Genomic DNA, 576,716 nt, shown 5'->3' on the forward strand with positions numbered 1-576,716 from the left:
TAAACTAGATGCTACATCAGTTTCTCTTAAAAGTGAATTCAGCTTCCTTCAAGCTGCACTGACGACGCTACAAAGTGCTGTTCTCTGAAGTTCAGTATCCGCTAATTCACTGCACTCCGCGCTGTGAATATTCCCACCATAAGATTATTGCTCTGTGATATGCTTCCAAAGCATCCGTGGTTTCCTCTGCTGCAGCTGTTTCCTCTATAGAGAGGAGACTACACTCCAACCGAGAGGATTGGACAAAATTTTATCAGCACATGCAATGTAGCCTCTGTTTCCTGCAATTCTTACTCTATCACTCTGAAACATCTCGGGGCAATAATACAGCTACTGTAGCTTGAAACACACTGAAGAAGGTCACTGTAAAATAGCAGTTGTTTCCAGGCTGAGTGGGCGGAGGGAGGGCAGACAGGAAAGTTTACTGAAGGTAATATATGCAACATTAATACCAGCCAATTAATATTACTGTAAAACTGGTCATAGTTTATGATTATTCTGAAGCTGTTATAAATGCTTTAAAAGGTATATGCATAACATTGATGTTTAATAGACATCTCGTGTCTTGAAATAACCATGCTTCAGAGGCGAAGTGTTCTTGTAGACGTCTTTTACGAACAACAGCACATATTTGGCAGAAGTTTTTGTCTAAAGTGACTTTTCCATCCGCACACACTGGGAGCAATTTGGGTGTCTTATTCAAATTCAGTTTGACTCAACTCTGCATTGCCAAATAAGAGTATTAATATTGGATAATTCTGTAAAAACCCTAGTACTTTTTTTCCACATCCAATTTTAAAATTGTTATTATAAAATATTCTCATATACTACATATAGGCCACACTTCTACCTATATTGGTACTCAGCAACAGTGTTGGGAGGGTTATTTTTAAAACATATTCCACTGCAGATTTCTGATTACATGCCCTAAAATGTAATATATTGTATTTAATTACTCAAACAAAGTTTCTAAATAGTTTGGATTACATTTTCAATACTGAGAAATCATCTTGCTGAGTGAATGGGGTAGATGGATGATACAGCTGTGGGGAAGAAGCTATTCCTCTGTCTGGTTGTCCATGTTTTTATGGTCCTGTATCTCTTTTTTGATGGTAAAGGGACAAACAGACTGTGGTCCGTGTGGGTTTGATTTTGTGCTGCTAACTTTCTTTTGAAGGCAGCTAGCATAAACAGTGTCCAGGTCCAGGAGCAGAGCTCCCACTCTGCTTTGAGCTGTTTTGACCACGCTGGCCAAATCCCTCGGTTCTATGCAGTGCAACTGGCATACCATGCACAGTGACAGAGGGTGCTTTCTCTGTGAAAGTTTCCCAGCAGCTGAGAGTAAAGTCTAGCCTGTTTGAGTTTCCTTAGGAAGAAGAGCCTCTGTTGGGCTCTCTTCACCTGATGGGAGTTAGTTTCTGTGGTATTCAGGACCAGATTATTATCTGAACACCACTTGGCCAGATGTTGCGCCTTCTGTCTGCATCATGTCTCCTTGTTGTTAGATATGAGTCCAGCTATTGTGAACAGGGCTGTAATTATATGTTTATTTCTTTAATATTACTGTCAACATGCAGCCATGCATACTCTGATTTATGTACCTGGGCCATTTTGCTTCTTGGCGTCAAAATGTTTTTTTTTGTCAAAGTTTTGTGACTATAGAAGAATTGTTCAACCATGCAAACATGGCCTCTGTCTGTCAACCACCTTCTTGAGAAGGTCAGTGTTGCTATATTTGCACATATCCAAAAAACTGTTAATATTCAAGTTTTAAAACATTTCAAAGCAGATGTGTTTCTCCTTCTAAGCAGTCATATAGGTTTTCTTTTTGGCATGCATCTCTACCACAGCCTTGCCAACTATTGAATAGTCACTTTATGTCCAACAAACAGATATGACCATAAACAGACCGTGAGCCGCAAACTGTGTTCAAACCCAATTTGAGACTCATATTCCAAATGCACTACATTCATGTCCAATCAGATTTAACCAGAGTAATATTTGCCTATCCTTCATGTGTTAATCAGAACTGCTACATCTGGAAAAAGGCCTAATTTGGAATATCCAAACAGAATATACTTTTTACATGACATGTCAAATTTGGAATATTGTCAAATTCTGGATAATTGTTAAATATGTCGTCATTGGCCTTGGACATATATCGTGAGGTGCATAATTATCCACTGTGTACATAGTACCTTTGGATACCAGACAATCCAAACCACCATCTCAACAATTAATGGCCAAACTGCTCAACCACCTGAGCTTCCCCCAAACTTCTGCATAAAAACCTTCAACAAAAAGATTAATTAGAGTTACAAGGTTGACCTTTCTTTTACCTCACAGCAAATGGCCTGTGCATTGTTGCCAGATCATTTCTTTATTTTGTGCTCCTTTTTTTAACATTAACACAATGCTGTCCGCTCCACTACACTTCCTCCACTTTAGTCCCAGTGCATTTTTTTGTGATTAGAATACAGCTGAGGTTGTCCACTTAAAGCCAACTGCTGTAAAGTTAATCTAAAGCTCATAAGATTTTATCGGGTGCAGCATTGTTCACTGCTGAACAAATTGTCCAAACTTATTAAGCTGTCTGAACACTAACTTTGCTCACAGCACTGTATTGGCTAGCGTTGGTCCTGAAAGACATGGTTGTGCAAAAATAAAGACTATAATAAAGAATCTCTGCATTTGTCTTGGTGATTTTATTTGCATGGATTCATAACTGTACATGCCCTGCTAATCTGTTATCAATAATATTGCTGTGTACACACTGTAACATGCCAAGTCAATTAATGGCTCATATGCCCTCACAGACACAGAGAAACAACTCCACTGCTGTAAAATATAATATTTCTCAGCTTTGGTGTGCACTGAAACATGAGCAGAGTATAGACCAAAGCCATGATTATTTGATAAATTATGCTCCTTGGAGGTTTTGAAGGCTCTCATGTCTTGAGTGCTCTTTGCTGGTAATTTAGGAAAGAGGTGGTTAGATGTGTAATGTATGGCAGCGGGAGGGGGCATTGCTTGACCATTGCATACACCTCAGGGAGCTGAGTCCACTCACCCTCGCCTCCATGTAAGTCACACTTTATTTTCTTTGGGTTGTTGGCTCCGTAATGGTGTTAAGCTGAGGGGGTTATGGAACAGGAACAGTGGCACAAAAGCCCCAAAGAATATGATATGCACTTGGTACACCAAAGCTGCATATATATGAGGATAGAAAGTAGAAGCTTAGGTAAAAACCAGTGCATCCTGTGAAAATCAAACTAAGCGTTCAAAGTGTATTTCTTAGTGTAAATTTGTCGAAATGTAACTATTGCTTCGTCTTTCAGCCGTTCTGTTCTTTGGAGTTTCACTTACATTATTGTCACCGTTTAAAGGAGCTCCATACAATATTCACAGCAAATCTGTAGGTGAGTTTCCATTACAGATTTGTGCAAAACTTAAGCAATATTTTTGAAATGTAAATAAAACACATTGCGAGATGACTGTGTTTTCATTGAGTGATGTTATGCGACTTCCCTTGTGATGTTATTTGATTGCTCCTCTTTGTGATAACATTCTAGCAAACTTGGCGATGGATGTTCAAAACATTAGCCAGTTTATTTCAACTGCAGCCACCGCACTAGCCATCAGTATTCCCAATCGAAGGAGACGTAGGCGAGAAATAATGGAAAGGCAACAGCTCTACCTCATACTCTGCTAAGGATACAATTACACCGCTGCGTTTTTACATGGTAAATAGTTGGTTGCTGCTATATTATTATTCCTATAGCTCCTATAATTACTTTTTTTAACTTAATTTCAACCTGTACCCTTTTCACTGGTCTCCGAACTTACTTTAATGTAGAGTTTTATTTGACTTACACCCAGGGTACTGCTCCCTAGTATGCATGTGGGGCCAATTCTGAGAAGTAATTAAGCAAGCCTTTTCAACACAATAACACTACCACTGCAATTAGACGCTGTAATTTCTAGTCTGTTCTTTAACAATAAATGTAAGACAATGTCTGATGCAGCATATCAGCAGAGCAGCAGCAGTTCATCAGAAGGCTCGTGTGAGATGAACTGGAAAGTGCACAAGGTCAGCGGCAGCAACGGGAGGCGGTGACAAAAAGTTGCGGTCAAGTTGGACAGTTTGCAGCAGCTTCAGTCTGTACAGGAAGTCACGGAAACTCACAACCTGTTGGATTAGATTCCAGTTTAATAAAATATATTCAGAGCGATTTAGTGTGTAATACAGTGCATTCACACTTTCCAGTTGTTTTAATAATGACAGAGAAGCCTGTAATCACTGGTATGGTTCAACCTCCATTTTACATCAATTCACATGTATATGAGCAGTATGTCATTTTGTTGCTGAATATAGATCAGCTGAAAAGACATGTCCACCTCAGATTATATAAATGAATAATAATTAAAAATATTAATAGTCAAGTGCAGAGGAAATAAATAGAAGACAACAGCTTTCATTAAACATTAGTCAGATACAGTCAGGACTTCACACCTGCACTGATGTTATTTTTAGAATCCAAATGTCCAACTTACCTTACTTTGTGTTGTTGAATATTTCAATAATTAAAACAGTCAAATGATAATATGCAACAGACTATGTATAGTTTATGATCTGTTTAAATGTATTTAGTTTCTTTGACTATTAAGTGTCAGTGTCAGCCACATACTATGATTTCTGTTAAGAAAATAAACCTTCAAATCAGACAAAAACAATCAAAATCTCTTGAATTCAACAAAAAAAAAGAAAAATCTACATCATAATTTTGCTGAGTCACCATCTAAACCTATCAGCTGGTGAGAGCCTTTTTTTCTGTTATGTCCCAGGTCTCGAACGAGCCTCGATGCATTCAAGCACAGTACTGGATGTAGGTTACTTGTGTTTTGGCAGCATTCCGAATCCAACATAGAATCACTATAGTCGGGTGCATAAAACATAAGAAAATAGACTTAAACATAAAAAGAGATGCTTCAGGTGGCAGCTACAAGTGTAACAAACAAGCAGTGTGTCATTAGCTGATTAAAGAAATTATTTAATTATTTTATCTGCTCCGTCAGACACGTGTGAGACAACAGAAAAAAAGATAGAACCTTGAGCATTTTTGATCAGCAGATCAGTGTTTCAAAACTGTTAGATGGTTTGGATGTTTGGTCAAATTTAGGAACCAAAACTACGATTGTCTGTACAAATATGGAAAATGAACTGGGGTCTTCCGTGTCTGTCACAAGCAGCGTTGACCCATCCATCAGGTCTGACCTCTGCTCTGCCATGTTTATCTGCTCTGTAGCAGCATCACACTATTTTGCCTTTGCTTCAACAGATGCCTTATGTTGCTAGTATTTTTATTACTGGAGAAGGTGTCTTTGATTCAGGGTTGCTTTTGCATTCATGAATATACAACTGTAGATGTGGGAGTTCAATGTGCAAACATGCAAAGAGTCAGTTTCTCTGTTTCCTCTGATATGACATGAAGGCCGAGGAAGATGGTAGCAAAGAAAGTAAACAAGCAAATGTTTGAGCAATTCAAATAAACAAATCCTATGTCTACTGGAGGATATGATTGCATTCTGCATTTCTATTTAAATTTATGTGACATGATTGTATGGTCACATTACATGCTAATCTGGCACAAATCCCTTTTTTTTTTGCTTTCATGTCACATGGATATGTTTAGAGTAGTTTGGACTCAGGAAGCTGATGATTTTTTTTTCCAATCAGATCTGGGCCTCTGTCATATGTGGTCCTAAATCAATACAGATCCGATCACTCGTTATGAGCCCACTGTAAAACGGTTATAAGGGAATCATTGTGTTTTTTTCCCATATATCTATGTGTCATAAATTACTGTGCAGGAGCAGATCACTCACCGCACAGTGTGAGAGCGATCCGCTGAAACTACAGCAGGCTGCAGTATCCATATAGCTGCTGCGGAGGGCTTGCACAGTCGAAAGCCGATAGAACCGGCCTGCTAGATGCTGTCTAATAGGAAAAGCTTTCCCACAATTTGAATTCTCATCCCAAGTCATTACATATTGCTGCTTTGCAGTGGACCTCCTCCGCGTCTGCATATTACGCTCTGGGTCTGGGTCTGCTGTCGACATTCTAGGATGCATTCTAGATGGTTAGGATAAGACAAAAGTGGCACAAGGTAAGGTGTAGAAAAAAACACCCCAAAACTTCACATTCACATAAGAAGTGAACACCTGAAAGTCCAGGATTTGTTAGATCCATCCACCACTCCTCCTACCCGCCCTATAAGGACCTTCGTGCTCCTTATATTACATCATTATTGACAGCGTTTCATGTCATCCAGCGGTGTATCATGCAGACGTGAAAGGTGGCTTCTGGGATTGGGATTTTATGCTGATATCAGTGCAATAGTGGTGGTTTTTGACGACTTTGGAATAAAAACAGGCTGGAATTGAGCATTAAGCCCTGCAATGTGAATGTGACCTAATTGTGGTGAAAGGACTTTTTCTGATTAGCTTTCCCTAGATGTGATGGATAAGGTTGAATTAAGCGAAAGAAACATTTAGCAAAATTAGCAGTCCTGATGTCAAAAACAAGGAAATTACAGCCCACATTGAAATTAGCTGGACTATCCTTTAAATATTCAGCCTCAAACATTTACTTTGGGCCAGCCTCCTCCTAATGAGTGTGGTTTTGGCTCATCGGGAGCCCTTCTAATGAATACTAAATGAGCCATGTCTCCACAGATCGGCTTCACAACAAGTTTTCTGGAATAATGGGATATTTGACTTAACTGGCTGCTTAGAGTTTGAAAAGATCATAGAGGATGAGCATTGATGGTATCTCTTAAAATGAAACACCATGCACTGATAGCAGTTAGCCTTTGACTGTTAATTCGGCATCATTGAGAGGCTCACAATGGAGACGCTAATGATAGAAACCAGATTGAAGCAGATGGTTTTTTTGTTCACTTTGGCCGGAATCTGTGATATTTTATTTACAGGATAGCCTCTGTAACTTCAAGACCTTCCCTCTGACTTCTGTTTACCAAGAAAACTCTTGCAAGCAGTCTGCTCTTAATATAGCTTCAAACCGACATCATAAAAATAAGAAAAATTACTCATATCCACCGCTGGCAGATCCCTAACATTGTCTGCAGCCTGGGAAGAATAAAGTGTGTGAAATGAATCAAAGTTTTTTTCCATGGATAAAAATACGCCGTTATCTGACTTCTCAGTTGCAGTCTTTGACCTGCGGGATATTTACACTTCAAACGTGTCTACTTTCCAACAGCTGTTATTCCTGGTGGGAGTGGGTCCGCTGAGCACAGGTTAGACCCTTGAAGAAAATAAGGTAGAACTGTTTGGATCATCCGTCCTCCCTGCGGATGATAGTACTGCCAAATAGCCTTTCAAAGGTACTAGGAAAGAGAAAGGGAGAACACAAGGTACTAGGAAAGGGTAATTAGAGCGGTGGTTCTCTCTCAGCTGGTGGGTTGCAGTCTAAAAGTGGGTCGCAGGTCCATTCTGAATAGACCGAAAGTGACTCGCAACCATGTCAAGTTTGTGAAAAACACTTTAGCAGCACAGAGCTTTTATTGTGAGTTTTGGTTGAGCCTCAGGGACTGTTCTGTATCTATCAGAGGAGGCGGGGGCTGTTTTTTTTGTTTGTTTGTTTGGGTTTTTTTTTTGTTGTTTTACTCTCAAAATATGAGGTGTACGGTGGCTCACTGGATAGAGCAGGCATCCCATGTATGAAGGTAATGTCCTTGCCGCAGTGGCCGTAGGTTCGACTCTGGCTCATGGCCAGAAACAAAAAAGCCCGATTTTTTAAAAGAAAACACGCCCACCAGACCTGCAGGCATGTTTTCTTGAAAAAAAAAAAAAACAGTTTTTTTTTCCTACAAAGATTCAGTGTCTTCAAATCCAAGAAATATCCCTGATTTTTTACCTAATCGCACTTGATTCTCGCATTATGTTTTAAGCCCACATGTTATTTACATTTTGTCAAATCAAATTGAACATGTGGTTATTTCTCTTATATGCAGACCTTGAACTAATGACTAAGGAGAAATTTGGACCCAGTGGCTGGACCAGTTGGGAACCACTAAATTAGAGAACTCAACAGGCCTGTTACTTAATCAAACCCAACACTTTTAACTACTTATTGGAGGAAAATGTAGGATTATTTCTATTATCTAACCAGTGCCACAGGTACTATTTCCTGCAGAGATATTTCTCAGATAGCAGATCTCTACACAGAGCCTTAAATGTCACTCCAGTTTCCACATGTGACAAAGACATGAGAGTATTTGCAGTCGACTGCCCGTCTCAGATGCCATTATGGCTCTCAGAGGAGCCATTACGGGATGGAGAGATAAACAGCAACGGGGAGTAAGATTGCCATTATTCACCTTGAACTGCAGTAAGTGAGGAACATCAATTACACTGACAGAGGTTCAGTCGTTTCAATGTAATTCAAATAGGCGGGTAACAGGGGCGAATTGTTAGCCCATTTGAGGCTATTAATGGTAATGAGCTTCACCTCACAAGTGGCTAAATATAAAGAAGCACATTTCAATCTATTCTCCCAAGCGTCTTGTTTTCCCCGCGTTCCAGCTCCATGAGGAAAACCATTTGCTCTTAATTCTTTTGTGTGTGTGTGTGTGTGTGTGTGTACATTATTCATTCATAAAGCAGTTTCACTGGGGACAGTAGCCTAGAAATGTGAAGTATTAGAGTGCTTGTGACGAGAAGTTTGTCACTTTGAATCCCAAATTGGCTGTTTAATTTGAATTCGAAGCACTCAGGCTGCCCTTAAAATCCACAGCAAAGCTCATTTTTAATCATTAATTCAGTGGATATGGATGTGTGTTCCTTTAGCAATAAAAAGTTGTAAAGTTGTCACAGTTTTGATAGAGTTTTCAGCTTCATATGGAGTCAATTGTTGGTTGTCGGTGTCAAAAAGTGTCTTGGGATCATGAATGTTTGTACAAAATTTCATGGCAAATATGTGCCAAAGTATATCACAGCCTTACTTTCCCTATGGAATGACCTTCGTTGCTGTAAAAAGAAAATAGTTCCTACATGAAACTGCTCACAACAAGGGTTGTGGATTACTTTGAGGAACCATGTCATAAATCCTGGAAAGGAACGTTGCTGTTGAGTTTTTGATTTATTTTTGCGGCGCTTTGAGCATCACAAGCCAAATGCCATTTATTTCTGTTATATTGGAGAGAAGGCAGACATCTCTTCAGCTAAAAACACACACTATGCGAAAAATGTCTTAAAGGACAAGAAACCACGAGCCTTAACCATAGACTGTATAAATAATGGCTGTAGCCACTGTGACACAGGCAGTGTCGCCAGGGCGTCACAGTGTGGTGACGCCTGTCACTCAGAGGGATCGTGGCCTGATTTAGGCGTCCAACCAGTTTTACAACTTTTGGAAACTCCCGATTTGACATTTACACCCACTTCAAGCTGTGACTGGACAGCTGTGCAGAGGTGAAAGATCAGCCAGCTTTGATTCTCTCTCTAGCTTTATATTTTCATTATTGACACAAATATGTCTTACATTTTCCATGTGAAGGAAGGAGAGCAACTTTGTGAATCGGTTGGACAACACGTCACATGAGCAAATTCTGATCAAGTCACTCCGGCTCAGAGTTTTTGCTGTCTCAGAAGTTTGCAACTGTGTGTGCAAGCTCTGCATAAACATTAAAAACTGTGCAGAGGTTAATGAAGCTGTATAAAAACAGGCTTCAAGGGTGAAGCATTGTAATCTCTCAGGAGTTTTCGCATCTCAGCAAGAATTTGAATCATACACTGATTTGCTCTCCTCCTCAAGCTGCTTTTAGTTGAATGCGGCTTCTTGCTGCTTAATTTTGGAGATCCTTAAGCCTGCATGTTCTTTCTCTGTGTAACACCCGAGGGACTAATTCCAACTCTAATGGATGTAGCCGCAAAACAAGACTGCGGCAGATGCATAGCTGTTGCAGTCAATGAGTATATCCCTGTCTGCAGCTTATTCGTTAACAGTTACAGGCAATCACACATCAATAACACACCTGAGGACAGAAAGGGCATGTAGAGGCCGTGTTTTTGTTTTAAAATCTGCACTCTCATTGCACTGGCGGGGAGAACAAAAGGTTGGCTTTGGAGAGATTTTCGTCAGGGCCTCTCCTTCGGGACTATAGGCAAAAATGTTTCATCTGTACACCAGGGAGACACCCAGCGAGTATCAAGAGAGGTGAAGGCTCTCGGGGGAAATAAGAAACAGCACTGTGCATTAATCTGCAGTCCAAATTCAGTGGGTTAGAAAGAGTGAACAGCCACCTCGCAAGGTTTTCAAATCAAAGGATGATGCATCTTTGCCAGCCTTTGCATCGGTTCATATCTGTGTTTCTGTGCCTCTTGTTTGTACTGTTCACACGTGGGAGGTGAATCCTCTTTGATACTGAGCATATCTGAAAGCGAGAACCTTGGATGTCGCTCCTCTGTCGTTGGCGGCTACACAAGATCCTTGACATTATCACATCACTCACATTAAAGTCATCATCATCAGGACGAAATGTCAAATTGGTGGAAGGCAACAATCCCTGTAAAACGTGTAACCTTTTTGCCGTGCGTGCTCTGTTCTCTCTCCGTGTCCCCGCTGAGCCCTTTTCCCTCTGCAGCAGCTACGGTCACAGAGGCCCCTGTCTTACAAATTTTCCTGACATTTATGAAACACGATTAGGTGGGATTTTTGCCATCCGTGCCAAACATACCTCTAAATCACATTATGCACGACGCAGTAAACAAGCTTCCATGTTGGACTGGAAGATCAGAGTTGGAAAAGATTCATTTTGATGTCCATATCTTGCCTTTTTTTTTCTTTGCAGGTAAATTTACAAGAGAGCAGGAATACTCAACTTGCTTTGCTCGGGGGCCACTTTTGCAAAATGACACAAGGACAGAGGCCAGTTGCAGCAGCCCCACACATGTTTCTAGGATTTGAGGACATTGCTAGGTTTTAAGGACATGTCTATTATTTTAAAGACATTTATAGGATTTTAGGACATTTGAGTCCTTAGAGTTTAGGAGATTTTGAGTGTTTAAGGTATTTCTAGGATTCTGGGACGTTCCTTGGAAGTTTCTTGGATTTTAGAACATTTGTAAGATTTGGGCCATTTCTTTGATTTTAGGAAATTTAATAGATTTCAGGACGTTTCTAGGGATTTGGGACATTCCGAGGATTTTGGTTCATTTTTAGAATTTTAGGACGTTCCGGGGATTTTAGGGCATTTTGGGGATTTTAGGACGTTTCTTGAATTTTTGGACATTTGTAGGACTTTAGGATGTTTGTAGGATTAGGGGCTTTTGTTGGGTGGTTCAGGGTTCCTCCATTGGAGCCTTTTTTGATTAACAAGCTCTATTTTGATACTTTTTTATGCACTCTGGCACCTTATGTAAACTTTTTAATCAGAAAACGGTTCGGGGACCACCCATTACCCCACTGGTGGCCAGATTTGGCCCACATCTATAAGTCGAGTATCACTGACGTAGAGCTTCAGTCTGCTGTTTCTCTTTTTGGTAAATAAATGTGATCCCTCTGACGTTCACACCTTACACTCCTGCTGATCTGAAAGTCAAAGAGACACATTATCAAAGGCCCACAAGAACTGGGGTGCACCACGGCTTTAGACTTAAAAAGAATTCAGAGGCATAAAGTTCAAAGGCACTGTTGGAAATGTTTTTTTCTGCTTTTCTGTGGGAACCCAACTTTACCTACCCCCACCATAGTTGGGATTCCTATATTTAGACTACTCCTGCCATTACTAATCAAGGCATGTTGGAGTGTGGCTTTTTCAATTTAAACCGAAATCAGGTCGAGGCATCACACAAGCTCAATCCATTTAGAGCGTTTGATGCCACCTTGATCCCTCTACAAACAGGATCACTAAAGACACTTGAATGAATAAATAAATGAATGAATAAACAAAGTAACGGATGCAGGTGATGACAGGTTTCCCTTCTCGTTTCACATGCGAAACTAGCAGAGCATCGCGGCGTGGAGACAAAAGCTTAATTGGCATCCAGATGTGTATTAATATTGTTCCCCCTGCGATCCATACTATTGATAGAGACTGCACGTTAAGTCTCTGATGCTCAGATCAATGGGCTCCCAGATGGGCCAATTAGGAGTGGCTTTATATCCACAGATTAAACCAGAATGGGACTAAAGATAAATATAGAAATGTGTAATGTGACCTTTTCTTGTGTAGCACGACAGTCACAGGATTCATCCCCACAGCCTCCATGACACGACATGCATCTTATGTTTCTGAGAGATATATGGATAAAATTCCTTACATTATGTGTTCTCTGAGATACTAACAGAGTGATGCTTTTTGTTAAATGCGGTGCAGTCTTCCCTCATATTAACAAGTAATGAGGCCATGAAAAAAATCTAACAGGGATGGATTATCTCCCATGTTTTCATCAGAAATAAACCTTTGGGAGTACTTTTTCTTGACACATTTTGATAAAACAAGAGTGATGCCATAGATACAATCATAAAAAACTTCTCTTTATTTAAAGAAAAGACTCATTGCCCAAATAAGGAACAGCAATGATAGTTGAAAGCTGCACTTAAAACACATTTTTATCTAAACAATGTCACAAATAGCTGTGTGTAATGTAAAGAGAGTTGCCAGTGGTGACAAAACCAGAGAAAATTATTGCCCAACTCTGCACTTGCTCTTAAGCTATACAGAACATTTTAGATTATTTCAGGTCATAGTTTTGATTTTATGCAAACTTTACCTTTTTTAGCTTCACATTTTTGGATGGCCATCAAAAGAGTATTATCCAGAACTAGCTAAATTAAATTAAACTAGGTAAGTTAAATTTTTACTAAGGCTTAAAATTACGCATAATTAAGGGCCAAGGTGCTTTGAGTGACAGGCTGTTTGCCAATAGTGTCCTTGTCTTCTCAGTCAGATCGCCCCCTCGTTCCTCCACAGCTCCATGCTCTCATCCAAATATGGTCACTTCTGGCTCCCGCAAAACAAGACGGCAATGGCCCGAATGCAAAAGAGAAGATGTTTTATAGCAAGGAAACACAGATGTAAAATACTTACAAATTTGCTTTGTGAATGATTTATGTAAATGCATTCATACGTGCTACAGCTCAAGGATTCAAACAATGTGTTTTGATGGGTAACATTAAATATTACATAACTTCTGTCTGTTAACATGAAAACGCCACAGGGCACCTTGAAGGCAACCTTGTTTAATACTTTCCTGACATGCCTTCTGTTGTGGCTGTGCAAGTAATCATTGTTGATCTACCTCAGAAGCTAATGCACATTTCACAACCTCTTAAAGTGAGGCTTGATAAAGACCTTGTTCAGATTGCCACCCAATCGATTTTTTTTGTCATAACCAGATTGTATCAGATTGATTTTATGAATTCTAGACAGAAAACAAACATAAAATGCAGTTTTTGCAAATCTGATACAAACTACCTTTGGATTTAGTTTCCAGTGGAATTCCAAGTGGATTTCTACAGATGCGTTTCAGTCTGAATGCTCTGGTTGCTATAATTGGATTTCAGTTTTCTTTGAACACAACCCACAATGACTATGTCAAATCCAGAGTGACGGGAGTGCTGAGCACATTCATGCTGCTACTGGCAGAGAAAGTTTATGGACAGATGCCAAAATAAACTGTATAAAGAATGAAATAATGGACCTACATTCCTCATGCTTTTCCATCGGGGAGCTTCATCAGCAGCGGTGCAGTGCTAGTCACTGACGCTAACACCACAGCCACCCGTGCAGATTGGTGATGTCTGGACACACAAATGTGATCTGATTACTTTCAGATAACAGTGTGGACAGTTTTTTAAGATCTGGTTTGAGAAAAAAATCTCCCTGCAGCATGAACTTAGCCAAAATGTCTTACTTTTCCTACCAAAGAATTCTCAACGTGTTGACATTCCAGCACGCCATTTTAATCGATGCCTGTTAAATGCATTGTGTCTGTGCATATTACCAAGAAATGGTCAAAAAATTAGCAAGAAATTATTAAAAAAGAAATTAAAAAGTAAAGGAAAAAATGGCCTTAAGACAGTGCTAAAAAAAGCTTTTCTTTTTCTGTAACATCATTTTAAATATGTAATTAAGACAATGATAAATATAGTTTTCTGGACATTTTCTCTCATTTCTTTATAAAATCTGATAATCCCCCACCAGGTAATTTTCAGATAATTTGCTAGTAAACTCTTACAATTTTTTTGCAGGACATTTGTTTTTTTTCTCGTGTGATTTTGATTCGTCTGAATGCAGCACAAGAAAACTGATGTCGATCCAGGTGTTAAAGGGTTAAAGTTCTTTTAGATGCCTAAACTTGAACAAACCTTAGCCTGAGGTGGCACATCAGAAAACATATTAACTGTCCTTAATATAATGTAACACGGGGGCACAGACAAACTTTTTTGTCATGTAGGTATTTAAGATAAGATAAGACAGTATTTCTCACTTCTCACTTCTGTTTGTGTTAGTGTGTGGTTGAAAATACTTCTTCTATTTTGCAACACCTAAACTGTGAGCCACTGTCATTACCGCTTATTTACACTATAGAATAAATGCAAATCTTATAATTTATTCATGCATTTTATATGGAATAATGCTATATAATAAAGACCATTTTGACGTTGACAGTAGACTGCACAGAAAATTACTAAAATGTTTTAATGCTTCCAAATCCTCATGTCTAAAGTGATTACAGAACAACAAGTAATGATCTTTTATTTTGACACTTGAATATAAAATCATACTCGGAGGCACACAGTCTCCTCAACAATATCTGTCTCAATGAACGCAGCAGGTGATGACATGGTGAGGTTGGGTTTTGTTTGTTTTTGGAACATAGCAGTGTTAGTGTGTATCCTATATAAAAAAAAAATATATGCCTGATTTTTTATTTTTTTTTTGTCCGTCACAGAGAGAACCCACACAGCCCCATGAATATATTCCATTTGATATTCTCTGGGCTGCTTGATCTTGATCCTCTGCCTGTTTTCCTGTGCTATGAATATATTACGAGGACACAAAAGAAAATAATTTTTTGGGGGGGGAAATACCATGGCTGCATGGTAAGGGAGGGGAGGATAAGAATGGCTGAGGAAGGCCACCGTATTATCAAGCAGTACTTTTCATAAGTAGTTTGTGGGGGAAAAAAGTGAAAGTAGGACACAGTTTTATCATTTTGTCCCAAAGCTGGCAGCTGTGACAGTAGTTACCAGTAGTTATCAAGCCACTGGCAACTTACTATACAGTACATAACACTCTGGCACATTCCCACTGCTGTTCGCACACCGCCAACTCCCACAGGAAGGAGGTATCGTCTTTGATCGCATGTGCATGAGGAGGTGTATGAGGTATTTGTGTAAACATTTCATTTAAGCTCCCACATGTCGATTCAGAAACAACTCACACACAGAAACATATTATGTAAAATAGACTTTTCCACATTCTTGCCCACAGCTTTACGCTAATCCTATCAAAGTGAGTGTGACGGAGGATGTTTTCACAGTGATTGAGACCATATACACACACAGGCTGTGTACAGTAGCTCACAGGGACAGTAAGGAGTCACTGATGTATATTGTTATAGTAATAACTCACAAGTCTGCAAAACAAGGATGTGTAGCATTTCATACATATGATATTGAAGTTTCTAATAGGAACGTGATCCTGATGACACATGAGCTGACTTTGTTAAAACTTTTTTAGTGAGACATCTGCAGGATTTCCAGCTATGATTTTGCCTCAACAACTAAGGTATTTTTTAGTGAGACATCAGTGGCATTTCCAGCGGTGATTGTGCCAGCCAATTTTTTTTTTCTTTCCTTTTTTATAGAAAGGCATTGGCTATATTTCCAGCTGTTATTGTACCGTAAACAGTGTTTTTGGGTTTTTTTTTTGTTTTTTTTTTGTTTTTTTTTTGGCTAGACATCAGAGGCATTCCCAGCAGCATTTGAGCCACTAAAAGCAGGTGTTCTTTAGCAAGATATTGATGGCATTTCCAGCAGCTATAATGCAGGGATGTAAACAATAAGTGCAACTTGACTGATGCGTGGAGGCATACAACCACGTGGCGGTATATCTAGTATGTTACTGGAAGTGATCAACTTGTCAAGTAAAGGACGGACATAGTTTGAAGTTGTGGGACTTTACTTAAACCTAGTTTATCACATTCACATTCAAATGTGTTTTTTGGAAGTTACAAAAGGAAACTAAATCTAACTAAACTCTAATGAATCACTTATTGAGCAGAAACCAGTGCCAAAAGTAACCAATTTATTACAAAATTTCCAGTTTTTGTTGAAAATATTTCAGTCTACAGTGGTTGACCCATCTTTATGGTCATTTCCAAGGCTGTAGCTTGTGGTGCTGTTGCATTTGCATATGTTATCTTAAGAGGTGTTTGCAATATTTTGTCCTCTAAATGACTTTCCATAGCTTGAGGTCACAGATTAGTAGTCTGGTGATTTGCCTAAAGATCTAATTATCTTTGCTTTGTGCACATGTAAAGTCATGAAGAGATAATGAGATGTTGATGAGATAATGATTCTGCAGACTCATTCACATGTTTAAAGTCACTGGCTATGTTTACATACATGCAGCATGACGTTCTGAACCTGGTTACCCAAATAACCTACTTAGCGTTGGTGAATGTAAATTAGCATGACCAAGTTATGCCGATCCTCTGATTTAAGAAACCTGGTTATAGAATAGCTCCCTTCCCTCAATAAACACGTCTTTGTGACACTGAAACATCTTATTCCTTCCAGATGCCATCTGTGTGCACTCAAAGTCACACAGTGTTATGAGAAGTCTTCAATTTAACAGAAAGTATTTCACAAACTATTCATGGCATTGTCACATATTTTCCCTCAATTAGAAGTAACCTTGCAGAGGGAACATCCTGAAATTACATGACAACCATGATTTCTTTTTTTTTTTAATGCAACAGAGAAATTTAGTCAGAAGCAAACCAGAGCTCCCGTGAACACAATAATAAGACCCTAATAACCACTTCCTTCTTCCAGGACCTCCATAATATTTTCTTCTGCAACTGCCAGACGATAGAAAAAGATTTGCTCTGCATTCAGGAAGCAAAGAATATTCGTCAAATCATGTACATGTGGTAGCGAATGTCTCGATGAAAGCAATGTACATGTCAAGGTAAACAGTGAGTCACACGCAAAGTCTTCCAAGTTTGTTCTTTTCTATATTTATGTCTCTTATGGTGTCTCATAATGTTTATGGCTGCTTATTAAGTGAAAAAAAAGCTGTGCTCAAACCGTCAAACATTTAAAGACACAGCCATATCTCAAATTATATTTAATTTAATTAATGTATGAATATGCCCTTGAGTCCAAGATGAGTCATCAAAAGGATTTAAATGCGTCACTTAGAAAGAAAAATCATTAAATCCTGTTTAAGACGAAGACAGAAATGAAGGTAAAGAAATGATAAAGCAAATTTCAGGCATTTCGAAAAGAAAAATTCCTGTGTCTAATATAGAGTTTTAAGGAAAGAGGCATGGATTTTCTAAAAACTGCCGTATCAATTTTTCTGTTAGCAATGTGCATTGAAATGAATTAATCAAAGAAAACTGCTGATTATTCAATTAAATCTCATCCCAACTTGTTAAATACAAATGCTTGGTCAGTGTCCCTCGGCATTAAATACTGACACATTGATGTACCCTTTAGCAGAAGTGTGATAAGCAAAGGTCAGCAGCAGTTTTTTTAATGCTCCAAGTGACAGCTGTAGCATAAAGAGCAGGGAAGTTTGTAGAGGCTGGGCGGTAGTGGAAGTGCAGGGGTCAAACAAACTCTTGACTATCCCTCTGGAGACTGCTGTTTGTGTCCAGAGTAAAATCAAAAGTCAAAAAAGAAAAACCTAAATTTGTGACAGCTTCGGTGAGAACATGTTAGTATTTGACAAGTTGGGAGTGAGAATATGATGGAACACTATTCACACAAGCTTACGCTAGAGGTTTATTCTGTATTCTTTTCTGAGAATTATGAATAAATTTAGAAGTATTTAATATCAAAATGTTGTTGCAGTGTACTTAATATTTCTTTATTTTCATTCTCTGAAAGTAACCACAATGTAGGGAATGTCTCCAAAATGTTTCTGGCAAGTATGACTGGGAACTAAAGAGATGAACTTGAATCTGTCTGAGCACTTAAAGGATTTCTAGCCTTTGTTTGCAAAAAAATTGAGATTAAAAAAGTCTTGATGACCTTGGAAACATCAGCTAACAAAACCAAAAGACTAGAAGGTCCATCAGTGGCTGTTGTGCTTTCAAACAGACAACACAATCTTCTTTAGCAGACTGAGTTCGCCCAGGTGTCATGGAACTGTTTTGTTGGTATTTCTGAGGAAGATCAGCAGAGAAAACAACAAATTGATAATTAAAAAAAAAAAAAAAACAGAGTTCAAATTGTAATTATTATGTTTAAATACACCTGATTACAACAGAATGACACTTTTTAGAGTCAATAAAAGGAAATTAAGGTTGACTTCTTTGGGTGGAATCATTCTTTGTAGCAGTGGCAGGAAATGGTGTTCATTATTTTACAGAAGTATTCAGATGCAGAAACTAAACGAGCCAAATGAGATAAATTGCCAAGTGGGTCATGAGAAGTTCCCATGTGGGCGGATGGAAAAGCAATAAAGCTACTTCCACACTCTCAGACGTAATCTGCTGAGAGAATAAAGTCTGGGATTGATGGTATCACTTGGCATAAATTCACTTCACCGCACAGACAGACGGCAGATGAAGAAAACTGTTCTCGTGCTCTTGAAATCTGTTACATTTCTCGCATTAGTGAAAACTAGACGTATGTCTACTTCTCTAACAGGAAACAGGAAAGTCTTTGGGGAAACATTGTCAAAGAATTATAGAGACAAATGTGTTTGATTGCCACTCTTTGACGTCAGATTCTTTGTTTTTCTGCGTCTTTATGAATGTTTTTTTTTTGTCTCTCCTGCGCTGTCTTCATGTGAGCCCAGAGATGCATATTCAGGTTCATCATTATGATTTGCCAATAAAGTGGTCACCATGGTAACCTCTCTGCGGCAAGCCAGTGGCTATTCATCTTGCTGGCAACGCCGTTTAATTTAACCCCTCGTTTAGTAGAGAGCTTTCCGAGCGCCATCCATCACCGTTACAGTACAGATGACACCGTGACGTGATTTCTCATCAATATCATACATGAGAACTGCTGAGCCATTAAAACACCATGATAGGGGAAACCGCAGCTGAAGGGGTGGTGGGGATGGCAGAGGAAGGGTCTTTATCTTTAAAAAAAGACTCAATTTCAGGCACTGATAAAAGGCAGTTTGGATTTCAGAACTGAGTGCCATCAAATCTTCCAAAGCTCCTCCAGCTAAAGAAAGTCACAATACTGTAATTTACTTTTTTCCAACTCTGTCAGTTTAATATAGAACAAATCCCGTCAGTCTGTGTAGTCAGAAATGTATCATATCTTTTGTCTTGTTTAAAATTTTTGCCCACAAGAAAGTCATTTGGGCTTACTTTCCGAGATATGAAGCGCTGTCTTTATCCTTCGAGCAATGTGGAATAAGTCAGACACACTTTTATCTCCCCTCTCGCTCCCGACTGGCTCATCAAAAGTCCTTCTGTCACATCTCAGCTAATGCAAACTGCAGGAAAAAGCCTTTTACCACTGTCAAAGACAAAAAGTACATACTCCTAATTTTAGCGTGGGTACACATGTTGTCACTTAGGTTAAAAATGCATTTTTTGGAGCTACTGTAAAAGGTCACATCCATTTAACCTGCAGAGTTTTTTAGCAAAAGTGCGGCTGCTCAATCAAGCTTTATTCTCACCCAAACCTTTCAAAGCATTCCTTAAATAATATACATTTAGACAGACACTTTAGTTCTCCCCGTGTCTATTTGGGTTCTCTCTGGGGTCTCCGACTTCCTCCCACAGTCCAAAGACATGCTGGTCAGGTTTATGACTCTAAATTGCCCTTAGGTGTGACTGTGAGCGTGAAAGGTTGTCTGTCTATACCGTGTCAGCCCTGCGATAGTCTGGCGATCTGTCCCGGGTGTACCCCACCTTCCGCCCGATGACAGCTGGGATTGGCTCTAGCCCCCCCGCGACCCTTATGAGGACAAGCGGTTACGGAAAATGAATGAATGACACTTGACCTTTTTCTGATCTAAGAGTGAGTAGTCTGTATTGGTTGCTGTAGAGGACACTGAATGACGTTCACTTTTATTGTGGCATTGTTCAGTTCAGCAGCCTGCTGCATGTTGGAAATGAAACTGGGGAAAAGAGTTGTTAAAGGGGAGTTGTTTTTTAATCTAACTGCCCTATCATGCTAGTATTTAAAACAAAGTTTTTTTTCAGTGAGACAAAGTCATTTCAACGAAAATATGACAAAAAAAATTTGCACCATTAAACATTAGCGAGCCTATTAATGGAAAGCTAGTGAGTCCAAAGTGGAAAAAGCTATTGTAGTTGTTCTAAATTATTTATAATAATTTAAGTGTATAATCGACTTCACAACAATAGAAAATAGGACAATAGTAAATAGTAAATACATATTTTGAAGAAAAAAAAACCTTACATTTATCAGCTAATTAGCTACCTGATGCTAAATCGCAGTGAGCTCATTAACTTTAGAAGCCCTTTTCCTTTCTTACTTAGCTCAGTTTCCTCTTAAAATGACACATTAAGGAGACCTTGTAAATGATTATATGTTAACAGCAATGTGTTTTTTTCCTCTAGGCTAAATGTTTAATGTATGTTTCCCTTGGTCAACATATTGAAATGACCGAACTACGGCTTATAGCCTGATGATGTTACACACTTTGAAACTGGTAGACAGTTTTCTTGACTTTAGACATTGGTATCTCCAAAGACACTAAATGGATGTTTACTATTCATATTGCATTTAAAATGTTTATCTGCATTAATTTGTTTGCAATTTGAACTGTGAAAACAGCTTTTACCAATCTCTTACAATGTTGGTTAATATCAAGAGACACACATGCTCAAAACTCAACAAAAGCAAGGCCCTCGGGAGCACATTCCTTTTTTTTTTTTTTTGGTAAATGTTGGCTGAGCATATTGAGTTTAGAAATAAGCGAATATTATCTTGGTTTGGATGTCTTATATAAAAATATGACAATATAAACTGTATTCTGTGTTCTGTGCTGTTAAAGGAATTTGTTGAACTATGTAGTGTTTTGCACTTTTGACAGCAAACTGGTTGCCATATGGCACAATAACTGACTCAACAGTGCATTGACTTTGCAGAGCCATTAATGATCTGTGTCGTGGCTCTGTGAGAATCTCATTTGTCTTTTCTTTCGGTCTGCCAGCTGGCAAACTTACTGATGAAGCAGAGAAGGGGGAGGCCTGACAGCTCAGCTGGTATCAGTGTTTTGTTAAAGTGCAATGTGAGTGCAAGTGCAGAAAGACAAATCATCACAGTGCTGCTGCTACTGCCTCAGCTGGGGCACCAAGTCATCATGGTGACAACTCCCGTTCTCTTTGTTTTGACACATTCTTGTGAATAAGTTGAAAACACATGATAGAGACATCATAGTTGCATTGCAGGTTCCCCCCCTAAAGAGCGAATGCGTCACTTAAATTTTAAACGACTTCTGAAAGCGATACGGGCAAATATTCACACCACATATTCATGAAATAAATTAATACACATAACAAATTATCACACACTGGCTAATTACACATCACACTGTTCTAATCCATTGACGTCAAACACATTCTGCTGTTAATATAATGACTGTTTTCCTCCCCACACTTTTACATTTCGACAAAGTGACCTGAATACTCGAGCCTTATCTGTGTGAAACAAACTGAGGCTTTCATTAATGCAGCCTTGTGTCACACACACACACACACAACTGAGCAAATAAATGTGACCTCAAAACTAAACGTATACAATCTTAATGCAAATTATGCACAAGGAAATTGGATTAGCTCTCAGAGAAATCTATGCATGTCTGCATACAAGTTTGTAAACACATATAATACACCCACATAATCACGCAATGACATCAACCAAGGGCAGTCTCAACACAGATTTATCATATCACAGCAGAATTACCATAAATTACATTTAAAAACATAAATCATTAAAGATTGATTTGAAAATGCATTTTTTTTCTCTGTTCAGTAATTATTTTATCTCATAGGATAGGAGAAAGCTTTACAGTAAAGTGTGAGCTAACAGGCTGCAAAGTGAAATCTTCAGCGCCTCTTCCAACTGAGTTAAAAATAATTTTATCTCCTTGTCTGAGGCTGTTATTCATTTTCCTCTCTCAAGTCAATCAATATGCTGTATTTCAAAGCTTCCACCCCTGTCTTGATTTAATCTTACATTGCAGCACCACATCTTCCCTGTGAGCAGAATCAATCCTGGGAATTTCTAACAAATGTTGCCACTGAGCACTGATGTGATAATGAATTTAGACTCGGTTATCCTTTTTAGATTTCAGAAGTCATCAAGCTTTCATAGCGAGAATTTGTTACTGTACTGTCTCCACATTAGAGCTCTGTGCATTTAAAGGATTCTCAAGAAGACTGAGAGGTAATATAGACTGCTTTAAATGTTTAATGCACCAAACCACAATCAACTTTTTACCAAAATAAAAACCTGCCTATGAATTTCAAGGTGAACGCCATCAAATTTCCACCATCCCTAGTGGTTATTTTGTTAGAAAAGGGGGGAAAGGTTTTGAAAAATCATAGACAGGATGAAAAGCTTATCTCCATATTTGACACTGTCATTATATATTGATGACATTATTGCAATCTGATGCAATTGATTGCAATTTTTGTTGACTCTTTTAAAACCGGACCATGGGAAAAAGTCATATAATAATGTACATTTCCACCATGATATCATCCATCGGTTTAATGATTCCCATCTTGAAGCCTTAAGTTTGTCATTTTGGCCGTCAGCATCTTGGATTTTTGTAGCCAGAAGTGACCATATTTGGTTTACAGGTGCATTTACAGTCTATGGTTAACTGCTATCATTCTAATGCAAATTTTCATTAGCTAAAAAGCAGGCTTAAAACTATTCAAAATGTACTAAAAAAATATAAAATATATGACTCCTTGCTGGGTCTTTTAAGACAACAAAACACATGACGAGACTTTTTAAGGTGGAGAAAATATTACCAATAACTTTCATGAGATAAAATATACTGAAATAGCAACAGCTATATCTACCCTATATCTATTTTTTTGTGATTCTGCAGTTATGGTTAGGTTAACTGACCAATATTGTCACTGTGGTAGTGATTTGTCAATAAAAAAGCAATTATACATAACTTTAAGCCTGAATAAAATGTAAATTGGTATGTTATGGAAAAATTCACTCCCTCCGTATGGTTTACATGTTTCATTTCTGCTGTAAAGTTGAGCATTTTAACACTGGGGTCTATGAGGATTGACCCATATTAGAGACAAAAAGGTAATCTCTGCTTCAATTTCAACAAATTTATATCTGTCACTCAAGAACCCCTTTAAGAACATTTTGCTCAGTTTTTAGCTGTTGTAGCTGTAGATTTATCCCACCTCCAGCAGAGTGTTAGCAGTATTTCACACTGAGCATGTTGGGCTGAATAATAGTGGAAACTCACACACACTGGCTAATGCTAATTGCCCAGATTCTGTTCAGATTTCGTGCTGCAGATACAGCCGTTGTTGAGAACAGTTGCATTTTGATAAAGATTCAGGAAAAGTTCTGTCCATTTTGATTGTCCACTTTTTGTCATTGGCAGGTCAGTCAAAGAAAGTAATGGTGCTGGAGACAAAACAAGGAAAATGGGAAAGAAATAAAGGGGTAACCAAACCAAAAATAACACATAAACCACCTGTGATATTGATATACCATGAAATAATAGCTAATCAACATATGAACTATACCAGCCAGAAGAACACAGACAAAACCAAAACCCCCAAAACATTTCTTGTAAAAAAACTAAGTTAAACTAACTATGTTAAAGACAATTGATAGTGTGTTGTAGAAACACGTCACCCAAATGACTATTAGTTTATCAGTTACGTATGCCGTGTTACGCTGCATTTGTGAGAAAATACGGTCAAACGCGACCACGTTTCACAAAACTATATCAAAACGTGTGTTTAGAACGTCTCACACAGCTTGTGCTGTATAACTAAAGTATTTTTTACCCAGTCAGTACTTTGCAAACAGACAGTCCCTTCTGACAGGGAACTGAACAAAAAGTCAAGCATATCCACACTCTCCTCAAAGTCAGACTCCATTTACCGAGCTGCTGATTAACCACTGACTATCAGGTGGTTGTTTGTCTTATTGTGTAACTTGTGTGTTATGAAGGGTTAATTCAAATTTAATCAATTAATTAATTAAATTTAATGTTTATTTAAAAGGGACAAAGCATATTTATGAACATCAGTACAAAATACAAATGTATATCTTGTGGTGTTAGCAGGACTGCTAATTTTCATCCGTAGTCCCTTGGCAAGTAACAAACATTATAAACATCAAGGAAAAAAAGGGGGGGGGGGTTCCTCATTGAAAAGGACTGTCTGTTTTATTACTGAGCAACTGGGTACATTATGTATGGATTATACTGCATAAGTTTTGTGAGTTTTTAACAGATTTTTGATATATTTGCTGTTGTTAAACATCGACCCCCTGACCCTCCAATTTTCTTTGATCTTTCATTCAAAGGCATTCGAGAGGAACAAAGTTTTCTTCACAAATTCAACATTATACGGGGCGAGGAATTGATATACAAATGGTCATTTTGGGGACAAAGTATTCCTTTAATATAGGACTCAATAGCTTATACAGTATTAAGAACATGATTAAGAAAATAGTTTGTCAGGGGGTTCAAATACGAAAATGAAACATACTCTATAATATAAAATGCAGATCCAGAGTTAGAGATTACAGCCTATCCATCCTGATGTCATACCACTCCGTCAAACACTCAAGTGTGAAGGTGGTTATCACCAATAATGCGCCGATGTGTGTTGATAATTCACAAGATGTTCCGTCAATGGAATTGAAAAGGCTGACTGATCTGAAGTAATAACTATCCTTCTGCAGGAACACCGCAGATTGATGGTGCTGATATCAGTGTGTCATGGAGTGTGAAAGCAAATTATGACTCTCAGCACATTTGGGTGAAATTGGGGAATCTGCACCTGAACGTGACTGTGGTGTGATAATGACAAGACTGCAGTCAAAAATGAGATACAGTTGTTAGCATTACCGTTAACGACTTTCACATTTTCACATGTAACACCCTTACTCTCATGTGCTTTTAAAACATGTCTGTTATCTGTGACATATATCTAATAACGTGGTTTTTTCCTCATTTTCAATTCTGTTAACGCGTCTTGGATTTATGATGGAAGAACATAAGATGTGATTGTGTCTGCACTTATCTGCTGGAAGTGGTACTTTAAAAACATAAAGAAACAGCTCAGACAGAAAAATGGAATCTGCTGTTTATCTGAACTACAGGGCCCTTGAATTATTTCCATCGCAGCCAGGGAACAATTTTACACATTGATCTAGTCTGCTGAGGACCAAAACAGCAGGATACACTGCTAGATGTCTAACAAAAAAATCTATTTTTATTAAAATTTCCTCAGCTGCCAGAAAAAAATACCCCAAAGAGGGCTTTTTTAAAACATGAAGATAGTGACAAACAAGCATGCATAGTTGGGGTTTTTCTTTTGTTTATGACATTTGCAGTTAGTTGGTGACTGAGATATCTCAAAAACTGTTTAATGTTTTGCCATTAAATTACATATATTCACGGTGCCCAGATGATGAATTTTGATGGACTAAGTGGTCCCTGAGGCTTCATCTAGTGCCAATATGTTGTCAAAATTAAAATCACTCTAACATTTTGGTTTTTGACAAAAAAATTGTATAATACTAGTGACTCTTTTTTACCATGAAAGCTGTGATTGGTGGCTTTTTTTTCATATTTGGTGGCTTGAAAATGAGAACCAGCTGTCTTAGTGGTTAATTTGATAGAAAAGTCCATATGTTAGACTTTCTTTGTTCACACTGGAACCCCAAATGTGAAGTGATAAGGACTTTAGTTGTACTGTGCAGAGCTGTTTCTACAAAAAAAGGCAACATTGAAATGATGCCCTTGTATTTGATCATCAGTCATTGGACTCCTGAATTGCTAAGGGAACTAAAGTGAATCAGCTTCGTGTGCAGCGACAAACAACCGTCAGCGGGTATTTTCTCTGCACACATAATGACAAGCAATAACCTGCAAATTATTTTGGAGTTTTGCTGCGAACCAACTGCTCGCTCACTGGAAATAGCAGTCAAATAGCTGTTCCACCTGAGAGAATGGGGTCGTCTCAAATCGCATGCTGGGGCCAAGATCAAAATAAGATCACACAGCTCATTTCCATATGTTATGGTACAGGGACTTTGAGCTTCAAACCCTCCCATCTCAGCCAGTCTCCCACAGACGCAGCTTCACACACTCATTTATGACAGTTTCATACTGACACAGATTACATTTCCTGCGACTATGATATTTCCAACAAAGATGCAGAATTTTTTGGTCAGACATTATTATAATTCTCAGGAGCCATCTATTACACAAATAGTACTCTGCAGGGTCATATTTCACATCCAAAATGAGACTGAATTTTCTCTATCGGTGTATAATTCTCCTTAAGAATGTGGGCAAGCCGAAACTGCAAACACCCATTAAAATTTTAATTAGTGTTAGTCTTGTTTACAAGATGTATGCATATCAATTACACACTGTAGGTGTTCTGAAGCTCTGTTCATAACACTGCTTTCCATTGTTATTTTGTTACACACTTACGTAGACTCAGTGCAACATCTACTCTCACAAGAAGCCTGATTATACAAAATCGAAACACGACAAAAAAACAAACAGTTTTCTCCTCACAGGAGGGAACTTAATGAGGGTTTTGCTAAAACTTCATTTGTCTGAGAGCTTCAATTTGCAGGTATTGAATTCTCCAGAATCTACTCATTTTAACATACAATTTTGAAACAAGTGCTTTAATTTCTTCCCTAATCAGTTGCTAAAAATGCAGTATTTAACCATTTGAATCCTGGAGTGACAGCACTTTTATTATGCTGCTTTCAGCTGCCTTTCACAAGTATTTGAATCTTTGAAGCCTAGGTAAATTGGTGCAATTTTTTTTTTTCAAAAATATTGGGAAAAAGGCAATGAGAAATTTGGTAATAGATGTTCCACAAATTACAAGAAATTATTAGATTTAGAAAATATTTTTTTAAAAAACCATAGGGGAAAAAAATCTCAGGAACAAAAAGACAAAATCCAGAGAAAAATTATGTCTGTAACTGTCAGAATTACATATTTATATTATGTTACAGAATTATTACATTTTATTAAGGATTTCTCCCAGGTTATTTCCTTCCTTTTTTATTTTCTTTTTTGTCTTTTTTTATTTTGAGGATTTTTTTTTTTTAATTAATTTCTTGCTAATTTTCGGGTCATTTCCTCTTTTGTTTATTGCTTTTTCTAAAGAAATCAAGCCAATTTGCTCAGGTTCCAAAGGGTTAACTTTGCCATCCGTAGGCTTGTTCAGGATTAATTGGCATCTGACATGCTGCTTAGCAGCCAGAGGTATGTTATGGCAGGCAGGACAGCAGGACGGCAGGACGGCAGGCAGCAGATGTGGACTGGGATTCGCCCAGCAGCTGCTCTAATCCCTGAATCTGTGGGACGACCTTTTCCTCCTCTGCACTCATTTCAAAGTCAAAATCAGAGACTTCAAACACAACTTTATTTTTCTGAATTTCAGCTAATCATTCAGTAATTGTAACCTTTTTCAGCCATGATGCTTTTTTCTCTCACCTATATTTAGTATTTAACTTCCTGCTTTAAACAGCTAATTAATGCAGCAGTAATCAGCTGTAGTATTGCGGTTTTATTGAAGATATAAAAGAATTACCTAACACTGGGTCAAAGGAAATGCTTTTATGAGCTCGGCAGTCCGTGTTGCGTTGTATCCTTCATTCATGCCAAGAAATAAAACAAGCATTTATTTCATGTGCTTGAAATTATTCTGATGATTGCTTTAAAACCAAAATGTTCTGCACAATATGCAGAGAATTACCTCGTCATTGCGTGTAAACAGAATAAAAATCCTTGATCAAGCGGGAAATATTTTAGATTATTTGTTATTTGCTCAAGTGTTGAAATTACACACTTAAAGTCACCTTCATTTTTCTGTATTTAGATCATTTTACACTTCTTAAAGGTAGCAACAACAGGTGATAAACAGCTGCTGAATAGCAAATGTGTTTTAACATCACCCTGCGGCATATAAATGTGATACTTCAACAGCAAGAAGTCATAGATTTCAGCTTTAAAGGTGGAATGTGTACTACCTGGCCACAAGCTGTAAAGAAATAGGAGGCAGCATTTTACCGGTCTATGGCTGGATCCAAATTTACAGTGATTAGTTATAAACAAAGAAAGAAATAATGCCAATATGTAACTTATTGGAGGGCTGGAAATTTTCTCTCTTTGGTTATCTTATGATGTAATTGAATTTCATATAACTGGTGTGTTTCCGGGTGGAAGGGATCACCTACCTTCCATCTGCTCACACCCACGAGTCACTGCAGAGAACACAGACTGCTGTTTTGGGAAACATCGATGCACATAACTTAGCCAACAATTTCAAATTGGGCCAAAAGGGGTGTTTTGAATTTCTAAGTCACTGTCTGGGTTCTGATTTAGCACGTTGTGAAACAAACACATTGCTATTTTAGATATATTTAATTATATCCCGTGCTCTTTTGTTTGTGTGTGTGTGTGTGTGTGTGTGTGTGTGTGTGTGTGTGTGTGTGTGTGTTTGTGTTTGTGTTTGTGTTTGTGCAGGCACCTACTGTGGAGTTCCCACTAAATCTGTGCAGTAATTCTGTCATCTCTCATGGCTGAAAATTGAGCAAACCTTCATTTTATGGATCTGTTCATTTTTAAGCATGTCAAATGAAAAATAACTTTAGGTACAGAAAGACAAAGTTTTGCTATTGAGGGTGCAGGAATATTCAGCAAAATAAAAGCAAAAATAGCACATTGGATATTGAAGTCTTAATTTACGGAGGAATATGTCACAACATCTGGGGAATAGCACAACCAAAGATGGATATATTTACAACTTTTTTATCTGTTTTTTACATGTTAGAATTCTGTATTTTGGTGAAGCAACCTGAGAATATTAGAATAATACAACCCAGTTGCCAAAATATATAGGCTTTATATGTTTTAGCAAACCCCGGATATGTTTAATTTGGTCGTTTCATATTATAATAAGATGAAACTGAAAATTTCTTCACATCTCTGTTTTCAATATTATGTTGCAACAATGCTGTTGTTACCACGTGGTTCTGTTTAGGTACAAAAACAACTTGGGTAACGTTGAAAAAGATAATCTTTTGGCTTAAAATACTCTGTTTCGTTGCCTTCAGCATGATTGGATATATCCCGACGTCTCATGAAAAATGCTCATATTTTTGTCCATAAACATAGCTAGAAACATCCCCAGATATTAGATGTTTTTGTCACCATAATCACAGCGGGAAATGTCCCGCCGTATCGCTTAAAAAAAATATGCGCATTGTTGCCGAAAAACATGACTGCAAATCTCAAGACAAATCGTCCAAAAATACCCAGTTTTGTCGCCACAAGCAGAGCTGGACGTATCTGACATGTTATCAAAAATATCCACTTTTGTTGTTTGTCGGTCTCACATAAGGGTCTAACGCCGTCTGCTGCTTGGCAGTTTTGTTGCCTCGGTGTCACGCCATCCGTCATCCCCTCCTCCTGCTGATGAGAAAGTAATCTGATTTTCCTCACCTAAGAAATGTTGAGATTATATTTGAAACCTACAAATGTAACGTAATTGTTTTTTGTGAAAACTTAAAGCATTTTATTCTGGTGACTGGACTGAAAAATAAAAACAGATTTTAACTTTGGAAGGCAAGAAGTGCCTTTATTTAGAGTCTAAGGAACAAAATAAACCATTAATTATATGAAAACCAACTGAAAACCTGCCCCACATAATCAGAAAATACCAGCACTTCTGTTTCAAATGCCAGCTCATCACATCTAAACTAATTCAAATCAAAGTTATTTGATGTTCCTCTCTGAAGCTACTGCAAAGCTGTTCTTACATAAAGTTTGGAGAACCAAAAAAGCATCTTTAATAACATTAGGATGCTATTGGGGGAGAAAAAAAAAGAGCAGCCTCCAAAATAAGATTATCACCACCGAACATTATCATGTTTAAGTCCATTATCTGATTACAGCGACACAGAAAGCAGCACCCCACATTTACATTCACAATATATACAGTAGGAGTGTGGAGCACTGTCATAGATATTTGAGAACATGCATACCAAAAGGTTATCAAATCGAGATAATCTCTACCATGTTGATGGGGAGGGGTAAGAGGATTCCTGTATGAAAGCCACCCACCCATTTTATTAAAGCCACACGCTGAATTTTACCTCTTGGCATTTAAAACTTTTCTGAAAGCTGATATTAACTGCTCAAGAGCTTTTTCAGAGTTACAACAGAATTCATCTGGGTGGATGCAGCATGAACCAAAGCGGCTGTAGAGGTAGCTCTCGACTGATGTGAAATGTGTTGTTTGTTCCTAAAGAGGGGCTCGTTCTCCCTCGTTGATTCATCCTCTGCCAGGCTGAAAACAACAGTAGCTTCTCCAGAAGTACTGATGACGAGGGGTTTATGTTCTTCTTGACAGGAAGTTGAATTTAAAGCCACATTTTTTATGAAAAACATTCAAAGGGAGAAGTTCACCCCCAAATTGTTCCGAGCAGTTTCATGTAGGAACTATTAGGGCTGGACCCAAATATTTGACTATTAGAATATTTGTTAATTGTATATGTATTCGGTTTTCAATTAAGGCATTTTTCTTTTTGCTTTTGCAGAGGACAAATGCCATTTTAGTGTTTGTATACTGCTGCTGCGCCTGTCTCACACACAGTGACAGAAATGATCAGTTTACCCAACAATTATTAACAGGTTTATTGACTGAGCCGAGCCATAAAAATAAAAAATTCATGTCCACAACCAAAGATTTAAATATAAGTTGTTAATTATTACCACAGCAGTTCTGGAGCCCAAAAACAAAGAGGACAGTCCCAATTCATGGAACCCTAAATTAGCGTCACATAAACTTTGGAATGTATTTATGCTCAGAATGGTGACTGTGAATTTTAGGAAGCACATTAGAAAGGGATCTGTCTGTAGTCAGTTTGAACAAGAGAATGATTACAGCAAGAGCAAACTGTCTCCATGTTTATATGGACACTTGATTATCGTTTTAAGAAAGACTTGAAAAAAGTAGGCAGGTTTCCATTAACCCTCAAATTGCATGAATTGAAATTGGGGGTACATAATACGTCTAATGGAAACACGTCAGTTTTGCAAAAAAAATTCCTGGATGTTGCAAAATTTTTACGCTTGCATGAGCTTCATAGAAATTCAATTCATAGAAAGCCATAAACTGTAATGGAAACACTTTCAGCTTTCATATGCTCGCCTAATGATGCTATCTTTCGAGACCGTTCAGTTAACATACATGTAAAAGTCTCTACTGAGAATCGCCAACTAATCTCTCTAATCTCAACAACACGTCTTGTGGACCAGCCTGTCAAGCAAGTTGATTGGTTGATCCGACTCCTGGTGTCAGTTAAGTAAAAAGTAGTAAAAATAAGGCTAACCTGATAAAGCTTGTGCAATTACAAAAAAAGAAACAATTCGCCTACATGCTGCTCAGGGCATGTTTCCATAAAACATCACTTTTCCCTATATTATCTTGTGTCTGCACATTCATGAAGTACAATCCTGTAATTAGGCAATAATTGTAATTTCCCCCTCAAATTGAACATTTTCAACTCACAAAAGCGCCCCCGTGTCTTTCCACTGACTTTGGATGCAGCTGTGCCCCGTTTAACATTCACATCAGGTTCAGTCTGCAAACACTTTAAAAGCTTTACTTTTACATGAAATGTCCAACAATACAAAATGATACAAGGTATGTTTAAACCCTGCAGGACTCCACTGGTTCAATTAAGTCATTAAATCTGTCGTCTGGACAAGCCAATAAATGCTTTTTTAAAATTCTAATTCAGACATTGTTCCTGCTCCTCTGAGTGCCTGAAGATTACAGTTTAACTCTGCAAAGGCACCAGTGTTTTCATAAGTGTGACCATTTACCTTTTGAGCACACGTTGTTCTCTTGACTCTCTACATTTTACTTTTGCACAATCGATCCCATAGAGTTATTTTAATTTGAAGTTGCTCCAAAGCCTCTATGATAGGAATACACTGCAATGCACGCAAAGTTCTCTCTGAACAGATTGGCCCCTAATTAAATGCAATGGCTTCAAGGGGCACCTGCTGATTTCACACTAAAATCTGCACAGAGAAAAACATCATAAGCTCCGCAATCAATAAGGCTGTAATGGAGGCTCCCATTCGCTGTAGTGAACGGGAATACCAAGCAGGCAAACCACTGTACGTCAGCAGTTGTGCCAAATGGAGCATAAACACAACAAAAGTGCAGTTCTTCATTGTGGCTTTAAGTTGAGCTTCGACACGATTCTTTTAGTTCACACATCATTTAGTTGAGTTTGTGTCTCTCTGCCTGAGCCCCTGTGGTACATGCTGGTGGTGGAGGAATTATTGTGAAGCCGAGGCCTCCCTCGGAGACGATCTATAGGTCAGAGTTAACCCTGAAAGTGACAGCGAGGCTCAGATGTAGAGGCGAATCACGAGTCTCAGATGTCCTTACCTTTCATTGTGGATCAGCGCTGTCCACACACTGACAGCCGGACTTCCACGCTGACTGATGGTCTGCTGATAGATTCTGTCAACAGGCACATTTAAAAGGGAGAGCGATGTCCTGTAACCAGCGGACTAGAGGTCCTAGATCCCTGAAACAGTCGTGCTCTGTCTATCAGCAGTCTGGAATCCTATTCAAGTGTCCTTGAGAAAGATGGTGAAAGATGACCTGTTCGTCTTCTGTCATTAAAAATATATATTCTGTCCGATGAAATATAACTCTCGTATATAATCTCAGACACCAAACATCAGTGATGCTCAATTTACTTTTAGTATATATAAGGTGACAGAGTACATGAAACATCAAAATAGATTTTGTTTATCAAAAAAAAAGTGCCAGAGGAGGATCCCCTGTGACAAAGGTCACAGCCCCTATTGTCCTAAAATCCTAGAAATGTCCTACAATATTAAAAATGTCCTAAAATCCTAGAAAAGTAAAAAATCCTTCAAACGTCCTAAAATCCTAGCAATATCATAAAATCCTAGAAACATTTTAAATGCTTGAAATGTCTTAAAATCCTCAAAACATCCAGAGATCTTTGAGATGTCTGAAAATTCTAGAAATGTCCTAAAAATACGAGAACCGACGAAAACCGTCACCATACTGTTAATAGGAAACGTCAAATTTCCCCGTGCATTTTGTCTGCCAATTTGGTTTAGTCCGAATTTCCTCAAAAACATTGTCATTATTCGTGCAAATAAAATGTATGGTTTGCAGAAACCTACAAATACCAACATTTTCTTTTGGCATCTGAGTTGAATATTGTTCTTGTGGTGTATGTTTTCCATACAAATTACCAAGGCACTAATACGATGCAAACACGGCGGGTATTTTTAAGGTTCAAGCATCTACAGTTTCTTGGTAAACCACACTGAAAAACATCCATCCATCCACCTCGTCCCTGAGACCATCTGAAGTGGTACTACAGCATCAAGCTCCTTCAAACGACCAGTCTTGTGTCTGTTGTGCTGATGTATGTTGGTGTTGTTCCTTTGAAGGGTTTCCTACATGATTTATGTTTCATTTCTTCTGGGTTGCATGAAAGAATATATAACAGTCTTTTGATCATTTATGAATGTGACAGATATTGTCTTGGTGTAATTGACAGGCTGGTGATGAATTGGAGGAAAAACATAACAAATGATGATCCCATACAGGGGCCACTGCATGATTCAATGAATATGAAAACAATGTAAATCTTATGCTGCAGCCTTCACGGTCACTGGGTACCAACCCAACCAGAGATGTTGGAGACATGTTTTGCAAGGTGCTCATTTACAGTCATTAAAACACCAAATCTTTTGAGGAAATGGTCACAGTGACTTGGAGAATTTATGCCATTGATACTCAACATAAAGCCCATTAGCTTAATCAGGCCCCCGATAGGGTGTTGAGTGGCCCCCCAACCATTATCTAATTCACAATAAATATAAAATGAGTCATACTGGGAATTATTGTTGCACTTTTAGTATACACAAGGTGCCAGAGAGCATTAAAAAAGCATCAAAATAGAGCTTGTTTATCAAAAAAGTGGCTGTGGAGGATCCCCTGCACCCCCTGACAGCTGAGCCCTAAAGTCCTAAAATCATAGAAACATCCTAAAATCAAGTGTCCGAAAATTCTAGAATTATACCCAACTATGAGAAATGCCCTTCAATGCTACAAATGCACTAAAATTGGAGAAATATCCTAAAATCCTAGAATGTCCTAAAATATGAGAAAAAAAATTGAGAAACCTCCCAAAATCCTTTAAACATCTTAAAATCCTAGAAATGTCCTAAAATCCTAGAAATGTCCTTAAATACAAGAATCATTATGAAATCAAAGAAACGTCCCAAAATCCTACAAACATCCTTAAATCCTACAAACAAAAGTAGTTTCCCAAAAACAAGATGAGTATCCCTAATCTATGTCAAGGAATAGTTCTGGAGACTTAACGTCTTACTAAGACATTTTCTGCTAATTTTTCCTTTAATTTGACACACTTCTATAAGCATTAAATTCATTTCAATAAGCCGAGTAATCTGCAAACCTTTCTGCAAGTGAGTGACAGCGACCCCGTCCACCTAATTGTCACACTTCAGTGGATGCCTGCCCTTGTAACATTCATTTATTATGCTATAACTGACACTAAACAAATTCACTTCCTCGTTTTGAGATAATGATTATAATTGTCACAAATAATTTGTCACTTGTAATTGTTGGTGTCAGTCATCTCCTTTGAATTTGATAGAGGTCACTAAGTGTTTGTATTAGGCTACTCTAAAAAGAAAGACACAAGTCAACCTTTTATCTGATTCACGGCCGTCACCATGGACTCAACATTGGGAGGCGGACCACATCTTTTAATTAGCAAGTACAGCAAAACAGTATATGAATATGCAATAAATTAAAGCTACAGTCTTATAATTTAAACATGCACGTCAACATCAAATGATTGACCCTGACATTGACATCTCATGTGCTGTTTGGTAAATCTAACATAATAAACACATTAACATCAGATGAATACACCGGTGAGCACTGTTGTTGTTTTACTGGATGAATGTGTGGCTAAATAACTGCAGCTAATTTATCTTTGACAGCTGACATTAGATATGATTGATTGATTGATTAGCACTTGCAAATTAGCCTGTTTTCACCAAAAACATTTGTTTGCACTCAAGGTCTAATGTTGACTTTTTTTCTCTACCTGCCAATAAGTGAGTATTTTTTATGTTTTTTTTGGTCTGCCACCCAGAAATGTTATCTGCCATTTTTGAAATATATATTCTAAATGAAGGAATAACAGTCATATCATTGTGACATGATTTAATGTTTAATACAGCCTTTATACAGCGTGCCTAGTAGCTCACCATTATTTTGTTATCAAATTTTTTAAATAGTTTTGTATAGAGTAATAATATAACATATACATGTCATCCATACGTGCCCATGTTTTTTAAAAAATGTCTTTTTTCCCCCCAAAATGTTGTCAAAGTTTTTTAATTAAAAATAAATAAATAAATGAATACACAAATAAATAAATAAAATGATGCATGATTAAGATTTATTTAAATATTTTTTTTATTTTTTATTGTTTTGCATTTTTTTTGCAATAATTTTCAGTTTACTTATTTGTGTATGGTTTTTCTTTTTCCTTTTTTTTTTTTTTTGGTGTGGGGGGCTTTGCATATTTAAATATTGGGGAGGATGTCTCTCCCACTATATACTTTAATTACCGCCTCGATTTGATTAGAAAATTTCAGAGTCGAGACAAATAGTCTAAAGAAACAGTATAATACTTTGTTGTTTTGTTTTTTGATCAGATCTGCACAGTCTAGCATTAAATTTTCCCTCTTGATGCCTGATTATAGTGTACCTTGCAGTCCCTACTGCTGTTTTCTGCTCTGGAGTGGGCGAGCAGTGTTGACAGGCTCCTTCCTCAGCCCCGTGCTGTCAGATGCGATGCGCTTGCGCAATGGCTGTGCACTCACACACACAAACACACAAGGCTCTGCCTCTGTGTGCAGGTTAGTGCTCAAAAATCCTCCTTGAAGTGCGTTAATACGATCAAGTTACTGTCTTAAAAAACACTAAGTGGAGCTAAAACCGTCAGTTTTTGACAGTTGATTTTTGGAGAAAGTTGTCATCGAATTTACTTCGTGACTGATCAGCAGCACTTTGCAGCAACAACAAACAGGAGATCTCGTGCAATTTCTCTGGACTACATCTGAGGAAACAAACAATTTTACGCGTCTCTGAGAATCAAAGTAGCGCTTTGCAAGCAGATAAGGAGGACCGACGGCGAGATTTCAGCGCACCAGGTAAACCAAACATTTCACAGCTCAACGTGCTCGTGAATGTAACTCCAACTTTCTCAGAAAAGCTGCATTTCTTTATTTATTTGCTTTTTGCAGAAGTTTTCGCCATGAACCAAACAGCAGGAGCTACAAACGCGTATCGCAGGTGCTCCAAGGCTGGAAAGGTAGGAGACTTATTCAGGGAAGTTGTGATTTGTGCCACTCGTGCTTTCTTTGGTGCGCACAGACATGGTGTAGCTCTCGAGGCAGCATGGCCGTGATGCTGCTGGGTGTTTGAAAGCTTAGGGAGAGCTTGTTGGGTTATTGCGCGTCTGTGCGCTTTGGAGATGTTGTAAATTTCGACTCGGGTACAATTTGTTGGCTGCAGCAATCGGATTAATTAAAGTGAAAGATGTTAGTTGGCAGATTACAGGCACGTTGGAAGCTTTTGAGCAAGACAGGCCAATTTGTGTTGTCCACGCAGCAAGATAGATACTCATTTTTGCAAGTTATTTGTCCTCAAAGTAACAAAAAGATGCAGAAAACAGGTGCATTTTCAGTTTTCCGCATTTTGATGTAGTTTTCTTAGTCATCTGCTGTGTGCTGAGATCAAAAATGATGACACCATGCCACACTGCTACTGTTTTACCAAGCCTGTGACCCACATATAAGATATGCTGCTGCTGCTGTGTGGAGAGTCAACAGGGAGGAGAGGGGGGATGAGAGTGTGAGTGTGAAGGTGGGATGAAAGCAAGGTTGGGGGAGAAAAGCTGGAGAATGTGGGAGGAAAGAGAGTGAGAGGGGGACTGTGTGATAGAGTCTTTCCAGTGAAACCATTAGAGAAGCATTCTCCTGTGTGAGTGTGTGTGTGTGTGTGTGTGTGTGTGTGTGTGTGTGTGTGTGTTTGTGTGTGTGGATGCGTGCGGGGGCTGCTCACATTCCCACCACATCTGGCTCTGTCAACATGCACGATCAGCAGAGATGATGAAGTATGAAAGCTTATTTATCACCAGCAGCTATGACACATGGTATATCCACAGCAGATTTCCCAGTGTTTACAAATATTGATTTTGGGGCTACAAATATTTGGAGTTGATGTGTGTATTGATTGGAGAGGGTGCTTTTTCGCTCATAGAGGTGTTTACAAAGATCTGGTAAATGAGTCCTGATGGGTGCAGACGGGCATTAGCACAGACTGTTGCATTGTGTTGATTAACACTCTCGGTTTAATTGGCACTGACAGTTTTTTCTTCCCCTCTCTCAGTGTGATGATGGAGGCCGTAATAGTTGACACGGAGAATCCAGGGACTTCACAATAAAAGCATGCAGAGTCTGCAGAATGCATGATGGTTTAATCATGCATTGCTCTCTGTGTTTGTTTTTTTGGTAAAGTCCAGTTTTTTAAATACTAAAAAAATGCAGCAAAAGATGACAAATATTGTGTCTTACATAGGGAAAAAGGTAAAAATGTTTTGTTAATATATTCAGATCTGTGAAAGTATTTTATCCCCATAATACTGATTTCCAATAAGTGGCAGCAGGCTACTTGTACCCCAAGGGCTACAAAGAACAATTGTAGCACAATGTTTTATTTTTTGAAAAATAAATAACTAAGTAGTAAAATATTTTAAAAATACAAATCTGGACTCAATTAGAAAAACACTAAACAGCAAATCACTAAATTAGCTGTAAAATATGTTACAATTTAAGGTGCATTAAAACCAGCTAACAAGCCAGCAGAAAAATGCAACTCCAAATATTAGCTAAATTAAAAAGTTAAAAAGAAAATGTAGACTAGGTAAAGTGATGGATAAATGGCTAAAGAAGTGAGCTAAAAGCAAGTGAGCAGAATATTGTGTCACAATTAGCTTCAAGTCATGACGAAAAAAATCCAAAAACTTTTTTGAATTAAGCAGGTAACTTAAAGCGATGTTTAATGCACTCAGTCAGAAAAAGTTTGTAAACACTGGGAAATAGGTGCAGATCACAAATATTACCAGAATAGATCTAGAATGATAAATATAGTCAACAGGTTGCTTATGTGCTTGAGGTAGGTGGTATTGTATTTTGCAGCAGTGTATCTTAAAACTGTATACCTTTGTTTGAAAATTGAAGGTTATCATACCCTGTAGCCTACACTTGATTGTTATTGTAAAAATATGCACATGGAAAGAAAATCTTTCCTGTTCACCTCCTTTCTTCTTCACTGCCTTTCAGAACTTTTATGCATAATTTTATTTTTAAAAAATGGTTTCAGAAATCATTTTTAATAAAAATGTGTTGAGTGTTTCTGTTCTCATCCGTTTTAGCATCATTACAACTGATAATAACAATAATAACGCTGTAAAATTGTATACTGCGGTTGACGAAAAAATCTCATTACTGTGTTCATTCAAACTATGAAAGAAGAAATCATTTGTAGAGTGCGTGCTTGGTGTTATAGGATTATTGCGCAGGGATTGTTCCTGGCATTAAGGACTGGTGTTAAGCGTTCATCATAGTGACGGTCTTATGTCTTGTAGTTTTGGCACACAGTGTTGTGCAGCGCATACCAGAGGGAAGAAGCTGACACAGGTTGTGAACACAGTGTAAAGGTTTGACTCTGCAGTGATTTTTACCGGCCCATTTCCTGACTCTGGTGGTGCACCAATGATTTTTACTGCAACCCTGTTTGTCCATCGTGGTCTGCTCCTGTCCTGTTTGGTGGCTGATAAAAAAAAAAAGAAAAAAAACACAGTGTCTGTGCAGAGAATAGATTGGATTATTGTAGTGTAGAACTAGATCAGCAGCTCCAGAGGCAGGTTGAACTTCCATGGAAAAGTGGTTGAATTAAAGTAAAGAGATAGAAGTAATAGATAAATACCAGAAATGTCCATCTTCTTCAGCTCTAAATGTTAGTAGCCCACTAGCTTGAAAACCTCATCAATCTGGCTTAAACATGGCAATCAACAGCTGAAAACAACACTGCAATATTTATTTTTTACAGTGATTTTATCAGATATCATCCAGTTTAAAGTTGAGGGCTGTTGGAGTTTACTTGAAAATGTTGGGGGGGTACGTGAGACAAAAAAGTCATCCATAATAGAATCCGTAGCTCTCTAAAATGCATATTCTTTATTCACCGTTGCTGTTAAAATTAATCTTTGGCGACCTGTCCAGGGTGTACCCCGCCTTTCGCCCGATGACAGCTGGGATTGGCTCCAGCCCCCCCGCGACCCTTACGAGGACAAGCGGTTACAGAAAATGACTGACTGACTGACTGCCCTTTGCTACATATTTGTAATGAAGCAAATTTTCGGCAGGGCTATTTAAGTTTGCTTGACAGTGGCGTGGGGGTACATGAGACCGAACTGTAACAAAACTCTGCCACAATAGAGTTGGTAGCTTTCTGAAAATCATATTTTATATTCACTGTTGCTTCTAAATTTCACCCTTGCATACTGGTCTTTACTACATATCTGTATTATAATGCATGTTCAGTAGGGCCATTTCATTTTTACTTGACAGTGGCTTGGGGGCACTCAAAACAAAACTATGCGATAATAGAATCTGTGGCTTTCTGAAAATGATTTTCTTTATCAGCATTGCTGTTAAAATGTATCTTTCCATATTGCTCTTTGATGCATATCTGTGGTGTGTGCATTTTCAGTATTTAAGATTACTCGACTGTGGTGTGACAAGTAACAAACTTGTGCCATAATAGAATCTGTAAAAAATGCATATTCTATATTCACCGCTGCTGTTAAATTTCATCTTCACGAACTGCCCTTTGCTACATATCTGAAGTGAAGTTCTTGTTCAGCAGGGTAATATTGGTCTCCATACTTTAATATTTCCAAGTGCTTTCACTCACTACTTGTTCTAATTCTGGGTTGTTTCATCTCTTCTTACACATCAACTTTGAGGGAGAAAATAGATTCAGACTAAACACCTCTCCAGACACTTTTGTCTCCAGACAGCAGTGTCCGTTTCATTATCTGTCCCGCGGCCACTTTTAGCCCTCCGGCAGGATTGTCTGCGATTTCAAACTGTTTGGGGTTTTGTCATTTGTGCCTGTTTAAAGCTGCGGTGCTGCCGAGAGTTTCTCTTTGATGAGTTGCCTCTCTCCCTCTGTGGAGTTTCTATTTCCAGTCATGTTGACAGTCGGCCACAGAGACGTTTCATCGTGGATTAATGACACTCTGATTAGGTCTGCATGTGTTCTGCGGGCCTCCCAACAGGATAAGCCTCACATGGTCATGGTCATCAGCTTGTGACAGGCTTTGACAGGTTTGTAAACACCTGAAATGAGCAGAGAGCAAGTGTGCTGTGTCTTGAGTTTATTCAAGGATTCTTGAGAATCCCATGTAATGCTTTTTCTGCAGGTTGCATGTCTTGTTTCTTTATGACTGACCCTGAAACATTTAAAAGGAGACTTTAAAAGGAGCTGTTGGCCATGTAACCAGCATTCCTGCACCCGTGTTGTTGTTTGGTGTATTTTTGTCATTCCCATAGCTAACTGGCTAAATGGAGAGCAGCTTTGAAGGTGTTTCAATGCAAAAAAAGATGATCTGGTTATCTGCAACACCAACAGTATTTTTTGTCCCTCTTATCAGCAGCTTTTTTTCTGAGGCTCAGGGAGAATTGAAAAGACAGTTTCTCTGCTGACAGTAGCCTCTAAAGACCATCATGCAGTGCAGCAACATCTTAGAGCTTTGTCACGGCAGTATAGCCTCTCCTTCTGGTAGCTTTTTAGTAATTTTAACTCTCATTCTGTCCCTGTTGTGCTCTCTTTTCACACGATTTCTTTATCTGCCTGCATAAATACAGCTCTGAGAGGGAGTCTCATTTCTGGATGTTATCCAAAAGCCTTCTGGGAAATGTAGGAAGCCATTAACAATAGCAGAAATGAGGTAGATTGAAGGAGCCAAGGTACACATAAAAATGAAACTTTATCTTCTAAAAAGTTAACGAATTCATGAAAATGAAGTGGACTGCAATGATAAGTTTATGAAATAAATACTGAACATGTTCTGGTTTCAACTTCTTATACATGAATACTTTCGTATTTTCTTTATTTTATAACGTAAACTGAATATCTTTGAATTTGGGACTGTTGTTTTGATTAAAGGAGGTACTTTGAAACATAACCTTGAACTTATTTTCCCTGCTATTTTCTGAGATTTTTAGACCAAACTATTAATCAAGAAAATAGTCAGCAGATTATTCAATAATGGAAAAAATCACGAGATGCAACACTAATATCTAGTGTGGAATTATTTTCCTTTAAGTCTCTGCAGTGAGATTAGATGATAATTTTTTAGAAGAGCCGCTGTCAGTCATATCAGTCACTGCTCGTAAACTTCAGCCAAACTGTCAAACCACGTACAATGTAAAAAGATACTATTTGTTTTAACTTCAAACTTTTGAGGCGAGAAATAGGCAATGCAGTGACAGAATCTTAATTCATTTTTTTGACTGCAGTTCAAGTGCAACGATTGACATGATTGACAGCTGCGTTAGGGACTTCTTGGCTCTGATTGGTTGTTTTCATGATTTGTTCATATGTCGTTAGGTGCACTATGAGGAGGATAATAAATTTTCTTCACATTTTATCTGCCTTATATACCACTGTCAGTATATAGTGACAGCTATTGAAAAATATATCTTTTTTGTCATGTTTGCTTAAAAGTTAACTTCTGTAGCTTTAATCATGGTCTTATTAAGAGCAGAAGAAGACAAAAAGTAGTGACACACAAAAGCACTTACACAGATTACTGTAGCTTAAGTGAGGTCATCTTGCAGGATAACAAACCAAAAATGACATCATGCAACATCAAGCAGTATTTCAAATTTTTAACCTTATGAGTAATTTGACAACATGTATTTCATAACAAAGTAAAAGGTATAAAAATATGATATGTCTTAAAAAAGTAAATGGTGATAAGGAAACTATCTTAACATTAGCATATTAGTAGATATTAAAAAAACAAGGTAATTGTCTTCTTTTTCTTTTTTGTATGTTTTTTCTTTCTAATTTTTAAGCATTTGTCTTTTAATTTATGACTAGATTCTTGCCATTTTTTGCTCCATTTCTTGTTAAATGTTATGTTTTTGAAAGAAATGATCTCTATTTGCTCAGGTTTTAAAGGGTTAAGATCAGAATGAAGAGGTTTGCTTTGCAGTTTTGCTGTGATGAAAATAGTGTCTGAACATGATATAACCACTAGAGGGCAGTGTGGTACTGCAGTACATGTACCTGTAAGGAAGTCTTGCTGTGTCTTCCAATGTTTTCATAATCCACTGCTTTAATCCTTTCCTCTCTTTTTTGGTTGAGCTTGATCAATCATTTATAGCAATCTTTCCATGATCATATGCACTAGTTCCACCATTTGTTCTGCACAGATTTGATGTGTATCTTGGCTACATTGAATAAATGTAGGGTTTTTTAGTCCCTTTGCTTTGAGATCACGTCAGAGTTTAACTTACTTTTGCCTCAGTAGTTTGTGCTGCATCTTTTCTTTTGTCTTGTCTCAGTCACAGCAGGCTAGTCTGATTATCTCGGCCCTCGACAGCCCCGCAGCGCAGTGTGCGCACACTAAATCCCAATTAGCCCCCCCCCCAGTTTCAGAACCATTTGCAACTTTGCTAATCTCCGCATCTGCAAAGCCCAGAAAATCCCCCAATTCTTCTGATTATAGTTTCATAATGAGTATATGAAAGTTTAATTTGTGTGACTCAGTTGAGAGAGAGAGAAAAGGAAAACAACTAAACTGATGAAATGAATATGTATTAACTGCTGCTGCCCAAATATGAATTGATCACTTGACTAAATCTGTCAGTTGGCAGTATTGGACTTTTGTCCTGTCAAGTAATAATAATTCCCTGAGGTTCATTTGTCCATCCCATCACTACAGGAATTTTTTTGGTGTGTTTTTAAACTAATTTGTTATTGCATTTATTAAGCTTACAACGGAAAACAAATAACCACCAGTTATTCAGAGTGCAGAAGTGCTAAACGGATAATTCAGAGAGCACATGAGCTAAACTGAGAGGAGTGTGGATTGAGGGTAGACTTCTTAATTACCGCGGCTTTGTTGGCCAACAGCAGGGCAAACACCGGCACGAATGTGCCAAGTATCGATCCCTGGTCTCATTACACAGCGAGCCCATTGTAATGCACGGTTATCACTCCAACTCCCTCACTCGGGTCTATGGAAATCATCATTGATTTTTTTTTTTTTTTTTTTTGCGCTTCTGGTAAAATGGCAGCCTATCTCAATCATCTTTGCACTCTGAATTTGTGTACTCGAGGATCCTCTGCTGCTCATTAGCACCGGTAATCTTTTTCTCATCCTGATTGAAGACCAGGCTCTGCCATTTGTCACACTGAACCTGCTATACCAGTGATGCTCAAACTACGGCCCATGTGCCAAAATTGTCCCCAACCATTTTTCTAATTTACAGTAAAAATAAAGTGATTCTCTCTGGCAATTGGTGTTGTACTTTAAGTATACATAAAGTACCAGAGTGCATTAAAATCAGTAAAATAGACAGGGGGCTATGACAGCGATCCTGGCTAAACTCCTAATGTCCTAAAATAAAAAAAAAAATCTCTCAAAAGCTAAGAAGTGTCCATAAATAAAACATACTCAAATCAGACAAAAATCTCATAAAATCCAAGAAATGTTCATAAATGTTGGACATGTCCTAAAATCCTAGAAACATGTATGGGGTTGTTGTGACTGGCCCCTGGCCTCCTATCATTTTTCAAAAGTGACCCCCACAAACAAAGCAAGTTGAGTATCCCTGTGCTTTACGGTCTGCTCTTTGCTTTTGAAGTTGCTCTTTCATGTTGGTCTCCAACACATAAAAGCTGCTGTCTGGTTGAAATGTGATCAAGCCCGTCTTGACTCTGGGGGAAAAAAAATACAAAAAAAACCAAATACACCTCCTGATACTCTCTGTATTTGTATGAAAACTTGTTTAGAGTGTACACAATGAAATTACACTGGGAGCCACACCTCAGAGCTCAACTCCCCTAGAAATGAATAATGCAACACAGAGAGAATAGATTTTCTCACTTTTAACACCAGTCGGAGAAGTGGTTTTTCTTAAATGTCTTGCAGATTGCTAATTCTGCTGTGGTGGCGTTTTCTCTTTGTAATAACCACTGGTCTGTGCACTTAATCATCAGGAGCTGCAGCCGCGCTCCCCCTGCCTGAGCTCACACAGAAGAAATCCTTGAGGAAACAGGAGCTTTATTACAGTATGTTAGAAACAAACATGCAAACACAACATGCACATTTCAGAGTCGTGTTTGTGTTGCTGCAACAGCTCGGCCATGGCTCTGTTTTTCCTGGGGATGATTGACACCGTGGGGAGTGTAATTGCATGAGTCACCGAGACCTCCCTGGCCCTTTGAGTGAGCGGTTGGCTCTGCAAAATGCTCGGGTCATGACAGCCCATCTGGTGGCGTATCACAAGCAGTCTACAAGTCCCTAAGAGACAAATGGCGCCCACAACAGTAAACAGCCGCCGCTGGTTGGGAGACAGACACTTGAGCCATATCTAAAATCACAAGCATATCTACTGTGTGCCCCCGGAGGCCTCAGTGCCCATCAAACCGGACTGCTGCATCCCAAAGCATCTGCTGTCACAGCCTGTCACAGTGGATTTTTATCTTGTACCACTTTTATGGACATATGATGCAAATGAGGCTTTTTTTTTACAAAGAGGAGTTTAACGTTGCAATGTGCTGACACACAAGAGCTGCAGGTCAGGGTTTAAGTTTGCCCTCTGCTGGATGAAAGAGTTCATGATATTCAGTCCAAGAGTCACAAGTAGCACTCAGCAAAGTGAGCTGGTGCATAATGAGGCATCTGAGATGGTGGAACCATTAAAGAAATGGTTTCCTAATGGTGAGGCTAAAATGAAGTGGTTTGCATCATAAAGAGTTTTAAGGCTGTTTTTTTGAAAAATTGCGCAGATTGTCCCAGAAAAACATGATTATGCTTCTTTATAAAGCGACAGTTTGCTTCATGAAATGACAGTCTAGCACAGTGATACTCAACTTATGGCTAGTGGGCCTCTAATAGGATGCTGGATGGCCTTCCAACCATTTTCTAATTCAGAATGGAAATTAAGTGATTTACACTGGGGATTTTTTTTATTCTTTTAGTACACATAATGTGCCAGAGTGAATAAAACATCAAAATAGAGCTTTTTTAAGAAAAAAAATTGCCAGTGGAGGATCACCCCATGACAGAGGTCCTAGCTCCAAGAAAATCCAAGAAATGTGCTACAGTACTAGAAACGTCCCAAAATACAAGATATGTCCTAAAATCCTGGAAACATCCTAAAATCTGAGAAATGTCCCAAAATTCTAACAAATGTCCTAAAAACCTTGACTCGTCCTAAAATCTTAGAAATATCCTAAAAGCCTTGAATCATCGTAAAATCCTAGAATGTCCTTAATTGAGAGACATGTTGAAAAATTTGGGAAATGTCCTAAATCTTAGACGTGTCCTAAAATCTTGGAAATGTCTTAAAATCCTAGAAATGTTCTAAAATCCTAGAAACATCCTATAATCTAGGAAATGTTCAAAAATCCGAGAAATGCCCTAAAATCCTAGCATTTCCTTAAAATCTTTAGAATGACTTAAAATCCTAGAAACCTGCAGGGGGCAGCTGCGACTTGCCCCTGGCCTCCTTTCAATTTGCGGAAGTGCACCCCAAACAGAGCAAGTTGAGTATCCCTCTGGCATCACTCCACTCCCTAACAGAGACACTAATAAACTACAATTTTACCTATTCCATCCTCATGCTTTAACTTTTTCCTGAAAACAAATACAAAAATGCAGAACAAGGATCATTTGTGATGTACTGTTGGTGTTTTATCTTGCAGTTGTAGAGTACTATACATGCACTCGCAGTGGAAGTCAGGATGAAAAAGAAAGGCCACTTCTGCCTCTTTAGTCACACTGTTTATCCTTATATATCCTAAACCCACGCACCAGTGCTCAGGGCAAACTTATGTGTTGAATGGCCTTGGTCAGATATCCAGAGAGATGTATACAAATAGCCATATCTCTTCACGGGTTTATTGTGCTCATGTTCTCAGTGCTGCAGACATTTTTCAACAGTATTGTTTTTGGAAATATAGAAAAATGAAATATAAAGTCTTCTACAACACCAATATCCACAGAGGCACAAAATAGCATAGACTTGTAAAGGTTGAACAGTGCTACCAGTAATGTTATTCAGGATAAGTTATTTAAATAACGTGCAGTCTTAAACACATTTGTTTCTCGGGAAAAGTGGGGATAAATCACTCTGGGTATGAGCGTTTTCTAAAATCAGAAAGCTGAAACTGGATATTTCATTTGTATGAATGCAGAGAAAGAAGGCTTGAAGAATGTGATCCATAATGACATTTCAGAATTGACAATTATACATTGTGACAGACGTTTAAGACAATTACTCAGCCGTCCAGAATGTGTCAGCATGTCCATCCATATGCTCAATATGGTGAACGAGAGCTGAATGCGTTATTCCAGAATACTGATTTGAATTTTCTTTGTGCATCAGAGACAAATATCTTTAGACAGATCATCTCAAACTCAGACTGTAAATGGAGCAAGAGGTTGAAATAATCTTTTCAGCTGTTTGTCGTCCAAGTAGTATTGACCAATCATGTTTAAAGGCAGGTAATCAGCTGATAAACAGCCAAAACCCATCGACAATCTTCTGACTACACTTTGTATTAGCTTTTTAAAATATTCATCTGCATTCATATGCAGATTAGGGATGAACAATATTGTTTTTCTTGGACATGATATTTATATGGTTAAATATCCACTTTTTTCCCAACCAAATATTAGTGATCATCATGTTTCCTCTGCAGTGGAATTAACATCATATTATGCTTATTCTTATCATGATGGGCCACTGGAAAATGGAGATATAAAATACAACGCCTTTCAGTGTATGTTATATTCATTTTTTATCCTTTTTTTCAGTTAAAGTAGTAGTCAAGAGGTCAGTGCAGTTCTTGTCAAAGTTGAAGTTTAGATTCAATCCAAATCATTTGTTGTTTGGATCATGGTGAAGAGCACTATTTTTTTACACACAACTGTTCAATCACAGTGCTCCCAAATCTCCCATAGCTATTATGTTGAGATCTGGTGACCTTAAGGGTCCACAGCATATTCACATGCTTTTTTATTTTCATTAAACCATTCAATGATATCCATGTCCTGCACAAAAGCATTGCATTTGCTCTGTTTCTCACTCAAAAGTTCAATTCTATCTCCCACGTTGTTTTGCGGCACTCATTCTTGTCCTTGTGCCGAATTATGGCTAGGGCCTTGGACTGCAGCGCTCTCTGATTCAAAGCTGGAACTCTCAAATACAAATCCAGTGTCAGAGGACCAACTGCGGAAAGTTTGCCCCGGATAACATCAGTAACTTGAAGTGTATATGTGATGTTTTCAACCCTGCAGGGGCAATCATCTGGGTTGTGGGTATTAACTTCACCATCTAAAATAATTGGAACAGAACAATGTAAATGTGTGGGTGGATTTTTCCTTTAACCTTAAAGGCTTGGCAGTCGAATCTTCCCTGTGGGATCCATAACTGCATTTGTAGCTTATTTAAAAGATGCAAATTGAGTCTTTCCGGACTACAGTGAGTGAAGTGAAATGTGTGGGCTGCTTTGTGAGGCTGCTGACAAATACTTCAGTACATAGTGTGTCCACTTAGCTGATCAGGGGCATTGTCTCTAAAACTCTATTGTTTTTCAGGTGCTTTTGGTTTAGAGTACAAGAAGAGATATTTTCTTCATAATGTACATACTGTCTCTCTTACCTGCTGTTTATGAATCTAGATGGCACTTAGCTTGTGGTACTCAAAGCACCAAAAATACATTTGAAAAATTCAACAGCAATGTCTCCTTCCAAAAAATTATGATAGTTAGTCAAGATAATCCACAGACCTTGTTGTGAGCAGTTTCATGGAGGAACTATTTTCTTTGTGCGGAACTACACTCATCAACCGTATCACCTATGGCAGAGGCAAGCTCACACCAGGTTCACAGCAGATCTCATAAAGACCTCTGTCTCTGCTTGCTTGTGTGTCTTTGTGTATATCAGTGTTTGCATGTCTGTCTGTGTGTGTCCGCTCATCTCTGTTGTTGCCTGCTTAGACAAAAGTGATGAATATGAGGAAGCACTGGATGCATACTTTATCATTTGTCATGATCATATCATTTATATATCATATCCAATAGATATAGAAAGCAAGCGGCCGGCGCTCCATGGTTAATCAGCACACTTTGAGGCAGTTCCGCTTCCAGTGTGAACTCGGTGTTACATCTACCCACAGAGGACAGGCTTGTGCTTGTGACAGCGTGAGATGTAAACAATATTGATGTCCTCCCATTCATGTGCAGCAGGCGCTAACTTCCCTCTGCAAAGTGATTCTGTTGGTGGGTTTAGTTTAGGAGAAAGTAGAGGTCAACTAAATTAATATTTTAAGGCCAACGTAAAAACGATAGTTTGGAACAGGAAATAGCCGATAACAGATTAACCATATTTAACAATATTATGAGTATTTTCTAATTGTTAAAAATATCAAATAGATGTACATCCTTGCTCGAATGGTGAAGGCTGTGCAGCCACTGGCCATCATTAGGACCATATTCCGCCCAGTTTGTAAAACATTGTATCTGCCTGATTAATTGGCAAACAGATATCAGTCAACCCCTAGAAGAAATAAAATAGTTCTTACATCAAACTGCTCAAAACAAAGTCTTTGGGTTATCATGATTTCTAGAAACAGACACTGCTGTTGAGTTTTTTAAATGTATTTTTGGTGCTTTAAACACCACAAACTGACGCTTTTAAGTTAACATTTGGCTGCCGGAAAAAAGAAATCCATAAAGGCAGCCTATCAGCCCTGACATTTAAAGATGAATCCTGTGTTATTTGATATTGTTATCAGCTGATTTATTGTCATTGATCAGATGAAATTTGGCCTTTAAATCATAAGAGCATGCAAACACTGACTTTTACTTCTCATATTGTCTTAGTTGGGGTTGAGGATTTATTTCCAGCGCAGCTATTTCTGCACTTTGATTTGAAGTTTCCTGAGAAAACCCTGCATGTCCTCTTAAAGAACCACGAGGGCTCTTTACAAAGACTGTTATGTGGAACCATTTTTGGTGATTCCATAATTCCTCCACTTCTTCATTATAGTCCTAAGTGTGTTCCAGGGAATATCTGGGTCTTTGAAATCCTTTTTATATCCCTCTCCTAAGCTGAGCCTTTCGGCAGTAAGCTCTTCAAGACCTTGTGTTAGCTCTTGCTTGCTCATGCGTGTCTCTGCACACTGACATACACCGAGCAACAAAGAAACCTACGGGTCAAATCCTTTAATTAGAATCACTTCACTTGATTTCAGGTGGAAGCATATTAGCTTTGTACATGCTTTGAATGTGATCAGTTAAACCTCAGCACGCTTCCATCCTCCAATTTTAAGGTATGTTGCACAATCAAGGAGGTTTAGTTTTCGGGGTTTAATACAAAGCAGAAGTTGCTCTTTTTTGTCTTGAGTGTGGGTCCTTCCTGTGCTTTGAAGGTCCTATATTGTAAAAAGTCAGATTCCTTTTTAATATTATAAAGCAAGTATAGGTGTTATATAAATACTCTGAAAATATTAAAACAGTCAATCCACAGAGAAATGAACACAGTGAACTCTGCAGTAGAACTGGTCCATCAATACCTACATTAGTATTTTTTGCTAATTGTGATGCCAATTATTGGAGAATCTTCAGATACTTTATATCTCTAAAACCTGTACAACCTAAGCTAAAAGGCAATGTAAGTCAATAAATGCTTATGACTGATAAAGTATTGAAAGTGTGACTTACAGAAAAAAAATGCAAAGATCAGATTTTTTTATGCAAAATAGTGATACTAAAGATTTTAAATGTAGAAAGATAAACAAATTATTTCTAAACACTCCATGAGTTACTTGAACCAAATACATCATTTAGGTTTTAAAACGTACTCATTTTTGTGAGCAGAATGCAAAGATGTTATAACGGATTAATCATTCGTTTGTCTGGTGCAAAGGTAATGTAGTGCATTGGCATTATTATGCACAGACGACATGATGAAACAGATGACAAAAGCAATAATATAGCAAAAAGAATGCATTGTCTAGCTATTACAGTTCTTATTTTAGATCTATTTGAATATTTGAATAGAGTCATGCAAAAAATGCCCTCCTTTTTCAAAGCTCAAGGTCAATGTGATCTTTTGTCTCTTTCATTGTTGTGAACATAATTTCTGAAGAAAACGTTGAGTGAGTTTCCTGAAATTTTGCCCAAACATCCACTTGGACTCAATAACAAAATAATTAGAATTTGGTGGTCGAAGGTCAAAGGTCAAGGCCCTCACTAAAAAAAAATGTTTTGGCCATAACTCGAGAATTCATACACTAATTTGACAAAATTTCACACAAATGCCTGATAGGATATAATAAAAAAAGCAATGACATTTTGTATACAAAAGGTCAAAGTTGAACTTCACTGTAATATCATAATGTTCTGCAAAAGCAGTTTTCTGGCCATTATTCAACATCATACGTTGAAACAGAGAAGGAGATATTTGGTCAGATACTAAATTGATGATACTAACTTTGGGTCTCCGCCTACTGTGCTGATGTATAAATGTTCTGCGCTGCCACACGGCAGTGAAAATAGTTTTAACATTTAAGTATTTAAACATGTTCTTCATCAAACCCAAGTTTAAACCTGAAAATAAGCTTAATATGGGATCTTTAAATAGGAAAGTGCTTCCTTTTTTTTGGGGTCTGAAGGGGTTTTGATGTATGTTTTTGTCACAAGACAAATTGTCAATGCATGTTGTGTTAAAAACAGATTTTGTGTCACTAAATTGCCACTTTATTAACGCAGGGGTTTTCATTACCACCTATAAAAGTGGATTTAAAGCCATCTATATGTGCTGCACATAATCATTTGAACTAAAGCAGTCATTTAGCCCTATTTGCCCTGATTGCTTGGCACACTGCTGGCTTGGCGGCGACTTTTACATATTGTTTTCTGAGCTCCGTCCTTGTCTCGCTGCACTTCCAATCTGTAGTCTTTATTGAAATGTATAGCATGGCCCTGCCACGGCCCATTTTCATATAACTGGTGGAGGCAATTTTATTGACTTATTGCAAAAAGCTGGTGTATAACAGATCGCACAAGCTTCATCTGTACCGCGTCCCTGGCAGTTAAAAAGAGATGATTTGTTGTGTTAACTCCCGTGGTGCTCTACATCGCCCTAAAACAAGATGCCGTTCCCCTTGACAATGAACACCCGCCCACCGGAACATAAACAACAGTTTTTATTGTGCTCCAGTCTGCGAGGCTCCAAATCAATGCTTTGTAAATCATCCTCGGGAGGCGCACAAACACAAAACCACTCCGTGTAGCCAAAACATGTATGGCACATTAATACAGATGGATAAAGAGCAGAGGCACAACGCTGTGTACTGCCAGCCAATAATAATGAGTGGTTTAGTGACAAAATGGCACCGTATCAGAGAGATGGGGGGATCAGTAAAGCCATCAGCCATCTTTTCAACTCCATCCAAAACTTGAGCCGTCATTAAAGTTGAACAAAAGCATGATACTTTTTTCAAAATTTCACTACCAGTGCTGAACCTCACCTCACTGCCTGTTTGTATTAGTTTCACTTAATGGGTTTTGTGCCTCCAGAGACAGAGCAATCTAAAATGAGCAGCAAGCTGTAGACAACAGCATGAAAGTGGGACAGATATGCAGGTGCAATGTCGGAAAAACAGCCTACTCAGCCCCGTCCTTTAGGCTAACCTGGTTTAGTGCAAAGACCTGCAGTGCATACAAGTGTGCAGTCTGTTGCATGATATTCCTCGGGAAGCTGCTGCCTCGGGATTCATCTTTTAGCATCATTAACTCTGCTCTTAATGATAAAGTTAATATATAACGTAATGAGTGTTCTGTGGCACCAGAAGTCTGGAGTTTAAAGTTACAGGCTACTCTTTAAGATGTTCAGACATCATCTTTGATGCTATTTATGGACCATAGTATTTCCAGCATTAGTCAGTCACTGTTTAGGATCTGTAAGTGCCGAGTAGTTTTCATCATTAGTGGTGGAGTTTTGGAGGCATGCACACACCGGATGTGATGCAGAGGACAAAAGTTGGAGCATGCAGCATTTAATGCCATGCAGAAGACAACATTGGAAATATAACCATGTCAAAGGACATTAACTGCCATGTTTAGTCTTCTGTATTACAACAAGTCATTGCAATGAATCTTGTCAGCTCAAGGTTTGTTTGGTGCACTGTAAAAGGTAGCCACTCAAGGCTTGTTTGCTGCTCCAGTGATTGATACACCTGCCATTCTGAATGCTGATTTGAGACCTGTATCATTAAAGGAATAGTTCAACATTATTGGAAACAGGGGGAAACTGCTAGCTTGGTTCTGTCCAAAGGTCCAGTTTCCACAAACATTTTTTTTTCTCAGCACCAGTGCATTTTTCAATTGTTCCCAGTGAGGAGAGAGCTTATATGACTGTCAACATTTACTGTCTACAAAATTTGGGTAACATTGGGAAACAATCACAATTGATCCCAAACTATGTGATTAGGTTGAGGAAAGGATTGCTGTTAATTTGCTTAAAATAAGTATGTTTGTTACGTAGATAAAGTAACGTCACTTATTTCAAGTGAAATATGTCGCATATAACATTCTACAGTGTGTTGGGTTGTAAAATAATGCATCGGCCACAAACATTGGATTTCAGGATGAAAGTCCTGTGTCTACTTGACCAATCCAACCTCCCTTTCATCCTTCTTCGCTCTTTATCCTGTGTCTTCTGACACCCTCCTTTCCTCCCAAAATAATTTCTACGGCCGCTAGAGGGCACTGCACCTGAAACTAAGAATTGCTGTGTTTTCAGTACCTTAGAATGAGTTGCTCATAGGTACATATGAAGGAGGTCCTCTTCCACAGAGTCCGCCATGTTGTTTCTACAGTAGTCCAGAGAAGACAAGCCAAACACTGGCTCTAGATAGGTTCAGCACAGATTCACAGTTTAAGTTGGTGGCAAGCTGCAATCTCACTGCTAGATGCCACTAAATCTTACACGATATTCCTTTAAGAAGTTTTATGTGCCTTGCTATTTCTTTTCCAGGTGTTGTAATTTCCGGGAGTTTGTAGACTGGATTCATCTTTGGAGGCTGAAAGATGAAAGGCCTTGAACATTTTGGTCATCCATCACTCAAATTTTGCCCCTACATACAGATGTTTGCAGCTAAAATGCACTACAACCTGCAAGTCAATGAGGCATTTTTGATGAGAATGTCTGTACAAAGGATGTCACACTTTAGCACTGTTGCATGATGACTTACCAACATGATGCCAGGTTTCCATTACTTTTTCCTTTTAAAGTTCAGTACCAGTTTAATGTCACACCTTTGAGGAAAGCACTCACACATCTGCCACACATGCAGTACACAAACACTTTCTTTTCGTGTACTTGTTGGTGTAGTTTTACAGTGTTATTTACCAGAAATTTTTCTAATTTTTCTGTCATGTACACACAGGCAGCGTGTGAAATTGTGACACTAATTTGCATGCTGACAACGATTTCTCATGAGATTACACCCAGCTGATTGATGGCCATGCTGTTGCCCCAGAAACCACCTTGGGCGATGTGATATGACTCTCCCGTTATCAGACACTAAAGCATATTCCTGTAGTTAATCTTCCCAAATGGGCGTTCACAGAAGATATCAGGCATCCACGGGCCTTGACTGGTAATGAAAGACAGCCCTTTTCCAGTGGCACGTCTGAATGCAGCTCATTTCAAAGCAGCGAGAATTACAGAGAGGATGACAGGGAGGGAGCTTTTCTGGCATGTTTCATTATTCATTGATGTAGTGTAGAAACTTCCATGTAAGATCTGAGCACTGTATGGCTATATGGTAGGGTGTTAGCGTTGTTTTGTTTAAGTGAATAATTCTATTGATGAATCATATCGTCAGGCAGTAGAGCTGCAGATATAATCTTGTGCTATGCAAGGGAGGCATTGTAAAAGGACAGAATACATCATTGCTACAGACAGAGATGTTTTTTAGAAATAACAGTGATTTTATTTCATAGCCACCCTTATACAAGAAGTAGAAATGCATAAACAGAAAAACACGACAGTGAAAAACACTGTGTACCTAAATGTATACGGACACTCCTTTCCACTTTGTGGCAATAATTTGGGGATAAAGAGATTTCATCTCCATCTTCTAGAGTGTGGCATTTCAATTTAAGAGCAGGGTTTAGTGATCTCACATTCTGATTTTGAATTTTTTCACCCTCAAAACCTTGCTCTCCATATGACAAGGGCGCTTATGTGATTTAACATGACCAAGTCAGGACAATATAGAGATGATTTTTTCCAGTTTGGTTTGGAAAAACCTGACTGATCTGTGTGAAGCCCTGACCTCAACCCCATTCAGCACCTTTGGGATGAACCCCAACTGCAAGCCAAACCTTATCAGCCAACATCACTAATGCTCCCGTGGCTCAGTAAGATCCCTGCAGGCAGACTCCTCAAACTTGGAAGAGGCTATTTTTGCATCAGCTTAAAGGGACAGTTCAACCTCAAATAAAAAATCAAAACATATTTTAACTGTTACTTGTAGTGCTATTTATCGGTGAGCATTGGAGATATTAGCTGTAGAGATGCATGCCTTCTCTCCAATATAATGGAACTAGATTGCACTCGGCTTGTGGTGCCAAAAAATAATAATAATTGAAAAAAACTGAGAAAACGATTGCTTTGAGCACTACAAGTAGAACACAATCTAGTTCCAATGCTCCGCAGTTAACACAAAAACAATCTTGACTGATAAATGGCATTTTTTGTAGGAAGAAAAATGTTTATTTTTTTATTTTAGGGTGAACCGTCCCTTTAATGTCCATGCTTGTGGCATTAGATGTACAACAACCACATTGTTGGTGTAATGTTTTGGTGTCTTCAAAATGTTGGTCTTAAGGTGTAAAAACAAAGAGTTATAGTGTCCAGACCAGTCAGTCACATCAGTATATCTGATAAGCTGCAGTATGAAATTCCTCAGAGGTGCAGTGAAACTCTGTGGGCTGCATCTCCCTGGTGGATGAACATGAGCCGCCCAGGCACGTGCAGGGTACAGCCACCTCCACAGTGCCATCAGTCAACATTAATGGTTGTTAGCATTACTGAGTAACCAGGTCTAATCGTTTTACAGTCTGTTGACAGTACAGCGGGACATGTATGTAAACGCTGATGAAGCTGAGATCCTAACAGGCCAGAGAAAGTGTTTATTATCTGTGAAAGGTGACAAGTGTGTCCTTCCCATGTTCCCACTCACTGCGTGTAATGTATCCAACCAACAGAGAGATGGCAAATACATATAAACAATTTACTGATATCTGGTCAATTTTGTAATGGACTGTTTCCTAAAGATTAAATTAAACAATGTTTTTAATCGGCTTAAACGTGAGCTGCGATCGTTAGCATGTCTGGCAAACCAGCTTCCTTTCAAGACTAAGGAGTTTTCATTTACTAAGTACATTTGTAGTGGGGTTAGAGGTCATAATTATTATGATATATTTCACCACTGAGTGGAAGCCAGTCTTGAATGCTATAATAGTTTTTAGGCTAACATTAGCAGCTCTGTCTGGGTCTTTATTGTATTTGACGTCCCTCTCCTCAGCAGCCAAACGGTTATGTTAAAAAAGAAATCAAAGTTGGTCTTGTATTTTTCCTTAGCATTTTTTATTGTAGGACTAACTAGCTCTACAGGGCAGTACAACACGTCAGGGACGTGTAGCTCTAGCCTCGATCTTTAAGCACAATGTCATGTATGTGACCAAAATGTGCCTATTAATGATTCCATTAACAGGGTTTTTATCATAAAACCATTCAAGAGGACCTCAGATTCCATATAACATCTAACACGTTTGACGTTTAAATCCTTGGTCCACCCACTTCAGCTGACAAAATACAAAATAAAAATTAAATAAATAAAATTATTCAAATTATTATTCTTTTAATTTCCATGCCAGTGGTTTATTTACCAAAATCTAGCCCTACTTCGAAGGAAGGTTAATTTAGTCCCCTTTCCAAAAAGCTATGTTGTTATGATTGTACCCAATGGATGCCATAGGTTGTCCAAAATATATAATGTGTATATATATATATATATATGAGTGTGTGTGTGTGTGTATGTATGCTCAATGCCCTTTTTTTAAACATTTTTTAAAAATAAGAAATCAAGCCAATTTGCTCGGTTTCCAAAGGGTTAAATTTATCCTGACTTTTATACTGGTTATGCTTGCAGATATGCAAGTTATAGAGGACTGGACTACGTGTTGGCCTTGGTGGAGGTCTGCGCTCTCCAGGTGCCCCTCTAGTTGTAAACTGGATTTGTAAACTGGAAAGCTTGATCGGCGTAGCAGGCAGACAGGACTTACAGCAAACAACCAATTTATCATATTCATGTGTGTCAAACCACAACGGCTTCCTATAGCATTGTAAAATGCCTCATAGTCAAAAGGAGTTTTCATTTACAGTCTTAATTGACCTTTAGTGCATCACACGCATTACTTGTTCTGTCATGGACCTGATTGAGTCACTGTTGTGTTGTATCAATCAGAGACAGAGTAGAAAAAATGTGCATTATTACGAAAAAAAGTATTAAAAAATGGCCATTAAAAGTTAAAAGATAAAGTTTTTAATAACTTGGGTATGCATTTATTTTCCATTCCTGTACTTTACACTTGTGTTCACATCCTTTTGGAGCCACTCAAGTGTGAGTTGTGAAGCCGGAGCCAGCTGCTGTGCTGTGGGAACTCATCATCCGTCCCTGAGCAGAGCAGAGCAGGTTAAAGTGATGAATCTGATCCAAGTTGCTGACAAACGCCTGCTGTTCAAGGCAACTGTTCCATTAATATTCAGATGTGCTTACCGGCTCAGTCATGGGGTGGAGGGAAGCAAAAGTCCCCTTAAGTTGGAAAATAATTACAGTAACTTTTTTCTCAGACTGCTCTTGAAAAGGGACCAAGAATGAGGTAGAATTTACTGTATGTCATATTTTATTAGGGTGCGTAAAGTCAGTGCAAAGCAACAGTTTAAAAGATCAGAGTGCTTTTCAGGGTTCAACATTTGCATTAAAAAAGACTAAAACTGCTGTTGTATAGGTGAAATAAAATGCAATATACCTGTAACATCCCGACTCCACATCAGTTCATGATCTTCCTGGCTCTGCATGTGGCATTGATGCCGCTAATAGACCTCCTGCATCGAGGCTGCAAGATTAATGTGCGCTTTACATGCCTGTGCGCCATTTTTTCCTGCTCCTGAATTCATTAGTAACAGTAACGATCTATCGCCCTGACAGTCCGGGGCGGGGAAGGTCAGCAGAAACCTCTTATCTAGATTACGGAGCTCCCCACCAGAGGAGAAGTGCGTTCAGTACTTTGGGAGAGAAATCCACAGAAAGGTAGGTGAGATGCAAATGAGTTGATGGTTGTACTGAAATAATTGCTTCCTGCTGCTCAGTAATGGTTACATTTTCAGCTGTTTCTGATTTCCATTCACATTGACCACTCTTAGCCAAAACCTTGAGCCACATTTGAACTTGAAAGCACCTTGATCCCACATGTTTACGACTAATCTACTGTAAGAAAGCGTCTCCTCTTAGTTTCTTGAGACAATAGAATCCAGTTAAAGCAGTTGTATCAGGATTTAGTGGCAGTCACAGTTTCCAAGATGGACTTTAGTTTGACGTTGATACTGTGTACAGTAATTCCATTCCTCCTTGAAACAAGTCCGGTGTCTCAGGCTGTCATTAAAACGGCAGAAGACGACAGTGACAGCGGCATAGAGGATATCATGGTATCAAGTAATTAAGTTGATAATGAAACCATCGATTTGTCCCGCGAAGGTCTCGCTTGAGTTTATTGTGCTGGATGACTGCCGTTACCAGAATGAGGCTTGTTCTCTGGACTCACTCCACCGGGGATCCAGGCCAATCAATCCTAGATTTGGGCAAGTTTTAATCACTTTTGTCTCAAAGGGCTCCATGCTCGTCAGAGAGACTCGGTTTGGAACACACCCAGTCTAAAACACACTACAGTAAATAACACAGTTATACTGTAGCCACGCTACACACACAGTGACAGACCACGAGGTTATAAATAGTCTTGCTTCTTGCGGATGTGGTTCAAACAAGACTTTTTTTTTAGCATAATGCAAACTATTTGTTGTTGTGCAGAACTGTTCTGTGCAAAAACATTGAACCAATATCTGTTTTGTAATGCAGTAGAGTGCCAGTACTGTTTATATGCATTACCTCCTAACAGGCACCAGGGAGCAAAGAGTTTAAATTGATTTTTATAATGTATCAGATATAGCGAAACTTAAAATTTCTTTACAATTTAACAACTGTGGTTAATGTGTGGTTAGTAGGTTTAGGTACAAAACCAACTGCTCATGGTTAGGAAAACATCATGTTTTAGCTTTGATGGCATGATCTTGGCTGGAAATGCAGGGATGTCTCAGCAAAACGTAGACACTCTTCCTGCACTATTATGGCTGGAAATGCAGTGATTTCATGGCAAAAAATAACTGCCTTTTCAATGCACTTTTCTGTCTGGAATCTCATTGATGTCTAAAAAAACAACTGCATTTTGTGACACTATCCTGGCTTAAAAATCAGCAATGTCTTGAGGAAAAAGCATCCACCTTTTTATTGCACTATTCTGGCAGGAAGCGTATCTATGCCTTGGCAAAAAAACAACTGCTCTTCGTGACACTATCCTGGTAGGAAAGACAGCGATGTCTGGGTAAAACACAGCCCCGTTTTTGTGGCACTATCCCGGCAGGGAAGGCAACAGTGTCCCTGCAAAAACAGTCAGATAACAAAGTCAGCTCATAAACTTTAGAAATGCTGATATGATAGGTATGAAACACAGCAAACATGTCAAATGTAACATTTCTGCAGTTTGCAGAACATTTTTTAATGCGCTGAGTTTGCCATGACCATGACCTTTCCCTCACTTTGGCCATACTGTAGTTGCCACGTGTGGATATTGTAGAAAGTAGGAATTTTAATAGATGGAAACAGTTTTGCAGAACTGGTCGATATCTATGTTGTTGTGTGGTAATACAATTGCAGGAAAAAAAGTGGATTTTGATATAAGTGCTTACAGAGTACATCACTTTTGTATTCATTTATGTGTGATTCGCTTCTTTAGCAGTTTTTGTCAGGTGGTTGTTTGTTTTGGCAATGTAATGATAGAAAATTACTTTATTTTTTATGCCCCATCTATGTAACAGCAGATCACTTCTGCAAGCCGTTTATTGTGTTCTCCATATTTGAGTCGGGCAGCAGCTGTCCACACTCCAGCACATTTCCTCTATCCAGCAGAGCTCCCATGCAGCTCGCTAGCTTTGGCTGCTGTCTGCTCTGTGACAGTCAACTGCCTATTTTTGTGGCGCTTTACGGCGTGGTAGCACTTACCCATCCCTGGCCAGCCATTTTCTCCGAGAGTCTTAACACCCGGCAGCTGCTGTCTGCTTCTGCGTGGCCAACATTGTCGTTACAGATGTCCTTGGCCCGCCACACCTGTACGTGATGAATTCCAACTTGGCCCAGTGCGCCTAGTAGGGGAATAAACAACACGGTGGATTCAATATTGCATGTGTAGTACGGGCCAGCTTGTGGGGTCGAGGGGAGTTTATGTGTCATGTTTGATACATAAACCCTGATTCAATGTGGCACTATCAGCAAAGATGTTATTCACAGGAGTTAATATGCCTGTGAGTTGAAAATGATGTGTTATGAAGGTTATTCTTTAAGTATGCCGCTGACAGAAGAACTCCACGGAGCAGTTATGAAGGAAATCAGTAAAAAATGCCGGCACAGTAATGAAGCAGCGCAGCCAGCTACCTATCTTTGCAACTGCCATGTTCTCCCTCTGTCAGCAGTCCAGCTGGAGTCGAGGGAGCCTGATGCCCCCATTAGGCTGTTTTGACAGCCTTTTCCACAGTAATTAATACCAGGCACTTTTAAATGAGATTTATGTGAGACATGCTGTTTGCACTTCCCAGCTGGGGGAATCTTCGCTCAGTGAACTGCTGCTGTGAGTTTAGGACACTCAGCTGCCTGGCTGCATCATCAGTGCACACGTTTTTTTTTTGTTTTTTTTATGCAGTACAGTAAACACAAAGTCTGAAGATACACTTTCAGACTCATATTGATTTATAAAGCTTGAGAGAGAACGAAAGCAGCCTTCATCTTGAAAGCTGGTGATACAGAGGGCTTGGTATTAAGTGGGTGTTCTTTTTTTCTAAAAAAAAAAAAATAAATTAAAAGAATATTTAAGATTAAAAAGTATAAAATGTTGCACATCCACATCTAAACTGTCTTAATGCATGAGCATCTACAGTATTTAATTAGTTTGATTTATTTATGTCTCTTTTATGATTTAATATTAAGGTCAATAATGGAAATCAATAAGCTTTTACCGAGTGACCTTATGATACCCGTGCATTGTTAATTTAAATTTCTTTAGCTGTATTCTAGATGGATTAGAGGACATTTGCACCCATGTTGCTAATTCTTTTTTTTTTTTCTTTTTATGTGTCACTTTGTATCATTCTGGTATCATTCTGTGTCGCCTCTCTGAATTTGGAGCTTTTTGGGGGTCCTTGAATGCAGCATCTGCAGATCTCGACGTGATTTTATTTCTCCTCAGCAGCAGTTTATGGAGTTTGATTAGCGTGGTTGATAATTGATCAGTCACTTCGATAACAGCTGATCAGACTGAGGGGAGAGAGGAGCTGCTACAGAGGCAAAGCAAAATTTTAGAACCTCCAAGTTTCACTTTCACTGCGCCCGACATTCTGCCGTTCCGTCTGTGCCCAAAGTATGTGCACACCATGTCCACACGATGTTGTGTAATGCGATGAATAACCAAACAGTTTATGTTACAACAGCTCACCTAATGAGCAATTCAGCTCATAAAGTAGAAAATCAATATGTGACACTGACGCCAGACATTGGTATTGTGGTGGACCACCACAAATAAACGAAGTTGTGAAATAATTGTCTGATGTGACACCTCGTGAGCAGTTTTATCTTGTCCATATATTGTAATAGGTTAAATTGAGAGCTACATGTTTATTTTCTTTTTAAATTTTATTTTGAACATTCAGAACAAGTGCACACTCCACTGCAATACACCCACAGACATACAAAATAAGAAATAAGTTGCCAGAGTAGCAAATACTTATCCATGCATGCCCAGATATGCTGTATCTCCAGTGTCCATAGCTGCCATGATGGAGATGTCCATACAGGCTGGAATTAGCTGTGCTTCGTCATATTCCAGAGATGTATAACTCAAACGATTTAGAAAAATCTTCAAATAAGCTGTGCACAGTCACATTCAAGAGAAGCACAAAATCAACCTTAGTTTCAGTTGAACCATTTGCTTTCTGATATAATCAATACAGGAAGCTCAAATCTTAACAATTTTCCAGTTGAAGTCAGATAATCTCCAATTAAGGACAGAAAACCAGATCATCGAGACCCTTCATATGCGGGGAGGAGAGGTAGATTTCCATCCTCTCAAAATGTTCAGATAATACAAAAGAAAAAAATCCTGCTGAGTCTCATACAGCAGTTTTAGGGAGCTTTCAAACAGTTAGAGCACAGCATGGGTCCATTTGTTTCCCAAAAGTTAAACCACATAAATAAAATATTTTTCCCAAACTTTTTTGACTCTAGCTGCAAGCACAATCTTTTTTCTCATTTAATTTAAATAATTTGCAGCCTGAAGTTTTTCAGTTATTCTGGTTTTCATAAATGAAAAACAATGAAAAAAAAAACTAATCCTTAAAAAAAAAGATAGAGGATAGAGGTATTCCCTGTCAGCCATCACTTGTGACCCACTAGAAGTGTGTGATGGTGTATTTTTCTGCAAAGAGTCTGCCTGTATTTTCTTCTTATTTTCTGTGTTTGGGATGTTTATAAGCGTGTACTCCCAGAACATTCATTTGAGGTCGGAGCTTTATAAAAAGGTAGAAACCAGGTGCCAGACTGTAAGCAGCAGGTGTCCAAGAGACACAGCGCAGAAAAAATGCAAATAAAGTGAGGTCAACCACCAAATCAAAGTGAATTTTTGGTTGACTTTTACTTTTGTTAGTGAATGTATTTAGTAACAAAAACCAACAATCCTTTTTTCCTCTCCTCTCGATCACCTGTTGACCCGACAGATTTATGTTGAGACTCCCTAGGGAGTCCCGACACCCATGTTGGGATCTACTGATGAAGACAGTACAGACACAGCAGGTTGGAAATTGGAAACGTTTGCCAGCGTTTTAGACTTCCTGTCTACAGTAGACGATGTTTCAGTGCTATAAAAAAAATCTGTGTTGCAGACAATGAGTAGAGCAAACAGTGGAGAGTTCTGGGGAAAGCTGGCTTCAAATAAAGGAAATTTCTAAGGAATCTGGAAATAAATGTAGTCACTGAGGAACAAGCAATTAGAAAGATCATCAAAGATCCTCAGAGCCTCATAAGATAAATTTACATTTAATCATGGCCTTTTAAAGGAATACTTTACCCATAAAATGACCATTTCTACATCACACACATGAAATATGAGTGTCTGCACACTGCAGCGCCCTGAAGTGTCATGTAATTGTGTCTAAAGAAGAGCTTGATGAGCTTGAAACATCACATGTGGATATGCTGATAAAGGCAGTGTACAGACCATTTTTCATGTCATTTATTGCCATCCTTTTTGTCTTAACCCTTTGAAACCTGAGAAAATTGGCTTGATTTCTTTCAAAAACATGAGAAGAGGTGACAAAAGAATGACCTGAAATTCAGCACAAAAAGACAAGAAAACTGTAAAAAAAATAAATAAATACATAAACAAACAAACAAAAAGTGTGTTAAACGGTAAAGTTTTTACAATTTTTTTTTACAAAAATGCACGGTTTGGGAAGTGCTAAGCATACGACTGGATAAATGAGGCTTGGAATAAACTGCAACAGTTGTGTGAGAGTTTGTAAATTTATGTTTTTATGTAGTTTTGCTGTTGTGTGACATGGACCCCATTTACTCCAATTCATCAGCAGTTGTCTTCATTTTTTGTCTCCATTCACAGTGGAGGCATGCGAGAAAAACAACTTTTCCTTAGGAACTCAATGTAACACTGAGTGAGTAATTGATATACAGTTTTTTATTTTGTGGGTGAAATCTTCCTTTAAGGTTTAATATCCGCCAAGAACAAAAGTTAATTATTCATAAGTAGCTTCATAAGTGAGTGAAAATATAATATATAGGTGAAGATGTCCACAGTGATGTTCATGTTAAAGCACTGGCGTCAGTTTTCATGCAGGTTAAATCTTATCGCAGTTTCTGTCCATCATTTGAAATGATGGGCCAGCATACACAGACTGCCAGCTCCTCAGAGGCGAATGTAAGGAAGAGGGATCTTCTGTTTCTCTGAATTAACAGAAAAGAGCATCCTCTGCGCATCATCCTTAGCGCTGATGTGAGTGCTCAATCAGCCTCTCCAACTTATCTCTCTCTTTGTTAAAATTATTCCTCCTCTCTGTGATTTACTGTTTTGCATGCAAGGGAGGAGAACTCTTCATTTTTAACAGCACACCGAGGAGAGCCCACGTTGTTTTCCTTTTTTCCCTTCCTTAATCAATTCGATCGGTTGTAAGCCCACCCATTTATGAACTGGCTCACAACCTAAGGGGTCTGGCTGCGAACTGCAGGGGACGGAGAGCTGACAGAAGCTGTCCAAAAAAGAAAAAAAAGTCTACAAATCTGAATCTTTCGGGAGCACATCGGAGCCGCGGAGGGGGGAAAAATGAAGGAAAAGAGTCTGATCGAGACTGCAAAAATGCAGGGCAACGTCATGGTAAGGCGGCTTTTTTGGCACGTTTTGCATGACGCCGATGTAATGATATCGCTCTTTATGAAAATATGTTGTCCGGTTTCTTAAACACATGCGCTTTGACGCACGAGCGAAGCGTTTGGAAATTATTTCAGGGCTACATCTGAGGTGATTTCTGATAGTTCACGCCCTTTTCTTGTGATTTCACGTGCCCCCCTATTGCCTGCGCGAGCTAACGGACCCGCGGAGGATATGATTCATAGTTAAAGGAGTTGGAAAGTTTTGTCCCGTTTTTTATGGTGCCGATCATAATGACTGCTGAGTTTTGGCTTTGCCGCGTGAAGCCTTTGAGGGGAGAGGTAACCTTTTGCCCAAGGAGGTTCCCATTAATATTTTACTGCATCTAAAGCTGCGAGGTGCAGGATATATTATCCTGGCTGTCCTTCTGCTGGGAGCTGCAGGCATCTATATGGATGTATGAGTGGAGTGAATATCAAATGTCCATTGGGACTCTTTCAGATATTAAGGTCCAGTGTCATGACTTTTTGAGGTTTTTGATTCTTTAATTTTTTTCTGATTTTCAGAGCTCATTGTGCATGAACACATCATTTCTCGCCTTCGGACTCTGCTGACATGACCAACAATGATTTTCATATGAACTTTTGTTGCTGTGCACTTTAGTTTAATGCTAATTCTAGATTTGCCCAATGATTGCTTTATTTATAGCTGAATAAGCCATGCTCTGCAAACACTCAAGGCCATTTTGGAAGATGTGGGCCACAGCTGTGTGGAGTCAGGCTTTTCTAAATGGTTCCTCCACTGAAGACGGTCTTTTCCTCCCGTGGCCTTATTTTGTGCGGAGATGTGCGGAGTGTGTTTATCTCTTTTATCCTGGCATAATGAAAAGTAAACACGGGTGTTGATCATGAGGATTTTGGTCAATATCCAAATCATAAAGTCACTTGTGCTGAGTGAGATATAAAGTGAATATTTTCAGTTGGCAGTCTGTGCAGTGGTCCTATTTACATTCTGTAAAGTTTTGGATGAAGGGAGAATTTGGGGCCTGAAGCAGGTGGTGTAAACAGATCTGAGGATGTGATATCCACCAGAAAGAAAGGAGATTGAAGTTTTGATAGACTCACTTTTGAAAGTTAAAGTCACCAGTCTTCCATTTTAATCCTAATGATGCATCAGCAGCTCAGTTTATCTTTTCCCTTCCAGCTCAGCTTAAGGTGCGATAACAGGTTGCAATAGGCTTATGCAGCCAACTCACTTCATTGTTCCTCAAATAATTAGTTGGACATTTCAGAAAACAGCCTGTGCATACTCACTCTCTTGATGATGTTTTCACGAGAAGATCAATACCACTCTCATATTTGTCGGTTGAAATTGAAGCTACAGCCAGGACATGGATATCATAGATTAGCAGGAACACTGGAAACAGGCGGAAACATTTAGCCTTGCTCCGTCAAAAGGCAAACAAAACCTCTACCAATATCTAAAGCTCATTTTTGTACAAAACCAAAGCTTAAAATGACAGATTTAGTCGTTTGGTAAAAGCCAGGAGAGCTGTCAATGATTCCCTTGCAGTAAATTGGGGATGAGGCCTATAGTTAATCCAGATATTGAATTTGGTACCACTTTTATTGCACCCATGGCTTTCTGTGTAGGTGAAATACACTCTGAAGACTTACAAAGGTTTATTATTAACTCCCAGTGATTTTCTTTTCCCCTGAATGTCCACTTCTTGCAGTACAATTTCAGGGCTATCGAATTTTTGAATGCACGTTGAGTTCATATAGTGGTTCTGAACAGGTGATGTTTTTTTGTGGAACAGTGTCCCATTTAACCATACCATTTATGTAAGTAGTAAGGCTGAATAACAGCGCTGTTGAAAGGTGCATGTCTAAACAGCTGCCCCTGTTATTTTCCATGTACAAAGGCCAGCGGCAGCCAAGCATATGCCGGTGCTCATGGTTGACAAAATGTATTTTTTCCCATATGCTCTCTGCATATACCCTCCGGCATCCATAGCACCTCCTCTTCTCTGCTTCCTGGAGGTCTAGCTCCTCCCCTCACCTCTTGCTGTTGCTGTCTCTTAACGTGTCGAAGATCGGATGTAGAGTGCGAGAAACATCTTGAGCTGTAGGTCACGATCCACCATCTGTTCATCATAAAGATACTGTAAAAAAATATTGCCGAACGAGTAGGGTTGGATACTGATATCACTACTTTTAAGAGTGCCGACCCAGTTACATTGGTACAACAGAGTGCCCATTCATCAATAAGTCAATTGATGCTAAATTTTGGTGCCTGAGAGCACATTTGGGTGAGAAAACTGTGGTTCAGGCAGGCGGCAGAAGCACAGTGAAACAACCTGAAGCCAGAAAGCAGGCCTCAAACTATCGCTACACGCTGATGGTTTCAGCGTCTGTTCTATTTTCTTTTAGAAATGATCTAGCTTCACTCTTGTTTGTGATTTTTTTAATTTTTTTAAAGTACTTATTTTGCATGTTTGTAAGTTATGCCTAAACAGAGAGCGAGAGAGACAAGCAGACACACATAAACACACAAACAAGCAGACAAACAAGCACATGGACAGAGAGAGACTTGGCTGTAATTGTGATTAGAACAGCGGAGAAGCAGAATCGCCTGACTGCAGCTTGTTTAAAAGTGACATTTTTGTTATTACAGAGAGTAAAGTATCAAAAGGTACCATTGGGTACTGGCACTAGTACTGTTATCAGTACAAATGTGAATGTAACCCAACCCTACTGATCTGGAGATCAGCTCTGCAGGTGAGAAATCCAAATTTGATTTTAACTTAATGCAGAGGTGGATGGTCCGACCTGTTTGTAAAAGTAGTGAAAACTATTTGTCTTCTCTTGATGTGCTGCAGTGCGATGCTTCTTATTGGTGCTGCAGGATGTTTTCAGCTTTATTGTTGCAGAATTCTTTGTGCCATATTTTTGTTTCCTTAAAACTTGGATATCAGAGTTTGATAAGTGTCCACCTTAGTTTTAATAGACATTCCTCTTGGACAACAGCCACATAAAGTAAAAATAAACATGACATAAATTCACTTAGATCATTTGTCATCATTTATCATTCAGGTGAAGACTTAAATACAATAAACACATGGTTTTGTACAAATAAAACATAGAATTCTCAAAATGAAAGCACTTATTTCTCCTAACTGCCACAATATTGCTTTAAATGATGTGTGCAAAGCTCAAAAAAGCCCAAAACATTCACACTATACCTTTACGGCCCATACATTCCTCGAACATGGAAACATTATCTGGATTTTCTCATCCGTTTTACCTCAGTCGGAGCAGTGGTCCAGCAGGAGAGCCGTGGGACTGCACCTGCTGTAAGAGACATCCGTATTGGCGTAATCTCTGAGTCGAGTCTGCTGCCAGACTCTTGACATTTGTTGATCCACTTTGGCCTCAGTGAGATCTACACATTCATAATCCAGAACTGAGCCAGGCCTCATTGTACTGCAGCTCTTCATCATCGTATGTTGCCTCTAGACAGAAAGAAAAACCCATTGCTACCTTTCATTTTCTGCATTTGGATGGTGGTCGACTATTTCCATCGCCTTATTGATGTACTCATGCGCCTGTATCCCTAAAGTTATGGTTTGATTTATTGACTCAATCAGCTGTAAAATTATTCAACCTTAAGGGTTTAATTAACATGTGGCAACATGGAAAGGACCTGACAGCGAAGCAGCATGACAGGTTTATTGCACCGAGTGATTGCTTCCTGCACAATAAGCTCATACTCATGGGGGACGGAGACTGTGGTGTCTCAGTAGGAAGTCCTCTCAGTAACAAGGAGGAATCTGCACAGCGGGATTTCTGACCACCAAATATGTCGGTTGGACGTTGTTGTCAGCCGTTGGGGATTCAGTGAAACAGGTAGCACTTGAAAACAGATGCCAAAACAGCCCCAAGGTGTTTTGCCTGCACAAGAAATTGCAGCTAGTCTGCATTCAGGTGCCTAAGGGGTAATGACAGCAAAGATGTTACGAGGGGATACATGGGCTATTATCTCACCCCTTCACTCGCAGTACAGTGTGTGTAGCTCTGTGTGCTTGATGTCTGCAAATGTATGGGCTTCTGGCACAAGTGTGAGACCGTCCTGAATCCTCTCAGACGCTTGTTCTCCAGCTCTTTCACTCTGTTTGTGTCTAATTGTTCCCTGACATGGAAAACATCCCCCTTCAAGGGCGCAGACGGCGCTGTTGTTGAACAACTAATGATTTGTTTCTCCGGGCTGAAATGAAAAAAGAAAAAAAGAAAATATTATGGAGCGAGAGATTTATCTCTGCAAAAGAGAAGAGGCTTTCAAAAGACAAACCAGGACGGGTGCTGTTGTCATGGTTATTATATTTGAGATGGTTTTGAGTTCTCGGTTTGGGTAAACAGTGGCGCTCCTCCTGTGAGGGCTTCCGTTGTCTCATTAACTTCAAAGTGTGTGTGGCTGCATGATACAAAGATTCAATTTAAGCCGCCGTGACTTTAGAAGTATTATAAGGTCACTATTGGTATCTTTGGGTTTGAGTTATTGTTTGTTACTGTACGTTTTGAATATTTAAGGGAATTCTTTGGTGTATTTGTTCATCTGTTTCCTGTTATACAGCTACAGCTATAAGCAAATTCATTGCAAGAGTTTTGTCACAGACATGAACACACTATTAATTTTTCATGACCCCAGTGCTATGGCTCCCAACCTGGGGGTCAGGGAGATTAATTGCTTAGTATCAGTCAGAATTGTCAGCTTGTTACGGTCCGCTTCCATCTTCAGTAGACATTGCCTTTACTGTGACTGATCTCTGTTGGGGAAGGGGATTCGATTTTCTCTAACCAGTCACCAGAGACCAACAAATCCATCTGAATCTAGTGCTGTTTTATGTCCATACTGATGCATAATCATGCTAACATACTGGTTTTCCCAAAATTTTGAAGGGAACGAGAAAAATAAAACACAAGTATGATGTCAGGTCAAGATATATCGATTTAGAACAGCTCTTATAGCAGCATCTTTCTTGTCCATGTCTTATTGGTTCTGGTGCACAGCTTGAACATGGTGTCATTTCCCCAGTGGTGGCGAACCTTTTTTTATAATTTAACTGAGATGCTGCTATTACATGTCACGGCCCAGGAAGGAGTGGTTGGGTTCAAAGGTCAGAACCCAGGCATCTGATGAGATGTGAAATAATACCAGGGTCAAAAAAGCCAAACAAAATAGTGCTGATCTCTCAAATTTTCTGTTGAATATACTGGATAATTTACTTCTTGAAGCCTTTTAAAATTAAGCAAAATATCACTTTTGGTCATAAACGGTAAATATAAACTGTTTTTATTTGCTTTCAACCACAGTTTGCTTTCACCATTGATTTGAATAACAATATTTTCCAACATGAAAACATTTTATAACCACATTGCCACTATATGATTCCGCATTTAAAGTCAAGCACAGCAAACAGCAAATTGTGCACCCCGAAATAAATACATACAAAAAAAAGAAAATGACCTAGAAAAAGTCCTGAAAAAAATGTTTTTATTTTATTATGTTTTTTCTTTAACATGATTCAAAAATCAAAATTATTTTAATTTTGACATTTTCCCCTGTTTTTTTTTGACAATTTTCTACAATCCTCCTTTCTTTTTTTCTTCTTTTTTTTTCGGTAAAAAATCTGGCAACTTGTGCGACTTTTTTTTGTCAAGTTGGTCTTTGCCTTTTTTGCTTATGTTTTGTTGCTCTGTTTTCAAACGGTCATATAGCTTGTGAAAGGTTTCTGAAGGAAAACTGATGTCAGTCCAGGTTTCAAAGGGTTAAGATGATTAAGTTGATTCACAGCTGCATAGTAACTTAGTTACTTAAAATACCGCAACCGTATATTAAGTTTCCGCAACCAAAACTGAAGCCTTGTTGCCAGCCTGACATCCATTTTTTAAAGATAGTGTTGAGCCCTGACAGGTGATATTTTATAGATTATTCCACCAGGCAACAGCGATAATCTGCATGTACAAACTGCCACCTTTATTGGACGTCAGCCTAATTTGCTGCCCGTTATGTTTTCCCCAGAGCCTAGACTGGAAGCAGATGTGGTCCTGTTTACATACTGGAAAATGCTTCTGTTTTGTACCTCAAACAGCTGTTTGGTGTATTACAACTGCGTGTGTGCCTTCAGGCTGATGAGTGCATTTTGATGGAGGACCACCCTGCATGATTCAGTGCTCCACTACACAGTTAATGCCTTTTCAATACCAACTCCATGGCTGCGGGCCAACTTGTAGGTGTTATGTCAATAGCTCCCTTCACTTGTTTTCATGCCCGGCCATTTCAAACCATGTGAAGAAGAAGTGAAATCACGGCGCTGTTTGTCCACCTCCGCATGCATGCTGCTTTATTGATTGCCATGCAATGCCTGCTGCACCCTGCACCATGATTTTCCAGACATCTGGTATCTGTGCACCTGTTACCGCTGTCTTGTAGTGAGTGAGTCAGCATTGCCATCACAGCTCCTTTGATATTGTTGGTGCGGCGTTGTGAGGCTTTCAGAAATATCAAACAGGGATCTGAAATGAAGTGTTAGTAAACAGTAAAGCACAGTGATGGGGAAAAAAAGCTATATAGGGTTGAAACTGTTTATTACTTTTGTCAACAAAAATGCTATAGACATATTTTTGATAAGTGGATGAATTAAAAAGTCTTTTAAATGACAGCAAATAGTGAACTATGTTCATTACCTATTCCACCACTTTCATTGGTGCTTATTTTGTTGGTCCAGCTTGTCAAAAATCCAAAAATATTTAATAAACAGTCATTTAAAACAGATAAAAACAAAATAGTCTCCAAGGGACAGTTAACTCCCAAATCAAGAATACATTTGTGCTCTTACTGATATTGCCATTTATCAGTCTAGATTGTTTTGTTGTTAGCTGCTGAGTGTTAAGATGTCTGCCTTCTCTCCAATGTAATGGAACTAAGTTCCAAAAATACATTAATCTTACAGCAATGTCTCTTTCCAGAAATCATGACCTGGGTACTCAAGATAATCTACAGACCTTGTTCTGAGCAGTTTTATGTAGGAACTTTTTTTTTCTACCAAACTACAACTATCAGCTGCATCAGTGCACAAAAGGAAGTGTGCATCTACTCATGGACGAGAGGCTTGTACTCGTGACAGCTTCATTAGTGCTCAGTGAACTAGCAGTAGGTTGAGTTTTAGCCCAATGATACACTGTGTAGTTCAGGAGAAAGAAAATAGTCTAGTATTTCCCACAGAATGAGAATCTAAATGTGGTAGTGCTTTTTTTTTAATCATTCTGTGTCACCTCTCTAAATTTTTGTCGAGTTCATGAATGCAGTGCTGGTTGAAGTTCTGTTTTTCCTCAGCAGCCATTTGAGGAGTTTAAGTTGCGCTGTGGAAAAATGATGTGTGGACTTTTCACATAAATAGATGAGAGGAGCAGCTGCTGCAGAGGCAAGTGAAAGCAAACTTTTAGACCCAGTGGAATGAATGGTTAAGTTTCACATTGTGCCGCTCCGTCTGTGCCCAGAGTACGCTCTGAACTCCAAGAGTTTGGTGCAATGAATAACTGCACAGTTTATATGTTCCAATAGTGCTCCTAATAAACAGTCAAGCTCCAGAAATATAAAATCAATACGTGGCAGCAGATGTTGTAATCGTGGCAGGCCGCCACAAATAAATGAATATGAGGGAAGACCTGGTTCCTACATGAAACTGCTCACAACAGGGTCTGTGGATTATCTTGAGTAATGTGGTTACGATTTCTGTGAAGACACATAATTGATGAGTTTTTCAAATGTACTCTTTTGGTGCTTTGAGCACCACAAGCCAAGTGGCATCTAGTTCCATTACGTTGGCAGACATTTTTACAGACAATATCTCCAACACTTGACAACTCACATCAAAACAATCTAGAGTGATAAATAACACCGCCACTAAGAGTAAATATATACTTCTATATTTGAAATGAATTGTCTTTAGATTAAAATAGCTCAAAGTAGCAAATGTTTTGTGAATTTGCATTGATAAATTAGCTTAATGATTATCCATCAATCAATTATCCCAATATTTATCAGTTAATTTTCTGCAAATTTTTCAGCACCATCTGTGTATTGAAATGAGGCTCTTCATTTAAAGTGAGTAGCTTGTCAGACTTATTTTGAAATGTGTCCCCATGGGTGCTTGTGGGATATTTATGCAGTTGATTGGGGTTAGCTTTTTGCAAAATCAGAAATGTGTGGCTGGGGTGGAGGGACTTGATTTATAGTGACCTTTATGCGGGCCACAGTTTTTCAGCGGTGCCAGCTCACAACAGCAGCATTTCATTAGACACACTGGAATCCATCATACTGAGTGTTTCCCCTTTGGCTACATTTGTTTGTCGAGCAATCAAGCAAGGCTGGCAGATGGCTGGAGTTATCAGCTTTTTAGGAGCTGAAATCATATGACAAGGGTAGTTAGTTGGATTTTATTTTTGTGTCATGTGAAGTCATCTTATCTCCTAGAAACACATTATTCACCTGTTTGTCCATCTGTTTTTAAGGACGAGTTAAAAAGAGCACAAAATGACTATAATTGGGCGTTGATGGAGCGACTGATCAATACCAGTAATTTAGGCATCACTTGGTCTGACGTTGAAATTTCCAACTTTCAAAACTCACTCTGGAGTCTGTTCATGCTGCTTTCAGTGTGACCTGAGCAGCTGTCAGGGGCTTCGCTAAAAGCAAACATTTCAACACATCTAGCTCTTAAACCAAGAGAGGCAGTGAAAAAACAGCTTGTCGATTCTGCTCAAGTCATCTGTCTTAAACATTTTTGATATTTATAGTGGGACCTTATTATTTGATGCAAGTAAAGGCCATCTGAAAGGAATTATTTGACATTTTGGGTAATGCTACTTAATTGCCTTTAGTTAGATCAAAAGTAGTTATTATTGTTATTATTAAAGTAGTCAATAATAACAATAATAATAATAAAAATAATAAGAGAAGGGTTAGAAGGAGCCTGTTGCCTATTATTATCTAGTTTTCCTTCATATAAAAACCTGCCCACTTATAACGAAAAAAAAACAGTTTAAAAAAACGGAATATGTAACTGAAGTAGCCTTTCTTCTAGCGGGCCACTATCACTCTGTGATATTTGTACAATTATTTGGTCCTCTTAGTACATTTTCCAAATATTCAGTGTCTTAACATGCCTTGTGTTGTTACAGTCATTTTGAACAGGTGGTGTTAATTTTATGTGAATCAGCACCTCTCTTGACCACAGCATTCATGTGTTGAAGTATTTATTTAACATTTTTATTGAGAACAGTTATTATTAAATTAAAAGCTAATGATTTTTACTCTTCAAGGCAGGATGAAACATTATCACCATGCAGAAATTATTGCTGAAATCATTTGGTTAGTTGGTTGGTTTCAAGTCTGAGTCTTAGCCTGACATGATGGTCTGTTTCAGTTGCTTTTACACTCTGCCAGTTATAAGATGCCAGAGAAAACAATGAGTAATTGTATTATTTTGGCATGAAGCTGCAGCCGCTCACACACACCGAAAATCTGTTCAAAATAACTGTTATTGGCAATCAAACCTGCACTGGTAGCCTCCCAGTGTACTGCACTTATTTTTATCGCAGCTCCATTCATTTTATTTACACCACAGAGATAATTTAATTTTTAAACCTGTTACAGTTGCATCACACCGCATGCTGTGTCTTGTTTTTAGCGACTCATGCATGGAAATGTCCCACATAAAAATCCTTGAGATACTCAGAATCCTTTTTTCCCTCCTTGTGCATACAGTATCTGCCGTCTCTGTCTGTTGCACGCTCTCCTCGGCCCCAAGCAATCAATCACCACTTAGCCAGGCTACACCATGCTGAGTGCTCCAGCGAAATAATGAGTATACAGTGGCTGAATATTTCATACACCCCGCCCCATCCATCCCTACATTGTTTGCATGCTTGAGATTGAAGACCCATGCTAGTTAAGGTCTGATTGCTACGATGTGTGTCTTTTTATGAGGAGATGCAGTAATTGGGCTTGTTCAAGTAGTCGTGGTGATTCCTTTCTTCTCTGTTTTTATGTGTAGTAATTCATCATAGTGAAACTGAGATAGTCCCGGTGCGCTCAGAGAACACTCAATATGCAATGTATGAGTTACAGGTACTTTTTCATGAAGTGCATTGATGAGGTGAATCAAGGTAAAAGCCATTATCCCATTGATTTCTGTAATACACTGTTATAAAGGGGGAGAGAAAGGAACTAGAGTAGTTTGCATGATTCCACATACACTTTAACTTACATTACTGTTTTTTGTACCATTTTCCTAAAAATATCATAGGATTGATCATAGTGTTATCTCCAGCGTTCTAAATAATTAAATGCAATATGAAAAGCAATTATCTTTCTAATGCCAGCCCGCAATTTCTCCTCTATTTCTGTGATCTGGCATGCTAATAATGGATGACTTTGCTAAAATTAAAGGTAATTTTACGTAGTCTGCCTTATTACATGATTGACATGCCACATACACAGTTAGCTGGGTGGCTATTGGTCTTTCAAACTGGAAAAACATGACAAACTGAGATGTAACTTGGCTTTGTAGAGTTGGGAATTTTTCAGGGCCGATACCAATACCACACAGACAGATAACTGATATTTAGAGGCAATATGCATTTACAATAAAACTGAAAATCTGTCTTTCAGTATTTAGAATTTGGAATATAACAAACTCCAAAATAAACCTTGTTTATATACCTTTAGCAAATGTGTAATCAAAACTGAAACTTCCAACATCATGTACACCAAGTTCCCTGCATTTTTCTTTTAATAAATTCATGTGAAGATTGATATAAAAAATGAATAAATAAAAAAAGCCTCCGAAGTTTTAACAAAGTAAAAGCTCCTCCCATGCTGACACTGTCTATCGGCAATCATTTAAAATAAATTGTCAATACAGATAATCAGCATAATGCCAAATATCGTCACAGGTAATTGCCCACAGGCTGGAAGAGGCTGTCAGACAGCAAGGTAAAGCAGTAAAAATAACCAAATAGGGAATCATTAGCATTTTTGATCAAATTACTGTATTTATCTGTCGTGTCTTATTTTTTGTCCAAAAATGTGTGGAACTTTGCAGGCCATTTTCTCAAAATGTGTTTATTTTCTCATACTCTATGCCAAAAATCTCCACTTCAGCAGCACTTACATACAGCAAACTTTTCAGTTTTATTCCTATCAATACCTTCAAGGTTTTTACAGAGGGGTTTGTTCATACATCATTCATAGCCTGACTTATATAATATTTTATTCCTAAAAACATGGTGCAAGTGAATTTTTTTCATGGCTGTCGACTGCATTTTCTGATATATGGAGTGATAAAAAGAAGTATCAAAAATTCAGCCTGTAAAACCTTTGACTCTTAATATGCCAAGTAAACAACAATTTTGAATCTGGCTTTATCCAGTGTTAAGATTTATGTCGTTGAAATGTACACAAATTAGTGCATATTAACTACATAGTGTTTAATTTTCATGTTTAAACCTAAAATATTAGAAACCTTTTCATACAAACATTGATTGTCATAATGTAAGTTATCTACTGGGGACATTTCATTGGGATATCTCTTATTTAGAAGAGCAGTGTGTCAGATTTTGTGGCATCTAGTGGGAGGATTGCAGATTGCAACCAGCTGAAACTTGAAAGACCAAGGACTACCTGTTTTCAATGGGAGCCAAATTATCTGCAGAGGTCTCTTCCTCTCAAAAACAAAGGACCAGGTGATCAGTAAAAACATTGAATAAAGCAGTTTTCACATTAAAAAATGTGTGTTTTTCCAGTGCGGTATGCCATGTTGCGGAGGGATTGCAAACAGTGGTAGCGGACACCAAAATGTGAAAAAACTTGAATGACCCTTTCTAGGGCCAGTGTTTGGTTTGTCCATTCTGGGCTACTGTAGAAACATGGCACTGCAACATGGCGATCTTTGTGGCTGAGGACCGGCTCCCTCTATAGATAAAAAACAGTCTTCTAAGGGTGAATATACACTAAAGAAAACATACTTTTTTATATTACATTCCATTTCTGCTGATATATTTCCCAAAATACTTCACACTGGACCTTCAATCAGTAAAACAATCAATGTAACAATACTTTCTTCCAAATGGTGTTTTAGGCTCTGGTTAAATACAATATGCGGTTTTGTAATAGACTGCGATATTCTGCAAGAAGAGTCTAATTTTCACTCTCACAGCTACATTGCTACATAACCTTGACAAAAAAATGAAGGTGAAGAAACATTTATGGTGATGAATGACCCGTTTCGAATCTACAAGTTGATTTTCTTATGCTGCACTGAAAATAATGACTACCTGCAAGAGAGAAAATTATTCTAAAAGCATATGTTATACTTTGCAAAGTGGACAGCAATCACTGCATGTGCAATTTGTAGTTAATGGGCTACAACACCCAAAACCACCAGTGTGGTCCCTTAAGCTTGAGCACAGTTGAGATATAGATTGTGTAAAGGGTGCTGCAACTCAAGGGCATTTGAGGTGATATTTAGTACTTTCAGGCTGGTGGAGTGAGGTTTGGCTCTGTTTGGGAACAGGAAATGTTGTGACAGGGGTCAGGACGAGGAGACGTCACATTATAGACGGACTGCAGTGCAATTTTAGTGGTCTGTTGTTTTATGTGGATCTGCATGTACAGGGATACTTAACTTACTTTGTTTAGGGGGCCACTTCTGCAAAATGACAGATGGCCAGGGGCCAGTTGCAGCAACCTTATACCAGTTTCTAGGACTTGGATATTTCTGGGATTTTGGGATATTTCTAGGATTTACAGATGTTTCTAGGATGTAGGAGGTTTCTAGGATTTCAGGAGATTTCTAGGGTTTTAGGATATTTCTTGGAATTTAAGACATTTCTTGGATTTTAGGATGTTTATTGGACATTTCTATGATTGTAGGACATTTCTCCAATTTTGAGAATATTCTAGGATTTTAGGGTGTTGAGGATTTTAGGACATTTCTTGGATTTCAGGACATTAGGGGCTAGGATCTCTGTCGGGGGCTATGTGGGAGATCCTCCACTTGTACTTTTTCAATAAACAAGCTCTATTTTGATGCTGTTTTATGCACTGTGGCACCTTATGTATCCTAAAAGTGTATAAACAATTCCCATTGTGAATCACTTTATTCTTTATTGTGTATTAGATAAAAGGTAGGGGGGCCACCTGGCACCCTATTGCGGCCAGATTTTGCCCAAAGGCCGGAAGTTGAGTATCACTGGTGTACAGTATGTTACAAAGCACAGTCTTTGTTTCTCTTACTGTAATTATCTCGACCTACAGTGATGACAAAGGTTGTGACATAATGAAAACAAAAGATGAAGGCTGTTCTTCTCGTGGAGGCCTGTTTCCTTAGTGTGTTTGTGCTCAGCATTAATGATGATTCCCCCTCAGTTACTCTCGTTAGGACTCTGACATGATAAGTTGGTCTCCACCACTTACTCATGGCATTGAGTGTAATTGCATTTCACAGGCAGACTGTGTGCGCAGAATGAGCAAGCGTACGACTCAACGGCTCGATTTGTCTGAAATCCCTGCAACACTACAGTGTTTACCATCTTGTGCACGTGCGTATAGATGCTTTAGACGTTTATTCACAGATATATACTGTAGATGAGTGTGTTAAGTGTGATCCATTGCAATCTTTGTCTGTAAAATAAGGTAAACATGAGAAAACGAGCAAGACTGACTGACAGAAAGAGGGGCAGATGGAGAGTGGGGAAAAAAAAAAGGTTCAATGCCAATTTTTTGACTTTCAAATTGGACTGCACGTCCAACATGATGAGGGAGTTTGGAGACCTATTAAAAACTAAGCTGAGGAAAACAATTCGGCCATAATTCTGCCAAGATTAGCCGCATTCTGTCAAACTGGGCAAGTAAACATCTTTTCTCGCTCGGACTCTGACTAGAATCTATAACTGCAGAAAGGTAGCAGAATCAGCCAAGCTTATGACAGTGGAGTTACAGACCGAACTGAGTGGAGATGAAAAATCATCCTGTCATGAATTTGCACATGGAAATCTTTTGGCTGGAGTGTGTTCGGGGTGACATTGGAGTGCTAATGACATTCGCAATTGTAACACTTTCCTGATTCAGGCTGTGCCATTTCATCTGGGGCTCCTGATATCTATTATTTAAATAATGCTTAAAATCAGTCACAACTCAAGCTGAGGTAGGCAGTTTGATGTTAGCATCATGGATGGATGGATGGATGGCCACTGAAGGGAGACTTTGGCCAATCAGAGGTCATTTCAGAGAGAACTTAAAAGTTTTGCTAAATGTGGCTTTTTAAAATCACCTTAATCCCAAATTTCTGCGTACAATAGTGAACATGAAAAGTGAAATGTCTTCTTTTGACCATCCAACAGCCTGAAGCTGGAAGATATTTGGTTCTTGATAATACAAAATGGAGAAAAAGCAGCAAATCCTCACATTTTAGGAAGTGGAAACCAGTAGATGTTCGGCATTTTTATTTGAAAATAACTGAAATTATGCATTGATCATTGATTTAATTAATTCCTGCTCATCAGATAGCTTGTTTCGATTAATGCATTATTGGAGCATTTATTTTCATGTTATTTTTCCTGATTTTAAATCGAGCCACAACAAAATGCACTCAAAAAGAATGAAACAGAGAAATAAGCAAAGACGGCATGAGATCTGTTAGTTGAGTTTAACTCATTGAACCTTTTTAAACATTAAAGTGGCAGTAACCAGTTTAAGAAGCTCCAGAGCTTTGCTCTGAAGTACAGGTTGTGTTCTGTGCTTTTCCTGCTATAGGAGTGTCTGTTGTGAGCTTTACAATCAGCCTATAGGACCATTTTCTCTCTGCCTTTGCCATCAGGCGATCTATGATTAATCTGTGCCATTTGGGTCTTGGCAGAGGAAGTTGGGGAAACTGCCGGCTAGAATTCTGGGTAATGATGTACAGCTCAGTCTAACAGGGTTCTTAGCTTGTCTCTCTGGTCTCCGTGCAGCGAGGAGGGCTTTGTGCATGGCCGTACGCAGGGAATTCAATTAGCCTTTTTTTTTCTAGTGCGCTCTCAGTCTTGTCCATCTTGTAAGTAAGTAGCTTCTGTTACAGCTGTGACATCAGACAGATGCCCGGCCTCGCTGTTCTGAGCTGCTGTTGAACTCCCCGTTGTGTGGCAGAGGTGCCATAGGCACTTCGCCCGTTAGAGTGGCTGTCTAATGAGATCATTAAAGCTAGCCAGACAGAAAATGAAAAAGCACCTGTTGTAGAGGGGAATGTTGTGTATTCCCTAAACATTAGACGAATATTACCTCACAGTGCACTGGGACGCTCTGCACTGCTAAATTAACTTTTGCGCATCTACGGCTTGTGTGCAGCTGATATATTGTTAATTATGATATGGATGTTAGGGATTCATTTGAATTAATTGGAGGCCTTTTAAATGCCTCACGGATTGCTGTTTTCTCTCCACAATAGATGTAACACTCAGGGCACAATCATGCCCTGCATATTTGATTGTTTTCAAACTCGGGAGGTTTTAGGTTTGGTTTCTGCAGACAACGGAAACACAAAGACATTCAGCCGTCCTCCAAGTGAGCTGTGATGTGGTTCATTAAGAGAGAAAGAGCACAATCCCCAAACAGCAAAAAGACCCCAGAATGCAGCGTTTGATGGGGAGAGGCGGACAAACATTTTGCATCTGATAGCCAGAGGATTCTTGCGCTCACACAGGCTCAAGCAAGGAAATGAAATGAGGGGGAGCATGGAGTCAAGATGAGGTGAAATGCCTCCTCATTGTAGACAAGTACTTTTCTCAAGATTTATTCTGACTCCCCCCTGCTGCCGGAGTCTGTAACTTTGCAGGGTTAAGGTTGAGGTTATCAAAACTCTGGCACATAAAGCAGATACAGTGAGGCTGTGTAACTTTGGTTTACAAGGTCTTCTTGTTTTACTGTATTTCTGAGAGCTCTGTGGTGAATGAAAATGACACGTGGTTTTGTAAGCTGGTTTAACGTCAAACATTTTAGGTTGGAATCAGTTCTGTATTTCCATTTCAGCTACAGCTGCAACAATTAATCGATAAGTTGTCAACTATCAAATTAATTGCCACCTAATTTGATAATCCATTGCTTGGTTTAAGTATTTTTTAAGAAGAAATAGTCAGAATCCTCTGATTCCAGCTTATGAAAGTTAAACATTTTGGTTTATTTGCTTCTCTATGACAGTAAAGTGAATATCTTTGGTTCTGGAACAAAACAAAACATATGAGGATGTCATTTTAGGCTTTGGAAAATTTCAATTTCAATTTCTTTCAAAAACGTGAAGAAGGCAAGGAGTAACTAAACAAGAAAATACAGAAAATAAGCAAGAAATTATTAAGATGTTCTTAGAAGAATACCCAAAAAATAGCAGGAAAGAAAAATGTTTAAAAAAATAAATGAATAAATAAATAAACAAACAAACAAGGAAATAACTTGGAAAATGTGCTAAAATGTAAATGTTATTAACTTTAATTATTTAATTATTATAGGTATCCTATTCTATGTATTAATTTTTTTCTGTCCTCTTTTTTTTGCCAGTGCATTTTCTCATCAGCTTGTCCATATTTTTGTAATTTAGGGGACATTTTTTGCCACATTACATTCTATACAGCACATTACATATATACCCTTCAGGTTTTTCACAGACTGGAATAGTAGCAGCACGTTAATGATTAAGAGTTAAGGGCACAGACGGTCTCTGGGTGAGCGCTGTTGCAAAAACTGTCTGCCCATATTCTGATACTATTCAGTTTTCAGCTGATGACATTTGGTTATTCTGGACTACAATCAATACTTGAGCTGCACTGCTCTGAGTATATGAGCAAGTGCTATACAGTAGTTAAACATGTGCTATACATCCACCTACAGCAGTTGAACTATGACGTTTCTGCTCAGCTCCACAAGTCCAATGTCTAAACTGTACATTACACACAGATCCAGTGACCCTCTACCAAACACTCTGTGCTGGTGAGTCTCACACAAGCAGCTCAGTGAAGCTGAAGTAATGGATTACAGTAGCATCCCAGGCTCATTTCCCAGTCCCCACTGATTGGGCAGATGCTCACTGGCAGGTATCCACCCTGACAGTACAGCACGGGCCTGATGGCACCTTTACACACACTCATTCGTACACAGACACATTAATACAGGTCGTATAGAACAAGAAGGGAGATTTACAGTGGCTGCATTATGGCTGGGTGGAATACCAATATTTTTAAACGGATGTCAAGAGTCAACTTTGGCTTGTGGCCGTGTGTTTAGTAAAAGCTTCTCTTAAATCAAGCTTTATGGGAGGCCAGCAAGTAATGATGCAGGCTGTCTCTTCTCTTGACTGACTCGCCTGGAAGCTTTGGAAAATATACGCCCCTTGACCTTAACCAACCTCCCTCAGGCTGCTTAGCACGTGTGAGTTATTTGCCTAAATTGATGGTATTAAAGGGTAAAAAAGTGTAAGGAGAAGTCTTTGTTTAATATTTCATTCAGAATGATTTTGCAGTGGATAATGTCATGAATGCAGAATCTGTTGGCATCGGGACAAGATTTTGGAATCGGAAATGTTCTGGTTTGTTTAACTGGGCTGTGGTTGCATACAGGTCAACAGTCTGTTAAGATCAAAAGATGTGGAACGTGTTGGCAGAAATATGATCTTAAACCCATCGGCTAGCCTCTGATGACTGTTGAACTGTTAAAAGAAATCATTATTTTGACTTGTTGCTGCATTATTTGTTTTTTTTGTCCACTTGGGGGCAGCACAACAAGCTGTAAACACAACACCAACATATTATTATCTTATATGAGACTGATATGGCTAACAGGATAGCGAAAAGTCTAATCTTCACTCCCTTTTTCTAAAAAAAAGTGTTTCCTGTGCATTTTTACAAAATCTGGCTTTTTCAAATTGCCTGAAATACCACCTCTTGTGAGTGTAAAAACTTTCTTCTGATAAATGGGAGTGTTTTTGAGGGGTTTTTTTGTGTTGGCATTAGGCACATTTTGTATTTGCAATTTCAATTTGTACAATTTGAGGGTTAATGGAAACCTGCCTACTGTTCGGTTTCCGCCTGGTGTTTATTCTTCAGTCATGGCAGTACATTTCTAAAATAATGTTGCTATTAACTGAAGATGACATTGTGCAGTTCTAATCTTCATTTAGTGTGTGAACAAAGGCTTTTTATAGTTTTTGTCCCTGTCCATCTTGTGTCTGTAATCAAAAAGTAAAGCTGGCCTCAGCACTGTTTTTGTCAGTAGTATTGATTCTAAGGGAAATACCTAGAGTCTGACATGGCCAATTTGTCATGAACAGTAGAGGCGCACACCCAATGCTGCTGTACAGGTCCTATTCATCACGCCGTATTGACTCGCCTCGGCTTCTTCCTGGCCATCAATTATAATCTTAGGTAAAGGCATCAGCGCCATGTTCAGAAGATCCCTTTGTGTTTATCATAGATGGTATGAGAGTAGTTTGAGCTTCTGGTTATTGACTGATGTGTGTTGTGGAGCTCGAGTTTGTAATGTAGTTCACAGGAAGTGCATTTACCGAGCCTCCTCACGCTGCATCATCTCCTTTTTCTTCCTCTCTTAACCCCAAAACACATCCAAACATATTCTACATTTACCCTTCAACAGCTCTCTTTCAGCTGCATCTTCCTCCACATGGACTCCTCTTCCACAAACCCATGGCATTTAATTTTTCCAGGCGAATAAGGGAGAAAAAGCTCGGGGCTAGATTGATAGATTTGGGCCATAATGAGAAGGCTGTGACTCGCAGGCTGTCAGGTGAGAGCGTGTCTCAGCGCCCCCTGGAGCCTCGGAAAGGTCAGCGTGCCTCTTAATCAAACATCAGGCAGGCCATCCCCACTGTCAGCTGGACGTTGCTGCTCGCTCCCCGCTGAGTTTAAAGTTCACTCCCATCTGCTCCCGGAAAGTTACCCCGAGCCACAAAATGGCGGCCGTTATGCTGTCATAAAGCTGTCGGGAGGTAGATTTGATAGCCGTTTATGCTGGGGCCTGCTGATGGAGAGGCTTTATGCTCTTAAAGTGAGCCCATCACAACTGCACTGTACAGTGCATGTCAGCCACGCTCAAGGAGGTTTGCTTTTTATTGACTTTCAGAAGGTATACTTTATTCGTAGTGTGTCATCGGACAATAAAGATGATAATAACACTATAAAGGTATGGGCAATTTATTGATTGTACTTTAGTGTATTGCAGCTTGTTCCGTGTGGGACATACAAAATGACTATATCATGAATATTGAGTAAAAATTGTCTTTTTTGAGCTGACAGCATGAGACTTTTCTGGTTCCAAATCATGTCCAAATCATGTCCGTTAAAATTATAGTTAATAGTTACATCTTTCCATATGTTTCTAAGCGCCAAAGTCTATAAATGTTCAAAGTTTTACTTGCGACAGTGTGATGTAGTTTCCCAAACCAAATAGCCGCAGCCTCAAAAGTGTCTCTATGAAAATCAAACCTGAAATAGGAAGTATCTCAGTAGTCTGGACTGAACACGTGGAGCTCATTACTCATTTATCTTTTGTCACATTCTTCTCTGCCAGAGCAAACCCTCCTCAAAGAGATTTTTGAAAATGAGTCCACTCCAGTTTCTTGCTGCGTTTAATATGAAGACGAGTTGTTCATCTACAAAGCCTTGGCCAGGAGGAATGATACATTACTGTGAGGCCTAATCAGGTTTGGTGTGGCTCATTGGTCCTCTGTGGGCTGCAGCACACTCAAGCACTACTATTTTCCGAAGGCAAATTGGTCGTGGGGATGATGTCCCCCTAATGATTGTTTCTAATGTAAAGCTAATGTAGTGGTGATCAAAGCTTGCTTCCAGAATTTAAAATGTGCGTGTGTGTGTGTGAGTGAGAGAGAGAGGTGGAGAGAAAAAAAAGAGGATAATTGCCTCTCAAAAAGTTTACAGGAAAGTAATTAGGAGGAAAAGTTAAAAAAAAAAATGTGTAGATGTGTAGAATATTAGCTGTGGTGATGACAGTGGATTCATTGTGGAACAAAAGCATCTTTTTATTGCTTCAGTCGCTCTCAATACTAGTTTGTGGTAATAAGGTGGCTGACCAAAAACGGATGAATAAAATGTGAAGTTCGTCATATCTGCTGAGCAAAGAAAATTTCTTCTTTTTCTGTGGACTTGATCAGCAGCCCAAAACCCACAATGGTTTGAATTAAAATGATATGTCACAGAAAATAGTGGCACATTTCCACAATGACTTTATTTCTTGCGTAAAGTTTTAATCAATTCATGTTATCTATCTGTATCTGTTCAACATATTTACATACTTTAATTACCTCTACTAGTGCAAATTGTATAACTGTGGTGATAAAGTATAGCAATTATTTAATTAGCCGAGATATTGCTGGCTGTAATGCCATTATTGTTTAATGTTTTTATGGTAAACACACTCAGTTTGCAGCTTCTCGTGGTCAGAAGCACAGATGAAACACACTTTGCGAGACATGCTAGAATCTGAAGCCCCGCCCCCGCTGCTGCACAGACACACAGAGCGCTGTTTGCTTTTTTTATTAAAATATTATTATTAGTATTGAATATATTGCATGTCCAAAGTGCACCAATGTTGACACTACACAACCTTGGATCCCCAACAAAACACCCGCCAAGTGCGAAGTCGATTGGATGAATAGTTCTCAAGATAGATATTGATTTTGATGTTATTGTGTTTTTTTATTGGCAGTGGCAGGGTCCGCCACTTTCCCGCTGGATTGTAAGTTTTTGTTTTTTGTATCAGTCTCACTGTTTACTGTTCACTCTTGTACAAGTGTATCAGACCTGCATTAAGTTACTGCTAATGATAATCCCACATTTCCTACTTCCATTAAAAGCGTTCAGTAGGGGAAACATGAGTAGGCTGTTATTGTGAAGCAGTCACAGTGAAGTAGTGTATTTGTCACTTGGGTTAGGTTTTAATTGGATCCTTCAGCAAAAATGCTTTTAAAACAGGACACGGCTATTTTTGGTACTTTCACCACAGCTACTGATAATGATCAATATTATTCATAAAATTATTTAAAAAATCAACTTATACTGGCAACTGATATTTTATTTTGCAGGGATTTGCTCTAAACTTGCATTTTTTTTTTTTAAAGAAAAACAACTATAATTTTGTCTGTGTCTTTCTGAGTCAAAGTCGAAGTGATCGGTGCCAGGGACAGCTGCCATATTTCTCAGCTGGCACTCTGGCTGCAGCAAGATGACTCAATGCCAAGGCTTTCCCTCTCTTTTTCTCGCTGTCTGTTCTCCCTCTTGTCCTCGTCTTGACCACATCCTCTTTCTGTCTCTCTCTCTCTCTCTCCTCCTGCCATCCGCCAAGTTGGTCTTTGTAAATGCTGCTTTTACCCCTGTGTGCTTTCTCACTCTGAGCTGTTGTTATGGCCACTTTGCAAATGCTGCTTATAGCTGTAGACCAATTAATCATCCATACTAATACAGTGCAATTATTTTGTAGTGTACACAATTAAATAGAAACTCATTACACTATAGCCGTTTTTCCACTGCACAAAAAAACTAACACCTGCCAACATCTGTCTCTTTAATATAATGGGAACATAAACAATCAGCATTCACACCCGCAGTCGTGAGTATTTTATTGGCTCCAGCTCTGATCTGCACTGATACAAACACAACACCCAGGTAAATAGATTTTAGGTTGTTTCTTGGATTTAAGGAGTATGAAAGCTTAAAACACGCCCTGTCCTTATACTTTTGGCCATATACTGCCTGGTAATGTTTTCATTTTTTTTTGCCATTTGTGATTTTAAAACTTAATTAGAGTAAGAAACTATAAGAAAAGCAGTTTTTCTACTTAAGCAAAACACTTATTCCTGCCCTATGAAACGGGGCACTGCTGTAGAAAAAGTCTGCATGCACTGCTGGCTCTTCATAGATAAGCAGAGGTTATGAAAAAGTCATGACGCCGTGGTTTATTAGTCTCATAATCACGATGACAACATCTTGCAAAAATATTCAGGGTTAATGTGTTACAGTAGCTAATTGTGCCGCCAGTTTGTTCAGCCGTGGCAACAGTTAGAGATAATATTCGTCAGGAAACATCTCGCAGCCAAGTAAATAAAAGGCAAAACACAGGCTGTAACTTTTAAACAATAACTCCCAATTAATCATGATAATTAACATTTGTTGGATATTAGTGCTCATATAAATCAGTTTTATGACTTTTGTTGGTGGAACATGCACCTGTCAGGTCCCAGAAGACACTGTGTAGAGTGAGTTTGCCTCTAATGTGGGCGTCTGCGTCCCCGGCCAATCAGCTGCACTGTAATTATCGGAAGCGCCACTTTCTGCAGCACAACAGCTTTCCCTGAAAATTGCTGACAGTCCAGGGGACGTACCAGAGCAAAAAAAAAAAAATAAATAAAAGGACCAAAGAGAAAAAGTTTACCTCGCTGAACACAAATAAAAAAAGAAAGTTGTTTGAGCATAATGAACTTACTGTAGTTGTATTTTCTAATTAGGATATGCAAATGGAGTGTTTCTGTCAATGTTTGCTGGGTGTTGATGTGCTAAATATCCAAGTTTTCACAGGTGTACTTGTCAAAATGTTTTTCCTAAACATGATTAAATTTGAATATTGCATTTCTCTTGTTTTAACCCACTCATACTGTGCTGTAAAATGAAAAAAAGTGCTCCAGCCGCAATTGTCCATCTAGGAAGAAGAAAACCTAACACTGCTTGTTACATGGAACTTATTTAATGCATTTCATAACATGCACAAGCAAAAAAAATCTGTCAATATAAGAAGTGATGCTCTTATGGCTCTACTTTGGTGTATAGCGCACTAATTGGCCTCCAATTTAGCCTGCAACATAATTGCAAAATTAGCACTTATTTCCATGTAGATTTCACTGTAACTAAGGCACTCATTGAAATTCACAGTCTGGGAAATGAATTCGGGAGTCTGCGCTGCTTCATCGCTAAATTGAGCAAAATGTGTTCTCTGAAAAAGGGTTCCTTTGCAGTAGAGACGTCGTCCCCAGAGAAATACATCAACATTTCAGTAGTACTCCAGCTGAAATGACTATGTAACCACGGGCGTCCATGCTCAGCCTTGCTGTGTTTTGGAATCCGGAGCGAGATAATGGCGTCTAGACAAATTTGTCATTGACATTTTGCATGTCTCTCTTACACAGAAAAGAAAACAAATGAATATGGCCACCCCGTGAAGGCGGTGTTTGCGGCGGTGGCTGCTGTCTGAGGAGTTTATGTAAGTGCGCGGGCTCTCAGTTATCATTAGACGAAGGTGCTGTATGCCTCCAGTTTATTGTATTTATTACTGAGATATCGTGACACCTGGAGTGAGGAATGCTGTCGAAACTATTTCTGCAAGCGTGTTAAAAGAGAGAAAAATCCGCTGGTTGACAGAGTAAATCAGTCGAATCAAAGCATTGCAGATTGTTTAACCCTACGAAACCTGGAGAAACATCACTTTTTTTATTGTGCTGCATTCAGACACATTTCACATGTATTTAACCCTTTGAATGCTGAGCAAATCAACCTAATTCCTTTCAAGGACCTAAGAAAGCAGTGAGTAACTTTACAAAAAATGACCCCAAATATTGTCAAGTAATTAATGAACGTTTCAGGAAAATTTAAATTAAAAAAAAGTGCAAAGAAATTTGATTTTTTTCTATAAGATCATTTTTATGCATCATTAGATTCACAAATTGCAAGATGTTATTAGATTTTGAAAAAGATTTTTGAAGAAAGCTAGGTGTTTCTTCTTTTATAGCTGATTTTCTTTTGCCCATGTTTTTGAAAGAAATCAAGCCAATTTGCTCAGGCTTCAAAGGGTTAAATCAATGCACCGTGAGGAGTCTTTTATAAAGGATCTGCCTTGTTTATTTGCAGCTTACAGCGTGCATGACTTTTGCTTTAACACAGTATTGAAGATCTAAGTGCTGTCGTGGCAAACCCGCAGGGATGGAAGAGAGAGATTTCCAACTGTCAGGTTTATCTCATGCATAATCGCTTGCACAAATAATGAATGATAAGGCGAGAGTGCCGTCAGGGCTTCATATCTGCAAATGAAATGCTTGCTGCTGCGGTGCTGTGAAGGAAAATAGATGGGGAGAGGGAAACCGCAGTCACCTCTACAGGGACAAACTTTGTTAGGGCTGCACAAACAATAGCAAATAAGCATATGTCTTTATGGCCTGGTAGAGCCACAAATAGCTTGTCAGAAGTGTGAGTGGAGCAGTTGCCCTTTATTGCTTTCAGTGGTGTTATGGTGCCTTTGAGTCTCTCTCCCCCGCTCCACAATAAACGAGGAGCTGCTTGCTAACTCAGACCACGTTTACCTTTGGGGCCTGTGTGACTGAAATGCTCCTTTCATCTAGGAGGGATATGTCTGTCTCAATATCCCCCTGTCGCTTATGGCGCTGTGCACACAGAGGAGGAGGAGAGATAGAGGGATGTGCGATTTCTTTGTCCACCACAGCGTATCCCCGTTTGTGTACCCTCTCCCACCCCTCTCCTAATCTCTGGGGTAAAGTCTGGAGAATGCAATCAGGACAGGAGAGGGGGGACATCTGGACCTGTCTACAAGGAAACAAGGGGATGGTTGACTGGCAGCGCCTCCAACCCTCCTCTGTTACCTTCTGTTGAGCGGCATCCCCCCCCCCCATCCCCCCTCCCACTTGTACCTGTCAGGACAGTGGTTGAGATCTCGGTGCTATCCGCCCGCTGCTCACACGATATCTCTTTATCCTTCGCCCCAGTGGCCCTCAAGATCGAACCCACGGAGTGGAACCACATTTGCTATGCTATGCCAACGTTTTCTGTATTCTCAGTGGCTCAGCTCTGAAGTTTTGACATTGTTTAACTTGCAGCCAATTTTCTAAAACACATTGAATCTGTTTAGAAATGTAACTGATAAGATTTTAAAAGGAAAATTCCACCTAAAAACAAAAAAAAAAACCTTCAAAATCAGGGGACTTTTTGATGCTTTGTGTAGCTTCTGACAGAAACATTTTCCCATGAGGAGGTCAAATCTAAATGATTGTTCATCACATTGGCATATTTCCAAGAGAGCTTGTTATAATTTGGTGTCAACCTTCAAGATTTGACCCTGTGAAAGAGATTTGATTTCTTTCAAAACCATTGGAAGAAGGAAATCAGCAATGCAAGAACTGACCCAAAAATTAGCAAGACATTATTAAAGTACAAGGAAATTACCTAAAAATTTGTATAAAAAAAGTTTAAAAAATTACAATAAAGCAAACGAGTTGGAAAAAAGTGCCTTGAAAGTTAAATAATTAGCACAATTTAAAATTTATAAAATTAATATATATATATATATATATATATATATATATATATATATATATATATATATTTTTTTTTTTAAGACTTAAAAATATATACTATATTATAAAAAATATTTTTCAGAGCATTTTCTTGTCGCATTTTTTTTTACAATTTGTGTGTGTTTTTTGCTGATTTGCTCATTGCCTTTGCCCCTGTATCTCTGAAAGAAATCAGTTTCGTTCAGGTTTCAAAGGGTTAAAGAGCTTGTGAAAGTCACCTGAACACTGCACAAGAAAACTGATGTCGAGCCCGGCTTCAAAGGGTTACAGAGGGTTACCAGTTTGCATTAATACGAGCTTAGAAGTTACTTCTTTGGTATGAGCACAGAGCAGCACTGCTTTAGTAAATCACTATTCATTAAGTTGCAGGATGCTATTGAAGTAAGCTGATTTATCTTTTCCTTAAGTGGAAAAACTCCAGTTCTCTTATGGCTCACTTCACCGTCACGTTCTGAGCGCAAAGAATTTCCACCTGTTATATACGGAGGGGAAACACCAGCAGGAGTAGAAACAGTAGTGGAATCATTCACCTGGTGAAAGAGGAATACGAGGATGGAATTCTTCGTTTCTTTTTTTTCATTTGCAGGATTTCTAGCTCTCCATCCAGGATGGATTGATACTGTGCTGCTGTTAGCCAGAAGATAGCCCCGGAAGCTTCTGAGGGTTTATGATATAAGGTCACGGTCACAGGGCGACAGAAACCAAATCAAATTATAGCTGCAAGCAGCAATATGATAACTGGGCTCCAGTCTAGATACTGTGTGTAGAGGAAAGGGGAAACAGGGTTTTTGCATTTGTATAGAAATCATTGCTTGAATATTTCAGATTTTACTCACTTTTAGCAATCATGTCTAAATAAAACCCCCAAAAAACAGAATCATTCTGTGTCAGATCTAACCCTTCAGAGAAAGTTTTCATTTAATCATAGGGAGGAACATCTTTTTTCTTTTTTTGTGTGATTTACTTCAATACAAAAGGAAAAGGAAAGTCCAATAAATGTGAAAAATCACCACTAAAATTAGGACACAGGCAGAGCGACTCTTGGTTGGTTCTTGCCAGAGTTTCCAGCTAAAAATAACCACTTGAACTTTTGCTGAAGTCTTGAAACTCTGAGCGCTAAACTGCAGCACAAACGTAACTTTTTTCCTCCATTGCTCGTGTATTTAATCCTCTTTAAAGTTGGATGAAATCCACTTATCTGTCCAGTATGCAGCTGATCTGATCCCGAAGCCGAGCAGATGCAGAAAAGCACATCGGCAGGCGGCGTGTGACATTGCTGTGGGAAATTACATTCCCCCTCCTGGCTCCCGCTGTCATTTACCTTGAGACGCTGTATGACGAGCCTTTACATTATTAAATGCGGTGCACATGCTCCTACATCTGTCACCATGTTGGCCTCTCCTGCCTGTGAGACCTGATTGGCTGAGGCTGTCATCAGTCATGTGCGGCTGAATTGGCCCGGCGTGCGGATCAATGGTCAGACGGAGGAGTGGCTCTGACCTTGGACTCATCTCCTCCCTTTCACACCAAACTCCACAGAGGGTGGGAGGCGGAATTAAATTCCAAAACTAATAGATGAGTATTTATGAGTGCTGTAAAGTCCTCGACCTAAAGCATTTCCTCTCTGCCCATCCCTGTCTCTCTTCAGCATGGCATGAAATTAACTATATGCCAGTGAAGTGGGCTTTTCTCGCTCCAGTTTCACTTGTGACGAGCTGAGGCTAATGGAGGAGGTGCCTTGGATTAATGTCTCAGCTTTTTGGTTAAAACACCCTCTCGGCTGAGTGAGTGGTCGAGTTGTTTGTTGGTGTCAGTGAATTACTTTGCCCTTTTGCGTCAAGCAGGAGTCAGCTTAAAAGGCAATTAGTCAAAAGCAGCATTGCCCCTCATCTGTTCCGTCCAAGACAGATTGTTTGAGTTGAATGCAGTATTGAGTCACGTTAATCTCTCTCTGCAGGCTTCTCATTAAATGAATATTTTGTCACTGTCGTTGTTTAACAGGAGCTTAGTCTTTCGCTGAAGGTTTACTTTAACAAATTGAGCTTGATTGGTGAGCATGCTTTCTTAGAAATAAGAAAAAAAATGAAGATTTTCTCAGTTAAATATTAACTACGTCCTGTCATATCTTCAACTGCTAATATTGCAAAGATTCGTATATGAGCTAATTATAAATATTTATACTGACATTTTACATTATAACTACACTTATTTGTAATTCTTTTTTACATGTGTTCCTTATTTAGAGCCACGGTGAGACTATTTTTTCCTTTGCTATACTTATATTGGTATCGATTGGCATTTAAAGTTCATGTTATTCAAACCCTTTAAAGTATGGAAGCCCATTTCCTCCACTGCAATGAAAGAAAGCTCCCTTAAGTCATTAAAATGAGAACTTTTCTTGAAATAATGATTTAGTATGTCAGATAATGAGAACTTTTCTTAAATAATGACTGAGAATCTCAAAATAATAACTTTGTACTGTTATTTCATTATTTTGAGATCCATCCATCCATTTCACCCACGGGCCAGGTAGCTGGGGCAAAGACATAAAGTCAATATTTTTGGACACATAAATTGGAGAAAAATTCCTCTTAGTCATTATTTTGAGACACTAATTTTGATGAGGTTTCACATTATTCTGAATACTTTTCTCATTATTTCAAGTACGTTCCACGTTATTTTGAGAAAGTTTCAGATCATTTTGAGAAGGTCTCATTATTTTGAGAAAGTTACTCATTTTGAAGTACTTTTAATTTTGAGAAAGTTTCTTTTTTTGAGATACTAAGTCATAATAAAAGTTTATTATTTCATTGACTTTCAGGATTTTTATTATTTTTATTTTTATTAGAGTGGCAGAAATAGGCCTACGCACTATGGCAGGAGAACATTCATGGTAATCCTGTTGAAAACATCAAACATCATCTTACATTTTAATCTCAGGGTTACAGCTTTTTGTGGGAATTTATAACTGTAAAGTTCCTTTTTTGATAAATGGGTAAAACTAAAGGAACAACACAATATGTTTTAAAAGTTCTGGTGAAAAATAGACTTTGACTGTATAGCTTGCAACATTTGAGTGTTGACTTCAGTCATTTATCTTCTAGCATCATCTATTATGTTGCACTTTAAGTAATTTGTGATGCATTTTTGTACAACCAACAGCACATTCTGAGCTGTGGTCCTTGTGTCAAGGTGTCATTTACAGAAAATTGTTGTGTATTCTTACAGCAGAAAACCCAACAAATTTTGTGTTAACTCCTAGAACGAATGTAGAAATAAGTTTAATCAGTTCTGCTCCTTTCTAAAGCTTTGGGCACCTTTTAATGAAGAACAAAATCAAATTGAAGAGCCTTAAGATTTCAAAAGAATGAAGGACAGAGGTGTCCTCTCTAAAACATGAGAGCAGGAGTGTACAGAGCTTTATCTGCTTCGAGGCTATTGCTCTCCAGCCATGATTGATTAAAGTGCTTGGAGCCCTTCTTTGTAGGTTGGGCTTTGCCATATTGTGGCGTTCCTGTGTTTCACGACTTTTGTCTGAAGTGTCAGTCATCGTCCTCCATGTATTAAAAATGAGAAATTTCCTTGAGCGCTCTGACATCGTCTCCTCCTTACAGTGTACTTACTGACTCTGTTCTCCTCCAAAGCGCCTCTGTAGTAATTGAGATGAGCCACGAGAGAGGAGAAACTTGGAGCCAAGTCAAAACTTTCATCTTTTATTCACAAGCAGTTACACGAACGCCATTGCAGACTTCCTTCATCTCCTCAAATCCTCCCCAAAGATTCTTCTTTTTTTTTCTGCTCAATGGTATCTCTACATATGGACCTGGCATTATATTCTGATAGTCCTATTAATAATAATTCCACTAAAATATAACAGTAGAGACTTTCTCAGACATGGGTTTTTATTATGAGCAATGGGGCAATTTGGCATAGAAGCATGTGGGTGTTCAAAGAAGGCCCATCACTTATCTAAATAGCACAGAGTCATACGCTGAATGTCAAGTTATTAACTATGGCGGTAATACAAATTCAATTCAGAGGCCATATTAAATTAGCGAAATGCTGAACTGCTTGCTAATCAAAAAAATGGAATGCTATTTTGAAATGGATTTGTACTCCATCATGGTCATTTTTCACTGTGATGACTTGGGGCAATATGTTTTGCTTCCTGTTTTTCACCAAATGATGCTTGAATTCAATTCAGACATTTAAAACGCATTCAAAAGCAGCCCAGTGCATGTTTTTTTTTTTTTTTTTACCCCTAAGATTTTTCCCTTCAATTCACCGTTTGAAAATCTGATTAGAGTTTTCATTTTAGTGTCTTTCCTTAAGCAGAGTAGTCTTGCCTGGCCGGCCCTGGGCTCCATCCAGCTTCATCTTCGTAGACAATATGTTGGAATTGCCTTCAGTGCTTCTTTAGACCTCAGGGACTTTTTTCATTTTGTCTCTTCGCTCCTTTCTTGTGATCTGGGGGAATTGAAAAGTCAGTGCTCAATAATGAAATAAATGGGTTTAAAGGGTTGAGGCGGAGAATCGTGTTCTTATCCAGGTATTAGTTAACAGCCAGGACACAATATCAGACTCGTGGTTGATGCTTTGTCAACCATGGGCGTTTCAATGACTGCAGATTTGCTACTCCATTGCCTCATACTTCCAATCATTCATGATTTTCAGTTGCCTTTGTTTAATGATTTTGTCACAGGTTTTCACAGAATAAAATTTGTCTTGTAACACTGAGATAATAATATAAATTATGACTGATTATGTTTTTTTTTTTAAAAAAAAAGCCAACGTATTTAATCTATGCTACAAATACTAAGAGGGAAAATGCGTATTTGTGCCATATAGTTCAATAGTATTGTTGAGAAGGCGGACATCTCTACGGCCGATATCTCCAACATTCAACGTTCACACCAAAGCAATCTAGATTGATAAATAGCACTACAGGTAAGAGGAAAAAATATGTACTTTTTAATTTTTAGGGTAAACTGTTCCTTTAAGTTTAAATTTGTACACTGATGAAATGTTGTTTGCCTGTCTGTCTAAAAGAAAACGAGGCAGAATTTGATATGCAGCTGATAATATTCATAACATGATACATAATTTGATACACAAACACATAATCCAACTAGGAAATCAATCGAGCGATCAAGCTAATTCAGTTACCTCAGTTTTCATGATTGGAATGCAACTAATCACACGGTCTGTTGAGTCTGTAAACCATAAAATACAAGCAATTTAAATCCTCGTAGCACTGTATGTCGGGTGAATGCGTTTTCCTCTGGCAGCAGCAGTAACTGCCTGTGTGGAGTGACACATCAGACGTCAAGGTGAAAAATGTTCAGCCAGCACCTGAGCCAGGTCTCTAGATGGACCAGATGGACCTGCTGAGTTTTTACAACACAGTTTCCTGAAATGTCTCTCAGATAGTGGTGATTTTACAGTAGGCTTTTATACCTGGATAATATAATGTTTTTACTATTTTTGCCTCAGCTGAATATAAAACCAAGCTTTTATTGGAGGCGTTTCTATCCAATTCCCTCTGTTTTATGTCGACTGGGTCATATTTTAGTAAGATGCCTCCCTGTTTTCCAATCTGCTCCTGCAGTTAGGTTGCTGTTGCTGCTTTTGATGTTGCTGCAGACTATTCCAGTTCCTTAATTGGTTTCAAATTAAAAGCCCTCCAGCAAGTCAGGCTGCATCATTTCTTCCATTACCTGTTCCATTCACAGACTTTTATTGTGAAACATGTATGACATGTTAGGCATCATTAACAGGAGTTTAAATCAAGAAATAAAAAAGGTGAATGGTCTGCATTAATCAGTACATAATAACAATATTTTTGCAAAGTACATTGGGTTACATTGTGGTGCTAATTTTCTTTTTTTAATGTATACGTGTGCTTTGAATATGACCCTTTCTCCTAGAAATTATGTGTATGTATTTCTAAATTGTTTTCCCAATTATGTTGTGATCTCAAATGCTGTCTGGATTATGTTCAGATGCAGCTTTTATAGTGTGAATTATATTTATGTACCCTAGAGTCTTAAAGCACTTGAGTTAACCAAGTATTGCCAGAGCTCAAAATGGGGCATAAACTCTGCTATTATAGCCTCTTTGTGGTTAGACAACACTGTTTCTCTGTCCAAGAATGCTGTGTCTTCTGCATGTCTTTGTACTCTTGATGCATGAATTGTCCAGACAGACAGTCCTCTAGAGTATTCATAGTGTTACACACAGTTGTACACACGAGGTGAAAGAAGTAGTTGTGTAAAGAATGAAAAAAAGGGATCTAAGGGAAGGAGTTCAAACTCTGCCTGTTATGCACGTCCACATTCCCGGCCAAGTGTTGCTTAAAGTCGGAGTGATTGTTTTATTGTCTGTTTAGGAAAGTCGTCCAACACTCAGTCTGATTTCAGTGGCTGAAAGGGGGTTTTAGATTTAGGCTGCAGTGGTACAGATACTGATCTCTTTTGTATCATGGACAGGGAATCAGCCATGGTGTGATGGATTCTCATTGAATACATTTCTTTGTTATTTCGGTCATGACAGGATGCACACTTTTCTGTGCCACAGATATCTTTGATTTTATATACCATAGACTGCATAAAAATAATAGTAACCCCTCTGACATTACCCATCGTTTTGAGGACTCCAAGCCTTGAGTATGGCATTTTGGCTGGGTTGTGTTAGGCACTGAACTCTGTACTTGTAAGGGCACTGGCTGAATTGGTACTACCAAGTACGAATTCATGTTAAATCAATCAGTGCCAAATTTCAGTACTGATGAGTTCACCTGGTTGACAACTTGCGCTTCAAACAGGTGGCAGAGGGACTAAGCACCTCAAAGCCGGAGGCTCCACAGAGGTGCTGGGTTCAGAAAGGAGGCAGAAGAGCTGCGAAAGTTACTTGAAGTTGAGAAGCTACCTGTGAAACTCTGTGGCCAACTTCTGAATTCAGGGTGTTTGGTGACAGAGACTCTGGAGCTGCTGGGCTCAGAAAGTAGGTGGAAAGGTGGCAAAGTGCTCCAAAGTTAAGCCGGGTACTGGGCTCCATCAGCTTCCCAGCAAACCAAAACTATTGCTGCAGTGCCAATAAAAAATAGTAGATTAGCAGAATTGCTTGTTGACTGCATCTTGTACAAAAAGTTTTTATTAGTAGCCTACAGAAAGTACCAGAAAAAAGTAACGTTTGGTACTGGCACTGGACTGAAGGTACTGGCACCAGTACTGACTCAAATGTGAACTGTAGCCAACCATGTGTACAGTTGTCATGAACAGAGAAATTAGCTTTGGAGATCAAAACACTTTTTTATGTACCAGGCTGTAAACATGTTTATTCCTGCTGTTAAGATGGCCAGTTTAATATGAGGGTCTGTTGGGATTGACTCATTTTTGGAGCCAGCCTCAGGTGGCCATCAGAGGAAGTCAGCACTATTTGCTGGCTTCCTTTTCCAGCCCTGGAGGTCGCTGTTTGCATATTACCTCACAAAAAATGACTCTGATGACTTCCTTGTGGTATACAGATAAATTTGGGGAAAAATAGCACTAGTACTAGACTGGGAGCTATAAGCTTTGGTAAAGAAAAAGTTGTTGTTAGATGATGCAACATGCACTTCATTTTAAGCAAACTGAGGCCTTAAGTTTGTTCCAAGAAACAATGCATTTGGCTTCTGGCTAGTGTTTGAACAACAGATTTTTTAAGGAATATATTTATTCAATAGAGTGATCTTAGTTCTTGAAGTATTTTCTCCAACTACATAACTATACTTGAACTGCTTGTTTCTGTTGCAACAAAAAGCCAAGAGAGGTTACATAACTTACATTTCTGTAAACCTCGCATGGTTGTTCATCAGTGGCAGCCTGTTTGTTGTCCCCTCTTCTTTTCTCGACCAAATACAGCCCCTAAAAGTTTGCAGAGCTGGACCAATATTGACCAAGCAAATTAAACTTCATGGAAAACCTCCAAAACTTTCTCATCACAAAAGTTTGTGCTGCCCTGAGTTAAACCATTCAGTCTTTTTCAATCCCAGCCCAGTGCCACTCTTGTAGTCTTTTCACTGCTTCTCATTTACTATCGGCTGGCCCCAGCTAGTGTTGGGCTAGCGTACAAATGGTTGTTCCATTTTGGCACTTTGGCTTGCCGCGCTGTACCTATAAATGCTACATAAATTGAGATTGGTCTTGAGACGTGCCCCGTACCAATCTTCGAGAGAGGTGGGGGTAATTTACGAGGTGTGATTTGTGGCACGAATTTATCACCGGCACTTTATTATGGCCGGGACTGATTAAATTGATCTGCAGATTGGTGGACAGCACTTCATTCAGCTTAAGCTGTGCAAAAACACAAAGTCTTGTACAAGTTGCATGTTCAGGATCCAATAACATGAGTCATGCAGACATCCTGTAACAACTTCCATACATGTAATTGCTTCTCTGCATTACATTTCTGCTTTTTTATCAGCACAGACATTTTTGTTTCCCGTCTGTTCCTTTATTTTCCTTCCTCTCTCCCTCTGTCTCTTTGCCCACCTGCCAACTCTAAGCAGACACACACACACACACACACACACACACACACACACACACACACACACCTTTGCCTCACTAAAGCTGTGATGGAGATGTAAGGAACGCTGTTTGGCTGTGTTTGCTGGCAGATGCCTCTCCCATGGCCAGCCTGACAGATTACGTTTATACGTCCAATTCAGTTCAGGTGCTGAACCCGCCCAAGAAAACCCCTCCCAACCTCTTGTGGGGAAGAGCTTAGCAGGGAGGGAGAAAGGTAGGGATAAGACTGAGAAAGACTCAGGGGAGGGAGAGCCAAACACACAGTCTGTCTGCGGCGACTAAAAGTGAGAGTTCGAGAAGACGACTTGTCTTGGAGAGACTGATAAATCCTGCAAGAGAGAAGAGTCAATGAGAAAGATCGAGAGGCTGCGAAAAGTCAAAGAGGGGTAGGCAGAGCGCCGTGAAGGAATGAGAGGAGTAGAGGGGGGGTGGAGGAGAGACAGTCGGAGCGAGAGAAGCCGGGGAAACACACATTCCCAAAGAACCCATCCTGGTGAATGGATCTCTGCGCAGCAGACCAAATCCTTGTCGCTATGTGATTGATTGGCTAACGTGGAAGTGGAGTCTGCTAGTCAGCTGACGGGGGGTCTCGGGTGCTCGAGGAAGAGGACTCCACTAATCCTTTCACTTTAGAAGAAGCCTCCCACTCATTCGGCACTTGTCCAGAGGACTTTTCTGCCTTGAGGACAAGGAGAGTAGAAGAAGAGGAGTGTTCAGGGAGCTTTTGTTGCCACTTCAGCCATGTCAATGCTAATTGCCACGCAGCAGATCGATACCACCACCTCCAAAATGGTAAGCATGGAGCGACACTTGTTCTGTGGTGTGCATACTGTTGAGCCACTGCAGCTTAGTGTTTCTGAAGCATGTCTCCTCTTTATTAGTACGATAAGGCCCATGGGATTTGCATGAAGCCAAGTCACCCTCTTTTGTCATATTTTAGCTGAATTGTTGCCACTTTTGCAACACTCTCATTCTAACTGAGATATTAATTACGATCCAGAGACAAGTGTACATCTGGCTCGGGCCAGCCAGGTCAGGCCACTGGACTATGACTGTCCGCATACAGTGACAGGAGCCTTTTTTTGATGGGCCAGCACCGTCCCTGGGGCTCTCTTTCATAAGTCACTCACCATCTCTCAAGGCTAGCGGGGGAAGGTGGATGTTAAATCAGACTCTCCACCTGTCTCGTTAAATCCCCCCTTTTTCTGCTCATCTTTTTATCACTTGTATTTCCTTATTTTAACCCTCAGAAGCCCATTAAAGATGTGACTCTTTTAGTGCTTGTGAATGCTTGTTCTGGGATGACATATGCTGCTGCAACACACATGTCAAGTGGCCTTGGCTTGTTTGGGGAATTACACGAGTTCACTTGGAGGATAAATACAAATTTTTGCAATAAATTGCTCAAGTTTCAGTGTTGTGAAGTGGTTCAGTAGACTCTGTAATAGAAATCTAACAGTTTAATCCCTGTAACAACAAAATGCCTACTGCCTGTGTATATTAAAATGGAACTCCAGTGCAATTAAGGCAGCGATGCAATAAGTCTGAGAAAGTGTGAATAACATAGGAGATTAAAGTGAAGTGGCTACAGTAACATTTGCAGCACTCAACATATATTTACATTTTTAGACAACACCAAAGTCACCTCCTAGTGGCGTTTCTTGAATTGTAGTCAAACTGCACATGCTCAGATGATGTTGTGGAAAGGAAAGTGCCATCTTTAGTTAGCTAGAACAATATGTCAGATGGAGGAAACAGTTCATTATAAAGTCACACGTGATCACTCACATTTAAAATGTTAACAAGAATGAAAAGAAAATGCAGAAAAATGTATTAGAAGTATTGTATTGTAAGAACAATTGAACAAATTGGGGTCATTTGGGATAAGTGAAGTCACACATACATTTCAATCCCTTTTCCCACTGGGCAAAAAAAACAGCTAACATCTGGATTTTGTCTTTGATGGGAAAGGTGGCAATTGGCATTCATTCCCACGACTAATGACTCTACACTAATCAGTAATTACTGGCTCCAGCTCTGATCGGTTTCGATCAGCATTAATGAAAATACGACACCCAATTGGACGCATTCATTATCACCTTTTGCTGGAGTGATACATTTATGCATTGTAAAAAAAATGAGAAACGTTTAAACATCATCCAAAATCAATCAATACTCTGCTATGATCTACCAGCAATGGAAAAGCAATCTGTCACCTATATTGAATGGATTTCCTGCTTTTAAAAATACTACATATATGTGCTCTTTTTGGTGGGAAAAAGGTATAATCAGGCTGCAACCAACATTTGTTTTCAGTGTCAATTAATCAGGCAGTTATTGTCTTGATTAATAGAATAGTTGTTTGGTCTATAAAATGTTGGAAAATGGTGAAAAATGTTGATCAGTGTTTTCCAAAGCCCAATATGACAATTCAAACACTCTGCTTTCTGTCAAGTGGCACCCTTTGGGGCTGAAAAATGAAGCCAATGTGCAAAAATACTGCCAAATACTGCAGTTCCTCTAGTGGCCACTTGAGGCTGGTGCAAAATATGGTTTTGATCTTTATAGTTAATTTCAACATTAATGACAACTGTATGAGAGGTAAATTTTATATGATTCACCTGTTCACATTTTTATTAAGGCCCAAAGTTACACATATTTCAGCACAGGGCTGCTTGAGTGACAGGCTGCCTGCGGATGGTGTCCTCAGTTTTTCAGTCAGATCCACCCCTCGCTCCTCCACAGCTCCACTCTCTCTTATGGTTACTATCGAGCTCCAAAAAAACTAACATGGCAACAGCTTGAAATGCCAAACTAGAGGCTTCAAAAGGGGAGTCCATGTACCAGTGGATTACATCTACATGGCTACATCCATGATTTATACAGGCTATGTCGCAGAGAAGAAAAGACACCAGAACATATTCACATTTAAGAAACTGAAATCAGAGAATTTTGGCTGTATTTGGCTGAATGGCGGTTCAACTGTGGAGGAGTCTCCTAAAAGACAAAGAGACGGGGAGGTTGGCATGCTCCAGCCCAGAATGGAGGATAATTTGAGTGTGATGTTTGTCCAGAATATTTGTATCGGAGGGCAGAGCCAAGTGGCATGTTAACAGTCATCTGTGGTGCTTAGTGTACATTATGTGTGAATTTTTACCTTTTTTTTCTTAGAAAATTATTCAAACCAATTGATTATCATATTATTTGACAGTCAATTTAATAGTTAACTAATTGATTAATCATTGCAGCTCATTCCACTGATGGCATGGCAAAGGAAAATGTAAGGTGTAAGCTGTTACTATTCTTCATCGATAAATCATGATTATGTAGTTGCGTATGATAATACACTCTGGATCATTTACCAAACCACATTTTCTGCTATTGAGAAATGTTCTGATTGTCCTGTCTTGGCTGGTAAAACTATTAAAGTCTATTCATGACAAATGCCTGCGCGCTGGAAACAACACGTTTCCTGTCATATTTGTATTTCAGAGAAATCAAACATGAGCTTCTTTATACAGCTGGTGCTTCTGGCCTCAAATCGAATATCAAATAAACAGAAGGCACGGACACAACCTCCCAACCTTTGGTCAAGGCCAGACTCTGCTGCAGAGTTCCTGCAAAGCAACTTTTAGAAAAGCATCTTCAGCATCAATGCTGTTTGCACATAGCTCAAATAAACCAGATTATCAACATCTCAGGTGAGAAATCACAAAAATATTATTATTGCTATGCATCACTGACATCGTTGGTCATTATTCTGGTCAGGTAGATGTGGTCAGTCGGTTCCGGGTACAAGAACACAACATGTGGACATCTGCCTTTAAAAGAGAACTTAAATGCTACTCATCGAGGTGTTTTTACTAGAGATGCAAATTAACATTGCCAAAGTGGAGGTGTAATTTACAGATGCAGTTATTGTTTCAATGTTACCTCCTGGTTTTCGTTTTTTCTCAAATAGAGAATGGCAGTGTGATTAACAGTCAGATGTAATCCATTACCATGGCAATCAGTTTGCTGTTTTAGTTTTGCGTCAAAGCGATAGCATGGATGTTAGCATGATATCGATAGCAGTCACTCTAACCAAAATGGAGCATTTTACTCCACCTCCTTCACCTGAAGGTAATATGAATGAATCTAACGTTAGCTGGAATTACTGAATTAATTGCTGGGTTACTTGTGAAAGATGATGCTTTGCTTAACTATTTAACAGACAGTTGGTATAGCAACTAGTTTGTTTGCTAGTGTAATATCGTCATTTAAGTCTGTAGTTAAGTTCGCTCGACTGTACATTGGCTTTTTGTACCAAACAGGGCTTCTACCATAATGTCCTTGACATCGTGTTTGCATTTATTTTGCTGGTACTAGCTGGCAGTTGCTTAGAAACTTTTTATCTAACATAGCCTAGTGTAGTCTGAAGATGTTAATGGGAGAGTTCAACCCAAAAATGAAAAGAAAATCCTCTTACCTGTCGTGCTGTTTGTCAATTTATATTCTTTTGGTGTTGGACATATCGGCCATAGAGATGTCTGCTTTCTTTCCAATATGATGGGGATAAATGGCACTTTGCTTGTGGTTGCTCAAAGCACCAAGAAAATACATTTGTAAAACTCAACAGCAATGTGTCTTTCCAGAACTCATGAACTCGTTACTTGAGAAAATCCACAGACCTTGTTGTGAGCAGCTTCATGGAGTATTTTCTTTCAGTCTGACTGTTATCACCATGAATCTCTTATGTCTTCGATGTAGCCAAAAAACAGGTGGGTGTAATATTTTGCAGTTTGCATTTGTTAATCATGCTACTCACTTTCTGCATCATTGACACTTTATGTCAGGAACCATATATATTTTTCTTAGCTGAAAAAATGTCACTCTTCGCCCTCAAGCTTCACGCTGCGTCATATCTTGACAGATCTCACCCTCTCATACTCTCTTTGTGCCCTCTTTCAATTTGAATCCCCCGGTCTCGGCGCACCCTTTCATCAACTGGTCCCCACCAGTGCAATTTTACAGTGATGTACTGGATCCAGTGCTCTCCTCCCCGGTGTCCCGGCGCCTAGGGTCAGCCCTTTGATACCCACTGATCAGATGATTTGCAGCCCAGTAGCAGCAGTCAGGCCTGTCTGAGGGGTTTGATGTCCCAGATTTAATACAAAGCTCCCCCACTTTCCCCTCATACCTCCCCAGGCAGACTGCACACATCACCACTCTATGTTAAGATGTCTCATTTCCCAGCTAATGTGTCTAATTCCAACCACTCTGTTACATTAAAATGGTTTCCAGCTCATGAACTATTATCCCTGATGAAAATTCCTCACTTAAAACACTAGAGATGCTGTTGGTGCCAGCCAAGAGACGGGGGATTGAGTGTGTAGCAGAGTGTAGGAATGTATTTTAATGACATTTTGATATAAATGTTATTGGAAAAACACTTGGTTTAAGTTACAAATTCCACTCAGGTTTCATCCAGCGTGGATAAATATTTTTGTGCTATGTGGCAGATTAGTTCTGTAAAAAATCGGGGATATATTACAAAAAAAGCGGCAAGATTTAGTATTGATTCTTTCTGAAATGACAGATGATTGACTGCAGCACACAGCAAAGGCTGAAATATGAATAAGTGATTTTCTCTGTGGACATTTGTCTCTGGCGCAGCTCCTCTGTGGCATTTAAGTCCTAGTTCTCTTCAAATAAATCAATAATTACTTTAAATCCACGGTTTTCTCATTCACGCAACCTTTTTACTTTCCAAGCCAAACACAAAAAAGCAGAGTGGCAAAATGACTAATGTGGAATTGAATGTATGGATTTTTTTGTGCTAATTGAAGCCCTGGCTAACGCGTTCTGGACGGTTTACTTGGACTTGAGTCAAAATTGTGACTGGAATCCTTGAGTAAAACAAATTAAAAAGCCATCAGGTAATGACAGCTGGTTGTTGTAGTAATAACAAAGCTTTTTTCACAATCATAAATTCAAGGTGCATGTGTGTGTGTGTGTGTGTGTGTGTGTGTGTGTGTGTGTACTCTGTGTGTAGCAAGTTTAAATGCCAGTAGTCCAGGTGAAGAAATATATCTGAACTTTTCATCCTTCCCGCCCCCTGTTCTGACACTTTCTTTTTGTTCTTTGCATCTGCTTTCATTTCTCGTTCCCTACAGTTTTTTTTTCCTCCACCACCCTGGCCTTTCCTTCTGTTAACCTTTTAACCTCACAGTTATCATTTGAGGACATCTGGAGGTACAGACAAACAGACGGCTCGGGGTATTTGTCATGCTGCTGTCTGCACTGCTTGCAGCAAAACAACAAGAAAAACGAGCGAGGGAGCTGAAGCCAGACACCTGAATTCTGTTTTGTGCTGAAATTCACCTGCTAACTCTTCTTGTGAAGTGACTGGTTCAGCAGAAAGACCTCTTAATAAGCAGCAACCCACTGGTGGGCTCATGAGCAGCCAAACATTGTACAGACCCCAAAAAAGTTGTATTGAAACAGTGGCAACTGCAAATATTTAAAGATATGTCAAAACGTGTCGACATGAATTTGACATAAATGCATAAAAATGTGCCTTGGACTTGAAACTGCAATCTCAGCGTAACCATCATAGAGCTTCAATTATAGCAAGCTAATAGAGAGGACATAGATGATTTTAACCAGGTTAAAGCTACTTGCTTATTGCCCTTTTTTCATGTTTTTGAAAGAAATTGAGCCAGTGTGCTCTGCGTATAAAGGTTTAAATGCTTGTGAAAGGCGTCTAAAAGCAGCAGAAGAATAGTGATGTTGCTCCAGGTTTTGAAATTATTAAAACATGATATAGCTTCATTGAGAAGATGCAACAAGTCAATACAAACTATTTATGATACCATGTGGAATGAGATCACGTCAGCATCCTTTAAACTACTTAAGGAGAAACAAAAAGAGGAGAGGTTTGTTGAAAAAGAGCTTTACTAAATTAGAGTTTTTGTTTAAAATAATGTCACTGTGAAAAAGCAGGCATAGGTTAAACATCCAGGACATTTATCAACATCCAACAGTAGCTAGTCCTTTTCAGCTCAGGATTTCACTTGCTTTTTTCACTCCCTGCCACTGGATTTGTTGGGTTATTGCTGAGCTGCCAGAATGACAAATCAACCCTCAGCAAACAGACTTTTCTTACTTGGACCACCATCTTCACCATATGTGAAATTATTCTGCTGGCCCCGTCTGGGGAAATGGGATCCAAGTCAACAGAGAAGCATGAGATAACTGCAATGCATTTTTTTCTCTCTCTTCCATCACAGCCTTGCATCTGCAAATTACCTTTGTGCCTCTTACACTTTATATATGTGCTCCATGTTTCACCCACCGTTACAGCTCAACCCGCTCTCGACTCTGGGCTCTTTTCTGTTTCTCCCCTTCAGCCCTCCTCTCTGCTCGCTCTGTCCCTCTAAATTTCCTGGGGACTTTATCTCACCCATTTCAAATAGGATTGGGACTCGGTTTGCCATGCTTCATGTCACTTTGCTGGAGAATTCCACACTTGATATAGACACATCATAAAACTGCAGAATGAGCAAAATATGATTTGTCAAAACTTTTTTTTTTCCCCTTCCCTCTTGCTGTCATTTTCCAAGATTTGTTTCTCCTTCGTAATGCTTTGAGTCATGGTGAGAGATCGCCGGGCTGCGTGGCATTGGGCAGATGGAGGTGCCCGTCAAAAAAAAGAGTATTTGTCGACGGATTGGTTTTGAGGCGGGTAGGTGGTTTCACAGCTCGACAAGTGACAGCACCTATTAATTTGGCCATTTAATTTTAAGTCCAACAGCGTCAGGCTCCAGCACCTTCAATCTCCCCCTGTCATTCAAAACAAGCCTCTAGCCAGCGGCCGAAAACACACACACACACACACACACACACACACACACACATTGAAGCAAAAAGGCTTTTTAACTTTGCCTCGCTCTTTTCTAAAGATGCAAGAAGGCAGGAAGAAGCCTTTAAATCTCTCAGACTTATACCCTAACACATTTTAAATTGCCGCTGCGCCATCTTGGCGATACTTAAGGACAGATGTAAGGGTGTGTAAAACGACTGCAGCTGCAAATTGGGTTCTCTCGTCATAAAGTACAAGTCCAACAGACCCAAATATCCCGGGTAATGGCCAGATTGATCCTCCCTCTGTGAAGCTTCGGATTGAAGGTGGAGGTTTATGACAGTATTCTCAGTGAGAAATGGACCGCAGCGGAGCAATGTGACACTACAGTATAAATTCATGAGTTCTCGCGCTCTCTCGCTCTTTTTTCCTCCCTCACCTGAACCTTTGCTCCCGCTGCGAACGCCTGCTCCCATCGCAGCTTCAATAGAGGATTTTTCTTGTTCTTCATCTTCAAGGTCAAACTTGTCTTTTACCTCACATATAGTTGGCAGACTTCCCCTCTCTCTCCTATCTTTCAACGCTACCAGGTGGTTCAATTACTCAAGTAGCATATGTGTGCATTTAATTAGAGAGGCAGCACCATATGACTTTCCTTTTGACTTAAAAAAAAAAAAAAAACAGTTTAAGGGATCTGCTTAGCAATGCAGATACGCAGATAGATTTGGTTTAATTTGTCCAGATTCTAAGCTTTTCTTTTCTTTTCTGTTTTTTTTTCAACTTGAAATACTTTCTGCTGAAAAAATAATCCCCATGAAAGCCTTTCACAGTTTTGCCCGTTGATTACTTGAGTGATGTGTTTTTAAAATGTGATTTTCATTGTTAAGCTCTGCACTTCCATTTATCTCCATTGTATTGGTGTTGAGGCAGAAATCTTAGAGACCTGAAAATCTTGACAAATTAAACCAAATTGGTCTGCATGGAAACAGCCAAAACCTTACAAAACGGCAGTCTCCATGATGTTTTAATTCTTTGCAGCCAAACATCAGTTTACCAAACCCTTATAACTTTACTTAAGCATAATCTTATATATTTTCATCTAAATGCATCAGTGGTATGGACTCGAGTCACATGACTTGGACAAAAAAAAAAGTCTCCAGAGATATAGCTGTTGGTTATCAACAAAGAAATATTGCAAACAAACTGCTCGAAAATTGCACTCATGATTTTTGTCCTACATTTTTTACTCTGATGTTTGCAGAAGAGATAATTTATTACGTTGCTGCTAATGCAAACTGAGGGTTAGGGTCCTTTGCATCCTTCTGTGATCCTTTCTCTCTTCTGAGGTTTTTGTGGGTCTGAATGCAGTGTAGATGGAGCTCTTCATGAGTTCTTTTTTTCCTCAGCAGCAGTTTGTGACTTGCGAGTTGTATAATTGATCTGTCGTTTCATTCAGAGCTCATCAGATCAGATGGATGGATGAGAGAAACAGCTACTGTGAGTGAATGCATTTTGACACAGCACAATGACCAGTTAAGTTCCACTCTCAATGCACCTAATGTTCTACTGCTCCATCTGTGCCCAGAGTACCTTCTGCATTCCAAGAGTCTGATGCAGTTCATAAACTAATGGTATAGATATTGAAATTTTAGATAACCATCTCCTTTACTGTCCCTTGCTGTCCCCTCTTTTCAGACACATGCCATGTGCAGCATAGTTAGAGGTTCTATTTTGCTGATCCCAGAATTTTGCTACCTGTAGTATTAAACCACATTTGCTATAATGACCCTGAACTACAGATTTTGCCAAATGAAACACAATATTTGAGACTGACACTTTAAATTCTAATGTAGTTCCCCAAACTAAGATGTTAACAATTTTCCAACTTGGTGAAATAGTGCGACCATAAGAAACAAAGCATGTTGGGTTTGAACATTTCACTCAGTGTATACATACAGCTTCAAACAGTTGGCAAGAACAAATACAAGGTGTATGTGATAATATCTGACATTGTGGAATGAGATTACTTAAAGCTGCATGGTGTTATACAAGCAAGAAACTGAGAAAATGTATATTAATGGTAGAAAATGCTTTGTTTTCTATCACTTTGAGTGAAACGACCCTTTAAATCTCATTAAATCTTGTGCATTTTTCTTCCACCATCTAACATCAAAGATATTGATCCTCTTGTTTAATCCCTATTACTTAAAGCTTGTCAGGGTGATTGACCGCCTCTCTCCGGCCGCATTAATTACCATCTGGCAGTCCCGCGGCTGAAAATGTGGTTGGCAGAGACACAGCTTTTGGGAAAACTGTGGACAGTGACCCGGCAACTCCCTCTGCCTCCTCACTGAGGCAGCTTCTCCCACACTGTCTTCACTTTATGATGGAGGGAAGGATTTAGAGACTCCACAGTAGATCCTGTCTGACCAGGGAGGGACATGCGTCTTGATAAGTACAGCTCCTCGCTCGGTGGCATGAGATGAGAAACTACATCATAAATCATGTTGGTTGGGTGACAGAAGGAGATATGCTGGAAGATGTGAGCTCCTGGGTGTGCCCACAATTTTTGCATGAATTTTGCAGCACATTGAGCCATTTACTCAGAAGTAAATACACACAAATGAATCTGCATTAATCCACTAGATGGCAGCATTTGTCCACTGCTCCCAATTTAAGTGTGTTGAATATCTGAGTGTGCTACAACTGTAGTTTTTGGCCTGTTAGCTGTTTTGCTTTTACCTTTAGGGGGGCTTAACCATTTGAAACATGGGCAGAATTGTTTGATTTTATTAAAAAAAAAAAAAAAACATGAGGAGAAAGCAATGAGAAACTTAACAAGACATGGCCCCAAAAGTAGCAAGAAATTAGTAGAAAAATAATAATAATAAAAAAAATAAGAGTGTAACAGACAAATCAAAACAAGAAAATGACCCCGCCAAAATTACTGAGATTTAAAAAAAAAAAATGTATTATTGATCCTTTTTTCTCTGTAACATAATTTAAGTAGAAAATTATAGTAATTGTAAATATAGTTTTCAGTACATTTCATTATCTCAAACTAATGGCTTAGTATCTCAAAATAATGACTTAATGATAATAATGATTCTTAAAATAGCCCTAGTTTTTAAAATACTTTTCTAACTCCCTAACTTATTTTTAGGTAATTCTAGTGTCACTTTTTTCTAATAAGTAATGTCAGTCCAGGTGTAAAAGGGTTTGAATGCATTATTACGCTAAAGGGGAAGTTAAACAGGCTTTCTGGGAAAATTTCCTGTCAAGGACTTCCAGGAATCCCCCACAGTGGCTCGCCAGGGAAAGATGCGTTCACGCTCGATTACATAAAAACTCAATGAGAATTTGGGCGGAATAAAATGCAGCTGAAGCTATTTTAAATCCTCCATTTGTTCTGCTTTGTGATAAGGTAATACAAGGTTTCCACGTTTTTCTTATAGAAAACTCAAAAAATCTGCAAGACTTTTTTTCTTCCTTTTAAGAAACAGGTTTGGAAAGCATGCTTTCTTTAAATAAAATGTGTCTTTTTTTTCCCTTCTTCTTTTAATTTTTGGTAATATTTTTCTTTTTTTCCCCAGTTTTCAAGGAAAACTTAAAATTTGAGGCTTTTTTTTATTTTTCAAAGGCAAATTACTTTAAAAATCATCACTTTTGTAATAGACAAACTGTAAAAACTGAAATTATTAATGGACTTTCAAATATCCATTTTCAGGTGGAATGCTGAAATGATGTTGGAAAAGAGTTTAAATCTTATATGTCTGAACCTGGGCAAGTGGGGCAGGGAAAAGCTTTGACATTTTGTCCATGACATTGTGTGGGAACTCTGGTAAGACCATATGTAAAAGAGTGATCTTAGTATACTGTCCTCTTTCGTCCCCTGGGAATTTGTGATGTCTCACTTGGCTGACATGAGCCAGTCCTTCCCCACAAAGAGAATACTCTGGCAAGGATTAAACTACACAGCTCTTCCTTCTGCTGGCCAGCTGCAGGGCTCAGAGCCTGCTGCAGTTAACTCTTCATGGGGAAACCTTAAGTACATTTCTATGATCTCAGTCAATATGATGATAATCTAATAATTTCATGTTGCAGGAAAGCCAGGACAGATCACACAGGAAGATGTTGCACATTTTCAGTCCACCTTAAATCCAGTGCATTTTGAACCGATTTCCTGCAGTTTGACAAATCTAGTGACCCAGCCTTTTTTTCTGTTTTTCCCCTTCTTAATCACATCACTACAGTGCCTGGAAATTGAATTGCATTTGCCAGAGTCTGAGATAGATTTGATGTGCAGAAACACATGGCTGCTTTTTTTCTTTTATGAAACCTTTCTTGGAAATCAATGGTAAAATATTTTGCAGACGCATGGCAGAGCTGGAGTCTGTAGTGGCTGAGTAATGCAGCGTGTTTAAATCTTTAGTAAGTCATCTTAATTGGAAAGTAAATTCAGAACAGATGTGATTGTTTTGCTGTAAGTCAGCTGTGAATGTGTAAGAGGTGGACGTTTGCATTTCATGAGGCTTTAAGATTCCCCCAATGTAGTTGTGGCTGTTTTCTGTGGTCTGTGATGAGTGGATTCTTTTTTATTTTAACTCCTGTTATGCTCAGTTTGTTAGGCACACAGAGGGAGGTGTTCTGCATCCCGTGAGGTCGCACAGAATCAAACCAGATTACAGATTCTGTTGTTTGTCAAAATTAATCTGACTGTCATGGGATTACAAATAAAGCTGCAGGATGTGATATCAGGTCAGCCGGCAACACACAGTAGCAGTGTTTATTGTTTTCTCTCTGTATTTAAAAAAAAACCCTCAAGGACTCACTTCCTTGCTTTTTCCTTGCTTTTGCAACCAAACTACAAATCTCACTTTCTTTTCTATTCATTTTTGAAAATGGAAACTTTCACACATACTTCCCCAAAAACCTTTTGTGGGGGCAAATGCACATATTTTATATTGATATTGTTAACACTGTCCCAACCCCAAAATCTGCACTTTTGGCTGTGTCCACATATTGTGTATTATATAGTGCCAGGTTTAAAATGCAAGTTCGGGGTCCTATTAATGCAAAAATATTTAATCTGCATTTAAATTTGCATGCACATCCCCTTATTTGAACCTATATAACTGCTACTTTTATCGCCACCGTAGCCCCCATATCCACATGCTGTGCACCCCATAGCTCCAGGTTATTGCAAGTGCAAGTTTATTCTGTTTTAAGGCTTAATTGCATCTTCATTTCAATACACATTAGTTCTTACCTATCTAACCTATCTAACTGTATGTATTGTCTGTTGTCACAATATTAAAGTCCCATCAGTGTAAGTTGCTGTACTAATGGAAGAAAACATCAATTACATAGCACTTGTAACTTAAAATATTAAACCTGGAGAAAAAAAACTAAAATTGAAGGTTGAAAATGTGGAAAAAGTCACTGAGTGATGTCAGACGCATTCATCTTCTTATTCTTTGGTCTATCAAATTTTGTCCCCTAAAAACGTGCCATGCTTGTCAACTTCGTCTGCAGTTTCCTCCACATGGGGGCACTCTCGCTCTCTGCATGACTCATCTGTAGATCCAAATGGAGGCAAAGATAAACTAATAAAGACTCGAGCCCACTCTATCTGCAAAGTCATGATAAGTTTGGATCGCTAACCTCTGATATCTGATGTGTTAATGTTGCGTTGTGTCGCTGTTTGGTACATCAGCAGATCTCTGAGTCTCACTTCTGAGGCAAAGACCTATTAGTCCCCGAATCAGCGGTCACTTTGTTTCCTACCACAAGGGAGGGAAAGAGGGGAGTCGGGATATCGCTGAGGCTGGTGTCTCCGTCTTTTCGGGTCCGGATCATGAGATTCAGTCTCCTGTAACCTTTTATTGCATCAATTTCGGATCAAGTTGAGAAAGTGTCGAAACCGCGTCGCAGCAGCATCGTTGAGACCCGACCGGTGAGGCTGAAAGTACGTGTTGTGAATCCTGAACACTGCTTGGAGTGCTTCTTTCTTCTTTTTTTTAAACTCGAGCATCGTCTAATCGAATTACCTCAGCCATTCCTCATTGACCTCTACTAACTTTTTTTCCTGCATGTATTGATCGAGAACAGACTCGCCAAGTTATCCTTTTTTTCGGTCGAAATGGCGTCACTGTATCAGAGATTCACCGGCAAGATCAACACAAACAAATCCTTCCCCAACCCTCCAGAGGCGAGTCATCTCCTCGGGCAAGGTGTCGAGGGGGAGAGGGCGGCTGAGAGCCAGCGACCCCGGCTTCAGTACCGGCAGCGCTGCGAGGACGAGGATGTAAGACACTTCATCACCTTTGCTTGTCCGATTAAACATGTTATGACCATTTTCAAATAGTTTTACAGAATAATCCACTCTGAAATAGCATGATATGGATTTGGTTAACTTAATTTCCTCCCACTGTTAATTACAACTCCTTCTTTCAAAGGCAAACTTGTCAAACTTGTGCGTCATTGCATCAATTGGTTGGCTTGTCTGTCAGTAAATGACGCGTCAGTTACGTCTCTTGCAAAGCTCATTGGCGCTGTCTGGTCACTTCAGAAATCCTACAAATGGCACAGCTGTATTTTAACATCGCATGCTGTTGTTATACGATGATCATGTGTTACTTTTACATGTGTCACCATGCTGTTTCCAAGTCTACCATATAAAGAGTAAAACTTAATCATGACCAATGATTCCCAGCATCTCTCATATCAATATCTGTCTTTTTGGTGTTTTCATTCTCTCCAACATGCTCTGTGTGTGCTCACACCGTGCCAGAAAAACGAATTTTTGTTCTGCAAACTGCACACTATGCCTCTGAATCTGTGTTTGTTTACCCCAGATGATGTGTTTGTGGGAAGGATTTCCATAAATTCCACCAGGGTCACCTTCGCTCTTTATAATGGCGGTATTATAATCCATGTTTGGCCGTCCAAAGCACCTGCCTGAGTCTGTAACGTTGCCAGATATTCAGGTAGGACGTGCAGGCACGCGGCGCTGTCCGCGGTGCTGAAACAGTGACTCACTCTGGGTTTACCCGCTGCTGTCGCTCTCCATGGTGCTGAAACATTCTTTCAGCAGACAGCTTGTATGGGACTGTTTTTATTGCTCTGTTTACTCTAGAAATACTAAATGCACGTTATTGTGAATACATTTGTTTCCCGAATACTCTTTCCTTGCAATCACTTGTTGTATTTCCTGTTTGACTCTGGAATTATAAGGTTCTGTTTGAAAACTGGACATGATAAGGTTTGCATCCTAGATAGCAAAACTTCTACACTTCATTAGGGGGCAGCTCACCCCCAGATCAAAAATACATATTTGCCCTCTTACTTGTAGTGCCATTCAATCAAACTACACTGTCTTGCTCTGAGTTGCTGAATATTGGAGATATCGGCTTTCGAGATGTCTGCCTTGTTTTTAATCGTTAATTGCTTTTGTATATGTTTACATAGTCAAATCAGTTGGCACAGCAACTAAAATTTGCCTTGGTATACTGAACATATCATTTTAATCATTTCTAATGATGATGAATCAAGTATATTATGTGTGTTAGCTAGAAATACAAAAGGGTTAAAGGGACACTTCACCTCAAAATAAAAAATACATGTTTACTCTTACCTGTAGTGCTATTTATCAGTCTAGATAGTTTTGGTTTGAGTTACCAAATGTTGGACATATCAGCCATAGATATGTCTGCCTTCTCTCAGATATAATGGAAATAAATGGCACTTGGCATGTGGTGCTCAAAAAGTCAAAAACATACATTAAAGAAACTCAACAACAATGTCCCTTCTAAAAAATCATGACCGGTCACTAAAGATAATCCCCAGATCTTTGTGGGCATTTTCATGTAGGAACTATTATTTTTCTACTGGACTACACCTCAGATCCTGACTGAGTGTGACTGCATGCATTTTAATACACTCTGGCACCAATTTGCATACAAAATACAAAGTGTGTGGATCAATATATTTCCATTTTGACTTAGAAGATAGTAAGTGTCCCAACCAGACTCTATCCAGCAGGCCGTAAGTTAAGTATCACTACAATAAATACATAAAAGTCAAAAAGGCACATAGCGTTAAGACAAGTGTTATTACTTGTCAAAGATTACTACTTGAGTAACTAATGGAATAATAATGCTAAAGTGTTTAGTATTTTTTCCATCAGTAATCTCCAGCCAAACATATTTTTTTATATGTTTGTGTGCATTTATGTTTAAAGTGCTCTCTACCCAAACACCCGTGTCTCACCTATTGCATGCTAGCATGTGATGCAAACTGTGTGTCGCACAGTGCGTTGGAGGAGGTAAAACTCCAATTGAGGTGTGCATGAATATAACATGAGGTTGATTTATTGACTGGCGGTCCTGTCCTTGCGTTCGTCGGTGCAGAGAACTCCGACATGATTTGAAATCAATACAAACACTGATGTATAGTTCATCAACCTGCGAGCCTGGCGGGGGTTAGAAGAAGAGCTTTGTCAGATATAAAGAGTTTTGAATACAGGGCTGTGCAGTGATTATTGCAGGGTGGGGATGTAATAATAAAACCACTGCTCCATTGTTCCATTGGTTTAGTTTTTAGCTGTTTTTACCATCTATTTAATATGCACAAAATAGACACACTGTATCTATATAGCTCTCCTCTATTGCTTAGTCCTCCATCTTTTTTAATGTCAATCCAAGCTTTGGCATCTATCCAGCTGTGTGGCCTTAATGAGAGTCTGGTGGAGGTGACATTTACATCATGCTGTGTGGATGAGAACTAGAGCCCACTGGGATAAAGAGCTCATCCACTGACTCAGCCTCCCTACAGGGCCGCCACACAGCCCCGCTCTGCTGCCACTTCAAAACTTTATCCACCCTTTTCTCCTCAGCTGCTCCTCGCTCCTTACGCAGCACTTCTCTTTCACACATGACTCTTAGTAACGGGCAACGTTAGCGTGCCAAATTATTTTCTAAGAGTGTTCTTTATATCTCATTTTTGCAGCAAAAGCATTTATGGCAGCACATTTTTCTTTTATCATGCCATTGTATCACTGATAAATGCTTGCCTGTATTGCTTGAGGTGTCGGGTTTGTTACACTTATTGTAAGTGTGTCTGGATAAAAATGTCATTTAAATACCATAATTGTTAGCCCCACAGTCTTAACACCTTCTTTTCTATTTCTACCTCTTCCCTCCTTTTTTTCTGTCATCACATCAGCACCTTTTGCCTGTTTGTTCTGCTGTCGTTTCTTTCCAAGATTACAGTCACGTTTGCAGTTAATACACTTACACAGATAGATTTAGCTTCATTGTCTTGCTAAAGGATATTACATTTTTTTCTGTGTCATGTTTCAAATGTGTGACCTTTTAGTTAATAGGTCAGTAAAAGTTGTATGTTACACCTTTTAAAACTCATGTTACAGAGTGATTTACAAAAGGAAAAAAAATAACACAATGAAAGATATGTATAACACGACATTACAACAGGAGATAATAGCACAGGCATAACTCAAAATATGAGTCAAGCATAAAAGTAATTAAAACAACAGAGGGTCAGTTTTGATTTAAGTCACAGACCTGCTGTGCTAAAATACAACTGTAATCCTCATGCTCAAATTGGGTATTCCCATAATAAGTCAAATAGTTGTTTAAAGGAATGCTTCACTCACCAAATGATCATTTATATATGAATTGCTCACTCTGTGTTATTTTCAGTTTACAAAGAAAACTCTGTTTCTCGCATGCCACCAGGTGCCTTCCAAAAATGAAGGAGATTTTTGATTAATTAAAGTCATAGGGGTCCAAGTGTCATCTATCAACTCGTATGCTCAGTGCCTCCCAAGCACATATGGTTTTGCAGTAAATTAACTATTTAAAGTGCTTAAGTTTAAACAGCACAGCTGCACCACTGAACCATGCATGAGTTTGTAAACTCAACTTGTTTGCTGCGGACGCATACAAGCAAAACAAAACATCTTTCTGTATGCAACATAACTTGGGTTTGTAACTGATATACAAATGGTATTTAGGGTGTATTCCTTTAAGCAACTTTTTGTCAAATTCTGGGAATACCTTCTCGAGGCATTAGAAACTTTGGATTGTATACGAGCAGGTCCGTAACTAAAGGGTCACTTATTTGATACATGACACAGAAAAAGGTGTCCTGTAGATAAATAAGTAACTTTAAGCAGGATAGCGAATCCCAACCTGCACCCGCATTCTGTCAGATCCTGAATAAGCTTAATATAAAAACTGCAAATATGACTGTAGTCCTGCAAGGAAATGACACAGCAGAACAGAAGGCAGCTGGTGCTGACTGGATGACAACCATAAAAAAGCACAGTGTTGGAAGTAGGATAGGAAGGTTTTGCCGCTGCAAGGCTAACAATTAAGAAATTTAACTGGCACTTTTATTCCCCTTTTTTTTACAATTTTATCCAGTCACCAGACGGGAAATGTTTACACTGTATATTTCTACAAACAGCCATTATGTTGTATTTGTACATTTCATACAAATCATAGCAACATTTCCAAAGTGATGTAGAATATAGACTGACTTTGTCATCTGGAGGGGACCACTGTTTTTGACCAAAAAAGCAACTACACTGGTTGTCTTTTGGCAATTCTTCATGCGATTTACACCCGCGTTTGTGGCAACCAAAGTGTTTTTAGCTGCACATCAGTGCAATTCCCAGCTAACCGGGGTGTATTTCACCGATCAGTCTGCTTTTTCAGCAGCTTTTCTGCCACCAAATGTGGGTGTTTTAAGCCAATAAATTATCTTTTTCTAACCATTACAAAGTGGGTTTTTTTTGGTGCCTTAACCTAACCACATGCTAACCATACTCCTCTTGAGAAGCAATATGTTTCAGTGCTTGTGCTATAAAATGACGTACAACTGTGATATATATGTAGTTTGCAGATAAGTTTAATGCAAAATGTTTTTTGTCACAATGAGTGCGATAAACTCAACATCTCAAGCCTTATGAGCATTAATCAGTGATATAATGACATGATAAATGAAAATGTACTGCAGTAAACTAAGACTGATAATTAAGGTGCCAAACAAGTAGTGGTGTCTTCCTGATCTCAGAACCATGACAAATAAATTGAGATATATGTATTAATTGCAAATATTACAGTTAATGTCATTATTTTTAAAGGTTAAAGTGATGCTATAGCAACAAATTAGCACTGAGTGGAAGCACAAAATTACAATATTATCAGATTGTTTAACTTCCAATCATATAACAAGTGACTGATCAGTGTTTGTTCTCCATGCGGGCACTCCTGACAGAGGAATTAGTGTCCCTCAAACAGACAATGCATTTAAAACAGCTCATTATCGCCTTGGTTTGGAGTGAGCTTGACTTATTCTCAATTGTGGGCTAAATCCTTCTCTGTCAATACATTTGATAGTGATCTTAGTCTGAAATCCTCTCTGATGGTGATTCCCAGCTGGTGAAACAACTCATTACAGTCTAATCAAATAGTTTTTTTTCCTCTCTTTCCACCCCAAAAGCTTCCAGTGCAAATGCATGCTGGGGTTGATTTGTGACTGTTTCACTGACATTTTATCTGCTGACTTTCACACTCCAGCAGGAATTTGAGAAGTTTAATTTCCAACATTGCTCAGCCTTTCACTCTCGCTTGGTCCAGTCCGACTCTATCTAGAAAGCAATATTATGTAAAGCCTTTAGGTCTCCACTTGAGCCTCTGCTTCCCCCCAGCTGCTTCATTTCAAAGCGAAAAGTACACGCAGTCCCACTTTTCAGCTTCATTAATTAGATATCCTCTACAATGGCATTTAAACCGGAAAAGACAGACAAAAAGCAGAAATGGATCCTTTCTTTCACTGTGAAAGCTTCGTCCCTGCGGTGTGATTTTGTTTCTCTCCACAGGCCCCATTACAAGAGTAAACATCTCTGTTTCGTCTGTCTCCGTCTCATACGATCAGCGCGATCGTAATGAGACTCTGGAGATATCTGGAGCTCTTTTTGTGTGATGTGTGTGTGGTTTAAGTCACGTATTCCTAAACTACCTTTTTTGTCTTATTCTGCGGTCTAATGGCTTTTTGTCTGCATTTTACATTAAGACGGGAAATGGTGAAAAAAACCAACAAACATAAGTATAAATCCAACACTGCACATTAGTGCACACACCACTACTCTTTTTTTGCTTTATCTCTCTGTCAAATACAAACACACACACACACACACACACACACACACATACGCACAGACGAAAGAGGATATTTTTCTCACTGTGGATTATGAGACAGCCGAGCCCTGAAATGCCCTTTTAATAAGCAGGACGATATCAGATTTGGTTTCTATGATAACACAAATAATAATGACCAAGAACAGAGAGGTAGTAAATATGCAGCACATAGTACAATACGATTTTATATCCTTATTCACTGTCAGCAGATATAGAGGTTATTTTGGGGTATAATAGGGCTCTGAATAAGTCATGGGGATCATTTTCTTTCCTCATTGGAAAGATAAATTCACTCTTTCCTCTAGTATATTTTCCTATGCTTCTAACTTTAATGTTTTTCTACAGTATGTTGGTCTCCAAAGATAGCAAAGAGATGGCTCTGTTTTTACAGCGCTATCATTAAAACGGAAACTGCTGCCTTGTTATGTGCAATGAGAGATGGTATCTCTGCAGTATTTTGTATATATTTATGTAAATGTATATTGTTCAATTGTTAGGTCCAGTGTGTAGGATTAAGTAATGGGATTCAATATAACAAGTATGTTTTCTTTGTGTATAATCACCTGTAAACAACAGAGCTACAGACATCGCCATGTTGCAGTGCCACCGTTTTTTTGTGTCGGCCACCGTAGTTAGCAGCAGCTCTGTGAAAAGAGCGTCAGGAAAAACAATTCAAATTTCTTTATATAGCTCCTTTCATACAAACAAAACAGCAAAATGTAAAGGAAATGCATTTAAAGAATAAAATATTACAACAAAAAAAATTTTAAAAAATAAAAATTGATAAAAGTCTGAAATAAAATAAATAGCACGGAGGAAATAAAGTAAAAACCCAATGATTAAAACTTAAAATTCATAACTTACTGTTACTCTAAATTTAATTATTTTTAACAATATGAAGGATTTATCTTCTAATATCCAGTAGGCAGTGAGCTCCACGGTTTGGGGCATAAAAACAGAAGGCAACCTCTCCGGTGTTTTAAGGGAACAACTTCATGAATGTCTGAAGTTTTTAGAGAAAAAAGATATTGTCAGCGTTTGCGAAATTCATTTTCTATCTGCGACATGCAAAACAGTATCTGAGAAACACTGATTTATGATATGAAATTGCTTTACTCATTGTTTTAAATCACCTGGTTTTCGAGAGAAAGAGACCTCCTCAGATAATTCGGCTTTCAGTAAAAACCTTGTGAACAATTAACACTGAAGGAATTCTAACTGGGAGAAGATTCAGTTGGTTGCAGTCTGCAATCCTCAATACTAGATGCCACTAAATCCTTAAATCTTGCACACAGCCTCTTTAAATTGTCTGTTTTAGCTGCCCCCACCAGCACAGTTCACATTCACGTTAATGTGTATTATTCTCAGCAGTTTACCAGGCGTACTATAGAGTCAACTGTGTGAACTTGTACAGATAATAAGTGATTTTTTTGAGCTGATTCAGTGAAATAAGATGCCGTATTTACTTTTTCTTGCTTCCCCAACGACCCTGTTTGTTTTTCATTAACTCTGAGCACTTTGCCGCACAGGCTGATTTATTCTTTTCTGTCTGATCTAATCACTTCAGTTTGGTTCTTGTGCAGTGTTTGCTATCAGTGCAGTGTAACAAAGCAGTATGATGGGATATCCTGCTGTGTGAGTAAACATATCATAAGCGATGCATGCATTTGCGTAATTGCTTTCTGCAGTGACTGACCACAACGTGAATGACTAGTTTATTACTACTCAGATCCACCATTGTTCTTAACGCCAGGGTCTGAGAAGAAGTAGTGTAGTGTGAAAAAAAGTGTTGTTCTTAACTTCAGTTCGCAGTTAACAGGAGCACAAGTTAACTTGGTAACTAGGTTAGAACCTGATTGACATCTTACTGAACAGATTTAAAGGGTTAGTTTGATTTTTCTTTCTTTTAATGGACCCTATTTTCCCATGTTTCTGTGTCTAAGGTATGTAAGCAACAATTTTTGGAACTGGTCTAATACTGAGCAAGACTGATGCAGTTGGCAGCTGCAAGACAGGTTGCAGTTTAACTATTTTGGACTTGGCTGCTTTCATGTTTCCGTTATGCGTATTTTATACTTGCAGTTTCAATTTGCACAATTTGAGGGTTAATAGAAATCCACCTAGAGAGCATACAGAGTATTTTCAGATGGATTAAAAGACAAGTTTATGTAAGATGCCTAATCCAAAAATGTTTTAAACCAGAATATGGCAAACAAGCAGGTGCATATAATGAAAGCTGCTGTCTGTCTTGTCCTCCCAGGATACAGGTCTTAATTAGTTTAGAATAATGAACTGCTACTTGTCTAACACTATCTGATTACGGAAACACTGTTTGCCAGGTTTTTCAGTGTTTCGTGCTGATTAGTAAATAGTAAGTGAGTGATCAATAATGGCACTTGAGGGATAGAGTCATCAGTCTGTGCACTTAATTCAGGGTGGCATGCAGAGATATATGTGTGTGTGTGTGTGTGTGTGTGTGTGTGTGTGTGTGCGCGCATGCACAGGGTTAGTGTTTTTCAGATTCTTTCACTATCTCCTCACAAAGGAAAAAAAAAGGACTGAATGAAGCCCGAGGGAATAATTGGTATAGAGACTCGTCCAATCAGCAAACAGCAAATTAAATTGTTTCCTCTTGTCTCCAGTCAACAATAACAGCGTCAAGCCTTCACTTGATTACTGTCATCGTCTAAATCTTCAGTGACAAGCCTCTTTGACCTCCAGCTCTGTTTCCTCATCGAGGTAATTTCCCTTTCATCAACAATTCCTCCAACACTTCACGTTGATCAAACATGATGCGCTTGCATGTGCACCATTTTCCCCAGTGATGAATTATGCAGCCAGTGGGGTGTAAAACAGCATTATGGTTTATTTATCCTCAGGAAGCTCTTGCCAACCAAATCAGGTACGCATTAAAGGCGGGCGAGCTGCACGTGGCGACGTTGGCATCCTCATGAGAAGCAGATTCCCAGCGGGCAAGAAAGAGGTCACATGATTAGATGGAAGCAGGTTAATGTTAATGTGTTCGTGTCAAAGTTGTTCTATATATAAAGGTTCGTGCATGAATATATCCATAATGTATAACATACAAATATAGTTTGGTAATGATTGCAGCTTTTCAAAACTGACATTTAAAGGAATACTTCACTCCTAAAATGATCATTCGTGTGTCAGTTTCTAACGCTGTGTTACTGAATATGTGAGGAATAATTGTTTTTTCTTGCATGTCTCTGCACTAAACAGAGAATCCAAAAACAAAGGGAATTCTTGTTGAAGTTAAGCAAATGGGGGCCACGTTTAAGTACAGCAAAACTATGTCAAAACTTTCATTTGCAAACTCGTACAAAGCTTTTGAAGTATAATCCAAGTCTCATTTAACTACAGGGCAGACTTTAAAGATCTGAAACTTGGATCATTGCCTTAGTAATCCTCAAATTTAGTATTAGAATGCTCCAATTAAAAATATATATATTCATATATACATGATTCCCAAAATCACAGAGAGCCAATTAATTAATAAATAACTTTAAAAAATCCAGCTTTTTTAAAATTATGTATCAACATTAATTATTTTTAATTATCCTCAGAAAATGTCATTTAAACTTGGTGATAATTTTGTGACTCTGACTGTGACACCATTCCCTTTTATGTGTCAGCCACCGTAGTTTTCCTGCATGTCTGGCACAAGCAGAAAGTGTTTTTTGGAACACTAGATGGCCTTAAATTAAGCATGAAAATCATGAAGAAAAATTAATTGCAGTTAGTAATTAGTATTGAGCTGAGTGGAAAGAAATAGTTGAAAAAATAATCAAATGTTTAAAAAAGTTGCTAAATTGGTAAAAAAAAAATAAATTAAAAAATCAATGTATGAATGTTAACGGAGATGAAACGTAATTGAGTACATTGATTCAATTTAAAAAAAAAAAAAAGGTGTGAACAGACAGATTATTGGATCCTGGGCTTTTTTAAATAATTATGCTTAATCTTAATCTGTGTGTGTGTGTGTGTGCATCAGGGGCTATAAAACATTTAGGGCTGAATCCTTGGACGCCCAGGCCTAACGATGCCACTGGACAAGGGTGTGCATTTGAATTCTGCTTTTGCACTCCATCCCAGCTTGTTCATTGGCCAGGACTGCTGTCAGTTAACCAAGCCTGTCGTTTCCAGGCTAATGAATGAGCTGGGAGGTAAGATGTCAATTAAATGCACAAGCAGGGTTTTCTTTATAGTAAGAGTTTTCTTTATAGATTCAGAATAAAAAGGTGAGTAACTGATAAACAACGATCATTTTGAGGGCAAAGTATTCCTTTAAACTAATATAATGACAAGAGGTGCAGAAAATGGATGCTACTTTTAAAAAAATATGTCAAAAAAATTTCCTCTGCTTCCTCTTTAAATCTGTCTAGCAATGATTAAGTATGCACAGAGGGAGGGTTAGCAACATGAGATAATCCTGTACCACTCACTGAAGGGATTTGCAAAATAATGGCAGTTTAAATCATATTTGTCCCCTCCTAAGGCTCCAAAACAAAAACTACAACAACACTTCTGCACTCTTCCCTATCACAATTCTGTCATGTCGCTTGGAACCTGTGTTTTGCAGAATCGTAGAAACAAATGCTCAGTAAAGTGAAGGAGAGGCTATAGATAACTCTGAAAAAAAGGCCATCCATCAATACCAAGGTGGCATCATGTGTCTCACTGTTGGCGTCTGCAACTCTCTAACTGGTGCTGCATTCCTCTTTGTGTTGCCGCTGCTGTTCTGGCAGCTAGCTGACGATAACAGATGGTGGGCATTATTAACTTCATCTCAGCGTAAAATGAATTCATATCCGGCCTCTTCACGAGGCATTTCCACTGTGGGGAGAGGCAGACAGCAGAGGAGGAGCTGGAGGACGGGAGGCAGTCGCCAAAATGCTCCTCTTCTGGGTTTTAAGCAGAGCTCTTTTCCTGTTATCCATCTCTCTGACACATGCACATGGCTGTACACGAATGCGCACACACAAGCACAGGCGCCTTAAGAGCCAGTGCTGCGTTTCACTTTTATGGGTCAGAAAACCAGAGCGCTGACTTAGTCATTATTTATGACCGGACGCAGGATTTCTAAGATTAGGGAGGAAATGGTAGAGAGGCAAATAACTCAGTAAACAAAAAACATGTGATCTACATAAAAGTGTGACTGGTAGGACATCAAACTCATCTTTACATGTGTTATGTGATGCAAGTTAAAAAAAAACTCCCAAGAGACTTGAGTTGGCTTCTTTCAGAGTTTGCAAAGTTGCTGTTTGCGCCAAGAGGTCTAAATTTAGCTTGGAGTGTTTACTTCTACAGGTTTGGTTCTGCAGCTTTAGATGCTGTCTTGATGTGTATCGATGTGTTTTTCTTAAACTTTAAAAATTGATATAAAAGTCTGTTTCATGTCATTTGACACAGAGAACTCTAACTTGAAGCATATTGCAGTGAATCAAAGCTAATCTGTTAAGCATATTGAGCTCTGGGGACCCAAAAATAGTCTTCCTTTTGTCCTTAACTGTTAAAAAATAGGCATTGTGCTGTCGTAATGGGTATTTCTCAGCTGCATTTGAGGTTATAGAAGGAAAAAAGCATCACTTGAAGTGCCGCAGCTGCACCACTAGAGGCTGTCCTGTTCCTGTCTCTGAGTGAGGTACATTATTTCCAAGGTGCCAGCGAGAAGGTTGAAACATATCGTTCTGGAAGCAGGGTCTGCGGGGACTGGAGGCCAGTCATACAAAGTGAGGCTAAATCAATGATACAGGGAATGAGGGATGATGAAAGGGAAGTGCAGAGACAGAGGGATGAAGGCAGGAAAGGACAGCGACGGGCAAGATAAAGCGTTTGCCTTAAAGGCAAAAGGGGTCAACAGAGAGACACTTGATCAAAACCAGAAGCAGATAATTGAAAAATGTATTATCTAATATGAGATGAGTAGTGTGTCTAAAAGACAATAAAGGGAGGGTGTGACCCAGTGTGCTCAGGCTGGAGAGTCACAGCAGGGGGCCTAATCTGTACGACCGAAGGGCAGGAAGAGCATCACGTGACTCCCTGCTTCAGGGTCACTGAGTCAAATGGAGGAAGTAGTCGGAACACTGCAGGATTTAAGGTTTTGGAATAATTTATGCACTCACATTGTTGTGTGAAGGCCTTGGATTAAAGAAAAGATCCACTGAAACAGACTGTAGCTACATCGATCCAATAAATGAATGCTCACGCTTCATACTGATGATTTTGAAGATATATTTTACTCCACATCTCTGTTTCTTCAGACATGAAAAGTACAACAAAATGAAAGACACAAAAGTTTTAAAAACATGTATTTCCATTCACTTTTAAAGTCTCTCAAGCTAGTGTCGATGACAGAAATGTGCGCAAAGAAAATAAAACGACTTAAAATACATCACCAATGTCCATGTAAGGGCACATTACTTAAACTTAAATATTAATTAAATAATAAATACGAAAATATAAAAAATTATGAACTTGAATATGAATATCATGAAAAGAGACATTGCTGTGGAGTTTATCAAATGTTTGTTTTGTTTTTTTGGCACTTTGTGCACTACATGCTGAGTACCATCTAGTTTCATTATATTGGAAAGAGAGCAGACATCTCAGGGCCGACATCTCAGCCCACACAAAAACATTCAGACTGATAAATACTGCCAAGAGAAACAATACATACCTTTGACTTTGGGGTGAACTGACGTGTGTTGAATCTTGTGTCGTTTTGTACCGCAAGATCACCAAAGCCATTTTTCGAAAGCTTTTTGCTGTTCAGGAAATTAATGAAAAAGTTGAAGAGTTTTAATGATTTTTGAAAGTCATAGTTGGCAATAAGCATCAGCAAACCACCAGCAATTGTTGTCAGTGGGTTAAAGAGATTTACCATCTCCCCAATTTTCAGCAGATACAGATATATAATTTTCCACTGGCAGATTTTTGACTTGCATTTTAGACTTTTGAGGATACTAAGTGTGTCTACGTGGATTAGACTCTATTTAACACTCTAAGGTAGATTTCACCACCTGTTCCAGTGCTATATCAGCTCTGTGTGAACAAACAACACATCTGTCCAAAATGTCTGCCACTGTGAAATAAGAACATTCTAGCAGACGCAAATTTGCATTTTGCATATGCAGCCAAAAGACATTTGGACTAAGCCTTTGTGGTAAAATTACATTACCAGCACAACAATTCCACCTGACTCAGTACAGTATAATTCACCTGCAGATGTGTGTTAATGCACATGTGATTAAGTTACATTCTGGCAGAAAGTGAAGCCAATACTCCTCTAAAGATCCCTGGATAGTTGTAGCTCAGCAGTTATAAAAGTTAATCTATTAATTGCAGTGTTGTGTCATTTAGAATGATGTCATTCTGACTTTTTAACATTGCTTTTTTTTGCAGTGCTGCACTGTTATTGTTCTCTTTACGTACACACACTATAAAACTCGGTGCTGATTACAAGTTAACTCCTCTGCTGGGGCTACTGAGAGGTCCTCTTGGAAATGTGGGAAATGCCATTAACCATTAGTCAATTGTCCATAGTTAATTGATTAGTCAATGAGAGAAAATTAATCTGTAGTTGTTTTGCTAAAGAACTATTTGTTTAATATTTATACCGTTTCTTCTTTCAATTTATAAAATGTAAGGATTTGTGACTTCTTTCATGGTCTTTGGACTGTTGATTGGAAAAACAAGAAATTTAAGTTGTTAGCATTTTCTCTGGGAAATTACATCAGCCGATATTTTATAGACAGAATAATAAATCTGGAACATAATTGACAGAATAATCTAATAGTCAATAAATGTTGGTTGCAGCCCCATTAAGAGGTAAATGAGGCGGGATACAGTCAGCACTGCAAAGAAATACTCCTAGGATGCACTTTAAATTATGACTGTAGGCCCATAATGCAGCAGAGGGGCTCAGGTGGTTTCATCTTACAAAGTTTTCAGACTAGACTAAACCATTTTTAGACATCAGACTACTCATCTGTCTGGATTTCTTCCTGCAACTCGACTCCTTAACAGCTGCTGATTCTGGCGTACTCTTCTGCTTTGAGTCAAGATGGTGGCTTGAAATACACACTCACCAATCACTTTATTAAGTGCACCTTGCTAATACCAGGGTGGATGCCGTTTTGCCGTCAGAACTGTCTTAATTATTTTTTGCATTAGATTCAACCAGTTGCTGCTGGGAACATAACTTAGAGATTTTAATCCATACTAGTGCAAAGCATGATGCAGTCACTTCAGATCTGTCACATCCATAATGCAAATCTCCCATTCTGGCACATCCCAGATGTGCTCTTTTTTTAGACTAGACTTCGAAACTTTGGCAATATCTCATTTTTCATATCAATATACTCTTCTGAAATTTCACCAGAGTATACAGTACATGACGTTGTAAGTGTGCGCCGCTAAACAATTCCTTCAAAGAGTGAGTGCAGTACTTCCTTTAAGCTTTTCAAACTAATAAATACACTATAGAAAGCCACAAAATGTCAGGACAAGTAATATTCTCACTCTCCTGATTTTCCTTATTTAACAGATAATTTTACACCTTTTGAATTCAGCTTTTTCTGAATAGCCTCATTAACTTATCATAAAATGAACTTCAGGCTCAACTGAAACAAAATAAAAGTCACCCAATGTTGGTTACTCTTGTTAGTGATCTACTTAGTTAGTAAGTTCACTTTTCCAACAATCACCAGCCCCAGTTTGGCCAAAATAAAACCTTATTTCACCAAGTTAGATGTGAAAAACTGCTGTTATTCCGTACGGTCTATACTGTTGCTGGCCGCCGGCTGTTTACAGTTCAGTTACAGTTTACAGTTAACTTAACACTCCACTACTAGCTTACACTTTATCTTTCAGCTCAGCTGCCTTTTCCACCAGTAGGGACCGGAGACTGAGCTCTGGTGGTGCATGCTGTGCACTACATACAGTTTAATAGTTACAGGAGTGCCTGTATTTATGATGGTAGTGAAAAACATACACTCAGGGTTTCTAAATTTCCTCGTATACAGTTATACCCTGATACCACCCAAGCTTACTGCCCTCTTGGCTAAACCACTTTGGAAAAATGTTTTAAATGTCATGAGATGTTTACCTGTTTAAATAAAGGTTATGTACGTCATTGTTGCAAAGCAGCCTGAAAGTGTGCCAGGAAAATATCCTTCACACCATTATGGGCAAGCAGTCTGAAGTGTTTATACAAGGCAGGGTAGATGCTTTCATGTTGTTTACAACAAATTCTGGTGTGTGTGTGTGTGTGTGTGTGTGTGTGTGTGTGTGTGTGTGTGAGATAGTAATAGGATAAATGCCTAGTTATTACTTTGTCACATAATGATGTCGATAAAAGTCAGCGCATTCATTTCAGCACCTAAACAAACTGATCATTATTCCACCAGACACACTACAGAGGGCAGAGTTTTCTCGCAGTTCTTTGTAATATCTTGTGACAGATACACACGTTTCCATATCAACACACAGTTGAACAAAGCATGTCTCGCTGCTGTTATTTCTGCACTTTTCTCAGACACAGAAACCACTTTCCTGTTGTCTCTTCCAAACTTTGCTTTTTCAGGGTGGATCCATTCTGCCAGGTGTCTCTGGCGGAATCGCTTTTAGCCGCCCCAGCCCTAAACGCTGAAATCTCCGAGGGCGCTCTGACATGTTGTTTTTCTGATGTTTAAAACGGAGAAGGGCTGCAGTTTACCTCTGCAGTCAGGGTTAAAAATAGGAAATGGCGTGTCTCTGATTGTCAGGTTGCTCACAGTTGAACATGGCAGCTGTGTATTCTAACTGTGATAGAGAGGAATGTGATTGTGCATTATTAATGCTGGGGCGTCTGAAGAAACAAAATGTTGAAATCGTATACAGACAGGAAAAGAGTTTGAGTGCCGCTGCTTGTGGAGCATGTGAGAGGAAAATACTGGATGTCTACAATCTGCAGAGTTGTATCCTGCAGAATTTTTTCCCCATGATCCAATATACCCAATTTCTGCTTCAAAGATAAATGCTATTTTATCCTTCACTGTAAACCCCAATCCACCCATGATACATTTAAAAAATACACATTTTAATTTTTCAAATTTATTTATCTTTTTTATTGTATTTTGTATTTTTGTAGTTCCAAAAAAATGTGCACAGTGTTTTTAACTTCAAATAACAAGAAGTTTCTTTCTTGTACAATAAAATGGAAAATTTCAGCTTGACAAAACATGTTATTACAGTAGTTGCAGTTATGCTTGACACGTTGTGTTTTTGCTGTCTAAACATAAAACTTTCCACATTTCTTGCTTTAAATATAAATGTTTCTCCTTCTATTTGTATTTGATCAGTGTTAATTAGAACTATAACTTTCAGCCTAAATGTGTACCCCAGGTCTAATGGTGCTATTTTTAAAGCATAATTTCTCCTCTGCACCTTTCATTCCTCTCTTGTTACCTAACAGAGACATATTTTAGCAATTCCACACCATAAACATCTAAATTAGACTCATGTGTCTCTTCTAATTTTAGTACCCTTGAAGATTTGGAGCAGAGCTTCACATGATTTTGATTAAACTTTTGGCTTTGCTAGTATGGCTGCAAGTGAGTAAATGAGATTTCACCCAACACCCTGAAGGTTCATGAGTTTGGGAATAATCTAGAAATCATTTAATCAGATTTTTCACGAGCACGTCTCATTCTGTTCCTGTGAAATGATACTCAAGTAGGCTCAGATTGTATTATAGCACTTTTAGACACATATAGTGTTGGTTAACAAATTGAGTTTTGCTGCTTTAGAGCTTCTGATCTATATTTATCCCTTCATCCATTACTGAGTCAGTGTTGTTGCCAGAACTCTTCACAAACTGGAATTGCCTTCCTTTCCTTTCCACTGACCTGTTGAGAGCTCCTCAATAGCACCGAGCCCCCGATCGTCTCCACTAGCCCTTCCTTTCCTCCTCTTCCAATCTATTTACTTTCTTTCTTTTTCCACATTGCTTGCCTTTTTGACCCTGTGTCCTGTTGAATGGCAACGGTCCATTGAAGCGTAACATTATCAGCAACCTTATCTCCTGTCCCTGACGCAGGCTCAGGTCGTGGCAGTGTGGACCGAGTTCACACGTCTTTGTATCTCAGGTGAAATAAATTGCCGTGACTAGAACGTCTATGGTTAAATCTTGTGCTGGCTGAAGTTACCGGCAGGTGCTTTGGCAGACATGCAGCCATCACCTGGAGGGCTTATTCTGCCAATTTTCAACCAGCTTTGTATCAAAACAATGTGGTTAGAATGTGTGGATGCGTAGATATTCCCCCCTCTCACTCCTGCGCTGACTCTCGGGCTGTTGCTCCAACTTTTTTTGCATTGCTGGTAGATGTAGTTGTTCTACATTTTGAAAGAATTCCAATGCCACATACCTTTTTTGCTGTTTTCTCTTGTCATGCAACATTAATTTCAAAAGGATTTGAGTTTCTCGACTACATAGATGACATTATTTTATGAAACAACTCTCTTTGTATCTGTGAAATACTTCTTTAAGGTTTGAAATTTAACCGAAAAGTTGCCTCCTCAAAAGAGCATACTGTGGATACCTCAGATGCCAAGGAATATGAATGCAAAGTATCTTAAAAAACCCTGAGATTACTTAGATCAATTGCATTATGGTGCAGCATGTGATTTCAAGTTTCATTGCCAGTGCTGGAAATTTTATAATCTTTTTGGTTTTCTAAAACCCAACTTTAATTTATCTTTTTTTAGTTAAACCAAGTAGAGTGGAGAGTATTTCAAGTTTTTACGGTCTAGTGAGACATATGGGCTTGAACCAGTTGGAAGTTTTGCAAACCAGCCGAACCAGCATTTCTTTTGGCAAATTAAAAGACTGGCATACACCAGCAACCTGTGTCGACAGCATCGAGGCAATAAATTCAATATTGCATTATTAATAAGCAGTATGTCAACACAACTATTAGGATATTATGTTTGTTTATAACTGGGCTAACACAGCCAATAGTGTCTGACATTCTGTGTGCAATTTACTGCCAGGCCCAGACTGGCAACATAAAGGTGATCAAATTTCAGTAGAGCAGGGAAGGTGGAAGAGTGGTGCATGTTGTATTTGTTTACTTCAAAGTCCATGTGTTTTTTGGGGTGATAAGTGGAGAAATGTCTAAGTAACCCCATGTTTGGACTGCAAGGGTATCGACACATTTTTTTGCTTGCACATCTCATGCAACAGATACACTTCAAACCCTGTAAAGGTTTGTTAGGAGAGATCAGGCCAAAATAGCAACAAATACCCATTTTTACAAAAATTAATCAAATACAAACTACATAAAAGACAACTGTTTCATGCTATACAAGAGTAGAACCAGCATGTATATACATGAATTAGTTTCCTAAAGTAGTAAAAATAATACAGTCAGAAGCAGGAGTGCTTCTGTGTTGGTCCTTTAAAACGGACTTAAATTCAGCACAGGTGATCAGCTTAGGTCTTTTGGTACATTGCTTCAAGAGGAAGGGCATTATACAGTATTTAAAAGTTTCTTTTGCCCAACTCCATCCTCACTCAGGGAACATAGTGAGAATACAGGTGATATTGGTGTTGAATTCTAATTTTCTTCCCTTTTTTTACCATCAGTACTTTCCTTTGGATTTTTCTCTTGCCTAATGTTAACCAAACCTGTATCTTAACTGCTCTTAGAACATAATCTTTTGTACCTTAATCATTGTTTTTTGGAGAGTCATAACCATGATGTCTCCATAATCTTACCCAAATACAATTCTCAACCAGACTGTGGTTGCCATGTGCAGATATTGTAATACTAATTCATTAAAAGACAGTAACATATTACAATGAAAAACATTGTCATCAGCATGGAATTTGTCCAGCATTAATGTTCTGTCTGGCAAGTGGGTTGGACTGCATCGTCCATCCAATATTTTTTTGCAAGATATCACATTTAACAGATGATAGAACCAAATGCTAATCCCCCAGCCCTGGCACAGCACAGCGGCAGGGAAGCACATTCAGTTCTCAGCTGTTTTGGATAATGTTTGAATGTTCTCGCTTTGTTTGTATGCTGTTGCCTCACACAGTCCAACATTTAAAAAGTCCACTGGAATGGAGACACCAGATACACATAGCTGCCTCGTGTGTCTTGGTACGAATATGAACAAAGGGGAAATAGCTACATTCAGTTGGAAAACATTTATAAAGAAATTATATGCAAATGGTAAGCATGTATGGAGGCCCTTTGTCTGATTTACTTGTGTCAGTCATATTGGGTAGATTTTGCCTTGATAGTTGGGGTAGTTAATAAATTTAATAAATTTTAATTTATATTGTAATTTAAGTGCACTGTAAGGAAACTAGACATCTGCACCTCCTCTTGGCTCTGTTTACACACATCACAGGAGACTTTGGCCGATCACAGGTCATTTCAGAGAGAGGGTATTCCTATTGGTTGTCCTACGAATTCGGACGCGCATGCACATCACTATGAAAGCATGATTCAATGGCGGAGAGTCCTTCAGAGAAAGTTGCAGTTCCAGCATTGGCAACAACTACCTACACTGCAAAGCAAAGCAAGACGGGCCCATTTAAAAGAGACTAAAAGAGTGTGACAATAAAATAAAGAGAGAAAATGTTGCAAGTATTTTAGCCTTCTACTAACCTGAGCCAAAGTCTTACGGCTGAAGTTCATAGTTAACTCTAGTGTGTCTTGTGTATGAGTCACAGTATGTCCTTCGCCTCACTTACCGCTGATAGAGACCACCCAGACCCCCAGTCATTGGCTGCGGTGACCCAAACTGAGCCAGTGTGAACTTGAGCTCTGGGGAACTGGACAACCTAGACCTCCTGCCAGATCAGCAAACTTTCCTTTGCTGCCTTTACAAAGGTTACAGGTTAGAAGCTGTGACACCCAGCGCTTGGGAGTTTGCATGAAATTTGAGCTGCTACAAGGCAAAATTAGGCCTAAATATAGGCTTAACACATTTCAAGGCAACCCAAAGTTCTTTACAGATTAAACACAAAAGTCAAAGTTCATTGTTGGCCAATCACAAAGCATTCCCCAAAGGCGCTGAACAAATAGTAATTTCAGTTCAATTTCAACTTCAACTATAAAGTCCAGGATCACAAATCATAATTAGCCTCGGAGGGATTTACAACATACGACTTCCCTCTGTCCTTGGACCCTCACAGTGCATGAGGAACAGCCACCGACCGAGCAGCCGCATGCTCTCCTTCCAGGGAAGCACTCCACATTGGCGGGAATGCAGAGGGACCATGAGGTGGCTGGCTAGCTCATTCTTGTCTCATTTGTTGTCTGAGAAAGAGAGAGAGTGGGACAAGAAGGGGCTGAGCACATGTGATGCGGGCAACTCAACAATGAAATAAGATTAAATAAATCAATGTATGGAAAACACTGGGCAACAGTTTGAAGCACGTGCATATGCCTGTGGTCGTCTAGTGGGAGGGGCGTAGGACAGAGAGGGGAGAGGAGGGCGCGTTTTCAAATTCTGCTATTTTCTTTTACCTTTTATAGATTTCTGCCCACCCCAGCCTTCCCCGTGATGAAGCTGGTATATAAAGCCTACAATTTCAGTTTATCAAATGCGGTCTGAGCATTTTCCTCACAAACACATACAGCCGGCTCTGTGGTAAATACAATGATGTATTATTTTTACATTTGCCGCTTTCATAAATCAAGATCTTATACAGTGTCTTATCAAAAATTGATTTTTTTCCCTCTGTGTTTCATCCCTCTGGATGTTCACCACCTTTGAACCAGCTGTCAGTGTAACAACCCCCCTGCTTCTCTCAGACAGTCTTCACGTATAGAGAGCATCTGTTCCTCACTCCAACCCACTGCAGATATCACACACAACTCATGTCTGCACATTCACATTGCATGTAGAGAGCAGGGACAGGCAGTCTCTAACAAATGACCTCAGCCCTTTTTATTTGTTTGGAATCCATACAGCCATTACAGGACACCGAGAGGCCGTGACTGGGCTCCCGATGAATGCCCGTCCCTGTATGTGTGTGAAGAATTGCACTCAGATACGAACCGAAGGGAATGGAAAAAATGTTTTTATTTTCAACCAAGAATATTGCTTTTCCATGACTGCGGAGATGTATGTGCTTAGAGCGGAGCTGCCTGGAAAAAAATAACTTTATTTGAACTATAAGAATAGAAATAATTTGGTAGAACAGTAGACGGTATTTGTGAAATGAGTTCATTTTCTGTGTATGGACACTTGGATGCTGCTTGTGGAAAGACTAAAAGGCAGATGATAAGTTGTGACGTGGGTTCATTGACTTTCTTGTGTTTGTGCAATGCAACACAGGGACTGCAATATACTGAATGTGTCTCATAGTGAAACGTATGAAGCATACACAATGTACTAGTCCAACTTACTCTCTATAAAAGATGTGTTCTGGTACATTACGAAAAATATTTCAGAAACACTTTCTGTGGTGCCCATGTTCATAATGTGTTATAGACATTCTTGTAACTTGTTAAAAGTTGCTTATAGCACTTGACACTTATAGTTAAAAGCACTTATAAATAGGATATTCAGAACCTTTTAATTAATAACACAATCAGTTGACTAGGGACTGGAATCGGCAGATTTCCAGCTTGATCGGTTTGAAGGTGACCTCAGATATAGCCGATCAAATTTGCATGCGTGCTCCACATGATAGCTTACATGCAAACAGCGATATTGCTGTTTATTGCACTTTTTGCCATGCATGCTGCACATGCTTTAAAAACTATTGAGTTAAGCAAAAAGTGTCAAAATCTTTATTAGTTAATAAGTAGCTCAAAAATGTAGCAAAGACATTTATTTCTGAGTGCGTATTACCATAATTATAAAGCCCTACAAGCAGATTAGGATGCATTATATGTATGTTTACAATGCATTATAGACATGAGTGTCATAGAAAGTTTTGCCAATCTTTCATTTAATTTTTTTAACCTATTATTGGGTCCTAAATAGCTTGTTTTCTTAAAATAAGTGAAAAATCTGCTTGCGCAAATAAAGGTTATTTAAACCAAATTCCAGTATTATTTTCAATATTTGACAATTTTTCTACAGAATAATGTTTCTATTTTAATAGAAAACTGTATAAGGAAAACCACTGCAGTAGTTATTTTGTTTGTTTGTTTTGCTTTGTTTTTCAAGACACTTAACTTTAGAACATCATTGAAAGAAGTTGAATTTTTCTTAAAGGAATAATTCTTTCAGAACACAGTAGTGGACAAAAAAATTGATTGTAGCGCATTTTGCCTTGAAACTGTTACTGTTTAATCTAGTTACTAAAAAAAGCTGTTTCACATGATTGCAGACCATTTTCCAAACAATAACAAATAACAATTTTGGCCTCCAATTTTTTGCTTGCTTCCTGGAAGATTTTGAGTTTGCTGTCAAACTGTAGCTGTTTAAAAGCCAAAAATTGCTAAAAAAAAAATGTAGTTTTATTTTCACACTGCTTTTTTTTGTCCTCAGGGTTTTAGTTTTGGACAAATACAATGCCAGACAGCATTGATGGTTGCTTCTGGCAACTGCATTACCACACGGCAATAACGCAATCATGACAATAAAGAATTAAATTTTCATAGCATACTAAATTGAACGGAAACCACTGGCTGTCTGCAATGTTAGAAATGAATATAAAAACCTGTGCTCCGCTTTTTGGTAATGGTCAGCATTAATGCAAAGCATATCCAGAAATTGATCTGGGCAAATGGGTAACATTAGGGGGCGGAGGGACTCCGTTTTCTCATGCTCCTCAGTGTCGTGCTCTGAAAAGGTCAAATTAGTTGCAAGATATTGCATTGAAAACCTTCGCCGTAGAGGATTTGGGGCTCACAAATGAGACAGTTAATAATAATGGTTATAGCATCCTGTGTGTGTGGTGCCAGGGACACCAAGGGATGAGGATTTGTAAATGAGCTTTGTGCAACTTGGGTCTGCAGGAGTGAGATCATTACACTGCTGATGCTCCCATGTGATGGCCGTTTGGCTTGCGTCAGCGCAATCTACAAAGCAGCACAGCGTGAAGCGTACAGGGACGCAGAGGCACACGTGTGTACACAAACGTTCACACGCTCTCTGTCTTTGAATCCGTGTTTGGCCTTGATGATGCGGTTCCCTCGTCACCTTTGATCTGACGGGAAATGGAGCGCAGAGGCATGGCATTAATGACACCTTCCTCGCAATGCGGTGTGTGTGCTTGCTGTTGCGGTAATACCTCAGAGGCATCAGTGTGTTTTGTTGTCTGTCTTGTCAAGGGGGTTGGAGGAAAAAACACACCCAACAGCTTTCCTCCATCCCAGCGGATATTTCATCCCAAGGGCCACCAAGCTGAGCGTTCAATGCACCGTCCCCCCAGAGTGCCTCTGAGTCTTTCAAAAGTGTCACTTTCTCGTGCTTTCCTATTCATTTTCCTTCCTCTTCCCCTCTCTGCTGCACTCGTCTCTCATTCCTGCTCCTCCCTATCACTCACCCTATCCTCTTTCCTCTCTCTCACTCAGCCCCAATCTTTATTTCTCCTCTCTCTCTCATCAAACAGACAGGTAGCGGCCTCCCCAGCAACCCCCTCACCCCCCTCGCGGTAGTTTGTCTTTTTTGCTCCATCTGATCCATTAGTAATCCATTTCAGGGGCTGTCAGCCACATAGCAGCTGCAGAATGCACCCTGCATGCTGGATCTGTCACTGTTTGTCAGCCTTGCACTGACCGGTGGGGCTGCAACAGTGGACACAACCTGAATTAAACACACTGCTGATAAATACTGTACTGTCCTGTATGTCAAAGCAAGGCAGATAGAGAGGACTTATATTGGGGTTTGGGGTGTGGAAAAATTGCTGAAGGTGCTTAGAGGAGTTGTAGCGGACATCATGGGCAAATCTGGGATTCAGGTTGTCTGCACGAACAGCCCAAACAATGGCAAACGTGTTGAGAGAGATAGCCTAACTGTTCTGAATGCATACAGAACCTTTGACCTGTCATCACTTTTCTTGTGCTGTTTTTGGATGCCTTCCACAAGTGTTTAAACATTTGAACCCTCAGTAAGTTGATGAAATTGTTTTCTAAAAAGTGAGAAAAGAGGGAATAAGCAAGTTCCACAAATTGTAAGAAATTAGTAGATTTAGGAAAGGTAAGGGAAAAATGTCTAATTAAAAAAGAAAAAATCTAGGGAATCCTTGAAAAATCCTTCAATTTGATATTTTAGAAAGTGTGAGAGCCCTGTTTATATACATGCTGAGCTAGTTTTGATTTTCTCTTCATGTGCTTCTGTTACACTACATTTTTGCACATCATAAGTAAAATCAATCTTGTTGATTTAAAGCACATTCAGTGTTCCATTATCCTGTAATTACCACTTCTGGCCACATATTGTTCGAAAAAGTTATGTACTCTTGTCTTAAAGTAGTCTTGAAGATGAAACTGCTCTTTATGATCTCTGTCCTCATGTAAGGTCAAAAATAGACAGCTTTCTTTAAGCATATGCACCAGGTAAAGCTTATAATAAGTATATTTTCCCTCCAAAACAACCTTAAAGCTCATGTGTTATTGTGGGATTTAGCTGATGTACAGTATAAAGACTAATCCTATAGCTGCAACAGCTTGGATGGTAAACGGAGGTTTATGAAGCTTTAGATTCCAGGTTGTAATCCTGACTGAGTCAATTTAGCACACAGCTTTTCGTGAATTACAGGCTGTGCTTTTTAAGTGGGTCAACATTCTGTCAAATATTTCGAAATGCTATGTTTTGCATTTATTGTACTTCCCAAAAGGAGTGCCGTTAGTCTATAAAGGCCACATTTTACGTACGGCAATTTGTTTAGTGTCAGTGTTTCATGAGAATTTGTTACAGATGTAAGCTTTTACAGTTAACTTCTTTGCTGTAGCTGCCTCTTCTTAAGACACGGCAGTGGTGTGAGCTTACTGTTGTTAGAGAGGTTTATATAATTATTGCAGACCTAGGTGTGTTTTATTGCTGTCACAAGTTGCCTCTGGGCCAGAAGTCTCTGATAAAATATTCAAAATTCAAATCAGCAGCGTGTTTGCACATCAGCATTATATTAATGATATCCACACGCTCCAGAATTGGCAGCTTTAACCAAATATTGTTTTAAAAGCCCGTGCATGTGTGGGCGGCCGATGCAAATCACTGCTTGCAGTGAATGCGCGGGGTTTCATTATTAACTACAATCAAGCAGTCCTCGAGTGGGCAAAATTGCAATTGTGTACACACCCACGAATTTACACAGAAACTCTCACTTGACACAGGTGTGCAGCACATGCAGGGATGAAAAAAATGTGCCTTCCAAGCTCTTAGAAAATGTGAAGTCTCATCTCCTTCACGTAAGCAATTTAATGATGATTGCAGTGGACATTAAAAGCAGATTTGTCATATTTTATTGGTTCTGCCACCGTGAGAGAGCTCCCGACGAGGCTGAAATTATTATTAGGCCTCAACTGAGATTAATTGTGTCTGGACAGAAGAAAAACAGGATTTGATAATGAAGTTATTGCTTTTCATCCATTATTTGAGCTGATTTGAAATGTGTTATTTTGGTGATTTGAAGTTAGTTTTGGGGATGATGTATTGTTTTTCATGTGGCAGTTTACAAAAACTTTTTGTTTAAATAGATTTGGTGCAAGTGTATTAAACTTTTTTTGTCCTAAATTGCTCATGTATCTTTAATATGTCTTTGAATTGAGCCTGATTTGGTGAATTGGTCCATGACTGTCCTGTATACTTTAAAGATCTGTGTAGATGATAGGATGATAAGATACAGTGACTGAAGCTGATGGGATTCCTGAAAACAAAAGGGAGTTGCTCTTTTAAACATGTAGGTAGACAAAGGTTGTCGCCTGCAATTTAGTAGGTGATGGCATTGTACAGTCTGCATACATCTAACTTGATGTCATACCCAAGTTTTTTAAGATCCATGTGTAGCTTGCACTAAACTTATAAGATTGCAAAAAATCATTACTTTTTGTAATGCAGAAACAGTGCATAAGACCAGCCTAAGAAAGGTCATCACTTTCAAATCTCTGGACAATGACTTGTTCTATCACACATTGGCTCAATCGGATATTACATGTACTTTGTACTAGGGAGCTAGCAGTGTAAATCTGTTCAATGTCCGGTCCAACTGATTTGAACATTTGCGTCCTCACAAACAGCTCCTCTGGGTAATAGATAATAATAGGTAATAGATAGAGAAGTTCATGGTTGAAGTGAATGTGTGAAAGAGGCTCAGATTTGTTTCTCACTCCACATTGCTGTATATTTTCAGTACTGCCACTCTGCACACGCCAACACTCCCAGCTGCAGGCTCTTGATCTCAAATCAGCCATTTACCTGTCGGCACACTCCACCATGCTGTGGCTGTAATGGCTGAATAAACAGTTTAGCACTGATTGTTCCCTCAGTGGCATCTCATATAGAGGTGTTGAATTACATCTGTTCACCCTCCATCACCCCTTCCACACTCCCGCTGCATCTGTATCGGCGAACTCCTCTCCCTCATTAGCTTAAGCCCTCTAATCATATTGTTACGCTGATAAGGGGGGAGGCATCATGCAATTTGAATAAGTTAAGTTGCTGTTTATGAGGACTCTCCTGGCGGAGGTTTCCTCCGAGCAGAAAGTGAAAGCTAATCTTGGCCGTGACTGTTTCCTGGCCTCCATTAGGGCCCGTTAATGTGCGGGCCGTGCCGCAGCGTTTGGAGACAGAGCGACTGGTGGTTGTTTTTGTTTGCATGCAGTTGCTGGGAAGTACACAGTGTAATGGCTCTGGGTGTGGCAGCTGCTTCTTAAATGGGAAAGGCTGGTGGGCTGTCAAAGCAGACAGTGGCTCGTTGGCAGAGCAGCTCTGTAGTGTCCTCAAGGCAGTAGGTGAGGGAACTAGTTGCCACGGGCTGCTTCAAGATGATGTTCGATCACCCTATGGGGACATCGCTGGGCCTTCACAGGAAACCCTCCAGGGTGGAGTCGGCCAAGAGATTCTGGAGGGTGAGTCTGATTTTAAGAGATGGAAATGAGCCAGTGTGTATGCGTGTGAAGCAGCAAGTGAGACAGACGTTTTGTATGCAGAGTAAAGAACGCGTAGCCTGTTAGAGAATATAAAGTGCATTGCTGCTAAAGAGCTTTGTGAGTCACAGCTTAAAAATTTGGCAGCAATTGGAGAAGTATATGTAGCATACTATCAATGCATAATGAAGCTTTGAATAAGATCAAAGAGACACATGTTTTCACTTGGTTTTATGTCGTCATCCTTTACATCAGTTTGTGGAGGAAGGGTAGCTATTACTTGTTACTGGTGTTTAAAAGACAGCACATGTTCCTTTAATATCTCTAAAATGCTGTTTAAAGCTTTACTGTTGTCTAGAGAGCTGTCTCATCTCGCTGATAAAGACTTGTCCTTATCGCTTACAGCAAGTTAGTCTAATGAGCCTGTAAAAGACCAACTTCTGGGTCCTTTGAAAACTATCCTTCAGATCAGGCTTGCCTCGGAGAGAAGCTAGCCTCAAAGTTTGTCCATTTCTTTAAAGGTTATCCCAGGAGAGGTAAGAACCTAATGAAACTCTGGTCGGTAGGACCAAAACGCCGCAGCGGTGTTTGGAGAACCCGCTGGAGCCAGTCAATATTGCATTCCCCCAGGACGGTGGCTTTAAAAGGGTAAAGACGGACTCTCTCTGCTCAAAGTCGAGCGCTGAATACAGATGCATGCGGTTTAGGCAAGTCGACTGGGTGGCTTTTCCGAATGAAACCCGGAGTTAAATCAGGAGTGTGTCTTGATCCCTGCCATCCCTGTAGCTTTTGTTTTCTTTTCTCCCAGCCCACATCAATCTTGCCACCTTCCAAAGCCCACAAGCCTTCCCTTCACTTTAATCTCCATCACTCATCATGTGTGCGCAGACTAAACTCTCCCCATCTCATACTGTCGACCTTTACTCTCCACTATTTGATCTGCACTATGTAGCACTCCACCCCACTTGACTCCACTCTGTTGAGTGTCAATCAGGACAGGTTTGCACAGAAAACTGACTCTCCTCTCCAGTTGAGACCTCCTTAGTTTACTTTGGATGTTCACAGTTAACATTTCTGCAAACCTGAGGTGGGTGTTTTTAATTTTATAACAGGATGCACGTACGCTTGTGAAGAATATTTACTGATGTTGAAAATCTCTGGCCTTCAACAATTTTTGTGCTTAGGAAGTTTCCTCATTCAACCTAATAAAATAAATTTTTTCAGAAAAAATAAAAAACCTTTACCCACAGACGGTGAACTCAGTTTTCAGACAAGAATCATTATTATGGAGACTTGGTCTTCTTGTGTCTTTTTCTCAAGTCAGAGTACACTTATTATTTCCTGCTTTGAGCTTCAACAGGAGGGTAGTTGGTTACGTCAGGAAACCCAAGACTGGTGAAGTGCAGATTTTATGTTTTAGACTGATGTATAATGAAGAAGTTTTTCTGTATTTCAGTATGAAATCAACTTATCCTCAATGGTTCAAATGATAATAAACTGCCACCCAATGAATAAGAGCCCTACTGGTTAGGTTTGGTTCAGGAATTATGGTATGACATCATCAAATTACAGACTTAAGTAAAGTTATGTTGGTTGGGTTTAGGAAGAAAAACATTTTTTGGTGCTGTTGGATGACGTGATTAATATAAAGTTGAGAACTTAATGTGAGATGACGATGTGGCCTACTTTAAAATAACTCAGAGTCTTGGTTTCTTATGGGACACAAACCCCTGGAAGCTCCAGCCTAGCTCCTTACACTGCCTTTTTGTTTCAATACTACTTTCTTCTTTCTTAAACACATTCATCACGTGATTGCAGCTTTCACAATTATGTGGGTTATGAATGAATTCTTGTGTATTACTTTTTGTAGGTATACATGCAAATAGCGCATGCAAACAACCTGATGCTTTAGACTTTAATGTGGTTCAATACTGTTGCCTTTTATCATTGCCTTGGCGAACATAAAAAATATTGAAATATTTAGCTTTATTTTTTTATATACAATGTTTGGAGAGTAATCACCCAGAAAAGAAAAGGTGGATAGAAAAAAACTATATGGAAAAACATCTTTATGAGTAGAAAATAAACTTGATGACCTCAGTTGTTACTTTTTGAATATATACGTTTATTTGGAACACAAAATGTATATTAGAGAATCCTTTGTCCATGCCAGACAAGAGTCAAACAAAGCAACATCAACATTTTATATTCCAGCCAGACAGAAGCCTCTCAACATAAAACATGCTAAGTGTGAAGGACACTGATGCCTCTAAGGCCAGCTAGTTGTCATTGTAGTTGTAGTATTAAACATTCTTATGAGATACAAAATCAAACTTCTTTGTCATCGAAAATTCCCTCACCAAAAGAAAAAAAAGTAATTTCAAGGTTTACAACTTTAGTTTCCATGTCTTACAATTTCTGGCTATTTCAATAAACCTGTTACCTCTGTATAAGTACAGGACATTCCTCATTTCCATTTGACTGTACATGTTAAAATGCATTTTTGACAACACAAGCCAAGTCCAACACATCGCTTACCCACTTACAGAGTGGAAAGTTAATTATACGTGGCCTAAGCTCATGACTCAGAGAAAAACACTTAAGGCTTCAAACTGCCTGTGATTCTCGCATTCACTCCATTGTCTTCTATCTTTTAATGGAAGCTACAACTTCCCCTCCCATCTCAGTCATTCCACCACAGCATCCTTTTCTGCATGACACATTAACCTCCCGCTGTCATCCTCTTCAGTACCAGAGGCTCTATTAGCCCGCTATTAACAGAGTCCTTTCTTCTGTTGTCAGATCAAGTACCTCCTCACAAGGTTAGTTTGTTATTGTGAGGTTTCTGATATGCCTGTTTGACTTCAAACTCTCGCATCTTGCTGATCCAGTAAGTCTCTTTGTCTACTTTGGCAGTTCATAAAGTCAGTGAGGTAGAATACAAGCCATTTCAGGGTCAGTCGAGTGTTCTGCACTTCATCCCTTAGAGCGATTGTTGTTCTCCCCCCCCGCTGCTTCTGCAGTTACCAGTCAAAGGCCGTGTTGCTTATATCCCACAGACAAGCTGCTGTTACCTTTGGCTGTATTCAAAGTTGCAAAGGCAGCATGCAAGTCATTCCAGGGTCACCTACGCCTGTTTTTTTTATCATTATTAAAGTTTGTGTTCGGGCAGCACAATATGAGGAAAAACTGTTGTTATGCATGTTGGATATCAGGATAGTGTTATTACCTAAATTAACATATTTTAAAGTGTACAAATTTTCCAACAATTACAAATACAATATTCATATAAATACAGAAATAAAAGAGATTATAAAAGGACAGCACTGAATTAGTTTTTGCAAGGTCCCTATTATAAGAGACCTTTTGCAAACCTTTTCTTCAAAGCTTGCTTAAAATTTCTCTCTGCTTCAATCAGGATGTTTATTCCATTCAATTGCATCCGTGTATAAAAAGGTGTTTATGCCCGATGAACTTTTGAATCTTAAAAGAATACAATTTTGGGCTGCGTCTTGTGAATAGTTGTGATTGTCTCTGAAGTGATTTAAGTAGTTGGACAGATATTTGGGGATATAGTTATGTACATTTTTAAATGTCAGTTCCTTTATTGAACAGATTGAGCATTGAACTGAGCACGAAAGACACTAATAAAAGCAGATGATAGTTTTAGTACCTCAGGTTACTTGTTTATAGGTAAGGGTAAAATGGAGTGGGAGATGTACAGGCAGATTGTTACAGCATCAGCAGGGATGCAGGCGTTTCCCGTTGTGGTGAAAAAGGACCTGCACCTGTAGGCAAAGTTCTTAATTTACAAGTTCATCCACACTCCGACCCTCACCTGTGGTCATTAGCTTAGGTAGAGAATAAAACAATGACTTTTTATGATGGGGACAAAATGAGTTTCAAGATGTGCATTGGCATTTATAAAGGAAGAATGTGCGGTGAGAATGTTTGCAGTGACTTTTTAACCGAAATAACTGTGGCTGAGATGATAAGGTGGCACAAGTATTGATATGCAAACTGGTGTTTATACATCATTTTTTTTAACTGTGAGTGTATAAATGAGGCTCTTGCATGTGTCTAGAGCCACATTGATCAAGGTTTTATAAAACAGAATCAAACATATGCACAGCTTCATAAATCTAACAAAAATATTGTTTATGCATACTTCTATTTGTAAATCTGCCTTTTACTTGCGACTCTACACAAAGTTTGGTGCATCTGGTTGCTGGAGGGAGCTCGGAGTAGAGCTGCTGCTTCTTTGTGTCAAAAGGGGTCAGTTGAGGTGTTTCGGACATCTGATCAGGATGTCTCCTGGGCACCAAGAGGTTTTCCACACACGACCAACTGTTAGGTGGCCTCCAGGGTAGACCCAGAACATGCTGGAAGGATTATATATATATAACATCTGGCCTGGGAGCACCTAGGGATCCCCCAGGAGGAGCTGGAAAATGCTGCTGGGGTGAGGGACTTTTGGGATAATTTTCATAGCCTGCTGCCCTAGCGACCTGGCCTCGGATAAGCGGAAGATAATGAATAAAATTGATATTTAGTTACATTTTCAATACAATTTTCTACTGATACTCTCTTGTGATTAACAAAGAAAATCCATATGTGCATTTTTTGTTGACATTGCAATGATAATGAAGCAAAAAACAGAAATGATATATAGTGGTGATATATATTAGTTGTTACGAGGCTCGGATGAATTTCGCATATCTTTTTGTTGTCCCTGCTCAACTCCTTTTTTTTTTAGCCAGTTTCCGACTCTATATTTGATTTTTGATTATGCTTTCAGCCCAAGGAAACTGCAGCTACCTTGGAAGAGAAACAAGAGCTGAACTTGGTGCAGTTATTGTGTTCAAAGGAGAGTTCAGCTGGTATTGTTCCTCCCACCTACCCTGATGAACTGAAGTACAGCAATAAAAACACCCTAGGGTTCAAAAAGTCTAGTCCGAACTTGCTGAATGATGTGCAGTGTTTCAAAAGTTCAGTGTAGGTGGAGAATGTCAGCGATATGGCTACAGTGTTTTGGCAGGGGAACGTAAAAGAAAAACCAGAATAAATGTAGTCAGCCGACATATAACTAACTCAGTTAAATGGAGCATCAATGTTTGGACTCACCCTACCACTCTTCCAGGAGACTGGCCAGCTCACCTTCAATGGCTGTTTTTCATAGTACAGTGAGTGTAAGACACATTTGAAATCATAGCATGTCTTGGGGTCAGAATATTTGGGCTGTTTCTTAGAAAATGTTACCAGTTTGCTAAACCACCTTTTTCCTCTGAGCTAAAACTGAAATAAAAAAACTTTGAGATACACTGTAGCTCTAGAAATACTGTACTTTCGCAGCTAGTTTTAATCAGCGATGAGACATATATTCCCTTGGATAAACATTGTAGTCGCTAGATGATCCAAGATATACTGATTTGCAACTCCAGTTTGTTTTTTACCATCTTTCTCCCCAGATATATGCATTTTATGCATGGCTGCTCTCTGTAATTTGATGGTATCAAAGTGCCGAGGAGTCTGCCTTGTACCTTGTCTTGTCTTTTTTCATCAGCTCATGAAACAGGAACAATACATTTTTCCTCATTTATCAATGCCTCCCCATGCCCTTCACTCTCTCCTCGCTCCTCTTTCTCTCTTTACCCATAACTCTCTTTTGTTGGAGCCGTGAAGCTGACGGGAAGGTATTGTGTGTCTGATTGCAGGGAATCTGTAGCGAATGCCATTTCAGTGTGAATTTTGGTTTCTTCCTATTTTCTCTGAGCAGGGGGACAAGCTAATGATTGGACGAACATGTTATTGGTTCCTCATAAAACATGTTTGAATAAATAATGCTGCTGCTATGTGTTGTCAATCAATGACTAGTCAATCAGGAGAAAATGAACAACAGCTTAATTGGAATATTGATTATTTAATGGAGTCATTGACAGATTTTACACATGAAAATCAGTTCTGGGGTGCACTAAAACATTTATGTCTTATATTGTATTTTAATCTGAGTTTGATCCCTAAAAGTCAGAATATTTTGGTCTGTGCTGCTTTAATTATGGCCATTATTAATGTTTACCATGTTTATCATATTAATATAGCATCTAATATACAAAGGACAGCATGGGCATATAAGAATGAGTAATGGACTAACAAAAATTTTGACATGATATTAGAAGAAGTGCGTATTGGTACTCAATACCTTTGACGTCATTCCAGAAATAACCCAGTAAAAAGTAGTATAAAAACTTCCCAAGTAAAAAAAAACCTGCATTTGATCCCAGATTTAGAAAAAAATTACAGTTGTATAGTTTTGCTGGCAGTCGATTGCAAGCTTTCTTTCATTTTATGTAACACACACTACTGCAGTAGCTATAACACTTACAGTCTGCAGTAAGTTCTGTTGGTACTGGTATCACTTCAAGAGTACAAGTATTGATACTGGTATTGTCATTTTTTAAACACTACCTAGCGCTAGCTAGACATGTAGTCACAAGATCAGCAAAAGGATAATTTGCTTAATTTAACAAGGCTTTAACATGACAACAATAACTTTCATTTTCTTTGTTAGTAGCAGAAAACAGCATGATTACTGAGCAGGAGGGTGCAGATTCAATATGTATCGGTAAATCAATATTTTTGATAACATAATAGGGCCTGACATTATAATAGAAATCAATATCACAGTGTAGATGTTAATAATTTTCATTTTATTATTTATTTTCAATAATTACTACTTTCAGTTTTAACCATGTTTGTGTTCAAACTTGAGTGGTAACATGATGTGTTCTTATTTCCACAATTCAGTATGTATGAAAGTAGATAATTATGACATTAAATTACTACGCAACCCTAACCGATGAGACAAGAATTAACAGAAGCATGAGCTCTTATGATTGGAAACTCTGACATTTCTAATGTATTACATTACATATCTACATATCTGTTTCAGCTATACCTCGTTGTGACAATATGATCTTCACCAAGTTGGTGTTTTGCAACACAACATTACTCTATGAAAGTCCTTTACCTTCTGTACTGCTGAGGCATCCATCATGTTTTAACTGAGAGGGTTATAGGGTGTTGTCCTTTCTCCTGTTTTGAGCTGGAGGCCATAACTCAGCTGATATGGCTCTGAGAATTAATGTGTACGGGTAATTTATGACCCACTTAGACAAGATGCTTTATGGCCTCATACAGTATTTATATACACTGTATATTCAACCTCACTGTGAGGATATGGTCAGATAAGGAAACCCAGCTCATATGACGGTGTCTGTGGGTATTGATGGAGCTGTAATGAGGAGGCAGGCCTTTTAAGATTTCACCTTTGGCTGCATTGTTGGAAGCTGGCCACGCAAATGCCTCCACTCAAAGTCTGCTCTTAAAATGCACTTGTACGACATCAGATTTTTTTTCTCCATGAATTGAAGTCATACATGGTGCTTTTTTCAAAAACCATAAAACAGTAATAAAACAGAACAGAAACACAAAGATCAGTATGCTATCTGCGGGAAGCTCTTGTAGTGGAGCATAATGGAACAAAATGTGAAATACATTAAATTGGGTCAGCATCTTGATGGCTAATTTTGACATTTTGACCATACCATCTTCGGAGTTATCTTTCAGGGGAAACCAGGATCATCACTGTAAGCAAAAGGGTTCATGAGCAGTAACCTTTAACTTTTCTATTCATCCTTTGCACAAAGCAAAAGAGTGATTAGTTTCATATGATTATAGACCTGAACTGATGAGAGGAAAGCTGCAGAAATTGTACTTAATTGTGGAATTATCAAGGCAACAGTAATAGATGGAAGTGACATTGAGTTTTCTCAAATAGCATAAACATCTAATTAAAAATGTGAGCACATCAGAAAACTAGACCAAGTCCCATTCAGTTATAATTAAATATATAATGTAAATCTTTATTAACCTTGGTCTCTCTTCAGCAGACCTCACCTGCTGCTTGCGAAATGTTGTTGCTTGGATTGATTAAGTTTTCTTCCTTTGTTCGTGTATACGTTCTTACATTCATGACTTTGCAAAGCTGCCAGACAGGCAGACTCACTCCTTAAAAGTAAATGAATTTACAATCACTTAGCCTGCAAGTGACACCGTAATGAAAACGAACTTGGATGTGACTCCGCCGTGCAGAGTGCGGGTGTGAGGCTGCTGCTGTGCTCTATTGAGAGCGATATTGCAGTGTGAAATGTCAGATGAGGTGGATGTCTGAGTGAAGAACAGGATCAACCCTTTTTATTATTCATGAACAGGAGACTCTGGTCACTGCAGAGAAATTTATTAGAGGGCAACTCCTTCAACCTTTAAGCAGAGCAGGAAAAGAGTCATTCAGGCTGTGAATCTTGTCTAGACTGTGTGTGCGTGTGTGTGTGTATGTGTGTATTTTTACAAAATGAAGGTAATAGGAGCATTTATTCCAAACCAGAGTGAGTTTGAGTACATGCATGTTATATTTTTGGCTATGGGCTATACTACCCTTCACAACCTAGCTTTTCCTTTTTGCAATATTCGTCATCATCCCTATCTGATATGAAAACAAATTTTGTTGCTGAAATCTGAAGAAACATAGCTCTGCATATGGCTGTAACCCTTATCATTTGCAAGTGTTTAAACTGTGACAGGCAGAATCAAGAACAAAAGTTAACACTGCACGTGTTGGGCTCCTCAAATTTGTTATTGATTGTCTATAAAATTTGGAGAATTTGGACCATTCAAGTATGTTGAATTAGTTGTTAGAACTTCCTGCCTGAAGTGCACCCATAGATGTACAGAGAACTATCAGTGGATTCATTTGATGCTCAAGAAAACTTTAAAAAAAAAAAAAAAAGAAGATTATTCTCAAGTTCTGCCATTAAAGGGAGCAAGTTTTTTGATTTTTTTTGTTTTTCTATGAAAGTCTTAACTGGATTTATGAACATTTATTTGCAAAAACGTCTGTAATAATGGTATCAACACAAAGTGTGAGTCACACTGTATCTAAAAATCTGTGACCTTGTAGCATGTATATCATTGTTTAGCCTATAATGCTTTGTTTCTGATATGAAATATCACATCATATTATTTTATGTCTTTAAATAAAAATGAGAATGATGATGTAAAAATGGATCATTTCCACTAATGTCACAGATCATATCACAATAGCAATATCAAATATACCATAAAGTATCTTCCAAGATGTGTTTATGATAACTGGCTTGAGATAGAGCTTTAATTTTTACCTTATTTTTTACATCCAAAAATAGGTGCTCAGGTAGTTTCAAAGTTTGAAAGAGTTGTCATTTCTGCATATTTGAGCAATAACGTTGATGAGTTGAGTGGAATGATGGACAAAGCTGCGAAATGAGATGTTGAGCAAATGAAATTTCCTTTGAGGATTTATTCACTCAAAGGGTTTATTCTCCTTCTTGTTAAAGCACTAATGAGATTCTTTGTGAACACGTTGTGATAATGATGAGTGTGAGTTTCATTCTCCCTTCATCTACTAATAAGCGCCTTTGATCACTGCCTGTTCATCTTTGCGTGGGTTATTTAAAAAAATGAAATTTGCTTCACTGAGTGGACTTCTGAGATGCCAGGTGTTCTCCTGCAGGCGTGTAGTGGACGCGGGGTAGATATGGGACATGTCCCCCGCACTTCCCCTATCTGTAGAGATGGCAAATTCGGAACTTTGAATGTTTCAAAAACCTGTTTGCTCAACATTTGCATTGAAGGGCAGGAGCTGGTGTTGCAGTTGTCACTCATTGTTTGTACTGAAAGCTCCCTTTTCCCCATCCCAAAAGGCTGTAGATCATGCAAATACAATCAAACTGTCAATCATGTCTTTAGTTCTTGTAGGATATAGTGATTGTTTCTAAGCATTATTATGGGACCTAATGATGGTGGTCTGATGCTATAGTTAGTTGATAGTGCAGACTCTCAGAAATAATATGTTTTTATGCATTGATGGCTATGGGATCAAATATTACACTTTGAATGTGTTTCAATGGCACATCTTTTCTAATAACAGTCTGAATGTAACAATTTTGTCTACACAGTGTAAGTTAGACTTATTGTAAGAGCTGAGCTGAAAGTCACAGATTAAATAGAAATTTGTGCCATATGCATTAACACAACCAAAATTATCAAAAAATGAGGAATGAAACTTAAGGGTCTATCTATCTATCTATATATCTATCTATCTACCCATCTATCAATCTACACATCTATCAATCTACACATCTATCTATCTATCTATCTATCTATCTATCTATCTATCTATCAATCTATCTATCTATCTATCTATCTATCTATCCTTACAAAACTCTCGGTTTAATCATCACAACACCTCTAACGTGTCTCGACCTTCGAGCCAAAGACGGAAATGACGAAACATTTCCAAACAGCTTGATCTTCGGTGCCTAAATTGTCATCTCTACCTATCTGTGCCCTCTGTCCCCCGCACTTTTTTTTACAGCCGTTCAATACATCTGTAACATGTCGTTCACGTGAATGTCATGGATCTATGATAAAGGTGGATGTATGTAAATCGGTCGTACCTCGTTTTTCCGAGCCGTCTTGAAACGCACGCGCTGTCTTGTTGTGGTCACATGACACAGTTGAGACGCGCGCGGGCAGCACTGCTCTGAACTGTCGGTTTTAACTAAAGTGCCACAAATAATGTGCAGCAAATAAACCAACCAACCAACAAGAGGCTAAAATCCCGCACTTCTTCAAAATAAACCGTGTAAGTTGCGTAATGCTGTTGATAATGTTTGCTAAATGATGTCATGTTAATTAAATGCTAATATAGCTCAGTGTACAAGAGTACTAACGTCATTGTTACCTGTGGCTGGATAGCTAGCTTCATGCTAGGAGTAGACCCACTCACTATTACTTTGAACTTTTTCACTCTTTAATGCTACAGTGGACAGAGCAAGGAGGAGAAGGAGGACCACCGGGGATAGTCATTCAGGGGCGTCACAGGTGGGGAGAGATTATAACTGGCTGAGAAAATATCTATAGCATAAAAGTGACTGTGAGATTAATTTCCACAGCTATTTCACAACCACTATTCTTAAATTGAAGATAAAAAAATGTGTATTATTGCAATAGACAGCAGGGAGAAAGCAGCACGCAGAGAGCAGGCTGCAGCACGGACCATCAGCCTGAGGCTCCACAGGTGAGGACAGATTATAGCTGTCTTTAGGATAAGAGTGACTCTGAGATTCATTTCCGCAGCTGTTACTGACCTTTTTATGTCCAGTGTTGTCACTTGGCACTTCATTATCAGGCTACTTACTCTGTAGATGCTCGAGGGTCATTCTGTGTCATCTCAACCAGTTTGGCAGCTCAAACTTTTGATTTTGATTGTATATGACTTTTTTCTGATTTTAAAGAACTTGAATCGTCCCCGGGTGCCATACTGTAGCTGTTTGTGGTTATTTGGTTCTTAAGACACTAAGGAGAGGCACAATTGAATGTGAGAGGATGATAAATCACTCAATAGAAGTCAGCTTATACCTGAACAATCTGTTCCCCCTCACTTCTGAAATGATGGCTACGCCCCTGTACTCGTGTATTGTGCTTCACTGTGTATTCACAACACGCACGCAGCAAGATGTTAACAGCCAAATTGACAAATACTTTCCCAATTCTGCTGTTATGCATTCATTAGGCATTGTGCGCAGATTTGAAGGTTCTACAGCACAGTAATCAGTGTAGATTATGAGATTTAGCCACAGCACTGTTAATATTTAATAAGCACCAAAGAACACATTGGTTTTGTGCTGATCTAAAATTGTTTGACCCACTGTGGTGTACTGCCACACTAAGACTTAAATCTCCGCTCTGTATGCATGGTCAGGCTAACTTACAAGAGCAACCTTTTATGTTGTAATCAAATATTTATGTTATAATGGTTTAGATGACAAAGCCTTTTTCTTCCTGCAATGCTAATGGCACATTCTGCTCCACGGCCTCTGTTGTATGAAAATTAGGCGAGCTGTAAAAAAAGTTAGAGAACATATTGTTGGACAGGCCGACGACACTCCAAAATGTCTAGTTTACAACGCGGTGCTTTAATGGGAACAATGTTATGAGAGGGACTTCAGCAGAGCTTTGTAAACAACACTGGCCGTCCTGATCTCCAAAAAACCACAAAGTGTTTGGTGTGGACGGCTGTGGTTTTGAACCCTCCGGCTCCCCGTGTCCATGTCAAAGCTCTGTCATCAAATGTCAGCGTCCTCCTGAGAGGAGTGGGTGTTTGGCACAGATCGAAGCTCTGTGGGGGTTTGTTTGGACTAATTTGAGCTCACTCTGAGAGGTGCTTCTGAGTGCATCAGCCTTTGAATGAAAATTGTGTGCATGTTTTTTAATGTCGCCACATAGATCGGAATCAAAATTCTTTTCTGTTTATTCCCAGTTGGCTTGAAAAGCTTGTACCTTGATCCTTCTTGTAGGACAGCAACTGCAGGCGTTGTGGTTTCAAGCAGTGTTTGCTGTGGAGAAACAAACATAGTGGAACATACTGAACATACAGATCAACAGATGATTAGTGCATACTGTTGCAGACGTTGTTTAACCCTTTGAAACCTGGGCAAAGAGGCCTGATTTCTTTCAAAAACATGGGAAGAAGGAAATGAGCAACTTAAGAAGAAATGAGGAAGAAATTAGTAAAAAATAAAAGAAAATTACCTGTTAATTAATACAAACCCCACTAAACAAACAAACAAAAAAGAAAAAAAAGAGGAGGGATAAGGCAAATGACAAGAAAAAAATGTAAAAGATTTTAAAGACTCAGTTGATGATTGATTTCTGGAATTTTAAAGGGTAACTTTATTTTTTATTTTATAACCTGGACCTTATTTTCTCATGTTTTTCTGTCTAAGTGTTTAATGTGAACAACTATTTTTGAAATTGGTCCAGTACTGAGCGAGAGCGCTGCAGCTCCATCAAACTGAGCCTGTCAGTCGCAAAAACAGGCTCAAGCTGCAGAGCTCTCGCTCAATACCAGTTTCAAAAAATGTTGGGTTCAGGTTGAAAACTGCAAAACTTTTCCTTTTAGTGATGTGAACCAAAGCTGCTTTTGGCTGATGGAGAATGAATTTAGTATGGATTTTAGATACAGATACTTTTTTTAACACATTGGAGTTTCTAATTGAAAAACACTTTATGCTGATATTCATGATTCAATGAGTAAAATGGAGGGATGCTTTTGCAGCATCCCTAGATATTATATAACCCCTAACAACTGTCATCAGATTTTAATTCATTATTTATTGTCCCGTTCACTTCCAAAAAAAAGCACAAGTGCAAAAACCCAGAAATTTATCACATAATATGACCGAAACTGTTGAAAGTTTGGCAGAAAATGTTGTGTTCATGTTTTCATCTTTAAGCAGCTTTTCATGCTCATATTAGGAGGATGACTTCCCCTAGTCTTTACAATACCCTACAGTAAATATAATTTTTTTTTGCATATAATCTGTTTTAACTTTGCTGAGGTTTGAGAACAACATCCATCATCTCCCGTTTATCCATATTTAATATAGAAAAAACCCATATGATGGCAAACTGCTATAGCTATCTAACTCCCACAGTGGTAGCATGTGTGTGCATGCGTGTACTAAAGGTGTTAGGTCGCGGCCGCGCACTGTGCTGCAGCAGATAACAGCAGAATTAGTGAAGGCCGACAGCTGTAAAGGCCTGCTGATGAAACTGGTGAGAGGTGATAAGACGGTGACCTCAGATGAGCCGAATCAAACAGAAAGAATTCAGAGAGAGGGCTGCCGATCCCGGACGCTCCCCCGATGATAACAGGATGCAGCGATTCATTGTCGAATGCTTCTGCGGTAAATGGAAAGATTAGACAAATCAGACGGATTTGACGCTCTCTTTCAAGTCGATCATGCTGTCTCAGCTGAAATGATGAAAAGATTTCCAGTAGGATTTCTTTTAGCTTTATCTTTTGCTTTACTCCTAAATCCATATGTTGTTGCATTATTGCTCAGACAGTAAAGAGGGTATTTTTACCTCCTCTCTATACCCAGAACTGTGAACACAAAGCATCAGTTGTCATCTGGGAGCTAATCCACTACCTCTGTTTACTCTAGAAATCTATTTCCCCTCTGATCCTCTAGCGCAGCTGCAGCCTGAGCATCGAGGGTATAATATGTACAATTGGCCCAAAGCCTCCCAACAACGCCGTAATGCACTCTCTCTTTGGCACCGGTGGCTACTAATTATTGCTCTCCCGCTGTAGCCTTGCATCCATTTGATGGAAAGGGTTAGAGAGGGAGTGGGAGGTGGACTTCCTGTCTCGGTGTTGTCACTGAATCAACCGGCAAAACCGGGCAGATAATTCATCCCCAAACCTACACTTCGGTTGCAAAGAAGATTTTCTTGTTTTGATTACAGTATCACAGCTGCCTAATGGCGTTTTCATAATTACATGAATGATAAGTTGCCGTTGTCAGAGCAATCAAGGAAGAAGAAGTCTTTCCACGCTCAGAGGGTAGTTTTTCTGCCTTGTGTGTCAGATCACCAAGGTATTATTTTCTCCGTGATATAAATGGATGCCATATTTCTCTTTGCAGATTATGGGACAATAGTCCCCTGGGAACAGACATGTAAAAGGCCCCCACGCCTCCCACATACGAGTGTAGACTGAAAATTGAAAGAGAGAAACAAAATGTTGTTGTTTTTTTTCTGAATAAGAATTCAGAAACATTTTTCAGATAAACTAGAACTCTCAGAAGACTTAAAGACACAAGAACAACTGAGATTTTGTCTCTAGTTATTTTTTGTCTCTTGATTATTGTTTTGCATCTTGCCCGAAGTCTTTTTGTGTGTCTTGTAGCTATTATTCATCTCTTTACCATCTCTCATCTCTGTTTAGTTGTTTTAAATCTGTTTTAGGTCTTTTTGTGTCTCTTTGTGGTTGTGCTTTTGGTCATTTTGTGTTGTTTTTTTCCCTGTAGTTGTTTGTGTCTCTTAACAATCAGTCTCTTGAGTTGGTGAGTAGTTTTTGGGGTCGGGCTGGGTCACAGAATCTGAAGTGCTGTGGAATTAGGTGTAACAGTTTTGAGTCTATTTGTGGTCCTTTTGGGTGTCTTTGTAGTGATATTGCAACTCTTTCTTGTCATTGGATTGACTCTTCAAGAAATATTAATTGTCCTCTTACACAGAAACTCTAGCTCAGGGGCCTCCTTTCCTCTTGTGCCCCTGGATCTGTGCCCCTGGTAGGCCTATTTAATAATCCCTTTGTGCATATTTCACTACGTCAGACAAGGTGCTCCTCTGAGATCGCACCTCTCTGTGGCACAAAATCAGCTTATCTCCCGCTCTAGTTGGTCTCTCTTTGGATTTGTGAGATGGGGCATCAGGTGAGGCATTAAATCAGGATTTATTTGAATGTTAATTCCATGAGAAACTGATGCTACAACCAGAAACAGCAGCAGTTTGTATTTCACTCATTGTTTGCAGACAAATCATTTTGCTAAGGAGAGAAAGCAACAGTTAAACAGTGTATGAGTACGATTTAATGAAAGCACAGCAGCAGCAAATCTGAACCTTTCATGTGATAAATAATACACAAGAACAGCCTAATCTTTTTCCATCTCCTCCCCGGCCATTATTCTGTATTGTAGGTGGAAAGCATTTATCTGAAGGCTTTCCTGTCCTCCCCAGATGCTTGTGTCTACACTCCTGCAGCTTGTATTTTTGCTCAGCAGGAAGCAGTGGAGTCTCACAGGTCCTCATTGACACTCTGATCAACAGACCATGCGTTGTTTTGATTTCCCTTTGATTTGACAGTCGGCGTGCACTGTTTCCCCCACAGACACACACCTTGCTCACTGACACGAGCCATGCATTGGTATTTCCACACTGTCATTCTCAGCAGATGGCTGGCAGAGCTGTCCAAATGTAGCTGTAGTTGTCATTTCACTTTCAAATACTCGTTTCTGATTTATGACCATCATATTTTTTCCTGCTCTGAAAGCTCAGACCTGCCAGGGTGTGATGTGTGAAATGTACTGTGTCATTCTGTCAACAACCTGGACACACATTGCGAAAATTGACAGAGAAAATGCTTAAACTAATTGGCGGTCTCTGGTTTAATTTAACCAGGGGCAGATATTTACTCTTTACTACAAATAAGACAACTAAAAATACCAGAAATATTTTTTTGCTTGGCCTTGCTCTATTGAACAGAGGGTGCAACAAGGGCATCCAGGTTATTTATATTCTACTGCATTAGCAGGAGCAAGAATGTGCACTCAGTATTTAAAAAATAAGCTTTTAACATTTAATCCGTAAAGATTCAATGATTAAGAGTAAGATCTGTCATTGATTTGCCATGGATACAGCATTTTCTTTAGTTTTCGCTCTGGTTCTCATTAGACATGGTTCCAGTTGCACAAAGTGGTTCGTTTTTGAGTGGCGTCTTGTATTTCGGATGTGAGAGGAGAATATTTAACCTTCACTTTTACCTTGGGGAGGCTCATCTTTGCTCACAATGCTTGTGTTTTGTGAGTTTTCATTTGAGTTTTTATTCTTTCTTTCTGCCTTTTTGGAATACTTTTGTTTCTTTCTGTTTTATTCTTTATAGTATGTTGTATATTTCATACATTGTCAACCACTATATCCACAGTAAACATGTATGGTCCACATATTTTGGGTTTTGGGTTGCTTTTCATAGTCTGATCTGGGTTTCTTATTTCCAATTTAGGGACATCTTTAAGCTGCCAATGTACAATGATATTTAAGACAAAATACTTTGCTTTAGTGCTGCACACTTATACTGTCATACTGTGAAGCCTGGTGATATTTCAGGAAATATAAAATATGACATATTTTCTAAACCTAGTCGACATCACTAAATGCTATTTTGGCAAATTCCTGCAGCCAGGTACCCAATCTTGTGGAGAGCCTGCCCTGCTTTAACAGATCATAAAAGCCAGTAGCATTGATTAAGATCCACAACAAATACATATGGATGTAGAGATGGGGTGTCCACTTACTTTTGGCCATGTTGTGTTTTTTTTACCCTTGTGTTGTTTATAGTCGTTCGTCTTACTTAAATGCTGCACTCATAAATTCCCAGAAAGATGGAGAAGTCAACTGTAGTCTGGAAACAAAAGCATTTCTTCATCCGTCTCATTTATATCTTTATGAGCTTTATGCGGCACCATAAACTGCCTTTATCCTAAAAGAAAAGTCTGCCTGTGATTTCACTGCATTTGTCATTACGGTATAATACCCAGATAACACAGCATTTGCTACAGTAAGCTTTCTTTCTACCTTCCCTCTTGTTATCCGTCTTTCATTCTTCCCTCTGCCTCCTGTTGTCACACTTGGTTTCTGTCCTTAACAGACTCACCCTTCGCTCTGCAGAGCCCTGCCTGCCAGGCCTGATATTTGTCGCAGAATACATTTGCTCACGAATCCATTTCAAGTAAATTAGTTAGGCAGGTTTTGCCCCGGCCAATCGGAAATCCCCCTGCAGCTTGTGTCCCTTGCCGGGGAACAGTGGAAGGTCAAGTCATCTACCCCAGGCAGTCGAGCAGCTGGCCTGTTGCTTGATAAGAGGACGAGTGCTGCCAGAGAGAGAGAGACAGAGAGAGAGAGAGAGACAGAGAAGTGGCTCCTGGCAGTCAGAGTTCCTCTCTTCTTTACCACCTCCCCTGTGTTCTCTCCTGCTGCAAACAAAGCAGGTCATTGTGTTCAATTATATTGGGCAACTATACGGCAATTAATCATCAGAGCAAACGTGACTTCAGAAAGATCTTATCCGGCCGGCTGTAGCAGCAGCTAAACTTGTGTTAAGTCCTACGCTTGGGTGTAACGCTCCATTGAATGTTATGCTGAAATAGTTTGAAGTTTTGTTTGATAGTGCAGATAAGATCAGAGCTCATTTTCATCCCTTTAGAGAAGCCATTCACTTTTGTTCAGAGTAACACAATGTCCATGAGCTACCCTAGACATGTTGTCATCCAAAAAAAATATTGTCACATTAATGGCAAGTTGATTTTGGCAGCATAAGCTTACAAACATGCTACATGTAGTCATTAAAATGTTCTCACAGTCAGTGACTCTACACTCAAAACTCTGATGCTCTAGATACCCCTCTAGAGTCAATTTTGGATGGTTAGGGAGGGCATGCCAATTTTATACATGTCTCATGATACAGTGTCTTTTTAAAATAAATTTCCCCGTTCAGAGGAAATATAGGTTTCCTTATCAAACAGACGGCAGCAAACTCTCATTTTTTGTGTACCTTTTAAATGTTACTTTTTTGTATTCTCTGTCCTTTTGGAGGCTTTTGGATGTCCATGAATGCAGCTAAAGCAGAGCTCTTCATGAGTTCCCTTTTTTCCCCCCTCAGCAGCAGTTTGTGACTCGCTGGGTGAATCTGCCAATCCTTTCAGAGCTGACCAGATCAGATCGATCTATTAGAGGAGCTACTGTTAAAGAGGAAGTTAATGCACACTTTCATACTGTGTAGAATGAACAGTTAAGTTTCACTTTCAATAGCCCTGACTTTCTGCTGCTCCATCTGTGCCCAGAGTGCACTCTGAGCTCGAGGAGGTGCAGTGTGTAACATCAATTTTGAATGTTCAGCGATGATGTGTCAATTTACACTTGGTACATGCATCATCTCTTTGTGAAATAAACATTTCACAGGATATATAGTTTCTGTTTGTTAAATTTACAAAAACACTTGGTTTTTAGGATTACTTTCTTCGGCGAGGCAACATAACTATATGGTACCCTCCAGGTCGTTATCGCTGTTAAAGAGTTCCTCTGTGTGTCAGTATCTGACACTTGCGGGCTGCTGACCAAGTGTCCATACTTGAAGAGTTGGGAGTGAGACTGGTTTGCCTGAAACGGCATGTCTGGTGTTGCTTATATGCAACAAATTCTCCATATACACTCCCTACTTCTTTTTAGCCAAACTTTTTTGTGTAAATTTTGTGCGACCTCTATAAACTTAACAAAAATGAAAATCAAGGCTTTAGAGAATTAGTCTGACATCAAACACACATTCAGATATATCACCCTTATGAATGTTAAGTCATCACAGTTACTTTTTTTGATTTGTATAATCAAATTTCTTTCTAAAATGAATCTGAAATTAGTTCTTATTAATTCTGTTTTGGTGCATAGATCTTTTATTTCAGGGTCAATATGTTACACAGCTTTTCAGTTTTCATTGTACAACATCTACAGTGCAGAGTGCTCCAAAGAAAATGTCATTTAGATATGTCTGTGCACACGCATTCTTTCCCATATACACTTTATAATGAACTCCATCCAGGAAAAAATCCTTGTTATTGAAATCCATGTCATTGCTGATATGCAGGAGGCTTTGACATTGAATCAGAAAAGCTTGATAAAAAGGGATGAATTTGATAATGAATCACCGCCGTTGAGGTTATGTGGTTTGTCTTTGTCAGAATCCGCCCTCCTTACCCAGTTGCTTATCTTCTGTCTTAGGAGACGAGAAGTTTTAATGAGTTATTTTATTGTGTGCTTCCAGGAAGTATCCCCCTGCTCGCAATCTCACCTTTAATATTTCAAATCATCCTAATACAAAAGGATACTCCGCGGGTGTACGCCGCATATCTGGAATACTTTTGCCGCCATAATTACCCCTTAAATCAGCTCGCGATCAAGGCTGATTTGTTCCATCTTCAAAGCTCCCGATAAAGTCATTGACTTTTAAATTTAAAGGTACAGCTCTTTTTTGACTCTTGCCTTTGGGATGCAGGCAGAAACCGTGATGCCATTTTTACTTTTACTTCCCTCCTGATGCTTTGTGGCTCTGCAGCTTTATTTTGAAGTAAAATAACAAGACACATGCAGTGCATCATGGCGAGGGTGGCTTTTGTTAGTTGCTCCACTAGGAGAAATGTGTCAAGTAGAATATGGGCACCAGCGCCTATAAAGAAGATCCAATTACAGTTTTTCCCTCCCTGAGCATCACCAAGTCCCCCTCATCCTCAAGATCCATTGTGGTGCACTTTTTATTCGTCTCTCAACAGTGCTGCCGCTCACTATACATATGTGAAAGACCACTTCAGTGTGGCGTATGTCCGTAAAGTCTCTGTATTCAAATTTCCCCTGTGGCGCCGGTGTCACCAACCTGGCCGTGTGACCGTCTTCTCTTCTCCTGGCTGCTTTAGAGAACGCCCCTGCCGAGCTGCACGTCTATCTCGGTGCCACCATGCACTGCTGGCCCTATTACAAACCCAAGGGCATGGCTAACACAGCATAGAAGCTCAGGCAGTGACAAATTCACAACAAAGCTTTTCTGTGAGGAATGAAACTACCATGGAGGTTGAAGGAATGAGGGGCGAGCGGTGGGACCGAGCAAAAGGGGGGGGACCTGGTGCGATGAAAGGACATGTGGCCCACTGTGACAAATGTTCTCCCGTCTTGTGATTTATCACGGCGGAGAGACTGAACGCGCAGCAGCTCCGGCTCAACCACCGCAGTTGTGGATAATACAGATGGTGAATGAAAGGGAATGCTGTTTTTTTGCTTTTACGTTTGCTGTTTTTGTGTATTCAATTATTTATTTGAGCTACAACTCCACTGACTGTACTTTTGACGAAAGAATCTTACTTAAAAAAATCTTGGCAACTGATTGTCTTGAAAAAGGAAAGAAAATATAACTTCAAATCTTTATTTATGTTAACTCTATATCTAAGTGTTAAGTGAACTTGAAATTTAGCTTAATTTACCTGATTTTGCAAAGTTGTTCTAACTTAAAAATGTCAAGTGTTAGCAGCTTCAGTAAACCAAGTTAGTCTGACTGAACTTTATCATGACAAAGATGATTTTGCCAATGAGGAAGTGAGGAGATCTGTAAGTGTTGTTTATTGTTGTGTTTAAGAAAATACGAATATAACTGACTAGTTTGAACCTGACAGGATGCAGATATATATCACAGAAAGTTACATGAAGTTGCTAAAACTTTGAAAGACTGATTTAATTCAACTTGTCATTTGTAATTTGCAACATATTTATTTATTTATTTAGACTCAAGATATTTGCACTGTAACTCCAACTTCTGCACAACTGTACAATCCCTCAATTGCGCCTTTTCGCATACTTTTGTAAATACTTACATATTTTTTATCTTATATCCTATTCTATTTAAATTTACTATTTTTATTCTTCCTTTACATTAATTATTTTGCACCAAAACACCAAGTCACATTCCTTGTATATGTAAATGTACTTGACAATAAAACCGGATTCTGATTCTGATTAGATTTTTTAAAAGTACAATCAACTTGTCAGATTTGACAGCATACAGACCTAATGCAGTTTTATGTAGGAACTCTCATCACATTTTCATCCCAACTCATCAAATATTACCATTTGGACTTTGGACTTTCCTGTCTACATATGATTAGGATATATGACCACATTACTATAGTTTTAAAATCTTTACCAGCTACCTGTCACTAAGAGAATTGATTTCAAAATCTTGCTGCTTGTCTATAAATCACTGTGTGGCTCAGCGCCCAGATATATATCTCTGACATGCTTTTGATGTATGAACCTTGATAGGCCCTCAGGACATCTGGGGCTGGCCTATTGACCGTCCCAAGAGTTAGGACAAAATATGGTGGGGAAGCATTTTGTTATCATGCAGTAGAAACCTAGAATAATCTCCCAGATGATGTTAGACAAGCCCTGACTGTAAAAAGCTAAAAATGTCTTTTTCGCTTTTTTAATGTCACTCTGCAACTCACACCAAAGAAATCTAGACTGATAAATAGCACTACAGGTAAGAAGTATTTTAATTTGGAACTGTCCCTTTAAGGCCATAAGGAGGCAGAACGTGATTGCAGTTTAACATTGGTCACTCTTAAGCACTGAGCCCATGAGTCATTTTGGAGAAACTGAGTATTATCTTAATGCCCCTGTGGAATAAAAAGAGATGCTTACACCATTTGGAGTCACAGTTCCATTTCTCATTCAGGCGGAGAAAACAAAACTGCTGAAGCGCACAGTTTGGTGGCTTACTGTTTATTGAATAAGCTTTAATGGAGCACGCTGCCATAACGCCGGACCAGTTGCATATAATTACGAGGCAGGTTGTGTTATTTTCTTTGTTTATGCTTTCTCTGAACCCCATTATGTTACGTTAGAATGCTGAACAAGTTTTTATTCTTCATAGATACTGAGCAACAGGGGCACTGTGGTGTGAGCCTTATGTACCGGTTGGACCAGTGGCTTGTGACCCCTCAAAATGAAGCAATGTTTATTTGCAACCTTTCTTCACTGGTTGCTGTATGTGTGGTATAACCATAAACAAAAAAGTTGTATTTGATCCAGATATTCAAAATAGACAAAGGTTAAAATAAGGACGCCCTGAGAAGAAAGGTGATTTTTTTTTTTTTTTTTCCCGAGCAATGTTGGCCAAAACCGACAGTATAGTTCCCACATATGAGCTATTAGCTGCAACATATAGCTCCATTTGGAGATAATACATCCTATGCCTGACAAATATATAAATAAATAAGTAAATTAATAAATTGTTTCACATTGCCTCTTTGGCATTTGTATCAAGATCAGAGTAAAATATTTTAAAAAATAATGATTTGGTGCAGCAGAGACAGAGAAATATTTTGTTTTTTTTTAGCTCCCCTATCCAGTTAATCATTTCATGACCCTTAAGTTTAGTCTTGCGACCTCTTGTGAGGGTCCTGAACACTCAGGCTGAACCCCCTGCCTTAAGCAGTGAACATGATAAGGTAGCTTCCTCACGGTTAGCTGTTACTGAATTGCAGGTGCATATTTCCCACAAAATTGTCTGAAATACCTCCAGTGATAATTCTACTAATAAAGTTTGAAGCATACATGAATTGAAATGTAATTTACCATTTCATGGTAAAACAATTTTAACATAAAATGATGTACCTTGACAATATGTTAGACTTAGACATAGACTTAAATGTGCCTTTTGTCTCCTCCTTTCCTCACTGGTGTCCGTGCTTGTTTTAAAAGGGGTCGTGGCTCTACTGCAGTCCACTTTAGATGATGTGGTTGGCTTATAGACCTCCCATCAAAAATCTCTGAGGAATTTTATGGCATTAGATCACAGCAATGATAGCTCCAGATACCCTAGAAAAGTTATGTCCATTGGAATGGATTGGGGATCTTAATGGGTTAAGTTTTTATAGAAATTTAGATTTGTCAGTCCATTTCAATCATAAAAGCTTATCTTTTTTTAATCAAAATTGGTCCAAATGTAATCATGTTAAATGCATATTTTAAAAAAAGCCACATCTATATACCTCAACGAAACATCAGCATGAATATATGACAAATCATTTTTTTTAATTTAAGTGAGGATTTTTTGGTGGCCTGTGATTTCCAGTGTAGATAACAACATATATAATTATATATACATACATATATATACATATATATATATATATATATATGTGTGTGTGTGTGTGTGTGTGTGTGTGTGTGTATATGTATATATATATGTATGTATGTATACACACACACACACACACACACACACACTTATAATATATATATACATATATACTCTGCTCTTGACATTATAGGCAAACATGTTTTTGTGTATTTGCTGCTTGCCTCTGGGATGTGTCATCAGCAAAAAGTCAGTTTGAGGTTTGTCACCTACAATAAAAGCCGATGCTAACTAGCATTAGTGAAGACATATTCAGTTGAGGACAAAGGCATATATTACTACAACAGCCACCTTCTTTACCTTTGGTAAAAGTGTCAGCCCATAGAATACAAAATTGTTCCCCAACTCTCCAATTACGAATAATGACGTGTTATTATTAACAGCTGTCACGCAAGAATGAATCCCTTCCAGCTATATCAATTTATAATAATGATAGGACCCTAATGACATGTGATGCCTATTCAAGATAATTTGCTTGCTGCTTCTACACTCTCCATCTTTTGCAAAGGGTAAAAAAAAAAAATAAAAAAAAAAAGCCCATTGTGCCGGTATTTTTCTCTCCATGTCTCCTCTTCTCTGTGAAAGGAGTTCTGGATGTAGCGGTGAAATGCACCGTTGGAGCTGTCCATTAAGTGGTGCTGAAATCTATTTCAGCACTGTGAAGCTTTTGATGGTGTCTGGATCAGTATTGGGAGCTGTCCTTTTACCTCGGTGCTGAAATGTGTTATAGTAGCCTATGCTGGCCTTTTAGTGGTGCCTTAAATGTGTTAGCAGGTGCTGTTTGGAGGCGTGCTATTATCCTGGGTGTTGCTGCTGCTCAAAGGGGTGATACAGTGCCAAATCAGCCACTTGTCATCTTCTCAGAGAGCATGTTAGATAGTGTTATTTGTCATGGTTACTTTGATTGCTTCACTTTTTTCCCCCAAAAAATATCTTTTTGGGTTTGTGCTGCATACTAAGTCTTCTATCTGTCCCATCAGTGAAACTTTCCGTTTTTTTTTCCTTTAAAATGCTCCAAGATGATTTCAAAAAGCTATTCACAGTCAGCTCAGTTTTCATATTATGCAGTGCAAAACACAAAGCACTGACTTAAAGCCATCCTGAACAAACCCCTTTTAATGCATAAAGCAATCACTGTTGTCATGACAACGGAGTCCTTCGAAAACAAAATGATGTCTATGTGACAACTGTTGTGAATATGTCATTAGCATGAATTAGCTGTTGGGAGAAAAAATAAGATTGTAAAACGTAAATAACAAGTATAATTCTTGCATATATTTTTCTCAGTGCTAGTACACTTTAGATCACTGGGATTACTGGGAGTACCAAGAGCCTCCGAGGTGTTGCCAAAGCTTTGCTGGGGGTCACAAGGCCGTCTTGATTTTTAAGGGATATGAGATTTTTTAAAAAAAAATTTAAATATGAAGTAACCCTTTATCTCGGCATTCTATTCATTTCTCATCTTAACTTCAACTTTATTATCCCAAAGGAAATTTGATGTTCAGCAGGCATTAAGACAAAAAAATACATATATTTGGGTCAACATCAGAAATAAATACAGAAATACAGAAATTCCCCAACTCAAGTGAAAACAAAGATACCCCGACCACATTGAACCAGAAACTGAAAGTTTGCAGAAACTGAAATGAAAGGAAACTAACTGAACTAAAATTAGCTACTGGAACTAATTTTTCTCTCTCAAGAAAACTAATTGATCTTGTTAGAAGAGCTTTTACTCTCTGTTTAACAGCCTCGTCCTGTATTTGAAAAAAGCACAGATATATATATATATATATATATATATATATATATATATATATATATATATATGCTCAAAATTTGTCCAAATGCACACATACTTCAAGTTCAGTTTTATCAGTTTTTCTGTACTGTTATTGTTATGCATTGAACATGATATGAAACATCCATAAAATTTGTCACTTAATTAGTGGTCGTCACATAAAATTATGATAAAAAGGGGTCCCTTAAGGAAAAAAAAAACACTGCTTTAGAGGGTACCATACACTGTCAAAATAATGGACGTAGCTACTGTGATGTCACCCATTGGTTTGTGTACTGCCGTTTGAAGCCTCAAGTTTGGCACTCTTTTTTTTTTTTGGAGCCATAAGTGAGTGCCATAAGTGGGTGGAGATGTGGAGGATGGAGGGGTGGATGTCACTGGAGGAATGTGTTTTTTGTACCAGGCTGTAAACATCTACATTTCTTCTGTAAGGATGGACATTTTAACCCCATGAGACCTGAGCAAATTGACGTGATTTTTTCAAGCACTGGAAGAAGGTGATAAGTAACTGAAGAAAAAAAGAGAGAAAAAGGAAAATTACCTGAAAATTACCAAAAAACACAAAACAAAGCAGCACAAGGGATGTCCATACAGGCTACAAAGGGTTAATAGGGGGGGCTCTATGTGAGGAACTGCAGTTTTTACTGCATTGGCTGCAGTCTTGGAGGCTGCTGCTTAGATTGTACAAACCAAAAAGTACTGTAAAAAATGATTGTTTTTAACATACTCAAGATGTCATTATTGGAAGACTATTTTTTGAGCTTCAGTTTTCAGGGGGCGTACTGTAAACAGAGGGTATGCTATTATGTATGAAAACTCATTCACCACCACAGACGTCATGGGCACGGTTTTAGAATCTGGCTCTGTTGACATTTCACAGCTGAGTGGTGTGAAGGCTGGTGAGTCACACCTGGCATAAAGTGCTGTATGCCTGCAAGAGGAGAAACTGCATCCTGATGCATCTCCTCTCTGTCAGGATGATTGGTCCGAGCTGTGTTTATGTAAGGACCTCACATAGAGTATTTGCAGAGAGAGGGAGCAGGAGGAGAGATGGAAAAGCAATTACTTTTTTTCCAATATCCCGATGCTTGCCATCGTGTGTCAGACAAGCGAGAGCGGAAAAATTGAGGCACACAGTCCTACGACGCACCACCTGCTAGGAAGCAGAGTCTCAGAGTGTGAATCCCAGACCTTTTGGTCTTGCTCTGTGTCAACGCCAGAGTAATCACTTATCAGCCCTCGCCCTCTCACTGGGGGCGATATTGGTCTTATACTGTGAGCAAGCTTCTTCCATCATAAAATGTACAAGATTTATCCACATGAAAATGTATGTTCCCAGAAAAAATACCACAGCCCACAAGGAAACTGATACCTCCTTTCTGTATTTAATCAAAACAAGTCATGGGGTGTTCTAGCACTGAACAACTTTTGTTTTTGAAACATCCCATTACACTTGTTCCCCTGGCTATATATGCACTGGGGGCTCGCTGCATTGAAGGGTTTGATATAGGAATTAATGTAACGCTGATGGATGGCTTTGGCCATGCACAATGACAGAATATGTTCTGGGAGAGTGGCGCTGGCTATAAATCGTAAAATACATTTTTTTTAGATTCCATTTTCTTCACAAATGGGTGTGTAGGGACACATTTTATGAATGTGGATGTGTGCATGCATAAGCTTAAGACCAAACAGGGACTGCATTTTTTTCTTGTGGGGGCAGACATGAAAAAAAAAAAAAACACAATATACTTTTAATATTTATTTAAAGGGATAGTTTAGGTTTTTTGAAGTGGGGTTGTATGAGGTACTTAACCATAGTAGAGGTGCATGATGATTTTGACATGTCATTAGTATTTGCCAATATTGGCTTTAAATGAAATGATCGAGCAACATGCTGATTTCTGCGGACATAAACAGTTTTTTCTTGTTGTTGTTTGTTTTCTTGGCAAAGTGAACAAGCTCAAAACCTTGTATAAATGATACAATGCAGTTAACACAACAACATATTTGAAAGATATACAAGTATGATGAAAGTTTGCATGAAGAATAGAAATGACAACATTTTTTTTTTGTGTGCATTTTATTGGCAGCTAAAATGTTTTCTTGCTGGTCCCCATCAACAGCATCGGCATTGCTAAGCGTCAATGTCAGATTCCTGCCTGCCTCTCCAACCTGGGGGTGTGCCGATGGACATCTACTCTGTGTGATATACTGTCTATGAATAAGTAACTCAAACAACCCCAAATCAAAAAATCTGAACTATTGCTTTGATATGCAAAGTTCTATAAGTCCTCTCTCAGAGCGCACTGCACTGTTCCGCTCTACCTGCCTGCAATTCTTTACTTCCCAGAGTTTCAACAAGAGACTTCATCAAAAACACACCAGATTTCCATGTAATGTGCATGATCCCTCTCGTACCCAGTGGTGTTAACAGGGATTTAACGCTTTAGTCCTCCAAATATCTCAATTAAAAAGCTGTACAGCCGGAGCACTCGAGGAAACAACTGTTTGCTTTATGCAAACTAAAAGCCTTGGACAGACTTTGCTTTGGTTTGTGCTCCTCAAATTAAATTGGGGAAGGAAAACAGAAATTGAATTCAATCTGTGCAACATTTATTTTGGGGCTTTCAGACCAGCAGCCGTTCCCTTTTCACCTCATCCTCTCAATTTTGAATGATCAGAGTGCTTCATTTTTCAGAGTTTACACACGATTGACTTTTTTGATTCCTATTCCTTTTCTTTGTCTTCTCAGCCTATGGAGGCTATTTCGCATGAGACCTTTTTCAGTCAGTTCACCCTGTTGACTGCATTGAAGCAATCTAAATGCCAGGTGCTAAAATTTGCAGGGTTAATTGGAGATGCCTCTTTAACAATAGCAATTATTTTTTATCTATATAATCACCCAGCAGCCATGGTGATTTTGTTCCCAGTAATTACAGAGCTATAATCAGTGCCAAAATAATGCATCAGCGTACAGTGTTTTCAGCTTATGGCATGTATTGATTATGTTGAAGTTTTAATTGGACAAAAGCGCTTCCAGGGAGTTCATTATGTCGGCAGCTAGCTTGGCATTAGCAGGGGAATGATGAGGCAGAAGCCAGTGGACGGCTCCATTTGTTTGGGCTGGTTGGCACAATCAGTCAGTTAATTCCTGACTTTCCAGGAACGTGTATTTAAACAGAGCCAGCCCTGGGAGCATTCATCACTGCCGTCTCTTGTCCATTTGTCAACATCAGAGACATGAGGTTTGTTCACTCACTCTGAAACACAACCACAATAAGGTGGTTATTGTGTTCTCGGCTGCCGCGGTCCCACCGCATAGCATCCGTCATCAGCCAATAGGGCTTTGGCCCAGAGTGGCCGTCATTACTTTGGAGCTGATTGATTGGCTGTTGAGAAGTCGTCTCGCTTTCATACATCATCATCTTGATGGTAAACACAGGCTGAGTTGTTGGAGAAGGCTGCTAATGTAGTTTTGAGCCACAAGTGGACGGTGCTGTGAGCTCAGGGTGGGCTGTCATTCTTTTTCATACGTCAAAAATGACAACAGAGCCAACAGGCTTGGTGGCTTTATTTTGCAAGAGATGAAATGCAAAGATGTCTTTGATTACAAAATCTGCATTTTTAACATTGAGAAGAGTCAGTTTCTTTAGGAACATTACCCACAATGCAGCCCAAATTCTTCTTGGGCCCCATGGTATCACGTGACAGATCTGGACATTGTTTTCCAAGTTTGGCCTTTCTGGTCTGGTGCTTTTCCTTTGGACTTGGTTTGTTGGCTAAAAATCCACTGGAAATGCAGCAATGACTCCCTTAAATACAAGGAGTTTTTTTGTTCGTTGCACTTGAACAGTGGTCTGCAGCTTGGCAGGCTTCTCACCTAGCTGTCAAACCATCCACCATCCCCCTCCACCTCCAGATGACAAACTCAGCTCATATACTACGTCATTTCAACCCTTTGAAACTGAGCAAATTGGTTCGATTTCTTCTTCAAAATAAAATGGGAGAAGGCAACAAGCAATTTCACAAAACATGACTAGCAATAACTTTGTAAGAACTTTGTAAAAAAATAACTTTGTAAAAAAAACCACAAACATTACCTGAAAATGAGTGTGAAGAAAAGACAACAAGAAACAAGAAAATGCCCTTAATAAGTGCTGAAAATTACAGCTTTTTATTGTATATATTTTATTATTTGTGTTTTATAACATAATTTAAAAAATGAAATTATTATAAATTAAAAATATAGTTTTCTGGACAGCTACTTATAAGACTGAGACTAATGGGTGAAAGTACATTACAAAACAAAATGTCATAAGGATATCAGACAGTGAATTTTTAATCTTTTGAGGATGTTTTTTTTTGAAGGACAAGGCCTTTTCTGCCAGTTTGTGATTTGCCGGTCACATGAAGCAACACGGCAGACATTCATTCGGGATTCTAGGGTAATTGGCTTCAGTGCTGCCACCTGATTTTAATTAACAGTGCAGCACATTGGGTTGCACACCTGCAACAGAGTCAAACAGGAGACTAAGGTATTAATTAACATTAAGTACATCTCAGATCAAATCAAAGTAAGTCATTTCCTCGCAGTGTTTAATAAGGATTGTAAAATACTTTTTGTAGATGTAATTAATTGAACACGCCCGTCCAAACACACACTTGGTTCTTATCATGAAATGTAGACAACATGAGAGGCTTCTTTCAGCGCAGCTGCAGTTAACTAAATATGCTAATTATATTTCAGTCCCAAAGATTTAGTTAAAATCTCTGAACTTTATTAAAAGCAGTTTCTGCCTCAGTCCTAACAAATTCCACTTTACTGCAACCGCTTCATCGCCTGGATCATAACTTTTTACAGCTGCTCATGTCTTCAACATCATTTCAAACATCCTCACTATTGACTCAGTGTTATTACTTCTGCTGCTGCTTCTGTATAATATTTAATCCTGTTACAGTACATCCAAGCCACTTAGTGTTTCAGTGCCATTACTAACGCATCAGTGCAGAAGCACATTAGTGTTCTGTTTCTAATTACAGCAAGAAAGTTATATAACGCAGAAATTGTTTTATCCAAATGCTGCAGGAATACTGGCGGGAAAGAAAAAATATCAAAGACTTGCTGCTTTAATTTGCCCAGCAGCTTTACAACAACATCGTCTCTGATGAATGAAGATATGGGAGCTGATTTAATGAGATGGACCTTTGTTTTGTGGTACAGGGGTGTCATAGTAGGGGGAAAAGAGAGACTGATTACCCACAACCCCAATTGGAGGGGGGCCCTTGAATAGCCTTGAAAGCAAAGTTTGGTTTTGTTTGCACTTTTTAAGGCTGTGCACTGGCGATAGCTGTGGCCAAAGCATTATGTTTTCATGTTGTCCATACGTGTCTGTGCCATTCTTGGGAACACAACAGGAAATTCCTTCAAATTTGGCACAAACATTCACTTGGACTCAACAATAAACTGATTAGAATTGGTGGTCATAGATCAAAGGTTGTCACTGTTACCTTGTCTTTGTCATTGTTGTAAGTGCGATATCTCAAGCGCACCTTAAGGTTTTTCTCTTTCTTTTTTTTCAAATTTGGCGAAAATGTTCACTATAGAATTTGTTGGCCAAAAGTCAAGGTCATTGACCTTTTGCCACATGGACCTTCCATCCATCTCATTCTCATGAACTCTTAATCTCAAAGACGCCTTTAGGAAATCTCATCAAAATTGGCACAAACTCCACTCGCACTCAGTGATGAACTGATTTGGTTTTGGTGGTCAAGGTCACTGTGACCACGTGAAGAGCACCTTGAAAATTTTGTTTTATTTTTCCAAATTTGGCACAAACATCCACTTGGAATTAACAATGATGTGATTAGATATTTGTGGTCAAAGCTCAACCCTAGTGTGACCTTTCATCTATCTCATTAACCGAATGCAATATTTCAGGAATACGTTGAGGGACTTTCTTCAAATTTGAAGAAAAAAAGGAAGGAAAGGGAAAGAAAACAAACTGGCTGTTAAAATAAATAAATAGATAAATAATAGGTGCAGGAGAGGGATGTAGATAAAGACTGAGGTGGCGGGGGGGCCAACAGAAACTGCTTATGGGGCCCATAATTTGGTGCTATACGCCCCTGTTGTTGTAAACATGAATAAACTATGAGGACCACAGATATGTGACAGTGTATGTGACTGAAAGAGTGTTGAAATGTCCTGGATGCAAATGAATATTTGATGAGTTTATATTCCACATGAATTCAGCATTAAAGTTTCAGCATTTAATTTCAATGCGCATTTTTAATTGATAGCCACTCTGCAACTCGCGCCTTGGCAGACTTGGCAAGCCAAGCGTGTGTGTGTGTGTGTGTGTGTGTGTGTGTGTGTGTGTGTGTGTGTGTGTGTGCGTGTGTGTGTGTGCGTGTGTGGGCGCACGCGCCGGTGGAATATTGAATGGCTCACGCAGAGTCCCGCAGCAAGCGTTTAAAGAAGAGATGCGCGGCATCTCTCTCTGTCTCTCTCTCTCTCTCTCTCTCTCTCTCTGCTGTCTCCTCCTCTTCTCTTTCGCTTCTACTGAGAATCTTTTGCCTTTTCTCATCTCGATCGGCGCGTCCTTCCCTCCGCCACTTGTTATTTCACACCTTGGCCGCTTCAAACGCAGCCTGTAGGCGCCGTGAATAGACCGTGTTCTTCTTCTCTGCTGCACCGGTGTGTCTTTCTCTATTTGCATTTTTTCCTCCTCTCGCCGGGGAAACAACAGTTTCCTACAGCTGTGGGGAATCATGACAACGGCGAAGGAAGGCAATGCACCGTCGAAAGCGGCTCAACAGCAAGACCAGGTACCGATGCGCTTTTTTCTCGCTCCTCTTGCCCTCGCGTATTAATATTAACCTGTGTCGCCCTGTTTGCTTTGCCAGCACTGTGTGGTGTTTGCATGCAGCGCTGCGATGACTTTTTCATCACCGCTTGTGATGGTGTGTAGAAGGAAAAAAAGAAAAAACAGCAATTTACGCTCGTTGTAGACGTTTGCACCTGGAGTCAATTGGAAGTGATAGCCGGTGCCGTGCTGTCACTTCCTCACGACTGTGGCTTTTTTTTTGCAGCCTCGTGCACGCTTGTGCTCACCACAATCATTATTATGCAGTATTTGCTGACTTTGGAGACAACGAGCAGTTTGTGTTTTGCGTTAAACCCAGTGCGCTTCACCTTGCAGTAGGGCACGGAAATCAGCTCAATTAACTTGGATCAGATCGTGCATAATGTAAAAGGCCCGCTACCGGTGCTCATATCAACAGTTTAAAAATCATCGTCTCGTTGCTCAAGCTTTCTACTTATCTATTGAAACGCCTTTTAAAGCGTCTGACCTCTCCAGAAAAGAGCTCAGCTGTGTCTCCAATCTGACGGCTGAAAACACTGTTGCATTTCAGTGTGGTGCAGGGTGGCTCTGCTCTGTTTTCTTTGCCACCTCCATCAGTCAGTGATGATGGAGCATCTGTTTGACCCACCTCCACAGAGGAGCCCAAATAATGGGGAGGGATACAATGGTGTTTATTTTTCAGTATCAATATTTCATGAGCTGGAATAAAAAGAGCGCTCATTTTCTATTGTGCTCGGTTAATGTCAGGGTTGACAAATAATGCAGACCCTTTCTGCAGTATGAGAACCAGTGAATTTGAATAACATTTCAGAGATTGAAACCTTTTGCAAGAGTTCCCACAGGCATATCTTTGAAAGTTTTGTTGATTAGACGGAAAAAAAATAACTTTTCCAACTTTTGGAAATGACACATTTTTTTCTACAATAATATGCCCAAGCTCTCTTTTTAATGGCATCACCACCGGAAAAATGCTCTGGCAGATGTTTTTTTTATTGTATAAAATGTCATTATTGCTTAAAAATACAAAAATACAAAAAATGACTAACTTTGGTTACTGTCATGTTTTAACTCAACCAGACAAAACCTTAAAAGTCATTATTAGTGACTCCTTTAACCCTTTAAAACCTAAGAAATTTGGTTTGATTTCTTTTGAACACGTGAGAAGATGCCAATGATCAACAAAAGAGGAAATGACCTAAAAGTTTGCAAGAATTTAGTAAAAAGTACAGGAAAATTGCCTGAAAATTTGTAAAAAATAAAATAAAAATAATACAGTTAAAAAAAGGCAGACAAGGTTTGGTGAAGAGTGCTTAAAATTATACATAAATCTATAAGCAAATTTTAAATATGTAATCTTGATAAATATAATTTAAATAAATAAATAAATATAAATATAAACATAATCTTGATAAAAAGTAATTTTCTAAATGTACTTATTCCTTTCAGTTTGTGGAACATTTCTTGCAATATTGCTCATTGCTGTTTTTCATGTTTTTGAAAGAAATCACACCAATTAACTATGGCTCAGAGGTTTAAACACTTGTGAAAGGTGTCTAATGGCAGCATAATAAAAGAGATGTTACTCCAGGTTTCAAAGAGTTAACCGCCTTCGTCCTGTTGATACACGTTCAGTCTGCTGCTCACGTGCAAAAATATGCTTTCATTTCATCAAGTTTCCTTGTTTTTTGAGCCAGTCTATCAACAAAAACCATAACTTTAGACGGCATCTGTCACTGCTAGCCTCCACCTGTGCGCTGCACCTGTCTAAAGATGACAGAAAAGGTGAGAGGGACACTTGGCTTCATCCTGCCAAGCAGACAATCTTCCCCTGCTGTGATTTAGATGCAGGCTGTCAGTCACTCCCTCGGAGGCAGCCAAAGGTTCTGCTGCTCCCACCCTGCATATTCTGCACGCGGGCTGTGTAGGCATGAACATCAGCATAAGCAAGTCATGATTGATTCTTTTTTTTTATTTTCGGTCTGGTTTCAGCTTCACAAACGTGAGAATTTGCAGTTTTGCCTTCTGTGAATCATTGCAAATTGAATATCTTTGAGTTCAGGCTGGTGGTTGGACAAAACAGGCAATTTAAAGACATCACGTTGATCTCTGAGGTTCTTTTGCTATTTTCTGACAATTTGTAGCCTGAAATGCGGCTAGAACAAATTATTATTTTTCATTATCAGTTAATCAGTTTTGATTATTTTACCAACTAACAATCGTCGGGTCACAATCAACTGTCACAAAATGTCACACGCTACAATGTCACCATTTCCAAGATCCCAAGGTGAAATCCACAAAGTACTTGCTTAGTCCAACCAATTGTTTTGTCATACAATAAAACAAATCCTTATATTCCAACAAGCTGGAATGAGCCATTCCCAGGACGTCAAATACAGACGCTTTGGGTTGGTTGTAGCATCGGTATTTGATGATCTGGGAATGCCTCAACAACTAACTAACCCTAACACTTTCTCTGGAGTTACGTACAGCACTTTAAAGGAATTACTCGATTAAGCCTTTGAAACCTGAGCCAATTGACCTTAATTCTTCCAAAAGCACATGAAAAAGGCAATGAGCTACTTAAAAAAGATAAATTAAAAATTAACAGGAAATTGGTAAAAAAAAATAAAAAAAAGTATGGAAAAATACCTGAAAATAAAAAACAGAAAAAAGAAAATAAAAAACAAACAAACAAGGAAATTACCTTAAAAAATATTTTTTTAATAATTCTTAAAAAATATTTCTTAATTTTAAGTATGTAATTATGATAATTTTATATTTTTCCCCTAGATTTTTTGATTTTCCATAGACATTTTTCCCTAGATTTTTTTTCTTTTTAAATAATTGTTATAGTCTACAAATTTGTGAAACATTTCTTTAGAAGTTTCTAATTGCCATGTTTTTTTGAAGAAATCAGACTTACTTGTTCAAGGTTTAAAGGTTTGAATATTTGTGAAACAAATTTAAAAGTAGCTCAAGAAAAGTTAAGTCAATCCAGGTTTCAGACGGTCAATTGACAAATTGTTTCAGCACTAGACTGAAAAAGAAAACAGGTTAACCAGGTATTAAAATAACCTTTTGGTTGCCGCCCAATATTTTGTCCTCTGACACAAATTTGGCATCGACTTATTTATGCACATACACATTTAAAGTGTGAGTGCAGAATTTAAAACACAAATCCTTGTTAACACCTGCCGAAAATGACCTTTTCTTGTAATTACCGTCAAGATTGCTTGGACACCAGTAAATAGTAAATGGTGGCTGTCAGTGGATTTTCTTGAGGCGTGAAGCTCCAGCAAAGTGAAAAATTGCTTCATGCATATCAGGTTGTAAAATCGGCATTGCATCATAGACATGCATGCATGAACACGGGCACACAAGCACACACACGCACACACATACACAGCCGCTGTGATTACGTGAGGTCCTGTTGTGGCCTCCTGATTGATGGTCTGCTGGCCGCGCTTATGGTCCAGGGACAGAGGACGGAGATAGAGGGCAGCTCACCAGAGATAGCAACAGCTCTCCGGTAATCAGCTAACCGCAGCACACAGAGAGAGTCACAGCACTAACACTCATTACTGCAACAGGGTGGAGGTTCTCACAGTGTGAAAGGTTTAGTTGGGGGTAGGGTGGGGTAATGCACTTACAAAAAAGGAAGACACTTTGGATTAAATTAATGCCAAAGTAGCACTTTTTTGTTGTGAAAGTACTCTTATCTTTGCAATTATAAAGAGTGCTGCAACAGAGCTGTGTGAGAAATAGTGAGAAATTTGGCTCAAAATACCTGCTCAAAAATGTTTGATATGGGTGCCAAAAAATGACCCAGATAGTTGTAAGAAAGCCTGTGTCCAGCAGCCAGTGTGCTCAAAAGCTTAAAAAGCAGTCTGCTTGGTAAACATATATGTGCTGCGAGTGGTTTAATGATTTCACATTGCTGAAGTAATGGGATCTTCCTATTTCAGACTTCTCGGTTTCTTCTCACAGCCAGTTTGAGCTTTAAAGCAGAATCACAGCACCCAGCATTTAATGGGGAAGACGTCTGCGGAGACGCCTCTGCCATCCAGCCCAATAATCGGCCTTTTTATTGCTTTTTCACATTCTGTACGACTCACGATCTTGGGAAGCTGTAGCGAGTAATGCATGCTAAAGGGAGAGACTTAGATACTGTGAGAGCCGAGCTGAAAAGCAAGGTCTGCCCTGTTAAAGTTGATTTAGTGGCATCTCATAGTAGCAGAGCAGTAAAGGACTTTTTTTGGGGGGGGGGGGGTTCAAAGCCAAAAGCTCAGATCAGGACAGCAGCTTGAGAAACAGCTGAGCGGAGCAGCCTGCGGGGGTTCCTGAAGAGATGAGGCACCCAAGGGCCAAGAGAGGAAATTAATCATAGTCAGACCATAGCATCGGTAGCATGGTAGGTCTTATTCACATTGTAGCTTTTTATTGATTTCAAATCATATTTCAAATCTATTTTGCCTCTTTTTCCTGATACATTTATATTCCTGAGACTCTTGCTGGCAGGTGATAAGAGGTAGCCTGCGTCATTATACAGTATTTATCAGAAGGAGCACAAGGCTTTCTGCAGCCCCACCAGGCCAACAGTGGACTAAAAGGTGACATACAGCATAGGGGGATTTGCTATTTTGAATTCAGAAGAAAAAGGGTATAAAATCCCCTCTAATGCAAAAAAGTGCAGGACTTTCTATGATTCAGAGAGTAGGGCGGATTTGTTAAAATTATTCAGATAAATAGACAGAGGCGCCTCTAATAGTTAGTACGTGTTTGACGTCTATATAGCTCGAGTCCTTCTGTGATACTTACTATTGAGGATACTTAAATTATGTGTATGCTAAATACTGGTATTATTATTTTCTTTCAGAGATGGTTATCATACTCTAAAATTTAGTGCTGCTGACCTTTTATACATGCTGGTGTTTTCCCTTTTGTACCAATTTTTCTTTAAACACCTTTTTGCACTTTATGTTTACATGTGGCCTTTGTATAATGTTGCTGTTGATGTGGTCATATGTCACATGACTTGTATAGGCATCATTGGTATCTACGATGGCGATTCCCTGTTGGTGATCAGACTCAGGCCCCCGCAAACAGCGGCAGGCTTTGAAGCTAAGTTTACATAGTGGCTAAAAGTGGAATTACACTGTCTGGTTCCAAAAATACTTTTTTTTTTCATAGATTTAGGATTGTCTGCGCACGGTTTTCAACATGGAGGTGACTGAGCCAGCAGCTAGCAGCTAACAATGCTGTCATGACAAAAGTGATAAATAAACATGAGCGCAGGGACTCTCATGAACTAACATGCACATGTTGCAGTCTACAACTGCAACAGAGAGAGGAGCTAAAATGACAACAGACAGAGAGAGTAACTTTCTGTTCAGGATGCCATTACTCCACTTTATCTTCACATAGAAAATATTGGTTTGCTGCTATAGTAATGCTCTGATTGTTGTATTAGCGCCTTTCATTTCATCTAAGATACAATGATACTCACTTATTCTCAATGTCATAAATCCAGTAAGTAAGATTCCTGAACTTGTGCTCATGTCAAATATTGATAAAATGTTGTTTATTTTTTTTACAGCTGCCTGTCTGCTATGAGCTGATAAATTCAAGCATAAAATGTGAAGCTGCTCACTTGAAAGTCAAAATATCGACAGAAGGAAAAAGCCAGACAGGAACATGCTCTTTTAAGATAGTGAAAGATTTAAATATTGTAGAATTGATGATATTTGACTTGAACATTTTGGTGTTATCTTGCACTGAGAAAACAAGTAGAGGTTTTTTAATCAGCCGTGTTTTGTTTCATTCACCTCGCTGTGGTAGAGCTGTTGCCTCAGTGGCGTGCTGATGAATAGCTCAAGTGATAAGTGCTTAAACAGATGTTAATTAAAGTAGCAACTTGCACAGAAAACACAGTGGGACGACGAGGAATCGTCTGCACGGCCCCTGCTATGGCTTCTCTGTTGTAGCATGAACTTTCCTGCAGTGTATGCGGCAGTGATGGCGTCTCAGTATCCTGAAGTTTTCTTTTTCTTTATCTTTATGTCTGTTGATCCAAAGGTGCCACTGCTCATCAGCTTGTTTAATTCCATTAATGTATACCCATCCCATTTTTACAAGCTAATTCACTGGTAATGTGATAAGTGGCCCATTTGGAAAGCGACCAAAACATGTTGCCAAATCAGGTGTCAAGGTCACCTGTCGGTCAGCCAGGAAGGTCCATTATGGGATGGTAGCAGATTAGATCACAGTGAATTTAGAGTTGCTCTGCCTGTGTAGCATGTGCTAAAGGCACATTTAAAATGGTTTGTGGCAAAATCAATTAGTTTTAGTAGCTTAGACTCACTCATGGTGACAAAGTATAGCATAGTAAGTAAATATGTTGCTTAGAGTTCAATTTTGTTAAACTTTGATGGCAAATTTCGTTGTTGACCAATAGCAAAAGGCACTGCTGAGACGGTGGAAGCTATAGCTCTGTTGAACTTTTAATTTTTATGTAACCTCCAATGTAAAAGAAAAAATGTTTGTAGGCAATGATGAAATAGAAGTTAATGACATAAGAACATATTTTGAATCAACTATGAGAATATTGTCCCAAAAACAACCCAGTTAACTATTTTGCTAGCTCGGAGAGGACGTACCCGCTCCTTTAATCCCCATAGACCCCCATGTTAAAATGCCCAATTTTCCAGCAACAAAAAAAGTTTACAGGCTTGTACATAAAAAAAAAAAAAATTGGTGACTGTAGGTTATTTCTCCACTCATGAGAGCTGCACAGGGTTGAATTTTTACGTTTTGGTAAAGCTAAAATGTACACATAATTAAGGGCGTGGCTGCTTTGAGTGACTGGCTGTCTGCGAGGCGTCACCGCAGTTACCCCCACTGGCAAGGCTTCAGAACAATCCACCAGCCAATGGCTGACGTCACGATAGCTATGTGCATTATTTTATTCTTATACAGTCTGTGTTTACCATCTGCGCCCTGTGAGTTATCCCTGAGTCACCGAGCCATAAGGAACAGACTGGACCAGCACCTGCTGCCTCAGTGTGAGACATTCTGTATGAGAGAGTAAGCAAAATCCTGAAAATATAAAGTGCAAAAATAGAAACTTCACCCACCTCCCAAAGAGGCAGTTTTTCATATGCATGAGGTTATATAGAACTTCTCTGCATAATTTGAATTTCTGGTTCTCTTGCCAGGTCCAGGCTACTGAGCCTCCTACTCAGATTGACTCATGAAAGTGTCTCTCCTTCAGGTGATCCGCAGATTTGATTTGAAGCCTTATCCGTTGGACTTATTGTGATGCTCTCCTCTCTTGCACATAGATGTCTCTGGCGGTGAATCAGTAGCTGACATGGTGTTAGGTCAGCCCCCATTATCACGTACACTTAGCTCTTTTGTTTTCCCTCCCTCCATCACCGTGTTGCCCCATTTCAGCACAGCAACTTCTTAATGAGAGAGATAAGCAGCGTGGCTGAAATAGGTTTGGAAAAGCAAAGAGTGACGAGATGATTCACTTTTGGAATGCAAATAGATAATAGACCAATTCCTCCTGTTTGCCGAGTGCCCTTGACTGATAAGAGGGAATGGAAGATGGATTTAGAGGAGAATTGGATGACCCTAATGTTTGTGCCATAGTTCATCTTAACGGCAATTATGAACAATTGAGCCGTGATGTTTGGGTCTGAAGTGGAGATTAGAGGCGAGATTGCCAGGCAGCAACCACGGCGATTCATCATGATTGTTGTCATGATTTAAATGTTCTTTGCCGAAATGGCTTATAGCACGAGGGAGGGGAGAAGGGACGCTTTAATACAGCAATAAATATTCAGTGTTTGGAGCAACGGTCACACTAAATGTCATGACAATCCTCCATCTCACTAATAGTCTGTGTAGACATCAGATGTGTGTGTGTGTCTGGGTGAAAACACCTCAGGTGGAGTTTCCAAACATTGTCTAAAACTGCCTCATTTAGGAAAAGGTCAGCATTTTTTTCAATCAGGTGTCTCCCTTTGTTGTGTTGTAATTGCGTCTCTGAGCTATGGAACAGAATATGCATATAGATCCCATTAAGCTTTTTCTATATCAGCCTCAGTGGTCACATTACCATAAATGAAGCAACTTGCAAAGAATTTTAAAGCTAATCTTTCTTTCCTCTCTCCCTTTTATTCACGTTGAAAGTCTGGTTTCATAAGGAGATAAACAAGCTAACTGCATTTAGAATACTCTATGTCAGAATGTATTTTTCATAAGTAACCCACAAAAGGTTTTAGTACCAGAAGTTTTCAGTCTCTACGGTTGCAAATGCATCTTGTATGCCGAGCAGAAATAGTCAGCAAGTGAGATTAATCATGCTTCAGACTGTCAGGGGAGTGTCAGCCCGCATCTGTGTCTGTGCACCATATAAAGCTTGCCCATATCAGCGTGTAAGTTAATGTGTCTTTGTATTCTTGTCTTCACTTGCGTGTGTTTATCTGCACCTCGCCTCAGTCCGTTTCGAGCTGTGTTTTCTGGCCTTATCGACCTGCTGTAATTAGGAGCCCAGAGCTGTGGAGCAGGAAGGCGATCAGGAGCCGCCATGTTCCGCAGAGCCTCTAATTGAAACGTTGAGCGTTGCCAGGTTCACCGCCGTCCCCCCTCGGGTCCCGCTGTCGTCTCGGCACCACCTCCACGTCGGTGACAAACATTCAGAAGAGCGAGTGCTCGTCACGAACGATAAGCAGGTAATTGCCTGTAGGCTCAGATGCGAATTAAGGAGAAGTTGGTGCTCCAGCTTCATTGGACATGCTGCTAGGGGTTGTTTGTGCCAGTGTTGGGGAAGTGTGACAGCTCAAAGTGATACACATAGCTGAGGTGAGCTTGGAATGTCATTAACTTTGTCTTATTTAAGCTCTGGGTTCAGACTTTGCTCTCAATGTCTTGTAGGGGTTGATAAAGTCCTCATTTTGAAGATCTTTACTTTAAAAATGGAAACAGTTTCTTCCACACTGCCTTTAGTGATGCAAATTGCTCAGTGAGTCAGCACAAAGAGGCCCTCATCATACCCTTTTATTCACTAACATAGAACTGGTTTTGTTCCACTTTACCACACTTAATTTTGAGGTGTACAGTACCATTTTGACCAAGAATAAATTCATCATTTGAGACATTGATGAGACAGATAATTTACAATGGATGCATGGATACTAGTTGATATATTTGGTATTCATTCTATTTGCTCCATATATTCAGGTGCTTATGTCTTGTGACCATCTGAGGAACTTTCAGGTATCTTTTGCCGGATGATGTTTATTATGATAAATGATGATGCTTATTATGTTTTGACTTGCAAGGTACGTAAGGTTACATGTAGCTAAAATTAATGTTTACTGTGATTATTGTGAATTTCAGGTGGCAGCAGTCCTGTGATTGGATGATTAAAAAATTGAGGCAGTCTCAGTGTTTGTATCTATAAATATGTCAGCAGTAAGCGGGAAAGTGTGCCTGAGTTTCTCTCTTTCTTTCTGATAACCTGTGAAAAAAATCACAAAAATGTGCCTTCACTAAGTGCCCCTAATGGTATTTGCAAGACTACACTGTGCCTGAACCAATCAGAGCTAAGGAGTCTCTAAGGGAGATGTCAGTCATGTCAGTCAGACCTGGGAGATATTGAGAAAATCAATGTTGTGACATCATTTTTACTTAACGGCACCTGCCGCAGCAGCATGATAGATGGATGGTTGAGGTCAGTTGAGAATGCGGTCCGATGAAACCTGTTGCGTCTGCATGATACTCCACTGATTGGTGTCAGGTTTAAACGCTGCCAGTTACTAGAAGGAGCTACTACACCTTACCATGTGCCTCTTTTGCCTAACCATCTGTGCCAGCATGTGCGTGTGTTGACACCCCTGCCTTAGTTGCCATGTGCTGTTGTTGCCTAAAGATAACCACGTACAGCATGACTCCACCATGTGCTTGTGTTTAAATCATAGCAGCAGCATCCTAAAGTGTCAACAGCAGATGCAAAAGGATGCCTAGAGCGTAAAATGCAGACGAGGAAGTCCACTGAAAAGTGGCAATATACAACAACTTAGGATAAGAACATGTTTTGCCTGTGCTGTGTTCATGGAGTTGCCAAATTCTGAATTTAGAGAAGGGCTAAAGGATGATAAAAAAGGGAGACACATACACACAAGACAAAAAAGGGGAAGTTTACAATTACCTAATTGTTAGCTACCACCGACACAAATTGTAATTCTCTGGGAAACAGTATGGCAAAAAGTTAAAAATGTTACCAAATGTAGCTTTAATAGTTGATCCATGCTTGGTCTTTGGATAAAAACAAAAATCTGTTTTAACAGAAGAGAAGCTTGCAGGTAATCAACATGATCCACCATCCTGCTACTACTGTTTACTTTAGTTGTGCATTGTGCAATGCCCTCCATTGATGACTCATCCGTCATTACAATGATTCCTCTCCAAACTGGTGTAAGCGCAGGCTGGTTTGCCCGATAGCACCGAGGTTCCAAGAATCCTGAACATGACCGTTTCAAGTACCAGAGCTAATTTGGTAGTAAAGTGGTATCAGTCGCCTGCAGGAGGCTAAAGGCTGTGCCCATGTCCTGGCATCTGGCTGCTCAGCCTGGCACAAGCCTAGAGGAATGAGTTTGCTTTTCAAAGCCTGGCCCACTCTCACAACCAGTGTTCCTGCTGACATTTATCGCCTCGAACCTTTAGTGTTATTGTTATGGCTGCAATAATTCTTGCAGCCGTGCAATGCTGATGGCGCTCCAAATTGACCAACTCAAGGATTTTAATGTGACAGCTCATCACATTATGGTGATGGGAGCGTGAAAGTAGGCGGCCCGCTGCAGTATCACATTTCTCTACTTGAGAAGCGTGCGTCCCCGTCATCTGCCTGACAGTCATTTTGTCAGCTCTATCCTGGACTGCCTGTCTGCTGGCATGCATCCCACTCCTGCTTCCTCCAGCTACAAAAAATAAGTCTGGGCGGAAGGGAATTGGTCAGAGGCGACAATGTCAACCCCCTGCTGATTTTCCACGCTCAAAATATTGCCAACCATTACATGCCTCCTCAGTGGTGTTTAGTGCCCATGCCTGAAATACTGACTTTGATCATGACATTTGCTGGGCACACTCCAAACGCCCAGCGGCTGCCTGGTTTTCATGGCGGTGTCGTAGCTGGTGTTTAAAGAAAACACACAGATTAAAACAGACAAAGTGAGTGGGGGAAAACATTATTAATTCATTAATTTTGTCACCATCTTGTTTATGCTTTTCCTTTGTTGACTAGCGACTGAAATTGAATCAAATGCACAGCTAATGTGAGTCTCATTCCGGCAAATGAGCATGCAGCCCTAATTTCAGAGCGTTCCAGCAAACGAGCGTCCGACTTTGTTCGAACATCAAACGCTGCAGGAAGCCTGATTGGGGCTTTTGATTTGGTTATTGTTGTGCTGATATGAAAATGTGGTACATCGACACTTTGCTGGAATTGGCATTCCACGCAGGATGCTAATTACTACAGAAAGTCAGTCCCACACACATTTTTTAAAACAGTTTTCATTATCTTTTCATCCTCTGGATATGCTGCCTTTTTTAGCCTGATGGAATATGAGTGTTGACAAGTTGACTACAAAATAGACTTATTCCATAGAGTTTGCTTGTTTGATAATGAAAAATGTTTTTCAAAAAAGCTGCCCACTTAAGTTATCACCCTTACAAAATGTATCATTTATTTGCAAATTATGAACAAGCGGAGATACTGAAAGATTCTAAGAGGTGGTTGCACAGCGTGATTGAGTCTTCCTTCTTTACTATTTTGGATATTAGGAGTCCACACAGTCCCTGGGTTTGCACTCTGGAGTTTATTATCTCATTTCAGTGATCCTCAGGGTGCTGTCAGTTACCACTGAATTATATGCTCTACCTCTGCTTATACCGGTGAAATACAGGTTCTCCCCCACTCAGGCATTTGCTATCTTTGCAGAGGAGAAGAACAAAAAAACTGTACTCCTGGGGGTAACCTTAGAGAGCTATTTGGTGACTTTTATCACACATTTGTTATCAGTTGTCACTGACCCTTGAGTTGCTTCAGGCTAAAAAGATATCAAAAATTAATAGTAATAGTTGTACCTTGGTGATAAGTATAAGTATATAAGTACAGAGCAGTTTGGCCTTTCAGACCTCAGGGCAGGTAGAGATTTTAGAGACATTATTTCATGTATAATGTTGAAACTTGGGCTGAATTTTAAAATTAATCTAAAGTCTTAAAGTAGCAAATAAACTGCTGATACAAGAGAGCCTATACTAAACAGGTAGAAAAAGGGATGACAAAAACAAAAAGTGGGAAAAGAAAAGTTCCTGCTCTGCCACAACAATACTTTCTCACTACCAACACAGTGGCCGCAGGTTTCAAACTATGATGCTTTAGGTATCCCTCTAGTCTCAATTTCAGATGCTCATTAAATGCATAATGTCCTTTTAAAAGATACTCCAGTGTTAAGGGTTATATGTTTTGGCACCAAAACTACTATAGGTTTTAGAAAAAAAGATCAAGATTTAGATTCAAGTAAATTCACTTTTCATGTAACTTAACTTATTTACCGATGTATGTTGACTATGAATGTCACGTGAGAAAACTACAATACATAGTTTAAAGAACTAAAAGTTGAATTTTGGTTTCACATTGGACACAAACACTGGGTGAAAGTACTGTACTTGTTTGACCCCATATGCCTCCCTGACCTCTTTATGCAGACTTTCTTGCCCTTTATACTACCTCTGAGCATCAAACATTGCTGCGGATAGGTTTAAGTTAGTTAAAAGCACAGTGCGTCTCATACAAATGCTAATGGGTGCATTGTGTGTCTGTAGCAGATGCTTAAAGCTATTGACCAGGCTGCTGTACTTGACACCATAAGGATGAAAACGGTTTTACACAAATGGGTATAAACATGGACAGTTTGTGTGATGAGCAGTGCTTTTTACAGGAGGTAAAAGCAGAGTAAGATCACTTTGAACATAAATGGTTGAAGATTTTGAGGTGCCTACCCAATAAAAGCTCACAAATAATGATAATAAAAAAACCATATCGTGCTCTCTATCCCAGTATCTAATGCCTGCTGTGAAAGGATCTTTGGTCTCATGACACAGCTTCAGACCAACAAATGGAGCTGAATGAAAGAAGATCTTGTCAAAGCCAAAATTGCAAGTGATTCTGAACTATGAAATGACTTGTTGAGAGTTTTATGACTTTCCGAGAAAATAAAAATAAAATATATATATGGACCTTCTTCTTTTAGCCTTAATTCAGCCAGGTTTGTCCCATTGAGATCAAAGATCTGTTTAACAAGGCCCACCTGGCCAAAATTAGCAGCAACGGAGTTTCAACAATTAACATAAAAGCACACTGGTTTTAGCATCAAAAAATCAAATAAAACTTTTGCCAACAGATAGCTTGGACTCTATATATTTCATCATAGTTTTATAATCATTCAGGGTAAATATGTTTTGAAGTGTAAGGTAAGTCTGTAAATGTTCCATGCAGTATACAGAGAAGCTTTCTTTCCAGTCCTGTCCTGGGAACAACAAAAAGCAAAACGTCCTGCAAACAAGAGTTTATAATTTCCATATTTCAAATTTAAAAGAGAAGATACTAGCAGCACACTTCTAAATGCCAGAAAAAAATTCAAGCAAAAGGAAAATGTGGGACGATCATAAAGAAAAATTAAGTATATACTTATATTTTAGGCACCTGGGATGAAAAATGCTTTTATAGGCTGAATTATGTCATTGGTCTTTTGCGCTGTGTTGTGGTTTTGTGGTACTGAATGGACAGCTCCTAAAATTTTGCTCTCTCTAGCTGTTTGTCTCTGTCTTTCTGTGGCCCTCCTGTCTGTCTCTGTCACCGTCTGTGGGAGCATGGCATCTGTCTCTGCTGCGTCTGATCTGTCCATTACTTGGACTGAATGGCGCACTTCTTGTCCATGCTAGTTTAAATGTCATAGATCACAGTTTGCCTTAATCACTTCAATATACGTGAAGTTATGTAATTATGCAGTTTTCTTTGTGAGGCAGTGTTTTTGGTACCTCTTGCTTCTTGGTTATGATCTACAGGCTTGAAACTACATTAAAAGTTTATTGTAAGTTCTTATTTGTGTGAACTTCAAGTTAAGACTTACAGTTTCCCATGGGATATCTGTCCAGTGTATGAATGTATTTGAAGTAATCGAGACAACCTGGAACTTTATACAGAAAGCCTGCAGACGGGCATCTTTCTTTTTTATATTCTGGTAGGATTTGGATTTGTTGCCACAGTTTTGCAAGCGATAACAGTTGGTTGTGAACAGCATCTTAAACCTTCTCTGATGTGTTTTTACCAATAACGACATGCTGGAAAGGACATGCTGGAAATCAATTTCATCACACTTAGAACATGTATGCTGATATCTGCTTTGTGGTGATACAATGTGTTAGCGAGCATTAGTGCATTAAGACCCATTGTACAGGAGCTTTTCCCATGTTTTCACACTAAACGGCCATGTCAAAGATTTTAACATTTTCTGTGCTGCTGTCTTTTGAATGAGTGTATATACGTTTTAAGAGCTAGCCAGTGACAAGTGTCAGTTTGTGAAAATGCCTCTGTAGCTGTGCTCTAAAGGAAGGAGAAAGCAAGAGTGATGGCATGACAACAAACAGCCAAGTGTGAGTCATAACTGTTTACGTCAAAACTTAATGAATGCATTCCCTTGGCCCCGCAAGCATGGCTTCAAAGCTATCTGTGACAACCAGGTCCTGAGTTTGATTTGAACATGATAAAATCCCAACATTTTTATCTCGTCTTCTGTCTTCATGTTTTGAGGCACAAAGATTAATGATGTGATATGCGAATTACGAAAATTTGAAAAGATAGAAGGCATGCTATCAGATGTGTGAGAACTGAAATGCCCCTCCACCCACATTTGAAAGAGTAAGTTCATTCCTTTTTCAGATGTAGATAAATTCTGTCATTATGTGCACTATGTGCATTGTCTTGTTTTTCTTACCTGTTTGTTGTTGTTGAGCGGAGCACTGTTACGAACAGAATTTCCCTTGGGATGAATAAAGTATTCTGATTCTGATTCTGATTCTGAACAATAATATTTCAAACTGATGCAAATTCTGTGTAAATTTTGATATACATCCATGACATAAGACACTATTTTTTTGTCTAGAGATTCAGCGGTTGCAATTTTATCGTCAGATTGCAATTTCAGATTTATTTATGGCCCCAAACCCGTGTTAGCCATGGCCAGAGGCAGTATGTTTTTCAGGATGTCTGTCCATCCATCTGTCCATCCCATTCTTGTGAATGCAAAATCCTGAGAACACCTTGGGAATTTGGCACAAATGTCCACTCAGACTCATTAATATACCAGTTAGATTTTGATGGTTAAGGTCTCAGGACAAGGTCAGTGTGACCTCTCCTGTCTCATTCTTCTGAATGCAATATCCAAAGATCACCTTGAGGGATGTCTTTTTTTTTCCTTTCAAATTTGGCACAAACGTTCACTTAGATTCAGTGATAAAAAGATTTTGGTGGTCAAAGGTGGTGCAGGCATGTAGATTTGATCGGCACATAATCAGCTAAATTTGAGACTGCCAATTCTGGTCAATCAATCGGTTTATCCCTAAGTTATCTTTTGCTTTCCTTTTTTACATTTAATGGGCATTTTTGACTTCTGACCTTTTGGCACATTTCAGCATTATAAATGAAGAATTGCAATGGTAAAAGAAACAGTATTCTTTGGCTCGTTTTTTAATTATTGACTTCCTGCTGGCTTACAGCTCTTCCAGACATCTCTCGAGTTCAAGGGGCCAGTGTGCAGCAGCCAAAAACCACCCAAGAGCTCAACCACAGCCTGAGAGAGTCCCTTGGTAAACCTTTCTGACTCTCAGTTGACTCTCTGCGGATCACATTTGGGATGAACCCACCAGAGAACCTGTGCTACATCTTAATGTGGCTCCACTGATTTCAGTGGTGGTAGAGAAAAAAATCTTTTTTTTTTTTTTTGAGAACAAAGCATTCTGTTGTAGAAAACGCTGCTTTTATGCAACTGTACTCAATATTTCCTAAAAGGCATTACATGTATCATTACATGGAACAACAAATCAGTTATTTCTCCTGTATTCCTATGTGTATAAACATCTAATTCTAAAGCAGTTTGTGCTGAACGGGGCTGCGAACGAATTTTACGGCTTCTCTGAAATGAAGCAATGACGTCAATATATTTTATAACCTTAACAAGCTTTCCAGCAGTAACAGAGCTCACGTTCCTTTACGAATGTACTGAGCAATTCCTGTGTTCTAATTTGACGATAAGCTCCTGCAGTGCAGAAAGTCAGAGTCTCTGTGTCCACCCCACATATCAGAACAGGGTCACTGCTTTAATGCCTGGGGATTCTTATTGGACAATAATAGTGTCTGAGATACCCAGCAGGTGCCTGAATAAACCCTCTAATAGAGCAATTATTCTCAAACAAAAGGTCACCTCAGGCGTGACGACAGGCCCGGAAATCAATAAAGCTCCCAATTACGAGCGAAGCACCGGGCCTATATTTGGTCTCCGGCCGCCAGCCCTCCAGGAGAAGATCAGATTTCAAGGCAACCTCATTCCCTCAGTACGTCTTTGAGATTAAGTTACTAAATTTTATTTCAGGAGTCTTTGCTTCACCCCTTTTAAAAATGCATAAATGACTCGAGCCCTTCTGATGCGGTTCCCTTGATAGCAGGTGCCCAGGGAGTCATGTGGCCTTCCTTTTCTTAGCTCACACAAAAGATTACAGTTCCCTCTTTCCAGTTGGAATATTTGAGATTTATTTAACCAGGAAATGTCACTGAGATCAAGATCAACTTTTGGCAGAGAGTCATGAGAGTCATGAGAACAAATGACATATTTACAAGATCCCAGCAGGAAAATTCATTCACTCATAGCAACCATCACACAAAGGAAAACAGTCACAACTGTTGTTACAAACATAAGCTAGTGAAGCTGTGAAGTCTCTCAGAGGAATGAGTGTCTCTCTGTGTTGCAGGTCATTCCAGTACTAAGGTGCGTAGTATGGGAAACCAGTCTTCCCTATTGTTGAGTTTGTTTGAACTTTTACTTAACCTGTGATCTGGAGTCATATTCTGTATTCGATTTTGAATGTTAAATACGAACCATGGGCATAAAGGATGTGTCCATAACCCCAAAAAAAAAAAAAAAACAGCAATAGGACTTGTTTCAGCAGGAATATGATCAGAAATTTGCAAGAAATTAACAAACAGCAGTGTACTTGCAGCTTGGAAATGACTGGTATAGTAGTATTTTTTTACTGTTGAAAATCACAAATAAAAGCTTCTTAACAGAACTGGACATGTTACAGCAGGACTATGATCCAAAAATCGGGGAGAAGTTGATAACATCAGCAACCAAGAACCCGACCTTAGCTGGAGCTACAGGTAGCAGTGTACCTGAAGCTGGGGAATGACTGCACTTTTATGTCAAAAAGTCCCCAATAAAAGCTTCAAAAAATAACTGGACATGGAAATTAACAAAATCCTCAACCAAGATTACATGTTTCTTTGATGTTAGCATGTAGCTACATGTAGCAGTGTAGTTTACATAATGTAAACAATGGGAGTAGCATGCCAAAAGCAGACGGAAGTAGTATGAAGTATAATCTGACGGGTTTTTTTTTTCCCACAGGGATTACTTTTAGATACATTCCATTATTTGAAACCTTGTATAGCCACGTATATGGTCATATTTGACAGAAAATAAGGAAAAGCATAATGCGTCCCCTTTTTTTTGTTATTAGTAGTTTTTGTTATTCTGTGCTGTTAAACAAGGTGTGTTGTCGACACGGACCTCAGAGGTTGGACGGGAAAGACGCATCTCCTCGGCTGCCTGAACACATCACAGTGTGTGTGAATGTGAGCAGCTGGATGTAATGTTCTTTCCCCACCATTGCAGGTGCAACATTGATTTTGAGAGAATGGTTTGTGGGCTGGCTGGTTGAACAAGCTATTAGATTTTAGGGCAAGGCTTTTTATTCAAGGTCATGGCCAAACTAAATTTGTACTGGACTAAATCAGAAGAAGTGCTGCACTTAGACCAAGGAAATGACCAGATGGTGACAAACATTGGCCACCAGTGTTCCCTCTTGGCTCTTTGGTGCCATTTTTTCTTCTGCATGCTCGGATATTCATGCTGCGTAACCCTCAGACCTTACAGCTAGTATTCATTAAACAGCCTTTCTCTTATCAAAAGTAATGCATTATTTACTTGAAGGCACATTTCAGTATTAATACCAACCTTGAAATGTTCCGTACCTCATCATTTTCACTTTTAAAATCCAGCCTACAGCTATCTTGCAGAGGCATGATCTGTCTTCGTGAGATCGATGGTTTCCTTTGTTAGGAGAGAAATAGTTACCTTGTTCCTCTCAGACAGCAAGTTTGACAGCTGGTTTACAACTTTTCGATAAGTAGGTAGATAGTCTGCGTCCAGAACAGTTGAATAGATTTAAAAGTTCATGTTCAGTAATTTAACTGATAATGTTGTATGTTATTATCTGACAGCGCTGCCACAGCGGGAGCTTAAAGATGTCAAGTTCTGCATTTCTTTTTAACTGCCTGCTAACCAACTTCATCATGTTTGACGATGGGTAACTCATGTCTTTAGTTATAAAAAAAAGATATGAAAAGTATAATATTGTAAAAATCTAAGCATCACTATGGATTTAACCTTATTTATGTTACATCTTTGCAATTACCACATCAAATTTATGAGATAGTAGCTGTAATTACATGGATAATATTTCTTCAGCTCAACTAAAATCATTCTGATTACAGGTTCCAACTGAACTGCATACATCATAATTCTATATTATGTGTGTTTACATGAAGAAGAGCATATCTGAGTATAACCTTTTCAAGTTCTGCAAAGTGGCTCTGCCCTCAATGAAGCACTTAAATTGCCGGAAATTAAACAGAAGTTTCTTTTCAGACCCTTATTGACAAAATTCAGTTCATTCAATACATAAAGTACAAAAGGACAATGATGTAATATAACCTTAATATGGACTGAAACTTGGCAGAAAGAATGTATTTATTCCAACCAGAGAGAAATGATCTGATCAAGTGTTTAAGTGGTTATTAGGTGCTTTTTTTCAACACCACTCTCATCCGAATTTGAAATTCTTTATGATCGGGCCAGTCTCTTCAGAGTGAGGTTGTTGCATGTGGCAGTTTTATTCCAATCGGGTTGTTATTCTGATTAATAGTGGGAAATTATGGTTCATGTAAATACACCAAGTGTGAACTATGGCAGTTTATTTTGAATTAAAATCTGAGGCTTATACATTCAGGGATGGCCAGAGGAAAAAAATAATAGTTAAGCCACAACATAAAACTGTTATTTTAAATGTCTTTAGTCAAATCAACATACCTTTATTTAATTACAACTTATCTGCTAAACAATGGAGTCTGGCATAATTGGATGACAAATTGACAAAGCAGCATCGATAGCTTTACCCTCTAGTAATTGACATCCGCTATTGACTCTAGTGCAAGAGGCATTCCGCATGAACAAAAACCTTGTTAGCCTTTTTTTTCCTGTGCATATTGACATCACAGTCCGCATGGGTGAATACAATTCCCACTGGCTTCAGTGTAATTGAACAGCATGCCCAAAACTTCATCTCAGATTCTCTGGCCGTAGTGTTTCTTCTTTAACCTCCTAACACTTTCAGTTCTTGACCTACCATATAATTCTTTTCTCACCTGCTGCTACTTCCTCTTTGTGGTAAAGGACAGAAGTCACACACACCGAAACCTAATGACAAGCAAGTCTGAGATGTCTGAAAATGCATTATTGAGGCTACAGTGGACTTTTCAGTCTGAGAGAGCAAGAAATGGTTCTTTGTCAGCTAAGCTTCTTCTTCATCCCTCCAATAGCCGATGGTTGAGACAGTAATACACATTATACAAAGGTGATTCAATTTTGTATAGTACTGCATATGAAGCAGAAAGTCAAACATAAGGGTTTTTTTTGTATTAGTGCATCATTAATCAGTTTATCCAGTCAACTTAGTCTTATTCACAATTTTCTATTTGCTATTTATGGCTAAGTGGCTAAGTTTAGGCATTTAAAACTACTTGGTTAAGGTCGCCAGAGGACTGTTGTCATGTTTGGGTTAGAGAATGTCGGATGTTATTCTTAAAAGAAACACCCAGTATAACCTCTTCCCGATGATTTTTTTAATTATTATATAACAATATATATATATATATATATAACAATATCAAGTCTGCCTTTGCTACAGAGAAGGGATACTATAATTTACATCTGCAAGAGGTCACTTTGATTGAACTTATTCAAAATTATGCTTATTTGCTAGGTGTGCAAGGACTTTGGTTTTAAATTTAAATTTGATTTCAATGTGCAGTTGAATTTATTAATTAAAATCAAAAGCTGGATCGGCTGCATCACTGTGTGGGTCCAAAAAAAAGATAGAAAGAAAACGCATCAAAAATGACACAGCGTAGCTTTCCAGTAGCCTACAGCTGCACTTTTTTCGATATCATGGCCACTGCCTGAGTCAGAAATGACAGAGAAATAACCCTTAACCTCACGAATGTGCATTGAAAATGGTGTTGGAGACGGTAGGGAATTATCTCAGCATAAAAACATTAAAGTGGGCAAACTGTTTGCCTGGCTCTGTATAAAAATTCAAAAATAGGCCTACACCTGCAAACATCTCTCTTTTTAACACACTGTACCTTTTGCTGTTTAATTTGTACACAAACAGAAATCTGAAGAATTATTATTTAAAGGCGCAGTTCACCCCCCAAATCAGAAAATACACATTTTTCCTCTTACCTGTGGTCGTTATTATAGATTTAGATTGTTTTGGTGGCTGTGTGTTGGAGATATCGGCCATAGAGATGTCTGCCTTTCACTCCAATGTGATAGAACTAGATGGCACTTAGCTTATGGTGCTCAAAGCGCCAAAAATATACTTATGAAAAGTTTGACGGCAATGTTTCTTTGCAGAAGTCATGACCCAGTTACCTAAGATTATCCACACACCTTCTTCAGAGCTGTTTAATGTGGGGACTATTTTCTGTCTGCCACATAACACCTGCCAACCGTATCACTGCACAGAAGTAATATAATTATGATATAATTGCCTCCCAGCTCAAGCACTGTATGTCACACACACTAATGTAAGTGATCAACTTCAAGTAACTCTTGAAAAGAGCGTTTCCTTAAATAGTTCTTGAGCTATTTATGTAGGCATTTATCAGTTTTATCTGGTGAGAGGAGCCTCAGAACCTCTTCCACTGTGAGCTTACTTTTAATAATTCACTGACGCATCATCTTCATTATAAAGAGACTGACCACCGGTTCTGTCTCTGCACCCGCAGAAGCATAGCACACATTTCCTGTCTCCCCGACACACTCACAGGAGACACACCATCGACCTTTCTTCCCGCTGTAGCTTGACAGCAGAGCAAACTGCTCACTGCTTGTCAGAGAAGAGAGCACTTTCTCCAGGCTTCTTTCAGGTGGAGGGAGGAGGGGACAGGAAGGGTGAGGAAGAAAGGAGGGCAGGAGAAGGCATGTTTTTCTTTATGAAAAATCAATTCTCCTTTGGTACTTTTTCCACATGAATCCTCATGATAATACATTTAAAAATGCCACATCACACCTATAAAACGTGTTGTTCTGGGGGGTTTATTAGCAGCTAATTCATGTTTTTGTGTGCGTTTGTGTTAGACTCTGTGACCTCAGTTTTGCTGCATGTTGTTGCGTGGCTAATTACGCTTTGTTTCTAATAAAATGGCCATAAGAATTTGTGGTGCATGTGGTGCATTACCACATTGTGTAACTCACGCTGTCATCCATTTGCACCTGGTCATCAACTTCACTGGCTCACTGACAGTCCTCAAGCCTCGGCATCAGGTCAAACTAGCCGTGGCCAGCTAAGCATGTCCGTCAGAGCCGAACACCTCCTCCATCGATAACCGAGATTGTTTTGGTGCACCTGAGAATTTGTTCAGGATCACTGACTGGTTCATTGGTGGCTGTTGTTTGGGAATTATCCATATTTCAGTGTGTTCTCCTTGCCAGTAATTGTGTGCACAGCAACTGGAGTGCCCGCCTCGAATTGAAATGTCAAGCTTTGTATTCGGAAAGAGAATTCGCAGAGACTATGGAGGAGCATTAAGCTGTATTGATGGGAGTGGTTGAGCTATTGAAAGCGTATGATTATTATGACTGCTCGTAATTATCATCAGTACTATGATGGAGTGGAGCAGGGTGAGCGTGCAACAGGAAGAGCAAACTTTTCTGCACATTGTATGCACTTTTCTAAATAAGGCCACTTTTCTCCTTTTCTTTGAGGCTGTAATATTTTTAACAAGGACCCACTGTACTGTATCTTGCAGTCAAGGTAACAATTTCTTCTGTGCTACAAACACACATCTTGAGATCCCACCTTAACCTCTTCCACAGAAATTATCACCCACCTTGTATTTTAAAAAGTTGACTCATAGTTTGACATATTACTCATATAAAGTTATTTCCATTGATGAGTTGAATTCCAATGAACTGTTACATAAGTTATATATAGCAAACTTTTATAAGAACTGTTTTTGTTTCTTCTCTGTTTTTTAACCTTTATTTAACCACAGAGGATACACACGGACAGTAGTACTGTAGCTGAGATTCATATTCACACAGCTGCACACATTTCACATCTGGGAGCTGCCCACCACAGTTGTGCAGACTGAGGCTGTGCTGCACTGAGCAGTCAGCAGGAGCTTCCAGGGTTAAGTGGTCTGCCTCTCACTTTCTTTGCTGTAAAGGTGAGAAGGTAATTTTTAATTCCCAGTATTCGCCTGGATTTTTGAAGCCAGTCTGGGGATTTAATGGAACTATATAAGATATTTAAAGTGCATCTATGATTCACAGGTTCTCTCCACACAGCTCTCAACATGGAGGCTGCTCGCATCCTTCTCATTCTTGTAAATGCATTATCTCAAGAAGAACTTGATGGGATTTCTTTAAATGTGTCCACTTGGACTGAAGGATGATCTGATTTTAGTGGTCATAGGTCTACAGTCAAAGTCAGCATGGCCTCGTCTGTCTCATTTTTGTGAACATAATATCTCAAAAACACAAGGAATTTCAATTATCACTTTCAAAGTGATTATTTTTTGATGGTCTTCAGTCTAAGTTCAAGGTCACTGTGACCTTGCATTTGTCTCATTTTTGTAAATGCATTACCTCCTGAACACTTTGAGGGAATTTCTTCAAATTTGACACAAATGTTAAAGTCCACTCAGAGATAAACTGATCTTTTGCTACTGGTAAAGACTACTGGCCAGTTTGTTATGTTAAACATTGGTATCAGCACAGAATTTCACAGTCTGTGTTTCCCTGCATTTCTATCTATTCATCTTTATACGGTGGTCATTCAGTATGTTTCATCTCATGAGAACTAAAGGATGGTGCATTAGGATTAAGAAAGCAGCAGTGTTTTTAAGATTTATTTTTGCAAAAATGCAATGTTTGGAACGTACTGTGCATACAGATGGATAGAGGATTGGATTTCGCTGCAGGAGTGGTTTGAGAAGTTTTTCTAGACTTTTTTGTTTCTCATGTGTAAAAAACTTGCTTTGAATTAAAACGGACTACAGCCTGTGTTCTCCACGGAGGAGCAAACTGCATTCATATAGCGACCTTTTAAATCTGCAGGGGGCGAGTGTTTCATACTCACAATGGTGATATCTTTCAAGTTAAACACAGCCTTTTCATTATTTGTGTAATGTTCGACAAAGATCAAAGAAGGCTTATGATAAAAACGGCTTCAGAAGAATTTTGTGTGTTGAAGAAAAAAAAGATGCGTTTGTAGATTTGAAGTTACAACTGCACAACTTTTTGCCTTGTGGCAGCAGTAAGTGTATCTGTAGTCCTGCTCTTCTCTGCCTCAGTTGGTCAAGTTCATGCCCCGAAAACTCGATGAGCTCTCTACCTTCAAACAGCATGTATCCTGAGACTGAAAGAACCAGCATCTGTAAAACCTCCACAGGCAGTCAGGCAGCAAACAGATCCTGCTTTCGTTACTGCCTTCCTCTGCTGTCCGTGATTCTCATCTTGTTTTTGATTGATGCAAACAAAGTCAGGCATTCAGGGACCGTGCTGGGGAAAATGGTACATGCCTAGAAAACATTAGTGGATAATGTCTATTGTACCAAAACATACATGTTTTGGTTTTGAAACTTGACAGAAGATAGAACACAAACTCTTTTCAGAGATCTAACATTTTAAAGTTGAAAAACATAATTCTTTATTAAGTTGAGCCTCATTTTTATATCATTAATTGTCTGGAATAGTTTAGCAATAGCTGTTGAATGTATTTATGTTTTGTAGTTAACTCTGCAGGTGTTTGCACCGTTAGTGGCGTGGAGTCTGCCATTCCTGTGCTGAATTCAAACTGCTACCTTTGTACTAGAGATTTGTAGGACATGATGCAGCACGAAATCTGTTTGTAAGCCTCCCTATTCACTAGCCCACAGCCATATCAGAGCTGTTTTAAGATGCAGCTAATTCAAAACTAACATTTCCTGTTACTATACTGCTACATATTAAAACCTGGAAAAAGATGGGGTGGCTTTAATTGTGAAGCAGCCGCAGGAAATGCAATGTATATGTCACCAAATTTAGTACTGATTGTAGTTGTTTATCACTAGCAAGCATTCAGACAAGAGTTTATATATATTTATTTATTTTACAACAGATCAGCAGTGTACAGGAATGTTATTCTGCTGTCTTTTTCAAAATGTAAATGCCTTTTAGTTATCTGTCAATGCAGGACTTAGACTCTTTGTGGCAAAGTCCTGCATTCCTGTGCAAAATTTCTCCAAATTGCCTACCTTTACATAAATTGTTCACAGGAGATGATGCGGCACAAAATTCAGCGCTGCTGTTTGTAAACCTCCGTGTTTACTGTTCACTTGCCTACAGCTGTATCAGAGCATTATTAAGCTCCTAAACAGACTGAACATTTCATCTTGTAACTGTAATGATATTACACATTGACTCCCACAAGAAAGTTTGGGGTTTGTTTGATCCATCCACTGCCCCTCCTGCCTGCCCTGTAGGGACCTTTGTACTCCTTATATTACATTGTTACTGGCAGCATTTCAACCTTACACCGTCCAGAGGCGTATTATGTGGATGCGACAAATTCCGTCCAGCCACATTCTCATCCTACGCCAAATGCCGCGTGTCATGCTGCCAAAGCAGGTGCTGCCTGGCCGTCTGGCAGAATATAATAACACTGCGAATGTTTCTATCTGGCCGCACTCTCAGTGGACAACATCCAGGAGCATATTATGCGGAACTGGGATCTTACACTGATCTTACATCGAAAGCACTGCAAAAATGGTAGTATTTGACGACTTAAGAACGAGAATGGCCTAAAACCTCACACTCATGCTGCCCATAATACTGTCCTGTCGGCAGTCCCCTTTATACAGACATTGTTTCAGCGCTGTTACTACTTCCAATGGTGGCTTAAAAATGATCCCCCACCTCGCAGTTGTACCTTTCTACACAGCAGCGGGAGGTGGAAAAACGGTGTAAAAGTCCTTGAAAAGCCAGTGTAAAATGGGCTATAGACACCACAATGAGCCTGAAATCGCCTGAAATGGACACAAAAATGACACCTTTGATTTATAATGTGCTTTCAGACAACATTAGACACTGTCTCTGCAGCTGCTGTTTTGGAGTTTGCCATGTCTCACCTAAACAATGGCTTTGAAAAGTTTATATAGTTTGTTAAAGCACAATGTCTCTGTTAATAAAGAACTGACCTTGTATTGCAATTATTTGCACGCTGCTAATTATTCACCGAACCATTATGGCTGTAGATGCAGTTGCTAGGCAATCAGCGTAGCAAGTTCAAAGCCTGTATAGTTTTAAACAACCAGCGCCATTTGTGATTTGTCGTCTGAACGTATGAACAATTCAAACAGGGAGGAACAAAATGAGCTCAGTGCAAATCCCATCTTTGACATACTGTATATACAAAAAGCACTTTGTATTATATTTGTATTAATGCTGCATTGAGTGCACAAGGCTGTAATCACCAGTAAGAGTCCAGTAATGGCTTTTAATGGAAAAAACACATTTTCTTCACATAGAGTTCATTTCAGTCACACATGCGTCAAACAGCACTCAGAACTGTATTGAATAAGGCCTCATGTAATATGCAGCTATATGGTGAAGTGAATGCAGAGCACAAAAGCCGTAACCACCAATTATTAGATAAATATAGGGCTTAAAAAGCTGTTAAATTATTAATCGGCCATTCTTAGATGCAAAGCACGCTCTCCCATTTTCAGCTGAATAGCATGAACAATTGGGTTGCGGCAGTAATAACAGGTGGCCAGATAGAGGGTAAGCAGTGAATTATTTTTTTTTTCGGCTCTGAGGGGGGTTGCCGTGGTAACACAACAAGAGGCCACACAAACAAATGCACTGTGTACACACTGCTGTACCCTGGGAATTTATCACAGATTTTGATGAATTATTCCAAATTTTTCTTTTTTGCAGTCCATTGGGCCTTTATGGAGAACTTGCTGAATGTGTTTGAACAGCCACTGGGCAGTCACTGGGATGGTGAAGTGTTCATAATACATGAAAGTACCCATCAGTGGTGTCCTGCTTCTTCTATCTCCCACAGAGCAACAGCGACTGTTTTTGCAAGTGAAGTAGCCGCCCCGAGCACTTGATGTTTTTCTTTTGCAGTGGAGAGGTGAAAGCAGGTGTTTCTTGATATTTTTTTTAGAAAAGGAAAAGATATTTTTCATCGTGAGGGCACTTCAGCCAAACATTATGCCAGTGATAAGAGGGTGGAAGTCTATTCTTTCTACATGAGTGTTCATATTTTGTCGGAGAAAGCGATAAAAAACAGCAGGCCAGAATACATTAGCCTGGGTAAACATCAACAGGAGCAGCAGCCTCTTTTTATTAGACCCCTGCGCCTGGAAGCAGTGGGTTGTGGGGCATTTCATTTCCAGGAAGCGAGCGCGTCTGCCTGTGCATATTGTTTCCATGACGGCAATTTATTTCGCCAGGAGTGGCACGACCAAGTGTTGCGTTATGGAATGAAGGCTGATAGATAAGAACAGAAAGAAAGATACTTTTCAATTCTTAATGTTCCTGAGAGATGCAGCACACACTCGCACTGCCGCCTGGCCGCTGTGAATACCAATCGCTCTGGGTGTGGGCCGAGGGACATGCAGCGCTCTGCAGTGAAATCCTCAGGCCGGCTTTCCCTGCTTCCCTCTCTCTGGTTTTCTGTATTCTACCCCAAATCTCATCCTCCACAGCGACTCAGATGACTTTCTAGTTAGTCCGCAGCTGGAAGGGTTCCATGTAAAATGCTTCACAGGCTGTGTGAGGATGTCAAGTAAGCTGAGCAGCAAACATGTATCTCATAAAACTCAAGTAACCTGAGCAGGTACAGAACTGGGAGCCTCTGACTGGATTGCATTTTTATGGAGAAAGAAACAAGAGCCAGATAGAAGCATACAATGTAACAGTTTACTACAAAACTCGGACTTTGCTGGTTGCTTGGGTTGTATATATTGAGACAGTCATGGACATGGACAGGAATCACATGTACACATGGGCAGATTATCAGACAATGCTCCATCACCACAGATATGCAAAGGGCACCACCATCTCAAATAAATAGGACTAAGACCCAGACTTTGTGGTGGTTTTGTGGCTCTTTGTAGTCGTCATGTATATTTTGTGGTTTTGTGTCTCCTTTTGGTTGTTTTGTGCATTTTTGTAGTCAACTGTGTCTCTTTGAAGTAGATTTGGGTCTCCTCGTGGTTGTTTCCCTCGTTTTTGTAGTTACTTTGAGTCTCTTTGTAGTTCCTTTGCATATATCTGTGGTCTTTTGATGTCTCTGAGGTCATTTGAGTCTCTACCTGGTCAGTATGTGTTAATGTGAGTCACATTTTGCACGTGAAGGCCAGGGAGCCTCTTGGACTTTGGGCCCCTGGGCGGTCATCAAAGTTTCTCAGCTAGAACTGAACCAGGAAAGTTGCAATTAGTTGGTATTGTATGAACCTTTGACCACGAGGACACAGGAGAGCCTCCGTATTTTGATTTTTAAATTTTCTGTGCGGGAGACTGGTCATTTAGGTCTCTAGTTTTAATGAGATAATTGTTTTAAGAAATGCCCATTTTGTGTTGCATATGTAGTATGAATACTGACTGTGCTTTTATCCTTTCTGTAAACCCCATGATAAAATCCCTGTGCTGAAACGCGTCAATTGAATAAAGCGCAGACATTTTCAGCGAGTCAATTAGTGTTGCCAAGTTATTTTTCACACTTGGTTCTTTGTTACTTGAGCACCTATTCAACTGATGAGGCAGTGTCAGGCAGCACCGTCTTTGTATGCCTCAGCTGAAGTTGACAGAAGAATTACCCACTAATTACATACAGAACATTAAATTGTGTGTACATTTTGTGTCAATATGAATTAATGAGTACGTGACTTGTAGAAGGTAACCCAACCAAAGGAGAAAGAAAGAATAATGAGCTGATTTAACTGAGATGCAGATTGTGAAAGGACTTTAATTTAACATGTACAAACACTGGCGTATAGTTGATACTTTCACAGACATTTGCTGTAATTTAACTCCTACGATTTTCTTTCTAAAGTGAAGTGAGACTGTGAAGGCAATGCTATTGACTCCAGCTACACATCTTATTTTAGAGTTTGTCACTGACGATCCAATTTGAGTCAGAGGTCTGGGACTTGCTTCACAGAGTCAGCACATTGCACATTTGCAACACAAGGCTAATGATATGCTGGAACGTTTCCCGGCGCTACCTTTGAATAGACATTTGTCATTAACGGTGGCATGCAGCAGTCAGGAGGATGACCACACAAGTCATCAATTTCAACCTGCACCACTGTCTAAGCAGTCATATATCTTTGGTGTGTAGTGTTGCTGAAGTACAGAGATAGAGGTAAATCTTTGATTCGGCGGAGCCACGGTAACATTTGCGGATACATTTCGCTTCCAATGACAGATGTACAGACACACACACCGCCACGGGAGAAAGTGATGAAATGAGGAGAAACTCTGGCTGTATTGTTCTTGTTTCCTAAAGAAGACTTATGTGTTCAGGCTGATAAAATAGAAAGGGGAAAAAAAAAGATTTTGCCCTCATGCATTATACATGAGAGCCAGGCAGGAAGCACTTTTCCCTCATGCGTGTGCCTCATCACTTGTTTAGCCATGTCATAATGCGTGTTCAGCGAGCAGAGCTGTAGCTATAGGGGACGCTCACCGATAAAAACCCTAATCATTCTTACTCTGTTTCCATAGAGACGGGGTACAATACAGGATAGATGTGATTAATTGCCTCTATAGAATGTGCACTTGCATGTAAATGAGCATTTTGCCTTTCGCCGTGGCAGAAATAATATGTAAGGTACACGAATTGTCAGTGATTGGTTTTGATGAGGCAGATTCAAGTTCAGAAAGACTTTTAATCACATGTGCAGATCATGTCATGAGAAGCATTCCTTCAGGTTTATTCCCAAAACGTGCCACACACACTGACTCATCCTCTTGGCAGTGGTTCTTACATGGTATTTTACAGAGATGTGATTTAGTGCAAACTCTGCAGAGAGAGGTCAGCTGGCGGTGGCGCCCTCCCAGCATCTCTCTAATGGACTGGAAGAGATTCACTCGCAAATCAAACAAACCAGGCGGAAGAAGCTCAAGAACAACGCACACACGCACACACACACACACACATACACAGTGGCCAGTTTGAAATTAGTTCTCCTGCAGTGAGTAACAAACAAGACGGCTTGTTTATGCACAGCACTACAGCGGCGCAATGTTGTATGACAACAATGAAATTGTCGAGTTGCGTTTCGATTCAATCATGTCCCCTTCATGTTCTTTGACCTGTGAAGCATAGAGTTGGGAGAGGCGCGTGATTTTGGAATCAGAGATTAAAACTTTGATTGAGAAGGGCGTTAAAAGAAAATCAGTCTGTGCTGAAAACCACTTAAACAATCGTTGAGGATTTGGATTTGGGATTAATCTGCTCATATTTTTGCAAAAATGAAGTCAGTTTGAGGGGGATGAGAGAAGCAAAGATCCCAAATCCCTCTATTTGGGGATTAGAATCACATCTCTGCACTGTAAAAATAGGCTGAAATGACACCTAAACTGCCTCTTCTTATGGAGTCATTTAGTATAGTGTAGAAGGGAGGCCAATGTGGTATTTAAAACTACTGCCAACCAAGAGATTTATGTCATTATTTAACCCAAACATTAAACTGAAGTATTTACAATAGATCCTTATTAAAAAAATACATGTTTGAAATTTTATACACGTTACAACTTTTTTTAAACTCAGAAAGGAAGGTAAATTTAATTTTAATCTCATTTATCCAAATATTTTACATAAGTTACTTGTTAAATTGAAGCTTTGCATATGTTTTTACTTATGTCTTCAGGTGTTCTTTTTTGTCAGCAGTGGTTTACATTGTACATTAGATTTTGGTCATGTTCATCCAACTTCTCAAAAAATTAGGAATGTGTACTCTTAACTTGTCGGTCTTGTCGGAATGGTTATCAGACAGACAACATCAACAACATCACGCAGAGTTCTGGTTTAGCCAGTGGATATCCAAGTTAATCAGCGTTAATCAATATGAGGAGAAAATTGCATATGAATTCAGATTAAGAAAAAAAAAGGTAATAAAAACGAAAAATCGTCATGAGATGACAGCTAGTGGGTTTGGACTCTGCATTTTGGCCAGTGCATTTCACCTCTTTTACCCTCCTCTCGGACTGTTAACCTGCTGCTCAAACATAATTGGTTAATACTACTCAGACTATTAATCAAAACTGAAATGCTTCTAATACCAACATGTTGTCCTGCCACCTACAGATGCTCATATCTGTTTATTTAGATTGATTACTGGTTCCCGAACCAGAATAATCAAATTACATAGCCCAGGGTTTCCCGCACATTAATTTATTTCAGGCGACCCATCACAAGATCAGTATCTGTCGCAAGATATCAATTTATGGTTTTGGAGCTTGACCTTCCATGAGGTTAACTGTAGTGATATATATACTGTTTGGTTATCCTTTGTGCCACACTCGTAGCACAGGGGGTACTCTAGACACAGATGGAGCAGTAGACCTCCAGGCGCAGTGAAACTTTAGCGTTCATTACGCTGGTTCTAAAAATTTGTTTTCACTTGCCTCTGCAGCAGCTACTCCTCCTGTCCATCAATCTGTTCTGATCACTTCTGATTTTAATTAGACTGATCAATTATCAGCCTGAGAGTCAAACCCCACAAGGAGCTGCTGAGGAAAATCAAACTTAAGGTAATACAAAGTGACACACACAAACAATGCAAAGTTTGTTGATCCCTTCCCCCAATCATACCTTATGTGTCTATGTAATCTAATCTAGACCTTATTTATCATTCAGTTTTGAAAGTTTGTATTCTTTATTTATGTAGATTACACACCAGTGTTTTTACACCACCTTTTACAAGACCTTAATTTGGAGTTTATTGACCTTTTGTAGTCAGTGTTTGGAGGGAGCATTGTCTGTAAAAAGAAAACAAGAACAATGTAGGCAGGGTTTTAGACGAGGTTGGAAGATAATAGAGATTGTAGCAGACCCACTGCACCCTATGTGGTGTAAATATGCATTCTTACCTTTAGGGCAAAGGTATAGTATGCCCAGAATGTGGACTAAAAGAGGCATTACATCATTTGTCTCCGGTTTGATTTACAAGTATTGAGGCTTTGTATGTTTTTATGATGCTTGTTTTTACTGTATATAACGTGTTGCTGATGTGTTTATCAAACTCTTTTATGCTCAGTTGTGCAGCGTGAATTCCCCATAGGGCGATAAAAGATTCATTCATTCATTCAGTTCTGCCAGATAATTGTTGCTTGCAGTTTTCCTCATTGACTGAAGCCACAAACAGTCTTGAATAACTAAATGCGTCTTTAATTTCTGATGTTTTGTTGACTCTAGTGTCAGCAGCTGCTCTCATCAGCTTCTGTTGCTACTCGTTGTGTCAGCCAACCTCAGACCTGTCATGCTGAGAGACGTCGCTCTAATTATTTTATGATTTGCATCGGTTGCTGTTGGTGAGTCTGTACCCAACACGAGGTTACAGATTTGATCCACTTAGATGCCAACTTGTTTCTGTTAACAGCATGTGCCATCTTGTGTCTGTCAAAGTGTCAGTGAGCGAAACACTGAACCCCTGGCTGCCTGTTGAGGTCTCTCTGGATAAATGCATGAATTAAAAACTGACTGGCTCATTACATCCAATTCCCATTGTCTGATTCTAGCAGAAAAATACTTTGTTCTTTGCTGTCTGTTGTCATTCAGGCTTTCTATAAGCCCCCCATAGCTGCGTTCCCCTACATCTCCAAAAGCATTGTATGATCAGTGCAGTGTAACAATGTTATATTTTTGGCAACACTATTAACTCTCTTTGTTGTATAATTAAACCAATGGAAATATGCATGAAAGTACTTAAAATATGCAGAAATGTACACGTGCTGTTCCCCATGGGCCTTTAGATAGCAGATACCTTGCATGCTATTGCTTTAGTGTCTTCATTGAGAATCAGAATTAATGACCTATACAGTCACTTATGCTAGAAATCAAAGGCATTATTATTTCATCCTCAGGGAGAGCGCATGTAACCGCGCTCGCACAAGAGGTTTCAGTTTGAGCTATTAAAGCGGCAGTGGGAGATGGGCCAAGGCTTCATTTCTAGTTTAGCATCCCATAAAGGGAGCACAAATGGAGCAGTTACTCACGCTATACAGCCTCTCTGATGACTTGTTCCTTGTCAAAGTGGCTACTTTTTTCCCCTTCAAACTTGACTTTATTTTCCATTAGTTTTACCATCATTACCATTTACCACCATCATGTTGAGAGATTTACTCCTAGTTAGCAGGTTAGCTATCCCCTTCTTACGGTACAGAATAATTTTTGCAATATTTAGAATGTGAATCTGAAGAAGATGGACTATTTTGACCCAAGAAATTATTCAAGTTTGATAAACTGGAAACTTGCCAAATATTGTATCTGGGTCCAGCGTTTTATAGATCACCATCTCAAATTCAGTTTTATAATGAACAGCTTTCAAAACCAGTGAAATTATTGAATATTTTGGTGGTGGTCAGTTTCCTCTGACTGCAGCTCCAAAGTGAAGATAACAATAATAAAAAAAAAGTTGATATGGTCAGCTGAGTTGCTTTCAGTTATTAAAGTGCCCTCATAGCAATAAACCTAATGAACAGTTGTGAGTGTTGCAGCAAGTGCTGTTCAGGCTTTTGCCCCGAGCTTCGCCTCTCAGGATACAGGCTGCACTAGCATATTGGTTGAGGTTGCTGGGGCTGTATGTAGCACATGCCTCAAGGATGGAAAAAAGGTATGTATTTCCGCCATATTGTATCTGCATGTTTTGCTGGTTAAAAATACATATTTAGTCTGTAGTTTTACTTTATATTATATACTAAATATTTTCTTTAAACAGCACAAGAGTTGAACATCCATCAAAGAAATTCAAGTAAGGTAAATGGGAGCATTTCTTTTGTGTTACTTTCCATATTATGAAAAGCACCTTTGCCTTTGCTTGTCAAAACATGGGCTGCTGTATTCTGAATGAGCTGAAGCCCCTGGACAGCTTTTATGTAACAGTAATAGACTGCCAGACAAGTGTTTCCAACTCTGGCAGGAAAAGAAATCGTCATAATTTTTTTTAATGTTCTAGAGAAGGCTACTTCGGTGATGGTGCTGATTTAGGGAAATAAACTGATTAGCATTATCAGTTAAGTGGTCCTGCGAATGATATGAGTGATATGAGTTCCAAGTAGAGCTGCTGCAACTTTGCGTTGAAATGGACCAGTTAAGGTGGTTTGGATATCTGATGGGGATGGTCCCTGTTTGAGGTATTCTGGGCACATCCAACTAGTCAGAGGTCCTGGGCTAGGCCTAGAGCATGCTGGGGGGACCTGCGAATGCCTTACGGTCTCTCAGGAGGAGCTGGAAAATGTTGCTGGGTAGAGGGACATCTGGAGTACTTTGCCAAAATGGGCCAGTTGAGGTGATTGAGGCATTCGATCAGGATGCCTCCTGATTGCTTCCACTTAGAGGGGATACACCAAAAGGCCCTGGGGAAGACCCAGAACATGCTGGGGGGATTTTATTTCTCATCTGTCCTGGGAATGCCATAGGGTCCCCCAGTGGAGCTGGAAAGTGTTGCTGGGTAGAGGGACATCTGGATTACTTTGCTCAACCTGCTGCCTCTGTGACCCAGTCTCGGATAAGCAGATGAAAGTGGATGGATGATTGTACCAGATCACTCCGAATATGCACACACTTTCAGCATTTTTTATGGTCCAACAAATAAAAATGCTGAAATGGCTGTGTTCTCAAAACTCTTAGAATAACTTTTGCAGCTGTTGACTGTGAGAGACATCAGCACAGTGTTGCATTTCACACCCTTGGGGCGGTATCAGCACTCATGATTCCTGTGCATGCTCTGTGATTTAAACATGACAGCTGCTGAGGACAAGAAAACACCAGGATCTTGTTTTTTATTTGAGTTTTGGTCCTGAATTCATCTGCAGTGTCCCACTCTTTTTTTTCTCATCCTGTCATGTTCTGGTCACGCCTCAAGCTTTCCTGTCAGTGAGTCTTCCTGCGGCCTCCCAATGTGTCATTTATTTACTGTTCCTGTAAGCTCTGATGTCTGTCTCCTCACTGCTCATTTTATACCTCATCTCTCTTCTGCCATATAATCACACCGTCATTACTCCGGCACATAAGGTCTGGCTAATTAGTCCAATCATTATTATAATTACAGATCAGAGGGGCATGATCAGGAAGGTTAGGCAAGGTTTCCAGCCTGTGTCTGCACTCTTACCCAGGCTGAATACGTGATTACCATTATTCCCTCCAAGCCCAGGAACAGAAAAGAAGTCTGAAGTTCTTGGTGAGGTTTCTGTCTTTGGTCTTTTAGGCTGAATTGTTTGGGGTCCAATTATTGCTGTGCTTCAACCCCAGCAAAGTATGGATCCTCAAAAGAATGCTGCTCATTCGCTGTCTGAGAGGGAGCTTGTGAGGTTTTGTATTTTTTTGGATGGTTTCCAGTGTCAGTGTTTTCCCACAGAGATGTTGATCTATATGGAAATGCTGTTTGACACTGACTCTTTAGTCATCATAAGAGTGCAATAGATCTTTCAGCATGGCGGATGTTAGTGTCGCAGAGTGTGGAGAGAAAATAACAGAAGCAATTTTCAGACTTGCAGCATCTGTATATGTGTTTGCTTGTGCTACAGTGGTACAGCTGCCATTGGACAGTCCACTTAGCTTTTTTTCTCACTTTTATTTGACAGTGGTAAATCCATAGACTGTGTAAAAGAAGTGGCCTCTTGGTCTTAAAGGGATACTTTGCCAATTTTCAACCATTGTATCGTAACAATGTGGGTACTAGGTGTAAATAGACTCTTTGTCTTTGAACTTTGTTTCCCAGCAATAAATGCATATTTTGGCAGAAGATGCCCCTTTCTCTCGCTTAAACTGAGATTATTCAGTAAAACTAGGCAGTGCTAATCAAACATGAACCAATATTCGGTTACTGAGTTAAAAGTTTTATAGAGACATATTTTAGTGCACTGTTTAACTGTAAAACAAGATCATTTGATACCAGCCAGCCGCCGTACTGTTTTAGGATGAGCTTGCCAATACCGACTCATATTAGGGCTCATTTATTCTCTATGTTTAATATGTATATAGACATGGTCACCTTCCTTATGTACTCTGCATTTGTTTTTACGCATTTGTGCACATTCTCTGACAACTTAAGGATATGCATAATATGAAGCCGGAGAACCGGAGAGTGAGGGGGCAGTGTAGCGTATCTCCATTGAGATACGACAATAGGAGACAATGAAGGTCCTGGGTTTTTTGGCTGTTAAGTAAAAGCAAAAGCCACAGCCCTTTTTTGTTTTCTCTGGTACGGTAACACCAACGTTAAAAGTATTTATGTCTTTCTACTGCATATAGCCCAGTTTTATGAAAAGACCATCCTGCCAAATACTTCTTTAAAAGTGAAGTGCCTTCAATCTGCAGTCTTTCCAGTTGTCAGCAGGGGGTGACTCCACTGGCTTCAAAGAAATTGGATTGTATAAAAGTCTATCTACTATCAAGTCTATCTACTCACTTAATGTATTACTTCAGTAAGCATTCTCCTCAATTGCCAGTTTCAGGTCTTCTTTAATACAGAATTTTTTTTTCATTATGGTCCCATTTTAAGTAAAAAGACAATAAAGCAGGGCACCTTGTGATTGACACGTTACTACCAATGCAGTGTCCTCAGGCTCAAATTCACCCTCACTGACAAATATGGTCACTTCTAGCGTCCAAAAAACTTTCTTCCCATCAGAGTAAGAAACATTGAGTGACTTTATCAATAAAATCTTTACCTGAAAACGTTGGTCTAAGACACACTGTGAGATTTGATGCTACACTGAGCAGCTGAGTTGATTCCTGTATGATGCGTAATGGAACAAAATCACATGGACATTTAAATGGTCACTTTACCTTTAACAAATAGCTTTGCTACACAGCATGTCTCAAGCTGAAGCCCATCCAGATTTAGTTGAGGTTGCCCTACAGTCTGCATTTCCACATATGCACACAGCCACACAGACGCAGAGATAAGATTGCTAAATTTAAGACGCTGTGATGGAATCATGCCCAGCTTTCAATTGCGTTATCTACAGCACATAGAAGAGATAATAAACAGTCATTGCTCAGCACAGCATGAGTTATTTCTGCATCTCTTTTATTGTGCATTAGACACATTGAGCACTCTTTCATGCTTGCTTTCCATCCCATTATTGCATGTAAGTAGTTGCTCTCTATAGAGCATTTTTTTTCTCCAATTTTTTCACTATTTCCATATTGTAAATCCCACATATACTATCGACTACAACAATCAGCAGAGGGCTCAATGCCTCTCTCATAAAATCTCCAGCAGGATTTTCAGTTCTGCAGAAACACATAAAGATTGTTTCAGAGAGATGGCTGAGCACAGAATTATAGAAAATAAATCACATCGCAGACTGTCAGCTCATCACCCACAACAATGCATTTTATCAGCTGAAATGATCCCCTCTCAAGAAGAACCGACTGAACTCATGAGTGGGCATGTTTGTTGTTTGTTTATAGATCTATTCATTTTGCAATAATTTGTTCTGCTCACCATTGTTTTATTGGAGACTTTGTGGTGCATTTGTTTGAGTTTGGACCCATGAGGAAGATGATTTATTGTTGAATATTAATGAGCCAGAGTTTAAAGCAACTTCTGTTGTCACTCAGGCTTGGTCTATTGTTTGATTTTGCATAAGCTGCTGGATCTCCTGGATGGTCATGACCCACTCATTGAATCTAGAGTACAAAAGAAAAGTAACTGTGATATAAAATTTCTGGGTCTTTATTGTTAAAAAGTTATATTGTTAATCATAGGTGTTTTGCGGCCACCTGTTTCTGTTTTTCTATCAGCTTCTTAAGCATTAATCGTTGGAGTTTTGTAGAAGCCAGTCTATTTTCTTCAGGCTTCAAATAAAGATCCATGTGTGTTTGTGTGTGTGTGTGTGTGTGTGTGTGTGTGTGTGTGTGAGTCTGTATATCCATCGGCTTTTTACACTCCAAAACGGGTGTTTTGTAGCAGCCTGTCTTTGTGTGTTTATCAGCTTTATATGCTCAAATCATAGGTGTTTTGTACCACTGATGGTCGCATCAGTGGGGATAGTGCCATGAAAAGCGTTTTTTTTTTAACAGAGAAGAGGCTGCTTTTCCTCCTTGGATTGCACCCAGACATTGGGATTTTTAAGCCAAAACATGATATTTTCTCTTTTTTTGTGCCTAGAAAATGTATTGTTGCAGAAATGTACATTTTTACTTCTAACTGGCTGTTTTGGTTTTTTTTTTGTTTTGTTTTATTTTTTGCAGTGGCTCATGGGTATCCTAATATTTCTAGCCATTAGCCAGACCAGGCTGTTTCAGAAAAGTTTAAATAGTTCAAATAAAAAAACTGATGTCTACAACATAAATTTTACTTGTATCATCCAAAATAACTATTGTTTTACTGTGTTGAAAATACTGAGGATATAATTAAAAGAAAACTTTTAGATGGGAACTTGCAGCTGAAAAAGATTTATGAAACAGCTCAATCACATTTATCCTTTATAATCTGTCAAAAGCTTATCGAACCCCTCTTACTGAGAGCAAATCACTCACCATCTGCACTCCCTAGTTCACAAACTGAATAGATACATTACATGTAAAACAACATGTTTAATTTTTACTTGTTCTTTTGTCGTGCCCTTGTGGCTGTCGCTGCTCTGCATCTACAGCTAACTAACTTGTAATGAATGTGTGTAATGGGCAGTCTGGTAAATACCCTCGATTGCTCTTATCTCCAGGCTAATGATGTCTTGGGCCCCTTTCAATTAAGGTGGGAACGAGGTCACTAAAAGGTTTGCTTCATAGCTCAGCCATTCAGCTTCATTAAAGCCTTAGCGTGTATTCATTAAGGCTCCAGCCACAGGTCCCCGAAGCACATGCTCTGCTTCGTTCTTTTTATCCTCTATAAACTAATTAAGAACTTATTAATCCTCCACTAATAGTTTGGGCGCTGGACTCTTTCTGCAGGGTCCCTCTTGGTTGTGGTTTTGGCGTTGGTGGATCTGTGTGTGAGCCAGACCAAGCAGCTTGAGGTGGAAACTTTCAGGGATGATTTGTCTTAAAATTCACAAATTGAGCCAATTATCTCTGGGTGTTTAATTTGCTCAAGGGGTTCAGTAGCATCACCATCATGCTTCAGCTGGCACAGAATTTAAAACTATATTGAATTTATACTATATTGAGTTTGTGAGGAAAACTTTGACTCTGGTGAATGAAGAATCCAAAATTGGAGACAATTCTTGCAGTCTGCTTAAAAAATTGTTTGCTAACACCTAATAACAACTGTAGCAGGTGAGGGGTTAAAAAAAAGTAGCCTGCGCAAGCTAGCCAGCCAGATTAACTTCTTCTCTGATAGTTTTATGTTTTGAGTCTACCTGAGATTTTGTTGCATTAAGTTATTTAACTAATACTTTGTTTTTATTGAAATAAAATTTCACCATCTTTGTACATTTCTATTAGGCTATTATCATGAAAACAAAACAGGCTACACTTATTTAATCTTAGGTATAGCAAGATACAGATTTTACCAGCAAATTTAGCTGTTGAATAACTGTAGAATAAGGAGAGTTTAGTACATGTAGCTCTGAGCGTTAAGTTTGGAGGACATCCAGATTCACCTATAGCTGCTGACTGGACTGTCTTGAATTATTACTGTAATATATTGTGAAAACTATGTGCTCATGTAATTTTTCACCGAACCTAGCCACCTGCTGCACATTACCGTGTGTCAAATGCATTTCCCTTCTGCACATTATTTGATTTGAGCAAGGACATGAAGCCTAAAACCACTTTGCCCCTATTGTTTTTATTTCATATCCTGCGGTGATACTTTGTCTCGTGCCATATTCATCCCTCAGAATTCACTTATAACAATATTAAATGGCAATAAGTTCATTTCTGAATTTGTCGCTCAGACCAGAAAAAAGAAAAATTCCCCTCAAGGTTCCTCATAACTCAGACTCATTTTCCCAACCCCAGAGATTCTCTCTGCTGTTGTCGAGCTTTTGTCAAGCATGCAATTCACCAACGTGTCTTGGGCTCCATTTTTATCTGTCACATTCGTTTGGGGGTGATGGCTGCTGATGCTCGGCTCATTAAGAATTCTCCCCCCTCCTCCTCCCGCTGCTGCTGCTGCTGGCATGTCTCCTTGAGAACCGAGATGCTGCGACTGACTCACGTTCGTCCTTGACTGACACCCCCAGCGGTCCCTTTCATGAGTTTGCTATTTACCTCTGATTATTTTCCTTTTCTTCAGTCTCTTTAGATGTTTCTCTCTTTTCTTTCTCACATCCCACATGTTGTTTCAATTTTCTTCCATTTTGTTCTCCTTCTTGCTTCGTAACTCTGATTCGCTCCCACAATAGTCTTTTTACAGTTCTGACCATGTCTTTTCTCTTCCTCTCTGTGTCTCTGCAGGAGCTGGTGGGCAGTAACCCTCCGCAGAGGAACTGGAAGGGAATAGCGATCGCCCTTCTTGTCATTCTGGTCATCTGCTCGCTGATCGTCACCTCCGTCATCCTGTTGACACCAGGTACACAGCACAGAACGGAGAGGAGTGTGTGTTGGGGAGGGGGTCACGGCACCATACACCACACGTCGCTTTGTTTACACAGCCATTATTATGCAAAGACATGCCCATTACGTTTCACAATCAATCCCAACACGAACAATGGAAACAGTAACGTGTGTATGTCAGTATCTCTGTCCTTGTGTGCGGTCCACGCTCTTGTGCAATATTTGCTGTGTCACCCACTGAAATGTCACTGTTATCTTCCACATGGGTACTCTTTCTTGTTATAACGGACTTGTTTAGTGAAGGTCAGTAGACCTCATTGAAGTCAGCTTGTGCAACATTGCTTTCTTCAGAAACGCCGTCCCCATATATCTCCTTTGTTTAGTTCTGCAGTGATAGTCAACTTACTGCCTGCAGGCCATATCTGGCCCCCAATAAGGTGCCAGGTGGCCCCCCAACCACTTTCTAATTCACAAAAAATAAAGTGATTCATACTGGGAATAGTTTTTGCAAAGTATGTGTAGAGTGCCAGAATGCATAAAACAGCATCAAAAAGTGCCAGTGGAGGATTCATACCCCAACAGAGCTCCGTACTAAGTCAAATGTCCTAAAATCCTATAAATGTCAAAATCATAGAAAACTGTAAAAGTCCTCGAAATCTCCTAATATACTAGACACTTTCTAAAATTCTAGGAACATCATAAAATCCTCCTTATACAGTCATAGAAAACTCATGAAATCATAAAAACACTCAAATGTACTAAGATCCCAGAAACCCAGAATCCCTCAAATTCAATAAATTTCCTAAAATCCTTAAAATGTCCTAAAATTCTCAAAACATACCAAAATCTCAGAAATGTCCTAAAATCCTAGAAATGTCCTCAAATCTGACAAACATGTATGGGGCTGCTGCGACTGGCCTGCAGCCCAAGCAAAGCAAGTTCAGTATCCCTGGTTTACACACATATCCCTGCACACACACATATTGGACAGTTTCTTTAGTTATTTTAAGTTTAATTTCAGAATGACCTTCAAGTATTGTGTTTGCAGAGTTACATGAAAGTTTGATCAATAGGCCATCTGTTTATATTCAAGCTCATAAAGCTCCATGACATGGTTTTATGTGCTGCCAGAGCCAAATCAGTCAATACAACTGCCGATGTGTGCGCACTATAATTCAGTCGCAAAGACAGTAATCACTGTGCCCTTGTTTATGATTTTCTGTCGCAGACAATTGCAGTTAATGTTTCTGAGGATGTTGAGGGCGTGGTGGGAAAGCAGGCTCTACTATTGTAAAATAAATTCAGTTTTTCCACATAATCCTCAGAGATCTAGACGGGTGTCAGAGCAAAACATCGCCGGCGTAGAGTGGCAGGTGTCAAAGCAGCGAGGCCTAAAATGCTTCGTCACCTCCTGGCAGCGACCTGTTCCTGTCCCGGGGCGTTTGTTATGGACTCGGATGAACCTGAGCTGTTTAATGTGGCACTTCCAAACATGGTGGGCCAGCGGGAGTCAGGCAGAAAGTAGAGGTCGAGGCAGGTGGTGTCTCCAGCTTGTACCTCGTCCTAATCCGTCCCTCCCCGCGTTGACTATGTGTGCTCAAGCAGAACCACTGTTCCGCTCCAAGTCTCGACACAAGCTGGGTTGTAGCGGCCACTGTGGGGCCGCCAGCAGACTGCCCATTAAAGGAGCTGTTTGCGGAGGATATGAGGTATTTTAGGAGCTTTGGGGATATTAGAATATGTTCTGGCCTCATCAGATGCAGTTTTGAAAGTTGGTGTGGATTAATTGGGTATTCTGACCAGCTGAGATGAGCTTCAGGATAATCTCGCTCCATAAATCATTCCTCAAGGACAGTGGCTTGTTTGACCAAAGACAGTTTATTTTTCTCCTTTCTGGGGATATCAGATTTGAGATGGAACAGCTAATTGAATCCCTGGGTTTGAAGATCTTTTTTGTGCTCATCAGGTTAACGGAAAAGCTTACTCTTAGAGGAACAGCTCACCCCCAAATCAAAAAACACATATTTTTTCTCTTACCTGCAGTGCTATTTATCAAGTGAGATGGTTTTGGACTGAGTTTCAGAGTTACTTCTGCATGGTGACATGGCTTGCAAGTGTAGTTCATAGTTTCTACACGAAACTACTCAAAACAAGGTCTATAGATCTGACTGCACCATATTTACGTCTGAGCCCGAGAGAGTTGTAACAGAGCCAAACCCAAACTCGGTGCATGCTCTCTTTGTTATGCCTCTGTGATAATAGTTGGGTTTAATTACAGATTTTTGCAAAACTTAAGCCATATTTTTGAAATGTGGATAAACACAATTGCGAGATGACTTTCCAGTGAGTGATATTATGCTCCCGCGATAAGAAACATTGCGATGGATGTTCAAAACATTAGCAGGTTTATTTCTATTGCAGCCACGACACTAGCCGTCATTATTTCCAATTGAAGGCCACGTTGGCGTGTTATGTGAGCGATAATGTAAAGGCGAGCCCCTTATACGTGGAAGCAGCCACATATGGGGGATTTCTGGGAGGTCCACGATTTCACAGAGAAACTGTGGATTCAAAACTTTCGGATGATCCGCTCCGCTGATGCTGCATTATTGTGACTGTCATGACCTGTTGATGGTGAAGTATACCACATTAGAAATGGTTTACATTATTAGATGTTGTCATTTTTAATACCCACCAAATTATAATAGGTCTTATGGAGTTATGGTGGACACTTATTAATCTGCTCCTCTGGAGCTTGAACAGGTGCAAATTACCCTGTGCACAGAATAATGTCAACTGTTGTATATTTCTGTGCTTTTGCACTTGCTGCACCACAAATTGCTCTCTGAGCCAAATAATACATTGCATTGAATTGAACGTACTTAAAATTTCTGATTTTACTTAATCAACTAGGACACCGCTGTCTTTTGTATATTTTTGTGTGCTGTCAGTCTGGGGCTGTTTTCTTTGTTTGGGCCTGCATGCTTCAGCGTGCTCCCAACTTTGCGGCAACAGCTCAATTCAGAAGGTCCTTGTTCTGTTTCCATATGACTTGTGCCCCTGCACAAAGTCGAGTCCACAAAGAACACAAAGCCCTGACCTCAGCCCCATCCAACACCTTTAGGAATGAACTGAAACACCGACTGCGAGCCAGTGTTATCGCCCAACATCAGCGGACTCAGTAATGCTCTTGTGGCTGAATGGGAGCAAATCCCTGAGGCTTTGTTCCAATATCTTGTAGAAAACCCCCTTAGAGGTGTGGAGACTGCTGTAGTAGCCAATGAATTTGAAATCATTTGATTAAAAATCACATTTATGTCTAATAAGTGGGAAGTAATGACGTGCGTTTGGAGCATCTTCCCTTTTCTAGCTGTAGAACCTTTGCACAATCCACATCAGTGAGAAATGGTGCAGATTTAATAATTTAAGTCATAACAGACATTGGATTTTACTTCGTTTTTTTAAAAAAACAGAGTAAATGTCCCTTAAATACTGCGTATAAATATACAGGGATCATTATTACACTTTTTTACAGACAAATTGTGTGTTGAGAAACTGTGATGTGTTTCTCTTCACCAAAAAAAACACTGAAAAACGTATCTCACAGACTACTGATGACGATCTCCAAAATGCAGGCGCCACAAGCCGAGTATGCGACTGTATTGCATTCTATTCTTTGAGGCAATGCGGTCTATTCAGCCCCCTGTCTGTGCAGAAATTACTATCTCTGCCTCTTAAAATGAATTCCTCCCTGTATGATTGTGAACAAAACAGTGAGTATAGGAAGAATGCCCTGATTTTCTGCCACTGATATCACAACTATATGCTTTCTGGTGCTATAAATCAGTCAGAAACTGTATTGCCACTTTACGTTAGAATAAGACGAAAGCGCACTGCAACCATCATGTATGAATCTACATGTATTTCAGGTTTGAAGAAATTCTTTGTAGCGTAACATTTTTCATGAGTCATAGGATTATTTTCTGGCCTCAATTTGTCTTTAAAAGTCAAAATGTCCCTAAATTTTAGCTTGGCAGCACTTCACCATGGCTCTGTGTTTTTTGTATATGTTTGATTAGTGTGTGTGTGGTTTGTGTGAAAAGAACTAATGACGACGTCCTATATTAAGACCAGTTTAGTTATTGATTAGAGCAAATAAGAGGCTGAATTAATAATGTAAGTTTTAGATCTCAAATGGTAAGTAAATGCAGGCAATTGTGCCAGAAAATTAAGCTTCTTTAAAAAATAAAAAAAAATAAAAAAAATCCTTTGAACAAGGTGAATCTTTGCACTGATTTTAAGAAAATAAGATTTTAAGGGCCTAATTACAGACATTTCTTTGGGCAAATTTGGCATTTTTTGCACTGCAGATGAGCCCCAGAGTGCAAGTTACATCACTAAGAGGTTTTGTAACAGTGTTGAGGTGCTTTGGGGAGACTTTTTCTATTAAAAAGCTAAATCCAGCAGGCGTTCAGCACAACTTATTTAGCTGTAATTACACATCAAGGAGAAACATTTTGGGCACAAGGGCACCTCAAACTGCAAACTGCAGCAGTGCGGCTCATGTGAGGAGTTATGAGATAGCGTGTTGTTTCCACTCAGTTAGGAGGGTTTGTTGATGGATGTTCCCCTGCCAGACAGGCCAGCCAGTTTCTAACTGCTCCTGACAACCACTTTGTTCTCACACACATGCACACAATTATACACACACACATGCACACACGCACGCACAGAGTTTCGCTCTCCTTTTCCTTCTCTGACAACCTGCGTCTGCTGTAACTGATAGCTCCATATTGCTAAGAGGTTGCTCTGTTCTCTGCATCAATACAACTTGGTCTGATGTTCACAATTGGCATCTGGGTATTCCTCAGACTGAGGGATGTCAGGTTGACTGACAGGTTGACAGCTGGCTGAAACTGTGAATCCATGTTGCATTGATTTGATGCAGCTGAATTTAAGCAGTCACAGAGGTTGTTGCATGAAGCCGTCGCTACATCACATCACTCACAGAATCAAAAATACTTGTGGCTAATTGTGGCTCGTTACAGTCGCTCAGATGCCAGCATAGAGAAATATCGCAAATAGAGATAAGAGCGAGCATAAATATACAGGAATATAATACAGTAAGAGTAAACAATAAACACAGTATGTAAATATTACATATTAGAAAAATATTAAGTATGGATAGTATGCTGACTACGTAAGTCTGTAAAAATATAAATGTAAGAAATACAGTGATAAATGATTAGTACTGAAATGAGAATATTTACATTATAATTTTGATAATGTGCTGATTGTGTAAATTTTGTAAAATATAAAACTGAGACCAATGCTACAATGCAGTGTATAAAAGTAGTGTGTGAGCTAAAAATATGAAGATATAAATATGTGTGTAAAGCTGCAACAATGAACTACAAAGATATGCATAAGCAAGATTAACAATAAGAGTATATACAATATATGCAATGTGTAACATGATAAATGTACATTCAAGAGTTGGAAGAATATTGCACATTTGAATAATTGCACAGAGGTGTGCTGTGGTTGAAATATTGCACCAAATATTGCAGTTAAAACAATGATATAAAGAATTATTACACATTAAAAATCTAGTTAGTTAAGTTGTGTTGTGTTTAAGTGTTTTGGAGTGTCGGTACCTAACTTGAGTTTTTATATTTCCCCAACTTTCAATAGGGATGAAAGGAAGAAGAAAAAAAATGGATTTTGTTCTTCAAAACCTTGAAGTTGTAACAAAGAACCTTGTGTTTCTTAAAGTATATTTTAGGCTTTATTTTTAAGGTGGTATATGCTATGAAGAAGTAAACATCATCACCATAATTCTGATGATTGTTTTTTTTTTTGAATATTTAAGTAAGTATAATATAATACAGTTACTTTTGGCACTTGAGTACAGTTAGTATCACTATCACTATCACTATCACTATCACTATCTCACCACTGGAAATATGACAAAATATACTGCAGGATTTAATCATATCTCTGCATACATGACGGAAACATACAGGCTCCTGATAATATGCATGCTACTCTGTCTGTGACTGTGGCGTCCCATTATTTTTGTACCAACTAAGAGAGCCGTCGAGAGGATTTTAGACGTAAAATGTTTTTCGATGCACTGTTCACCTCTCACACAAAACAAAAACTTATTTTTTTCAATTATTTATATTTTTTGTGTTTTATTTATACTGTTAACTGTCCCATTAAGCTTTTGGGGACTTTCATTTCCCAACATCTAAATGCTGTTTTAAAGATTCCTCCACACCGCTGGGAGGAAGATTCTTCGGACTAAGAGCTTGTGGTTATTATTTATTTATGTCCTTTTTACAGTAGAATTCAGACAGAATTAGTATAAAGTAGAATTTAAAGATAGAGTCTAAAAATGTCGATATCTATTAGAAAATAGTTATAGTTATAGTTATAGTTATAGATATTTACTTTGCCATTATTAGATTTTCACTTATAGTTCAGCACAGGGAGCTTTATTTCACCTTGGAGGATATTTGAGTTAAGGACACACCCATGTACATCAGCTCAGTATCGAATGAGATCGCTGAAGCCAACAGTGGTAAAACAGACTACAACATAACCAATCAGGGCAATTATGCACCGATTATGTCCACTAAAAGTAAAAAGAAACATAAAAAAAAAAAGGAAAATAAGTTTGAAAAATACCAAAAATTCCAGAGAACTCAGTATCTATTGTACTCGTGGTTGTGTATCTCCACACTTTAAACTTGAAACAACTAATTTTTGGCCACAAGGGGGCAGAAGAAACAAGCTATGAAGACTTAACTGACATATTATCTCTTAATACCTTTGATATGGTGAACATTTTAACAAGCAGTTGCATCTAACAGACACAAAGACATATTAGCATTTATATTAGCATGTCTTGATTTTGTCCACTTTCTGTCTAATATTTACTCTCTTTTAAGCTCTGCATTGACCTCCAGTTCAAAGGTAGTGAATATATAAGAACAACATACTGTACATACAAAGCCTCTGCATGATTCGATAGGATTTCATTTTCTGTCAACACTGCAGACTTATTGTACTTGACTGAGTCACATGGAGACATTTTCACATTGTCGGGTTCAGTGTTTGATCAAATCTCTACTGTATGGGAAAGAGGCCGTGTCACATTAGCATATAAACTGCACATGTGAGCTGACCCTGCTGGGGCCCCACAGTTTGGCTTTTGTCACACTAATGCAAAAATTCTGCCTATGATCACAGTGCGTCTGTGAGGGCGAGATAAAGACATACTTTGCTGCAGAATATGGATTTGCCTTTAAGAGACTGTGCTATATATGAAAATGAAATGTAAACTTGCGCATATATAGCTTAATTTTTTCCCCCAGTGACTGCCTCTGTCTTTAATCCATAAATCTGGCTATCATAACTGATTAGAAAATCATTATTTCCCTTTAAGCCTTGCCATCTGATGGGAGGCTGCAACTTATGTGCACTATTACATCTCCCTGCAGTCTAAACACAGTCTGGTGACTCTGATAATCACACTCGAAACTCAAGTGATGCGCCGAGCAGATGCCTTCAAAGGTGTTTTTGTCCCTCATGATGAAATCGGGGAGGAACTGAGGATCAGTTGGTGGCTGTCCATCTGTTAGGCACAATATGCCGCGCAGCGTTCACACGCAGCCGACGCACAAGTTCGGAGAATGATGCAAGCCATTGTTGTGCTCTTGCAATTTAAAACCACTTTGACTGGTAAAAGAAAGGAAGTCAGATTTTGTTAACTTTATGAATTTTGTCCAAAAGTGTTCTCCATTTTTCATAGATATTTTTTTTCAGTCACTGCTGATTTTATATGACTTGCATTTGGATGAATGGGGGACATGATATATGGCATATCATCACCATCACTCATAGCAAATGATGTATATTTACAGCTGCATTGTTTCAGAAGGAAAAGGATCTATCGAAATAATGTCAGCCAGAGCATCTTATTTTAGAAAGCTGTTCTGCTGTTTCTTGTTCCTATAGTGGATCAATCAATTAATCCAGTGTGTTCTTACCTGGGCATGGGGACACTAAGATGGGACATCAGCACTCTAAGAGGTCATGATAAATATTTAACAATCAAGTTAATAACCAGGGAACTGTATGAGGAATAAAAATACAATTTTGTTTCATAAAAGTGTTTATTTCCTAAGAAAAGTTGTAAAAGGAGAGTAAAATGTGAAAAATACTGCATAGTTTTACTTCTTGTGCTCCAATTTTATTTCTTTTACTCTGATTTATTTATTTTAGCTCCACTTTATGGTTATTTTTTTCCAACTCTGTTTATGAGACTTTTTATAATGCCTCGTACTACTTTTATATCTTGTCATAATTCCGTTTTATGCCTTGTGTAAAACACTTTGAATTACCGCGCCGTTAAAGGTGCTATGCAAATTGGCTTTGCTTCTTCAGCTATAGAAAAGCAACTATCTGAAAAGCTAAAAGTTATTCTTTAAGTAAATGTCTCACAAATAATCGATGTGCACCTCATAATGAGGGATCATGAATGCAATTTGCTAAATTTTAGTACCACAGCAGTTCAGAGGGCTAAATGTAAGCATGTAACTAGAGCAACATGCGCAAACTTCTACTTTTAGTCTAAAATGAATTGATTAGATTTTTATAGGCAAAGGTGATTATATGAATACGAACACAGAAATATTAGCAATAAAATGTACATTAAGTATTAAAATGGCCCATCACGTATCGTATTACTGTATTTTATATAATGTTTTCAGATTATTACTAATATTTTAATATATGGGGATCATTTCAATGATGCTCAAAAGTGTGCAGTGTTAACTAGTTTCTATAGCAATGTGTAGTTATTCAATATAATTTAATATTTTCTGTTTACAATCTTAATGTGAATAGTAACTGTATATTTAGTGAGGTAAAAATGCAATATCAAAATCGAAATATAAGTATAAAGTTGCAGGAAAAGAAGGAATACTCAAGAAGATATTGCACTTAAGTACAATACTTGCGTAAATGTACTTGGTTACTTTCCACTAGTGCAAACATTTTGAACCACTTGGAATAATTGATTCATAAAAAATTAATGATTAATAAAAAAATATCCAACGACTTTTTGACCTATGCGAGTCATTTTTCCCGTTTCTCACTAAATGATTAATTAGTTAATTAAAGAATTCTTGATAGCAGCCCTACGTGCTGTTCAAGTGTATTTCAGTTGCCTGAAGTTGAAATGCACACAAGGTGTCAAGACTTTGTGGATGACAGAACTTTTGATGTGTTATTGATATTTCAGATCCTCTTGAGAGATGTGGCTGTCACTGAAGTGTGAATGTTGCTCTTTGGTGTTACTTTTCTGAAGTAAGATTTCAGATCACATCTAGTTGTTGAGATCTCACATTGATCCGAAGGCTGACATTAAACTAACCCTTTTTTCAACACTGTGTAATGTGATGGTGTTTACATGACAAGAGGAAGATGTTTAGTGTCACTTTATGTCGCCAGACTCTGTCTGAACCTCCCCTCCTTCCATCCGTCTGCTCTCTAAAGATGATTTCTGCGACAGCTGCGACGGGCAGATCAAAGCGTGTGTCAGATTAAAATTAGGGGACGTGGTCACAGTTAGGCTTTTGCTGCAGAAACATTTGGAGCTCGTCTTTGTGGTTCAGTGGCGTTATGCAGTCGGAGGACGTCTGTCTTAATGGTGCAGGTTTCAGAAGTTCTTCCCTCTGTTTACTTCTGTGTTAGTTGGACTGGAATCGGCCCCGGTGTTTTGGCCCAGATCGGACCGTCACAATCGACCACACAAATGAATTATATGTTTCACATCATAATAAGTCATAGGTTGTTTTTATTTCAGCATATTAAATGTGAGGTTGAGGGATCTTCCCAATTTTGAGAGCTGACTGCTTAATTTTCTGCATTCTGGTGAATTTGAGCCCTTTCTGCTTCAATTCATGGTGGAAATGCCATGGTACATGCTGCTTCAATCATGCATAGTTGCTTCTTCTTATTTATATTTTATGGCAGATAGCAACCATTGCTTTTGAGGTTGCTGCCACCTCTTACTGCTGAATTATCTGAGGCAGTCTTGGCATCTATTCAGCACTGTAACGCACACATGAGGCCCCCTGTAATTAACCTTTCCTGCAGTACAGAAGGAGTGAATTTTAACATCTTCCATAGTGAGGACACCGATCATTTGAAATGCACAATAGAATTAAGCAGAACAATGGGCACAGATCATTGTATTGACTTAAATGTTGGAGGATCTAGCATTCATTTAAAATGATCTACTGACCCATAACTGTCTAATTTCAGCACCTCTTGTAACTTAAATACTCATATATGTATATATATATATATATATATATATATATATATATATATATATATAAATATATATACAGAAATGTCAGACCTTTATGCTTTCCCATTTCTCCTTTACTCTTCTCGATGTAACTTGTGCAGTCAGCACTGACCATGACATTCACAGGCACTTAAACACACACGCACAGAACTGCATTTATTTTGACAGGCTGAAGATAAAGATAGTTGTGTGCCCAAAAGGCACATCGGCCCACTGGGAATGTTTCCAGTCTGCTAGACGGCCAGTCCGGCCGCCCTGAGTATATCCATTACTAACATGCATTATTTATGTTGAGCCAAAGTTTGATCAGTCTCAGGCTATAGTGGTTTGCAAAAATGAGTGTAATATGACCATATAAATCAGGCATGTCAAACTGGTCCACAGGGGGGCCGGTGTGGCTGCAGGTTTTTGTGCCAACCAACCAAGAGCACACAGTTTGACCAATCAACTGTCTGAAGACGGAGATCAGTTGATTAAATGAGTCAAGTCTGGTGTGCTGCTACTTGGTTGGAAACAAAACCTGCAGCCACACCGGCCCCCCTGTGGACCAGTTTGACATGCCTGATATAAATAGTCAGTCGTTTTTATGGATATGACATGTTTGTGATGGTCCTTCCTTTAACCGGCTACATAAAACATTCTGTGCTTGGCTTGATTTTGCCCGTTCTCTTTTTAGCATCTCTTTGGTCTGGCCATTGGGATGGTAATGTTGTTCAGTCAGTCCAACAAGTTCTCATCCCAAGTCGTCACATATTGTCGCTTTGTCAGTGGACTTCTGCATCTACATATTACGCTGTGGGTATCCTGTGTCAGATGTTGATTTTGCGGGATGCTGCCAATGACTTCAGGATATCAACAAAATCACATGGTGCAGTTATGCTACAAAAGCGAGCTTTTAAGTTTGGGCAATAAAAGTACAAAATCACATTCAGACAGGAAGCAAACACCAGACTCCTACATGAAAGTCCAAGTTTTGTTGGATCCATCCACCACCCCTATGGCCTGCTTTATAGGGACATTCCTGCTCCTTTTGTGACATTGTTACCAGCAGCGTTTTGACTTTGTGTCATACAGTGCCGTATCATGCAGACTCAATATGTTCCATCTCAAAACTTAACTGATGCCGTCTGTCTGTGATGCTGCTACAGCAGGTGCTATCTGCTCATCCAGAAGCGTACAGTAACACCACGAATGGTTCTGTCCACCTGAGTTCTCACCTGATGCTGTTTTGGTGTATCATACAGCTGCAAAAGGTGGCTTCTGGCTTTGAGACCTTATGCTGAAATCACTGAGTAAGTGGCAGTGTTCAGAATCAGAACCTCTAGTCTAAAGTGTTTCTCACTTCTTTCAAAATCATGAAACAAGTTTTGGTCTACTGAAGTCTTAAGTGGACTAATGCTTTGTTTTAAGACAAAGTACCTGCAAAACTAATGGTGTTCTTAATCTTGTTGAGCCATCACAGTTTTGCAGGTTGACTAATGCATCTTTTCATTTCGTCTTTAGAGCCTTGTCCCTTGTGTTTACTGTCAGTACAGTATTCAAATCAACTTTTATTGAGATACTATAGGTGATCTGTCACTCTGAAGGTTTTATATGAAGGCCATTTATAAAACAGTTGCTATGACAACACAATAAGGGACATGGTAAGCCCAAGTCGCTTAGATACCTCTTTAATGATGGAAATATATGTGCTTGTGAGAAGCTTCGGTGTCTGTGAGTTTAAATGTGTTCGCCAAACATTATCCTTTTTATTGAAAAAAGCTTTCAAACTTACATTGCACCTTTGTTTATTGTGAATATAGTGTTACTGACTCTAAATCACTGACATCAGAGACACTCTCGAGCACTTGAATGCATCATGTAAAAGGTTTGAAACAAGCCACATTTTCCTCCACATTACCAGACAGCCATATCACAGGTTTCATGTCCCTGTCACTTGATTATAGCTTTAATAGATTCAATGCTTTACTTACATGGAGTGAAATCAGTGGCTGCCTGGGTAGTAGAAAAAGCTTTCATCAGTCTGAGAACAGAGAGTGTTGTATGATTTTTTTTTAATGTAAAGTGTATGCAATTATATTTCACTGCCTGCTAAAAACACCAGTGTGGTCTTTTCATTGTTCGGTTTCAGAGGTTTCTCTGCCGCTGAATAATCAAAAGACATCCCACCTTATGGATCCTCAAACTCACCTAAAAGCATTTTCATTATTTCTGGTTTCAATAGACAAAATGTGGAGGGTCACAAAGTAGTGTGTTCGCTGATGCTCAGGCTTTTCAACCTCGCAAAGAAAAGAGTTTCATAACTTTTTTTACCACCAGATCTGGTTGTCAAGATAGTGAAAATAAAGCAAAACACCACTCTGATATTGACTATTTATGTTGTCCAGTGTCTGTTTGTTTGTGTTTGTTTTTGTTAGTTTCTGTAATTGTAATTCTATAAATCACTACTATAACTTCATGCTTTTTCACTTTTTCCTTACTGATTCTATTCTTTTCATCTTTTCATCAAGAAATTTTTGGAACATTTTTTCAGATGAATATAGATAAATATTACTGTTACTAACAATCATTGCAGTCCCAGTGGTGATAACAGAGACACATGAAATTGAGGCATTAGTTAGTTAATCTTATTTAAATAGAGAAAGAGGAGGAAAAACATGCTAAGTATAAATGCTCAGACACTATAAACATTTTTTCTTTCCATAATAATGAAAAGCATTAAAAGTGTAATACGAACTGCAGTTCCTTCCTGTTGTAAGTAACATTATACATACTGTAAAACAACAATACTGGAGAAATGTACTGTAAGGCTCTCTTTTTATTGCAGAATACTGACCTTTTCTCAATTGCATGCTTGTGTAATAAAAGAACAAATATTTCTGCTGCCATTGCAGCCAAAAAAGAAAAGAAAAAAAAAGTTACCTTAGATATGCGATGACAGCCGCAGCCTGGACACTGGCAGGCTTACCAGGGGAATCAAACATCACACATTAAAGACAGTCCTGTAGCTAAAATATCACGTCTTTGATCCTCATACCAACGTGTCCGTCAACTGCCACGTCTTGTCAAAGTGTGCAGGAGAATGAATCCCTCAAAAAATGTTTTGAATTCAGTGTTAAAGATGGAACTTGAGCGTGAGAATGCTCTCACAAAGAAGCTCCTGTTGTATTGTCTTTTGCCGTTTATCCTCCCGCCACGTATATGGAGGTAAAACGATTCATATTATGTAGCGGAAGATGATATGATGAGCATTGATGGATGAAATTAAGCTGAAATGAATTGCAGGAGGCATGTGCTGTAAATACGTTTGTCTGGTCTGATGATCAGAAGCCGCGCTGGTCTTAATCAAAGGCCTGCGGGAGTTACAGTGATGCTCTGCTTTGTTACTTTGCTCGTGTTTTATTTCTGTCTCAGCTATGCTCTTTATTCTTTTAAAGGTGAACACTTTCAGCCTGCAGAAAAAAAACATTAAGACGCAGTTGTTTAGGTGAGGACGTTCTATAATATTACAGCTTTTGTTCTCAGAAAAAAGAAAGAAAATGATTCTTATCATCGTTCGGACTCGAATCGCTCTGACTGAATTCTGTGACCAGTTTAGACCAGACGGTTAAGATCATAGGAGCGCTGCAACACACTCTTCATCTTATTGCAACATTGGAAGTTTCCCTGCAATAGTGAATTTGCTTGAAAAGTCTAAAGCCATAACAAACTCGATAAAATGAGTTGAGCATAAAAATAAATATTATATTTAAATGTGTGTACCATTAAATAAAAGTATCATTTTAACAATGAAAAATAAAATCCACCCCCAACCCCAAACCAACCCAATAATAAGGTAGTGAGATAGAATTACAAAAAAAATCTCACAAACTTAATATTTCTGATAATATTTCACTCTAACTCTTTGACTCACTTTGATACACTGATTTTTAATGTGCCTCATACATTATGCTTTAGTTATAGTGTTGAGATATTATGTGGCAGTAAATCTTTGAACAGTGCTACTGTACGAAAAAGGATGTCTGTAAACTCAAATCCAAACTGAACTTGGAATGACGGTACATTTTTGCATTTTGCTCTTAATCTCAGATTGGCTACTGAGGATGACTTTCAAGACATGGAAGTGAACATCATTTTTGTCTTGTTTTATATAATTTTCTACAACCTTCCTCTCATTTGAAGAGACATTATCGGCAAATTCCAGTGTTTCATACCTGCATGATGTGAGGTTTTATTAAGCTCATAAAGCTTTTTTACTGCTCTGTTTACTGCAGGATGTTATGAAAAGAAGAATTTGTGTGAAAAGTGTGAAATGTTGAGTGCTTTGCTCTGATTCATACACAAGGAGCTGCTCAGTTTTCTTTGTGCTAATGTTGTGGTTGTTTACTTTGCAGGTGAGGATGACGGTCTGGCTCTCAAGGGCAAGGTGACTGTTGCAGACCTCTTCAGAAAAGACTTCAAGGTTCACGACCCGAATGCCAAATGGATAAGCAGTAAGTAATCCTGTTACATTCAAGGTTGCACAGTTTATTGAATTATGCCTGGATTTGAACAAGTGTGCTGATTGGTCGTTCTAATGTTTCTTACTTACACATAAAGCGAGAATCAGATATTTTTCTCTGGTGTTGTCCTGCCAGATTTTGGGAAAAGCAAGAGAAGGGTAATACTGCTAATACTTAGTATCCATGTCATGCCAATGTCTTAATCTAACAACACATGATCAATAAGTGTCCCTTATTTCTCTGCCTCCCAGTTATTTACATTTTTTAAGAGTGAACAGGCGTTGTCCATTTTCTTTTTAGAGACACACTCGCCACTGAAAGTAAAAGCCACCTCAGATTAACTCTTGTTTCACCTCACTACTTTTGCATTTTTTCAGCAGTGCATCTCATAGATGCCTGCTGTTTATGTTTTGGCAGCCTTTTCATAAAGCCCCAACTTTACCTGAGTGCTGTGAGGTACAAATAAAGTAAGGAAATTCAGGTAGAGGGCAGAGTGTGCAGATAAATACACATACTTCTTTTTTGGTCACAAGTAATGACTACGAGCGATTACTGCTGTTTGAGTCTATACGTTGTTTCCTGGGGCAATTTTGCAGTCAATTTATATCCACTAAAAGTGCTTGTTTTTGTCACTCAGATTGTTCATATGAGTATCTTACATTAAGAAAGGAGGACATTAGAAGGACATTACAGAGAAAGTAAACAGTTTTCTCTCACTTGCTCCGTTAAGTTTTGTCCAAGTCTCGCTGAAGACATCTCATTCTGAAATCTTGCAGTTTTTCACATTGTCATACTCAGCTAAATATTCAGCCACGGCATTGAAAATCTTTTAGGTAACATTAAGCTTTGCTCACTTTACGCCAACACAGCAAACTATTACCTGCACCCCGCTCTTCTTCTCTATCTAATGTTTCCACCTTTTTGTGCTATATGTCACTTCATTAAATTTTAGAGTGAAACTTTACCTTGAGTGAGACGTGGTCACAATAACAAACTGTCATTAAGAACAATTTTAAAAATTGTTGTTCCCATTAGTCACTTTGACACAGAATATGGTAAACTTGGGTCCAGGTTGAAAAATGCCAAAGTTAGGCTTTAATAGGCAACTTTAAAACTCTATTTCACAAAAGGCAAACTGTCTGTTCTTAAAGGACAAAGGAAGAAGATTCTCTTAAAACAGAGGAAATGAGAGCTACGCTGAGGATATATCGGTCCTTCAAAAGAACTGACATCAGCTGTGTTGTATTTTAGATGGAAATGAGCAGATCTGTTATAGCAAAACAAAAACATGTTGTGATAACAACATAAAATAGCACAACCAATCTGTTCCAACACTTTGAGAAGCAGGAAACAGAGTTACATGAAGAATACACAAAAAATACCTCAGTTCAGCTTCAAAACCTCAAATGCCTCCAAAACAACACACCTGGAAGATATTTCATAAATTGTAATTGGCAATAATGTTGCACTACTTGAACTTTCTGATCTAATATCCTTTACAATTACAGTTCTTAAACCAAGAATATTGCTACTAGTAATATTTTTCTGTTTTTAGTTCAATAACAAATGACAAAAATAGATGCGGATAACACCACAATTCAAACAGCAAACATAGCAAAATGTTTGTTCTTCCATCTGTCTCTTCTCTTGTCTTTACAAAACTGTGTGTTGCTGTACATTGTGTGTGTGTGTGTGTGTGTGTGTGTGTGTGTGTGTGTGTTCTTCGTTTCTGACATTCTTCCAAACGATTTATTCCATATGCTTCAATAGCTAACCAATTACCTACAACCACAACCCTCATTTTTCTGTGATCAATGACAGCGTGTGGATGCTGCTGTTGTTACAATTCATCACTGCCAATTTCTTGTTCTTAAACAGCGGGCGCTGTCACAGTATAAACACTGACAGCCCCACAGGGAGCCAATGAGAGAAAATTATATACTTTATTTTGCATCAAGGTAAAACAGCAACTTGACGCAGCCTCACATGTCTCAGAGCCGCATTGAAGAGAATGATCACAGTACCAAGATGTGAGGGATCGGTACAGCTGAAGGATTAATGAGGTGGATTTTGTCTTCTCTCGTGCACAACGAAGCTGTCTCCTCCAATCACAGCATCTAAGATGGCTCTTAGAAGCGCCGCAGCTGTTAAATCTCGCATCCTGAAATTGCAAAGCCTCCCCCTCTGCTATCGGCTGTAATTAGAGAGCTGAAAACCCGTATTTATTACATTAGTGACAGGAAGATGGCATTCCTCTGGATGATGAGCCGGGTAACGGCGTGATCTCGGTGTTTGTTTTAGCTACAGGTCCCCATATGTGCTTGAGGATGAGACGTCTCTCATGCGGCTGATTTGTCGCAGTTCCTATCTGTGACCCACAAAAGGCTGTAAACAAATCGACCACGCCTGAACGAGCCTTTGTGAACATCACAAACTGCATTAATACTGTACACATCTGGAAGGTAACATCTGTTGTGTTCTCAGCAAAGGCTCAAACAGAACAGAGCAGTTTAATTGCATAAGATCATTAGCATGAATTGTGGTTATTATTTACTTAGAATATTCCCTTAAAGGAAGAGTTCAGATCTTTTAGAGTTGGGTCCACATGCTGTGGATTTCAGTCGTCACGCAACAAAATGTATTTTAGCCGCATAAAAAAACACTCCAACCAAAAAAATCAATATCAGTTAAAGTGCATGCTTTTTTAAGAATATTTTTATTGTTTTACCTTAATATCAGACAGTGATTTACGATGCAAATGTGAAACTCTTATATATATATTTTGTCCATCACTGCCTCAGTGATTGTTTTGTTTGTGTTATCTTGTGACTTTGGCATTAAAAGAGTTAGTTCGTATTCACAAAAATCACAAAATAACACAAATTAACCAACTGATTGAGGCAGTGTAGACCAGCAGCTGCTAGGTATAGCAAGCTAAAATGTATGTATTTTTTCCAGTGGAGTCTGGTGGCTTTAAGGAGAGCATAGATGAGGAACTGGAGTTATGACTGCTTTTCCAAACTGTGGTTGTGCTGACAGAGTGTATGTAATACACTAACTATGGAGAAATACCCCACATAACCTCGCTTTATAAAAACTGAACTTTCCCTTTAACCTATAAGACTGTTATATAATATACACAAAGAAAAGACAGATACTGTAGAGAAAACAGCTTTGTAATAATCCATACATACAGCAGCAGCTGCCATGAAACAAGACTTGTCATTAGAAAGCAGTCGGCTCTTTCATCTCTTCCCTTTTGTGCTGTTGACAGTACCATCCTTGATCTAGAGGTATTTTTAGTGTATCATTAGACACAGCTGACAAGGAGGAGAGAAAGGGGGAGAAAGAGGGAGAGAGATCCATCAGCTGATTATTTCGACTTCGTTAGAGTGTCATTTTTACTAGACCCGGTGCTCGACCAACCTGCATGCTTTCAGGGCTGTCTATAGGATTTGCAGTAATGGCTTCCCTGGTCGGGAGCTGAAATTGAATTTTTTTTTTTTTTTTATACCTAATTGAGCCCGGTTTTATGTTTTCTCTTCCCCCGGCTGTCTCCACATATCAATCAATTCCCTGGAGACAGACTGAATATAACCTGAAGAATCCTAATGATCATATATTAGGCTATTTTTACCAGGAAAAATTGCTTCCTCACGTCTTGTCCAACAGCATTAACTCAGATATATACTGTACTTGAGTATCATTAGGTGCAGAGACTGTGCTCCCTGCCTGTGCAGCCCATGGATCATCATTTTTTAGAGGATAATTTGGGTTTATTAAAAGTTTGGATTCATTTAAGTAGTTTTAGCTATTATACTTATGGGAAATATGATTGTCCTCAACTTACTTACGAAGATCCAGCCATGTCGCAACATTTCTGAATAGAAGTCAGACAGAGCAAGAACCTTGAGCAGTAAAGCAATCACATGGGTTTTTAAAAGGCATTCAGACTGAAGACAGCCCTGTACTGGAAATGCAACGGTTATGTTGCTTCAGGTTCCAGTGAGGTGATGAAATAGGATCCATAAAGGCCAGTTTGAATAATAGGTGCATTATTGTGAAGCAACAATTTTATCTTCTGTCACTGCAAAAAAATTGACCTCAGGGTCATAACGGAACAATCCTGGCAGATTTCTTTTTTACAGGATCTCCCAAAGGACATTGCACGACGCTACAGCAAAAGTTTGTCAAACTTATTTTGCTATAAAACCCTGCATTTTTTAATTTCTTATATTTATTTTACTGGAGGCCTTTGCACAGTCCCTTCCACTGTGTCAGTGCAGAGAGGGGGCTGTTGTAAAGCTGACTTTAGCCACATTTATTTGGAAATGAACCAGAATCTTAGTGTTTTAACTTGTGCCTGTCATACTTTCTGTAGTTTTCCTATGCAGTGCAGTATCATTACAAGTACCAGGATGTTTGTAAAGATGCACCGATCCAACTGTTTCTCCACCAAATCCAGTTGTGACACCTCACTCTGCTCGCTCAGATCAGATACTATTTTTCCCTAAATTATTGATCATTTTTATGTAAGGTCAAATGAGGTCAGCGTCAGTGACCCAGTTTGACTAACTGAATGAGCCTCTAGTGGGAAGACCTTATTTGGCCAGTTTTAGGTGGTAGATTTTATTCCAAAAACATGACGGCCGCTCATTATTTATTTGTGCAGTGGAAGCTCAGAGTCTGCTAACATAGAAAAATGGATAAATAATCATAGAAGACATCGAGTGTTGGATTTATAACTGGATATATTTTACGAATTCTCCAAAAAAAACAAAACAAAAAAAAAAAAAAAAACACACATTAAAACAACAGTTCAAGGCTGGATTACAGAGCTTCTGAAACTGATACGATTGTACCGGAGCTCTCTATGGAAAAGCAAAAAGTGCTTTCTTCTTCTTGTTTTGGTTGACACACATCCTTTGTAAATTAAGCTGTAAAATAGGCCTTCGCTTTCTCAGGAGATCCTAGCGGGTGGCCAGGTACAGAAAAAAACACCTCTATTTACACTTTAAGTGAAATGGTTTATTATCTGGCTTGTTTGCAAACTGCCAGTTTGCTTGTGTCGTGTCTGGTTGGAGTTCGGACCGATGTTGCCGTGCTTTCAGATCTCTGCAATTTCCTTGCTCAATATAGAATGAATGGCCAAAGCGACAAAATCAACCAAACTTGTAATAAACTAAAATTATCCTTTAAACCTTTGGACCACGAGCAAATTACTTTGAGTTCTTTGTAAAACATGGGGGGTGAGCAACTTTTTTTTTATTGTTTTAGATTTTTTTTTAGGTAATTTTCTTTTTGAGTTTTTTGTTTGTTTTGTCGTGTGTGTGTGTGCTAATTTTTTAGTAATTTTCTTGTAATTTCCGTTATTTCAATTTCTTAACCAAATATATTATTATTACTGTTAAGTAACTACTGTAAGGGATTACAAACTCTAAATAAAGAGTATATATAAAAAAAAAAAATTCTTGTACTTTTTCTTGCTAATTTTTGTGTAATTTCCTTATCAGTTGCTCTTTGCCTTCCTTCCATGTTTTTGAAAGCAATCAAGTCAAATTTGCCCGGGTTTCAAAGGGTCAATTCACTGATGTATCTTACACAAGCCGTATTAACTACTTCACCCTGCATCAGTATTCCCATCGTGTTGTGAAGCCATCACTATACGTCTCCCCGGTTTGGTAATTGCACAGTTAGCAGGCACTGCTGTTATCTAGCACACACCTGTTTTTTACCGCTCCATCTGAATCAGACACAGCATCAACATCATCCCCGCACCGCCAAGGTGAAGCCAGCCCTGTGGGACTGAACCCGGGCGCTCTGAGCAGCTGCTTGCCATTTTAATAGCCACGCTTCTTGTTTGCCCCTCCAGGATGCCTCTCGTCTTGTTGATGTTTGTTAAATATGCTGAAGAGGGAGCCATTTGCAAAGCGCTCGGACTGAGTGCGACTGCCTTAAAGGTGTTATGACATTGAAAGAGTCTGTGATTTAGATAAGTGAGAGGGGTTTGTTTTGTCTGTTTGCGTACGCTGGTGCGTGCATGCCGGAGCATTACCTTGTTTCTGAATGATGCACGACCTCTCATCTCTAATGTTTATGTAAAGCAGTCACTTTGGAGATGATTAGCCAGTTGTCTCACTCCCTTATTGACTTTTCATAGCTGTGCTCCCATGACACAACATGAGTAATGATGTGGATGCCATTTGTTAATGGAGTTCTGCAATGGATCTTTTTCTTACCAATGAGACATATCAAATTAGCCCATACACTCACTGCTCGCATCCAGCGGTGTCACAGACAATCAGCTTTTGTAAAATGGTAACATTATATGAAGCAGCAGGTGCAAATATCCCCTTTAGAGATGGCCCAGTTCTTCCGCAAGCATGACTGATGCTTAATCTGAGAGGCTGTCTCGGCACAAACTCCCATTTTGTCGTCCCTTTCAACCTCCAGAACGCAGCCGAAAGTGGCGCGACAGCTAGTCTTTTGACAGAAACAGGCTGTCACAATATACTGATGTTGTTCGGTGTTTTTAATACCAAGGGAGGGATGGAAATATCTGCATCTGATGCAGAGCTGAGGACGGGAAGCCAACTTTGGAATTATGCTTCAGTGCGTCTCATGACAAATTCAGCAGTCTCATAGCTCCTTAGCTGCTAACGTCGAGGCAACATCTGAAGAGCTGGATGTTATCTTTGATCCAAGTTTTTTAGCAACCAAAACTGAAAAAAAACAGCCATATCATTCATGATTTGTTCCATTTAAGAATCCAAAATGACACAGAGGAAATCACGCTTCCTGTTATGATTCACGTCTTGATTACTGTATCGTCTTGCTTCTTTTCCCAAAGAACCCCAGAATTCTCAAGCTTTTGATTACAATTTCAAGTAGGGACTAAATGCACTCCTTTTTGGGGGGGGGCAACGCAGTGAAGTCTTGAATTCACTGAAATGTAATTCAAGACTTCACTGTTAAATAGTACAGACTCTTTATACTCCATATCATTTAGGTATCAGTTTCAAGAACTCTCTCTGCCGAGTCTTTCTGCAGTTACAAGGTCAAGAGCTAAACAGAAAACATGACTTTCCAGGGATTTCACTGGCAATTCTTTAATATTTTGAAATGCCCCGTCTGCAGATCTTCAACTGGTTATGTGAGTGTTAGAATCAGAGCTTAAACCCTTTCACTAAGCCCCAAAATTAACAGGAAATTCAAATCTGTGAGCTTTGAATACCAGGGCTGGGTACTACCAAAGATCAGCATTAAGTGTCTGGACAGATTTGTAGTATATTTTAGTGAGTCTTTGATCAGATAGCTCTTCATTTAAATAATATTTTTCATAACTAGACTGCATTTTTAAGTATTTAAGCTGAGTTCTTGTACTGCTGTTTGTGTTTAGATATGCAGTATATTCAGGAAGTTCTGCTTCATTGATTAAAATTTTAAAGAAGGCTTTGTAGAAAACTAAAGTACACTAAAGTACACTTTATGTAATGTAATTTGCATGGTTAAGAGTAGCATATTTATACCTGTCATTAAATTCCTTCCAAGTCTTCAATACATGTATTATTTGGATAGACATGGATGTAAACTTGACTAGTTGGTGGAGGCCTACAGCCATGAGGTGGTAATTCCAGTTACAGTTGCTACTATTATTGTAGGCGCAGGAGTAAAACTATTTTCATCCATTAGCAAAATATTACAGCCTGCCAGTTTCGTCCCACAGCACCACAATCCCACATAAACCTGCAGAAGAAGCACCTGTTGTGCTGTCTTTCTCTGCCTGCAAAGAGGGGAGAAAACAGGAATGGTGTTAATTAACAACAGAAGTAAACTACACACAGAAAAATAGACATATGCTTGCTCATGCTAGACGCAAACACACACACACATAGGGGTTGTTTTGTCTTCTTTTCTGGAAATAGTGCTAACTTTTACCCTGAGTTCTGTTTGTGATATACTTGTAGTTTCTCAACTCTGCATGCAGAAGATTTTGTTCTGGCATAAATGCAGTCACTGCATGATGTAATATTTCTGCAGCAGCTTCCACTGTATGCTTTAGACGGACACAGCTCTGCTGCAGATGAATATCCAGAAAGTCTACAATCCACATCCCGACAATGCCCGCTGCACACGGCATTCACATCTGAGCCGTGAAATGGACTTACAATCCTCCGAATTCACTTTAGCCGTCTTATCACTAAGGATTCTTAGCTTAACTGTGTTTGTGTAACACAGCGGAAAGGCCGCGAGCATCCCTTCACAGCAAGAGGCCTGCTCGATAATTTAGCTACAGCGATTCTACAGCCCCTTCGTTTATGCTCTGTGTATTCCTTTTATTTTTCTTTAAGAATCCACATGGTTTGGAAATTCTGAATGACTTTTACAAATAATTCAAAAAGTATTTTGACCGGAGAGGTATCTCCTTGGAGCGCTGGGATAATAATATTGAACATTTCCTGTTGGCCAAACAAGAGTCTAATCACCGCTGTGGTGTTTAATGTCATTATTATTATTGTTATAATTGTCATTTTATGTGCGCTGTCCTCTCTAATGATCTCAATTACTAGGAGCAGAAACAGAGCCTTTGAAAGTTTGGTGATTGGTTGTGAGTATAAGGAAACATACTACTGCTACAGTAACACACACACACACACACACAGAGAGAGAGAGAGGGAAAAGTGGGAGCTAAAGGACTGTGGATTGTAAATTAAGCAGCGACAGAGACGGTAGATTTATGAGGAGAATATGAACAGCTGGCACTGACGAAATGACCGTCACCTCAGAGGCAGTGAGTCAAATCAATGACACAATGACTTGAGGATTAATTGTAAATTGAGGTTACAGGTTACAAAAAGCACATGGGTTTTATTTCAGCAGGTTGATGGAGGGTTTCTGAGAACACTTGTGTGCTCCTGTGGGAGTCATCACGGAGGGAATATGGAGTTAGATGGGCAATGGGTGAGTTTTTTAGGAATTAATGTTTAGCCAATTCTCTACTGAACTGCTTTCAGGGGTAATAGACATAAATATATGGCCGGACTGCATCAGACAGTGTGTCTTGGTGAATCACAGTGTTCTGGGGGCTTTAAGTGGTTTTCAATTTTGACAGAGTTTGTACGGTCGTGAAAAACCATAGAAGTTGCAGAATTTGTGAAAAGCAATTTTCAAACCAAGAAAAGTTTTGGAAAACAAGACACACACTGAAAATTTTGGAAAAAGTCCTGGAAATCTGTATCACAAACCTGTATGATAACACACGATGTGTTCAAGGGCCATCAGAAATTTGTTTTTGAAGTTTCTGGCTCTGATAAATGTTGTCATTTTGTATTTTTTTTGAAGAAGAAGAAAACATAATAAAAGGCAAAAATATTTTTAAAAAATCACTTCTTTTTTTTAAAGTTAGAAAGTGCCACTACTCGTCTTTAAAGTATTATACAGAGGTTGTGCCTTGATGCTAACCCCAAGTTTACAAAGTCTGCGCAAAGATTTCACGTTTCATGTTCTAAGCGATCATCAGCTCCTTTCTGTGCCTGATCTAACCACAGCATTGACAAACCATTAAACCATTTAATTGTTTTGAAACTTTTTTCATGCAGAAAGTGTAGCTATACTCTGTTGTGTGGCTGCAAGCACACCGCTACATGTAGCTAGATGCTAAAGTTAGAGAAACTAAGTCAGTAATCTCAGTCACAGATGTTGTTAATTTTCCCCCAATTTTTTAAGTGATTTTTTTATGATATAAAGTACAACTATTCTCCATTACAGTCATTCCCCTGCTGCAGTGATGATGCAGAGGTCATGTTTAGATGATGACTCTAACTTCAAAAAGAAAAATAAATTTAACCCAAACCATCATCTTTCCCTAACTCTAACCACCACCCAAACCCTAACCACCCACTTTTACTGCCTAAACCAGCCCACAGTGTTGATACACAACAAGCATGACAGCAAGACAAGAATATTTTGAAGCGGCTTTTAAGGGTTTTGTAATTTTACCATTTAGCCAAACCTGCAGAAATGCTGAGATCCAGAGGACATGGAAACGCAGACCAGTCAGAGCAGATTGAGCTTTTTGGGACAGTGTGGACAAAGTAAAGTGTTTAATTTAACTTTTGTCTAATAGGAAATGAGCATCGTAGGTCCTCTTAATGTCAAAAGGGATTGCTAGCAGCTGTGTTATGGTGGGCTTTGTACTTCATATTAAGAAGTGAATTTAATTGTTTTTGGTGGTTTTCTTTTGACTTTAGGAGACTGGAGCATCAAAGGTACTCGAGTCATCTATATGAAAGAGGTTTTCTGATTTTTTTTTTTTTCAGGACCCTGATGTTGCGTCCGAAGGGGGCAGTTCTTTGAACAGAGTGCAGGTCTGATGGTCAATAGTTTGCTCTTTGCTTGGACCTTTGGTGCCTTGAGGTGTGGACCGTCCAAATAAACCAAATACTGACATAAAAAATAAATTATCTGTGTTTAGAAGTTAAACAGCATGAAACAGAAATGACTGGGCAACACGCCATGTTTTTTCCAATCTTAATGGTGAACTCAGAATCAGAAGAGGCGGTGAGTAATGAAACCAGCAGGCACACACTGATTGGCATTCCTGATCAACATAAATGACTTCCACTGTGAAAACTGGCCCGCAGCAGGTTGGCAGTAGCCCTGGGTGGTTTCATATTTTGTTAGCAGGTTCATACTTGAGGTTTCTGCTCATTTGTTTGCTCTGCCATTCATTTATTCGCATGCTCATTTATCAGGTTGGTCAGAAATAGAAATTCTGCCCCGTTGCCAGTCGCAACAGAAGAGAAAAATATACAGCTATTATGTGGAATTCCCTTTCAAGAACCAACCACGAATGAAGTAAATTACTAGAAATATATAAGGGGGAGATTTTAATTAAAACTCCTATTGAATTTTTTATGAACCTATATTTCACGGCACATCTGAGCCAATGGGTGGCAGAGATTTAAGACTGCATTACTGCGTTGGAGACTTCATTTTATTTAGCCACAGACAGACACCATAATTCTGCCCCCAGTAGCTTGTGTCGCTTTTATCAGACCAGTCATCATCTGCAGCCTTGAGCACCGACAAATGACCTGGAACCGACAAGAAAAATCCAGAATTTAACACCGCGACCCTGCTTCACCTCAAGGCTAGTAATATCGCCTGCAGAAGCTAAAACCTATTTCTTTCACTGCAGTGTGTTTTGTAATCACATGGTGATGCATTATGTTTAGGTTCTGGACATTAAGGTGTTTGAATCATTTTTTTTTCTAATGGGTGTCTATTTTCATGCTCAAGACGAGAGAGACATTTCCAAGAAATCTGCTCCATTCACTTTAGACTTGATGCGTGCTCTTGATATTCTCTGAGACAAATAAAAAGAGAAAAAAATCTGTGGTGATAAGGCATTTTTCTCTGTAATAATTCAATCAATCAGCCTTTTTATGACTTCTTCCATCAGAACATGCCTATCGAAGACTCTCTTGTGCTCCCTTGGAGTGTTTTTTAACCCTCTCAACTGGAACAAAACACACTCAGGAAGACACTGAATGTAATGAATGATGTGACTACAGTGGAGCCATAAAGACAGGGTTGAGTGGATTGGATAAGAATGAACAACATTGTAAAAAGCCAAACTCTGAGCAAATACAGTGCAGTACAAGGTAATTTCACTTCAAGGGTCTACTAAAGTCGATTTTCCTGTTCTGGCTGTCTAATGAAGTTGTCATATTGCACATGGGGCAGGAAGGCTTGGTTGAATGGTTAATGAAGCTCACAATGAAGTCACTGAAGTATGAGCAAAAAATCGTGTTTCCCAGGTGAGGAGATGGACGCAGTGGGGGATCAGAGCGATCAGGTGAAAGGATAATTTAGTACATTTCGATAATGTGAGTTTAAAAAAGGTATTAAAAAATAATTTTAACATGGGATGAAACATGACCAGTAAGACCACAGATTGGCGGCTCTCTCGTGGTCCCCTCTGGCTTTGACAAAAAAAAATTAAAAATGAATATTTCTTCATACATTTTCATTTTAATTTGTCATTGTTTGAGGCTTACACTGATTTATCTCCCTATTCTAAAAATATTTATCTTATATAGGGGTGTAACAATACTTCATTTTGGATTGATGCATTGGTTCAATAATCAGTGATCCAAAATTATACAACACATATTATCATCTTTAAGATGCAACTTTATTGTGAAATTCTAATGACACTTGTGTTTTGCCACTCGAGACAATAAGGGTTTTTACTGATATCATCGTTTATTGATAGCAGCTCCTGATTAAATCAAATCTATATTTATCATGATATCTTGTGATGTCTTTTAACATTTTATATTTCATAGCTAAAACACATGTCATACGTCTGGTGCCCCTGGCCTGGTGCCCTTTTCTCCAAATTTTGCCAAACTCTAATAGTTGTGGCTAGTCCCGCGAGTCCCTGGCTAGGCCTGCTAAAGATTCGGAGGGAAATAGAGAATGTAATAGTGCCTTGCCAGCCACCTTGTAGTCATACATTTTGCTCATTTTGACATATTAATAATATTGATAGGCTAGTTTTTACTTAGTTGGCTGTGTTACTTTCATTCTAAGGCTCAAATATTTTTTTCCAGAGATTTTTTTTTTTTTTTTTACGAAAATGGTTCTTTCTATAGTAACGGCGGCCAACCCCTGGGTCAGACAATCAAACAAGTTTTGATAAAATAAGAGGTCAGCCAAACCTGAAGAAAATGGTAAAATTATCATCTAAACTGATTGTTGTAAAAATCCACAATTTTCCAACTTCCTCGTTTTTAACCCACCAATATGTCACATTTTTACATGCTCACAGTTTCACGTGGAAAATGGCATTATTACTTAGACTGGTCACTTTCACTTTTACCTCCAAACAAAATAGATAAAGCATGATAAACATGCATCTTCCATACAGCCTACATCACATAAACAAAGACAGACATTTCTCCTCAGGGAGACCATTAAACCGGTTTCCGTAGCTAATGGTAAGAGATATGTTTTTTTACATTGTGGTTGTGTTTTTAATGAGCGAATATATTCATTATAACGGCTTGACTTGTTGACAACCTTTACTTTTGTCTGACTGCTCGAGTTTCTTGCGCCATGTGACTGACAGTGTTAAAATCATCTGAAATGATGCGCAAATCTATAAAAAGAAAACTTACAATCTAATAAACTAAATTTGACCTATAGATGTGGCAATTTCATGAATACAACAGTGTCCCATATATATTTTTCTGTAAAGGGAAGTCCATGGAGTTGAATTATACAAGCTCATTATAGAGTGTTTTTTACCTTTCTCTCTCATTTGAGTGTGTCGCCTTGTATCTCTTCCTCCCTCTCTTACCCCCGTTCCTCTGCCTCCCTGGAGTGAGGCTGGGTTAGGGCTGTGCCCAGGGCAGGAGGCTGTATTAATAAGACATACTGCTGTGGAAAGGTATAGATCAGAGGAGAAAACAGCGCCCTGGGCTAACGCACAGCGAGCGAAAGTAGAGAGGAAAGAGAAAGAGAGAGAGCTAGAAAGAGATGGATTGAAGGGAAGACATAATGCCTAGGGTACTGTGAAAGAATAGATGGCTCTCGGTCTTTGAAAGAGCAGAAAACAAAGAGTTGGAGGGGTGAAGAAGGGATGATAAGGTCTAAAATGATGAACTCAGCAGGAGGGCTTATAAGAGGGCAGTGATGGGAAGGATTTGCGAGATCTGAGGTATATCTGAGGTGTCTTGGGGCGTGTGGATAAAGGAGGAGATCAGCGAATCGGTCGAGGAATAAAGATGGTGAAGTAGGTGCCTTAAAGACATGCAGGTCTTTGGGTTTTAAAATGAAGCCTGACTGTGAAAACAGAGCAAGTCACGAAGCAAAATGAACTCCAGTCAATCTCTTTGACCAGCGATTTGTCACCATATTGTCTTTTTTTTTTTTTTTTTTACACATTCAGGCTCCATCGTGTGCAATTACCATTTCATATATAAAAGTAGACCGTTTATCAAGATGCCAAACGGAGTCAAACTCAGATAATGGAGCATGGTGGGGTGAAAAAAAGTAGCCCTCTTTTATTTATCACCATGATTTCCATGAAGGAGTCCATTTTATACCCTTGTTAGTATGCCAGTGGTTTTAAACAAGGAGACAAAAGCGGTTGAGGGGGCGTTTGGCTATGCCAATCTAAAAATGTCTGAAACTGCTCTCCCCAGCACGTTCTGAATTAAAGCCATTGTGATGGTAATTTTGTCACCTCTAATGGACAATTAGATATGCTAGCAGATAGCGAGCACTCTGCATAACAATCTCTGGGTTCTAATTACCTCGCCAAATGGAGTGGTTGCTCATGCGCCTATGGATCACTAAAGCAATAAGACAGCGGAGCGCAGATAGATTGAAGGTGAAAGGGGGCAGTTGCTGTATTAAACTTATCCTTCCCTGATAAAAGCCTGATGGATGAGGAGCTGTGTGAACTTTCATACATCTTTCAAATAATGGCTCCCTTCAGAGCTTCCCTCCATTGGCCCGGACTCGCTGTGTTTGCGCTCGAAGCTTTTGTATGGAGGCATATTGAAAGCTGTACGTTTTCTATATGACATAGAATAGTTCACATTCTTGAGAACTTTTGTTAAATTGAGCATTTACTCTGGGGCAAAATATGTTTTCTTGTTTTTTTACATTGCAAAAAGGACCATGAATTCATGAAAATCCAAAATTACCTCCTTTTTTATAACTGATGAGGTTGCGCTGTACATCAACTCATAATTTTTCCTTTAAAGAGAGATATGTGTTTTGGTGTTTTTCTCTGAGCTCTTCTGACTTCTTTCAAGTATGTGAGCTTTGTTGGGAAATGGTAATCAAATTTAATTTACTATATAGCATTTTTCAAACAAATGCAATGCAATTCAAAGTTTGACTGATAAAAAAAACAATAACAACAAAGGAAATAAGCACAAAGGTATCTCAACAATGGATCTTATAAGCAGAATAAATATAAACCATAAACTTGTTGTTTATGTTAAAAAGTATTAATATTTCCAGCTCCTCTCAGATCCTCTGGCAGGTTGACAGATTTTTAGGATCATTTTCTTAAGTGCAATATTTGGTGCAATAGTTCAACCACAGCAATCCTCAATTGAATTATTTAAACGTGCAATAAAACTCTTGAATGGAGGCTAACATGTTGCACACATTGCATATAATATAATGTTTATATTGTTATTCTTTATTTATGTATATATCTGCTGTACACTGCAGCGTCACACATATTTTTTGTATTTTACACATTTTATACACTCAGCACATTCTGATTTTAAAATCATTTTGGATGTTTTTCTGACAATAAATATTCCAGTTCACTGACAGGTGGCCTGCAGACGGACCTGCAGCTGCAGCTGTGTTTGGGAAACTAAAAGTGTTCAATCAGACAGTGCTTGAAGCAAAGGCTGTTACCGACCAGACAGTTTGTGATTGAATCGGGAGCACTTGATTGGACATACCCTCAACAATAACAAGGCTGCAAAACCCCCCCCCCAAAAAAACGATAAAGTTTGATATATTGCTGAAGCCAAAATTGTGATGACAATCCTGCCTTTATATTTAAATCCACCACACGTACTCATACCACTTAGTAACCAATTAATAACTGTTGCACTTGTTGATAAAAGTTATATTTTTTTTGCCAAGAGATTTAATAACCCTTTAAAAAACCTAATTTAATATGCCTTTGATATTAAAAAGGTAATAGATAAAAAGCATCCACTAAAATTTGATTATATCGTCAATGCTTAACAGCTAATACCTCCATTAACATTGAATATTTGCTTTCTCTATCAAGCCAGCAGCTATTATGTAAGATTTTTGAAGGGTAAATAATTTGTTTTGAAAATAGGATTTTAATTTCTAGTGCCACTTTTTGTACAGAATGAATATGCAGGCAAATAAATGCCTGTTTTTATACTGACATATTGGACATGGGGCTACAGCGGAGGGCCAAGTTCGTAACTCTCTCAGTAATACTAAGTGATCTCATGCTCTCACTGTCTCTTGTCACTGTGTTAATTTGTCCTCTGCATGTCGAGTGTCTGGTGTTATAGGATTTCTGTGTAAGGGCCTTAATTATTGCCCTCTTGTGCTCTGACTGTTAAAGGTCAGTGAGTGTGTGTGTGCCCATTTGTCTGAGGAAGAGGCTGGTGCTCGAACCTTTACACAGCAGTAAAACCCTTCTAACGGGAGCTACATGGTGTGCGGATCTATTTGTTTTGACTCATTTGTCTGACCCACAAGAAGTAGAGAATACTGGTTTGTCTTTTTATGAAAGGGCAATATAATTATACATGTTTTGAATGTGTGGTCATTGGTTCCACACAATTTCTTACTCTCGTTTTCGATTGCCACAGAGTTACTGAACAGTTACAGTGTTGGTAGTCACTGGATGACAGTTACAAAAGTAGACACAACTATGGCAAAACTGGTATAACCACAGCGACATGCTAGTCTGTACTGATATAAGAGAATCAGTAACAGGTGTAGCAGCTTTGCTGCTCGACTCTTGGGGTTGGGTATTTGGGTGTCATATGCCGTCAAAGAGGGTGAATTTGAATTTAACATTTGATTTTCTTCAAAGTTTGCATCCTTGACTCAAGGATGAACTGATTAGATTTTGGTAGTCAGTAGTCAAAAGGCAAGGTCATTCTCTTTTTGTTTCCTCATATCTGTACAAACTGACTCAATTTTGGTGGTCAAATGTTACTGTGACTTCGTCTGTCTCATTTTTGTAATGGGGGATTACCTTGTCTTCTCTAATCAAATGTTTAAGCAGTGCTTACTTAAAATTGATAGCAAAACGCAAGTTTTTAAGGAAGTAGATGTCCCTTGTGTCCAAGTTGTTTGGGCTGCAGGTCCTTAACACAGTCTTAACTGCCTGCATGTTAAGTGGTCAGAAGAATGGACTTGAAATCCTGAACTGAAGGTGAAGAAAAGTTACATTATTAAGGGTTTTTCTTAAGGTTACTACAACTTGGATTTTATTTTAAATTGATTAACACACAAATTTGAGTTTAAATTTTACAAAAAAATAAGTTCAGGCAATTATCAACATTATTATGTCAATGAAATTCAACAAAATTAAGTTTGCAACTTAAAAGGGTTATCATTATCAATAAATTAGCCTTTTTTAAAATCCTGCATCCATGCATTTAATTAGGTGGTGGTCTTTTGTTGCTTGTGCATCCATCTTATCGATGATTTTCTTATAACACCTCTGTTTGTAGGGAACTGTAGCCCTTAAACTTCACTGTACCCCTAAAGGAGAACATGGAATATGCAGGGGTGGTGATAGAGACAAGGGGTGTATTGGAATTGAGCCAAGAGATTAATGTCTTTGTATGTCTGTAGAGTGTTAATGATGAAATTACATGATGCATTCAGAAGTATCTGTAATCAAACTCTCCATTGTCTCCCTCTCTTTGCAGGTGATGAGCTGTTATACCGCAATCGTGATGGCGACGTCATCAAGTTCAACGTCGACACTAATGAAAAGACCATCTTGGTGCATAACAAGAAGTTTGTAAGTCTTTTATCATCTTCTTTTTTTCTCTTTACTTTCTCGCAGTCAGAGGACTGGAGAACTGACCATGGCTGCCCATGAATTAAATTAAAAGTTTTCTCACAGTGTCAGCAAATCAAAGCACCCAAAGCTCTTTTTTTATTACAAAGCTTAATCAAATGATCCATTATTGCTGTGAAATGTGAACTGCATAGTTGAAACTTGGGGCATGGCTTTGTTGGGAGAAACATGGCGATGGAGATGTAGCATCAGTGCTGCAGCGGCGGCTCTGGTGACGACACACAACATTATGCCCGCCATCAAATCTCCAAGCCGTGGTGCAAAGATTAATGCAACTCCCATTTGCTTCAGGACCCGAGCAATCCGTCAAACGCAGTCATTTAAAGACTGGTTTAATGAAAAAGTACCACGCATGGTTAAAGGTCTCATCTTTTTGTCTTTTTTCCCCCCTTCTCTTACATCTGCCTTTGCCTCTCAGGAAATGTACAAAGCCAGCAAGTATGAGGTGTCTCCTGACATGAAGCATGTGCTGCTGGCCTACAACGTTGCACCGGTGAGCTTCTCATTTGTTTGCTTGTTTTTTGAATTAGCAAACTGACAGCCAAATATGTCAGCCGCCTCCACAGGGGAGGGTGGGGTGTATATGCTTTCAGTGCAGCGAAGGCAGGGTGAGAGAGGAAGGAGGCAGGGAGGGGAAAGTAATCATGGCGAGGTGTGAAGGCCTGTCGCACACCACTGCCTGTCAGCAATGGCGGCAGCGGGGGCCAGCACAGCCGAGTGGAACTGTCGCGAGGGAGGCAGAAACACAAACAAACCCCTCGGCGCTGAAACGGGCTCGCAGGGAGAGAAACAGGATCTGGGAACAGGAAGCATTGGCTGGGAATTTATCATTTCTGCGCCATTCTGAATAAAGTGTCCCATGAAGACATGAGCTCTGCGAGCACCTTGATATGCATCAAAGCATTTCAGCTCCTAATGTAGGTAGATCAGATATATTGAATCATTTTGCAAGCCGATGTGTGTGTGTTTACTTCGTTCTGCTCCACCACTGAGTCACTGTGGAGAGTTTGCGCCTATTGTTAGTGTGTGAGAGATGCTGGGAGAGATATAACCTTGTGTTATTGCCTGAGATGAATAGAAAATATTACGACACACCAGAGATGCCGTGTGTGTTGCGCTGCATTTGTTTGCATTTATTATTCCATCCAAACCTCCATCACCTTGATAGATGACAGTCATTCCTGCTCGACGCTCGCTGTAGCAGCACGCACTCACTCACCAGCAGATGCTCGCTGGTGTCGCACACCTCATCTCTATAACATGTTGCATGGATCACAGGAGTTCACGACAAACACAGTGTTTGCGTACTAACACACAAACAAACGGTCCTCCATTTGAATTTGAATGTGTCTCTAGTTGGCAGTGACTTCATACGTTCTGCATTTGTAGCTCACATGATATTTGTAACGTGCAGTTGTTGTGGCGGTTAAGATTTCAAAGATGAAAGGTGAGTGCTGGGGATTTATTTTTAGTTTTTTTCATTTGATTCAATTTAATTCAGTTCAATTCAAGTAAAGTCAAGTCAGTTCAATCCAAGTTAGATTTATTGGCATGACCATAATCAAACAGCATTGACCAAGCACATTTCAACAGTCGTCTTTAACAAAGAGCAGTTTAGAGAAAGTTTGTCAACAACATTATTTAATGCAAGCTGAACATACCGATGGACATCAGCAACAATATAAAAAATAAAAAAACACTAGTGTGTATAGTGTTGTATGTTTTTGTAGAATTAAAATCCAATGAAATCCATAGTAGCTTAAATAGGAGAAAGCCAAATATGTTCATGCTGAGAGTAATAAGCTCCTTTTACACAAATCAATGACATGATTGTAAAATTGCGGGGTACAAAGTTGTCTCGTATTTAAGACAGCACAGAAACTCTGTCTGTGTAAGCAAGATAGCCAGCAGGACGGGACCACGGATAGGACAGATGTAACGTTTTGACGTTGTGTTATGTGTGTGAACCAAAAGCAGCTGTTGGCAGTTAGCAGCTAACTCAAAGGAGCAGATCAGCACCCAAAAATGTCTGCAAAATGGGAAAACAATGAGATCTGGGAGCTCTTTATCTTCGGCCGCCATGTAACAGAAATGGTTAAAGATTATAATTGCCATGTTATGCCACTGGTGTTGTTCAGAAAGCACTGCTGCCACATTAAGTCATACTTCACACTAGAGGCAGAAGCAGTTGTGTAAAACATCACGCCCTTCACACGTCTTTTGCTTCCGCGATGCTGGCATGCTGTCTTAAATCACACAGCATGATGTTGCTGTTACATTTAGGAGTAAGTCTCTGATTGAAAGTATCAAGGCTTTTTACACCTAACAGTGATGTCATAATGTACTGACACACCCTAAAGTACATCTGTACATCTCTGTAGCCAGGTCTTGGTATGTAATGGACCTGTGCACAAATATGAACCAGATAAAGGAATCTATAGCAATATTGTTATGTCAACTATATTTTGAAGGCATTCTTTTTTTCTTTTTACATGTGAAATCCACATTGATTTGTACTAAATGACAGAAATAAATAATTCAGTTTTTGTCAATATATCAGGGTGAAACTGATGGCTGTTTTCATGTTAAGTGATTTAAAGTGAATCTTTTCCTGCTGCCTTTTCTCTCAGGTGTACCAGCATTCATACACGGCCTTCTACATCATCTGCAGTCTGGATACTCCGTAAGTAGGCGACAGGGCTGCACTCTTCCATTTATATTGTCTCATCTCACCTGACCTCGCTGTGTGTGACTCTGAAAGCAGCTCCCTCCCACCTGTTCTCACAACTGTCCTCCTACAAAGCATCTGTGACATCAGCTACACTGTTAACCTCCAATCTTCCAGCGATGTGTGAGGTGAAAGGGTTATAAAGTAATTTGTGACCTTGAATTGCAGCCATGTTTCCTGTGACATCCACAGATCCTACATCTCAGGAGTTAAAATGCCTGGAGGAAGGAGCACACATTAAGCATGACAAGTATTTGTTGCAGTTTAACCCTTTGATCATCATTCCTGTGTGTTAAAAACATAAGAAAGGTGTAGCTAAAAATGTTCATTATGACAAAGAATATTTTTCTCGTGATCAACAACAGAAAATGTCATGAGTTTCAAAGGCCAGAACTTGTAGCACTTGATTATCTGCTGCTGATCAGCAGCTAAGACATATTAGGGCCATTTCAGCTCACTTATTTACCTTTAAATCACATCCACTCCAGGTCACAGTGATTACAGCACTGTCAGCAGCTCTCATGCTCAAATCTATATGTGTGCTGCCACCTAGTGGTAACATACAAAAAGAACCACCTCAGCAGATGACCTCATTCATCCTCGGCTCCAGACAAAGACATAGAGGCAGTGGCACCTCTAATTCTGCAGCCTGCACTGCGCAGCACTTTTCCCAATGAGGAGAGGTGACACTGTTATAGAGCGTGGGTATTTATGGATACACTTAAACCTTTGTTCTGAGATGTGCTACACTTGTACTTCTCCTGCAGCAGCGCTGGGAGCAGACAGTCACGGTGTATATGTGTCTGCACCTCTGTCTGATAGCATTGTTTTCTCTGTCTGTGCACCCAAGGGCAACGTGGAACTTAAACCCTCCGGAGGTGCGAAATGCTCAGCTGCAGTACGCAGGCTGGGGACCCCAAGACCAGCAACTGGTAAGAAATACAATGTCCATGATCCCCATGGATAGGCAGATAGCCTACTGAGCAATCATGTTTCAAAGATTCAAGCAACCTTAATTTTTTAACACATAGCCATTGAAACTCATATTTAATCCTTGGGAAACTGAAGCAAATTCACTTTTCTTGTGGAGCTTTCAAATGTCTTTCACAAGTATTTAAACCTGTGAATTCCCAAAAATTAGTGTGATGCCTTTCAAAATCATGGGAAAACAGGCCATGAGAAACTTGGTAACAAATGTTCCACAAATTGCAAGAAATTAGTAGATTCAGATAATTTTTTTTTTTTTAGATGGTTTCTAGTATTTTTTTCCTTTCTTTTTCTTTTGTTGTTGTTATTGTTTGGTTGTTGTTTTGTTATTTTCTTGTACTTTTTATAACTCTTTTTTCTAACTTTTTTTTTTTGTCGTTTCTTTTTTTGTTTCTTATTGCCGTCCTCCAAAGTTTTTGAAAGAAGTCCATTAAATTTTCTCAGGTTTCAAAGGGTTAATATGGATAAAAAGTTAAAAACACGGTCTGTTCTGTCAGCATGGTTAATGTAACCATGCAAAATATATGCAAAGTGCTAACATGCAGTCTCCTTTAGTGCCAGTTTGTAAAGTTAATGGAATAAAGAATTAATGATTTTGGGGGAATTTATAGCGGCTCCCTAATGGGAGGAGTTGGAATGAGTTATGAAGAAGGTATAAAAGGTACTAATGTTTCCCATGTTAAAACCTGCATTAATTGAATTTTGGGCTACTTGGAGGGCAGCACAACAAGCTGTAAACACAACACTGACAGATCATCAGCTCCTAAAGTTGATGTGGCAAATATGTGGACCATAAAATCTGAGCGGAAAGATGCTAAATCGCTCAGCAGAGCTGAGAGGAACTGCAGAGTCAGGTGATGAGTCTCTGTGGATACATCGCTATGACCAACACCTTTTCATACATGTAGTCATTTGTCCTGATTGTTAAAGTAAAAATTTGATTAGAGCAGCTTTGAGGTCACCTAGTTTGCAATTATACGCAGATGCCAATTTGCCAAATCTTTTGAAGGGTGCAGCCCATGAAGGTGGGTCAAGTCTAACAAAGAACAAAACTAATGGTGCAATCAAGTTCTCCTTGTCAAATTACAATGTCAGATATTTAAGGAAATTAACCTTAAACGGCTGAGTAAACATCAGTTCTATAAAGGGACCATTTCCATTGTACCTGAGGTTACAGTCAAAGTTGTTACATTATGCTTAAACACACAATTGACACCTGGCAGACTGAGTGTCAGGGCAGTACAACCTCTGATTAATAAAATGTCCACACAGCTAATAAGAACAAACAGTGGCGTTTACGCCTGTCTTCCATTATTCACACCCTGCAGTGGCTTTCTCATTGATGCACTTTACAGGAGATTGATGATCCCAGTACAGAACACGGTTACTTTATATTTTGTGACTGTACGACCTGACCAGGATAACCTGAATGCTCCATTACATTGACCAATTGTCCACTATACTAAATAATGGTTATAGCCAGTATGACGGCATCCACTGGTTTGTGATTTCCCACTTAATGGCCTTGAGTGTGGCATTGCTTGTTCTGTTTTTTAGAGCCAGAGGTGACCACATTTGGACAAGAGGGCAGAAGGGTAGCAAGGGTGGCACAGTGAATTTACAATAGATGGTTAGCTGTGATAATACAAATGCTAGTATTTTCTAACATTAAACAGGCTTTGTAATTTCTGTTGTTAAGTTTGGTATTTTAAAATCGGGGTCCATGAGGATTGATTTGCTTTTGGAGCCAGCCTCAAGTGGCCATTGGATGAACTGCAGTTTTTGGTACTTTGCATTGGCATCATTTTTCAGCCTTTAGAGGTTGCCACTTTGCTGCAAACAATTCAAGTTGTGTCCTCGAGTTTGTTAACAAGACAACTGCATTTTTTTTTTTGGAAGAAAATTTGATGACAGGCCTTTTTGGACCATTATGACAAAATCAGTCTAGAAAGACAAAACTTAAAATGATCCAGTCCTTGCATTAGGACTCAATCATTTCAGGGGCAGCAGATTTCTTAAATCAATGGTAAAGTATAAGTAAAGTATGAGTTTGATCTTGAAAATGGCTTGCACGTATTATTATTATGTCCCTCAGGGTGTAAATTATCCCAATGATTCACTCAGATTTCCCAGTAAACTCATTTCAAATTAAACACTGTTGTTTGAATCACAAGATGCAATGGGCCTTTGCAACTCTTCCAAGATGAGTCATTTTCCGCCTCCATCATCACGCAGTCAAACTTGTCAGAGCATTAATGAGCTGCAGTGTGTTGGTTTGCAGGGCAGACAGACTGTAAGTGATAACATCCTGCAGCACAATGCTATTAATTACCTGTTATCTCGTCAGTGGATTAATTAACACAGTCGCTAGATTGATATAGCCTCAAGTTTCCCACCATTAGTCATGAAATGGTTTTACTTCCAATGGGCGAGTTATGTTAGTGTGAAACTGAGCAGCAGCTGGTTGCCCTGAGGGCTTAGATGTCCTCTGTCGACGAGGTGGAGGTTAAAGTGAGAAATGTCCATCGGCTAAAACAAGCAGTCTGCAGGCCAGGGCATGTGTCGTCGTATTTAGGAATCTAATATACATAAATCAGCCCACCTGCTATCCTGTTTCCAAATCCCTTATGCACTTAATTAAATCTTCTGTACTTTCCCATAGAGCATGAACACATACAATCCCATATGTACACTCACAAACACAGCTGTCCAGCCACATGTCAAAATATTTATGAGGCTAAAAAGTTAATATGGTAGATAAGGTGCATCTTATATTCACAGGGGCATTGGTCTGCACAAAGATGTTTCGTAAATGTAGGTGGCTTATCTTCAACATGTGGCTGACACACATTCACACAAAGTTTGGACACTCAGCCCCAGAGAACCTAACATTTGTAATATAGAGAGACTGATAATGTGTGTCTGTGTGTGAAAAAGACTGAGAAAAAGAGACAAACTGTAAGACATTGTCCAAATCACCTGCAGCATGAGACAACCTTACTGACTGAAATTGTCAAATATTTCTACACATCTGGACAATTTACCAGTCCTTTTGGTGAAGTAGTTTGGTGGAATTAATATTCCAGGCCCATTTTTTTCTTCCAGTTGTCCGTATAACTTTGTAGAGCCATGTTGTACCACTCAAGGTATCCAGGCAGGTTATTCAGATGTCTTCTTCATGTTGCTGTGGTACCCATCCCCTTCTAATGATTGGCTAAAGCCAGGCGGCTACCGCCAGAAGTTCAAACATGATGAACTCAGGCCCTAAGGATGTGCACCAGACTTTGGAGCCAATTTGACATAATCCTAGTGGCCAAAGCATGTCACTGCAACCGTCAACTGGTCTGTCACATAATGTCATTACATCAAGAAAGAGACATCTATAATTAAGTGGATTTTTTTTATTTTACTTTTTAGCATTACCATCCCAGCAGCATGACTTTTATTACTATCGGGATTAAATCATTTTATCCCCATTTAATTTGTTCAGTTTACATTTTCCTACCTAAACTGCACCACCTGAAAAATACTGAATTGCATCACTGTGTTGGTTCAGTTGCACAGATTCACCTGCCCAAACTTTGTATAAGCTCCTCCAAATTTTCTCGCTGAGGGTAGATGTGGATCCAAGCCATCACTGGCAGATTTCTACCTTCCTTCACAGAACGGGGCCAGGTCTTCTCACTGTGCTGTGCCCTAGATTAGCTTCTATACAGGGACTCCATCTGCACCAAAGTGACACCAAACCACATGGGCCCCGAGCTAGCACCTCCTCAAGAGAAACTAATTGTGACAGATTCTGTGTTACCTTTAAAGAGATTCAGGTTGGCTAGAGAAACTTTTAGCCCACTGGGTAGTTTCTCAGTGTGTTTACTAAATGCCACATTGCTGAACCACAATGTATGGGAAGAGTAGGAGATGGCAGTGCTGATCTTTTTCAGTGTAGAAAGAAGTAAAAAATCAACATTCAGATCGCGTAGGCAGCTACAGTATTGGATTTCCTGCAGAACATCGTCCCATCATTTACACTCCTCATAGTGAATATATTTTGGAGAATCATTCACAAACTGATACTATGATACCAGCTCGAGGCCCAGAGATTCTGTAATCCTTGAGATACTGAGCAAACCCTTTGCTGTAATAGCCTGAGATTGATTTCAGCATGGCATTAAGGCTGTAACATTTTAAAATTCCAGCCCCAAGAGCCGCCCGCCCTACCACGCTCACTGTGGGTGCTGATGATCTATTATTCTCTGTAATGAAAGAGTTGACCTTCAGTTATCTTGAAAGCCCTGCAGGCCTGAAGAGGAGAGCGTCAAAGTCAAAATTTGGTCCCAAGGTTTGCTGTCTTATCAGACGTTGAAAAGGCTTTTTTTTCCTCTTTGTACTTTTGTCAAAATCTTGGGTTTCTTTACAATAACAAAGTGATATTGCCAACATCCAGTGCACTCTCCTGTGTGTGAAAGGTGAAAGTGCTAATGTGTTTCAACCCCCGGGCTTGATTTTAACTTTGATAGCAGCCTCACTCAGGTGTCCCACCTGCAATGTTATGTATCATTATGAATACCACACTGTCCTCAGGTTACCTCTTGTGCATGTCGATAATGATAATGTAACATTTTATTCACAATACGGAAGCTCCTTGTATGAGGGTTTTAAGTCAAAAATATCTACAGATCAGCGTCTGCAAAGCTGGAAGGGATTCTATTCTACTAACAGTTTCACATGACAGAGGCTGCTTGAAAAGACACTCTTATTATGGGTTTTCCAGTTTAAATATAGTTTGTCTATTGTTTTCTAAAATGTGAATAAATGTATTTCCTCTCTCCGGCTCTTGTAGATCTTCATTTTTGAGAACAACATCTACTATCGCTCCAGGGTGGATAATCGCTCCATTCGTCTGGTGTCTACCGGCAAGGAGGGCGTCATCTTTAATGGGCTCAGCGATTGGCTGTATGAAGGTAAGACAGAAAAAAAATATAAAGTATATAAAGATGGATGGTAATATAGCTCCCCATAAGTCAAGCTTAAACATCTTGGTCGCCCCCTGGTGGCTGGCTGCAGTATGGGTCATAAACTCTCCATATGAGTAGATTGAATGTCGGCAAAAATTAAAAACTCGAAGTACACATCAAATTAATTTTTCCCAAAGATAGCCTCTGTCATTATAGGTGGCTTTTATCACACTGATGTTTTCTTTTAAGTGTTGGTGCAGTTGGTTTGGTAGGATGTATGGATGAGACCTTGACACCGTGGCTCCATCCCCTAATAACTGGGCTTCATATTCTGGATATTTTGGCATCATTATTGTACAACTGGAGGAAGTAAAGACACTTTCTCCACTCTGCCCTTATATAATGCTTTTCTAGTCTTCCGACCACTTAAAGTGCCTTTACACTACATGTCAAATTCACTGAAGGCAGAGGCTACCGTACAAGGTGCCACCTGCTAAGAAACCATTCATAAGCACTCGAACTCCGATAGTGCAGTATTGGGAGTAAATAGGGGTTCAGTATTTTGCCCAAGAATACATCAACATGTTGACTGGAGGAGCCGGGGATTGAACCGCCAACCTTCCAATTAGAGGAGGATCCTGCTTTGAAGGGGAAAGTACTCACCAATCGTCCTATATGCAACATGTGACAAGAGGTCGCAGATAGATGGTGCTTCATTTTAAAGGCTCTTGAGGGAGCAAAGGTTCAGCACCACTGACTTGAGTCATTGTGACCAACATGTCAAATATTTACCTCTTTTTTTCACTCTATCTTCTCTCTCTATCCCATTACTTTAATTTGAGCACTCTGCAGCTACCCATATATTAGCGAGTAATGACATGAGACAGTGTGACTCCCCAGCGTCTGCATCCACATTAGTATTTTTGGTGTGTAGCACTTGATTTCTTGCAGGTAAATTAAAAATGGAAACTGTCAATTTGCTCCTGCTTTACACAGCCACGAAAATGAATGAATGTTCTACATCGCTTGATTTGCATTAATTCAGTACTGCCGTATGTTGTACACACTCTGATACAGATGTCATGGTGCTCTCCGAGCGTCAACGCCACCGATCAAAGCTCACCTGTGTGCCTTGCAGTGAAAAACGTGACGGCGGCTGTGTTAGCATTCGCCTAATGAATTTATATCCGCTGCGCTGGGTGCACTCGCTGCTCCAGTGGAACTGCGTTTTAATAACAGAGTGAGGGGGAGATGGGGAGCGGCGGGCACATAGATATAGAGATAGCAGAAATAGAGACAGCCTGTGATATACAGCAAGCTTGTAATCCTCGAGTTACACTATAAAACAATACATATCTGTTTGGTAATGTGAGTGGCTGCCACCTTGGAGGCCTCTGGGGATTTAGAAGCTGTGACACGGAGGTTATCTGGGGTCACCAGTGCACCAGGATAAGAGCTGTGTGGCTGTTTCCTCTTCTGCTCTGTTTCGTCTAATTTCATCAATCCATGGCTCCTCTTATCTCTGCATTAGCCAGACTGACATTTGAAACCACGTCCATCCTTCAAGAACAATATCAATTCTCAGCCATTTAAACATTAATCAGAGCGTTATTGCAGTGTCTGACCCCCCACCCCACCCAACTTGTATTTATGCGCTGCTGAAGGCCTGGTAATTTACACTCATTATTTATTGCCGGATAAATCTTTTTTTCTGAGAGATATAGCAGAGAGAGAGAGAGAATCAGCGTCATCATGTGGAGATAAAAGTGAATTGTGCAACAACAGAATTGCATTTTGTTTATTTCTGTCCATATTTTGTTGTTTCAACTCTGGTCATTCTGGGGGCTTTCGCTTGTGGTGCAGTTGACTTGTTTGTGGTTATACTGACAGCTTTTCATATTATTTTGTCCGTGCCACTATTAAAAGGGGCAGACCAAATAATGGTGAAACTGATTCAGAATCTTTAACAGGAATTGCACATCAGGTTACACAGGACTGTTGATAAACCTCTTGAGTGAAAATAATGAGGGTAAACTGAAGTCAAGTGTTTTTTAGGATTATTAAGAATCAGAAGTAGTGTATATCTCAATGAAAGAACAACAGAACGGGGTAGAAATGCCCCCAAAAGAATGACTTGATTACAGCATAACATTTCCCCTATTAAACATACTTGACTTTGATTGGTAGTTTAAAAGCTACATAGATAGACTACATGGCCAAAAGTAAGTGGACATTCTGGTTGTCAGGTGATGTTTTCGTGGTATTTTTTAGGGAGAAAAACTTATATGCTAACTTTTGTTGCAAAAGCTTTCCTGGGTATATAACTGCAGTACATATCCAGTTTACAGACATAGTACTCCAGTAGCTATAACACAAGGTCACCAAAGAATGTTCTCCTCATGTTCCTAACCACTCTAACAGAGCTGCCTTTTCCTTTCACGCCCTGCAAGCTTCGAATGAGCTGCAAGGCATACTAAACTTGGGAATGTTACCCTACTGACATGTTTAAAAGTATAATAAATTAAGTTTTTATAGAAAAGGTTATTGCCTTTAACAATTGCCATTATTCGCCATGATTCCTTTTGACCCCTAATTCTTGTATGTTTTGTGCCCGCTGTTGTGTTTTGATATGATTTTTGTGATTCTATCTGTTTTGTACTTGTAATTGATTTAATTTTGCTGCCCTTCTTGATCAGGGCTCTTTAGTATAAGAGGTATTGTGTCTCATTTGGATTTTTCTGCTTTAAAAAATGAAGATAAATCTGGAAAGAAATGATTTTTGGGCCTAGCCTTTAATTACAATTAAGAGAAATCGTAATGCTACATCATTTCCTGTTTCAACATGACATTGTCCCCGTGCACAAAGCCACTTTTATTAGGATTCCTTTTGCTTGATCTGCACCACACAGCCCTGACCTGTACCTCACAGATGAATAAGAACACCGTGAGCCTGACCATATGAGTGGTCGACCTCACCAAAAATTAATCTTGAATGGGAGAAAATCCCTGCAGCCAGGTCCCTAAATCTTTCTGAAATCCCTTTCTAAAGAGAGGGTGTGTGAAAAATTTCAGAATGAGATGCACGATGCTCTGGAGTTCCACAACAGTTTGCCAAAATGCTTTCCAAGTAGCCGATGATGATGATCTGATTTATTTTTATCTGGTTTTATTTATTTATTTTTGCTAATATGCTAAAAGTCCTTTTCATTCCTATTAAAGATAAATCCTTTTTGGGTAAAAAAAAAATGTCTATAAGCCTGTAAATAGATTTGGCGTTGGCCCAGTGGTGATGCCAGCAGCTGCAGGGGAGCTCAGAAGCCGCGCCAGGTTGTGTAATGTTTACATTCATCAGCGAGACTGCAAGGCGGAAGATTTTCCATGCTAATGACTCAGACTCGGTTCTGGCCAAGGTCAAGCTGAGGCTCAGACTGCTGCAGAGGAGAAATGAGGTCTTAAGCTCTGGCTGTCGCTGCGCGGCAGATTTGATGCTGAGGGGTGAAAGGTTGGCAAATAATCTCCCAGGCTTGAATATCCTCTTGCCTGCACTGCTGTCTTAATCCATGAATGTGTGTGTGTTTGTAGTGCACATGCAGGAGAGACAGAAAGAAAAAAAAAATTAAAGAGACACAGCCAAGAACCCCGTCGGCTGTGTGTAATAGTCCAAAACGCCTGAGGAGAGTCTCAAGTGTTCTGTCATCTGTCGGCTGTCTGATTATTGAGGCTGTGCTGATACTGACACATCCTGCAGTGTGACGCAGCCCGAGGAAACAGCTGTTTATTGGGCTCTGGTGCGCCGAGATAAAAACCCGGCGTCGCTTTGATTTGAGTCATGTTTGCCCCATAGATGTTTGGCTAGATGACTGTTTGCATCGAGAGGCTGGTTCATAGCGTTGTGTCTGTTTATCGCTCTGTTTGTGGCTGAGCCTGCGGGGCATAGAGTTACCACATAATCAACACTTGTGCGCTGGAAAGGGGAAGATTAATAAAGGGAGTAAAAGTGTTGGTTTTTAGTTTGGTGTGAATACAAGCTGAGACTGATGTGAGACACTCAGTTGGAAATAGTTTTGTGGAACTTTTTTTTTAGTGCATCGAAGATGCATCGCCTGGAGGCTGCCACAGAAAAATCAGTTTTTGGAAAGTCAGTATTGGTCAGTCTGCTCCAAAGACACTAATGGATTTTTTTCTTTTGCAAGATTCTGCATCTTTTTGCTGATATTGTCATAGTAAGATGCAGAATTGTAGTTACTGGTTGTTCTCCCACTTATAATGAATTTAAAATCAATTCTTTTTTTTTACTTCTCAAACTATAATGCTGAATCCAAATGTCTGGGCTTCACCGCACTTGCAAATTTGTAGACTTTGTGGGCGCGTTCCCAGAAAGTCTGCGAGTAGAGCCTTCTAAATCCACATTTCACCCAGTCCTTAAGGGGCCTGAAGAGGATTTTCTGCAGACTTCTACAGAGTTTGCTTTTGGTGCAGACTTTATCAGACTTTACTGATTTACTAAAGCACAACTTGTTGCTATACAGATGTGACATTGTAGTTTTTTTTCAGTTGCACATTAGAACACAAAACATTACTTGATTATGTAAGGCAATGATAATATTCTACCATGTCATGATACAGAAATATGTTAAAGAAAGGGTAATCAAAGTGCTTTTTTATTATTGCAGCCTGCAGGCTAAAAGCTGTGCAGTACAATGGCAACTATGTAGGCTTAAAAATATGGCCGAAAAATAGCAAAAGAACATCCTCCAATGTATGTAAAACCCATTTTATTTAGTCATAGTCCATGTAGTTTGTATTTAAATATATTTAAATATGTGCAGCCATAGTTGTAAAATACAGCTGCTTTGACAGTGCTTTTGGTGAAAGAGGGCGACAGCGTCAGATGAGAACACAGCCAGACAGAACCGGTCGCGCTGTTATTACATGCTGACAGATGGTACCTGCTGCATCACTTGAGAACATGGCTGGACGAAACCTGTCGCATCGCATGAAATGTGGCAGGATATAGGAGCAGAATAGGTGGTAGATGGGTCCAACAAACCATGGACTTTAATGCGGCCACAGAATATTTTATACTGTTTTTAAAAGATAGAGTAAAACTCCTTGTGAGGAGTGAACTGAACTTTATGTGTAAAATCGATAAAATGCCTCTTTAAGGCACAAGTGCTTAGCACCAGAAAGGGAGACCAAAAAATAAAATATAAAATATTATATAGTGTTAAAATATACATCCATTCCTTTCAGAAAAAAATGCAACACTGCAGAACATTTTAAAAGGTTGTACGTGTGCACTTGAAATACCAATTGTAATCGCTTTTCTTAAGTGTAAAATTAAATAATCTGTATGAGGTTTAAGGTGTGTGTGATATTGAAAAGGATAGTTCTATTTCAATGAAACTGCCTCTTATATTTTAAATAATTAAAATATATGGGCTACATCCTCAAATTCTTTTTTGTCCTCCTCCTCTTTTTGCTTTTTATAGACCTGAAAAAAAAAACTGTTATCATTCTCATCTTTGGAGCGAGCCACAAAGTGTAGACGAGACTCTGAAGCTGCAGAGCAAAATCTCACCTCACTCTGTCATGTGCTTCTCTATTCCTGCTCAATTATCACCTGCACTGTCACCTCAGTCAGCGCGGTGGTAACTGTTTTGTATTTATAGTAACAGCTGTGTAACTGACATGTTTTGGCGTGTAGGGTGGAAAACTAGAATGCCGTGTCATCTAACTGAGCTGCTTGTCACTGAGCCGGGAGGAGGGTGTGCCTTTGCTGTCGAAATTTCAACTCAAGCAAACCAGTGACTTTTTTTATCTCATAGATCAGAGGATTTTGGCATGCTATAAAGTTTTGGGTTTTTTTTAATGGTGCAGACAGTGCAACACAGAGGTGGATTCACAGGTACAACAATGGTATGAGTGTGGAAAAATCATCAAAGCACACAAAAAGAAAACAATTTGAATTTTCATAATACATGTGTATAAATCACTAAAACCAGGAAAGAAAAGAAGGTGAAAAATAAAAACTGTGAAATTATAGTCAAAAAATTCACATAGTAATGTCTTTCAAAATGAGTAAAATTTGGGAAATCTGTCAAATATGGCACCTATGTTTATTTATTTGATTGTATTTGTGTGCAAGGGGGAAAATTATTTTTTTTAAAAACTAATTTTTTTTCCACAAAAACAACAGTAGGTATAGTAATAATGCAATAATATTTTGGAAAAATAATATAAAATAATATATAAAAAAGCACTATTAATCATAATGATAATTATAAATAATACAAATAGTAATCCAAATAATAATAACAATAGTACATATAGTAATAATGCAATATAAACAATTTGGGAAAAATAAATTAAATAGCAATATTTGTAATGATTTTAATCAAATAAGACTGACAATGATACAACAATAATTATAACAATAATAAAAGTAGTAGTATGATTACTAATAATACATAATACATCAATAATTTTACTTGTGTCTGGAAAAAAAAATTCAACAGCTGGGGTGTAATAATATTTAGTTTGGAGGGTCCTGGCTGGGATATGTAGGTGGGGGCACCGATGTCACCAGCTGTAGAGGGAAGCTGTGACTGGAGTGATGATTTGTCCATTGACATTAGACTGTGACTGACCTTAGTTTTGTCTTGTGGTAGAGATGACTGTAGGATCGATGCAGTTGTTTGATTATCGGGAGGTTCACTACAGGAAAAGAGAGAAGTAGTTAGATTTTAAAAACAGAATGAGTGTCTTAAACATCTGCATTAGGGATTAAAAACTGAGAACAAAAAGCTGCATTTCTTTCTGTGCTATAGTGTTGCTCAACTTTATAGTTGAAGCGTGTGACACTGCTGCCCTCTGTTGGAAACAAGTGGTCACTTTTAACACAGGAACTTAACAACTTTGTCCATGTTCTAGTGCTTTGATACCACCACATGGCTCCCATCCTCGCTGTATTTTTTTAGTATTCCTACTAATATCAAGAAATGGACTAAATGCCAGCAGCAGTGTTTGATTTTTCTCACTCAGTTCAATGTGCCTGTCTGCGCTCATTATTTCCTTTTGGCCACTTGACTCATGGTATCTCATGCATTAATTATGTCCTTTACTCAGCGAATAATGAAGTCTGCACAGCAGGACATGGAGAGAGGAGATGAGCCTCAGACAGCTCACCTTGGTAATCATCACAATAAGGCGGCTAGAAAAAGAAACAGACACAATGTCATTACTTAGGAGAAAAAAAAACAAGAAAAGTAGTTCACTTTGTCTCTCACTTTGTTCCCTCACTTTTTTTGTTATCAAGCACATATCAGGATGCTTCTAGAAACTTAACTACTTTCTCCTTGACTAGCCAAGGTGACTGGGCGTCCCCAGCCAAGCGGATCCGACAGCCCGCCGGTTCCACTCCACATGGAAAGCTTTTTAAGCTGCCGCTGGTGAAGTCAGCAAGCAGCGGCAGAACCAGCCATGCGGGAAATCATTTTTATTTTATTTTTTTTCCCCCCACCATTTGCAAATGCAGCATAATGCTGTGCTGCTCTGTTCATTGTCAGACAGTGTGATCCAATCATTCCCCACTGAGCTCTGCCAGCAGGGTGCAGGTGGACACACCAGGCAGACACACACTAACTGGACTAAATGCAACCATTAAGTCTGTTTCGTCTCATGTCACTTGGCGTAGAGATGTGTGGTGTTATAATTAGTTTAGCAGTGTCCAGCAGTGAAAAGATACTACAGGCACAATTGCCTCAGAAGAATTGCATTAGAAAACAAATGTACATGGGCGTCTGTACTGAGGGTGTTTGTCAAATGATGCTGCATATCAAGTAATTCCACCAAGCGTGCACAGTTAATGAAAATGCTAATTGGTAGTTGATGTCTGTTAATTCCCCAAAGCCAGCACCCAGTCCCACAGATAAACAGCATTAATGAAATTTTAATTGCAAAAGTTGCTATAAATGTAGCTTGTGGCACGGCGTAACAATAAGTCGAACTGTTTGAATGCCGTCTGCGTCGTTGCCGCAGACTTATTAATGAAGTCCAATTGTCACAGCCGTGCTTTATGTTGTCACAAAGTTCCCTCAGTGAGTTTTTATTTGCATAATTTCTTAATAACTCACTGCGTGTTGACAGAGTTTGTGTTTGTGTGTCACAGAAGAGATGAAGGACGTAGACTGCTTTTATCAAACATTATTTTCTCTCTGTCTGTTGAACAACAGTGTGTGTGATTGCAACATGATTGTAAATACACACATCTGCTCGCAGAGGGTCTCAAGGGAACCCTGCTCGGCTGCAAGTCTGAAATGAGCTGAAGTGAGGTTCTTGCTGAAAAGGGTACACATACAAGCTCACACACAAATGATGACGACCCCAAAACTAAAGTCATATGGTGAACTGTGTTGCTGTGCCCGGTGAGAAACTGATTCATTTCTAGGTAATCTGTTTCTGTTTTGGTTGATGTGCTGCACTGGGATTAAAAGCTGTTAATGTGATTTATGACCTCAGCATTTGGTACTCTGTGTGTTTTGTGTGTAGGTTTAAGAGAGCGATAGACTGAGAGAGTCGAAATATAGCAAACAGGTCAGGCAGGAGTTAGTGTACTATATTGCTGATAGAGCAGAGTGGGCAACTTTATATTTTCTGCCACCTTTTTAGGGGAAATACGCTCTTAGAAATTAAGGTAACTAGAACAATATAGGGGTTTTTGGCTTTTCCCCATAGGAGAGCCCTCTTTGGTTCCTTGTTGACCCTTTCTGATGCTTCAAGAACCCGACATGAAGGGTTGTACCTTGAACCATTTGGGACAGGTTTTTACCCAGAACCTCCTAAAACAGATTAGCCTTCTATGGTGTCAGACCTAATTTTGAACATTTTGAGCATTTTTAACCAGAAACAAGTTGGTTTGGAACCCAAAAAGTTGGTTCCCAAGACGTCAGGTTTTAAATTATGTCAAATGTGAACCATGACGACATCAGTGGCCATGAAATATTCTGCAGGCTGGAAAGAAAGGATGGAGTTTTGCATATAAAAGTCTTGTTGGTCTGTGCTTGTTTGATGGATAAAAACAAATATCTGTAATAATAGAGCAAAAGCTTGCACATAAGCCATGCGATCTGCCAGCTTGCTAATAATGTTAACTTCTGTTATGCACTGAGCAAAAATTCTGTTGATGACTCATTCTTGATTACAATAGTGAAATTTCTAGTGAAAAATCACAAACTAGTTTGCTAGATAGCACCAAGGTTCCAATAATCCCAAATGGAGCTAATTTGGTAGAAAAGATCTTGAGATTTCTATTCAGAACCTTTCCACCTTCTAAGGGCTCTAATAAGAGCCCATTTAGTGGATTCTTACCAAGAAATTTTTGTTCTGAGTGTTTCATCTAGGGCCCAACCAGGGGGGCTCTAAAAATAGTTATTGACTACATCACCCATTGATCTCTCTCCCACCAGTCAAGAACCATGTCCAGCAGCCTTGGACTCCATGAGGCTACAAAATGCCGGGGTGATCCAGCGCATCCCACAACAATCTACAGTTTAAGACTGAAACAGGACCGTTTTAAAAAATTTAAGTACAGAGTACTGACAAAAGAAGAAGACAAAAAAAATAGGCAGATCATGTGGCATTGTATGACTTTTATGGCATAAATTGAGGGTAAAGATATCAATTATGACAGAACAAAAGTAGAATGAATTGACTGAGGGGGATTCCAGATGCATTTACATTTAAAATACCATTTGAGACTTTCATTTGTATTTCTTTCTTTCTTTACGCCTTCATGCTGTCAACGTTTCTTGAAAGAATTTTTTTCTTTGTAAGGGGTTCTTTGCATGTAGAGGGTTCTTAATGAAACCCCGTATTAAAATGAAGCCTTTAACACCCACTCTTAAAAAGGGGGGGGGGGCGCGCGAAAATGAGATCTATGCGCTCAGAATCAAGCTCGCGCGCGAGCAAAAAGGAGATCTGCGCCCACAGATTTAGGATTTCGCACGCGCACAAAAGAGATCCTTGCGCGCAAATATGAGCCGAACGTATAGAATCATATTTGCGCGCAGAATATCTCTGCTCGCGAGACCAATAATGCGGCCTGAGGGGAAACGTGCATGTTCTGAGCGCGCGCAGACATCCATGCTGTCAGCGCTCTCCTGCTCGCTCGCGACTGTTTTTTTTTTCTTTTTGACAGTCAGTGGGCGTATTTTTGACAGTGAGAGGGCGGGCCCAGTCGCAGTAGTAGCCCTGAATTTAGGTTCGTTTACCATCTTTTCCGATTGGCTGTTAGAGTGCGGAAGTCACGTGGGTCATGTATGAGTATCAGGGCACAAACTCAGTTCATCAGTGATCCTGAGGCACGCTTACAGGTAAGTCAATGAAACGACTGCATTTTGGGACATTTTAAAGTATACGCAGACCTGGTATGATTCTTTTATGTAGACAACGTTGGTTGTTTTTCTTTTCTTTTTATCACGAGGCTATAGCTACCATAATTAGATTGTAAATACGCAGTCAATGCTAACGTTAGCAACACTTGGCTAGCTAGACGTCAGTTAACTAATGTTGCAATTACCTTCAGTTAATATCCGTTATCGGAGTTAGTTTTTGTTACAGAGTTGATCTCCCCTTGTTAGATTTATGTTAGAGTTAGCAACATTTACTAACAACTGTATAAGTAGAAGTCATATGTGATTCAGGTTACATTGACTGGCTCTGCTAGGTCACATGGGTAGCGTTAGCTTTTATCCAGCAGTTATTCCTGTGTTAATTCAGTCATTACACACATTGTTAAATAGGCAGTGCGTTATTCATTGGTGATAAGGTCAGCAGCATAAATGTGGACTATCACAGTGAAAATAAAATAAAACTGGAGATAGCTAATTACCTCAAATAGTTTTCTGTTGAAAAGCTGATATGTGAACACATGGCAGACTTAGCTACAAAGGATTTATAAAACAAGAAGAAATGTCATTGTCAGTTATTTCTGTAGCATCCAAAATTCATGATAATGTTTGTGTCACTTAAATAGTTGAATATGTTTTGAGATACAGTCAGGTTCATGTGTATTTGTTCTTTATTTTTATCTTGCTAGTTGGCACATTGCATTGTAGCATATGTGCAGTTTTAAAGTTGCATTTACACACTTTACACACTTGGCACATTACCCTTATTATAATGTATATAGATTTGTTTTGTATATAGATACATTTATGTTAAGACACCTACATACTGAGCATATTTATTTACATATTTTTTAGAGATCTTAATATTTACATACTGTGCCAATTGTTTGTTCTTACTGTATTTCATTTTATATTTTATATTTGTGTTTACTGGTGCTGGTGCTTATTTCTACTGCTGTAATTCTCTCTGCGGGCATCATTGCAACTGTAATGAACCGCAGTTTCCCCCTCAGGGATCAATAATATATTCTGATTTGGACATTGACATAATTTTTTTTCTGTTATCTTTGTAAAAAAATTATACTATGATATATTCTGCTAAAAAAAACTGTGTTTGTGTGTGTGTGTCTCTGTCTCCAGTCTGACGTTTGTCAGCAGTGGTGACAGCAGACCTGCATCTGTCACCATCAACATCAGAAGATGGAGTCCCTGGGTGGAGGAACAGACTGGACATCGGTGCAGGGCTGCAGGGCTGCAGGGATGAGGTGTTAATACCTCATCCATAACCTGGTTTCAGCTGTGGTCTTTGCTGGCAGCGTAATTTACCTATGAAATGGGACTTGCTGTAAAAGCAGCTAGTGGAAGAGTGAAATAGTAATTTTGAATACATGTATGCCTTTCCTGGCCCGCTTTCTGCTATCCCTCTCTCTCACTCTCTCTCTCTCTCTCTCTGCTGGAGGTTGATGTGTTTTTTTTTCAAAGACTGCTCATTCAAGAAAATGTATCTACAATCTCCTTTGACATATTAAAATAAAATGTTTTGTTGAATGCAACTGGTTGTCTTGTTTTACTACTGTTACAAATTACGTCTTGGCATTATTTGAGCAGTCCCTGACATGTTATACACGTTTAAGTAAATTGCCTTGACTTAAGATAACATTAGGATGTGAGCTGTGGGGGAAGAAGTATTCAGATCCTTTACTTAACTACACATACTAGTACACGATGAAAATACTCCACTACAATTAAAAGCTGTACACTAAAAAACCTTACTTTCAGTATCAGCTTCAGTGGCTTAGTAAGTGTGAGTATACACATACATGATATTTGACTACTGACACTTTGAAACTGTAAAAAGTAATACAGTAGTGCAGTGGTTCACAGTACAAAAGGTGCTGGAATAAATATAAAATGAAAGACTTGTGAACATGAGGTGGATTTGACGGTAGGCATATATACAGTTTATGCAGTCAAGTTATGTCAAGACAATTCTATTTCTGAAGCCCATTATCACAAGTCACAGTTTGCCTCAGAGGGTTTTACGGCAAACGACTTTACGACCCTCACATCGACTAGGGAAAACTCCCCATAAAGTCCCTATAACAGGGAAAAAATGGTAGAAAGCTCAGGAAGAGCGGCTGAGAAGGGATCCCTTTTTCAGGAGGAACAGATGTGCAATAGATGTTGTAAATAATAATTAAATTACAGTTATGGCATAAAGAAAAGAGAGAGGGGGAGAGATGCACAGCAATAATGGTAACAATAACATATCATATAACAATAGTCAAAGTATTGATAGTGGAGTAAAATATTCCCTATCTGATGTTTTTGGATAAATATTACTGCTGCGTTAATGTCTTTGTTGCATTTCCCCAGCCGGTGACCTGGGCAATAAGGGCTACTGCTGCGACTGGGCCCGCCCTCTCACTGTCAAAATACGCCCACTGAGTGTCAAAAAGAAAAACCCCTCGCGAGCGAGCAGGTTAAACTGGAGAGCAGGAGAGCTCTGACGGTAGTTAATCAGATTCTGCGCGCGCTCAGGACATGGTTTTCTCCTCTCAGGCGCGAGCAGAGATATTCTGCACCCAAATATGGTTCTGTGCGCTCGGATCATATTTGCGCGCGCGGATCTTTTTAGTGTGCGCGCGAGAGAGAGAGCGCTTGAGTCCGTGCGCGCAGATCTCCTTTTCGCTCGCGCGCGAGCTAGATCCTTTGCGCACAGATGTCATTTTCGCGCGCGCAAGGAGGGAAATTCTGCTCAGTGATATGCCGCCATAGTTTTGGACTTCGACACTAGTGCTGAAGCTGCGCATTGCTGACTGTTTTGTAATCAAAAACTGCTCAACTTAACATCCATAAATCCTGTACCATGGCCAACATTCATGCATGAATAAGTTTTCTGTGAACAGTGAGCAATGCATTACAAGGAGAAGTATTAATGATACATCATTTTATACTTATCAAAACAAATTTCTCCCTGTAACACCTGTTCATTTCTAACCCTGACAAGAAACAACAGCGTGATTCTGTTGGCCTGCAACCATATAATTAACTTTTGTCTCTGCTGGATGACTTTTTTTATTCCCTGTCATTATGATTGATTGTCGTTCTGCTCTTACTCTTTCAGAGGAAATTTTCCAGTCCCATATTGCCCATTGGTGGTCTCCAGATGGTGCCAGGTTAGCGTACGCCACCATCAATGACACCCTGGTGCCCAGGATGGAGCTGCCCATGTTTACAGGCACACCCTACCCTATGGGGAAGGAGTACCACTACCCAAAGGTGGAAAAATGTTATCTTCAACACTTTGGAATAGATATTTTCTTTTCGATTTTAGGACATTTCTCGGATTTTAGTACATTTCTTAGATTTTTGGACATTAATAGGATTTTAGGATATTACTAGGATTTTAGGACATTAGGGGCTTAGCTAGGACCTCTGTAGCGGCATGCGGGGGATCCCCCTCTGACATTTTTTTATAAACAAGCTCTATTTTTATGGGTTTTTTTCCCCCTACTTTGGCATCTTATGTATACTTAAATTATTTTTTTAAAAATCCTCGCGTGAATCACTATATTTTGTTATGAATTAAACTTAAAAATATTTTGAGGGTGTATCACTTTTTTAGATGTTATATCATATAAATCATTTCCTCTTTCCACGCCCAGGCTGGTGAAGAGAACCCAGTTATCACTCTGTATGTTGTGAACCTTAATGGCCCTCTTCACACCATCGAGATGAGGAGACCTGATGATCCCAGGATGGGGTGAGGCATGCAAACTGTCAACCAATCCATCAGTCAAATGATGCACATTTTACACCTTCTGCATTTGCTCCAGAAATGTACATAATTCATATTTATATATTCTCTCACGCATGTAATCTCTCTGCATGTATTCCATTTTGGATGCTGTCTTTTAATTTCCTTTGTATCAGTTTGTCCTGTTGTTGTGTATATCCTGCAGAGATTCTTTACATTTTATTCCTCCAGTGATACATTTTTACTTAATGTGGTCCTGTGTTTAGTTCCATTAAGTTTAATGCCCCTATTTGCTCTGTTTGTATTCATGCCCAATATTTTATTCATCAGCACTGTGGCTCATTATATGCTGCTCTAATATCTCAATTTTTCTGCAAGACATCATTTATGTTTCATTCCTCTTTAAAAAAAATCTTTCATAATATGCAATCAGTAAATGGAAACATTTTTGCACATTTTGTCTTATTTTACAACATATTTGTCTCAGTGACTGCTCATTTACCCTGCCACAATGCGATTCTAAGTATTTTTAATGTAAAAGAAGTTAGTCATATTTTTCTTTTTGTGTGTGTGTGTGTTTGTAAGTGAGTACTATGTGACCATGGTGAAATGGGCCACCACCACCAAACTGGCCATCAACTGGCTGAACAGAGCCCAGAACATCTCTATACTGACACTATGTGAGGCCACGACCGGGGTCTGCACAAAGGTCTGTCCCATATGTGTATATTATGCATGCTATATGTATCAGAGACACTGGGCTTTTTCCATACACTAACAGAAACCTGTCAACCCTTTTTTTTTAAACAGAAACATGAGGATGAAAGTGAAGGATGGCTGCACAGACAGGTGAGGAGAAACCTTTATCAAATCCGCTAGTGAACTGCGGTCAAACAAGGCATCACTGGTCAAATATGAATCAAGATTCTGTTACTACATTGCCTATTTCTCACCTCAAATGTTTCCAGAAACACATTTTAGTGTACTGTTTCGCTGTAAAATGAGAATGTGATCCAGCAGGTGTGCAGTGCTTGGTTTCGGCTTGACTGTTTCCAACAAGGCGTCCGGGGCATAAAAATTCCACCAAATAACCTTAAAGCACTATGAGGAAAAGGGGACCATGATTTTTTTCATAGGCTATGTGTCTCATAGATATACTACTGTCAAGATATTGTGACAGTTTTAGGAAATATGGCAATATTCTTTTTATGAAATTTGCTAACAAACCTGTATTTAGCTCGTAAATTCTGAAACTGAGTTTAGATTGTGTTTCAAGTCTTACCTGATTATAGCTCAGCATGGCACAGCAATTAGATTCAACTGTGTTTTATACTGACTTTTTATATTATAAGATTTGTGTGATTTTTCTCTGTGTCCTCAGAATGAGAAACCTCTGTTTTCTAAGGATGGCCTGAAGCTGTTTTTCACCCGCGCCATTCCTCAAGGAGGCAGGGGCAAATTTTTCCACATCTCCATGTCCATCTCCCAGGTCAGAGCATATTTATGTGTACAGTATTGTTAAGAGTTGGTGAACATTTATTACATTTATTATTTAGTGTTGTTTTTCCTGATATGTAATCCTTATAACAGCTTTTTAAAGTGGTTAGAGTGTGTTTTATAAGCTGTAGAAGAGCAAGTGTCAGAATATTTCAAAAGACAGTTCATAGCTAAACCTTGCACTAACATGAACTTATTGTTGCTCACTAGCTTGAGTTTTTTTCTCTCTCCATGTTAAAGCAATAAAATCACAACTTTTATTGTATTCATAGCATCATGTTATAAAGTTACCCACATTTGTTTACTTTTCTTTTTTTTTCTCCAAAGCCCAACACCAGTACAGACACACTGCAGTCCATCACATCTGGAGACTGGGATGTCACCCAAGTCCTGGCCTATAATGAGGACAGCCAATTGATGTGAGCATCCGCAAACAACCAACAACATTGACCCAGTGTACACTAAAAGCAGTATAATAGTATTCTGTAGTAGTTTTATGTTCAGAAGGTACAGATTGTTTCATTCATGTTAAAGACAGTCATGCAGATGCAGCACTAGCTCATTTATTGGACACCTCTAAGAATACTCCAAAGCGTCTCAAAGTTGTTTTTTTTAATTGTAAATCATGTTATTCCAAACACAAGACCACATTAGCTGAATATATGACAAGGAAAACCCATCTATAGAAAGTGCACAGGTGTTTCTTCAGCAAAACTAACTTGGTCTAGGTTTGCATAAAAGAATGAAAGTAGGTTTAATTTTTCAGCACCATGGACAGGGACAAACAGAGCTTCCACAGTATTATGCAAGTTTTCTCAGTGTCTCTCTGCCACAGGATTATAGATCCAACTGACTTTATTTGCAGATTCATCTCTGCTGTTCTGTGATTGGCTAGAGCATGAATGGCCTCTAACATGCCCCACAGGCCCTGTCTGTCCTCTCACTGGCTGTGACTGCCTCTCCAGCCCTGGTCAAGCCTCCAGATATTTACAAACAAAACATACATGAAGAGTTTAATTATTATTATTGTTATTTAATTTAATTTAATTTAATTTAATTATTTATTTGGTGACAAATTTAATTACTCATAATGATGTGTTGGCTGTGTCTTGCCAAGAAAAGAGACGGGATCCATAATAAAGCCTCCCTGTTTTCCAATGCTTCGGCACCTTGGACAGAGGCATGCTCATGCAGGGTCTCTCTGTAGATGTGTTCGAAACCATTCCCTATAATGGAAATAGTGCACTATGTAGTGTGTTCGCCATTCTGTGGTTGTGTTTGAATTCTCAGCGGTTAATTTCATCAATAAATCTGAGTGTGCATAGGATGTACCCCACATTTTACTCTCCTACACCACAATGTAATGCATTTGTGTATTTCCGAGGAAGAAAATTCCAAGGTAGTGTCCAAAATCTCGCTCAGTTATTCCCCATATAGTTCATTATTTTAATACACGCTTCATAGAGAATAGTGAGTGAGTGAGTGAGTGAGTGAGTGAGTGAGCGGTTTCAAACACAGCTCGTGTCTCCCTGCCTTTGAATGCTTCAGGACCATGGACAGAGACAGAGAGACAGAGGCATTCATATGCATGGTCTCTCTCTATTTGCCTTTGAATGCTTCAGCACCATGGACAGAGCACAGTGAAGCAGATTGTTTGTTGCTGTCCAGCAGACAAATGACCCTCTTTATTGCCAAGATGTGTACTGATTATAGTCTGTGAGTAGTTTATAGCACTGCTGCTATATTCTGAGGCAGCAGCTATGATCTGTTGTGGTGAGCCTCGTGTTCTTCTTCCAGCTCGTACAGTTTCCACACAATAAACTGTTCTAAATGTGCTCGATGTGAAAACGCCCACGTCACTGTTGCTCCCATGAGGATTGTGACTCATCCCCGTCACTCCTAGATAATTTCACACCCACAATCCAGGCCACAAGGCAACTGTGATGTGACTAACATGATCTCACATGTACACACCTGCGTTCACACAAACATATATAGAAACACATTACTCATTGTTCCAAGTGCTGAACTGGCTTTAAAAACTCACCCAAAAAGACAACTCTCCCAGAGGGGTAAGATTTGCCCTACTTCTGTTCTAAAAGGATCCCCCCCCCACCCCATCATTCATTTATGAAACATCTATTCTAGTAAGTAGTTTGTGCACTTCTTATGTGTGCTTGAGTGGTGAACACAGCTCTGCTAAACTCACAAAAAATGACATATGGTGGCTAAATTCAAACTGCTGCTATGGCATTCTTTTTTTCTCTTAATATAGATATTTCTTAAGCACGGAGGATGGGCCAAAGCGAAGACATTTGTACAGGTAACAGCTGGTCTCTGTTTTTTATTATTATTTTAGAAGTAGATTACATTTTGCTCATTTAGATTAAAAGAAAATGTTTGCAAAACATGTAATATCTTCTTCTTTGTTTCCATAGTGCGGACACTTTTGGCTCGTTCAACCGTCGCTGTCTGTCGTGCGCCTTGTCCAACAGCTGTGACTACATCAGCGGCTCCTTTAGCCACAACATGAGTCATTTCCTGCTTAACTGCCAAGGTAGCTAACATAGTAGCTTTGACTCATGTCCTCCTCACTTTGAGCTAAGCTGTATCATCCCTCTAGCTCCACTCAAGTCTATGTCCAAATTATTCATGTTATGTGGACGCATCGGACTCTGTTTTAACAGTGAAGTTGTAAATTGTGTTTACTTAAAGGAGATGTATGCAACATTCAGAGCATTAATATAATGGCAAACCGCTATTCACTATAGATAAAACTGAGTAATGGCTCTCTAAATAGAGAATTAAGTCGCACTTCCTCTATGTGTGTTGCAATCATAGCTTCTCTGTTCTGTTGCAGTATAAGAGTTGTTTGCACATATTAAAGGCTGCATTACAGTAATTTCATTTTAGGATTTTACCACACTGTTGTAGAAGTTCTATTATTTGCTTTTAACCACTTTATATCCACAGTACTGATGATTATTCATCAAAAATTGCATTATGTAAGTATTTTGTGAAAGCACCACTAGTCATCGCATTAGTATTGAGATATTTGGTCAAGAATACTGTGATTTATGATTTTCTCTTTATTGATCCTAACGATAGCTGGTAAATTTAATGTATTAAAAAGTGCATTCCCCACCGAAATTTAGTTTAGTATAAAGTATATAAAGTACCTTAAAATGGAAATACCTGCATGCATAGATTCTCTGCTAGCCATGACAATAAAAGAAGAACAAGCAAGCGCTTTTCAAGGAAAATGTCAGAGCACTTTCACAGTCAAAAATCAAGCCCAAATGATTAAAAAGATTCATGTTTCTGATTTCGGGTTGACTCAAAGCCTCTTAGCTTCAGTTTTTAATCTCTGATACAACACTTTTTGTTTCGATCACCTCTGAATCACTCTAAATGATCATCATTGAAGTCATATCAAAGAGGTAATGACCATTAATGCTATCAAACTCTTCCTTCAGATCCCGGAAATCACAGACACTCAATTGCCCTGCACCTCATACATCTGTAGTCCACCTCTGTCCTCACAGCTTGCCGAGACGAATTTATGTCATGAGTCTATGATATCATTACCACAAGGAAATAGAGTGGGAGGAATGAGCTGGTGTACTTTCTACCATACGCAACCAAAATGTTCCTGTGCCGTGGCCCCAATTTGCTAAGTGCATCCACCACTTCATTTGCTGTCCCTTTTCCATCCTGGGTTTTAGGGGTTTAATATTAGGGACTTCACCTCTGTCTGTGCCCTAGATATGGAAAAGCTAGTTTAATCAGTGCATTATATGAATCAGATAAGCAAAGAATTGCCTCTTTGTTCAACAGACAAAAGATCTTGTATCTCCATTTTGTTCTTTTTTTCTGAAGGGGAGGTGAAGGGAACTATATAGCATTGTACCTGTATGTCATTACTTTAGTGCCCCAAAACATTGACCTAAGAAGCTGAAATTATCCTCAACATTTCCTGATGTTTCACTGATGTTTTTGAAATGACAATAAAACTTTCTGATTTTCTCTTTAGGACGGGACATCCCATTTGTAGCTGTTTACAAGACACAGAGAGACGCGGAAAGTGAGACGCAGGACAGAGAGAGTGAGTATTTCCAACAACTCTATCACAAATTTGCATTTACAAGACTCTGAGTTATATTAAAGAAGTAACCAGAGACCTTGCGCGCAGTAGCATAATAGCTACACTGACATCGACCTTGTCAGAAGGAGACAACAGTGTTTCCTTTGCAGAATGACCACCTGTGCACTGACTCACTGTTTGTCTGCGAGCCAAGTCGTGCATAATGGCAGTAATCACATTACTCTTCACAATGGATGTCCTCATTAAATTATGACCTGCCCAATGTCAATATCAGCATACTGTAATTTGATTACAACAGTGTGTGTGTGTGTGTGTGTGTTATGGTCAGTGTCATCTTCGACCAGTATGAAGTCCCTGCTCTGACAATGTTAAAAGAAGTTGTGATGTTATTAGTGTAGATTATTTGATGTACTCAGCTGTTACGTGTTTTTCAAGACCAATAATGTTTTCCTACCATACTTTCCCACTTTTCTACACTGACATATTTAAAATTAAATTGACATTAAAGGGACAGTTCACTCCCAAATCCAGAATACACATTTTTCCTCTTAACTGTAATGCATATTGTAATACTGTAATACTTATTAGTCTAATTGTTTTGGTGTGAATTGCCAAGTGTTGGAGTTGTTGGCCACATAGATGTTTGCCTTCCTCCAGTACAATGGAGCTAACCTCGTTCACCTGCTAAACATAAGCATATCAGCATTTTCATTTCGAGCATGTTATCATACAATTAGCAATAAACAAAAAGTACAGCTGCAGCTCATGAAGTTGTCATTAGTTTTGGAGCAGTTTAGTCATAAACTTATTTAACATTTTGATCTGTTCATGTCGCTTGAGGTTAAGTTAATCAAAAAAGTTATTAGAATTCAACATGAACAGGGGGGACATGCATGTCTAAACCAAATTTACCCAAAAGTTTTCAAGAAATTTTACATGAAAATACAAATATCAACTTAGTCCAAGCGAAAAAGTCAGAGAAAAACTTAAAGTATGATAGAATTAATCTGCTGGGGACCATGAATGTCTGCACCAAATTACATTGCAGTCCATCCAATAGATGTTCAGAAAATTTCACTCATAAATACAGATATTAACGCCTTGGTTGTAGGGAAAAACTCAGAGGATCACTAAGGCTAGTCTTGTAAGATTCATCTGCTGGGGACTATAAACACCGCCACTAAATTTTATGGCAATCCATTCAGTGATTGTTGAGATATTTCAGTCAACCAACCGGCCGGCATTGCCATTTCTTGTGCTGTGCTGCTAATGTGACCAATATAAATATGCACGTATAGTCCAGGCAGAGCTCCTTTCTTGCTCCCTCTCAGAGGGTTTCATTGAAGTTTTCCTCCATCAGCCTGTCAGGTTTTATCTGAGTCTGTCAGTACGAGCAGGTCTGGCAGCCGTGGTGGATTTCTTTCCTTTTCCTCTCGACCGTTTACACAAACCAATTCCAACATATGATGTTCACTACACCCCCTTTGACTCCAGCAGCCATGGCAGCCAAGGGTGATGGTGTTAAGTGTTGCACAAAGTAGCTGTAGCTGTGGAATAAATACAGCCAGTTCTCTTCAGGACAACCTCTTTAGGCATGAAGTTTGCCTTGAGAGAATCCAGGTCAATTTCAGCTGCAGCAGTCATGTCTGGTTTTTTTTGTTGTTTTTTTTTTTATCTTTTTTTTCAGCTTTCACTGTACTTGGTTTGTATTTTGATTGAGTTCATGCTGAAAGTGAGGAAGATGAGGGACTCTGGTATTGTGTGCAACTGCTTTCTTTTAGGAATTTTAATAAATCGCTCCATATGTGGAGCTCCATAAATGGAAATATAAGCACAATATTTATTGTCATGAGCCATGTAAAAACAGCATAATTTGGTATTTTATTAGGTTATTCATATGCTCCCTACAGGTATTGCAGAAGTACACAAACTGGAGATCAATGAGAACCTGAGGCTGACCCTGGACTCCATGCAGATGCCTAAAGTGGAGTACAAGGAGATCAACATGGACGATTACAGTATGTGTCACAGCCACAGTCACATTAATGGATTGTAAATAAAATGATGGTTGAGAAACTCAAACTTAAAAAAACTTTCAGATAAATAAACACAATTCAAAGACATTGCGTACTAACGTAAGAAGCAAATCTTAACAGCAGTGGTCCCCAAATTCTTTGCCCTGTGACCTAATGTCACAGTTTGTGTTTATGAAAAATTTACCTTTATCACCCTCTCCTGTATCGTCTTTTTTACATGCATATGGTACAGAATCTGTACTTTATCACTGAATGGTGACAAATGTATATAAAATAAAAATGGTAGTTTTGCACTGCCTCACACAAGCATGGACACCAAGCCAACCCAAGCACTTGAATGCTATGCGAAGAAAGTCTTCCCAAGTAAATCAGTGAGATAGTTAATAAAACATCCCTGCCTTTAAATGTTTCAGCAGCTTGAACAGTGACAGATTAGTGGGTAAGTAAATCTGTTGAGCATTTACTGTATTTGGTTTTGTATAACAGTTGTTTGCATCTGTATTTCAGCCTTGTCGATGCAGATCCTCAAACCTGCCGGCTTCCAGGACACAGCACACTACCCTCTGCTCCTGCTCGTGTATGTGTGACTCATTTTCACACATTGTTTACAGTACATTTGCTGCACAGACTTACACAGAGAAAAAAGTATGAGCCCATAAGCAGTGCTGACCTTACATGGCTGTCCTCATTGATGGAGACTTTCTGAACAGAGTTTTAATCAGACATATTAATCTGAAGATGTGTTGCTCTGCTAGCTGGATATTAATTACTCTGTGAATGGGAAAACTTACCCTCCCGTCCACTCTGTTCTTGCATTAGCATTTCTTTCCTCAGGCCTGCAACTCAAAGCTAATATTTTCACAATCTGGTCCTTTGTGCTCTGCATGTCTTATTTTCACTCTCTATTTTTTCCCAGTTTAAACACCTGCAGGTCTCAAAAAATCAGACAGTGGGAAAGTTCAAGTGCTTTATTTTTATCATATGCAAAGCAGTTGGCGTTCATCAACTAAAATGTTAGGCCTCAGGTATCCTCTAACCATGCTCTGTATTTACATATGAAACAAAAATTCACAAGCAAAAGCAAAACCTGAATGTCACACATAAAATAGTGCAAGTAAAATGTGGGGAGAAAGTATAAGCAAATAAAGTTATGTAAACTATGAAAGAGTTTATGCTGAGCCAATCATTTTTTTTAGGAAATTGATTAATTCAGTTATGTAAATAGTAAATGTACTGCACTTTTGCGCCTTGCTGGTCCTCTGACCACTGAAAGTGCCTTGACACTACATGTCACATACACCCAGTCACACACTGATGGCTGAGGCTACCATGCATGGTAACACTTGCTACCCACTAACTATAAATATACACTCATGCTCTGATGGCATGGCATTGGGAGCAATTTGGGGTACAGTATGTTGCCCAAGGATGCTTTGTTTTGTTTAATGGAGAAGGTGGGGATTGAACTGCCAACCTTCTGACCAGAGGACAACCTGCACTACCTCTGAACCACAGCCACCTGTGCATACAACATGTTGAGCTTTTTTTCATCCTCATATTGCCTCCCTCTTCTGCTGATGTTGCAGCGCTTTCCCTGCACAATGTTGATCACAGATATACACGGTAAATAGTACACACACAAAAATATGATTGACAAGCACTTTTTACGCAAATGAGGAGATCATTTTGTTGGGGTTACAAACAGACACAAACTAATTTACATGCAACTTTTTACATTTGTATTTTGACATGAGATGGGAAAGCAAGTATTGCATGTAACAGTCTTCATTGTTCTGATCAGTTTGTCTGTGCATATGTCTGTGCAGCGACGGGACACCTGGTGGCCAGATGGTGGCGGAGCAGTTTCACATGGACTGGGCCACGGTGCTGGTGAGCAGCTTCGGTGCCATCGTGGTGCGCTGTGACGGCCGAGGCAGCGGCTTCCAGGGCACCAACCTGCTGCATCGGATCCAGAAGAAACTGGGCGTGTACGAAGAACAGGATCAGAAGGATGCACTGAAGTATGAGATATTTTCATCCTGTCTTATCAAACATTTAACAGACATTAGAGTAAACATGCAATGAATATCTACTCGGGGTTCAGAATTTCAGCAAAACATGCATTATAGAAGCTTTCCAACACCACTGACATGCTCTGTCTCACAACAGCGTTTCTATAAAAATGAGTTTTCCATCTGATTTCTTAACAGTGGAAGTGACACAATGTACTGTATGTGTAACAGTGTATTTGAGGATAGCTAGATTAAGCTGGTTCTTATACCTTATGAGACAGTATTTGTTTTACATGAAGCCATTTATGTTACCAAAAAGGAACTTCTCAGTGGCCCCATCTGCAAATGAAATATGTTCAATACAAGACATTTAAACTTTTGAATTTCTATTCAACACATCACAATAAGTCTAGCAAACATCCTCTCACATCACTTGCTCTTTTTCAAAAATATCTGTCTTTTATTTTCAGCATTTAGTTGTTGAAGCAATAAGCTGTAACTGCTAGTAGTAAGAGTAGTTGTTATGGTAGTAGTCATTGCATAATTAAAGGTTCCCTGAAAACACCACTGCTGAAAGCATCTTGTATGTTTTAGCCTCAGTTGTTATGGTGAGAATTGTGCTTGCTAACTAGAACTAATGTTAATCTTTTGCAGTTTTCTTTTGAAAGAGCCCTATGTTGACAAAACAAGAGTCGGAGCCTTTGGAAAGGTAAGAAAAGTCTCAGTGTGAACCTGAAAGACTTATGCATGTCTTTGTTAACGCAAAGAATAGATTTTTACATTCTTCAAGTACCAGGCGCACCCACAATAACCCATTCTACCATTATTTACATTTATTCTGGCTGTTCAAAAGGTACAAAAAAAAGTCCTCTTTACTCTCCAGGCCACGTGATAACCAGTAGTGGCAGAAATATTCAGATCCTTAACTATAGTAAATGTATAAGTATCAGCAAAATGCACATGAAATATAAAAAGTAAAAGTACTTACTGTGCAGTAAAATTGTTATCCAGGGTTTCCCAGACATGAATTTATTTTAGTTTTAATCCACAATGAAACTTCTAATGCCATATATAGATATTAAGTTTTTGGAGCTAGAGAGTTCATTAGGAATACTGCTCGAATACATATATGTTTGTATAAACAGTTTTTAATTGTACCACACTCAGATCATCATATATTTGTAGTGTGGCTCTTCTGTGAGAACTATGTATCTCTAAAAAGTACAGTTGCTGAGTAAATGCACTTAGCTACATTCCACCAGTGGTGATTACATGCACTTTGTTGTTTCTCAGGTGTATGGAGGCTACGTCACCAGCCTGTTGGTGAGCGGTGAGGAATCCCCTGTAAAGTGTGGCGCTGTCCTATCACCGATCACCGACTTTGAATTATACGGTAAGCTGTTTTTTTGGCTAAGAATTTTTTCATCTGTATTCTAGCCTGCAAAAAGCCATAGTCTCTGTATACTGCATATATTTAATATCAAGATTACATATGGTCTCTGCTACATGTAGCAAACAAACAGTATCTCTGCATAATCATTCAGGCTCAGGCAAGTATTCAAAGGGAAAAAGAGATTGCAAATATCGCACCTTTACCCCTGCAGCTGGGAGTTATTTCCGTGACTGCATGTTCTCCGCGTGTGAGGAATAAAACGGCATATTCACCTCATCAGCGTGATGCTGCAGATACACCGAGAACCCGATCATAACAGCACCAGACAAAGTTAGCTACACTGGCCTCACCTCAGCTACCAAAAGAATGAAATGTGTGAAATGTAGAATTGTGGGTGTCAGGAGAGTGACGGCGAAGGAGAGACGGTGCTCTTGTAGCTGCGCCGAGTCAGGAAACTGCAAATTAAGGAGGAGCTGGGCGTTGCGGTGTGACTGATTTCCCATCAATTTGATTTCTCTCGCTTTGCCAGGGGGGGTGAGAGACATGCCATGACACTGTATAAGTTTGGAATTGCAAATGAAGGTGCAACAGCTTCAAGACTACAGAATATGTAGATGGGTGAACACATTTGCATACGGAGGAGAATAACCTGGGAAAGCGAACTTTATTTCCTTCCAAATGGCCAGAGACAGAAATAACAAATGAATTGTGTTATTAATGTGACGTTTTGATTTAATATTGATGTCAAAGTATTAATTGAAACCCTCTTTCCCCTGCAGCCTCTGCATTTTCAGAGAGATATCTTGGACTGCCTAAACCCGATCCAAGGGCATACACAGTAAGATTTGATTGCAATTAGTGTGTTTAAAATTCCAGTTTTGATAATTACTATAGTATCTCATTTCTTTTAATCTTTTGCTGTGTGTCATCATTACTCCCCAGATGGCAAATTTAGCACACAGAGCATCCCAATTCATGGATAAGAAGTTTCTCATTATTCATCCAACAGCTGATGGTACGACAGGGAAGTTTAAAACTTTGCATCATTTTTTAATTGTTATATAAAACATGAAGGTTTCTGACATTCCAGCCTATATATTGTTGTTTTTTTTCCAGAAAAGGTCCATTTCCAACATACAGCAAAATTCATCGCCCAGCTCATCAATGAGAAGGCCAACTATACCTTACAGGTATGTGGTTTTAGTTTCACTTTCTTGTAATTACATCGTCTGCTGATCCAATTCCTCTGCCTGGTTCAGTTTTTCTCCAACCTCCGGAAGCTTTGTGATCCCAGTGGAATCCCACAGCAGGCAGAGGATTAGCCCTCACAATGGTTTCATTCCACATAATGAGATTATGAGACCTTCTTGGGCATCCTGCATTAACACCAGGACTAATCCAATTAGGATACAATGCACTGGAGCTGAATGTTCGCTGGAGCTTATTTCGGACTGATCGACGGGTTACTGTGCATACATGCATAAACCTGGTTTCTCATATCTTTAATAGACTTAAGGTCAACCCATATAAGAATGATAACTCATTCAGAATGTTCCTGTTAAATAAAAACACCAAAGGTTTAGTATAATACCAATTTAGTGCTAAATTAATTTGTTAAACCAAGAAAAATAATGAAATCTTTTTAATGACATTTTTCATTTCATACTAAACTGACATTTTTATAAAAACTAAATGGCCTACTGTACTATGACCTGCTTTGCAAAGAAACGCTATAGAATGACATTTGAATAATAATAAAAAACAATGTGACATGATATACTATGACCTTTTGTAAGCACTTTTTCACATTATGCTAAGCTAGGACATTTTTATGCCATTTTTTATTACATACTTTCTTATGACATTTTCATGCAAATTTAAACTACATCATTATTTTATTTTTGGCAATTTTTATGAAATTTTGTGACATATACTATGGCCATTAAAATTTGTTCGTGACATTTTTAATGAGCTACTATACAATGACATAGCATAGAATGTTCAAAAAATTGCCAAAAACATGATAAAACAACATGTCATGATGTGACACAACAGGCCATTCTATGTTGTTTTCAGCCATTTTTTGACATGTCATATTTTAAAGTGCTGTATTATGATGTATTTGGCTGTTTTTTCAATATTCTATACTATGACACCTTTCCACGTGCTATATTATGTAGTTTTCAGCTGTTGTTTATGCCATATCATATTTTGACATTTTTATTTTCGCCATACTATAAAATGTTGTTTTGGTCGTTTTTTTCAACATGCTACGTAATGATGGTCAACATCATATAGTATGACATGTTTCGACATACTACTTTATGTGGCATTCAGCAGTTTTTTTGGACAAGTCACATTTTGATATTTTTCCATACTCTAGCCATACCTTTTTTGGTGGATTTTTGGACATGCTATTTAATGGTGTTTTTGCAAAATCCTTTGCTCGACACACTATTTTACATGGTTTATAATGGTTTTCAACTGTTTTTTAAAAAATGTCATTTTTTGACATTTTTGCCATACTATAGCCTTGCTTCTTTTTGAGTGGATTTTTGGACATGCTATTCAATGGTGTTTTGAGCGGTTCTTGCAATACCCTTTGCTATGGCGTGTCCCGGCACGCTATTTTAAGCGGTTTATAATGGTTTTCAGCAGTTTTTTGAAAATGGCATTTTTTGACATTTTTGCCATAGTATAGCCTTGCTTCCTTTTGGGTGGATTTTTGGACATGCTATTTAATGGTGTTTTGAGCGTTTTTTGTAAAACCCTTTGCTATGGCGTGTCTCGGCACGCGATTTTAAGGGGTTTATAATGGTTTTCAGCAGTTTTTTGAAAATGGCATTTTTTGACATTTTTACCATAGTATAGCCTTGCTTCTTTTTGGGTGGATTTTTGGACATGCTATTTAATGGTGTTTTGAGCGGTTTTTGCAAAACCCTTTGCTATAGCATGTCTTGGCACGCTATTTTAAGCGGTTTATAATGGTTTTCAGCAGTTTTTGAAAATGGCATTTTTTGACATTTTTGCCATAGTATAGCCTCGCTTTCTTTTTGGGTGGAATTTTGGACATGCTATTTAATGGTGTTTTGAGCGGTTTTTGAAAAACTCTTTGCTATGGCGTGTCTCGGCACGCTATTTTAAGCAGTTTACGATGGTTTTCAGCAGTTTTTTGAAAATGGCATTTTTTGACATTTTTACCATAGTATAGCCTTGCTTCTTTTTGGGTGGAATATTGGACATGCTATTTAATGGTGTTTTGAACGGTTTTTGCAAAACCCTTTGCTATGGCGTGTCCGGGCACGCTATTTTAAGCGGTTTATAATGGTTTTCAGCAGTTTTTTGAAAATGGCATTTTTTTTTACATTTTTGCCATAGTATAGCCTTGCTTCCTTTTGGGTGGATTTTTGGACATGCTATTTATTGGTGTTTTGAGCTGTTTTTGCAAAACTCTTTGCTATGGCGTGTCTCGGCACGCTATTTTAAGCGGTTTATAATGGTTTTCAGCAGTTTTTTGAAAATGGCATTTTTTGACATTTTCGCCATAGTATAGCCTTGCTTCTTTTTGGGTGGAATTTTGGACATGCTATTTATTGGTGTTTTGAGCTGTTTTTGCAAAACTCTTTGCTATGGCGTGTCTCGGCACGCTATTTTAAGCGGTTTATAATGGTTTTCAGCAGTTTTTTGAAAATGGCATTTTTTGACATTTTTGCCATAGTATAGCCTTGCTTCTTTTTGGGTGGATTTTTGGACATGCTATTTAATGGTGTTTTGAGCGTTTTTTGTAAAACCCTTTGCTATAGCGTGTCTCGGCACGCTATTTTAAGCGGTTTATAATGGTTTTCAGCAGTTTTTTGAAAATGGCATTTTTTGACATTTTTGCCATAGTATAGCCTTGCTTCTTTTTGGGTGGATTTTTGGACATGCTATTTAATGGTGTTTTGAGCGGTTTTTGCAAAACTCTTTGCTATGGCGTGTCTCGGCACGCTATTTTAAGCGGTTTATGATGGTTTTCAGCAGTTTTTTGAAAATGGCATTTTTTGACATTTTTGCCATAGTATAGCCTTGCTTCTTTTTCGTTGGATTTTTGGACATGCTATTTAATGGTGTTTTGAGTTGTTCTTGCATAACTGTTTGCTATGACGTGTCTCGGCACGCTTTTTTATGTGGTTTTTAAATGGTTTTCAGCAGTTTTTTGAAAATGGCATTTTTTGACATTTTTGCCATAGTATAGCCTTGCTTCTTTTTGGGTGGAATATTGGACATGCTATTTAATGGTGTTTTGAGCAGTTTTTGCAAAACTCTTTGCTATAGCGTGTCTCGGCACGCTATTTTAAGCGGTTTATAATGGTTTTCAGTGGTTTTTTGAAAATGGCATTTTTTGACATTTTTGCCATAGTATAGCCTTGCTTCTTTTTCGATGGATTTTTGGACATGCTATTTAATGGTGTTTTGAGCGGTTTTTGCAAAACCCTTTGCTATAGCACGTCTCGGCACGCTATTTTAAGCGATTTATAATGGTTTTCAGCAGTTTTTTGAAAATGGCATTTTTTGACATTTTTGCCATAGTATTGCCTTGCTTCTTTTTGGGTGGAATTTTGGACATGCTATTTATTGGTGTTTTGAGCTGTTTTTGCAAAACCTTTTGTTATGGCATGTTTCGTCACACTATTTTATGTGGTTTTAAATGGTTTTCAGCAGTTTTTTGAAAATGGCATTTTTTGACATTTTTGCCATAGTATAGCCTTGCTTCTTTTTCGTTGGATTTTTGGACATGCTATTTAATGGTGTTTTGAGCTGTTTTTGCAAAGCCCTTTGCTATAGCGTGTCACGGCACACTATTTAAGCGGTTTATAATGGTTTTCAGCAGTTTTTTGAAAATGGCATTTTTTGACATTTTTGCCATAGTATAGCCTTGCTGTCTTTTTGGGTGGATTTTTGGACATGCTATTTAATGGTGTTTTGAGCGGTTTTTGCAAAACCCTTTGCTATAGCGTGTCTCGGCACGCTATTTTAAGCGATTTATAATGGTTTTCAGCAGTTTTTTGAAAATGGCATTTTTTGACATTTTTGCCATAGTATAGCCTTGCTTCTTTTTGGGTGGATTTTTGGACATGCTATTTAATGGTGTTTTGAGCGGTTTTTGCAAAACCCTTTGCTATAGCGTGTCTCGGCACGCTATTTTAAGCTGTTTATGATGGTTTTCAGCAGTTTTTTGAAAATGGCATTTTTTGACATTTTTGCCATAGTATAGCCTTGCTTCTTTTTGGGTGGAATTTTGGACATGCTATTTAATGGTGTTTTGAGCGGTTTTTGCAAAACTCTTTGCTATGGCGTGTCTCGGCACGCTATTTTAAGCGGTTTATGATGGTTTTCAGCAGTTTTTTGAAAATGGCATTTTTTGACATTTTTGCCATAGTATAGCCTTGCTTCTTTTTCGTTGGATTTTTGGACATGCTATTTAATGGTGTTTTGAGTTGTTCTTGCATAACTGTTTGCTATGATGTGTCTCGGCACGCTTTTTTATGTGGTTTTTAAATGGTTTTCAGCAGTTTTTTGAAAATGGCATTTTTTGACATTTTTGCCATAGTATAGCCTTGCTTCTTCTTGGGTGGAATTTTGGACATGCTATTTATTGGTGTTTTGAGCTGTTTTTGCAAAACCTTTTGTTATGGCATGTTTCGTCACACTATTTTATGTGGTTTTAAATGTTTTTCAGCAGTTTTTGAAAATGGCATTTTTGACATTTTGCCATAGTATAGCCTTGCTTCTTTTTGGGTGGATTTTTGGACATGCAATTTAATGGTGTTTTGAGTGGTTTTGCAAAACCCTTTGCTATAAGCGATGTCTCGCACGCTATTTTAAGCGGTTTATAATGGTTTTCAGCAGTTTTTTGAAAATGGCATTTTTTGACATTTTTGCCATAGTATAGCCTTGCTTCTTTTTGGGTGGATTTTTGGACATGCTATTTAATGGTGTTTTGAGCAGTTTTTGCGAAACTCTTTGCTATAGCGTGTCTCGGCACGCTATTATAAGCGGTTTATGATGGTTTTCAGCAGTTTTTTGAAAATGGCATTTTTTGACATTTTTGCCATAGTATAGCCTTGCTTCTTTTTGGGTGGAATTTTGGACATGCTATTTAATGGTGTTTTGAGCTGTTTTTGCAAAACCCTTTGCTATAGCGTGTCTCGGCACGCTATTTTAAGCGGTTTATAATGGTTTTCAGCAGTTTTTTGAAAATGGCATTTTTTGACATTTTTGCCATAGTATAGCCTTGCTTCTTTTTGGGTGGATTTTTGGACATGCTATTTAATGGTGTTTTGAGCGGTTTTGCAAAACCCTTTGCTATAAGCGATGTCTCGCACGCTATTTTAAGCTGTTTATGATGGTTTTCAGCAGTTTTTTGAAAATGGCATTTTTTGACATTTTTGCCATAGTATAGCCTTGCTTTCTTTTTGGGTGGAATTTTGGACATGCTATTTAATGGTGTTTTGAGTTGTTTTTGCAAAACCCTTTGCTATAGCACGTCTCGGCACGCTATTTTAAGCGGTTTATAATGGTTTTTAGCAGTTTTTTGAAAATGGCATTTTTTGACATTTTTGCCATAGTATAGCCTTGCTTCTTTTTGGGTGGAATGTTGGACATGCTATTTATTGGTGTTTTGAGCTGTTTTTGCAAAACCTTTTGTTATGGCATGTTTCATCACACTATTTTATGTGGTTTTGAATGGTTTTCAGCAGTTTTTTGAAAATGGCATTTTTTGACATTTTCGCCATAGTATAGCCTTGCTTCTTCTTGGGTGGAATTTTGGACATGCTATTTATTGGTGTTTTGAGCTGTTTTTGCAAAACTCTTTGCTATGGCGTGTCTCGGCACGCTATTTTAAGCGGTTTATAATGGTTTTCAGCAGTTTTTTGAAAATGGCATTTTTTGACATTTTCGCCATAGTATAGCCTTGCTTCTTTTTGGGTGGAATTTGGGACATGCTATTTATTGGTGTTTTGAGCTGTTTTTGCAAAACTCTTTGCTATGGCGTGTCTCGGCACGCTATTTTAAGCGGTTTATAATGGTTTTCAGCAGTTTTTTGAAAATGGCATTTTTTGACATTTTTGCCATAGTATAGCCTTGCTTCTTTTTCGATGGATTTTTGGACATGCTATTTAATGGTGTTTTGAGCGGTTTTTGCAAAACCCTTTGCTATAGCGTGTCTCGGCACGCTATTTTAAGCGATTTATAATGGTTTTCAGCAGTTTTTTGAAAATGGCATTTTTTGACATTTTTGCCATAGTATAGCCTTGCTTCTTTTTGGGTGGAATTTTGGACATGCTATTTATTGGTGTTTTGAGCTGTTTTTGCAAAACCTTTTGTTATGGCATGTTTCGTCACACTATTTTATGTGGTTTTAAATGGTTTTCAGCAGTTTTTTGAAAATGGCATTTTTTGACATTTTTGCCATAGTATAGCCTTGCTTCTTTTTGGGTGGATTTTTGGACATGCAATTTAATGGTGTTTTGAGTGGTTTTTGCAAAACCCTTTGCTATAGCGTGTCTCGGCACGCTATTTTAAGCGGTTTATAATGGTTTTCAGCAGTTTTTTGAAAATGGCATTTTTTGACATTTTTGCCATAGTATAGCCTTGCTTCTTTTTGGGTGGATTTTTGGACATGCTATTTAATGGTGTTTTGAGCGGTTTTTGCGAAACTCTTTGCTATAGCGTGTCTCGGCACGCTATTATAAGCGGTTTATGATGGTTTTCAGCAGTTTTTTGAAAATGGCATTTTTTGACATTTTTGCCATAGTATAGCCTTGCTTCTTTTTCGTTGGATTTTTGGACATGCTATTTAATGGTGTTTTGAGTTGTTCTTGCATAACTGTTTGCTATGACGTGTCTCGCACGCTATTTTATGTGGTTTATAATGGTTTTCAGCAGTTTTTGAAAATGGCATTTTTTGACATTTTTGCCATAGTATAGCCTTGCTTCTTTTTGGGTGGAATATTGGACATGCTATTTAATGGTGTTTTGAGCAGTTTTTGCAAAACTCTTTGCTATAGCGTGTCTCGGCACGCTATTTTAAGCGGTTTATAATGGTTTTCAGCAGTTTTTTGAAAATGGCATTTTTTGACATTTTTGCCATAGTATAGCCTTGCTTCTTTTTGGGTGGATTTTTGGACATGCTATTTAATGGTGTTTTGAGTTGTTTTTGCAAAACCCTTTGCTATAGCACGTCTCGGCACGCTATTTTAAGCGATTTATAATGGTTTTCAGCAGTTTTTTGAAAATGGCATTTTTTGACATTTTTGCCATAGTATTGCCTTGCTTCTTTTTGGGTGGAATTTTGGACATGCTATTTATTGGTGTTTTGAGCTGTTTTTGCAAAACCTTTTGTTATGGCATGTTTCGTCACACTATTTTATGTGGTTTTAAATGGTTTTCAGCAGTTTTTTGAAAATGGCATTTTTTGACATTTTGCCATAGTATAACCTTGCTTCTTTTTCGTTGGATTTTTGGACATGCTATTTAATGGTGTTTTGAGCTGTTTTGCAAAACCCTTTGCTATAGCGTGTCACACACTATTTAAGCGGTTTATAATGGTTTTCAGCAGTTTTTGAAAATGGCATTTTTTGACATTTTTGCCATAGTATAGCCTTGCTGTCTTTTTGGGTGGAATTTTGGACATGCTATTTAATGGTGTTTTGAGCGGTTTTTGCAAAACCCTTTGCTATAGCGTGTCTCGGCACGCTATTTTAAGCGGCTTATAATGGTTTTCAGCAGTTTTTTGAAAATGGCATTTTTTGACATTTTGCCATAGTATAACCTTACTTCTTTTTGGGTGGATTTTTGGACATGCTATTTAATTGGTGTTTTGAGCGGTTTTTGCAAAACCCTTTGCTATAGCGTGTCTCGCACTATTTTAAGTGTTTATGATGGTTTTCAGCAGTTTTTTGAAAATGGCATTTTTGACATTTTGCCATAGTATAGCCTTGCTTCTTTTTGGGTGGAATTTTTGGACATGCTATTTAATGGTGTTTTGAGCGGTTTTGCAAAACCCTTTTGCTATGCGTGTCTCGGCACGCTATTTTAAGCGGTTTATGATGGTTTTCAGCAGTTTTTTGAAAATGGCATTTTTGACATTTTTGCCATAGTATAGCCTTGCTTCTTTTTGGGTGGAATTTTGGACATGCTATTTAATGGTGTTTTGAGCTGTTTTTGCAAAACCCTTTGCTATAGCGTGTCTCGGCACGCTATTTTAAGCGGTTTATAATGGTTTTCAGCAGTTTTTTGAAAATGGCATTTTTTGACATTTTTGCCATAGTATAGCCTTGCTTCTTTTTGGGTGGAATTTTGGACATGCTATTTATTGGTGTTTTGAGCTGTTTTTGCAAAACTCTTTGCTATGGCGTGTCTCGGCACGCTATTTTAAGCGGTTTATAATGGTTTTCAGCAGTTTTTTGAAAATGGCATTTTTTGACATTTTTGCCATAGTATAGCCTTGCTTCTTTTTCAATGGATTTTTGGACATGCTATTTAATGGTGTTTTGAGCGGTTTTTGCAAAACCCTTTGCTATAGCGTGTCTCGGCACGCTATTTTAAGCGATTTATAATGGTTTTCAGCAGTTTTTTGAAAATGGCATTTTTTGACATTTTTGCCATAGTATAGCCTTGCTTCTTTTGGGTGGAATTTTGGACATGCTATTTATTGGTGTTTTGAGCTGTTTTGCAAAACCTTTTGTTATGGCATGTTTAGTCACACTATTTTATGTGGTTTTAAATGTTTTTCAGCAGTTTTTGAAAATGGCATTTTTTGACATTTTTGCCATAGTATAGCCTTGCTTCTTTTTGGGTGGATTTTTGGACATGCAATTTAATGGTGTTTTGAGTGGTTTTTGCAAAACCCTTTGCTATAGCGTGTCTCGGCACGCTATTTTAAGCGGTTTATAATGGTTTTCAGCAGTTTTTTGAAAATGGCATTTTTTGACATTTTTGCCATAGTATAGCCTTGCTTCTTTTTGGGTGGATTTTTGGACATGCTATTTAATGGTGTTTTGAGCAGTTTTTGCGAAACTCTTTGCTATAGCGTGTCTCGGCACGCTATTATAAGCGGTTTATGATGGTTTTCAGCAGTTTTTTGAAAATGGCATTTTTTGACATTTTTGCCATAGTATAGCCTTGCTTCTTTTTGGGTGGAATTTTGGACATGCTATTTAATGGTGTTTTGAGCTGTTTTTGCAAAACCCTTTGCTATAGCGTGTCTCGGCACGCTATTTTAAGCGGTTTATAATGGTTTTCAGCAGTTTTTTGAAAATGGCATTTTTTGACATTTTTGCCATAGTATAGCCTTGCTTCTTTTTGGGTGGATTTTTGGACATGCTATTTAATGGTGTTTTGAGCGGTTTTTGCAAAACCCTTTGCTATAGCGTGTCTCGGCACGCTATTTTAAGCTGTTTATGATGGTTTTCAGCAGTTTTTTGAAAATGGCATTTTTTGACATTTTTGCCATAGTATAGCCTTGCTTTCTTTTTGGGTGGAATTTTGGACATGCTATTTAATGGTGTTTTGAGTTGTTTTTGCAAAACCCTTTGCTATAGCACGTCTCGGCACGCTATTTTAAGCGGTTTATAATGGTTTTTAGCAGTTTTTTGAAAATGGCATTTTTTGACATTTTTGCCATAGTATAGCCTTGCTTCTTTTTGGGTGGAATGTTGGACATGCTATTTATTGGTGTTTTGAGCTGTTTTTGCAAAACCTTTTGTTATGGCATGTTTCATCACACTATTTTATGTGGTTTTGAATGGTTTTCAGCAGTTTTTTGAAAATGGCATTTTTTGACATTTTCGCCATAGTATAGCCTTGCTTCTTCTTGGGTGGAATTTTGGACATGCTATTTATTGGTGTTTTGAGCTGTTTTTGCAAAACTCTTTGCTATGGCGTGTCTCGGCACGCTATTTTAAGCGGTTTATAATGGTTTTCAGCAGTTTTTTGAAAATGGCATTTTTTGACATTTTCGCCATAGTATAGCCTTGCTTCTTTTTGGGTGGAATTTGGGACATGCTATTTATTGGTGTTTTGAGCTGTTTTTGCAAAACTCTTTGCTATGGCGTGTCTCGGCACGCTATTTTAAGCGGTTTATAATGGTTTTCAGCAGTTTTTTGAAAATGGCATTTTTGACATTTTGCCATAGTATAGCCTTGCTTCTTTTTGGGTGGAATTTTGGACATGCTATTTAATGGTGTTTTGAGCTTGTTTTGCAAAACCCTTTGCTATAGCGTGTCTCGCACGCTTATATTTTAAGCGGTTTATAATGGTTTTCAGCAGTTTTTGAAAATGGCATTTTTGACATTTTGCCATAGTATAGCCTTGCTTCTTTTTGGGTGGATTTTGGACATGCTATTTAATGGTGTTTTGAGCGGTTTTTGCAAAACCCTTTGCTATAGCGTGTCTCGGCACGCTATTTTAAGCGATTTATAATGGTTTTCAGCAGTTTTTTGAAAATGGCATTTTTTGACATTTTTGCCATAGTATAGCCTTGCTTCTTTTTGGGTGGAATTTTGGACATGCTATTTATTGGTGTTTTGAGCTGTTTTTGCAAAACCTTTTGTTATGGCATGTTTCGTCACACTATTTTATGTGGTTTTAAATGTTTTTCAGCAGTTTTTTGAAAATGGCATTTTTTGACATTTTTGCCATAGTATAGCCTTGCTTCTTTTTGGGTGGATTTTTGGACATGCAATTTAATGGTGTTTTGAGTGGTTTTTGCAAAACCCTTTGCTATAGCGTGTCTCGGCACGCTATTTTAAGCGGTTTATAATGGTTTTCAGCAGTTTTTTGAAAATGGCATTTTTTGACATTTTTGCCATAGTATAGCCTTGCTTCTTTTTGGGTGGATTTTGGACATGCTATTTAATGGTGTTTTGAGCGGTTTTGCAAAACCCTTTGCTATAGCGTGTCTCGCACGCTATTTTAAGCGGTTTATAATGGTTTTCAGCAGTTTTTTGAAAATGGCATTTTTGACATTTTGCCATAGTATAGCCTTGCTTCTTTTTGGGTGGATTTTTGGACATGCTATTTAATGGTGTTTTGAGCGGTTTTTGCAAAACCCTTTGCTATAGCGTGTCTCGGCACGCTATTTTAAGCGGTTTATAATGGTTTTTAGCAGTTTTTTGAAAATGGCATTTTTGACATTTTTGCCATAGTATAGCCTTGCTTCTTTTTGGGTGGATTTTTGGACATGCTATTTAATGGTGTTTTGAGCGGTTTTTGCAAAACCCTTTGCTATAGCGTGTCTCGGCACGCTATTTTAAGCTGTTTATGATGGTTTTCAGCAGTTTTTTGAAAATGGCATTTTTTGACATTTTTGCCATAGTATAGCCTTGCTTTCTTTTTGGGTGGAATTTTGGACATGCTATTTAATGGTGTTTTGAGTGGTTTTGCAAAACCCTTTGCTATAGCATGTCTCGTCACGCTATTTTAAGTGGTTTATAATGGTTTTCAGCAGTTTTTGAAAATGGCATTTTTGACATTTTGCCATAGTATAGCCTTGCTTCTTTTTGGGTGGATTTTGGACATGCTATTTAATGGTGTTTTGAGCGGTTTTTGCAAAACCCTTTGCTATAGCGTGTCTCGGCACGCTATTTTAAGCGGTTTATAATGGTTTTCAGCAGTTTTTTGAAAATGGCATTTTTTGACATTTTTGCCATAGTATAGCCTTGCTTCTTTTTGGGTGGAATTTTGGACATGCTATTTAATGGTGTTTTGAGCTGTTTTTGCAAAACCCTTTTCTATAGCGTGTCTCGGCACGCTATTTTAAGCGGTTTATAATGGTTTTCAGCAGTTTTTTGAAAATGGCATTTTTTGACATTTTTGCCATAGTATAGCCTTGCTTCTTTTTGGGTGGATTTTTGGACATGCTATTTAATGGTGTTTTGAGTTGTTTTTGCAAAACCCTTTGCTATAGCGTGTCTCGGCACGCTATTTTAAGCGGTTTATAATGGTTTTCAGCAGTTTTTTGAAAATGGCATTTTTTGACATTTTTGCCATAGTATAGCCTTGCTTCTTTTTGGGTGGATTTTTGGACATGCTATTTAATGGTGTTTTGAGCGGTTTTTGCAAAACCCTTTGCTATAGCGTGTCTCGGCACGCTATTTTAAGCTGTTTATGATGGTTTTCAGCAGTTTTTTGAAAATGGCATTTTTTGACATTTTTGACATAATATAGCCTTGCTTTCTTTTGGGTGGAATTTTGGACATGCTATTTAATGGTGTTTTGAGTTGTTTTTGCAAAACCCTTTGCTATAGCACGTCTCGGCACGCTATTTTAAGCGGTTTATAATGGTTTTCAGCAGTTTTTTGAAAATGGCATTTTTTGACATTTTTGCCATAGTATAGCCTTGCTTCTTTTTGGGTGGATTTTTGGACATGCTATTTAATGGTGTTTTGAGCGGTTTTTGCAAAACCCTTTGCTATAGCGTGTCTCGGCACGCTATTTTAAGCTGTTTATGATGGTTTTCAGCAGTTTTTTGAAAATGGCATTTTTTGACATTTTTGCCATAGTATAGCCTTGCTTCTTTTTGGGTGGAATTTTGGACATGCTATTTATTGGTGTTTTGAGCTGTTTTTGCAAAACCTTTTGTTATGGCATGTTTCGTCACACTATTTTATGTGGTTTTAAATGGTTTTCAGCAGTTTTTTGAAAATGGCATTTTTTGACATTTTTGCCATAGTATAGCCTTGCTTCTTTTTGGGTGGATTTTTGGACATGCAATTTAATGGTGTTTTGAGTGGTTTTTGCAAAACCCTTTGCTATAGCGTGTCTCGGCACGCTATTTTAAGCGGTTTATAATGGTTTTCAGCAGTTTTTTGAAAATGGCATTTTTTGACATTTTTGCCATAGTATAGCCTTGCTTCTTTTTGGGTGGATTTTTGGACATGCTATTTAATGGTGTTTTGAGCTGTTTTTGCAAAACTCTTTGCTATAGCGTGTCTCGGCACGCTATTTTAAGCGGTTTATAATGGTTTTCAGCAGTTTTTTGAAAATGGCATTTTTTGACATTTTTGCCATAGTATAGCCTTGCTTCTTTTTCGTTGGATTTTTGGACATGCTATTTAATGGTGTTTTGAGCTGTTTTTGCAAAACCCTTTGCTATAGCGTGTCTCGGCACGCTATTTTAAGCGGTTTATAATGGTTTTCAGCAGTTTTTTGAAAATGGCATTTTTTGACATTTTTGCCATAGTATAGCCTTGCTTCTTTTTGGGTGGATTTTTGGACATGCTATTTAATGGTGTTTTGAGCGGTTTTTGCAAAACCCTTTGCTATAGCGTGTCTCGGCACGCTATTTTAAGCGGTTTATAATGGTTTTCAGCAGTTTTTTGAAAATGGCATTTTTTGACATTTTTGCCATAGTATAGCCTTGCTTCTTTTTGGGTGGATTTTTGGACATGCTATTTAATGGTGTTTTGAGCGGTTTTTGCAAAACCCTTTGCTATAGCGTGTCTCGGCACGCTATTTTAAGCGGTTTATAATGGTTTTCTGCAGTTTTTTGAAAATGGCATTTTTTGACATTTTTGCCATAGTATAGCCTTGCTTCTTTTTGGGTGGATTTTTGGACATGCTATTTATGGTGTTTTGAGATGTTTTTGCAAAACCCTTTGCTATGGCATGTCTTGGCATGCTTCTTTATGTGATTTAAAGTGGTTTTCAGCTGTTTTTGGGAGAGGTCATATTTTGACATTTTTAGCCACACTATAGCCTCTCATTTTTTGTTGGATTGTTGGACATGCTATTTTTATGGTGTTTTTTGCTGTTTTTGCAACATCCTGTTAGGTACTTGTTGTAAACTGGAAAAAGCCATCAGAGAAATCACAGCATTTGTAGATCAAAAAGTATTTATTAAACAAAGGACAAAAGAGCAGACAGTGGTGACAGGGAGCAGGCTGCCTCATTGCAAACTGTGGTATAAAAAAAAAACAAGAGGTTGGAGCACAGGGTTGTCTGGATGAGCTGTACACAGAAAAAAATAAAATAAGAGTAAGTAATAAATGGAAAAGCCAGCAAAAATGACTAAAACTAGATCGAGGAAACACTAGAGAGTATTTTAAAGGGACATCTGAGCAAAATGGAGTTACTTTGAAGTGTTGTGGACTGCTGATCAGGTTGTTATTGTCAGGTTGATGAGAAGAAGTGGAAACAGCAGTACTTCATCAGGAGCTGCAGCACAAACAGTCCCAACCCCTGCAAAACAAACTGTAGGAGTCTAAAGGAAATACAAAAGGGAGGGGAAAAGAAACACACAAAAAATTACAATAGAACCAAAACAGAATCATTCCATCCTATACTATGATGTGTCTCAGCACACTATTTTATACTGTTTTGAGGTGTTTTAAATAGTTTTTGGAAAAACGTCATGTTTTGACATTTTTGCCATACTATAGCCTTGCTTTATTTCTTTTGGTGGATTTTTGGAAATGCTATTTAATGGTGTTTTGAGCTGTTTTTGCAAAGCCCTTTGCTGTTTCGTGTCTCGGCACACTATTTTAAGCGGTTTGTAATGGTTTTCAGCAGTTATTTGAAAATGGCATCTTTTGACATTTTTGCCATAGTATAGCCTTGCTTTTTTTTTTTTTGTGGAATTTCGGACATGTTATTTATTGGTGTTTTGAGCTGTTTTTGCAAAACCCTTTGCTACGGCGTGTTTCGGCATGCTATTTTAAGCGGTTTATAATGTTTTTCAGCAGTTTTTTGAAAATGGCATTTTTTGACATTTTTGCCATACTATAGCCTTGCTCTTTTTTGGTGGATTTTTGGACATGCTATTTAATGGTGTTTTGAGCTGTTTTTGCAAAACCTTTTGCTACGGCGTGTTTCGGCACGCTATTTTAAGCGGTTTATAATGGTTTTCAGCAGTTTTTTGAAAATGGCATTTTTTGACATTTTTGCCATACTATAGCCTTGCTTTCTTTTCTTTGGTGGATTTTTGGACATGCTATTTAATGGTGTTTTGAGCTGTTTTTGCAAAACCTTTTGCTACGGCGTGTTTCAGCACGCTATTTTAAGCGGTTTATAATGGTTTTCAACAGTTTTTTGAAAATGGCATTTTTTGACATTTTTGCCATAGTATAGCCTTGCTTTTTTTTTTTTTGGTGGAATTTTGGACATGCTATTTAATGGTGTTTTGAGCTGTTTTTGCAAAACCTTTTGCTACGGCGTGTTTCGGCACGCTATTTTAAGCGGTTTATAATGGTTTTCAGCAGTTTTTTGAAAATGGCATTTTTTGACATTTTTGCCATACTATAGCCTTGCTTTCTTTTCTTTGGTGGATTTTTGGACATGCTATTTAATGGTGTTTTGAGCTGTTTTTGCAAAACCTTTTGCTACTGCGTGTTTCGGCATGCTATTTTAAGCGGTTTATAATGTTTTTCAGCAGTTTTTTGAAAATGGCATTTTTTGACATTTTTGCCATACTATAGCCTTGCTCTTTTTTGGTGGATTTTTGGACATGCTATTTATTGGTGTTTTGAGCTGTTTTTGCAAAACCTTTTGCTACGGCGTGTTTCAGCACGCTATTTTAAGCGGTTTATAATGGTTTTCAGCAGTTTTTTGAAAATGGCATTTTTTGACATTTTTGCCATAGTATAGCCTTGCTTTTTTTTTTTTGGTGGAATTTTGGACATGCTATTTAATGGTGTTTTGAGCTGTTTTTGCAAAACCTTTTGCTACGGCGTGTTTCAGCACGCTATTTTAAGCGGTTTATAATGGTTTTCAACAGTTTTTTGAAAATGGCATTTTTTGACATTTTTGCCATAGTATAGCCTTGCTTTTTTTTTTTTGGTGGAATTTTGGACATGCTATTTAATGGTGTTTTGAGCTGTTTTTGCAAAACCTTTTGCTACGGCGTGTTTCGGCACGCTATTTTAAGCGGTTTATAATGGTTTTCAGCAGTTTTTTGAAAATGGCATTTTTTGACATTTTTGCCATACTATAGCCTTGCTTTCTTTTCTTTGGTGGATTTTTGGACATGCTATTTAATGGTGTTTTGAGCTGTTTTTGCAAAACCTTTTGCTACGGCGTGTTTCAGCACGCTATTTTAAGCGGTTTATAATGGTTTTCAACAGTTTTTTGAAAATGGCATTTTTTGACATTTTTGCCATAGTATAGCCTTGCTTTTTTTTTTTTGGTGGAATTTTGGACATGCTATTTAATGGTGTTTTGAGCTGTTTTTGCAAAACCTTTTGCTACGGCGTGTTTCGGCACGCTATTTTAAGCGGTTTATAATGGTTTTCAGCAGTTTTTTGAAAATGGCATTTTTTGACATTTTTGCCATACTATAGCCTTGCTTTCTTTTCTTTGGTGGATTTTTGGACATGCTATTTAATGGTGTTTTGAGCTGTTTTTGCAAAACCTTTTGCTACTGCGTGTTTCGGCATGCTATTTTAAGCGGTTTATAATGTTTTTCAGCAGTTTTTTGAAAATGGCATTTTTTGACATTTTTGCCATACTATAGCCTTGCTCTTTTTTGGTGGATTTTTGGACATGCTATTTATTGGTGTTTTGAGCTGTTTTTGCAAAACCTTTTGCTTTCTGGCGTGTTTCAGCACGCTATTTTAAGCGGTTTATAATGGTTTTCAGCAGTTTTTGAAAATGGCATTTTTGACATTTTTGCCATAGTATAGCCTTGCTTTTTTTTTTTTGGTGGAATTTTGGACATGCTATTTAATGGTGTTTTGAGCGGTTCTTGCAAAACCCTTTGCTATGGCGTGTTTCGGCACGCTATTTTAAGCGATTTTAAATGGTTTTCAGCAGTTTTTTAAAAATGGCATCTTTTGACATTTTTGCCATAGTATAGCCTTGCTTTTTTTTTTTTTGGTGGAATTTTGGACATGCTATTTAATGGTGTTTTGAGCTGTTTTTTCAAAAGCTTTTCCTACGGCGTGATTCGGCACGTTATTTTACGTGGTTTTAAATGGTTTTCTGCAGTTTTTTGAAAATGGCATTTTTTGACATTTTTGCCATACTATAGCCTTATTCTTTTTTGGTGGATTTTTGGAAATGCTATTTAATGGTGTTTTGAGCTGTTTTTGCAAAACCTTTTGCTACGGCGTGTTTCAGCACGCTATTTTAAGCGGTTTATAATGGTTTTCAGCAGTTTTTTGAAAATGGCATTTTTTGACATTTTTGCCATAGTATAGCCTTGCTTTTTTTTTTTGGTGGAATTTTGGGCATGCTATTTAATGGTGTTTTGAGCTGTTTTTGCAAAACCTTTTGCTTTCTGGCGTGTTTCGGCACGCTATTTTAAGCGGTTTATAATGGTTTTCAGCAGTTTTTTGAAAATGTCATTTTTTGACATTTTTGCCATACTATAGCCTTGCTTTCTTTTCTTTGGTGGATTTTTGGAAATGCTATTTAATGGTGTTTTGAGCTGTTTTTGCAAAACCTTTTGCTACGGCGTGTTTCAGCACGCTATTTTAAGCGGTTTATAATGGTTTTCAGCAGTTTTTTGAAAATGTCATTTTTTGACATTTTTGCCATACTATAGCCTTGCTTTTTTTTTTTGGTGGAATTTTGGACATGCTATTTAATGGTGTTTTGAGCTGTTTTTTCAAAAGCTTTTCCTACGGCGTGATTCGGCACGTTATTTTACGTGGTTTTAAATGGTTTTCTGCAGTTTTTTGAAAATGGCATTTTTTGACATTTTTGCCATACTATAGCCTTGCTCTTTTTTGGTGGATTTTTGGAAATGCTATTTAATGGTGTTTTGAGCTGTTTTTGCAAAACCTTTTGCTACGGCGTGTTTCAGCACGCTATTTTAAGCGGTTTATAATGGTTTTCAGCAGTTTTTTGAAAATGGCATTTTTTGACATTTTTGCCATACTATAGCCTTGCTTTTTTTTGGTGGAATTTTGGACATGCTATTTAATGGTGTTTTGAGCTGTTTTTTCAAAACCTTTTGCTACGGCGTGTTTCAGCACGCTATTTTAAGCGGTTTATAATGGTTTTCAGCAGTTTTTTGAAAATGGCATTTTTTGACATTTTTGCCATACTATAGCCTTGCTTTTTTTTTTTTGGTGGAATTTTGGACATGCTATTTAATGGTGTTTTGAGCTGTTTTTGCAAAACCTTTTGCTACGGCGTGTTTCGGCACGCTATTTTAAGCGGTTTATAATGGTTTTCAGCAGTTTTTTGAAAATGGCATTTTTTGACATTTTTGCCATACTATAGCCTTGCTTTCTTTTCTTTGGTGGATTTTTGGACATGCTATTTAATGGTGTTTTGAGCTGTTTTTGCAAAACCTTTTGCTACTGCGTGTTTCGGCATGCTATTTTAAGCGGTTTATAATGGTTTTCAGCAGTTATTTGAAAATGGCATTTTTTGACATTTTTGCCATAGTATAGCCTTGCTTTTTTTTTTTTGGTGGAATTTTGGACATGCTATTTAATGGTGTTTTGAGCTGTTTTTTCAAAAGCTTTTCCTACGGCGTGATTCGGCACGTTATTTTACGTGGTTTTAAATGGTTTTCTGCAGTTTTTTGAAAATGGCATTTTTTGACATTTTTGCCATACTATAGCCTTGCTCTTTTTTGGTGGATTTTTGGAAATGCTATTTAATGGTGTTTTGAGCTGTTTTTGCAAAACCTTTTGCTACGACGTGTTTCAGCACGCTATTTTAAGCGGTTTATAATGTTTTTCAGCAGTTTTTTGAAAATGGCATTTTTTGACATTTTTGCCATACTATAGCCTTGCTTTTTTTTTTTTGGTGGATTTTTGGACATGCTATTTAATGGTGTTTTGAGCTGTTTTGCAAAACCTTTTGCTCTGGCGTGTTTCAGCACGCTATTTTAAGCGGTTTATAATGGTTTTCAGCAGTTTTTGAAAATGTCATTTTTGACATTTTGCCATACTATAGCCTTGCTTTTTTTTTTGGTGGATTTTTGGATATGCTATTTAATGGTGTTTTGATCTGTTTTTGCAAAACCTTTTGCTACGGCGTGTTTCAGCACGCTATTTTAAGCGGTTTATAATGGTTTTCAGCAGTTTTTTGAAAATGGCATTTTTTGACATTTTTGCCATACTATAGCCTTGCTTTTTTTTGGTGGATTTTTGGACATGCTATTTAATGGTGTTTTGAGCTGTTTTTTCAAAAGCTTTTCCTACGGCGTGATTCGGCACATTATTTTACGTGGTTTTAAATAGTTTTCAGCAGTTTTTTGAAAATGGCATTTTTTGACATTTTTGCCATACTATAGCCTTGCTCTTTTTTGGTGGATTTTTTGAAATGCTATTTAATGGTGTTTTGAGCTGTTTTTGCAAAACCTTTTGCTACTGGCGTGTTTCAACGCTATTTTAAGCGGTTTATAATGGTTTTCAGCAGTTTTTTGAAAATGGCATTTTTGACATTTTGCCATACTATAGCCTTGCTTTTTTTTTTGGTGGAATTTTGGACATGCTATTTAATGGTGTTTTGAGCTGTTTTTGCAAAACCTTTTGCTTTCTGGCGTGTTTCAGCACGCTATTTTAAGTGGTTTATAATGGTTTTCAGCAGTTTTTTGAAAATGTCATTTTTTGACATTTTTGCCATACTATAGCCTTGCTTTCTTTTCTTTGGTGGATTTTTGGACATGCTATTTGATGGTGTTTTGAGCTGTTTTGCAAAACCTTTTGCTATGCCGTGTTTCGGCACGCTATTTTAAGTGTTTTATAATGGTTTTCAGCAGTCATTTGAAAATGTCATTTTTTGACATTTTTGCCATACTATAGCCTTGCTTGCTTTTTTTTGGTGGATTTTTGGACATGCTATTTAATGGTGTTTTGAGCTGTTTTTGCATAACCTTTTGCTATGCCGTGTCTCGGCACGCTATTTTAAGGGCTTTATAATGGTTTTCAGCAGTCATTTGAAAATGTCATTTTTTGACATTTTGCCATACTATAGCCTTGCTTTCTTTTTTTTGGTGGATTTTTGGACATGCTATTTAATGGTGTTTTGAGCTGTTTTTGCAAAACCTTTTCCTACGGCATGTTTTGGCACGTTATTTTACGTGGTTTTAAATAGTTTTCTGCAGTTATTTGAAAATGGCATTTTTTGACATTTTTGCCATACTATAGCCTTGCTTCCTTTTCTTTGGTGGATTTTTGGACATGCTATTTAATGGTGTTTTGAGCTGTTTTTGCAAAACCTTTTGCTACGACGTGTTTCGGCATGCTATTTTAAGCGGTTTATAATGGTTTTCAGCAGTTTTTTGAAAATGGCATTTTTTGACATTTTTGCCATAGTATAGCCTTGCTTTTTTTTTTTTGGTGGAATTTTGGACATGCTATTTAATGGTGTTTTGAGCTGTTTTTGCAAAACCTTTTGCTACGGCGTGTTTCAGCACGCTATTTTAAGTGGTTTATAATGGTTTTCAGCAGTTTTTTGAAAATGGCATTTTTTGACATTTTTGCCATACTATAGCCTTGCTTCTTTTTGGGTGGAATTTTGGACATGCTATTTAATGGTGTTTTGAGCTGTTTTTGCAAAACCTTTTGCTATGCCGTGTCTCGGCACGCTATTTTAAGGGCTTTATAATGGTTTTCAGCAGTCATTTGAAAATGTCATTTTTTGACATTTTTGCCATACTATAGCCTTGCTTTCTTTTTTTTGGTGGATTTTTGGACATGCTATTTAATGGTGTTTTGAGCTGTTTTTGCATAACCTTTTGCTATGCCGTGTCTCGGCACGCTATTTTAAGGGCTTTATAATGGTTTTCAGCAGTCATTTGAAAATGTCATTTTTTGACATTTTTGCCATACTATAGCCTTGCTTTCTTTTTTTTGGTGGATTTTTGGACATGCTATTTAATGGTGTTTTGAGCTGTTTTTGCAAAACCTTTTCCTACGGCATGTTTCGGCACGTTATTTTACGTGGTTTTAAATAGTTTTCTGCAGTTATTTGAAAATGGCATTTTTTGACATTTTTGCCATACTATAGCCTTGCTTCCTTTTCTTTGGTGGATTTTTGGACATGCTATTTAATGGTGTTTTGAGCTGTTTTTGCAAAACCTTTTGCTACGACGTGTTTCGGCATGCTATTTTAAGCGGTTTATAATGGTTTTCAGCAGTTATTTGAAAATGGCATTTTTTGACATTTTTGCCATACTATAGCCTTGCTTTTTTTTTTTTGGTGGAATTTTGGACATGCTATTTAATGGTGTTTTGAGCTGTTTTTGCAAAACCTTTTGCTACGGCGTGTTTCAGCACGCTATTTTAAGTGGTTTATAATGGTTTTCAGCAGTTTTTTGAAAATGGCATTTTTTGACATTTTTGCCATACTATAGCCTTGCTTCTTTTTGGGTGGAATTTTGGACATGCTATTTAATGGTGTTTTGAGCTGTTTTTGCATAACCTTTTGCTATGCCGTGTCTCGGCACGCTATTTTAAGGGCTTTATAATGGTTTTCAGCAGTCATTTGAAAATGTCATTTTTTGACATTTTTGCCATACTATAGCCTTGCTTTCTTTTTTTTGGTGGATTTTTGGACATGCTATTTAATGGTGTTTTGAGCTGTTTTTGCATAACCTTTTGCTATGCCGTGTCTCGGCACGCTATTTTAAGGGCTTTATAATGGTTTTCAGCAGTCATTTGAAAATGTCATTTTTTGACATTTTTGCCATACTATAGCCTTGCTTTCTTTTTTTTGGTGGATTTTTGGACATGCTATTTAATGGTGTTTTGAGCTGTTTTTGCAAAACCTTTTCCTACGGCATGTTTCGGCACGTTATTTTACGTGGTTTTAAATAGTTTTCTGCAGTTATTTGAAAATGGCATTTTTTGACATTTTTGCCATACTATAGCCTTGCTTCCTTTTCTTTGGTGGATTTTTGGACATGCTATTTAATGGTGTTTTGAGCTGTTTTTGCAAAACCTTTTGCTACGACGTGTTTCGGCATGCTATTTTAAGCGGTTTATAATGGTTTTCAGCAGTTATTTGAAAATGGCATTTTTTGACATTTTTGCCATACTATAGCCTTGCTTTTTTTTTTTGGTGGAATTTTGGACATGCTATTTAATGGTGTTTTGAGCGGTTCTTGCAAAACCCTTTGCTATGGCGTGTCCCGGCACGCTATTTTAAGCGATTTATAATGGTTTTCAGCAGCTATTTGAAAATGGCATTTTTTGACATTTTTGCCATACTATAGCCTTGCTTTTTTTTTTTTGGTGGATTTTTGGACATGCTATTTAATGGTGTTTTGAGCTGTTTTTGCAAAACCTTTTGCTACGGCGTGTCTCGGCACGCTATTTTAAGGGGTTTATAATGGTTTTCAGCAGTTATTTGAAAATGTCATTTTTTGACATTTTTGCCATACGATAGCCTTGCTTTATTTCTTTTGGTGGATTTTTGGACATGCTATTTAATGGTGTTTTGAGCTGTTTTTGCAAAACCTTTTGCTACGGCGTGTTTCGGCACGCTATTCCATGTGGTTTTAAATCGTTTTCAGCAGTTTTTAAAAAATGGCATCTTTTGACATTTTTGCCATAGTATAGCCTTGTTTCTTTTTGGGTGGAATTTTGGACATGCCATTTAATGGTGTTTTGAGCTGTTTTTGCAAAACCCTTTGCTATGGCGTGTCTCGGCACGCTATTTCAAGCGGTTTATAATGGTTTTCAGCAGTTTTTTGAAAAAAATATCTTTTGACATTTTTGCCATAGTATAGCCTTGCTTTTTTTGGTGGATTTTTGGACATGCTATTTAATGGTGTTTTGAGTTGTTTTTGCATAACCTTTTGCTATACTGTGTCTCGGTATGCTATTTTAAGCGGTTTATAATGGTTTTCAGCAGTTTTTTGAAAATGGCATTTTTTGACATTTTTGCCATACTATAGCCTTGTTTCTTTTCGGGTGGAATTTTGGACATGCCATTTAATGGGGTTTTGAGCTGTTTTTGCAAAACCTTTTGCTACGGCGTGTCTCGGCACGCTATTTTAAGGGGTTTATAATGGTTTTCAGCAGTTATTTGAAAATGTCATTTTTTGACATTTTTGCCATACTATAGCCTTGCTTTATTTCTTTTGGTGGATTTTTGGACATGCTATTTAATGGTGTTTTGAGCTGTTTTTGCAAAACCTTTTGCTACGGCGTGTTTCGGCACGCTATTTTAAGCGGTTTATAATGGTTTTCAGCAGTTTTTTAAAAATGGTATTTTTTGACATTTTTGCCATACTATAGCCTTGCTTCTTTTTGGGTGGAATTTTGGACATGCTATTTAATGGTGTTTTGAGCTGTTTTTGCAAAACCCTTTGCTATGGCGTGTTTCGGCACGCTATTTTAAGCGGTTTATAATGGTTTTCGGCAGTTTTTTGAAAATGGCATCTTTTGACATTTTTGCCATAGTATAGCCTTGCTTTTTTTTGGTGGATTTTTGGACATGCCATTTAATGGGGTTTTGAGTTGTTTTTGCATATCCTTTTGCTATGGCGTGTCTCGGTACGCCATTTTAAGGGGTTTATATTGGTTTTCAGCAGTTTTTTGAAAATGTCATTTTTTGACATTTTTGCCATACTATAGCCTTGCTTCTTTTTTTTTTGGTGGATTTTTGGACATGCTATTTAATGGTATTTTCAGCTGTTTTTGCAAAACCTTTTGCTACGGCGTGTTTCGGCACACTATTTTATGTGGTTTTAAATGGTTTTCTGCAGTTTTTTGAAAATGGCATCTTTGGACATTTTTGCCATCGTATAGTCTTGCTTCTTTTTGGGTGGAATTTTGGACATGCCATTTAATGGGGTTTTGAGCTGTTTTTGCAAAACCTTTTGCTACGGCGTGTCTTGGCACGCTATTTTAAGCGGTTTATAATGGTTTTCAGCAGTTTTTTGAAAATGGCATTTTTTGACATTTTTGCCATACTATAGCCTTGCTTTTTTTTTTGGTGGATTTTTGGACATGCTATTTAATGGTGTTTTGAGCTGTTTTTGCAAAACCCTTCGTGACGGCGTGTTTCGGCATGCTATTTTAAGCAGTTTATAATGGTTTTCGGCAGTTTTTTAAAAATGGTATTTTTTGACATTTTTGCCATAGTATAGCCTTGCTTCTTTTTTTTTGGGGGTGGATTTTTGGACATGCTATTTAATGGTATTTTGAGCTGTTTTTGCAAAACCTTTTGCTACGGCGTGTTTTGGCACACTATTTTATGTGGCTTTAAATGGTTTTCTGCAGTTTTTTGAAAATGGCATCTTTGGACATTTTTGCCATAGTATAGCCTTGCTTCTTTTTGGGTGGATTTTTGGACATGCTGTTTAATGGTGTTTTGAGCTGTTTTTGCAAAACCTTTTGCTACGGCGTGTTTCGGCACGCTATTTTAAGCGGTTTATGATGGTTTTCAGCAGTTATTTGAAAATGGCATTTTTTGACATTTTTGCCATAGTATAGCCTTGCTTCTTTTTGGGTGGAATTTTGGACATGCTATTTAATGGTGTTTTGAGCTGTGTTACAAAACCCTTTGCTATAGCGTGTATTGGCACACTATTTTAAGGGGTTTATAATGGTTTTCAGCAGTTATTTGAAAATGGCATTTTTTGACATTTTTGCCATAGTATAGCCTTGCTTTTTTTTTTTGGTGGAATTTTGGACAAGCTATTTAATAGTGTTTTGAGCTGTTTTTGCAAAACTTTTTGCTACGGCGTGTTTCGGCACGCTATTCCATGTGGTTTTAAATGGTTTTCAGCAGTTTTTTAAAAATGGCATTTTTTGACATTGTTGCCATACTATAGCCTTGCATTTTTGAGGATTTTTGGACATGCTATTTAATGGTGTTTTGAGCGGTTTTTGCAAAACCCTTTGCTATAGGACGTCTCGGCACGCTATTTTAAGCGGTTTATAATGGGTTTTAGCAGTTTTTTAAAATGGCATTTTTTGACATTTTTGCCATACTATAGCCTTACATTTTTGGTGGATTTTTGGACATCACATTTAATGGTGATTTTGGCTGTTTTTTTTGCAAAATGCTATGCTATGGTGAGATTTGGCAAGGTATTTTATGCTGTTTGAGGTGTTTTCACCTTTTTTTGGGACATTTTGACATTTTTAGCCTTGTTTTTTCGCTTTTTTTTCCCAACATCCATTATTATAGTGATTTTGGCCGTTTTTGCAACACAAAATGTTATGGCATGTCTCGGCATGCTATTTTATGTGGTTTTAAATGGTTTTTTGGACATGTCATTTTTTGACATTTTTTCCAATCTATAGTATTGCATTTTCAGTGGATTTTTTGGACATGTTATTTTGTTGTTTTCTTGGCCATTTTTGCTACATCCTATGCTATGGCCTTTTTGAAGTGTTTAAAGCATTCTACGCCAGAACAATTTTTTCAACAATTTTACTATGACTCAACACAATAAATTCAGCCTCACTGCACACCAGATTTTTAGGAGTTGTTGTTAGTGTGGGAGATAAAGAGATAAAGTTTTCTTCTGATTCCCCAAATATTTTGATGATAAAATATAATAAACGGTCTTGTGATACATGTCAGTGTCTCACTCACCCATTCTCTGTGTCTCAGATCTACCCAGATGAAGGCCACTTCATTCACAGCGAAGCAACAAGGCAGCACCTCAGCCAGTCTCTGGTGAACTTCTTCGAGGAATGCTTCAGGCTACCGGAGCGGGTGTTCGAGGAGGCCCTGGAGGAGGAGAGCGAAGATGAGGGTTAGCTTGGCCTCTAGTGGCTTGTGTGCCCTGAAATCCTTCCCACCCATATGTTCGCCTACCTTATCTCCATCCTGTCCCAGTGCCCAAGCACAACACTGGCATACAGTCGTCCTCAATATGCAACTCTCATCTGTTCTTGCTCAATTTGATTTGCATTTGGACTCCCTGTGTCCGCATGCTGAACCTGAGACTGCCTTTCCAGCAGACCTACTTCTACATCCATCCTCCCTCTTTCTGCCCTGAGTTCAACTCCAAACGGCCCTCCGGAGAGCCTACAAAGACTGATGACCTGACACGATGTTTTGGAATATACAGATTGATTTAACAGGCAGCAGTCTTTCACAGCAGGATGGACCAGCTCCTGTAAAAGCAGCGGAGACAAAGGATCAGCTCTCACACAGACTTTCAAGCTGTGACGAGATGAAACACCTTATAGCACATAACTCATGGGCTTGTATATTAATGAAATCAGACGCCTGGTGAAGAACGCTGGTCGATAGTGTTCACTGCGGGTGTCTGGAATTGTGCAGATACAGGAAATGTTACTATTTTTAAAGTTGTGAAGAACTTTCATGTTGGACTGTGGTTGTGTCTGTTGTTCTTACGGTATGTAAAATAGCACACAAACATTCACTCGGCTATTACGGATAAATTTTTCTTCCGGTATTCATGTTTGCCCCGATGTACATCTCGTAGCCTCATTTTTTATGTCCTTCAGTGATGCTGACAGAATTCTCTAACTGCAAAGTGTTTGGAAGAAAAGAAGCGCCGCGGGTTTCTCAGTGTTTGTTTTATGAGTTTTATTGTGACGCTCCAGTTTTATTTATGATTTTTTTTTTTTTTTTTTTTAAACAGAAGCATCCACTTATTTTGGTCACTGTGCCTTACTTTGTCAGAAAGCTCCCTGCTGTGGGACTCATTATGAAGTACGAAACCACAAGGCTAATTTTAAGGGAACTGTTGACATTATTGGACGAAAGCTTATTTGCGTAACTTCTCGTAGGGATTTAGAAAAGTTCTATTTAATTTCATTTAAATTTTTGCCTGTTAAATATTAAGTTGCAGGCAGCAGCTAGCTGTTAAATGTGAAGTTCTTGAAACCTGGATTGACATGAGCGTTCTTGGGCTGCATTCAGATGGCCATTAAAAGTATTTAAACAATTGAAACCTGAGAAAATTGGTTTCTTTCAAAAACATGCAATAAAAGTAATGAGCAACAATGCAAGAAATGAAAAAAAAAGTAAAACATGACAAGAAAAATATTAAAAGGAAAAGAAAGAGGGAAAACATTTGGAAATTAGCGAAAAAATGCCCAGAAACATGCATTTATAATTATTATAAGATCTTTAAAATTTTATCAGAAAAAATCTATCTCTTTATATATTTAGCACTTTTTTCAGGTCTTGTATATTGTTGTAATTATTGTTTTTATTTTTTATTTTTCAGTTTTTCAAGAATTTTTTTTCTAACTTAAACTATTTTCTTGCTATATTTTGGGTCATTCTTAAGAAGTTGCTCATTGCTCTTTTATTGTGTTCTTGGAAGAAACAGAACACTTTGCTCAGGCTTTGAAGTTTCATTAAAAATATGAAGTATTCTCTGGATGTATGCCCAATGATCATTATTACACTGAGCTAAAATGTACAGAATTTGCATGCATTATGGCTTATAAGATGTTTAAGAATGGTAGTTAAACAAACAGAAAGTGCGGTGTTTGTTAATTACACTCAGCTTAAATTAGCAAACACATTGTTCAAGGTTGAGGTAAGAAGCTATTGGGAATAATGCTATCCCTGGAAAAATTATTTATTTGTATATAAGGTGGGAAATAGTCCAATTGACACGACTTGTGTACAAAATGCTTTTTGAGGCACATATTTAATTTTCCATTTTTCTATTTTTTTTCTTTTCCCAAAATTTGAATGGCCATTCGTGTTACGTTTCAGTGCATGTTAAGACGTTATTTGCAGCACTATCCCCGGTAGCTCATGGTAATTTTGACATCTTGAATGTTCCTTACTGGATTGCATAAATTACATTTCCAGTAGTATTGTGATTGAGATCCCAGTCTCGTCAGCTTGATGTGTAAATGTTATTCCAATATCATTTTATTCTAAAAAAAAAAAGAAAAAAAGAAACAATATTACCTGAGTGTTATTTGTGCATAAAGCATTTTGGAAGTTACATTTGACTATTCATTTCTGTTCTCCTGTTGCTGTAATTGATTTAAAAGTGGAATTTATAAACGCCAATGGCAACATCGACCTTTCTCGCCAGCGGTTGAGGACTTTTTTCCAAGAAGCTCAACTTTGTTATCCAAAGCATAGAAGATTAATGGCAGATTGTGGCATGAAGGTAAACGTTAGAATAAAAATTAGATATTTTATCAGCCTTTAGTGTTTTTTGGTTCATGTTTTATTGTGATTTTTTAAGCTGGTTTGATTTTTTTTTTCTTAGCAAAAACAGAATGTTGACATCAGTGTTTCAAGGTGTTACATGTTATCCAACAATTTACTATTTACACATCTAGCAGAAATAATGCAACAATCACTTAGAGGCATCTTTCTGGTGAGCTGTCAAATATAAATCCAACATTTACTCCTTTCTACAGAAGCATTATGCATGATATTGCCTTCGTTATTTCAGACAAACAAGAGGATTTAAAAATGTTTCTCATAATTCTGGAATAATCCTGTTGATTGAGAAAAAAAAGGTTAGGAAATTTAATGAAACTGGTAAACAAGTTTTTTTTTAGCACAATTTTGTTAATTAAGAAAATCAGGATTTTTTTTGTGAATGCACTTTAATATTATTGCTATTTAAGTTCCTAAAAGCTCCACAGTGTTAACTGAAAAGCTGGTTGTGAGCTGTGTTTTTGCCGTTTGGTTCTGAGCAACTTTGAACTTGAACAGACTTTGCAGATTGTAAAAGTACTGATCAGTGCAACTAAATGCAGCAGCAGTTTTAAAGGGTAACTTTGGTATTTTTCAAACTGGACCCTAATTTCCAGATTTCCCATGTTTCTGTGTCTAAATGACTTGCGGGAACAACAATTTTTGAAACTGGTCCAGTAATAAAAGAGAGTGCTACTGTCAGCAGCGGTGAAACAAGCCAGGAGCCATTTAAAGTGCTTGTTTTGCCACTAACAGGCTCAGATTGTTATCATGAGTATGATGAAACATTCGCAAAAGGATCCTACAGAGAAATGAAATGTTCTTCTTACCTCCTTTCTGTTTGGTGTTCAAGTTTCACTAAAAGAGAGTCTCGTTCTGAACAGAGACTGTGAACATTAAATCAGGACAGAATTCCTTAAAATATCTGAATTCTTTTAAAACATTTAATTAATGTAAAAAAAAAGTTTTTTTTGACTTACTACTTGTTCAGCTGCAGATTCAATAAATGGCAGCAAATTGAAAATCGAACCATAATATTAAACATTCAGGAGTCACCTAACGAATGCAGCCATTGAAAAGTAAAAGCAGTCCGCAAACAATCATCAGAAATAATAGATTTGAACAAAGGTGCTGGAGGGCGAGGTGTAAACAGGACTGTAGTTGTATATCAGTGCGTTTCTCTCATCGCCCTCAGAGTCAAATCGGTGAAAGTTCTTCCTGGCTGTAAGAAGATGAAACAACGCGAGATTTACTGATCACTAAGGCTCTCGCATGCACTTACTATGCAATTAACGTAGCAAAAATAAAGCCGTGTTCATACCTTCATTGACGAAGAATTCAGCCATGTAGAAGGTGGTCTTGATGGCTGCTTGAGAGTGTGTGATGTACGGCCGCGTCCATTCGAACGCATTTTTCTCTGGATGCCATTGTGTCCCATAAATTGGGTAATCGTATGCTGCCGAGAGGAAAAGGGAAGAGAAAGTTCTCATTAAAAAAAAGTTCCCTCCAGTATTACTCTGCTGTAAACGTGTAGCAATAAAGCGACGTTGCGCTGTGACTACCTTCCACCGTTGACACAAACTCCGTTTCTCCATCTGTGTTTGTGGAGAGAACTTTGTAAAAGTTTCTCAGCTCCTCATTTGTGTTTTGAGTCTGAAAGAGGGAAACAGAGATAAGCTGCAATGCACATGATCAGAACACTATACTTTCTACGTCCCCAGAAAAATGAATCTCCTGTGCTCAAGGAAGGAAAACAGACTCAAATTTCACCACAAACTGGTAAAACTGGCGTGCTGTTGCTCTCGCGTGGCACTGTTGATTATACGTGTTTTCTCATAATAGGAACGAGCGACGTACCTGCACCGTCACGCTCCACTTGTGAGCGTTAGCCGTCAGCGGCTCAGAAGCCAGATCTTCCATGAGGTCAGCTGGGAAGTCTTGAAACATCCTGCTGTTTTTAGCCTCTGGAAATGGGTCATAACATGAAAACAAATGTACACATTTTCACCACATTTAAAGCTGGGAGTAGTCAGAAATTCAGAAAATACAGGGTGAAAAAAAGCTGTATTTGTAAATGTAACACTGCCGTGCTTCTCCAAACCTGACGATATCTGTAATATTACAACATTTGGACTTGTCTCACTGATAAGTAATCATTAGTGCGTACCCTTAGTGAAGACCAGAGGCAGAGACACATCACTTGTGTTGGTACGTGACAGCACGTTCTTTCCACTCGTCAAAACGGCCAGCTGCTCGTATCCCAGACAGGTGCCCCACACAGGGAAGTAATCGCCTTTCTTGTTTGCCTGAAACATGACACACAGTCAGCAGAATAATCCTCTATCAACACCAGGAAACCTGGTTACTACTGGTTAAAACTGGTTACTATTATTTTACCTCAATCGCGAGTTCATAGAAGCGCTTCGCAGCTCTTTGATAACCAGATGAGGTGATGCTGGCAGATCCACCCGGGTAAAAGATCCTGTTAAAAAACACACGACTCACACACAACTCAGTCTCAGTAATAACGGATCCTTATGACCTTCTCCAAAGTAAAGTTTTTAAATGTTTTGTCCACCCCTGTAGCTACTTTAATTTCACTTTTCAGTTTTAATTCACATTCACGAACTTATCAGCAAATGCTTTTCTGTTAGACAATCATAACTCATGTTGCAATTAATTTCCCTATAGAGGCTACAAAATCATAACACATTTACCCGTTAATGGAGTTGAACAGTTTCGTATAGTACTCCGGTGGCTGGTTAATCCTAAAAAAAAAAAAAGGATAGGTTAGAGATCACTGCTAAAAAAAAAAAAAAAAAAAAAAATATATATATATATATATATATATATATATATATATATGTAAACTAACAATTATAATTATAATAATAATAATGACTTTATTTGTATAGCATCTTTGAAAGAGGAATTTACAAAGTGCTTTGACAAACATAACGTAAACATAACCATAAGAGCCCCAAAATATTAATGCCGAACTAAAAGCCAGACAAAACTTAAAGTGGAATTAAACGAGAAACAATTACAAAACAAAAATAAAAACAACAGCCAATAAGAGTAAATACAATTCAAAGAATATAAGGGGTAAACATAGAAATAACAGTACTTATAATAGAATTAAACACGATAAAGACATGAAATAAATTAAAAGACAGAAAAATAGATGAATTAAAATAGACATCACAACAAAGCAAGTATCTGATTGACAGTTTGGAAAATTGTATATATATGTGTGTGTGTGTGTGTGTGTGTGTGTGTGTGTATAATAACTCACATGACAGGTACGACCCTGGCTCCTGCTGACTCCAGAGTCTTCACATAAGAGGCAGCGATATACGAGGTTTCATTTCCTTTTGGGTATTTAACCTCTTGAGCCAGAACACCTTTAGAGAGAAAAACAAGACCAGTTTAACACTTCTGTTAGCAGTTAGCTGTCACTTTATAAACAAAAACAACAGTTAGTTTGGTCAAAATACGTCACAAGCTTAATTTAACGTTAATAAGGTGTCGATGAACTTACCAATAATGGGTCGGTCGTTTCTCTTGGCTGGAGAATTAAAGGGCAGACATGTAAAAGAAATAATAGACAACAACAAGATTATTAATCTAAAAGGAAAACACACTGTAGCTCCTCTGAGAATCGCCATTTGCACCATTTGGTCAAAGATTACGTTGTTGTCCTCAACACTTCCGTGCCACGTCCTTCACAATAAAACGGTTCACCTCAAATGACCTCGGTCCTTTTGCCACAAATAAATAAACAATATAAATAATTAAAAAAAAAAGAATAAATAAAAATAAGTAACCAGAAGGACGCGAATATGTTTAACATTATAATTATTTCTAATTATTTGCTGTAGTGCTAATTACTCAAATTATTTCAATAAATATTTCCATTTCAAATTGTAAAATGTCATTGCTCCAGCATGCGACAGTGTCAATATATTATTTAAAAAGCTGTATTTTAACAAAACATACAACATTTGGGGATTTTGAGGGATATATGTTGATTAAAATTGATTTTTAAGCCATTGCACCTCTTATTTTGAAGTGTTCAAAGCAAAACGGAAGTATTTTCTTTGACAATGACGTAAAAGCTATCAAGGATTTTGTTGGGAAATAAATAAATAAAATAAATTAATTGGTGAATATAATTAAAATTATTGAAAATATATGGAGAAAATTGGCTGTGCTATGAATATGTTTTAAGCGGTCAAAAATAGAATAAAAAAAAATATATATAAACCCTATGTGTCTTTTTTTTTTCCTTTAAAAAAATATTTAGCCAATCTTGGGTGAACATAATGGTCATGAACTATGTCATATTCTTTTGCTTATATATTTTATAGCACTGTAAGAATATGGTTATGTCTATACATATTGCTATAGAACAACAGCGGAAAGATTGGTTTATTTTAATTTTAATGTTTAACCTCACAACACTAAGTCTGATATATATTCAACATTGCTATATTGCTGTAACATTGTTCCTCTTTTTTTTTTTAATTTGGCTGATCGTACCTTTGGTCATGACATCACATCCAGTCTGATTACTGACTGTGAGGCGGTTTGTGTTGACACCAGCAGCGGTCAGCTCATTATGTAACTGGCCAATGACGTCCTCAGTTAATGCCCGAGTGCGAGCCAGGATCCAGGCAAAATCAACATGGAAAAGGCCATAGTAGTCAATGCAAGAGTACACCAGAGCAAACGACTGGTAGTCTGTGGAGAGCACCCAGTATGGACTGTGTGGAAGACCTGGACACAGACATAAATAGTATAAAATAGAAAAGGAATTATGTGCTTAACAAATAAATAAATAAATAAAAAATGCAGACAATATTTACCTTTAAAGAAGCTGACATCCAGAATAGCAGGTTGAGATGAGTTTTTAATTGTGGCGACACCCTTAATTGAATTTATCTTTCCATCAGATCTGCAGAGAGAGAAATAAAAAAGGGACAACTAGTGTAAATATGGATTTCAGGTGAAAATTACAAGAAATGAAAATCCCTCCATACATGTTGAGATGCAGAGTGAAGGGTGCATGAATGAATATATGTTGGAAAACAGTTTTTACAAAGACAGCAGTTCAGTCCTTACAGCAGCTCTGAATTATAAACTTGGACCGTCCCATCAGCAAGCAGAGTGTACGTAGCCTGGTTACATTTTCCTCTTTCAAACATTGCTGGCAGCTTCTCGATTTCATACCAAGTGCCCATATACTAAAAAGATAAGAACATAAAAGTTAGCAGCTGTCTCTTCTCGTCCAATATGAATGTCCATTTATGTCAAATAAATACACTCAGAAATACGCAAGAATGGCAACACTGCAAAAATGACCAATATAATCAATACACACGAAAAAAGACATTAGTATTTTACCTTTGTCACGTCAAAATCCTCTTGAACAGACGGCTGGGGACATTTGCCGGTGTGGAAAGACTGACTGTCCACTGCTGAAGCCGTCAGGAGGAGAACAAACAGGACCTTTGCAGAAATATAAGAGTAGTTAACATGGTTAAATTGGTGCCATTTATCTAATCAAAACCAAAATAAGAGTGCAATAGTGGAAAAAAAATGCTAAAAGGTTGATACGCATTTGCATACTAAAAATTTGCCATTAAATGTAAAAATGCATACAAGTACCTTGAACGCCTTCATGTCCAAGTTGCCAAAAAACCCTCTTAAAAAATGTTCAGATATAAAAAACCAAAAAGACAAAAAGTAAGAGCACTACTCCTGTTATACTCTACTGTGTACTCTTGCTTCAAACTGATTGGATGGTTTCCCTCTTACCTGCCTGACCTTTGGACTGAAAATCCATTTGAAGAGCCAAATTTGTTTACAAAACCTTTAACCTTTAACACAAGATCAAGTTATCTACGAATCACAGGACAATGACACTCACAAAGTACAGTGCAACAGTTTGTGGCTAACAGAAGATAACAGAAGCTAAAAAGTATACTAGTTACAAAATATACAAAATGTTTTCCAGTTGTATAGTGCAAAAATATCAGACTACAGAGTAAACATTTTCTGAAACAGATTGAGACAGAAAGAATAAATCTGAATATTTGTGTCTTTGTTACCTCCAAAGTAGAGCACAGCTGGTTCATTTGCATGGCCTATATTTTTGGACAATTTTAGCATGTCACAGAGACATTTTTATAGGTTTATGTATTGGTCAGTAACTGTCACACATATTTCAGCAGAAAAGAATATAATAAAAGAGGTTTGAGACTGTTGGAAATGCTTTAGCATGTTCACCACAGAACAATTAAGTTCACTTTTTAGCTGTAAAACATCTTGAACATATCCACAATATAATTATTATTTCTATATGAGCACCACAATCAATTTATTTGGCCACTTTGGGGCAGTGGAACAAACTATAAATTGTTCTATTATACTCAAAAGGATTTGAGTTATTTTGTGCACTGAAGTCAGAAGAAAATAATGAGATTATGAAAAGAGAAGACTTTATTCAACAAAGCACCAATATTTATACAAAAAAACATGTGCTCTCACTTTTGCCCTTGAAATTTCTTTTTCTAGTATTCTTTTTTTTCCTGCATGAAAACATTAAGCTTGCTTCAGTTGTATCTCTACACTATGTGGAATTTTGTTTTGACTGTTAAAAGTTCTCCAGAAATCTACAAACATTAAAAAAAAAAAGTACAAAAAAACATCAGTGAGAAGTCACTTGACAAACAACAAACGATAAATTACATTCTTAAAATTTAATCATCTGATTTTCATGTTATGTGCTGTGACGGTATAAATAAATCATTGAATTTTAAATTAAATAGCCTATTGAGAGAAAGAGCTGCTAAGATGTGGGATCACCAAGATGTATGAAAAGCTACAACACAAACAACATGTTCAAGAATGAAAATGTTGAACTAGAAAAAAATATTTTAAAAAATAAAATACAGTGCATCAAAAAAAAAGACTTTGGTGGAAACACTGGTCATCTAGTCTTCCCACTGTTGGATGAGGGAAGATGTTGGCTATGAAAACAAATTTCTTGCCCTTAAAACTTGTCTACAGAAATGTTTAAAACTCTTCATGACAACCTGTAAACAAAATAGTGAAAAAAGCTTTAAGCTTCCATCACAAAAGTCTTTGGAAATCTATCATTTGTAAAAACTGCCAGCCGCTGCATCTTCAGTCTCTTGAACAACAAAGAGATGTCTTTAAAGTCAACACACAAAGGTGACATGAGGGGGAAAAGCCTTTTGTGTGTAAAGTGAAACACGTGTGTCTTGTTGCAAATGAGTCCACTTTCCTTGAGTTTAAGGTGCTGCATGTGTTATTTTAAAAAGCATTTAAAAAGCATTACCACATTCTCTTTGAGATATTAGCATTATTAGCATGAATATTATTTCAGCTTCTATGTTTGATTTTACATTATGTGCCACCAGGTTGAATGTAAGGGGAAAACTTGCTTTACAACACTAACGGATGTTAATTTAAAGGAGCTGTATGTGACATCCAGACGACAGCAAACTTTTTTCTGTTTTCATTTTCAATGTGTGTGTCCCTTTGTATCACTCTGTGTCCCCTCTCTAAATTAGGAGGTTTTTGTGCATCTGTGAACGCAGCTCAGGCGGAGCTTTCCATACATTTTTTTTTCTTCCTGGCAGCAGTTTATGACTTGCAGGGTTGATAATTGATCTGTTCCTTCGTTAAAAGCTGATCAGATCAGATCGACGGATGAGGGGAACAGCTGTTTGCAAATGTATGCAAACTTTTCAACACGGAAGAATGAACAGTTAAGTCTGACTTTCAGGAGCCTGACATTCTGCTGCTCCATCTGTGCCCAGAGTACACTCTGCACTCCAGAGTATGGTGCGATGCATAACTGAACAGTATTTTAATAGCACTCCTTATGAGCTGTCCAGCTCTAAAAAAAGAAAATCTATCTGTGCCGGCAGATGTTTTAACCATAGCAGGCCGCTCTAAACAAAAAAGTTTGGGACACCCTAGTGTTGTTGGTGCTGTTTGCACTGTTAGCACTGTTAGCTGCTCGCTGTTGGCTAAGCCATCTCCATGTTGAGAGCCATGTACAGATAATCCCGGCTCAGACCTCTGAATCATGCATATGCTCTGAATGTCACATACCACTCCTTTAAGGTACAAATTTGGATTGCAACAGTCCCCAAAATGATTCCAGTTTCACAGCGTAGCATCAACTTCATGTTAGCTTACTTTCCCAGATATATTTTGGCTGTTGTCAAGAGTTTGTTACTGACTATTAACAATCTTCTCGCTCTTCAGAAACATTACAGAGTGATGTGAGAATAGGAAGGAAAAAACAAGTACTAACAGCCCCTTTGTACTAGAAAGGGTGTTAAATGTGGTCTTGTTTTTTAAAAGAGCACAAAATGCTACACGTAGCACCAAAGATGTGCTGAAAGCGGCGTCCTTCTTTTGGAGAGACACTCAAATCTTTTTCCCCCAAGTGTTGAATGTTTGCGGTGGGCAAGATGGGGTCCTTGGTGGAGTGGTACGGGGAGTTAAAAGTTTTTGTGGGTCTCAATGCAAAGAACGATGTACTGGTTGGAGCAGCTTCGCGTCTGCTGGCCCAGGAGCAGCCCTGAGGTCAGACTCGATGACTGGCCCATGACAGACATGTGGTCCGCCCGCCAGGTCTCACAGTGTTTGTCCACCACTCGGAGCCCCCTGCTGGTGGAGCCGTGCCAGATATTCTTCTGAGGCCTGACAGGTAGATGACAGAATGAATAAACATGGCAGAAAACATCAACATTACATCAACAGACAGAGAGAAACAAGTAGAAAGTCAATCAAGTCTACTGACCAGAAGGGGTCTGCAAAAACATCCCTGCCATCAAAGGAGTAGATGGGTATCCTGGCATCCATTGGCCCCCCGTCGCCATTAAAAATTGACCGCCAGTTCCTAAACAACACGTCTCCCTAAATAAACACACATATTGGGTCAGAAACGGCCAGAATTTTTTTTTTTTTGTCTATGGAGAGTTTCTGCGTGACAAAAAGAGCTAGTGTTTGTTGATGGTCAAAAAAACCCAGCAGGAAAGCAGACTCACTCTGAGGTTGGTAACTGGCAGCGTGTCCCGGAAACCAGGATAGACCACATGGACCAGGTCTTGCCTGTGGGAGGAAATGAAGGCTCGATAGTTTGGAGCCAAACCCATCGCTTTGGCTTGTTCATAACACATCCGGTCAGCGATGTCGAGCCCCATCATGTCGCCTGAGTGAGGCTGGTTCAAGGCCACCAGGTTGAGCTGGATGGAAAGAAAGCAAAGACGGGTGTTAGTCCACTGAGGGATCCAGGGTAAGTTAATATTCTGGCTAATATTCTTTACAGTTAAACAACGCCTCATTTCATTCATTTACATCACAGTACATTTTCAGTATTCAACAGTCCTGCGTAAAGTGCCAAAAGCCAACAATTTGCCTCAGAGGACTTTACAAGATATGACGTCTCTCCATCCATGGAACTTCACAGCAGATGAGGAAAAGCTCACCCCCCAAAACCCCCAAGAGGCAGAAACCTCAGGAAGAGCAGCTGAGGAGGGATCCCTCTCCACGAGCAGACAGATGTGCAACAGATGCCGTGTGTAAAGAAAAGGTCAACACAATATAATTACAGTAATCCGAATAACAAAAAACAGCCTCATTGAAACTCACCCTTTCGTTAACTGAACGTATCCTTTCCATCGTGTCTCCTCTCACCTGGTATGAAACTCGAGGCTATGTGAGTTGTTGAAAAGATGTTAAATGGATAAATAATGCAAACGAAATACAACATTCCACAATAGCATCATTTACTGAACATAAAGCCATAAAAAATGAGCCGTAAGTACCTCATCTTGTGGAATAATGTTATTGGAGAGGTAGATCAGACTGCCAAGCTGTGGAGACACAACACAAAAAACTCATGTTTAGGCTAATGTTGTCCTTACACATATCAAATGTGGAACAAAAAAAGTGAAATGTTAAAAACTTCCCAACAACCAGCTTGTCAGTTACATTTTAAAAAAAAACAACACACACACACACACACACAGTAGTTTTTATTTTTTAATCACTTCAAGAGCATTTCATCAAATACGGCTGTATACTGGTTGATTAAACATTGATCATCTTCTCAAATAGAAAAAGTGTTTGGCCTTCAAACATGTTCACAGTAAGCAGTAGTGATGCTGGAGAGCACTCAATCCTGAAAGGACGTATTTTCCAGTGAAGGAATTCAGACAGGTTTCAAAGGGAAATCAGGAAACTCACTCAATGCTTCACCAACCATGAAAACGTCCACGTAATAGGAAAGCAATTAAATTCCTGTAATGCCGTTTTATTTGCTACATTAGTAAAGCCTTGACCTACGTGTATATCATTTTAAAAGGGGGCAGCTCTGGGGCATGTTTGTAGCTACAGAATGCTGCTGCACTTATTTTTTAGGTTATTCTATCATTTATGTGCACGTGAGATGCCTTTAAATTATGTTTAGTAGTGATGTTAGTGCAAGTTTAGTATCAAGTGATTTAATTTCAAATCTGCCAAACCTAAATACAGTGTCGGGGGGCAGAGAAGAACATGTAATTAAACTAGGAGTTTAAATACATTTTGCAGTAGCTTGCAGGTAGTTCAACTGCATTCATATTTGCATAGTGATTAAAGTAGTTCATTTCATTTTTTGTATAGCTATCTACTAAAACTACAATTAATTGTGGGCCATAAAGGAAACAACTGATTTTTTATTTTTACTCTACCATCACTGTAATTGAACCAATCTGGACCACAATTACTCCCAAGTATTGATTATTGTCATAACTGAGTAATCTGGACTGAAGTGTCTGACCAATGTATATTTTATACAAAGCTGATATTCCTGCCATTTCCCATGAATAGTGGAGTACTTTACAATTATTATTTAATTCTGGGGGCTTAAGAGGGCACTCTTTGCAATAATCTCATTTTTTTGTTTTTTTTAAATGATTTCATATCATATGTTCATCATTTTTTACAAGTAGTTTAAACTGCATTTTCAAGTTACTCTAGTTAACCAAACTAGATTTCCATACCTGTAGTTTAACTTTTTCACATGTGAAGTAAATGGTAGCTTTGAAAGTACCCTCCCCAATACTGCCAAAATATATAAAACAAGTCTAAGTCAGTACCTGTATCTCTTTCCATCCCTGGGAGACCTTGAGGAACAGACTTCCTGTTGTTGTGACGAAGGCCAAAGTTCCCTCTGCATCTCTGGCTGTGTGCTGCATCATGCTCTCACGGCTCGCAAATGTTTTCAGCTGATGAACAAATAAAGAGAAGAAAAACTGAACCTATAGCTGGAAATATTGTTTTAGTGATTTTACAGCAACGTGGTGTGTTATTATGCAAACATTCAGAGCATGCCGGTGTATCATTAATATGCACTTTAACAACATGGCCAGAAGAAAAACATTCACTTACAGATGCTCCATTACCCGAAGGTCCAGGAGGTCCTTGTGGTCCAGGAGGCCCAGGGGGGCCAGCAATGGTCAAAGCTGCAATTACAAAAATGTCAGCACCTTTCACTCAAGCTTATTATTACTGGTTGTTTGATCTCATCAGCTACTAGAACTTAGACGACTATTTCTATACAGCATCAAATGTTGCTGAGGCTGTACGACATTTGTATGACTGATTCATTGTACCTGAGGCATATCTTGAGGGTGACCCAGGGGGTCCTGGAGGCCCTGGTGGCCCAGCAGGTCCGACTGGTCCTGGTCTGCCATAGCCTGGGATACCTGGTGATCCTGGTACCCCGGGGTTGCCTGGTGGACCGAGCACTGACTCTCCTTTGGGCCCCTGAAATATGTCAGGATGAAGTTATTGATCGCTTTGGTGCAAATTTTGTCACAAAGACAACACTGTGTATCCTTGGTGTCTTGACTCACCACAAGTCCTGGTCTTCCAGGGATACCTGGTTGCCCAGGAAACCCTACCTCCCCCTTGTCTCCCTTCTCTCCTTTAATGCCTTGATCGCCTCTTGACCCCTGTGATTACATGCAAAGACAAAGACGCAAACACACAAACAAGACCTGAAAGGTGAGTCCGATGGCAAAGCATGTCCCCAAATGAAATTTAAGACAAAAAGCCTCCATATAAAAACTTACCCAGCCTCCCCTGGGAAGAAATGTGTCTAAAACAGAAAAAACAGAGCAAAAGAGGGAGTTAAAATAATAAAAACATTAAAAAGTGCCAACATATTTTAAAAAAAACTGTGTTCCTTCGTCCTGATGGTGATTAAATTAAGAGGAAAAAAAACACCATGAAATTTTGGGAGGTACAGAGAGAATCCAAAATAAAATGTCCTTCTGAAGATAAAACTAGGCCTTTATATTCACTCATTAAAACACATTTCATAGATTTATTTTTATATCCTTTTTTTCTTCTCCCTATTATAATTCCTCCCATGAAATCCGTCTTCCCTTGCATGAAAATAAACCAAACTTTGCACACAGGTCAAGTCCTATGCCAGAGATCATAAATCAAAATGAGGGATAATATCCCTGGTGGTGGCACTACACCAACCATCTACAGCTTAAAACTTTTAAAAAGTCATATTAAATTAGTCATACGTGCTATCACTTTGCAACTTTCACCCAAGTGTAGCCCAAATTGAGCAGAAATGCTTTGATTGACACCAGACTAGCTCCACAGCATCTTCAGACAGTCCTCCACAGTCTATCTATCCAGGTTTTAGAAATATCAAAAATTGAGCTCACAGTGCCTCAAAATGTTTTGATGTAACTACGTCTGTAAACTGCTGCTAATTATCCTTAAATAAATCCCCACATTTCGTACAGATGTTCAGAATTATGATGTCATTGTAGAAGTAGTCTGGTAAATTTCAGAACTATCTAAAAAACTGCATTTTTTGACAATAATTTGAATTATTTCCTAATGTAAACTACACCTGTCAATAGAAAGAAGAGCATTTTGAAACACCAGTTTTTTTCACTTATGGATCAATCAGTCTTTGTCTAATTAAATCACAGATATCTTTATGTTGTCTAGATGAGGAGCAAAAATTTTCAGTATTTTTTCCTGTTAACCATTTATTTTTTGACACAAATTTGAAATCTGCCTTTACATGCAACCCTGATGATGGTCAAAGACGGCTGATAGTTTTTAACTTTGCAAGTAGTTTAACAAGATCATGACTCTCCACTGGTGTTTGAGGTTGGGAGTGTGAGCCATGGGTGCAGAATAGACATCTTGTATCTACTCAGGCATTGTGCTGTGTGGATTAAATACACATGATTTCTAGGATATTTTTAATTTAAAAAGTTTGAATTACTTATGGTCCGGACAGTTCTGCTGCTGACAGAATCTCCTGTATTTCTTGTTTATTTCCCTCCTGAAAATGCCCAGAAGACTAAAAGCAGCTTTAATTATGGATCTTTTTTTGTCTGTGATGGTATTCAAAGGTATTTACATTTGTCAATGTTTCTACATTGGAAAGATGTTATATAGTGACTCACTTGGTGGCGCTGGCAGCCCAGGAGGGCCTCTCTCTCCCTTTTCTCCCTTTGGTCCCGTCTGACAGTTACCTTAGAGACAAAACTAAAGTTAACTGCTTGTCCTTTCTAAATCATGTATATTACAAGTATGTTGCCAGCTTTTTGCACTGCTACAGTCCAGAGTATTCTGTAAAGCCTGTATTAAAATGTTTTGATAAAAGAGGTTGAAACAGATGCCACACATTGTAAATTATGGCTAACAAAAGACATGACTCAACCTACCAAATGCAATGGTTCCATTGGGATTAAGCTGAAATAACAGAGAACAAACGTATTAACAGCAGTCAGTGGTGACTAAATTTGGAAGTCATACATACGCATTGCGTTTATTATCAGAGGAAAGATTTGTCATATTACATTCCATTATCATATATTAAATCATACAATCAGTATTGTTAATATCATAATCTACGTGCAAATAACACATGCAGATTTCTGATTAATGCGACTTGAGTTCTACCTCGTTTCTGTATTGGCAATGAGCCTTCAGCCCTCCAGACTGGGCATGCAGCATGCAGGAATATTTTAGAACCATCCTCGCACTGCTCTGAGTGATGAAAGGTTAGGTAGTACCAGTGTTACACAGAACAACATGCATGTTATGTGTAAAGAAAAGAAACAGAGAAGAGATATATAACAAAGACAGATAATGCAAGAGAGTTTGTGATTAGGAAATATGTCTGCATGGGTCAGCAGACAGTTAATTACTGTAGATATATACATAAGATTATGAGATTATGCAGGCAGGTGAGGTTTAATGAAGACAGACAGACACTTAGGATGCAGCTCAGCCTTCACTGTAAAGGCTGATGTTCAATTTTGGACTATGACTATTGCACAGTATGAGATAAAGGAAATGAAACATGCAGAGCAGCATCTCTTATAGACTGCTTTGTATCTTTTTTTAAACCTTCAGGCCACCATGAGTTAATATATGATTTAGAATATAAAGAGAACAGTAGGATGACAGATTATAAAGGATTTTAATTGCAGTTATAAATGAATAACTGTTCATAAAAAAGATCACTTACAGAGGCTGTAATAAAACTGTTCATAAAGATGTGTTATATCAGCTATATGGCTGCAGAGTAAAAAAAAAACGTACTGCCATTTTGCAGTGCGGTCTGGGAGGGATGGGGAACACCGTCTTCAGAAACAAGAGAGAAGACAGTGAGCAGGTAAGAAATAAAATCAACATAATGATAAAGCAGAATTTAATCAGAACTGTGTGTTTTGTAAGTGTGTGTGCATGCTTACTCCTTTTGGGCAGTTGAATATTCCTGGTCGGCCTGGCAGCCCAGGAGGGCCAGGAGGTCCCTTAAAGGAGACGAGGAAGAAGACAAGAAAACAAAAAAATGGAAGAAAGACAGAGAAAAGGGTGAGTCCTGTAGAAACTTTAAAGTATACACCTACCAGAAGGGAAAACTAGGTGCTATCGAAGCCAAAGTAATAACACCAAATTGGCAAAAATTCAGCATATAATAACCATCAGTCACTGCAGGCTTCATTTGCACATTCTGCACGAGCATCTTTTGTATTATTTTACATAAACAAACTTATGAAGTCTTTTCACATGCTTTTTAAGTTGCTCTGGTCTATGACTCACCGGCAGACCTGCAGAATCCCCCCTCTCTCCTTTAGGTCCCATCAGGCCTGGACGACCCTACGCACACAAAGACATCATCCAAAAGTTACCAACACCAGTGCTGCAAGTTTGTTTAAGTGCAAATAACTTCCGGTTTGATTTTAAATTTCCTGTTTCCATGAGCAAAATCAAAGTGAAAGTATCTGTATACCCTTTTATCATATGATAAATGTATAGTGAGTTTATGATGCTTACAGGTCTTCCAGGGAAACCAAATTCTCCTTTGGGTCCTGGTGGTCCAATGGGCCCCTATTTGGGAGCAAAACAAAGTGACTGACAGCATTTCTTTGACCCTTTTTCCATTAAAATTAGTGCATATGTGCATTTTTTTAAACACAGGAAACTAGGAATAGACTTATTTCCTATTGCCATTAGTCAAGCATGCTTTTCTATTTTTTCTAGTGTTTTGTTTAATGCCATAATCGCATCAGAAATTAGGGTTAATGAACAATAGAAAGCAGCATGGAAGCCAGTGACAATGATATGATGGTTTCTCTTTTTATAACTGTACTTATTCAGTCTCTTTCAGACTCATTGCTGGCTAATTTTAAACAATGTTTGAGCACAGCTTAGGTGGAATCTTTAGTGGTGCATCAATGCATCACGCTGCAAAAGGGGTGAAAATGAATGCATCCCACACCAGTTATGGTTTCATCACTGTCGATCAGAACTGGAGCCAGTAAACACCTATGACTACTGCAGAATGATTTGTCCCAGGAATAAATGCTGATTGTAACCTTTCCCACTGAACACAAAAGCCAGGTGTTGGTGGGTGTTAGTGGGATTTTTTGTCAAATGGGAAAGGGGCTTTAAATGCATTAATTCCACCTCCATACAGTTCATAATGTTATAAAAACCTGAAATTATTTGCTTTTGTTGCTCTCTGTTAATACTTACAGGAATTCCAGCAGGTCCAGATACACCATTATCTCCCTGCAAACAAACATACAGTTACACTGACTTGCACACCTCCATTGTAATTTTTTTTTTTTAAAATCGTGTTTATAATAAACTGTTTTAATGATATCTAAAGCCTGCAGAGAATGCAAACACTCATTTTCCATTGTAGGTGCAAGCAAAAGATGACGAAGAGGACAATGATCTGGAGCTCAAAAGTAAAATAAATAAACAAATAAATTTAAAAAAACTGTGAAAACAAACACAACCTTGACTCCTTTGGGACCTGCCAGGCCTGACAGCGTGGATCCATCGGCTGCAATGACGAATCCTGGCTCGCCCTTTTCACCCTGCGTGCAGACACACAAACAAACAAAAAAACTATAAATAGACATAAAAGAAGCATGCATGTGCGCAAATCTCTATTAAACTGTGTGTACATAAAAATGAGAGGAGAGGTGTTTGTTTTGCTCTCCTTCGTCTGCTAATTTGTGTTATATGAGCAAAAAACAATGCATGCATGGCCCACTTACTTTGAGTCCTGGAGGTCCTTGAACTCCTGGTAACCCTGTGTCACCCTTTGGACCCTGCAAACATTTAGGAAATAAAGATTAAATATGTTCACATCTGACTGCTCGATTCTGTTATGACAGGAATAAAGTCAGGTTAAAATCAATGAATTTATGTTTGTGCACTCGTGTGTGTCATGTACAACTCTTCTGATGTTACTTCTGTTTGGGAGGAAACCTGACAGCTGAAAGCATTAACTGGAACAAAGCACTGTTACGCTCTGCACACATAGACCAAAAATAGCCAAAAAAGCTAATTTTTTTGTTGTCATGTCATCAAGATCATTTGGTTTCTGATGGAAGTTTTCAGTCTGATACTCACAGCGGGTCCCTGAGCTTCTAAAATCCCTGAGAAGTTGAAGGCACCATCTGTATCGTTCAGTAGAAGCTGAAGGAGAGGCAGAAGGAGAAAGTTTTCAGTGAAAACAAAACTGACTCACCGACATAATTATTCTGGTTACACAATGTGATTAAGGTCACACAGATGAAGTGCTCGTCTTGTCTTGAATGTCTCTGGTCTACTTACATCCTGGAGGTTAATAATGGACCCCGGTGGTCCAGGTGGTCCTGGAGGGCCAGGTAGGCTGAGCCCGTCCCGCCCTGCTTCTCCCTAAAAAATGCAAGTTAGTCTTTCAGTAAATGGCGACAAAAAATGCTTTAAACTTAAAAAATGTACAAGTGGGTGTGTGCATATGTGAATCTGGCCACGTGCACTCCTCTTTTACCTTTAGTCCTGGATCACCTTTGCTCCCTTTTGGTCCCTGAAGAGGACACAAGATTATCAAATTAAAACAGTCAGTTATTAGCAATATGTTTTAAATCCTATACCCATGATCTTCGCCCTCATATATGCTGTTTCTTTGTTGTTTTGTTTCTGTCTAGTTGATAAAGTTGCATTAAAAGCAGAAATACATGTCATAAATGACAACACATCTTATGGCTTGTTATAGGGATTATTTATTTATTTATTTAATTTTAAGATTATTTTTTGGGCTTTGTGAAGTGTGAAAGGGGGGTAGAGAGGACATGACATGCAGCAAAGGGCCACAGGGCTTCTGCAGTGGAGACACAACCTCTGTACATGCGGTTACCGCTCTACCAGGTGAGCTACAGGCACCCTGTTTTAGGGTTTATTAATAGACCTGTCCCAATATTTGCTTTTGTTGGGCAATATATTTCGCCAGATAACTGCCATAAATTATTTTAGTGTCATTTCAAGACCATTTTACGCCACTATACAAGCACACCCTATCAAATAGCAATGAACTTTTCAGACAAAAAATGTAAATATCCTTAAGAAATCAAACACTTAAAACAGAAATTAAATAAAAACTACACAAACAAAAAACAAATAGAAGGACGCTCTTGTTCTGTTAACAAAAATTGCACTCAAACAAAAATGTAATATTTCACACATAGGTAAAGGGGGTCATCCTTATCATGCAACAAACCGCCAAACTGCTGTTGACTCTGGCATCACGTTGGCTAAAAAGTCGTTGACATTCATATGTAAACAAACGTGCATGTGAACACAAGGGCAATATTGTTCAATAAATTGGCATGACCTCATTTATTTTTGCTGGCCCAAAAGTCACTGCAGGAGCCAGTAAAATCAATCTCAGCAATCTGTACGAGCTGATATTTTAATAAAATCATTATTTTCTTCATGTGTCATTTGTTGATTCATTTACTGACCTGCTCCCCTTTCAGTCCCTCCAGTCCTGGAAAACCTGGTGATCCTGTAGCACCTTTCTCCCCCTGCAGACACCACAAAGAAACATTCGTCATTCACAAAAATCACAGTTTTTTTAATAACCTTTATGTCACTGCCTACTTCACCGTACAGCTAAAGTCAAGCTCTCATTACAGGATTCACTGTGACGTTTTGTGATGCTTTGTGTCCGCAGGGCGGTCCAATGAGGATGTCAGGTCAGATTCAACAAGAACCACAAATGAGCAGTCATGAACCTGCACAGAGGACAGCGTCTCTCGCTTCCAAAAGCTGACATCATTTGTCACCGTGTGTCCTTTCACTCTACAGCTGTTAACTATGACCCAAAAGTTCACGACATTTAGGAAGCTTTTGCCAACAGCTTGTGCTGTGATGACTCGAAAATCTCAATAGGCGTAAGAGAATGACGGCTGAAGTATAATCGACTCACCTTTTGCCCCGGCTCTCCTGGGATGCCGTTTAAACCATCTTTACCCTTTGAGAGGCCAAATAAAAAAGATGTTTGAAATAAAATCAAAAAGATGACTATCTGAACTAATATCACAGACACACAGATTTTTCACCTTTGGTCCTTCAAGTCCAGGGATTCCTGGAGGACCCTGTGGAACAAATATATGTACATTAATCTGAGGTGACGATTATGAAATTACACTATGTGATGACTGATATCATGAAAAAAAAAAAAACATTAAGACTTAATATTATAACGCAGAATGTTCTTCAAGCTAACACATTCAATGCAGCTGTACCTGGGGGCCTCTGGAGAGGGCACCTCCAAAACCACCCTCCATCCCAGATCCCTCCAAGTCCTAAAAAATTTGACAAAAAGAAAATCCAGAATGATCACATTGTGTATGTCTTAGAAGAAATTGTCTGCAAAAAAAATATATAACAGTCACAACACCTTCCTGAATAAATCACATTTATACTAGAAAAGCTGACAGCAAACAACTGATGTTTGACCTTTAATGCAATCCTCAAAATAGATCAAAAAAAAAAAAAAAAAACAGAACGGATATCAATCTGACTAAAATAAAAGGAGTCTGTCCATCACTATGTCCTTAAATTTTCTCAACAGCCATTTTTCTGATAGACTAGTTTTCTGGTATCTCCTAATTCCTCATAATAACAATCATGTCCATGTTTTATGTGACAGGTTGAGCTACAGTGCAAGTAGACTGGTCATTGAGTAAAGAAACTGACTGTACCTCAAAGTCCATGGTGAAGCCCCGTCCAGGGGGACCTGGGGGCCCAGGAGGGCCAGGTTGACCCCTTGGACCAGGCTGCCCTTCTGGACCTTCTGAGCCTGGAAGGCCTGGAAACCCTGGAGGGCCCAAATCTCCCTGCATGAGTGGAATAAGGTCATTAATTAAGATGTTCATGGTTTATGGGAAACATTATATTTTCAATTCTAAAACTGTGTCACAAAGTAACGTGTATGGACTGAAAATCTAAGGGCATAGTTCGTAAATCTATTTGCATGGATTTACAAACCTAGTTGATTTGGGGGGGTTACACGGCTGAGATGGAGATATAGATGTTGGATATTAAAAAAAAACATAGGTTTGGAAGTAAAAGTGATAAGAGACCATGATTTTACCTTTGGTCCTGGTTGCCCGCTCACACCAGGCTCTCCCTGTTAAACAGAAAAAAATTCAATCAAATCACATGAAGTACAGCGACTGCTTTGCACAAAAAGGTGGAGCAGCTATTGCAACACAGACATGTTTGCACTGGAGCCCCTTCGCTTTATGAGTCCACGGGGTCGTCTCATTAAGAGCTTGGCTCTTTGTGTTAGGTGGTTATTTAGTTTGTGTGTAATTGTTTTTGCTAACAGAGCACTTAGAGGCCTGCTCGAGGGAAATCACAGTGAGCTCATACAAAAAGCAGCGTGCTGGGAGTCACTCGAGCGAGAGTCAGATCCTGGCTGCACATTCACATGAGGATATATCTCAGTGGTTTGTAAAAACAGTCCAGAGTAAAAATATTTTGTGATGATGTATGCTGTGTTGCAAATGCATTTTCCATAGCAGGGTTACTCAACTTGCTTTGCTTGGGGGCCACTTTTGCAAAATGTCAGGAGGCCAGGGGCCTGTTGCAGCAGCCCAATGCATGTTTCTAGGATTTTAGGATGTTTGTAGGATTTTTGGACATTTCTAGGATTTTAGGAAGTTTCTAGAACTTTAGAAAATTTCTAGGATTTTCTGACCGGTCTCAGATTTTATGCCGTTTGTAGGATTTGTGGACGTTTATAGGATTTTAGGACATTTCAAGGATTTGAGGACATTTCTACAGTTTTAGGACATTTTGAGGATTTTTGGACATTTATAGGATCTAAGGATGTTTCTCAGATTTTAGGATATTTCTAGGATGTCAGTACATATCTAAGATTTTAGGATATTAGGGGCTCAGCTAGGACCTCTGCCGAGGGTTGCAGGGAATCCCCCTCTGGCGCATATTTTGATAAACAAGCTCTTTTTTGATGGTGTTTTATGCACTCTGGTGCCTTATCTATACTAAAAGTACAACAATAGTTCCCTGTGTGAATAATTTTCTTGTCATTTTTAGTGATAAGATCATTTTAATGTAATGATCATTTTCAATGATCATTACAATGATTTCTTATCATTGTGAGTTGGGGGGCCATCTGGCATCCTATCGGGGTCCCGATTTTGGCCATGAGCCGTATGTTCAATAGCCTCACCTTGTCTCCTTTTTCCCCAGCAGGTCCTGGATCACCATCTTTTCCATCAACTCCCTGCAAGAGTTACATCACTTCATTTTAGATGCATATAAACCTCTACCAGTGGAAATGAACTGTGTGCATTCACTGCAAAGCTTGCATGGGTTAATACATTTTTGTACAAAGGTGGATGCAAACTGGTTAAAATAAGAGCATATTAAACAAAGCTTATGGGCTCGGAGGGACTGAAGTGAACAAACGTTTTATGCACCAAAACTGTGCTGCAGAAAATGTAAACCAGTGAGTAGTCCATTCACACAGTTAGTAAAAAGCTCCTGACATTTTAAAGACAAAAGACACATTTCCCCCAACAGACGCTGCAGCTCACACCATGTTCTGAAGCTCCTACACAAGTTTCTGCTGTTACTGTAGCTCCAGGATAATTGGACAAGGACATGACTTATTAAAAGTTTTGGTACGTGGTGGCATATAGATATAAAATGGGCTCTTACTGTGGGTCGATAAAAACACAGACATTTATGGACTTTAAACTTCAATCAATACATGCACACACTTCAAAAATGGTCTCACTCGCTGTCAACACCACACACACACACACACACACACACACACACACACACACACACACACACACACACACACACACACACACACACACACACACACACACACACACACACCTAATATGTCTGCACATGAATCAATGCTGTGCCTCATGCAATGGCAGTAAAGCGATGTGTAAACATGGGTTTTAAAATAAAGCTGGGGGAAATACTGTCTTTTGAGTCCCTTAGATCTGACGGGACCAGTTGTTAATACCTGACCAGACCCTGAACCAGAACCAGAGCCAGAACCAGAGCCACTAAACCACTCCTCAATCACCTGGAAACAGAAGTTAAGTCAACAATGCAAGCACTCTGAGGCCAGGGGCACAAATAAAATGTGCTGTCTGTTGTCTTGCTTTAGAAATTAAATAGTCTTCTAGCAAATTTTGCCTTGAACTTCACAGTGCCACTGCATAGTGTTAACCCTTTGAAACCTAGGTCGACATCAGTTTTCTCATACTGCTTTCAGATGCTTTGTGTAAGCATTTAAGACTTTTGAAAACTCAGCAAACTGGTTTGGTTTCATGTGAAAACATGGGAATGGTCATTGAGCAACTTGGCAAGTAATGTTCAGCAAACTGAAAAAAAAATTAAGAAAAATAACTTAAACACTTGAAAATTAACCAAAAAAGAGGAAAAATGTCCAGAAAACCCATATTGTAAGTATTTATTTATTATTTTTTCCCCCCGGTCATTTCCTTGTTTTTTTGTTTATTGTTAATATTATTTATTTATTTTTACTTCTATTGTTGTTGTTTTTTTTTTTTTGTTTGTTTGTTTTTTTACTATTTTGTGTGCTCAGTTTATTTCAGTAAAATAACTTCTACCAATTTAATGCAATTTCTTATTTCTTACAAAGTTGCTCAATTCCTTTTGTATGTTCTTGAAAGAAAGGCCAATTTGCTCAGGTTTCAAAGGGTTAATGAAATACTGTTAACGACTGATGTAAACAGTGAAGCAGACATTGTACAGGATTATATATTTGTGTTTTGCTCTCATTAACTTTATATGAAAAATAGGGGGGGGGGGGTAATATTTAACTTACAGGCAGTCCAGGTTCACCCTTCTCTCCATCCTTCCCATCTCTCCCAGGGATCCCTGGTTGTCCGGGGAAGATGTCCTCAGATGGGGGTCCTGGGGGCCCTGGCTGTCCTTGAGGGCCAGGAGGCCCTGGTGGCCCCTGATAAAATTAGATTTTTATTTTTTTTATGAGATTTTTAAAATTATTTTCATCACAAAGAGGGGAAAACTGTAAGGAAGTACCTTCCATGTATTTCTTTAGTTAATTGTCAAATGTTGGCTTTGAGTCTCTTTCAGTGTAAAAATGCAACAGGATGAAAAAAAGTTAGTTTAGTGTTTCTCTCTATAAATATGAAGGAGATAAAAAAAAGTAGCATTATGAAGATTGAAGTGGGAGTTAGAATATGATGCTAAAAATTATCTAACATCACAGAGAGAGAAAACAGAAGTCCACTTACCCTAATAATCTCAGCATCACTGTCAAAGTCATCAAATCCAGACCCCTCCTGATGAACACATGACATATGACCGGTTGATAAATCAATTCAACCGCACAACAGCTCAATTCAGACTGCTCAAATCACTTTAACCGAGAGGTTTTATGTCCAAATGCTTCATATAACATTGATGTCATGTTGCTCCTGGGGTTCATAATAAACTTGTGAAACATAAATGCTTCAACCTGGAACTATAACTTCAGAAAAAACAAGAACAACTGAACACAGTTTGAGAAAGAATGAAAAACAACTGTATTTTCCAAAGCAGAAAGACAGCTGCATCTGAATTCAACAACAGCAAAGATGACTGATTATTTTGTGGTATATCTGGAAAAATGCAGCCTAACTCTACACAATCAATGATGGGAAAAAAGAAAAAAATACCTTTTGTGGATTTTAGCTGGATTTCTTATCTATTTAAAAAAAAAAAAGTATCTCTGCTGAAGCTCATTATTACTGTACTTGGCCTGGGGCTGGACTTGTTATTTTCTGAATCAAGTGCCATAAATAAATTGCAGTATGCCAGGTTTTCCTGAGGCCAAGAAAAGGTAAATTACCTACCAGGAACACTGACGACTTGCTTGGTCGACCTGCAGGTCCGGGAGGACCTGGAGGACCAGGTAGTCCAATACCAGGATCACCCTGAAGGAGACAGCATTGGAATTTTTGTGTTTTTTTGCACATTTAGTTTTTAATTACTGGTTTATGTCCGTGACAATTCACACATTAGTGATGCTCTGATAATATTCAAGCCAATGCATCATGGTGTTGAAGGGTAAGTTTAGTATTTTTCAACCTGGACCCTAATTTCCTGTATTTTTGTATTTAAGTGACTAATGAAACGCCAATTTTTGACATGGGTACACTATCAAGCTAGATGAAAAAGGCTGCAATGAAACCATTTGGGTTGTTCACAGTATCAATAAAAAGCTTGTTTTAGCCACTGAAAGGCTCAGGGTTTTACTCTTCAGTTGGATGTAAACTGAGACTGAGACAATTTTGTTTTTTTTTTTTTTTTTGCAGTGACCCGCTGCGGTGCTGTTGTTTTAGTTCTCAACCAATTTCAAACACTGTGGTTTCCATTAGACACTGAAATAAAAACATAATAGGGTCCAGGTTTAAAAATACCTAACCTACCCTTTAAAGACAGATACTATATACCTTTTCTCCCCTTGGACCAGGCTCTCCTGGTAGTCCTGGGAATCCTGGAGACCCAGTTGCTCCCTGGAGAAAAGACAGTTACAGTAGTGCTCAATGCTACATTAGATGTCATCACATCAGAAGTCAAGTTGAATAATAAGACGAGAGAGCAGAACAGTCATTGCTATTATAAATAAGGCCAAGACCAAAACTTTATCTCTGACCCCAATCTGGTCACTGAAGGTAATGGTCTGGATCAGCAGTTGGTATCAGCTCATATATAAAGTGTAGCTCTCTAAATTAGTACCTCCTGTATGATGAAAATGGGTACATTCCCGCATCAGTTTTCCCCGAAGACAGTAAAAAAAAAATGAACCTATAAATCTAAAAGACTGGAAAGACTTTACTTACTGGGACACCAGTTTCACCTTTGCTCCCCTGGAGAAAAGATAAAAATAGAAAAACAATTCATCATTTTATCTCCTCACCTGTAGGACTGACCTAAACAACAAAGTGTGCTAAATAATCCTTATGATGTTCTGTAATTAGAAAGCCAACTAAGATAAGCTAATGAGCATAAAACTCACAGGCTGTCCATCTTTCCCAGGAGCTCCAGTTGGGCCTGAAGGTCCCTGTGGTCCATGTGGACCCCGCGGTCCCGGCTCCCCTCCCTCCCCTTCTCCAGAGCCTTGCGCTGGAGGGCCGGGTGGTCCTGGAGGACCTGCTGGACCTGGCTCACCTGGCTCCCCTTTCTGTCCTGGAGACACCTGGAGGGACTAAATGTTAAATAGTGATTTATTTATTCATTAATTCACTGGAATATATCAAGTTATCAAACGAAATGAAGACTCCAGTAGTAGATTGTTTGTGCATAAATTGGTTGACAAACAAAACTTGATTTTTTGTGAAAATTTATCATCATAAAGTTGTGACTTCAGCTTTCTTTACGATTTCTCCCACCAGAATATTAAATGTGGCAAATATGGAGTCTCAGTTACAATGACTGCATGATAACTGCATGATTTTGGCCAAGAGGATTATGGGTATAGTTTTATAGGTGGACTTGCCTATCTCTAATAAAACACAGATTAAGTCTTTCTCATTTATTTTGACATTACTCAACAACCATCCAGATGCATTTTATTTGAAAGAGACCCTTTTTGTTATTTTCAGTTCAATTCAGTTCAATTCAATCTTATTTACAAAGCCAAAATCACAAATCACAATTTGACTTAGAGGGCTTTCTGACTGAAAAATTTTGAGAAAGACAGCGTTTTTGACCAGTAAAGCATAATAACATGTTTTACTAGAAACTCAAAATACAAGTATAAATCTGAAAATAAGCATGACAGGTCCTCTTTAAAGTCTTAAACATATGCTATGACATGAACACTGTTTTCTAAATTATGAAGAAAAGTCATAACTTACAGTGTCGAGTACAGAGGCTGGAGTGCTTGGCAGAAATGACTTTACTGTTAAAAAAAAAGAAAAGAAAGTGAGGACATTGAATAAAAATTGCTGTCGATAAAAGAATAACACTTAATTAGCATGATTTAAAAAGGTGGAACTAAACAGAATGATAACCTACATAACCTGTTAGGATATAAACCCTTAATTTAGGGCAGGTCAGTGGAGAGAGAAACAGCTGCTTTTTGTCCTATACAGCACCATCTGCTGGCTAATGTGGGAAATACACAGGAGCTGCTGCCATGGTCATGTATTACAGCTTTAACTCTATGTCGTTACACACATATAAAATAAACACTTTAAGTGCATGTGTGTGACACTGGATTAGATGAGTTTATACGTGCAAGACACTGCCGTTTGCTGCCACCAAAGACACATTTCCTTAAATCTAATAATCTAATCTAAATATATATGATTTATGTTTTTTCCCCCCACTTTTTACTGTAGTCATCTCCTCCTCCTGTCCAGATATGTCCTCTATGTCTTCATCATCGACATCCCTTAGTGTCATCTCAGTGGGCGGAGCTTGGACTGGCGTGCTGTAAGTTGGATCCAGCTCTGGGAAGGGCTGAAAAATGACATAAGATGAAAAAACAAGATTTACAAAAACTTACAAATTAAGGGATGAATTTCTTTAATATACTTTATAAGAAAATTTATAGACTTTTATCAGACGTAAATAAGAACAGGAGAGTTCTTGAATGCATAATCAGAGTGGAAATAATTTGCATAAATGTTTTGCAAAGGCTTGGGTTTAATCAATTCAGCCTGCTTTCATGTCAGATTAAAAGATTAAATGGTCTAGCATTTGTAGATATTAGTTTGACTTTGACTTTTGTTGCACAGAAAAAAGAGCAAAGTGAGTGTCCGCCACAGATGGTAGGAAATGTTTGCTCTCAGACCAGATCCAACTACAGTGTCAGACTGAAAGCAACATTCCTCACATTGCACCAAGCTGGCTCACAGCTCAGCATTACTTCAACCTTATTTTGGCATTATTTTTACAAGATCCGCCGTGGTGATAAAACATCTTGATCCTAATGCCCAAGAAGAGCCCGCCTACCTGTTCAGGAATGATCCATGGAAATGAGAGGCAATAAAAAACAATAAATATTTCCCTGAAAAGCATTGGATTTACTGAATCTGTCCTGATGTGGCTGAGGAGGAAATTTCTCAAATAGCTCTGAGCTGGCTGGATAAGAGCTGACACACATCTGGATGACACCTCAAGCTTCCATACTTCAAAATCTTGTGACATAGCTATGATGTACTTTAATAACCATCAATAAAATTAGATTGGATGGATTTTTGCCATTATTTGTCAATATTTTCCAACTTATTTTGTCTGACTGCCAATGCCGATATATGCACATAATTTTTCACCAAATTCCAAAAACATAAAGTCTCTCCAGTAATGAAATCTATACATTAATATGCAAACAGACAAACCGCAGAGTATTTAAAGATGGACAAGCTGACAGTTCCCTTCAAAGTGAAGCTTAAACATCTTGATTGCTCCCTGGTGGCTGGATGCAGTATTGGTCATAATGCCCGCCCTCTCAAAATTGATGAATGTGACATGGGCCAAAACAAAAGCTCAAAGTACATGCCAAATACATTTTTTTTTTTTTTTTACCAAAGGTTTTTGTGTTTTTTTCAGAAGGTTCTCATCACCCTGATGTTCGTTCAAGTGATAATTTTTTTCTGAAAAGTTTGGTTTTAAGGAGTTTTTTAATACTAAAATCCATCATGATTGACAGCTGTGACAGCCAATCCATGCACTGATATTCAGTGGCGCTGCTATGAATTGGTTAGATGGGTATTTTGGTGGCAACTGCTGCACAGACTCCAGCTCCAGATGACAGTGCAAGATGGCAATGGCCATCTCCAGGATATTTTAGCTTCACTTTCAGCATAGTGGGGGTAAGTAGGGATGCATCGTGCATTTTTATATGCACTATGATACAAATCCAATGCTTTTCAAAATGTACACCTTCATTAGACAAAATAAGAAAATGGCTTTATAATGCATGTAAAACTTTCAATATATTTGTTTTTATGTAACTTTTTCAAACAAAACTGTAAAATTCATCCCACTTTAACAAGTTTCAATGATGCTCTTTCTGAGTAAATCATGGAAACAGCCAAAACCAAGGAAAATTAAGCTATCTCAAAAAACTTTTTGAAGTATCATGTTATCAGCCTGTCATATTGGCAGAATTGCTCATTTTGGACAGAAGCTGATATTTCATTTTAAAGCTTTTATCTCTTAACACCAATGATTTGAAAGATATCATTGTGCTTACCTAAACAAAATAAGAGTAAAACTATTTCTTTTAAGCCACAGTGGGCAGCAGTTGAGAAAGAAAGTCTTGGTAAATAAATCTCCTGATAGTGCGTCTTCGTGCCCTTAAGCAAGCACCGAAATCTCCAGCAACTCCATTGACCTACAAGACTCAGATATTTAATGCATGATCATAAAGTTTCCTGAAACAGAAAAACTTTAAAGTCAAATTTGGAGCTGTAAAGTAGGGCAGAAAATGACACACTGCTTTTACCAAAATTCAGCAATTAGAGCTCTTATTAATTCTCAACAGGGATCGAAAGTCACAAAAAAAGCACTGTTGTATGTGCAAATAAGTCATTTTTGGGCACACTGTGCTTTCAGTCTAAAATAAAGCCTTTGGTAGATTATTATTTTTTGAATGGGGATTGTATTTGGAAAAAAAACAAGAATGAAAGATGGCTCAGTTCTGTTGTCAGGACACAGTCAGGAAAATTATCTTTTTAAGGCTGCTTTTTTACAGGATGACTTGTTGGCCATTTTCTTGCGTCTGAATTTCACCAAGACAGTCAAATAAAGGCTTTCTTGCAGAGAGTAAGATGGGAAATTGCATTGTTGTTCATGTTTGTACAGTAAATCAAACCTGGAGCCAACAGACTATACGAAACAAGAATGTTCATCAACAGCAAGTCTGACATTTTTAAATGCCAGAGTGCCATCGGTTAGCTCTTTACTTTAAGTGTCAAAAAGAACTGCTAAATACGAAACACTATGATTCAAAAAAGAGAAGATCCAAAAACAAGTTCAAAAACACAAAATGTAGCATATTATAGTTTATTTCATTATTAGAAACAAAGGTAGGCTAATGTTATGTTACGTGATGATACTGGTAGATAAATTACGCATGATTTGCCAGCATTTTGATAGCATCCAGTAAGCATAACATCGAATTATCTTTTTGTGGATGATTGTATAGTTGGTATTTGAAAAAGCAAACTTTGCCTATTTTTTTAGATGCTTGTGTGTCCCTTTGTATCAATCTGTGTCCCCTCTCTAAATTTGGAGGTTTTTGTGGGTCCATGAACACAGCGCAAGTAGAGTTGTCCATGAGTTCTCTTTTTCCTCAGCAGCAGTTTGTGATTCATGGGGTGGATAATTGATATGTTGATCCAATCAGAGCTGATCAGATCAGGTCAGTGGATGAGAAGAATAGCTGCTGTGAGTGAATACAAAATTTTAGACGCATCAGAATGAACGGTTAAGTTTCATTTATAATGCATCTTATGTTCTGCTGCTCCATAGGCGCCAGCCCAGAATATTCTACACCTCCTATTCCCAATAAGATTATTTTAGCTGCACCAGTGACTGCAGCTGTATGCCAATCTTCTGGTGAACAACAAGATTGCAGTGAGGCATATTTTAACACTTCAACAAGTATCCCAAAATGTGTAATTATTTCTTTAAGTAAAATAATCAGTACTCTCTCCAACCCCTGCCTCTGCTTTGTTGCCCTGTTGTATTCTTCTTTTCGTTTTCAGAGAGCACCGAGCTGGCAAAGAGCATCACATATCACCATGTTCCAGTCTCGACCAGGCCAGTGAGGAGAGCTGTTTTCCTTGGTCTAAGTCCAACCCAGCTAAACGGGAAGAAAGGAGGGATACTGTTGTATGTGTGTGTGTGTGTGAGAGTGTGCGCGAGTGTGTACACACCATGGTGTACTCTCTCTCCTCCACAATCTTCTTCACTTCATCTCTTCCCTCCATATCTTCATAGGCATCGTCACCGCTTCCGTATCCAGAGGCCTGGAGAGAGAATGAGAGCAGGAGAAAAGGAGACAGAAGATAAACACAGAGGAGGACAGAAATGATTAAACGGACAAATGTGATCTGAGTTCAAGCTGCCGAATGAGCAAACCAGCCAAAAATGCAGCTACCCTCATTTAATTTAACTGGTTCCCACACTTTCAATCAACTTTAGCTTTCAAAACACTGGATATCAGATGTGAATAATGCTCTAAACAATGTTAGAGACAAAGAGAAAGTGGAAACCAAAAGACATGTAGAACAAATAAGATTTATTTTCAGGACATCCAAATATTGATATTGCTGATAAGTGCTGCAGGCACATTTAAATTGTTTATCCTTGTATCAAAATATCAGCCAATCCATGAATAAAACTATAATAAGACATTACAAGGACAACACTGTGTCTTAGTTAATACGATACCCTATCTAGGACAAAATGCATGAAATCTGTTTAACTTTTTGAAACCTGGAGCAACCTCAACTTGCCTTTCACATGTATTTACACCCCTGAACCCAGAGAAAATGTGAGGTTATGATTTAAGAGGTGTGATTTCTTTCAAAAACATGGGGGGAAAGACAATGAGCAACATGGTAAAAAATGTTTAACAAATTGGAATAAATATGCAAATTATCTTTGAAAAGCTAGGGGAAAATGTCAATAGAAAAAAGAAAAAAAGCGAGGGAAAAATCATATTTATAGCCAAGTATCATAATTACATATTTAAAATTATGTTACACTATTATCATTCATTATTTTTTAGGACTTTTTCCTGGTCATATCGTTGTTTGTTCATGTGTTCATTTGGTGTTTGTTGTTAATTAGAAAGGGGAATACCAAATACACAAACGTACATAAATATGACTGTCCACATACTTTTGTCCATCTGTGGTACTGTAGTGCACTTTTTCTACCAGTAGAGGGAGTACTAGTTCCACGTTTAAGCTGCTGAGGCCACGTGTTTTGAAGGTAAAACCACTTCTTTCAGACTGTTTGGGTGTGTGTCTGTGTGTTGTTGTGCACACACTCACATATGGATCGTCCTCCTCACATTGGTCATCTGGGGCCGTGGGATCAGACTTCAGCACCAGCTGCTGGATGGAGCCCTGGAGAGGCGATAACAAGGAGTGGAAGAAGAGGAGAGTCTGTGTTATGTTGCGTGGTAATTTCATTCAGTCTGTGTCATTACATTTTATTAAAGCTTAGCGCACATTTCCCACACAGCAGCATGCCGCCTCTGTCTCTCAGCGTAACACTTTTTCAGTCTCTCTCTCTCTCTCTCTCTCTGTCATATCCAGCACGTACACAACTGCACACAGTAACACACATTCACACACTCAAACTGACACTCACACACATCTGGAAGTGAAACAGGTGTCTCACGCTCATCCAAACTGTCTGCACGCCAAAGATAATTTTCACATCAATCTCATAGCACCATTTACCACATAGATATGTGTGCAAATTCACATTCAAAGTACAATTACATCATTTTAGTGGACATTGGCATGTGAGATTATTTTAGTACCAATAATTAAGATTACAAATATAAATGCTCCACAACTTGTGTTTTACAACTCAAATCAGCAGCAGGCTTTAGATATGTCTCCATGTGTATGTTAGATCAATTTTCATTTTATTTCATCATTTTATCTTCTTTCATTTGGATACTAATCTTCGGCTTTTTACAGTAGCACAGTATACAAAGTGTCCAAAAAAAAAAAAAAACCCTGTTGAGAAATGTTGAACCATCTTTAAGCCTAGTAACAGCTGCTGGACATCATGCAGGTGGCTCAACAAGGGACCTATAGTAGTGTTGACACTGACATTTCAACGCAATAATGGTTTGCCAGCTTTGAAACACTGATGTCTGTGTTGAAAGGTTAAACTGGTTAACATTAATGAGTGGATGCTTGTTTAAACAGAAGCTGTAAGTGAAGATGTTGGACCTTGGTACAAGAGGTTCATGTTGGTTAATATTTTAATCGCACACAGATGTTTCTAGATCCATCCCTAGAACCATCCCTGAAACCATCACTAAAACCATCCCTGGTACCATCCCTGTCTGTTATGATATTCATACAAAATGATGATTAAATAACACTTTGGCATCAGCACTGTTGGGGTCATTCATTCACTTAATTACTCCCTGTAGAGAGTAATTTGTTACACTATTTGTTACATTACTTTTTTATTAATCTGCAGCATCTCCTGAGATGCATTGTCAAATAATTGTCAGTTAACAATATAAGGCTAAACTTTTCATATGCCTGCTTCTAAGTGCAAAACCACGATAAGAAGAATCAATACAGGACTGGCAACAGGTTAGAACTGACTCAAAATAAAACCAAATCAATAAAGAAAACAACATAAAGTAGGCCGGCCTTCCCAGCAACGCCTCGTACAAAAATGAATTGCCTTAAAATAATATATCAGTAGACCTAAATAAAAAACTGCGAGACTAGCCTTCCTTACACCATTAGATGATGACTGAATTAAAAAATATAGACATTAATATAGACGTTTAAGAAATTATGCAACACAAATTAACATAGCTTTCTGGAAGGTAACTGTAATGTGATTACTTGATTGACTTGATCCATTACATTACTTTGTTACTTTGTTTGTGTTTATGTTTACAGCAACATGTTACCCCTAACATTTGGGCATCAAGTTGTCATTACACAATTGTAAATATACCCAGTGTTATCCAAGTTGAATATACAAATAAAAGTGCAGAAGTTCCACTATTCTGTAAAGTTATCACGCAACAAGAGTTTTAAACCCCTACATCTGCTCATGAGAGAAGCAAGCAGGGACAAATCTAATGTATGCAACTGTTGTTTACCATGAAAAAAGGGCCCCAGTTTATCTATTGGCTATTCCAATTATTTAATGCATGCACGAGTGTGTGCACACATGCAGTTGGTCCTTCAGATGTGAGAGTCAGTGGGTCCGTCCTCTTATTACATTGGTAAAGACTTGCTAAAGGCGATCTCAGCCAAGTTTGTTGATATTCACTTCAGGCCAGAGAACAAACACCTGTTTTTGATGGAATGAAGCTCAGCCTGTGAAATTTAATGGTGGCGACGGAGTGAGAAATAGACATGAGGGGGAATAACACAGAGAAGAAAAAGGATGGGTGGATATGAGTTGGGGAGAGCAACCAAATCAGACACATCTGTTTGTGCAGTAAACAACACATCTGAAATAAACAAAGAACGGGCCACGCAACCATTTCCGATTCTTTTAATCATTTTAGCGTGTGAGTTCCTGCGGATGATTTCAGATGGTCAGTGTGTAAACTTTTCAATTATAGAAATGTGAACACTTGAAGGAAGTGGGAGGGTTTGTCAGTGTCAGGCTGTTTGAGTGACACATTTACAGTTGCATGATTTAAGCTTGCACACAACAAAGTCTATAACACAGATGATCGCATCAAAACATGCACTTTAAAATCTCTTGATACAAAACAGATTAACATGTACGCAGATAATGAAGATGGGATCTGTAATTACATATAGGGACTGATCCTCCATTTGAGGTCACACTGGTAGTAGTTTGAATTACGTGGCAAATGGCTTCAACAGTCATACCATCTATGACATTATCTTCTACTAATCACCAGATTTGAGTTGTCAGATGTGATGAACATGGTTAATATTTATGAACTGAAATGAAACACTGGGCTCACTCATGATTAAACTTTTGTAGATTGGGTGCTGAATCACCAAAGTAGATGTTAAAGATCAGATTTATTATTGCCACACAGACGTTTGGGCCGTATAATAATTCTGAGCTGTCAGAAGTCTTACTTCAGCATCTCCCTTTCTGAAGACACCACAATTGGTCCATCCGGCAAAAGAGGGACAGCCATGTTTCCTGTAAGGTTTTTTGAATGAATGCTGGGACACGGTTGACCCAAAGGAAGCTGTGGGATTTTACAAATGTGCAATATAACTGGAGCTGCGATATTGGAGAGTCACAAGAGATGGAGTGAGAAAAAATACGATGATGTCCACTCAGGTGTTTTGTCAGGGTGTGCTATTTTTAGCTGTGTTATGGTCAAGCAGTTTGGGTTAATTTGGTAAAAAAAATATTGCAGGTTTCAGGCAGGTGGGTCAGTAAGTGCCAAAGCAGCATTCTTAGTAAGTTATTAAAAACTTACACATTGTGCAACAGTCCATCTTCCACCTTCTCTCCCCCTCTCTCTATCACAGTCTTTCTCAAACAAACACAGCTGCTTTGCCTTTCTTTGCCTTTATAATCAGTTCTGCGGTGCTCAGTGTGTCTTGTTGTCTGTCTTTGATCAGAAAAAATCAAATGAAGTTTGTCATATTTAAAGCTCTCCGGTCAGAATGTCCAGTAAAAATATCTCCCTTTGAGAATATGTTGGCCCAACACCTTGTCCTTACAGCAGGTGGGCTTGGCCTGACAGAACTTTTTGGGTAAGCTCTAAGTGATGCTGACAGATACAATAGAGCATTTTTATCTACAAAGCATTTGTTTAAGAACTATATAACTATAAAATATCTATCTATATCTACATCAAAAATTGCAGGTTTGTAATTCTCATATCTTTATGTTTCTTCCTTATGTTTCTGCAGACATCTCAATAAAAAACAAATTAACCATTGTGGTGTTATTTGATAATGTGGCAGCCATTGAGTCTTTCGGTAAGTGCAGACCAGACTTAACCAGACACCTTGTCCTAGCCTTGGGAATCTGGAGCCACACTCATTGCTCTAAGATTTGGTCAGACTGGTCTGAATTTCATGACCTTTGAGTGAGAACTGACATGCCCCAACATATCTGAGCTCAACGTGGTGGTAGTATTGGATATGAAGATTGTCTGTATATATTCTGTAGTCTGGTTAGTGTCTGCTGACTGGTACTCTTGAGTTTTTTCATGTCAGAGATGGCTAAGAAAAAGGTACTTCTAAGTACTTCTAAGGTGCTGTTCTGTGTCTGCAGTTGCTGGCAAGCACCACGTTGAGGAAAGTGTTGTTGCCAAAGCAACGGAGTCGGTCACCTCAGCTGCTGCTGCTGGCAAAGTGTGTGTGTGTGTGTGTGTGGTTTTTTTTTATGTCACGAGATAATTTGATCAAAACAAAGTGTACTAGGACTTGTGGACTGTAAGGCAATACGATTAAATAGCAATTATTTTACTACCTAAGTGTTTTTTTATTATTGGTATTCAGAATTCAGTGACCTCAGTATATATTTCCTGTTCAATCCAATATGAACATTTAACAAACGTGCTCCACAACATACATGCTTGAGCTGATCTTTTATTCCCAACTCCACAAAACAGTTAAAGTATGTCAGCCCGAAAAGCTATAAATGAGACCAAATTCTACACCTGTAACAGGATAATGTTACTTTTTTGGCAGTACAGGACAGCAAGTTGCAGTATCTTGTCCTCATTCAGTGTTTATATAACTCAATGGCTGCATGCATAAATCTGTGCCAAGAAAAACACAACACACATGCACACAAGTTGACCTAAAGCCTCCCCGACAGTGTATTTCCTCAATGTTAAGGGTCGTAAAGCACATTCAGTTGCTCATGGAGAATCGGAAAACTCAAAAATGGCTTGCACACACTCTCTTTTTCTATTTCTACAGTATATTCACACACAGTACACATGGTGCAAGCCGCACACAAACATTTTCCAACAGCCAGCATGAGGTGTGTTTTCAGTGACACCACAGAAAGCAAAAGTATGAGTGAACAATTCAGAGTGAGAGAAGATATTTTGGTATATTTGTTTGCATGTGTGGTCATGTGAAACTGTGTTTGAGGGTAGAACTGCAGAGAGCTACTGCTGCTGCTGCGTGGCTGTTATTACTCTCCCTGAGAGGAGATGGAAGATCTCTAACAGAGCTGCCAGTTCAAACACTGAACAGCTGGAAACCGACAGTCACTACGGGTCCTCTTTGTCTGAGAGAGGAGGACTGTGTGAAGAGGGAGTAGAGGAATAGATGGAGCTTATTGGTGAGAGATAGGAAAGGAAAAGCTATGGAGGGCCTCAGGTGATTTCTCACAGCTTATGATGGCCATACTGGAGGGTTAACTCTTAAGCAATGTCGGCTACATAGGGTTTTCTGTGACAGAAAAGTACACTTGGGATTTTCTGCCGTTGTATGTGGGTATGAAGGGTATCCCTTGATTCATGGTGTCACTTTTAACATCATTTGCATCATGTCTACTCAAAATACTTCTTTCTGGGGGCTGGTGGGTGTCTAAGCCTTAGAATCTATATATTTCTCACTTTATCTTTTATTTTCTGATGTTTGGAAACCAAGATCAGTAAAAGTAGCTTTTGCAGGAATACTTTAACGACTAAATAACAATTACTCACCACTCACAAAATTCCTACCAAGCTTCTGAAAATATGGAACTAAAGAAAGCAGGTGATATTAGCTTAGCATTAAGACTGAAAACAAGGGTAAACAGCTAACTTGGCTTTTTTTCCAAATTAAAACTGCCATACTATTTCTTTAACCAACTGGATTTTTCCTTATAGAGGTTTTATTTTAGATAAATTGGTATTTTAGCAAGGATCAGGGAAAAATCATTTTGTTCCCATGGAGCACTGACAGAATGCCAATGGCTAAGACTTGTGGGATTAAATAATAGTAATTCTATGTTTATTAAAATTACACTTAAGTGAATTATAATACTGTGGGGAAAAAAACTTCCTGTTGTCTTTTAAAATGGTCCAGTGTCACTGCTACCCCACCAAGCTAATATTAAGTCAATAAAAGTCATCCTCTGGGGGCAGTCAAAACAAATGGCCCACAACATCAAAATCTTGAGAAAATGAAAACATTTCTGTTAACATGCAGTGGTCACTTTTGCTCTTTAAGGTTAAGACATAAGGTAGCAGAATATTTTTTTTCAAAAATTTAAAATGATGGTATAATGAAGTGATTTCTGTCTAAAGTGAAACCCAAGCTCTTCATGATGTAAATACCCACGTCAGAGTTGGATTTAAACCACAGCAGGTACAGACTTTGATTTGATAAATTGTTCCAGCAACAGAATGGGACTCCCTTCCGAGGCCAAAAATTCCTGAATAAACACTTTCCTCACCTCCCTGGCTTGTTGAATTTCTTTGAAACTCTCCTCAGATTTCTCTAATAAAACCTTAATGAGAGGAAAAAAGCAATAAGAACTTGTTTCCACTGTCTTGGAAATGAAACATCTTGTAGTCTGTCCATCAAATGAATTTACATAAGTGAGAATGGAGAGAAGGAGAAGAGGAGGACAAAGGTTGAAATGCAGCATAAGAGAGGCAGCTTTTTGTTTTATAGGCCACAGGCCAAGGATTTTTCGAGTTTAGCCATCGGCCATGACTTGATTTATTCAGAAAAAAGAGTAGCTGGCATGTCGTATAATATAAACCGAGCTCTTCTCTTATTAAAATTTTAGATTCTTACAATGTTTTGGACAAGTTTCAGATTTAACATCTTGATAATATTGAAAACTCAGACATTTTTATGGCTCCTATATACACTATATCAACTTTACTTGCTTATTCCATACATATAGAACATAAGCGAAAGGTATTCCCTTTACTCTGAACTATTTTCTCCTCATCATCCCTCCTGTTACATTGGGGGAAATACAGCAAATCATAGATGATTGGGAGAAAAGTGCTGAAGCATTTACTGGTTTGTTTTCATTTACGAGAGTACTGAAAGCTGAATGCAGCATCCCATGTGTGATCTGGTTCCTCAGCACTTCTCTGTCACACACCCTCAATATGACCACACAGGGATATTTTTAATAATTGCACGGGATTGGAAACTTCAACCTTGCATCCTTACTACTGTATTATTTGATTCTACTCTTCTAAATGAAAGAACTGGCGCTCACAGTTGCATCCAGCGTAAGTCATCCAAGACGAGAGACTCAGATGAGAGATCCAAAAATGTAAATCACATACAGCTTGTCATTTATGAGCTCTCGCAGGATAAAGCAGAGCTCATAAACACATGCGCTCATTCAGTCCTTGTCTGCTGTGGTGGTCATAAAGCTGCCAACAAAGACTATTGTCTTCATGTCTCAAATGTAAAATAGGCAGTCGCCCAAATGCCACGTTTGTCACTGGGACTAGCGATGGATTCGACATCTATTCTCAACCCATTGATCCAAACCCAGCTGACATTAGGAATGAGGAATTAACAACACAGAAAAGCAGCTCTTGTGCAGGGCTGATAGGGGAGATGGAGAGCAGGAAAATGTTGAAGTGATCATGTTGTGAGAGATGATGATTTGCACAGATGTTGAGGAGTAATGCGTGCACACAACAATAAATCCAGACTCACCACAAACCTCGCCAGGCCCGTACCCCCGGCGTTCCCTACAAAGATCCCCGAGCTGGCCTCGAAGGTCAGAGGCTGAGGGCTCCTGGAGAAGGCGACTCGGTGGTATTCCTCACAGTCCATGTAGAGACGCACCTGAGTCAAAAGGACACACGCACACTGAGTTATTTCCAGCAACAGACAACCTACAGCACATCTGTGGAAGAGACTTCACAATTTCTATTCCTCTACTATTCCTCACAATCGCATATACAATGAAACATTATCTGAATTCGGTTTTATTATCTGACAACATCCTCACTTATCAAATAAGCATCTGTCAAAGAAACAGGAGCCACATGTAGCTTTTGTTGAAGCCCTGTGTGTAATTCTGGAAAAGTTCTGGCTTTGGCAACTTCTGACATGCAGGGAACAAAAACATGCATCAGAATATTGTTGAGAACATGCCTGGTGATATTCTGTTTTTTTGTCATTGTCAACATATGATGAAAAAACTTACACCAATAGATAATTTAACCTAATTACTATTAATGTATGTATAGCCAAAGCCTGATTAGCATATATTATTTGTGTTGCACAGCTCCACTGTTGTCCAAAAATGATTAAAAACAAATAAATGAGCAACACAACTGACATGGTTCTTCAGTACAGTAAACACAGGCACTGTAGCTCATTTTAGATCAATCCATCACACACTCTCCTGCTGCTGTTAACAGTCAATGGTGCATTACTAGTTGTCCCCTAAATAATTATTGTTTGCACCTTTTTGACTGATTAACACTTATTATAATGCTCGTACCTCAATAGAATTCCCATACAAGAGTTTACCAAAGTTGACACAAATTCGGTTGTTTCTTGCAAGGTGATTTTTCAACTCTGAAAAACTGAAAACTTTAAATGAGTTCATTTACCATCCATTTACAATAATTGTCGGCATTTTGCACCCAGCCAAAAACAGGCATGATCCTTATTTTCTACCAGTTTTAGAGGAGATATGGGAAGATCCATCCAATCTTGCCTTTAAAATAATTAACCCAATCATGATTTGTTGATATCGACCTGCCACACGTGGCATCTTTAGCCCAACAAAGTGAACTTAACATAGCAAACTCACCTCTGCCCCCTGTACAGTCAGGGTAAATCTCGCCCATCTGCCTGTCAGGTCTCCCATTTTAAAGGAAGCTGCTTCCTGGGTCTTTCTTGTTCCCGGGTCGGTGTAGTACAGTATGACTCTTTGGGAACCATCTTCCACCTCTGACAACGCTATACCTAAATGCACAATCTTACAAAAAAAAATCAAAACATTAAGAAAATTGTTATTTACATTCTTTCGATCTGCATAGCAGAAAAGGTAGTGCTACAGAAATGACAGAGGAGTGGAGTTAAAAGGATTAAAGCAGCCTACCTTTTGGTAAGCATCTGTGATGGCGAACAGCACACCACCACGCCGGGTGGTAGGTTTAGCTGTGACCGTGATGGCAAAGTCATAGTAGAATGGGTCGGGGATGAATGATTTTGTGAGGCGCCCCACATTGGCATCCGGGCCGAAGCTGTAGGCGGGGTAACCCTCGAAACCCGTAACAAAGGATACAGAGGGAGGAAGGGGGACGCCGATCAACTCAGTCAGGTCCAAGGCTCCCTGAGAACCGCGGTCTGCAGAAAACAAACAAGGAAACCATGTCAGTGGAAGGGAAAAGAAAATAAAAAAATTCATGCAGCCAAGTGTATCAGAGTGCATTATTGGCCTACTGACACCTTTACCAAACAAAATAAACTGAGCTAAAAAAGTCATCAAACAAACTGATTGCTGCCATATGGCCTTATGGAAACAACATGGAGTCAAGGGGTAAACTGAACTTCACTGGTGCAGAATTTGGCATGTCATGCATTTGCTGTCTATTAGCGACAAAAGCCTCTTTTATCCCAATCACTGCAATTACTGTATTAATGATGTATGACAAATCCTGTTCGTCTGGGAGCACCTGCAGCCAGGGCTCCTCAGTTTCTTTAGCCTGCTTCTCAAGTGAAGCGAAAAATCCTTTAATTTCTGAATAATGAGCTATGATGATCACTTTTTTACCCACACTGTAGTATTTTTCTTTTGGACTACTTATGCATGTTTTTGTAAGGTTTGTACTTAGAACTTAGAAAAGGGGCCCTCAATGGGCTGCAAAAAGTTTCAGGTTTTCCATGTGTTAATGAGTTTGTATCAAGTCACCCAGGCAAATTTGTTTGGGAACATGTACCACTAAAATAAAACATTCAAATGATAAAGCACTTTAAACTGTTGATTTTAATGTCAAGATAAAGGTAGTTTGGATTTTTGAAGTGGGATTGTATAAGGTAATTATCCATATTCAGAGAAATACCTAAAGTTGATGGTGGTTGGCACGCCCCTAGTTTAAAGAAACAGGCAGGAGTACCATTACTGAAGACAAACAATCTACTGCAGCACACAAGGTATGGGGCAAAATGTATCTTAACCAGTTTGAAAAAAAAAAATCAATATCAGTTTAAGTGTACACTTTGTTAAGGATATTTTTGCTGCTTTATTTGGCCATGAGGTTGCCCTCTCTGATGAGGAATTGAGGCCACTCAATTGAGGTCAATTAGTTTTTCTACTTATTTTGTGACTTGGATTGATCCGAATGAACCACTCAAAACACCAAAGTAAAATAATAACAAAAACAAACCAGCTGATCAAGGCAACTAGCTGTAGACCAGCAACTCCTGTGTTCAGAGAGGTAAAATTACGTTATGTCAATGGAGTCTGTCTTTGAAGTCTTGCGTTCAGTTCAGTTCTCCTTGGGAAAAGCTCTCTGACAGCATAATAAAGTATTAAAAATATTCTATATATAGCAAACACAAACCAATACTTTTTTGGGGGGTGCTTCTTTTTAAGGTGGCTAAAAATACCTATCCATAGAGTGCTGACGTAGTTAATACACTAACTAAGGATAAGTACCTCATACAACCGCACTTAAAAAAATCTGAACTCTACCTAAAAGGAGGTTTTTAATGTATTTTTTCTTTTGTAAATTTGTGCTGAATGAAATCCCCACAAGCTAGACAGCACACTCAGGGCCAGACAATAGGAGCAGAGGTTAGTATCTATGGCTAGACAAAACATAATGAAGCTGCCATGTTAAGTGTGCCGTGTGCTCTGTGTTTGATGGGTACTTGAAGGTGACAGGGTACACAATCCACAGAGAAGCAGAGCTCGACCTATAGATCATTTTTGCCCCGGGGCCCCCTAGTGGGTTAATTCAACCACGGGTCAAAGGACTGACATGTTATCCTAGAAATTAAAGCATTCCACAGTTCACACAGTGTGGGAGACAGTCTTCTTATCATGCATCCTCTACAAGACTGAAACAAACTAATTCAGGAAAGTTGAATAAATTCATTTTTTATTACATTATGAGCATTTACAATAATCCTTAATATCCTTAATTTATGTTTTATTTATGTTTTTTAAATATTAATTGTGATTTGACCATCGAGTTAGCGTCCACAGCTAGGAGTCATGAGCACTCTGGATCATTTCAAAGAGGTTCCAACCATCTTTGTGTCTGTCTTTAGATATTTTGAAGTTTGACAACACGTCAGATACACCCCATAAAGTTTGCCAAGAGGGTGAGAAGGGGCTTCCATCTGTCTAAAACCCCCACCCATGTCATCTTCCCATTACTCTATGCACGGCTGAATGCACACCCGCCTGCTTCTCTTTCTGTCCATCATGCATGCACAAATACAAACAAAAGTCCCTGAGCATGCCAGCGCGCCATGTGCTCTTGTCCTCTCCCTGACAGACACGCGAGCACTTTGTAAATGCCCACCTACTGTACCACTGCATATATTCTCTCCTCCTCTCACTCTTCTCTCTGTCACACACACACAAAAACATGCCATCCCATCTACACCTGGTTCTCCTTAGCGGGAAGACCCCGGGAACAATCGTCTGTTCTTTCAAAGCATATATGGGCAGCGGGGTACAGAGGCCGGGCATCTGGAAGGCATTAGGTTAGACTAATACACACGTGCTGCGCAGTGGCAGCTCCTGTAAATTAGGCTTACTGTGGTTGTGTGTGTGTGTGTGTGTGTGTGTGTGTGTGTGTGTGTGTGTGTGTGTGTGTGTGTGTGAAGGACTGACAAGGCAAAAGGAGTCAGGGAGGAGAAAGACAGAGAGTGAGCTGGAGAGTGGAAACAGTAAGAGTTGCATAAGTGCAGAGTGTGTGTGTGTGTGTGTGTGTGTGGTTGTGTGTGTGTGTGTGTGTGTGTGTGTGTGTGTGGCCAGTAAGGCTCCCCACAGGATGAGAGGCACACTCATTCTCACATGCATTAATTGGATTGAAACCCCTGCAGACTGTGGCAATTAAAAAATAACAATGAAATGCAACCCACACCACTCTGCTGTATAACCTCCACTGTAGCTGAATACTGTAACTGAGCTGGACTTAAGTTTAGAATTGTATCTGTTCGCTGGGCTACTGTAAAAAGCCCAGAGAACAGATACAATTCATACTTTATACTACAATTTCAATGTCTTTAACTGTCACAGAGATGAGGAAATACAAATATATCTGTTTTCCTCAAACATGTTTGCTTCTGTTTCAAAAAGTCCACTGACAATGTTTCTGTCAACAGAGTCCCTTCAGCTGTTGACATCAGATATTTGACTGTGAAACATTTGCAGGACAGGGTTGTTGACAATAAAGGAGCTTGCACAACTTCATAGGTGAGCCGAATATGTAGCTATAAATGTGGAAATGCAGCAGGCATCCCTGCAGAAACGTCACAGCAACAACGCTGCCAGTGTGGACACACTGCTGTCCACAATCAATCAACGCAGCTCTACAAAATTAAATCTGAAAACAATGTGTGCAGAATTTAGCACTGACATGAGTTTCCAAAAAGTTCAGCTTTCTTCATTCACTCTAAAATACGAGACAGGCATTTTTTAAATTTATCCACAGAGTAGAGTGTTTTTGGTAAGTTCCATTTGACTGTGAGAAGCTCTGGCTTATTGTAGACAGAGGGCCAAAATAGAAAGAAAAAGATACGTTTTCTGATTTTGCATGTTAAGCATGGATGTGGTCTTGCATGAGCCCAACTTTAACACAAGTAGAGCCAAAATTTGGATGTGACTGAGATAAGGAGGTTGTTTTTTGTGTGACTTTTTTTCAAGTAAGCGCATTCCAAAAAAACTGGAGGTGCAACAAACAACTGAAATTATATTCAGTGCTACAGTACAAGCACTTCGTTTTTATTTCTCTTGAGAGGAATTTGGAAAAAGGACTTTCTATGAGGCGCCCATTTTATTAATCTGACGCAGTGAAATCTAAGCAAGCTCAAACGAGCACTGAGAATTATTTTCCAAATACTCTTTGACCCATTTCTGATTCCAGAGAAGCCTGGAATCAGAAATGAGTGACTGGCCTGTTGGCTGCCTCATCACCAGACGCTATACCTTCTCTGTTGTCAGTGATAAAATCCTGCCAAAGTGTGTCGGCCAATATTCCCGCGGCACAGCCTGTCCCCTCACTCTCTCTGTGCCCAAAAGTGACATCACTGCAGATGTTCCTCCACTGGGTCAGAGACTTCACAGCTGGACACATTGCCATGGAAACTAACACACACTCTGCATGAACCAGCTTCAGTAAATGAGTGCTCCTCCTGTGTCGTGCATCATCCAAACAGCGTATTTGTAATCTAACATCTGATCATGTTAAAGAAATGTGGCTGTAGCGATCATTTATGAATGCTATCATCTTAGGGATACTGTGAATAATGAGAGCAGAGCGGTAAAAATGTAAAACATCCCAGAGCAAGACGCTGTCAGCTGTGAGAAACTTGTGAGTAATTCGGGTCAGGGTGTGACTTCTCTGTGTAATCAGGCTTGGCTGAGTGTGAGCACCACCTGCACTGGAACAGAGAGAAAGCAGAGGAGACGAGGAGACTCAGGAGATACAGTACATGTCCTCCAGCTTGTGTTCACACTAATAACTTCAAGGTGTGTGAAGGAAGTACAAGATGCTGCCATGTGATTAAGTCCTTGAGTCACTAAGGAATACCACTGGCTTTAAGTGAGGGGAACTCCTTTTTCTTTGGAAGATGGGGATGTGTTGGGCTCATAAAATACACAGAGATGAGTTTAGGTTGTAATTTTAGTGCAGAAAGACAGTGAAAGCAGATTTAATCTCACAGTGCACGGAGTACCTATGTAGGTACTCCCAAAGCACACGTTGCAAACTATAAAAAAAGGAAAGGAAGGAAAAAAATATATATGTTGCTTCATATTATGCTTTATCATTTATTTCATTTAAGGGGGGCGTCAACACAATGCACAACACCAAAACAAACAAACATCGAGATATTGAATGTGGGGATTCAGCACAAAACACTGACACCGACTGGCCTTCTGAAAACGAGGACCTCGTACCCAAAAGAGGGTCTCAGCAGACCATAAGGCAATAAGCATGGCTGCAATATAGGAAAGGAAATTTGAGGTTAAAGAAGACACAGTGAAGAAAAATGTAAATCAAATACTGATGATGAATATTTATTTCCTTTACCTGCACAAAAACTGCAGTATTCCCACACAAGACAAATGTGAGTTAACAGGTTCATTGTACTGTGTGTGACTGTGTGTGTTTACAGGGTATCTTGTGTTTGCATGCCTGCTCCCTTTCCAAATGAGCAACAGTCGATCCAAACACTGCCGTCTCCACAGGGCTGTTTCTTAAATGGGTCAGTGTGTTTTGGGAGTCTGTGTTTTCTGACTGAGAAAGTCCCGTGTGACACACTGTTATGGCAATATCCAGATGGTAATGAATAGCATAAAGTGCAGATGAATAGCAGAAAGTGCAGTTCACTGCTCTTACATAAGCATAACTTGAAAGGCACGAGTTAGTTGCCCTTTCACAATAGAGCAGCCCTATGACCTTTTGTAAGAAAAATAATTAAAAATAATAATAAAATGACTGACAGCACAACATCTGCATGGGTCACACTAGTTATAAGAGATATTTTATGATGGGAAATGTGTGACTGTTATGAACCCTTAGCCAGTTAAATCATCTTCATTACAAAGATGTTTAGCCTTTAGCATTAAAAAGGCCATTTATTTTTATGACTGACAAGTAACCTACCATAGAGAATATTCCTGTAGAGTTAAATTTTGGCATTTTGCATAGCTGTTTCAGCAAATACTTTGTTTGCTATTCTGAAATATTTCATCCTGGGGATAAATACAGAGCCAAACTGTATAAGCACAGTTCAGTTTTAGTGAAAACAGATGGAACCAAACCCTACAGCACACAACGCATACAACAAATGAACAAAATGCTGCATTTAATATAACATAAGGGCAGTTCAGACGGGGCAAAGCTCTTCATGCACAACTATTGATATCATCTTTACACTGGAGGATGTAAACTTACTGTAACCAACACAGAAACTCACATACTGACACACAAATACACACATACCTTGTACACACACGCTGTGTATAATGTGCACTTTTCTGACATGACAGCATTTGCAGTGGGACAGGTGATGTTAACTTCAGTGTTGTTAACCTGCAGGAGTTTTCCATTTTTTGGACACATTACAGCAATCATGGGCCCTGTAGGAATGGCTAAGGTGTATACCATATCACAGTTTAATTCAGCTCTAGTTTTAGACTGAAAAATGTGCTTTTTGCTTGGCTTTGGCTGAGATATAAAGATACAGTATTAGGGCTTGACCAGAAAGACAGAAAAGAAAAAAAAGGTGGTCATAATAATGTGGTGATGATGGACGCAGTATTTTGGACAGCTCTAAACGGAGCCGGCCAAAGTCACTCAGCTGTCAGTCAGTCCGCAGCGGTTTGCAATGAGCTGTCACAACTAATGACAGGCTGAGTAAAAGGAATCTAATCAAACCTCAATCATCCATAACTCCACATCACAGATACTCAGATAGGAAGGAACATGCTTTACAGCGAGTATACCTCCGTAATGTATGTGCATGTACACACACACACACACACACACACACACACACACACGCACACACACACACACACACACACACACACACACACACACGTACAAACATTTACACACTAAACTTGGTTTAAGTGCAGCAGTCCAGGACATTTCTCATAAACTTAATTCAAGTATTTGGAGAAGCAAACCTCGGTGTTACACAGCAAATCTTCTGTGGCTGTGGTGACACCACATCTTAAAAACATACTGTTCTTTCTCCCAGGCACTGTGTAACCTCATCTGCTCCCAAATATACTTAAACTTGATTTACTGAGCTTGTATTAAAGCAAATCTGCCGAAAGTACTTAAGGTGACCCATCATGATCTTTCTTTTTTTTTTTTTAACTACAAAATGTTTACATGCTCAAACAATGTCCAAAAACACTATTTTCCTTTAAACACCCCCTGACATGCTCATGCAGGATTAAAATCTTAAATTGGGGACAAACTAACAAGATCTACAACCATAATTTACACATTTCCTTGACATTAGCATGTAGCTACATGTAGCAGTGTACTACCCAGAAATGACAGTATAGACCAGCACTTTGTTCCGTTCAAAGCCAATAAACATTTGATCAGACATGTTCAAGCAGGAATATGATCTGAAAATCTGAAGAATCAACAGCATCAGCAACCAAGATTACATGTAGCTACATGCAGCTTTGTGTGCACTGTAAACACTCATGGAAACATGCGCGGAGAGGACGAGCATATCAGGAAATCTTTCACAATCTGACGTCAGCTCGTCATGAATGCATAACAGAAGTATTCAGAACAGTCTGAAGTTTTTTCTTTGACGTGTTTACCTCATTATTTGAAACTTAATATGAACATCCATCATTGTAATGGTACATACAACAGAAAATAAAGAAAAGCATCAGGAGTCCACTTTCATTCCATAAACTTGGCTTGAGTCAGCACTGAAAATTAGACCTAGAAAACTACAAAATTGAAATACTGTTGTAATAACAGTTTAAATCGGCCCATTTCTTGCATAAAAGGTTCCTCCTTGCCAATAAAATAAATGAAATGAAAATAAATCTGAAATACTGGATATCAGATTGTCCCAGCAGGCAAAAGGACCTTCTAATGAGCGCATCACCAGGCAACAATAACTAGCTTTTGACAAAAACATAAAACCAACAGAAACTTAATGTGCATTTGATTAAATCCAGTGGCTGCTTTGATGGTAGGAAATGAATCATAGGCATGTCTAATTTCGAAAATGATTATCATGAAGCACACTTGATTTGTAGTAAATAGGCTAAAACATAAAAGACCATGCCTAATTTGTAAGATATTCTGGACCACACCAGTAATTTAACATCTGAGAGGCTTACTGAAGATAACCAGATGTCCCCCACAGATCTGTGTTTAAATACATTTAAATAAATAACCAATTTGGACAAATAATCAGACTCAAACAGGGATTTCCTTTCTATTCTGTTCTGTTCTACAACTGCAGACTAACTTTAAATCCTCCCTTCAGGTAGACAAAACAAGGCTCTTCACATCCTTTCATTCGGAGGCTCACAGTGTTTGATTGACAGCGTCGAGGTGATGTCAGCCATGTGTTGCAGTGAAAAGCAGGAAGTTCTAGGTAAATTGCCGAGACCACACAGCCTGTGTATTTAACTTGAGACCGTATACACACGCATGTATGTGACCAGGTGAGGCTACAGGCCTCCCATTTAGCACAAAGCTGCTCTGTTGGTGTCGAGCTAAAGCGCTAAAGTCGGCGCAGTCATTAAGAGGAGCTGAGCAAAGCTGAGTGTTAGCGCTCTCACTGTGATCAAAGACTCACAGCACTTAGCTCAGCCATGAATGGGTCTTGTTTGGAGTGATGTCAGAAACAAAGGCACTTTTTTTTCTCTAGTATGCATGTCTGACAGCAGAGATTAAGCTTATCCGTGTTGGTGTAGCGTCTAAAGAAAGCGACACAGTAATGATGTGTTTCTTGAATTTAGAGATACACCACATTTTGCTGAAACAATAAAAATATTATTTGTATATCCCCAAAAGATGGCAAGATGTTACTGCTAATGCTAGTAAATCCAATTCTCACTTAAAATGTGGATTTTTACAATCTTTCTAAACTCTGTGGATTTATACAAACGCTAACCAAAGCAGCAGGCTATGTTTTCATCAGTTATGTAATCTTTCTTCCCAAAGTCCACTAATGATACAGTCACGTGTCATTCTTGGGAGTCAAATGGGTCTTTTCCATTGGCACTTATGGCCGCCCCAAGTTGTGTTTCATCATGCCAAGCTGCACGAGCCGCCCCAGAGATGGAGCGTCTACGGAGTATGGCCAGAAAGGTGAAAAAAGATGTTCGGCTATTAGTTATTTTGTAGCCTCCAACTGAATTAGAGGTTGACAGATTATTGACCTGGCCGATTACTTGGGCTGATATTTGGTATTGTGCCAATTGTCTATATCAGTGTTTTATTTCAATGATCCCAATAAAATTGATTAATTAAAAAGGTGCAAAGAAAGTGTCAGCACTCAGTCCTCAACTCTTTTGTAGCTTAGTTTAGTTTCCAGAAAAACCCAACATTTCCTTATTTTGATGCTTCATAATAAAAGCTTTACATAACAAAATAATAAAAAAAAAAACATGTCCACAGATACTGCGGGGAGGACAGGAAAAGCAGAAACAGCCACAGAGAGATGTTAGATGTTTACCTGCTGTGCTGTGTGATGGAAAAGCACTTTCGGCAAAAATAAAAGGTGACCTTTAGCCGTGAATCATCCTGCTGCTTTTAAATGTCATCACTCAAGACAAGCTGCCATCAGTTACAGACAAATCGTCAAGTGGCTCACCCTGTTGTAATGGAGACACAAACCACTGCCACGCCTGGCTGACGTGCCAAACCAAACCAAACCAAGCCAAGCCAAGCCAGCCCACAAGTGTGGAAAAGGGTATAAAAAAAAGAACAAAATCCAAAGAACCAGACAGAAAAGTGTATCATGGGAATAAAGTGGTCATGTTAAGGAATGAGGTCGCACCTGTGTATGCGACTCTGCTGTATGTTAGGAATGTGATGCTCAGATTGGACTCTGAGGCCTGCATGCCTGCTGTGTGCACAGAAAGAGACAACATAACACATTAAGAATGTCTCAAAGTCAGCAAGCTACCAGATTTGTTCAATTCGATGCAGCTTCAGAGACAAGTTTGATCGGAAACAGACAGTTTGTGGTTCATTTTGGGCCTATTTATTGATCCCAGCGGGAAAAACAGATTGCATGGTGTTGCAAGCACCTAACTGCAGAAACTGAACCACATGAGCAACACTCAGAGACAAACACTTAAGATGCACTCAGGGTGATTTGTGTGAGAAAGTCTATCCTACTGTTAAAGGAGTGAGTTCATCCATATAATTAAAAAATATTTTCTCACTTCTTTCTAAAGCCATTCTGCTTTATCTGTTTATATTCTGACACATATGTCTTCCTCTACCACTCTAATGCAATGGAGGAGTGGAATTATCAAACAATATGTGGACATGACTATTATCATTTCGCTGACTTTGATATTGTCCTTGTGTTTACATCAGAGAGTCAACAATATTTTAGCCAAAATGATGCCAGAATAAGTAGAGACTCCCTTTTTTTGTTGGCCAGATTTTGTATTAAGTCTGAAATTAGGTGTAATTAAGAGCTACCTCTAGAAGGTACTATAATTTTATATACTTTCTTGTATATATTGCATTGCACATTTACATATTGCACATTCATATTCCAATGTCTGAGTATTCTAAAGAATAAAAAGTCTATTGCTTTTTGAAAGACGGTATTATTATGCAATTATCTTATGATTATATCAGGGACATAAAATGATCTCAAAATGATAAAATAGTATAGTTTATTTTATTAATATTTCTGGCACAATACATCATCCAAATAGGTAGTTATTGTGACAGGCCTAGTCCTGAAAATATCAACAGAACTTTTATTAAATACTTCTACTTTTTATCAAAATAAAGACCCTGAAAACTGGTTTTGTATCTCAAAATCCAAACTATTTGCATGTCTGGGTACGACTTATGTATTTTTTTTTTTTGTGGTTTAGAGTGTATCCGCAAGATTAGATTAAACGTTAGGGCTGCAACGGAGAATGTAAATCCAACCTAGGTACACATATTTAGTCCTTAGGAAGCACAGTCACAACGGACTCCTTCATATGCTCAGAAATGCAAACAGATAGCTGGAATTGCCATGTGGGGTTTCCAGAGTGGGAAGTTACCTGGTGCAGCTTTAATGTACAGCAGGAGCATAAAAGAGGGTTGTTCTCGGTTTGGTTGGATCCAAAAACAGTCAGAATGTCCGGGAAGCTTGCTTAATGCAAAGAGACGGTCAGTTCCTTTGATTCAGGTTTTCACTGACCTCTGACAAACATTTCCAAAACAGTTCAGATTCTACACAAGATCATAACAGCATATTAAAAAGTGCAATTTCAAATCTGTTTGTTTCTGTCACACGGGTGAATGCAAACAGTTGGCTGAGGCAACCCTCATAATGTCAAAGGACATTTTCCACTATAAAGCCAACATGACTTCATGCTCTAATAGCCTTGCAAGAGGACATCAACACAACACAGTACAGATGATTATCCCATAAAATGAAAACAGCTTTTACGAGTTCAATTTCAACTGCTTGTGAGATGAACCAGATGGTTTACAGGAATCTGAATAAGCTGTTTCAAATCTCGCCATCCTCACTGCTGGAACACGGCCAGACATGTTTCCAAAGGTATTTTAATTCATATTTAGATAAATCTCACTCTCCCTCTCTTTTCTCTTTCGAAGCCATCAACAGACTGTATGACCTTACTTATCAGGGCAGTTTAAAAAAAACATGCAGGACTAATTTAGGGAGCCAATCAGCCTCTAACGGACAGGCCATCGGGGAGTTTGGGGGAATTTCCTGCTCAAACTTGATGAGATCACAACATTTGGGAACTTTTGAAATAACAGAATTGTGTTTAAAAATAAATTAATAATAAGGACCTGTTTCCATTGCCTAATGCCAAATTTATCAGTTAATGTTGAGTGGATGTGCTCATATTCATTCTTAACCCCCTTAAAACCTGAGTAAATTGGCCTTTTTTCTACTTATTACATGCAACTTGTAAAACATTTCTTGCCAGGTTGCTCTTTGCCTTTTTTCCCATGTTTTCAAAGGAAAGCAAACAATTTGCTCAAAGATATAAAGTTTTAGTTGTGAAGGCATCAGAATGTAACTCAAGAAAAGTGAGGTCAGCTGGTTTGAAAGGGTTTATTGTTGGTTATACAAACAAAGTAGTCCTGATGTAGCTGCTGAGAACACGAACCACAGAAATGTGCAATCGTTACTGTCTGGAGAAGAAAGAAAAAAAATCCCTGTCTGCAATTATTTGCCGTTACCAACAACACCACCACCGATCACATCCAAATTCAGTCTGTGAGATTTCATAACCAATCAGCTTTCCATGACACATTACACTCTTGGCAGAGTAATGCTGCTCTACAAAGTCTCAGAGCCAAGACTGACTCAACCAAAACGCTGCCCATGTCCCCAGTTAACCCCAGTACAAATGTCAGATTCCCAGTGAGAAAACGGGCAACTTCAGAAATGTGTCAGGTGTCGAATTATTCAGGCACGAGCTAATAGCTCCCAGGATGAAAAAAGAAAACAAATAAAAGAAAATGCAATCACCTCACCGGGTAAAGGGAAACAAATCTTTATCATCAAATGTTTTGGGGGAAATTCCACAGTAGCCAAACCAGTACAAATAATACTGCAGGGAGGAAATGATAAACTGGATGGAGAGCTCATGTCAAGTGGCTTTGGTCACAGACTGAGTAATACAAATCTTTGTGGTCAGAATCTTCAAAACAGGAAATTTCTCCAAAAAAGAAAGTGTTTCAAGACTGAAAACAATGCTTCTAATCAGGTTTTTATTGCAATAATTGTGTTTGTTTGATTAATGCAACACTATAATAGCCTGTGCATGCATTAGGACTGCAGAGACAGCCCCTCTCTTGATACTCAATCTCCTGCAAAATTACTGCCTTCTCCTTACTCTTGAGAATTCATTTCACTCGCAATTTGTCAAATGCAGCCTTGAATTTAAGCGGGAACAACACATTGCAATTGTGGTCCAAACAGACACACCTCTTCGTGTTTTTGTCAAAACAAGTGAATCTTGTTCAGCTCCAGTCTGCCAATTTCTGCTTCAGGCAATGACTCGCTGTACCCACCACAGCAAAATGAGGTAGTGTGCACTGTCTCATTCTTATTGATGCCAGCTGCAAGTACTGAAACCACCAAGCAAGACTCCCAGATGTGAGGAGATGGGATGTATTATTGCACAAACTGTTGGCTTTGTCACTGACTCAGTTTGTGATTTTCATGGACAGGCTTGTAGGAGCTGTGTCCAGTTCGGTGACCTCAACTTTACTTTTTAATGATGTAGTTCTTTTGGTTTTATTGGACTGTAACCTCCAACGTGGATTCGATGAAGTGGTTAGGATCAGACAGCCAACTGCAGGTTGGAGTCAAGTGACGGAAATTAAGAAGCTCGAGATCTTGTTCAGTGACTACAATAGACGCAGCAATGGCAGTGATGCAAAATCAGCCATTTTTATTGGAGATAAATTGATGGTGCGAACATGCCCCAAGTGGTTATATTGCAGTCTGTTTTGTTACTGCCGCCTGCAACACTCAGTTTTGGACCAATTTTACAACTTGCTGTTCCCATTTGTCACTTGGACACAAAAACACTGGAAAAAATCAAGTCAAGGTTGAAAAGTACTGGACTTAACCTCTAACTTGCTGCCAATACCTCTAAACTTAGATAAGGGGGAGCAAATGGATGAAATCAACACTGGTCCCTTTTTTCTGCATGCTTCCTGCACTATTCTATTGGATTCACCAAAAATGTTACAGTTGCAAAGTCTGTAACCATTGTGACTACAGTGGCTGATGTAATGGAACTTTTCTCAGGATTATGGCAGTGGAGATTTAGTATGGAGATGGTAACAGCAGCTCTTAATGTTGAGTAATGTCATGGCCAAAACATGAGAGCTTTACTGCTGCACTTTAGCAGGATTAAGGAATCATTTGTCACTAAGTTAGGTTTGTCTTCTTTGTCCTGATAGTTGGGGTTTAGTGGTTGGATTTAAAGGTCCATAAATCATTTGAGAATCTTTCTTTCCAAGGTTAGAATCTTTTGTATTTCTTCCTAAAACTTCACCATTTTTTTGCTTCCAGTGGGAAAGCAAACGGTAATATACAGATTTGAAGTTGCGACAATGTGTTTACTACACAGAAATCTTGCTTAATGCAGCTTAAAAACGTCTCTCTCTATGGCTCTTTCACAGTGCACTGCACACATTGCACACACAAGGGGAGCCTTATGTGTGACAGGTAAAGTGAGGTCTGGACCGGGGTAAGAGGGGCTGAGCGGTAAGCGGAGCGCATTCTTGTGTTTCATCCAACATCCATCTTGGGGAGTAGGGTTGACTGTCTCTCAGTGAGGCGGACCAGCTTCTTCTAAGCTGGTGGTCTTAAAGACTACTGTCCATTTAATTGACGATAATGTATGCAGGGGAAAGATGTTGATATAATTCAGTAATTTAGGTGGAAATATGCCCTTTGATCGACTTTCCCTTTCGTGAGAGAAGGCTCACTTGTGGTTTTGTGCAAATGCAAAGAGTTTATAGACTAGGGATAGGCATTTTAAGTAATTTTCATATTCAAGTAGTAACATTAAATTATTCTTGAAAATAAAAATCCTACATAGAATATCATGTAAATTTAGTCAATAATGTAAAAAAGTGCAATTTGAAATTAATTTATTTAAAAAATATATATGTATTGTTATATTTTGAAAATTGTTATTTTTTCTCTTTGATTGTTTTTAATCTATTTTGTGATTTGTTTTGTATTAACAGCTGTTACATTTTCTTTGGAATTGTTTGATTTTTTATTAATTTTAATTACTCACACATGGGGTGGAGAGTGGTTGTGAAGGGTTGGGCTTGAGTGGGCAGGGAAAAGAAGTTACAGTTTTAAAATGAACGTTTGTCAGTCTATCTTTGTGAAACTAAAAGAAAAAAACAGAAAAAAAAATAATGAAGCATAAATTCAAAGCTAGCATCAGAAAAATCAGCAAACTCTCTGTTGCTGCCATTACACAGGTTAGACACAATGCGTCTCCAGAGTAATTTATTTCCCTGTCAGCTCAACGAATGCCCGGTTAGCGCAAACTAAAACAGACATAGAGCCTTAAATGGTCACCAAATATTGAACCGAGACAGCTTAACATGGGCAAGGAGGCACTAAGCTCTAGAATTAAATAAGATTTTACCAATTTTAAAGAGTGAAAAATAAAATAGGAAAGTTATGTTGACATGTGGGAGGTTGGTTTGGAAATTCTTCTATTCATGGTACAAATGCTGCCATTCAAATTCAGTATGCATGCCTGTTACTATAACAAAGACAGTGTGAAATTTAGTCATATGACATATGTGCACTTTAGTACACTGAGAACAAAGATGTCCAACTTTGAAGTCCAATAAAGGATCTAAAGTGTCAATCTTTTTTTATTCTGTGTCCTCAAAATAGCCCTAAATTAGCCTTCACAAATATCTTGGCTCTGACTGTGTCTTGGAAAAACATCAGAAGTCTGCCAGGAAAGACCGGCTGACATTACCACACACTGCTGTGGGTTTCACAAGGGGTTAAAGGTCTCAGTGTGACTCCAACAGACCGTGGACAAGGAGCATATAATGACTTCCTAATGACAACAGTGGAAGTGAAGCATCCAGGAGGACGAGGGTCAATGCAGGTCAGGACAGAATGAGCTTGTAGTGTCGTGATTTATGTCTATGATGATAAACTTTTTAAAAATATTTGACTTCTAAACATGAGTGGTCTGGCTGTTGAGAAAGTCTTTGATATAGAGTGGGCATTTCATGTTACAAATGACATATGAATCCCTTTTTATCCCACCAGTTGTGCCTTTTATGTTCCTCCCATGTCTTTAACACACAGAGAACTGTTACTTTCTACAAAAACCTCAAACTGGGCAACATAACAGGTCAACAGTGAGCACAGGAATCTATCTGGCTCAGTAATACAGGAATTCAAGCTGTCCCTGCAGATTTAAAGTTGTTTTGGTGTGCGTCTGGACCACTGATTCAAAGCTTTGGAGTGTGCCCATATAAGCCAACACTGCACAGGACCGGGGTCACTGATAAGGGTCCTTCTTGCTGTGTGCCCGGACAACCTGGCAGGTTCAAGGCTGCAGAGAGCCAAAGGCCGAATAGTTTAGTTGGTTAGGTCAGTGGAGCCAAGTATTACTCCTGTCTGTCTCACCCCAAACACACACACAAACACACACACTGCCGCCAGCTCTGTCAGAATTCTTATCTTCAATCTTTATATGGAGCAGCAACTTGGCAGCGTCGGCGAGAGAACAGTGTCACCTTTGTAAAGGGGAATCTGTGCCGTGTTTTTTCTTAATTTTTCACTTAAAGCCCCTCAGGTCACTTTTCAGCACAATAACAGAGTTACATGTAGTTTTGGTAATTGCATGGTCTCACTTTTTAAAAACAAAAGAAGAGTTGAAACTTAATGGACAATTGTGTTCTTCACTGCTTAGGGTAGAGATAAACACCCGAATCCCTATAGCTCTCGTTGGCATGAGAATAAATTATGGCTCTTAATGTGCTTTCAGAGTACAGATCACGCAAGTGGCATTTAAAGTACCCTTTAAAGTACCCTTTAGTACAGTTAAAAACATGCTGGTCTGATTGGAAAAGCCAAAAACAGCTACGGGATATCCAACTTTCCCAAAAAGTCTTCATGCCAAATTTAGAGTTTGCTTTCTCAAGAAAACCTCAAATACACTAGAAAGTATCCAGCTTACACAGTGGTGGGGGTGCAGATATTCTTCATAATATTATAAATCACACAAGTGGACCAAATAAAACAGAACCTTGTCTTTCTAGAGCAGTCATTCCCAACTGGTCCAGTCATGGGGTCCAGATTCCTCCTTAGTCACTCGTTAAAGGTCCACACATTGTAAATGACCAAAAATTCAATTTTATTCCACAAAATGTTAACAACACGTTAATGTTAAATCTGTCACAAGTACAAGCCTTTCGTCCATGCACACTTCCTTCAGAGCATTGATACAGTTGGCATGGTGGTGTAGTTTGGTAGAAAGAAAATAGTTCCTCCATGAAAATGCTCACAACAAGGTCTGTGCATTATCTTGAGTTACTGGGTCATGATTTTCTGGAAAAGAGACATTGCTGTTGAGTTTTCCATATGCATTTATATGGCACTTTAAGTGGAGTGCAATCTAGTGCTATTATATTCGAGAGAAGGCAGACATGTCTATGGTCCATATCAGTAACACAAAAGATGTTGAAAGAAATATTATACATATATACATATACATATATATATATATATATATATATATATATATATATATATATAGACTGTCTCTCTAAAGATATAAAGACTCAAGGATCAAGAGGCAAAACCTCAGTGATCTCAGCCAGCAAACAAACATAGAACACACACCATAGAAGGGCTTGACTCTACAAAATTAAGCCATTGCTTTAAAGGTCCTTAAGTTTTTTGTTTTTTTTAACTCTCATTAACATTTGAATATCCTGATATATAAAGTGAGTGTTTGGGAGCAATTTTCCCTCTACAGGCTGGTAGTAAAAATGGATGTCGTCCACAGGGGTCAGATGTCATGGGGCTCCATGTAAACGGCGCGTTGTTTCGGCTTACCCCAAGCTGTGTTTAACCAGCTGTAGAAACTGTACTCTGACCAAAGTGTCAGAGGAATGATGCTGACTTAAAAAAAAAAAACACTGCCTTTTTTTGGCAGCTTGCAGCCACAAAGTCCAACCTTCAACACAGAGCTTTTGGAAAGAAAGTGCATTACTTCATCTTTGAAAAGGTGGAAAGAAGATGAAGTGGTGATTTCTCAATTGAAATGAATGCCATGAATGAGCGATTGGGTGCAAGTGTTAAAAGAAGAAAGTGAGAACGGGTGATAATGTGATAAGCAATCAATCATCAATTAAAGGAAGCAAAAGAGAGGAGGGTTTAAAGCTTCTTTCCCACTTAATCAACAAAACATCTGAGACCTTTTGACATAGCGGTGGTTTGTCATGGCTGCTGCCAGAAGAGAAAAAGGGAGGAGAGAAGGAATGGAAAACTGCTGACTGCTTGAGTGAGAAAGAAAGAAACCGAGACAGAGGGATACAAAAAGGACAGAAATGGTAAAACCCCAGCAAATGTGCTAAGGTGCAACTGAAGGATCAACATCTGCAGCCGAACATCACCCTGTGACCTTTTCATCTTCATCCATATCAGCTCTTCAAGCCATAAAGAAATCCCTTAAGATCTTCTTCCCCTCTTTTCCAGTGATGAATGCCACGGCTTCGCAGTCAGGCGAAAGTTTGGCATGTTTGTATTCATCACATAGGAGATACTCGTGTAGCTTATCCAAACTGTTCCTACAGAGGGAGGGGTGGGGTGGGGGGGGTCTGAGCGATACCATCTGCTTTGGCTCTGCAGTGCGAGTTGCTCCCTACAGTTTGAGGAGCGGGCTCTAAGCCAATACGCTCGCAGTCCTATCCATTCATTGACTCTAGTGTGGCAGCTTCCAAGGCGCTGGGTGACTGTCACTGTTTAGTTTTGACCGACCTGAATGACCCAGATGAGAATGACCTGGATGACCTAAGCTCAATGGGCTTATTTTAAGTTTTAAATGTTTATACAGCAGACATATGCACCCAAGGAGCAGCCACTTTTAGTAAGTAGTGCTTAAAAAAAGGTTCCTGTTAGTCATAAAGAGAGGGGCAAAAGAAGAGGGAGTGGTTGTCGTGAAAACTATTGACAATACCTGCAAGGTCCTCTTGTACCTTGCAAACATCTTGATGTATCATATGAAGGAAAATATGTTTGTAAAGTAAATTAAAGGTGTTTGTTGGCACTTGAGTGTTTGGCAGGTCCCAGAAAAATCGTACCTGCTTGAATGGTAAGAGTAAATGGTAAAGCTTGGTAGGATGTAGCATGAGGATGATCCTGTCCATAAACCTGTGGTCTGGAGTTGTTTTTTTTAATGGTTTGGGCTGTGCACAAAGCCAGGGCCATTAAGAATGGCTTTCCCAGTTTGGCATGGAAAACCTTGACTTGTCTGCACAAAGCCCAGACCTCAAAGCCATCCAGCACCTTTGACATGAGCTAGAATGCCAAGTGTGAGCCAGGCCTTATCGGCCAACGTCAGGTCACGACCTCACAAATGCTCACAGTGCTTACTTTAAGCCCAATGTTGCAATATGAGCTCATCATGATATGTTTACTTACTACAACTTTGAGTTGGGGTAGTTTGCCACCTACAGCTACCACTGCAAGATACTTTTATTGGCTGGTGCTATGACCCTTAAAAGCTCTTTGAGTAACTATATGGACATTCGACTATACTGTTAGACTTCACAACATCTGTATTTCCAATTAATACAAACAAAAGGCCAACTCATAGTTTCTACAGTCATGTCCATGCATCTACAAGGATACTCTTTGGTTCATGCGACGCAAGTGTCGTCATCTGTTTGTGAGGGTCGCCAGGGATCCCTATGCGGACGTCAGATTGCTGCCCAAAATTTGTGATGCAAAGCAAGTGGAACTACTGCTCCTGTTACAAAAAAAGTAATTTTTTTCCACATTCACACATGCCCTTTGTGGCATATTCACCTTCAACTAGTTTGCCAAGATGAAGAAAAAGATAAAATGTTGAATGCTTGTTTTGAAGTAAGGTTGTCCAAAGAGATGCACCATTACCCACATTTGTAGAATTCACGTTTAAAGGAAAACAAAGACAGCTGGGACAAGTGGAATGTAGTGTGGATCGGGAAATATGCATGCATGAAACATCAGACCAATGTGGATCCTCAATTGTAAATGGAACAGTGTGCACATCTGCACAACTAGTACAAGTCCGCAGACTTTTAACGCTAGGGGAATATCCTAAGCTTTGACTTAATTTTGCCCAGAACTACTTTACAAGATGATTTTCATTGGCTGTAGTAAACAAAAGTAGGTCTTTCCAGGAAGAGGGGAAAAATTCTTGGAATACACAAAGGAAGAATTTCTACCGGCTAACTAAGTTGAGTTTCTTCTATCATTTCTGTGTCACAGTGCACTGTTCCTTTTAGTCTGCTTCACTGCCAAGTGATATCCTGAGAAATAGAGTGAAAAAACTCCACTGTAGCCAAAGCTACTGCGAAAGCAGTACAGATTTCCACTGTAAGCAAAATTCTGCTTCAGGAGAGGAAAGGAATCTTATCTCATCCCAACTGTCTTAAAATGCATTGCTCAATTAGTTGCTAAATTGGGTCAAAATGCAGTCCAGGTTCACCCTGGGGAGGAAATGACCCCAATCCTTGACCCCAGTGTCCTACAGCAACTGAGAACACTCAGCAGCTGTTAGCATCATTTGTCAGGCCAAAACCAGGTCAACCTCATTGGCTTGTTATTAAAATTTAAAATTCCTCTTGTCTCCCAAGTGCTTGAAGTGGTGTGGCCAAAACAAAGGCCGAGCATTGTTAGGAGGACTCATCTAGACACGGACAGGCGTTTATTTAATAAGTTGTTTACAGAAAGGATGAACTTTCCTGTCGAATTTTGACTTGGGGTGGTGTACAATTCTAGTTGTCTGGGCAAGCTGAGGAAAGCACGCGTACTGGTCTAATCTGCAGGGTTTAGACCGTGTGTTGACCTTGGCTTGAATTTGACAGGCAAGAAGAAGACAGAAAGTGAAAGTAAGAGAAGGACAAAGAGAAAGCATCAAGTCTAGATTGAAAGGAAGGAATATGTAATTACAGAGAGCACACTGAGAAAGAGGCAGTGAGTGCTTTACGATCCTTTTTAAAGCAAATATCCAACACTCTGAATGGGTAAACACTTTGATCTGCCAGCTCTTATTCACCTTGTAAAATTTTAATAATGTATTGAAGGAATGACTAACAGTTACATCGCTTACACCACATGTTCCTCTATGGCTCTGAAATTCAGTCACAAAGTTTGATTCAAAGAGGAACAAAAAGAGTTTTAGCTTAAAACAAACACAAGAATAACACACACAAACATCCAAAATCCCAACAGTGCAATTTCTTATCACGTGCCTTTCAATGGTCCGATTTTTGGAGCTCCAAACCCTGTGATGTCTCTGCTCCATCTGCTGCTCCGCATGACGGAAACATCAGCACTGTTTTCACAGTCACGGCTAGTAGCTTCAAACATGATTTTATCTGCCATATTCACAATGTGTTCATATTACTCTACAGAGACTCTTGTTAACTGATGCATCTCCATAGTGTCAACCACTTAATGAAAATCTTTCATTGTGTTTAGCGTGATGACAGAATTTGAAGCAATGCCATGGGTGTTGGCGCACAACTGATCAAAAACTGTGGAAACGATCAGAGCTATGAGGTCTTCGCTTCACTTCAACTGTTTGACGTTTTTACAGCAAATGTGAAACAAATGGAGTAAAGCTATTATTGTGTTATTACTGGCTCTAACACTTGGCACTTCATTCTGTTGAGTATAAATTTCAAAGTAAGTGGCAGATATGGAAAGAAGCCAATGAGGCTTGCCTGTGAGTTCGCTCTCTTTATTTGATGTTGTACAGCAAAGAAACAGATGATAAAGAAGAGCTATAGAGTACTGAATGCCGACCGTGCAGTCACTTTTAATAAGTTAGCACTGGGATTTATCTTGTTTATCCTTTTACACGCAAACTGTATTAAAATGTCTATGACTTAAGCACCAATAGACCCAAGTGTCTGCCAACCTTATAGGAGTTCATAAAGAAGATCATTGCTATTTCAAAGTATGGATGCAATATAAAGTACTGAACATTAAAGTCTTGTTTCCACCAAGCAGTCCGTCTCAGTTTAGGTCTGTTCTTTACACATTACAATGGTTATTTCTGCATTTCTATTGTCGAAAGTTGTGAATGGCACCAATAAAAACCACCACCTTCTGTCGTATTTTTTGTCACCCCTTTGATGAGTCACCTAACACTCTGTTCTGATACTAAAAGGTGGAGCAAGAGACGCTGCTGTATATTGACTGGTCAAGAGAGAACTGCCATGTTTTGCTAGATGAGGAATCAATGCACAAAGTGCTATTTTTTTAAATATCCCATCAATTGCGACAGAAACATAATCGTCTTACACATTCTTTTTTGTTCTGAAAACATCGGCGCACAATCCTGTTCCGTGGGCAATCCTCCGCATTTTGGGTGAGGAGAAAATACAGCGAGAGCTTGAGGGAGAAGTGAGAAACAAGTTCTCTTACATTAAGAGTACTGTCTGCGGCGGAGGCACTGAACAAACAGAGAGTTTGTATATATGTCAATATGAGTTACATATGAGGTTTATTATTATTTCCGTATAGTATAGAGAGTATTTCCCCAATTTTTAATGCATCTCTTTACATGGGGATAAAAATGCCACAGCAGAAATGTTAGAAAAGTTAATTTGGGGTGTTTTTCACCGTCCAGTCTTGGTGGAGCAGTACAGAAACAAAAACAGACCCAATAATTCATGGCAACAAATAAACGCTAACAGGTGTGTGGCCAGTTCTGTGAAATGTGCTGTTAAAAATAATACGATCCAATGTGCATGCACTGCACATCTAGCATGCTACCACTGTTAGATAGCTAAACATGCCTTTCACATAGAAAAAAAGGTATAAATACAGCTGTATTTCGTTCATCAATCTATCGGCTCATTTGTTTTTATCATGCCACAGTGCAGTCTGTGGTCTGCCACATAAGTTCTTTTGTTAAAATGTACTTGAGACAAATTCCAGATTGGGAAAAAAAAAAAAAAAAAAAAAAAAATGCAAACAAATTGGAGACCACAGCGGTTCTCAAAGGAATAAGAAGACTTCCTGTTGACTCGCATGCATGCTCAGAGCCATATGGAAACGAGGCGTAAGAACGCTATACCAAAAGAGTTTTGGTTTGTGGGCTGCCACTACAGTATCATTTTCTTTAGAGGGGCCTCGACTCAGTTGTTCGGTTTAATTTATTGCCAGTAAAATGTACTAGGCAAATGCCCACTGCAAGTTTCCAGAGCCGGAGGTGTTGTGTCCCATTGCACGTTCTCTCAGTTCAAACAAACAAAAAAGACAAACAAAGGCCTGGTGTTTCGACTGATATTGAAGAGAAAGAAGCTGAAATTCCACACATTTTAAAAGCTGAATTGTTCCTTAGAGTACTTCAAATGATTACTTAGTCATAAAAATTGTTGACAATTAAATATCTATTGACTCAGTTTGAGTCCACAGAAGCTGAGGACTAACTTTCCAACTGAGTTATCATTATTAGTTTAAAAACTGATGGATAATGTTTTGTTTTGTTCTGTTTTCACAATAGTTTTCTTTATTTTTATTGTATTTTTTGTCTGTCTTACTTTATCTAATTACTTTTGCCTGTTTATATGTTCCTATTCTTGTCTTTACTTGTTCTGTTACCACCGTATTACACAATTTAAAAAAGAAATGAAAAGATGAAGGTTTTAGAAAAAAAAGTAGCAGACAAAGACGACTAAACTCTATTCATAGTGCGCATCTGTGTCTAATGTTTCCACCATATCAGTTCAACCAAACATGACACTGCTCCTGAGTGGAAACTCTGACATGATAGTTTCACAACCCTAAAACCTGCTGCATTTGCACAAGACAGCGAATCATGAAATTTGAATTGAAGCCATTATTCTTTACTCCTGGAAACTTCAGACAAACACAAAGTAACAAACTCGTTCTCTTTAATAATATATAGCCTGAGTGCTCTCCAAGATGAGCAGTTTGATTTACAGATTCAGTGTTCAGGTAACCAAATCCAGAACAAAATTTTACGACGCGACCTCTGTCTGAAAATGTACGTCTGCAGGCTAATGTGTGCAGAGCAGTTCTTGCATGGGTGTAAAGCTTTCCAGATTTAGAAGCTGGCCTCTCTCTTTGCGAACAGTCATCCTGCAACAGAGGAGATTGCACCTAACTGTTAGAGTCTATAAAAAATCTTCACCAAGTACCTGCTGACACCCTGACAGGCTCTTTGATCCTCAACATCTGACCTGGACTTCATTTCCGCATCCGGGAGATAAACTGACAGCAAGACCACGATCTCGCCCTTTCCACGATAAAAAAAAACAGACAGTCAGGATTTTCTTATGGAGTTCTGCTTTCTGATACGCCTCATCATGACATCAGCTTTGGTTCTGGAGATACTACAAGATGAAGTTGTCAACTTTGCTTGGTTTGTTTTGTCGTTAGCCTTCGCTCTAAATAATCACAGGTGCATTTCTGCTCCAATTCAAGCTGTTTCCAAACTCCTTCGTGAAACAGTTTACTGGATGTACTGTATATAAATACAATTTTTCAGACTTAATTGGTTCCAGCCCCTCTGTCTTGTACTGACAATGCATACAAATTGCTTCCAAATGTTGAAAAACCAAAACACCTGTTGGGATAGTTTGGGATGTGCGGCCATATGTCCCGAATGGTAAGAAATAATCAAGATGCTACTTCTATCTGATTATGCTTCTATGTGGGATGCTTTGGCAAAAATGCATGGAAATATGAACATGTTTACATCAGAATCAGAATAATACTCGTCTACACACTTTGACCTGAGCTGAGTGTCAATTTAGTGACTATTTTCATATGTTTAGTGATTTTTTTTATTACTTAACCTGAGCTGTCTCTCATTTAGATATTGTGATGCAACATCTGAATACAGTCACATATAATTTTGGAGAATTTGGTTCTTTGGTATCAGATTTTAACTAAACTGCCTGAAAAGCAGGTTCTGATCTTGACTTGCAATCAAAGAATAATATTTTCCCCAGGCTCCTTTATTTTTTGGGGTGCATAATAAATCCATATTTTTTGTCCTATGTTTGATAATCCAATACATTGTGGAACGTTTAGTTGATGGCTGCTGCTCAACGAACATGGAAGAAAAACGTTTCTGAAACCACAATCCTTTCCCATCATAAACCAGAGAAGCCCTCAGTTATAACCCAGAAGAACATCATGTTACCCTCAACACCCGAGCTCCGGGGTTACAAGACAAGACGAGGCTGTAATGATAGAAATAACAAAGACTCTGCCTGTCCCGCTCTTCTTGTTCCAGATCATTACAAGTACCCTGCATCATCTGTTGGAGACTTCACTGGAAGGCCTTGAAGGCCCTCAGCAGACTGCATATTGGGGCAGCGGTGAGCTGTCAGGTTTATAATGCTGCCATCATAAACATGTGAAAGGAAACTGTTTGAGTTAACTGCAAAAGTACATGTGGCATTTCCATCTAACCAGTTTAATGCCAACCAAGTCTTTCAGAATTAATGATATAGCCTGCTAGATAAGATAGTTATTAAAACAAAAGTTATATAACCCTTGAAACTTGTGGGTTTGTTTGTCTGTTTGTTTGTTTGTTTGTGTTTTAAAATACATTGGGGGAAAAAGGCAATGACAAAATGGGCAAAAAATATCCAACAAATTGCATAAAATTAGTGCAACTACATTTATAATTTTTATTTTTAAAATTTAGGAAATATATTTACAATTATGTTACAGTTTGTTTGTTGTTGTTTTTTTACTTTTTTTAATTTATTGATTTTTTGCTTATTTTCAGGTAATGTTTTTGGAACTTTTTTTTTTTTACTAATTTCTTGCAAATGTTTGTACATGTCTTGCTAAGCTGCTTGTTGCCTTCTCCTAAAGTTTTAAAAAGAATTCAAAACAATTTGCTCAGGTTTTACAGGGTTAAGTATCCTGTTTTTTCAAACCATTAATCATGTGTTTTGCTAATATATTTCTAGTTTTCTACGCCTGAGGTTTCTCTCTGATTTCCCACAACCAACAAGAGAAAACTACTCCCTCTCAGTGACTGGCTGACAAAAGGTGAGTTTAATCGCTACAATGATTCCCCCACTCCACAGGTGCTGAGTTCATCATAAACACATCAGCTTACAAGTCTTGCTCCGTTGTGCTCAGCTAACCCGAAAGAATGAAAAAGGAAAATATCAAAACAAAAGATAAAAACTTGTCAAAACTAGGGTTCTTCGCCGCGAGTGTTCGCAGTCAGGTTATGCTCAATAATGCATCAAAAGCAAAGTCATTTCCCAGTTGGCGTTATTTGCTGAGAGGAAATTTGGGCCAGAGTTCATGTTTGGTATCTGCTGCCAGTGAGGAGAGTTATCACATCCAGGGTTCCCTGCAGAAGGCAGGAGCATCCTCGGGCAACCACAACATCACATTAAATTGGTTCTCTTCCCTTTGGCCACGTTTCTAGGTTTGACTAAGCTGGCAGAGTTTCCCGATGAGGTGATATTCAGGGTATTGTTCAAATGGAAAGAGGCAAGACCTTTTTTGGGAGCTGTGATTCGATTTCTGAGTTGATTTGAGAGAAGGGAGTTTGAAAAATGCAGTTTTTTACTCTCAATCTAGAAGACCACACACCTATAAGAATACAGTTCAATCTAAAAAAAACTTTGGCGGGACTTCACAAATACAAAGATGGAAGAGGCTTTTCACATGATACGTATAAGAGGAAATCAGAGTATAAACTTTTGGATTATAACTATCAAGGACGCCAAAAAAGGAAATTGTACAGCTGTGATGGATTAAAAATACAACATAAAAGCATCCACTGTGACTCCCCACCAGAGAAAACCTCAATGTTCGCCAGACAGACCACAGACAAAATTTACCAGCACTACAACTGCAGTTAATCTCAGGCACTGCTTGCCAGATAACATGCTTCTAACCACCAAGATTTTCCATTAAAAGTACTGCTTACTGCTCCCCCACATTGCCAAGTCTCATTCATTTTTTATGGGTATTACAGTGCGCCACTGAAGCACAAGGGAAGTAGCTGTTTTAGGGGAACGCAAATGACTATTTACCAGGACCATTTGTGGTAAATAAACACAAAAAATCAGCTGATTATGTAGTTCCAGTCCTTTTTAAATCCCACTGTTTGGTAGTGTCGCCATGACTCAGGGCTCAATGACCGAATCGGAAAGAAACAGCAAGGAAATTGCATTTTTTGGAGGTCAGGGATTAAATATAGACAGATTTTTACTCTATCATCAGTGGGAGGTCAGAGGGAGAACAGATCTGTTTTTCTCTACTCCTTAGTAGAAGAAGCTATTAAAAAGTGGAAATTTGAGTGCTACACAGGGTGGTCTACACTTACAAAAACTACGTCTGTGTGGCACAAACTGGATAAATAATCTCTTGATCCCAATCAATCTTAGTTTTGCTCCTTGTTAAGCTAAAAGCCTGACCAAACTAAACACATAATAACCAGACATTTCCAGTAAAGTGCAATACAAACATCACAAGTGTTGTCATGGGCTGAATAGGTGCTGAACTACCTCTCAAATTTAAAAGCTTCTTAGGAAAATGGATGTTTTTCTTTCTACTTTGGTCAAAAGAAGCTGCCGAAAGCTTTAAGGGCCGGAGCACCAGAGCGGGATGTCTGGTGCCGCCTGATGTATAGACCGATGACAGCGTTTTTCAACCAAGGCCCAAAGAAGAAGAAGAAGAAGAAGAAGAAAAGGATGAAAAGCTCTCACCTAGGATAATATTTGAAGGTTTCAGCCTCTCTAAATCTAAATTGTTCCTACAATCTCAAATGCTTCTACACCTTTGAGAAAAACCTTTTAGTGGTAAATATTTTCAAGGATTTTCAGAAGTCCTCACTTTTCTCTGGTTGTTAAATGTTATGCTTGCAATCGTTATTGACCAGAAATGGTTTTCACAAATTAACAATTTATTCGGAACAATTTTCTTTTGTGTTTTTTAATTGAAAATGCTTCCTATAGCTACATAATTGCATGCATTTTTAAGTCAATCCCCTAAATGTAGTGTACATGCTTTTTTGTTTGTTTTTTATCGTTATCATAAAATCAGATAGTAGGTGGAGTTTCCATGACTTTCTTTTTAGTTTTTCCTCTGCAGCAGATTGTCACTTGCGGGGGTGGATAATTGATTTGTAGATCTGTTCGCAGCTGATCAGATTACTTCTATGGATGACAGGAGCTGTTTGCAGATGTTTATGAGTGAAAGCAAAGTGGAAATAAACACACGGTGTAAAGCCCCAAAAATCTATTTGTGGTGGCAGATGATTTAGTTGTGGCACAAATAAATTAATGTGTGGAGCCATGGTATGTCTGTCCACTACAGTGGACACCATGCATTGACAGGTCAATGGAACTTAATATAGGTGTTAAAAAATATGTAATTTCGTGTTTTGTATACCAGTATTCATACCATTGGCTCTTATTTAGTGTTTTCTAGTACTATTCTGAGTTCCACTTTTTATACCATTGACTCATGGTGTCCACTGCAGTGGACAGATATATAACTCTGTCAAAATGACACAAATATTGGGGGAATAAATTAAGATTTTTCACCTGTTTAAAACATTTTTATAAATTACTTTGTGATTTAATGGGTCAAGCATAAACCATGATGATTTGTAACAAACAAAGCATGAAAAAGGCACCTGGGGAGTTTCATCTGCTCTGCTCGCCCATCAGCAAGTGTCTAAGAGAACGATGCCAGCTTGATGAAATCTCCTCCGTTTCATTGCCTGCCTTAACAATAGTCAACAAACATAGTATGTGGGGATAAGCCACGAAGATTTGCGGTTAAATAAACCAATTTCAAAGTAATCAACATGGCTGATTACAGCTGTACTGCTTTGCTTGTCAACTTTAGTACACAAACCTGGTTCTCATTTTAAAATTGGGCAGCGACCAAATGTGGAACTTTCTATCTTTGTTAAGCAAAGTTTCACAAGAATTGGACCAACAATTTTTATTACTAACATAAAAATAATACCACAATTTACAATGAGAAGACATGCGTCATTTATCAGCTGTCTTTTTTTGCTCTTTACTTTTACTTTGTTTAATAACATTTTCTAAAGAGTAAAATAATCAAAATCAAATCTCTGACCACTTTCACATTTGCTGATAAGAAGTGTTTCAGATTCATTAAAGACAGTGCTGCACTACAGGCCAGCCTTGGCAATGAAGACGGAGAGCAGAAAACTGAAAAACACCAAGAACGCCTCTCTCATGAACATGTTAGCTGTTTGGGTGGATATTTAGGAACCCTTTGGGAAACCCTTGTGAGCTGTTTTGACCATCTCAAGGATTTTTTTTTATTGCCAACCATCGACAAGTATAATTACGCAGACCTCAACAGCTTAGGACACGTCATTATGTTATAATGCTGGAAACCAGAAAACGCAGTTTAGATTCCAACACATATCAACCAGCGCCATATGAAACAAATCTGTGTAATCTTTTTGCAAGTCCGCCACTTTAAAGCTTCAAGAAAGTGAGGAAACCGTCACAAGCTGTTTTACTTCATTTCTGTGAGCACACAAACTCGAGCTTGCGCAGCCTTTTGAGTCCAACTTTAGCAGCTCTGCAAAACTCTGTTGAGTCTGAATTTGTATGCAATGTCTTGCAGTGAATCTAAATTTGCTGGGATTAGCTGAATATTGCAACAACAGCAGTGACTGTACAACTAAATACAACAAATTACAACTGTCAGCACTGCAGTAAATGGTCTGAATTCCAAGTTAGATGCCACATTCTTACTCCAGTCGATACTCCAGTCAAATTCTTTACATCTCAATCCTTATCAGTCTATAGGTCTACTCATAGACTTTAACCCTTTGAAACCTGGAGCGACTTAACTTTCTAGTGCTACTTTTAGATGCCTATCACAAGTATTTAAATCTTTGAACAAGAGCAAACTGGTGAGACTATTCCCCCATATTTTTTTTCTAAAATAAGTTGAGAAATGGCACTGAAAAGACAAAAAATGTTCTACAAATGGCAAGAAATTAGTAGGTTAAGAAAATTATTGTACAAAAGCTAGGGGAAAATGTCTAGGAGAAAAAAGAAAAAAAAAGCTCAGAAAAAAACTATATTTATAATTACCATAGTTATAATATTTGACAATAGTTTACATTAGCATTATGTTTTTAAACACTTTACCCAAGTCATTTCCTTGTTTTTTTCCTTTGTTTTTCTTTCTTTCTCTTCTTTATTTATTTATTTTACATTTCATGCAATTATATTGGGTTTTTTCTTTCTTTTACTAATTTCTTGCTTATTTTGGGGTCCACTTTCTTTCAGTGCTCATTGTTTTCTTTCCATGTTTTTGAAAAAAAAAGCCAATTTGCTCAGGTTTCAAAGGGTTAAGGGCAAAAGTAATAGAGTCTGCTCTGATAAAAGAAACGGCACAGTGAGTGCTTTTTCTTTCTTGTTTTAATGGAAATGTGCCACATACTTCTGGTTTTAGAGTGGTGCAAGTGAAAGAGTCTACCACATGCACAAACATAATAGCTGGTGGTGCTAATGAGAGGCCACTTGCAGAAACAGCAGCAAACAGCTAACCGCAAACCAAGGTGAGAAACTGACTGTGATTTTCAAATACTTATTATTTCCTGCAAGATTTTTTTTAGGATAAATGAACACACAGCAGAATAAACAACATCCAGCTTTTTGAGAACTGCAGGTGGTTACACTCAAAGTCAGAGATATGATTAATGACACAATATAAGAAAAACAAACAAAACAAGGATAAAATCAGGCAACAAAACACAAAAGTAGGCATACAAAAAAGTTAGTAATTAAACAGGTGGAAAAAACAGAGGAGGTCAAAGGGCGACAGGCAGATGTTTGTTGATGTTTACTCGCCAGCGGTGGTGACACAAGAAGGTCAAGTGAGACCAAACCATTAATAAGATATGTGGTGGGACTTTGAGGAAGTGGGTCGACAGTGTGCTCAAAAACAACGCAGCTGCACACCAGCTGAGCGCACACACACACACACAGGGACACACACGCCACAAAACCACCATCAACACCACCACTAATCCCACTAATCCCACCTCCCACTGGGAGACACTCAGGACCATCACTACAGACGCTCTTAAGGGAATCTTTATGACACATATCATGATATTGCGGTCTCCCTTCTTTATGCTTCAAGCTGCCAAGAAAAAAACATCCCTTAGGAGTTCCAGTGAAATTCACCAGAAAAAATTACATCATACAAGCACCTCGTTATTCCAACAGGAATAACGGGTGGTCTTCAGACTGAAAAACGTGCTTTATTAACAAGACAAAAAAGTTCAACAAAAGATACAAAGTTTGAGTTTTTGTGGTTTAACTCAACAGAAAGTCAAGACATTCTTTGAAGTCTGTTTTTTGTTTGCTGGTGACCAGAAGTCATCGATCAGCCAGACAGCTAGACAGACATACCCAGAGCCATAAAGGGTCAAGGTTGGGACGACATACCAGTAACACTGCTGAGCTGTGACCTGCTGTGACTTTGTGGACGACTGACAAATGTGAGCACTGATTCGTCATTCTGACCTAGTTTCATTAAAAGGGAACCAATGATTTTACTACTCAACATCAAAGATAATCACCTAGATGAACATGCTTGCCATTAAATTTTAAAATTTAAATTTTAAGTACATAAGAATGTGGACACAACCCTGTTGTCAAGCTTTGGTGTAATTAACTTAATTTAAAAAAAGTGCATGTTTAGTGACCTCCATCACCACGTGAAATTAGAGGCTGTTACAGGAGTCCTTTGGTTTTGAAATGAGACGGTCAACCTCAACATTTTGGGATGATTAATTAAACTTCCACTACAATATCCGAGTTCAAATAGAGGGTTACCTTTAGTCAAGCAGCAATAAGCCTTTACAGGTAGAAAAATATCCTTATCTTCAACACTAACATCCTGGTTTTAGAGGCAACACACTGATCAAACAAGCAGAGATCAGTGAGCAGAGGGGGGTAAAGGTGAGTAAAAAAAGGAAACCGTCATAAATCTGTTCCCACTAACAAGTGCTCTGTCATTAGAGGAGTCCTCCTCCTGCAGCACAAACACAGACACACAAGTAGAAATGTGCTGCATAGGTGAGATCAAGCATGCACACATTATGTTTTTGCATTATCATCAATACAGAAGTAATTTCACAAGGACTAGGGCAACTATGGAACACTGAAATCCACTTTTCTTGCACATTTTAACGCCACACAAAGCTGCTCTGCACTCCATGACCTCACTGGACACTCAGATGCTACGTTACTGTATGATAGGACATGTCCTCCCTCTCTGTTGTCTCCTCACAGCTGAACAGACACCTGCTTGTTTCAACTGTCTTTCCGGCCTGACAGACATACTTTCCAGAGTGTTAGAAATTCCATGTTTTCACCCATCAGGCTTTTTGTGGCGCAAAAGGCCAGGAAGCAGGCCGCTCCCAGAAAAATAAACATGCCAGTTCAGACCAATCTACATGATGGCAAATTGCAGTTTTGATGCACCTCTAATCCCGTTGGACTGTATGAGCTCGCTATTTCCTCCAGGTATGCATAAGACTCATAAGTCATATAGTGTGTCACATTTTGCTCAGTAAAACGTCCTCACTGCACACAGGATGCACTGTGGTTCAGTCACAGCCGTGCCCTTTACAGCTGTAACCATGTTTATGTGCTCTGATGTTCCAACACTCAGCTACAGAGAGGAATTTTCGTTTCATCCTGCGTCACACTCACAGTTGCACTCACTCAAACTTTCAACAGTCACAGTCTGTCACTGGCCAGTGAACAGTTAGAGCGACTGGCAGTTAGGAGCCACCCTCAGTGGGCGTTGGGGGAAAAAGAAAGTTTACCTCTTTCACTGTCCAAGCCACTTATAATTTATCATCCTCCGAGTTCCATTGTGTAAACTCTCTGTCAGAAACTCAATAACAGTTAAGCAACAAGGGAGCTCCACGCGTGACCTCTGTGTGGATGCTCAACATGGTTAAATCTCACCCAAAATGAAGGAATAACTTCTGAAACACAGATGATCCTGCTGCAGAGAAATCCTCATTACAAGAGGCGTTTTGTATGTGCAAAAATATAAATCTATTTCAACAAGATATTAACATGCCTCAAAACAATTCTGTGAACAGACAAGCAATGAGAGAGAGAATAACAGAGAAAGTGGAAGAGAAGGTAGGTTTTATGCTCTTATGGCATGTCTATTATGTATTTTATCGTGAAACTCAAGGCTATTTTAACATTTGCTGACACTTTTGATGAATCAAGTCAGAGCTGTCACTGCAGCTGCATTTGTCACTATCTTCCATGTTTTTTTGCTCTTCCATGCTGGTGGGAGTTGTTCACCCTTTGGCATTTAACAGCAGACTAGAACTTGTAGGCGTATTTGCAGCCTTGTAAGCTGCGGAAGAATTACATCCCTGGTATCTATGGCTCTGGAGAAAAATGATCACATTTTCAAAATTTTGGCATTGACTTGGTTCAGTAGAATCAGTTTTTGTGACATGTCTACTGACTGCTACTTTATAATCTGTTCATGAATTAAAGAAAATTCAAAAGAATGACTCTACAAAGATATAAAAGACAGATAGTGAGTTCTGTCCAACACTGAAACCAAGGCCAGCGAGAAAAAAACAGTGGACTACATCAAACAAAGCTTTCAGGACATTTGGTGTAAAAGCTCTTTGAAGGCAAAAGCTTTGATTTCCCTGAGTGATGACTAATGTTCAGATAAGGACAATTAAAAAGAGGTTTAGCCAAGACATGTTATCTCTGTATTAACAACAATACACTGTTAACATTCCCACTACAAATGCCTTTTAAAAATATATATATATATATAAGAATTCTTTCACCAATCTGTGTAAAAGGTCATGACCAATCCACTTGTAAGGTTTTCCTAAAATAGGATGGGCAGAAATTAACTATAAGAGCACAAAGGGCGGAGGTCAAAGTGACATTTGGCGTCACATACTTAGCCTCCGGTACTTAACACATCCTGTAATTGTCGTCCGGTTTCTTACTTTGAAGAAAGTCATTTATCTCATCTAACACTATCTGTGTCCACCACTCAAAATAAAGGCTTGTTTAGTCCAGGACAAATATAGCTATTCCTGTTTACCCTCCAGGATAACACATGTTTCTGGTTTAGGGTTTGTCTCACATTATTTGCAGAGACTGTGGAGCAGCTTTGCTCAAAACATTCAGTCAGCAGAATCCATAGTCGCTTTTAAAATTAATTGGACAGTGATCCTTTTACTGTTTTTACAATGTCTCCTGTTCCCTTTCGAAACTTTTTCAAGAGTTCAACGCATCTCTTCCTTTAAAAAAAAAGACAACAAATAAATCATTAAATCTAGGTCACATGACCAAATCAAAGAGTACAAAACTCACAACCGGAAGGAAGTCATAAAAACAACAAACTGCATCAGTTATGAGTAAAAGAAATTAATCAGGAGCCAAATGAATGAGCTGGGAGGCAGATGCACGAGCAACACACACAACCCGCAGTGCATCTTGCTTCAGTTTAAGCTTGCTGACACATGAAAAGTGTAAACAGTTACAGGAAGGCCTCGTGTCACACGCCCAACAAAAAACAAACAAATATAAATACAGTTAATTGATATAAGATAGAGTTATAAATTCATTTAAATTTTAGTACAGCTGAAACTAAAACTCATATGTTCTGCACAGGTGATTATTGCTGTCGCACAATGTGCTTACGCTGTAGATGTGATGTGATGAGAGAGAGAAAAAAATGAGGGGTGAAGGGAAGATACAATAGAGAAAATAACAAAAGGTATACAAAGTTGGGATCATTTCAAGATGAAACAAAATTTGGTACCTTGGGTCTTTTGTCAAACCAAACCAACTACTACAGCACAGCATCATGCTTACGTGATGTTAAAGCTGGCATTTAAAATAAAGGCCCCCTGAATTAATGCAAGTTGCTACAGCTCAGGGTTTCCTGCACATTCATCTATTTGTGCACTCCGCCATGGTCAAAACATCTGCTGCCACATATTGATTTTCTATTTGTGGAGTTGGACCTTTCATTAGAAGTGCTACTGAAATACATATACTGTTGTAGTTATTCATTGTTCCACACTGTTGGAGTGCAAGGTGTACTCTGGGCACAGATGGAGCAGAAGAATGCCAGACACAGTGAAACTGAAACCTAACAACTCATGGTGCTGAGTCTAGGGTTTGCCTTCACTCACTCCTGCAGCAGCTGCTCCTCCCATACATAAATCTGATCTCATCAGCTCTGACCGAATCAATTACCCTGAGATTCAAACTCCTAAAACTGCTGCTGAGGAAGAAAATAAGTCACGAAGAGCTCTGCCTGCGCTGCATTCACAGACATGTTGAAATGTCTGAATTTAGAGAGGGGGCACAGAATGATGAAGAAGGAACACACACAGACAGACAGACAGACAGACAGACAGAAAGACAGACAGACAGACAGACAGACAGACAGACAGACAGACAGACACACACACACACACACACACACACACACACACACACACAAGACTTAAAAAATGGAAATTTTGCTTAAACCCCCAGTATCAGCTAACACTGCACATAGATTCTAATTCTGCGGGAAAGATGGCTGCTGCAAACTGAAGGTGAGTGTCCAAAGCTGGCATCCTCTCTCCCTTCAGCCATGTAAACTCCGTGCTATTACTATGATGATTTTTTCTCTCGCTCTCAATCACAAGCCAAGAGGACCTGTCTATTTTTCTCTTTAATAAAGTAAAAGTACTTCCCATCTGATTATGTAATTGATGGAATCTAAGGAATACTTGATAACTAAAATAATCGACACCTGCAGCGATAAATTCCAGCGAATCATGATTTCAAATGTTTCACAATCATACATACTCCTGGGATATTTTCGGTTAACTTTTACATTTTTAGTGTTTGATGACAAGAAATCATGGGGTTTTTGTCTCCAATAAAGGAAAATAAAATACAAAAAATATGTGTAAGCTAAGCGCTAGCTTTGAGTTGAACTGGTTGGCGAGACTGCCCCTTATTTTGGAAAAGGAAATGTCTGACATACTAATGCTGTAGTCCAAAAATCCTGAATCCTCGTGAATCATTTTGCCAAAGAATTCTTGAGCCAAAAAAGGTCGCTCACTGCATGAGATAACAGCACTGGCATAATAATTAAATATGAGTGTAGAACAAATTTTATTATGGTTTTACATCCAACTGTTAATTACTTCCCACGTGAGCATCTGCCAAATGTCTTAAAGTAAACATTATTCACATTATTACCTCATATTACTCATACTGCCCTCTTCTACATTGGACATGCAGAGTATAAACACACATCTGCATGCTCAAAGAAACATCTGGCCACTTTCACCTTACAACATTAAGTCAGTCATGGAGATCTGCTTTGGTTGTTGTTAAATTTCTGACAGCTTCAGTGCTCAGTGCTGATTGTTGTGATTTTTCCTCTGTAAAAACCTGCCTGGTATCGTGCTTTTTAAGCACAAAACAGTAAAATCTTTCATGAGCTGGATCGAAGTTGACTCACTTGTGTGTTACATCATGCGGTGGATGGAAACAGAGTGGACATTAATGTATAGGAAAACGTCAGAGGCTTTAACAGTCTCCAGTGCCATGCGTGTTTTTCTTGCTCATTCATGAAATCATTGCTGGACGGGACGGAGAAGCAGACTGTGCTCAAGTGGAAGTTATACTTTTAATCAAAACCTTGCATGTTACCTCTGAGCGAGGCTGCTGTCCAGATGACCTACATCACACCGAAGCCAAAGCAGGGCCTCGTTAAGTCACAATCAGCACCAAATGGAAGGACCGACACATTACCTCCTTAAACTCTGTCACCTTACATCTGTTTATGTATCTTATTCTAAAGATCTGATGTACAGGTGTTACTGCTACCTGTATCAGCTGGGTTTATGGTGGATTCTGGATAATAAACAGCATATTTGTGTGGAAAGAAGTTGAAAAGCCAGGTTACAGGTACAGCTTCTGTTTCCCTAAATCCTCTACTACATTGCCTTTCTCTGTTTTCATACATCTGCCATCTTCACTCAAATGTCAGTTTTCTGCAGCTTTTGTTTGGACGCAGGAAAGAAACACTCTCTCTTGCAGGCTTAGATACCAGCTTTTTTTTCCTAATGATTTCCAGAATTTGGAAACAGAAATGAACAGTCAGTGCAGCAGCCACGCCAGCACCTCTGCTCAAATCAAACATCAAGACACTGTCTACATTTATATTTACACTAATATTTTTACTATTTTTCCACATATGACAGTATTCGGAATTTGATACGGTTCATGTAAACTGCATATTCTCTTTAGATATTCTGAATTTGGTCTTATTCCAAATTTAGCGTTTTTCAAGACATGCAGCATATGCCAATATTAGGCAAGGGTTTAGGAGGATTCTTTGGATATGCATACAGTATTTTTGGAATATGAGTCTCAACTTGGGGTTTTACCGCAGTTAGCCACATGGGGTCTTTCCAGTTTATGGTCAGCTTTGTGTTTTGTACAGCTGCCCGATCCACACCAGAAACTCTGTACGAGGAAGGTTGAGGTTAGGCATTGACCTCAGTGGTTAGGGTCATGGCAGCAGGTTTCTAGTACAGACTGAGTAGCAACAGAATGAAAACCAACTAGCCAACTGTTTGCAAGGCCAGGGAGAAAAATAAAATAAAATTTCTCAAATTTCAGCAGGTTTTTGGATAGAATAGCTGTCAACTGCAAACACAATGTTTGCAGCTACATTTAATCAATCAAGAAAGCATGGACATGTCACTATTTATGAACTTACTGAAAAGTTGTTGAAAATTGCTAACCACTTCAGTGAATATTCTTGATCTAAGAGTGACTCACATGGTTTCACCAGCTAACATAAAAGGTCACATTCATAAATAAACACAGATGATTTTTCAGATGATTTCCACTACAAAAAAAAACAAAAACAAAGTCTGGTTCCCGTTTACGTTTTTAGGGTTTGAGGAATGTTTTTATGCCAGCTTTGTATGAGTGGGGAAAGTGAGTGAGTAATGAGTTAAGATGCCAGTATAGTACATACTGTCTGTGTAACAAGAGTCACCCAAACCTGCACTGAGTTCCTGGTTTGGTTCAGGACCAGTGGTGATGTAAAGGTTGTGACAAAAAGATCATGATCCCAATTGAGAAACTTGAGCTGGGGGAGGGGGAGTAAAAAACGAGCAAACAAACTCAGTTGACCTTCTCTGAACAAACAACAGATAAAAAGAAGAAAATAATGAGTCCTGCCTTTGAAAAGCGATCACAATTTGTTTAACTTTAAAGTCAGATAAAACAGCGAACGTCAGCTTTTGGTATCTGTTTTGTTTTGGAGGTTAACTCTTCAAAATGAACTTGAAACCTGCCTGCGACTCAAGACTGAAATGCTCTGATACAAAACAGCTTTTTCTGTTAAGTCAAATGTGTTCCAAATATACTGTAAATATGTTTAGTTTATCAGAATCAGCCTCTAGCAACACCCTTCACACACTTCACTGATCTCACATCATAATCATCTCTGTCATCCTCATTGTTACGCTTGTCCTCGCCATCATTGTCCTTATCATCGCCCTGATGTAATCATCATAACAAAATTCTCCGAGACTCACATCATCGGCCACATCATCATATTCATTATCCCTAATAGTTTAGTGTGTCGCGGGCATTCAAATTGTTCCATCGGGATAATTAAAAACATTATAATTTGTGAATAATTACCATGTGTACAGCAGATGTATGTGTTGTTTTTGGAGGGTGTGGTTTACTGGCATATGCAAGTGTACATGTGTATATATGTGTGCATAATGGCATATCAGTGCTCCAAGCTACAGATGTTGTATTGCATATACTGCATTTGTGAATATGTTACTTATTAGTAAAGATTAAAGCAGCTACCTCCCAAAGAGTGTGCTTTAATGATTCATCTATAGAATGAAAACCACAAGTGTATATTAAGCAAAAGGCTATACTGAACATGCCTGAACCCTTCACAGCTTGGGCCAAATACATTTGATTGCGTTTCTGTTGCTTTGTTTACATGTTTATGTAGATTTGAACATTCTTTAATGAAGATTTTCTGTTGCAATTAGAACATACATGTTTCTCCATTAAACCATTCATTTGCTCACATACTAATTTATTACTTTTTACTTATTACAGTTTACATTTGTACCAATATGCTGGTTCTGGTACCTAAAATTTGGTATACCAGTGGTACCATTTTGTTTTGGTAGTTTTCTTTGGATTTAATAACAAAAATGCTATTTTTGAACAAGCTGCAGGGGGTGACATAGTCAACGAAAAACAGTGCTGCAAAACCGTCCTCTGTCACTTCCGCCTCTTATCTAAACCTGGCGTTCTTACGCAGATGGGCTTTCTAGAAGATGCATGGATTAAAATATTATCCCATTCATCTGTTAAGGTGTTCATGCAGACAAACAGGTTCACATAGCTATCACTGACTGCTGATTTGGGCTCTTCTTTTTCTGTCAAACTCAAAATGCAAGACAATGCTGATGTTCCACTTATGGAAATGCTTTAGTTCTGGCAGCTCTCAGTTCTGCTGCATCCACCTGAAAACATTAAAACATTAGTACACACCGGTAACAGACACGGCTGAAAGAAGCAGCATGTACTAATTCACACGAAGGAAATGCATTGTATCAGCTATGATTCACCAATCGTGCACAGCAATGTGAATGTTGCCACGGCGACAGCTCTGTTTTCAAGAATATTTACAGCTGGAAATATTTGTCCCTAGTGCTCTCTCTCTCTCTCTCCCTCTCTCTCTGTCTCTCTCTCTCTCTCTCTGGCAAGTAAGCCTGCATGCGTGCACGCACACACACATGCACACACACACACATATACACACACACACACACACACACACACACACACACACTCTTTTTTATTCTCCCCTCTTGAAAAAGTGAATCATGGCAGAGGATTATGAATATGGCAAAAGCACAAACAGCCTGACAGAGGAGCCTCTGGCTCAGCGAGCCTCTGCAGGATCTACAGTGGAGGAAAGTCGACCGTGAAATCACGCTTTAAAAACTTTTCTTTAGTCAGACATCAACAGAGCTCCACCCACCTCCGCACACACGTCCACTGTCAACTTTTACTGTGCAAACATCCATCACTGCAGCTTCTTTTGAGTCAAAATTCATTCCTAAAAGATCATATTTCCCTTCATCTCATAATTAGGGACAGGGTTTTATTGCAACTTTTTGAGCCAGCAGCAGCCAAAGTGGTGTTTAATTCAAAAATGTCAGGCAATTAAGCTCCGTGGGGCCACATTAGCTAGTGAGACCCCGCAATTATTCGAGTGGGCCCGGACAATGCTGCTCTTGTGACATGGAGGTCCTTGTGGTAATCATAGGTCAAGATACAAACACACACATACACACATGCACACACACAAAGCTGCAAATGCCAATCTGGATTCCAACACACTGACGAAAGCGGTGATGGCATATTGGCCTGTGTCAAGGTCAGGATGAAAACTAATGAAATGAAGCTCTCAGACATCGCTGACAATGACCTTCATCTCTGACAAGCACTTTCCAGCACACATTTAAAAGTCATAGCATTACATCATCTGTGCTACCTTCATTATGCAGTGCTACTGATTGCACAGCCTGCCTGTCACTGTGCACGTTGTGAGGTTTCGCCTGTTTCCATTCCAATGCAATGGAAAAAGAAAATCTGCAACTCTTTCAGTACTAATTGGGACCATGTTGAAGTGTCCTGATTGATCCATTCATCATGGAGAAAAACTACATTTAAGCTGTGAAAACAGTCTGCAAAGACAGCAAAGCACTCCACAGGGGCTCTGAGAAACACATCAGTCAGGATATAATTGAAACCATCGTACAGCACAGAAGCCAGCAGGTATCTCCCTCACGGGCTCTGATGTCATCAGGTTCATCCAAAAACCAGCAGTTCCTTAAAGTTCCCAAATGGAGGACGCCATCATTCACTCGCCACACTGTTATACTTCCAATGTAAACAGTGTTATGTACAGTGACTTTGGAGCCAGTCCAGCCCAACATTAAGCATCCCATGGGATGAACTGATCTTATCAAATGGGGGGTTTAATGCAAATACTGCCTAAATTCACAGACTCAAAACCACTTAAGACTTCCCCATGGACTTTACTATAAAGCAGGGTTGGGAACCACCAAAGGCCCAAAGATATAATATTATCATGATACTTAAGTCATAATTCAATCTTGGTACAATTTTAAACATTTTACAATATGCTGAGTATTGCAATAACATATATTGCAATACATTTTGATTTATTACCCATTTTTCAACTGCAAATTATGTTGATAAAGCAAAACTTTGTCAACACTGAACTTACATTTGTAATATTAATAATTAAAACAACAAAAATCAATACTTGGCATCAGTGTATCAATATGATATTGCCACACAAAAATATTGCAATTCTGTACTGACTTGCAAAATGTGGTGTTTCTATGATATTTTTCCAATAACATATCATAGAAACTTTCTGTGCAATTAAATATTGAGTTGATAAAGAATTTGGCTTTCCCTTTCTGAATATTTTGTAAGCTACAACATGACTACTACAACATCACTATAACATGGGTTAATTATGTTCAGTGTGTCCTAAACTCCCAGCTCAACATTCATATGATCTCCCAGTAAAAGCATCTTTCTCAAAGGTATATCATTCTGTGTCTCAGTGTAACAGTTCACAGGAGCAGAGTGAAACAGTTTCTCCATTCATATTCAGCAGATGAAAACTCATGAGCCAGCAGAAAGTTCACCAACAGCAGAAGAAGAAAACACATGATCCAGCAATAACAGAGAGACAGAGTGCACATACCGTCCAACAGCTGAGCAGAGGAGCGACGGCAGCAGAACCGGAGCAGGAGCAGAAATAATCCAAAGAACCCAGGAGGAATGCTGCAAAAACAGAAATAAAGAGTTGGAAAACTTACTAAATGTCGACTTAAAACAACTTTTACATTAAAAACACAGTGCCTTTCATTTACCGTGAAGTCATCTTCAGTGATGGTAAACTAAAGTTGTCCTGTTCATGTGTAAGAGAGAGAGAGATGGAGCCCACTCTGCCTCTCTCTCACTCTCTCCAAACTAAAAACCTCTCACTCTCCTCCTCCTCCTCCTCCTCCTCCTCCTCTCTCTCTCTCTCTGGTTCCCACTTAAACAAAGGCAGCTTCAGTGAGTCGGACTCAAGGGGCCCTCGCAAAAGCTGAAATCCGACTCCTCGTGTCTCTCTACGGACCACCGCTTTTCTAATCCGGCCCTCCCCTCAGACATCACAACTCCAAATACAAATTAACACACTCCCGTTAAGTCCTCCCCCCCATGCTCCTCCTCACTGGTGTGGTTTCTCTCACTTTCTCTGAGCTTTAAAGCACTTTTCTCGTGTGGCCATGACCTAAGGGAGAAGATGCCTCTGGAGCTGCAGCGTCAAAACTTTCTTTCAAGTAAAAACAGGGAGTTATCGTTGGATCAAATGAAATATTCAAACAGCTAAAACAAAAGCTCGTCTTATCACTGCCATTACAAGAGTGTTTTTTTGTCATGACAACCAAATTCACTAAAACTTTTAAATTACTAAATGCCAATACCATTTTATGTTCCAAAAGCTCTATAATGTATTGGAAATTAAAGATCATCTGTCAATCAATAAATATTTATCAAAAACTGTGCTCAATCAATTGTTTTTTTAATAAAAAATTTAACTAATCCATCTATTTTCCAATGCTTATTGTTGTCCCATTCATGATGGTAACATGATAAGAAAGCTCGCCCAGGCTTCCATCTATATTCTCCTTTTGAAGGATTTTGAGGCATTCCACGCCAAATTGGAAATTTTATCCCTGTCTGTTGTGGGTCTTTCCTAGTCGGACATGTCCAGAATTCCTACACATGGCGGCTGATCAGATGCCCAAATATCTCAAGAGGAGAACTGGCTCGATTCTGAGCACCTTCCAGATGTCTCAGTTACTAAGGCTATCCCAAAATTGACTGCTTGCACCCTATGAATTAAAGTCATTTTGGTTTGCTAAATGAGCAAATTTAATTCATTTGGTCACTACCAAGTCACTTGACTTAAAGTGAGGGCTGGACCAGAAAGTGGTCATTTTTGCCTTCACACTGACAATCCACGTGTTGATCTCAAACTTAAATTTTACTCATCCCACATTACATCATGTCCCAACAGCAAGTGTTGAACTATTGCATAGCATAGTGTAACACTGAACGCCCTGTCTACCCTGATTCTATTAAATATGAACTTCTGTTGCGTCATGCAAACAAACAACATACATCAGCTGCACACTCAAGATCAGACTAGAGAGATAACCATTCAAAAGATGGGTGCGTACTTGCCATCTTTCTATGTTCATACTTTTTGAACAGTAAAACAAGTTTTATAATGTGATATTAACTGGAAATGACATAAAATATAGCCAACAGCAAGTAGGCTGTTATTAGTGACCATTTACCAGAAGCTTCCTGGCAAACTTCCTCCAGCCAGCTGCCACTTTATTTAAGTTTTTGTGGTGAAACAAAATAGTATTGTGTAGATAATGATTCATTCAACTTCCGAAATCAGCCATACCTTGTCCACTGCAGAACTTTCAGCCAGAGCAAAAGGAATAAATACAACCCAGGGCATTCAGCAAAAGTTCAGCTCAAAACTGCATTGCACAGTGCATTCACTCCAAAGTGATGCATTGCATGCTGCAAGTTAGGACATTTCGATAGAAAAAAAACTGACACTGACACTCACATAGTAGTAGATAGTAGAAGGTAGCTGAACTCCTTCAATAACAGTTAACTTACAACCCATACAAAGGCCAACAATTTAGAGCTGCTGATTTCACCCAAATGTCTTCACCCTCAATTTGCTGCTGTTGGTCATAGTCTAATGCAACAAGTAGAATAATATCATCAGCAAAGAAATGTATTTCCAACATCTGCTTTTCAAGGTGATGGTAACAGACAACCTTGGCGCACATCATAAATGCATTCACTCAATTAGAAATGGACTACGTGAATACATGTAAACTTTATGTGTATATTACTGGATAGAAAATGCCCAGGTATGTCAAAATTAATTCATCTATTGCCTCCAGTTTCCAATATGTAACACATAATCTTATTTAAAAGTACTGTGAAGTTACACATCTTGTCTGGTGATGATGCCACCAGTGAATTATCTGCCACAATGTCTGGACTCAAGAGCATAATGCAGTGGTGCCAAAGGGAATCTGAACAAACACAAACATCCAGCAGTCTCGCTGCAGGAGCCAGTGTGGTAGAGGGGAGGACAGATAAAGATGTGTTCAGACCTTGTTTCTGACAGCTCAGACAGATAAGAGCCATTACGGCCTGTGAGTGATGCTGTTAGAGAGGCGGCATAAGTGATAAGCCGTCCTCACTTCACCAACCTCACATAGACTGACCAGAGCTGTTGTCAGGCGGCATTCCTCCTAAAAATGTTGCAAGTCTGCGAATCACTAGTTAATGAGCTTTCCTCACATTCAAAGTCATCCAGGGTCAGACATTTGTCTTACTCCCTTGTTTTCTCAGCTTAAACATTGAGTCTGAATATAAAGGAAAACATTTCCCATCAACCTTGACAGTCATGGGAGAGAGTGCACCTTTTTTGTATCCATTTAAAAGAAATCTCATTATTTAAGAAGTTGACCTTCAGTATCTATTAGGGGTACCAAAGTGTAAAATGATTTCTGATTTCCTAAGAAGTGTATTTGGTTGTACAAAAACTAATGTTCTTGGCCTAAATTTATGCCATCCAACCAGAGTTGAGTCTTAAATTACAAAAACTCAGGTCTTAGTGATTAATTGTAAACTTGTTTACAGCATGTAGACATGCTGTAAATTGCTATGCTTTATGACATGCTATGTATGCAGAAATGCTGAAATGATCAGCTTAAACTACAATATTTCAGTCTCAACTGTTATAATTTTGTGTCCCTTCTCAAAATTCATTTGCTTTTATGGGTCCATGAACACAGCGCAGGCATAAATAATTATTATGTACGTTTTTTTCTCAGTAGCTGTTTTAGGAGTTTTAGTTACACGGTCTATCGGTTGTCGGTGTATCACTAACAGTTAAGTTTCACTTTCACCGCGTCTGAAGTTCTACTGCTCCACCTGTGTCCAGAGTATGCTCTATGGTCAGAGTTTGTGGTGTAATGAACAACATAATGGTATATGTGCTCCTAATGAATGGTCCAGCTCCAATAATCAATATGTGGCAACAGATGTATTAATCTGGGCAGGCTCACACAAAAAAATGAACGTGTGGGAAACCCAATCATTTTCAAGGGCTTCTCCATAAAAAAGGACTGTCATTTTCACCTTTGGTCTTTTTAGGAGCCATTACTGCCATTAAGTGCTTCTTGCAATACACCTTTTAGTTTAGCTGGAAGTCTTTATGACCCAACATGGAAGGACATGTATGCAGGTGTTCACCTTGACTCACAAGTCTCCACGTTAGTCATTGTGTCTGAGCCAGGGCAGATGATGGGGTCTGTTTTGGTAAAAATAAGCTTTCAACTAAAAAATTCACACATAAGAAGAGTCAGTGTTTGTGTTTCTGTCTTTGTTCATACTTTAAAACACAGCTGGTTGTTGGAGGCTTTTTGGGGATGATGTAAAGAGATGATGTATGTTGCTTACAAAACTCACAACTTATTCATCTTATGTTGGAGAATCTTTGAAGTCTGCGCTTACATTTTCAACAGGATATTTAACGGTTGCTGTAGTGTTTTTGCTCTGAACTGCCCAGAAATCCCAGCTTAAACACTGAAAGCAACCTTAAGTCTACGATCTTTCCCTAAACTAACCCTGAACGTTTTTGGTTGCCAAACATGGGATGTAAACTCTTGTTTTAGTTGTCAAAGTCCTGTGTTGCGATTCACATCCATCCAGAATATAAGAACGTCACACTTCCTGCTTTAGAGCAAAACTTTGCCAGTAAATGTAAAACAGGCAGTATTTACATTTCCTCCAAAGCAGAGTTGCCATTGCAAATTAGTTGTATATAAACTGGAAGTTTCCACATGACAAGTCAAACAAAAAGTGATGAATCATCAATTTGTAAATATGTTGGGGAAGCTTGCATTTCTTTAATGGATGTTTGTTGTTGGCAAAATCTCAAGCTGAAAAATAAAATCAATTTTGTGGGTTGCCAAGATTATCTTACACCCACACTCAAGACTTTTAGGTGAGTGCTCTGAGATCTCCATAGTAGTCTGTGTATTTGGTGGTAAACAAAGTAGAAAGCCTTTGTTAAGAGAGAGACAAGCAGACAAAGAGCAACAGACTGGCGTTTCTATGCAAAGAAAACAGTAACAGAGAAAAAGGGGTGGTGAGAATGAGTGATTTCAGTCTGTGGGTGGCTGCAGATTAAAAAGGGGTCCAAGCCCGAGGTCTCGCTGGTATGACTCAGTAAGACACCGGATCGTCATCGCTCTTAAGCTGACAGTTATGAGAAACCAGACTGAGCTGTCCCAGCTGACATCAAAACACACCAGTGAACAAAAAGAAAACACATCTGCGGCAATGCCTGGCTTTGAGTCTGAAAGCGGGCATTTTTTTTTAGGGACTTTCCATGTAGTGAACCTATCTGTTTGTGGTTGTAATAGACTGCAGTGCTGCCGAAAGACATCCAGAGATGTAGTGGAAGACAAGCCCAACAAGAGTTACTTCAATAAATTTCATTGCAAAAATAATAGATTGGGATGTGAAACTTTTTTTGGGTGGAAGGATAAACTAAAACCACACTTTGGTGATATTTGATATCTCAGTCATGGACATGGAACCTAAATTGATGTGGAGAGAGAAATTGATCACAGGACATAAAAGCTAAGTCCTGTAGAATAATGCAGAGGGAGGAAGGTTGCGCTGATAAATATTGTATAGAGCAGGTAAACTAGAACTGGGAAACAAGAAAGGAGAAGACTTCACTCTAGATAAGCAGCATTTTCTGCTGCTCATATTTTAAATATTTCTTATCTGTGGCAAGAATTCCTCGCAGCACCTCTGACCCACTTTGGGTGTCCATTAATCACCAGACAAGAGCGATAAGTGCTTTATGAGAAGAACGAACACAGGGATGTTGAGCAGATTGGGTTTCATTGAGGTGAGTTTATAAATTCACAGCTAGTGTTTGCTGGTGGTGACTTTGACTGATAGTATCAGGGTGTGTTAGTGTCCCTGGTATGGGTAACTTACACGTCTGTGAAGACACAATGAATGCTGAAAGGTACATAGAGGTTTTGGAGCAACATATGCTGCCATCCAGGTGACATTGCATTATGAAGTGCAAACTATGAATAAACTTTTGACCATATGAAGTTGTAAATCAATTAAAATTGGGGGAAAAAATCACTTTAAAACCTTAGCAATTAGTCTCAACGCTTACTGAGTGTTGTTAAAGGAAGAAGCGATGTAACACAGTGTTACACTTTTTTGGAACATCTTTCAGGTATAAAATTTAGAACAGGTGTATGTTCACAAATAATAATGAAGATCATCATCTTGAACATTAACTATCTTGTCTCTGTACTGCATTCAACTGGATAAAGGTCAAAGAGGATTTGAAAATGATTGCATTCTGTATTATTTAAGTTATGCACAGTGTCCAACTTTTGGAATCTGGGTTGAACATTTCCATATAAGTTTGTAGCAACTTTTTCAGTCTTAAAGCATTTTGAGAATGACGTGGCTTCTTTGTATTTTCAGCCCCTCATCTCCCTCTCTTTTTATTTGCTTTTCACTTTCCCTCCCTTAACACACTACCTATGACTGACATGGACTCCCCAGCCCTTGGGTTTGGGAGTTGGGGTTTGCAGCGTTATGAAGCTTCTTTACAAAGCCGGGGGCGTGTTGTGGGTTAAAAGGTCACACTTAGTCTCTGGGAGTGGGATTGATGGCAGAGCTGCAGTATGTGGTCGTGTGTGTGTGCCGGGTCATGCTGAGAATAGCAAGTGCTAGTGGTGTTTTTAAAGCTGAAATTCAAACGCAATGCTAACAAAGGGGGATCCGTGCTACTGAAAACAAGCAAGGGGTCTACTATTGAATCTCAGAGTGATTGGCAGGGACATGAGCGTCAAGGCCAAGCTGTTATTTAAAGTGAAAGGTGAGCCTTAGATAAACGGATTTAGACCCTGAATAGCCTGTAGACTAAGCTAAACAGACTTATATTCATTGAAGATGAGTTAAGAAAAGAAGTTTCCCAAAGGAAAAATGCACAGAAAAAAAAGTCCTGCAAATTGGCCTAATTTTTGTACTGCATGTATTTTTACTTTGACAATCAAACTTGCTGCTTGCAATTCTCTATTTTCAAGAGATTATGTTAATCTCAAAAGTTGGAGTTGTGCTGGTATTCCTTTGTGCGCCAGTCTAGCTCAAATAAATACCAAGCTTGTTTACATCTCAATTAAACTCCTCCAATAAGACGTCACATGTGTAGCTCAAGCTCTTCAAAGCACTCAAAAGGATGATGCCATCATGGGATTATGGACATTTGCCACATTAAGGAGTTTCTCTGGTCTGCAAATAAAAGTCTTTCCGAGCGTAAAAATACAGCCAGCCACTCAATGACACAAAAAAATCTGGCTTTAACATATGCTTTAGCTCCACTTTAATGTTCTCTTTCCGCCTTTCTCACTTTATAGGAACATGGCTGCGCTTACAGGTGTTTAAGCTGCCGGATCAGAGCGCGTGCCAAGCGGTGAGAGACGCCAGTGTTGTCAAGTTGCATTTTAAATCCCATTTATCTTTAGATTTACTGCACCAGTGTGGATGTAATTATAATCTCAAGGTGTAGTCATCCTTACAGGTGCTCCTGGCTCCAACTACGGAACTGTAAAATGCCAAAAAGTTTGACCTCTGAACAGGCCGTCCTCGACTCTGCACCAACACACAAGGCTCGTATATAACGATGATGGGACGAATTGCGTGTACGGGAGGCCAGGCTGCAGTCTGCATGGTAATTATGACGTTAAATTGTCATTCTGTGTTAGTGCTCTGTTTGGAATTTAAAGAGTAAATGTAAGCAGCCTGAATGTAATGGAACCGTCAGTCAGGGCAGGATTCAGTAGCAGCGGCAGCCAGATATTGTTCATTCATTCTGCACTTGGCTGTGCAGCTGCAGCTAGGAGGGGAAAATAAGGTGGAAAAATAAGAAACATGGTGGGTGTTTCATTTGGGGGAAGATTGTACCATTTATAGTGCACGTTTCTGTCTCAGTCATGTATAAAACACTAATTTAATGAGGAAAGAAATCATGAGTGGACATTAACTGAAGAGTTTTATTTATATTTCATTTATATTAATATTTCATTTAAAATATGATTATTTAGGAACCAAAAAGTTCTATTTTTTCTGTTATCTCTTATTTCTCTTATTTTAGAAGCCTTAAATGTACTTGCATTATCTCTGTGACTCATTTGTGTCTTTGTTTGAGATGCTACTTTGCATTAAAGATGAGTTTTAGTTCCCAGTTTCTTCCCCCAACTTCATACTTAAGGATCGGATACCTGGTTTTTCCAAAAAAACATCCACATCATGGGATATAAATTTAAGTGGAACATGCTGTCCTTTTCTTCACCTCCTCTACGTGTTTTTTATTAGTTAACAGTCATGTTATGGCATTTATCAGGACACGGGCTGCTCAAAACTTATTGCACAAGTGATTTTTCAGTGGATTTATCCCGAGTGGCCTCTGGTGCACACAAGACTACGAAAAAGTTAAACAACATCTGAATGTAATCTAATAAACAAGTGAAAAATGTCAGTTAAAATTCAAAAATAAATTTGAGGTTTTGCCTGAAGCGAGGAATAAAGATAATGCTACACAGAGGTTTGGAGTGAGAGGAGGAGACATAGCTTTTGGTTTTTGGGTGATCTGTGAGATCAAACTCACATGTGCAGGTGATTGCGGTGAGTGAGCAGCAGCTGGTTTCAACTAGCAGCAAAGAATAAGGTGCATTCCACTTCTGCTTGCCCCCATGATCCTTAACAATACACTTTTCATTAAAAATGTTTTGTTGTTGTTTTTATTTTTTACATCATTATAAATATGTAAAGTTAAATAACACAGGAGCAATGCTTAAAATCTTGGAGGTCAATCCTAAAGACCTAGACCTATGTTTTAAGTAAGACTGGCTTATAAATTGTCTGCTAAATGAGTTGATGTATGAGTTCGTTGTTATCAGGACTTGGAGTTACCACCTTGAATGATGTTTAGCATCAACAGTGGCTTTGGACAAGCTTAAATTGGTTGTGCACCAGTAAATAAATGATATTAGGGCTTTACCCAACTCAGATTTATGTTGGTCGTATCAGATTAGACTATTATATACATATATCCAACTATTTGTTGCTTTTTTTTACCATATAGTTTGATAAACATTAGGCAGGAGGTTTAAGTTGATGTTCACTTAATATAGTAAAAAAATGTAAAAGTAAAATTTGAAGTCTTTAGTTTTTAGTCTCTGTTCAAGTAATTGAAGCAAGTCGAGTGTAACTGTGCGTTTTGGCTAGCCACAGAGCTAACTTATCAAAGCTTCACATGTGAATCCTACTGCTTACTACTAATGCTCGCTGTGCTAGATTAATGCTATCCAAACACGAAACCTGATCCCATGTCAAATAACCAGTTCCTGCTAAAACAACGACAGCATTGCACGGCATGAAAATTTCATAGCTGACATCTAATATAGCTGCCAGATGACAGACTTACAGAGAGACTGATTATCATTCTTCAACTAAAACACAAGAAACTTGTGCTCCAGAAAACAAGTTTCTTGTGTTTTAGTATAGTATACTAATACACAGTATTAAAATCACATTGTGTGCTATGGAAATCCAAGTATGTATGTGCATACATATTCATGAGTGTGTATGCACAGGTGTGGCTGACACCTACAGCCCCCCAGTGTCTGTTCATTCCACTGATGTAAAGGAAAACACGGCTGGTACACACAGAGACGTGGTCAGGCCTTAAGCCATGACTGCCTCTGCCATATTTCACTCTGGAAACAGGAGAATATGTTCACTGGGGTTTCTCACATACTGTCATCTGCCTGCCAAGAAGTTCAACATATCCCCTGATTTTTTTTCTCATAAAGCAGAGCCTGTTCAAACATTTTTGTACATCATCACCTTCTTGGGTCCCGGAGTGAGAAACAGGGTCAAGAAGTTTGTTGAAAACCAAATCTATTTGAATTAAACAATGTTTATATTATATTCAGCATTTCTTTCTTAGTTTCTGTGTTTATGTTACTTTCTTTGCAGGATCATTTACAAATAAAACAAATACAAAATGTCTTGAATACATCTAAAGCTCTACCTCACCCTTTTCTTTGAGTTGATTTCTACATCAGCACGTGTAAACATGCTCATTAACAAGTTTGGGCTGCTGGGATTCGTTTCATTTATAAACATATCCACACTGTAATCATAGAGTTTACTCTGAATTAATGTGCATGTTCTAACACCCGAAAATCCCCCATTTTTACACTGTAAAGAAGAGATACTGAAGTTGCTTTGCTTGGGGGGGGAGCACTTTTGCAAAATGACAGGAGGCCAGGGGCCAGTCGCAGCGGCCTCATACATGTTTCTGTTTTGGGACATTTGGGAGATTTTAAACATTTCTAGGATTTTATGATATTCATACGATTTTAAGACATCCCTAGGATTGTTTGACATTTTAAGGATTTCAAGACATTTGTAGGATTTCAGCACATTTCTAGGATTTTAGGACAGTCCAGGATTTTGCAGTACCCTATTGGGAGCCAGATTTGGAACAAGGCCATATCACTGCTGTAAAGAGACAAGAGTCCATAACAAAATTTTGAACTGACAAAAGAAGAAGTATATATTTTAGAAAAGAAAAAAAACTATTCAAATTTATGACAATGCTTAGTGACATGCAGGCATCTGAAGAAGAGACATGATGAATCAATTGAGATCACAACAACAATTCTTTATCTTGGGAGAAAAGCTGTCCTTCTTCACATAATTTGGAGAATATTCAGGAAAAGACAGACAACTGGAGCCAATTGTTCACTGCTTGTGGTTGCAAGTTGCCAAATTCTCCTACATATCAATCTAGCACTAATTTAGAGCCCAAATGTTGTCAAGGTGAGGAAATGTCCTCAGGAAAGTTTGTCTCGTGTGTGCTTCATCCAAATGTCTGGTTTTAACGTCCAACTGAGGACAACTCAGTCTCTTCTCCTCATGTTTGCTACCGTGACAAAAACCCATCCGGATCATAAATAATCTCCATTGCTGCATCCAATATTTCCATTTAAATATCTGACAACAGACGACCATCAATCCATCCAATATTTCCATTCAGATCTCGGACAACAGACGTCTGAGCTGTGGGTGGATCACATTTTTGAGCATCAATCAAAAGTCACTTTTCCAGATGAGACGCCAGAATTTCAACAAAAAAATTCCAACACTCTGCTTTTTCGCTGAATTGTATATGTTCTTTTGTCTCATGTTGCAGAAAGCATGCATGGAGCAAAGCTTTGTTTAGGCCAAATACAGAACTTAACTTTAACACTATGCAGTGATGTGTGAAATGAATCTGGGTGTACGTATGGGTTATTGGACGAGTCAGGAAAGGGGCAGATAACACATAAAAGCCATTCAAAGTATTCATGAGGATTTTAGTGTTATTTGCTCAATGTAATCGTTATCTTTTAGATTAGATTCAGATCGTAATGGTGCTGGAACTTGCTTATAGAGTTTCAACAATAGATGTCTTATTGATGTTTAATGTCTTTTGTGTTCATTAGGCTCCAAATTAGGACCTTTCACTTCTCAACAAAGTTTCTTGCCTTTTGCAACATTATGTGGTGACATTAAGATAACATTGCTGAGCTGGCAGGTAATTAAGACATAGCATCAAGTGACAATTAACATAAAAATCTCAATAAAATGACTTTAGATTATTGGCTACTATACTTTGTTACTTCTCTCATTAGTCTTTTACATAGAACTTTGATAGAAAGTTTAAATTAAATCAGTTTCTTGTCCACTTTCCACCCACAGGGATCAGCTTTTGTCCTGCAAATAGATCAACAGATCAAAAAAATGTACCTATGGGTTGTTATGGAGAAGAGACAAAAGCAAAGACAGGAGAGGAAAACTGAAATAGACTGAAACAGGGTTTGGAATAAAAGATGGTCAAGCATCTGTATCAACTACTTCATTCCTGGGCACCTATCAGTGCACTGGCAGAGGACTGTTTCAGCTCACTGCAGCACCAACCAACATCCTTTACCTCATGGAACACTGAGAGGATGTTGATGCTGGATTTTGACTGGAAAGAAAATTAAAATGACACTCCTTCCTTTGCAATTGTACAGGTTTTCCCATTTTCTTACTGAATTTATGGTAATGTAGTCAAACACTAAAGAAGTAAGAGTTTCCTTTCTGGAAGGGAGGACTGGTGATCAACAGCAACACCAGCTGAGGTCATCCACTGAGCCCATCCCAGCTATCATCACTGAATCTATGTCTGTGGTTGGTTTTGCAGTCATACTTAAATGTTGGCAAGAAAGCAACTGCTTGTCCAAGTAGCAAGGCATGATGTTAACCAAGGGTGGATGCACACAATTTCTTTATTGGTCAAATTCTTTGACTAATCAGTACAAGAGTTGCCATCCAAGACAAATTTTCCAAACGGCTGTGAGAAAGTATTTACGGGACCCATGGGACTTCCCTGACAATTTTCTGGATTTCTGTGGGATATCTTAATTGAGGCCAATTCCTTTTACAATCTGGAGGTATATGACCAACAGAATATGACTAGGTCCGGGATGTTTTTCGCTACTCAAACAAACCAAAAGTTTTCTTAACAGAGTGACTTTTGCTGCAAATAAACGAAAAAAAACTATCAAAATGTCAAACTGTCAGGAGAGACAGGTTCTAGCTCATGGCTGGATAGAGGTCGTATATAAAGGATTTCCCCTACAAAAACGTTCCTAAGTATGCACACACGTACACAACCACACACACCTGTTCACCCAATGATAACACAGGAAAATTATCGAACACAAAGTGGCCTCTTCTCTTAACCACCTGGCCCGATGGCTTCTTTGTTCTTTGTGTCTAAAATAAGCCCAGAATCCTTAACTGCCACTCAGCTTACTGTCAGCACTTCACTACACCCTATTACCTCCACATCCCTCTTCAAGGACATGCCTGAGTACATATGGTGGTATGTTATTGTAAAGGCTGTGAGGTAAGCGCATGATGAAACTGACTAAACCTTCAGCAAAGATGTCCAACCTGATGGAGTCTGCAGACTCCCAAAGACGTGCAGGTGAAGGATTTTCCGGTTTTAAACTTTGGCAGCAAATAAAAGTGGATGTCTGATTGCAGGAAGGTTTGACAAAGGTTTCTTTTTTAACCGAGGTCACTACTGGGTCGGGGTTTTCATCAGCGCAGCTGACTGTTAATCAGCATAGAACAACTGTGGTTTGCTCTGTCAGGAGATATTTGATTAGATTTTTTTTTTTTTTTTTTAAATGAATTCACTTCCAATTGAAAATGCTTACTTGCAATATATGTTTAGCCACAGTGGATTCAGTGCCATATTTTAGAAATATCATCTTCAATATGTCAGATTATCTAGAATTATTTAAGACAAATTGAGCCCTTTTCAACAAACACAGCAAAATGAACATTTGCACACAAATGCACACATTTCAGCTAAGAAAAATAGCATGTTGTTCGCTACTGTTATTTTAGCTGGCAGAAAATATGCTTGGCTGGTGCATTGTTTCATCGTTTTATAAAGGCTTGTGGGTCAAAAAGTTAATTTTGGACACTGGCATCGCATTACTTTCACATCACAAATAAAGGCATCAACCAATTACGTTCTGCAAAACAAATGTCACATCACAACGTCAAAACAGTGATGGAGATGTTGCAAATTCACATCTATGCTTGTATGAATAGTCTTGATCAGAATATTCACAAGCTGAGTATTTCACATTTAGGTGTCATTTATTTGTCCCACCACCGACAAGTACAGGCCTTTAGAATGTTTAAAGTTTAATTTCTGCATCTTGAACACATATTATAGGCATAAGTCATGCATAAGTTGCCAGGAACGATTGACTGTTCTTTAGCGTATGAGTAAGAAAAGGCAGTTAAAAATTATCCACCACAGAGAAATGTGGCTTTCAGTCCCACAAACCCCAACTCCTTAGGAGGTCAGAAGAGTTGGAATGTATGAACCAAACCCAGAAATGATCAAGGCTTTCATAGCAGGAATGTATGAAGTAAAATATTCACATTTTGCTGTAACAAAATATGAAAAGGATTTAAAAACTGGCTCATCTCCAGTGATGGGTTATGCTTGTGTGTTTAAATTTCCACAGTGGTGAACACATTTGTTTTTACTTGCAACAGGATTATTAATCTGATGTAACACAGGCCACTGGGATGTAATAATATGAAAACACGCGCAAATTTAAAATCAACTGACTTGTCTGTTTTCACAGACAGCACACATAGTTGTTTTCTCCTCCTCTGACTGTGCTTTCACTGCAGATGAGTGACCTCTCCTTTCCTTGGTGAACACATCGCAGACAGCGACTATGACTTTCCATTACACACACACACACACACACACACACACACACACAAACATGCAAAGAGTATACATACAGAGAGACTCATACAGGCAAGACATGGAAATAATTAGTGCATCAGTGGACGTCATTCTCAGGTTTGGTAGCTGTTTGTCTAATGTGATTTGTTTCAAGGCGAGGAGACAAGAATGCACTTTATATTGACTATTTAGTGAAAATTTAAGTTTGTGGCGGGTAAACAATCTGACGGCATTTTTGTGTGTCAAGTGTTATTATAAATTTATACTTTGCATTGGGTATTAGACAATATGACTACTGAGCAGTGAGAATTGCAATAAAGCTCATCAAAATTTTCATTAGTCAAAAAAGTGAGCTCTGGGCAGCTAAGAGATTGTTCCTGCCAGAAAAATCACCAAATTTCACACAGGAAATCACTGTTTGCATCCTGTCTTCTCCCAGTAGCCAAAGTTGGTGTCTCATAATGTTTCCCTAACCATGTAGTTTTGGTTGTCTGGTGCACCAGACAATAGCTTTTGAAGTGGCAGATCAAAAAATGCTCACATACATGTTTTATACATGCTAACAAAATTACAATGACAGAACAGAACATGATTTATAGGCCACAGGAAAAAAATGGAAATTTAAAAATGTACAAATTAGACAAACTTCCTCTGCTGATGATGATTGTGTCCAGATTTCCCACACATTCATTTGTTTGTGGCAGGCTGCCGTAACTAAATCATCCTCCACCACAAATAGATTTTTAAAGCAGGACTGTTAATTCGAGGCACTTCTGGAATACATTTACAAACAAAGCACAAACAAAGCATTACGACATCAGGCGCTTTAAAAGTGAAAGTTCACCGCCATGTCTGCTGCATCTAAAACTTCATTTTTACTTACAAACTGTTCCTCTCATCCATCTATGTGATCTGATGGATCATCAGGTCAACTATCCAGCTCACGAGTGACAAACTGCTGCTGAGGAAAAACAAGAGCTCATGGAGAGTTCCATTTGTTAAAAAGGGTCAAAGGGACACACAGGCATTTAAAAGATGATAAAAATTAATAAAAAGAAAAGAATGCTACAACACTTGAATGCTGCGCTGATTTTTTTTTTTTTTTGCATGTCTATTTATTCTGTTTAAACAAGGCATTTTTGCACAGTTGCTGATAATTAGGCTAAAATAATATATTAGTATTATTTGAATATCATATTTGTATAATTAGACATGAGTAGTGACTGTGTTGGATGTTTTTTTCACCTCATGGTGCAAAAATTTCCAACTCCAGAGCATTTTGAAGTCCAAAAGTCAAATTCTATTGAAAATGTGTTTTTATTTAACAAAATATTCTGCTTCAAGCCATTTTTGTTGGCCTTTAGCCTTTGAAAAAACTTTGCTCTCCTGTTTGCCCCACATACAGGGAGGCAGATGCATGTAATAATAGGGCGGTAAAGTGGTACCATAAATCATAAAAATCATAAAAAGAGAGTGATCATAATCCGATGAATCCCTTTATTCAAATTGTTGTTGTTTTTCTATTTTTTAGGGGTGAATTTGTCATATTTATAAAAAAAAAAAAAAAAAAGACATTTTGTACAGCCCTAGAGGACTCAGAGCAGAAACGCTCTCTGAGGTTACTCTGCAGATCATCAATCTCCAGCAGGAGTTTTCCTCTGGTTTGCTGGCTTTAGATTAAGCCTTTTCCAGAGACGCTCCATCTCAGTCTGGGCTCTTTGCACCAAAACCCCTCGTGTTCTGGGTTGCCAGGTTTGGGACTGAACTGGGTGGATATTTCCAAACAATCACAGTGAATCCACACTCCTGTTTTGCCAGACATTATGCTTTTGCCAGACATTATGTGAATCTATTTCCACTCAACCTCTGGGTTGCTAGGATTTGGATTCAGCTGAGAGAGTTTTCTCCGAGGATGAGAGGATGTACGCCTCTGTGCTGGCAGACATGTCTGTTTTTCGGCAAATTAATTTAAGCCAAACTTCTTCCGGGTTTGGGGATCATTTGTCAGGCTGAAACATGAGCGGAGGCCCTGGTTGCCAGGTCTGAAGCACGACTAGCACGTTTCTTTCAACGTGAACCCCTGATGCTTTTTCCTGCGCTGATCAAACGACATGCCTGTGGCTGCTGTTGTTTGACATGGAACACACATGGGCCCAGTTAGTGAACAGCAGTTCACACAGACTCCTAAAAAAAAGAACAATCAATGAGTCCTGGGTTTGATTTTTGTCCCTTTTCCTTTTTCCTGTCCTGCCTAGACTAACACCAGAGCAGATGTTAACTGGTGTAAAGGCGACGACTCACCACCGGCTTTGCTCTGCTGTTAAATTACCTGTTTCCACCTGCAGACCTTTAAAAGTGGGAAACTTTTTTTTTTCCCTCCAAGTGAGACTTTTAAGTGGAGCAATTGCTCGGTAAGTTTCTGATTTGGGTCAATTTAACAGCAAAGTGAATTTGAGTAAAAGTCTAGTTTCACCTTTCAAAACAGCCTTGTGTTCATTATACAAAATGTGACTTTGATTGTATAATCTTCTTCAAGTGGAAAGAGATTTAAAACTTAATTAATTCAATTTGAAGGAGGGCATTAGTTGAGTCAGGGATACAGATGGCTGTGCAGTACAGTAGAGTAATTGTTCCCTGTGTGACCCAGACTTTCCGCTGCTTTAACAATAACAGAGTCATTAATCTCCTGTATCCCATCTTATCTCTCGCACCAGAGACTACAAGCTAATACCTCAGTGGATGTGTCACTGTTCACATCCTGGTGTGTGTGTGTGTGTGTGTGCTATTGTAACTGCAGGCTATTTATCTATATTAGCCAGGAATTATGTCATCAGTCAGCGTTATCTCCATATTGAGACAGATGTTTAACATGTCCTGTCCACATAACCTACTGAGTCCATTAGGCCATAAACTGCTGCCACTGATTATTTTGCTCCCCAGTTGTGTAAAAAAGATGATGATGTTGATGAGAAGAAAAACTCGAAGTGTATTTCCTGAATGATTTGTCACTCAAAGCGCGGATGCTGACCTCAAGATCTGCTGACAAAAGACAATCTGTTAACCTTTTAAATTAGAGCTGCAGTTATTAATCAATTACTTGTCATCTATTTCATTAATTGCTGACTAATTTGAGTAATATTTAAAAAAAAAAAAAAAAATTCAGATTTCAGTGTCTTCAATGTAAATATTTCTTTGGGTTTCCTTTCTCTTCTATGACAGTAAACTGAAATAATTTGGGTTTTTTTTCAATTAAAGCCTACTGCTAGGTCGCTTCAAATGCATCACACTTAATGTTTCAGGATAAGAGCAAATTAAAGTTATGCTGCCCTTGTGCAATCTGTAAACAAAACGGCACCAAATTTGGCAGGAAGGCCTGGAGTTCATGCCTGCACAGCATCACCAAATTTGGTTGCAACTGCACCAATGCAATCCTGCATCACACCTTAGTGAGTCAACTGAGTTAGCCGAGCCTGAGAGATCAGCAGCCAATGATGCATGCTTTTGGAATATAACTGAGCAAATTGTTATTTAAGCGGGATCCAGATATGCTACCAAAGTTTGGACTTCCTGTAGCATTTACAGAGATATTTGAATTTTTGTGCATTTTATATGAATCTCTAAATTGATTGCCATTGCATTTTTTCATTTCAAATAGCATACTTCAAAAAGTGCTAAAGCTATATGGGTGAAAAATAACACATTCAAGTCATAAGCTCAAACTGTTCATCCAAAGGGTCAATAAATAAATCAAAGCAAGAAATGTACAGAAAATAAACATAAACATAAGTGACTCACAGGAGAAAAAAAAGAGATACCTAAAAAAAAAAAAACAGCTAAAATGTACTTACAAAAAAAGTGACAAAGATTGCGTGTGTTTTCTTATGTTCCCATGACCTCATATATCTCATTTATATTATTTATGTCATTTATATCCAACACCAAAGGCTACATTTGCTCCTTTAGTGGAAGGATTACCCATGATGCTTTACCTCCCCAGTGTATGATCCATTCGTTCAGGGATCCTGCAGGCAACTGTTTACTGCTGTTTAATATTTAAACAAGAAACACTAAATCCACTCCTTGGAGACTTTTACCCACTCTGTGCAGCCTAAAGTTCCTTTGCCTCGTTTTACTACAGTATGCAAGATTCACAAAGAGCTTTGGATTTGACTCAAGTCCTTTTAAAATCCTTCTGGGTTTATTAAAGTTAAGCCAAACATATTAACAATGTACATTTATCATTGTTTTATTGCTTACAATCTGAGTAACAAACAAACAAACGGAAACTCTAAAAAGGCCATTATAAAGATTTTAGAAACTTCAATGTGGTGATTAAAAAAAGTGATGAGAAAATCTAGATGGCTAAAATAAAAACTAAGCCTACAGTCAGGTCGATGGTGCAGTCTGGTGGGACGAGACTCTCTAAGGAATTCTGAAAATATTTTGAGTTGTAGCCCAAATTTAATTTGAAACATGCAGGCTCCTTTCATCGATTAACCAAAAGCTTTAAGAAAAGAGATTGAAAGAGGTCAATGTTCATCATGGAGTCACTCCCTCTGTATATATCTGTATGACACCTCATTACTTCAAGAGGCACCTCCTGTGCTCCTCTCCTTTATGAATCTCCTTCCCTCATTTGTTATGAGACACTCTCTCCTTCTAATACAAAATGATCTGTTTCATGCTCCCTGTTCAGTTATTTATTTCCCTGCACTTCTGTTTCACATGGTCATTCCTTCAGGATCAAAGGAGTATCGTGAAGAATAATATCAACCAAATTTCCAGAAAGAAATGTTTGCATTGTCATCTCTGCAAACAACATATATGTTACATTTGTACATTATTATAGGTTGAAACTATACAACTGGTTAGGAAAAGATCATGTTTTTGCTTAAAATACCAACACATGGTAGCCAAAAGCTGCTGGAAAAGCGTCAATGGGCCACTAAAAAACCCATATTGAGTGGCACAAAAGCAACTGGAAAAGCATGATGGTTCAATAAAAAAACTCAATTCAATGACGCAAGAACTACTGGAAAAGCAGTTTAAAAAAACACTGAAAGGCACAAAAGCCACTGGAGAAGTGGTAAAAAAAAAAAAAAAAAAACATCCAAAACCTGCTGGAAAAGCAGCATTTGGTGACTAAAAAAGACTATGTTCAGCAAAGGATCCTAAAAAAAAAGACCCATCTTTAACGGCACAAAAAACATAGCAAAGGTGGCGATGATTCACTAAAAAAGCACATATATATGTGGCACAAAAGCCAAGGTGAACTCTGTTCAACAGCAACCAAAAGCAGTAATAGATCAACTATTTAAAAAATAATTAATTAATTAGTTAATGGCACAAAAATCGCTGGAAAAGCACCAAAGGTTTGCTAAAAAAAAATACATTTGGCAGCACAAAAGCATCTTTAAAAGTCAAAAAACACTATGTTTAACGGCGCAAAAGCATTAATGAGTTGCTAAAAAACAACTACATTCCACACCACAAAAGCCACTGAAAAACCAGCCAACGCAGATACTAAAACAAAACAAAAAAAACCAGTGTTGTTGTTTGCTGGTCTCAAACAGTGGTCTGCAGCTTGGCAATCATCTCGCCTTGGTGTCGTGCCATCCACCATCCCCTCCGCCTCACAAAGCTCTTTGTCACTTTAGATTTGATGCATTTGAAACATACAAGGTATCCAGGTTTGCAGAAATGTAATGCATATTTGGTATGGCGACTGGGCTGACAATATTTTTGGGAATACTGTCTTTTTATACAGTATGGCGCCTTGATGAGGGAATCTCAAACACATTTTTCATTCTTGCCTCTTCCAGTAAAAACAAAATGGCATGAGGTAAAATATAAACTATAATGCTCTAACCTTTGCGATTTTGTAGGGATAACTGTAATGAAGAAAACTAGCAGGAGGCTGAAAATGTGACAAAATGTGTTTGATTTGAACCCAAAATACCCCTAAGCTTTGCGAGTGTTAAACACAGTATGATTATGTGAATGCAGATGAACTTGCTGTCATTCACCCCAAAAGACATGATTAACTTCTCCTCTCTGTCTCTCTCTCCCTTGCACACACAGACACACACACACACACACACACACACACAAATGCAGGAAAACACACACTCCCAGTCACACCGGAATGCAAGCTTTACAGGCATAATAAATTCCTGCTCATGCAATCATTCGTAGGACGGCGCCGGTGCCAACTGTCATCTGAAAACCTCGAGCATTTCCAGATTGAAAGCATTCCTCTGGACTGAAGACACTCACAGCCTCTCCTTTTGCTGTCTTAATGGTGTCAATATCACTGCAGTTTATACCACTGCAATGCATTGTGTTTAAAGCTATGGGAGCTATGCATATGTGTGTGTGTGTGTGTGTGTGTGTGTGTAAGTGTGTGAGTATTTCCCATATCAGAGACCTCAGTGGCCTGGGTCTCCCCAGCAGGGGTGTTAAAGATTTTAGGAAGCTGCTACCATGAACAAACACACACCCCACTGTTGAGAACACCAGGGAATCTGCACACATACACACACACACGCCTTTGTGTAAGGCCTGCGATGGCAGTGGCACACAGATGTAAACCAGACCTCAGCTTGATGGCAGGAGGGGGGGCACTTTTCCGGCAGACGCAAAAACTAGAGTTTAATGTGTGTGTGTGAGTGTGTGTGTGTGTGTGTGTGTGTGTGTGTGTGTGTTTTACTCTGCTTTGATGTTGAACGTTGATGAGGAAAACAAAAGAGGGAATCAGGCTGCTAATTAAAAAAGTCGAGTTGATTCTCTTTCCCGTCTTTGCCAAGTTATTGATATTACACTCACGTGAATTCTTGGAGATGGGCACTGCACCAATTTTAACCCCAAAAAAATCAACACAATACTTGTCATGAGGCGGTTTTCTGTTTTCTGGCTCTGGAGGAAACTGGGTCCATGGAGTCTGAAAGACGTGGCGTTTGCCAGCAGGGAGGGTGTTACAAAAATCTAGCTGACATGAGTTTCACACATGCGACAGAAATTAATTAGAGCTCAAGCAACCAGTGTGAAGACTCTTTTGTAATGCAAGAAAGCGGTATTATTCATGCAAAATGAATGCCTTTTTGAGGAGCAAAAGATGCTCTAAACCCCTCTAACTTTGCACATGCATCAGAACTGTAGTGCCTCACCGATATTGTTTTTTCAGGCCTGATACTGATACAGATTATTAGTAGTTAATGATACAGATATTTCGAACTGATATGCATTTATAATAAAAATAAAAACTTTTCTGTCAATATTTAGAATTTGACATATAACAAACTCCAACACAAAACTTTGTTTAAATGCCTTAAAGCAAATGTTTCATGAAAACTGAAACTTTCAACATCATCATCAGAAAGTTTTACAAAGTAAAAGTTCCTCCCATGCTGACACTTTCTTTGTACTTTTTATTTTATTAATTTTATCTGTGAATCTTAAAATAAAATGAAGATACAGATAATCGGCAAAGTGCCAAATATTGGCCCCAATAATCGACCAGGCTGATAATCTATCTACCCCTTTTCTGTATTTTTTATGTTATAGTTTTTACAGTGTACAGTAAGAAGAAATATTAATTAATATCAGTTATGTAGGAGCTTGCATGTGCTGTTAATCTGCACTGCCATCTAGATAGTTGAGACCCCAAAAAACTATGACAAGCAATTGATTCTTTTTTTTTTATATAAATGCCAAAGAAAAACATTCCATTAAGTGGTATTTTGTGCCCAGTCCCACTTTCCCTAAAAGATTCTGCGGAATTTAATGGATAAAAAGGGGACTATAATTGATACCAGAGTGGAGCACAGCTACCCTTTTCTCCGTCACAAAAGAATGACATTGAAACTTAACCGCAATGTCTAGACGGAGCTATACAAGAATTTAAAAAAAAAAAAAAATTGACAGTAATCAGTGTATAATATGTGTGCCAGCTGAAGACGAATGTTTTACAAGGGGACACTGTTTGCTTTGTTTGAATGGATGAGGATGACACTTATGTGCCATTAATCCAAAATTAAAATTCACGAAGACATTAGCAAATGATTTGCAGTAATAATAATAATGTGACTCACAAGTGTAAAAACATTGTCACTTCTATTTGGCTCAGTATAAAAAAAATATGTCATCTTCTCTGCGGATCAGTCAAACAGTGGGACAAAGCCACAAACTGGCCTCAGGACAGTTTCTGCTGGGTCACGACCTGTGATGTAGTTTGAAATGTGATTATGGGAAAGCTCTGACCTCAGAAACAACCCATTTTTTCGTCCTATGTCTAAACTATGACTGTAGATTAAAGCAATGCACATTTATAGCACTAGAAGTGAAGGTATACTGTGAACTTAAAATAGAAACTACTGCAGCTGGCTTCACTCGGAATAAAAGGCTCTATTAAACAGGAGAGCAATCTGCTCTAATAGGAAACTGTTATCTGCCTGCCTGACTCCCAGTTTTCCTGCCGGATTTTTCCAGTCCACCTCTGACAGGAAACAGCAGCAGGAAAAGTAGGCGCTGCAGCTGATAGAAACCGAGTGGGACGACACAGGTGGTCCTTCCATTTGGGGGTGGAAACACAACGTACAGAAGCACATGTGGAGTATATGCTTTTTATTATAATGTTGACTACAGGCATTCCCCAACTTCTGAACGTAACCTTTGACCTAACTTTAATCAAAAACTTAAAATAACCAAACAATGCTTGTGGAAAGTGAAAACTTTAGTTCAACTGCACACATGCCATACAAACCCATGCTCACATATGCAGCACTATTAATACAGCAAATACTAGAATGTAAAATAGAGGGTAGCAGTGGCTGTTCTGGTCCAATAACACCGCAGGGTACAGTTGCATTATGGTGGAATACAGCAAACCACAAACATTCAATAGTAAACCTCAGGATAACATTTAGACAACATAGAAAACAAAACAGAAAATCAGCTGTGCACCATTTATTCACAGAGTCAATAAAACTGCCAGAAAATAGTGGAAAATGCACAAAAGGTTTAGCCTCTATTTCTTTCTGTGGCACCAACAGTCCAAAAACCAAAATATATTAAACTGCAATGACGTAAAACAGAGATAAGCAACAAATATTTCCAGTTAAGAGGTCCAAACCAGTAAAATGTTGCTTAATAAATTACATTAAGGAACACCAAACTTATCATTCAGCACCCATGCAGTCAAAAAAGTTATCAACTCCTCCAGGCCAGAGAAAAGACACATTGAAGTGACAGAAATTCAGTTAAACAGCTCTAGGAAATATTTTTTTAGAAAATTGAAAATTATTAAATTAAATTAAATTATTCACGTATTAAATATCAGTTTTTGATCACATGTAAAGTTTTATATGATATTATTGTTAACTGCTGTCCATGTAGGGTGATCGAGCTTACTTAAAACAGCTATCAAGCTCTTGTTTAAACACTCCTTCAATTAAAAGCAACCCGAATTCTTTGCAGCTTTCATGTTATTTCCAATATACAACCCCAAAGCACATGAACACAACAAAGAAGAGCGACTTCCCAACCTGGAAACTCCGACTTTGAGACATCATGCAAATGCAACATTTGTGCATGTATCTAAACATGAATTGCACACTTTCTTTCTTCAAATGGAATAGAATAGATAGTTTCCCTGAGGGAAATTGTTTTGTTGCAGCAGCAAATAAGAGAAGAGCAACTGAATGAAATATTCATTAAAAGGGGCAACAAATGCAAATATATATACAAAGGAAGGCACTTAACATAGAATAAAATAGAAAATAATAATTCATAATAATAATAATAATAATAATAATAGTAATAATAATAAAAGACAAACAAAAAGCCAAAAAGATTAATAGGAGCAATAAAAAAAAGAAAAAAAAAGGTGTGCAAAAGTGAAGACGGAAAAAGCTACATGCTTTGTAAGCAGCAGACAGACTTTGTGCACACTGCACATAACAAAGCAAACTAAGGGAAAGTCCGCATTTATTGTGTTTTTGTTGACAACAAACAACACACGTGCAGCTTGATATGCAGGCAGGCAAAGCACAGTTCAGCTAGCAAAGCATTAACTCTGATAATAACTGCGCAATAAGACAAACAGCCACCGCGGACTGTTCATGCTAACAATGACAAAAGCCAAGAAAAGCGCAAACAGACTGCGAGCAGACAGGTAGAAATAAGAAGGTTTTATCGTTATTTAACTCACTTTAGTTGTAGTCGAAGGCCATTTTGGCGTCTCGTTGCCGAGGCGATGTGGTTTTAATATCCATCATGTCATAACTTTTATTTCCCCAGAACTCCGCGTCACTGCGGTGAGTTTATTATTCCTGCACGGAAACTAAAAACAGCAGCATCTGGAAACTGGACAAATCGTCCGAGTTATTCATAGAAATGACTTTTTAAAACGGTTCGTAACTAGTTCGACTCCAAGCCAGAGCTTGACAGGCTTTCATTTCAAACTTTGTCACCGCGCTGACGTGGCAACGTGTGATTGGTTGATACTCTTAAAGTGAAGGCTCTCACCTCCACCTGGACTGACCTCCTTTTCAGCCACACACTCTCCAAAATGTAACACCTGTTATAAACCAGAGGGGCGCCCTTTCACTCATTTCAACAGGGATAAGACAAAGCAATATGAATAAACTGTTACTGTAATGATAATAATAATAATAATAATAATAATAATAATAATGCAGCCAATGTGCTTTACAAGAAAGAAATTAAATGCATCAAGTGCTTCGCATCAAAACACATAAAAGCATGCATATAAAAATAAAATAAAGTCAGAACAGAATACATAGAATGCATCTTCAAATGTATAAAATCCACCCCATAATACCAGTAAAAGTAAGATAAAATAAGAATAAAAACATAAAATGAAAAATAAGATAAATATAACCCACTGACAATATTAATAAAATAAGCATACAAATGACAATCAAGGAAAACAGAATGCAAAGCAGCTAAATCAGAGCTAGTTAAAATCTATCTGAAAAGATCTGTTTTTTTGTGACTCAAAGTGCTAGCTTTCAGTGCCACTGTGGTGTGTGAGGGTCCTTGTATTATTTTATATATCTTCAAAAGTATTGTGTGTGAGCACGCAGGCATGATCATGCTTTGTTTGCAAGTATGAAATTATTTGTGTTTGCATGCGTGTCCGTGCAAGCATGAAAAAGTGCTGGGGAATTGTGTGCATATTTTAAAGTGTGTGTGTGTGTGTGTGTGTGTGTGTGTGTGTGTGTGTGTGTGTGTGTGTGTGTGTGTGTGTGTGTGTGTGTGTGTGTGTGTAGCTGTTAGAGTGACTAAGCCTCTGTCTTTCTTTTATTCATTCTGTTTTTTCCTGTTTACTCTCTGAGCAGCTCAGGAAAACAGATAAAACCACAATCTTCCTGTCCAAAATCAGAAAGCAGTTTTCCTATTAGGAAAGGTCTGGTTTCCCGAATGTATCACAGTGCTCTGATGCCTTTTAAGGAAGCAGCACTGGCCCGAGACAGCGCTTGTTCAGTGCTTTCCACTGTGTTTAAGTGGCACTACATGCCTCAGCAGATAATTCTGTCACTTTTTTCAGAGCAAACAATGATGATCATGACCTTGCATAATCTTTAAATTTGAATTTGATATTGTAACTTTACACTTTCTGATTCACTATGATATGTAACTGCCAAACTGCACTGATGAAACTCATGGTGGTTTAGCCATTTTTGACCAACTCTGAATCAAACACTGTTCTCCGAGTTCGGCCTAGCCGGCGCCCATGGCTAAGGGCCCACAAGTAGCTTTCCATTAGTTTCCAAAAACCACTGGATGTGGAGCTGCAAACTTTCTTCGTCTTTCTGGGAATTTGTGCCCTCTAAACGTTCGATGAAAAGCACTGCGTGCTTGTGCCAGTCACAGCACACAAGGGCTCCCCAAATTTACATAATGAAGCAGAAATGCATAATTAATAAAGAAAAAATACAGATATAAAAGGTTAAAGGAAATACATGGGGGAGGTGTTTTAAAGGGAAAATAATACATACACAAATAGATAAATTATTTAATTAATTAAGTAAACACATACATTTGAGAATTAATAAAGACATTTCAGAATAAATTTAAAATAAATACAGTAAATAAATGCAAAAAAAAGAATACATTTAAATAAAAATGCCTAAAAGTCGTAAGCAATAGTAATAATAGCTAATAATAATGATAATAATAATAATAATAATAATACTTCTGAATTTACAACATAACATGTTAGATTTTATAATTGAATTTATTCAATTATAAAATATACATCATTTTTATTTATATACATTTATTTTTAATATTTCCTTGCACTTCTTTGAGCATACTGATGTATTCATCAGGTCATTTTTTATTTTGGCAGCTTAGTCTTCTGTACATCAGCACTTTTCTAAAAACCTAATAAAAACTACCTTCAGCCACTGGCCTATATAAAAAAAACTGATTGCACTGGGAGGAGGGGGGTGTAAGCAATTACATTTAAATACACTTTGAACTCTAATGAATGGAATCAGGAAACCAATTTGCGGTTGTTTTACTCAGACAGTGACAGATCAGGAAAAAGTCAGGAAATGCAGCGTCTCAAGAGTGTTGGAGCCATTTCCATCCTGCTGGTCGTCATATCAGTTGACCTACTTCCTTTTGTTAACACTTTGAAAAGCGGCATTGTCTAACCCAATTTCCATAAAAAGATTATTAAAGCACCTTTGAAACTTTCCCCCACGAAAGAGAAAGTGATTGCTTTGTCACTTTCTCTGTCTTGCCGTGTCTCTTTCTGCTGTTTCGTTGATATCATGCCGTCGTGTCGCCGGTGAGTCATCAGGACTGGCTGCCCTGTTCACCTCGCTGAAATGCTTGCCAAGCTCGGAGCGCACTTACATAAGCTCCCACTTCAAATGAATCAAGTTGAAAGCATGCAAGGAGGGAAAGCCTTTATGGGGAGAAATCCTTCAAGAGAAACTTTTTTAAAAAAATTTTTTTATCTGACACAATTTTTTTCAGACAGTCTAATGAGGCGACTGGCTGTGATCCAGACAGTTATTAAAACTTTGCCAGGGAGGAGGGAAATTTGACCTCTTATCCTTTCTCTCATTATATATCTTGATGCATTTAAGGTTTAAGAACCACATTAGTCCTCTTTTTGAACAGATCGTTCACTTTTTAAAGCATTTCAAAAGATTTAGTGGACGTTTTGTCGGCTTTCAAAAACATATAAATCAAACTGTTGATGAGGAATTGTCTGGGTTTTGATGTGGAAAAATTCCTCCTGGCTTCTAGTGTCTTTATTATAATCTCACTCTGTGATGATGTATGGTTGCCGCTGACTTTACGAAGAGCTTTGACCTGTGTGTCTGCTCCGCTCAGGTTTGGGGGGGTATCACTTACAGGTAATGAATGCTCCCCCTATCTTCCCAAAACCTCCACATAAACCCCTGCCGCCTTTCCCACAGGGATTACTGTGTCTGTGTGTGTCCATGTTCGTGTGTACTTTTGCCTGTGTGTACATCGGGGCGTGAGTCGACCCATGTGTCGGTCTGTTGGCTACACATGGCTAATAATCATGGCTGAGTTATCGGCAAGGTAACGGCGAAAGACTTTTGGGAAACCGTGCTAACTGTGAGGTGAATCATGTGAGGCAGCTGACACATGCAACCTTCTTTCTCATTCATCTTTCTATAGAAAAAAGAGACAAAGTTAATCACTGAAACTTTAACAATGTAAGATGTGGAATATTTCAAACAAAAATTTGCTGTATCATCAAGTTTGTGTTTCAAGCTCCCCAGAACGCCTCCTTGGCTGACTACAGACAGCGTACAGAGAGCACAGACCACAGCAAAGGTTTATTTCAGCATAAACAAAATAAATGCTGATCATCTACAGTTGATTTAGTCTTCTGTCAGTGCCACATAAAATGAGACTGTCCATGTTAGTGTTTTGTATGTGGATCTTCAATAACAGGAGTTTGATGAATTTGGGTATTTGGCCAATTAGGAACCATATCCAAAATGGAACTGGCTATCAGAAACCAAGCCAAGGAGTTCAACATCTAACCTTAAAAGGAAACTTTCAACCTGGACCCTATTTTCCCATCTTTTTGTTACTAAGTGGTGGGAAGAACAATTTTTGGAATTGGTTCAGTATTGAGCGAGAGGCTGCAGCCGGCAGCCACGAAACAGGCTGTAATTTAATCCTTTAGGGCAAGCGGCACCATCAATGTACAGCCAATAAAAGTGATTGTTTTTGCCACTAACAGGCTCAGATTTTATTATGAGCCTGCAAAGAAATAAAATATTTTTCTTTCCTTTTCTTTTGTTCGGGTATTTTCAGCTCGTTCTCATCTGTTGCTTCTTTTCTATAATGTCAGACACTTACACCCGGGCCACAGTGCATGCATGAGCTTAATGACATACAGCTATTGTGGCCTGTTTGTAGCTGCAGCCTGCACTTATACTGGACGAATTTAAAAAATTGTTGTCAACAATAGTCCCTTAGACACAAAAACATGGAAAAATAAGAGTCCAGGTTCGAAAATACCAAAGTTTCCCTTAAAACTAACCTTAACTCAACGCAGACCCATTTGGGTAAAGCAAGAAAGAAGGCCAATAAGCATGTTTCTTTTAAAAGATGTGTTCCTTTTCCTCATGTGTGTCCTCAAAATGTGGCTGCTCTGTGAATTGATATGCAGTCACAAAACCTCTGTACAGTGGAGGTGAGCAGCCACAGTGTCTCTTTGTCTCTTCTCTTACATATGTTTTTCTCACTCAGATTAACCTTGGCAAGTTGACGCACATACAGTATATGACTCTGTGAATGAGATCAACGTGGAAGCACCCACACTCAGAGAGCTCAGCCGTCACCTCTGCTAACTGTGATCCAAAGAAAGTGAGACTTTAACACACACGCAGCCACACGCTATTCACATTTAAAAGTCAAATCAACTCTGTCAAGACGCCTGCGGGGGTTCACTCCCGGTTCGGATGTTCTCAAGTTACAGGGATGCGTGGGTGCTCACACTCCGTCAGACGTAAGCGGACGTCCTCCCCAGTGCCTGATGACATCGGCAGAGAGGCGCCCACTCTTACTGTTACCCTACTCACTTTTCATCATCTGGATTTCACTATTAAAACGTTTGATTGACACTGAAACACACCATTAATATGGTGAATGAAAAAGCACAAATCTGCAGAAGAAATCTGTGTTTTAGAGACCTTAAGTAACAACCAGTAATTCATTTTACAGTCACTTGACTTTTTGTATCAGACTGTAAACATGTTTATTTCTGCTGTAAAGTTGGACATTTTAACATAGGGGTCTGTAGGGATCAAGTCAATCTTGGAGCCAGCCTCAAGTGGCCATTAGAGGAACTGCAATTTTTGGCGCTTCTGTGCTGCCTTAATTTTCCAGCCCAAGCAATGACACACTAAATCCCAATCATTTTTATGTTTATTGGTCTCAAACGTATTTGTCTGCAGCTTGGAGGGCGTCTGACCTAACAGTGTCAGACCATCCACCACCCCCTCCACCACTAAATGATATAGTCAGCTCATTTACTACATCTCTTCAGGAATGTTGATATGATATGTATGAAACAGCTTAATGTAACATATTTGTGGTTTGCAGAAAAGTACAATGCAAACATTTTCTTCTGGCGACCGGGCTGATAATTTCCACTGAACTGTGAACTCTTCGAAAGCTTCTAATCTCTATTGAAGATCACAAACCACTGAAAGATCTGATGTTTGTATAATATTGCAGCAACTTAACACTGAGTATGTGTAGCTGCTCACTGACAGCTGCTTCCTTCCAGAGGCCGGCTCCGAACTCTGGAAAAGACAAACCTCCCATTTAAAATACCAAGATCCAGAGAGAGAGAGAGAGAGAGAGGCCAGTTGAGGAATATCATCCCTGCCCTTCAGGCCAATATCCTGATATACTAGTGTTTCCTCCAAATGTTGCTCCTTGGGACCTAGAGGCCTCTGTAATAGCATTCAGAGCCCTATGACAATGAAACCCTCCACTAAAAAGCAAATAAAAAATAAATGACGCCATACATTCAACATTTTCATTCAGCATAGCTCAGCAGCTTATCTGTGAAATGTCAAGAACCACATTATATAATATAACGCTGAGAGCATCAGAGGTCCAAAAACATCAATCAATCACTACGTAGAGGACTATTTTTCTTCCTGTTATCTGTTTAATGACTCAGATAATCCGTAAACGTGGTCTCGCTCACGCAACAATAAATCAACACCTCTTTAAAACAGTGTCAACAGATGCTGGTTGATTGGGCAGAGGGAGCTCTTCACAGGGTTGTCCTTCATCTCCTCCTACACTCACTCCACAGAACATTGACCTCCCATCATAAGCCTTGAAGCTCGGCTGTTTCAAGGTCATACACATACCAGCCTTGAATCTTTTGAATGCCAGAGGAATAACAGTGCGTAAGACTGACCATCAAACACAGGATCAGACTAAGTCTTGGTCACTTCTGCTCGTAACTGAATCAGCATTCCAGGAAGATAGATTTTATTTTTTCATGTATGGAATAAAAAATTGTTTATGGATAATAAATAAATTTCAACCCTTTGAAAACTAAGCAAAATGCCTTGATTTCTTCCAAAGAACATGGGGAAAAAGCAAAAAGCAACTTTTTAATTACCAGTTACCAAAATATTAGCAAGAAATTAGTAAAAAGGTACAAAAGAAAACAAAAATAAAGTTTTCAGTTGTTTTTGTGCTAAGTAAGCTAACTGGCTTCTGCCTGTAGTCAAACAGTTAGTCTCCTGTTATAAATTCAAGAGGGGCATTGGACCTCTCATCAAACTTTCCACAAAAAAGTACAAACAAGTGCTTTAAAAACAAAATGTGTGATTTACTGTTCAAGAAACATAGACTTGCTTGTGAGTTTTAAAAGCAGTTTCCAACAAATGACTGATTGATGCATGTTAACATCACCTCATTAACAATTATTGAAGTGATTAGCTGTGCTGCAGGCTAAATGACCCAAGTCTTTCTTCTAAATCTCCCTGAAAGTTAGAGTGAATATTAAATAGAGAGTATTTTGTCAGTATTTTGTAACAGTAAACGTGTGTCATGGTTTTATAATTGCACCATTAGAGACGAGAAAATGATGCAAACTGTGAACATCACAAGTCTAAACTATTCCAACGTGCAGTCTGAGCTTAATTAAGGAACGTTGCATCAAACAAGATTTTTAGTGCTTCATCCTTCCTCTTTCACTTACTCCCCATGTCTTCCTCCTTTTCCCCTCTCAGTTATTATTTCTCCCTCCTCCTCCCTGCATCCTCTCTCAGGAGAAACAACCTCAACGAGCCAACTCTGATGCAAAGTGTTTCATTAGATTTCATCCTGCGCTCCAGTGCTGATTTTTAAAGGACCTCTGGTTATCACATCATGTGGCCTTCCAGGCAAAACTCTTTTTTCTAGCCCCTAAGAGGCGTTTCAGGCCATATAATGACCGAAAAAGGGGCATTTCCCAGCATTGGTCACTGTTTTTCCCACATGATTCACCTTCATTTTGGCCTCGTGGATATCATTAAGGAGTCTGGTCTGTGCTGCAGGGGGGAGTTAGTGTAAGAACAATGGAATTTAGTTGAAGTGACACAATCCTCCCATAGACTGAACAATGAGAAGGATGCTTCCTGTGGAGAGCTGCCATGGCAACACTGTCAACATACACTCATGCCAGATTGGATGGATTTTAATAACAAATGAATTGAGGTCAGATCCCCTCTAAACATCTACCCCATTAGGTCATATTACCTGGTGCACCAATAGTTTAAAACTTCATGACCCAGTGCACTGATGTTCATTCACATGTAACAGTTTGTTTGGACCTGAATGCAGCACGCTGGACACCAGAATGGTTGATTATGACATTTAACGCCACAACACAGCAGCTACAGGACAGGGCCTGACTGCTCTTACTCTGAGGTTGTAAAATAATGCTGCTTTATCAGTGCTTTCTACATAAGATCCCGATACCCAAAGCCACCTTTCATGCCAGCATGATACACTGCTGGATGGCGTTGAGAACGTGACTGGACTAAACTGATCATGGTGTTATTATATGCTGGCATGTCCTGATTGAACCTGGTGCGTGTGCATGATGCACAGCAGGACGGCATCAGGTTGACCATGTGGTTATGTTGACATTACAGTAGCTCAATCCTGGAATGTCAACAGCAGACGCAGAAGGATACCTAAAACGTAATATTGAGACATCAACTGCAAAGCGGCAATATGTGGCAACTTGGGAAGGGAACCTATTGGAGTTATTGATTAAGAGCTGGTCGATTGGGCATGCAGGAATGCAAAAAAGTGATAACACATCTTGTTTTTAAAACAATGTGTATTGCATCCTGTTTCGGATGCACAAGACTCATTTAAAAAACTAAAATTTCAGACAAACATTGCATCACTAACAATTTTAATCTTTCATTTAGGAATTGCTGCAGCAACTACAGTTTAACCAAGCAACATAAATGTGTGTCTCATGATCCAAAAGTTATCATTTTGCTGCGAGCTACAGTAATCCAATTAATGCAACCATATGTGTGATTTTTTTTTCTGTGTAGATCTATAAAGTAGTAAAATGGGACTGTATACGTGCATGTCAAATTCTGTGTCGATTTCCAGAAACTAGCTCATTGCTGGCAGCAGGTTGACAGTCTTATCAATGTGTGATATGTTATTCCATTACTTGTAACTGCATGGAGCAGGAGGCACATGGTTTAACTCAAAATGAACCCAAGCACTTCTTAGATTACTCTTTATATAGCCCAATAATGTACAGTATGTTGGCAGCCAAAATCTGCACTACAGAGGATTGTAAATGGTGTATTGGTTAAAACAAACTAAAGGAAATGCAGTGGAGAGCTGATTTACCGATATACTGTAGCTTCTAGCCACCAATAGCAGCAGAAATTATGAAGAGATGATGCATCATCATGAATTAGTGTCTGTTGTGTGTGCTAGTAAAAAAAAAGTAAGAATTCCTCTTTAATGGGCAAGAAAAAATAGTCATTGTGATAAATTTATTGTACATTGGAAATGCAGTGTAATATTTCTCAAACAACATCTTAAAGAAACTTTTTTAAATGTGTCTATATCTCCTATGTTTTACATTTTTTAACATCTTTGTCCCACTAATGGTTTTAGCACAACACAGTCCTGTCAGTTTCATTTTAGGGTGGAGTGTTCATTCACTGAGCGTGAAAAACAGGCCTCTCCAATGGCTAATTATGTGTAAGATAAGGTCAGTGGAAGATAACGGTCAACAACATGTTAGTGGGGAAAAAAAGCATCAGTTTTTTAACCTGAGTTTCTCATGCAGTTTGCCAGAGGAGAGTGATGCAGAAACACTCACAGGAAGTCACAACTTTTGGGAGAGGGGCTTTCCAGTGTTGCTATGACACTAATGACCACAAATACATTTTGACCCCAGAGAAGTGTGTGTGTTTGTGTGTGTGATGGAGGAAATTACACATTAAACATGACTGGTTTCCAAAGTGCTGACTGGCTAAAGAATATCTTTGGGATTATGAAGTTTTGGCCCCACTATGTGTGTGTTTGTGTGTGTGTGTGTATGTGTATGTGTATGTGTGTGTGTGTGTGTGTGTGTGTGTGTGTGTGTGTTTGTGTGTGTGTGTGTGCAAACATATACATGCTGTCTTTGTCGCTGGCTTGCGTGAGTAGCTGTGTCCTCCCCACCCAGCTGAATCAGCGTGTATCCCCTGACCGGGTGTGAAATGAAGCAACACTTTGGGGGTCTGCCCATTTGTTTTCTTTTTAAAATCTTGGTCCACAGAGACAAAAGTTAATGAGTTTTCAGGGTGACCAACCGGCACACTATCAAAACAATTTGTCCTTGTTCCGAGATCAGAACGAATCTGAGCTAAGATCTTTTTTTTAGGACAATTAAAGATGAAAGATTTGCTCATAAGAAACTTCATGGGAAATTTTTATGTACACACAGACTCTTTAATAAAAGAGAAACATCATGAAGAGGAGATAAAGGTATTTTTCTAAGATACAAAGACTAGAAAAGGTCTTGGGAAAACCTTTTATGTTTTAAAGACAATGGAATCCTAAAGACAACGAAGGATATCAAACGCAAAATGATTTAATAAAGCAAGAACTTCTATAACTTGTCTTTTCAGTGTGGTGTTTCAGCAAAGAAATACCATTGCTGTTGTACTTCTTGCATTTGTAAACTTGTCCTAAAGCAAAGCGGTGAGACACCTGCCAAGTTATAGACCACTGTTGACCACTGTTTGAGACCAAAAAACAAAACCAGTTATGCTTTAGCAACCCTTTACTGTTTTTCCACAGGGATAGTATTATAAAAAACTGTTATTTCTTTGTGAGACTTCCCTCTGCGAAAGTGAAATGAAAAGTGGTTCTTTCTTACAGAGACATCACAGCGCTTTCTGTTCCTGCAATAATGACATGTTTTGTTTTTTTTTTTACAAAGATAAACCTGCTGGAATAGTGCAATAAAAAGCAGTTAATTTGCTGCATTTCCAGTGGGGACTGTGCCAAAACATGATATTTTCCTTCACAAAACCAAATGGTTTTGTGCCTAACATAACCACAAGTTAACCACATTCTTGTTGAAACATGACAAAACTTTAAAATTGCAAAGTAAACTTTACTCCAAGTAAAGTTGCAGTAAATCTGCAACATTATGTAGTACAAATGAAACATATCTGTGGTTTGTAAAAAACTACAATGCCAATATATTTTGTGGTGATTTGGTTGTATATTTTAGCCATGCACTGTAAGGGGACCTAACCTCAACATTGCCATTGCTAGAACCAGGCAACTAGTTTGGCTGAAAAAGAGAAATGCTACAGGTCAAGAAAGTGCAAAGACACAGCACAGCAGCTTTTACGAGTCCATACGAATCCACTTATTAATCCAGACCCTTACATCATCCTGACCCGGCGTTTTGCATGTTTCAGCTGCTACACAAGGGACATCAACTTCCAGCGGTTTACATGACAGCTGAAGCCCGCTAAGCACGACGATCATCTGCTGAGAGATATGCTGGGTGACAAATAATAATAAAATGAACAGAGACATGCTCAAAATTGACTGCCACCTGCGTAAGACCTGCGCCGCCACCAGCACTCACAGTGAGGACCTCACAACACGCTGACACAATACTGTCAGCGCTCTCTGTGGCTCGCCTGGATCATGCATTTGTGGAAACTGTGAGCCGCCACTTGAGTGAGCACCAGCAGCTCGCCAAACCACATGATAAGAGTCGTTGCCAGAGGAGCGAGCTGGGAGCAAAGGATCATGTTGGGAGTCACAGCTGGCTGAGCTGCGCTGTGCACAGCAGACAAAATCTTATTCTGCTGTGCTTCCCATGTATCAGCACTCACATAATGGTCTATTAAATCTGTCTTTTTCTCACTTTGGTGACTTTGGTGGTTTTACATCATTCAAAAATGTTTAACCAGGACAATAACATTTCTCTATCAGATTTTCTGTTTTTTAAAATTTGATTTCTCCATGGGAGGGCTGCAGTTCTTTTTTTTTGCCTGTTGCTCTCTCTATTCCTGCTGCTAACACACTCCTTCATGAGCTGCAGTGGATGCTGTTTTATATGTAAAGTATGACACTTCCTACGCACTACAAGATTTTTTTTTCCCTGGAAAAATACCTATCCAACACTGAGTGTTTACAACAGCAAATTCAGGACAGGGTTGCATCTTTATTCTGTTAAAATCTGGTACAGAGATGCCAACCATAATAATATTTATGAGACAAATGTCTTATTGCAGAGTGGGCATTAACCCTTTCAAACCAAAGCAGGCAAATTGGCCTTAAAATATAAAAACAAAATAACATGGGAAGAAAGAAATAAGATATGATCCCAAAATTAACAGGAAATGATTTTTTAAAAATACCAGAAAATTAAAAAAAGAAAAAAGTTTTAAATAAAGTAAAGAAAGGAAATGATCTGCAAACATGCTTTAAAAGTTGTAATACTTTTGTAATTCAAATATGTAATTATGATAATTTTAAATGTATTTTTTTTTCCCCTAAACATTTTCCCCTAGCTTTTGAAAAACTATTTTCTCATTCTAGTAATTTCTTGCAGCTCGTGGAATATTTGTATCCAAGTTGCTCTTTTTCTTTTTACCTGTGTTTTTGAAAGAACCCTTTTGCTCAGGGTTCAGAGGTTTAAACACTTGTAAAAGGTGTCTGAAAGCAGCACAAGTAAAGTGATGTCACTCCAGGTTGGCAAAGGGTTAACGTAAATAACTTTTTCAGCTACAACAAGAACGTTATGATACTCCTAAGTGTGATTATGGACATGTCTGCTGAAAAAAATCTATTTCTTTGTCACAAGAGCAAAAACACTCAATTCGAGCTGGCAGTTTAAATGAAACCAGACAGAAGAGTTTGCTGGCAGAGCGGGAGAGGGGTTTCTATAGTCTTGGGTGGCATTCAACGCTCTGTGAACACTTAGAGTTAAATAGAATACACGGACTGTCTGCAGACAACACTGTGCGCTAAAGCACTTACAAATGGAGCGAGGGGAAAAGTAAAACCGTAAACAGAAACTCGCTGGATTAGAGGCTGAAAAACGAGGATATGCACAAATGCAACATAAAGTGAAGGGGGATTTAAAATCAGTCATCAAGATAAACCTTGATTTTGCTGCAATATCAATATCTCAATTTCTAGCATCCATAACATCAGTCAAAAACATCAATATTTAACTTTTTTGCGTGCATTTTTTTAGTGGTTATCAGCATTATAGATCCAAATTGCTTTACATTTAAACTACACTGGGGTTAAAATGTGGTTGTGTATTTTGGCACAAAAACAACTTGGTTATGTTTACGAATTATTGTGTTTTAGCTTAAAACACACAAAACTACTAATCAATTCAACTTTAAGTCTGATTCAGTGCAAGCTATATTTTTTTATTTACACATCAAATAAAATCTATTTCTACATTACTTTGACCCTCACATCTTTACAGCTAAAATCTAAATAGACCAGATGGAGTAGTGTCACTTTGAGTCCACTGGGGGGAGCCAAATACCAAGCTAAAGACTCCTAAATGATAATTTAGATACAAAAGTTCTCTATTGAGAAAATTGACTTATTTTAATGCCAGAATTAGCATTTTGAATTATATTGCAGATAATGAGATAGAATAAAAACATGTTAACATAAATTCAAAGAGGTTCAGAATAGAAACTATTTTACAGTGGCTCTGGTCAGACATTCATGCCTAATCATCCGTACGTCGTGATTTTCTGGTTACTTCTGTTCACATGGCAGTGAGATGAATCATCTGCACAATATCAGCTGTTCCCACGTCCTGCACATGTGCTAGTACATCTTCCCCCATTAACGCCGCTGCATGATGGGATGGGGAAAAAAAACCCCAGAAATCACACCGGAGATTTGAGGATGAGTCACAGGCTGGACACAATGAAGGGAAGAAGAGGAGAGGAGGAAAAAAGCTTCAGTAGCATTTGGAAGAGGCATCGCAAACACAGAGAGGGATAAAAGGAGGGGGGGGCTGCAGAAACAGAGAGGTTGATGGAGAGCACTCGTGTCGATGAGTCACATTCATTATCTGATGAAAAAGGGAGGAGGGGAGGGAGGGATGAGAGGACACGATGAGTCCGAGAGTAGGGGGAGAAGAGATGAGGGTGATGAGTCAGAGTGCTGGAGGGAAGGGAGGGAGGAGGACGGGGTCAGAAGAGGGCAAAAGTGGATGTAAAAAAGTGTGACAGAAAAAGTTTTCTTTAGCATTGGAAAAAAGTACAAGGAGAAAGATGATTAGCTGGTAAGAGCTTGAAATGAAGAAAGTGGAAATTTAATGAAGAAGAAAAAGACAGAGACACTTGGAGACTGAGAGGTGATGAAAAGATCAAGGCCTGTAAATTAACATGTTCACACTCTGGTGCTATGCAGCCCTGTTGTCAGAGGAAAATGTTTGGATTATGCATTTCTGCAAACCATGGATACATTACATTTGTACATAATGTATTATATGAACATTGACAGTGATGCCGTTTATGAACTGACTTTGTTATCTGGAGGTGGAGGGGATGGTGCCGAGCTGCAGACCACTGTTTAGTTCCAACAAACAACAAAACTGTTTTTTTTTTTAGTGACCCAATCGCTGTGTTTAATGCTGGGACAGTGCAATGAAAAACTGTTGTTTTTGACAATACTGCTGCATTTTAAGTTGGAATAGTGCCATAAAAAGCAAGTCTTTCTTACAGAGATATCATTGCATTTCCAGCTGGGATGGCGCCATGGAAAGAGGTTGTTTTCTTACAGAGAAATCATTGCATTTCTTGCTGGGACAGAGCCGCCAAAAGCGAGTATTTTAAGCCAATACATGATCTTCTAATCATAAACAAGTTGTTTTTTATGCCTAAACCACAGCATTGTTAAAAACATATGAAAAGTAAAATATCATCCTATCTGCTACATAATATAAAGTATCACTGGTTTGCACAAACAGACAAGCCGACTGATTGGGTTGTTTATGACATAATTTAAAATGCATAAGAAAGTAGTTAAGATGCAGACATGGCTGACTACAGATCATCGTGGAGCTACATTTACAGCTTCTCTAACTTGTGAAGATCTCATCTAAAATTCAAATGTGGACGGAGGAGGCTGAATGTTAAACAGTGGGCCTAATGGACAGAGTGGGGCTGAGAGATGATGAGAAGGGAAACATCTGCTCTGTTGCAGATGTTTGGGTTTACTGTAGAAGACCAATATGTGCATTTTCCTGTGATGTGTCTGTCAAGAAGGAGCTTATTTTAAAGCTGATTTAAAAACATACAAACATACAAATTTGAATGCAAACGTGTGTGTACCTGCATTTCATCAACAGTGGTCGGAAATAAAAGAATTGAATTGAACAAATTCAAGTTTCTGAACGTCAAACTGCATCCCCCTCTACTGGCTGCAAACACACCTGCTCACTGAGTGTTTGACGCACAGAGACACGGAGGAGATACGGAGCTAAAGACAATAGTTAGACCAAAGTCAAGAAGTACGGTCAAAACTGGATGGACTAAAGTATGAAATAGCTGTCAAATCCCAAGGATAACATTTAGAAAAATAGTCAGAGTCTGCAAAAATACAAATATGTCAAGCTGTATAATAATAATAATCATAATAATAATAATAATAGTAGATATGACTTATATAGCGCTTTTCTAAGTACTCAAAGATGCTTTATACGAAAAAAGAAAACAAATACAAAACAAAGAATACAAAATACTGGAAGATGCTGACATATAATATATAATACTAAAATGGATTTCGAATATGGTGTTTTCAGTCATTACAAAAGTGTCTCTCTATCTCACTGTCTTTCTTTCTTTCTTTTATTCTTGAATCAGTAAGGTGATTATTCCCTTTTACATAATACTGTCTTATCATGCATGCACTTATCTTGTATATTTTGTCATGTATGATCTGTCTATATCTATAAAATGTGCTATATATAGTAAATAAACTTGACTTGACAAAACTTAACCCAACAGCAGCTTAACATGTTAACTTAAAAAAAGTAAGAATGTGGTACTAATATAAAAGAGTGCTTCAAGATACAAAAAGTACTGCTAATATTTACTTCTTCACAGATCTGGAAAACATGGTGGATGTAACAACGTCAGTTGAACTGCAACTTCTATGGAAGTGAGCCAGCGGCAGTTGCTACTAGCAGCAAAACAGCCAACTGAAACCAACTGCTGCACAATACACACACAGACACACACACACACACAGACACACACACACACACACACACACACACACACACACAGCACCAGTATGGTGTTTGTAGGTTGTGTCCTTAAACAGAATGCAGCATTGAAAGTGTGTGAGTTCAATATGCAAATAACATTAAAGAACACGATGTTTCCTAAGAAATAATTAAAATATAATAACACATAAGCAATAAAATGCACCACAGCTCAGTGAAATAAATTCTGCTGTTTCACCACTACAGCTTGACTATATCTTGTTAAGCTAAAGCTAAAAGCTAAAGTTTGCTATCTTTCTTTTGTCACACAGCACTAATGATACACTCAGGTTAGTTATGGGACTGTTTTTGTCCTGGTCTCTGAACATGACACTTACAAAAGAAACTTCTTCTTCTCTCTTTTTTCCAGGAAGAGTTTCATTTATTTTGGGAAGTTATCATTACATTAAAGTTAAATGATCATTTTATTCTATTTCAAACTGATGTTGTTGGCAAGTTTAACTCTTTGAAACCTGAGCAATTTGGCTTGGTTTTGTTCAAAATATGGAAAGAAGGAAATGTCAAACTTAACAGGAAACCACCCAAAATTAGCAAGAAATTAATGTAAAGTTACAAAAACATGACCCAAAAAAGAAAGAACAAAAAAGGTTAAAAAAAAAAAAAATTGTGAGCAAAGTTTTCTGCAGATGTTTCAGAATTTTCTCTCTATATCTTTCTCTCTTTAAACTAATTTAAAACATTTTTTTCATTTCATTATTTTGTCACCTTTCATAACTTCTTGCAGTTTCCTGGCATCTCTTGCAGAGTCACTGATTGCCTTTTTTCTCAAAGTTTGTCTCAAAGAAAGAAATAAAACCAATTTGCTCTGGATTTAAAAGTTTAAATGCTCATGAGAGGCATCTGATTGCAACTTAATAAAACTGATGTTGACCCAGTTTTTAAAGGGTTAAACAACCTTAGTTAACAGGCTGTGGGACTATATGAGCTGAATTGGTACTGCACAATAAAGCAGATTTCTGTCTGCTTTAAGAGTGTTTTTTTATTCCAAACAATTCAACATAATGAATCTTGTGCAATATGAAAATGTATAGGACATTATGTAAATATTTAGAGTGTAATGCCAACTGCCTCCACATGGTGGTGCTACAAATCTGTGATATCACAGGCTGATATATTGCTAATGGAAATGAACACTGAGGGATATATAAATACATGAAAAATATGCTTGTCAATTATTTTGGATTTGTCTCAAAAACTAAAACATATTTATTGGCGTATTTAGATATGTTCTATTCTAACTTTAAAATTATTTAACCCTTTGAAACCTGGACAAAGTGGCTTGATTTCTTTAAAAAACACAAGAAGGAAATGAGCAACAAAAGAAGAAATGACCCCAAAATTAGCAAGAAACTGTTTAAATTACCTGAAAATGTGTTTTTTTTTAATAAAAAAAAACCCAGTAAAAATAATAAAAATAAAAATAACCTGGAAAAAGTGCTTCAAATTATAATAATTCTGTAACATAACTTCAAGTATATAATTATGATAATTATAGATATAAGTATTCCCAAGCTTTTTTCCCTTGATATTTTTCCCTTGCTTTAAAAAAAAAAATATCATAAATATGTTAATTTTTAGAAATTATGATACATCTCTGATACAGTTGTGCATTGCCATTTTTGAATGGTGTCTGATAGTAGCATCAAAAAAGTGACATCGCTCTAGGTGTCACAGGATTAAAGATCAATTAAATATTGTCTTAATTGCTAAATTCAAGTTACAGGTGAAATTGGTTGCAAAACATTAGCTCACATCATGTTTTATTACTGATCAGTGTGTTTGTGTGTGTGTACGTGTGTGTGTTTCAGCCCTCCCATCATGTTGTTTCCAGCCTGTAATAATTCCCAGTAAGACATTTATTGGGTAACCTGGTGTGACATTAACAGGTCACTGGAGTTCAATCTCAATCTTATTGCAGCCCTCCCATTGGTCCGTCCCACCTGCAGTTTGTGCCAGCATACGATTAGCCTTTAGGCCTGTCTGTCTTAGCACAGTGGTGGGCATAAGGTGGCCCGAGATTAGTGTTAAGTCGTTTGTGAAGACGGTGTTCAGACTGGAACAGATTGGAGTTTAACATTTGTAAGAGGCAGAGCTGCTGCCTCGGCAAAATCCATCCCATTGGCTGATTAAACTTCAGGGGGTGGAGCTTAATTAGCAAGTGGCAGGAGGAGAAATGCAAGGGTTAAAGGTGCCCTCTGCAGCTTTCTTGTTTACAATTAATGTTTCTAAGCTAAAGACACTGTGTGCATTCTTGAGGCCAAACAAACATGTTTTAACCCTTTGAAACTTGAAAAAATTGGCTGGATTTCTCTCAAAAGCATGGGAAGAAGGCAATGAGCAACTTAACAAGAAACAGACAAAAAATGAGCAAGGAATCGCAAAAAATAAAAAACAAAAACAATCAAGAAAATCAACTGTACCGCACTTTTGTGCACATGCTAATGCGTCTGCTTATGTACACAGCATAGGGGTTTTCATTGGGATCAGGGACAATTATTTCAGTACTTAGCACACCTACTGAGTGCGTCTCTCAATACCATGGACAACGCCTCAGCAGGAGAAAAATTCTGTCCTAAAATCAACCAAAACATTGTTTTTTTGTAAACAATTGTCTCCATCTGAGCTGTCCATGATGCTACTCCCTGCTTGTAGTTAAAGCGTATGTTTTGCCATCTTAGTATGATCTTTTAAGACAGGAACAGTCAGTTAGCCTTGTTATTTTACAACACTACACATGCAATTGCTATGAATGAATAAAAAGGTCAGCTTCAACTGTGTTTTGTCCAAACTTTTCTACTTAAAAGACATAACATTTGTGCTGTATGCACACATAAATGTGAGCACAGGAGTCTTCAGGGGCCAAGTTTCAGCTGTATTGTGTAACCTTAGTAAATCTTTAATCCCTCTGTAATATAGTATCCAAACCACAGCTATAAAGCAGATTGTATAAATTACAAAAGAGAAGTGGAGATAAATGGCCATACCCATTTTCACACTGGATCAGGATCAGACTTCTGTGGCTGTTTCTCTTTCGCCTAAACCTTTAAGACCTGAGCACACTGGCTTGATTTCTTTCAAAAACATGGAAGGAAGCCAACAAGCAGCTTCACAAAAAATGGCCCAAAATTTAACAAGAAATAAGTGAAAAACTACCTTTAAATAAGAAAAAAGGAAAAAAAGAAAAATAAATTGCAAATTATAAATATTTTTTTCTGGACATTTTTCTCTAGTTGTTTTCTTTTTTTCTTTGATAATATCTAATAATTACCCACAACTGAATTTCTGGTAATTTCTTTGTGACCTTTTACTGTTTAACATTTTTAAAAAAATATTATTTCTTTATTTTTTGCAATTTATGGGGCATTTCCTTCCAAGTTTCTCATTATGTTTTTCCCCATGTTTCTGAAAGCAATCTAAGCATTTTTAATGTTTCAGAGGTTTAAAGGTGTAAATGAAAAGGGTCTGATTGCAGCACAAGAAAACAGATGTCCAACCAGGTGTTTAAGGGTTAACCCTTAGGTTATATGACCCATATTTTTCTGTATTAGAATCTATTATATTGTTTGCAGTAAGTCTGTGTGGCATGCTCTCTTAATTGCAGCATGCTGTACACACACACACAAAAAAAATGTTTTGCGTTTTTGGTTATTATACTAATTTAATAAAGAAGATATGTGACAAACAGGCATACTTCTGGCTTTACACGTAACTGATCAATATGAGAGCTACACTGATCTTATCATTTAATCTAGGAAGAAAGGTGATAAAGCGTATTCCCCAAAATGTCAACCCAAAACCCTCCTGCTGCTTTATGTCACTTCATCAGCAGCATGTTGAGGTACTTAAAAAATAACTCCAAATGTAATTTTTAAAACAGCATTTAAGAAAAACAATAACTTTCAAACTCAACTCCAGATTCAGTGACTCAGCCTGACTTTTTTGTTTTTTCTTTAGCACAGGAAATGTGCTCAGCTGTATTTCATGTCACACTGACTGTGAGGCTCAAACTATTGAGACGTAGAACAAAGATGAGGAGCTGATGGAGACTCCGCTGGAGAGGCTCTACAGCACTGAATAGGAAGTTGGATGAATAGGATTTGGAGGGGTGACAAATCGAAGGGGGGATTAGGTGTGTGTGTGTGTGTGTGTGTGTGCATGCGCGAGCTACACCAGCTGGCTGAGTCCTCCTTCCCATTAGCTGAGGAGGCGTGTGTGAATGCATGTGTGTTTGCGAGGCATTCGCTTCATCCGTTTTGTACTGAGACACGTAACTGCATAAGCTCACTGTGATGATCCCTGAAAACATGTTTCAGAAGTTAGTCTGCTCAAAATCAGCACAGCAAAGTGTATGCACATAAAAAGTCTACGTGCATAGACATGGACAGGACGAATAAATAATGCCAAACCAAACCCATCCTGCAAAACCCAAACAATCAGCGCTCTATTTGTTTGTGTTTCTTTGTTTTCATTGTCTTTTGTTTGTTTTACTTCTTTTCTTTTTTTAAAAATATCTTTATTATTGTTGTTCTCTCTTACTTTTATCCAAAATCAATCCAACATCATCGCTTTTTGATGCTGTATTTGAATAAAGGGATTTAAAAATAAAAAACAAAAAATAAATAAAATAACTATAAAAAAGTGCAGTTATTAATATTTTTGTACATTTTCAGATTTTCAGAGACAGATTTATATTATTATTACTATTAATTATTATTATTATTATTATTATTATTATTGTTATTATTATTATTATTATTTCATCATTGCACTCTCATTATCTACACATTTAATGCCTACCAACTAAATTCCCTGTGGAGTAATAATAAAGTTTTATTTGATATTTTATATATTTACGAATATATAAACCGTCTCACCTAATTAAATAAATAAATAGCAAAATACAGTGTGCCACTGTATGAGTACTGATTTAAAACTTATGTAAGATTTTTTTTCCATTCACTTTAATTTCAGTCAGACTTTAAGGTTCACTATAATGAAATCAATTTCTTTATCAGAGCTGAAAAAAACTGCCAATGGTTGCTGTTTCCAGTAAAAGCCTAAAATAAACAGAGTGGGAGCTTTCGTGGTTGCAGGCTATGAAACATGCATGTTGTTTAGGTTCTGGTGCCAAATGATGTGGGTGCAAGTGAGCAAAGAGAACTTAATATTTTACAAATAGATCTAAACCCTTTAAATAACACGTTTTTTGGAATTTTTAGAACCGTTGTTTGCTCTCAATCCAAAAATGAAACATATCACGCCTTTTTTACAGCAGACATTGTGACAAATCACAGCAGGAGAAGCACAGGTGTAATTATTTACAATAACAAACGCTGCTCCCTGTTTATTTTTGCAGGCTCTGCTCTCCTGAAGGCTCGTTTGTACGACATCGTGGGACACATTGCTGTCGTTTATGTTATTAGTTCCACCTGTGCTTTTCCTGCTCGCACAAGTCAAGATGCCTGTTGTGAAGAAAGGTCTTTATGCCTCCAATTATTTCGTAAAAAAAAAAAGGTCACGACCTTATTAGCTGCTGGGTCAGACTGTACATTCTTAAAACAGAACATATGCAGTTTACCATGACTACAGTGACACATTTACCACTCAAAGGTCCTAGTCATTTTGACGCGGCCTCGCATTTACTCTTGCATCCATGGCTACACACATGATATTGTGCTGAAATACCATGCAAACATAAAGAAAACGGGATACAGCTAAGGACGGGGGGCCCAGTATAACTATGAACGTTGCTCAGTGGCACATGAAGCCAAAAATGTTCAACTGCTGCGTTTATGATGTTCAGAACGGCTAGTGAATCAAAAACTCAGCTGAGATGAGCCAGCTCATTCTCATTCCGAAGTACTCAAATGCCCTTGTTTTTGCAGTGATTTTGGCATAAGATCCCAACGCCAACAGCCACCTTTCGTGGCTCTATGATACACCACTGGACAACATCAGCTGAGAATGAGAATGCAGCAGGAGAGAGCCGTTTGGTGTTACGATGGCTGCTGAATGGCCGGACGGCACCTGCAATGGCAGCATGATATGCAGACTCTCCAAATGTTATGGGACTGCACAGATCACATTCTGACACAAACAAGCCTGGAGATGTGACACTCAAATAAATGTATCCACTGATACACATACATCTCTTTGCCATGTAAGTCTATGGGAAAGAGTATTTTTAGGCCATGTGGCGTCACATGAAGGACGTAAATCCACTGTTTGGCACTTTAAAATTTTCTTCATTGTGTTCAGATTAACCTCAGCCCTGCATGAAAAGATGCAGTTTTTCTGTTCAGTCTGAATCCCGGCTAAAGCTACATATTCAGGGCAAACATTCTGCTTCCTCACCAGCTGATGATCCATGTAGAAGCTATAGAAATGAGAGGAAGCATTGCTCTTGTAATGCAGTGTTTTAGTTTCACTGCTGTGCTTTAATGCTCTGCTGTTCATGCTGAGATTCTGCAGCCAATGTAGTCTGGTCTGAATACACAGAAACACACACACACACACACACACACACACACACACATACACACAGGCACATATGTATGTCATTGAATCACAGCACAAATGTCACTTTTAAGCTGCAGTTAAGATTAAAACACAGATAAAGTGTCCAGTCATGTATTCATGAAGCTTCCACTAAAGCATCCGAATCAAGCAGCCAATCATCTCTGGTGTAATTACCTTCAACAGGCACCATGTAGCGACTCGGCCCGGCATTGATTGACCATTGACCGGCAGCATTCGCCCTTGTGGCAAATTGCTTTTCAAAAATTTGTCTCCTGCCTCCTTGCATCGATTTCCAAGGGACAATAGAGAAGTCAATAACAAATCTAAGGTTTTACTACGACTGATTTAAAGAGAGGCTGAGGCACATAAAGAACGCTTTCATTCAAGTGTTTCTAGCTTAAATCTTGCAAGGTCAGTTTTTGTTACAGAATATTAGGCTGGAGAACATCTGTTGAGAATTGATCGAGGCTGGCAGCTGAATGCCGGACCAATCAGCAGACTGTGGTGTTGTGCAGAGCTGTGTTTTCAAGACAATTGCTGAGCTTGAAGTAGTTTGGATAAATGCTGAGTTAGGTTCAACAAAACGTACTTTGTTTAAAACATGTTTGTGGGCTGCCATTGTGAGCTTGTTTTTAAGGGTGTGAGAGTTGCGTTAGTAATACTTGAATGAATTGTTCGTTAAACCTCTAACCTGGCAAACACAACCCTATCCAACGCTATCCAAATAAGCAAAAAAATACATTGAAAAAATAAAATAAAATTGAAAAAACATAAATAACTTAACAAAAGTAAAATCAAATAACCCTTTTTCTATATGATTAGAAATTTTCTAGACATTTTCCCTATTTATTGATAACATCTATTATTCTTCCCACAGCTATTGTCAGTTTTCTTATCACTTTTTAATAATTTTTTTTTTTAATTAGTCAGGCAATTCTTTCCAAGTTGCTCACTGCCTTTTGCACGTTTTCATTAAAATTCAAATCAATTTTATTAGATTCCAGGGGTTAAAATGCTTGTCAAAGGCGTCTTGTCAAAGCCATGTAACAAAACTGATGTCGATCCAGGGTCTAAAGGGTTAAGGAGAAATTTGAGTAATGAGTAGTAACTCATTACTGTTATTATTGGAAACTACATATGTGTCTTAACAGACTGACAGGCGGAGCAACAGTATAAAGCTCAGCGAATCATCAGTTTCATTAGGTTAAGTTTACTGATAAGATTAAAAGTTCGGATTTTGTGAATGAGATTTTGCGTCTCCACTGGAGGATGCAGGCAGAATTTGTCTAAATGTGGACAGTAAAAGAGCTTCTTTGTGATGTAACACACTCCTATGTATGCACATACACACACACACACACACACACACACGCACACACACCTCCCTTTGAATCCACCGTGCACTGGCCTTGAGAGGAGTTCTGTTGCCGGGTATAATGAAGAGGAGGGAGGCGGCGAGGCAGGTGCTGCTGCTGGGGGAACAGTGGGCCACTTGTAGCTCGTTTGAGTGTCTCTCCACACTCGTCCATCTCTCCACTCCCCTCCCTCCACCCCCTCCACATTCACTTCATCTCACACGGTTTCACCCCCACCATCATCACAAACAGGTGTGAGTGTCATTCCTCCTGCCTGTCAGCTCTCCCACTCCTCTTCATCATTTTCTTTTTTTAACCTCTACCTACAGAGTCTATCTACGCCATCTGAATCCTGATGAGTTCATTTACATATGACGCCGTATGAGCATAAAAAAAAGCTAATTTCAGTTCCTGGACCACCGTGGATCCCGAGGTGTGCAACCCATGTGCCACTCAGCTTATGTCTGAATGCCAGTTACATCGTTTTTCCAGCCAGACATATTTTCGTGCTGCAGCTCGGGTGTTTTCTTGGACGATGATGGAAAATAAAACGAAAAGGAAGCCAAACAAATTCATTGAAAACAAGTTGAAAGTTGTCTCTTTTAGCCGACAAACAGATTCAGCACAGAGTATATCATTCAGCTTCACTCCGAACAAGACTGTCATTTCTTTAGCATTGCATCGTGCTCTCCCTCCATCAATGTGCACAACACCTGCTCTGCAGATGAGCCGCTCGCCGCCATGACAATTCTCTCAAGGGTAATGGGCTCTGAAAGAGGCGCCGAACTATTAAGAAGTGATCAAACTCCCATTTAGGCCATCAGTACGCTTCATTTTTCTGCGCTTTGTCTCACCACAGACGAACAGCTCTGCCAAAACAAAACCTGTGTAAACGTCACCTTTCAACCAGTGGAGTCTTCTTTCTCTCTCAGAGGTGCTGTTTGACATTTTAATGCCAGAAAATCAATATCACATTCATTTTGTGTAGTAAGGTCATCCCCTGTGCAGTGTTTATTTGATTCTAATTTATATTACACTGATGACCTTCATGCAATCACTGTTAACACTCATAACAATGACCTATCCCCCAATTAGACCATATCTGCTTACGCCTTAATAATGCAATATTAAAGGAGCAGTCTGACATTTAAAGAAAATATCATAACATTTCCTTTAAACAATGGAAGTACATTATTTTGTGTTGCATATTCAGCCTCTGCAGTGTATCTTTACACCCGAGTGATGAACTGTGTTGAAAGTGATTAGTTGTATGTGTTGTGGGATCGTACACACATCTTCTTGGCTCACTTGTTTTTCCAAAATAACTGAGTGTTACAGAATATCTTTTACTGTTTATAATGCTTCATTAAAAATCATGTCTTGATGATAATTTAGTGTCATAAAAATCTGTGCTAACAGTTTCTACTCTTAACCCCTTTAAACCTGGAGCGACATCACTTTTCTTGTATTTCACAAGTATTTAAACCTCTGGTCCCTGAGCACGTTGGTCTGATTTTGTAAGAAATGTTCCACAAATTTCAAGAAATTAATATATTTGGAACATAATTTTTTAAAAAGCTTGGGGAAATCTATATTTCTAATTATCATAATTATACATTAAAAATTATGCAGAATTATAGCAATTTTTAAGCATTTTTTCAAGTCTTGTTTGCCTTGTTTTCTTTCTCTCTTTCTTTTTCTTTTTTCTTCTAAATTTTTAGATAATTTTCTTTTAACTACTTCTTCTGTAGTTCTAACTTTGAAAGATAATTTGATGTTTTGTAAAACCCAAAGATAATTGAAAAAATTTGGTTTTAGGGCCTTTTCAGGACTGTTTTTCCGAGATTCACAAAAAAAAGTTAAGAACTTCACCCTGACCGTTACATTACTGTCTAAAACTTTTTAATTTATGCCACAGCACACGCCGCTAATTAATGTGTCACTGAGCGTCCAGGATGTACAATTAAGGCCCTCCCACTCTCCAGCCAATACAGAGATGTCTTGATTGTATTTTCCCATGGCGAACACTCGAGATGACTCACACTAAAGTAATTTGAAGGTCGTTCGCCATTGAGGGGATACGACAATTACCATCGTGACATATACAGAAAGAGCACGTCCGTGAACGCCGCTCTGAGCGGTCCGAACCTCGAGCCTCGTCGAGGAGCACTCCCTCACACGGCGGCCTTGAATCAAATGCCCTCTCATCTCCAGTGACCAGGCAGCAATCTATTTCTCATTCTCTTCTCATTGTTGACACACTGTCATTGCGGGGTCTCGCTGCCTAGCAACAAAACCCGGGCAGACGTTTTTCCAATCTTCTGTTGGGGGGGGAAGCTCCGCCCCTCTCCGTCCCTGGAGGAATGATTGAAAGGTCACTTCACTCCTCGCCGTGTCTGACAGAGCACAGATTGTCTTTTCTGAAAACACTGAGGAGGATGTGTGTATGTTGGTGGAGGTGGGGGATGGGGGGCTTGAGTGTGGGTACAAAACACTCAGTGATGATGAGTGGGCAGAGCGGCTCCCCACAGACACGCTGATCGAAGTCGGGGAAGGGGGGGTTGCTACCAGATCGATGATGCCACACTTTCCTCATCACAGGCTGAATGTGACCCCCATCGGATCGGCCCATTGTAGTTGTCGGAGAGGTCAGAGGCCCCGTGGAGTGGTATTAAAGAAAAAGCCTGTTTCATTTTTTTTTGGCTCATAGTATTGTATTTTTGGCCTCCTTTCATATCAGCCATGGGAACGTTTTACTCACCACCTTCATGCTGAGATGTGAGAACAAGCAGACTGCTCTTGAAACAGCTTTACAGTGAAGCCCACGGGACGACCCACATGAGACATCACGCAGGTTTGAAGGGCAAATATAGAACCTGCTCACTGTTTTAAGCTCTCAAAATAACCGCCAGTATAAATTACAGATGCCATGTACGTCACGAGGCTGGTTTCTATTACCGATTTGCACAAGACTTTTACAAAATGTCAATAAAACAGAATGGCGGGATGACTGCGTTTCCACTGAGTGATGTTATGCGTCGTCTCCTCTTGCAATAACACATCACGAAACATGGAGATGGATGTTCAAAACATTAGCAGCCAACACACTGGCCGTCATTATTTCCAATCGATGGTGATGCAGGCGTGTTTTGCAAGTGATAATGAAAGTAAAGCACCTTGATTTAAAGGATATTTCAAAGCGTGGAAAAATTAAACCAGTCTCATTATTTATTTATTATTTATTTATCATTCTGTATATCAGTGTATACATACATAAACACAAAAATTATGTCTTTAAGACTAGAAAAACATATATTTAAAACTGGTGAAGTGTTTGCTGTCAGACTGACTGACAGTGAAGGTTGTAAATGTTGATGGAAAAAAAACATTTTCCTTTAAATATCTGTCAGAGGGAGGTTTTACATCACAACCTCGATTTCATATTTTTGGAACAAGAGTGGGATGACTCACTTGTTGTGAAAATAACGAGGCGGAAATTAAAACAAGATGAGACTGGTCTCTGTCTTGTGCTGCCCTGGTTCAGTCTAACCTCTGTGAGTGAACGCAGCAGCGGGGGGCTGGTTGGACGGAGAGGAGGGATGGGTCTGTGGAGGAGGAGAGCTACAGGTTTATTCTACTGCAGGAGCTCTGTGATGAAGTGCTCACTGCTGGTGGGAAAGTCAACAGATAAGGTTTTAACTTTCTGCTTAGGGACTTAAAGGAATAATTCTACCACAAAAGGACCATTTGTCTATCAATTAAACATGCTGTGTCACCTTTAATTTGTGAAAAATTCACATGCGTCCACAGAAAATAGCAAATATATTGATTTATTTATATTAGATGGACGGATGGTAAATTTGAAAAAATAATGCCTTCGGCAACAGCTATCAATGGTACAAAAATATATGAATTATCAGCAATAAGCAAAGTGAAAGGCTTTCATCTTGGTTTGCAATTTCATCATGAAGACATTAAATTAGACTTGGATTGAAATATATCAGCTAAATAATGTGATAAAAATTTTTTACAAATTTGTGAATTTCTTGTAACTCTTTGGTGACTTTGGCCCTCTGGCTTAGTGCTTTTCCTGCGTCACTGTTCAACTGAGTAGAACATCTTTTAATGCTAAAGTTCAATCATCACAAAGAAAGAGCGAGTTTAATGAAAAAGTTTCCTTCAAAGCCTCTCCTATCTGTGTTCTTCCTCCATCTTTAGATGCACTTTTCTGCTTTTCTGACCTGATCAATAAAGTTTCACATAATTACCCAACGAAGAACGCTAAGTCTCCTGGATGTATAATGGAGGAGAACTAAAGAGCCCGTGTCTCATTAAGATTCCCCACAGTCACCTTCAACAATACATTTGCCTTGCTGCGAGTGGCCGCACTCAGCGGGGAGATGGATTTCTCACTTCTCATGTCAGAATATTTTAATGTGTCATCAAAGTGGCAGCTCATTTCTGGCACAGCGAAACACTAAGCCCGAGCCAAACACTGGAACAAGAAGTCTGTCTGCGGGATAATATTAGCATACTGCCTCCGCGGCTTGAGACGACATCCAATTCAGACACGACTTTTTATTTATGGCGCACTGATTGTGGACCTTTGTGTTGCTGGCATGAAATAGAGATTGCGACGTGGGAGTGTGTATGCATGTAGCGCGTGTGAGCGAGACGGTGGTTTCTTTTTTTTTCTCGGATTCAAGCCGAGCACTGTGACAAGTCTCTTAAATCCCAGTTCTGTTTAAACACACCCGGCTTATCAGGCCTCAGAGCATTCAACAAACGGGCTCTTTCTCATATTTCAACCTTTGCACGCAAACTGCAAACTCACAAAGCATTTAGATGCAGGCGAAGAGTTAAAAGAACAATTTGACATTTTGGGGAACATGTCAGAGTGAGATCGATATTCATTTAATCTCTGTGCTCCTTGTATAGAAATCAGTCTGGGGGCTTTAGCACAAACACTTTGACCAGAGGGAAACACTTACAAAGGTTGCAGAGAAATAAACTTCTCAGACAATCCTAATTTGTCTCATTGACACGATAATAGTGTCTGAATCTTAAACAAGCTTTTGCAGTGTTTGTGCAGTATTTCCTCTTTTGTGGATGTCAAAAGTTATTTGAAAAATAATATTTCCTCATATGACTGAGTTGAGATGGTTAACTAGCGAGTTTTTCTCCTTTAAACCAATTCTAGAGAAAAAGTCCAATATCAAAGATCTGGCAGTTTTGATCCATGCAAAAATATTAGCCTAGTGGCCAAAACCTGAAACTGCAAGTCATGTGATGCACTGAGACAGAAGCCTCTTTCAGAGAGATCAGCTGTAGGGCCGCAACAAATTCCCTTCTTTATGCCACCTTTGATGCCACCTAAATCTTAAAAATGATTTTTTCAAAACTGGTGATTAAAACTGACCAGAACCTAACTGGTTCCCATCCACAGAGCATCAGTGACACTGGTGAAGAGAGGCATCTGCACAGAGCACAAAGGACACTGAAAGACAGCAGCCACAGTCTGTTCACCCTGCTGCCATCTGGGAAAAGATACACAAGTTCCTGCTGCCGAACCAATAGACTACAGAGCAGCTTTTTTTCTCCAGGCTGTGAGACACCAAAAGATGTAGAAAGATTTAGGGACTAATTTTCATTTCATTTTTAAAACATTTTTATTTTAGGCCAAAGCTGGAAGTGGAACCTTTTTGCTTTACACATCCATTACACAAGTTACTGTAACCAAGACAAAAGATCACTGACATTTGAAAAAAATGTTCACTATTTGTAAAATGAAGTGAGCCTGCCTGCAGGGCTGCAGATAAACATGCAACCTAACCTGTTAAAGAGCCCCGCAGCAAAGAAATGAGCTATTGGCCTCAAAACACTTCCCACCTTCTGTACATGATATATGATTCTGTGCACTGTACTACTGTAACATGTAAACACTGATGAGTACAATTAAATCACTAATTTTGTATTCATAATGGATCAAATGATTATGTAAAATGTGGAAATTTCTTGACAAGAAGGCCATTGTTGCAGCATTTCTTCAGCAAACTCACTCTAAGCAAAGTAAGTGAAGGCCGGGGATTCTCACCAAAGTGCCACAGTGGTTTCTGAGCTCTCACATCACATCAGTCAGGATGAAACCAGCTCACCTGTGGTTAACACGTGCAGCTCTTCACCGTTTCTCTGAACTGCTGTTAGAGACAAAGCTCTTGTACTTTGCTGCTTTAAAGCTCGCTGTCTGCAGCCTGTGTGACTCACTTCCTCTGCAGAGAGAACTCAGGCCACAACCATCGCCGCTGCACTCACTCCAGCATCTTCACAGCAGAAGAAAACTCCAAATTCTTTCTTTCTTTCTCTCCAAATGCTTCTTTTTGTCCTGACTTGTAATTAAGCGTGCATGTCTTTTCCTGTTCTTAAAAGTGGAGTCACCTTTCAGAGAAGCAGCGTGTCAGTCGCCACCCTCGCACCTGTCGTCTGTAACCGCAGGCAGACACAAGAAGTGTGAGCGGCGTTAACAGACCCGGCTCTCCGTTTGTCCAATCACCACCCCGATCACGACATCTGATCCAGTGGTGACCAACAGCTGCACGGTGTTTTTGGAACCAGCACGCCTTAACATCCCCCTGCTTGAATGGATGCAAAAGCCAAAATGCTTTTTAAACACGAAACTTTCTAGCTGAGAATGTGGCCCGAGATGATGAGTTACTCAACAGTTAAAAAAAAAGACAAAACTTGGTCGCCTTCTGGTCTGCAAGAGTGGACATTAACCTTCACACATGCTTAGTTCCATTACAGACTAAATTACAGCTGAGAGAAAGAAAGAAGCTGCAGACTCTTGTTTGCACGCACATAAGTCATTTCGCAGAAAAAAGTGTAGTGAATTTAATGGAAAAATACCGAGATATGAGCTACAGTTCCCCAGAGGACATCAGTGATTTATTTCCGCCACAAAGCTACAGTTAACAGCACCGAAAAGTTGATGAGAAAAACAACTTTATTTCAGGTCTGCACCAAAATCGCTCAGTCTGGTAATGAGGGAGCAGGAGGCAGGGTGAACGCCCACCCTGCAGATTGCGAGGTGGGCCAGTTGTCTCTCTGCTGACTGATTTCTCTTCTCCGACATAAATAATGTGTGGCTGAATAATGCTGGCAGCGCTCCAGCAGGCCGAAATTGGAAAACTTAGGAGTAATTTGGCCTCTGATGGGGAAGTGATATCTCTGCAGCTGAGTTGCTGCTGAGAATTAGTGTCTGTGTTGGTTTATTTTGCTGGAGACACTGGTGCAGAACAAACTGTAAAGCACAGTGACATATACAGCTCCTCCAAATGATACTTATTAACACATTTGATCTATTAAAGCAGTAAAAATACATACAAAAACAGAAGAATAACGGGGGTTTATCTGTTGAAGGAGCCAACCATAGACAGCTAGCAGTTTCCCTCTGCTTCCAGTCTTTATGCTAAGCTAAGCTAACAACTGATGGTTTCAGATTTATGTTTAACCCCTTGAGACCTGAACAAATTGGCTTAAACTCTCAAAAACATGGGTGGAAGGCGATGAGCTTCTTCACGAGAAATTATTCAAAATTAGCAAGGAATTAGTTAAAAAGTTAGCAGAAAATTTCTTGAAAATTAGCAAACACCAAAAAAGAAAAGAAAAATGTAAAAAAAAACAAAAAACCCAAACAATAACAAACAAACAAGGAAATTGATTGAAAGCGCTAAAATGTAAATGTAATTAACTTCAAGTACATAATTATTATCAAATTATTATTATATTATTATTTTAAATTTCTTTAATTTTTTCTGTCTTTTGTTCTTTCTGTCTTTTTTTATTTTATTTATTTATTTAATGATTTTTTATTTATTTTTTAAAACTGATTTTCTGTTTATTTTACAGTCAGCATTTTAAACAACAACAAAGGCTAACTCTTAAAAGAAGTATTTCACCAATTTAAAGAAGGCCCTCACATGAAACTAGGCCATCTATGCGGTATCTATGCGAGACTCAAATATTTTTGAAACTGGTACGACATGATAAGAGAAATAGAGAAAAAAAGACACAAGAGGTAGAAAACCTACAACTACCAGAATGCTTTGCACCCACTGCTGGATGACATGGTCTTTATATGCTAAATTTAATATTCATAAATGCAGGTGGACTAAGAGGGTTTCAGATATCCACCAGTTCACCACTGATGCTGACCATGTCAACATAAAACCCCCACAACAGGATCACATAACACCTCTGTCAGACAACAAACAAACAAACAAACAAACAAACAAACAAACAAACAAAGGTTTTAACTCACCTGTGAGGTGTTATAATCCACAGATCGGTCCTCATTCACTCCCAAAAATCCAGACGATCTAAATCCAGCGAAATATTTAGTCCAAACACATTCACAGATATCCACAAACTTCTATTGTATTTTAATTGTTCACATTTATCCTTTTCCTGTGTGCTGTCACTCCTGTTTGCATGTTAACATGCCAACTCTTTTTTTGTCAAAATGGTGGCTGAACTCTGACCTTTTGATGACACCTCACTTGAGCCAATAGGAGCTTCCATACTCTTCCTATATGCTGCATTAGTCAAAAAAGGGCCTGTTTTAAAAGGTAAACCCTGTATCACTTCCTGGGGTTACACAGCCAATCAAAAGCCAGGGATTTGCCCAGTGGCTTATGGGTCTTGTAGTTAATGACACTCCTCACCTCCACAGGAGTTTTTAACTTGTTCTTGGCATTACAGACTGTTATAAATATACATAAATGATAGACAAATGTTGTCTAAAGGAATAAAAACATTCTTTCAATTTCAGTTTTCTAAAAGTGTTTTTATATTCAGTAAGCTCCGATATACATTTCTGTTTGGGTTTCTTTTTCACTCATAATTACACACACATAGTTTTACCCATTTTTTTTTTTAAAGCACTGGTAAACGTGTAAAATGTTATTTTTTCTGTGATATTACCAGTTCCAGTTTCCAGTTTCCAGTTCTCTCACCTGCTGCATCTTTTTAAGAAAATATTCAGGCAAAGATTAAAAAAATAAAAATAAAAATTTGTTCAAACTCTTACATATCCATGTATCTTGTGATACTAGCTATGTTGTCATGGTCACAGTGCAGCGCTAGATTTCAAATTAGTGATAAAATTAAGGTATTCTGCATTATATTACATATGCTTTGTAATTTTTATGAACACATTTTTAATAAGCAAAACCATACGTAACGCAAATTGACACGAGCTACATTAAGTCGACTGCTACCAAAAACACATTTGCATTTATGTTACATTTACTCGGTTATCCACGGCAGATTACTGTAACAATTTCACCACGCACAATAAAATGCCATGACTTTTCCAAAACTTTCAATGATTTTCACTTAACTTTTCCAGGCCTTGAAAACATGATTGTGATTTTGCCAGGTTTTTCATGACCATGGGAACCCTGTGTGTTAGTTACAAACCATTTCCATGAAAGGTGTACATAAACGACACGGAGCCCGAACGATTCACATTTAATGCCCTGGGCTTTATTGTCTTATTTTAGTGAGAGTTCTGTCACATTTTTTTTAGTCTTTTCAGCCTCCAGGTGGGACAAGTAAACCTCAAGGATATATCCTGCCATTGGACTGGGCATTCAGATTCAGACAAAGACGAGAAGCACTACTAAGTAATGCTGCCTTTGTGCCTAACTCTTCACAGAAGAGAGTACATTAAATTCCCCAAAGGAAGGCACCCAAATACTTGTGGTTTTTGGCCTTGCAGCCGTCTGGAGATTATTTTTTCAAAGAAAAAAAGAAAATAAAGAAAAAGGGATAGAGAGAGGAGAAAACTGCTATTTTCCCATCATCCCTCCGCCCCCTCATTAGCATTTTTTTTGTTATTAAAAACTGGAATGATGAAACACGTACAGCGATTACTGCCCATTCACCTCCCTTATCACCTATGCATGAACAAGTAACAAATGAACAAAAGAATGAAGTCTTTCAATTAACGAAAAGCTTACAATCATGTTTACCACAAGAAAAAAAAAGGATACAAAAATAACTGAATTTGTGTCTTACAAAAATGTTTGTGGGATAAAACAAATACAAAGGGGACTCCGCTTGCATGAAAATGAAGAACCCCTTTAAAAACAAACGAAAATACAAAAGCAGCATTAATATTTATCAAAACCATGAAAAAAGAAAATCACAAAAAAATAGTGCTTTAAAATCAGAAGCAGCAGAGGCTTCTGGGAAGAGACTTCATCCCTGTTTTGTTACTTGTGTTTGGGACAATGTTAATGGAAGCTCCCAGGAAGAGAGGAGCGCCTCTCTTCAAGTGAACCGCGCAGTCGCCCGCCAACACCATCTTCATCCTCCTCCTCCTCCTCCTCCTCCTCCTCCTCCTCCTGGTTCTCCTGGCCTCATGGTCTGTATGTATGTCACCATTGATTTTCACATGATCCACAGAGAGAAGCACAGGGACCCAAAAAAAACGTGGGGGGGGGACCTGCTTTTGTGTTCACAATATACAAAAATACCCAGGAGTCCGTAGCTACCTAACATTTACTACAGCACAGGAACCAACGAAGGTACAGTGTACAAATAAAAAAACAAAACAAAACCAAAAAACAAAACAAAAAAACTGTAAACACAGCACAATAAATAGATAAAAACAGCAGGCTCCGCACCATGCACATGATGTGATAAAACTCTTCTCTATACAACTCCCACATCTCTCACACTCGCCACAAGTTACTTGGCTTTACTTTTTTTTTTCCATTAAGTTTGACTCCCAAGTGCAAAACATCACAAATGGACAGTTCTGTATTCAAGTAATATATACAAGGGGGATATTACAAATATGTAGTTACTGTACAGATACTAATTTTGCCATATTCATAATTTACAGATGTTTTTTTTACTTTTTAACAGTAACAAAAAAAACAAAACAAAAAAAACCCAACGAAATAAAAGGTTTAAAAAGGTATGAGAGATGAGAATTGCAAGCGAGCGGCCGGCAGCGGCCCCTCGTCGTTCTGTCAGTCTGCATCAGAGTCCTGCTGTCCCTTTTGCATTCCCGATGCTACGATGCACAGCACCTAAAGAGCGGACTCTTTGCTGCACCGCTACTACGTCACCTCCATGGCCACTGTGTTGTCTGCTATACTGTTCAGTGCTGGCTTGTCTTCGTCGTGATTATCCCTGCGGAGGAGAGGGAAAGATTAACGCTTGTGTTCTTTCGCGTTTTATCTCCGGTGTTACTTTGTCAAAACGGTGTCTTTAACTGTCCCAGATCTCTCGTCTGTGTGAATACCGAAGAGCTGTGATGCAACATCGTTTCAGCTCCTCTTTCAGGCAGATTTATGTGGATTTTCGGTTATCTCTGGCAGACGCTGCCGTGGCAATATTTAGAAGCCAGGTCCAACTGAGTACTCAAACCAGGGATTGCGTGTTGATGCGAAGGCTTAACTCTTGCTTATCCACAAACAAACATTACATAAAAGGTAGTCTGAAACTGCCACCAGAGCAACAAACTTACAATGACGTTCTTCTGCATATCTAAACACGCTCAGCAAACATTCAAACTCTTTTAAAAAAGAGGAGAAGTGCTCACCAAAAGCAATTTTAACAAATTTGTGACCAAAATTTCAGAGAAATATTTCCATTGAATGCATGAAAACAGTGTTGGATCTTTGACTGTGAGAAACAGGAGCAAAAACAAAAGTGCTGCACTGAATTTTTTGTTGGGCACATATATAAATATATATTCTCATTTGTCTTTATTAATGTGCGTCTTCTGTTGTGTCTGGAACATGGAGGCGTTGTTTGAGACAATGCCATAAGGAACTATCGTCTGATCGCCCACAACAGCGTGGAGGATTTAAGTCTTTGCAGCTTTAGTTCCAGTGTGAACTAATTACAGCCTGCGGCTACATGTCTGTTTATTCTGCATCAGTCAAAACAAACAGCTTTTCTTTTTTTCTGTCGTGTCTTACCTTGAGCCCATGTCCATGGACGATGCTCCGGAGACTTTGGGCATCTGCAGGTTGGTGGTGGCGGACAGCTTTAAGGCAGAGGGTGGCACGTTGCCGAGGGTCCGGGGAATGTGGCGCCCGGCCAGGCTGGCGGCCGACGGCACGCTCAGACAGATGTTGTTCCCGATGAGGACCTGAGTGGTGGCGGGGGTTGCGTTGGCGGCGCTGCATCCCAGGATCCCCAGCGCTGCTGCTGCGTGGGCGCTGGGGGTGGAGGTGAGGGAGGCGGGGACGGCGTTGGCGGGTGAAGGGGTGGCCGAGTTGGAGGAGGGCTGGAGGAAAGTCGGGGCCATGGAGGTGGTAGTGTGTGTCGACTGGTTGGTCTGGTGGAGGGCGGCGGTGGTGCTGGAGAGGTGCAGGCCTTTAAACACACCTGGCGAACAAAGAAAAGCTCTCGTAAATAAAAACGAAAACAAGAACAAAAACATCAACCTGAATGTAGTAAAACACACTTTGTCTAATAAACGTTTCCTTTGGCGAGATCTCAAAATTTGGCACATTGACAACGTGACAGTTTATGAGGCGTTCCTGCACAATCTCATGCAATCTAACACAACAGACGAGCCATAAATTCTGTCTTTGTGAAGCTCGTTATGTTCACGTTTTGTTGATGTCGTCACCGTGGTGATGATGCAACACAAAGGTAATGTTTAAGGCGGTTGGTGATGGAGTTGGAAACATGGAGGGCTACTGATACTGGGTTCATTTCTATAAATACGTAGTTATGCGTTTGTTTTAATAGAAGTTGTTTTCAAATACTGTGATCTTAATATCCATTTTCCTCCCTCTGTTTCCCCGAAGACTCTTTAAAGTTGTTTTAATTCCCTTGAAAAATGATAAATCCACTAAGGATTCTGCTTTTAACAAAAAAAAAGGTAACGGCCTCCTGAATTAAGCTGCAGTCCCCCAGAGTAAACCCGAGGAGAGACACGATGAAGAATGGATTTAATATGGAAAAAAAATCACAGCAAAGTTACAGAAGATTTCTGGAGGTGGTATTTACTTAGTCGAGTTGTCGAGACTTAAAAAGACCAAAAAATATGATAACTATGTGAATTTACTGTGAACATCTCCTACGTGTTATATGTTGTTTGTTGTCTTTTTGTTGAAAAAATGAAAAGTTTGATACATAAATAAATGAACGAATTAAAAAAATAACTGTTTTCCCGTGTGACCCCTTCAAATGAAGCTTCACCTTCTTGTGACTCCTAAACAGAAGTTAAAGGTTAAGTTTGGTATTTTCCAACCTGGATGTTTTCATGTTTGTGTGTTTAAGTGACTACTGAACTGTTGAAATTTGTTTGTTGTTTGTTGTTTGTATGTCCATCAATGGTGCTTGTTTTTACAACTGAGAGGCTCAGATTGATATTTTAAGTATTTGACAACTTATGAAAATGATCCTGACAAAAACAGAGCTTTTTGTTGAAGAGTAAGATTTTTTTTGTTTTACCAGAAACAGACCAGCAGAGTCGCCCAGCTGCCATTACCAGACTCCAATTTCAGTGTGTACAGAGCCAGCATATTTCACACCTAACGGGGCGAATTAGGAGTTTATCTCAACCAAACCAGACTCGTGATTGTTGGAACAGTGGAAAGACAAACCAAGATGAATTTGTGAGTTTGATTTTGTTTGCTTCGACTTTGAATGAAGTGTGTTTTATGTGAATAAAAATGTTTATTTAAATGGAGACTGGGAGCTGCTTCTGGTCCAAAAAGATCTTACTTTTGACATCAAAAAGGTGTTTCCCTGTAAGGATCCTTTTTTATAAGGTTGGCGACACTTATAATAATAATCTGTGCCTGTCAGTGACAAAAACAAGCACTTTTGTAAATTTACAGTGTGAACATGCCCCAGATGGTTACAGTGCAGCATGTTTTGCGGCTGCCAGCTGCAGGACTTTTGCTCAATACCAGAAAAAAAATGGTTCCAATTAGTCATTTAGACACTAAAAATGGGAGAACAGGTTCCAGGTTAAAAAATACTGAACTTACCCTCTAAGGCCTTATTGTGAACATGAGTTGAGGGAAGTTAAACCAAGAGGAATTTTTCCTTCTTGGATTTTCTGAAGGGCTCAACAACCCAAGCATCTAGTATTTCATGAGAAAAAGCAAAATTAGCAGAAAGTCATTCACGTAACAGTAACAAAATAACAAAATAAGTGACGCTCACCTGCACCTGCCAGGACTCCGTTGACTCCACTCGCCAGCACCAGCTCCTCTTTGGACTTAAAGGCCATCAGCTGGTCTGTGGTGACGAGGGCTGAAGCAGCGAACTGGGCGCTGGCCTGGTCCAACGTCTTGGACACGAGCGCCTAGATTGGAAACCAGATAGAAAACGTGGGTCAGTGCCAAAGACTGCTGAAATCTATGAAACAACCGAGTCAGCGCTTCTGCTGCCCAACAGGAACTGAGCCAGTGGTGTTAATGCAGCTCGTGGGAATGAGGATGTGTCCCATTTCCTAAGGATGGGTGAACCGACCTTCAACTGGAAATGATTTCCATATCAGGAGAACTGATTCGGTTTAAAAAAAGGTTTTCATTTTCCTCCTTTTGGTTACAAAAACACATTTTCAACACCTGGGAGGTAAAACCTTCCTCCCACAATATGTTTACACCTGATATGGATCTGTGTTTTGTTCTTTAAAAGGTTTTCCTGCGAGCACAGGTGTGGTAAAGCCTCTCAGCTGTGTGTCCATCCTGGCTGACCTGTGTGTTGGTGGGTGTTGCAGAGTTGTTGGCTTGTTGCTGCTGTTGGCTCTGCTCCAGCTGTTGTTTCTGCATGATGGCCAGCTGCTCCTGGTGCTGCTGGTACTGCTCTGCCGTGAACACTGTGGACAGGAAGGATAAGATGAATTCGGATGTTTTAATTGATCTTTACTTCTTTTTACTTCAGGGGAGACTTTTATGCAGAGAAAGTACAAGCACTTTTATTAAAGCTATCAGTGGCTGCATTTGTGTAGATATTTGTAGGCTTTTTCCTCAAAAAATTCTCTTTTGGTCAGAGGGGAAACACTTTTGAAAAAAACTCACATTTATCGCATAAGGTGGCATTTCAGGCGATAAAAAAAAACATATTTTGTGAAACTGCAACAGAAACACTTTCTTTGCTTTTATAGCTTTAGAAGTTGAGCTATCATCTGCAATCCACAATTCCTCTGTGAAATCATGGACCATCACCTCCCAGAAATCCCTCATACGTGGTTGCTCCCATGTATACGGGGCTTTCCTTTACATCAGTGCTCTCGTAGCACGCCTACACCTTCCATTGGAAATAACGACGACTAGTGCGGTGGCTGCAACAGAAATAATGCGGCCAATGTTTTGAGCATTCATCGCCATGCATCTTGGAATATTATTGTGAGAGAAGTCCCATAACAATGGCGCTTTGTCAACATTTTGAAAACATCTCTTAAGTTTCGTGCAAATCTGTTAATGGAAACCCGTCTAGTAATACAGTAACTCAGCATTCCTCATCAACATGCTCCGTGGACGCTTGTCAGTTGAATCAGCAGTCACTGACACGGACTGATTTTCTTTGTGGATACAAAAGTGATGCCTCAGCAGGCTTCCCAACAGAAGAGCACTGTGGCACGACAACACCAGGGGCTAGTGCACGAGGGCATGTTGCTGCAAGGTTTAAGGTAAAGAAAATGAAACAAGCACGAAATATAAGTTTGAAGGCTTATCAAACACAAAGTCACAAACAGTCTATACTCCTGAGGTCTGACTGCACTGCTGCCACTCAAATAAATTTATATCAAGTACATGTAGCAAGGTATTCTACCTGTGGGGTTACCTGAGTGGTCAAAGCTGTGTGTGTCCATGAAACTGTGATATTGTGTCACAAAGACTCAAAGCATAGTACTGTGGTGCATATTTCATATGAGGCCAGTCTGACATGACATAGAGCTACAATCTCACACCTGATGCTGACAAATAAGATCTGGCCTCAACCGTTTTCAGCACCATCGCTGAGGTATCACCCAATCATATGTTTTCGTTTCTAGCTGCGATGCTATGTTGTTTAGCTAGGTTAGCTGACGCTATGTCAACTCTCTGTGTACTGAGGTACTCACAGCAACGCAACAAGGCAGCAAAATGTCATTTTAAAATGAGTCTCAGACACTGATAAAAAGCACAGATTTTTTTTTAAACCAGCAAAAAACTTCTGGTGATAATCAGTCAAGGTGCTTTGTAGCAAGTAGCTGACACACACAACCCCAAAATGACACAACGCCAACAAGCACAAGAGCAACACTTCAACAGCAATTCAGGAATAACGTAGTTGGCCACGCCGTTCGTTGTGTGTCATAGTGTGACACAGTACCAGGCTCAAGCAATGAACCAAACACAAATGTGACAGCACTACAAATGCGTACTGGAATAGAGCCAATTTATCACAACAGGACAACTTCTATTATTAATGACGGCTTTGCTATATTTAAGTGTAACAGCAGGCCATGACAGTTTAACAGAGGACAAGCATATACAATACCAGCACCCTAAAACAAAGTTTTGAAACTCATTAATTTGATGATTTTCATCAATTTTGTAGCACATCAACATATCTTTCACAAAAGGCATGTAAAAACATCTTGAAACCAATCGGCTATCATCTGACGATGATTAGGTCTCTGGGGACAATGGCAAATATTTCAGTACATGACATTCAGTGTAGACAGCGGGTTTCCAGGCCAAGACTTCCTCTTTGGTGCACCAGTCACCGTTTACAGTTAGATAAGCATCTCGAAACAGATCCAAAAACATTTCAGCTTTTCTCTATAAACAACTATCTGCATATGTGGTCAGGTCAATAAAGAAAAGGTGAATAAAAACCTAAATCTTTGTCAGGTGGGTTTAGAGACAGTGTTTCAGCCAATGGGTTCTGCCTCTTTTGCTCTCCACGCTGTTAACCTGCAGCAACCACAGCCAGCTAATATAAGATTAGTCAAGTTTACTCAGACTACAAACAGAAACCACAATGCCTCCATTACCAGAATCCTGTAACATTATCATATCTTATCTTATATATTATCACTCTGCATATCTGGTAGCAATCTTTCAGTGCACTCTGAGGAGAGTACTAGCCAGCACTTATTCAAACCATTTGACACAGAACAGGCAAAAGTCCAGGATTATTCACAACATGGAGAACAAACCAAAAGCAAGATACAACAGAGAAGTCTTCAACCACAGATAGAATCCACCTGCTTCAACCAGGAGAGGAAAGAAAGAAAAATACTGAATCCTACATCTGAGATTGGGACTGAAATAAATGGATTGTCTAGAAAACCACCAAAACAAAGCAACGCCCACTCATGACTCCATGCTGTGGGTTTAATCTACAGCAAATTATACAGTTTTTCAACCTCATTTCACTTTAATTACTGCAATAAACCTCAAGGCTGCAACTATTTATTATTTCACCAATTACAGACATTGATCACAAAGATGAAAAACAAAATAAATCATCTTCTAATCCTTATAGAATTATTCCAAAACTTGATAGCTTCAGCACCCACTTTAAGGGGAAAATTTAATTTAAAAACTTGCAGTGTTTGCATGCCCAGGAAGTTATTTTTTTTTATATCAGTCTGTGTAGTGACAACTATGGAACAGTTTTGATGTGGAGCTAAAACAAACGATTAACAAGATTAAAATAATATATAAAAACATGTTTTTCATGAGGCACAGGGATGAACAGGGGGTTTGATGATCACTCTGTGTAAAACTGCAATAGAAACATTTTTTATGCTTTTATAGGTCACATGATGTTATTGCTATGTGCTTGTCAGTAGGAAGTGGCTCCCTCGGGTATGACAAAGCAATGCAGCAGGTGCCACAAGAACGGTTATTGCATCGCATAACTCTTCAAACGTTAAGCGGGTCATCTGGAGTTTTTGAATCCACAATTTTGTTTCCCCAGAAGTAGTAGAAGTATCCAGAGACTAAGACGTTTGGGGGCAGGTTAGGCCAATTTGCCTGACATCCTACTATTGTCCCGAACCAGCCCAGTGTGACTCAAATATTCACCAAGTTAGCCTTTCTCCCGCCACCAGCACAGACTCACTCCAGCACGTCTCATGAATCTATTTATACACGACCATTTCTAATTGACTCCCCCAAGCCATGGGAGCTGGAATTAATGTATTATAATATGGAGAGAGGGTTGAAAGCAAAGAGTTCATGTGATTTACCGGCAGCATGGGAGCCCAGGCTGCAGTGGAGCAATCTACCTTTGAGGTGCCTCATCAAAATCTGTTACACAAGAGCGGCAGCAAGCCTCGACTTGACAACAGAGCTGGCTTTTAAGTCGAACTTTTATTCTCTAACTGCTGAATATTCACATGCAGAAAATCAATAAAACAACAGCACCTCACATAATTTTATGCATGGAGAATTTTTTCAATTATACCCCTCCACATGCACACCAAAAAGGCAGTTCTCTTTGTTTTTTTTGTTTTCTGCACCAAGAGATGAAGAGCTGAAGCCCAACAGAGAAGATCCTTTGGTCATAGAAGGCAGCCTCTCCTGCCATCAGGCCGAGCCCTAAACTATCCATATACCTCACACTTAAAAGCTGTCATTATTAAGCCTCTATTGGGGCTGGGCTCTGAAAAAAAAACCTGTCCCATGAGACGTTAAAGGTTGTGCTTTATCAATCACAGCAGGGTAGTTATACCTTAATGTACCACTAGCAGCATTACAGAGCAGTGTTTATACAAGTGGACTGCACACACAACAAAGCACACGCACACAGATAATGACAATTCCTGTCGACTGTTACATGCTATTCTGCTAATGACAGTCACTTTTTCTTGCAGAGAAGTGTAGCAGTGCAGAGGACTGCAAGCTAGCAAAAATATAAGGTATCTGCATGGTATATGCATGAACAAAGCCTAAATTATCAAAAAAAATAGGAATAAAAAGTGTGTTAAATGTGCCAAACAGTCCCTGAGGGTTAAAGAGTGAAGGACAGATTACCAGTATCAGACAAATCACACAAAAACGAGACCAGAATGCCATTGTAAAATTAGAAGTGCCCAAACACAAAATAAAAAATAATAAAATAAAATAAAATAAAATAAAAGATCACAGTCTAAAGCAACCCAAAAGCGCTTTCTAACATCAATAAAAACAAACAGAGCCAATCTAAACTTTCATACAATAAAGAAATGAGACAATATCCACAGTCACAAAAAATCGGCCTAAAGCGAGTTGGACCACACCATGAGAAAGCCCCTGAGCTCAGAGATGGATGTTGACATCAGATAACAGCATTTACAAAATAAACTGAAGACAAACTGCATTTCTGACTGGAGCTCACACTGAGGCAACTACTTTAATTACAGCACAGAGTGCACAAAGGCCGATCAGGCTAAACCGACTCCCAGAAACTGCTGCCAGAATCACTACCATCGTAGACTGACAGCTTATAAAAACTGTATTAAACGTGATCCTTGCAAAGCCAAGACGCCTTTGCTTAAAACACAATAAAGCAACAAATATATCTGTATTTTCCCTTAGTTATTTGAACATTTTCCAATGATTCTTTCTCTTTTTTTCTCTTCTCTCTTTGTGGGACATTTTATGCCAAGTTGCTGATTGCCTTTTTCCCCATTTTTGGAAGAAATCAAACCAATTTTCTCAAGTTTCAAAGGTTTTAATAGTTGTGAAAGGCATCTGAACGCAGCCCAGGAAAACTGATGTAGATCCAGGTTTCAAAGGGTTAAGACGCACAATGCCAAAGAGAAAGAAAACAGCGAGCAGCAAAGCAGAGAAAACAACTGACTCACCATTGACAGGGGTGGGGGCTGGGCCGGTGCGGTTCTGGGAGCTGGCTCCTCCAGACAGGGTCCTCGTTAGTCCTGACACTGTCCGGCTAAAATCCCTAAATCCTCTGCGAGACAAGTCTCCTCCACCCAAGGGGTGATGGGATAGCGTCCGTGGTCTGAAGTGCCTCCATCGGCAAGATTTAATGTTCAAAAGAATCTGGCTGAGGTCCATAGGTGTTGGCGAAGACGACGACAGGGGTGATGAAGAGGAGGGGAGGTGGGAGGAGCTGGTTGGGTCCGAGGTATTGGTTTCTGAGGTACTGGCGTTAGAGTTGCGGAGCGGAGAACTTGGAAGTGGTGAGGCGAGTGGTTCGGGCTCCGGGTCAGAGTCCAGGCTCTGAATGATGTTGTCTAGATCTGTGTGTGCTCTGTCCAACAAGATCCTAAAGCAAAACAAAAACCCATCAGTGAGCCGTTAGAAACCACTCGAGTCATCTGAGGTCAAATACAACGAAAAACATGCTGCAGTCATTATCAGTGCATTGCAACATCTATATCCTTTGGTTGTGGAGGATTGCACAAGCGCAGCTATTCCCTGCAATACCATTCATGTAATTACAATGTCCAGTGGGCCAGCACCAAATGTAGCTGGGTATTGCACAAAAACCAGGACAAAAACAAGCAGTTCTGCCATGAGTACAGAGCACTTAGGAACACTTATGTAATGGAACAAGACTCAAAGATTACAGCTGCTACAATGCTCTGCAAAATCCAGAAAAAGAGACACAACCCTGATATTCTAGAGCCTCAACAGTAGTCAGTACCACCAGGATACTACATTGTAGTAGTTTTTTTTGGCTTTTGCCTTTAATATATAGGACAGCCTAAGCATAAAAGGGAGGGGGGGCAGCAGGTTTGAGTTGACCTGCACCTTCTGTGGCAAGGACACTGCCTCTACACAGGGGGCGCCTTCTCTAACAGGTGAGCTACCGGACACACCTGTAATCGCAAAAATTGATGTAAATGCAGCCAGTGCCAGAGAATTCTGTGCAACTTTGCAATATAGTCAGGTCACTGCAACTTTACCACAAATGTGACTTTTTAAACTGGTACAATTTCATTTTATTGTGGAGCTGCATGCAGCGTTTTGATTAGCTCAGCCCCTCCGTTGCTGTTTATTATGAGACGACTGCTGCAGGACTGAAGCTCTGAGACTGGAGTCACAGACACACATCGACAGGGCTAACTGTTAGCATTACATGGCCAACATTGCCCAACACGTATTTAATGATAGTCAAGCCATTTTGATGCTGGTGTGGGATTAAAAGCTCAGTGTTGCGGGGCCTCTGTCCAAGCAGCAAAATATGACAGTGATGACATCACTAGCCAGCAAAATCCTGGAGGGGCTGGCTAGTGGGAGTCCTGCACAGGTCCAGTTTTGCAAACCTGCATCTGTAAATCCCCAAACTGGAACCTATCCAATACCTGCAACTATCTCCAGGACATATCCAGACCTCCCTGAGACCCAACCAGTGATTGAGCATGCTGTTTTGCTGTTTTGATCTTTCATTTTATACTGTCCCATTCAAATGTGCAAAGCACTCCCACTTGTTGTTGTTGTTATGCAAAGCCATGCAAAGATAACCCATTCTGCAGTGATCATCTGTCCACATATCCAAAGTAATGGGCCTTTACAGTCAGCTGACCTCCCAGCTCTGGACCAATGTTTTGTCCTCAGAATATTTTGTCAAATGCGCCTTCTGTCCAATGTGTGATACAGTTGTTAAATAAGGCAGAAGCTGCTGAGTGTCCACACAGCCAGCTTGGGCACCCACGATGATTTTCATTCTCACCCACTGCCCGCCCGCATTTGGTCAACTTTTACTCATGCACGGGTGCAGGCCTCAGATACCTGACCCAGTGCAGGACAAAAATCATATTCAGTTTGGCCTGAGGCTGGAACAAGAGAAAAACTGTACAGTGACATTTTTAGATGTCACACAATATTAAATTGTTTGGTGCAGACTAAGACGTTATAGTAACAAAAGTCACAAGGATGCACTTATGACTGTCTGGACTAAATCTAATTGAAATCCATGTTGAGATATTTAACTCTGGACTCGTGTTGGAAAGAACAACAAATGGGCTCAACGACATCGCAAAGGCTCACTGCTCGTCTGCCTAAACAAACACACCAAGCTCCAATATTTCTAACAATATCAAGTATTTCTTTCATAAGTGCGCATCATATTGAAGTAGACTTTTAAATTCAGAGACAGTCTGGTCCTTCAGTCTCCCTCGGGGCATGAGATAAGGTCGACTGCAGAGAGAAACAGAACATCGCTAATCTCATGCGAGTCTGTGAAACAGATACTGCCTCGGCAACACCTGGCACTGTGGCGGCCGCTGGCTAACTCCTCCAGTCAGTGCGCTTTATTCAACCGTATGTGTAATTACTGAGGAGATATGAGACAAAGCTGCGGGACACGTCGCTGTTTAAACTCAGCGGAAGCAAAGTTTTCTGATTTGTCTACAGGCCACAGTGGCAGGTGAATCCCAAAATGGGACTGTCATGTTCACCATCTAGCAGCCAGCATGATATTCATAATGGAATGTGCCCGCCAAGTGATCGCTGGGACCCTGCCACAGAGCTGGTATGGTAAACAACCGCAGCAGCTACAGCCAACTGTTGGCTTAATTCCCCCTGCTCAGTATTGGTACTGGCAGCATTCCTACACACATTTCATTTCAGATTTCAACAATTTCACAGACTTCATTTTCTTAACTGAATTTGTAGGTTTTCATGATTGTGATGAATACATAGTGCCAGGGCAACATGCTGATCACACCAGGTTCCTACAACTTAAGGCAAGATGGATTTCAGGCTTTTTAATACTTTATTAATGCCTCTCAGAACAAAATTTAAGACCGATTTAACAATAAGCATATTGAAGAATACAAAAATATTAACCAACAATTACTTCTGGCTAGGAAGAATTTTATATCAAATATCAACCGATTAAAATATTAACCTAATAAAAAATAAATTATAACTCATAAAATAAAACAAAACATGACATTTCAGTGACATTAATGCAAGGGACTTTAAGTTATCAATTGAAAAGTCACCATTTATTTTTAGATTTTAGAATGCAAAAAAAAAAATCAAATTCCTACTTCCTGCGTCTTATTATTTTTAAGACTTTTAAAATACTGTTTTAAGGTATTTTAATACCAATAATCAAGGATCCTCAGGAACCCTGTGCACTTATTCTTTACATCACAGATGTCAGAATGTGAAATGGTGGATAAAAAAGTTTCACATTATAAAGTCATGCACACATCAGAATTTTTGATTCAACCAAATTCCCCAAACTTGGTAACAAGCCACCATTAAATTGCTTTTGCATAAGAATCCAAGCATCAGAGAGCCAAACAGCCAGACTGAACTCACCTGCCCCCTCTGCCCACACGGCGCCGTGCCAAGCCTATGCAGCGCCGCGGCATGTTCAGCGAGGTCAGACAGTAACGGAAGCGTGGGTCGCCGAGCCCACCCTCCGACGGGCTTACCCAGGGCCAGTTGCCACTCTCGGCTGGACGAGACTGAAGAGGAGGTGAGGACAGGAGGTGCAGAAAGAGAAAATGGGAGAAAGAAAGCATCACATATTAACACAGGGAGCAGAGGAGGACACTGAGAGAAGAAAAAGGCGAGTCTCTGTTGATGCATTGTTGTGTCCAGCAGAGTGTGAAAGACAAACAGCCAGGGCAGCCAGACTGGCCGGCCTGCTGTTGGCTCTATAAATAGAAGCACGGGAGTCACAGGAGGGCACTCACAGCATAGTACTGACAGCCAGCCTTCCTCCTGAACGCATAGCAGCCATCTGGGTCATTCTCCTCTTCTGCCTCTGAGGAACCTGAATGGATCTATACCAGAAAAACAAGGCGATTTTAGGACTCGAAGCCACATCATTTTATATACTTGACACAATAAGCATCACCTTTAGCGTTAAGAACAGTTTAGATTGGCTTACACTAGGGCAGGGTGATATGGCTCAAAATATTATTATGATATCAAATGTTCATATACTATAATTATAATTATCTACTGAAAAAGTCAAATCATTATGTAAGAGTTTAAAGGCTGATTTTGTGAAGAAATCATATGATTAATTGTGGTTTAAACTATTATTTATTGTCAGAAGATGACAACATTTCACAAAAGTGGTGGTAAATTCAAAACAATTATGAATAAAAAATGTTAATTCATAAAATAATTAAATAAAATAATAAATTACAATTAAACAATTAAAATAATAATTGTGGTCAGCAGCATGTCAAACTATCAGACAGTTTAAAGTAAAGTAAACTTTACAGCTACTGTAACTGATGTTATGTGGTGAATTTAATCATGAGCAACTATATTTCATGATCAAAACAATAATACCAGAAAAAACTTGCACTTAATATTGTAATCGTAAGGCGTTGCTGTACACATTAATGGACGACTAAAGGTGGTCGGTTGTTTGGGGCCCTGGTCTCGCTGTCTTTTTCTCCTTTTACGGATGTATTGATGATTTATGAAACAATTATCGTTTTAACGCCCAGCCCTAGCTTACACTCATCGAAAACTAAATAATGTTACCTGTGAGAAGGGTTCTTCGTCCGAGCTGGGAAAATCATACTGGTTGAGGTCCTTGGGATTGAACACCGAGGGCCCTGAATGTTGAGGCGCTGACAGAGGAGGGATCTTGGGTTTCTTTTCATATTTCCTTTTGGTTCGCACTGCCTCCGTCTTCTCCGGCTGTGAGGACGAGAGGGAAAGCGTGCTTAATGTTTATACTACAGTCTGCGTAATCAGAAAGGCATTTCAAGATGCAGAGCAATACTGTCGGCAGCAGCCTGGTGTTGGTGGTCTACGCACAGCCGAGGAGTGTGTGCAGAAACAACAGTGAGTAAAAGAGGCATTGATATGCAGATGGCAGCATGTGCCAGATGCCGCTGCCTAGCCAGATGGCTGCCCCTCCCCTCCTCAATACACCCTCGTGCCACCGTTCACCCCAGCTTCCCCAGTGGGACGACCCCTCCCTGTCTGAGCAGACTCCAACTCTACTAGGATTAGTCAGATCCTATTCAGTCCTTAGACGGAGGGGACAAAGCCAACAGAGAGGCAGGGACTCTACAGCGGAGAACTGCTGTGTCAAATCAGCGGAAGAAGTGCCGGTTAGAGTGATGAGGGAGGAAGGGGGCAGAGTCAAACCAAAACTGAGCGCGTGTAAACAAAAGGGAAAAGTCAACCAGCTGGTGGAGGAAAAGGGGGAATAGTGGCCTCCCTGTCGGGCAGGAGGAGGGTTGTTGGACACTGGAGCTAATGAAGTTATAATGAGAAGAGGTGACACAGAGTTCACAATACTGCTGTGTAATGAAGTGCTACATTGTCGAAGCATATGGCGATGTAGCTCTGCATTAAATATTTGGAGTCTGAAGCAGTCAGCACATAAAGTACATACCCTGCTGCTTCACTGCCATAACTGATTATCAGAGTGTACATAAACTGATACACAATTATAAGTTTTTTGGCTCAGGGATACCCAAGTGCCTCAAATATTTACCTTTTGGAGCTTTTGGTGCATTATTATAGCTTTTTTTTCTCCTCCAAAAATATGGATCTACTATTCTGAAGAGGATGTTAGGGGGAAAGTCACACATTCAAAACTTCAATTGTAAATGGTGGAGTTAACGGTAACATTGTAGTCATTATCATAAACCAGCTATATATACCTGACGACTCCATGTGTGGCAATTTATTTAAAAATTGACACCGAGCTGCCATTGAAATAGGCACCTATTATGCTCAATTTTCAGGTTCATACCTGCATTTTTGGTTTCTCATCAAAGAGGTATACATGCATTAATTGTCAAAAAAACCCAACAATTTTCCTCTTGACATATGTGCTGGATCTCCTGTATTCACATAGCGGCACTTTCCACTATTAAGAAACACTAATAAAAGTTTCTTAACACAACCAGACACGTTCCAGCAGGAATATGATCTAAAATGAGCAAGAAATTAACAACATCACATGTCTCCATTACATTAGCATGTAGCTAAATGCAGCATTTTACCTGCAGTTGGGGAATCACTGGGAATGACCGTTACAGAAAGACACTTTCTCTAATTAAAAATCACTGATAAATGCTTGTAAACTCAACTGATATTTTTGGACAAGAATCTGGTCTGAAATCACAGGGAAAAAACATGTTAGCATGTAGCTTTACTTAGCAATGTAGGCTAACTAAGTAATGTAAAGGCTTATAGGAGCGTGCCTGGAGCAGATGAGCATATAAAGGAATCCAACGTCAGCCAACATTATCTTGTACACAGATTAGAAAAATGTTGGTATTCAGAACTCTCTTAAGTTTAAGGTTTTTCATTAAAGGGATTATTTAAGTCATTATTCAAAACTTAACCCACAGGCAATATAAAAATGCAACTTGATATGTTATTATAATTATCATTTCAACGACGACAAGGCCAAGATCTTATTCGCGTTCAGTGTTCGATAACAAGTACTGTGCTGCATTACGCAGCCCCCCACTTCCATCCATCATCAACATGTGAATTGACTCAAGTGAAGGACAAATGTGAAGTCAATAACATTTTCTCTGAAAATCATTTCCCATACTCTTCCTGACATTATTAGGAGGAAGCCACTGTGCTGTGAATACATAGATGGCCTTACTTTCTTGTAGTCCTTCATATCCAAGTGGTCCTGGTGTCTGTACTGGTTACTGCTGGACGGGGGAATGATGGGGATGGTGTAGACAGGCTTCACTAGAGCTCGCTGTGCAAGAGCCTCTGCCATCACCTCGCTGCCAAAGTCTGGCATTGCATTCCTAAACGAGAAAAAAGGAGTGATATTTAGAAATCAACTGCAGAACAGTTTTAGGGAGTATTTTATGGTTAAATTGAACCACTCCTTTTATTTATGAATTTGAAGAAAACACTCCAAGAGGTCCAAACAACAAAGTGAAATCTGGAAAATCAGTAAACATTGTTTTGTAATTTATACTGCAACATTCAGCAACAGGAATGCTAATTTATGTGTAATTTCAACACCATAATACGGAAGTGCAGAACTGCAAGGCAAGAAACAACAACTTGTCAATGTTGGGTACAAAGTTTGTTATAAAATTAGGTTTTTCATGTTTTTACAAAATATTTTCATGTAATAGAAACACGTTTTCATGTTATAACAATAAACTTTTCTTGTTATAACAGTATACTTATTTATCTTGTTATATCATGAAAAGTTTCATATCATTACGGGATAAGTTACATAAGTATCAATGACTGAATTAATTATTATTTTATTTAAACATGTAAAAACAAAACAAACCACAGAATTAAAACAAAACGGAAGGCCAACACAAAGCCTGTACATCAATGTCAATAACAAATATTCAAGCCACTTAAACTTCAATATTAAAAAATTAAAATAAAATATAAGATTTTATATACAACTTGCTACGATATTTATATACAACCCAATAAAATATAAACTGCTATCCCAATTTTAAATACAATTTATTGTTATAACAATGAAAGTTTCTTGTTATAACATAAAACATCTTGTTATAAAATTATCACATGAAAATGTCATGAGAAAATATCAAAACATGAGAAACATTGTCTTATAACAGGAAACAATGTTTCTGCAAGATATTTTCTCATGATATTTTCATGTGATAACTAGAAAATTTTATAACAAGATGTTTTATGCTATAACAAGAAAGTTCTAACAGGAAACGTTTCCTGTTATTCCCTGAGACTTAACAGTTGTTTTTTTTTTCTGGCCCGGCAGTTCTACGCTTCTGTTTCAAACAGCTGTAGCCAACAGACAGAAGAGCTTCAATTTCAGTGCATAGGAAGAGCCAAAAACACACAGACTACACACAACTGTGCAGTACACCTGGGTCACTCTCTACGTCTGCGTAATATCATGAAGTGGGCCGGCGAAGCTATCTATCGAGAATAGAGTGGTCCAATCTGGGAGTGAACACTGGCAGTGATGCGCAGGCAGAAACCAGGCCGGGATAACAAGAGGAAATTGAAATGTCACTACAAATCAAAAGCACTTCAAGGAGAGGGCTCCAATTTAAGCTCACACTGACAGCTACTTTCAGAGCAAATTCATTCCATTCGCATGTCATGTTTAGATGGATCACAAAAGCTCCACTGGGGGAAACAAAGAACAATTCAAAGTGGAGCTTTGCACAGAAAAATTAAAAACACAAAAAAACCCCACAAACATGCAGTTTAGTGTACTTCCAAACAGACTGGGAGAAAAGATTTTTGCAGCCGCAGAGAAGTCAATAAGCTAATTTGCTCCTGACACTACGGAATAAAACAGGGTGAACTCTAAATTGATAATGCATGCAAAACTGTGTGTGCGTAACTGTGCCCCCAATTAACACAAGCAGCGGAGCCTGACTCTATAGAAAATATGCGGTTGCCTCTTTTACACTATCAATCTTGCAGACAAGTGTCCTAATGGCCTCTACTTGGGATTTCAACTTGACAAGTAAACAAAAGCCTAATCAAACATGAAGGTTAACCACACAAGCCATCCAAAACACCACATGGAGTAAAAGGTCTGACACAGTCACCTTCTCAGCTTTCAGGAGCTCAACAATTAGTGCTTTAAAACTTTTAAAGCCAAAACACTGCCGCAGACAATGAGAGCACAGCTGTGTGACACAGTACTATCCAAAAAAGTTCATCTGTTCATGAACATCTGTCATCTAATCAGACAAGCGAAGCCTTTATCATGTTCCTGTGTCATAAATAATAAATCCTTTTGAAAAGGCCTTTTAATAACAACTACTTGGCTAACAAGGTAGCTGATGCAGTGCAGACAAGCTTAACTACCGCTGCCAAACTCTCACTGGGCCAATTTCCCCCGCTTGTCTTTCTTACCTCTTCTCCACTATCTCCAGCGTGAGGTGCAGCAGTTCCCTCTTGCTCTTTTCCCTCCTCTTGATCATCTCCAGGATGGTGACAGCTCGGCTCAGGTCCCTGCGCAGCTTCAGCATCTTCTCGTATGACGCCTCGTCATTCTTTCGGTTCTGAAAATGGAACGGCGGTAATTCAGACAAAAGTGTTCCCATTTATTCTGAAACTTTTTCAGACATCGAGTTACTGAGTCTCTAACTACTATGCCACAGAGAAGCAATCATTTGCATGGAGCAGCAGCAATGGCACATTCTGCCTCATTCTCCTGGCTGCAGATTCCTACCTTCCTGGTCTGCATCTTCTCCGTCCGTCGGCGGAAGGCCACATAGGGGTCGCTGGTGCTAGAGCCATCCCGCTTCTCTTGCTTGACGTTGGGGATGAGGGAGCCGCCCTTGCAGGTTTTCCTCTTGCGGCTCCAGTAGTCGAACACCTCCTTGATCAGCTCATCGTCCTCCTTTAGCAGGAGTTTGGCCTCCTGGAGACTGACGAGCTGCAGAGCAACATAGGAGAGTCAGTGCGATGCTCAGAGGCACAGAGATGCAGCAATTAAAAAGTGCTCATGTGTTGAATGAATAATAAAGACATAAATGCAGAGAGAAAGCAAGTGTTTTAAACAAGCTGCAGTCATTTTAAATAGCTGTAAATACAAAAAACTCCAATCCTTTCTTGGCTCTCAGCAGCGTGGAGGAGTCGTGTTGCCTTCAGGCACATGTCATAAACTCATACTTCCAACTTTGACAGTTGTATGAATTTAAGTATTAGTCAGAGATGACAAGAGCTCCATGCAGCAGCTCGGTGTAGAAAATGCCGTGGCTTTTAGTAACTATTAAAGAAACCAACGGCTAAGGCAATGACCCACCTCTCTAATTACTAAATAACAGGGTCAAAACCAGAATTCAGTGACTACAGGGTTAAACACAATCTGACTCAGATGGGTTATTTATTCTGTGTAAAAGCAAAGCCAGAGATGTGTTTGTGCAAATGCCATGCAAACTTGCATTTCCTCTCCACACAGCCTGACAAATACCTGCTGTCCACTGCCTTTCTCCAGTCGGTCTATCATCTCTTCAAACTGCAGGGCTGTGATTTCCATTTTCTTCTTCAGCTTATTCACAAACGTCTCATCCTCTGAATCTAGGTCGTAGTCTGGCTGCTCCGTATCCAAACTGAAAGCTGCGAGATGGAGAAGAGTTTGTTACTGAAGAGACAGACACATTAATTCAGAGGCATCGCCAGGAACAGGACTGCCTGAAGTAGACACAACATTGCTGCTGTAAACAATGCTTATGCACTGTGCATGAACTTGCTGACGGATTATGAAATAATTATGACATACTGAAGCATATTAACCACATTTCTTTACTCAGCTTTTTACCTTGCACTGACAAATTCACAATCTCAAGAACATCTGCCGCATTTGTTGAATAAGATATGTCAGATAGACTTAAATAAAGAAACGTGTGTTTCAAAACTAACTCATTTAGTGAACTGCTAAAATGAAAAAAATGCCATGTCATGATTTTTATAATGCATAGTCATTTGTTTTCAGTAGCAGTTCAAGTCAGGCAAAGTCAATAAACGCAAGCCACGAGGTATGAACTGCAGACGCCTTTGTCTCCAGACTACTGCCAAACTTTCTTCAAAAAATAAACACACTATTTTTATCATGACAAAGCACTGTGCGTGTGTTTGGTCATGTGCTTTCACCGACTCAATGAGGCAGTGCTTCAGGACAAAAACAAGCATCCAGGCCAGGAACTTAACCAGCCGTTCTCTCAAAAGTACTGCCTGTGGCTAAGCTTTTTTTGCCAAACCAGTCAGACTGGCCTGGAGATTCTCCAGACCAAAACATATTACTCTGGTAAAATGTGGCTGTCTAATGTAATGCATCAGCGACTGTGACCACTGGACAAAAAGCACGTTTACTGCACCGTCACTCTCAGAGCCCCTCTCTAGTCGACACATTAACCTGTCAAAACATGAAGCATTTGGAAATGTATTCAGCATTCCTTCACAACACCCCATATTTAAACTGTTAGATAACAGAAACACTGGGCTGCAGGAATTGTAGAGAAAATATCTGCTACAGTGCTCCCTCTGGTTTAAACGTTGCTAGTTCAAACACAGTGCATCTACTAGCTGCAGTGCACAGCTTAACAACTTGACTCATATTTTTGCTGAGAAACACTTCTTCATTTGGACTTCCTTTCAGTTTGTTTAATGTTATTCTTTCTAGATGAGGGAACTTTCATTTCAGGATCTAGACAACAAATCTCACAGACTGCAACCAATCTCATGTCACTGTTGATCGGATGCTATCAACAGTGTTGGGGTGTATTTGTATAGAGGGATGTGTGAAAATTTAGGCTGCAACACTGGTGATGGACAGATACAGCGCTTCTTTTTGGTTGCAAACCTCTCATTTCTCCTGTGCGAATGTGCCAAATTAAATTTTGACTAGAGTATGCTGTCATCCCAACTCCTTTCAATCTCCCAGAAAAACTTTTGACCCCTCATTTTTTGTCACCACGGAGACGGCTCAAACAAATTCAAAACTTTTCTGAAATCATACATCTACTGTCAGACCCCCTAAAGACAAAAACAATCACAAAGTAACACACGATGCACGTCAAGACAGACACACCGATGTCCCACATAACATCTCCAAGACTGCTGTGTTTGATTATCCACACATGGTTACTTTAGTGTCCACACAGTCCGTGCATGTACATGTAAGTTCGACTAAAATTGCACTAAATTGAATTTCCTGAAACCGGACTAACACCCAGATCATGTGATTGGAAATTAAGCTATTCTGTCGTGTTAACACCTTAGCCAGATTAAAGTTGCTTTCTCTGCGTGCTCTGAGTTACCACGCCGACCTCCTCTGTTTACAGATAGGTACTGTTAGTTATTTCTAAGGAAGGAAGGGGTGCTGCAAAACTGGTAAGGCATTGAAAAAAAATGTAAGTACTGAGGAGGGACTTGTGCTTTTCACTTTGGCTTAGGTGAAGGACATACAACTTGAAAAGGTAGTATTTTATTTTTATTTTACAGAGACAGTTACACCCAAAGCCACTCCACTCCTGTGAAAAGTAAAGGACAGTCACACAACACCTGCGCAGAAGTTGAGTGATGCACTGCTGTGGACGGGGCTGAAACAAAATATATTTTAGCCACATACCAAAAAAAAAAAAACAAAAGAAAAAAAAACAAAACCAGTTTCAGTGTTCACTATATGTGAACATTTTCTCCTCTTTTCCTTCGACAACAGTTGATCAGCAACTTCACCATTTAGCGGAGTAAAATGTAACATTTTCTCAATGGTGTTTTTGATGTAACGGCTGTGGGGGCTGTCTTTCGGCAAGGTAAAACAATGAAAACATTCTAAATATAGGCAGCACTTAAACTGATTTGATTTTTTCAGGAGGCTTTAAACTAATCAATAAAAGCAGTTTGCTCAGTGTCATTTGATTATATGTGCGTGACACAGCAATTTTCTACCATGGATTTATTGTAAATAAGCAGTTGTGATTGAGATTCGGTCTAGATTGTTGACTGTATAAATAATATTAGTCTATAGCAACTAGCTAAAAGGTGGCATATCTCCACCATCTGATGCAGAGTCTGAAACATGTCCTTCAATAAATCGATTCTCTCCCGGCGCTTGTGTACTGAGACAAAGACAACAGTCCGATTAAATGATCTAATCGAGCTATAACCATAGCTAGACTTAACTGTGCACGTAAACTTACTGACTGAGGTTCTATATGACAAATGTATTTAATTTTTAGCATGTGATCTAACACAAATGTTGCATAATTAGCACTGACCTCACATCCACAAAGCTAACAAACTGCACCATAAAAACCTAAATTGAACACACAAATCTCTCAATCAGCAGCACAGACCCTCTGAAACCGTAACCCAGTGCATCCACACGACAGAAACATCACCACGTGCTCGCAGACCACTAACACAGCTAAGAGGATAATCCTGTTGCGAGTGGCTCGCTACTCACGCTGTATGTGAATAAGCTGCTTTGGCATCTTGAACTCCCCGGGGTAGAGGGACTCGTAGTGCGTGATGTTGCGCTCTGCCTCGGGGACGGGGATAACCATGTTGTCCCGCTTCTCGCCATATACCTGCTGCGCCGAGATGGCCCGCTGGAGATGGTGCTCCTGGAAGACAGAAAGAAAAACTCCTGTTAACAAAAAAATCTGCAATTCAAGGAGCTCTGCAGACTTCTGATTTAGTCTTTTATTGTTCTTTTTCTCCCAGAGACATTCTTACACTCACACGGCAGAGTGAATATCAGATTAATCGACCGGCACACCAAAACTGCTTTTCATACGTATTACTTGGACATGCATCAAGAAAAGTGTACTGGTGTGTAATGGGAATAAAAATGAGCAAGGCTGATTAAGCTGGAGGAAAATACAGCCGTTTCACCATAAATCTAATACAGTTTTGTTTGTTTCTTTACAGATATATTGAGAGGAGAAAGAGTATTTTTCCAGGGTTCCTACAGCTTGGATCAAGTTGAATTTAAGACTTCGTCTTTTTTAATGGCACTCAGAATAAAATGAGACAAATTTTACAATAACCAAAATAATCACAGTTTCAACCATGCTGCAAAATTTTAAATAGCCAGTTTTCTTTGAATTTGCAGTTCTTGACTCCTGTCTTCTCCTGCGCCTAACTATTTTCTCTCTTCCATCATTGTGCATCAGCGCTATCTAAATCATGTCTTCTACTTTGAGCAGACGCACTTACACCGCCTGTTCAAGCTGGAAATATCAGCCCGTCATGCCGCCTCACTGTTCTGTACGACCTCCAATCACAGAAAGGGAGGACAGCACCAACAGCACCAAAACCCGGTCTCTGCAAAACTAAGAGGTGGAAGGAAGTGAACATGAGCGAAATGGTCCCAAAGTATTGAATACATATTTATGTGTGCGGCCCACCGCGGCAGATTTAAAAAGCAGCTGTTAGCATGGCAGCTCACTCAAAGATGAAGAACGGCGGCTGGAAATGTCTGCAAATTGGGAAACAACGAGGTTCAGATGCTCCATACCCTCCGAGCAGACTCAGGCTCAGCTGTCATATACCAAAATCAGTAAATGATTGTGACTGTCAAACTAATGCCATTGTTATTGTCTATATAGTGCTGCTGATTTATATATTATATGTAATGCTAGAGGCAGAGGCTGGTGTGTTAAACATGACACTCAACATGACTCTTTTGATTACCGGACGCCGCAATGCAGTGTATCATCACACACAGGAGCGGGACGAACGAGGCTGCTGTCATTTGGTTGTGTAAAAATTCAGGGACAGTATAAAAGGGGGGACCTTGTTGCAGAGCTGCAGCACAATCTATAAGTAAAAGCAATTCGAGGTCTTAGCATTTTTATGGCTTTTCAGGCCCGAATTGAGACTTTTTAAAATGCTAATTAAGGTCATATTTTGACATTAATGAATTCAATGCCTCTTAAGACTTTTAAGACTTTTGAAAGGATCAGAAGGAACCCTGTTTGCAGAAAGAACCATTGATCACAAAACAACCAGATATATGAGACTACTAAGATGACAGAACAAGATTTAATAGCACGATTGAAGATAAAAAAACTATGGATAATTATGGGTTTGTAGCAGAGGATCTTGAGGTCATTACACACAACAAGCCTCCCTTCACACAATCGCGATTGACATCTCACATTTGGAGCGATCCCAAACTTTCACTGGACCTACAGGACAAGTTATTAGCACCACATGTTGCAGAAGCTATGGTGAAATTGTTCTACAGTGTTTAACAAATATAAAACATTAGTAACTAAACAAAAACATGATTTTCCTTCTTTAAAAAAATCTCTGTATGAGTCCCAAAGCTTGTAAAATGAGTGCAAAGCATGCTGGCAATTCTCCAAAAAAACAAGCATTTCAAAACAGGATAAGGCTGCCACAGTCACATATCATCCTAAATCCTTTCCCCTTCCTTTTACTAATCATCTTCCAATGTTTTTCTTGGCATTTCTTCGCTCTTATTTTTCAACCTTATCTCAAATCATTTGTCTCTGCTTTTCTAAGCAGGCATAACATACTATTTGTCATAGTATGTAATGCGTATATATACCATGAGGCTGTATCTCAGCAGAAATGAGTCACTGGAAAAAATAATGTAGGACGTGGGGTGCCGTGAGATACAAGAAGCATCAGCGAGGGTACTGGTGTGTCAATCCACTGCCAGCACACAGAGGCGACATTCAGTCAGCGTAGTTGTACTTCAAAGCATACACTCTCTGGCAAAGACGTCATTTGGAGCCCTGCACAGGTAACTCTACTATCGCAACAGTGACTCATTGTTTTCATTTCCTGCAACTTGCCAGCGAGAGACAGTCACAAAGTTAGTTGGATAAGAAATATGTCCGTAAAAATCTACATAAATTCTGTTGCTCATTCTGAGCCGTGGGATCAGAGATGAAATACCTGCAAATCTGCTGCTTTAACTAACTTGGCAACACCAGCAAGGACGTTGGCAAATGAGCCACATATTTTGACTCTTGAACTCAGCAAGCACAGAATGTTTTCACATTATGCAATCTGATACAGCCACCTAAAAAATGTGCTGCTGAGAAGAATCCCACACCGACACGAAATCACAAACAGCTGAAAATATACCTGAATAACATATCACCAATTGGCCTGTACATAAATCCTCACTGTGAATGACTAGAACATACGTTTTGACCGACATTAACTCTTGAAAACCTGGATCGACATTAGGTTTCTTGTGCTGCCTTTCACAAGCTACTGGAATCTTTGAAACCTGAGCAAATGGGTTTCGAAAACATGGGGCAGTGACTAATTTGGTAAGAAATGTCCCACAAATTGCAGGAAATTAGTAAAATGTGACAAGAAAGTAACCTAAAAATTAATTTAAAAAAAAAAAAAAGATTACAAGAAAATTATCCAAAAAAGGCGATTTATAATGATTAAATATTTTGAATTATTTTTTTGTTTGTTTTTCTGGTACTTTTTTTTTGCTCATTTTTAGGCAATTTTTTTGTAACTTTTGCTGATTTTGTTGCCAATTTTGGGGCCACGTCTTGTTAAACTGCTTGTTGCCTTTGCTGCATGTTTTTTTTTTTAAGATATCAAAGCGTTAAGGAGACAATACACCTGAAAATAAAAAAAATACATATTTATCCTCTTACCTTTAGTTTTATTTATCAATGTAGTTTGTTTTGGTTTGAGTTGCTGAGTGTTTGAGATACTGGCCATAGAGATATCAGCCATCTCTCAAATATAATGGAACTAGATGGTACTCAGCTCGTGCAACTCAAAGCACAAAAAAAACAAACAAAAAAACATGACCCGGTTACTCAAGATAATCCACAAAACTTGTGTGTGAGCAGTTTCATGTAGGAACTATTTTCTTCCTACCAACATGTTCCAACCAATGTTATCACTACGCAGAACCAAGTATGCATGTTCATCAAGAGCAAAGGAACAGAGCTGGGCTTTGAAGCCAGCTTTAAATAGTGAAATTATACCATTCGAGTCCGTGTCCGTTTACATACATTTTTTTGAGTGTCCCATCTGAGTCGTTTCACTTCCAGGATTCAATCCATTTGACAGGTATGGTTTGGTAGAAAGTAAACTCTTCCTACTTGAAATTTCTAAAAACAAGGTCTGCAGATAACCTTGAGTCCCCAGGTCATGATTTCTGGAAAGAGACATTGCTGTTGAATTTTTCAGTTGTATTTTTTGGGCACTGAGTGCCATCTAGTTCCATTATAATGGATAGAAGACAGACATCTCTATGGACGATATCTCTAAATCTCTGCAACTCAAACCACAACTATACAGACTAATAAACTGCATTATAGGGTCGAGGAAAAATATTTAATATAGATTTTGGGTTGAACTGTCCCTTTAAGCTACCGTTTGTGTCAAATACATTGCAGCTTGTTACAAATGTATGCTCACAATGTGGTGCAATATCTTTGAAGGCCTTCTCTCTTTGGTTGATGCAACAGATGGCCAATCCAGTCAAACTCACTGAGACCCATCTTGCTCTAACAAGTATTTTAACAGGGCTCCTACTCATTTTACACACTTTTTTTCACAGCCACAGTTTCTTGGGTGGATTTTGAGATATGGGTCAGTGTTCAATGACATACAAATTGTGGCTGGCAAATATGACCATCGAACAAAGCCATGTCTGTGCATGTCTAATTTTCATTACCCAAAAACCATTCAATTTTAGACAGTGTGGAGCACTTGCGTGGGAGCTTTAAGTGGTTAGGGCCTTAAGTATAATCCAGAGCCATGAGGAGCACTGCGTGGAGTAACAGGAGAACCATATCAGAGCTGTGAGCTGGCATGAAAGGACACAGCGTGTGTCCAGCGCTGAACCATCTGCCCCTGCTAAGCTTATCAACAATGCGTTGTACACTTTCTCTGCAACCAGTGCACAAAGAAAACAGATTAGTGCCTGACTATTGTGAAATTTACCTTACAGAGCCTGGGAGTACAGTGAAAGTGCTCACACGAGAGGATTCAGGCAACATTTATCACCTGCTGCCTGCTTGTTATGGGCTCTAAATGATTTGGGATGCAAACATACCACAAACAAAGCACCATCTATTCACAGATCACTGGTAATTTGTTACTGACGTTAGCTGGCGTGTTACTTTGAACACAACTGAATTTGGCATGTTCACACATGCAAATCACAGGTTTAGATGGAAAAAAAGTGTCATATTTGGCGTTGAATGTTGCAGTGTGTGCAGACTGTCCAGCCAAGCTTGTTGAAACTTTCACACAGTCTTGTTCACTGCCCACAAACACACAACCACCTGCAATACGCCAACAGTTTCATGTGATCCTACATTTAACAATCCTTTGCTTAGCCAGTCTGAAACTGCAGAAGCTCTGGTTTCCTTGTCCCCATGTCTCAGCAACATTTAAAAAAAATCAAATATAAGATCTGAACACACAGCTGAGCTGCAATAGCATTCATGCAATTCCCTCAGCTCTTCATTTAATAGCAATTTGAGAGCAAAATCAATTTCATTTGGGGCACACTGCCAGCCTTAGTGCCTGTGTCCACATAGCGTTTTACTTCTGCCATCTTTTTCAATTGTTCCCATTGAAGATAGAGCGCAAAAGCACCATGCCCGGCACCTTTTTGTGCAGCTGCTTTGAGCACCTCTAGTTGAAGATCTCAGAACTTTTTAAATAGGCAGTGGTGACGTCACTGCCGCTTCCTCCACAGAAAAGCCCATTTGTTGGAGCAGATCATCCAGACGCTGAATGTTGCCCTTGAGTGCTGTGCCTTTACCATAATACGTGTAGTTTTAATAACGTGTATTATACTAAGTGCTGACACAGGAACACAGTCTAAAAAGTTATCCTAAAAATAGAAATGTAAATGTTTACGGCAAAACAGCCGCCTTTACACTGCCTATTAAAGGAGGGAATACCATGCTGTTAAGCTGCCTTGTCATTCTGTTTATAAGGTAAAATTTAAGCTGCCGCAGGAGGTACTAACAGCACTGAAACAGCTTTTGTATAAACAGGACAGCTGGCAGGACGTTGATGATGTGTGTGCGACCCATTTCAGGAGATTTAAAAAGCAGATAGAAGCAGTTAGGGACTAACTCAAAGACGAAGAACAGCGGCTGTAAATGCCTGCAAATTTTGAAAACTTTACATTCAGGCGCTCCTCAGCCTCCGAGCAGGGGCCGCAATCAACTGCCATTTAACAGAGGCAGTAAATGATTGTTGTGCCTTTATTATTGTTTATAAATCATTGCCGAAATGTATGTTTTATGCCACAGGTTGACACAGTTGTGGTTAATGCCATGCCCGTCATGCCTCTTATGGTTCTGCAATGCCAGCATGTTACCTAAAATCACAAACCACTGTTTGATTCTGTGTACAAATGCAAAGGAAGTATAAAGAAGAGACTTTAAAGCTGCCCCATAGTGTGATATTGTGTAAAAAGGACTAATAACTGGCCACATTGTACAATTAAGTAAATATGTGCACATAAAACCAGATATACTTGAATTCACAACTACAGACGCTCTCTAATTCACCTGACTTCAGACTGTGGGGGGAAACTAGGGCATCCAGAGGAAACAAAGCATATTTTCAAAGCCTCAATGTAAAATATGCTTCTTCCAAAACATCCATAAATATTGCATGCGCCATTACTCAGCGACAGCCACCTGGCATGACTGTGTGGACAGTAGTTACAGGGCTCTGATGACAAACAGACGCTGGCAAACACAAGGACAGACTCCAGCTTCATTTAGGAGTCGTCAGCTGATATGACATGACCTTGTGTAAACCCTGTGAACCAATGCTTAACCTACATGGCGCTGGGATCGTTCTTTCGTGTTGCTTGTCAAACACATCCTCAGAAATCGCCCTCTGTGAACCCTACTGTCTGACACAGTGGTGAACCCTGAGCTTTGCGAGTTAAGGAACCTGCATAAAGAGCAAGCGTAAGGAACCAATTAAACCTGAGCCTGGCCCAGACTTCCCTTTGCACGCTTATGTGGAGGATAGCAGCTTGGCAGATTTGCAGCGGGCTACCCTGAGCTGCCTCTGACTTAAAGATATCCCGATCTTTCGCAGCTGTGATCCTCACAACCAAGGTGCACAGCCCGGGATTTCCTCTGTTGAGGAACTGGGTGAGGAGGGATAAAAGGACTTTGGAGAATGGCACATGGGAAAGCGTAAACTAGGCTATTCTAGGACCTCTCCGAACTGTCTGTTTTAATTAAAATGTAAAGGTGACAATTCATTACGGCATGTTTGTTTCTAGAAAAGCTTGTAAAAAGTTTGCCCATGCTGAAAGAATAACGTCTTCCCAAACAATCAAGCAAGAATTTAGCAGTTTCAGAAAAGTATTTTTAAAAAGCTAGGGAAAAATGTTATATAATTATAATTATATATTATATATTTAGAGTATTATTTCTTTTTAAAGTAATTTATGTGACACATTTTTTTTTACTTTCCTTTTTTTGCTTATGTTTAGGTAATATTCTAGTAGTGTTTACGAATTTGTTGCAAACTTTTGGGCAATTTCTTCTTACACGTTGCTTGTTGCCGTCATCCTATTTTTTGAAAGACATTAATCAAGTTGCTCAGGTTTTAAAGGGTACAAAAATTCTATGGCTATTCCAAAACGTTCAATTATTTTTACTTATTCCTTGACTTTTCCATGTTTTTCATGACCATGGGAATCCTGTATCATTAATGCTGGCTGGATGCACAGTGGGCACAAATGCTGAAGGCCCTCAGTTCACAGTAGTCCCTAACTGCTCTGCTTCTTTTCACTCCAGAAAACACAAACTAATATCGAACCTCAATTCTCTTGTTCTTTCTACATAAAATGTTCTGGGACTGTGGAGACTTCACAGTGGTTGTGCCGCTTTCTGTCACGGCCACAGATGCAGATAGAGGAGAGAGACAAATGAAAATCTATTTTTCACGGCACCACACGTTCCTTCCATTAAATGTTACCAAGAAAAACAGATGACTCCAACAAAAGTTGCCATGGCAACAAAAGTGTGGCCTCCAGCAGGTGTTTTCAGCTCATGCCGACCAGAGGAAGGGGAGGAAGGCAATCTCCTTGGTGAGTCAAGGCATAAACCCTATCTAAAACCCACAAAGCACAGTGATGCATGCCATGAAACAAACAGGCGGCCAAAAAACAGGCCACCACGACATAACTTCACATCAAACACAGGAGATGTCTTTGATGTTTTACAATGTCTATTATTCAAATGTGATGTAATGTTTCTTAATACATCACCATTAAATACCAACATGACACAATATAAGTAGCAACGCATGCAACACATTTGCTGGTGCATGAGAGCTATGTAACTGTAACGAGGGTGTGTTCCTTAATAAGCTCATGTGGTCATTGTGGCAAGTTCTCTATTTTGAGAATTAAATTTTTTTTTTAAATTAGGCCACGTATGCAAGCTTTCAGCTCATTACCAAAGAATATGGCTTGTGCCTATCTGTTTGCTTTATGTAATTTCTTCTTAATTATTACAAACGGCAATTTAATAAGCAGACAGCGTACTTGTGTATGAGATACTTTCTTTTGTGTCCTTCCTATATTTCACGAGACTAGTGAGTCCATGATGACCCTTGTGTAGGGCTGCTGTGATAATCACAGTATTGCAATACTGTGCACTTGACCAACCAGCCTGAAAATAGCATGCAACCACAGTAACTGCTATGTTCATGGTATTTTTTGCTACAAATGCTGTAGCTTGCAGGGCACAGGGTGTCTATCCTGCACTGAGAGCTGCACATTTGCCAGTTTTTTGTCTTGTCACTGAGAAATGAAAAATATTCAACTTTGGGAAAAAAAACACTCAGCAGCTTGTCACTGAGTCTGCACCATGAGCATGCAGGAACATGTCTACGATGCGCCAAAGTAAGTCCAGTCTGCACACCATGACTCTTATAGGATCCGACAGACACTCCAGATCTGCTGCTAAATTTCAGCGGCAAAAGCAATGTTTACATTACGACCACATGACCAATAACACAAATACAAACAAGTCCATGGGGATTGATAAGACAGAGAACTGATAAATGTCATTCAGGCTTAAAAAAAAATCATTCTATTAACGTAACTGTTCATGCAAGCAAATGGTTGTCAACTAGAATAGCTGCTTTTGCCTTATAGAGCCGACGCTGTTTGTTTTCTCAGCTAAGAGTAACATCGTTGCTTCTGCTGGCTAACAGACTGCACACCATTCAAACAGCTGTCTGGACCCCTTCCATTATGTTTTAGGTGTTGCACCAGTGCACTGAAATGGAGTGGACCCAAACAGACCAAACTTCACTTCACTGAACGACAGGAGAGGAGAAATTAATGCAGAACTAACACAGACATGCTGCAGCCTTCCCTTTTTACAGAGACGCTACTCTACCTTGTGCCAACACATTTACTTCCACAGATGTATCATAGCAACCAGATGCAACCAAAGCATTCGAGCTGAAAAAACGCTTTTCCCCTTATTGCCCCAGTGTATTATAAATTAAAAAATGATTTATTAGAAAACTTCTTAAAACGTTGTGTTATTTCAAAGCAACAACATACCTAATAACAGCTGGAAATTAACGCTCATTTACAAAGCACTAAAATCGACAGAAATGAAGAAATTTGCAAAAACAAAAAATGGTGGTAATGGCGCATGTTTTGAGCTACCTTGAATCACTGCATGGTAGACTCAATGACCGCCCTGATGACAGCAATTCAGTATGCAAGCAACTTTTTACGAGACACCTACATCCTCCTTCTATATTTCATATTTATATTTTCTTCTATATTTCTTCTTCCTCCTTCACTGCACATACACTGAGTCCACTGTAACCCTTGTGTTTCCTGACAGGCTACACATCTGCTCCTCTGAACAGGACTTGATGAATCTGTCAGTGCAAAAGAAACAATCACAGACTGCATGCTTAGACAACGGGACAAAATGTTCCTGTTGCCAACCATAGCGACAATTTATGCATTAACTCTACTGCTTCTACAAACGGCAACATTAAATAAAACAGTGCTTTAAAAACAAAAAATAACCACATTATATCTGCTGTGAAGCAACAGTGGAGCTCAGCAGGTGAAGTGTTTTATGCTGAGCAGGATATTGTGAAAGCAAACATTATTAGTGAATGAAGTGCCATATTTCCAGTTTCACTCCCAACTACGGATGGCGCACAAATTGTGCTTTTAGAGGTTAATTATTTCTGTCAGCTTTGATGCCATGAATGCTGATGAGGCAGACATACAAAGGCACTTATTCTGGTAATTCAAATAAGCCAAAAACAGAAGTCTGCAAGCTATGGATTCGGCTTATCTCCGTCACCAGGTGCATTCGTTCTACCACCTCACTGTACATCCTAAAAAAGGACAACCTTTCAGCAGCATCGGTGGTCTACAAAAAGATATTCCTCCATATGTGTGGTAGCACCTCATCACCATCACAACGTGTGCTTCCTCGCTTCTTAAACAGACATTCTCGGGTCAGCATGTGGTCACTCTGTCAGCTCGGCACAGCAAGAATCCATTGTTGCCGGACAGGAAGTGGGTCAGGGAGCTAAGCCATGCACAGCCTTGTAGTAAAACTGTCCTCTTTATCTCTTCCGTCACTCTGTTATGTAATGCCGCTGTGTGTATGTGTACAGTAGGTGGGGGAGGCAGGATTTCTGCTGACTTTGCGGGCCCCTGTGTGTGCTTTCCTAGTGTTTGTGTCTGCTGAGGCATCTCAGCGGCATAGAGGGCTCTCCTGCTGATTAGGTGATGAAGAGAAATTCAGCAGAGCAGGCCGGGGGGGTAATAAACAGCAGGTATTAATGCTTTCTTTCGCTTTACAACCAGCAAGTAACTAATAACAACATACATGCATGCATGCATAACGTTACACATTTGAAAGCACTCTAAGTAAAAGTGTAAACGTGGAGGTTTCGTTAAAGAGTATATTCTGCAGAGCGGTCAGCCGATGACAGTGACTTGAATGGAGGGACCCTGTTTGACATGTGCCGTGAATTCAACGCTCGTATCTGAGCTACAAACAACCTGACAAGCCGTGGTTTCTATGGTTTATACTTACGTGGCTTTGCATAATCCGTCTGCAGGCAAAATGCAAATCATTTCTACATTTAAACGTGATTTAAAGTCGAGTAACGTGCAAAGCCGTGTAAGACCTACTATTCAAGAGTGATCAACCAATGATGTAGTATCGATTCAACAAGCTGAAACAAATATTAGACAACTTAAATATTATCCCAAAAAAATGACCTAATATGCCATTTAACTAGTGCTGCAAATTGTGGGCATTTCCTTAATCGATTATTGTTAAAATCGTTATTTGAAAAAACACGCTACCCCAAACTGGGAGCCTACTGTACTGTCGATAGAGAGGTGGTCCATACAACCCCACTTCAAAAACACCTAAACTATCTCGTTAAAGAAAACTTGAATTATAGTGCATATTCTCCTCATATGTATTTTGTATTAAAGATAGATTATCGGCCTGACTGATTGTTTGGGCTGATATTTGGCATTTTACCTTTTATCTGTATCTGTGTTTATTTTAATGATTGCTGACAAAATTAATTAATTAAAAAGTGTAAAGAAATTGTCATTTTATTCAAATTTTCAATGAACAGCATCAAAAAGTTTCTGGGAACTTGCTGTATATGATCAAAGTTTGTGTTTTGATTAAATGTTTGTTTGTTTATTGGGAGTTTGTTACACTCCAAATTTTGAATATGGAAAAAAAGACTTTGATTTTCATTGTAAATTCATATTGGCTCCAAAGTTATCTTTAGTTAGTTGTCTATTTAACTACTAATAATTGTCATTTGTCCTGAAAGACCAATATTGGTCGACACCTTTTTAAAATAGTTTCATTCTAGATTTAAAGTTGCACTGAGCTGCTGTAACAAGTACAATTTCCTGTTCTTATCTTTTCAAGAAGTACCTAAATATCTGATGTTACAGCAACAACCTGCATGACAACTGCAAAATGAAGTGATAAATTTGTATTTCCTTGAGGATATGTAAAGACATGACAAAATAACTTCCCTATTTTCACAACAGTTTACAAAACACACACGCCTCGTGCTGCAATTCGGTGTCGCTTCTCACTTTTCATTCATAGATACACACCTAAAATATGGCTGCAACATTTCAGACACATATCAACATGTGTCCAAAACAGATGTTACGCAGAAAACACGAATCCATCATCGCCATACCGTGCATGTCATAACACATTACGCTCCCACGACACTGTGCAATTCTGCAAGAGCATGTTAAGATTAAACAGAGGCTCTGCAAGATTTCCCCTCCTCCGCTTTCTCCGCCAAACTGGCGACGGCGAGTGCAGGCGGTGTGCAGCACACATGGCAGCCGGAGCTGTCAACACGCAACACCTAACTGTCAAACCGGGCTGGGGGGCTCATTGTCTCCCCCTGGCATTTGTTCACGGAAAGTACACCACGTCCAAGGCCTGTCCCCGCTTGCCTTTACCGAAGAGAAAGTCAACAAAATGGTGGAACAGATACAAGTCACGTGACTTCTTTGTGCTTTCGGGTGCGATTTCAAGTGAAACAAATGCACACAACACGGCTCGCGAATAAAATACCAAACCCTCGCAGCCCCGCAATAACACCCGCGGTTGAACGGGGTCGTTATATTCAGTATTCGTCGAGCTCCGTCGTGTGCACGAAAGAGCAGACATGGCGGCCATTTTGCACAAGCTTGCGCAGGCAACATAGAGGCGCCCGTCGATAGAAAAACACAGCCAAAGCGACCCACCATCAGCCGGACAGCAATAAAAAAACATACCGATTCCTCCTCTTTTTCCATCCCAGTCGGCATCTGCGGCACTGCCCGGTTGATGGAGGCATACTCGTGCAGGTCAGGCAAATCCTCGCAGCGGAAGACGGGTAGAGGCTTACTAGCATCCAGCGCCCGTGCCCGAAACGACAATTTACTCATTTTTATATTAAAAGATGCAGCATAAATCTATTCGATCTGCTAGGAATAACAGCAGGTCTGCCTCGAGTTCTCATGGATGAATCTGTAGCGGTCTCTGGGAGTCAGCCGGTCGATTAAGGGCGGGCTTAGGTCCGTAGCAGCGCGAACAGAGCCGGGCAGGCCCGGATCTCGGTCGCTCTCTGTCGGTCTCTTTTTTTCGTGGGCTCCGCTGTTCCTCCCCGGTTCAATACGCCATGGCCAACATGGCGGACATTACAAACTCATGCAGCTCTCAGCTCGCTCCAAGCGGCCCAACCCCCTCGATCACACAAACAGCCATTCCCACGCAGTTTCGCACGCGTGCGCGCTCGCGAGACCCTTGGGGTACGGGGGATGGAGGGAGGGGTGTACCCGACGGTGGGGGCGAGATGCTGGATGCTGATGAAGGGATGTGAACTTCCCAGGCTCGGGATGTTCTCATCCGGTAATACGCCAGGATGATGCTGACGTACGAAAACATTTATTCTCCATTTAGAAAAAATAAATAAATAAATAAATATAATGAATTCATTTTTTTTTTTGAATAATACAAATACAAAAATGCATACCTGTTTGTTGCATCATTAACATAGATTGCATTTCTGGGTAAAACATAATCACAGGTTATATTCTATTGTTTTTTGTTGGTTTTATACTTTGCAAAAATAAAAAAAAAACAACAAAAACTTATGCCATGTGTTAAAATTAACATGCAACCAAAAATAGGACACACGTTATGCCCATTAGATTCAATTGTTTTGCAAATAGCGCCACTCTGTGGTACAAAACTAATACTATAATTCACTATGATTACAAGACATCTGCTGCTTTACTTTTCTGATAATGCACAGCACATACAGTACCAGTCAAAAGTTTGGACACACCTTCTCATCCAATGGTTTTTCTTTATTTTTATTTTTTTTCTACATTGTGAATTAATACTGAATACATCAAAACTATGAAAGAACACATTTGGGATTATGTAGTAAAAAAAAAAGTGTCAAACTAACCAGAATGTGTTTTTTTAATTTTATTTTAGATTCTTCAAAGTAGCCACCTTTTGCTATTATAACAGCTTTGCACACTTCTGGCATTTTCTCCATCACACTCATGAGATAGTCACCTGGGATGGTTTTCCAACAGTCTCGAAGGAGTTCCCAGAGGTGATGAGCACTTGTCGGCTGCTTCACTCTGCGGTCCAACTCATCCCAAACCATTTCAATTGAGCTTAGGTCGGGTGATTGTGGAGGCCAGGTCATCTGACGCAGCACTCCATCACTCTCCTTCTTGGTCAAGTAGCCCTTACATAGCCTGGAGGTGTGTTTCGGGTTATTGTCCTGTTGAAAAACAAATGATGGTCCCACTAAGCGCAAACCAGATGGGATTGCGTGATGCTGTAGAATGCTGTGGAATTCTTGAATCTTGAATTTTGAATAAATCACCAACAGTGTTACCAGCAAAGCACCCCCACACCATCACACATCCTCCTCCATGCTTCACGCTGCGAATCACACATGTAGAAACCATCCGCTCACCTTTTCTGTGTCTCACAAAGACATGGTTGATTGAACCTAAAATCTCAAATTTGGACTCATCAGACCAAAGTAGTTTGTGTCCATTCCTTGTGCTCCTTGTCCCACAAGTCTTTTCTTGTTGTTGTTCTTCCTCAGTAGTGGCTTCTTTGCAGCCTTTCTCTGCACAACACAACTGATTGAGAAGGCACACCTGTCAACTGAAAAACCATTTGGGTTGACTATCTCATGAGTCTGATGGAGACAGTGCCAGAAGTGTGCAAAGCTGTCATACGAGCAAAAGGTGGCTACTTTGAAGAATCTAAAATATAACACATATTCTGGTTTGTTTGACGCTTTTTTCGTTACTACATAATCCCATATGTGTTCTTTCATAGTTTTGATGTCTTCAGTATTAATTTACAATGTAGAAAATAATAAAAACAAAGAAAAACCATTGGATGAGAAGGTGCGTCTACACTTTTGACTGGTACTGTATAAGCAGAGTCAGAGCAAGCTACAAAAGTATGTAAACATCACCATCTCCACAGCTGTGCTGTCATTATCAATCTTTTTTTGACATAAATATGAAGACTGTTTACACTCATGCTGTACATGCACCTGCCGAGGCTGGACAAAATAACAGAAACACCTCACAACAAAGTGCAGTAAATACCATTTAGTGAAGCTATGTAATCTCAGTTTAGGAGGAATGTTAAATTATATATTTTGGCCATGTTTGGGTTAATTCTTTTCCGAATACTTGACTCAAACAGCACAGAAGAGCAATACAACCTACAAACTGAATATGTACTGCATGGTCTGCAAAAAAAAGTCACTTTACAATTGGTTTTATGTATATTGCGATTGCGATTCTAGTAGGAATGGTATTTTTTGCATTTGATTTTCACAGAAAAAATAGAAAAACATTATATGATTTCTGCCACACAAACATGTTTCCATTTTTACCTTTATCAAAAAAAATCTGCATGTAGAATTTGGATATTGTACTTAGCTATCTTGTGATTCCAGTAATATTTTGATCACTTGTGTAGCCCTACTATCAACAATAAAAATGGCATTGCAATTGTTTCATATGGTACCTGTAAGATGCCATGACCACAAAAAGGCCAGGTTGGATCCACGGGTTCATGGTGCCTTGTCAAGATACAGAAATCAAGATACACTCAGCCAGCCAACATTGTTTAATATGTCAACTGTCAAGACATGTTGGTTCTTCCCAGTGTAGCTTCATCTTCTTGTTCATAACTGTCAGATGTGAAAACCTGCTGCTGGACCCCAAAAGCTTCAAGGATGTGCACTGTGCTTCTTGACAGATCCTTCTGCACACTAATGATGTACTGAAAGGTTATTTACATTTTTTCACCTATTAAATGAGACAGCGTTTCCCACAGAATTAGTATCAATAGCCACATTGAACTGTTTTACCGACTCGTCGTTCTGTAAGTTTCAATTGTGGTATGGCGGGATACAGTTGTCTATATTAACAAGACAGCTGGTGGGATAAGATCATGGGCAGCACGGGTGTGACATTTTTACGACGTGTTATGAGTGTGACCCATCACAGGAGAATAGAAAAATAGGAAGTGGCAGTTACCAGCGAAATCAAAAGAAGAACAGTGGCAAAAAATGTCAGCAAATTGCAAAAACAATGACGTCCATCTAACTCGTCTAACTTTTCATTTTTTGTTTTCCTTGCCAGTTTGTCTGTGTCCCCTTTCTAAAGTCAGAGGAAATGCAACGCAGATGGAACTCTTCTTTTTTCCCCCCAGCAGCAGTTTTTCGAGTTTGACTTGCAGGGTTGATAACTGTCAAATCAGATTTATGAATGAGATGAACAGCTGTTTGTGAGAAAAAGCAAACTTTAAGACCCAACACAATGAATGTTTCACTTTTTCTGTGCCTAAAGTTGTGCTGCTCTGTCTGTACCCAGAGTATACTCTGCGCTGCAATGAAAACCGAATGATATATGTATTTCGCACCTAATGCACAGTCAAACTCTAAAAATAGAAAATTAAAATGTGGCAACAGATGTTTTAATCGTGACGGGCAGCTACAAATTAATGAATGTGTGTGAAACCTTGAGACATGTCTTGCATTTGTTATCTAACTACTTTTGACAATGTGGCTTTTTTTTCACCACAGGACTGCAACTGTCCGTCTTTTGATCATAACACTTTTGTTGCCTCAGACCAATTACAGGAGTCACCAACGTCCAAAGCTTTCTGAAAGGCTGAAGGCGGTGTGTTATAATAATCGGACCACATTCTGAAAATTATATGCCTCAACTATTTTTAATATTTAGGCCAACAGCAGCAAATATTTGATTTAAATGAGGCCTAAATAAGAGGCAAGACGGGATACACACCTGATTCTTTGGTTACTACGCATATGGTACTCAACATTGGCCTAAAAACCGAGATTTACACAAATAAGTGCCATGTCTGTTACTTTGATATTACATTTCAAAGCTCATTTCTTCTGATGTTTAAATATAAAGCCTGCTTATTGAGTCTCATCAGAATAATCAATCTAAAACCTCCCTTAAGGCCAACTTCTTCCTTGCAGAACAAAAGCAAGCCTAATTATAAATGTTTCAAAGAATAATCTTTGCATTCTTAAGCTTTACCACCAACTATCTCACTGATTCCACACTACACCTGCCTACACAAACACAATGATTTGTGCATGTCAGACAGTTCAACTTACATCCAGACATACTCATTAGATATAATTACCATTACAACTCATGTGGGGAAAGCATTAACACAAGATGAACTGTCAAATTGCCCCTTTTCTTTCTACTGAGAAATAAGAAATGCATGTGCAGACATTATTAAAGCATCTTTACATTGTGATATATAGCATAGGTACAAGATAATGCATATTTTATAGTCTTATCATAACAGAATGAGGAAAAACAAGAAATGCAAATAACCTGTGAGTATTCCTTTGGGCGTGAGTGAACGATACACATGCAGGAGGCTGACATGATAATCATCATCCATTTGGGAGCAATAAGCTCACAGCTGTAGACCATAATGGAGACCTATGAGACAGAGAGTTGCAAAAAATAAATAAATGATTAATAGAGTCGAATCTGTGTTTAATACACGGTAATATCAAGGGTGTAGATTTCATTTCAATATTTGGGGACACACATAAAAGCATCAAACACTGAAATTTTGGGCACTCTAGTGACATTTAATGCATCAATTTGTTCCTTTTCCGCATCAACTTATGGTGTAAATGTCACAAATTTTATAATATATATATATATATATAGAAAATAAAAGTCTTCTGTTACTTTCATATTTATTTTTGGGGGACAAATATAAAATTGGGGGTTTGCGGTCCTTCGTGAATTTTGTTTTTAGACTCAAATACTGAATTTTATGTGTACAGTTTTGCTTTATTTTTGGTGGTGGTGGTGGTGGGTGGGTTGGGGGGTTGACCAGTTGTTATCATTTATTTTCAACACAGCTTGCAGGTATACATCAACCAATAACTGCCACCAGTTTTCTACCAGTATCGTAACACATGAATATCAGGGCAATAAAAGACAGCTTACATAAAAAATAGAAAAAAAAACACTGGGCAAAATAACAAGTTAGATTCATATTTGATATTCTCTTAAATAAATAATACATTTATGTATCACATGACACAGCCCTACTATTGCAATTGTTGTTTTTGAAATTAATGGTAAAATATTTTTCAGTGTTATGTCAAAATACGTCAATATCATCATTGCAAAAATACTCTGAAATATTGTGAGAATATTTTAGGGCCATATCACTCAGCCCTATGTTTCTACCATATTGTTACAGAACGTGCATTGATCATTCACATCAGGTATGTATCTATAAATGAATAATAAAATTACTGGATAACATCTGTGTGCAATTTTAATGAGCAACTCTGATTTTGTTGTGCAGCACATATTTATAAGAATGAGCACATTAAGTAAATTACAGTAAATGAATTTCTATTTTTTACTTTTGGATTTTTTTATTTTATTTTTTGTCAAAAATGGAGATTCAATTCACAGTGATGCTGTAACAGGCTATTGTGATATCATCATACATATTTGAGTTGCAGATTGCATTTGGGGTAGCTTTAAACATGCAGAACAAGTTTTGTTGCTACAACATCACAGAGTGCACATTAGTGCAAACCCCATATATGGAAGAGTAACAGAGGGGTAAATAGAGCCAGACACGACAGAAAAAGAGAGTCAGAAATCGTCTTAGCAAATGTGGACGACAACCATGCACCGCTACGAAGCCGATTACGAAGAAGCTTTTAACGGTGTTTGTAATTCGCTTCGAGCCCAAAGATCAGACACAGCTGTGTTTGCACAAGGCTAGCTGACAGGCTGCTAACGCTAGCTTAGCCCTGACCCTGCGCCATTTACCAGCCTGCTAACAGTTTGCGGACAAGCTGCCAACACTTTAATTTCAACTCGCAACTTACTTATTCGCATTTGAAACGCGATACTTTCGACTGCCACGAAGATGAGACAAGAAAAACTAGCTTGAGCCAGAGTTGCAACTTACCTGCTGCTAGCAGAGCCACAGGGGAGGATGATGATGATGGCAGATCTTCTTCTGGTTGTCATGCTAGCTCAATGCTAACGCTGGTTAGCTCCCTTCAGGACGCCTCAGAGGAAAACGATTTGAGGTGTTTTGTCTTTCAAAGTGCGGCGAACTCGCGGTGAAAGGTCGCCGGATACAAGAGCTACGGCAGAGAAAGTGTTATCCTGTCGGTGACGGTAAAGTTGGGTAGTTCGCAAAGGTTACTTCGACAAAAAAAGATCCAAAACTGACCACCAAGCCACTTTGCAGACGAATTGTGATTGGAGGGTGAATGCCACCAATCACCTGTGGAGAGCTCGAGGAGGATGAGCTCACTGGTCCCCCGCCCACCCATGAATAATAATAATAATAATAATAATAGTAATAATAATAATAATAACAATGATAATAATACTACTACTACTAATAATAATAATGTGTGATAATATTTTTTATTTTGTTCATCATTATTTATTTTGCAATAGTAATACTAATTACTATTTAATTCAATTTATTTGTTTATAGTGCAACAATAATAATGATGATAATCAAATCATAATCACAATAATCATCTTCATGATAATAACATTAATTGTTTTTATTTTATTGTATTTATTATACTATTTTTTAATAAATGTATTTATTTTACAGGAATAATAATATATACTTTCTTATTGTATTTATTATTTATTTTTAATAGTAATAATAATTATTTATTCAACATATTTAATGTGCAACAATAATAATAGTTATTATTATTATTAATAATAATATTTTTGTAATAATTATTAAAATAATAATAATAATTTGCACTTGTTCAGATTATGCATTCACGTAATTATAACAGCAATGGCTAAGCATTAAAAAAATAAAAAAATACAAAGACACCAAAAAGGCAGCCACTGACAAAATGTCACTAATTTATTTAAGCCACATGCAGACCAACAAGTGATGACACACAGCAGCTACAGTGTTCCTCCAACATGATTGCAGTATTTGTTATGTAACTGCCTCCGGGGCTGGTCACCTCCCTCCACCTCTCCTCCATCTCTGCCCCTTCACATGTCGCAGGGCAGGGCTGCCTCTGCCTGCCTCCTCTGAAGCTGCGATAGCTGCTCTGCACATTTTTTATGATCAGACACAGATGAAAGAGAATGCTGCATAGTGGAAGCATATGGAGTCATTTTCTCTGATACCACCACCACCACCTCCCACTGGCTGTTAAAGCTGCATGCACGCCTGCCCAGTGACTCTGGGAGTGGAGGAGGCATCGCTATGATTAATATCGCTTTGCTCAACTCTCCCAGCAAGGTCATCAGCAGCCATCTGTAGGCAGTGGAAAAACCCTAATATCCATTTAGATTTGAACATCCCATTGTTTCTCTGCGCTTACATGATTCAGCCCAGTGCTCTGGCAAAGTGGCTGGCACGTACGCTGGCTGCTCTTTTTTAAAGTTGTACAGTACACTGCACCATATCAAGCCTGCAGAGTTCGTGATGAATTCACAGGTGTCTGATGTAATACAAAACACTCTGGGTTTGCATGTTGGTGTCCAAAATAGCATCTTCTCTGACTATGCTTGACTGTAAATGAATGTGAAGATGCTTCATCATTTCCAGCAGGATGTCAGTTTCTTCTCCTCTCATCTAGAGGGCAGTGGAGACCCATGCAAAGACCCGGTCTCCACTGGGATTACAGTGCATAATGCAGAATACTCACCTTACTATCTCTTTGCCTTCTGAGACCTAAGTTACACAGCTGAGCCAACCAGTCAGCATGTATGGGAGATTTCAATGTATGCCTTATAAAATACTACACCATATATAAATAGCTTTCGTGCTTTTAATCTGATAATAGTATATTATATAATAATGCAAGGACATTAACTTTGCATTCACAAGCACCTCCTGTAAGAAGCAGCTTATGTAGGGGGATGCTGTTTGAATTTGTTTGCATGCCAGGAAGGGATGCTCAGAGACTGGAAGTCCGGGGTTGCATATTGAGATCAAAGGACAGTAAATCAGACATCCACATCCGTCCCCCTCTCCACCTCTGCCAAACAAGTTGGACCAACTGCTGTTAACAGTTTAGATGAAGGATGTTGTTTCATTGTGCTTCACAACAGGGATCCTGATTGAAAAGTAGATCTGTTTCCTGCTGTTACTGTTCTTTATATCGCCGGATGACAGTTGTCATGATGGCATTCTTAGAGATAGGTTGTCTTCTTGCAACAGAGTGGAAACAACATTGTAAGACATTCATTTTGTGCCAATTTTGCTACAATAGAGTTGTTATGACATGCATGCATACAGTTTATTTTATTTCAACTCTGTGAAACTTGAGCAAATGTCTTGATTTCTTTCAATAGCATGGGCACAAGGCAATAAGCAATGAAAGAAGAAATGATCAAAAATTAAATTTCATGAAAAGTACAAGAAAATTACCTGAAAATGAGTAAAGAAAAAAGAAAAAGAAAAGTTAAAAAAAGGAAATGATCTGGAAAAAAGAATAATAATTTTGTAACAGAATTTTAAGTATGTAGTTATGATCATTATGAATAGATTTCCCCCAAGCATTTTTCCCTAGGTTTCCAAAAACTAATTTTCTAAATCTACTAATTTCTTGCCATTTGTAGAACATTTCTCACTAAGTTGCTCATCAGCTTTTTTCCCTATTTGCTCAAGGTTCACAGGTTTAAATACCTCCAAAAGGCATCAGAAAGCAGAACAAAAAAGTGATGCCACTCCAGGTTAAAAAGGGTTAAAGAATATGCATATAATGCATCTCATTCCTTTCCATAGCTCTTAATGTATTTTCCCTCTGTACCACGTTTACCATTATGTTCTTGTTCTACCGTGTTAGTTGTCAAAATGTCCCTGCAGCAATGTCACCAAGACAAATCCCCGCATTTATTGTACAGTCCCTGACTGACAGCTACTGACAGAAGGGTTTGTTTGGGCAGGGCTCACCCTGTTCCAGCGTCTCGGCTCCAGCTCTCAGTGGAAACGGGCAAACTCCCTCCGGTCATGGATGCTGGTGAGTAGTTTCCATAGCAGCAACAAAGCCACACCCCGCACCACAACAGAGGCTGATAGCACTGCAGTGATCAGAATCACATTCGGGCCTGATGGGCATTCTGGAGAGATAGAGGAAGCAGTAGCACTTTATCAAAACCAGATATATTGATTCCATTAAAAAAAAAAATTGGATTAAAATGCACAACCATTTTCCACTGCATATGATATGCATGACTAATAGAACACTATGTCAAAAAACAGATGCAGCAGGCAGAAAGATTAAATAATGATTATTCTCTGAACAGACTGCGTTTTTGGTGTTTTATTTATTGATTATTGTGGGTGTAGAAGCAACCATACGTGACACCATGTGCAAAAAGGGTCCTGAGGGGTTTCATCTAAAAGATAAGCTTTTCTGATTTATCATCATGACATACAGTAGATACATTTTTACATTAGTAAAACAAAAAACCTTTAGCTGATTTAAAGGATCAGTGTGTCAGATTTTAGGGGATTTAGTGACATCTAATGATGAGGATTATACTTTACATCCAACTGAAATGCTCCCGGTTAGAATTCCTTCAGTGTTCTTTGTTCAGAAGGTTTTTTACCAGGAGCCGAATTATCCACAGAGGTCTCATCCTCTCTAAAACAAATGGAGCAGGTGATTCAAACCAGTTAAAACATATAATAAAGCAGTTTGATATTACAAATCAATGTTTCTCCAATGATGCTTAACTCTTAACAGACGTGCTGTTAGCCACGAGCTTGCTAATATTTGTGTATGTTTTTTCTCTGAGAACTTATGATCCAGATATTCAGGAAGTTATTACCAGAAGCTGAGTAATCCACAGAGGTCACTTACTCTAAAAAGCAAACCGACTTTGAGCCAGTGTTTGATTTGTCCTTTCTGGGCTATTGTAGAAACATTGCAACATGGCAGACTCCATGGATCAAGGCGATTCAAAAAAGGCTGGGACATGCTCCTTGTGCAATGTAACTGGAGCTGCGATGTTGCAGGGTTACAGCAGACGCCGCTGGAAATAAAGGGGTGATGTCTGCTCAGGCGGTCTTTGGGTGCGCTATTTTGAGCTTCTTTATGTGCGCTTGGACTCACAGAACCTTTGTGTATCTACGCTCAAACTGATGGCTGCCTATATACACTTGAACGTTACTTAGAAAGTGTTACATGTTTTTTTGTTCTTGTAGATATATTGTTCTAGTCATGAAACATAGTGTTATTACTTTGTTCTTGTCTTTTTGTGCACTAGCTCTGTGTCCACCTCCATAAAGGTGTGAAAGCCTGGAGAGATGTACTGTTGCTAAGACACCAGCACGACCAGCAAGAGTGGGGTTCAGGTGGGGACACCTCGTCTCACACTCCTTTGGATGGAAGCCCATTGGGAGGGCCCTGCACAGTATGTATTCTCTGTGGAAAAGAACCACCAGTTTGGTCAGAACTGAAACAGTATTTAGTAAGGAAGGTAATTAAAGTCGGGGTTTTCTTGTATTCTTTTCCCCTTAGATCTAGCACACACTTCTATACTTAATTTGAATTTTCACTTAATTTGTCAGGACTTAAAAAGGTCATGGTACCTGTGCAAGGTGCAGGTGACAGGGAGGGAAGGGCAAAGCTAACAAGTTGAAGCTTGAAGTGGTTGTCATGGCAAACGCAGATGGCACAGTGACCATCCCCTCTGCCTGCACAAATCTTTTTTATCCTGAGACACTCAAGAATTCACAGTGAGAGGGCACTCACATGCTTTACCACTGAATGCTGGGCGACATAAACACACCGCACACTGTATGAAAATAATAGACAGAGCCACCCATGGTTTGTGGACTCCTTTTTTGAAGCCTTGAGTCTGGCATCTGAAGGTTGACATCTTGGATTTTTGGAGCCAGAAGTGATGAGAAGTGACCAATCCCTCGGACCAAGAACCTAACCAGGGGTGAGAGCGCATTTTCAGTCGCTGCCCTCTCTCCATGGAAAAACTCACCTCCTCAGACTTGCCTTCCTCAGCAAAATCTGATAGCAAAATGAATCATTGTGAGTGACACTCAAAAAAAATGTATGGATTGATTTACAGACGTCTCTTTCACAATATAAGTCTATGGGCAGAAGTCTTTTTGTTTGGGCTCACATCATGGGTAGGTCCTGGATTTTGTAATTCCACTGTTCCAATACAAAAATTGGCTTCAAATCCCAGTGCCCTTCCTATGGGCCTGATTTACCAGCCTGCTCTCATTCTGAACTTGTGAAATAGCAGCCTTTTGTTAGTGCTTTTGGCATAAGAGTGCAACGTCAAAAGGCACTTTTCGTGTGTGCAAGAAATGCTGCTGGACGATTAAACCTAAACCTAAACACAGGTGCCAGCATGTGCAGCATCTGTTGACACTCCATTGTTGGTTGCCATGTGCTATTGCTGCCTAAATATAACCACATGCAGCGTCATACCACCATGTGCATTTTTTCACATCACGGTAGCGGAATCCTGAAACTAGAAAAGCAGATGCAGAAGGAAACCTAAAACGTAATATTTAGATGTAGAAGTCCATTAAAAAAGCTGCAAGCTGCAATATGTGAGAATTTGGGATGAGAATGTGTTGGATTTACAGTCTATGGTTGACTCTTCTACATTCCCAGACAGAGCTCCTCAACTTCATTCTTCTCTCCATCTAACTTCTTTTCCTCTGCCTCAACCAACTCTGCTTGATCCCACAATGTTCATGCTCTCCTTTCTTTGTACCTGTAACACAGAAGCAAAGATCTTTTTTTTCCCCCTGAATTGCCAGAAATTAAGCTTGTTAGCAAAATGTTGCCATGGCTACATGAAGTACTGTGAGGGACCACGTCCTTTTGACATGAATACCCACATATGTAGCTCAGCAGGACCTCAACCTCCTCACTGTAGCCTTTGGTCTTAGTAGTAACACGGGATGGTCTTTGTGAAGCAGTCACACACAAAGGTGCTGAAATGCTTACATTGAAGCTCACCTAGTGGGGAGAAATCCTTGAGTACATTTATAATGCTCCACTAATGGGATAATCATAGTTAGCATCACCGTGGCTTCAGCTGTGAATGGCTACATGCTAACAGCAGCACTTACCACACACAGAGCCGGGAGCATGACCACACACGTCGTCACCCAAGGAGATGTTGGAGCACTTCCTCCCCTGCTCGCCGGGCCTCTGTTTGCAGCCCTTACAGTGTGATGTATAGGAGACGTGATATCCTCAGGAGGTCAGTGCCCCCAGTCAACAGAGCAGTTAACCTCCTAAACTCGAGGAGGTGTCAGTATGGTATACACATGAGGCTAATGACCTTTGGAGGAAGGGCGCCTCACTTACATTATATGCTTCAACTGTTATCTGCAGCATGTTGTGGGAGTTTCTGGAAAGGGTTCTGACTGCTCATTTTGGGATGATGCTTCTATGGCCCTGCAGCAACGCAACAATATCCTTGACACAGATGAATGAATATGAGCTTATTGACAGTATGCCAGCTGATTTATATGCTACTCTTTCTAGCAAACCTTCTGTTATGGTGGCATAGATAAACTGAGTGCAGTGTTAAAGCGTGGAGGCTTAAATTGGTGGCAGTTGGAAACTACCTTTCAATGGATGAAGGAACTCTTAGGGAAAATGGACAAAATTTGAAAACAATAAATAACTTTACATGTTACCACCATCCACTGTATGTTTACATGAACAATTCCATGCACAGTTCAAGCTATGGTTTTAGCTGAGAGTAGGCCATTAATTGGACTACTGTCCTTGTTCCAGTACAAGCACTGGGGGAGAATCAGTTTATTGACAGAGGTAAGTCAGACTCTGCCACGGTAGGTGGCGATAAGCCCCCTCACAGCTACTTGCTATTAGACCTTCCTCCACGTTACCTATTATGTGACTTACCAAACAAGCTAGCAAGCAGAAAACGGGTTGCATGTTGAACCGCGACAACATGGATAACTTTTCAGCATTGCACATTTCGAATGTACTCTTCACTTTACTTGGTACCTTTGTTTTGTGTTGTTTTCCTCCCTTCTTTTTCTTTGTTTTTCACAGCATTCTTTTAAGAATTTATAATGTTTGACTTCTACATTGGCCTAGAATGGACAACCAGACACTGGCTCAAGTTGGTCATTATAGTTAGCAGCCCCTCTGTTATGAGTAACGTTGGAAAAACACTGATTTTATATCATGAACTTTATGTAGTGTTTTAGACATATTAAATCACTAGTTCGATTTGTTTTGAGACCTCTGCAGAAAATTAGACTCCTAGTTGAAATGTCTTGAACATCTGGATCTTAGGTTATCAGAGAAAAAAAGGTGAGGACACATTGGTTATCAGCCTGTCTGCGACAAGCTGAAAGACACTGGAGAAACAGAGATTTTAAAGTCTAACTGCTTTATTCCATGTTATTGCCAATTAAAATGACCTGGTCCTTTTCTTCTGGAGGTAAAAATCTCCTGAGCTATGGACACTGAAGGAAAACTATTTGTGATTTCATGCTTGGCATGGAAGTTTCAGATGGCTGCAATTTGCAGTCGTCACCACTAGATGCCACTAAATAGTACACATTGTTCCATTAATGGTAATCACACTAAAAAGACATTCATCTATATCTTGAAAACTTACGCAAAAAGTATTGTTCAAATGGATTAAGTGAAAACCCCAAAGATTTCATGGAAGGGAGGCTTGTGAATTTACCATATTGGGGAAAAAACTCTATAAAAGTGGTCAAAAGTTGAAATTCTTAGAGTGCAATGATATTTTGCAGTTTTACAACTGTGGTGCCTCTTCCATAGGACTGGTACATTATAGTATCGTTATACGCCAGTACATAATATTGAAAACATCTCGTAGCTCCAGAGAAAAAAAAGGATAAATAATGAATGACTACAGAGTCTCTGCTGTACATCGTATCAGTGGGTGACGTCTGCAGTGACAGCAAAGACAATCTGGATGTTCTCCTGTCTCAATGTTTCGGTGATGTGAGCCACCGAGGGATAGAGAGGGAGTCTGGGCAAATTCAAAATGCAATGCATAACACTCAAGCAAGATTGTATATGTGTAATCAGTAGTTAAGCATGCTCTCCCTCTCCCTTTGATCCCTGTCCTCCCCCTTTTACTCCCATCTAACAACACTTTCTATCACTCATTTCATTCACTCTCCCTGACAGACTTTCCATTTCCTCCAAATAGATAAATAAGTACCATTCAGAGAGAAGCGGCACATGCGTCTCGCACATCCATTTTCAGCCTTGGGTGGGCATTTATCCGGACAGAAATAGATTAATAATGTATCTATATTCACTCCACCTGTCAACTGCCTGGACTGCAATGAGGTCAGGACACATAACACCCTCATGAACCCAACGACAGAGCTGTATGGATGTTTAACACACAGTGACAAAGGCATACAGTGATAAGCAGGCACACATACACATTCAAACACCGCCTATAGCCGTCTATACCGAAAAAACAGTGAGATTAAGAGATGAAAGCTTGGGTTTGGATTACTCCACAAACACTCCAGCTGTTTCCCATCAGGGTGTGCCTGTCAGCATCTTCTTTACTCAGGGAACTGTGCTGTTGATTCTGACCTTTAAATCACTGTCTTTGACTTCTGTCTGCAGAAGCCTGGGACTCTATTTCGCTGCAAGGATTGCTGACGGGAATCAATTTAGCACACGCTGCAATATCTGGTCCATAGGATAAACATCGTATGCTCCTCGGGACCACAGCTACCCGATGGAAACTACAAACAGAGTGAACACACAGACACAAACAGCTGTGGTGGCTTTTTCTGCTGAGCTAAAGCTTTGGTCTTTGTTTGTGAATATGAGCATGAGATGTCACAAAGCTTCATCAATCATTCTTTTCCGTACAGGAGAACTTGAAAAAAAACAAATAGACAGCAGCCCTGGGCAACATCCCATTAAACTACTTTTTTTATCCAGTAGATCAATGTAAGTCTGATATTTACTTTGCTAAGCTTACTCTTTTTAAAGGGATAGCTCAGATTTTATGGAGTAGGATTGCATAAGGTACCTACCCTTAGTGTATTACCAGCCTTTTCTCATTCCAAATTTGCCAAATACTGCCATTTTTGCAGTGCTTACAGCTTAAGATCCTGACGCCAAGAGCCACCTTTTGTGTGAATAAATAAATAGATGAATAACGCCACCATACACACACACACACACACAGAGAGAAAGGCCCAGTGGTCTATTGCAGAGCCGTGTACACAGCTCTAGTCAACTGGCAATGGGAAAACACACATTTAGCAGGTTCACTGGCATTTAAAAAAACCTGTGCACACATGCTAATTTGGCTGGAAAAATGGTATAACAATATACTACTGTGGAAGCGGCTTAGCAGCAAAACAGATAATAATAATAATTGTACACTACAGTATATTGAGAATATTTTTCACCACTCAAGGTGGATGAGAAGATGTGGTGCCAAAGGAAAAGGGCTTTCTGACAGCAAGCTGACAGCAACAGTGAAAATATTCTCAGTAAAGCATACCCTTGAAATGAGCATTTCTTTAGGTAGCCGAATGCATTTTGCTGCTAACACAGTCTACATTGCCTAGCTTGTGGGTTGGCACTCCTGCCTTCTTCACCAAACCGGGAATATACCGACCACCATTTACTGTATGTAAAACACCAACTATGGATAAGTACCTCATCCAACCCCACTTAAAAAGAATCCGGACTATCCCTTTAGCTAGTTGTTAACCTTGTTTGTTTGTTTGGCGCCTGCAGCCCAGACAGTAAAATCTGATTGAATCAACAGTAAGTATTAAATCTTCACTGATGCCTGACACTGAAACAAAATTGAATCAATACTGATTTATTCATTATCTGAGAGGATGTTTGTGATTTAATTTTAATGGATTTTGCTATATTGAAACAATACACTAATTAACTATAAGAATCCAGACATTTTTGCAGCATTTTTATTACTATTAAACTGCACTTACAGATCAAATATGTAAAGTGAAATATCACAGCATGTCTTTAAATTAAACAGTAAGTGAAATGCTCACAATGCTTAATATACTCACCTCAGGCCACTTCACACTCATAGAAATGAAATTACTTTTTCATCTGAAGTTGTTTCTCTGTTGTTCCTCCAGTCCTCTTTGTCCCTGCAATGCACTTCTTTTCTGAAACCCCAAAGGTCAGCTGCAATATATTTGTGTGCTGCAGTGAAGTCCTAAGAGGGCAAAAACAAAGAAAGACATAAAAAAATGAAAACATATTTTAAGATGAGTGCAGATGACATGAAAATGTGTAAACACAACAAAGTCAAGGGGACAACATGACACTGATAGATATGAAAATGTTCCCACTATAATTAGGTTACATTATAACTAGGATAATCTTGTAGACAAATTCTTATTTCCATGTTTATTTTTATACTTAACACGGTGTGTATTAAAACAAGAAAGCAGCGAGCAGCAAGTATTTGATGGCAAACACAAGTTGTCAACTGAATACAGACACTACTACAATAAATTATGTTCCTCTTAACAAATCCCAACTTTAGACCCAACTCTTTTATCAGATATGTTAATAGCTAATTTTGGCTTTGGCTTAATGCTAGCAAGTACAGAACCTTAATGGCAATGCCTGTTCCTCAAAGTATCTGGTAAAAAAAAAGTATAGCTTAGCGACCAAAAACCAGGTATGATCCCAGCAACAGAGTAAATGAGGGTGGAAAGGTAAAACTGCATAGCATGGTAAAAATTTCCTGTGGGTCTGTCACTAAAATGCAGCTGCCCTCACTTTACCCAGGAAGTAATTCAGTGTAAATATACAAAATATATAAATAGGGCTTTAAAAACTATCTAATTCTGGGAATTTCCTCAGGTGCACACATTTTTATGCAAGTGACACAGTTTGGAAGCACGATGTCACCCAATTTGCTGTCTCCAGCGCTGTTGAAGCCAGCGTCGATAGAAAACACCAGCAGACGAGTCACATTCCTCCAACCGATCTGCTCCTGCAAGTGAAGAACATCAAACAGTCAATGATCAGCCAATTGGCAGCAAATAGAGCACCATGACAGATATAAGTGTTTTTGACAGGCTTTGGGAAAAGAATTACCTTTCTGCTTTTGCATGAAATGAAATGACTGCGGATGAGTAATACTTCATGCATTCATGCTCTGTGGGGCTGAAATTTAAGACCTGTCATTATTAAATTATTGAAGTCAAATTTTCATATTGGAAAACTCATGATGAGTTTAAAATCCACCCCAAGACTGACTGGTGCAGTTTCCCAAAGGAAGCTTAGTATTCTGAAACACCCCTCTCATCTATTGTTTGCAGTCTTTCCACTTCCTCCACAGAACGCCCACCCAAACCAAAACAACAATCTCTGTGTTGCAGTCCTACTCCCCGCTGGGCTTCCCTGCACACATTGGCCTGCATCAGGGCATCCAGCCACCAACCCCCTCCAGTAAATCCAAGTTACCAGAGATCTGCTGCCCCACTACCAGCTGTGTGAAAACACTTCTACTGGGGGTGAGGCTCAGGACGGCGGGTAGGTCAAAGAAAGGGCGCAGGGCGAGGGCTCAGTCCTCTTACAGTGGTTCCTGACCATGTCCCTCGCAGTGCCGATATACGCCATCACCGTCTTATCCACAAATGTCCCAAAGCCTTTTGGAGTGGGAATGAATGGAGGGGAATAGGAGGTAGAGTAAAGTTTTGAGAAGTGATTTTGGGACTGAAGGGTGGAAAGTGAATAACTAATGCTCTCCATTCTCTCAAAAGCTACCAGTTGTCCTTGAGCAAAGCACTTAATCCCCAATCGCTACAAACGGTGCTGCTCAGTGGCCGGTAGTCAGATTATGATTGTACCGGGCAGCTCCCAGGTGTGTAACTGTATGAATGTGACACAAGGGTATACCCTATGAAGGAGTATGGAGGTATAGAGAGTTAAGAAAAATGATGTAAGCTTACATCTCAGTGAGAACAAAATTGCAGCAGGCAGACCCATTCTGCAGAGTTCCTCCTTTCTTTCATGAGGTCAGCTCCCAGCAGCTTGACATTTGCCAGGTTGTCCTCCATGGAGAAGTACAGATTCATCTGAGATCTCATGGAAAGTCTTTCAAGCTCTGGGATTTGCCTACATATTGAATTCGGGTCATTTTTTTGGAAACATAATTCCAAAACCCTAACACTAAGAACATTTCCTCTCACCCCGAACTCATCAAACACGTACGCTCTTATAGGGCTTTCTGTGTACGAGCGTGACGCCAAAAGCCACCTTTAGCGTCCAACTAGAACTGGGCAGGACTGATGAGAATGCGCTTGGACAGAACTGGTGGTGTTGTTATTATACGTCCCTGGAAAGCACCAGGTGCATCCATATGCTTTTTTCCATAGAATGACAAGAGTTTATAAAATGAGCTGTTATTTGAATTACCAAACAGTTTATACAGGTACAGCTGCAATAATTAGCTAATGAATCAATCAGATAATTGACAGAAAATTATTTGCAAACTGTTTTGAATTTTTTCTATTGTAGAGGTTTTTTTTTTTTTTAAAAAAAGGTTTTCTTTTAATATTTCTTTTGTATTTTTATATAAGTTTGGTTTGTGTTGAAATTTTTCCTACCTATTTAAAAATAATTTTGTGTGTATGTAATACCTGTTATAATTTTTTAAATACCTTTTCCCCCAATTTATATAAAAAATTTAGAAATATTTTTGAAGTATTATTTTGAAGTACATTTTAAGGTTTTGCCATGTTTTGTTTCTTTTTTAAGATTTTTTTCTGTATAAGGTATGTTTAATACTTAAAGTATATTGTCCTGATTATACTTACTTTTACTTAAGCAACATTTTCAAGGCAGGACTTTTGCTTGTAACAGAGTATTTTCACTGGTGGTAGTGGTACTTTTACTTGTAAAAGATCTTGATAGTTCTTCCACTACAGGTCATTAGTATCTTTGTTCTTTAGGGTGGAAAGTGATCTTTCGGTTCTTGAAAAGGACAGTGGAACCTCTGGGGTCTTCCAGGCCATCAAAAGGACAGCCCCTCCTCTGCAGCGTCCTGGCTGTGTCACAATACTCCCACATGTGCTGCACTTCTAGAAAATTCTTGATGCAGGTTTAGGTTGAGTTCGACCCCCTGTTTAAACACTCACCCAAAGAAACATGATAAAAAGTCGGCTCAGACTAAATGACACTACATACAGTCATTTGTATGAAGAAATATCACTGATGATGAGAGGGTGTGAATGTGATAATGAAAATCAATGTGTGTGTATGTTTTTGTCTCTGACAACATGGCGGCATCTTTCAAAGTGAAAATAAATGTAATTAAAAATGACACAAACATTCAACACATTTATGATGGCTTATTGTAACGCGTGCTTTTATGGTATTTATGTTGGGACGAAATACAGCAGGATAATGTGACTGATCATCACAGAATGTAAATAACAACAGAGGATGTGTCAAATATATTGTAAATCAATTTACATTATATTTTGCAAATTGGTACTGTAAACTAAGACATGACCTCCCTCTAACCATAAACAAATGGTTTTTGTGCCTAATCTGATCACACGCTAACCACAGGGTTGTTGAAATGTAATGTTTGAACAAAATAATGTTCAAATCTAACACTTTAAAATAAAAAACAAAAAAAATTCTCATAATTCAATGGTCAATGTCAAGTTGGTCATTGCCTTTTCCTCATGTTTTTGAAAGAAGTCAAACCAATTTACTCAGGTTTTAAAGGGTTAAAAAGTTTGTGAAAAGCATCAAAATGCAGCATGAGAAAACTGAAACAAAGAACAAATTCACAAAGAATGTATATAGCATTTCTTAACAAGAGTCATTCTGACAAAAGAAATGATTTTGTGCATGGAAAAGTGTCTTTATATCTCCAGACGGAACAAAAGGCTGTGTTAACAGTGATCCCTTCGAAAAGGAAGGCAGAGTGTGTTTCCGAGGCCACTCAACTCCTCAGCACACCAAGCACAGTGTAGCCCTGCTGCCAGACACTCTCCACAGCTCCTGACCTGCTGACTTCAGCATTCGTGAGCTGAATGGTCTGTAGGTGGAACAGAAACCAGCAGAAAGTCAGACTTTTCCGCCGCATAAATGTACCATATCATATTTGTGAAGGCAAAGTTTTGTTTTTATATCCTGCAGGTATGTAAGGGTTGGCTCTAAAGGCTGATTAACCTTAGATTACATCAGTTTTTTCTTTTCATTTCATTTTTTTGTACCTTAAAGGGATACTATGCAGGAAATGTTGGTTATTGTTTGTAAACACAATATTCGAACTTGGCCCCTCCTCCTTACTCTGTTTCTATGTACACTGAAATGTTGTAGAAACATTACATCTATTCAAATGGAAACATATTTAAGAAAGCTAACTAAGCTAACTGCTGGCAACCACCCATATGCGTATTATGAGACACTCGACCCCTTGGCAAAGATATGAAAAGGGCACCACCACCTCTACTACATAGTTTTTGTACTCTTGTGCCACTTTGTAGTTGTTATACATCTTTTATTGGGTTTGTATCTCCTTGTGGTTGTTTTGTGTACTTTTTTGTCATGGTATCTCCTTGTGGTTGTTTTTTTCCATTTAATCTAATTTTCTCTTTTTTTATTGCTTTATGTTTTTGTGTGTGGCTGTTTTATGTCTCTGATGTCATTTTTTGTATCTCATTGTTGTGGCTTTGTGTCTCTTTGAGATACTTTTATGTCTGTCTTTGTTGTTTAGTATCTTTTTGTAGTTGTTGTGTGTCTCTTTGGAGTAATTCTGATTTTTTAAAATTTATTTTTTTGTCTTTTGTTTGTGTCTTTTTGTGATCATTTTGAGTCTCTTCCTGGTCTGTATGTGTTAATTTGACATTTGACATTTTGCGAAAGGGGGCCAGGTCTGAAACTTTGGGCCCCTGTCCTGTGCCTGGTTTTACTAACCAGCAAAAGTGAAATAGGAAGCCAACCCAAGCTTCACTGTTGCTTTGGAACTATAATTGTGTCACTATTTTTGCACCATTTCTGCCTTTATTTTCAGAGCTTGCTCTTGGGTGCATGCTGCTACTTCCTGATTGCAACCCTTTATGTCCTGACCTCACCTGTGTGCTGCTATTGGCCAGAGGCTACACATCCACGAACTACCCAAACATGGCAAAATAAGATGAAAATCCAAGCAAAGGGGAGAATCTCTCCAGATAAATACACCACCAAACACTTCTAGTGTGTGTAAGTCATGATTGAGAAGGTTCACTTCTGTAGGAGTCTATTTATCCACATATTTATCTATATATCTTGCATAGTAAACCATGCAAATGAAATGCAAAGAGAACCCCTACAAAACGATCAATCATCAATGTCAGTTTTGATTGACAGGTGCCTAGCAACAGTATCCTCTAAATTTACCACTAGAAAACCATGTGCATCTTTTTCTTTAAATTTCCATATCAGAAATACAACCTAGAAAATTCCGTTTGAAGGCGGCCTGTGATCTCAACCCAACTGCTGGCTGTCTGGAGGCCAAACAACCACACTGGACATTGATACACATCAAAACCATCTAACTCACATGCAGTGGACACATAATTTAAAGAAATACATCAACAAGAGAGCGGAGGTGTTTCTAGGACTTGAGGACATTTGGGGCTTAGTCTGGACCCCTAAGGGGAAAAATATTTGACAAACATGCCCTACTTTGATGCTTTTGTTATACACTCTAACATCTTTTTTAAACCTTAAAAGTATTTCTTTTTTTTAAACATTCAAGATCAATTATAAATCATTATGTTAAAAATGTTTGTAGTTGTTAGTAATCAGTACTGGGTAGAAACTCATTGCTATAATTGAAATTTAGGGATTTTTGAGATATTTATCCTTGAATATTTCCATTTTATACTACTTTACTTCAGGGGGAATTCTTGTATCTTTTACTACACTGCATTTATTTGTCTGCTTAAGTTTCTTTGAAGATGTCAACACAAAGTATGTTTAACTACTAAATGATGATATATTATTATAGAATTAACTACTCAGCGGTTTATAAATCATTTAAACTATACTGAAGTGACAACAGATGTGTGCTCTCTCTTGTGTGTGCTTGCATAAGTGCTGCTTGAATGACACAGAGGACCCAAAACTTAGGGTTTTGATCCGTTATGTCATCTTATTTTTTTCAGGGTTGTAATGCATTAACAGAATGAGAGATTATTAAATATGGAAACCATTAGTTGATTCATATTTTTTGAAAAAATGTATACATATATACATAGTAGTGATTTTGAATCATCTTCGAAACCCTCTTCAAATTTTTACTCAGACTTGTGATACGAAGGTGACAGAACACATTATGTTCCAGACTATTTCTTGGCTGGGAGCAGTGACTTCCTAGAGTCTCGTCTTCACCCTGAGGTTTCCAGGCAACCAGCAGAGACTTCACAAAGTTGGCACATCACCTTGTGTAAAATCACACATTTTTTACACACTTTTTTGTAGGGATTGAACAAATGCGATATGTTAGTGGGCTTTAGCGGTGCTGGCAGGCACCCTGTTGTTTTCCACCTGTTTCCAGTCTTTATGCTAAACTGAGCTAACCACCTGCTGGCTGTAGCTTGGACAGACGTGGCAGTGGTTTGGATCTTCTCGCCTAACTGATGGCGATAAAGACAAATGAAACCTAAAATCTAAAACTATCTCTTTAAACCTTTGAAATCTGGAGCGACATCTCTTTTCTTGTGCTGCATTCAGATGCCTTTCGCAAGAATTTAAACATCTGAACCCTGTCATTTCTTTGAAAAAACAATATCAGAGTGAGTGTACGCTAAGCTGAGAGTATCTTAGTGCTTTATCTTTCCTTCAGAGAGTCCATGTTGGCGGGGAAGCCATAAACAGCTTCAGTTCCCCATCAAAGCCATCAGACTCTATTAAAAAAAAAGTAGTTTTAGCTCACTGAACATGGGAGCTGCCTCAATCAGTCAGTTAGTTTTGTGTGACTTTGGTGAATCCATATTAAAAAGCACATGCTGCCAAGGATGGTTAGGATAAGTGGAGGGAGGCACATGGTGAGAAAGCGAACAGACTCCTGCATTAAAAAGTCTGGGGTTTGTTGTTGTTCGTGCTTACTGACATCTACTGTATGTAATACACTGACTATGGATAAGTACCTCATACAACCGCACTTCCAAAAATCTGAACTTTCCACATATCATTTTGATTAAACCTGTTTCATTTGATCAACACGACACTACCTCACAGAAATGAATACTCTTCCACCTGCTGTCCCATCATGTCGGAATCTACACTGAATTTAAAACAGATCTCGCTCAGCCCCGAGGAGATGACAAGTGCCAATTTTAAGTGGCAAACAACTGGTGGGATCCAGGCTACAATCTAAATGAGAATTTCTGAGTGGGAAGAATAATGAGACGCTTTACTTTTATTGCATCCTCAATGAGAAAAGTATTGACCCACCTCGTGTTCCTGTGGCGTTGTATCTGCAGCACAATAACAGGACAGCAGCAAATAGCAGGCTCATCTGGAAAAAAAAAAAGAGAAGGAAAGCAATTTACTGACTGAAAATGTGAACCATTCTTTCCTCTCAAATCATTAAGGTGGAGTGCAGCTGTAATTGCTGTTTAAGGAAAATAAGCTCTACACCGAGCAGCTCACAAAAGCCCCTAATATTTGATCTACTGGGTGCATGGTTTATACAATAGAAATAATAAGGGGCACTTACCTTGAACGATTCAACTATATGGAGCAGGGCCGTAATCACCCATTTGGGTGTTGGGGGTTGGGGAACCAGTTTCAATCTACACCTTCCGCAATTAGGTCAGGAGAAATTTTTAGAAACTTAACAGCTAAACTGACCACTTAAGAGCATTTCTGAAGCCAAAAACCTCATCAAAAAATCATTAATGTTTCAAAAGTTTTGATATCTGGCAACCATTTTAGGGAGCCAACATGAGCTGCACAGGAAACGTGTGCACACTATGACCTTTTATGCTAGCATTCAGTAAAAATTATCACAATAAACAGTAATGTAGCCTGCGTAACACCCACACTACATTCCAGTTTTCCACCCTTAAACACATTTGAAAGTAACAGCATAGAGAGACAGTAAAGTGTTTAACATTGATTGTATCTAATTGATCAAACAATAATGCTTGGTCCGTGCCACATCATGTAAAATGTGATGCTTTAGGCAACCCTCCTGTTTCAGTTTTGGAAATTCAGGGACAAAATGACAACTAACTTTTGTTACATGCATTTTCCCTTTCAAAATAAACTTCACAGGAAATGCACAAATTCAGCTCATGAAATGCATACACTCTTTTTCAAAAATTAACTATGAGTGTAGGTGAAAAAAAAACAAAAAAAACCTTTGTTTTTTGCCTCTCTTCATTGGGTTTAGGCAACAAAAGTACTTATGTTTAGAAAAAAAAACCCGTCATGGTTTAGCTTAATAAAAGCGGGGTTTCTCGCACATTCATTTATTTGGAATCCGCTACCGCAATTAATTTTCTATTTTGGAGCTTGACTGTTATTAACAGGGCTGTTAGAATGTGCATACTGATTAGTCATTGCACCACCCTCTCAGAGCGCAGAGTATGAAACTTCACCACTCATTCGGCTGGGTCTAAATGTTTGCTTTCACTCACATTTACAGCAGCGGCTCCTCTCATCCATCGATCTGATTGGATCGCATGAGATACTTTTTAAGAATGCAAAATAAATCAAAACATTAACTATGAACCTTAATCACATTGCAATTAACGCATTATCACTGACAGTTCTAATTATAATTACTGCCTAGGTGTGGAGACAATCATGAAGAGAAAAAAGGGTGTCTTCCCTCTGGGGAAAGGTCCAGATGGTTTCTCTAAATGTCCCTGGCAGGAGCTGGGGGACTCCACCACCACTCCCTCTGTTATCCTCTTTTTTATTATGGCAGCCACAAGTGGATCTACCAGCTTATGTTTCAGGGTCCTGAGCAGCAAATGATCTCTTCAAGTAAGGCCAAAGATAAAGCGAATAAGTCCTTGGTTTTCTGCTGAGAGAAGCTGAAGAAAAGAAAAAGACACTTTCTGTTGTACTTGTCCTCATGTAGCACGGAGCTGGTGTTACAGAGCAAACGCTATCTGCTGCAATCTTTGCTATGCACTGCTTTCTCAATTGTTCGGCCTTGCTGACCACTGCATGAGACTAAGGCTTATACAGGGAGATATTGACCCAACTGCACACGAGCTAAATTGGTTTTGAGGATGCACTTTTTTTTAACTCAAAATCCACCTATGCAAAAGCTTGGGAGTTTCCTCTTCTAGCAAAAACCTTTAAATCTCTGTGGTCAGATCCACTGTCCGGCTGGAGGTGAGTCAATTAATATGAAAGCAGATCCACAGCTAATAACAGGTTTATTTGGATCCATCTAGTGGGATTGCAGTTTTATCCCACAGAGGAGTCAGTTCCGAGGGCTCTGTGGAAATAGACTGGGCAATGATCACAAAGCATTGAACTAAAATAATAGAAGGATTATGTGCAGGGCTCTATTAAAGACTTGAAGTAAATAGATGGTGAATTTCTTTGAGATCAAGCAGCTTTCACTGCCCACACTAAACCCACTGTAAGACAATGGAATTAGTCAGTGTACAGAAACGAGACGGACAATTCGTCGAAGCGACAGTTGGTTTGTTATTCCCTTTTAAAAGATAATGGCACTGAGAATGGAATGATAACAGTTAGGGGAAAGTGAAAAAAACAACAAAAAAAACTCACCACTTTCCATTATTGCTGACTTCTATTTGGTTTAATTCAATTCAAATTTCTTTATCAGCCCGTGAGTGGAATTTTGTTTGCAGACAGGGTCTAAAATAAAAATGCATGACAAATCACCTCTTCCTCGACCATGCAGTCAAACATTAGATAACGCCAGATATGGAGCCAATTGCAGAATGCAGTTCAAAACAATTCAGTAGAGAATGTGTTTTCTCACAGCCACGTTGTTTTAGACAAAAAAAAAGTTGCTGTGACTCTGTTCTTAAAGCAGACTGTGGAGCTCTAAGCAAAGCACAAAAGAAGCAGACCACGCACCGTTTACTCCGACAATTTAAGGAGATTTCCTCTTCGCCCACTAACATTCTACTTTCAGTTTCGGTGCCCTCTCTGTATTTCTACTTGCTGACACTTTCCTTCCAAAATACACCAGCAGTGCTCATCTCCTCCCCAAAGGGACATTGATCTCAGGTCACTGAGTATGGGCAGCCATTGAAAGGCATTAACAACTCTCCAAAGCCCCTTGCTGGAGAAATAATGCATGAGCCTCTTCCAAATGACATCATCAGTATTTGCAATTTAGAAAGGCACTAAATAGAGTCTTGTTGTTGTGAGGATGAGAGGGAGAAAAGTGTTTGTTCTTAGTGGTAACCAAATAAAGTCTGAATTACAACAGCAGGAATTCCTGTTTAACAGAAACAAAAAAAAGTCCACTCAGTGACGACTTACTAGCTTTTTCTGGTGCTTTCAACTGCATCTCACTGTTTTAATAGGGATGAAGAAACACAGTAATGTTTCTGAGGTCAGGCATGACCTTTTGCACTTATGCAGTCTTCTATGGATGCAAGTAGGCCCCTGGTCAAGTTCAGACATTTTAAGGGACATAAACTGAAGGAAAAACATTTTTTTAGTGGATGGTGACTTAAATTTTGCATTCTTCTTCTAATGAAGATGTTTCCATGGTCTACCACAAACTTTAATGCTATATTAATTCACTGATGAAATTAGCTGCCCCACTACAGATTGGTTGACTTGAATTTACTTAGTTATTTTAAAAATACACCATCAAAAATAGACCTACAAATTGCATTTCCATCTTGGATTTGAATGACTAATGGTGAAATATGATGTCTGAAAACACAAAACATTAATAAATTGAAGTTTCCTCATGTAGCATGTTGTTGAATGACAAAATGCCACTTTTCTAGTCATTTTTCCATGAGGTGTTTACATTTACTCCCACTAATTCTTGTATACAGGCATTCTATATTGGCTTATGTAGCTCCAGCTCAGCACTGTGTGAGTCTTATACGTGGCTTATCATCTGCAACCAAAGCATTAATCATAAATGATTAAAACGAGGGGAAAAAACCCTCAATACATAATATTACCAAACATGACTGAACTTCATTGGTTATTATGTTTTGCATCCTACTCGCAGTTAAATGCGCTCCTGTCACATACTAATATTACCATTTTAATTTAAAACTCCTCACTGGAAAAAAAAGAGTTATTTTGACAATGCTGTTGTTTACAGCTTACATAATGTTTGGGGGAGAGTAAAGAGCTCTTTAAACCCAGAGCTTCATTTTAACTTGACAGAGGCCTGTCACCAAATATCTGGATTGTGCTTTCAGTGGTTGCACAGGGCTGTGGGTGCTGCTATGTAGGAGTGACAACAAAAGAAAAGACCACATTTGCTTCTTTCTGCCTCAAAAATGTTTAAACAGATAAATCTCCCTGCTGTTTGGTGGAGGGGAGTTCAAACTCTGTTTTAAAAAAGGAACAAGATCAGAGCAAGTTTTCTTCTACTTTCACATCATCCTTGCTAAGATTAGCTCCCATTTCTTAAATGATGAATTTCTCAGTTTTTGGAATGAGCCTCTTCACAGGCAGGTAATGTGGTGACTCATAATGATCTAGATGAGACCTTGGACCCATTAGTCTGAGATGTGTGAATAACCAGAGGCTAGAGTCCTTGTGGAGGTGGACAGCTCTGTCTCAATATAAGTCTGGAAAAAAAAGAAAGAGATGGAGAGATATTCACTAACAGCTTAACCCCACCATGTGAAACTAATGGAGGATGGACCTTGGCCTCCAGGGGAACCTGGGTTATTAGTCTACACTGTAAAAAGAAGTTGATTTCACTTAAAAAAAAATCTAGGATACAAATTGCCTTGAAAAATGTAAGTAAATATGACTTTTAGTCTGAAATTATGTTTAAATCTAATTGTTACGTTAACGTAAAATTTAGCCATATGTACTTAATTTTGTGAAGTTGTTGCAACTAATGATAACGTTGAATTAAATCAATCTTTCTAAGTTTTAGCAACAGGGACATTTATTGTGCTATATGTCTCTACTGTGCTGGTTGGAAACTAGTCAATCATATTTTTAAACATGTTAACAAAAGAGAAATTACAAATCTCCTAACATCATCACTGGCACAATCGTTGAGTCTGACTAACTTGGTTAACAAGAGATTCTAACTCTCAGAAAGAACAGGGTAATTTACTTGTCATTTTTAAGTTGCGAAAATTTCACAGAAGTAAATATAGCAAAATTTTAAGTAAACTTGACATTTAGATATAGAGTAAACAGTAACGTTAACGCGTTTCTGGCTATGCGATTAAGGACTGTAATTAATGCATTAATTTTTTACTTGTGTTAATTGCCAGATGACTTTCCTGTTTTAAGAGGCTGTACCGGGCTGAGTTGTAAAGCTACAGTGATGATACTGATGCCATGCTAGCTTCTCAGCAAGGGGTCGGAATAAAGCTCCAAATTTAGGCAAAATATTCGTGACGGAAAAATGGCATGGCCATTTAACAGGGGTCCTTTGACCTCTGACCTCAATATATCTGAATGAAAATAGGTTCTGTGGGTACCCATGAGATTCCCCTTTACCAACATGCCCAATTTATGCTACTCCAATGCAGTTTTTTTGCTGTCATCTGATTCCTAATCAAAACAATCTTTTAAGAATTGCTTAACCATGTCAATAGGGACTTCAAAACTGTTTTGTGATGCAAAATAATGTAATTATTAATTATTAACATGCAATAGGTGGCGCCCATTAGCTCACCTAGTTGGCGCCCCATGTAAAAAGACTACGTCCCTGCTGCAGCTGCCATGAGTTTGATTCCCCCCTTACTAAGCTGTGCTGTCCAGTAAAGACCAAAAAAGCCCGAAAAAAAATCTTTAAACAAAAGAAAACATGCAATTGAAAACATTAAAAAATGTGATTAATTGCGATCAACTACAGAAATTCTGCGATTAATCCCGATTTAAAAAAATTCATCGTTTGACAGCCTCAATTATAATTGGCATATTTACTTTCCTTCTTCAAGTTTATCAGCTGGTTAAGATTTTACAGTGTAGAAAAAGTCTAACTCCAGAGAAGGAAGGAAACTTTTTTTTGTCACAACACCTGTCCTAAACACTTTGGCTCCCTGTTTGCAGCTCTGAGCTTTGTGATTGCAACACACAGAGCTTTGGGCAGCTGGTTCCATCCATTAGCCCTCTTATGAATCTGGTGCTTTAGTTGGATGGTGATGATGCTCCTGGAAGCCTCTGGCTGGATGTTGTATGGCTCTCTGAGGCAGAGTCAGTCCAGATGCTCTGCCCTGCTGCCGCTCTTGGTTCCCCTCCAGCGATATTTGCCTTCCCAGGCCCGAGCTGTTGGACTCAATGGAGCTCGCCATGCTGCTTGGGCACCGTGAGGAGCTGCGCGATGCCCGCTGCCTGAAGTTCTGAGAGATAGATCGATGGAGGTTCCTCATGGAGGAGCTGGCTGCCATAGTGACCACCCATGGGTGACGGATGGCTTGGTCAGCGGTCAGGCGGGTGGCCGGGTCCAACGGCAGCAGGCGCTGGATGAAGTCCTTGGCCAGGTTCGACACTGAAGGCCAAGGCTGCGGAATAGAAGAAGCAGATTGCCGTCAGTACGTCTATAAAAACACTCACCCCAGAAGAAGTCAATTCAGCCCACACACATAGACACTCTGGAACCCACAGCGCTCTCAAAGCGTGGCTGGGTATCGAGACATGGCGCCTGCACACATTCAAAGCCTCTTCATAGCGGGATGAAAGATTTCATTCAAACAAAGAAATAAAACTATGATCCCTGTGCTCTGCAGACCTAACAAGCAGAACTAAACTCAAAGGAAAGCTAAATGTCACTGGGCAAAGGGAAGCAGCAGTCTTGGCTGAATGGATACGTAGGACAGCCTCACCGTATGTGTGGGATTTGGGCGCATGTTTATTCTAAGCCTGCATTAGCTTCCTCAATAAAGGCGCCACAGATGAGCCTCACTGGGATCTTTTGCTCTTTGTTAATTCAAACAGCAAATCATTCCCCTTGTCATGACCCAAGCTGACATTCAAGAATGCTTTGAAATCTGCCATGCCATCTCTGCAGTCGGAGAGAGAAGGCATCAGAATCATTATCATTATTCAGAATCATTAAATTATTCATGCCGACTTTGGTTCTTTGTCATGAAGACAACATTGTGGAAGCCTGCCTCGGGAAATTGATGACCTTTGTGCTTCCGTCTTATTTTATATAAAATATTACTGATGCAGACATCGAATTAGATTGATGTGGCATCAGATTAAAAAGAGGCAGACGAACACTGCTTATGGAGATCGCGCCACAACACAATAACCTTTATCAGTGTCAAAAAGCATGAATGCCTTTTCTCTCCCTGATGTTTAGTTGGGACTGTCTGAATGAAGTCAGCTAATGACAATTCAAAGGTTGCCTCTTTAAAGGGGACCTTTCATGCTTTTCTGTATTTTTCATCTTATATATATATATGACTATATAGAATCTATATATATATCTAATATATTAGAATCTGGCTCAACATCCACTTTGTTAACGCCTTTCACAGACATTTACACCTGTGTGACCTCAGAAATTTTTGTTTGTTTTCTTTTGAAACCATGGAGAAAAAAGGCAAGGAGCAGCTTGGCAAGGAATGTCCTGCAAAAAATAAATAAATAATAATAAAAAAAAAAATTGACATGAAAATTAGCTGCATGGACACTTTTACACTTCAAACACTATCACTACACTATCAAAAAATAAGGAAAAATGTCCAGAAAACTATATTCATAATTCTTATAAAAATGAAGCCAATTTGCTCAGGTCTCAAAGAGTAAGGGGTGTTCATATTAAACATGGACAAAGTTTCAAATATTAAGGTAAATATATGTAAAAGTGAGCAAAAATGTCAGGTCTCCTACAGTTCTGAACAGTGTGATTCCAGCAGTTTGTTATACTCTGGCTGCAGTAGTAGTCGATTGGAAAAAATGACGGCTAGTGAGGCGGCTGCAATAAAAATAAAGCTGCTAATGTTCTGAACATCCATCTCCATGCTTCTTGGAATAATATCACAAGAAGACGCTAATCTGTAATGGAAACCTGCCTAATGCTGCAGAGACACCAAGATGTGGAAGGCCCAGAAACTTTTTCGGGAGGGGGGCTAAAAGAGACAGATACTAAACAGAGCTTTCTCAGACAGAGGATGAATACACACAGTCAATATGAGGAAAATTAAGTGTCTCTGAGAGTTAAAGCATGTAAACATGTTTTAGTCGAGACCTTAAATACAAGTATGAACCTGAAAATAAGCATAATAGGTTTTAACCACACAGTAATACTCTCTTGTATCTAACATGCAAAAATATCCACCAATAAGTAGTAATATTCTCCACTGTGCCTGGCTGGGGAGAATAAAAACTAAATACAGTAAAATCTGTGTGTGCAAAATTCTCTCATTCTTCGCTCAACCTCGCACCGACTAAATCTCACTCTTTAGGGAGGTCTCGCTCTCCATTTTAATCCCGAAATGCATTTCTCTCTCCCTTTTTTGTCTCTCGCCGAGTAATGACAATTAATCAAGCATGAAATTGACAATCGCGAGACTGTTGCCGGTGAGAGGAATTCAAAGAAGCAGGGACTCGCTTATTCTCACAGTGCACTGACTGGAGAGGAGTGTGTGTGCAAGCACAGCTAGGTGCAGAGCCGCCCCGCTGAACGAGTCATAAAACTGCCTCTCACTCAAACTTTCTTCTCATTGTGTTGTTATTTCACACCTGAGAGGCAGGCAGAGTGACACTCAGTTTCCCTGGGAAGGAGAGAAAGTGTTTGATTGGGCTCCCACGACTAACAAGTGTGATTTTCCCCCTCATCTAGTGCTGTTGGTGATTCGGTGAGGCTCCTTATTACCGTGCCATGAAATACACATTTGATGGTTGCCATGGCCAGCAGATGCCTTTTGTTCTTGCTCTGAAACGACGGAGACACATGAGGCTGCAAGGAGGAGATGGTGAAGCCTTTACAAGGCAGAAAGGATGTGGGGGGAAAAAAGTCTATGAAGTTGTAGCAAAAGTTTGCCTCCCAACCACTATCAACGTGGCACACCTAAAGAAGAAGAAGAGACATAACTGTGTTGTTTTCCTGGAACGAAGCCACCTGCAGGAAGTTTATCTCTCCCCCTTATTTCGAACATTTTTCACGTCAAAATACACAAAGGCTTTATTGTGTTTGGAAGAGGGGGCGAGAGCCGCTGTTATACATCACTGTTGAGCAGACAGAGCTAGCCGAAGAGGAGGGAGAGACAAGCGGGGTGCAGATGTGGCATAAGCAGTGGAGAAACCTACGGGGCTTGGCAACATCTTGTTAGAGCGAATGAGGAGCTGACTGTGTTCGCGCCGCGCTACATCTTTACCCGACAAAGCTGTGATTGCAACAAATGAAAAAGTGCTTGAAGGTTGGATTAATGTGATCACGAGGATAATGCGCTTTTGAGTAATGAACTATGAGGCGCGAGAGTCCCCGCCTCACTCTGATTCGCCTGGCAGCATTTCCTGAGAAATTAAGCCAAGTTTAAATGTACCACGTCATAATGAGTCCATATGGGAGAAGGTGGCTGATTCAGGTGAGAGTTGCAGCTTAAACTGCAGTAATCAAAATATCAATACCCGGATGCAGGAGAGATTGGGTTGTCATGTATAATACACTGTGGCTAAGTGGAGAATGGGTTTGTTCACATGGAGCTCACTAGGGGGCAGAGTGGACTAACCATGTTGACCTGCTGCTGCTGCTGCTGCTGAGACATGCAGATGTTTGGGCTGGGCCAGGAAAATGTGTCTTCAGCAGCAGAATGCAGAGGAGGTAACCAGGCGGCTGTCTGGCCTGAACTAATGCACCGATTTGTGCTTTACATACTAAAGACTGCCATGACATGCACACACACACACACACACACCTATGCACACACACAGACATGCACGGAAATCCACTTATACACTTGCACACATCAGATGAGATGTCCCTGATTTGGTGCGAGGGAAACGTTCCGTCCTACGTGCAGTGAGTGGATTGAGTGATAAGGTGCGAAAAGCCCCTGAGGCTGCACCCGCTCTTCCTCTGCCCTGCTTGTCCTCTGTCCTCTCCTTTCTCTTCCCTCCCATCTCCTCCACAATGCCATCCATCTCCCTAACACCCCCAACCCCATTCCCTCCCCCCACTGTTGAGTAAACACATCGGTGTCAGTCTGCACTACAGGTCTTCAGGCCAGGGGCTGGCTCACCAGCGGTGGTGTGGGGTTGGTGGCGAATGTATGCATAGTGTGTGTGTTTTTTTGTTTGTGTGTTGGCAGTACACTGGGGGTATGGGTGGGGGGGGTGCTGGGGAGACAGAGGGACCTGTTCGTAGACAGGTGCCGGGGGCCGTTTGCATTTCTTAGTGAGTCTCACCTCCATCTTACAGCCAAAACCCCCAGCCCACCCACACACACTCTCTCTCACTCACAGCCACACACAGTATCCTGTACTTGTGTGTTTGTGAGGACACTTAGTTACATCATGCTTTCCCTGGCCCTCTTACCCCAACACTTAACAATCTGATGCATTTTACATTCATTCAGGTTCTGTCCTGCCAAGGTCTCAAGTGACGCCGACCGTCCATGTATAATACCGATGCAGCAGGTACTTATAACACAGCAACTGGTTCTGTCCGGCTGCAAGAATGCAGGACAGTGGCATATTATGCAGACATGAAAGGTGGCTTTCAGCATCAAGATCGTACACTGAAAGCACTGCAAAGCGACACTATTTGACCACTTCAGAATGAGAACGGGCTGAACCACCACTCACCCGAATTCCAAACTGAACCTTAAAACTAAGTCTCAATCCTCTTTCAAGAAGTGAGGACCAGCCATAATTTCCTCACTTTCCAAAAACTTCCTCACTTTGTTGGCTAAAAACGTGTCGTAGTCCCCACTATGTAGCAAGTAAAAGTACACACACACACACACACACACACACACACACACACACACACACACACAATTACTGCTTTTCCCTATTCTGCTTCACTAAACACAAGGTTACTTATACTTTTGGAAGAATGTTTGTAATTGCAACCCTTGAGTATTAATTTGCATAGCAGAGGAGAAGAGTAATTTTTAAGAATCTTTATACGTCCATCTGGAAAAATAATACCTGAAATGAATCTCTTTTTATTACACTGACAATATTCTGCAATCTGCAGTTGATGAATAACTAATGTATTACATAACTGTGCATCCTGTCACCCTAGAGAGTCTTAAATATTGTTATATAGCAATTTGTTGACTCATATTTGACTTCGAATGAATAACTCATTCATGTCAATAACAAAACATATTTTGAGGGGGATTGTTAAAGGCAGATTGATATGTGACCTAATTAAATAGAGAGGAATACAACAACAGTTTTGCATTTGTTTAAAATGCAAATTACAATAAATATCTGGGTTTTAGTTTTCATTTTGATATACCAAATGGTTTTTTATTTCCTTTTCTGAGCTATTATACTTCAAATATACTTGTTGTGCACTACGCAAAAATATTCTGGGTTTGAGCTGAGCCGACGGTTGGGCCTTTTAGCAACAGTTTGCATGTTTTCCACGATTTCTTTTCACAATCCAAGAGGTTACAGGTCAGAGGTTTGTTCCAAGAAGCAGTTTTACTGAGTAGTGGAATAACTTTTCTGAATAAAACACAGGTTCTGTTCCCGATTCCTGTTTTACTCATGTTACATCCACATTTTTTTTTTTAATTTTAGCACAGTGTATATAAAATGGTAACTATTTCCATACACAGAAGCACATTAAAAAACATTTCAGAAATAATTTCCAGCCATACTACTGCACATTTCATGGCCATTCACATATACTAGGCATGCAAGTGCCAGTGTAAACAGGAAACAGACTGTCAGACTGTTGGTTGCTTCATAAAAAACTATGAAGATAGAACAGCAACTGTGCACAGAAGCAAATGTAGGTGTCTGCATCATCATTTTAATCATTTTCTGACATTCAGACTAACACAAAACCCAGGAGTTTTTGAACTAAAACAAGGTCAGCAGTGTTCTCAAAAGTCTCTGTTTAAGGGGTTTAGAAATGCTGGAGTATTGTGGATGATAGGCACAAACGTAGCAATAGTTCTGTGTTTTAAAACAAAAAAGTCTTTCTGTCAATGTAGCCTCAAAAAAGAAAAGGCTTTCCTTTGCATTAAAAAAAAAATCCACGTTCTTATGATAACATTGTGTGAATGATCCTGGTGTACACGGTTCCGCAAAAACAACCAGACAGCTGTAGTATGCATGCCAGGCCAGAAGTTGGCGGTGTAACTTTGTAATGACACACCATGGAGGAACACCAGTGCGGCCATGACATCAACATTCTCACAGGATCTGCGCATAGCCAACAAAAGTTTCATGCAAGACCATTGCAATATACGTCTTCGAGCAAAGTTTAGGTGAAATTCAAACTCTTAATTTTTTTGTGATTGTGGACAGTCCTGTTATGGCAACTTTTTCAAAAGTTATTCTAAAGGTTCTCTTGGCACTCTGTTTGCAATTTCTTCTGTAATCCGACAATCTATATTCAGGTCTGAGGACCTTTATCACTGTCGAGCACAGGTGAAAGTAATCACATGAATGATGGCTGAATTCCAGTTCGCTGCCTTGGTTTCAGGGTCCTGGTAGTGTGCACACTGGCTCATTGTCATCACTTACTGGGACACTTGAATGGAGCAGATCCTTTGTTAATGTTAGTAGTTGCACTTATGCTTTTCTTACTATGACAAGTTAACATGTCTGCTGTGAAAATGTTTGAAATATTAACACTAATAACTAACACTAATTACACTGACAAGTAATACCTTTAGTCAAAAAGACACCATTCATGTGCATCATGCAGGTCTCTGTGTCACTATATTCAACTGGCGGACAGCTCATGTCAAATGAAACTCTTCAAGTCGAGTTTAATATGTGAAGGGAATTGCTCGGGCTGTTGAAACTGTTCGCCCAAAGGAGAAGCACCCTTCTGTATGACACGGAGAACCTGTGCAGTGACAGAGTTCCACATTTTTGTGGCTACTTGTGAACCTTCATCAGCATTATTATCACAGCGTGCATATGTGGTGTCAATCAGAGAGGGTGGAAACTCGCATATGATGGAGAATAAGTTTCCTGTCAACATGGAAATGTGATTGATGGCTTATACGTCAAGCCCTGGACCGCTACTCATCCATGTATGATGTCTTCATATTGTCATCATGTGAGTTTGATGTCTTTACTGCGTCTCGGTGGGATGTGAGATGTTAAACGTGAGGTCCTTGAAAATGTGGGTTACTGCGCCAGTGTGGCCTACATATGAGCTGTGTCGAAAGCCACCATGAGAAACGTGAAATAAGCCCGAGCATACGTCTAGAAGGATTTTGCACTATTGTTCAGTTGGTGGTCAGTGCAGCGGTAAACACAGGGATAATAGTCCAGGGCCTATGTAAGGGAGCCTCTTGTATGCCAGACTAAAATGTCAGACTGCATCCCTGAGAATCGGGCCAGGCTTAAAGCCCAGTGAATAATCCAGCCTTGGGTGTAATCAGCGTGAAAGAACAAGCTCGAACTCACCACCGAGCTCGACAGAATAGGCTGTTAAAAATACCCACTTCAGTTGTATGACAGAGGAAAGAGAGGGAGAAAAAAAACATGCAGGGCCGCCTTTTCCCCATTTCGAGGCATCCTCAAAGAACGAAACCGAGCCGAAACTCGAGACACCACAACAAACTTTCACATATCCATTCTTATGCTTTACAAGGCTGCAGAGGGAGGGATGAAAACGAGGAAAAATTCAACTTGTTCCCACACCTGCACTGCTACAGTTGAAAATGCTCTTCTTACACTAGGAAAGGATGGAGTAATATAGCTATTTCTGGAAGTTCTAATAGCATAATGATTAAGGTGTGAATCACTGTTGTGCAGCGAGTAGATGGAACAGCCATATGGGAAGGAATATGTTGCTAAGGTTGGGTAATTTTAAAGCATGTGCATCATGCACAACAAACCAGATTGATTTGTGGGGAAAAGGGCGGATGTCAAATGGAAATGGCAGATGGATGATTTTCTCAAACTCTTTCTTTTTTTTGAGGCAGAGATAAACTTCAAGCAGACATAGTCTTTATAATTATGTTAAACTCAGCTGGCAAAATAATTACACCTGGCCAAAAAAAAAAAAAATCATCTTTTCTAGTTTAAATGTCTTGCTGAGCTCTCACAAAATTCACAACTAAAAAAGTTTCCTTTTTGACTGCATGACTGCACAGAGGTGGGAATGATATGTAAGACTGTCAAAACATTGTCAGGATTGCATCACTAGAAGCAGAGGTCAAGTCTACATTATGTGAAAGAATGTGGAAGTATTATGAGAATGACAACTTCTACCTTTTCTATGAGAGAATATCCCTGAAAAACAACTTGGACAGTATGTACTCTGAACTTATTTTTACTCTAGTACAGTTCTCCTTCTCCTTCTTCTTCTTCAAAAAACACTCTATAAGGACAACTAAGGGCTGGCACTTGAAGAAAAATGTACTTGGTGTTACAGATAAAAACAGACTTACTGCTATTTAGGTTACACACACATTTATATGGACATAAATTTGAAAATTTGTCAATAACTTTTTAAGAGCCCATAATAATAATAATAATAATAATAATAATAATAATAATAATAATAATAATAAAGTAAATAAATAAATTGTGCAGTGAAAAGCCCAGTAAACTTACATCTCCATGGAAGCTGTATTTTCCTCTCACAATGGATCTGTAGAGCCGAGTGCGACTGTCGTCCTCAAACGGCATGGATCCGCTCAGCACTATGTAGGTGATGACCCCCAGGGCCCACATGTCCATCGCACAGGAATATGATCTCCTCAGCAACACCTCAGGGGCCATGTACTCAGGAGTTCCACAGGTGGTTCTCAGGAACCAAGTCCTGTCTGTTCCGGTTTGATCTCCACTGTCACTTCTGCAGCTGCCAAAAGTGGCCAGTCCAAAATCAGTCAGGAGCAGCCTAGAGTCGGCCCCTGGGTGGTAATACAGAAAATTCTCAGGCTTCAAGTCTCTGTGGATGATACCCAGGTTGTGAAGGTAAGCCACCCCAGCCAGCACCATGCGGAGAGCCTGGGTAGCGTCCCTCTCTGTGAAGTGGCCCCTGCTGACAACTCGGTCCAACAGCTCCCCACCTGTGGCAAGTTCCAGCACCATGTAAACCCGCTGTGGGAACTGAAACACCTCGATCATCTGAATCACATTACAGTGGCTCACCCGCTGCAGCACCGCCAGCTCCGAGGTGCACACCTCACGCCCCTCTGGGGCCTCCACCTCCATCATTTTAATGGCGAAGGGCTGGCGAGTCGCCTTGTGCTCCACACGCACGACGCGGCTGAAGCTTCCTCGACCGATCAGAGCTTTGATGTCGTATCTGACAGGGCAGGAGGGGAGAGATGACTCATTACAACATAACTATCTCATGATACACTGTTGCAGAGCACTCAGTGTCTCTCACTGCAGCTGCAGCAGTGATGTATGGGGAAATATCTGCATGTTGTACAGCCCACTGCAGCCAATCCAGGCAAATCCATACAATGATTTAGATAACCAACAGGGCAATATATAATCTGTGACTAATCAGACATAGAGGGAGACATGCGCTTCCTTTAAAGACATCACTTCCCTTGCTTTAATTGTTTCCCTGCTCCAATCTGACAAGTACAGGAAGCCGGTCTTCAGGTATTTCAAGGCCCGGGCCTCTCAAATAAATGTCGACTGTTACTGATAATAAATTGTATCTCATGAAGGCTGTTGGTGGCAGGCTGAGTGAGAAAGCTGATGACATTAACTGTCTTCTATCCGCGCTGTGAATGTTCTTAATAAGTCATGTCACATTGTGTTGTGTTGCACAAATCTGCTTTTGAATAAATGTTAAAAACTGGCTGCTGACAGTGTTGGGATAACATCAGTTTTAGATGTCTATTTTAATTTATCTTATACATTAAGTTAATATTGATACATTAAGTTTTTTTTAGAGATTCTGCTGTGATAAATGGTGTATTTTGGTGATTATGATTTTGGCAGGCTCACAGATTTGAAACAAATGTTTTCTTTAAAAATCATCAAAACATTTCAAAAGAAAAAAAAAAGTACCATTATTTTAAAGAAAAAACAAGTCACCAGAACTTATTAAAAAGAAACATGCCTTTAAAACCTGCGGCCCACAGGTTTGGAAGGCATGTTTCCCCCTTTTTGCACTAGCCCCTCCTCTCTTATAAATGATGAACCGTCCCTAATAATGATAATAAAAAGCCCCAGATCTAATAATCTGTCCATACTTGTTCTTGACGAAATGTACTCAGTTTGATTCTGTCACTTTTAACAAAAATACATACTTATTTTTCCAACTCTAGTTTTCATGATAGGATATTGTAAAATATTCTGTTTCTGCTCAGTAACAATTACCAACAACTACTACTTTTGTTAACATCTCAATTCATAATTAAAGCTTTTCAGGGTAAATAAGGTGCCACGAGGAGGATCCCTTTCGAGGGGCTGAGCCCCCTCAAATCTTCGAAACACCCCTGTTATAAATATGGTTTTGAAAACCTTACTGTTAATATTTACCTTGCAGTCACACGTGGATCAAACTTGTCCTTGTACTTGGCTACTTTGTCCAAGTGTTGTCCATCTCTGAGTATCTGCTGGTGGCTGTTTGATGCTGGTTTACAATTCTTGATGCTGGTGGAAAACCAAAGACGTCTTTGCTTCTTCGTACACTTCTTCTTTGGCTCATCATCATCACGTGCTTTACTAAATGCCACAAGCGATTGCACCACACTTACATAGCCCTTCTTGGATGCCTCGGGCAGCACCTTACTGTTCCCACAGCCCATCACTCACATGCAACAAGCCATCAGACAGAGGGAGCAAAAAATGTTTCCTACATCTGCTGGAACAATGAACACAAGCCCACACTGCAGCAGCTGAGTATGCTGAGTATTTAGGTATGCTTTCATCCAGGTGCTTCTTGAGGTGTGCAATTAGCAAACTCCACCTACCCAACAGCTTGGAGGCTGGCAGGTGTGTAAATGCATCCTCCCACTCACTTATGTGATAAAAGTGTCAGGTAAACAGAGCTTACTTTGAAGCTATTGTCACTCCTCTCACAGGAGATTAACACAATGAGCAAAGCAAGAAGAAGTAAACTTTGAAAGGAAGAACCCCAACAAAATCACCAATAACTTACATTTTATAATCCCAAAATGATAGCTGTTAGATCAACTTCACTGGCAAAAAGGAAGACAGACTTTTGATATAATTAATTAGGAATTTGGGGTGCAGCATTTCTACATCCAGTTTGTTTAGAGTTACAAGTACTCAATTTTTTAGGTACTTATACTTTATTTGAACATTTCTATTCAATGCAACTTGATTTTTATTTGCTACTTTAAAACTCTGCAACTTTTGAGAGGGAAACATCTAATTTTCTGAACGCTACCACTCTCCAGCACTTCAGTATTGCACTTTCATAATCTGCCTCACAAGAGACAGATTGCTTTGTATCGACTTGCCTCCTGTTGCTGCCTCGTGGCCATGAGAATATTTTCTCAGTTGACTTATCTGGTTAAATAAAGGTTGAAAAAAGGATAAACACAAGAGAAGAAGAGAAAAGAGGAAAATCGAAGCAGTAAAGGTCATGATGTCCTTATTTTTTTATGTTTAGTTTGGGTTAAGTGCCAAAAATAGTGCCATGCCATTGTCCGACTGCTCCAAATTTCGAACACCCATTAGTCCAAAAAGTGAACCATATTTGGCCATTGCTAGAATATCATATTTCTCTGAAAATAAACACTTTCTGCAATCAGTTCCAGTTTCCCAGTGGGGTTTGAGCCACTGACACCGGGTGTGTTTCAGCAATCCATCATTGCTTTTCCAGCAGCTTTTTTGCTATCATCTGTGGGTGCTTCTAGCCAAAACATGTTCTTTTTCTAACCATAAGCAAGTGGTGTCTGTGCCTAACCCTACAACAAGTTCACCACAGCAATGTTGAGAAACAAGTTTCAACATACCATTAACTGGTACAAAGTAACACAAATATGAAATACAATATAATAAGCAAAACAAATGTCAATTTGCATGGTTGACAGAAACAAACAATATGAATTTTTTTTTCTTCTGGTAATTAAGTTGTCTGTCTGCAGGGGGTGTGCATTTTCAGAGAAACCGGACTCCAGAGCAAAAGGTCTTTGCTTTTGGGATAATAAGCTGTTGGATTTTGGTCCAGTAGGACATATTTTGGTATTCTGGGCCTCCCGAAAAATGGTTTTTATTTTGTATTTTTTCTATCAAACATGAGAAAGCTCCTTCCACATTCATGGATGACATTATCAAAATGTTTTCAGGCTGACTCCTTACGAAGTTAAAACTAACTTTAATGTGTAACATTGCTGGAGCGCCCCATGAAATTTGCCAGATTTGAAGATGTATTTTTAAAATGTGTGTGTATTGCTACAAAATACATTATTCTTCTGTCACTGTCAACATGACAGCACATAAGACTAATTAATATACTTATGCTTAAGTCAAATGAACTACTTTTACATTTGTGGCGTTGCACTTTGATCAACACTGAATGACCTTGGAACTGTAGTGTTGTTTTTTGCTCTTTACCTGCAGACAAAGCGCCCACATACAACTCATGCTGTCAAACCGACAATGGCAACATTAAGAACTCACACTGTTACATTTGCACTTATTATAGCACACCGTAAGATACATTTACTTTCATAAAAGCAAAATATAACACTGCTCTGTGTTTTATCCCTCTGCATTCCTCACTCGTTGCAGATTATGTCTTATTGTGTCAGGAACTAATGCAGAAGGTATACATGTTCATTGTATTGTTTGTTTTGTTGAGCCCAGTATGTCATACTGTGTCCCTGTCAAGAGCGCTAAGCTACTTTTCTATTTTCTGCATTATGTTGTGCTGCTGTCATCATGTGTCCATAATCTTCAGAGAATGGAGCAGAGCAAGAAAAGAAAATAACATACAGCCTCCTCTGCCTGCCTCTGCCCTGTACATTGTTTAAAAGAGCTAAACCTTGCAGAAACCGAAGACACCACAAAAACATGCACATATTTATTCATATGAGACTGCAGAGAGAAAGCAAAGGATCAAAATGAGGGAAGAAGCACCTTTTCACCACAAGTAGTGTGCTGTGCACAGAGTTTAAATTATTCTTTTTCACTTGAGCAGGGCAGAAATAATGTGGTTATATGAGGTTTGTATAATGAGTTCATGTTTATGAATAAATTGTGCAGCATGTTTTTTTTTTCTATTTAGGAAGATGTGCAGAGGATGCTTGCAAAACAAATTGTCTATATTTGAAAAAGTGCTACCTATTGACCCTATGATTGTTTAAACAGAAAATGGTTGTGACATGTTTTTATTTTGGTGACATGCGAGGTTGCTGTTGTGTTCATGCCAAGGCAGTAATTTCAATACATATTACATATATCTTTGATCCATTTTGCTCATAACTAGACTTTTAACAGCATTTATTTTGTCTGTAAACTGCAGCACAACATAGTTGAAAATATCAACAATACAGACAACTAAAACAGACCAAAACAGAAATTATTTAAGTATACAGCCTACTTATTTAATAAGGATAAAAGCAAAAATGTCATGGAAAAATGACCAAATAGACAAAACTGGGCATTCAAAATGCTCGACGCTCCTATGTGGCACATAGAACAAAAGTGGGTTACAGCCAGCATTTAAGAGCTTTTGCCAGTGGAATTGTCTTCTCTGGCTCCCTTTCAGTCAAGATGATGATTTATTCATCTTATCTTGTGTCTTACTTTGTTGAATTACAAAATATTGGGTGTAGAGAGATGCTCCGGTTTAAAATAAGTGCAAACATTTCTTCGGATGTCAGTTTTTGTACCAAGACGAAGGCCAAAATGTGTCGTGCCACAATCTAGATTAGCAATTCCCACATTTTGGGTACCAGCCTTTTCTCAAAATACTGCCACTTTTGCAGTGCTTTCGACGAAAGATCCTAATGCCAAAGGACACCTTTTGCGTCTGCATGATACACCACTGAATGGCGTCAGCTGAGTACGTGGCCGGACAGCACCATGCAGGATTATACCACAGCGGATGTCAGGTTGGCACCTGGGACAGCAGTATGATGTGTGGATGGATACGTCATTTGCAAACGTGGCTGGACGGAACCTTTGTGTCTGTATGATAAACCACTGGATGGCATCAGGTTGAAACAGTGCTGGTGATGTAACATAAGAAGCATGAAAGCTCCTAAATAGCTAGTGAGAGGGGTGTTGGATGGATTGAACACAAGACTTCGATGTAGGAGTTTCGCTTTCTGTCCAATTGTGATGTTTTTTTTTCCCTACACCTTACCAAGTGCCCTTTCCCCTAATCCTAAGCATTTGTGCCGGCAGGAGGCAGCAGGTGTGCGTGTTGACGTTCCAGTGTTTTTAGCCATGTGCTTGAGTTGCCCAAACATAACCACATGTAGCGTAATCCCACCATGTGCTTGTACTGACATCATGGTAGCGACATCCCATGACATCAATAGCGACGCAGAAGGATACCTAGAGCATAATATGTAGTCTCAGAAAGTCCTCGCAAAGCGGCAATATGTGAGGACTTTGGATGAGAACGTGTTGAGTTTAACTTTTTGTATTTGCTGCTTTGTAATTGGTAGCTAATGCTGCTCATGCTAAGTTCTTCCCTTCCTTTTATTTACTTGTATTTATCAAAAGATATGTGCTGCTTTCCTGTGTGAGGTAAAATGAACAATTTCCTGCATGCCAGGAGGATTATTTCACACTAAAAACCTACCAGATGCTGAGAAGCAGCAAATGGAAAAGCTTTCATGAAATAAGTAGAGCTTTAATCGCTATTGTGTTTTATCCATTGGCAGTTAAGAGGAGGGAAATGTTTATTTATACTGAAATGTCATAGATGCTATTATACAATACTGTGTCTTTTCAGAGGTGTAAATTGTGTTGTCATTGGACAGAGATATAGGCTGCATCATCAGTTGCTTGTCTGCTGCAGTTTTTTCTTTTTTCTTTTCTCTTTCAGAGGAACCAAGGGGGATGCTGGGCCTATCAGTCTGTTCTGCTGTCACACAATGTCTATCCTTTCTCAAAGGACTGCGCACACACACGCTCACACACAGCAGAGAGCGAGAGAGAGAGAGACATAGAACCCCAACGCCCCCTCCATACACAGACACAAAGAGCCAACAGAGGATAGACATCACATCAGCACTGAGGTGGTAAATCGCCCTTCAGAAGCCTTCCTCAAGGGAGTCAGCAGTTCAGCGTTTATCGAACCACTATCTGATTACTAAAAGGCTGTCCTCGGTTATAAATGAACCCGCAACATGTGTGTGGTATTGGTAACGCCGGGGCCTTGGGAGTAAAAGCCATTATAGGCTGCTGTGAATCAGTTTAGGCCAGAGGAGCGGTCAGAGCGCAGCTGCCACTTGCCAGTCAGTTCATTACTGTTGTTATTGTAGTCGGAGGATGTGATACCTGCCTGTGAGAGAGCGGACTGCAGCTGGAGCAAACAAAAAGCAGAAGACTCAAGTGGCTCACAAGCACAGACGAGTGAAAATCTACGAAAGAGCTGTTGTTCCTCGGTTGAAAAAATATATTTATATATAAAAGTTGGGTTTGGAAAAAAAGAAAATGTTTCAATGAACACTTGAACTTTGAAAATGTTAGCTTTGGGTGGGCGAGACAGCATGGAGCCTATTTCTGGTGTGCACTTTGCATCACAACTAGCAGGGATGATTGGAAACAGCATATTAAAAATCTGTACCTCCAGAAGGTTGCATAATTCATGAAGATTTTCCTATTTTACCTAGCCTGGGCTAATATTCAGGATATAAACATCACACTCTAAGGTATGCGATTCTAGGCACTAAAGGGAAATCTTAATTTTACAGCATATTTTTTGACAAGTGTGTGTTTCCAACTTTCCCTATGCAGAAAGAGGTCCATGGAGACATGACTTTTCAGCCCATTCTCATTCTAAAGCTTGGCGGTGCTTTTGGCGTAAGATCTAAATGCCAAAAGCAATCCTTCATGTCCAAACGATATGCCGCTGGACGGTGCTTGCTGAGAATGCAGCCGGGCAGAACCTTTTGCGATGTTATTATATGCCCAAAGACGGCACCTGCCGCGTTCGCATGATATGTGGCAGCATGGTGTCAGGTTGTAATGCTGCTGTTGACAACATAAAATAAGGAGTGTGAGGGTGCCTATTGGGCGGCTGTGAGGATGGGCCCAACAAAACCTTGGACTTTCATGACTCCGGTGTTTGCTTTTTGTCTGAATGTGATGCTATTTTTCTGAACCTAAGCATCTGTGTCCTTGTTTCCAAATTCTAACTATCTGTGCCAGCATGTGCATTTGTTGGTGCCTGGTGTTGGTTGCTGTGCGCTTAACATAACTTTGCGCAGTGTTATCCCACCATGTGCTGGTGTTGACATTATGGTAGCGAAAACATAATAAATCATTGTTAGACCTGTCTCTTCCCGGCAACGAAAACAAAAAATAGTGTTAGTCATAGTTTTATTATCAAAGATCTATTTTTTTTGTAGCTCCTCGGCATCTCATCTTTGTCATAAAAAAGTTATTGTGGAACATTTTTCATCATAGTTTTTGAAATTAACACTGTCCTTTACACACTTGTTTGGCTTTCTTACTACCTAAAATAGCCTTGTTCAGTCTTATGTCCTTAAAATCCTGTGCACACCAGAAAAGTACTTCCAGAGAGACCATGCTGGTAAAATAACACTGCTGCTGTTGATCAGTCTCAAAGATTTGCTCTCCCATCCATGAGAGGCCAAGTCCCCCCGTGACCTCTTCTATCCCCACTGCGCCCGCATGCAGCATTATCCAGCTGATTAATTAAAGCCATCCACGATTCATCAAAGGAACACTGGCCTGTAATTGTTGTTTTGCGGAGAGATACAAATAAGTGGGAAGCTGGACACAAGAAGTATGTTTGCTTATTACAAGCAGTTGAGAGCAGAAGAAATCAATGCTGGAGGAGAATACTTGTTTTTTCATGTCAGGGCATTCAAAGCCAGCCTACTTTAATACAACGCTGTGGAATGAGCCCCGACTGCACGCAGCTATGCAGCAATAAAGCAGGGCTGCTGAGCACAATGGTAGCGAAACAAAACTAATTACAGTGACAAGTGAGGCAGGCGCCAGGTCTGTGAACAGGAGGGGGGTGGGGGTGGGGGGATGCTACATCTCCCAAAGGCAAGACCCTTAGGGACAGCTGACGGATACTCTAATTTTCTTTTCTGTGAAGAGCACAGAGGTGGCCGAGGGCCGTGGCATGCCAGACAAATTGTCTGTGACGTCTTGATTGAACAAATCATGAACATTGCGCGAGTCTGCAAAATTGGATTCAGTTGACAGATACAGTCACCTGCCCAGGCGTGCTCTGATGTCTGGCCATGGACTCACATGTGTAATTAATGAACAGTGCCACTAATTACTCTCCAGCAGACAGAGGGATAAAGGAAACAACTGAGGGAGGGTCAAGTGGTCTAATAACTCTGATTTTGAAGCAGAGCCACTGAGCTGTGCCTGGGAAAGAAATACGGTGAGTCACGTAGTGAGTAATCCCTGCAGAGATGCTTCATTCACTATTTAAATTAAAAGCGTGGAACTGACGTGATTAATTATGTGGGAAATTGCACCGTAAAACAACATTCTTGGATAATGTTTTGCTTACATTTGCCATCAGCTTTAAAGAAGCATTAACTCTCCTGGTCACAAACTGTTTGACATTTTAGATATAGCCTTTAACCCTTTTGACCTTTAACCTGAACAAAAAAATCAATTTCAAAAGCATGGGAAGAAGGTGATGAAAAAATAGTAAAAACAAACAAACTTACAAACCTGGAAAAAGGGCTCAAAAAATTGCAATTCTGTAACTGTAACGAGGTGTGGTAGGACCCAATTACAGCACCACAGAGCAGGTGAGTAGTTGGTGATGACCTTTATTTAATCTTTAGGCAGGTTACATGGAGCAAAGGTGAACATAGTCAGGCTGCAGGTAAGTAGACAATTACCAGTCCTGGGGTATCACAGAGTTCATAGAGAGACTGGAGTGAGCATATGTTCACAGGTGATAGTTCAGAGTTCAGCTGGGGAAATTGTGAACGTGGAGCAGACTGGCAGGTGAATGTAACAGAGCAGATGAATCCAGTAGGAGCAGGCAGCGGGATCAACGAGGACAGGCGGGGAATCGATGTACCATCAGAACAATAAACACTAGCGGCACTCACATGGAGGAGATGTTTCGCTCGACTGGAGGCTCTGTCTTGACAGAGCCGCACAGCCACAGGCAGATGAGAACAAGAAAGTGAAAAGGCAAAACTCATGGTCGGAGACAGAAGGCTGTGAGGTTTACTGAGGCAGAGACGAGAACCGGTGGTCAGAGGTGAGCCGATTCGAAACCAGGAAAACAGTCTGAGAGTGAGTGCTGGAAGAACAGGCATTGAAGCGAAGACAATCTGGAAAAGAGTGAGTGGAGTGAGGCTGCTTAAAGGCTGCTTACTGGCTTGATTGGAGATGAAGAGCAGATGGGAGCACCAGGATGATGGTGATGAGGCTGATGAGGGGGAGTGGCTGGGTGGAGAGAGAGGTGGGTGGGGGGGAGTAAATTGAAAAAATCCCACAGCAGCAGGAGAGAGGCAGAGCAGACTGTGAAAGTAACATGCTTTTAAATATATTATTATGATTATAAAAATATAGTTTTTTCCCTAGCTTTGCATTCTGTGGAACATTTCTGTCTCTCTCCACTAAAAACAAACAAACTGATTTTAACTAACTTTCACATAATTTTCTTGTCACCTTTCCCCCAAATTCTTGCAATTTTCAGGGTATCTTGCTAAAGTGCAATTTAAAAAAACAAATAAACAAAAAAAAGTTCTGGTACTTTTTACTAATTTCATGCTATATTTTTCATACTTTCTTCTTTTGTTATTCATAGTCTTCTTCCCAAGTATTTGAAAGAAACTGCACCAATTTGCTCTGGGTTCAAAGGTAGGTAAATAGTTGTGAGGGGCATCTGAAAACAGCACAAGAAAAGGGATGTCACTCCAGATTTCAAAGGATTAACTGTTTTGGGCACAAACTGTCCTTTAACTCATAACCTGACCTCTGAGGAAAGTTTCCGTCCTCTATGGTGAGCAGCCGGTGTTTCTCTCGCTGTAGCTCTGAGACCACTATTTCCAACCATCAGACTTGACCTTTAAAATCACCTGGTGGCAAGGACAAAATGTTAAACTCTTCTAGCCAAAAATATGTGCTCAGTCTAAGGCTATCACTATATACTGTCTCTCACAAAATAGCACATATAATTTTTTTCTTTAATGTCTGAAATCCACAATTTGTCACTAAAGTTCAGAGATAATTATTGACCTTGGAAGGGGCAGTCTCACTATGAGCTCCATTTAGTTGCTGTTCTGGAGTTTTTGATCATATCACATGATCTTCATCAGCAGATGGGATTTGCTCAGTTGTAATGGAATTGTAGACTTTATCTGATCACAGTGGACTTCTCTTCCATGTTGGATTAAAAGCAAGCGTCAGCCTCCAGGGCTGAAAAATGAAGCCAACACTTAAGTGTTAAAAATTGCAATTACTGTAATGGCAACTTGAGGCTGGCTCCAAGAGCTGGTCACATCCTCATATTAAAATGTCCAACTTTACAGCAGAATAAACTTCTATAAATTTCTATATTGTATTTTTGAATAGCTCACCCATTTTGTGTCATTAATGCTTCAAGTTATTCATAATTAAGAGCATTGCTGCTTTGAGTGACATTTGAGATGTTTCTGTTGAAAAGTCCCGACCACAGGACAGTGTTTTGGTAATGTAAGCATTGGCGTAACCCCAGATTCAAAGAGTGTAGACACAGTCGTAGCCATCGATTAGCTCTGTGCTACTTGCTTTTGGTAAAACACCAACCACAACCAAATAAATATTTATATATATTTATAGTGTCCATGTTTGTTGTTTTTTTTCTACTGAGCACTTGAATGCATATATGCCATAATTACGATCGCACATCTGGGATGTACGATATTTCTGGGAAGCACATGAAGTATTTGACTAAAAGCTGAACTTATAGTTCATTTCTGACCTTGGAAAAAGCAGTTAATAATCTCATTTCCAAGGTCCATTTGATAGCTGTTCTGGGGTTTTGGTGGTACTGGTATTGGTTGTATTATCGATATTCATCATACACAGAAGTCCTTCAAGTGCTCACTCCAACTCTCCAACAACTCCATTGGCTGATGAAAACCATGCAATATAATCAAAGGCTTTAGAACTGCTACTAAATGGACTTTGTAGTCAGACTGTTTTTTAATCACGTTCGAAATGCTGCTCCTCATGTGATAAACCTTGTGCCTCTTTATGAATTCATGCAATCTTGCGTACATGTTTTCACATATCTTACATTTTGAATGTGAGATATGTAAATTGCATGTGCCTATATTGTCAAATGTATGACATATCAAATATTAAATATGTTTAATATGTCATAAGTTCAGAGGGCTGTGAAAAATACTGAATTAAAATGAAAATATAAAACTTTAATTTGAATATGTTTATTTTTATATCTCATGCTTATCAATGTTATTAATTATTTGGGGGAAATCAAATAAAATATTTTCAAATAAAAAGGGAATAATTAACATGAGTCTGACATCTTAAAATATTAAAATGAGGAAATTATTACGCATAATGAAAGACTGTATTTCATGCAAAAATGTGGCAACAGCTACAAAAGATCTGACACATAGTTTTACAAAATAAATGTTGGACTGAGAGTGAGTCATTTTAAGGTCTCTGATTACAGAAGGGTTACGCTGCCGGGGATAGACTCATCCTCACTTTTGAAATATTGACTGATAAATTTGAGGAAGCAACATTTTTCTCAAACAGATATATTGCGTTTTTATGGGAGAAGTCTTCAATTATTTAGTCACCCAGTGGCAGAAACTTCAGAGTTTGAAGTGATGGAAATCTAATATCTGTATCACATCCATCAAGCCTTGGGGGGAAGTTATTCAAACAGAGGATTTGCTTTCCAAGAGGCGAGCACACGCAGTCCTCTCACCATGAACACCAAAATTTAATTTGAAAATGGGCAGCGGGATTATTCCCATTATCCTGCTCCCAGACACTCATTTTTAAATGACAGACAGAAATATGCAAGTGGCTGTAATTATATTGCGAGCGCAGAAAAGTTTTTCTTTTTCCCCCTCATTCTTTTGATTGTACTGGTGATGGTTTTTAAGCAGTGTTATTGGACACTGCATGAGTTTTTAATCAACTGGGAATTAATTTTCATAATAACACCTCCGAATTACACAAACATGATTATGAATACAGGTTGATTATTGGTGTGACTATCGTTTTAAACCTTGAGAGGGACAGGCAACAACACTGTGAATGTGAGTGTGACACATTTATGCCTGTGGTAAAAGCTTAGGATTTTAGTTTTGGTACCAAAGTTTACAGAATTAACTTTTTTCTCCCCCTCTATTCACCACTGTCAACACATGACAGCAACTTTTCTTTTAAGCCCTGTTCAGAGAATCAGATTGATCAAGATGCATCCCAGCTGTGCTGATAATTCCTGTAAAGAGCACAGAAATCTGGGCTTCATTGTTGCTATGCCAACACCAACTAGGGAGCTATTCAGTCACTGTTTTTGATTTTGCTTGTTGTATTCTGTTTTATTTCTTTGAGGAGAAATTCCCAGTCAGTACACCTGCATCTCAAGATATGTATAAAAGCCATAAACTCCACCCAGGATGTTTTTCATGAACATAGTAGTTTAATATTTTGTCCATATGTTGTCCTCTAGTTGTCCCATTTTTATCAGCCTTATTTCTGATGTCTGGAACTGCATGACAGCAACAACAGTAAAGACTGTTTTAATTGTATAGGTCAATCTTGAGCATCACTTTTAAGGTAGGTTTTAGGTATGAACCAAACTGTGCATTTAAGCATCCAAAACAAAAAGGGTTTCCATTACAGATTTGTGAAAAAATTCAGTGATATTTTCAAAATGTTGGTAAAACACAATTGCGAGATGACTGTGTTTCTACTGAGTGATATTATGCAACTTCTCCCGAAATGCTATGCGATTACTCCTCTCGTGATAACATTCCAAGAAGCATGGCATTGGATGTTTGTAACATTGACAGGTTTATTTCAATTTCTATTGTAAGTTACAGGAAAGCAAAACACACACAAAAGCAAACATTGAAATGACTTGAAAAAGAGCTTAAAAAGAATAAAAAAAAAAAAAATTAAATATTTTAAAAACAATTTTTAATACCTTTGTCTACCTTTGTTCAGGTACTTTTATTGTGTTTTTTTTATTAATTTCTTGCAAATGTTCCTCTTTCGTTGCTCATTGCCCACCTCCCAAGTATTTGAAAGAAATCACACCAATTTGCTTGTTTTAAAGGTTTAAATGTTTTTGAAAATGTGCCTGAGTGCTGCACAAGAAAAGTGATGGTTTCAAAGGGTTAAATATGAAAATGCTATAAAAAAAAAATGTGTAAAAGTTTACAGCTGTTGAGGCATCAAAGTCGACTCTGAACCTAATCTTAAATCTTTTAATCAGCTTCATTGCATTTTACTTTTATTATATATTCCAGCACATAATATTTTCAAGGTTACACACCAGGGAGAAATGGGACAAACACACCGCTGGGATTTAAACTAAGCAGCTCCAGAAGTTTAAAAAGTGAAGATTAATTTGTCACTTGATAAAAGCTGGTCTACTTTTAAATTTGGACATTTTGGTGGACTTTATTTGTTGCCTCATCAATTTAAAATATTGTAAGCGTAAAAAAATGCAAAAACAAACACCCGTGTTTTGCAAGCATTTACGAGACTTCACACTGAAACTTCTCCATCTTTCAACTGCAGCTTTTCGGTACAATTTATGAACAACTTTGCTGTCATTTAGCTGAAGCATGCAGAAACCTTAACTGTGATAATGGGACTTTGGTATTGCTGACAATACCTTGCTGTCCCTCTCACCTCTCAGCATTGCTGTCAAAACCATAATCACTGTAACGAACGCCCTCTCAGGTGCTATAACACGCCGTACCCAAAGCCGTTATCTCTCCACGGTGTTATCATCTCCCAGCAGCTCTACCGTGGAATATGTGCCTCGGGGGGGTGGGGGGGGGGGGATGACACTCATGCAGTCAGGCGACTTATTATCAAGTGAAATCATTGCCTCCCACTCGGTGAGCACGAGATGTCAATATGGAGTCTAGAGGAACCATCTATCTCGATAGAGTGACACGGCATGGGAGCTGCCAGGTTTCAGAGGTTGTGTGTGTGTCTAATGTAGGGTGAGGTAATGCAAGTGTAAGTACAGCTGCATGCAATGTTTGAATTCATCATTGTATGTAAAATGACTGTAATGGGTGCAGCCACTCTGCTGGGAATGAGGTCCTCACAGGAGCCAAAGCGGGGGACTCATCAAGGCCCTCTCATTTTTTTAGGTTAACAGTGTAAGAGTGGACTGAAGGGTGAGAATAGATGTTGTATACAGTACTGCTGGGGTTGCAGTGTTGCTGATGGTGCAGAGGTATAATCCCAGACAATTTTTTTTATCCATTAGTGGTTGCATCTTAGGTGGATCGGATCCAAAAAAGGAAAAAAAAAGTGCAAATGCAACTGAGATGCATTAAATCTGGGACAGGCAGGTTTATTTGCATTCAATGCATGGGAAACACTGTGCTACTGTATAAAGTTTGTCCGAGTTCACCTGGTGGGAAGGGCTTCGGACAGAGAAGGGTGTATTTGCAAATTCTTGGCATGAAATGTTCTGCAAATTGAAAGAACTTAAAGGATTTGGGGAATTATTCGAAAAAAATCTAGGTAAAATTCCCAAAAAACTATTTTTTAATTATCATAATAATAATAATATATTTCAATATTTGTATTATTGTTATTGTTATGTACTTTTTCTTTTTTTTAAAACCTATTTTTCTCGGGGGCTGCTGCTAGTTTTTTAGGTAATTTTCTTGTACTTTTTAAATTTTATTTTAAAATTTGTTTGGGTCATTTCTTCATGAGATATTTAAAGTGTTCCTCTAATGTGAATTGAAATCTGAGCCAATATAAAACAACACGTTGGTGTTATTACGCACACATAATAATAATCTTTAGCCTTCCCAGGTGTAACATCAAAGAGCGATCTGTGGACACAGCCCTGAAGTAGTCTCTACAGGGTCTTTACTCCTGTGATATTGCAGCTAAAATAAAATTCCTCCTCATCTCATATCGAGCAACTGGATGAAAATGGCTGCAGCATCTTTAACACACAAGGTCAAACAGAATGCTTAATGTGCTGGTGTAGCATTTATCTGATCCCTGATCAGTGTAACCAACACTGTGATCGGTATCAGTGAGGAAGCAGCGTGATCAGATGAAAATTACAAACCTTTTTTCTCCCTCAGACCTATCCAGCCAGTTCTCTGTGTGAAAAGCACATGCAAACATTATCATCTACAAAGCTTAACTGCTGTGGCTAAATGCTACAGTAAGTATGCTGCCATCCATTGGACTGGAGTAGTACTGACTCATTTGTATGCAGCCCTGGAAAACCAAAACAAAACTGTATTATTGCTTTTTATCGTCAGAGACACTTGCAGTTGACAGTTTAAATACACCTGATGCTTCTACAGAATATCAATCAGCATATGTGAAAGAGAAGTCGGCCTTCGACATGTTCAAATATAATTACAGGAAGCTGTTGAAACAGTGCATGCAACCAATGACATCAGTGACCCTCTACCTTGCCTATTAATGCAGCTCCAAATCCTCCCAAACCCCGCTGTCACATCCTTCAGTGTTTGTCCTGCGCAAGACACATTCAATTGTCAGAAATAACAGCAGTTTAATCTGGTTTAGCCGTAATTGTAGCTCATTGATTGATAATTGTTTTGATTGACGTGCTGCGAGACACTAATTGGGAGCTTCTGGAGTTATCAGAGCGGTTGTCTTTGTCCCCCCGTTCCTTCAGACGTTGATCATTATGTTGCACGGCAGCTTGATTGACAGACAGATGAATGGAGCCTGCCAATTTGACTGCAGTGTGTGAAGAGAGAATCACACATGTGCACACATTGCATTCGCACAAGCAAACAGAGTCTCGGTAAACATTAGCAGTGAAAAAATAATCATCCTAAAAATCCTATATTAAGCTTTAGTACTATAAGGTACCCGGTAGCTCATCTGGTAGAGCAGGTTTCCCATGTACAGAGGTGTTCTCTCTGCAGTGGGCCGCAGGTGCATATCATCCCCTTTCTGCCCCTTTCATACTTAAGCTGTCCTATGAATAATAAATAAATAAAAATTCAATAAAATAATCTAAAGTAGAAGCAGTAGAACAATTAATCCTCTGAAAGCTGAGCAAACTGGCAAACTGATTTCTTTCAAAAACACAGCAGTTAGAAAATAACCAAAATATGAGATTTGTGTGCAAAAAAAAGTCTTAGGTCTTTACTCTAAATATATGAAAAATAGCAAAAAATAAAAGTGTTGCTTTTACATTTTTTTGTTCAGTATTACTTAAACACACAGACATGCACACTCACAGACAGACAGGGTCCTTTATTGCTTGAGTCTGTGCATTGAGTTTTTATTGAACCCTGACAAACTGCCACAGACATACACACCAACATGAACACACATACATATACACACAGAGCAAAACTCAAACCACTCAGCTGCAGCCTAGGCCACAGCCTTTCCACAGCCACTTCACATTCATTTGATCCATGATTCTGTGAGTCAAAGGCCGAGCACTAACCTTTCACGATGACAGGACCATGGGGGGAATCATGACATAGACAGAGGATCATCTCCTGCTACAGCTTCAGGTTAAAGACACAAAAACAATGGAGGAGCAATCCTCGTTCTGTCTCCGTCTGAACACCACTTCAGTCCCATTTTTCTTTTAAAGCAGTGAAAATACTTCCTGATTATAGAGATACCAGACACGTTTTTTTTCTTCTTCTTACTGGATATATGCCCATTTTCACAATTCCTTCTCTAAAATATTCTTGGCGTTTGGCCTCATTCAAAGATGTGCTCACTTAGACATGTTGAAGCATGTGCATAATAACTGAAAACTAGTGAAATGATCTCAAACCAACAGCAGCTACACATTTAAAATCAAAATAATAAAACATTTTTTTTTAAATGTGGTACTCAAAATGTTGAAATAGTTTCTGTCAAAAGGTGTCAAGTGGAAATAAACAGTTTCACAGCTTTCACAGCTAATCTGACGCAAAGTCACTGACAATATTGTTTTATTTTTGTGCAATTGTTTTTTACGTTCAAATTAATCCGCTCATGGAAACAGACTGTTTAAAATCAAACCATGAGTTATTTGTTACATTACATTTGATGATCGCAAAGAGGCAGGGAGAAGAAAATCTTCTGTCCCTTTCTCAAAAATAAATCATCAAAAAAAATAGATGGTCTGTCCATCAGTTACTTAGCAATATTAACTTTATAATGTTCAGTTTTTACATCAAACAATAACTGTTGACATGATTAGCATGTATCACATTAGTTTCTTGTAAAGGAAACTGGATGAATCTCAGCATCCAGCAAGTCAAGCACATTAATTAGCACTTAATTAGCAGTTTTGTCTTAAGTGTAAATATATATATATAAAATCAAAAAGTGATGAAAAGCTGTATATTCCGTGCTTGCAGTGAGGACTATAGATAGCGATCTCATATGTGCCAGAGTCTTGCATTGGGTCGGGTGACAAAAATCATCATTTAATTTAATGTCGTAATGTTTTATGGTTCTTTTTTAATAGCTGCCATGGTTATAAAAGGATTTCAGTTTCGATTGCGGGTCAGGCTGTAGAGATTGTGTCAGCGGGTTGAGTTGGGTTGCAGAACTCATCTCACATGTGCAGGTGTGTTGGGAGGACTCAGACCGATATGTGTAATGTTAAAACGGGCCCTAAGGGTCAAAGCTCCGTGTTTTACTCTGGATAGTCTGCTAATTACTTGGGTTACTGTATTTGTTGACTTGTGAATCTCAGAAGCAGTTCTTTCAGAGCCAGTGCCAAAAGTCAGAGCTTTTACAAGACTATCGAGCAGGCAAGGCGCAAGGTCGGACAAATAAAAATTTAAAAAGCAAATAAAAACAAGTGGGATCTTCATAGATACCTTCAATGTCTCAATTTAAAGTCAAGTGTCTTGTGTTTTTCACCACTGATTAAAACTCTCTCACTGTTCAGCGGTATGATAAAAAACAGTCAATTCAAAATACATAGATAAGACCCAAATTAATCTCTGCCTCAGGTGAAATGAAAGAAATTTTCTGGGACTGACAAAACACTGGAAGATGGAGTGTTGAAAATAATTTTGAGATAAATTGATATTCCAGGCTGTGAAGGTCATAAACCCTTTGGGATTAAATGCGCACCACATTGTGTTTGTTGATTGATTCTTGGTTGTGGCTATTTTTCTTTTGCGGGCACTGACATACTGTGCATTAACAGCACACACACAGCTAGAGGAAATGGTAGATTGAACAGTGTTGAAGAGCAAAAATTGTTTTCAGATGTAGACGTATTCTGGAGAGTGATGCTCATGAACCTGAGGGCACAAGTATGCATCACAAAGTAAATGCCAAGGGACCTATCCATCATCCATCCATCCGTCCATCCATCCGTCCATCTATCCATAGTTTTTTCGTACCCACACTAGGATGGTAGAAGTCATGTGTACAGATTTTATTATCAAATTTAGGGTTTTGTAGTTCTTTTTGGTAGTTTTTCTGCTTATTTTTACTTCTATTCAAATACATTTCAGAAGGGAATATCGTACTTAACCCCATCATATTTGTCTTCAGTCCAGTCCTCAGGAGAAAGTGTTGGTGTTGTACGTTTCTGCAGACCATGTCTAAATTTGTACATTTCATACATGTCATGTAAACATTGAGATGGTGTGATACCCGGACAAGGTGATTGCCAAGCTGCAGACCACTGCAGGCAAATGTTTGAGACACATAAATGATAAAACTAGATGATTTGTTAGCAAGCCTTTGTGCCATTTAAACTGGATGCTTTTTAGTGACACATCAGCGCAATTTCAGCTTTAACTGTTGCGCCAAGACTGTTTTTTTTAACAAGACATCAGCAGCATTTCCAACAGTGAATATGCCATCAGAATTGGATGCTTTTTTTAGTGAGACATTGCCGGCATTTTAAGTTAAAGCCATTTAAGCCGGCAGTTGTGCCACCAAACCGAGGCCTAAACTGGGTGTTTTTTTCGAGAGACATAATAGAATTTCCAGCAGTGAGTTGCACAAAAATTGAGTGCTTTCTTGAGAGACATCACAGAATTTTCGCAAGTGATTTTTGCACCAAAACTGTGTGCTTTTCAGCGCCACATCTCAACATTTTTCAGTAGTTATGGTTCCCCCAAAACTGACTATTTTAAGCACTAACATAATCTTTTGCAAACCATTACCAAGGGGGTTTCTGTTTTTTTTTCTTCTCCCTAACATAAAAATCTACAAATGGTACAGAAACGTACAATGCCAGCATTTATTTTGGTGACTGGTTGTTGTTATTTTGCAGTTACATAGTTAGTTTACAGGTTTACTTGATTTGGATGACCAGTAGCTTATGGTAGCTAATTATTAGCAAACTTTTGGTCGGTAGATTTTGTCAGAATAATCTGATTACTCCTATAACCAGTGCTTTATTTAGTCTAAACATACCCCAAACTCTTATGTTATAGGTTAGCATACATTAGCCTCAAGTAGATGGCTTCATGGGTTAAATTTTAACCACTCTAGATTTTCTTTTTCTTTTTTTTTTTTTTTACCTTTAGTGCATCTCTGCTTTTATGTTTGTGTCTTAAGTCCACAAACAGACTGATTAACATGATTGATGAGGTCATGCTCAGTAACTCAAATAATTCCCATAAACTGCTTTATTGGGTTCTGTGTGAACTCTTTTAACCATGGTGGCATAAGTATGTTCCTGCTCACTTATTTAGCATCTCACATTGCAGTTTGGAGCCAGAGGCAATCCTGATAAAAACGCTACCCTCCGTGTTTGCTTCATCTTAGCACATCAGTCATGCATTTTCCAATTACAGCTCTACAGTCACCAGCCCATTCACAATCACCAGAGCAGACACAAACAAGAAGATTAAGAATAAATGATATGACACACAATCACATCTCTAACCAGACCATGACAGAACTAACCAGCACGGACCGACTCTTCATAAGAAAGAGGAAAATAAATGTATTTTTTTTTAGAAACAGTGCGAGCAACGTGGGAAAGAAGCAAAGAGATTTGCGATGACGATAGAAGTTGTTGTGATTGATTACATGTGATGTAGAGCAATTAAAAGAAATTAACAATTTGCATTTTAATAACATTATTATCATGAGTTAAATGAATTCATTAGTCTTGATTAGTTTGGTATCAGTATGACAAGTGCAGCTCAATAGAGCGTGATGACACTAATAGAAGGGACGAACAGAGCTGAGACAGATAGAAGGAGAGATAGGAGGCTTGTGCTGATGGTGGGGGGCATGTGAGTATGGTGAGGGGGCTCTCTCAGTCTGTACAAACTGTATTAAAAATATTAATATATATTAATTGATATATCTATATAAACCAAGTACGGTCAGATTAAAAATCTGACCCTACTTGGTTTAAGCTTGCATCTGTTTTGTTCTGGGATGTCTGGCCGGGTCAGTGAGCACCACAGAGTTTAGCTATAGGATTGAGAGTGACATTAGTGGGATTAAAATAACCCTAACTTTCTAAAGCTGCGATATGTACCTAAACAACCAATGAATCATCATCCCAACTCGTCAAATGTCTTCATAGCAAACATGCCATTTCTGCTTTGTGAGAAGTTCTTCAGTCAGCCTGTTTTCCATTTCAAAATCATCAAATTCTGCTGCTTCTGCAGCGATTTCTGCGTAAAAGCTGAACACCATAAACTACCTTTTGCATTCACATGATGGGCTGCTGGACTGTATCAACTGAGAACATGGTCCAACAGAGCCATTCAGGGTTTTTATTATGTCTGGATGGCACCAGCTGAGTCCGCATCATACCCAGTCTGGTGAAGTCACTTGAAAATTTCAAAATAAACTTCCTTTTTCACAGGAAATGTACTATTCTGCATGTTGCATGGATACAGTTTTTTTTTTTTAATAATTATTGATCATAACTAAAAAGCAACATGTTTAGGATTACTTCGTTAGGTTTTGGAAACAAAAGAACGTGGCTTTATCATCTGGCTTAAAATTACTATGTTTGCGTTACTAAAATTTGAAACGAAAATCATGTGTAGTAAATTTAATCTAAAGGGTTGAGCAAATGGATGCTGAATCAAACTCATTTTTTCATACACAATTTGAGTAGCTCTTTAAAAGTGATAATCTGAACTGTTCACCATATTTTCCTGATTTGATCCTCCATATTTTTTAGACATATAAATATGTTCGAAGGCCTTTATGACAATACTAATACCTTGAGCTCGAAGCATCATTCTTGACCTTTGAAACAGCAGTTTGACAAAAGATTCCCATCACAGGGTGAAGCACATCTTGAGCTCTTTCTGAGCAGATGCAGTCCCTCAGTTGTCATTCCACACTTAGGTCACGTTAAAACAGCGACCTCATCGCCATGACAACTGAACATTTCTATCAGCAAAGGAAGGCCATGTGTGACTAACAACTTGGGAAACACAAAGTGGACCTTGACTGCTCCCGGCTGTGATTGTATTTCTATTGTTCTGCTAATGGCTGCAGGACCAAAACTCATTTATTTTTAATAAATTATATACTGTCAGCCTTGAGAGAGTGAATTTTCTTTTAAGGGTGTCTGTTTGTTTCAGTTTTGGGGGGGACACTTATGAAATTTATAGCTTGGTGTCTTCCCACAGGAAATTTTTAACATCAAACATTTAATTTCCTGGATTTTGTATAGTTTGTATGGATCAATTTATGGTAGAAAATTATTTATTTTGTCAAAAAAAGCAATCTGCTACTTTCATGTTTTTATTGGGGGGTACAAATGTGCATATTCTAAAAACTAAGAGAGATGTGCCCTGTTCATCCACTGCCTCGAAGTCCGTGCCTTTTTTCCCTTTCTAATATGCAACATTTTACATGTAAGTGTATCAATATTTTGTATATTTTAGATATATATACAGTAATCTCGATCTTGTAATGAAGATGTGGCTGAAAGATTTGGATTAACCAGGTAAGTGGATTTTTTTTCCATGTGCTATGTGAACAATGGTGATCTAGCATTTATTTAACTGTGAATATATATTGTTTTGTTGTGTTTGATTTATACTGTTTAATTGTGGATGACATTTGTTATTATGCTCTTTTATATGTTAATTTTATATACTTAATTTCCATAATTAGATCCTGGCCAGGAACAGCATGAAAATTAGGCTTTTCAATGAACATATTCTCTGACACAAAAAAAAAGAATAATTAATCAGTGGTTTAAAGCATCTAAATGTCAGTTTAAACCAGTGAATTAATGCTAAATTAACAACTATCATGCCCTCTATGGGAGTGAAGAGATATTTTCTCCTTAACAGGTTGATCAGCATCAGCATATCCCATCTGCACTTTATAATTAACACAATTACTTAACACGTCTTGTTTCCAGCTATACTGCCTCTAATGTCTCATCCTCAACTTCCTCACCCTAAAATCTAAGACTTTCAACTCGGCCGCGGTTCTGACAACATCACTCCAGCTTGAGGACAAACATTTATTTTTGCAAAGCTCGGAGTGTTTCCCAAGTGCCCAGGCTTTAGTAATTAATTAATTTAAAAGGAAGGCTACGCTAATTCTCTTTACTGATTGTCATCAATTAATTAATGGTTACACGGCGCGATAAGACAACAGTAGCCTCTGTATGGAGTAATAAGCCAACGATTATTCATCCAAAGACTGAATCAGACGAAAAACACTGTTTTTACTCCTGGGACCTGCATAAACAGTCCAATTTGTCTGTGCTGCAGCACAGTGTGTGGCGTCTGCAAACAAGTAAAGTTTGATCATTAGTTTGATTAATTACAATAAAATGTGTTGTCGATCTTTAAATTTCTCCTAAAAAGATGTTAACTTTGTATAATCTGTTTATGTCACAAAATATCTGTATTTATATCTGCATCTGGATTTGTACCGGCAGTGGGTTAGGCATTTACAGAGGTTGTGAGACAGTGTCGGGATTTAATCATTTTGTGTATCAACTTGTTCTCTACTGCCATTTAGACACATATAGGTCACTGACTCTGGTCATTTCAATGAAAGTTTCTGCAATCCAACACACAGCACTCATGTTGCCACGCTGGCCAACTGGCCCTGACTGTTCACTTCTTCAGGCTTTTCAACGTCTGCATTGTTGTTCAGTGATGAGACACAGGTGTGCTCATCACCGCAAGGAGAGGGAGCGCGGAAGCTAAGGTGACACACAAAGAAAAAGAAACAGGAACAAAAAAAGTCACACTGTCTGCCAACAGAATAGATTTTTTTCTGACTAATCTCTCTCTCTATAAAATTTTCAATGACAAGGGCAAAATACAATGAATGCTATGATCACCAAAAGGAATTTACTCCCAGCCTCCCAACCACCCTCCCTAAACCTCTGGCACATAAACTAAAACTCACACAAGAAAAAAAAATAAATAAATAATAAATAAATAAATAACTAGAGGGAGGCCTTAACAGCAAGAAAAAACAAATCAACAAGAACAACAAAACAATAACAAAAGCCTCATAATAATCAAACAATAAAATGGCAGTAAAGGCAGCCAGTTTATTTGGCCTAATTCTGAGGCCAGGTCGAGTAACCAGATGTGGCGTGGCTCAAGTCTTCCAGCCTGCTGAATTTGGTCCCATTTCAGGCTACGTCATTTTGATTGGCAATATAGCTAGTTGTAATTGGGCGAGTTTATTTGGTCTGATTCTGGTGGGTCATTTATCCTGAGTCTTATCTCCAAGTCAGGCAGCTTAATGGACATTTTTTTCCAGCGTGCTGAGCATGGGCCGATGATGGTCCAGGTTTTTTTTTTTTTTTTTGGATAACTCCCCACTGATGGTATTGTTGGCCAATAGGACTGGGCCGAGACTCAAAAAAAAATACCCCAAACCAGGTATGTTAAGCCAAAACACGATCTTTTCCTAACCATGACAAGTGTTTTTTGTGCCTAAACTTAAGCACATGAAACTCACTTATCTGTATATATCTGTATGTAATGTTTCTGCTGCATGATAACATTACAATGTAATGTATCCACGGTTGAAAGAAATGTACAATGCCAACATTTTTTCAGCCTTTTGAGTTCATTTTCAAGGCTTCAACATTAGATCATAAGTCCCGTGCAACATCAGTCAATTTGGTCAAAACTGATTAAAAGTTCTTGAGGGGGAAACTCATCGAATGTCTAATATTGAAGAGCTTTCAGACTATAGCCTATTTGTTGTCTATTGTAAGTCTGCTTCATAAAAAGTGCTTTGACTGCCAGCAGTTCCTCTTGGCCCCAAGCAGACATCAATCAACTGGATATCTTTTATAACAAAGAAAAGGTCTGAATCAAATAAATATGAGACTAGATCTTATTACAGCAAAAAACCAAGATGCTGTTTGTAGAGCCATTTGTTCATGTCTGGATAATTATTTGTATTCATTGTAGCTGGTTTGATGCTCTTTTAAACCCAACAAATCTATAAAAGAAAACACTGGAGGAGTTTAATGATCACCCTGACAATGTCTCGAGAGAAAGATATCACTTACAATTGGCTACATTACGTGCATCTAACTCTATTCTGTTTGAAAATGTCCCATTATGGATTTATGCATTTATCTTCATGACATTTCTTTCCGCTATACGTTGGCTGACATGGAGCGAGGCTGAAAAGTCACTGCACAGGACTGCTCGATTGCATTGGAAGGACACTATACAGGTCTTGTGGAGATGAAACAATCACGGAAACATGTGCTCTGTAACTGTGAATGTGTGTGAATCTATAGGATGCCGTGTATATCTGCATGTCCTTGAAGGTATGTGGGTGCTTCTGTCAGCTGTTGACCGCGTGGGTTGGCTGGATATGTGATGTGTATCAGTTGTGACTGTCAGTGCACAGAGGTCTTCCTCTAAAAGGCTTGCCTGCACAAGAAGAAGCACAACACTGGGAATACCTTTCCTCCAAGATCAATAAACAGCTTAACCAAGTATTTCACAGTGTGCTCCTCGGGGAGCCTTGGCCACTGGTGCACTCTGGAAACCGCCACGGCAGGAGCCAGGTCTGCTTTGAAACCCCTCAACTTCCTCCTAAGTAGCAGAATTGATATACAGCAGTGAGACTTCCATTCATTTGAGGGGTCATTTATATCATTATTGCCATTCCGGTGCTTTGGAGGGGTGAAGCAGTCGCTCCAAAGCAAATGGATTTCACAGGCTTGAGGAAATTGAATGGATATATTCAGTGAAATGTTTGCGTCAGGAGGAAATATTGGGCCAAATTGAGCTAAAATTTCCTCCGGGGCTCTGTTGTGTTTGGATTTGTTGCGCCAAGGAGGAAGTTTTATGACAAACAATGAATATATTTTACCTGTAATGCTGCAAAAAAGTGTGTTATGTTTATATGACTTCAGCGGCACAAGTCAGATTTGGAGCACACAGATCAGCAAGAAAACACACAAGATTTCAGGGTCTAATGTGGATGAGCGAATTAAACCCAAGAGCTGACAGGTGCTCTTAATGCACTGCTAATGGTGAAGCAGAGTGCCGGTTTGCAATTTTCTCCCACTGACTGATGACTGAGCGCCTCTTTCCAGCTGAGCATCCTCAGGTATTTTCAAATGATGAATTTCTTTCGAATAAACAAACACGTGGTAGGAGTTGGAAGCTTCTGTCACGACACGTGTGGAATTCTCCATGTCTAAAAGCACCTTTAATGAGATGTGGCCTTCTGTCTTGCCTTGACAGCCCACCAATAATCGGGGTATTTCAAACTGATCCCTGAACCCCCGCACTGCTGCAAATTAAAGACCTTTTCTCTTCACCAACTACATTCAGCCAGCTGTCAAGTATGACTCAAGCTAGCTGATAATGTCAAGATTTTTTTTTTTTAATTCTTTAACATCATACTCAACTGTTTGTTAGAGCACATTTTGAATCACTATATCTTTATCCAAAATGTGATGAACCTAACCTGATTGAGCCGTCTCTACCATTTAGTTTGTCTCTTACAGGGAGTTAGCAACAAAATAAGTAACACCTGCGTAATGCTCCAACACATTCTTATCCCAGGTCATCACATGTTGCCGTTGTGCAGAGGACTTCCGCGTCTGCATATTACATCCTGTGTCTGCTGCACATGGTGCATGTCAGCACACACACGGTGGGATTAAGCTGCATGTGGTTATGTTTTTGGCATAAAACACACATGAAAACATTTCTTTTTAAATTTTTTTAGGTTTTTTTGATTGTTCAGGTAATTTTCTTGTGCATTTTACTAATTTCTGTCTTTTTTGTTGAAGTCATTTCTTCTGTAGTTGCTCATTGCCCTCTTCCCATGTTTTTGAAGTAATCTCACAAATTTGTGTAGGTTTTAAATGGTTAAAGAGTTTTAGCAGTCAGTGTGTTTAGCAGAAGCCAAAAATAGATTACGACACATCGATAATTGATGATGATGCTTTGAGAGACTTTAATTACCTTGTGGATTGAACTCTTTTTAATAATGCCTCAGTGTGGAGTGTCTTTCAGGGGAGTTCCCAGAAAGATTCAATAAGAGTATAATAACCATGATGAATGGCACGTTAATTGTGTTTGACTTGATTTGGCCACTCTCAGGAGGAGGCAAACCGAACTCAGCAGAGAGAAGTGTAGACAATGACAAAGGACTGAAGGAAAAAAAATGAAAAGGGAAAAAAAAGTACTCCTGGAAAGTGATTTCCTTTTTCCTAATCCATGAACGACCAGCTTGGCCAATTAGGCAATGATTTAAAAGAGGGGACCTCTCAACCCTGAAGACAGTCCATAATCACTGCCAAAATCATTAAAGGTGTGTGTGAAGCAAAGAGGATAGATAACAAGCTCTGATTCCTCTCACATTGAGTGTTGAAGACTGTTTCCCCCTTGATATGTGTGTCCCCCTATCTGAATCTGAAACAAACCCTGAAATTTTAATGGTGTGATACTTATGGCACTTATCACTTCTTTATGGTTTTATTACAAACCTGAAGTGTGTTTTAATTATTTCAGCACATTTTCAATTGATAGAATACATTTAATTCTTATTGTTTTAAATTATTAATAAGTTTTATATTATATATATATATATATATATATATATATATATATATATATATATATATATATATATATATATATATATAATAGATTTTTAATCTTGCCTATTTAACGTTGTTTTTTTAAAAAACTTTTTTATAACATATTTTATCTTATTCATTTTAACACTGCAACTCTGATCAATGCACCCAAACAGTGGTGAACCATAGGACACAGCCAATCATTCCTCTGTCCTTCCTGAGCTTGTGAAACTGAACTATTTTATTTTATTTTTTTAAAAAATAATCATGTGTTTGTTTGTTTTTTAATCAGGACAACTTGAAGTATTTTTTTTTTTTTTAAGACCTGGTTCTTTTGCACTCGTGCCTCTCCCAGACCGGCCCATTCTCACTCCAAACTCGTCATATAGTGCCGCTCTGTCAATGCTTGGGTCGTACGATCGTGATGCCAAAACCCTTCATCTGCGTCCAGTTGCAACGTGGCTGGTTTTCATCACATGAGAACACTCTTGGATAGAACCGGTGGTGTTGTTATGATACACTGGCTGACAGCCGGAGAGCACTGTGTCCACATGCAACGTGCACGGGCAGCGTCCCTTGAGACTGCAGCTGGACGGAACTGGTTGTGTGCACATTAAACACTTGAAGGATAGCGTCAGGTAATAATGCTGCCGGTAACAATGTGACATCAGGAGCGGGTGGGTGGGCAGGCGGATGGGTCCCACAAACAGGACTTCAGAGTTTACTTCCTGTGTGGATGTGTCTTTCTTTTTTTTTTTTTTCTAAACCTTACCATGCGCCTTTTTTGCCTTCACCTAATCATCTGTGACTTTTTTTTACCTAATCCTAAACTACTGTGAAAGTACACACTGTTGTGTAAACATAAGGACTGTGTTGCTTCATGTCACCATATGCGCATTCATTGACATCATGGTAACGGTATTCCTGTGCATAAACAGCTGACACAGAAGGATACCTAAAACATCATGAGTTGACGCGGTAGGTCACGGACAGAATGGCACCAGATAAGAGATGAGAACATGCTGCTCTGACCAAACCCACAAGGGACACTATTTTATGGGGAAACACACTTTAACACCCCCGCTGCTGCGTTCTTCACAGGCTCTCAGCGGCCGAGGGTGACTTTGAGGGAATGCTCGACAAAGTCTTTACCTTTACATGCGAGGGACCTTCGCTTGTGCACCAAAAGTGCAATTTATAATCTGTCTGACAACTTCCCCCCAGCTGGCGCAAAAAAAGCATCACTCATAGCGGGCCACGCTTTGCATATTGTGAGTCAAAAGCGTTTAATGGCGAGATGTAACTTCCCTCTCTTCCCATTGATCATGTGGCAGCCTGTGACTCCCATGAGCAGTGCGCATTAAGGCCAGTGACAAGCGGAAAACATTACAAATGAGCTTTAGCAAATTTGCAAGGCAGTGTCACCTCTTTGATGTATAGATAAGTGGATACCGACTTCTTTCTCTCGCAGTCCGCTTCACTCTACCCAGTTCCGGCTCTTTCCCATCTATCTCTACTCCTCTCTTCTTCTTCCTCTTCCTCCCCTCACATGCTTTGGGATTAAACAAAACCGATGCCTGTGAAAAGTCTTTGTGATGAACACGTCGTCGTTCTGATGAGGCTGAGGGTGAGTGTTTCATAAATCATGCCCTTCGAGAGCGAGGCGCTGGGGAGGGGGAAATTGTACAATGATAAATATTGAGAGGTGGAATGAGCAATAGTTTTGTCACCATGCGGAGGCACCCACATCCCCCCTCGCCATGAAATGTGGATTTGTGATTGGGCCTGGGCAGGGGCTGAGCAGCGAGCTGTGATTCAGCTACAGCAGAGGATTTTTTTTTTTTAAGCTGCATGCATCCGTGATACAAAAGCGAGTGATAAATTGTTATCCGAGCTGCGGATCTACTCCTTTTTTTCACCTCGCCGCCAGACTTGGGAGACACGTAATTGAGAGAGAACATGCAAACAAAGCTAATGATTTTCCTCCCACTTTACATTTCTTTCCCTGAGGCTCTTGTCTGCTGAGTCGTGCCCATACATCTTTTCACTAAGTACAGCTCAGTGTCTACTGACCCCCCCTCACACACTTTGAGGCAGGGAGAGCTAAAATGTCTACTTTTCCCCGACAAAAATAGAAGCCTCTGTCTCTTCTGCTGATCATCTCGTACTTTCTGGGACCTTTTCGCTGTGCTCTGCCTTGGGGGTATTTTCCCTCAGATAAAGTACATTTACAGTCGATGAGAGGACAAAACATTTATGTAAAAATAACTGTAGTGAGTATCTGCAGGGCACAAGAGTTCATGTACATCAAACGTCTGCTTTTGAAAAACAGAGCCCTGAAATATGACATAACTACAACCGTTCCTCCCAGACATTAAGGATGGGCTTCAATTTCACAATCACAGCCAGTAGATTTACCTTCATATGTAAGGAATTAATGTTTTCAAATTTCAGTCCAGCTGATCATCAGTCACCAGAGGAAAATGTTGGCATTGCTACAAACCACAAAGATATAACATTATAACATTTCATATGTGCTACTTCTACGTTTGAAAGTCATGTCAGCCTAGAATATGAGCTGACTTTGGCATCGGGAGACAGAGAGGACCACTGTTCCAGCCCAACAAACAACAAAAAAACAGTTGTGTTTCAGCAGTCATCATTGTATTTACAGCAGCTTTTAGCCACAACACATAGGTGTTTTATAGCAACCTGTCATTGTTTTTCCAGCAGCGTTTAACAATGAAACGTGTTTTATTGAGCATCAGATTGCTTTTTTCTTCAACAGTAACTCTCTAGCCACCAGGTTTTTTTGTTGCTGTTTTTAAGCCACCAAATGAGGCTGCATTTTTTTTGCAGCTGCGTTATGCCACTTTTTGTACAGCAGCTTTTTAGCTTCCAAACGTGGCAGCTTTGTAGTAATCTGATCCTTTTTTAAAAGTGGCTTTTAAACCACCAAACATGGGTGTTTTTAGCAACACCTTGTAGCTCAAATGTGGGTATTTTGTAGGGAACTCTCATTTTTCCAATGCATTTTAGCTACCGAACGTTAACGCTCTATCACTGTTTTTACAACCTCTTTTTAGCCACCAAATGTCAGGATAGCACCCCTGAGATTGGGTATTTTAAGTGAAAACATGATTTCTTTCTGTTGTGCCTAAACCTAATCACACGAACCACAGCATTGTTGAAATGTAAAGTTTCCTTGATCCACGAAAAATAACATAAAATGTAACATATCTGTGGTTTGCAGAAATGTACAATGCCAACATTTTTTCTAGTGACTGGGTTGGACCATCTTGACAGATCATTCAGAGGTCAACCAAGTCACAAACAGATCTAAGATGAGAGACATGCCTTGATGATTTAGTTACACTGCTTTTTATATCTGCAAAATATAATATCAATTGTTCATAAGGTTCAGTTTCAAGACATGGTGAGACATGCCAGATAACACTCACCATGGATTCTCTAATCTCCACTCACACACTGTTCTTTATATGCGGGACTCAACTGATGCTCAGTGGATGTTTTCCAAATTTCAGAAAAACTGAGCTCTGGAGATGAAGTCTGGCTCTTCAAGGCCAAACAAAGAGTGCGAGAGTGTCCATATTTAAGATATGCACTGTGATTTTCTTAGTTTAACTCCCTAAATTTTCTTCAAGCTCACTGCTGATGTTTGGACACTCAGCAAAGTTTATTTTACCGTCAAAAATTTTGGGAGAGTTGAGGACAATATAACCAAATCAAGGAGAATATGAATAAAAACCAGCAATTTGTACAGATGCCAACCCGTAGCTATTTTTTGGTAATGAAAAACTTTCAAGGAAATGAAAATAAAAGCAGACATGTAGGCAGGCATCTATGCAAAATAAAGATGGAGTTTATTCATAAAAATATAAGTGAAACAGAATAAATAACACTACGAACTCAGCATTAAGTCCTTTTTACACCTTGTATTAATTTACGATCTGTATCTAAATTATGGGGGGACTGGTTAACTTCCAACATATTCATGACAGCACACAGAGTTGACCATAAACAGATCATGTGCTGCAAAAAGCGGTAAAAATCCAAATTGAAATGCATATTCCAAATGTGCTGTATACATGTCCAAGGAATGCTATTTAAACAAATAATACTGGCATATCCCATATGTGTTCACAGGAAAATACCACATTCGGAAAGAGGCCTAATTCTAAACGGAATATGCTGATGCCACCCAACTGCAAATTATACCATGAAAGGTGGCTTTTTGCATCATCACTGACCTTGTGGCAATATTTGAAAAGTTCGGAACGAGAAGGAGCTGTCATATTTGGAATAATAGTAGAATTTGCATGAAACATACCCACTGAATGAGCAGATGATCTGCTCCAAAGAGAGCTTCAAGGCTCAATCAGACTTTTGTTCTACTATTTGTGTAACTTTACTAGAACCTGAACTAATTAACCAAACATTAACCCTTTGAAACCTAGATCGTCATCATTTTTTCTTGTGTTACATTCAGATGCCTTTCACAAGTATTTAAACTGTTGAACCAGATCAAATAGGTTTAATTATCTTGAAAAACATGGAAAGGGTAAAGAGCAAATTGCAAAGATTTGGTAAAAGGTGATGAGAAGAGAGATAAATTTTAAAAAAAAGGGAAAAAATTTCATATTTTTTTACTTTCATATTTTTATGCTAATTTTAGGACATTTTCTTGTAACTTTTCATTAATTTTTTTTGCTAATTTTTTAAGACATTTCTTATTAAGTCTTTTTTTAAAAAAAATGAGCCAAACTGTTTCTTAACTAAACGTTGAAAAATTAATGTTTAAACACACATGGAGAACTCCTTATATTTGAATACTGGGTTTAACAAAGAAAGTAGCTTCCTTTTTATGAAGACATGAAGTTAGCTGTTTTACGAGCGATGTATTCCAGTCCTGAAAATTAGCTGCAAATCAGTTGCAACTAGGACAATAAACTCACAGTCGTGTATTAACCACCATCTTATATAAATCATATGTCATTATCAGGAACTCGGTGAATAAGATTGACTTTGACTGAAATATTTCTCTGGCATTGGCAGGGGATGCATGTATTTGTATTTGGGTGGCTGTGCCGTCAGAGAAGTCACAACACGTGAGCCCCAAGTTTGTTCCCTGGAAACAGCTGCAGCATGCATAAACCACCGTGTTTGCTGTCAAAGTGTCTGGCAGAAGGACAGGCGACTCATCGCAAGTCACCCAGCTAAATGCCTACAATGTAAGAATGTTAAATTTGCATTAACTGCAAGCTGTTAGGCAGTTGTACTTGTCCTTATCACAGCAGCAAAATGCTCCATATAGTATCCAATAACCAACAGTCTGCATGTCGTAACGTACAGATGTCAGGTATCATATCATTACCACCGATCACCACCTCTGCGGTTCCCGCAGCCAGACATGTAAAGAGGAGGTCTGACTCGAACACATGCTACTGTTGCTGACATTGTGCTGACTGAAGAATCCAGTCACACTCTGGCACTCATATCCAATGTCTTTCTCAAGCTGAACTTCAAAAAGGACACATGGCTGTTATGGAAATTGACCTACCGTTCACTTACGGGGGCCGTTTCTCGACTCCCACTGACAGTGTTATCAGGGCGGTCCTGGTCCGTCCATTAGGCACAGCCACAGGTCGTAATTTTACACTCACACTTTTTGCGAATGCGTCTTTTTCGCCCGCCGGTTTCAATCATCCACCTACGGCAGGTGTGTGTCTGCTCCGAGCGGTGCACTTCACATTTTAAGTGTTCCGAGCTGAACTTGTCTGAACTTTAACTGACAGTTTCAGCAGGCAGAACTTTAAGTGTGTGGCATATTATGAAAAGGCAAAAATGGCCCTTGAAGTTGGTGCTTCTGGACTCAGCTCTTGGGCAAGGTGGTAAATAAAGGTCCAGACTCAAAGATTTCAACATTTTTTCAATGGTTTGCCATTAAAATCCTGTACAAACATTCATTGTCCCCGGAGAATGAACACTAATTACTTCACTGATCCCCTGACTTTTTGTCAGGGGCCTACCAAAAGGTCAAAATTTATAATTATCCGGTGAGATATTTCAGAATGTGCAAGATGGTTTGGAACAAAATTTCGGCAGACGTTCATTATTCCCAGAGGATGAAACCTAATATTTTCCTCTCATCACCATTTATGGTTTTGAGTGTGATGTCTTGAAATCTGTTGGATGGAATGCTATTAACCCTTTGGTTTGATTTCTTTCAAAAACATTGTGAAAAGGCAACAAGCAACTTCACAAGACAACAAAATGTGAAGAAATAACAGTTTTGACATTAAGTTAAAGATGTACTGATTTGCAGAGATATCTTACTTAAATGACCATGCTAACCAGCTAGCCCCAGACCATTATGTCTCTTGTAACTTGATAGGCGATGAGTCTGGACTGTAGCATCCAGGTTATTTTTTGGGGCCAGTTTCTATAACTTCCTTATTTAATTTAATGGTTGGCCTCCAAAGAACAAGTGAGAGCACAACAGGAAGCGAGCTCGTAGTGCCAGCATATTTTCACACCTAACTCTGTGAATTAAGGTTTTATTTAGACCGAACCAGATTAAGTGAATGTTCAAACAGTGGAAAGACAAAGCAAGACAATTTTGGTGAGTTTTATTTGTTTCCTTTGAGTTTTATTGAGGTGTGTTTTACAATAAATAAAAAGGGAAATTAAGATAGATAATTAAGATTCGTAGTTTGATAGAAGCTTGAAGATATAGGTTGTATTTTTCTTTTTAATAAGGACAATATGTGTAAGGATAGTTTCTTTCTTGGTATTTTGTGTGTTTATCTATTAGACTAAAAAAGGTGAAAGAACACTTGTACTAGTTGGCTTGGATGCACAATACTGGAACCTGTTACTTTGGAGCATGTGTCCAGACATTGCACCTTTAATCCTCCATACAAAGCTGTGACTCAGTTGGCTGTTTTTCCAACTGGGGAAACACCTTTGATTGAACACCACAACTTTTTGAAATGCTAAAAAAAACCTAGGCAGTGATTAAAATGTTACACTTGGCAATTGCAGGGTGATAGTAAAATGTTTCAAACAGCTCTAGTAACTTTAAAACTTTCATAAACTGTGTTCTCCCACACATTTTTTTTGGTCTGTGTTTCAGTCAGAAGGTAACTTTGAACAGGCCCCGTTTGTTTAACTGCAAGTCATGTTTCATAAAGCAGTGGAATAAAGAGAAAAGTAAATCCCTCTTGCATGACTGTTCAGAGAGCTCTGTCTTTTCTGTTGCATTGGAATGGGATATTTAACAAAGAGAAACCAGAACATTAATGTGAAAGCATGGTTTTCGATTTATGAATCAATTCAGGATGTTTGGGGAGAAGAATTGTGATTGTAAATGTGAATCAATTTTTTGCTCACTAAAAAATACCCACCATAGCCAGCCCAAAGCCCATAAACAAACTCCAAATTCTTGTACTCATTTTGTGTTGCTATATTAACCCTTTGAAACCTGGATCAACATCAGTTTCTTGTGTTTTGTTCAAATGTCTTTCACAAGTGCTTAATCTTTGAAATGTGGGAAAATTTTATTTATTTTGTACACATGGCTGCAAAGACAACAAGCAACTCTGCAAAACTTCTCCCGAAAATTGCAAGAAATTAGGAAAAACTGACAAGAAAATTCAGTGAAAATTAGTTTTTCCAAAAAGACAGAAAAAAGAGACTCAGAGAGAGGAAAAGAGTCGAAAATAATCCTTAGGAAATTATTATTTATTTATAATTAGATATTTAAAGTTAATTATTTTAAAATTTCCACACTTTTTCAAGCCATTTCCTTTTTTGTGTTTTGTTTGTCTTTTTCTTTTCTTTTTTTGTGCTAATTTTCTGATATTTCTTTACTAATTCTTTGCTTATTTTGAGTAATTTCTTGTTTAGTTGCTCATTGCTTTACATGTTTCTGAAAGAGATTAAGCCATTTGCTCAGGTTTCATGGGGTTAAACATTTTAGTTTAAAGGTCAAATTCAGATAAAGACTCAACAGAAGATTCAGCCGGCCTTCCAAAGAAAAGTTAGTTCCTGCTCGTTTATCTCACTATGGATTCATTTGCTTATAAAATGTTTAAAAGTAAGTTAATTACATCGAGGTAAAATTTTACTGGTATCAAATGTTCAGAGGTTGCATTTGCAATTTTCCTGGGGATTAAAACTGACTTGTTTATGAAGTGCTTTGCCTGCATCCCTTAATTCACGTGTTTTGTTTCGACAGATGTGCTTCATTCACCTCCACGCAGCAGCTGGGAATGTCTGGTCTAACTCATTCTTACACCAGCTCGTAAATGTCTGCTTGTGCGTCGGCTCGCACAAAATGCCCACCCCACGGTGCACCGACTCAAACACACCTGCTGAGCAAGTCAGTCAACGTGTGAACATCCTGCACAACACGTGTGTCTTCTCATCAGTAATTAAACGCATGTCAGCGTGTGATCTTTGGTATTTACGCTTGCATTCTGTTGCCGCCGTAAAGACTGCTCAAGTGTGTGCAAAACACAATCTCCTTGTAAATATTAACTATATTTAACAGGATGGAAAGCAATTACACCCAGGCTGAATTAGACTATAATGACCAGCGAGACAAATGAGGACATCACAAGGATACTTCTAATAAAGACTTAACGACCTGTTTTGACTGTAACGAGCATATTTTCTCAACAGGAATGGCTTCGTCTGCGTGCTCGGGAGGACAGATAGCCGGACAATTCCTCCCAGTGACTGCATCTCCTGAGCACAGCACTTATGCTGGTCTTTTACTTAGCACCATGGCAATCATACAGCTAGACGCGCTGGATTTGACCTGACAAAGGAGGCTTATTACCCTTCCATAATTGGAAACGCCTCGCGAGGAGGGGGCGCAACATCATGATTCCATTTACAATATTTACAACTCAATAAACATTTCGTTTCATCCTCTGTCCTTCATGCCTGTGAATTCCAGATAACACAGAGGTTAAAGAGAACACTAAATATAAATTGGCTCAAAGCAGAGCATATGGAAGTGAGGACTGAAGGATCCCTTTGAGATTGCCACTGCTTTACCTTCACATTACTGCCAAATGATATTGGGTGTGAGGCTTGAATTAGCACTGAAATCAGGCGTGGGATACAATCAGGCTTTTGAGGGTCTTGGAGCTCCCATGGACTCGTTAGAATATCTGTGGACTGCTGACTGACTCAGAAACGAGTTGAACATGGGCCACGTGCTTAATGCATGTTAAACCTACAAGGACCGACGCCACTCGCTCGTCTCTGATACAGCCGCGAGCACGTTGTACTGTGGAGCTGTGGGAGTTTACCAAAGGGAGAATCCAACTCCAAACACTTCAATGCTGTTAAGCAGACAACTATAACTGATATGTTTAGGATTTCTGGTCTCTGTTTTGTTGGTAAAAATATACAACTGAGAGTCTTGTCAAGATGCAATATCTTTAGAGATAAACTTTTCACATAAACTATGACATAAATCATATGTGTCGTCAGCACTTTATAAACACTAACAGTGGCACTTGGCAATAACAACCATTTTATGCCCCATTATGGCCGTTTCTGGACCTCATCATTTTCCCAATTTTGTGGACATTTTTGCCTGCTGTTATTTTTCTGTGTAGCTGCTTTTTAAATCGCCTGGCAGTAGGTCACACACATTACCAGCCTGTTCATATTCCGAAATGTCAAATAATGCCGCTTTTACAGTGCTTTAAGCATAATATCCCCATGCCAAAAGTCACCTTTTTGTCCACATGATATGTTGCTGGATGGCGTCAGCTGAGAACACAGCCGGACAGAACTGATCATGCTGTTACTATAAGCCCGCGGACGGCAGTACGGCATCAGCTACAGCAACATGATTCGTGGACAGGTAGCATCACTTGCCAATGTGGCTGGACGTGGAGCTTTATGATGAACAGTTTTTGTGACTTTAATTTTGTTTCTATTGACTGGAATGACGTAAGATTTATAATGATTAAATACGTTTTTATTTAAATCGAGTCTGGGTTTGGTGATAGTGATTTTAGGGCAGTTTTTGGTTAAACAAAAATGATAATAGAGTCTATCAGTGGCAAAAACGGTGTGAACATGCATGGCTTTTATAGTGTTGCACATTTTAATCGATCAACAATATATCATATTTTATGAACTGTGAATTTTGTATTAAAATATTATGTAAAGTAGCTGTGAAATATATAATGGAACAATATTTCTTTCTGAAATGTAAACTAAGTATATATAAATATAAAGTAGAATTACATCAAATTATCACGAACTGAACTTGAGAGTGCCCCCTACTTTGCAGCACTGCCAGCTGCTGAGTGTTAGTGTTTTTCATTAGCATCAATGTAAAAATAATACAGGGAGAAATGCATGGAAAGAGAAGAAGAAATAGCAATTTTCCCCCACTCCTCATTACCATCAATAGACCAGAATGCAACACGGCCAATAAATCCATTATGGTGCATCCCCCAATGTTCAGACTGCTGGTAATCCATTTTCTCAGCATTTTAAAATGTCATTTACTGCTTCATATAAGGTTTTATATAAGATGCATTTATGTATCACTGATTTGCAATTTCTTTGTGTCTGTTCTGCTATATTCCGTTTGTTCATGTGCACTTGCCTTAAATGTCTGTCACATATGCCAGAGCATTTGCGTCAACTTCCTTGTGGTGTAAGCTTTTTATTATAACCCCCTGTGTATTTTATAAACAGCTTTTCAGTTTTCTGTGTTTGCACAAATGAGAATTCAGAATCAGTACAGTATAGTTTTAACTGGAAAAGTGTTATTAAAAGGAAATACACCATCCGCTCTCACTAAGGACTGAACATGGTTTCTTGATGACAGGTGAGCTACTTTTCACCATTTCTTTGCTGTATTTAATGGGTTTGTTTGTGTTTTAATTGTATCTATTGATATTATTTCCTGCTTTGTTTTTGCTGTAGCGTCTGGGCAAAGTTAATGCTGTTAAAAGTCTAGTTATGAATGACATGGACCAAAGATTTCTGACTTTTAGTTATGCAGTCATTCTCATAATTGTATTGTATGCAGGGTGCCGTTTACATGGAAACGTTTCTTGCATGAAACGTTAAACTTTTGTTGTGGATTGACCTTTCACTCACGCGAAAATGGCTTTATACACTGGCAATGTTTCACGGCCGCACTGCACAAAGTTACATTGCCAACTACTGGCCTGGAATGCATACTGTAGCATTTTTGGGTATTTTTACAGATCTTTCTACATGAGCAGTGTTCTCACAATTTTATTATATGAACGTAATTTTTAAAAAACGCAAGACTTTTCTGTTTTCTGTATGGCCATTTTTGTCTAAATGTTGCCTAGATCTACCTTATGCAACATGCCGCAAGTCCATAAAATCAAGACTAGGAGCATATTTTTATTAGTTTGTTGGATGCTTTAGCGCGTCTGCTGAAATTACAAGAATTGTCTTGAGTGGGTGTGATCCGCCCCGGTGGCTGCCTGGCAGAGATCTGCACTCTACTGAGTGCATCTTTCTTGTTAACGTTACATTCATCTGGGTTTTACCTTCAGTAAAGTGAAGCCTCATTTAATGTAGAGTAAATCCAAGCTCACTTCACTTTCCTCGTAGCGTGCCCAGCACTGCGTCTAAATGCTCCTGAGGAACGCTCCTGTCAGTCTTCAGCGGCATGCAGCCTACTGTAGATAAATCCTGAAAAACACTGAGTAATACCATGATTGAAGTGCTCTAATACTTATAAAAAATTAACCATCTGCTGTTGAAGCAGTGCCAGATAAGACAGCACACACACACAAACACATTTTTCCATGGTTGTAATCCTGTGTCTACAGTGAACTCCCTGTGAAGGCTTGAGGATGCTAACAGACCTGCTGCTTGGATCTACGGTGTATAAGCCTTGATGAGGATGCAGCGGTGTGTAGAAATGAGGGGCTTCTGCTGTGGAGGTTGTACACTACATTAGCATCTGCTGGGCCATACGATAGGAGATAAATCTGCATCAGGCGTGATGCATCTTCATTAAAGTCACCACTTACTACCTCTCACCTAAACTGCCAAACTGTCTCTGTAGCCAGATGCTGCGTTGACGCTTTGTTTTTGGTGTTTTGAGGGAAAATAAAGGGGTCTGACATGGACAAGTAAGAAAGGTTCCATTTGGGAGCGTGTTTTGTGCCACTGCCAGGTAAATTAAGACATCAATCTTGGTTAAACAATTACATGCTAAGATGGTAATTTACACCAAGCTTAATGGCAGCAGCGAACAACTCGAGAAAAGGCTCCCTATACTGCAGCTGTGATGCATTAGTAATCAGTTTGGATAATTCTTCTTCAATATTAGTCTGTCAAATTAAATTATTATGTGGTAGAAAAAAGTAGTCCTTCTCTTTGGGCGATTAACTAACTTTTGGGCAGCCTGGACATGAACAAAATTAGACTTTTCTGATTTTTAAGCATTAGCATTTATTTGGAGTAATGAATGAGTGCATTTTGGTGAATGCTAGTCCAACATCCATGCTCCTTTTAACTCTGTTTTGGTCTCCACCTAATCCCGGTTTTAGCCGCTAAGTGTTTTTCTATGTTCACATAAGTTGCTGACTTTAACTGTCTGCCATTTGGGTGAATAATATTCAGTACCAGCTCCTATGGCTCTGTACATTGAGTGAGGATACTGTGATGATTTATTAAAAGACAAGGACAAACAAGGGTTAAGTTTCAAGGACCTTTGAATGAAGACATAATTCATAGATGTACTTTTTTCCTTTATAGTTTTCATGGAAATACAGCCTGTGACATTTCAATGACTTGACAATCTCTGTAACCATCCAGCCGTTGATTCAGCTACCCACTGGCTATGACAGATTTTTTTGGGCAGAACAAGAGCATGTGTGCCGGGATAAAACACAGTATATCTGATGAAAAGAAAGCCTCAAAGACTCCATTAGATAGATTAAAGAAGCCGGGATCACCTGGTGAGGCTGGTCGGGAGTTGGACTGATCAAGGAATATTCCCGTTGTCAGATGATTTTCTTCAGAGGGAGCCATCTTTCTGAAGAACACCCCTGTCTCCTTCTGATCACTCTGCATCTCGCAATTGACATTTCGTCCATGCGTCGGAATGATTAATGCACCCTGGCATTCATTTCAAGCGAGCAGGGAAGGTCACTGGTATTTGTTGCTGGACTCAAAGATTAGCCCTAACCTTAGCAAGACGTAAAGGGGGTGACATTTGCGGAACAAGACAGCCATAGATCCTGAACTCCCATGCTTATGTCTTCAACTGTGGCGTTCAAAATGAGATGACAGTAAAACCTTTTTTTTCTTAATTAGACTAAATTCTAAGCTTCCAGTTACTTTATCAAACTGCTCAACATTTTTATTTGGATTGTATACATTTCTGCAGTTTCCTTTCTGTTCAGCCATGATGGAGTTGCTGTATGTTAACAGCACCAAACAATATGTTATACGAAGAATGGGTGAAATGTGTAATCTGAGCAGCTGAAGAGACTTTAAGATGAGGTAGGTGGAGTCCAAGCCAGAGCTAAAAGAAGATTTTATAAATTGTGTGTGTTTCAGCTTGTTCTGTGCATGTTTGTGGGAACCTTTCTATGAGAACACTTTGAAAAAACACACATACTGCAGCCAGTCTCAAATATATTCACAATTCTAGCTACACATTTTCCTGCTCTATAAGCGCACTCCTGCACCCAGCGCTCTCAGGGGACGCTGCCCGTGTGGGCGTGCCCAGAGCTTTCAGGCCATGAGCCAGCATATAAAGACAACACCACTGGTTGTGTCTGACCATGTTCTCATCTGACACTGTCCAGCCACCTTTCGGTTGGACATGGAAGGTGGCTTTTGGCGTCATGCTTGTATGCCAAAAGAACTGACAGAGTGGACATATTTGACGAGTTCCAAATGAGAACAGGCTGATATTAAAGCAGCAGTCTAATGTTAGAAGAGGCAAAAAAAAGAGACTAAATTGTAGTGCACAAGTTAAATTTGGTGACAGAATTGCTTCCTACGAGAGTTGTACCTGGTGTGATTTCTTATGACAAATATATGATGATTGATTAATATAGACCTTTCTCAAGACACTGGTTAAACACAGGTGTGACTAATAACATTGATAAGAACTGCTGCCTTTCATTTAGATGTAACACATTTAGGTCCCCATTGCTGTGCATGCTGGCTCACAAAGCCACAAGAAAAATGCTGCCATTGTTAATGATATTTAATCCGCCTGTACTTTTCCTACTCAGAGGTCTGTTTCTCACCATTTTTTTGAAACAGAACGTGTGATGAAATGTGGACGGCGAAGTTGGCCAGTCATGGTGTTGTTTAACAGCTTCCTGTTCTCTTGGCGTAAAGTCTCTTGGACTCAAATCATCTCCACAGATCTCAGCAGTGAGGAAGAGCCATGTGCTATGCTCATGTGCTTCACATGCAATTCAACATATCAATAACCCACGCGAGGAATGATCTCACAAATCGATAGTCTTTACCGCACACATAACGCCTGAGAATGAGAGATTGAGCTGATGTATGACCGACAGGAACAAGGTCACACACGCTGCAGACTTTGCTCAAACACACTTCAAATCCAAATCCATTATATTAAATTCAATAAAAAGGCTCTGCAATTTAGCTATATTCTCAAAAGAGGATCTGAGAGAGCAGGAAAAAAGGGCAAGTACAGTTCAAGTTCAAAGCCAAAGGCTCATCTTTCATGCCATGGCACCGAGGGACACGTTTGTGCGCTGCTGCAACAATGATCTGTCATTGTTAATGAGTGATGAGCGGTGATTTATTTTTGCTGCAGTGCTGTGTTAAACAAATCACTTCATAATCCAGTCCTATAATATTCTCCATTATGACAAGGATACTTATATCAGTATTTATGAGTGGGAGAAAGACACTCATAACCTAATTACTATTTGGTTACCGGAGGGTGGATGATTTCCAAGAATTAACAGAATAGTTTTTTAGAAAGAGCATTTATTCTAATTATATTATAATATACATGGTTGGAACTCATTGTGTATTTTTACAAAGGCTTTTCTCTAAAATGTAACAAAACAAAGTTGGTGGTAGCGCTTTTCAAATAATGACTATTAATCACCACCACTTCTTGGATCTACAACCTCTCAGTCAGCACAGTTCGTGGCACATCGCACAGACACGCAGCAACTTTTTAATTAACTCTTGATTAATATTTATTGTGTGTTAAAGAAGCATTTAACACAAAATCGTTGCAGTTTGACAAAGAGGTGATTCTAGGAGGGACAGTCAATCTGCTCTCTTCAAAGGAAACTATATTTGAAATTGTGTCCTTCACAGGACTGGAAACCTGTCGGAGGAACTCCTCCTACCCCAAATTTGATGATCTAGAATTCACCAGCATCATTTTTTAACTCATGGCCTCACAGAAGCAGCACACCACACGCATAATTTTTTTCCCCCCCTAACTTAACATACACATTTAGGAAATCAGCAAATGGACTTGCTGATTTATACTGGTAAAAAAAAAAGAAATAAAAGAAAAGCAGTTTCACCGTAAAAATATGTGTTTTTCCAATGCTATTTTGCACTGTAAGGGCTGGAGCAGAGCTCACCTAATGTTGGCTTCTTAGGTTTTAATGTGGAGCCAAATTCTCCACAGAAATCTCCTTCTTTCAAAACCAACCAACCAGGTGATAAAACGATTAAAACCACTGAATAAAGCAGTTTCACGTTAAAATTCTGTTTGTTTTTTTCAAATCTGTTTACCATGTGATGTTAAGGCTGCTGGTCCAGGTTCTACTGATATGTGCTCCCCTTTTTTCTCTGATAACTTAACAAGATGTTCAGGAGGTTGTGCCAGGAGCTAAATTACCCTCCTTCTTTCCAAAACAAAAGGACTAGGTAATTTAAAGCAGGAGAAATCCTGAATAAAGCAGTTTAACGTTCAAAATTCTGTGTATCTCCTATGCAGTTTGGCACTGCAGGGGCTAAACATTTGCTTAACTTTGCTTAATCCAGACGTCTGATGACTACAATACTTCATCGGGTTGAAACATAAAGTTAAAAACAACCTAAGTGTATTGTAAAAATGTGGCTTAAAACTGGATAAATAGTCAATTAAAAACAGGATCTGACAGAACCGTGACAAATGCGCAAAGGTGATATGACGGCACTGATAGGCGACAATGACCAAATAACACAGACCATGCTTTGGATTAAAATGACAGGTGACTAGTTTCAACATTGTTGGAAACTTTTTGGATTATATGAGCACAGAACTCAACATCTTATATAACAGTGGTCTGGTCAGTTTTAGACATTTTAATTGAGAAAGATTTTTTTTTTCTTTTTTTATCATGACCTACACGAATAAGTCAATGCTTATCAAGTACATTTAGGTCCTCTCCAAAATTGGAGAGCCTTGTTGACATGTTCTGATGCAGCTGGTCTTGGACTACGGACTTTGAAGGAGGCAGCTGCTGAAATGAAACACAGCGATATCAGATCACAGCTGCCCTTGAAACTGTCTGTTCTGTACCACAGCAGTGTGACTCTTATGATAGAGACAACCAGTTGAACTGTAATGCCACAGAGGAACATTAGCTCATTAGTTTGTAGGAGAGAAAACATGTGCTTGTGATGTTGCAGAGGGCTGCAACATGACCGAAATACTGTATAACAGGAACCAATGGGATTGATGAAGCCAGGTGGAGTTCATGCGCATTTTAGTGGATTTAAGTTTCAGGTGAAGCATCACACTATCTGTAGCCCATAGGACGTTAATCGTAGACCATTTGGACAATGCTTTTGTGAAGACCACAGTAGTAGTAAGGCAATGAGCTACTTAAGAAATTACCCCAAAATTTGCAACATATTTTTTAAAAAGTTAAAAAAGATTACATGAAAATAAGCAAAAAAAAACCCCAAAAAAAACCCCCAAAACATTTACACTTAGGGGGATCATGAGACAATGGGCCCATCTAAACGTCCATATTGCATTGTCAGTTCCTCTAAAGTCATATACATATTATAATGGACTGTTTTTGTTTTCTTGTGACGTCTCAAAAGTTAACTTTTTGGTATTGCTTCAGTTATTGACATGATAGATGAATGCTGCATCCGCATGGAATCAGGGATATGGCAAATGGCAAACCAGATATCATAGTGAATAAGGGAGGACAGTAAAATAAGGTGAAGAGCCTCACCTAATTTTACCGGCAATCATAACAGTAGACTGCATTGTAAGACTTAATATTCCATGAAGTGGCTTGTCTTAACCTTGATATTTTCTGGTGCTCGGATGACCAAAAGCTAGAATGGTTGTTTAATTTTGTGTTAAAATTAGTGTTGTGTTTAAATTAGCCAATTTTGTTGCAAAGGTCTGGAGGGAAAGGCAAGAAAGTTTGTTTAATTAGTGCTTATTCTGACTTTTCTCTCAGTACTACACAGTAAATGTGTCTGTGAATAATCCATGAACTCCGTCCTACTCAGTGATGATTTAATGATGTACGATGCTTTTGTTGCTTTGCTCCATCTTCTTTCCTTTAATGCTGTTTGTTAAACCTTTGAGCCTTTGGCAAATGTATTCAGTTTTATTTAAAAACATGAGAAAAGAGGCAATGAGCAACTTGGTAAGAAAAGTTAGACAAATTGCAAGAAATTAGTAGATATGGACTTTTTTTTTTTTTTTTTACAGCAAGGGTAACATATCCAGGGAAAGCCAGGGGATTTTTTTTTCTTTTTTTCAAAATTATCATAATTATATTTTTAAAGCTATGTTACAGAAGTGTTACAATTTTTAACACTTTTTCCAAAACTTGTTTAGCTAAAGTCCCCAAAAGAACTGGCGACAGGCTACAGGGACAGTTTTGCTGTGGGAGTCAGCACAGTTAAATGGAGCAGCCGCTGACAATGATAGCAGACGCACTCTGAAAAAAATGAGACTTTGACTAAAAGTAAGCAAATAGTGTCAACTTGTTACATCTAATCTAATCATCGTCTTTTTTTCTCAAATAAAAACGTTCAGTTTGACTACTACTTGAAATAATCTTTCCGCTTTACATCAACTTATATTTTCAGCTTGCTTGAGCCAAAATCTTACATAACTACAAAGGAATATTTTGTATTAATACAATGCCATTTTTTTTTTTTTTTTACTTTGAGTAAAACTAATGCAATTACATCAACTGTATTACAAGTAGGTTACTCCAAGTTAAATAAATAAATAAATAATAAATAAATAAATAAGTTGGTTGAAATTCTTTTAAGGCATGCACCCAAAGTATACCTCTTTAATTTAGGCCTATTATTTAAACTTTTGCATCAAAACTGACAAATTCAGTGTTTGAGGTAGAAATTTAAAGTGCAGTCAACAATACCAACAGACACATAGGAATGTCCTTTTTACAACTTACATTTTCTATCAAGAGGAAGAGCAAAACAAAAATAAATGAGGGCTTTATACTCCATGCCACATGGAGCACACTGACATCTCTCTCTCGGATTACAGTAATTTCCACCACGGATACGTGCATATTGTTATTGCAAAGGAAGGATACTGAATAAAAAGCCTAGAATTATTAAAATCCCTCATTATCCTGGTAATATACATACCAGGAGAGACAGAGTGGATGAACAAGCAGGGCTGTAATTTTATCATGTGTATCATGTATTCATTTAAAACATATGTCTAGCAAATGCCATACAAGATGCAAGATATTAAAAATGCTCTATCTGCATACTTATGAAGAAAGCTCTGCAAAGGTTAACAAGACTTCATTCAAACAGCCAAACAAGACGTAAAACAGAGTCTGCATGTATTAGGAAAACACCTGTGGTTGGTTATCAACAGTAAATTTATACAATCTCTGAGAGCTCATAACAGTAAACAGAAGTGACCTTACAGCAGCTCCCATGGCAAATTGGGCTTAATGCATTTCAGATAAAGTTGCAAGTGTAGTTAGTAACTCGGGACATTAGAATGCAGAAGATGCACCGCAGCAATTGGCGAAGAATAGTGTTGCCATCAAGATAAAACAAAGCTCAAGCGGCAGTCAGTGACATTTTTTTCCCTGTCATCAACATGTTCGGTGAATGCAGGACACTGCAGCGGTATTGCGATTCTACACACCTCCAGCTGATTACTTGTCAATCAAACTCTTTCTGGTGCTGTGGCGTCTATTTGCTGGGATTTTTCTTTTTTCTCTGTAAGCCACTTTTTACGCTGAGTTCACTGATTTTATTTAAAGTTCAATTGTTCCCCCTTCCCCGTAACTCAACCATTCTGCTTTTCACATTTGTTTTTTTTTTGTTGTTCCCTAGATCTATTAAAAGAACTGGATGCCATGTTCTGAGATTTTAACCTTTAAGTTCCAAGGAAAGTTGCTCATCGGGGGGACGCAGACACTGACAAAGTTGTACTGCGACATGGATCTTAACAAACTTGGGTACGACATCAAGTTTGATGTTTGTATCACCTACTTAATCGCAGGCTACGACCTTCATCCATCAACATTAGTGCACATGAACAAAACGTTGGTGTGCATCATCCATCTACGCTGCTGTAGTGGTAAGAGCAAAATGTAAACAAACAAATCGGGTCCTTGCTACAGTTGAATTTGTATGTGTTGAAAAGTCGGAAGAAGAGGAGGAGGGATGTGGATGTAGTCGTGGCTGGGGAAAAGAGGCCAACTTGGCGTGCCAATTTTGCAACAAGAGCTCGGAGTAAGTAATAGAGTCTACTTGCATTTAGCAGAGTCTGGCTGATCAGTGCGTCATGCATACTGCATTTCTGTTGGTTGATTAGTAGACGTAGGTTGTAACAGCAGTCACACAGTGTGATTCTCATCCCAGATATCTGGCAGAGCCATGACCAAAGATCACCTCATTTCTTTCAGGATGGTCACCTGGAGGCTTGTTTCCAATCCACATGTGGCTTTTTTGTCAATTAAATGTTATCAATAAATTAGATTTTGCAGCTTGTGCCACCTGCAAAGATGAAAAAAAAAATCACCGCCCTTCATCCATTATCCTTCAAGTCAAGATTAAAGCACCTTAAATGAAGTCTGGGTATCCTGTCTGCTATTTATGTCTAATTTGTGGTGACACATGAACTCAAGGGCAAGTAGCTGAAAAATATCCCAAAGTAGACCCACAGATGTGTCACACTGGCACACAGAGTAATTCTCGAGTTGGTGCAAGTAGATGTATGTAAGGAGAAAAGGGTCGCGCAGAGAGCAGCTGCAGGACTTCCTTCTGAAAGTGATGTCTGTCAGTACACCATCCACCCGACAGATTAAATCGCTTATCCCATTATCTTCCAACCAAATGTTCTGCCTTTAATCACTTCTTCAGCAGAGGGAAAAAGAAATCAGATGTGGAGGAATATTGTCCTCATTAACCTTCGATTGAAACACCACTGGAAAGACAGACTGCTAGCCAGACTTGCTAAATTAAAAACCTGTTCACTTGGACTGAAGGAGTCTCTGTTGAGTGATTTTTTTTCTCACTTGGTTTTCAAGTTGAAGGCAATCTAGGCTCAGTTGTTATAACTACAAGAGTGCAACCATTCACAATCAATTTGTGTTCCTGAATAATCATTGGCATGCCAAAAAAGGTTTGAAGCTATGCAGAAATTATTCAATTGCGAAGAGAATGCGAGAAGAAACAACTTGGTACTTGGGCTTCCTTCTGTCCTTTTTGTCATCATCTCTTTTGCATTTCAAATAATTATTTTCTGTGTGAAGTTTAGCCTATTTATTAAATAAACCAATCTCACAACATCTCTTGTGTTTGCTCGTTTCTGCACATTCAAAACACAGAAAACACGTCACATTCCAGCATCAGTGTTGCATAAAGGTTTCAACTCGTTGTTGTCGGTCTACAGTGGAAATGTCATAGACTGACCAGGCAACATGAATATATTATTTACTGAGCTGACAGTGCCACATAGCACTGTCACTGTCAGCAAGATAGATATGAACCAGAAAAAAAAAGCTGATTTCTAGATAGAGCATGGAAAACAACCACACTCCGTAGATATGATAATCTGTTAGTCATAAATGTTAAGATTAAGTTAAATAAAGTTGCTGTAGTCATATAATGAAGTTCAAGAAAGAACTTTTAGAATAAAACTAAATAAAGTATTGTTATAATTAAATAAATCAAAGCGAAACCTATGGTGCTTTTATTTTGAAGCTTGTGACCCATTTCTGGCACAAAGTGTCAATGTTTTTGTTGGACTTGAAGCTCCGGTCAACAGTAGTGATGTTAGCATTGGCAGGAAGTTAAACTTCTAGCGATATAGTAATTTTATATATCTCATGAGGAACAAGCTGCAGTACATTGAGTATATTTGATATATGTCGCCCAACCCGAAGGCTACTTAAAAGAAATCTCACATATCTCACATATCCAATGCAAATGTTCAACTTCTTCTCATTCCAAAGTCATCAAATAACACCACTATTGCAATGCTTTCTGTAGGATCCCAACGCCAAAAGCCACCTTTTGCAACTGCATGATATACCACTGGACGGCGTCAGCCGAAAATACATCTAGACAGAACCGTTCGTGGTGTTTTTATATGCAGGTAGATAATTTAAGGAAAGTCAGCGTCAGATGATAACAGTGCTAGACAGCACTGTCACTGTCAACCAGTTAGATATGGACTTGAAAAAAAAAGCAGATTTCTAGATAGCAGAGCAGGGAAAACAACCACAGTGATGATTAGGAGGTGAATATAATATAATTTTCTTCATTTAAACCTGAAATTTAAATGAATTAAATTTAAATGTAGCAGCATAGATAACGATGTCCTCATCACATAGTCCACAGTTGAGCAGGATACAATCTTTTCTTGCTTATGGCTTTTTGTGCTTTTAATAAACAGCATGACACTTAAACTCAGGCCAAGTCCCCTTATCTTGACTTCCATACTGTCCTCGCTCAATGAAGTCCAGGGTTTACAACTTCATAAAGCCAGAGGACCTTATAAAGATAACCATCCGTGCAAATATTAGTTTTTTAGACCCCACTTGTCTCATAGCCACGGGGCATTAGCTGATATCACACACTGGGAGTAGCACCTTGCATTTAAAGTCAAGACACTTTCGTGCATGTGCTGTTGTAGGTGGATATGTGTGAATAGTTATATGTGCTGGGATGTGGACATCTTTGAGGCATGCGTGCACATGTCAGTGTTTGTAATTTGCACATGCAGATACAGACACACAGGGATGTGCCCCTGCATGGGAATACTCTGCTTTACGGTGCTATATATGCTTGCGGACAAGAAAGGGACAGAGTGAAGGACTGCCATATGTGTGGAAATGCTGCAAATGATCATTTCTATCATATTATTATCCTCTGGGTGCGGGTCGGCAAATGTGTGACATGCCTCTGCTTCGGTGGATATGCGCCAGTCGTGGCTAAATGAATGATGAAATGAAGCCAGGTGGGAAAAGAACAAAACAGCTTCCTGAGAGAAAAAAAAAAGAAAAGGAGAGAAAAACACTATGAATGTCAGGCAAAGTCACAGGAGAGCACACCATTTCATACAATAGCAATCTCAATCCCACAAAGAAGAAAGAGCAGAGAGGAGAGAAAAGTTACACTCCAATGGCCATGAAACTATTGATTTCATAGAGAAAGTCTGCGGCAAAAGCAACTTCTCTGGGTCCTGACAAGTCTGGAGCCGATCATTGTTTTTCGGCGCTCCAGCTGAATACATCTTGTTGTCTTCGTACTTGTGAGACAGTTTTCGCACCAGCTTGCAAGAAATATCTCCACCCTATGCTCAGCAGTTTCCCCAAGATGTGACACCTCGTGTTCCCAAACATTAAAACAGAAAAGTTAGAAAAACTTATTCATGTCCTGTTTGCTTCCCATATTTGATTAAATCCCACTCAGTACATTTACATGCACATTTAAGGTCAAGCTATGGTCATAGCTCGATTAGGCAACTTAACTAGACTACTTTCCTTGTCCCAGTATACAAGCACCGTGGGAAAATCAATTTATTGATTTATTATTATTGAGCTATGGGACCTTCTTTCGGTTGACCTATTATGTCACATACCAAAAAAGTGACCAAGCGGCAAACGAGTTGCATGTCCAGCGGTGACAACATGAACAACTTTCGGCACTGTACATATTGTATGTACTCTTCACTTCATTTGGTACCTGGGTCTTTTGTTTTCTTTCCTTCTCCTTTTGTTTTCCTGGCTTTTCTCTATGAATTTATGCTGTTTGACTTGCAGGTCAAAGCCTGGTGCTGGGACTATGAAGCATGCACAGAACGCCTGGGCCACTTCAGGCCTGACTGAGGTGTATATACAGCCCGCTCTCATTCTGTACTCATAAAAATAGCACTGCTTTGTTAATGCTTTTGGCATAATAGCGTGACACCAAAAGACGCTTTTAGCGTGCGCATGAAATGCTACTAGACGGCATCAGGCGTGTATCAGACAGAACTGGTATTATTATACACCAGTGGCCAGCCAGATGGCGTCTGCTGCGTCCACCCAACACGCGCATGGGGGGCATATGTAAATGTACTGACTGCGTGTTACACTACTGTTGAGTGTGATGAATGACATCATCCATCGGGGGTCACATCAGCCTTGTACGTACCAGTGATTGATATGTAGATCGACCGGCAAGCTCTATGTGACATCATTTCTGTCTCTTCAGATAACGATTGATGAAGCTGGTCGACCAAGGTCAGGATCATGATATTTGACCTCCACTGTGAATGTGCCAGAGAGAGAGATTAATGCACCTTAATAAACCAGTCACAGCCACGCTGCTATGGAGTCTGACATACAGTTTCATAAATGGCATAGGTTAACATGCATCGTTTGCAAAGCTTTGCTCCCCTGTTCATCAAACGGTGGGGTTAGTCGAGCAGAGCGTGACGAGAAACTCTTGTGTGACAAAATTCCACGAACGTACAAGGGCATGTTAAGTCTAAATCATGCCTTCCAGTCCTTCACACGACATGAAAATACACCACTGATCCCCTTGTGATTCACGCTGTCACTGGTGTCTCCTTAGCATGGAGACTATTGCCCTTTTTCGGCAGAGTGTGACACACAGCACAGCTCTACAAACTCAGAAATCAGGGAGGGATACACAAAGGTCACCGGCTGACAGGACTAAGACATATTGTGCCCTGAGGAGATCCTCAGAGGAGTGAGCAAGTTACTGATTTTACCCTCCCTGGTTTGCAGATTCTGGGAAAATTGCCATTAGTATTCAAGGACAACAGTCATGCCTCAAAAGTCATTTGAATAGGTTAAGATTTGTTAGGCTTTCAGGCTTTGTTAATGAAAATTGCTGCAGGCAAAAGCATATTATGAGTTTATTGCTATATAGCAATACAGTGCAGACATTGTTGTTGGTACATAGATTGTGCTACAGGACATTTAGAAAAATCAATGTGGGCGTGTGTGTGTGGAAAAGGATCAGTCACCCTTTCAAGCAAATGCCTTGATTTACAATGAATCGTAACAAGGAACCACTCCTTTAGTTGTGAAAGAAGTATTCACAGCTTAGGGGTAGAGTTATTAAGCTTTATATAGATCATTGTTTTGGTTGCAACTGTCCATTTTGTTTCGCTCAAATCTGTCATTTTCAGCAGGTGGTAGTGACAAACCTGCTGCACACTTCCTGCTAAGTATCAGAGAGCCTAAAAAGTTACAACTAGTTTAAAAAATCTGACATCTAGGAGCTATCAACCACAATATTTTTCATTTGCCTTTCATTACTCCAAATAAGTGCAAATGTTGTTCTGTCTAGCACCTGATTTAGATGTTATCAGCCCATTAAATCCCCATTGTCTGTGGGTTTTTAGCCTCACGGATATGGGTTTAAAGAGGTCTGCCACACCTATTATGTTCAAAGGTCATTATCAGCCCATTGAATGGCTGTTTGCATATCAAAAGTTGTGAATGTTGTGGTCTTGTTACGTTTCACTGTCATTATTTTTAGGTGCAAAAACTATGTAATTAGGTTTGTAAAAGATATCATGCAACCATATTTGGTTAAAATCTGTCTGTTAGGTCCCCAATCAGGCTAAAGGGATGAGTGGAGTGACAATAAAAGACGAAACTGGGGGAAAAACGAAAAGGCAAGTGGAAATTGTGTATAAACAAAAGATGTGATTTATTTCAACAATGTGATGAAAATGTACAAAAAAGTAGTCAAGAAATGTTTAACTTCTGTAAAACCACTTTCGTTAAAAACAAAAAGAGCAACACCAACTTTAACAATTAAATGACTATATCAATATATACACAGAAAGTTCACACTCCCTCCAAAACAAGAGTAAAGATCACAGATTCTGATGCAATACAACTTTTTTCTTTAGTCTTGAATCTGACACAGCACCCATGCTGCATGACTGGCCTACTTGCCCCATTATTTCACCCCTCCAGTCCTTATATACTACATGCTTCTAATCTGCAGATTAAGCGCAGGTGTGCTCAATTACTGCACAGTGAGCAGGAGGGGAGGGTGTCACATGGGAAAACACACACACACACACACACACACACACACACACACACACACACACACACACACACAAACAGAACACAGGAGACAGGCATGAAAATAGGCACACCCACCTTTCACCCGTAACAATGTCAACATTGATTTCACGTGGGATACAAACCGAGCTCCTCTGGATAAAAGCACTATGTTTGTTTCACCCACTCGATGAGTATTTTCTAGTCATTTATATGTCACACGACTTCCTCCTTTGCTCTCGTCATTATAATTACAGCCATGAGAGGTCACCATCAAACAGTAAATGGCCATTGTATAGCCTGATAATAGCCCTCTTCCCCTAATATGTGTGGCAGGCCCCTTCTAAGCTATAACTGATCATTATAACTACTGTTACTAGACATATAACGGCCTGATAACAGTTGGAAAGGCTGAATTAGCCACAAGACTTCAAACACATCACCTGAAATAGTTCTGCTGTCCTAAAGTGCCTAAAATATGAATCACTTTAGATTTCAGTGAAACTGCAAAAACACACCACAATATGCTAAAGCTATTGTATTTTTTTAGGTTTAAGCACAAAAGGTTAGGGAAGTATCTTGGTTAGTGTTATAACCATCCACTGCTGGTGTGACGTGCAAGCCATGTACAGATAGTTGTCCCAAAAAATATGACTTCCTTCCCAAGGGTGTTTGCAGTGCTGTTTCGTCAGATTTCCGCCTTTGCTTCTGGCAAACCTGTCACACAAGACATTGCTCATTTGTTGTTTTTCTTTTGAGGCCAATGTTGAAATGCAAAAAGTAAATGTATAAGCTGACATCAAAATGGAAATACTCAAAGTAAAGTTCCTTTTAAACCTGCTTATTTATTTCCATCCACTGCCTCCCACACTAAAGCATTTACCAAGTATTCTTGTGTCATCTTTGAAAGGTTTGTTCTGCAACTTGTTCAGTCATGAAATGCTGATAGTATGGGGATGGAACTTGTGATCTCCACTGCAAGAACATCCACAAAACACCTCTCAGTATGTCCAAATGATAAATAAGAAAGCGAGACAAAAACAGATATAAACACATGCTTCGCTGCTCACAGACATATACTCATTCACATACATTCCCCACACTGTAATAATTCAGTGATTCATGAACCCAGATGTTAGCTGACTGCCAAGAAAGGAGAGGTGTGCTCACACAGAGCTGTGAGTTTCATCAGCACCCCGCTCAGCCACTATGTGCATGCTGTGTGTCAGGAAGCCTCAGGGGGGAGCAAATGAGATGAGACTCAGACGCTGCTGCTAGACTCCATGTTTGGGGGAGGGAAGAGGGGGAGCGTGAGAGAAGAGGAGAGGGGAGAGACGGTGAGGTAGGGAAAGAGAGATGAGAGAAACGCTACAGAATAATGTGAAAGAAAAGGAGGAGGGGACAGGGTAAGACGGGGCGCTCATGGACAGATTGCTGTTAAGTGAGAGATTGCAATGTGTGCACAATCCTGCACCAGGCATGACATTTAGAGTTTTAAATGAAGCGCAGCCATGTGCTCAGCCTCACAGCTTTTACAGAGTCTTATGCTTGTGGAAGTTGGGCTTCAGTGCTGCATATTTACTGCCTGTGGTCAGTGGAAAAAGCTTGGTAAAGATATTACCAGGATAAATCAGTGGTGGAAGGGGTATTCGGATCATACACTCCAACCTGCTGTAAGCGATTGGCCACTTGGGGGCAGCAGAAATAAGTTGCGAACACAACAGTGGCATATAATCAACTTTTAAGTTGATAGAACTTGTAAGCAAAAAGATTTGATTTACACATCCAGCAGTTTTAAAACAGTTATGTGTCTGTCCACCAAGCAAATCTAAGTCAAATATTCAATTTCTTTTGGCTCTGAATTTTCATCTCCTTTAACTTCTGAGGTAACTATTTGGCTATTAAATGCTCACACCGAGCTGACTGTAGGCATGTTTCCATTACAGATTTGTACAAAAGTTAAGCGATATTTTCAAAATGTCGCTAAAACACAATTGCAAAATGAATGCGTTTCCATTGAGTAATGTTATGGACTTCTCCTCTCACGGTAACAATACAAGAAGCATGGCGATGGATGTTCAAAACATTAACAGGTTTATTTCTATTGCAGTCATCGCACTTACCAGGCAATGTAGGCATGTCATGCAAGTGATAATAGAAAGGCAAGCCCCTTATATGTGGGAGCAGCCAAGTATGAGGGATTTTTGGGAGGTGATAGTCCACGATTTCACAATTGTGAATTCCACACTTTTGGATGATCTGTTCCACTTTTGAAGCGTTACGCAATGCAATAACACCCTTTTGTAGTACCTGCTGCATCATGTCCGAGGGAGCCAGTAACTATCATAAAAGTGCATAGCTATAGCATCATGTGATCTATTAAAGCAAACAAAAAAAGCTTTTTTGAATCACCTGAAATACCACCTTGTGTGCGTAAAAAACTTTTTTTGTGATAAATGCAAGTTTCTTTTTTCAAAATTGGTGGGTTTCCAAACAACGTATTTTATATTCACAATTTTAATTTGTGCAGTTTGAGGGTCAATGGAAACCCGCCTTGCGCCTCTTTGCTGCGTGGTGCTAAGTTAGCATTGTATCGTTGGAGTTTTAGACCTTTCTTTTTTTTTTTTTTTACTGAAAAAGGCTGCCTTCTGTGCCCAAAAATCATCTAAATGCAGCTAAACAATGAACTGAAACTCACTGTACAGCAGCAAAGTCCTACTTCTCCAGGCAAGCTACCAGAATTAGATATTGGCATTGTACGTTCCTACGAACCACGCAACCTTTACACTTATATCACTTATATACACATATATCACAAAAAACCTTTCTTAAGTGAAGAAGTTACGATAACATAGCCAACAATAGTGGAGCTGCCAACAGAACACAGCAGCATAGGAACAAACAACAAAAGTGGTTAGTTTTAATGACAGGTGGCAACATTTTTAGTCATGTTTGTGGTGATAAAAGTGGGGTCTTTCAACAACATGCCGGATGATTTCCAGCCATGCTTTTGAAACAAAAGTGGGTATTTTTAAACAACACATTCAGACATTTCCAGGTGTGTTGTGACAAAAGTGGGTATTTTTTAGCAACATATCTGGATATTTCCAGCTAAGTTTGTTGCAACAAAAGCATGTATGGCGTGTGTGAACCTGGGCCCCTGCAGCTGTGAGATAACAGTGCTAATCACTGCACCACCATGCCGCCACACATCTAATGCAGGAGACAAAAGCAGATGCATGCATATCATGTAATGCTGAGTTGGATGAC

The 576,716-nt window shown here is 39.0% G+C and overlaps 5 protein-coding genes and 1 pseudogene across 14 annotated transcripts; 1 reads left to right on the forward strand and 5 right to left on the reverse strand.

Moving 5' to 3' along the window:
* Positions 1–36,433: 36,433 nt before the first annotated feature.
* Positions 36,434–306,422, forward strand: LOC121960626 (A-type potassium channel modulatory protein DPP6). 5 transcript variants are annotated; one of them, XM_088072016.1, is made up of 27 exons: positions 36,434–36,788; positions 36,882–36,949; positions 212,413–212,527; positions 227,293–227,391; positions 244,878–244,972; positions 245,451–245,525; positions 247,663–247,715; positions 248,611–248,692; positions 253,588–253,708; positions 267,239–267,393; positions 267,780–267,877; positions 268,457–268,580; positions 268,682–268,720; positions 269,253–269,360; positions 269,696–269,787; positions 271,644–271,691; positions 271,807–271,925; positions 273,402–273,473; positions 275,384–275,491; positions 276,017–276,086; positions 277,336–277,530; positions 278,176–278,230; positions 278,815–278,914; positions 279,694–279,752; positions 279,857–279,929; positions 280,031–280,104; positions 305,429–306,422. In XM_088072016.1, the coding sequence occupies exons 2-27, from the start codon at positions 36,893–36,895 to the stop codon at positions 305,576–305,578; spliced, it is 2,436 nt and encodes an 811-aa protein (XP_087928142.1). In that variant the 5' UTR covers positions 36,434–36,788; positions 36,882–36,892; the 3' UTR covers positions 305,579–306,422. The 5 variants fall into 5 exon arrangements, with proteins under 5 accessions (XP_087928142.1, XP_087928143.1, XP_087928144.1 ...); XM_088072017.1 differs by lacking the exons at positions 36,434–36,788; positions 36,882–36,949 and adding an exon at positions 64,508–64,788; XM_088072018.1 differs by lacking the exons at positions 36,434–36,788; positions 36,882–36,949 and adding an exon at positions 99,299–99,615.
* A 1,546-nt stretch (positions 306,423–307,968) lies between these two features.
* ggh (gamma-glutamyl hydrolase (conjugase, folylpolygammaglutamyl hydrolase)) lies at positions 307,969–311,681 on the reverse strand. The gene is made up of 9 exons (XM_042510389.2): positions 311,511–311,681; positions 311,265–311,373; positions 310,687–310,737; positions 310,367–310,451; positions 310,137–310,275; positions 309,827–309,933; positions 309,532–309,622; positions 309,291–309,425; positions 307,969–309,191 (listed from the first exon to the last, which is right to left on the reverse strand). The coding sequence occupies exons 1-9, from the start codon at positions 311,644–311,646 to the stop codon at positions 309,073–309,075; spliced, it is 972 nt and encodes a 323-aa protein (XP_042366323.1). The 5' UTR covers positions 311,647–311,681; the 3' UTR covers positions 307,969–309,072.
* Positions 311,672–313,654, reverse strand: LOC121960965 (apolipoprotein D-like). The gene is made up of 6 exons (XM_042510869.2): positions 313,640–313,654; positions 313,376–313,480; positions 313,094–313,215; positions 312,838–312,926; positions 312,512–312,748; positions 311,672–311,730 (listed from the first exon to the last, which is right to left on the reverse strand). Exons 1-6 carry the CDS (start codon positions 313,652–313,654, stop codon positions 311,672–311,674), a joined length of 627 nt encoding a protein of 208 aa, XP_042366803.2.
* Positions 313,655–314,455: 801 nt separating this feature from the next.
* LOC121960468 (collagen alpha-1(XV) chain-like) lies at positions 314,456–389,482 on the reverse strand. 3 transcript variants are annotated; one of them, XM_088072014.1, is made up of 45 exons: positions 389,306–389,482; positions 389,137–389,216; positions 347,645–347,892; positions 347,354–347,521; positions 346,243–346,374; positions 338,938–339,012; positions 337,813–337,905; positions 334,255–334,387; positions 333,781–333,824; positions 332,940–333,128; positions 332,764–332,790; positions 332,374–332,436; positions 331,774–331,854; positions 331,174–331,221; positions 330,741–330,875; positions 329,091–329,144; positions 327,987–328,022; positions 327,595–327,729; positions 327,136–327,195; positions 326,950–326,985; positions 326,817–326,861; positions 326,350–326,412; positions 325,380–325,415; positions 325,181–325,264; positions 324,977–325,042; positions 324,619–324,672; positions 324,355–324,435; positions 324,086–324,121; positions 323,384–323,437; positions 323,150–323,206; positions 322,801–322,860; positions 322,649–322,690; positions 322,004–322,090; positions 321,766–321,793; positions 321,505–321,573; positions 320,134–320,159; positions 319,915–320,013; positions 319,672–319,825; positions 319,448–319,521; positions 319,156–319,284; positions 317,842–317,889; positions 317,666–317,728; positions 317,062–317,259; positions 316,815–316,930; positions 314,456–316,714 (listed from the first exon to the last, which is right to left on the reverse strand). In XM_088072014.1, exons 1-45 carry the CDS (start codon positions 389,314–389,316, stop codon positions 316,513–316,515), a joined length of 3,819 nt encoding a protein of 1,272 aa, XP_087928140.1. In that variant the 5' UTR covers positions 389,317–389,482; the 3' UTR covers positions 314,456–316,512. The 3 variants fall into 3 exon arrangements, with proteins under 3 accessions (XP_087928140.1, XP_087928138.1, XP_042366107.2); XM_088072012.1 differs by lacking the exon at positions 322,004–322,090 and adding an exon at positions 329,910–329,972 and having other exon boundaries at positions 389,306–389,481; XM_042510173.2 differs by lacking the exon at positions 322,004–322,090 and having other exon boundaries at positions 389,306–389,479.
* Positions 389,483–446,213: 56,731 nt separating this feature from the next.
* Positions 446,214–488,472, reverse strand: LOC121960451 (enhancer of polycomb homolog 1-like). 3 transcript variants are annotated; one of them, XM_088071753.1, is made up of 15 exons: positions 488,180–488,472; positions 486,559–486,669; positions 469,537–469,696; positions 466,543–466,688; positions 465,799–466,005; positions 465,480–465,628; positions 463,243–463,396; positions 461,145–461,303; positions 460,337–460,426; positions 459,957–460,105; positions 456,524–456,945; positions 451,434–451,555; positions 450,898–451,039; positions 448,689–449,100; positions 446,214–447,894 (listed from the first exon to the last, which is right to left on the reverse strand). In XM_088071753.1, exons 2-15 carry the CDS (start codon positions 486,658–486,660, stop codon positions 447,822–447,824), a joined length of 2,487 nt encoding a protein of 828 aa, XP_087927879.1. In that variant the 5' UTR covers positions 486,661–486,669; positions 488,180–488,472; the 3' UTR covers positions 446,214–447,821. The 3 variants fall into 3 exon arrangements, with proteins under 3 accessions (XP_087927879.1, XP_042366071.1, XP_042366073.1); XM_042510137.2 differs by lacking the exons at positions 486,559–486,669; positions 488,180–488,472 and adding an exon at positions 481,918–482,421; XM_042510139.2 differs by lacking the exons at positions 446,214–447,894; positions 486,559–486,669; positions 488,180–488,472 and adding exons at positions 450,720–450,815; positions 481,918–482,425 and having other exon boundaries at positions 448,961–449,100.
* Positions 488,473–510,292: 21,820 nt separating this feature from the next.
* Positions 510,293–522,378, reverse strand: LOC121960939 (serine/threonine-protein kinase H1-like; annotated as a pseudogene). The gene is made up of 3 exons (XR_015775341.1): positions 522,021–522,378; positions 520,128–520,824; positions 510,293–511,918 (listed from the first exon to the last, which is right to left on the reverse strand). The product of XR_015775341.1 is annotated as a serine/threonine-protein kinase H1-like (transcript).
* Positions 522,379–576,716: the final 54,338 nt, after the last annotated feature.

The sequence above is a fragment of the Plectropomus leopardus genome, chromosome 21, assembly GCF_026936395.1.
Source record: "Plectropomus leopardus strain MGB_pleo_1.0 chromosome 21, ASM2693639v1, whole genome shotgun sequence".
Taxonomy (NCBI): domain Eukaryota; kingdom Metazoa; phylum Chordata; class Actinopteri; order Perciformes; family Serranidae; genus Plectropomus; species Plectropomus leopardus.

What these genes read in the sequence shown, in the direction of transcription:
- LOC121960626 (XM_088072015.1), top strand. Translation starts at nt 112,809, where the DNA reads ATGGCGTCACTGTATCAGAGATTCACCGGCAAGATCAACACAAACAAA. An exon ending in AGCGCTGCGAGGACGAGGAT is followed by an intron (nt 112,974 to 212,412) that starts GTAAGACACTTC and finishes GTGTCTCTGCAG; the next exon opens with GAGCTGGTGGGCAGTAACCC. An exon ending in TGGTGCATAACAAGAAGTTT is followed by an intron (nt 244,973 to 245,450) that starts GTAAGTCTTTTA and finishes TTTGCCTCTCAG; the next exon opens with GAAATGTACAAAGCCAGCAA.
- ggh (XM_042510389.2), bottom strand. Translation starts at nt 311,646, where the DNA reads ATGGTGCAAATGGCGATTCTCAGAGGAGCTACAGTGTGTTTTCCTTTT. An exon ending in GCCAGGGTCGTACCTGTCAT is followed by an intron (nt 310,738 to 311,264) that starts GTGAGTTATTAT and finishes TTTTTTTTTTAG; the next exon opens with GATTAACCAGCCACCGGAGT. An exon ending in CTGTTCAACTCCATTAACGG is followed by an intron (nt 310,452 to 310,686) that starts GTAAATGTGTTA and finishes GTTTTTTAACAG; the next exon opens with GATCTTTTACCCGGGTGGAT.
- LOC121960965 (XM_042510869.2), bottom strand. An exon ending in GTTTATAATTCAGAGCTGCT is followed by an intron (nt 312,927 to 313,093) that starts GTAAGGACTGAA and finishes CTCTCTCTGCAG; the next exon opens with ATCTGATGGAAAGATAAATT. An exon ending in GGATGTCAGCTTCTTTAAAG is followed by an intron (nt 312,749 to 312,837) that starts GTAAATATTGTC and finishes GTCTGTGTCCAG; the next exon opens with GTCTTCCACACAGTCCATAC.
- LOC121960468 (XM_088072014.1), bottom strand. An exon ending in CTCTGCTCAGCTGTTGGACG is followed by an intron (nt 347,893 to 389,136) that starts GTATGTGCACTC and finishes TGTTTTCTGCAG; the next exon opens with ACCGCGGTTCTCAGGGAGCC. An exon ending in AAGGTGAAACTGGTGTCCCA is followed by an intron (nt 332,437 to 332,763) that starts GTAAGTAAAGTC and finishes TCTTTTCTCCAG; the next exon opens with GGAGCAACTGGGTCTCCAGG.
- LOC121960451 (XM_042510137.2), bottom strand. Translation starts at nt 482,070, where the DNA reads ATGAGTAAATTGTCGTTTCGGGCACGGGCGCTGGATGCTAGTAAGCCT. An exon ending in AGAAAGGCAGTGGACAGCAG is followed by an intron (nt 466,006 to 466,542) that starts GTATTTGTCAGG and finishes GTTGCTCTGCAG; the next exon opens with CTCGTCAGTCTCCAGGAGGC. An exon ending in CTGGCTGTCAGTACTATGCT is followed by an intron (nt 460,106 to 460,336) that starts GTGAGTGCCCTC and finishes CCTCCTCTTCAG; the next exon opens with TCTCGTCCAGCCGAGAGTGG.